The 543,596-nt window shown below is 39.3% G+C and overlaps 3 protein-coding genes across 50 annotated transcripts; 2 read left to right on the top strand and 1 right to left on the bottom strand.

Moving 5' to 3' along the window:
* Positions 1–18,774: 18,774 nt before the first annotated feature.
* On the top strand, positions 18,775–82,833 carry USP33 (ubiquitin specific peptidase 33). Of its 8 annotated transcripts, none has more exons than XM_069595103.1 (25): positions 18,797–19,025; positions 22,332–22,421; positions 39,563–39,694; positions 39,898–39,951; positions 40,367–40,429; positions 50,160–50,312; positions 53,018–53,120; positions 53,857–53,926; positions 54,930–55,043; positions 56,122–56,200; positions 57,863–58,280; positions 60,472–60,612; positions 61,798–61,913; positions 63,034–63,206; positions 63,332–63,402; positions 64,044–64,077; positions 67,403–67,448; positions 67,896–68,076; positions 68,519–68,645; positions 69,608–69,777; positions 70,913–70,994; positions 71,688–71,796; positions 79,874–79,976; positions 81,172–81,240; positions 81,666–82,833. In XM_069595103.1, the coding sequence occupies exons 3-25, from the start codon at positions 39,614–39,616 to the stop codon at positions 81,821–81,823; spliced, it is 2,715 nt and encodes a 904-aa protein (XP_069451204.1). In that variant the 5' UTR covers positions 18,797–19,025; positions 22,332–22,421; positions 39,563–39,613; the 3' UTR covers positions 81,824–82,833. The 8 variants fall into 8 exon arrangements, with proteins under 8 accessions (XP_069451203.1, XP_069451201.1, XP_069451208.1 ...); XM_069595101.1 differs by having other exon boundaries at positions 63,308–63,402; XM_069595102.1 differs by lacking the exon at positions 22,332–22,421 and having other exon boundaries at positions 18,775–19,025.
* A 20,773-nt stretch (positions 82,834–103,606) lies between these two features.
* ZZZ3 (zinc finger ZZ-type containing 3) lies at positions 103,607–221,000 on the top strand. Of its 40 annotated transcripts, none has more exons than XM_069595005.1 (18): positions 103,726–103,898; positions 106,992–107,114; positions 111,131–111,214; positions 112,239–112,356; positions 152,126–152,259; positions 152,338–152,416; positions 153,838–153,991; positions 159,059–160,614; positions 203,216–203,354; positions 205,722–205,869; positions 205,953–206,068; positions 206,789–206,860; positions 208,832–208,933; positions 209,788–209,883; positions 211,802–211,954; positions 216,251–216,385; positions 219,350–219,450; positions 219,705–221,000. In XM_069595005.1, the coding sequence occupies exons 8-18, from the start codon at positions 159,110–159,112 to the stop codon at positions 219,847–219,849; spliced, it is 2,712 nt and encodes a 903-aa protein (XP_069451106.1). In that variant the 5' UTR covers positions 103,726–103,898; positions 106,992–107,114; positions 111,131–111,214; positions 112,239–112,356; positions 152,126–152,259; positions 152,338–152,416; positions 153,838–153,991; positions 159,059–159,109; the 3' UTR covers positions 219,850–221,000. The 40 variants fall into 40 exon arrangements, with proteins under 40 accessions (XP_069451092.1, XP_069451124.1, XP_069451131.1 ...); XM_069595085.1 differs by lacking the exon at positions 103,726–103,898 and adding an exon at positions 104,474–104,564 and having other exon boundaries at positions 159,059–159,349; XM_069595003.1 differs by lacking the exon at positions 103,726–103,898 and adding an exon at positions 104,474–104,564.
* Positions 221,001–225,529: 4,529 nt separating this feature from the next.
* On the bottom strand, positions 225,530–498,415 carry AK5 (adenylate kinase 5). 2 transcript variants are annotated; one of them, XM_069595098.1, is made up of 14 exons: positions 497,700–498,415; positions 492,451–492,637; positions 486,437–486,604; positions 482,361–482,530; positions 482,147–482,260; positions 441,169–441,360; positions 358,588–358,678; positions 350,419–350,495; positions 300,355–300,397; positions 298,029–298,073; positions 260,351–260,514; positions 257,605–257,721; positions 244,607–244,798; positions 225,530–226,838 (listed from the first exon to the last, which is right to left on the bottom strand). In XM_069595098.1, exons 1-14 carry the CDS (start codon positions 497,757–497,759, stop codon positions 226,770–226,772), a joined length of 1,689 nt encoding a protein of 562 aa, XP_069451199.1. In that variant the 5' UTR covers positions 497,760–498,415; the 3' UTR covers positions 225,530–226,769. The 2 variants fall into 2 exon arrangements, with proteins under 2 accessions (XP_069451199.1, XP_069451200.1); XM_069595099.1 differs by having other exon boundaries at positions 486,437–486,532; positions 497,700–498,146.
* Positions 498,416–543,596: the final 45,181 nt, after the last annotated feature.

The following is a 543,596-nucleotide window of genomic DNA, read 5'->3' as shown; positions in this document are numbered from 1 at the left end:
ATCCTAGGAATCCGGTGAAAAATATGGGGCATTTTCTCTATGTATCATTTAAATACATTAGTAAAAGAAAATAGCTTGTACATTACCAAGAGAATATATATAATATATACGTCTAATATATATATATATAGTTGGATACTGTGAACCAGTCCATGGCTCCCAGGTTAAGAACTTCTACTACAGACCTTCAGCCCCTAAACAAATTAATGTTGAGCATTCCAATCCTGTATTAATGATTTTTTATTTACTTCGATTCCTCTTTAGCTTTTCCCTAAGTTAGGCAAGGTATTCACAGCTCTGAGTTCTGTCTAAAACACATACACTAATGAGGGAGGATGGAGAACAACAAAATAACATGCTGTTTTTATATGCAGTCCTGAGCCCAAACGTTTCATCCAAATTGCAGATTTAAAAATTCCATCTTCTGAGCATATTTGTGGTGAAAAGCCAAAATAATTTTGCAAGGATTGCTAAAACATGAGAGCACATATTACTATTCCTAAGAAACAAGAATTAACAATTATTTCTGGTGGTGTTCAAAATTCCCTTTTAGTGAAATCGAAAATAGGGTGAACAGTAATACCAACGTGTGGCATTATTGTTGTTGTTTAGTGACTCAGTCGTGTCTGACTCTTTTGCAACCCCATGGACTGTACTCCACTAAGCTCCCTTGTCCTTGGGATTTTCTGGGCAAGATCACTGGAGTGGGTTGCCATTTCCTAATCCAGGAGATCTTCCTGACCCAGAGATGGAAGTCTCCCACATTGCAGGCAGATTCTTTCATGCTGAGCCACTGGGGAAGCCCACTGGTGACATTACTAGATGAATAATAACTGAAATTGTACCGACTGAGTTCTATGTGAAAACGTATGCGTGGGTGCTAAGTCACTTCAGTCGTGTCCAACTCTTTGCAACCCTATGGACTGTAGTCTGCCAGGCTCCTCTGTCCATGGGATTATCCAGGCAAGAATACTGGAGTGAGTTGCCATGCTGTCCTCCAAGAGATCTTCAAAACCCGGGGATCAAACCCCATCTCTTTGTCTCCAGCACTGGCAGGACAATTCTTTAGCGCCACCTGGGAAGCCCCTATTTAAAAATATTGTGCACTTATAAAGTAAATCAGAGAAGGCAATGGCAACCTACTCCAGTACTCTTGTCTGGAAAATCCCATGGACAAAGGAGCCTAGTAGGCTGCAGTCCATGGGGTCGCTAAGAGTCGGATACAACTGAGTGACTTCATTTTCACACATTGGAGAAGGAAATGGCAACCCACTCCAGGGTTCTTGCCTGGAGAATCCCAGGGATGGGGGAGCCTGGTGGGCTGCTGTCTACGGGGTCGCACAGAGTCGGACACAACTTAGCAGCAGCAAGAGCAGCAGCATAAACTAAATACTGCTCTTGATAATTGAAGAACCTGAAATTTGTAAGGCTGTGTTTGTTTATTTCTCCATCTTCTCTCTGCTGCCTCCTTCCTACTTCCCACAACTTTCAAACTTTCAGCCTAATGGGAAAAAGAGTAATAATGATGATGATGTGTGTGCTCAGTCCTGTTCAACTCCTTGCTATCCCATGAACTGTAGCCTGCCAGGCTCCTCTGTCCAAGGAATTTCCCAGGCAAGAATACTAGAGTGGGTTTCCATTTCGTACTCCAGAGGATCTTCCAAACTTAGGGATCTAACCCACGTCTCTTGCATCTCCTGCATTAGCAGGTGGATTCTTTACCACTAATGCCACTTGGGAAGTAATAATGATGACTCCACTTAAAGCAACTTTCCTGTGAACACTATCTTCTTTAATACCACTATAGCCATTATGAGAAAGATATTGTTACACACTGCGTATAGATTTTACTCTTTAGGAAATACCATATTTTATTTATTTTTCTAAATAAATATAATGTGCTCCAAGCCTCCTTTCTCATGGATTATCAGAATATTCAATCTTAGTCATTATTGAATATATCGGGTAAGATGATGTTAGCTAGAAGCAGAAGAAAACTGAACAAATAGTAACTTAAACCGTTGGACAGGATGGCCCACATGGATGTTAGCAACAGATGACACAGTCTCATATTTGAACTTAATATCCTCTGCTATCCTGGCCCAGGGAAAAAAAAATGGGGCTTGTATTAATTCTAAAGGTCTGCCCTCCCCCAGATAACTAAAGCTATCATGTAAAGCTCAGCAAACCAGGAAGTGGAATTCATGAAGTAAGATTAGTTGTTACTATTGTTAAAAAACTGAGGTACTTGCTACACCAGCCATTAGTGAATTTGGGGATCCTATGTGTATAGTATTGAAACCATACTGTGGGGTCAGACTGCCGGGGTTTGAATTCATTCTCTGCCACTTACTAGGTACATGTCCTTAGGCAAGGTACTTACCCTCATTATGTCTCAGTTTCTTTATTGGGATGTTGAGAAGACAAATATAATAATACTTGTAAAGCACTAAGATTTTCATATAACTTTTTAACTTGGCTTACTTGTACCTCGGTGGGATCCAAGGATAAAACTCTATTTCCATATAATTGGTTTCCTTCAGAATCATAAGTATTTTGTTATACAAACATAGAAACATTACTTTGAGAAAGGGGTCCATAGGCTTTATCAGAATGTCAATGGAGTCCACCCATGACACCAAAAGAAAAAAAAAGGTTAAGAATTTAGAATACTCCCCAACACTTACTTCTAAGATATATGGCATATTAAGTGGGACTTTTCCATGTCTCTTGGCAGAAGCTCTAAAGCAGAGAAAAATAGATGCCAAGTCCCCTGAGCATTCTAAAAAAAAACAATGCTAGATCATCCACACAGGGCATGCTAGGAAAATGTGAAGCCCATTTTGCAACCTTTAGTCTACAAGTACCTTCAGGGAATGATATGGCAGAATTGATCAAAAAAGATTGGAGAACAGAAATGCCTCCGAGGCATTTTTCTGGAGTGCTATGCATTTTTTTCTCCTCTCTCATAATGGAGAAAGAAGTTATTGTTTACTCGCTAAGTCACGTCTGACTCTGCAGACCCCGTGAACTGTAGCTCCTCTGTCCATGGGGTTTCCCAGGCAAGAATACTGGAGTGGGTTACCATTTCCTACTCCAGGGGAGCTTCTCAACCCAGGGATCAAACCTGAGTCTCCTGTGTTGGCAGGCAGATTCTTTACCACTGAGCCACCAGGGAAGCCTGGAGAGAAAAGAGTACTTGCTTATTTCATCCTACCCCCAACGTGAGCCAAGTGAAAGAACTTTAAGAAACTCAGACAGGAATTTCCTGGTTGCCCAATGGTTAGGGCTCCATACTTCCACCGTAGGGGATGCAGGTTCAATCCCTGGTCAGGGAACTAAGATCCCACATACTGTGTGATGCAGCCAAAAAAAAAAAAAAACCCACTCAATTTGACCTCTGTGCCCAGTAGTTTGTGTCACCTGGGAGAATCTAAAGGCAATAGACTATCCAAAGAGGCATTTGATGACACAGCAGAAAGAGAGAGGACTTCAGCAGAAGTGGCCTATACATGCAATTTTGCAAGGAAAATTTTCCTATGAACCATGAGTATACAACAGAATGTAGCAGGCTTGAATTATTATATCTTAAAAGATTATATCTTGAAATCAGGACCAAAGTGGACCATCTAAATGGTTAGCTAGAAATTTTTTTTTTTTGAAGTATTAAGAAATGAAACAGTGAAAAGTACCCAGCCAGCAAGTTGGGAGAGAGGAGGAGATCATCATGGAGGAATATGTTAAAGGGACCGAAGAAAAGACCCAGCTCTTAGGAGTAGACCACATGCAGAAAACACCAAAGTTGGATTTGACTCTACTGATTGGGTATATCTGACATTTTATTCCAGATACTTAGGATTACTGCTCATTCCAGCTGAGATAATATATAACCAATGTACCTCATTGTTATATTCAATGTATATTCACACAATGTGGTTCATTGGTGGAAACTGCACTTATCAAGAGTCAACATTAAGCCTGAACAAAGTCTAGCACTCTGACAATTAAAACCAATTATATTACCTAAATAAATGAATAATTTTAGGTAATTCATGTATCCAATTACCTTTTACATTAACTGCTAAAACCTGGCAGAGTCCCCAGAAATAACTCAGGTCCTTCCTTTAAATCAACAGAATGCCATTGGGTACATACTGGCTCTTGTATCTTTGTTCTTTTCACCCACCCGAGAGTGTTTGACAAGACTCCTCCTCTACAAGTCAGAACTAAGCCAACCAAGACATCTAGATGCTAATTTAGAACATCTATTCCATGCATCCAAATATTGCAGATTCAGTTCCTCAAAATGTTAAACAGAGTTACTACATGACCCAGCAATTCTACGCCTAGACAATACGCAAGAGAAATGAGAACATACATCAAAGTACAAATTATACATAAATGTGCATAGTAACATTATTCATAATAGCTGAAAAATAAAAGCAATCCAGGGACTTCCCTGGCAGTTCAGTGGTTAAGACTATGTACTTCCACTGCGGGGGATGTGGTTTATCCCTGGTAGGGGAACTAAGAAACAATCAAGAAAGAACAAAAAGAAAAATAAAAGCAACTCAAATGTCTACTAACTGATAAATGGATAAATAAAATGTGGTAAATTTACATAATAGAATATTATTTGGCCATAAAAATAATTGAAATACTGATACATGCTACAACATGGGTAAACTTCAAAAATACGTTAAGAAGCCAGTCATAAATAATTTGTACGATTCTGTTTATGTGAAACTTCCAGAAGACAACTCTGTTAAGAAAGCAGGTTAATGGTCACCCAGGGTAGAAAGAGCTGAGGGGAAATGGAGGGGACTCCTATACAGCATGAAACTTCTTTTGCGGAATAGTGAAATGTTCTAAATTTAGATTGTGGTTCTGGTTGTGCAAATGTGTGAATATACTAAAAACTATTCAACTGTATACTTTAAATATGTGAATTGTATAGCATGTGAATTGTATCTTAATAAAGGCGTTATCCTCCAAGATTTCTTATGTGAAAAAATTGAGACTTAAGGAGGTAATGAAAATGATAAAAGCTGGAGATGGGAGGCCAGCGACTGATCCAGAGCATGCTTTTCCTGCGTTGCCTTGTGTACATGCTCACTCAGTCATGTCCAATTCTTTCCACCCCATGAGTGGTAGCCTGCCAGGCTCTTCTGTCCAAGGGATTTTATAGGCAAGAATCCTGGAGTGGATTGTCATTTCCTCCTTCAGGGGATCTTCCTGACCCAGAGATGGAATCTGCGTCTCCTGTATTAGCAGGTGGGTTCTTTACCACTGAGCCACCTGGGTCTCAGCTTCAGCATCAGTCCCACAATGAATATTCAGGACTGATTTTCTTTAGGATTGACTGGTTTGATCTCCTTTGATTCCAAAGCTGAAACTCCAATATTTTGGCCACCTGATGTGGTGAAGAACAGACTCCTTGGAAAAGACCCAAAGATTGGGAAAGATTGAAGGCAGGAGGATAGTATGACAGAAGATGAGATGGTTGGATGGCATCACCGACTGGATGGACATGAGTTTGAGCAAGCTTCGGGAGTTAGCGAAGGACAGGGAAACTGGCGTCCTGCAGTCCATGGGGTCACAAAGAGTCAGACACGACTGAGCGACTGAACTGAACTGAACACGGGCCTCAGTAGTTATCAAAATACTGAGCTGCTCCAATAAGATGCACGCATTCTATCGGAAGGTATTTACATGAAAATGTAATATAAAGCGTAAACAACACAAATGTTTTCCTATTAAGAGCTTCATTCTAACGCTACTTTAAAGTGAAGAGCAATAAAATTAGAATTAAACCTCAAGGAAACAATAATTCTTATTTTGTACATTAAGAACTCATAATATTTCAAAGGTCTAGAAAACCGCATTGTATTTTTAAAGTTAATAAGTTGAAGGGAGAGAACAAGATGGTGGAGGAGTAGTTGGATGTGGAGTTCATCTCTCTCCATGAATACATCAGGAATACACCTTCAGACACAGAAGTCCATGCAGAATACCTGGTGCGAGCAGACAGGAGTACCTGACCAGCAGGAAATAATATATAGAATCACAGCAAAACTCAGTAGGACGAAGGAACTGGGGGAAAAACAGGAGTGTTACTAGGATTAGACCTCGGCGGATAGGGGAACTGAAACAGGGGTCCAATCCCCACATCAGGGCAAGTGTCTGAGTCAGAGGAGAAACACTTAAGGCTGAAACGAAACAGCTGATCTGTGGCAGCCTAAATGGAATGAGAATCAGACAGTCCTTGCGGCAGCCATATGTACCCCGACAGGGACACAGGTCCCCTGGAAGGTGCTGCTGCTGCTGCTAAGTCGCTTCAGTCATGCCCAATTCTGTGCAACCACATAGACGGCAACCCACCAGGCTCCTCCATCCCTGGGATTCTCCAGGCAAGAATACTGGAGTGGGTTGCCATTTCCCTCTCGAATGCATGCATGCATACTAAGTTGCCTCAGTAGTGTCCAACTCTGTGCGACCCCATGGACAGCAGCCCACCAGGCTCCTCCATCAACAGGATTCTCCAGGCATGAATACTGGAGTGGGTTGCCATTTCCTTCTCCACTGGAAGGTGCATAATAAAGAGACTGGCCCATCAAATGCCTGATGCACTGAACGGCAGGGTAGGACCCCACCCAGGGTGCCCCTTTACGTGCCTGATGTGCCGATCTGCAGAGTAGGACCCCAGCAAAGGAACTCTCTAAGTGCCTGAATGGGCAGAGCTATGGAGAAAGTCTGGCCAAAGAGGCCTTCTGATCGCCAGCTACAAGAGGCTCAGAAACAGACTCTCACAGGGCCATAACTCCTGCAGTGGAGGCAGTCCGTGGCCCTGCACACTTAGCACCACTAGGATCCCTGCAAGCCAAGCAGCTGTGCCACCTTCATGCTCAACTCTTACTGGAACAGAGCTGTCACAGGCAAAAAAAAGTCTTTCATCTATGCACCTCCCGTCTATCTGTCTTTGGTCCAACTCTTTGCGAACCTGTAGACTGTGGCCTGCCAGGCTTCTCTGTCAGGGGCGGTTCTCCAGGCAAGAATATTAGAGCTTATTGCCCAATACTGGTTGCCATTTCCTGCTGCCCTAGCCGCCAACTCCCCTGAGTACCTGGTGCTGCCAGAACCCCTGCAACCCAAGCAGCTGCACCACCTCCACACCTGGCCCTCACAGGGGCAAACCCAAGTCCTCCAGAGCAGCCTTAGTGGACGACCCCACATTCAGAGGTAGAAATAAAACCACATTGAAACTCAGGGGCAGTGTGGCTAAGGAAGAAGACCCAAAACCTTCCCACCAGCTGTACAAGCTGCAGATTAAATCCACACGATTATCTAGGCAGACTCTCTGTCTATGGAATATATAAAAGGACACTGAGAGCTCCCACAAAAGAAAACACACTAGTTCTGATAGCTGTGGACATTAGAGGCAAGAACACACAGGGGTAGAACCAGACTGGAATCTGAGCTGCCCCCACAGCAGGTCCAGAGATCAGCACAGTGTTGGAGGGCATCCTAGGGAGGTGAGGTGGACCGTGACTCTCAGCGAGGGAAAGGACACTGATAGCAGTGACTCAAGAGAAACATTTATTCTTCTTATGTTTTGACTTGTTCTGTAGATTCGTTCGGGTATTTTTTTTCCTTTTTTCTCCCTCTGTTGTAATTGTCAGTTTTATTGGTACTATGAAATCTAACTAAGCTTTTGAGCTTTTTCTTTCTCAGTCACATTTTTTATTGTTGTTATATACCTCTGCCTCTATGTTGGGCTGTTGCAATTCTGTGGAATTTTCCCTTTTTTTCCCGATCTTTTTAATTTTAATTTTTAAGCCTATTATTATTTTTTCTACATTTATTCCTTTGTTTGCTTTTCCTACTGTTCTTTTCCCCTTTCAGTTAATCTTTAATGTATATCTACTTCTATTTAACTTGGCATATCTATTTTTTCATCTTTTCTTTTTTGTTTTAGTTTTTGTTAGTTTTGTTTTCATTGCTTTATTCCCCAGCTGGCACCTTGCTTTAGTTTGGTTTTCCAGTTTGTGCTTTAGTTAGTTTTGTTCTTAATTGGTAGATATAATTTTTGGTTTCCTTTGTTCGCTGGGTCAATCTATTGTAGTTTATTTTTGTTGGACTGTTTTGATTTTGCTTATGGGTGTATATGTATATGTGTATATTCAGTCACACCTTTTATTGTTGTTATAAGTCTCTGCCTCTACATTGGGCTTTTGCAGTTCTGTGGCGTTATCTTTTTTCCTTTTTTTCTTTCTTCTTCCTTTTTCTTATCTCTTTTTTATAATTTTGATTTTTAATTTAGTTAAAACTATTATATTTTTCTACACTTATTTGTTTGCCTTTCCTTCTGTTCTTTTCCCCTTGCAGTTAATCTTTAATATATATAACTCTTCTTCATCTACTTCTATTTAACTTTGCATATATCTATTCTTTCTTTCTTTTCCTCTCAATATATTTGTTAGCTTTGTTTTCATTGCTTTATTCCCCACTTGGCACCTTGCTTTAGTTTTGTTTTCCAGTTTGTGCTTTAGTTAGTTTTGTTCTTAATTGGTAAACATAATTTTTGATTTCTTTTGTTTGCCAAGTCAATCTACTGTACTTCATTTTTGCTGGACTGTTTTGATTTTGCTTATGGGTGTGTATGGATGTGAGAGTTGGACTATAAAGAAAGCTGAGCTCTGAATAATTGATGCTTTTGAACCGTGGTGTTGGAGAAGACTTGAGAGTCTCTTGGACTGCAAGGAGATCAACCAGTCCATCCTAAAGGAAATCAGTCCTGAATATTCATTGGAAAGACTGATGCTGAATCTGAAACTTTAATACTTTGGCCACCTGATGCGAAGAACTGACTCACTGGAAAAGACCCTGATGCTAGGAAAGACTGAAGGCAGGAGGAGAAGGGGATGATAGAGGATGAGATGGTTGGATGGTATCACCAACTCAATGGACACGAGTTTGAGCAAGCTCCGGGAGTTGGTGATGGACAGGAAAGCGTGGCATGCTACAGTCCATGGGGTTGCAAAGAGTCAGACATGACTGAGAGACTGAACTGAACTGACTGATGGATGTATACGTATGTGTATATATTCCATTATTTTAATTATTATTTGTCTGATTTTGTAACTGCCATTTGTCTGGGGTTCAACTTTGGTTTCTTGTTTTGAGGTATTTATTTTAATCTCACTTAATGCCATAACGAACCACTTGTGGATTCTCATTCCTGACCAGAGATCAAGCCCTGAGCCTTTGGAGTAAGAACACTGACTCTAAGACCCTAGACTACTAGAGAACTAAACCTAAGCAGTAACAAATAGTGAGAACTGACACAAAGGAAACCACTTGAATACAAGACCCAGCATCACCCTACAATCAGGAGCACCCTGAGCAGAATGCCTCATCTAAACAACAAACAAAATAAAAATACAAACCCAATCATCAGCAGACAGGATTACCACCTCATTCAGCCTTGCCCATCAGAGGAAAAACAAACAAATGAACAAAACAAAACAAAACAAAATTCTCAGCACAAATCTCACCCTATACTAAGTTTACACAAACCACTGGACCAAACTTAGGAGGGCAGAGACCAAAAGGAAGAGAGAATTCAACCTTGAAACCTGGAAAAAGGAGACCTCAAACACAATAAATTAAAAAAAAATTATGAAACTACACAATTGAAGGAACAAACTAGAAACACAGAAGTCCAAATAAATGAAGAGGAAATAGGGAAACTACTTGAAAAACAATTCAGAATAATGATAGTAAAGATGATCAAAAACCTTGAAAACAAAATGGAGAAAACGCAAGAATCAATTAACAAGGACCTAGAAAAATTAACCTAGACAGCATATTACAAAGCAGAGACATTACTTTGCCAACAAAGGTCCGTCTAGTCAAGGCTATGGTTTTCCAGTAGTCATGTATGGATGTGAGAGTTGGACTATAAAGAAAGCTGAGAGCCGAAGAATTGATGCTTTTGAACTGTGGTGTTGGAGAAGACTCTTGAGAGTCCCTTGGGCTGCAAGGAGATCCAACCAGTCCATCCTAAAGGAGATCAGTCCTGAATATTCATTGGTAGGACTGATGTTTAAGCTGAAACTCCAATGCTTTGGCCACCTGATGTGAAGAGCTGACTCATTTGAAAAGACCCTGATGCTGGGAAAGATTGAAGGTAGGAGGAGAAGGGGACGACAGAGGATGAGATGGTTGGATGGCAACACCGACTTGACGGACATGAGTTTAAGTAAGCTCCGGGAGTTGGTGATGGACAGGGAAGCCTGGCATGCTGCAGTCCATGGGGTCGCACTGAGTCAGACACGGCTGAACTGAATTACTCCAACTGAACTGAACTGAATGCACGTATATGGAATCTAGAAAAATGGTACTGAAGGATTGATTTACAGGACAGCAAAGGAGAGACAGACGTAGAGAATAGACATATGGATACGGAGAGAGGGGAGTAGGGGGTGAGATGCATGGAAAGAGTAACATGGAAACTTACATTACCATATGTAAAATAGCCAACAGGAATTCGCTGTATGGCTCAGGAAACTCAAATAGGGCCTCTGTATCAACCTAGAGGGGTAGGATGGGGAGTGAGATGGGAGGGAGGCTCAAAAGGGAGGGGATATATGTATACCTATGGCTGATTCATGTTGAGGTTTGACAGGAAACAACTAAAGTTGGTAAAGCAATTATCCTTCAATAAAAGAATAAATTTAAATAAATAAAACGAAGGACTTCCCTGGTGGTCCAGTGGTTAAGATTCCCTGCTTCTGCTGCAGAAGGTGCACATATATGGAATCTAGAAAAATGGTACTGAAGGATTGATTTACAGGACAGCAAAGGAGAGACAGACGTAGAGAATAGACATATGGACATGGAGAGAGGGGAGTAGGGGGTGAGATGCATGGAAAGAGTAACATGGAAACTCTTCGATCCCTGGTCAAAGAACTCTTGCATGCAGCCCAGTGCAGCCTGAAAACAAAAATTAATTAATTAATAAGATGAACTGCATCTGCTGCCTGTATATTTAAATGATGGACATTTTGAAAAGCCTAAAAAAGTTACTCTCTCTCCAAGTTAGAAAATACATAATTTTTGCATATTTTCACATTTATTTATATTTTTAAGCAGCAAATTTGTTGATTTGTCCTTTTTCTACACTATGCCTTGTACTATGCTTAATACTGGAAATACCAGAATGAGTAAGAAAAATCCCTGCCCATGGTTTGATTCAGGAGACTGAAAAAATTACTGCAATGTATAATGATATTACACTGTACAATTTATAATCAACAGTATAATATCACTAGAAAGTACTCTAGAGAATACAAGAATGGGCTCACATGGCCTGGGAAAGTTAAAGAAAGCTTCTCCTAGGAGATAACTCTTGAAAGATGAGTGGGGGTTCACTTTTAACAAAAAATACAGTGTCTTCCCTGGGTGTCTAGTGGTTAAGAATTTGCCTTGCTAACAAGGGATGCATGTTGGATCCCTGCTGAGAGGAGATTCCACATACCTAGGGGCAAGTGACCCCGGGCGCCAGGGCCACAGCTAGAGAGCCGGCTTGCCACAACTTCTGAGTTAGCGTGCTCTGGAGCCCATGCTAGGCCGCAAGAGAAGCCCCAGCGACCACAACTAGAAAGAAGCCCCTAGGTGCCACAACTAGAGAAAGCCTGCGCCCCGGCAACAAGGAGCCTGCACTCTATAGAGAAGATGCAGCACAGCCAAGATTTTTAAAAAAGGAGTGGGGGCATTCTAAGGATTTAGGCTTAAGGAAAGCGGCACTGAATAGGAGGAGCACAAGCAAGTGTTTTGCCTTTTAGGAGAATAGGATGTAGGTTAGAATAGATGAGGATAGGATGTTTCGTTTGGTAAACAAAAAATGAGATAAGAGGAGTAAATTTGGCTAATACTAAAGCCAAGGGGGAGTAGGATTAGGGAAGCAGGTGCTTAGGGCACACCATTTGAAAAGCTAGTCTCTTGTTCAGACAGGTGCAAGATACTTAGATGTTAAACCCTGGGCAATTTGCTCCTCTCATTGTAGATCCTTGAGGAGAAAAAAGAAAATTTCTGGAGCAACAAGGAATCATTAAAGCATTATGTGATTTGATTTGTGTTTTAGAAAGAGTCGTGTTCATAAGTATGGTACGGTACTAGAGTAGAGTGAAACTAGAGTCAGAGAAACTTGGTAGGGAACTATCAAAATAGAAAGGAAGAGACTCTGTGGAGGAAACTTCTGAGGTTCCATCCCCATGTAGTCAGTTCAAAGTCTACTGATTTTATTCCCCTAAGTAGCTCTCAAGTCATCTCCACTGCTGGGCCTTTACTTCGCTTTGTCTAGATTCTGCAATAGTCTCCAATCTATGCTCACCATTACTATCCAAGTAATCCAACTCATGTCGTTGGTAAATCTCATCATGTTGTTGGTTTTCTCAAAGTTCTTCATGGATCTTTAGAGAGGAAGGTCTGCTTTACTGCAATGATCATTCATGACCTGCCTTCCATGTGTAGTCTGTCCTGTTACTCCCTGCCCTCAATCCCTGCACCACTAAAACTGACCCCTTGCAAATTCCCAGATTAGCACTTGGCCTCTTGGTGATGTGGTTTCATCTAAGCAGTTCACTGTGCCTAAAAAATTCTCCCCTCTCTGGTTCATCAGAAACCTTCTTCCTCAGCTTTTAAACCAGTATCAGTTTGTGTGTGTGTGATATTGGGTTGACCTGATCCCCTACTTTTCTCTCTTGGAAACTTCCATTCCATTCATCCATGTAATTGTCACTGGAGCTACTCTGTTCTTTTATGCACTTGCTGAATGCTCCAAGGCATACATTTAATCCAGATGAAGACAATAAGCCCATTATTGGGGATTTACATTTTTTAAAATATTCATGTATTTGTTTATTTTGGCTGTGCTGGGTCTTAGTTATGGCTTTCTCAGGATCTTTGTTGCAGACTCTTACTCACAGTATGGATGTAGGTTCTAGTTCCCTCACCAGGGATTGAACCCAGGCCCCCTATATTGGGAGCCTGGAGTCTTACTCACTGGACTACCAGGGAAGTCCCAATCTGAGATTTTTTTAAACTAAAATCTCTGCTCTTAGAACAGTGAGATGAAGGGAAACCCCTGGTGGTCCAGTGGTTCAGTCAGTTTCAGTTCAGTCGCTCAGTTGTGTCCAACTCTTTGCAACCCCATGGACTGTAGCATGCCAGGCCTCCTTGTCCATCACCAACTCCCAGAGTTTACTCAAACTCATGTCTATGGAGTCAGAGATGCCATCCAACCATCTCATAATCTGTTGGATGGTCCACTGGTTATCTGTATTTTCACTGCCAAGGGTCATCGTTCAATACCTGGTTGGGGAAATTGTCTTTCAGTCACTAAGTCAGGTCTGACTCTTTGCAACCCTATGGACTGCAGCAAGCCAGGCTCCTCTGTCCTCTACTGTCTCCCTGAGTTTGTTTAAATTCATGTCCTCTAAGTTAGTGATGGTAGTTAACCATCTCATCCTCTACCACCCCTTTCTCCTTTTACATTCAATCTTTCCCAGCATCAAGGTCTTTTTCAATGAGTCAGCTCTTTGTATCAGGTGACCAAAGTATTACAGCTTCAGCTTCAGCATCTGTCCTTCCAACAAAATTCAGGGTTGATTTCTTTTAGGATTGATTGGTTTGATCTCCTTGTTGTCTAAGGAACTCTCAAGAGTCTTCTCCAGTACCACCATTCAAAAGCATCAATTCTTTGGTGTTCAGCCTTTTTGATAGTTCAACTCTCACATCTGTACGCAACTACTAGAAACACCATACCTTTGATTATATATGGTCCTTTGTCAACAAAGTGATGTCTCTGCTTTTTAACATGCTATCTAGGTTTGTCATAGTTTTCCTTCTAAGCAGCAGGCATCTTTTAATTTCAAGGCTGCAGTCACCTCCTGCAGTGATTTTGGAGTCCAAGAAAATAAAATCTGTCACTGCTTCCACTTTTTCCCCTTCTATTTGCCATGAAGTGATGAGATCAGATGCCATGATCTTAGCTTTTTTTTTAATTCTGAGTTTCAAGCCAGCTTTTTCATTCTCCTCTTTCATCTGTATCAAGAGGCTCTTTAGTATCTCTTTACCATCCGCCATTAGAGTATTTTCTGCATATCTAAGGTTGTTAATAGTTCTCCTGGCAATCTTGATTCCAGCTTGCGATTCATTCAGCCTGGCATTTTGCTTGATATACTCTGCATATGTTATGTAAGCAGGCAGCCTTGTCATACTCCTTTCCCAATTTTGAACCAGTCAGTGTTCCATGTCTGGTTCTGTTGCTTCTTGACCTGCATACAGGTTTCTCAGAAGACAAGTAAGGTGATCTGGTATTCTCATCTCTTTAAGAAGGAAATGGTAGGAGGAAATGCCAAGTTATTCCGGTATTCTTGCCTTGAGAACCCCGAGAAGTATGAAAAGGCAGAAAGACACCCCACCAGAAGCTGAGCCTCTCAGATCAGAAGGTATCCAATATGCTACTGGGGAAGAGTAGAGGGCAATTACTAATAGCTCCAGAAAGAATGAAGTGGGCTGGGTCAAAGCAGAAACAACATTCAGTTGCGGATGTGTCTGATGATGAAATAAAGTCCATTGCTGCATAGGAACCTGGAATGTTAGGTCCACGAATCAAGGTAAATTGGACATGGCAAGCAGGAGATGGCAAGACTCAACATAGATATCCTAGGAATCACTGAACTAAAATGAATGGAAATGGGAGAATTTAATTCAGATTACCATTATATCTGCTACTGTGGGCGAGAATCCCTTAGAAGAAATGTAATAGCCCTCATAGTCAACAAGAGTCCAAAATGCAGTACTTGGATGTAACTTCAAAAATGACGAAATGATCTCAGTCTGTTTCTAAGGCAAACTATTCAACATCATAGTAATCTAAGCCTATACCCCAACCACTGATGCTGAAGTACCTGAAGTTCGCCAGTTCTGTGAAGACCTATAAGATCTTTTAGAACTCACACTCCAGAAAGATGTTCTTTTCATCATAGGGGATCAGAATGCAAAAGTAGGAAGTTAAGAGATACTCAGAATAACAGGCAAGTTTGGCCTTGAAGTACAAAATGAAGCAGGGGAAAGGCTAAGAGAGTTTTGTCATGCTGGTTGGGGAACTAAGATCTCACAAGCTGTGTGGCATGGCCAAAAAAACCAAAACCCTGTAAGATGGCAAACTCAAAAAAAATGAATATTAAAGAGATCATAATTCCAGGGAAAAAGCTAAAGGCTTTGACTAAGATTTGTCTGAGGAATAGGGAGGGATCCTTAGAGATATTCAGGGACAATAATGAGAGAGAACAAAATTGTTTTCTTCTTGCTCCCTACCAAATGCAGTGTGTTCATCAAATTAGGAATGATGATTTAATTAGATTTCTGTCACTTATTGGGGCTTTCTTGTAGTCTATGAGGTCGCTAAGAGTCGGGCACAACTAAGCAACTTCCCTTTCACTTTTCACTTTCATGCACTGGAGAAGGAAATGGCAACCCATTCCAGTAGGAGCCTGGTAGGAGGCCGTCTATGGGGTCGCACAGAGTCGGACACGACTGAAGTGACTTAGCAGCAGCAGCAGCAGCAGCAGCAGCAGCAGTAGCTCAGATGGTAAAGAATCTGCCTACAGTGCTGGAGACCCTGGTTTGAGCCGTGGGTCAGGAAGATCTCCTAGAGAAGGGAATGGCTACCCACTCCAGTATCCTTGCCTGGAGAATTCCATGAACATAGGAGCCTGGTGGGTATAGTCCATGGGGTTGCAAAGAGTCAGACACTACTGAGTGACTATTTACCTTATCTTATCTGTCACTTGTAACCAAAGACATATTGTAAAGCATCAGTTTTAGTTCAAACATGGTTTCTCAACAGTGTCACTAATAACATTTTGGACTCCTTTGTCAGGTTAATGCAAAGGAATGTGTTTCTTTTTCTCTCTAGTCCTATTGAAGGATGTCGCCAAATATCCACCAGGGGGCCGATGTCAACTGCCCCCAGCTGAAAGCCAACAAAGGTTTGGGTCCTTCAGTACTAATCTCTGAGAATATTGAGAAGAAGAGAGAAATACAGTTTAGAGAAAATAGGCAAAGAATTAAATGCACACAAAAATCTTGAAATAATTCACATTCATAATAAATTCTCTGAAGGAAACAAATGGGATACTAAAATGAAAAATAAAGGAGTGAAGAGTGCTACTTTATTTTAGGAATGCTACTTTGTTTTTCTTTAATGTTTGTTTATTTATTCAGCTGTGTCAGATCTTAAATGGCACATGGGATCTTTTGTTGTAGCACAGGGACTCTCCAGTTGTGGTTCATCTGTTTAGTTGCTCTGCGGCAGGTGGGACCTTGGTTCCCTGACCAAGGATCAAACCTGAGCCCTCTGCATTGCAAGGCAGATTCTTAACTGCTTGGACCACCTGGGAAGTTCTCAAGAGAGCTCCTTTAAACAGGGAATATCTAGGTAGGAGTTAGGTAAATGAGGGATTGGAGTTTAGAGTATCTGGTCAAATTATATCTGATACAAGTGTATCTGAGGGAACAGCATTTATAAAGGCTTTTAAGGAGCATTGAAATGTATGTTTTGTGCTTTGCTATTTTACCTGCTCTTAGTTGCAAAAATGAGAAGGTATTTGTTTTGATGTTCATTCCCTCCCTCTGCCCCTCTCCCGATCCCATTTGGAGAGCCTTCCCTATCTGGCCTGATACATGACTTCAGGGTGTACAGTTCATATAGGCTGGACACAAGTGGCACTTCCAGAGTTCTGTGCCAGAATTAATGTGATTCAGCTGGGTGTCCATTCTATGGAATGTATAATCTCTCCTGTCTGAGAGGGAGTTGATAGATTTCCCAGTGACAGCATCCTTTCTTATAGCCTATTGTTGAGGTATTGTTTGAAAAAGAGTCAGAAATTAAAGATTCTAGATATATAGGGATAAAAGGATAAAGGTAAACCAGGCGTTGGCAAGAAGGGTGGGAATCCATGAAAGTTTAAAGTGGGAGAGCTACTGCATTATCAGTGTGAATTTGCTTCATTTTTAAGGACTGATCCATAGCAAGGACTTGACCTGGTGTCCAAATGAAAGGCAGTTGCCTGTTGTCATCTAGGCAATGAGTCACATCTGCCTTGAAAAGTCACATCATCTGTTTTCCCTTTGTCTTAGAATTCCTGAAGGACAGATAAGTCAAAGAGAAAAGAGGATGTTGGTTATTAAGCAGGTTGGTGGGAAGACTTTGGGTCTGAGCTAAATTTGCTCAAACTCTGCAATACCATAACATCACTGATACATTTTCAACACAGGAATTTTTGGAGCAATGACTTTTGTCTTTTGTCTGTTTAGTGTCTTAATGATTCATGGAAATATATATATATATGTATATACACATTTATATATGAGCCCTTTATTAGTCACATTGATACATATTTCAAATGTTTTCTCCTATTTGCTGACTTAACTCCTTCATCTCTTTATAGTGTCTTTTGATGCAGAGATGACTTTTTAATAGGTGACAATTTTTGCCAGCAGTATTACTTAATAATGGAAACAGTTTCAAACCTCCTTTTTCAAAATGCTCTCTTTATTGCACAAGTTTCTTTCAAAAAGCAGTTCTCACTCATTTTTGAAACACAGCTTTTACTCTAGGGCCATAGGAAAATGTATACATTAAAAAGTTGTTTTGTTGTTAGCATTGCTAACAACAGCCACTTATCACCAGAAAGGTTTATAAAATTTTAAATGTCTTTTTCCAAATAAACCTATAAAACTCTCCTTTTGTTAGACAGTACTTTGCTACAAGGTATCAGGGAACCAATGGTTTCAGGAAATAAAAATTTAACACATTGCTGAGATCTTCCAGCATGTAAACTGCAATATTTTGAAATATGCTGACAGTCAGTTAACCCAGGATAGGTTGTGGTGCAAACTGAGGGCTTGGTGTCAATTCCTACATAAGATGATGGCAAAAATTCATTTCTTTCATTTTTAGCATATCAAAGATGCTGAAATAACCTTTGATATAAATTGATAGAATTAGAAGCTCCCATATTCTCTATTTGTTTCTGACAGAGACCGATCATCTTACATAACTCTTGAGTACAAGCTCCCATTTTGGAGACCGAAAAGTTAGAGATAAACAGACACGTTGAAATTGACAGTTGGAACAATTAATATTAACTGTTTTATTGTTTGCATATTAATCAATTGAATGGATTTTAACAGGTCCATTAATTATTAATAGAAGGCAGATCTCTTTAAATGCTCTAGTCACTAAGCAGATACTAAGGTTTCAATAAATAATTGATCTGATCTTGATTTTGGCCTAAGGGAAAATGGGAGAGATGAATTTCTACTTTGTAGAAGTGGGAGAAGAAACACAATGACTATCAGAGAGTCTAGGTCCTAAGATGCTGGAAGAAGAAAGAGAGGAAGGAAAAAGTGTTGAAGTAAGTAAACTTTCTTTGCCCCTTTAGTGGGCAGCCTAAACGCAAATTCTGTAATGCATCGAGACAGACCTGTTAACGGTCGTAGTGTGACTGTACAAGAGGGCGAGAACTCGTGTAGAAACGAAGTGTTTCAAATCCAAAACTGCTCTACAGGTACACGCTCCCCGAGCCGCTAGCTCCTTAGGAAGTCTCAGCGGGGACAGCAGCCTGGGTCTCCGCACCTGGACCCGGCCGCCGCGGCCACGCCCCCAGAGGCGGGGCGGGCTCTCTTCGTAGCCCCGCCCCTCCCCGCCCTCCCGCAACTCCCCAGACGCCTGCGGCGACGGCTGAGACACCGGAAGGAGCGGTAGCTGCTGCGGGAAGTGGCGGGTGCGGGAGGCGGGGAGCCCGCGGGCTAAGCTGCGGAGCTGTTTTCCGGCGCCCAGGACGTGACGCCTCCCGTCTCCTAGGTCAGGAGAAGAAAAGAGGAGTTGGTGAAGGTGCGGCCACAGGCCACCGTTGGCCGCGCTGGCGGGGCCCGTGGGGAAGGCCTTGGAGGTGAGCGCGACGCTGCTGGGAGGGGCTCAGGGCCGAAAGGCGCCCGCCTGCAGCCAGGGGCCGATCTGTGTTCTCGCTGCCGCGCACCGGAGCTGTGGCTGCTGTAGCGGCCTCTTTTTCTTGATTCCGGATGGTGGTGAGCGCGCGTGTGGGTAGAAGGCCTAGACCCCTCCAGTGCTTTGCGCTGATGATTGGTGGCCGGCCCGGTAGGGGTCGGCGGAGGACGCGAGTCAGTCGTACATTTGAGGAAGGGTGCCCAGGGGGCGCTTCCCTGGAAGGCAGGAGGGGTGAGGGGAGTCCCTGAGAAGGTCTCCGCTCCTTCCTCGGTCCGCATTCCAGCTTGCCAGCCCGGCACGGTGGGCGCGGAAGACTGGAAGCCCCGCAGCGCGCTGGCTCCGGGGTTCTGGTTTCGCTTTGCGGCGCAGTTGGGGTGATCGGACCCATTCGTGCAGCCCCAGGGGCTCCGTTATTCTTTGTTGTCAGCGGGAAAACCTAGGCGTCGTCGTCCCTGGAATTTTTCTTCGGTGAATATTTAATCCGACTGTTTTCAGAGGTTACGGTAGCCCTTGCGGTCTGTCCATCCGCAGCTTTTGTTTGAGTCAGTTTCCATGGTGTGTGGTTTCCCAGACCTTTACTCTTACATATTTACCCACTATAAAATGCTCTTCTTTTGAATGATTGTTAGGTGACTCTGGTGCTTTACACAAGTATTTTTAGGGTTTACGGTTTCATATAATCAATATAAGGCCAGGAAAATTGGGACAGTGGTGACAACACCGGCAGGCGCGTAGGCTCTGAACTGACGCTGAATTTTACCACAAGGATCTCTAGACTTCTTGCTTAATAGATGTATAGAATTGTAGAATTTTTTAGTTTGATCAGATTATTTTTCTTTTAAGGAAAATCTCTTTCAAAATATAATGAGGCTGTCCTAGTTCGTTTCTGGTTGAAGCAAATGTATCATCTGGAAAGGTCTGACCAAAGCAAATAATAAGCTATTTGGTCTGAACATAATATGAATATTGTTAGTGAATTCATGCTGTTAATATAAACATGAGGGAAAATGGGAATCTTATTGAAATGCTAATCTTAAGAAAAAGTATTAGGAATAAATTGTACAACACCAGGGGCTTTATATTACTTTACTTTGGCAGGATTTTAAAAAAATGGACAGTACAAGAAATATTCCAGAAATAAATTATTTGACCTCTTGCCATATGCAAGAGAGATTGTCTGCTTAACATTGCTTCTTATGGGTTTAGAGCCAGCTTTCACTTTTTTGTCTTTTGTGATTCTTTATAACCTATTTGAAACCAAAAACGTAAATGCATTCAATGGCATTAGATTGTAGTAGATAAATTATTTTAATAGTTTGAAATCGTTTGAAAATCGTTTGAGGATATAATTTTAAGGTTTATGTATTGCTGTTATAATCTTCAGTGACTTTTCAAATATACAATCTTATTTGATCCTCATGCCTGTTCACTGAGTTAGGAATTCCAAGAAGTAAAGCCTTTTCCCACAACAGAGACATTTTGAGATTGTGGAAGGATTAGAATTTCTCTAAAGCCTGAAATAATCTTGCTGAAATAACCTTTGATATAAATTGGAATTCAGCTAGATTTTGGAGCACAGTGAACTGTAACATGTGACAGACTGTGGACTCTTAAAGGAAATGAAGAGCATAAATGGTGAAAGATTTTTGGGGAGAACTGTGAAATGTAGTCATGTCTAAAAAATAAAGGGATAAATAGCAGCTTTTTTTAGTGTAGATTTTTTTGTTTGACTTTTTTTTTTTTTTTTAATTTGGCTGCGCTGGGTCTTAGTTGTGACAAGTGGCATCTAGTTGCCTGGCCAGAGATCAGACTCAGGAGCTCGGAGTCTTAACCACTGGACCACAGCGAAGTCCCTCATACAGTTTTTAAACTTTTCAAGTCTGCATGCAATTTCAGGAGCATTTTGATAAGTAGCTGCAAAGAGAATGAGATGAATATAGTTGGTTTGTCTATAAAAAGCATGAATTTTTTACAATATAGTGTGTGTGTGAGCATGTGTGTATCAGGAGAACTAATACTTAAGAAACAATGCATATGTCAAAATAACTATTCTTTTCAAAAGTTACTTTAGAACGCCAAGTAGGTCAGTTTCTGTGGGTCTATCACGGAAAGCCCTCTGGAAAATAAAAAGAGTGAAACATGGTTTCAGCCCTTAGAGTCAGGTTTGTAGTCAGGCTTGGGTAATTTTTTATACAACTATGGTAAGGTTGTGTATGGTATTATGGTATTACAATCAGGTATTTATGGTATTATAATCATATAATCATGCTATGGTATTATAATCAGGAATTCAGATGAAGAAGACATTACTTGTGATTGAATCTTGATAGAGATGATATTTGACGTGTGCAGGATTTTCAACCGGAGGACATTTCTAATGAACAGATTATCGCGTTCCTGGGAAGGTACAACTTATATTTGAGAATTTGGCTGATAATAAGTTATGGTTTATATAAGCTAGTAGTAAGAGATGAAAAAGACAAATTTCAAAAGCCTTCATTGAAGATGTTTTGTTAGAAGAGGTGTGTGTTTCAGGCTTCCCAGGTGGTGCTAGTGGTAAAAAAAAAAAAGCCCTGCCAATACAGAAGACAGAAGAGATGAAGGTTCGATCCCTGGAGGAGGGCATGGCAACCAACTCCAGTATTCTTGCCTGGAAAATCCCATGGACAGAGGAACCTGGTGGGCTACAGTCCATAGGGTCACAAAGAGTCGGACTCTACTGAAGCGACTTACCACACACACACACAGTATATGATCCACATGAATGCAGAATGAGCTGTGATTTGGGAGAGGATTGAGACCAAGAGAACACCTGGGCAGCTTTAGGCTAAGCAAGATCTTGATAATGTCACTTTTGTGACTCTTTACAGCACACACAGTATATGATCCACATGAATGCAGAATGAGCTGTGATTTGGGAGAGGATTGAGACCAAGAGAACACCTGGGCAGCTTTAGGCTAAGCAAGATCTTGATAATGTCACTTTTGTGACTCTTTACAGTTCCTCTGAAGTGCTATCTTGAAAGCAGACCTGGATATAATGTGAATGCAGGTGAGATGCCAGGAAGCACAAGGGTAAAGAGTCAGGAAAGGGGAAAAAGCCAGTGATGGGCAACTGGGGGTTTAATCCTGTGGAAATTTTTGTAGAACTGCCTCAGAATTGTCCCAGCAAATGAAAGGTAGCTGGGGAGTTTTTCTACCTATTCCCAGGCCTCACTGATTGAGATTGTCCTTCTGTTGCATTTGCTAGTGCTGGGCAAGCTCCTGTCTGGCTGGAGAACTTAGAAGCAGAGAAGTGTTGAAGTTGGGAATCTAGCAGAATACTCTGTGCCAGCTCAAGGTGAGCTGACGGGATGGGGGCCAGATGTCAACAGTTGTCTGTCAATAGGCATTCTCATTAAATAATCCAGATGTGAAATGAAAGGCTCAGTTTAGGTGGAGACCTAGAAGAAATGTGAGTTGAGAAGTGATCGATCAGCAGTAAGTGGTAGAATCTGGTAACTGATAGAATACAGAACATGAAGAGGTACTCTAAAAAGGCACTGAGGTTTAAGAGTTAGGTAACTTGTGATTGAGGAGGATTGACAGGCCACTGACGTTCCAATTAGTTATTTCAGGAGCATAAAAGAATTACAGGGTGTTGGAGAGTGTTGATAAAGTCGAGTGTAGATGACTATTCATTCAAAAGGGCAAGTAGGGTGGAGAATTGAACAGTGCTGCCACCCGCCCTAGATATATAGTACCTGACCTATACTTGATTAGGCCTTTGTTAAATTAACTTCTAAGTTCCTGGTGCTAGCGCACTCCTGAAATATGTCAATATGGTGAAAATATGGGACTAATTGTGGCATAAAGTAATACAGGTTCCTGCAGTTTTTACCTGTAAAATCCTGAAGGAAGAATTGCTAATATTTTTAGCAGAGGCATTATTTGGATGAATAAATTTTGATTCTTTTTTAAATAATCAACAGTATTCTGATACAGACAAAAAATTGACACGATTTCTTAGAATGGTTCTCATTAGAATATGGCGGTTGCCTTTGTTTTTCTATGATTCTACATGTCCTAAACTAGTTTTAATGTTATATTCTATTAGTATTCCATAATGTTGATAGTCTGTTAATTTAATTACCTTTCCATCTTGCTCAGAAGTGACTTAAGGTGAAAAGTACCATCAGCTGGTTTTCGCTTCTGTTCAGTTCATTTCAGTCTCTTAGTCGTGTTCGACTCTTTGCGACCCCATGAATTGCAGCACGCCAGGCCTCCCTGTCCATCACCAACTCCTGGAGTTCACTCAAACTCATGTCCATCGAGTCAGTGATGCCATCCAGCCATCTAATTCTCTGTCGTCCCCTTCTCCTCCTGCCCCCAATCCCTCCCAGCCTCAGGGTCCCCTCCAATGAGTCAACTCTTCGCATGAGGTAGCCAAAGTATTGGAGTTTCAGCTTCAGCATCAGTCCTTCCAATGAACACCCAGGACTGATCTCCCTTAGGATGGACAGGTTGTATCTCCTTGCAGTCCAAGGGACTGTCAAGAGTCTTCTCCAACACCACAGTTCAAAAGCATCAATTCTTCGACGCTCAGCTTTCTTCACAGTCCATCTCTCACATCCTTACATGACCACTGGAAAAACCATAGCCTTGATGAGCTCTTATACCCATTCATTTTTGTTCTCCATTTCTCTTCCTCTCTCTTCCTCCTCCCCCTAGTGTTTGTCACAATTATTTCAAGTAGTTAAGGCTACAGTTGACTATACTTTGCCATTATTGGACAGTTTTTTTTTTTCTTTATGGCAAGTGCTGATTAATATTTATACATCTCAACTAAGGAATTTTATTTAAAGCTAGGTTGCTAGATTAGAGCTATGCAGTTTGGGTGATTTACTGTGGCAGTGTTAAGTAAGATAAGGTTGTAGAACAGATAGATTGCAAGTGGAGAAATCAGGAGGTTATATAGTTCTGTTAGTTCAGTCGCTCAGTTGTGTCTGACCCTTTGCGACCCCATGAGCCACAGCATGCCAGACCTCCCTGTCTAGCATCAACTCCTGAAGTTTACCCAAACTCATGTCTGTTGAGTCGGTGATGCCGTCCAACCATCTCATCCTCTGTCATCCCCTTGTCCTCCTCCCCTGAATCTTTCCCAGCATCAAGGTCTTTTCAAATGATTCAGCTCTTTGCATCAGGTGGCCAAAGTATTGGAGTTTCAGCTTCAACATCATTCCTTCCAATGAACAATGAACAGATCATTGGGAACAGTCCTGGGAACACCCAGGACTGATCTCCATTAGGATGGACTGGTTGGATCTCCTTGCAGTCCAAGGAACTCTCAAGAGTCTTCTCCAACACCACAGTTCAAAAGCATCAATTCTTCAGCACTCAGCTTTCTTTATAGTCCAAGTCTCACATCCATACATGACTTCTGGAAAAAACCATAGCCTTGACTAGATGGACCTTTGCTGACAAAGTAATGTCTCTGCTTTTGAATATGCTGTCTAGGTTGGTCATAACTTTCCTTCCAAGGAGTGTCTTTTAACTTCATGGCTGCAGTCACCATCTGCAGTGATTTTGGAGCCCCAAAACAAAGTCAGCCACTGTTTCCACATCTATTTGCCATGAAGTGACAGGACAAGATGGCATGATCTTCGTTTTCTGAATGTTGAGCTTTAGGCCAACTTTTTCACTCTCCACTTTCACTTTCATCAAGGGGCTCTTTACTTCTTCACTTTCTGTCATAAGGGTGGTGTCATATGCATATCTGAGGTTATTGATATTTCTCCCGGCAATCTTGATTAAAGCTTGTGCTTCTTCCATCCCAGCGTTTCTCATGATGTACTCTGCATATAAGTTAAATAAGCAGGGTGACAGTTTACAGCCTGGACGTACTTCTTTTCCTATTTGGAACCAGTTTGTTGTTCCATGTCCAGTTCTAACTGTTGCTTCCTGAGCTGCATACAGGTTTCTCAAGAGGCAGGTCAGGTGGTCTGGTATTCCCATCTGTTTCAGAATTTTCCACAGTTTATTGTGATCCACACAGTCAAAGGCGTCAATAAAGCAGAAATAGACATTTCTCTGGAACTCTCTTGCTTTTTCGGTAATCCAGCGGATGTTGGATTATACAGTTCTCTTAGTAGACTTAATAAGCCTGTCATTAATTAGACCGTTAAGAATCAGTGGGACAGATATGTGTACACGCATGTGTGTGCTCAGTCATGTCCAGCTCTTTGCGATCCCAAGGACTGTAGCCTACCAGGCTCCTCTGTCTGTGGAATTTTCTAGGCAGGAACCCACAGGAGTGGGTTGCCGTGTCTCCAGGGGATCTTCCTGACCCAGGGATTGAACTGATGTCTCTTGCATCTCCTGCTTTGACAGGCAGATTCTTTACCACTCACACCAGGAAGAGGAAAATTAGATTAAAACTGAATTTCTTTTTCTGTTTTATGGTTTGAAGGAAAATTAAGAATGCTTAAGGAAAGAGCTATAACACTGTGAGATCTGTGCAAAGATTTTAAAGAGTTTGTGTTTGCTAGAATATTTGTTTAAAGGACAAGAAACAGTTCTCAAAAGTAAGTCCTCAACAGCAGATTTTATAAATTAAAAGTATCCACACATACTTAGAAGAAATCCAAATCTTTCTGCTTATTATTGTACTCTTTTCACTGATACTTCCATTGTCAATATTTTTGGCTTGCTTTTGTTGAGTAGCAATTTTCTTCTGTTGTAAACATGGAAAAATTAGCTATAAGCTTATTGCAGTTGAAATCATTTTAAAACCTAATATTTAAAATAGTACAGTTGAAATAATCAGATTAGTTGTAGTAGTGAAGCAGTTGTGTAGGCTGAAACTGACAGACAAATCAATTTTTCTGTAGTCAGAGAATATTAGAACTGATTTTGGGCCAAATTGCTGTCCTTTGAAACACCTAACGGTTGGGCTTCAAGCCTCTGTGTGTAACAATGATGGGGGATATCCTACTTTCCAGGACTTTTTTGGTTGCGGGGTGGTGGCATATGGTGAGGCTTGCAGAATCTTTGATCCCTAGCCAGGGACTGAGCCAAGGCCTAGGAAGTAAAAGTGCTGCGTCCTAATCACTGGACCTCCAGGAACTCCCCTCTAGTCCTCCAGCTTTTGCCTTCTGCTGTCTTAACTTTTCTTACTTGTGGTTTATTGAGTGCTCACTGTCACTCTGTTCCAAGTAATTTATATCAATATATGTTAACATATGTGTTATACCCACAACTTCACAAGGTAGACTTTTGTAATGATGTCAATTTTATGGATAAGGGAACTGAGGAACAGAGATGTGACTTAACACTTGTCACAAACCTAGGACATAGTGGAGCTTGGATTTGAACCAGGCCTTTAATTAGGCTTGCTTTGACAACTTTACTTTTAGCCATAGTGTTGTCTTACCATGATACAATTTTCACATTATTTAAGACTGTGGAAAGCATTTGTATTCTGTAGCTTTTAGTATTCTTCATAAATAATACATTGGAGATATAATCTACTTAGTACAATAAAACTGGCTACTGTTTTTGTTCTGAAACCTGTTGTTCTGTTGATAAATTGAACAAGAACTGTACTGTTGTTTCATTCATCTTCTGTAGCATCTAGAATCTAAATACTTGAAACTCTTTTCTGGCCTTACTTTAGACAGTAGACTCTCTGAATCCCAATATAGAATATTACATCCATCCTTGTTAATTTTAGCTCACTTTCCTAAATAAACTTTTTTGGTAAAATTATTTTTATAATTAGATTTCACTAGCCTGCCTTCTGTGTCTTTATCCATATTTTTGTTAAAAATATTGAAGAGTTCTGCCATCTGCTGTTACAGACTTTATTCTGGATTCATATTAATCTTCTGTGTAGCCAGTAAATTAGCAACTAGTTCTCCTGACGTAAATTTTTTTCTCACAGTTTCTTGACTCTGATTCTTTAGAAATAGCTTTACCTTTTAGAATAGGCTTGATATTCATTAGCTAAGTTGTGTCCAGTTCTTTGTAACCCCATGGACTACAGCACACCAGGCTTCCCTGTCCTTCACTGTCTCTGGTAGTTTGGTCAAACTCGTATCCATTGAGTTGGTGATGCCATCCAACCGTCTCATCCTCTGTCACCCTTTCTCCTCCTGCCCTCAGTCTTTCCTAGCCTTGGGGTCTTTTCCAGAGTTGGCTCTTTGCATCAGGTGGCCAAAGTGTTAGAGCTTCAGCTTCACTATCAGTTTTTCCAACGAATATTCAGGGTTGATTCCTTTAGGATTGACTGGATTGATCTCCTTGCTGTCCAAAGGACTCTCAAGAGTATTCTCCAAAGCATCGATTCTTTGGTGCCCAGCCTTCTTTACGGTCCAAGTCTTACACTTACACGGCTACTAGAGAAACAGTAGCTTTGACTATATGGATCTTAGTCAGCAAAAGGACGTCTCTGCTCTTTAATGTGCTGTCTAGGTTTGTCATGGCTTCCTGGTGGCTCAGATGGTATAGAAGTCACTTGCAGTGCGGGAGACCTGGGTTCAATCCCTGGGTCGGAAAGATTCCCTGGAGGAGAGCACGGCAGCCCCCTCTAGAATTCTTGCCTGGAAAATCCCCACGGACAGAGGAGCCTGGTGGGCTATTGTCCATGAGGTCACAAAGAGTTGGACACGACTGAGTGATTATCTGACACACTACGTGTCATACCTTTTCTTCCAAGGAGTAAGTGTCTTTTAATTTTGTGTCTGCAGTCACTGTCCACAGTGATTTTGGAGCCCCCAAAATAAAATCTGCCACTTTTTCCCAATCTGTTTGCTGTGAAGTGATGGGACCAGATGCCATGATCTTGGAATAGGCTAGATAATGGATTATAGGCAGTTTTTCAATATTAAAAGATTCTCCTTAGGTTATCAACTATTAATATGTCTGATATATAACAAATATTGATAACACTGGTCCCTATGCTTTTCCAATATTAAAATTTGAGTATCTACTGTTCTGTTAGTAGGATGACCAGGTTAGAATTTGGGCCCAGAAACTTGGGGATTGTACTGCTAAAATATCTCCCACCGCCTTAAAAGTAGTATCTTCAGAAGCAGTTTTAAATCTGTGAATGAGCAGCTGAGTCCCTGCCAAAGCTGTACATCGTACAGAATGAATGCTGTCATTTCAGTCTAGATTTTCCAGTTGTTGCTCTTGCCATCTTTATGACTGAGGAGATTTCAGATTGTCTAGATGTGGTAGAAAGAGGGGAAAAGTTGCCTGATAAAGATTGCACCTTGAGGTCAAGTTATGGAAAGCTTTAATTTCCACCCAAAGTTTGATTTTTTTTTTTTCACTCTAGTAGTGATTCCCAACCTTTGATCCACAAGCTTCTAACAGAGTCTTAGAGTTTTGTGGGTTCTACATCTGTAGACTGAACAAATAGCTTTTTCATGTAGCTATTGTTTTTACTGCTTTCATGTTGCTTGTCTTTTCTAATGTCTAGTTCCTGTCTCCCTTGAACAGACTTTCAGACCAGAATGAAAGCATGCATGCCTTCTTTCTTTTGGTGTACACTTTCAGAGGAAATTGAAGTAGCTGATGACCCCTGTTGTCTTACCCTCCTTTATTTGAATGCCCTACTCTCAATGTTCTTTATCAACAGAAGGAAAAAAGAATGGTTTTGTTACCATAGTGAATTAACTAAGTAAAGCTAAAAAACTAGAATATTAAGGGCCTTCTATTTTGATAGTGTTGTCTTTAATTATAGAGAATATTAAATAGCCTTGATACAAATGGTTAGCTTTTTTTTTTACATCTATTAATTCTCATTAAGTTGTTTAAATACCAGAACATTAATTTAGAACAGAGAGAACTAATCTTTCCCTAGTCCCCTTTTCTTCTTTGCTCTGAGGCAACATTCAGAATATATAACCTTCAAGGCTATATTTTTGTGCTTTTACAGTGGATGTGTACATACAGATAGATACAATGTACTATTGTTATACATTTTGTTTTTGGTTGAACTTTTCTTTCTTTTTTAAATTTAAGTATGGTTAATTTACAATGTTGTATTAGTTTCTGGTATAGAGCAAAGTGATTCTGTTATACATATACATTCTTTTTCATCTTGTTTTCCACGATAGTTTATTACAAGATAATACAGTTCCCTGTACTATACAGTACTATACAGTAGGACCTTGCTTATCTATTTTACATATAGTACTTTGTATCTGCTAATCCCAAATTCCTAATTTATCTCTCTCTGGTGTGTTAAATTTTTACTTCAGTAGTATCATAGAGAATGTAACATTGTGCATCTTCCTTTTTTTCCATTCAACATTATGGCCTTTAGATCTATGAAAAGTGAAAGTGAAATCGCTCGGTCGTGTCCAACTCTTTGCGACCCCATGGACTGTAGTCTGTGAAGTTCCTCCATCCATGGAATTTTCCAGGCAAGAGTGCTGAAGTGGGTTGCCATTTCCTTCTCCAGGGGATCTTCCTGACCCAGGGATCAAACCTGGATATCCTGCATTGCAAGCAGACACTTTTACTGTCTGAGCCACCAGGGAAGCTCCTTTAGATCTATGCATGTTGATAAATTATCCATCCAGTTCATGATGGATAATAACAAGTTAAACTGGTGTGTAATATTCAGTCGTGTGTGTATTCATTCTTGTATTGATGGACTTAAAACATTTTACCATCAAAAGTGAGATTTAAAGAAAAAAGTGAGATTACATACTATCTAGAAAGCAATGAGGAGAATATTTCTATCTTATTGGGAAACATTGGTATTTAGAGGAAAATCTTTAGTTTAAATACTTTTATTATTAACTAAATAAAGCTAAAGGAATTCAGTACCCATATTTAGGGATTAAGAAAATTAAACAAACCAATTAGGGCATGGGGATTAAAAATAAAACTGTAATTAATGGAATTGGAAATAGCAAAACAAAAACAGTGGGAAGGATAAACCTCAGAGCTGGTTCTTTACAAGGACTGATAAATTATTAATAGATAAACCTCATATGAGGGGAAAAAATCAGAGGAGTAAAAATATGCAATATTAAGAATGAGAAAGGAAACATTATAGATACCCAGATATAGGAGGGATTAATGGAATCATATTCAGACCTTCAGAATATTACATATTATGCCATGATGTCAAGGTTGAAAATTGAGATAAGTGGATAATTTTATAGCAAAATATAAATTAGTAGGATTAATCCAAGAAGTGGAAAACTTGAATTTACCAGTTCCCTATCAGGGATTGAGAAGGCCATTGAAAGTTGGTCCTTGAATGAAGCAGCATAGCAGATGGTTTCACAGCTGACTTTCATTTAATTTATAAACAACATATAAGTTTTTTAAAAACTCTATTCTATGTTATTGAAGATGCAAATTACTCAGTGCATTCTGTGAAGCACACATACTTTTACCCTGAATAAAAATACTACTTCCCTGGCGGTCCAGTGGTTAGGATTCTGCCCTTCCACTACAGGGTGCACAGGTTCAATTCCTGTTTGGGAACTAAGATCGCACAGGTCCTGCATCTTGGCCAGAAAAGGGAAAAAAAAACCTACCAAAAAAGATCAGTCTTACTTGTTTCTAGAAATGCAAAATTTCTAAATACAATATTAGCTGATAGAATTTAGATATGAAATAACTGACTAATTATACATTTTGACTCAGTAGGATATATTGCATGAATGCAAAGATCATTAGTATTAAGTTTGTTAATATAATAGATAGTATCAACAAATGAAACAAAGAATATAGTAAGCCATCAGTAGCTGCTGAAAAGGCATTTCATAGAGTTCATTAAGACCACTTCTAACTAATACGATACTGTAAATCAGCTAAACTGCAGTTTTTAAATAGACCATTTCAAATTTTTTAAATGTAAGCAAATTAAGAATAGAAAGAAATTATAGAAAATACCCTAAATGGCAAAACATTAATATATACAAGGACCCTGACATAGATGCTCACATCACCTTTATATTCAGATTGCATTTGGAGATTCTAATAGATGCATTAAAACAATAAAATTAAATAACTGATATTAATATTGGAACATAAGAGGGAAAATTATCAGATTTTCTAGTGTATTTAGAGAGTAGCCAAGGAAGTTGAAATGGAACAGTGAAGGAAGTATGTCAACTATTCTGTATAGAATATTGTAGTCTCTAAATCGGATTAATATAGTATGGGCATAGACAGATCAGTTAGAAAATATGTATAGAAATATGTACAGATATAATAAAAGGTAAAGATAATGTTACAATTCAGTAGGAATTGAGTTCAGTTCAGTTGCTCAGTCGTGTCCGACTCTTTGCGACTCCATGGACTGCAGCACACCAGGCCTCCCTGTCCATCACCAACTCCTGGAGTTTACTCAAACTCATGTCCATTGAGTCGGTGATCCATCTCATATCATACTGTGTCCAACCATCTCATCCAGCCATCCAGCCATCTCATTTTCTGTCGTCTCCTTCTCCTCCCGCCTTCAATCTTTCCCAGCATCAGGGTCTGTCTTTTCAAATGAGTCAGCCCTTCACATCAGGTGGCCAAAGTATTGGAGTTTCAGCTTAAACATCAGGTCTTCCAGTGAACGCTCAGGACTGATCTTTAGGATGGACTGGTTGGATCTCCTTGCAGTCCAAAGGACTCTCAGAAGTCGTCTCCAACACCACAGTACAAAAGCATCAATTCTTTGGCTCTCAGCTTTCTTTATAGTCCAACTCTCACATCCATACCTGACTACTGGGAAAACCGTAGCCTTGACTAGATGGACCTTTGTTGGCAAAGTAATGTCTCTACTTTTTAATATGCTGTCTAGGTTGGTCATAACTTTCCTTCCAAGGAGCAAGCGTCTTTTAATTTCATGGCTGCAGTCACCATCTGCAGTGATTTAGATTATGTAGTAAATGGCACTGATACAAATGTCTGCCCATCTGGAAGAAAATAAATCTGAGTTCCTGTCTTACAATAACCTCCTGATACATTAAAGCCTTGCTTAAAAAAAATTTAAGGCTATTCTATAGTTTTAGCTCTATAAATTACAGTGAAGGAAACCTTAAGATTAGAAACTCAGAAGCTGTTATAAGAGATGTATCTGTGTTTTATTAAAAATTAATACTTTAATGATAAAGCATACCATAAGAAAGTTAATAATAGTTTTGATTGTAAGATAAGCATAGACTAATGGAATAGCATAGAGCCCAGAAATAGTGCGCACATAAGTGATCAATTTTTAAAAAACATTTTCATCTTTATTAAGGTGTAATTGACAAAAATGTATATTTTTAAGGTGTATAATGTGGTTTCATATAAATATACATTGTAATTACCACAATCAAGCTATTAGCATTTGTTACTTCACATAGTTAACTTTTTTTTCCCCTCGTCAATCCCTACTCCTTCCCCTCTGGCAGCTGCCTGTTCTCTGTTTTGTTTTTTTTTTTAATCTGTTTCTGTTTTGTTTTTTAGATTACATATACATGTATTTGTCTTTATCATTCTGATTGACCTTACTTGGCATAAAACCCTCTAGGTCCATCCATGTAGTCACAAATGCAAGATTTCATTCTTTCTTTTATGGCTGCGTAGCATTCGTGTGTGTGTGTGTGTGTGTGTGTGTGACATATTCTTTATCTGTTCTGTTTATGGACTTTAAGGTTGCTTCCATATTTTGACTGTTACATTAACATTTTTGGCTGTCAGGTTCTGCCTCTTGTAAAGGTTCCCAGTCAAGAGTGGAGTTTTGGGGCTTCCCTGCTGGTCCAGTGACTAAGACTCCATGCTTCTAATGCAGGAGACCTGGATTCAATCCCTGGTCAGGGAACTAGATCCCACATGCTGCAACTAAGACCTAGTGCAGCCAAATAAAATGCATACATATATATATATATATAAAAGAGTAGAGGTTTGTTTCCTATGGACCTCCATCTCTTCTGTACTCAAGCGCTAGTTGGCCTTCAGGGCTGGATGTTCTGGGGCGTTTTCCCTTTGCAGAACCCTTGGACTGGAGAGCCCAGTGTGGAGCTTAGATCCTTTACTCCTTAGGGAGAAACTCAGCAGTTGTGATTATTCTCCTTTTTGTGGGTTGGCTGCCCAGGTGTGTGGATCTTGACTATATTGCATCTCTGCTCCTTCTATCCATTTCATGGTTCCTTCTTCATGTCTTTAGTACTGAAAAATCTTTTCTGCTTGCCTTCAGGTCATTCTCATCTGTAGTGGCTCTGTAAATAGTTGTGATTTTCATGTGCCGGTGAAAGGAGGTGAACTCAAGATCCTATTTCACTATCTTAGTAAAGTATCCCTGGTCAAATATTTTTTGATGAGTGCCAAGACCATTCAGTGGGGAAAATAACAGTCTTTTCAAGAAAGGGTATTGGGCAAACTTTATATTCAGAAGCAAAAATACAGCATTCTATCTTTACCTTACCCAAACATACAAAAGTTAACTTTAGTGGATCAAAGGCATAAACATAAGAACTAAAGCACTTAGAAGAAAGCATAGAGGGGAAACTTTGTGACATTGGATTTGTCAGTGATTTCTTAGATATGACACTAAAAGCACAGGTCACAAAAATTAATAGATAAATTGAACTGTATCAAATTAGAAATTATTGTGCATCAAAGGACATAGTCAAGAAAGTGAAAAGGCCACCTTTGGAATGGGTAAAAATATTTGCAAATAATATATCCAATAAGGAGTTAAATATCCAGAGTATATGAAGGATTCCTACAATTCAACAACAAAAAAGCAAACAATTAGATTAAAAAAATGGCTCAGGTACTTGAATAGACATTTCTCAAAAGAAGGTATATAAATAAATGGCTAACAAGCACGTGAAAAGATGCTCAACATTAATAATTATGGAAATGCAAATCAAAACCACAGTGGTGGGACTTCTTTTGTGGTCTAGTGGCTAAGACTCTTGAGCTCCCAATGCAGGGGGCCAGGTTCAATTCCTGGTCAAGGAACTAGATCTCACATGACACATGAGAACTAAAAAGATCTCATGTACCATAACTAAGACCCAGCACAGCCAAGTAAATGAATGAAAAAATATATATATATTTATATATATTTAAAGACTTACAGTGAGAAATCACAATTGAATATTAATCAACCTGGGAAAGGAAGGAAGTTCCTGCCCATGCTATAAAATCGATAAACTTTGAGGACATTGTGCTAAGTAAAATAAGCCAGACACAAAATACTGTATTCCACTTGTGAAATACCCTGACTCATCAAAATTGTAGAGACAGTAAAATGGTGGTTGTCAGTGGTTGGTGGGAGGGAGAGTGGAGAGCTGCTGTGTAATGCTGTAGAGTTTCACTTTGCATTATGAAATGATTTCTGGAGATTGATTGCCCAACAGTGTGAATATTCTTAATGCTGCTGAACTGTACATTTAAAAATGATTAGGATAATAAACTTGCGTGTTTTTCATAAACTTAATAGACAAATAAGGGAATGACAGAGGCTGAGATGGTTGGATGGCATTACCGACACCAAGGACATGAGTTTGAGCAAGCTCTGGGAGAATAGTGAAGGACAGGGGAGCCTGGAGTGCTGCAGTGCATGGGGTTGCAAAGAGTTGGCCACAACTTAGCAGCTGAACAATAACAGACAAATAAGTTTGAAAAAAATGGTTGCAGTATAGAAGACATGATTCCTTTTACAAGAAGAGGTTATCAGCCCAACTGTAAAAAGGGCAAAAGATTTAAAGAACCGTTAAAGAAAATTAATAAGTCTAGAAGGCTGTAAAATTCATGAAAAGACAGTCAGTCTCGTCTCACAGGTTGTCAAGGTAATGCAGAATCTCATGCTCCACTGACTGAGCTAGCCAGTAACATCTGGGCAATGCAAATGAAATACTAGTGAAATATAACAACACACCCATCAAATGACAAAAGTTAAAAAACAACCAGTAATATCTGTTGCTAGTAGAGAAAATGGTGTTGCTGTGCAGAAAATAGTATTCCCTTATGAGTGGAAATATGAGTTGTTATCGCATTTTTGGAAAGTAATCTTGCAAACTCTATTTTTATAAACTGGCCCATGTAATACAAATGCAAATATAATGGCACACCCATTGCATATACCTGGATTTTTAAATGACAGAATATGGAAACAAAGGAAATGTCTGTTATTAGAAGATTGATTGAGTGCATGTATCCATGTGTGAATGCATTTTGCATATATCCAAGAAAACTTTGACTTGAGATTTTTTAAAATATTATTGAAGAAAATAAAGCATTACCAACATTATGTGTCTCTATCTATATTTGTATATGATTTGTATATTTGTATATGATTTATATGGAAATATATTGAAGTATACATGCAGGTTTTATAGTGCAAATCTGCTGGTGATAAATTTCTTCAGCTTTTGTATGACTAAAGATGTCTTTATTTTGCTTTTGTTTTCGAAAGATGTTTTGCTATGTGTGGAATTCTTAGTTGATGGTGTCGTTTCAGTAAACTCTAAAGATGTTGCTTCTCTGCTTTCTGGCTTGTATGTTTCTAGTTTACATTATGGATCTTTTGGGGCTGCTTTTAAGATGTCCTTTCTGTTACCAGTTTTAAGCTACTTGTTTTTGATATGCCATGGTATTATTTGTTCTTGTGTTTTGGGTTGCTTCAATTTGGAGGTTTTTAGTTTTCATCAAATTTAGTCTTTCCCACCTGAATGATGCTCTTGTTTAATTTTCTCAATCTTTATATTTCAATTTGGATAGTTTCTTTTACTGTGTCTTAAAGTTCATTATTTTTTTGCCTTGTCTTGTCTGCTCTTAATCTCACATTGTATTTTTCACATTGGTTTTTTACTTTTTGTTTTTTTAACATTTAGAAACTTGACTTTGGTCTTGCCCCGCCCCCCCCGCCCCCCGCCCCCCCCAGTCTTTCATGTCTCTTATCGTTTGTATCCTTGATTTGATCTGTCTTATTTCTGGATCTCTTTTTTTCCCCTCCCCACTGAGGGTCAGATTTTCCTTCTTTCTGTATCTTAATAGTTTTGTCGGAAGCCAGACATTTTGATTTTTACCTTGTTAGGGGCTGGTTTTGTTCATTCCTTTAAATGTTCTTCATCTTTGTTCTGGGACACAGTTAATTCTTTTGGAGCAGTTTGACCCAGTAATGCTTGCTTTTGAGCTTTTTGAAGGCAGAACCAAAGTAGTCTTTCCTCTAGGGATGATTTTTCCCCTGTACAAAGGCAGTACCCTTCTGAGTACTCTTGTTTTATTCCCTCTGTATTGTGAAATCTTTCAACTCTGGCTATGGAAACACAGACAGACCTGTGCTGGCTTGAGAATTGTTCTACCTACCCCTTTCCTGTAGTTCTTCCCACTACTTGAAGTGGTTTAGTCATAGGCACGTGCTCATAAGTACCTGGATGAAGGCACAATGGTCGCCCTTTAGGAATCTCCAGAGTTGACTTACTTTCTTTTCGGTTCTTTACTTTCTCTTACTCACCTTGCATGCATGCTCAGTTGCTTCAGTCATGTCTGACTGTTTGTGACCCCATGGACTGTAACCTGCTAGACTCCTCTGTCTGTGGGATTATGCCAGCAAGAATACTGGAGAGGGTTGCCATTCCCTTCTCCAAAGGATCTTCCTGACCCATGGATTGAACCCATGTCTCCTGAGGCTCCAACATTAGCAGGTAGATTCTTTTTTTTTTTTTTTGAAGGATATTTGTTTTAGAGAATTTTGTTGTTTTCTGTCAAACCTCAACCTGAATCAGCCATAGGTATATATATATATCCCCTCCCTTTTGAACTTCCCTATCTCCCTCCCCATCCCACCACTCTAGGTTGATACAGAGCCCCTGTTTGAGTTTCTTAGCCATACAGCAAACTCCTGTTGGCTATCTATTTTACATATGGTAATGGAAGTTTCCATGTTACTCTTCCCATACATCTCACTCTCTCCTCCCCTCTCCCCATGTCCATAAGTCTGTTCTGTGTCTGTTTCTCCATTGCTGCCTTGTAAGTAAATTCTTCAGTACCATTTTCCTAGATTCTGTATATATATGTGTTAGAATATGATAGTTATCTTTCTCTTTCTGACTGACTTCACTCTGTAAAATAGATTCTGTGTTCATCCACCTCATTAGAACTGACTCAAGGGCTTTCCTTTTTATGGCTGAGTAATATTCCTTTGTGTATATGTACCACAGCTTCTTTATCGATTCATCTGTTGATGGACATCTAGGTTGCTTTCACGTTCTATTGTAAATATGGCAGGCAATTTCTTTACAACAGAGCCACCCGAGAAGCCCATTACTCACCTTATGTATATGTGTGTTAGTTGCTCAGTTGTGTCTGACTCTTTGCGACCCCATGGACTTTAGCCCTCCAGGCTTCTCTGTCCATGGGATTCTCCGGGCAAGAATACTGGAGTAGGTTTCCAGTTCCTTCTCTAATTACTGACCTTGGCCTCCCTGAATTTCCAACTTTGTCTCTTCAGCTCAGAAAGATCACCAAAGTCTGTTTGGGTTTTCTTCTGCTTGTATTATAGACTAAAAGTTCTCTCCAGGCAGTAAATTGCAGCAGTTACTTTCTTTTTATCTTCTTATAGATGGATCATTGTCCTGCAATGTCTGTTGTCTAGTGTCTGTGTCTGAAAAACCATTATTTTATGTATTTTTAAAATTGATTTCTTAGTTCAGTTCAGTTGCTCAGTTGTGTCCGACTCTTTGTGACCCCATGAACCATAGCACGCCAGGCCTCCCTGTCCATCACCAACTCCCGGAGTTCACCCAAACCCATGTCGATTGAGTTGGTGATGCCATCCAACCATCTCATCCTCTGTCGTCCCCTTCTCCTCCTGCTCTCGATCTTTCCCAGCATCAAGGTCTTTTCAAATGAGTCAGCTCTTCTCATCAGGTGGCCAAAGTATTGGAGTTTCAGCTTCAACATCAGTCCTACCAATGAACACCCAGGACTGACTCCTTTTAGGTTGACTGACTCCTGGTGCTTGTTACCCCATTACAGTTGGAAATGGGAGTAATTGGCTAAGAGGGAAAAGATAATTCACCCTCACAAGGAGGTGAGAGGTGGGTATGAAACCATTCCCCATACATAAATTAAAAGTGGAAAATATTAGCACTTATTTTAATTTATGTTTTGGGTTTTTTGGCTGTACCGTATAGCAGGTGAGATCTTAGTTCCCCAACCAGGGATCCAGAACCATACTCCCTGCCTTAGAAGCTTGGAGTTCTATCCACTTGACTGCCAGGCAAGTCCCAGCAATTATTTCATGCTTTGAAAGCAAGGAGCATGGCTTATTTGATACTGTGTAGTAATATGATATTTAGAAATCATGACTTAATCAACATTAACTTCACGGTGATTCCTGTTGTATTTTGTAGGTTATAGTGTAATATTGGGCTTATTAAAATGATTTGGTTTTATAGAACCTTTTTTAATATATCTACTAAAGCATTAATATTTCAGCACATTTGTGTTTTAAAATAAATGCACACAATTATAAATGTGCTGATATTAACACATTAGTAAACATATTAAACAAAAAAGTTCTACCAAATCAAATTTATAACTGTTTAAGGACTTCCTTGGTAGCTCAGATGATCCTCCTGCAACACAGGAGACGTGGGTTTGACCCCTGGGTCAGAAAGATTCCCTGGATAAGAGAAGGTCTACCCACTCTAGTATTCTGGCTTGGAGAGTTCCGTGGACCTTGTAGTCCACTGGGTTGCAAAGAGTCAGACACAACTGAGCAGCTTTCACTTTTGCTTTCAAGCTCTAAGTTTGGTCAAAGTCTTAACCTGGGGTAACTTTGTTGCCTAGAAAATATAATTTTACACTGTGTAGTGACCTTGGTGATTGAAGCTCAGGGTGGTGGTGGGGGGGAGTTCTGGTAGAAGAAGGAATGTTGTTAAGTTATCTTGCAATGTACAGGACACCTCCAGCTACAGATAATTATCTGGCCTAAAGTGTGAGTGGTGCAGGGTGGAGAAACTGATAGTTATATCTTCCGTGGGGGCTGTTGCTAGTGTGAAAGTGGTTTCCATCTGAATTCTTTTTCTTTTCAATTCCAATTCTAGCCTAAAGGTTAATCTTTTTAAAAGAAAAATAGGGGATGTAAATACTTAAATAACCTGATGTTTTTTCCCTTTCATCTACCTCAAAAACTGAACTTGGAGAAGGGGAAAAAACAGCAAAAGTAGTGGAGGAACAAACTTGCATTGACTCACAAGTGTCAATTTTAATAACATGATTATTTATTAGTAGGTAAATTTCCAGTGTTGAAATTGAGTTGTGAAAATAACCTCAACGTATTTGAGAATATACAGTTTTGTAGGGCACTACAAAATTCAGTTGTGAAATTCAGTTGTGAGAATAGGTTCAGTGTATTTGAAAATATATACTTTTGTAGGACAAACTTATAAACATATATGCTTATTTTACCTTTTATTTTAATAATTTTTCATATATTAGCACTTTTAAAATTAACTTTTCTGGTCAATTTTTCTGTAGGTGTTACCTCATTTGGAAAGCCTTGAGAAACTGGAAAACATTTCTAACAAAATGTCATCTTTTCGAAGTCATTGTCCACATTTGGATTCAGTTGGTGAAATAACTAAAGAAGATTTAATACAAAAATCTCATGTAAGATAGAGGGCTTTTTTCCCTTCCTTTAAAAAGCCATATTCATTTTTCTCTCAACCAAACGTGGGTTTCTTTTTTTTTAATAAATTAATACAATATCCTGTGTTCATGAATCCAAATTTTTATGTATGATATTAATGAATGTATGTGTTTGGCCATGTTAATGGAATGGTGATGTTATCTCTACGATCTTCTTCTCACAGGGTTCTTGTCAGGATTGTAAAGTCAGAGGACCAAACCTTTGGGCATGCCTGGAAGTATGTGTCTTCTCAAAAGTTTGATATTATAAAAATTTATATCTGAATAAGGTGAACTAGAAGATTTTTTTGACACAGGATTTCATAAATGAACATACTTTAAAAAGATTGTTATTGATAATAAAAATTAAACTTTAAACTTTGGGTATTAACTTACAATGTTTTTTGCAGAGTTTAATAAATCACTAAAATATTTCACACTTTTTATTAGAGGTGACATATCTTTTAGCTTAAAAGTATTCTGATTATGTTCTTTTGTGCCTGGTACCTTTTGGTTAAAATAACTAAGTTTGGAAGTCATTTAATCTTAAAGTTAAAATGTGATCAGAACTTCATTGTAAATGTAATTGTAATGCTTATTATTATAAATTTACATATTATAAAATGCCTTATTTTCCTTTTTATATATTTATAGAATAGGTGTTCATATGTTGGCTGTGGTGAGTCACAAGTGGATCATAGCACCATACATTCTCAGGTATGTATACAGAAAAATTTCATGCCAGAGATTTTTAAAATATAGCCTGAGGAAAAAGAAAAACAAATACAACATTATTTATTCAAGTTGTCATTCAAAATTTTGTCCTTTATTCTTCTTTTTTAATAAACAATGAGTTAAATCTTAGCTTATAAAAAGGTGGGGACAGGAATTGCTGGAAAGGTCAATATTAGATAATATGAGGTGATAATTAAAAGAGCAGTAATTTAAGAAATGTACCTCTGGGTCCTAAGATGGCAGAGGAATAGGATGGGGAGACCACTTTCTCCCCAACAGATTCATCAAAAGAACATTTAAATGCTGAGTTAATTCCACAAAACAACTGTGAATGCTGGCAGAGAACATCAGGCACCCAGAAAGGCAGCCCATTGTCTTCAAAAGGAGGTAGGAGAAAATATAAAAGACAAAAAAAAGAGACAAAAGAGGTAGGGACGGGGCTCCGTCCTGGGAAGGGAGTCTTAAAAAGAGAGACATTTCCAAACACCAGGAAACACTCTCACTGCTGAGTCTGTGGCGAGCCTTGGAAGCACAGAGGGCAACATAACAGGGAGGAAAAATAAATAAATAATTAAAACCTGCAGATTTAAGAGCCCAGTGGTAACTCTCCCGGCGGAAAAGCAGCAAAGACACCTGCACCCGCCACTAGCAAACGGGGGCTGGGCAGGGAGGCGCAGGCTGCATTTCCTAGAGTAAGGATCTGGCCTGAATGCCCCGAGGGCCATCTGAGTGCACTAACTTGGGCTAGCAAACCAGACTGTGGGATAGCACACCGCCAGGCCAGCGCACAGAACAAAGGACTGAACAGAACTAGCCGGCTGCAGACCATCCCCCTCCGGTGACAGGCAGCCAGAGCCAGAAGGGGGCAGTCGCAGCCCCAGAGAGACATTATCTACCAAACTGCAAGCAGGCTTCTTTGCTAAGACTTCTTGGGGTTCTGGACAGTCAACATCTGCCTGAGAAGGTGCACTGGTTGTACATCCGCGAAACCGAGCGGCAGGGACAGGGGAGGTGATAAATCGCAGCGACCACACTTGCCAAACACCTCATCGCCTGAGCTGCTTGGACCTGGGAAGGGCACAAAACACAGGCCCAACGGAGTCTGTGCCTCTGAGGACTACCCAAGTGCCTGAACCTGAGCGGCTTAGACCTGGGAGATGCATGAAGCCCAGGGCTGGCCTCAGACGGTTCCCGGCGGAGCAACCTAGAGCCTGAGCAGTGGGGGCAGGCCCAGTGTGGCTGAGGCACTGCGAGCACATGCCAGTGTTATTTGTTTGCAGTGTCCCTCCCTCCCCACAGCGTGACTGAACAAGTGAGCCTAAAAAAAGTGTCCACCACTGCCCTCTTTGTGTCAGGGCGGAAATCAGACACTGAAGAAACCAGCAAACAGAAGAAGTTAAAACAGAGGGAACTGCCTTGGAAGTGACAGGTGCAATAGATTAAAACTCTGTCTTTAGTGCCGACTACATAGGAAGGGGCCTATAGATCTTGAGAAATATAAGCCGGACCAAGGAACTATCCGAAAATGAACTGACCCTACAATACACACAGCAACACCAGAGAAAGTCCTAGATATATTTTTACTATTTTTACGATCATTCTTTTTTTTTTATTAAAAAAAAATTTTAAGTCCTCTATTACTCCTTTATTTTTCACTTTTATAACCTACTATTTGCAAAAAAAAAAAAAAAGACCCTGTTTTTAAAAGCAAACTTCATATATGTATATATTTTATAATTTTTGTGACTTTGGGTTTTTTTCTTGCTTTTTTTTCTTCTTTTCTTTAATATTGTATTTTTGAAATTCCAAACTCTATTCTAGATTTTTAATCTTTGCTTTTTGGTTTTGTTATCAATTTTGTACCTTTAAGAACCCAATCTTCAGTACCCATTTTTACTTGGGAGCGAAATTACTGGCTTGACTGCTCTCTCCCCCTTTGGACTCTCCTTTTTATCCACCAGGTTGCCTCTGTCTCCTCCCTACCCCTTCTCTTCACTACCCAACTCTGTGAATCTCTGTGTGTTCCAGATGGTGGAGAACACTTAGGGAACTGATTACTGGCTGGATCTGTCTCTCTCCTTTTCATTTCCCCCTTTTATCCTCCTGGCCACCTCTGTCTCCTTCCTCCCTCTCCTCTTCCCTGTATAACTCCGTGAACATCTCTGAGCGGTCCAGTTGTGGAGTGCACATAAGGAAGTGATTACTGGCTAGCTGCTCTCTCCTCTGTTGATTCCACCTCATCTCATTTGGGTCACGTCTAACTCCCTCCTCCCTCTTCTCTTCTCCATGTAACCCTGTGAACCTCTCTGGGTGTCCCTCACTGTGGAGAAACTTTTCATCTTTAACCTAGCTGTTTTATCAGTGGTGCTGTATAGAAGGAGAAGTCTTGCGACTACTGTAAAAATAAGACTGAAAACCAGAAGCAGGAGCCTTACGTCCAAATCCTGAGAACACCAGAGAACTCCTGACTCCCGGGAACATTAATTGACAGGAGCTCATCAAATGCCTCCATACATACACTGATACCAAGCACCACCCAAGGGCCAACAAGTTTCAGAGCAAGACGTACCATGCAAATTCTCCAGCAACACAGGAACACAGCCCTGAGCTCCAATATACAGGCTGCCCAAAGTTACTCCAAAACCATTGACATCTCATAACTCGTTACTGCACACTTCATTGCACTCCAGAGAGAAGAAATCCAGCTTCACCCACCAGAACACCAACACAAGCTTTCCTAACCAAGAAACCTTGACAAGCCACCTGTACAACCCCACCCACAGCGAGGAAACTCCACAATAAACAGAACTCCACAAACTGCCAAAATACAGAAAGGCCACCCCAAACTCAGCAATATGAACAAGATGAAGAGACAGAGGAATACCCAGCAGGTAAAGGAACAGGATAAATGCCCACCAAACCAAACAAAAGAGGAAGAGATAGGGAATCTACCTGATAAAGAATTCTGAATAATGATAGTGAAAATGATCCAAAATCTTGAAATCAAAGTGGAATCACAGATAAATAGCCTGGAGACAAGGATTGAGAAGATGCAAGAAAGGTTTAACAAGGGCCTAGAAGAAATAAAAAAGAGTCAATGTATAATGAATAATGCAATAAATGAGATCAAAAACACTCTGGAGGCAACAAATAGTAGAATAACAGAGGCAGAAGATAGGATTAGTGAAGTAGAAGATAGAATGGTAGAAATAAATGAATTAGGAAAAAAGAAAAATGAATTAAAAGAAATGAGGACATCTCAGAGACCTCCAGAACAGTGTTAAACACCCCAACATTCGAATCATAGGAGTCACAGAAGAAGACAAAAAGAAAGACCATGAGAAAATACTTGGGATAAGAGTTGAAAACTTCCCTAAAATGGGGAAAGAAATAATCACCCAAGTCCAAGAAATCCAGAGAGTCCCAAGCAGGATAAACCCAAGGTGAAACAGCCCAAGACACATATTAATCAAATTAACAAAGATCAAACACAAAACAAATATTAAAAGCAGCAAGGGAAAAACAACAAATAACACACAAGGGGATTCCCATAAGGATAACAGCTGATCTTTCAATAGAAACTCTTCAGGCCAGGAGGGGATGGCAAGACATACTTAAAGTGATGAAAGAAAATAACCTACAGCCCAGATTACTATACCCAGCAAGGATCTCATTCAAATATGAAGAGGAAATCAAAAGCTTTACGGAAAAGAATTCAGCACCACCAAACCAGCTCTCCAACAAATGCTAAAGGATATTCTCTAGACAGGAAACACGAAAAGGGTGTATAAACTCGAACCCAAAACAATAAAGTAAATGGCAACAGGAGCATACTTATTAATAATTACCTTAAACGTAAATGGGTTGAATGCCGCAACCAAAAGACAAAGACTGGCTGAATGGCTACAAAAACAAGACCCCTATATATGCTGTCTACAAGAGATCCACCTCAAAACAAGGGACACATACAGACTGAAAGTGAAGGGCTGGAAAAAGATATTCCATGCAAATAGAGACCAAAAGAAAGCAGGAGTAGCAATACTCATATCAGATAAAATAGACTTTAAAACAAAGGCTGTAAAAAGAGACAAGGACACTACGTAATGATCAAAGGATCAATCCAAGAAGAAGATATAACAATTATAAATATATATGCACCCAACATAGGAGCATTGCAATATGTAAGACAAGTATGAATGGGGAAATTAACAATAAGACAATAATAGTGGAAGACTTTAATACCCCACTCACACCTGTGGGTAGATCAACTAAAGAGAAAATTAACAAGAAAACACAAACTTTAAACGATACAATAGATCAGTTAGACAATTGATATCTGTTGGACATTTCACCCCAAAACAATGAATTTCACCTTTTTCTCAAGTGCTCACGGAACCTTCTCCAGGTTAGATCACATCCTGGGCCATAAATCTAGCCTTGTTAAATTCAAAAAAATTGAAATCATTCCAGGCATCTTTTCTGACCATAATGCAGTAAGATTAGATCTCAATTACAGGAGAAAAACTTAAAAATTCCAACATACGGAGGCTGAACAACACGCTGCTGAATAACCAACAAATCACAGAAGAAATCAAAAAAGAAATCAAAACATGCATAGAAACGTAAATGAAAATGAAAACACAACAATCCAAAACCTGTGGGACACTGTAAAAGCAGTGCTAAGGGAAAAGTTCATAGCAATACAGGCATACCTCAAGAAACAAGAAAAAAGTCAAATAAATAACCTAACTCTACACCTAAAGCAACTAGAAAAGGGAGAAATGGAGAACCCCAGGGTTGGTAGAAGGAAAGAAATGTTAAAAATTAGGGCAGAAATAAATGCAAAAAAACAAGAGACCATAGCAAAAATCAACAAAGCCAAAAGCTGGTTCTTTGAAAGGATAAATAAAATTGACAAACCATTAGCCAGACTCATCAAGAAACAAAGGGAGAAAAATCAAATCAATAAAATTAGAAATGAAGAGATCACAACAGACAACACAGAAATACAAAGGATCATAAGAGACTACTATCAGCAATTATATGCCAGTAAAATGGACAACTTGGAAGAAATGCTCAAATTCTTAGAAAAGTACCACTTCCCAAAACTGAACCAGGAAGAAACAGAAAATCTCAACAGATCCATCACAAGCACGGAAATTGAAACTGTAATCAGAAATCTTCCACCAACCAAAAGCCCAGGTCCAGATGGCTTCACAGCTGAATTCCACCAAAAATTTAGAGAAGAGTTAACACCTATCCTACTCAAATCTTCCAGAAAATTGCAGAGGAAGGTAAACTTCCAAACTCATTCTATGAGGCCACCATCACCCTAATGCCAAAACCTGACAAAGATGCCACAAAAAAATAAAACTACAGGCCAATATCACTGATGAACATAGATGCAAAAATCCTTAACAAAATTCTAGCAATCAGAATCCAACAACACATTAAAAAGATCATACACCATGACTAAGTGGGCTTTATCCCAGGGATGCAAGGAGTCGTCAATATCCATGAATCAATCAATGTAATACACCACACTAACAAATTGAAACATGAAAGCCATATGATTATCTCAATAGATGCAGAGAAAGCCTTTGACAAAATTCAACATCTATTTATGATAAAAACTCTCCAGAAAGCAGGAATAGAAGGAACTATACCTCAACATCATAAAAGCTATATATGACAAACCCAAAGCAAACATTATCCTCAATGGTGTAAAATTGAAAGCATTTCTTCTGAAAATGAAAGCATTTCAGGAACAAGACAAGGGTGCCCACTTTCACCACTACTATTCAACATACTTTTGGAAGTTTTGGCCACAGCAGTCAGAGCAGAGAAAGAAAAGGAATCCAAATTGGAAAAGAAGTAAAACTCTCACTGTTTGCAGATGACATGATCCTCTACATAGAAGACCCTAAAGACTCCACCAGAAAATTACTAGAGCTAATCAATGAATATAGTAAAGTTGCAGGATATAAAATCAACACACAGAAATCCCTTGCATTTCTATACACTAATAATGAGAAAATAGAGAAATTAAGGAAACAATTCCATTCACCATTGCAACAAAAAGAATAAAATACTTAGGACTATATCTACCTAAAGAAACTAAAGACTTATATACAGAAAACTATAAAACACTGGTGAAACAAATCAAAGAGGACACTAATAGATGGAGAAATAGACCATGTTCATGGATCGGAAGAATCGATATAGTGAAAATGAGTATACTACCCAAAGCAATTTATAGATTCAGTGCAATCCCTATGAAGCTACCAATGGTATTTTTCACAGAGCTAGAACAAATAATTTCACAGTTTGTATGGAAATACAAAAAACCGCTAATTGCCAAAGCAATCCTCAGAAAGAAGAATGGAACTGGAGGAATCAACCTGCCTGACTTCAGGCTCTACTACAAAGCCAGTCATCAAGACAGTATGGTACTGGCACAAAGACAGAAATATAGATAAATGGAACAAAATAGCCCAGAGATAAATCCACGCACCTATGGACCCCTTATCTTTGACAAAGGAGGCAAGAATATACAATGGATTAAAGACAATCTCTTTAACAAGTGGTGCTGGGAAAACTGGTCAAACACTTGTAAAAGAATGAAACTAGAACACTTTCTAACACCATACACAAAAATAAACTCAAAATGGATTAAAGATCTAAACGTAAGACCAGAAACTATAAAATTCCTAGAGGAGAACATAGGCAAAACACTCTCCGACATACATCAAAGCAGTATCCTCGATGACCCACCTCCCCGAATATTGGAAATAAAAGCAAAAATAAACAAATGGGACCTAATTAAACTTAAAAGCTTCTGCACAACAAAGGAAACTATAAGCAAGGTGAAAAGAGAGCCTTCAGAATGGGAGAAAATAATAGCAAATGAAGCAACTGACAACTAATCTCAAAAATATACAAGCAACTTACGCAGCTCAATTCCAGAAAAATAAAGGACCCAATCAAAAAGTGGGCCAAAGAACTAAATACACATTTCTCCAAAGAAGACATACGGATGGCTAACAAACACATGAAAAGATGCTCAACATCACTCATTATTAGAGAAATGCAAATCAAAACCACAATGAGGTACCACTTCACACCAGTCAGAATGGCTGCGATCCAAAAATCTGCAAGCAATAAATGCTGGAGAGGGTGTGGAGAAAAGGGAACCCTCCTACACTGTTGGTGGGAATGCAAACTAGTACAGCCACTATGGAGAACAGTGTGGAGATTCCTTAAAAAATTGCAAATAGAACTACCTTATGACCCAGCAATCCCACTGCTGGGCATACACACTGAGGAAACCAGAATTGAAAGAGACACATGTACCCCAATGTTCATCGCAGCACTGTTTATAATAGCCAGGACATGGAAACAACCTAGATGTCCATCAGCAGATGAATGGATAAGAAAGCTTTGGTACATATACACAATGGAGTATTACTCAGCCGTTAAAAAGAATTCATTTGAATCGGTTCTGATGAGATGGATGAAACTGGAGCCAATTATACAGAGTGAAGTAAGCCAGAAAGAAAAACACCAATACAGTATACTAACACATATATATGGAATTTAGGAAGATGGCAATGATGACCCTGTATGCAAGACAGGAAAAAAGACACAGATGTGTATAACGGACTTTTGGACTCAGAGGGAGAAGGAGAGGGTGGGATGATTTGGGAGAATGGGAATTCTAACATGTATACTATCATGTAAGAATTGAATCGCCCGTCTATGTCTGACGCAGGGTGCAGCATGCTTGGGGCTGGTGCATGGGGATGACCCAGAGAGATGTTATGGGGAGGGAGGTGGGAGGGGGGTTCATGTTTGGGAATGCATGTAAGAATTAAAGATTTTAAAATTAAAAAAAAAAAAACAACACACAATGAGGCACCATTTCACGCCAGTCAGAATGGCTGCAATCCAAAAGGCTACAAGCAATAAATGCTGGAGAGGGTGGGGAGAAAGGGGAACCCTCTTACCGTGTTGGTGTGAATGCAAACTAGTACAACCGCTATGGAGAACAGTGTGGAGATTCCTTAAAAAACTGGAAATAGAACTGCCTTATGATCCAGCAATCCCACTGCTGGGGAAACACATCAAGGAAACCAGAATTGAAAGAGATACATGTACCCCAATGTTCATTGCAGCACTGTTTATAATAGGCAGGACATGGAAACAACCTAGATGTCCATCAGCAGATGAATGGATAAGAAAGCTGTGGTACATATACACAATGGAGTATTACTTAGCCATTAAAAAGAATACATTTGAATCAGTTCTAATGAGGTGGATGAAACTGGAGCCTATTATACAGAGTGAAGTAAGCCAGAAAGGAAAACACCAATACAGTATACTAACACATATATATGGAATTTAGAAAGATGGTAACAATAACCCTGTATGCGAGACAGCAAAAGAGAGACAGATGTATAGAACAGTCTTTTGGACTCTGTGGGAGAGGGAGAGGGAGAGGGTGGGATGATTTGGGAGAATGGCATTGAAACATGTATAATATCATATAAGAAACTAATCGCCAGTGCAGGTTTGATGCATGATACTGGATGCTTGGGGCTGGTGCACTGGGACAACCCAGAGGGATGGTACGGGGAGGGAGGAGGGTGGGGGGTTCAGGATGGGGAACATGTGTACACTTGTGGTGGATTCATGTTGATGTATGGCAATACCAATACAATATTGTAAAGTAATTAACCTCCAATTAAAATAAATTTATATTAAAATTTTTTTTCCAAAAAAAAAAATGTACCTCCAGGTGTATGGAGGTGATCACTGGAAATATTAGGAGGATGTGGAAGTTGAAGTCAAGACTAGAAGTCTAGGCTTATGACAGGGCCTGACTGACTTCAAGGCTCAACTCATATTACCTTTTTCTCTACATCCTCCTTACTGGAGTCTCCTGTCTATATCACCTTGGTGGTTTGGTGCTCGTGTGTAATTCTGGCATGCTTCTTTTACAGATTAGATAGAGCTCACATTCCAAACTATACATTTCTTGAGAATGAACCATCTTTTTCATTTATATTTATCTCTGCAGCATCAAGTATTCCTGACAGGGTTCCTCAAGAAAATTACTTAAGACTCTTAGGCATCTTCATACTTAATTAATTTACTTCTCTTTGGTGGATCTAGAATGGTGGTGTTATGTGCCATTCTTGGGAGAATTGAGAAAATGGTTACTCAAATCATTTTCTGTAGGGCATTATTGTCTTACAGAACTCCAGATGAGAAAGGCAAGAATTTCACATATCCAAGATTATATATTCACTATTGCTTGAGGCCTTTTGTGCTTTAATTCATGTCATTTGTATTCTTTTGCCATTCTGATGTCCTTGAATACTTAATTTGCTATTGTCAATTTTCTTGTATTATAATTACTTGCTAACTGCAAAGCAGACTCATAATAACTCTTTGTTTATCTTTATAGTGAATAGTGGTGAAAATAGTAGAATAATCTTTGTAGTAGGCTTGGATATTGTTACTATTCGCTATGCTTTAACAGTAGGGGTTTATCTAAGTATTGTTTATTTGGTGCTCTGGTTTAAATCTTCTCTTTTGAATATATTGTTATTCATTAAAGGCCAGCAGTTTATCTTCTATGATCTTTTGAAAGGCTTTCAACTATAACTAATTTTGATTCCTCTTCTCTCTCTCTCATGAAATTATTCAGGAGACAAAGCATTATCTAACTGTGAACCTTACCACTCTTCGAGTATGGTGTTATGCTTGCAGCAAAGAAGTATTTTTGGATAGGAAATTAGGAACTCAGCCTTCATTACCTCATGTAAAACCACTTCACCAAATACAAGAAAATGGCGTACAGGTAATAATTTAAATCCATGGAATTGAAATATTAAATACTTTCAGAAAATAATTTCAGAGTTTGTCATGTAGCTGAAATTTTAAAGAACCCTACTTCATCTTTACTTTACCAGGTTTCCGCAATGTGCCTTTTTTCTTCAAATGAGAATCTGGCCTTTTTTCTTTTGTGGAATGATAGATTAGGGTAAAATTGAATCTCACACGTGTCTAAAAATAGAAAAGCACCTTATAGGTTTTAAAAACTTAAGCATCTGGCTCTAGGAGAGATGATGGGCCTTCTTTAATAGGCCCTAATTGAACTATCTTTTCCTCATTTCCCTCCCTGCTGCACTCCCATGTCTATTATTGTGAATGTTTTACTAATTTGTTGAAAACCAGATAGAATATATTAAAACTTAATATCAGTCTTTGACTACAAAATATGTGTGAACTTGCAAAGATTGCTCACTTAATTTTGAGAATTTTCAAGTTCTATAAAAATAGGAAAGGGAGGGACTTCCATGGCAGCCCAGTGATTAAGACTCCGTGCTTCCACTGCAGGGGGCATGGATTCAATTCTTGATGGGGAACCAAGATTCCACATGCCTTGCAGTGCCCCAGAGAAGAAAATAGGAGAGGGACATGGAAAAATAAGAGTAGTTGGTGTCTACTTACTCTAATCATCATTTGATCTGTTTTAGTTAACACGTCAATAGGGTTTTTTCCCTGTGGGTTATACAAATTACAGTGTATTTCTAGAATTGTGTTCTTTGATGCCAATTCTTAAGATTTTTTCTGTTGTATCTTTGTATTACATTCTGATGGTAGGAATTTGTGATAATAAATTTGTTTGCCTCACATATAATATAACCTAAAGTGACTAGATTTTAGACAAGGTATACTTGTTGCATTTCTAGTTTCACAGTTGAATGACTCTAGTTCATAAATCATCATTACTATTTCTCCCCTGATACCTATTTATCATCCAGAAATACGTTTTTTGGTTTTGTTAATGGCATGGTAGTTTGAAAAGAAGTTTGTGTGTACCCTCTTGTACTATTAACAAAAACGTGATAATTGAAAGTTTAATCACATGAGGAACTGATAACAGTTTATATTAATCAAAGAATAAGTGCAGATAGTCCACAAAAAAAGAAATACAAAAAAAACCACACATCAAGAAAATAATCATCACTAACTAACGAAAATGCCATTTATACCTGATAGATTACAATTGCAACTCTTTTTTTTAAGAAGTGACTTTTCAATATATATGTAACTTATTTTTCATTTATTATTTTATTTTTGGTTGCACTGGGTCTTCATTGGTATGAGAAGCCCAAGCACCACAAGGAAGAGTAGCCCCCGCTCACCACAACTAGAGAGAGCCTTTGCACAGTAACGAAGACCCAGTGCAACCCCTTAATGAATACTGAATCTGGTTGAATAAAAATACTGATACTTTTCTGATAGCTTGTAAATAACTTCTGGTGAGTTATTTTTATGACACATGAAAGACATGAATTTAACTTCATACAACTTCCCAGTGATCTTGTTGTTAAAGAAATTGCTCAGAAGAAAAAGTTATTCGTGCAGATTTCTTTAGTGATATAAAATTTATAGACTATTTGAACCCAGTTCATTAGAGCATTAATTACATGTTAACAGTATTGGAAATCAGTCAAATGTCATTAAGATTTTTCAAACCGTATTCTAGGAGGTAAGATTTTGAATGATTTTTTTCTAAAAACTGTTCTGCTGCTGCTGCTAAATCGCTTCAGTCGTGTCCGACTCTGTGCGACCCCGTAGACAGCAGCCCACTAGGCTCCTCTGTCCATGGAATTCTCCAGGCAAGAGTACTAGAGTGGGTTGTCATTTCCTCCTCCAATGCGTGAAAGTGAAAAGTGAAAGTGAAGTCACTCAGTCGTGTCTGACTCGTAGCAACCCCATGGACTGCAGCCTACCAGGCTCCTCCGTCCATGGGATTTTCCAGGCAAGAGTACTGGAGTGGGGTGCCTTTGCCTTCTCTGAAAAACTGTTCTACTTCTCTGTATTTCAATACAACCAAGTGAGAATATGGGCCTTCCCAAATGTCTAGTATCTACAAATGCCAGGAAGGTAAAGTATAAAATATGCATGTCATGTGGAAGAAGAATAGGCTGTAAAGTTTGAGAACCAGAGCATGTGCTGAATTGCATTCTGCTATTCAATTTCAGCCTCCCACGGAACTTTGCCAACTGGGTGCAATGTACTTTGAGATTCTTCTATTAGAAGAAAACTTGTAAATTTTTGAGTTTTTTTTAAAAATTTTTAATTGGAGGATAATTGCTTTACAATATTATGTTGGGTTTTGTCATGCAGCAGCGAAATTTGATTTTTTTATGTGAGCTCTCCCAATGTTTAAAGTGTTAGCTCAAAAGTTTTGCTTTTGTTTGGGTTTTTGGCCTTAAAAAAAAAAGGTTTTTTTATTTAAATAATATGGACTGGCATTTGACCAGCAAGTCACCAGTTGCAAACTCTTGAGTTAATCCAATTCTCAGGAATTAATTTTGGAACTTTAGAAAATATTTAAAACTATTTCGTATGCATAAAAGGATGCAAAATAACTTCAGTAAGAAGTATCGGGAGAGGACAGACTATAGAAGTCTACAGATCAGTTGAGTGAAAAATTTTGTAAAAATTTAACCTAAGAATTTGTTTAAGCCTGCTGTCTTTTCTGTTATCAAGGATTTTAAAATACCCAGTAACACAACATTAAAAACTCCTCTGGTTGCTGTCTTTGATGACCTGGATATAGAAGTAGAAGAAGAAGATGAACTTAAGGCAAGAGGTAAAATAATTCTCCTATATAACACATTCCTTTGTATGCCATTGCCTATTTCTTTAGGGAACTGTATTGTGAAAATTTCAAAGTCGAGGTGATAAGATAATTATAAAAATAAATTCTAGGAACCAAGCTATTTGTTAATGCTTTTTTAAAAAAAGTCACCTGTTTATATAATTAATGAAGGAGCATTTTAAGTTCTAATTTTTTAAATTCACTGCATTATGCATCATTTGAAAATACCAAGGAAATATCCTTTTGTTTTTAATGATGCATGAGTGAAAGTAATGCTAGTTGGCAATATTTGATTGTAAGAAATCAATCAAGTAATTGTATTATTTAAAAACTGAAATTTTACCTAGGAAAATTATTATTTGTGAAAAAAAGCAAACTGACAGTTTTGATACTTGGTTTCTCTGGCATCAGTTTACTAAAGCCCACAATATAAACTATCTGTATATATAGTTTTGTACAAACTTTTCTGTTTTATAATTCATATAAGGGAATCTTAGCCCATTAAGAGTATATCTAAATAATTTTCTGAAAATTATCACTTTGGTGTAAGTCTGACCCCTCTTTGAGTTATTCAAGTTGCTGCTATTTGTATTTTTATAATGTATTTTGTATTTCCCTACCATAGCTTAGGAACCATAATAATTAACTAGTTATATACTTAGTGAACACTCATAAAGTTGAGTCATTGGATTATTGAATGATGACATAACATAATTTTTCTTAATAGGTCTCACAGGTTTGAAAAATATTGGAAATACTTGTTATATGAATGCAGCTTTGCAGGCTCTTTCTAACTGGTAAGTAGAGAAATTAATTTTGTTAGTATAGTTGTTTAAAGTTATTCTTGGAGCAGAAAACTATGATGCTGTAGTATGCTTAGAAAAAAAAGAGAAGTGAGAGAGGGAAAATAAAGAAATATACTTTAATAGTAATATTGGAAAGTTAATAATTATATTCAGTCTCCCTAGCCAACTGGATTCCATGAATCCCTTGCTGTACCTCTTCCTCACCCCTCTCAACACATGAAATGCCTTCACTTAAATTATCTGGATTAACTAAAACCTAAATGTACAAATATTCCTGAAAAAGTTTTCCTCTTTCTTGTTAATTGACTCCTTGGGTAGAGTAAGCAACAGACTGCGTTGGGACATAATCCATTGTTGTCCCCATAGGGTTACTAATCTGTGCCTGTGGTTTCCTAAGAGTGCTGGTCCTGGCTTAGCTCCTAGGGAGTTGTGCGTCTTTGAGGAAGTTGTTTGTTTTTACATCTAGAAAAGGAGGAGCTTGAACTAATTCTTCTGATCACTTTTCATTCAGAGATCCTAGGAAAATATTTTATATTTTTCTATAGGTGGAAAGTCTCTAATAAAGCAGTTAGGCTTTTTTGTTTGTTTGTTTTCCCTCAATCTTAGTCCTGTGAAGGAGGTAGATGCAGTATGAAATGTTCTGTAGATGATCACCCAGGGAAGAGAGGGAAAGTCATAGAATCAAGTTCTGATGAACCCTAATATTTAGACACCTGATTAGAGCAGAAAAAAATAATAAAGAGGGGAAAGAGTTGCCAGAGAGGTAAAGAACGAAAGTAGAAAAGTGATCTGACAGCGTTGAGGACTCTAATGTTGTGGGTCAAATCTGCTGATGTGCTCAGCAAAATAATGAGGAAATGAATGTGAAGCTGTAAAAGGAAGCAAAGAAATAATAGATACAGTGCTTTATTTGTCATACTTCAGTGAATGGCTAGAAGTCAATCAGTATTAAGCTTTGACTCAATTCTAAAATTCCTTTTTTTTTTAAAACTAGCCCGCCTTTGACACAGTTTTTTCTTGATTGTGGAGGACTGGCTCGAACAGATAAGAAACCAGCTATTTGTAAAAGTTATCTCAAACTAATGACAGAGCTCTGGCATAAAAGCAGGTATGTACCTATTATGTTTATTTTCTTTTATTATATTTTAAACTGAATATTGTAAATATTTGCACGTGCATTTATAGAGATGTAAAAAGTAGAGGAGAAACAGATTGAGGCATTCAATTTTGGCCACATTACATTTGACAGTGAACATCCAATTGAAGTATCCGGACTGGAGATAAAATGTTGAACTTCTGCAGTTGCTGTTACACGTCTGAATTTTGTAGACATTCTCACAATGCTAAAATCAGACCATAGAGATATATAAGAATGTTTATTTTTCTCCTTATATTTATTTGCTCTAAGTGTAGCATTAGAAGAGTAACTGTCTGCTATAAAGTTTTTTGTATTACAACTCTTAGTCATTTATCCCTATTGGGTATTACCTGGCTCTAATGTTTCCAAGTTCCTTACTCTGTACCTAGAACTTGAGCTTAACTGCTATGTTTAAGTTTCTTTGCTCTGAAACTATGAACTTGATATTCTTAAAAGTTTACTAAACTTCAGAAGTGTCATAGTACGGGGTTCTAGATGATTAAATCTCTTATGGTTTACTTTTCATTTTTGTTTTCATGGGTATTTGATAACTGGTTTAAAGTTTTTATTTAGGTAGTGTACTAGGTATCCTTATCTTAATTTTTCCAGGAATTTTAAGTAATTAAAATATTATTTTAAGTAACTAGTATTTTTTGAAAAATCGTATGGTAGAGCATAGTCATTTCTTTAGGGGAGAGAGGAATAAATTATAGCTTAAATATAAAAACTAAGCTATTTTCATGAACTTTTGAAGCTTAATACTGGGCCACTTTGAATGATTTTTTGAAACATGAACACTTTTCAGTTTGACTCTTTGAATTTTTGAATTCTCATTTCTAAAATAAAAATTAGAGCCTTCCCTTGTCGTCCAGTGGTTAGGACACTCAGTTTCCAGTGCAGGGTTGGATTCCCTAGTCAGAAAACTAAGATCCCACATGCTACAAGGCATAGTCAAAAATACATTAAAAAAAAAAATTGCTGGATACTTAAAAAAAAAAAAACTAACTAAAAATCACAAGTTTCTTCCTAAAAATGTTTTCTTCCTCAGACCAGGATCAGTTGTGCCTACTACTCTGTTTCAAGGAATTAAAACTGTAAATCCAACATTTCGGGGGTATTCTCAGCAGGTAGGTCTTTATTGCTTAGAAATTTTAAATTTGGGGGTGTGTAAATATGCCAGTATTTTCTAGTGCTTTTAGCTTTGAAAAGTTGTGCATCCAGAGATAAATTTTTACTTATATTTTCTGTATTTTATAATTAAATATTTTAATACTGTCATTTATTTCACATTACAATATGATCCAAATTTAATTTTTCACTCAGCTAACAAATGTAGCAAACAACAGATTTTAAGAATTTTCTTAACCTATTTTTAAAAGTTTCTTCTTCATTAATTTTTGTGCTTACATTAATGTATAATAGGTCTATTTGTGGACTTTCTAATCTACTTCATTGACCTGTAATTTTTTTTAATTGATACCAGTGGCAGTTTCAATTATTGTTGTTTTATGTAATATTTTTTCACGTTAATACCTAATCCTCACATATGTTTCCTTTTTTCAAAGAAATACCTGTTCCCTATTAACTTTTTCTTGTACAAATTCCTGTATCATAGGGACTTCCTTGGTGGTCCGGGGGCTAAGACTGTGTGCTCCCAGTGCAGGGGGCCCAGATTTGATCTCTGGTCAGGGAACTAGATCCTACATGCTGCAGCAGAGTTTGCATGTTATAACTAAAAAAAAAAACTCCCATTAGGGAATGCATGTACACCCGTGGTGGATTCATGTCAATGTATGGCAAAACCAATACAGTATTGTAAAGTAAAATAAAGTAAAAATAAAAATTAAAAAAAAAAATTTTTTTTAAATCTCACATAAGGTCCCAAGTGCCTCAGCTAAGACCCAGTGAAAGAAAAAAGTGAAAGTGAAAGTCTCTCAGTTGTGTCTGACTCTTTGCAACCCCATGGACTTCTCATGGACCCCATGAAATTCTCCAGGCCAGAATACTGGAGTGGGTAGCCGTTCCCTTCTCCAGGGGATCTTCCCAACCCAGTGATCGAACCCATGTCTCCCTCATTACAGGCAGATTCTTTACTAGCTGAGCCGCAAGGGAAACCCAAGAATACTGGAGTGGGTAGCCTATCCCTTCTCCAGCGGATCCTCCTAATCCAGGAGGTCTCCTGCATTGCAGGTGGATTCAGACCCGGTACAGCCAAAGAATTAATACATAAATTTGTTTTGAAAAGTTCCTGGATCACAGACACTGATTTAGTAGATGTAACTTGGGGGCTATGAATTTGTATTTTTGATAAACATTCTAGATTGATCGAGGATTTTGAGATACAGTACAAAATTAGATAAAGCTTTAATTTTAAGCCAGACATACTTGAATTTGATATCTCTCTGAATTCTTATTGTCTGATGAGATAAATCCACATTTTCTTTACACCTTACTCCTCAAGTTTTTTTTTCAGTAACAGCAGTACTAAAGCTACTTTCAGATCATCTTCAGCCTTTTGTTCTTTTTTTTTAGTTTTTCTTGAAATACATCTTCAGTTTTTCGTTAATTTTGTTTTCTAACTTTTTTTTTTTGTTTTTTAACTTTTTAGAACTTAGAACATCCTATCCCTCCAGTGCCCTATGTTCTGTGAAGTTGTATGTCCACACTGTAATGCTACACATGTAGAAATCAATTGCTAACCACGTTTTGTCTCTCAAGTCTTTCTCTCAAGTTTCTGCATACACTGTTTTTAATGAAATGGTACTATCTGTGTTGCTTACATATAATAGGATGCTCAAGAATTCCTTCGATGTTTAATGGATCTGCTTCATGAAGAACTGAAAGAACAAGTCATGGAAGTAGAAGAGGATCCTCAAACTATAATGACTGAAGAGACTATGGAGGAAGACAAGAGCCAATCAGATGTAGATTTTCAGTCCTGCGAATCTTGTAGCAGCAGTGATAAAGCTGAAAATGAAAATGGCTCTAGAAGCTTTTCTGAAGATAATAATGAGACAACAATGTTAATTCAGGATGATGAGAACAATTCAGAAATGTCAAAAGACTGGCAAAAAGAGAAGATGTGCAACAAGATTAATAAAGTAAATTCTGAAGGAGAATTAGATAAAGATAGAGACTCTGTATCTGAAACAGCTGATTTGAACAACCAGGAAACTGTCAAAGTGCAAATACACAGCAGAGCTTCAGGTGACAATTTTTATAATTTGCAAATGATAGTGTTTCATTTGTGGACAAAGGGTGCAAGATATGTGTTCAAGATTATATTTGTAATTTTACTGTTTTCTAAAATTAATATTTTGTGTGCAGTTCGTGACCTTATAGTTCAGCCATACTAATTTAAAGAAGTAGGGAGGGACTTTCCCTGGCAGCCCAGTGGTTAAGACTCTGTGCTTCCACTACAGGGAGTATAGGTTCTATCCCTGTTTGGGGATCTGAGATCCCACATGCTGCGTGGTACAGCCAAAAAATAAAAGAGGGAATTAAATAGATGTTACTTTTGCGCTTTCTAACTAGTAGCTGCTGCTGCTGCTAAGTCACTTCAATTGTGTCCGACTCTGTGTGACCCCATAGACAGCAGCCCACAAGGCTCCCCCATCCCTGGGATTCTCCAGGCAAGACACTGGAGTGATCTAATTAGTAGAGTTTAGTACTATTTGCATGTGAGTATTAAGTTGGTGTCATTTAAAGCAGATTTGTAAAAGAGCAAAATAATCAAAATTGTAGACTCTTAGATTTAGATTGCTGTCATTGGAGTCATGTCAGTTACAAAATGTGTGTGCTTGGCATAGGAGTGTAATGTATTACAATGAAGTCTGTTTTGATAGGGTTATACCACAGTACTGGTCACTATTCTTTTGAGAAAGAGCAAGTGGCCAAATGAAAGAGAGTTGAGTTGTTTTGCATTTTACATTTATTTTTTCTTGGGTTAACTTGTCTTAGCTTAATGTGGTATTTAATTCTCCAAAGCACATAAAATCAAACCGTCAGAGGTTCAGATTCTCTGATCTTAAAATAAATGGGAGACAAGGAACATAAAAAATTTATCTTCTATAACTACTGAATAGTGGGCAGTACTAAATTTACTAAGGTTTTTGAATGAACACAACTTTTTTCTGGAGAAGAAGGATATTTCCTTAACCACGGGAATACTCGTGGTTCAGTGCATTAATACTTGTGCAGTAATACTTGTGTGCAGTGCATAAATGCCTTCTAGTCAAGAAAATGTGTCAGGCCCCTTGATTATACTGACATAATGTTTAGAAGTCTAGATGTGGTTAGAAGTTGTTTAATCATTAGTTATGTAAAATATCAGTATTGAAAGACTTAGCGTCTGCTATCTAGCCTTTCCTCATGAAAAACCTAATCAAGTGACCTACTAGTTCTTTATTGTTCCATAACAAGTCTATTACAATTAGTAACTAATTGATGACCTAGATCAGGGTTCTGAGCTTTTACATTTTCTGATTAAAAAATGTAACAAAGATGATATATGACACACAAAACCTAAAATATATACCATCTGGTCTTTTGTAGGGATCATTTGCTAATCCCTGACCTTCCCTGACCTAGATTGTGTTAACTTTATTCCCTTCTAAAAGTCCTAGAGTGAGTCTCCTCCTCTCCTCCTATTTTCTTCCCCTAGTATTATCAGTCTACTTTTAATCATGGTTGAGATAATAATGAGAAATGCCTCTGTGAAAATCGTAAAAGTCATTTCTTGTGCATTATCTGGAAAAATCTCTGAAATCATTCTGTTTCAGCATCTGTTATGTACACTTCTCTTTTCTTCATTCAAATGCTTTTTTAGCAGTCTCTCGCCATGAAACATATGTTATATACTAGGAATCCAACAGCAAATCAAGATAGCTCTCACAGCACTTATATTTTCTTGATTCATAATTTAATTCTCAAAAAAAGATGTTTTTTCTGACAGAGGGTTTTATTTCCTTTTATTACAGTAAGAATAAAATAATTTATAATTATTTCATACCTAAATTTCTTCCTGGATTTTGATTACTATGTTAGTTTGGGAAGATAATCTCTTTTTCTCCCATATGGTTTTAAAGCTTTCTAAAAACTGCCCCAATTTGCTTTAGTTTTTTAAATACTAAATTAGGACAAATACAGTCCTCTTCCGCTTTATAGTTCCACTGCACACTTTCTGTATTCCCTACAACAGTAATGTGTTATGAACATTAATTGAACTCTTAGGGGGAAAATCACTGTTACTCACTAAGCAAGCATAATGTCTGTTGTGTACTTCACCTGACATTTATTACTGTGAATTGTGTTCAAAATCTCAAATGAAAAAAGCTTTCTTTGACAGGTGGAATAATTTTACTATTTAAGGTAATAATACAAATTTTAAATATTACAGAATATATTACTGATGTCCATTTGAATGACCTGTCTACACCACAGATCCTCCCATCAAATGAAGGTGTTAATCCACGATTATCAGCAAGCCCTCCTAAATCAGGCAATTTGTGGCCAGGATTGCCACCCACACACAAAAAAGGTAGAAGTTTCAGTTACTCAGGTTCCTTTGCTTTGATAGTTTAAAGTGTTAATTATGAAATATTATTCAGGCTTTTTAAAATTGACAGCATCATTTTATACAGCCATAATTTAAAATATTTTTGTGTGTGTGGCACAAATTTATGTATGACAGAGTTTACTCTTTTGGCATAGGGTTCTGAGTTTCAGCGCATGCATAGATTGTTAGAACCACCACCACAAACACAGTGTAGAACAGTTCCAGCTCCCCAAAGAAGTCCCTCATAGTACTGTTTCATCCATAGTACTATTCCATTCCCTCCCAAAGCCCCAGCCCTATCTGTTCTTTATTCCTGTTGTTTTTCCTTTTCCAGAATGTCATATACATGTAATCATAAAGAACATAGTCTTTTGAAATAGGCTGCTTTCACTTAGCTTAATGCATTTGAGATACAGTCACATTACATGTCTGAATAGTCCTTTTTTATTACTTAATATTTCATTGTGTGACTATGCTGTGTAATACACTGAACTCAGTGAGTGCATATACTCACTGAAGGATATTTGAATTTGTTTCCAGTATTTGGCAGTTACAAATAAATATTTATGTACTAGTTTCTGTATGAACATGAATTGTCACTTGTTCAGGATAAACACCTGGATGTAGGATGATTGGGTTTTATGTTAGTTTTATGCTTAATGTTGCGTGAAGTTAGAGTCTTTATGACTTTGTGTTAGAATTATTTAAAGACATCAAAGACATAAAAAGCATGATCCATAAATTTAAAAAAATTAAAATCTTTTTTGGCAAAATTATTAAGAGAATGAAAAGATTGGGAGAAAATATTTGTAAATCACATAGCTGACAGAGGACTTGTATCTAGAATATATAAAGACCTCTAAAAAACTTAATAGAATCCTTTCTTCAAATAAAGCCTTACTTGGAAGCAACAACAAATAAGTAAAAGCAAAACTGTTTTGGTTGAAGTCAAGATGGGGAGACTGAACCCTTTCTATTTCATCACGGTTTCTCTTTGAGGATTTTTGGTTGTTTTTTGTGTTTTCTTTAGGTAGTGCTCTTGAATGGTATTTTGACAGATTTTTTTCAGCAGAGTAATTTTGCTGTTAATAGTTTCAGAAAAAGTGTAAAGGAACTATTTTGATTTCTAAAAGAAAAAATTATTCTGTACTTGTTTTTCAATCCTAGTTCAATCTGCATTATCTCCAAAGAGAAAAAAACAGCACAAGAAATACCGAAGTGTTATTTCAGACATATTTGATGGAACAATCATTAGTTCAGTTCAGTGTCTCACTTGTGACAGGGTGAGTATGTGAGGATTATAATACACAGGAAATTTCTTTCAAATGCTTTTTAAAAAACTGACAAGATGGTGTGAGTAGTTTTAATTCCTTCTCTTTGCTATTGATGATTATACATGTATTTCAGGTGTTTGCATAAGTATAAATTGATTCTAAGAGTAGAACTTGTTTTTTGGAAGTAAAGCAACATACTTTTTTAAGGATGGGTCTTGACTTGTCATTGAACAGGCATACATTAGTAGGAAGAATTAACTCCGTTCTTCGTCTCTGGTCACAAATAAAGGAGTATGTTGCTCAGCAACCAGAATTTGAAACACATGCATATTCTCCCAAGGCTGATGAAATTAGTAGGAAACAGTTGTTACTGACTTGTACAAGGCTATGAATGTATCATCTCACTTGGTTGTATGATTTGTAAATATTTTCTCATGTTAAGATTGGATTCAGATAATAAAAGTAGTATCAGGTGTATACAGAAGAGCATAAATTAATATCATCATGAGATTTTTAATAATACCTCTAAATTCCTGAATTTCTTAGAGGTTTTAAGAATGGTTTTACTTCAGTATAGTGATGAATATAATTAAATGTAAAATGACATATCTCAAAATTAAGAAATAACCCCAAGAAGGTTTTCTGTTATTGTGTTAGAATTAAGTCAAATCTAAGGGTTTTCAATAGTCTATTTTAGTATCAGTTATTTAAATAGAATTATCCTGAAATATTTTCAGCTGTTTAGGTTTTGCATCTTGTTTTTTAAACTACACTGAATAACTATCACTAGAGGTCATTTTCAAAAATAAATGCAGTAGTGATAAACAGTTTGAACCTCAAGCTACAGTGGCTGGGTATGAGGTACTTCTATTTACCACTGTGTTCTCGGCTAATGGGGATGTTAGTAGTTATAGTTTGTGTGAAGATTAAATTTAGAACAGTTCTTGGTACAAAGCAGTTTTGCTTTAGTTGTTACTATTTTTGCTTTGTTACTACTATAAAAAGCAGTTTGGTGTTTTGGTTTTTTTCCTTATTATAATTTGCTTGGATCTTTGCCGTCTAAAATCTGTCCTCAGGTGTTTGTGCTGGATTATTTTCATCCCATTCTTAAAACACAAAACAATTTTAGGTGTCTGTAACCCTCGAGACCTTTCAAGATCTGTCCTTGCCGATTCCTGGCAAGGAAGACCTTGCTAAGCTGCATTCATCAAGCCATCCAACATCTATAGTCAAAGCAGGATCATGTGGCGAAGCATATGCTCCACAAGGGTGGATAGCTTTTTTCATGGAGTATGTGAAGAGGTATGTGTGCATTTTCTTTGTTACTAGTTCATTGTTAAAACGCTGTTTCTGCTGTACTGGCAGAACATTTCCTTTCTTTTTTTCTGTCAATGATGTTTCAGGTTTGTTGTCTCATGTGTCCCTAGCTGGTTTTGGGGTCCAATAGTAACCTTGCAAGATTGTCTTGCTGCCTTCTTTGCCAGAGATGAACTAAAAGGTAAGAAATACAAAATAGTTTTCATCTATGGTTAAACTGTTGTGAATGAGCTAAAATATTAGTAGGACTAAATATGAAATGTATTCGTAAAAGCTAAATTTGGAGGCAGCTTAAATAGTGCTTGCCCATATTGCCACAGTGCCAGCATCTGTCATGGCGACATAAATATTATAAGTAATATCTTGAAATAACTGATACAAACTCCTATAGTACTAGACAATACAATATTTGAAGTGTGTTAAATCTGCTCTGAGATTGAGAAAAGAGAAAATTCAGCCAGTACAAAAGACTGTGAATCTGAATTAGTCTGAATTTCTCGGTAGTGTTTAAATCCAATCCTTCACTATTTTGAGGTGCCAGCACCTTGCTTCAGCATACAATACGCAGTCTGAATTTTGTTGAGTGAATAGAACAGTGTTATTGAGATGGGCGCAGTGTTATTTGAGATGGGCCTTCTGGGTTGAAAACAAGAGGGAGGTGAAGGGTGTTGTAGGCAAGGTTAATATGTCGACTTAAGCAGAGACTGAAAAGTGCATTACTGTTCTACGGGATCAGCGTGACAAACTCAAAGAACTGCAAAATCAAAAGAAAATAGCTTGCTTTTAGTTGGAGAGGAATAACCAGATCTGTTCTATCCTCAGGTGACAATATGTACAGTTGTGAAAAATGCAAAAAGTAAGTGTCATTGGCAATGCTTTTAATTGCATGCTTTGTATTTTAAATGATATTTTTCTTGGTTATTTGAATTGGACAGGTGAGATTTGTCCTAGTAAAAATGAAGAAACCTATTCTGTAAAGCAAATCCAAGGTTAAAAATTTAACAAATTTAATAGGCTTAGCGAATATGTGACAGTGTATTTGGAGATAAGTAAGGTAAGTATGTCATTTTGCAAAGAAAACATTTTCCGTATATATTATAAACATATACTAGGATATATAACGTGCATTTTTATTACCTAGGTTAATTCTGCCATCATAAATAATGCAGTATTCTCTTCTGGTTTCTCACCGTAAAGGCTAGATTTAAGAAGTGAAAGTGATTGTAAAGGTACATAGTTTCAAGTCTATGTAAAATTCAGAAAGGTTATATTGTCTGTAATGTTACCTGCTATATGAGGGCCAAGTAAAAAAAAAAAGATAAGAAAAGTATGGATTTGAGGAGGAAGGAAAGCTCAAGAGGGAAGGGTTGTATTTATAATTATGACTCATTCAAGTTGTATGGCAGAAACCAGGACAACGTTGTAAAGCAGTTATCCTCCAGTTAAAAAATAAGTAAAATATGAACAATAAAAAGTGTCATACTATTTGAAAAACAAAAAGTATGATTTTGTTTCTTTATATCTATACTAGCTGCCTTTTTCTATCTTGTAAAAAATTTAGGCTTTTAAGTCTTCTTGGTGATGAGTTAGAAAAGAAAAATGAAGAATTGAAAGCAAATACATTTGAGGTAGAATGAACTAGAAAATTTTTCTGAATCTAATAGAAAAATAAAGCCCTCCTAATAAGATACAAAACCTTCCTAATACAAGCTTATGGCTTTTGTCAAAAACCCAGGGAAATGTTGATCTACAGCTATTGGTCTTCTTCATGACAAAAAGGTAAAGTGTACTGTTTGGTCCGTAAGGAAGAAAAGCTGCCTGTACTTTGTAAAACAAAAGTACACTTCTAGTGAATTAGAAAGTATTTATTATCAGTTTGTCCTGGAAGTTACAGTTGATAGCTGAAGACAGAGTTGGCCCAGAGGGGAAATCTTTCTTGGGAAAACAGTGCCAGCTAAAAAAAAAAAGGTAATAGTGAAGATGGAAAAGAACTTGCATCCACCCCAGAATCCAAAATCTAAGTAGAGATCTGTCAGTGAAAATGAAGTTGCTCTGTTGTGTCTGACTCTTTGCGACCCCATGGACTATAACCCACCAGGCTTCTAAGTACATGGGATTCTCCAGGCAAGAATACTGGAGTGGGTTGCCATTTCCTTCTCCAGGGGATCTTCCCCACCAAGGGATCGAACCTGGGTCTCCCACACTTCAGGCGGATGCTTTAACCTCTGAGCCACCAAGGAAGCCCTGAGATCTGTCAAGTATATGTTAATATTGATTATTGGGAATTCTCTGGCGCTCTAGTAGCAATACGTGAACCGTGAACTTCCAGATGTTCAAGCTGGTTTTAGAAAAGGCAGAGGAACCAGAGATCAAATTGCCAACATCCACTGGATCATTGAAAAAGCAAGAGAGTTCCAGAAGAACATCTATTTCTGCTTTATTGACTAAGCCGAAGCCTTTGACTGTGTGGATCACAATAAACTGTGGAAAATTGTGGAAGAGATGGGACTACCAGACCACCTGACCTGCCTCTTGAGAAACCTATATGCAGGTCAGGAAGCAACAATTAGAACTGGACATGGAGCAACAGACTGGTTCCAAATAGGAAAAGGAGTACGTCAAGGCTGTACACTGTCACCCTGCTTATTTAACTTCTATGCAGAGTACATCATGAGAAACACAAGCTGGAATCAAGATTGCTGGGAGAAATACCAGTCACCTCAGATATGCAGATGACACCACCCTTATGGCAGAAAGTGAAGAGGAACTAAAAAGCCTCTTGAACATGAAAGAGGAGAGTGAAAATGATGGCTTAAAGCTCAACATTCAGAAAATGAAAATCATGGCATCTGGTCCCATCACTTCATGGGAAATAGATGAGGAAAGAGTGGAAACAGTGTCAGACTTTATTTTTTGGGGCTCCAAAATCACTGCAGATGGTGATTGCAGCCATGAAATTAAAAGACGCTTACTCCTTGGAAGAAAAGTTAATGACCAACCTAGATAGCATATTGAAAAGCAGAGACATTACTTTGCCAACAAAGGTCCGTCTAGTCAAGGCTATGGTTTTTCCAGTGGTCATGTATGGATGTGAGAGTTGGACTGTGAAGAAAGCTGAGCGCCAAAGAATTGATGCTTTTGAACTGTGGTGTTGGAGAAGACTCTTGAGAGTCCCATGGACTGCAAGGAGATCCAGCCAGTCCATTCTGAAGGAGATCAGCCCTGCGATTTCTTTGGAAGGACTGATGCTAAAGCTGAAACTCCAGTACTTTGGCCACCTCATGCGAAGAGTTGACTCATTGGAAAAGACTCTGATGCTGCAAGGATTGGGGGCAGGAGACGGGGACGACAGAGGATGAGATGGCTGGATGGCATCACCGACTCGATTGATGTAAGTTTGAGTGAACTCCAGGAGTTGGTGATGGACAAGGAGGCCTGGTGTGCTGTGATTCATGGGGTCACAAAGAGTCGGACATAACTGAGCGACTGAACTAAACTGAACTAGTAGTTAAGACTCTGTGCTTTCACTGTCAAGGACCCATGTTTGATCCCTGATTGGGAAACTAAGATCCTACCAGCCATGTGATATGGCAAAATAAAAAAAATTTATTATTAATAATAGTCATTCTTTATTTATCTCAAGTTATTAATTTCCACATTCAGGGGTAAAGGTTGTAGGGACTTCCCTGGTGGTCAAGTGGCTGAGACTCCATGCTCCCAATGGAGGGGGCCTATTAATAAAAGATTCCACATGCTGCAACTAGAACCTGTTGTAACCAAGTAAATAGAAATATTTTTACAAAAAAAAAAAAAAGAATAAAGGTTATATATTGACCTGACCAACCAATTCTATAAAACTAGGAATTTATTTTACCTAGTTTCAGCTGATAACATGAATGTTGTAAAGGCATAGCCAGATCACAGACAGTAGATTTTTCATCAAAGAATTACATAACTCTGAAGTTTTATCTTAAATAATTTTTTACAGAAAGTGATTCCAGTGTTTTATTAGTATGTTTTTAATTGGTAGCATATAATTCAGTAGTAAGCGTTTTTAGTTTGATACCTTTGTCTCTGCATTTTCTAAAAGATTTTGCTGTATATTTGAAAATGCTAAAGGTTTTGTAGATTTGTGTGGGAAACAGTTTTATTAAAATTGATTTTCCCTTTTTACCCCTTAGGTTGAGAAATGGAGTGAAGTTTTGTAAAGTACAAAAGTTTCCTGAGGTATGGGCTTTATGACAGTTCATTTTATTTTATGCGGTAGGTAAAGCTTTAATGTAACACAGTGCAGTGAATAGTTTAGCATTTGTTGAAGGTTGAAGTGGTCCTATTGACCAATTGCTATGTATACCCATTATGATTATCCATTTTAAAAATACTGGATTGCATATCAAGTAAGTGCCCCTAGAAGTAAATAAAACTGTGTTAAACACAGTTTAATCAGACATTGTAGGGTCTTGCAGGTATAAAGTGTAAAATTGGAAAAACCAGTAGCTATGGAGTTATGAAGTACCACATTTCGGGATTTCCACATTTTAACATCTCTGGAATGTTAATTGGATGATTAAGAATTGGATGATTATGTTTAATCTTGACAATAAGTATATTTAATAGACTCCTTTATCTAGAACAAGAAATTTTGAAATAATCCTACCTTTCTCTTTTAAAAAGATTTTGTGCATCCATCTTAAAAGATTCAGACATGAACTGATGTTTTCCACCAAAATCAGTACCCATGTTTCATTTCCACTGGAAGGCCTGGATCTTCAACCATTTCTAGCTAAAGATAGTCCAGCGCAAATTGTTAACTATGATCTTCTGTCAGTCATTTGTCACCATGGAACTGCAAGTAGTAAGTATCCAAGTTTGACATACGATTTTGCATTAAAAAAAGAAACATCTGAGTTGATCTCAAACAAAGCCTGATTGAACAAAAAAAAAATGTAAAAGATTTTTATTAATTATTTTATTTTGGTTTTTAAAATGTCAGAAATTTTAAGAATTTGAATAATTTTACTCTCATGTTTAAAATAGTAGAAATACATTTTGTGTTAAGATAAATAGTAAGGATTTTAACATGATTATTTTATACTGTTTTTTTTAAGATTGCATTCTTTGTTATAATTTTGATTTCCTCCAATGATGGTTGTAAGGGTACCTACTGGAAAAAATAGGTTAGTTCTTGCTATATCTCTGCTAGGTAGGAACTGAGGCTACAAAACTAGTTTTATCTTCCATTCTTGTGTTAATTTTATATCACTGAAATAATTTAAATTTTATCTGCCTGAATTCAGGTGGACACTATATTGCCTACTGCCGAAACAATCTAAATAATCTCTGGTATGAATTTGACGACCAGAGTGTCACTGAAGTTTCAGAGTCTACTGTACAAAATGCAGAAGCTTATGTTCTCTTCTACAGGTGAGGTACTAACTCATGAGTAGGCTGTTTTGACAAAGATGACAAAGCATCTCATATTGAGGTTAATCGTGACTTCTAAGACTTTCAAAGTGGATTGCTGAGTAAAGATTAGAAATTGTTTTACTCTCATTATGTGAGTAAAAGTGAAGGTTTGTGTGTAGAATGATCTTTTGTTAAGAAAATGTTAAATCATTTAGTTGAGGGGCAAAGGGTTATGTTTTGTTTTAGAAACATTTGTTTTACTTTTAAAAATTAAGCACTGATAGTAGGAACTAAATACCAAATTTTCTCCTAACATAGCCAATAAAGGAGGTATTAATATAATATACTTTACAGTATCCTCTAAAAGATTGTACAAGCTACTGTCTTGTTAGCAATCATTTGAATGTCTGTTTTCTAACAGTAGTTATGTGGATACCAGTAGTTATCACCTAGATATCACCTCTAGGGTTATAATGTAGTGGGGGAGGCAGGGAGCAAAGTACAATATATTTCCTATGAATAATTTTTAAGACCTAATAAGATTCACAATACAGTCCACCTTCCATGTGCATGGGTTTTGCATCTGAGGATTCAGCCAATGGCAGATAAGAAATATTGGGGAGGGAAAGATTCCAGAAAGTTCCAAAAAGCAAAACTTGAAATTGCTCACCAGTAACTAGCTACCATTTGTATGCCCTATATACTAATGTTTGCATAGCATTTATATTATATTAGATATTATGTAATCTGGAAGTAATTTAATGTATATGAGAGGATATGCACAGGTTACATGCAAATGCTACACCATTTTATATAAGGCTTTGGTATCTGCAGGGTTCCTGGAACCAGTCCCCCATGGACATGGAAAGATAACTCTTTTAGTGTGTATGCAAAGTCTAATAAGGAAGTGGAAAAATCCACTTTACTAGCCTAATGGAGTAAAATGCTTATTGAATATAATGAATCATTGTCCTTAATAGGAAGAGCAGTGAAGAAGCACAAAAAGAGAGGCGAAGAATATCAAATTTGTTGAACATAATGGAACCAAGTCTCCTTCAGTTTTATATTTCTCGACAGTGGCTAAATAAATTTAAGACCTTTGCTGAACCTGGCCCTATTTCAAATAATGATTTTCTCTGTATTCATGGAGGTAAGAAACTCTAATGAAAAGTAGTAGTAGGAAGTTTCTATTAAATAATTTACAAATAAGGCAAGAGCCAAGGATTTTCCTCTTCCATTTATTTTCCATTTCCCATCTACATTCCAACATAAATGTATTTCATTTATTGTCATCTCAGAAATTAGTTTTTTCTTATAAGTATGGGTAATCTATAGCCTCTTCATAGAATAGATATTAATATTTATTGGGTACCATTTCCAAATGCTGTGCTAGAGTCTAAAAATACCAGAAACACTGTTTCTGTTCTCAAAGCTCCAGTTTCATAGTAAAGACAGATGCATAAACACCTGATTAAGGTACACGGATCGCTTCTATTGCTCATCATTTTTCTCAGCTGAGAGACATCCAGCTCCAACCGTATCCATGGCTCTTATCCCTTTTGTCTAAATGAATAGCTGGCTCTTTTCCTAACCAAAAAAATGTACTTGGAATTTAACAACAACAAAAAAAACCTCATGCAGTTATTTGCTAAATATAACTTCTGCCTTTGTGACTGACTGTGTTACTGCCTGTTCCCATGACAAATAATACCTTAGTGTGACACTTTTAATTAAATTTCATGGTCGAAGACTTGTTATTCTCATTTGTTAATTATTTTTGCAGTGAAACCTCAAGAGATAGTAGAAATGTCCTGTATTGGATTTAGAAATCTAAACTTTGAAAATATTTCTGTATGTGAAATTTTTCTCTTATTACTTTCTCCCACTTGAGCTATTAACTTAAGTCTCTTCCTGTTCAGAATCTCCCTATAATCCTCTTAAGGCATTTATCTGTGCCTGCCTTTTATTTTGGTTACTCATGTAAATTCTTCATTTCTTCTTCTGGATTATAAGCTCCATGAAGAAAAGATTGTCTCTGATTTATCTCTGGTTTGCCCCAATACATAGTCAATGCTTAGTAAAGATTTATGTAAGTTAAATACCTGAACATCTTGGTTAACTTACTCTATATTTCAAGAGAAAATATATCTTCAGGAACATATGTTTATACTTAATTTTCTACCTCTTGGGGAGATTTTTTAAGAATAATAACTGAAAAAATGCTAAGAATTAATCAGTTAAAATTAACAAAAGGAATGAGACAGATTCATTTTAAACTTTTCTAGGTGTTCCTCCACGAAAAGCTGGTTATATTGAAGACTTGGTTTTGATGCTGCCTCAGAACATTTGGGATAACCTATATAGCAGGTTTGTTTTTTTTAATCAGTATGATATTGTGAAAATCAGCTTATGAAATTTGTTAAAGAGAGATTGGTTATTTTGTATGTGCTCCTTGTGCTATATGTTGCTTATGTAGAATATTCCCTTTTTCCTTCATTTATTCACGCTGAAGCATGACTGGAGAGACTTTTGTAGCTAGAGTGGCCCTGATCTAGATAATTAATTCTAATTTTTCTGTTCTGAGCGTCTATCTATAAAGGTATGCTGTGATATTTAACTCTCTAAAGTTTTAAATTTTATTTAAAAATATTTCACACAATCCCCTAATACATTTCTTAAAATACATTGAAAATAATTCATTTCATGAATTCTTACTTGAGTGGACAGGGGAAGTCTCCTTCTGATTAAAACTTGATTAAAACTGTGGCTGTGTATAACTTAAGATTTATAAACATATAAACATGCTAATTTTTGACAGCTACTTCTTTTATTGTATGTTATTGTTGCCCCAAACATTTTGTAACAAAAGTAGCTGTAAGGGAAAGTTCAAATATAGATAAAGCAGACAAATCAATAAACTGATATAATCATTGACCCTGAAAAGCATAAAATCAAGTCCTCACAATAATTTAGTTTTTACATTTTATGAAAACTTGGATACATTTCCTAGATCAGCTTTCTTCCAAATTATCATAATTATTAATATTCTTCATGCCTTAGGTATGGAGGAGGACCAGCTGTCAACCATCTGTACATTTGTCACACTTGCCAGATTGAAGCAGAGAAAATTGAAAAAAGAAGAAAAACTGAATTGGAAATTTTTATTCGGGTAAAAAAATGATGCTTTTCAAATTAGAAAAATAATATAGAATAAAGAAAAAGAAGTGACCCTTAGAAAAACTCTGTAAGTGAAATGATTGGATGGAAGAGTTGTAATAGATTTTAAGTGTTACAGTCACATAACAGTGAGAGACCCCAGTAAGGTGACTGTAGTTCTAGTGAGTTAAGTTCTTCCTTTGTGGATTTTTGTTTTCATGGATTGGTAATAAATTTTGGTTTGTGTATTGGCACTGGCAAGAAGTCTTATTGAAATAGTCAGTTATAGGTTTCGGTAAGCTAGTGATTGTTTTGGAAGGCACCTACTTAGATTCCGTTCTCTACTTTCACTCCTTTGTAAAGTAAATATTGTTTGGGGGAGCTCTTTTTACTTATACCTAGTTCCCACAAAGTGAATATATTACAAGATGTTTCTTGATTACAGGCAATAGAAAGTATGATCAGAATCAATAGGAAGAGCTGAATAACCAGGTTTTATGGAGAGAAAGAATACACTTCAGTTTGTCTAGGTAGCATGAAGTAAGTTTCTTCAAAGTGGTACTGTCAGTAAAATGGCTCCAACTATTTATTTATTCAAATTCCTAATAGAGAATCCTACTAGAGTTTGGGTCACTTGAGAGGCATGTTCATTGTATTCCTGTTCAAATTATATTGGTGGAGGGATAATTCTGTAAGGGAAAATTGAGATTTTTTTTAGTAAAAGATGGGGAGAAGTTATTGAGTAGATACTACGGATGAATAGTACATTTCATGTTGTGGACACACACTTCTCTTCACACATACATGTTTCTTTTCATAGATTTAGAGGTGTTTTTTTGTGTGTGCCCTTGCCTAAATAAAGACATTTTTACATACACAGGAGAATATTACAGGTGTGGATTGATTTATTGTTCTTGAACCTCATTTGCTTCCTCAATATAAAGAGGCAAATTTTAGTTAAATATTAAAAATAGGTCATTCCATGAATACTTGAATAGATGGCTAGTGACTATCCATTAGGGTTTGATCACTAGAAGCCATTCTAAGTATTTTGAGTAGAATAGGAATACAAGCAATGCAAGACTTAAATAACTACTAAAAGAACTGTCAGTGAAGATCAAGAAGACCATAGCTGACTTTCAGGAAATATGGAAGGTGGCTAGGCTGCCATACTTGAGATAGGAGCAGGGACAGTGGCTCACAGTGGGGTTTCAGAGCCCAGAAAGAAAAGCTTTTTGTAGTAGCGTGGGCCTGGTCAAGGGTGTTGGAGCACAGGCAACATAGAAATGGATTTCCATGTTGGCTGGAGATGGATATGTGAGGAGGCACAGCGTAGTGGTGGTGGCAGATTTGAGGGACTGATTTCTTGTGTGGGATTGATTCCATGTGTAGGATTGATCAGATAATACAGGCATAATGAGAGCCAGATTTCTTATTGTCCGATAAAGGAGTTACAAATACTGAAAGAGAAAAAACTAAGGTGGACTCTTTGTTATTGGATTAGAATTGTAGATATCTTTGTGAACTCGCTGTCACAGACATATGCATATGTGTGTGCGTGCTCTGTCATGTCGAACTCTTTGGGACCTTCTGGACTGTGGCTCGCCAGGTTCCTCTGTCCATGGGATTATCCTTGCAAGAATGCTGAAGTGGGTTGCCATTTCCTCCTCCAGGGGATCTTCCCGACCCAGGGAACAAACCCATCTCTTGCGTCTCCTGCATTGCCAGGTGGATTCTTTACCACTGGGCCACCTGGGAAGCCCATACACATACATACGGAGCTATGAATGTGTGTACATGTACATGTAGATAGAAATGAATGATGAACCTAAATTAATTTCCTAACTCTTGTTGCTGAAAAGGCCTGGATAACTCCAGTAGGATTGAGCATACCCAGCTTTCTTCAGATCTTGGCTTCTAAACATCTTTCTGTAGTCAAAGTGACCAGCCCTCCTTGGAGAAATGGCTGCTTTCAGGGCTGAGGCAAGAGAATTGCAAGATGAGCTTGGGATTTCATACTATTCCAAAAAGTTAAGAAGTTTTTGAAGAATGATGGGGAAATGTCAGAAGTACACAGAAGCCAGCTTGAAGGGACTTTTCCTTGCTGAATTTCGGATAATGTGTGCTTCAAAATAAATTATAATAGTATTCAGTTCAGTTCAGTCGCTCAGTCTTATTTGACTCTCTGTGACCACATGGATTGCAGCATGCCCAGCCTCCCTGTCCATCGCCAATTCCCAGAGTATTACCCAAACTCATGTCCATTAAGTTGGTGATGCCATCTAACCATCTCATCCTCTCTCGTCCCCTTCTCTTCCTGCCCTCAATCTTTCCCACCATCAGGGTCTTTTCCAGTGAGTCAGCTCTTCACATCAGGTGGCCAAAGTATTGGAGTTTCAGCTTCAACATTAGTCCTTCCAATGAGCACCTAGGACTGATCTCCTTTAGGATGGACTGGTTGGATCTCCTTGAAATCCAAAGGACTCTCAAGAGTCTTCTCCAACACCACAGTTCAAAAGCATCAATTCTTAAGGGCTCAGCTTTCTTTATAGTCCAACTCTCGCAGCCATACTTGACCACTGGAAAAACCGTAGCCTTGACTAGATGGACCTTTGCTGGCAAATAATAGTATTATATAAAGGACAGAAATGGTATGGACCTAACAGAAGCAGAAGATATTAAGAAGAGGTGGCAAGAATACACAGAAGAACTGTACAAGAAAGAGCTTCATGACCCAGATAATCACGATGGTGTGATCACTCACCTAGAACCAGACATCCTGGAATGTAAAGTCAAGTGGGCCTTAGAAAGCGTCACTACGAGCAAAGCTAGTGGAGGTGATGGAATTCCAGTTGAGCTATTTCAAATCCTGAAAGATGATGCTGTGAAAGTGCTGCACTCAATATGCCAGCAAATTTGGAAAACTCAGCAGTGGCCACAGGACTGGAAAAGGTCAGTTTCATTCCAATCCCAAAGAAAGGCAATCCCAAAGAATGCTCAAACTACTGCACAATTGCACTCATCTCACACGCTAGTAAAGTAATGCTCAAAATTCTCCAAGCCAGGCTTCAGCAATATGCGAACCATGAACTTCCAGATGTTCAAGCTGGTTTTACAAAAGGCAGAGGAACCAGAGATCAAATTGCCAACATCCGCTGGATCATCGAAAAAGCAAGAGAGTTCCAGAAAAACATCTATTTCTGCTTTCTTGACTATGCCAAAGCCTTTGACTGTGTAGATCACAATAAACTGGAAAATTCTGAAAGAGATGGGACTACTAGACCACCTGACCTGCCTCTTGAGAAACCTATATGCAGGTCAGGAAGCAGCAGCTAGAACTGGACATGGAACAACAGACTGGTTCCAAATAGGAAAAGGAGTACGTCAAGGCTGTATATTGTCACCCTGCTTATTTAACTTATATGCAGAGTACATCATGAGAAAGCTGGGCTGTAAGAAACACAAGCTGGAATCAAGATTGCCAGGAGAAATATCAGTAACCTCAGACATGCAGATGACACCACCCTTATGGCAGAAAGTGAAGAGGAACTAAATAACCTCTTGACGAAAGTGAAAGAGGAGAGTGAAAAAGTTGGCCTAAGGCTCAACATTCAGAAAACAAAGATCATGACATCTGGTCGCATCACTTCATGGGAAATAGATGGGGAAACAGTGTCAGACTTTATTTTGGGGGGCTCCAAAATCACATGATTGCAGCCAAGAAATTAAAAGACGCTTACTCCTTGGAAGGAAAGTTAATGACCAGCCTAGATAGCATATTGAAAAGCAGAGATATTACTTTGCCAACAAAGGTGTGTCTAGTCAAGGCTATGGTTTTTCCAGTGGTCATGTATGGATGTGAGAGTTGAACTGTGAAGAAAGCTGAGCGCCAAAGAATTGATGCTTTTGAACTGTGGTGTTGGAGAAGACTCTTGAGAGTCCCTTGGACTGCAAGGAGATCCAACCAGTCCATCCTAGAGGAGACCAGTCTTGGGTGTTCACTGGAAGGACTGATGCTAAAGCTGAAACTCCAGTACTTCGGCCACCTCATGCAAAGAGTTGACTCATTGGAAAAGACTCTAATGCTGGGAGGGATTGGAGGCAGGAGGAGAAGGGGACTAGAGAGGATGAGATGGCTGGATGGCATCACTGACTCAGTGGAGTGAATTTGAGTGAACTCTGGGAGTTGGTGATAGACAGTGAAGCCTCGCGTGCTGCGATTCATGGGGCGCAAACAGTTGGACACGACTGAGCAACTGAACTGAAAGGAAATGGGAAGTTATATGCAGCAGGTGATTCTTGGGATTTTCTCTTTTGGGGGGTCCATTTTTGATCACGCAGTATGTGGGATCCTAGTTTCTGGATCAGGAAATGGAAGTGCAGGGTCTCAAGCACTGGACTGCCAGGAATCACCCAATAGGTGATTCTTAACTGGAATCTTTGACTATAAACAATATTATTGGATCATTTAAAAAAAATGATGGAGTCTGAGGATTAGATGCTAGTATTATATCAGTATTTCTAGGTTTTTATCATTTGTGTCAAATGTTTAAGAAAACCCTATGTACAGCGTTTTGCAGACTTTAATGATCATTTCTCTGGTGTTGTGTGAAAGTTGCTCAGTCTTGACCGACTCTTTACGACCCCGTGGACTATACAGTTTGGGGTATATACTGCATTGTATAGGACAGTACCAGACCCACAGTGTTCTGTCACCTAGGCACAAAAACAGTATTCAGTAGACGAGCGACTTTTAGGTGATGGTCGGTAGTAAAGAATCTGCCTGCTGATGCAGGTGATGCAGGTTCAATCCCTGGGTCGAGAAGATCCCCTGAAGAAGGAAATGACAACCCACTCCTGTGTTCTTCCTTGGATAATTCCATGGACAGTGGAGCCTGGTGGGCTACAGTCCATGGGGTTGCTAAAGAGTTGGAAACGACTTAGCTACTAAACAACAATAACATATGGTAAAGTTAGTGAATCTTATGGATGTGACCCTACTTCTTCATTTACTTTGTGTAAAGTTAGTTACATTGTCAGAGGCAATGTCAGATGGTATATCATCTCAGTTAATGGGACAATCAGTAAGACCAGCAACGCTGATACTAGAAGAAACGTACATTAGGAAGGTAGACCCAAGTCCAGTGCTGCTGCTGTTAAGTCACTTCAGCCGTGTCTGACTCTGTCCAACCCCAGACTGCAGCCCACCAAGCTCCACTATCCCTGGGATTCTCCAGGCAAGAACACTGGAGTGGGTTGCCATTTCCTTCTCCAGTGTATGAAAGTGAAAAGTGAAAGTGAAGTCACTCAGTCGTGTCCTACCCTTCGTGACCCCATGGACTCCAGCCTGCCAGGCTCCTCCATCCATGGGATTTTCCAGGCAAGATTACTTCCTTCTCCGAAATCCAGTTCTAGGCATTTGTAAATCACTTACCATCAAGGGACTTATATCCAGGTTATGTAAAGAATTCATACAATTCAAGAAGACAGATATTCCAGTTTGAAAATAAGCAAAATATTGTAATATACATTATTCTTACTTTATGAGCATTAACTAATGCTCAAAATTCTCCAAGCCAGGCTTCAGCAACACATGAACCGTGAACTTCAGATGTTCAAGCTGGTTTTAGAAAAGGCAGAGGAACCAGAGATCAAATTGCCAATATCCATTGGATCATTGAAAAGCAAGAGAGTTCCAGAAAAACATCTATTTCTGCTTTCTTGACTATGCCAAAGCCTTTGACTGTGTGGATCACAATAAACTGTGGAAAATTGTGGAAGAGATGGGACTACCAGACCACCTGACCTGCCTCTTGAGGTACCTATATGCAGGTCAGGAAGCAACAGTTAGAACTGGACATGGAACAACAGACTGGTTCCAAATAGGAAAAAGAGTACGTCAAGGCTGTATACTGTCACCCTGCTTATTTAACTTCTGTGCAGAGTACATCATGAGAAACGCTGGGCTGGAAGAAGCACAAGCTGGAATCAAGATTGCCGGGAGAAATACCAATCACCTCAGATATGCAGATGACACCACCCTTATGGCAGAAAGTGAAGAGGAACTAAAGAGCCTCTTGACGAAAGTGAAAGGGGAGAGTGAAAAAGTTGGCTTAAAGCTCAACATTCAGAAAACGAAGATCATGGCATCTGGTCCCAATACTTCATGGGAAATAGATGGGGAAACAGTGGAAACAGTGTCAGACTTTATTTTTGGGGGCTCCAAAATCACTGCAGATGGTGATTGCAGCCAAGAAATTAAAAGACGCTTACTCCTTGAAAGAAAAGTTAATGACCAGCCTAGATAGCATATTGAAAAGCAGAGACATTACTTTGCCAACAAAGGTCCGTCTAGTCAAGGCTATGGTTTTTCCAGTGGTCATGTATGGATGTGAGAGTTGGACTGTGAAGAAGGCTGAGCGCCAAAGAATTGATGCTTTTGAACTGTGGTGTTGGAGAAGACTCTTGAGAGTCCCATGGACTGCAAGGAGATCCAACCAGTCTATTCTGAAGGAGATCAGCCCTGGGATTTCTTTGGAAGGACTGATGCTAAAGCTGAAACTCCAGTACTTTGGCCACCTCATATGAAGAGCTGACTCATTGGAAAAGACTGATACTGGGAGGGATTGGGGGCAGGAGGAGAAGGGGACTAGAGAGGATGAGATGGCTGGATGGCATCACTGACTCGATGGACGTGAGTCTGCGTGAACTCCGGGAGTTGGTGATTGACAGGGAGGCCTGGCGTGCTGCGATTCATGGGGTCGCAGAGTTGGACACGACTGAGTGACTGAACTGAACTGAACTAAGCATATGAATAAATACACATTCTCATTAGTCATTAGTAAAATGCAAATTATAGCTACAGTGAGATACCATTACACACTTTTTAGAATGACTAAAACAAGAGGACAATATCAAGTTCTGACAAAAATGTAGAAAACTAGAAATCTCATAAATATTGTTGGTGGACATGTAGTGTTACGTGCCAACTGACAACCAGCTTGAAAATTTTTTAGAGGTTAAACAGCCACTCAGCACAGGACTCCACCTGACATGCTACATTCCATGGGGTCACAAAGAGTCGGACACAACTTAGCGACTGAGCAGCAGCAGCAACACGTGACTCAGCAATCTCATTCTTAGGTATTTACTTCAGAGAAATGGGGCTTCCCTTGTGGCTCCGCTGGTAAGGAATCTGCCTGCAATGCGGGAGACCTCGGTTTGATCCCTGGGTTGGGAAGATCCCCTGGAGAGGGGAAAGGCTACCCACTCCAGTATTCTGGCCTGGAGAATTCTCTGGAATGTATAGTCTATGAGGTCGCAAAGAGTTGGACAAGACTGAGCAACTTTCACACAACACCAGAGAAATGATTATTAAAGTCTGTAAAACCCTGTACACAGATAGATGCTCATAGCAGAATTGGTCATAGTTGTCCCAAACTGGAAATAATTGATATACCCATCTGGTGCCAAATAGATAAACAAGATGTGGTATATTCATACAATGGAATATAACTCAGCATAAAAATGGTAGAGCTACTGATGCATGCATATGATGAATCTTAGAAACATTATGCAAGTGAAAGAAGATAAGACAAAACGTGACTGTGAGATGTCTCATTCCATTTATATGAAACTTCTTTTTATAAAAGGGTAAAGTAGATCAGTGGTTTCCTGGGGCTGAGAGGAAGTGATTGATTGCAAATGGGTGCAGGGGAACTTTTTAGGGTGTCAGAAATGTTTTAATGGATTGTGGTAGTGGTTGCATAACTATAAATGGAAAACCGTTGAACTTTATGTTAATGTAGGTGGATTATTCTTTAATAAAACTTTTTTTTTTTAAAGCTGTTTTTTAAAATGCAAGTCTGTAATTATTCCATAACTCTAGGGTTTTGTCTTAAAACTCAATAGATGGATTGATTGAATGTTTATCAGGTGTTAACATGTCCTATTAAGATAACAGCATCAACGTACATCACATTCTTTGTGTATGAGGAGTTGGCCTCATCAGATAATGATGTAGAATGGTTGTATTCTGCTACAAAACACATTTTAGACTTTAAGTGACTGATTTTTTTTTTCCTCTGTAGCTCAACAGAGCATTCCAAGAGGAGGACTCTCCAGCTACTTTTTATTGCATCAGTATGCAATGGTTTAGAGAATGGGAAAGTTTTGTGAAGGGTAAAGATGGAGGTAAGTGTGTAACAGAAAGACAAAATTCTTTGCAAAATTTTTGTTTGCTTGACAAATGTTTTTTGAATATATGTATTTGGAATTAAACTACTGAACAGGACATCAGGGATCATACAGTCTAGTTTATATTTTGGTTATTTTTAATTTTTAAAAAACTTTCACAAATTATAGCATATTCACGGAAAGTATAAGGGAACTAAATAAAAACTAGCCTACAATCTTAACATTAAAAAAATTTTTTTAATGCTTCCAACAATAAGATTGGTTAAATTTATGGTGCATCTGTTACAATGGGATACTACATGAACTTTAGAAATTATTTGTATAACAGTGTTTAATAATTAAAAAATAAGAAGTTCTTGATATATGAAAAAGGTTATAATATAGTATGCATAGTCAGAAACTTTTTTTTGTTTTAAAAAAAGGCAAACATGTACAAAGGCAAAAAGACCAGAAAGATGTGAAAATAATTTGCCTATCTTTCTGTAGTGGGATCACAGTATTTTTTTCTTCTTGTGCCTTTTTTTCTTTTAAAAGTTTTTTGAAAATGAAGGTGCACTATACTTTTGTATTCAAGGGGAAAACAAAGTTTTTTTCCCTTAAAAAAGGATTCATTTTGAGAATTCCCTGACAGCCAGTGGTTAGAATACTGTGTTTTCACTACCAAGGATCCAGGTCCAATCCCTGGTCAGGGAACTAAGATCCTGCAAACCTTGAGGTACAGCCAAAATATATATATATATATATATGTGTGTGTGTGTGTGTGTATATATATATATATATATATATATATATATATATGCATTTTAACATTGTATTGTATAATATTTTTAGTTTAATGACAGTCTGAAACTGAGAGTTGCATTCTTTTTAAATTACAAAGGAATTGTTCTTTTGTAGCATTAAAAGTGCATTTTAATCTGTAATCCCCAAATGGATAGTTAAGAAATTATTTTTATTACATTTTGGGTGGTAGTAAGAAAATTTTACTTGTCTGCTTTCCTGGTTCTGTTTTGGGGAACTAAGACCCAAAAGGAAAGAAGCTCAGAATAAGACAGTTAAGAACTGACTAGAATAATCTGACTTTAAAATAATCTGATTAAACAGTTGTATCCTTCATTAATTCAGGTTCAGAAATATGTAGTTGTTTAGTGCATTTATACATTTTGATTATTTGTTTTGCATTTTAACTTAGATCCTCCAGGTCCTATTGATAACACTAAAATTGCAGTCACCAAATGTGGCAATGTGATACTCAGGCAAGGTAAGTTTGGCTAATACTATTAAGCCTTTGCTTGTTAGTGATTTGTCACACTCTGTAGTTCAGGAGACTCTTAGTATTCAATGCTCTGTGGTGATCTAAATTGGAAGGAAATCCAAAAAAGAGGGGCTATATAGCTGATTCACTTTGGTGTACCATAGAAACTAATACAACATTGTAAAGCAACTGTACACCAATAAAAATTAATTAAAAAAAAAGAATATGTAGGTAAAAGAATCTCTAACTTTTTAAGGCAGACCATAAAGTTGCAGCCTATAACTATTTGGGTTGATAGCCTGAAGATTCATGTTCTGAAACTTCTCAATTATTCCTAGAGTATTCATATTGGGGGTACATTATGAAAGCTTTTGCAATATGAAGATGAAAGTTTGTGAATACTGTTTTTTCTCTATGTACTTGATTTTTAGGGGCAGATTCTGGTCAGATTTCTGAAGAAACATGGAATTTTCTACAGTCTATATATGGTGGAGGCCCCGAAGTTATCTTGCGACCTCCAGTTGTTCATGTTGATCCTGATGCAGTACAAGCAGAAGAAAAAATTGAAGTAGAAACTCGGTCTTTGTAATTCGGAGGATATATAGAGTTCTGATGAGAAATCATTTTCACTTCTCCTAGCATATTCCCTTGCAAAAACATTCCTAAAAGCATGTTTATTTTCTTGATTTTTAATGTTTTAGCTTTTTTCCTTCTTACTGGGCATTATGGAAGAATGTGTTAAAATGTATAATATTCTACAGGTTGGCATATTTAATGCTAGATAACTTATAAAGTCTTTCAGTGTAATATTTTTGAAAGAGAGGGGATAATTGTGATCATTTGGCAATCAGGTTATCTTTGATCTTTATACTACATGTAAATCCATAGTCCTTTGTAGCTTTGTAAATACTTTTGCTTTGAAAACTTTTTCATTACCGTAAACCACCATAACTCTGACCAATCTTTTCAGTTCTCTAAAAACCTAATTTAATTGTATAGTTTTGACATGGCTTCATATTATAGAGCCTACACAGTCAGAAAGATGTTGTTAATTTCCTAAAGCTCAGGAAACTGTTAGGGTGTCACTTCTTTTGCACTGCAGCATATGAATTAGCATATTAATATTTACAAAATGTCTTTTTGAATGTAGCAATGATGTATTTAGTCTGAGTGCAATTTGTGTCAGCAGATATTAATAATTTATTGCCTCTTACACTGTAAAATGTTAAATTTCAGTTCCTATAACCCTGAATAGTGTTCATTAATAACAGTTAAAAAAAAAACTTTAGGGTTAGTTTTAGGGCACTTTTATTTTGAGAGCATGAAGTATAGAATGTGTTGATAATGCTGAAGCCTCTTGCAAAATGATTTTTTAGATGAAATGCATAAAGTCTTTTTGAATAACATAGTATGCACTGCTATTTGCTTGATTATGTGATGTCAAAAGTTTAATTATATTCCAAGTGCAAAAACAAATGGGATTACTTTGAGAATGTTGAATAGCATTCACAGTGGCTTTGTTTTGGTCTGGGGCAGCTGCCACCAGCTAAAACAGTATTATTAAAATCAGTTCAATAAAAATGATTTAAAAATTTATAACTTGGATGTTGTATTTGTTTGACAGATATTAAGGGTGAAGGGTATAAAGTCTGTTGATACTAATGTCTTGTTATTTCTTAATCAGCAATATGCAAATTAAGTCATTTGGTATAGTATTTAAAGTTTTGGTATTTAATGAAATTAAATAATGAGCCATTAGAATCTATTTGAATTTTTAAAAATATAGATAGCTTTTAGTTTTCTTCTTTCTCATGATTATGCTGTGATCCTCTTCAAGGATTGAATGGTATTACTGATCTGTCTTGAATCACCAGAGCTTAGTATTATGCCTGGCATTTAGGAGATAATCAAAAAAGGTTTAGTGCTTTCAATTTATCATGTTTCAGGCACTCTACTAAGTGTGTTACTTACACTTTATCCTGGTTACAACCCTATGACTTAGGTTAGGTGGCTTGCCCAAAGTCATATGTACAGCAGAGAAGTAGCAGATATGAGACTACAACTAAAGTCATTGTAACTTTATACCACTGTTTTCATTCACCATGGTATATTATCGCCCACTGAATTATTTTAGAACAGATTATGGTGTTAGCATTAGATTCATTAATAGCATCTGTCATTGGGATATATAATATTGATAAGAATACTGGTCTTAGATTTCCTGGCGGTCCAGTCGTTAAGATTCCACACTTCCCTGCAGGGGACATGGATTGGATCCCTGGTTGGGGGAATTCCACCTGCCACATGGGATGGCCAAAAAAAAAGGAGTAGTGGTCTCTAAGAACTCGTTTTTTTTTTTTTTTAACATTATAGTCACTAAATGCATAACAAAACAGTACATAAAGGGTTAACCCCATAGACTCAGCTAAAAGTTGGCATATGTGTTAATAGATATCAAATTAAAAAATTTGGTTTGTCTGAGGATGATTTTCTTGGAACTACTTGAGCTGAAAAGTAGGAAAATTGCAGTTAAGAGATACTAAGGGCCTACAATATTTTAAGACTACTACATTGATTTATAACATGAAAGTGATTAGTTTTTGAACCCTGGGGTCCGTTTGCCTATATTCATATCCTCTTCAGTTCAGTTCGGTTCAGTCCCTCAGTCGTGTCTGACTCTTTGCGACCCCATGAATCGCAGCACGCCAGGCCTCCCTGTCCATCACCAACTCCCAGAGTTCACTCAGACTCGCGTCCATCCAATCAGTGATGCCATCCAGCCATCTCATCCTTGGTTGTCCCCTTCTTCTCCTGCCCCTAAACTTTACTAGTAGATAAGTCATCTTTCTACTATGAATTGGTTTGAAATAGCACTTAAAGTTCCCAGATCTCTTGTTTTGTTTTTTTTTTAATCTCTTAAACAAGAATGTTTCAGGCTGAGTTTTCCAGGAAGCAGACACTGAGATGGAGCAAGAAGTGCAAATGCTTTCTGAAGAGTAACATCAGTGAAAGAAAATAGGAAGCAGGATTGAGCAGGAGTTAGCAGACTGTAATGCAGACCTGACAGTCTCTGCAGCACAGTGAAAACCTAACCAAGGTTGTCCCTTAGAGAAGTTTCACACTGGGCAAGAACGGCTTGGCTCTTTTACTGTTACTAGGGGCTGCCTGGAAAAGAGAATGACCTCTAATTGACACTGGAGGGACTAACAGCAGGATGCTGTCAGCCAAGCACTCCTCTCATCTGGTAGTGAGTGCTTTCTTGAAGGGTGGTCTGAACATCTGTGTGTCTGCCATACTTGATGATAGGATTATGATAGTTAGGGGTATTGTTATATACTTAACTTGGCACTTAATATAATCCCTTATTCTCTTTCTCCTTTTCAAAATGTGTAACTCTTAAGGACACATCTATGTAAGCAGGCTACCAAAAATATTTAATCTGAATCTAATCATGAGGGAGGAAATCAAGATAACTGTCTTAAAAAGGCATATTATACAAAATAATTTTCCTAGGTGCTTCAAAAAATTAGTTATGAAAGACAAAGCCTGAAGATTAAGAAGATATCACCAAAAAATGGTCCTTGATTGGATCCTGGATCGGACAAAATTTTTAAGGAGTGATATTAGGACAGTTGGGGAAATTTGGATTGGCCAGGGAATATACATTAGATAATATTTCAGTATTAAATTTCTCTAGTGTGATAACTCCTATAGTAGTATGAAGGGATGATCTTGATAGGAAATACATGGTTAAGTTTTTATGATTGAAATCATGCTATATGAAATAAACATATGTGAGAGAGAAAGCAGGAAGAGAGGTCATAAGAGGTGGCAAGTGTTAATTGGTGAATCAGATCAAAACCACACTGACATATCACCTCACACCTGTCACAGTGGCTATCATCAGAACACAAATAACTGATGTTGGCTAGGACGTGAAGAAAAGGGAACCCTTGTACATTTCGTGGGAATGTAAACTGGTATAGCCATTGTGGAAAACAGTATGGCGGTTTCTCAGAAAACTGAAAATAAAGCTGCTGTTCATTGTTTTTCAGTTGCTAAGTTGTGTCTGACTGCAACTCCATGGCGTACATACAGCACACCAGACTTCCCTATCCTTCACTGTCTCCTGCAGTTTGCTCAAATTCACGTGCATGAGAGCTACTATATGACCTGACAATTCCATTCCTGGATATATATCCAGAAAATACAAAAACATATTCAAAAAACACATGCACCCCAATGTTCATAAGAGCATTATTTATAATTGCCAAGACATGGAACTAACCTCAATGTACATCCATAGATAAACAGATAAACAAGTAATATTCTACACAATGGAATACTTGCTGGCCCATGCAAAGAATGAAATGTTGCCAAATGCAGCAACATTGGTGGACTTGGAGAGTATTAGGCTAAAGTGAAATAAGAGAAAGACAAATACTGTACGGTATCACTTTTATACCACCCCCACGTCCAAGGAGCAGTGGCTGCACGGGCACAGGAGGGCTGAAGAACTACTCCACGTTCAAGGTCAAAGGGGCGGCAGTGAGGAGATACCCGTCCTCCAAGGTAAGGAGAAGCGGCTGCACTTTGCTGGAGCAGCTGTGAAGAAATACCCCACATCCAAGGTAAGAGAAACCCAAGTAAGACGGTAGGTGTTGCAAGAGGGCATCAGAGGGCAGACACACTGAAACCATAATCACAGAAAACTAGTCAATCTAATCACACTAGGACCACAGCCTTGTCTAACTCAATGAAACTAAGCCATGCCCTGTGGGGCTACCTAAGACGGGCAGGCATGGTGGAGCGGTCTGACACAATGTGGTCCACTGGAGAAGGGAATGGCAAACCACTTTAGTATTCTTGCCTTGAGAACCCCATGAACAGTATGACAAAGCGAAATGTTAGGATACTGAAAGAGGAACTCCCCAGGTTGGTAGGTGCCCAATATGCTACTGGAGATCAGTGGAGAAATAACTCCAGAAAGAGTGAAGGGATGGAGCCAAACCAAGAACAATACCCAGTTGTGGATGTAACTCGTGATAGAAGCAAGGTCCAATGCTGTAAAGAGCAATATTGCATAGGAACCTGAAATGTTAGGTCCATGAATCAAGGCAAATTGGAAGTGGGCAAACAGGAGATAGAAAAAGTGAACGTCCACATTCTAGGAATCAGCAAACTAAAATGGACTGGAATGGGTGAATTTAACTCAGATGACCATTATATCTACTACTGCGGGCAGGAATCCCTTAGAAGAAATGGAGTAGCCATCATGGTCAACAAAAGAGTCCAAAGTGCAGTACTTGGATGCAATCTCAAAAACGACAGAATGATCTCTGTTCATTTCCAAGGCAAACCATTCAATATCACAGTAATCGAAGCCTATGCCCCAACCAGTAACGCTGAAGAAGCTGAAGTTGAACAGTTCTATGAAGACCTACAAGACCTTTTAGAACTAACACCCCAAAACGATGTCCTTTTCATTATAGGGGACTGGAATGCAAAAGTAGGAAGTCAAGAAACACCTGGAGTAACAGGCAAATATGGCCTTGGAATACCAACCATCTCATCCTCTGTCGTCCCCTTCTCCTCCCGCCTTCAATCTTTCCCAGCATCAGGGTCTTTTCAAATGAGTCAGCTCTTCACATCAGGTGGCCAAAGTATTGGAGTTTCAGCTTCAACATCAGTCCTTCCAATGAACACTCAGGACTGATCTCCTTTAGGATGGACTGGTTAGATCTCCTTGCAGTCCATGTGACTCTCCAGAGTCTTCTCCAACACCACAGTTCAATAGCATCAATTCTTTGGCGCTCAGCTTTCTTTATAGTCCAACTCTCACTTCCATACATGACTACTGGAAAAACCATAGCCTTGAGTAGATGGACCTTTGTTAACAAAGTAATGTCTCTGCTTTTTAATACGGTGTCTAGGTTGGTCATCTTCCAAGGAGCAAGCATCTTTTAATTTCTTGGCTGCAATCACCATCTGCAGTGATTTTGGAGCCCCCAAAAATAAAGTCTGACACTGTTTCCACTGTTTCCCCATCTATTTCCCATGAAGTGATGGAATCGGATGCCATGATCTTCGTTTTCTGAATGTTGAGCTTTAAGCCAACTTTTTCCCTCTCCTCTTTCACTTTCATCAAGAGGCTTTTTAGTTCCTCTTCACTTTCTGCCATAAGGGTGGTGTCATCTGCATATCTGAGGTTATTGATATTTCTCCTGGCAATCTTGATTCCAGCTTGTGCTTCTTCCAGCCCAGCGTTTCTCATGATGTACTCTGCATAAGTTAAATAAGCAGGGTGACAATATACAGCCTTGACATACTTCTTTCCCTATTTGGAACCAGTCTGCTCAGGCAAAAAAAGAAAAAGTCTGGGGTCAAAAAAAAAAAAAAGCAGTTGTTATAAATCTTATGCCCGACTTTAAAAATTTTAATCTCCCTTGATCCTGACGATGACTCCATTGCTTAGAAATGTTATGATTTTGTATTGTAAGATTGTGGATTTGGGTTAATTACAAAGCATATACTCCAATACACAGATATCCTGAGGTGAGGTGAGGCGAAGTCGCTCAGTCGTGTCCGACTCTTTGCGACCCTATGGACTTTAAACTACTAGGCTTCTCCATCCATGGGATTCTCCAGGCAAGAATACTGGAGTGGATTGCCATTTCCTTTCCAGGGGATCTTCCCGACCCAGGGATCGAACCCGGGTCTTCCACATTGGAGGCAGACACTTTAACCTCTGAGCCACCAGGGACTATTACTAAATCATTTCCAGTTAGTTTAAGAAGACATAGAATTTCAGAACCATTTCGAATCACTGAACTTAAAAAGTGAGGATGGGAAGACTAACAACATCTATAAGCTCCGTAATCATAAAATACTTGTTTTTGCATCAATTTAGCTCTCAGAGTTTAATGACATCTTTAGTGATCTTTTGTCAGTTCCTCTATACCACACCGGCTCTTTCAAACCTTGCCTTTCCCTTGGCTGCAGTAAATAATCTTACCCCTGTTTTGTCAGGATTGAGGAGGCATAAGCTCCTTTGTCTTCCTTCTGTTGCCATCTCTTAATGTTTGCCATCTTCTCACTTTCTGCATTAAAGAAAGGAGAAGCCCTCCTATTTTCCTCTCTGACTTCCTCTCTTTTCTCATGAATTTATTTAGTCATTCAGGGTACCTCTCATGCCCTTTCACTTCCCTTAGTAATTTTTTTTTTTTTTTTTTGCCTCGCCTTGAAGCACGTGGAATCTTAGTTCCCTGAGTAGGGATCAAACACTTGCCTCCTGCAGTAGAATGGTGGAGTTTTAACCACTGGACTGCCAGGGAAGACCCTTTTTTTTTTAATTAAAAAACTTTTTTTTAAATTGAAGTATAGTTGAGGTACAGTATTATGTAAGTTACAGATGTAAAACCCATTCCGGTACTGTTGCCTGCAAACTCCCATGGATGGAGGAACCTGGTAGGCTGCAGTCCATGGGGTCCCTGAGAGTTGGACACGACTCAGTGACTTCACTTTGACTTTTCACTTTCATGCATTGGAGGAGGAAATGGCAACCCACTCCAGTGTTCTTGCCTGGAGAATCCCAGGGACGGCGGAGCCTGGTGGGCTGCCGTCGATGGGGTTGCACAGAGTCGGACACGATGGAAGCGACTTAGCAGGAGCAGCAGCAGCAGCAGCAGCAGCAGCAGCAGCACAGATGTAAAAATACAATTCATTATAACTCATTATATTTTTTAAAAAATTTTTGTTTAAAGTTTATACTTCACTTGAGCCTCCCTTGTTGCTCAGTATACTTCACTTGAGCCTCCCTTGTTGCTCAGTTGGTAAAGAATCTGCCTGCAATGCCAGAGACGTGGGTTTGATTCCTGGATCTGGAAGAGCCCCTGGAGAAGGAAATGGCAACTCACTCCAGTACCCTTACCTGGAAAATCCCATGGACAGAGGAGCCTGGTGGGCATGGGGGTCTCAATAGTTGGACACGACTTAGCAACTAAACCACCACATATTTCACCTATAGTTATTACAAAATATTCACAATATATCCTTGTAGTTTACTTTGTTTTGTTTTTCAAAATTTGTTCATTTTTGGTTGTGCCGAGTTTGTTGCTGCACAAGCTTTTTTCTAGTTGCAGTAAGTGGGGACTACTCTTTAGTTGTGATGCGTGGGCTTCTCATTGCAGAGGGTTATCTTGTTGCCAAGCACGAACTCTAGGCCTGAGGGCTTCATTAGTGGCTCGCCTTCAGCATGTGGGATTCTCCTGAACCAAGGATCAAACCCGTGTCCCCTGCACTGGGAGGTGGATCTCAACCACTGGATCACCAGAGGAGGCCTATAGCTTATTTTATAGTTAATAATTTACACCTCTTAATCCCTAACCCCTCATTGCTCCTCCCCTCTTTCCTCTGGCCACTGGTAATCATTAATTTGTTCTCTGTATCTGTGAATCTGTCTGTCTTTTGTTACATTCATTAGTTTGCTGTATTTTTTAGATTCCACATATAAGTGACATCATATAGTATTCAGCTTTCTCTAACGTTTCACTTAACCTAATACCCTCCAAGCCCATCCATGTTGCTAAAAATGGCAACATTTCATTCTTTGTTATGACTGAAATGATATTCCATTGTAATACACCTCAGTACATGTTAACATTAAGTAGTAACATTAAGTAGTAGTAACATTAAGTATTGGGACTTCCCTGGTGGTTCAGTGATTAGAACTCTGAGCTTTCACTGCAAGGGGCGTGGGTTTGATCCCTGTTGGAGAACTAAGATCTTGTATGCCCATATCATGGCAAAAAAAAAAAAAAAAAAAAAATTAAGTATCCACATCATAAACTTTCTCAAACTGTCTCTTTTCATTGGTAAATTTCCCTGCCTTCACACTTGCTAAATTTTCCTTTATTAGGAGGCAGAAGACGAAGGAAATTAGTATTTCCTAGACCTATTTGCCACACTGGCCACATCTCTTTCTTCACTTCTCCTTTTTTTATTGTAATTTTTTTTATTGAGGTATAGTTGATTTGCAGGGTTGTGTTAGTTTCAGGTATATAGTAAAGTGATTCAGTTATACATACATATATATCTATTTTTTCAGGCTCTTTTTCCTTATAGATTATTGCAAAATATTGAGTATAGTTCCCTGGGCTATACAGTAGGTCCTTGTTGGTTATCTATTTTAAATAAGGTGGTGTGTTTATGTCAGCCCCAAACTCCCAATCTACCCCTCCTTCCTCACTTCCCCCCTGGTAATCATAGGTTCATTCTCTGTGTGTCTCTTTCTGTTTTATAAGTTCATTTGTATCATTTTTTTTTAAAGATTCTGCGTATAATTGATATATGATATTGGTCTCTCTGTCTAACTTACTTCAGTTAGTGTGATCTCTAGGTTCATCCATGCTGCTGTGAATGGCATTATTTCACTGTTTTTAATGGCCAGGTAATATTCCACTGGCCTTCACTGGTAATCCACCTGCCAATGCAGGAGATGTGGGTTCAATCCCTGGGTCGGGAAGATCCCTTGGAGAAGGACATGGAAACCCCACTCCAGTATTCTTGTCTGGGAAATTTCCATGGACAGAGGAGCCTGGTGGGTATAGTCCATGGGGTTGCAAAAGAGTCAGACATGACTTAGTGACTAAACAACAACAATATTTCATTGTATATATGTACCACTTCTTTTTTTAATCCATTTTCCTATTGATGAACATTTATGTTGCTTCTATGTCTTGGCTATTGTAAATACTACTGAAATGAACATTGGGTGAGGTTCATGTATTCTTTCAAACCACATTTTTCTCCAGATATATACCCAGAAGTGGGATTGCTAGGTCATATGATAAAGCTCTATTTTTAGTTTTTGAAGAACTTCCATAGTTCTCAGTAGTGGTTGTACCAATTTATATTCCTACCAACAGTGTAGGAAGGCTCCCTTTTCTCCACATCCTCTCCAGCATTTATTGTTGTAGACTTTTTGTTGATAGCCTTTCTGACTGGTATGAGGTGCTATCTCATAGTTTTAATTTGCACTCTCTAATAATTAGCAATGTTGAACATCTTTTCTTGTGCCTATTGGCTATCTACATGAATTCTTTGGAGAAATGTCTACTTAGATCTTCTGCCCATTTTTTGATTGGGTCATTTGCTTTCTTGATATTGAGCCACATGAGCTATTTGTAAATTTTGGAGACTAATCCCCTGTTGATCACATTGTTTGCAAATATTTTCTCCCATTCTGTGGGTTTAAATTTTGTTTATGGTTTTATTTGCTGTGAAAAAGTTTTGGGGTTTAATTAGCTCCCATTTATTTATTTTCATTTTTATTTCCATTACTCTAGGAGATGGATGGGAAAAGATATTGCTATGATTTATGTCAAAGAGTGTTCTGCCTATGTTTTCCTCTAAGAGTTTTATAGTATCTGGTCTTACATTTAGGTCTTTAATCCATTTTGAGTTTATTTTTGTGTGTAGTGTTAAAGAATGTTCTAATTACATTTTTTTTTCTCTACACATAGTTGTCTAGTTTTCCCAGCACCATTTGGCACATTGAAGAGACAGTCTTTCCTCTATTGCAGAGTCTTGCCTCCTTCGTCATAGACTGATCATATGTGCATGGAATTATTTTCTGGGCTTTTTAGCCTGTGCCATTGATCTATTTTCCTGTATTTGTCATCTATATTTCTGTTTTTGTGCCAGTACCATACTCAGTGACAAAGTTCTTTCTTGGTTGGTCTACACTCTCGTTATTGAACCAAATTTGGGTCTGCCTGCCTGCACGCAGTAAAACCAATCTACTGACACCAGGTTGCAGTAAAGGAGAGAATCGCATTGACTGTAAGGTGCCAGACAGGGCAATCAGGGAAGTTAGTGCTCAAAACATCCATATATCCCCAGTAGGTTTCAGGGAGACATTTTTACAGGCAAAATTGGTGGAGAGGGCTGCCAGATGTGTAATTCTCTTCTAACTGGTTGTTGGTGAGGTAGCAGGCTGGTGTTCAGAAATCTCAATCATCAGCCTTCTGGTTCCATCTGGTCTGGGGTCCAGTGTTTATGCTTAGCCTGAAGTTACTATGGTTTTTCCATTACTCATGTATGGATGTGAGAGTTGGACTATAAAAAAAACTGAGCACCAAAGAATTGATGCTTTTGAGCTGTGGTGTTGGAGAAGACTCTTAAGAGTCCCTTGGACTGCAAGGAGATCCAACCAGTCCATCCTAAAGGAGATCAGTCCTGGATGTTCATTGGAAGGACAGATGTTGAAGCTGAAACTCCAATACTTTGGCCACCTGATGTGAAGAGCTGTCTCCTTTGAAAAGACCCTGATGCTGGGAAAGATTGAGGGCAGGAGGAGAAGGGGACGACAGAGGATGAGATTGTTGGATGACACCACTGACTCAATGGACATGGGTTTGGGTAGACTCTGGCAGTTGGTGATGGACAGGGAGGCCTGGCGTGCTGCGGTTCATGGGGTCACAAAGAGTTGGACACGACTGAGTGACTGAACTGAACTGAACTGACGTTACTATCTTCCACCTGGCTGGGAGAGGGCGGGGGGGTCTTAGTTCCTATAGAAGAACTCAGAGATATGTATCAAATTGCTTGGCACATCCCCCTAGGAGGAACCAGGATCTCACTCCATTCTGTATTATTGTTTCTTGACTGTTCCTGCTCTGGATTCTCTTACTTCTCTGATTAGCAAGTGTTTGAATCTACCCTTTGGAATTCTGGGCTGAAGAACTCCATGGACTATACAGTCCACGGGGTTGCAAAGAGTCGGACACGACTGAGCAACTTTCACTTTTAGAATACAGTGAAGGTGGAACCTCCTATGCCTAGGAGGTTGAGTGAAGCCTATTTCCTATAAACAAAAAACAGGGGACATGGAAAGGATTTGCACCTGGGAGGCCCCACAGGATTCTTCTGTGTTTCACTCTTTGCTTCCACTTCAATATTTACCCTCTTTACCTTTCAAATCTATCTGGCTTTTACTGTTGCCACCCTACTCAAAAAACCTTTTTTTTTTTCCTCTTATATGACTTATTAACAGTCATTACTATTTCCATAACAAATTTTGGAACATTACATGCAGTTAATTGTATCAGAAAAATGCAATTTCCTTGTGTTTTTGAAGCTACTCCCTTAACTCTCAAAGGAAAGTGATCAGTTTGAATATACTTGTTACCACTTTGAAGGGTTTTGAGAAAGGAGATTAGAAAGAAACTATTTCTCTAGGGGAAAAAAAATGGGCTATCATTCAAAACTATTTTATTAACAATACAGTCACCACTGATCACTACCAATCTCAGGTTCTTAGCAAGTATCAGACACTAGGTTAAATGTGTTTTCTTGTTGTTCATTTGTTCAGTCATGTTTGACTCTGCAACCCCAAGGACTGCAACATGCCACGCTTCCCTGTACTTTACTACCTCCTGGAGTTTCCTCAAACTCATGTCTGTTGGAGAAGGCAATGGCAACCCACTCTGGTGCTCTTGACTGGAAAATCCCATGGACAGAGGAGCCTGGTAGGCTGCAGTCCATGGGGTCGCAAAGAGTCGGACACGACTGAGCGACTTCACTTTCACTTTTCACTTTCATGCATTGGAGAAGGAAATGGCAAACCACTCCAGGGTTCTTGCCTGGAGAATCCCAGGGACGGCGGAGCCTGGTGGGCTGCCATCTATGGGGCTGCACAGAGTCGGACACGACTGAAGCGACTTAGCAGCAGCAGCAGCAGCAGCAGCAGCCTGTCTGTTGAGTTGATAATGCCATACAACTATTAAGTGTCAGAATTCAAATCCAGATGTGTCTGATTCCAAAACCTATGCTTCTGTCAGAAGTCATAAGTAAAGTTCCAATTAGACAGTCCAGTGACTTTCTCAATGACAACTATATCCTGAAACTTCCCTCCTTATGAAGCATCGTGCTTCATTCTATCCATTTTTCCCCCTCTGCAAATCTGCCTACTACTGTGTCTTCTCTTTCTGGATGTTAAAGGATAAATCTCTCTCACTCTTTGTAACTACTTATTCTCTTCTTTAGAGAGCTTATTCAATCCCTTGTTTTCAATATCACATCTTCTTTTTCTTTTTGGCCATGTGCTGAGGTTTGTGGGCTCTTAATTCTCCTAACAGGAACTGAATCTAGGCCCTTGGGAATGAGAGCATAGGGTCCTAACCACTGGACCACCAGTGAATTCCCTAAACATCGCTTTTTAAAATATGATTCTCCGTTGTATCTTAGTACCCTTAATGACTCTTACAAACTCTATTCTCAAATTTCTAACTCTTTGCTGAAGGTATTGAATATCTATTTGTCAGTCACCTAAAACTGGAACAATCTGAAAAGCAATAGTCATTAGCAGTATGGGCTCTAGAGCCAGTGTATCAGTTACTTTGGCTACAATGATGCTATGTAACAGCCACAAAAACTCAGCAATGTGGAAGAACATTATTTATTTTACAAGTCTGGGGGATTGAGCTAATCAGGCCCTTGGCTCATCTCCCTAGGCTCACTTCCTATCTTTATTCAGTTGAGGCAGGGGGCGTGGCTAGGCAGTTTTCTGAGGCTGGCTGAGCTCACTAGTTTGTCTAGGATTCAGCTGATGTAGGATGACTTCCATGGAGATGACTGGAACAAATTTGTTCTGTTTCTTATGCCTTTCGCCTGGCTAACCCAGGCATGTTCTCTTGGTCATGGCAGAGAAATATGCCATTTTCAAATCTCTCCATGTACCCTATCTGCTAATACTTCCTTGACCAAAGCAAGTTGCATGATGTAACTCAGAGTCAAGGGAGGGGGAAATACATTCTTTTTTTTAAAAAAGATTTATTCATTTTTGCCTGCATAGAGTTTTTCTTGCTGCATGTGCTTTTTCTCTAGTTGTGGCAAGCTGGGGTGCTACTCTTCGTTGCGAGGCATGGGCTTCTCATTGTGGTGGCTTCTCTTGTGGAGCATGGGCTCTAGGCACATGGGCTTCAGTACTTGTGGCACTTGGGCTCAGCAGTTGTGGTTCTCAGGTTGTAGAACGCTGGCCCAGTAGTTGTGGCACACGGGCTTAGTTGATCTGTGGCATGTGGGATCCTCCTGGCCCAGGGATTGAACTCGTGTCTCCTGCATTGGCAGGCAGATTCTTCACCACTAGACCACCAGGGAAGCCCCACATTCTACTTTTAAAGAACTACAAAGTCACATGGCAAAAGATGTGGATTCACAGACATGTGAACAATTAAGGTCATTTAATGCAATCAATCTAAATAATCAAATTGTTTACATTAAATGCACGCTCTTCCACCTACTAGCTGTGTGACCTTGGCAGTTATCTCAGTTGCCTCATTTGTAAAATGAGTATGTCCTTTCTTGTTATGAAATTAAATGCTTAAAAGATATAAAGTACATGGTAAATGCAGTGTCTCTCCCCAGTTTTGGGTGCATGTAACATTCCCTTCCAGATGCATAATTCTACAGTGTTTTTCAAGTCACCAGTGGCAGAAAGTCCAGCATACCAGCTGTTATGCTCCGAGCCCGTATCTCCGAACCGACCGAGAGAGCAAGTCCACAGTAATGCAAAAACAAGAAGGGAGTTTATCTCTAGCGCGCTAGGGTTCAAGTCTCATCCCACACAAGGGAATCCGACAAGAGCCGTGAACAAAGGAGTATGGCGGCTTATATACAGGCAGTTCTTTGTCTCAGTTACAGGAGTAGCTGGCGTTACATGATTGGCCAGGCAGGATGAGCGCGTATCCTGTCTCTTTCTGGTAAACATGACTCAGGTCCTAGAGACCATCGTTTGGTCCCTAACATTTCCCCCTGTCCTTAGATCATATAGAGGAATCTTCCTCTCGGTCCTGAGACACAGTTTGATATTGTTGTCGAAGCACAAACAGCTGTACAGTATTTATGCATTTCTTTACAAAGGCTACAAGTCTATTGATAATGCATGGGCCAAAGGTAAGCATTAGTAAAAGTACTAGCAGGGGTCCTAGCAAGGTGGAGATTAAGGTAGTCAGCCAAGGGGATTGTTGAAACCAAGATTCAAACCATCTCTGTTGAGCCTCACGTTCTCGTTTACGTTGGGCTAGTCCTTTTTTCACTTTGGCCATAGATTTTTTAACTATTTTTGTATGATCTGCATAGAAACAGCACTCTTCTCCTAGGGCAGCACAGAGTCCCCCTTGTTGCAGAAAGAGCAGATCTAATCCCCTCCTGTTTGCTTTTTTTTGGATTGAACCTTATTCTGACTTGTGCATAATTGCAACTTTCACAGCTAAAAGTTGGATCTCCAAGGACCCTAGGGAGGGGCTTGGCGAATGAAAAATTAAGTAAATCTCGATTTCCTACTTCCTAGCGCCGAGGTCCATCATTAGAAGTAACACAATCCCAAGTTTTATAATAAGAGTCTTGTGCCCCACCACAGGTCTTTCAGTCATGCCTGGGTGCGCCTGGGCATGCCCAGAACCCTTGTTCTCGGAGATAACCCCTAGCCCAAGGCACATTTACCATCGGCTTAAGGTCAAAGTATAAGTCTGGCCACCATGTGTTTGGTGGATGTATTGCGGTAGTGGAGTTTAGCACCTCTCGTGTTAGTCTATTTTGCAGCTTCCAGGTGATTTTGACGGGTTGATGCGGGTTCACTCTGGCAACTCCGGAGCAGAGTAACTGGGTCATCTACAAGAGGGCCCAGCCGAGTTGTCCTGGTCCTGTTGGCGCCTTCGAAGCTTTAGCCTCAAGGGGTTGGATGGGTGCAGAGATGCTTCCCATTTTTTTTTTTAGCGTCTTCTTGCTCTGCTGAAGCAGCTGGGCGTATGTGGTTGCAATGTACCCAAGGCCCAATACCGTCAACCTTTAGGGCAGTTGGGGTGGTAAGAAGAACAACATAAGGACCCTTCCATTTGGGTTTTAGTGCCTTGGTTTGGTGCCTTTTGACCCATACCCAGTCTCCTGGGCCAATGTCATGTGAGGGAATAGTTCCCTTATTTTGACCCACATGTATTTTCTGGAGCAGTTTTCAGACACGAGAGTGCACCTTGCTTAAGGCCATCAAGGCCTCTTGGAGTTGCTCCAACATGGGAGGTGGTAGTTTTTTCCCTTCAAATATTGGACATACAGGGGGAGGTCTCCCATACAGAATCTCAAATGGGGTCAGATTAAGTTGATAAGGAGTATTACGCGCACAGAAGAGGGCAAAGGGAAGGAGGGTCACCCAGTCCCCACCAGTCTCTATAGCCAATTTAGTTAAAGTTTCTTTTAGAGTCCGATTCATTCTTTTTACTTGCCCTGAGCTCTGTGGACTGTATTTACAATGTAACTTCCATTTAGTCCCCAGGGCTAGGGCAAGGCTCTGAACTATTTGACTCACAAAGGCAGGTCCATTATCAGAGCCGATGGTCACTGGCAGGCCAAACCTGGGAACTATTTCTTTTAAAATCTTTTTTGCCACTATCATCGCGGTTTTTCACTTTGTAGGAAAAGCTTCTACCCACCCTGAGAAGGTATCCACCAACACTAACAAGTACCGGTAACCATACTTGCCTGGCCTTACCTCGGTGAAATCTATTTCCCAGTGTTGCCCTGGTCCTTTCCCCCGATACCTCAGTCCTGCATGTTGTCCTTTTCCTGGCCTCATCTGTTGACACGCCTTACAAGCATGCACTATGTTCTTTACAGTTGTCTGATGCCGGGGAAATCGCAGGCGCGCAGTTTGAAAGAGCATCAGAGTCTTCTTTTCTCCCAGATGAGTACACAAGTGCAAATGCTCACATAGTTGTCGTCCCAACTGAGCAGGGAGTATTAAGTAGCCGTCTGAGTCTTGGTACCATCCATCTTTATCTTTTTGAAGGTTGGTGTGTTTTTGGATCTAAGCAAAGTCTGTGGATGAATACTCAGGGGTTGGGGGCAAAGTTCCCATACCTGGAGGTGGAAGTCCGATCGCCAACACAGGGGTGATGAAATCTTGATCAGCTACTTTTTGAGCTGCCAGGTCTGTGGCATGATTCCCTCGTGCCGTGGGGCTGTCACCCTTCTGATGTCCAGGTACGTGTACTATTGACACAGCCCGAGGCATCTGTACAGCCTCTAAAAGTCTATGGATTTTAGGCAAGTTTTTAATTTCTTTTTTTTTTCCTAATGCGGTCCTCTCTCTCTTTTGGGGTCTCTCCATGATTAAAAACTCTCTCGGCTGCCCTCACTAGATCTTGCAAGGATTGTTTATTTAACCTCTCTATCTTTTGTAACTTTTTTTAATATCGGGGGCTGCTTGATTTATAAATGCTAACATAACTGCCGCTCATGACTCATCTGCCTGTGGGTCTAAAGGGGTATACTGTCTAAAAGCTTTCATTATCCTTTTTAGGAAGGCTGCTGGGCTCTCATTTGGCTGTTGTCTCACTGGATTTATTTTGGCCAAATTAGTTGGCTTTTTGGCGGCCCCTCTAAGGCCAGCCATGAGAGTCTGACGGTACACTCCGAGATGCTCCTTACCTTCAGCGCGTTTGAAGTCCCAGTTGGGTCGCACCAAGGGGAACCCCTCCTCAATGAGGTTAGGCTGTATTGTGGGCCTCCCATCCACCCCTGGCACATTTTTCCGGGCTTTTGACAGGATCCGTTAGTGCTCTTCTGTAGTAAAAAGTACCTGTAACAGTTGCTGACAATCATCTCAAGTGGGATTGTGAGTAAACAGGATAGACTCTAAAAGATCAATAAGACCCTGCGGTTTTTCAGAGAAGGAGGGAGTCTGGGTTTTCCAGTTGTATAAATCACTAGTGGAGAAGGGCCAATACTGATATGTCCGTTTTCTACCCTCTCTGGCTGGCCCCGCCCGGACCGGAAACGCATGAATGGTGGAGGAGGGAACCTCCGGGTCTTCTTCTGCTACGCCGGCCTTTTTTTTTTTTTTTTTTTGCCTTTCTCCGAGCTCCCTAGGTGGGGCCCCTTTTTCTGGGAGGAGCTGAAGGCTTGGTTCTCTTTTTGGCTTTTCCCGATGAAACCTGTGGAACCTGTGGAAGCAAGGGCGGGGAAGAGGGAAGGGAAGTGAGGGGCTGAAAAACAAAAGGTTTTAGCCAGGCCAGGGGGTTTTCCACCAGGTCCTGTCAGACTAAAATGTATGGAGTTTGGTCTGGCTGGGTGTCCTGAAGGGTAGGGGGTGAGCACCTTTTCTCTGACCGCTTGAATAGTAGGCAGGCTGAAGGTGCCTTCTTGTGGCCAGCTTACATCAAAAGCAGGCCACTCGGCAGAACAAAAAGTTACCAACTTGCTTTTTTTTACCAGCAATGATAGATTCTGTGCTCTAGACTTGAAATCAGAGAAGTGGTTAATCATAAGAGATAAAGGAGTGGAGTAGAAGTTGTTTGTCCCATGATCACAGAAAAGTACACTGGGAACCAACAGAGCACACAAAGAGCAACGCAGACACCACAAATAGACAAACAGATAACAAACACAAAGTGGCCACCGACAATGCACTCAATCTTACCTGCAGGATGTTCACAGAGCCAGCTGCCTCCCCAGCACGAAACCAGGCCCTGGCCTTACGCTGACTTAATCCAGTATCCGAGCCAGCTGCCTCCCCAGCACGAAACTAGGCCCCGGCCTTACGCTGACTTAATCCAGTATCAGAGCCAGCTGCCTCCCCAGCACGAAACTAGGCCCCGGCCTTACGCTGACTTGCCTCTGCACTTTACAGCCAGATGCCTCCCCAGTACGATACCAGGCCTTGGACTTAATCTGGGCTTCTGCAACGTTAGCACCGGTGCTCAGAGCTCTTATCTCCTAACGAGGTTACTCCCTTCTACCAGGAGAGTTGTCCTCCCCGGCGGGACGGAGATCCCGGACGAGCCCCCAAATGTTATGCTCCGAGCCCGTATCTCCGAACCGACCGAGAGAGCAAGTCCACAGTAATGCAAAAACAAGAAGGGAGTTTATCTCTAGCGCGCTAGGGCTCAAGTCTCATCCCACACAAGGGAATCCGACAAGAGCCGCGAACAAAGGAGTATGGCGGCTTATATACAGGCAGTTCTTTGTCTCAGTTACAGGAGTAGCTGGCATTACATGATTGGCCAGGCAGGATGAGCGCATATCCTGTCTCTTTCTGGTAAACATGACTCAGGTCCTAGAGACCATCATTTGGTCCCTAACACCAACCTATCCCTCTGTAGGGCTCTAAATACTAAGTAGATAATGGTTTTGATAATTCAGATCTAAAGTGTGTATGTTTGGCAAAATTATGGAGGCATAAACATTTATGATAGCAACGATTCAGGTGTAGATTTGTCATACAAGCCTTTTGGGTTTAAGTTCCTGGAATTCTCTGTCTCTCATACAAGTGAAGTTCTGCTATAGGACCTGAGGTCACTAAAGTATGAGAATGTTCATGAACACAGCAGCTGGTGTAGTTCTCAAATAGTAGAGTCATGATGCTATTCACATTAAAGATGATCCTTTATAGTGTAACAAAGAACCCCAAAACTTACTGGGCTTAAAATGAAGATTTGTTATTTTTCACAATTCTTTTGATCGTCTGTGGTTTTCCATGTGTTGTCTGGATAGGACTGCACTGAGCTGGCAGATTTGCTGTGCTGAAAGGTTCAAGAAGGCTTCTCACTTAACCAGGGCCTTAGTGCCGTTGGCTGAGGCACTACATTCATTTCCATCAAGCCCTCTCTCCACAGGATCTCATCCCCCAGGGCCTCTCTCTGAATAACCTAATCGTCCTTACTCCTTGGCAGCTATATTCCAAGAGGGTACAACAAAATGCTGCAGGGTCCCAAGGAGTTGGGACTGGAACTGGCACCCATTTCTAGCCACTTTCTTTTGGAAGAGAACTACATAGTGGGCTTGAATATCAATCAGCAGGCATAGTTCATTGAGAGACACCAATATAACTGTCTACCATGGTAGATGAGCCTGGTGAAGCAAGGGGTCACACAGTATTTGTCCCACTTTTAATGACACAAGGATTGATCAGTGAGTTCAGACGGTGAGAGCACAATCCTTTCATTGTAAAATTACTGATCAACTTTTCAATGAATAGTGTTACCTACTGATGCTTATTGCCTGCATCAATTATTTCATTACAGGTTGCAAAATGGTGATTTTTCTAATTGTAGCATTCCTTTTGAGGGGCTTTTTCAAACTCTGCTTCACACTCTAAAAAGGACTGTGGAAAAAGTGGTTCTGAATCTGTGATGTGATAAATGCTGAAACCAGTACTAACACAGAGCTCTTGGCATCACCTGAGATCACCCTTTTAGTGTTTGTTCCAAAGACTCTTGAGTGCAGCCACTTGGGGCTACTTGCAATTCCCCTCTCACATTCCCACACACTCTCATTCATAGAATTCCCTCAGCTGAAAATGGTCTTTTTCCTCTGCTTTGTAGTCATGCTGTAACTCAAATGCCAACCTTTATAAAAACTCTTTCCCAACCCCTCCTCTGTTCCCATAGTACTTTATATCTCTATATAGAACTTTGCAGCTCAAACCTGGATAAGTTACTTAACCTCTCTAAGCCTATTTTCTAAAAAAAAAAAAAAGTGAATAGTGTCACATGTTGGGTTTTCCAGAAAACAAACTCCTATATGATTAGTGTGCATATCTTTAGGAATGTTGTTAGGATCACCACTTGTAGAAGAGAAGAAGAGAAGAACTGGCAGAGGGAGAAGCTAAGCTGCCATGGAGTCTTAACAGGACGCAGGTTGTTCTGGAGATGGGAAGATCCACCAGAACTGTTGCAAGCTGAGGTAAGAGGGCTGGGCCTTCCAACAATTTGGAGAGAAATATTAATGGTCCTGTGTTGAACAGTCATTGGATTTGCCTCTTTGGGAAGTGGTGTGACACTAGGTCCTAGTATAGGGGCCTGTAACCAGATTCAATAAAGGCTTGTTGATGTGTCAATATAAAAATATACTTGCCACTCTTTGTCTCCAAGCAGAGGTTATTTTGAGTTGAACTCTCAACTAAAACAAATACAAAAACACATTTCACTCTTTTAATAACTTTTATTAGCAAAATAAGAGGAGGCACATATCCACTTGACTGAAAAGTGTCAAAAGACAAGGTAAATGAAAGTAATGAAGTATTCAGTACCCCATGATTGAAGAAGCTCCAGTTAAACCATTTTCTACCACTGCATTTGATATTTTTGGAATATAATCTTCAAATTACAGAGCAGAAAGGAAATTTAGCTCATAAATGGTGAACTTGTCAATGAAACTATCAACTCAAGGTAAGTACTTATCTCCATCAATGGGTATTGGGCCTTTTCCTGCATGCTGACTATAGTTCCTTGAAAAGATTTAGAAAGTGAAAGTCACTCAGTCCGGTTGGACTCTTTGCAACCCCATGGTGTATATAGCCCGCCAGGCTCCTGTGTCCATGAAATTCTCCAGGCAAGAATCCTGGAGTGGGTAGCCAACCCCTTCTCCAGGTGAGCTTCTCTACCCAGGGATCAAACCAGGGTCTCTTGCATTGCAAGCAGATTCTTTACCATCTGAGTCACCAGAGAAGCCCTTGATATGATTTAATAGAGTATCAAATACTGCTTGGTACCAGACACAGGTTCTGTGACTATAGCAAAAACAAAACTTAAGAGTCTCTGCCTTTAAGGATCTCACAATCTTGGTGGATTAGTGTTAGTTGCTCAGTCGTGCCCGACTCTTTGCAACCCCGTGGGCTGCAGCCTACCAGGTTCCAGTGTCCATGAGATTTTCCAGGCAAGGATACTGGAGTGGGTTGCCGTTTCCTCCTCCAGGAGATCTTCCCAATTCAGGGATCGAACCCAAGTCTCCTGCACTACAGGCAGATTCTTTACCGAGTGTGCTACAAGGGAAGCCCTTATCTTGGTGGCTGAGAACAGACAAATAAGGTCTGGAAGTGCTAACTGCCATGAAGAAATGTAAGCAGGTAAGAGCAGCGTTCCAAAATGCTCCTTTGGATAGAGTGAGCGGTGGTCTGCGAAGCCTCAGATGTCAACCCCTGAGAAGGTACCTGAAATACACATCGCTAAAAGAAATCTGGGAGAAGTGTTCCGGCCAGAGGGAAGTCCTGAGCCTGCTCGTTGTAGGAACAGAGGGAAAGCCAGAGAAGTGAGCGAGGGGGCTATGCGGTCGGATATCAGGTAGGTTGGAGTATATACAATGTATACACATATTTTCTACCTAAGACCACAGTGCTAAGGAGGGAGGGTGTACAAATTTCTCAAGAGGCCAGAAAAGGTAGGATGAAGCGGACTTCCAACCGCGGCGCTACGGGGACACCTTTCCTTCTTGGGTAGGACCAAGTTAGACAACAGCAGGGGTTGGTCCGGGGGCCGCCCTCAGAAGACCAACCCTCGCCCTGGGGCGGGGGCGGATGTCGCCCCCGGCCCGCCCTGCCAGCCCGCGCTGCACAGGCTGCGGTTACCAGCAGGCGGTGTACTGAGCGCGCCTGCAGCCACCGCCGCCCGCCAGTCCCAGCGAGGACGAGAAAGGAGGGGACCGGAAGGAGCCGCTGGTGCTGCGGGAAGTGGCAGGAACGGGAGGCGGGGACCCACCTGGAAGCGCCCCGGCGCCGCTGTTGAGTTTCCTGCAGCGGCGGCCACCAGAGCCAGTGCCGTGGCGGGGGCGGAGAGCGGCCACGGCGACGACGCCTCCCTGAGTGGCCTTCGGCGCCCAACCCCGCTCGAAAGGTGAGCAGGCGCTCGGGGCACGTGGTGGGGCCAGATGCGGGGGAGGTAGAATGGAGGAGGAGGGTACTCGAGGATGATCGAGTCTGGGACCCGGATTTGGAACGGAGTGCTGGGAGGGGGTGGGCTGGAGGCTGCCGCGGCGACCGCGGCGGCGGCGGAGCCCCCACGTGGGGCGGGGGTGCGCGCGCACGTGTGCGCGGGCAAAAGGGGGGCGGGGGAGGGCTCTCAGGAGGCCAACGGGCGCGCGCTTGCTTAGTACTGGTCCACGTGACCGGCACGCCAAGAATCCGCTTCCACGTGACAAGCTCGGAGGCTGGCGGAGGCTGGCTGAGGCTGGAAGTTGCTCCGTCTCTGTAGTGTAACCGTGATCGTTGCGGGTCTTAGGGTTGTTTGCAGGTTTTCTTCTCCACTGGGGGATACGAAGAGAAATATAAGGCGGAAAAGACTTCCTGCACGGCCTCCTGTTTGTAAATGAAACCCTTTTTAAGTACTGAAACACGAATTTCTCGGTACCGCCATGTTGGTTGTAGAGGAAACTCGCGAGATGCTAGGGGGTTTGTATCGCGAGATCTCTTGATTCTCGCGGGACCTTGTTGGCAGAGCAGTTGTCCTGGATGGCGGAGCCCTGGGTTCCGGGGGCCTGGGACTCGCAACTCTTTGTACAAGGCAAGTTGCTAGGGAGGGGCCTAGGGCAAGTGCCTCTTGGTGCCGGGAGACGTGCTGTGTCAGCTTTCTCTAGTCCTGAAGGGAATATACATTGACCCAGTTGAGGCAACACTATCCTCCCCACCCCCCTGCGGGCGCTCCGCCACCTGCAGAAGCGACTGTACCCCTCAGCTCGGGCTCCTTTTTCCCCGCTTAGTGAGAGTTCCTGTTCCTCCCCGGTCTCACTGGAAGTCCGGAGCCGTGCTCGTAGAGACGTGACGATTCCATTGGATACCGTTCCTCTTACTTTCAGACGTTCTTGTCAGTTTTTACCCTTGTTGCCATTTTCTAAAGAATTCCAGACTTGTTAACCATTCTGTCGCTTGTTTCTTCCGCAGTAGCTCTCTCCGCTTGTCCTCCTCGGACGCTTAAAAATAGAGCGCGTTCCGCTTCTTCTCTCTGGGCATCATTTACTCCCATTTATTTGCTCATTGATAACTTCCTCATCACTCTAATTTACTTTGTATTTACGATAACTTTTGGCAGCGTTTGGAGAGATCCTTTGTATATCAGAACAATATCCGATGACAGAATAAAACCACTTTTAATTTTTTGTACGTGCCTATTAACTCATAATTAAAGATCAGGGTTTTTTTTTTTTTTCCCCAGCAAGATTTTGATTACTGTTTTTGTGAAGTTCCGTCTTTGTTGTTCAGGGATGATTGTTTTAGGTTACATACTTCAGGTAATAATAGTGGAACGTTTTCAGTCAAATTTAAAAGCAAACTTCTCTTAAACTTTGAGTTTGAATTCAATTTTTCCTTAAGTGAGTTTGAGATAAGATTAGCTTTTCTCCAACGTTTTATCACAGTGAATTTATAGCATAATTTTTTTTTTTTTTTTTTTTAGTATGGATTTATTTAGTATTCATAGTGGTAAATTAGCGATCTAATCAGGTAATCATGAGTTTTTTTAAACTACAGACGTGTTATTTTTCTCTGCATTTAGTACGAAGTAGAAGAAAGGGTAAAATACTCCCTGGTACACATTCTTCCAAGTTACCTTCCTCAGTCCTAAAATCTCTGTAACCACTCTCAGCAGTAGCTATGTATTATTCCTGATATTTTCCTTTTTTTTAACGGAGAGGAAGAAATGGAGGGGTGGTGTTTTAAGATAAACATTAGTAATGAGTAAAAAAAAATTCTTTTTATTTAGTGTTACATCTTGTTTTTTGACTCATACATACATGCTTTAAAAAATAAATTTTTTGTACAGATTTTTTTTGGTATTATAGTTTTATGAAAATATCTTGAGTGATAGCATTATTTTTGCCATAGAAATTTAGTATGCTGGTATCTCTACAAAAAGTACACGTGAAATAAGATTTAAAGAAATGTTTGTCGCTTGAGTTTTACACACACGCTGCACACACATGTATGTGTGTGTGTGTGTGTGTGTGTATATATATATATATATATATATATATATATATATATGCCTCCCTGGTGGCTCAGTGGTAAAGAATCCACCTTCCCTTGCCTGCCAGTGCAAGAGCCACAGGTTTGATCCCTGGGTTGGGAAGATCCCTTGGAAAAGGAAATGACAATCAACTTCAGTATTCTTGCCTGGGAGATCCCATGGACAGAGGAGTCTCGTGGGTTATAGTCCATGGGGTTGCAAAAAAATCAGACGACTCAGGACTAAACAACAACATACATGCATACATATAGATATATGTGTCATGCTGCAGGGCATGTGGGATCTTAGTTCCCCACCAGAGATCAAATTGCTGCTGCCAGAATTGGAAGTGTGCAGATACAATCACTGGACTGCTAGGAAAGTCCAGGGTTATATATATATATATATATTTTTTTTTTTAATAGTTTTGCTATTTACATTTATATGTTTATATTTTTTGATACTTCTGTGCTGTAAATGGTTACTCAAGTGTGTATATTGGAGTTTTCCAATTTAAAAAGTTACCAGCTTAATAGCTCTATGTACTTTAGTGAGTTCAACTGAAGAATGTAATGTATCAGTAGTTTATAAAACAAATGTACATATACTCAAAAGTTGCTAGGCAGCATTTTGTGATTGTTTTTTGTACTTTTACCTCCAAACTACCAGCAGACCTGTCACTTAAAAAAAGTGACCACTCTTCTTGGTCGGTGTGGTTTTCCCTTGTAATAGTTCAAGCAGGAATGTTGGGAATAAAAGTGAATGTTGAGAGCTGTGATGTGGGAAAGAGGAAAAGGAGACGTGGGAGTGTGTATAGGTTGATACTGAAATGAAATTGGAGAAGTTGCAGAGAAAAGGAAGGATGGTCGAGGGTTATCAGCCATGTTCCCAAAATAGGCAGCTCATGATGGTGGGAGTGGGGCTTGAGTTGAGGAGAATTTGGAGTCAGTGTGTGAGGCAATTTTTTTCCCTTTTTTTTCTTTCAAACAGGTTTCAGCCCACCCCCCAAATTGTATCACTTGTCTCTCCCTACGCTACCCACCCCCCCACCCCCTGGAAAAATCATCAACTGAAGTTGATGTTTAATTGAAACTCTGTGAATTCTTAACTAAGGTAAAGCCTGTCTTTCATTAAGTAACTTTCGTTGAGTACATTTTATTTTGTTAGAGATTGGACGTTGTGAAGATGACTATGGATTCAAAGATGATAATTTTGTAGTGACCTTTGCAAAGGTGTTTACACAGTTTTGCTTGGGAATTGGGCCTTTGGTTATCCAATCCTTGCAATAGTATTTATCGCTTATTCTTAACTACTTCATTTTATAAACTGTTTGGTAGCAGATCTTAGAAATTATTAGATTTCTACAGACACTAAAATACCCAAGTACTGGGTAGAAATATACTGCGAAGATTCAAGGAGAAATATATCTTAATATGATTTGAGTTTTGCTTGAGTAAAACTTAGATAATCAAGAAATTTTATTTTCTTTTTTGTCATTTATTATTGTCATAGAAGTCATCTATGAGAGCTAATGAGCTTCAGTGATCAGAGGATATTAACAAAAGTGATGATGTCCTCACTTGGAATTTTTTTGTTTAGATATGACACAATGCTAATTTCCATAGACCTGTAACTTTGTAAACTGTATAGTGTATTACCTATGTTACATATTAATTATATGAAGAATATACATTTAATTTCCTGTCTTTTTCTGAACCAGTGTCCAAGACAGTTTACAGGAAATTATTTGATCAGGAAAGTGAAGTCGCTCAGTCGTGTCCGACTCTTTGCGACCCTTGGACTGTAGCCCACCAAGCTCCTCTGTCCATGGGATTCTCCAGGCAAGAATACTGGAGTGGGCAAGAAAGTATGTTGTAGGACTTTTTAAAAAATCTGCCCTTTCATGTGAAAATTCAGTGTTGATTTAAGTACAAGTCTTTTGATTTTTTTTTTTTTTGTTTTTATTTTGGGTTTTTTGGCCGTGTTGTTCCCTTGACAGTGGAAGAATGAAGTCCTAACCACTGGACCTCAAAGGAATTCCAGTCTTCTGATTTTTAAAGTCTATGTGATATATACTGTAGTGCAGATTTATGTAGTTAATACTCTGATAACCACTGTTCAGTTCAGTTCAGTTGCTCAGTCGTGTCCGACTCTTTACGACCCCATGAATTGCAGCACGCCAGGCCTACCTGTCTTTCACCAACTCCCGGAGTTTACCCAAACTCATGTCCATCGAGTCAGTGATGCCATCCAGCCATCTCATCCTCTGTAGTCCCCTTCTCCTTCTGCCCCCAATCTCTCCCAGCCTCAGGGTCTTTCCCAATGAGTCAACTCTTTGCATGAGGTGTCCAAAGTATTGGAGTTTCAGCTTCAGCATACATTAAAAAACACAGTATGAGTAAATATTTCCCAAGATGTCAAGTCTTGACTTCTAAAACCAAATGTTATAGACTCTGCTATTTCATTTGAACTTGTCTTTCTCACTTCTTTGCTTCTTTTTCTTTTCATCTGTTATTTCTCAAGTCAGAGACAGGTAAGTTGAGTAACTTTCCCAGAGGATACTATCACACTATTCAATTTTTATTATTTTGGAACTCCAGAGTATGTATGTTACAGTCAGTAATTAAACATTTTTTGAGTGATAGTGATATCTTCCATTTGAAACAGCAGAGCTCTGAGGCTTCAGAATAACTGTAACCAAGTATATAATAAGCTTGTGAGTTTTATTCAGGAACTACTTACTGGAATAAACATTTTGCAACCCCAACAGAGTTGGTTATGTGATTTTTTTAGCCCACAGATTGCAAGATTGACCATTGGAATTAGGCACACTGACAACTGAAATGTCGTCTTATTTCAAGGCTATTGAAGAAGCTCTATTAAGTATGTGGAACTTTAAAAGATGGTGTCATTACATGGAGACATACAGTCCTATAATTATTAACTTCTGAGGGAATCACAGTGTTGTAGAGCAGGATAGCACATGGTCTGTTATAGTGATGATGTTAATCAGAAATAAATTTTATTCTATGTACTGTGTTTTAGGAATTAAGAAATTGATATATTTTTAGAAGATTTTTATGAGTTGTTCATTTGCTAAGTCGTGTCCAACACTTTTCGACCCCATGAAGCACTCTGGGCTTTCCTATCCTTCACTGTTTCCCTGAGTTTGCTCAAACTCATGTCCATTGAGTCATTGGTGCCATTCCAACCATCTCATCCTCTGTCACCCACTTCTCCTCTTGCCCTCAGTCTTTCCCAGCATTAGGGTCTTTTCCAGTGAGTTGGTTCTTCACATCAAGTGGCCAGGGTATTATATCTTCAGCTTCAGCATCAGTTCTTCCAGTGAATATTCAGGGTTGATTTCCTTTAGGATCGACTGGTTTGATTTCCTTGCTGGCCGAGGGACCACAGTTCAAAAGCATCAAATTTAAGAGTAAATGTTTTCAAAGCTTTGTTAATAAAAGTGTTTCAGTTTTCTAGAAAATTCACTTAACAGTGATAGTAAGAAGATGGTGCTGCTGTGTATAGACTTTGTTTTATTTTATTGCTTTTATCTTATTTAATATTTCAAGGGGTAACTTCCCAAGTAAGAGTCTTTACATTTAATATTTGATAATGGTAGTAATTAACCAATTGGCTAAAGACTGGCACATTTGTTGAAGGAATTTTCAGAGCAGATAATTAGAATTTGTAATCCACCTTTCTCTATGAATCAGGTGTATAGTTTTGAATCTTGATGGTAACAGTGAGTCTCCATCCTTAGCACAGCTGAACATCCTAGGTTGAGAAGTGTTTATTTCTGTTGAAGATTTTCTCTGTGGCTTTGCTTGCCTTTTTAGCCTCTCTTAGGCTTCCCTGGTAGCTCAGTTGGTAAACAATCTGCCTGTAATGCAAGAGACCCAGGTTTGATCCTTGGGTTGGGGAAGATCCCCTGGAGAAGGAAGTGGCAAACCACTCCAGTATTGTTGCCTAGAAAATCCCACGGACAGAGGATCCTGACAGGCTACAGTCCATGGGATTGCAAGAGTCAGACACGACTTAAGTGACTCAGTCTCTTTTAATATATTAATTTAAACCTTATTCTCCCTTTGTTGATAATGATGGTATGTAGCACTTGATTTAGGAGAAGGCAGTGGCAACCCACTCCAGTACTCTTGCCTGGAAAATCCCACGTATGGAGGAGCCTGGTAGGTTGCAGTCCATGGGGTGGTGAAGAGTTGGACACGACTGAGCGACTTCACTTTCCCTTTTCACTTTCATGCATTGGAGAAGGAAATGGCAACCCACTCCAGTATTCTTGCCTGGAGAATCCCAGGGATGGCAGAGCCTGGTGGGCTGCTGTCTATGGGGTCGCACAGAGTCGGACACTACTGAAGCAGCTTAGCAGCAGCTACAGCGCTTAATTTAGGTATTGACTGTGTACTGGTGTATGTTTTAATGATTTAGTGGCTGGTTTGGGATTTTGAATATTGGGAGTTAATATAACCATGTTAAATTTTTGATGTATTTCTTTCATTATATAAAAATGCATCTTTTATATATTTACAGATAAAAATAATTTCATGTCCTGCTTTTAACCTAATTATAGATAACGTTTTTCCATTCTCACAATGTCTTATAATCATTATTATAAATGGTTGTATGATGTTCCATGTGTAGATGTATTATTCTCCTTTTCTAATTTTTTTGCGTATATAAAAAGGAATGTGAAGAACATTTGTATTTAAGGTATTCCATGCATATAGTATCAATATTATCTCCTAGTACATTACAGGTTTAATTTTTAGGTAAATTTTAAAGGCTCTTAAAACACAGTGTCAGGATATTTGTTAAAAGGATCAATTTATATTCATGTTGTCATGGCTGTTGCTCTATACCTCAACATTAAATATTGCTTAAAAATGTAATGGGGGTAAGTCATACCATTTTTTTCCTTAAATTACTACTGAGGTGAAACATGCTTAATAGATACATTTCTTTTGTGAGTTTTTCAGATAAACAGAACTTTAAAATTAATGTTACCAAATCATTAACCTAATTTTGTTTTACTTCTAATCTTATGAAAGTCTTCCTTCTCTGAAAATGTAATGAATAAATGATACTGATTTTAATACTATTTATTTTAGTTTTAGTAACTTCGATTTAAGTAAATTTACTTTCTCAACTGGCATTGGTGTGAAGTGAGAATGTAAATGTTCTTCTGGAAATCGGTAATTGTTTAGTCTATTTACTAAATAGTTTTTCTTGTTTTGCTATGTTTCATTTTTGCTTATTAATATTGCTTTTTAAGTGATTCTTACGTGTTTAATATCTTTTGCTCTGGCCTCTTTATTGTATTTGTTTTCTTAGTTTTTCAAAGCACTTTATAATTTGAGGATAATAAAAGCTCATTTTGTACAAAACAAAGTTTTATAATTCTTTGTCTTTCAACCGAAATTAGAAATATTCTTTTTCTATATACCAGAATTTAGTAGGATTAAATGAATCAATTTCTTCTTTCTTGAAGAGATAAAATATGAAACTACTTTGCTTCCTGGTGGCTCAGATGGTAAAGAATCTGCCTGCAGTGTGGGAGATCTGGGTTCAGTCCTGGGTTGGAACAGTCCCCTGGAGGAGGGCATGGCAGCTCACTCCAGTATTCTTGAGGGGAGAATCACCATGGACAGACAGAGGAGGTTGGCAGGCTACAGTCCACCCAGTTGCAGAAAGGCAGGCACAGACTGAGTGACTAAGCACTATGAGCACTAAGGGTACAAGAAGCTGCAAAGAGAAAAACTGCTCTGATAGATTTTGTGGAATTAGAGAAGTAAACTTCTCCAGTCAACAATTAGGATGTATACTTAAGGTATTTCCCTTATTAAATAGTAATACACAGCTTGATATTTTAGCGTTCTAGAATATTTAATTAAAAAAGTGCTCATTAGCCATTATGAGTTCCTTTCTTTTTCAGCTGTTAAGAATGGCATGGCAGTATGCATTTACTGAAGTTAAATAATAATCTAAGAAATTCATGTGAGCATTGGTGAGGGCATCCATGCCAAGGAGAAGTTTTAAAATATATTTAAAATTCTTATTGTTTACAAAGATGTGGTTTGTTTTTTCCTTAATGGAATAATTAAGCAAATACTTTTTTTTTAAAAAGTGAGATTGTTATGCTTATTTATATTTTAAAGCTGTAATGTTCCAAAGCTATTGTATTATTAAATATTGACTAGTATTTTCTTTTGCCTTTAGATTGAAGTGGTTACATAAATGCTAGGAAGAAAAACCAGATTAACATTGTGAGTGTGAAAACATAAATATTTGAAAACAGTATGTCCTCTGCTTGGGGGTTACATGAGGAGAATTGCAGGTGAGGAACCCAGTGTAATGAAATTTCCTTATAGTTTGGATTAGGATGAGATTTATAGGGATTGGAACATAATTTATACCTTTTAATTTCTACCAGAATTCTGCTACCCTGCCTAATGGATGAGTTGGGTTTTCAAAGTGGCGCTGAAGTGGTCCAGGAATAGCAGTTGTTAAAAATTGTATTCTGGCACTCACTCACCTCTTTACTAGCAACTTTGGTTTTTTTTTTTTTAATTGGACAGAAGTTTAAGGAAAGTAGATCCTGCAGTTCATATACACTTTTCCATTAGAAGCAGATTTATGTGTTTCATAGAGTGAAATTTAGTTTGGCTGTATTATAAAGGGAGGAACCAAGATTTTTTCCCCCTGAAAAAGGTGTGTGTGTGTGTATCTTTGTGAGATTTATCCACTGATAGCCTCTGAGGGGCTCTGTAATACTTCTCTGCATTAAATCTCTACTCTCCACCCCAAACCTATAATTCTTAGTCTAAATGGTCTCTACTAAGCTTTAATTTTTAATGTTTTTGTAGTAATATGTTTCAATTCCTGAGGGAGAAATTTCCTTTTTTTCCCCCTCTGCTTTTAAAAAAATGTAAATATGATTATCATATTAATACACACAGAAAGTTCTTATAAGTGTACAGTTTAGTGAATTTTCACAGTATGAACATAGAACTGTGTAATCATTACTGAGAAATGGAGCATTATCAAAACCCCAGAAACTCTTGTACTGTATTCTGGTTATTAGTTCCCCAGGCTGGTAGGAAATCACTATTTTGATATCTGGTACCACAGAATAATTTTGTCTGGTTTTGAACTTTAACTCTCTTTGTAACCATTTTTATCCTGTTTTGATATGAGTAATCTGAGAAATCCTAGAACTTGATCTAGGTAATAATACCTGGACATATCAACAGTTTTACTTAGACATTTTTCTCATGACGTTCATAGTTTCCAGAAACTCTAGAAGGGGACATCAAAGAAATGCCTTCTTTGCTTTCTGATTGTATGCTAGACCCTGTTTAAATATTATTTGAGCAAGCAGGATACTTTTAATTTCTGTCATTGATGGTCTTCAAGGACACCTCAGCTGTTTTTTTTTCCCCCTCCTACTTAGAAGTTTTGTTTTGAAAACTTTGGTATAGCATTCCTGACCAGCTAACAGCTTTTTGGACTTTTATCCTATGACTTGGCAGCTTTCTTTTCATTCTTCAAATTCCTTTCAAGCAGTGATTCTCATTCTGATTTTTATGACAGCTACCCTGTGGTATCTTCTTATTTCAAAGAATGTGAGTTCCCACCCTTTCCTTTCCCTCCCCTGTCATAAAAAGTCTCAATTTAAGTTTGTCATTTTACTTTTAAAATATTTATTTCATATTTATGAACAGTATAACATTGTGGTGTGCAGATTATAAATCGAGTTATAGGCTACTGAAAAAACTGAGAGTCAGTTTTACCTCGTTAACATCCCCTTTCAGGCTGGCTTCAAGTGTACGTGCAACTTTCTTAAATGGAATTCTCCTTTTGTACTTTATTTTCTACCCTTCCATTTCACTTTATTAATTTCAAAAGAAGGCATAGAAAGATTTATTACTGTGGTCTTGCACATATTTTTCTTTCATGTAAGTCCCATGGTTAGTATGGAAGATACAGTTAGTTTCCTTTGTAAATGAATTTTGCTTATTGTCATTCAGTAATTGTTAGGACCAGAATATCATAAATGGCCTGTAGCTGTGGAAATTAGATGTTTTTTTTCAAGAATAATTTTAAGAATAACATTTTTTACCCTAGTACTCTTTCATTTGCTGAGCTTTTGTTAAAATTAAATGTTATGCAAAAACTTAATTTCTAAAAAAAATTTCTTTTTGGCCTGGAGATTTAAATTTAAAATGTTGACTTTGGGCATCATGTTATAGGATAATATCTCATGAAGAGTGAAGGAGAAAGTAACTGACTTTTGTAAAGATTATAGAGTTACCACTAAATTTGAATAAATGCTTATTTCTAGTTTGGTCTAAGGCACGTTTATGGGTAGGTACTTTTCTTTCTATAGTTAGCAAAATTTCGTGAAGGAAATTTTGATTTGTTTGTAACTACTATAACGCAGTGGCTCTCAAACTTTAGCATACGAAATTTTGTTTTTCTTCTTTAAAAGCAGTACATGGCTGGGTTCAACCCCGAGAGTGTCAGATTTAATAGATTAGGATATCACACTTTGAGAACCAATGCTAGGGTATAGTAAGGGCACCTGCATATAAGTTTTTATATAAAATTAAAATTTTTGGACAAATTCTGTTTAATAAAAACATTTATTAGATAAATATACTCTGATTGGAGCAGAAAAGAGTACTTGTGAAAGTATTTTGGCTGAACTGTTACTATCATTGTTATGGTTTAGTTGCTGAGTTGTGACCAGTTCTTACGACCCGTGGGTTGTAGCCTGCCAGGCTCCTCTGTCCATGGGATTTCCCAGGCAAGAATACTGGAGTAGGTTGCATTCTCTTCTCTAGGGAATCTTTCCGACCCAATAATCAAACCTTGTGTCTCCTGCTTGGCAGGCAGATTCTTCACTGCTGAGCCACCAGGGAAGCTCTTACTATTATAAAAGTAATACTAACTTAAAATTATCAAACATTTGCCATGTGCTAGATACATGTAAGGAGAAGGCAATGGCACCCCACTCCAGTACTCTTGCCTGGAAAATCCCATGGACGAAGGAGCCTGGTGTGCTTCAGTCCATGGGGTTGCTAAGAGTCAGACACTGAGCGAGTTCACTTTCACTTTTCACTTTCATGCATTGGAGAAGGAAATGGCAACCCACTCCAGTGTTCTTGCCTGGAGAATCCCAGGGACGGGGGAGCCTGGTGGGCTGCCGTCTATGGGGTCGCACAGAGTCGGACATGACTGAAGTGACTTAGCAGCAGCAGCAGCAGATACATGTAAATATTGTATTCATTATCATTTATGCCTCACAACAACCTTGTAATGATGTTTACTGTTATCCTCATTCTACAACTGAGTGAATGAAGCAGAGAGATTAAGTTATCTTGCTCAGTGTCACACAGGCATTGTTCTAGCTCCACTGTATATATTCTAACGAATTTTTTTGTATTACATTTTACAGTGACATTTGAATTTTCTTCTAGGTCTTATATTCAAGGACTGTTTTGTTAAAACTGTGTTTTATACACAAAAGCAGAACTGGATGTAGCTGTGATTTGAATACTTTGACTTTTAAAAATAGAAATCACTTAAATTTATTCATCAAGGTGTTATTTATCCAAACTCTATGTTTCCTTATACATTTTGTTTTGTGTGCAGTTTTAGTAAGGCAGCTCTTACATGATTAGTGTTTCATTTAAAATTTTGCACAGTGGTAAGTTCATATACTTAAGAATTGTATTGGTTTATTAGAGAGGATCACAAGTGTGGTTCAGTACTTAGAGTCCCCAAGGTGCTTGAAACTGTACTTGGGGTTCATTTCAAGTAAGCATGCATATTTGCAGAATAACACATCTAAATGATGATGTTAATTTCAAGGTACTAATATAAGAAAGGAACATCTGGTTACTTTTTTTATAATGGCTTATTTGGGAGGATTTCTGAGTTATATTCTTTTTAAGAGTATAGTTCAGTGATTTTTAGTAAATTTACACTGTTGTGCAACTATTTCCACAGTCCAGTTTTAGAACTTTTACATCAATACAAAAAGATTTCTTTTTCTTTTTTTGTCAGTGTCACTTTCAGCTTATTACTGATTTTTAAAACATCAGCGGGTACATTTTAGAAGTCCTTTAATATGACATTATACTACAGCTTAGTATTAGAAACCTATTTATAAATCTTAATACCTAAATCGTTGTTTTAATTAAACTTCCTTTTACAAAATAGAAAAAAAAAATTAGCCTTCCAGCACTTAGTTTCTGTTTACTCAGATCAATTTACCTGATTGTCAGGATTTAAAGTGATGTGAATAGTAGTGTTTAGGCCCGGGAAGCATTTTTTCATTCACTTAATTGGCTATTCGCAATCTAATGTATGAAGAGGGAAAGAGGAGAAGAGAAAGAGAAGATAAGTAAGAGAAACTATAGTTGTATAAAGATATTGACAAATTTGTTCCAAGTTCTGTATGGTGTTTGCTTGGTTTCTGGAAAACTACGGTGAGTGTTTCTGTTGTCTTGATCTGTATTACTCACAAGAATGACAGTTTTTTCTTTAAAAAAAAAAAAGCCCTTTTCTCTACGTATTTTAAGAATTTTGAGGATGAATAAGTAGCACATCACACTGAATAAGATAGTTCAGCTACCTGACTTTTTATGTCTCTTTAACCCTAGGTTTTTATGATTGCATATAAGATTCTTTTACCACAAAAATGCCTGAAAATTGCATTTGGCATAATGTGATGGTATTCTTACTTTTAATTAAGTGGACTAATTAAACAATGCATTAATAATAAAGATTATCAGAACTTTTGATAGATTATTTGCTGGCAGTTTAGTCTCCTGAAAGTTGTAGAGTATTGCTGGTATGAAATTGATTCTGACCAACAAGGAAAAATAGTGAGGTACATATGGAATTACTGTTACTGAACATTTGTTTTGGGCAAGTGAATGTGTTTTATAGTCTCTTTGTGTTGTACCAAAAAGAACATGGGATTGGAATCAGATGGACCTAGATTTTAAATCCTGGCTCTGGCACGTAGAAACTCTGACTTTACACAAGTAGCTTGTACGTGAGCTCTTGTTTTCCTCACTATAAATGATGTAGTACTTTAGATTTGCATATAAAGTATATAAGGCACTAGACATAAGATAAAGTGAAAGTATTAGTCACTCAGTCATGTCTTAACTCTTGCCACCCCATGGGCTGTAGCCTACCAGGCTATTCTGTCCATGGAATTTTCCAGGTCAGAATTCTGGAGTGGATTGCCATTCCCTTCTTCAGGAGATCTTTCAGACCCAGGGATTGAACCCAAGTCTCCTGCATTGCAGGGAGATTCTTTACCATCTGAGCCACTAAACAACTTAATAGAAGATAGGTATTCAGTGAATGCTATTTGTTATTTATTGATGTTAAAGTAGAGGCTTAGAGAAGTTTGTTACATGGCTAGCAAGTGACAAATACCTGTCTGATTTCAAAGCCCATGCTTTTCCAAATACGCTATTCTTTGTCTCCTAGATAGAAACGGAAATCATGGGAATCAAATATTAGTGTCTGTGTTACTTTGGATTTTAAATTATTAGTTAGGAATTCGTAGAAAAGCAAGTTTCAAAAAGTTAAGAAAAAAGGGTGACCACTATGGTATAAACAATCAGTATTGATAGAAGGCACTTAAAAATTAAACATATTATTTTAAAAAGTGAGACATGTTATTAAAGTTACACAAAATTTCCAGAGGCAAGAAAAGTGTATGAGTCATTCAGAGAAAATATTGTGACTTCCACATTCCAAATTTCTAATGAATTTCAAAAGAAAACGTATCAAGAATTCCCATAATACTAATAGTATATAACTGATGGTTAATACAAAAGTGTGTCAGGAAGAATGTGGAGAGACTCGAGCTCTGAATGAGTTGAAGTTAACAAAAAATGTATAAGACAGCAAGGACTTTAGCTAAATTTAGAGCAAGATCAGTAGGGAAGAAAGAGGTCCATTGATTGAGGAGATAATATTAAATAATGACAATTACTCAAATCCTATTTTACTTCTCATATCTAGGAGAATGACTTTCATACTGGAAAGGAGACAGCCTTGTTTAAAGAGGAAGCTATTCCATGATTATTATGGGTTGAACAGATTTCAGTTCAGTTCAGTCACTCAGTCGTGTCCGACTCTTTGCGACCCCGTGGACTGCAGCACCCAGGCCTCCCTGCCCATCACCAACTCCTGGAGTTTACTCAAACTCATGTCCATTGAGTCGGTGATGCCATCCAACCATCTCATCCTCTGTCGTCTCCTTCTCCCGCCTTCAGTCTTTCCCAGCTTCAAGGTCTTTTCAGATGAGTCAGTTCTTCGCATCAGGTGGCCAAAGTGTTGGAGTTTCAGCTTCATCATCAGTCCTTCCAATGAATATTCAGGACTGATTTCCTTTAGGATGGACTGGTTCAATCTTGCAGTTCAAGGAACTCTCGAGAGTCTTCTCCAATACCACAGTTCAAAAGCATCAATTCTTCGGTGCTCAGCTTTCTTTATAGTCCAATTCTCATGACTACCAGAAAAACCATAGCCTTGACCAGATGGACCTTTGTTGGCAAAGGAATGTCTCTGCTTTTTAATATGCTGTCTTAGGTTGGTCATAACTAGGATTCCTTCCAGGAGTAAGCGTTTTTTAATTTCATGGCTGCAGTCACCATCTGCAGTGATTTTGGAGCCCCAAAATATAAAGTCTGTCACTGTTTCCCCATTTGCGGTGAAGTGATGGGTCAATATGCCATGACCTTAGTTTTCTGAATGCTGAGTTTTAAGCCAGCTTTTTCGCTTTTTTCTTTCATTTTCAATAAGAGGCTCTTCAGTTCTTGTTTGCTTTCTGCTATAAGTGTGGTGTCATATGCATATCTGAGGTTATTGATATTTCTCCCAGCAATCTTGATTCCAGCTTGTGCTTCATCCAGCCCAGCGTTCCTCATGATGTATTCTGCATAAAAGTTAAATAAGCAAGGTGACAGTATACAGCCTTGATGTACTCCTTCCCCGATTTGGAACTAGTCTGTTCCATGTTTGGTTCTAACTGTTGATTCTTGACTTACATACAGATTTCTCAGGGGGCACGTCAGGTGGTCTGGTATTCCTGTCTCTTTAACAGATTCAGTTCAGTTCAGTCGCTTAGTCGTGTCTGACTCTTTGCAACCCCATGAATCGCGGCACGCCAGGCCTCCCTGTCCATCACCAACTCCCAGAGTTCACTCAGACTCACATCCATCGAGTCAGTGATGTCATCCAGCCATCTCATCCTCTCTCGTCCCCTTCTCCTCCTGCCCCCAATGCCTCCCAGCATCAGAGTCTCTTCCAATGAGTCAAGTCTTCGCATGAGGTGGCCCAAGTACTGGAGTTTCAGCTTTAGCATCATTCCTTCCAAAGAAATCCCAGGGCTGATCTCCTTGCAGTCAGTATCCCTTAAAACACCTTTTCGAGGTAAAGTGACTTTTGTACTTTGGTTTTGGTTGCACTGCAGGGCTTGTGGAATCTTACTTGAAACAACAAAACTATTCCCTTAAGTGACTTTGTAAACTTGAAAGTAAAATGGAAAACTACTAAAATTAAGTAGTTCCCTGAATAGGGATCGAACCCAGGTCTGAGGCAGTGAAAGTATGGAGGCAGTTCTGGTACTTTTTTTTCTTTTCCTGTAATACACTTACATATTGGCATGCCTTTGGTTCACATGTCACCTGATCTAGAGATGTTTTCCCTGATGAAGGAGTTTCCATCCGGCATCATTTACATAGACTTTGCTGTGAGTGATGCTTACAGATATGGCCCTCTTTACACCAAATAAAATAACACTTCTTTCTTTGACTTTCCCTGGTTTATTTTTCTTCACAGTAATTACCATACTCGATGTTTATTGTTTGCCTGTTTTTATTAAAATGTAAGATCCATGAAGGTTGCAATTATGTTTTGTTCATTGATTTAATTCTCAGCTTGAAATGGTGGCTGGTCAGTGATAATTTGTTGAATGAATAAGTTTATATTGTAAAGCATGTGGGGGAACAGTGTTGAGCACTGGGAAAATGCTGTTTGAATGTTAGCTGTTAATAATGATACTGCTGCTTAACTTAATTACATTCTTTGTATTTACACATATACTGGATTTCATTTTTTAGCACATTACATACCTTAAAGAATAAATGTAAAATTTCAACAAGAAGGTTTTTCCTGGATACTTAAAACTCTGTTAATATTAATAAATGAAACTTGATAAATATAGTGAGTCATAATTTCTCTTAAACATTCCAATATTGCTTGTTAACCAAACCAAATACTTCCAAACTGTTAAGTCATAAGGCTGAATTCAGCTACCTTTGTAAGTTTTAAAGACTATCGATTTCTAAAATGTTAAAGTTCTCTTAAGCGTTATTCAAACTTCAAGAAAAAAAAATCATTTAAAACTTAACATGGAAATACTGATATCATGGGTTGATATACCTAATTTTGCATGCATGCACAGTCGCTAAGTTGTGTCTAACTCTTCACACCCCCACGGACTGTAGCCTGCCAGACTCCTCTGTCCATGGGCTTTCCCAGGCAGTAGTACTGGAGTGGGTTGCTGTTTCTTTCTCCAGGGGATCTTCCTGACCCAGGGATCAAACTGGATCATCCTGCATTGGCTGGCGGAGTTTTTACCACTGAGTCACCAGGGAAGTCCATATTTAATTTTAGTAGTATTCAATTTTAGTTCACTTTAAAGTTTAGCGAGTCACTTCAGGGAATAGTTTTGTTTTTTCAAGCAAGTTGAATTTTTGTGATACAGTTGATGAGCACAGACCAGTTACCATCTCTTGACTGGCTGGTTATCAGCCTGACTTTAGTTGACTTTGAAAGCTGCATTTGTCCAGGTGATTTTTCTCATTCCACATATGGACTCATCGAACTTTTAACAAAAGTTGTCCCTATGATAACAGTAGAACTCCAAGAGGATGCCTTTTGGTTTCTTCTGAATTCAGTTTAAGGCGTTTTGTAGCTACCTTTTAACTCCATTATCTGATCAAGTTCTTTCTGTAAACCCCACCCAGATTGTTTTACCACTTCATTGGATTCCAAGAATTCATTTTTCTACCTGTCTGGCTAATGCCACAGGTTTTAGATCATTTAAATGATAAAAAGGAAGTGAGAGAAATGTTGATAGTGTTTGTTAATTTGTGGTGAATCAGAGTATGCCTGAAGGTTAGAAACAGACATGAAGTCTTAATTTAAAAAGAAAACAGCAGTTTTGGAAATAATTTTTTAATTCTTGGAGGTGAGGTAGAGAAATGGGCTAGTTCATCAGCATTAAGAACATTGCACTAATAAGTAAATAAGCTTTCTTAAACACTTTAAAAAAGGGATTTATGTCAAAGTTAGAGATGTATCTAAAAAGGTATTTTTTTTGTCCTTGTCTATTTTAATATTTTTATTAATACTTTGTATAAATACACAGTTGTACTTATTTTCTGAACAACTCAGCTGCAAGGATAGATGACTAAAAGCAGCTTTCAAAATTTTTCGTAAAATCACAGACAGGAACATACATGTAGTGAGTTGCTTAAAAGTGAGGAAGTTTTGGAAGAGTGGAATTCAATTGAAAAAGTTCTGTGAGTGAGTAGAATTTTATTCACCAGTTTTGAGGCACTGTACTGGAGAATAAAACATGAATTGCACTGTTCCCTCAAAGAGACTGTAATCAGAATATAGACATATCAAACTGTACAATGTAAATTTTATAGTAGAAGATTTAAGCATTATGGGAATAGAAGAAAGAGTGGTTAATTCTGGTGGATCATTGAATTGGGCTTAGAGGAAGACGTTTTCTAGAAATTGAAGATGAGAGAAACATCATTGTGGTGTTTTTTATTTGTTCTTTTAATTAGGGGACTGGAATATCAGTCAGGGTTCTATTAAGACATATATTTTGTGAACAGATTAAATAATACATTGGGATGGGAGACTGATTAAACTATTACAGTTGTTTAAATGGAAGTGATGATGGCCTGACTTGGAGCAATAATAGTAGGACAGAAAGAGTAGAAAGTTTTTTCAAGACATTTCAGAAGCAGAATAAGTAGGGTTTATTGATTGTATACTGGTGGGAAAGGGAAAGAGTTAAGATGTTAAGTTTTTTAGTTTGGGTGATATATGTTCTTTAGATGGTTGACATAGGGAGGAGATAAGTTTTTTGGTGGTAGGAAGAAAATGAATAGGGATTTCTACTTGTTGAATACAAACTACTTTGGGACCTCTAGATTGGGAACTCACAATATGCCAATCTGAAGTTTTGGGTGGTGTTTGGGGCAAGAAATAAAATGGATCAAAATCATCTGAAAGAGTTTGATTTTACCTGTAGGGAGAGGATAAGAAAGGGACACGTACATTTTGTAGGGAGCAGAGAGGAGTCACAATGTGTGAGAAAGTGGAGGGGAAAGTCTTGGACAATGTATCTCAGAGGTATGAGGCAAACTAGAAGGAAGAAGGAGGAGAAATGGAAGGAGGAAGATAAATGACTTGATTTAAAAGCTTCAAGGAGATTTAAATGGTGTGGCCACTGAGAATAGAAACCTTTGCAATTGGGGGAAGAACTAGCCTGATTTGATAGAGAATTTTAGTAGTTTGGTCTTGCATAATCTGAGGGATCCAACAGTGTGAGTTGTTTAAAAAAGAGAAAAACAAATGAGGTACCAAGCTGCATTAATAGGATTCTCTCCATAATAAGGGATATAAAATGTATTCCATGTTGGTTAGAATATATTTGCACTTTTGGCCTTGTTTCTAGAAGCTGCATTTTATGTGAAAAATTGAATGTGTTTAGAGGAGGGTAACCAGATGATGATAACTATCTAAGGACCTTTGAAGAAATTCATAGTGCTAAATGTAGAGAAGGAGTGACTTGGAAGGAAGGAGTGTAGAATGGGAGAGGACAGCTATTTTCAGGTAATGAAAGCCTGTAATGAATAGTTTCATAGAGTGGAACTAGACCCAGGTATACTACCAGACTTTTCCCCTTAACTGGGATATTATCTTATATAATTCCAATTACAGTAATCAAAATCAGGAAATTTCACATTAATTTATAGTTGAGAATCAGATTTTGTTGATAATCCTAATAACTACTTTCATAGTTTTAAAGTCAAGATCATGTATTATATTTAATTATTCTTTCTCTAGATTCCTTTAATCTGAAAACGGTTCCTTGAATTTCTTGACCTTGATACTTTTCCTCGAATTTCTTGACCTTGATATTTTGGAAGAGTTTGGGCCAGGTATTTTGTTGAATGTACCTCAATATGTGTTTCTGATGTTTCAGTTTGTTTAGGTTCAGGCTGTATACACTGATAACCTTCAGTTCCAGTCTTTGCAATGTGTATTCCAGTTTTCCACCATGACATATTTGTAACTTTTGTCTAATAAAAGTAATTTAAAGTTAAAAGATTTTCTTTTTTTTTTCTTTTTTTGGCGTCATGTTTAAAAATACCCTGTTAACAAATTTGAACTGCTCAAAAATGGAGAAAGAGGGACTTCCTTGATGGTCCAGTGGTTAAGACTCCACACTCCCAATGAAGGGGCATGGGTCCTCTCCCTTAGTTCCTCTTCAGGATCCCACCACATACTGCATGGCACAGCTGGGGGAAAAAAAAAATTGTAGAAGGGGATATCAGTAAGTCCCCTGATGTGGATAAAGGAAACTTGACAACATTCCACAATGATCTCATTGTATTCATATGATAATTATTAAGACTGGTAAGCTTTCCCCTTTTGTACAAGAAAAAACTACCCAATCTCTCCTCAGAGCATTGTAGTTTTGTTACCAAGTATTTAACTATAAAGTCCATATTCATTTTCCTCTTAAGTGTCAGAAAAGCTGTTAGAGTGTGTCTTCAGGGCTAAATAACATCTGAGGATATTTTCAGTCCTTAGGTTGGAATCGTGATTTTTTTTGTGCGTATGCCATTGTTAGTTGCATACTTTTCTGGGTGATTTTTATGAAGGAGATATAGAGAAATTTTTTTTTTGTGAAGTTAAACAACAGTGCTCAATTATTGATGACAAATGGGTAGCAAAATGAGCTTAGAATATGTAAAGAATTTGACTTCATGAGTCTTCCCAGAAAAATTTTTTATAAATAAAAAGTTTTGTTTTTATTGTGTATTTACAAATATGATTCCTATTAGAACAACTATTGTTAAGCATAAATTTGAAGAAATGGAGATTAGCCCAGAATGATTGAAAACTTGGATTTGATCGTAATGGTAGTATAAAGAAGCACAATAGTTGGGCTATAAAATGATGATATAGAAGTAATTACGTCCTAACCACTTACGAGACATACTCTTTCACATGCTAGAAAGTGAAATGTGCCTCCTCATTATTGGTCCTTATTGATATACCTCTTATAAATTTATCTTTCTAGCTTCTTATTAACAATACTTTTAATTTCAGATGTAGTATAAGCTTTTGCAAAACCTTTTTGTTGAAATATAACATATATATGAAAAACACATCCTCATTGGATGTAAAGCACAGTGAACTTCCAGAAATTGAATCAGAAACTAGATCAAGAAAGAGAACATTAGCAGTACCTCCTTTCAGTCACTTTCTACTTCCCCATCCCAAGGGTAACCTTTTTCTTGACATCACCTTATCGTACAATTGCCCAGTGGCTCATTGATAAAGAATCTGTCTGCAATGCAGAAGATGTAGAACATGAGTTTGATCCCTGGGTAAGGAAGATTCCCTGGAGGAGAAAATGGCAACCCACTTCAGTATTCTTGCCTGGAAAATTCCATGGATGGCGGAGCCTGGCAGGTTACAGTCCATGGGGTCGCAAACGAGTTGGACATGACTGGGTGACTAAACAGCAACAAATAGCATATATTAGTTCCTCTGATTTGAACTTTATGTAAGTGATGTCATGTACTGTTAATTTTTGAAATAGTTTGAACCTGAATATTTTTACTCTCTTTGTTATGAAATTAAAGTCATAAAAGTTTTATTTTTTAACTTCTGGGAAAAGATTCTCTTTTGTGTTTGTTTAATTAGTTGGCATCTGCACTGACTTTTTGATCAGTTTATGGAAATCTTCATATCTCTGTGGTGAAGATTATGCTAACATTTCTGGAAAAATGAACAAAAGTTACATTAATTTATTCTGGATAAAAATTAAACTTAATGAAAAATTAAAAAATCATTGAAAATGATTTACTTACATTGTTGTTAAGTTGCTCAGTTGTGCCCTACTTTGTGACCCCATGGACTGCAGCACGCCAGGCTTCCCTGTCCTTTACCATCGTCCAGAGTTTGCTCAAACTCTTGTCCATTGAGTCAGTGATACCATCCAACCATCTTATCCTCTGTTGTCCCCTTCTCCTCCTGCCTTCAGTCTCCCCCAGCATCAGGGTCTTCTCCAGTGAGTTGGCCCTTCTTATCAGGTGGCCAAAGTATTAGAGCTTCAGCTTCAGCATCAGTTCTTCCAATGAATATTCAGGGTTGATTTCCTTTTGGATTGACTGGTTTTATCTCCTTGCAGTCCAAGGCCCTCTCAGGAGTCTTCTCCAGCACCGCAGTGCAAAGGCATCAATTTTTTGGCCCTCAGCCTTTTTTATTGTCCTGCCCTCATATCTGTGCATAACTACTGGAAAAAGCACAGCATTAGGCAGAGTAATGCCTCTGCTTTTTAATATGCTGTCTAGATTGGTCATAGCTTTTCTTCTAAGGAGCAAATTACATGGCTGCTGTCACCATCTGCAGTGATTTTGGAGCCCAAGAAAATAAAGTCTGTCACTGTTCCCATTGTTTTCCCATCTGTTTTGCATGAAGTGATGGGACTGGATGCCATGATCTTATTGTTCGGAATGTTGAGTTTTAAGCCAACTTTTTGACTCTTTCACTTTCATCAAGAGGCTCTTTAGTTCCTCTTCACTTTCTGCCATAAGGGTGGTGTCATCTGCATATCTGAGGTTATTGATAATTTCTCTGGGCAACCTTGATTCCAGCTTGTGCTTCATCCATCTCAGCATTTCACATGATGTACTCTGCATATAGGTTAAATGAGCAGGTTGACAATATACAGCCTTGATATACTCCTTTCCCAATTTGGAACCAGTCTGTTGTTCCTTGTTTGGTTCTAACTGTTGATTCTTGACCTGCATACAGATTTCTCAGGAGGCAGGTAAGGCGGTCTGGTATTCCCATCTCTTTAAGAATTTTCCACAGTTTGTTGTGGAAAACCATAGCTTTGACTATACAGACCTTTGTTGGCAAAGTGATGTCTCTGCTTTTTGATATGCTGTCTAGGTTTGTCATGGCTTTCCTTCCAAGGATCAAGCGTCTTTTAATTTCATGGCTGCAGTCACCATCTGCAGTGATTTTGGAGCCCAAGTAAATAAAAGTCTGCCATTCTTTCCATTGTTTCCCCATCTATTTGCTGTGAAGTGATCGGATGCCATGAGCAGCAGGGTTTAATTTGGAATAGCCAATTTACATGTTTTCTTAAGACTTTGATCTACTAATTGGGAAAAGGGGTATTATTATAGAAAGATTTGAAAAGATAAAGGAGTTTAATATGATTCCAGTGCAGGCCCATCCCTAGATTTTTATTGTTCAGTTGCTAAGTCATCTCTGACTTTTTGTGACTCCATGGACTGCAGCATGCTGGGCTCCCCTGTTCTTGACTATGTCTCAGAGTTTGCTCAAATTCATGTCCATTGAGTCACTGATGCTATCTAACCATCTCATCCTCTGTCCTCTTCCTGCCCTCAATCTTTCCTAGCGTCAGGGTCTTTTCCAGTGAGTCGCCTCTTCATATCAGGTGGCCAAAGTATTGGAGCTTCAGCATCAGTCCTTCCAATGAATATTCAGGGTTGATTTCCTTCAGGATTGACTAGTTGGATCTCCTTAGCGTCCAAGGGACTCTCAAGAGTCTTCTCCAGCACCACAGTTTGAAAGCATCAATTCTTCAGTGCTCAGCCGCCTTTGTGGTCCAACTCTCACATCCATACCTATTGGAAAAGCCATTGCTTTGACTAGATGGACCTTTGTTGGCAAAGTGATGTCTCTGCTTTATAATACGCTGTCTAGGTTTGTTACAGCTTTTCTTCCAAGGAGCAAACACCTTTTAATTTCATGCTGTAGTCATCGTCTGCAGTGATTTGGGAGCCCAGAAAGTAAAATCAGTCACTGCTTCCGCTTTCCCCATCTATTTGCCATGAAGTGATCGGTCTGGATGCCATGATCTTCATTTTTTGAATGTTGTGTTTTAAGCCACCTTTTTCACTCTCCTCTTTCATTCACCTTCATCAACAGGTTCTTTTGTTCCTCTTTGCTTTCTGCTGTGTGGTATCATCTGCCTATCTGAGATTGTTGATATTTCTCCTGGCAATCTTGACTCCAGCTTGAGCTTTATGCAGCCTGGCATTTCGCATGATGTACTGTGCTTATAAGTTAAATAAACAGGGTGACCATATACAGCCTTGATATGCTCCTTTCCCAGTTTAGAAGCAGTCTGTTGTTGCAAATCTGGTTCTAACTGTTGCTCTTGAATCGCATACGGGTTTTTCAGGAGGCAGATAAGGTCTCTGGTATTCTTGTCTCTTGAAGAATTTTCCACAGTTTGTTGTGATCCACACAGTCAAAGACGTTAGCATAGTCAACGAAGCAGAAGTAGGATGTTTTTCTGGAATTCCCTTGCTTTCTCTGTGATACAGTGAATATAAGCAATTTGATCTGTGGTTCCTCTGCCTTTTCTAAACCCAGTTTGTACATCTGGAAGTTCTCAGTTCACATACTGCTGAAGGCTAGCTTGAAGGATCTTGAGCATAACCTTGCTAGCATATGAAATGAGTGCAATTGTGTGGTAGTTTGAAGATTCTTTGGCATTGCCCTTCTTTGGAATTAGAATGAAAACTGACCTTTTCTAGTCCTGTGACCACTACTGAGTTTTCCAAATTTGCTGACATACTATGTGCAGCATTTTAACAGCATCATCTTTTAGAATTTGAAATAACTCAGCTGGAATTCCATTACCTCCAGTAGCTTATTTGTAGCATTGCTTCCTGAGGCCCACTTGACTTCACAGTCCAGTATGTCTGGTTCTAGGTGAATGAGCACACCATAGTGGTTATTCAGGTTGTTGAGACCCTTTAAAATTTTTTTTAAATTTTTTGATACCTTTTTTATATGGTTCTGTGTATTATTGCTACCTCTTCTTAATCTCATTTGCTTCTGGTAGGTCCTACTGTTTCCGTCTTTTATTGTGTCCTTCCTTGCATGAAATAGTCCCTTGGCATCTCCTGTTTTTTCGAAGAGATCTCTAGTCTTTCCTCTGTTTTTGCATTGTTTATTTAAGAAGGCCTTTTTATCTCTCCTTGCTATTCTCTGGAACTCTTCATTCAAATGAGCGTATCTTTCCCTTTCTCCCTGGCCTTCCTTTTGCTGTTCTTCTTTTCTCAGTTGTTTGTAAAGCCTCCTCTGAGAACCGCTTTGCCTTCTTGAATTTCTTTTTCTTTGGAATGGTTTTGGTCACCACCTCATGTACAATATTACAATCCTCCGTCTTGTCACCTTCATTGCATAATCGTGAAGGATTTGATTTAGGTCATACCCAAATGGCCTGGGGTTTTTCCCTGCTTTCTTCAATTTAAGTCCAAATTTTGCAGTGAGGAGCTTATGATGTAAACCACAGTCAGCTCCAGGTCTTTTTTTGCTGGCTCTATAGAGCTAGTGTTAAGGATGGAATATATTATCCAGGCTTAAGCCAGATCAGATCACCACCTGCTAAGTGATTGGTTCATGAAATAAGCATGTGACTAAAGCTAGTCCAATCAGTGTGAATCTCTAGATTCACTGGAGTGTAAGTCAATACTGGAGTGTAAAGTCAATAATTGTAGAGACCTTCCTTACCTGTCTTATTTCCCTGGCTTCCAAAGCATCTAAAAGTAGATACTTAAAAATATGACCGAAAGTTAAATATTTAAAAATGGGAGTTAAAAGTGGAATGAGAAACTAGATTTTAATGATACTGAATCTGTATATCTCAGCTAACTCTACCCCTAAGTCATTCAGTTACTAAATCAATAATTTTCTTTTTTTGCTTATACTAGTTTGAGTTTGGATTTCTCTCACTTGAAGCCAAAAGGTAATAGAAAAGTAGGTAGGACAGGGAAAGGTTAAAAAATAAGACTTTAATGATAAGTTTCATATTAAAAACAGAATTTAGACACAATAAAGGTGAACAGAATAAAACTCTTTATTTTGATAGGGAAGCTTGATAACGCTTGACGTCTCCCCTCCACATTCTGTGTCCCTTGGTAAATAATTGTTTGCACTGGGAGATCGGGCCGTGACCTTAAACCAGTGACATGGCATTTGGCAGTGGTTCAATTTGAAGTTCTGATAATCAGCCATTTGGCACCTGTGAATTTCTCTGATAAACATTGCTGCCTCAATGTCCCCTTACTCTGTGGTTTTTCAGATAAGAAAATATTCCTTAGGTAAATTGAAATACCTCAGAATCAGTATATATAAACCATTCTATAGCCTTGAGCAGAATATCCAAACACCTTTTCACAACATCTAGCAGGTGTTCCTTTTAACCTTCATTGATATCTGCCATATTTGTGACATGCCATCTTTATTTTTTTGTTTTTGTTTTTTTCCCCCAAATTTGCAGGATTGGAAAAGAGAATCTGAGATGTTCTTTTCCCTGACTCTTCCAGTCTTACTTTTTGAAATGTTTTCTTTTTTGAAATCAGAATATCAGATTAAACTTTTTAAGATTTAAAAAGTTGATTAGATTTCTTAGAGAAAATGAAATGGAATAATAAATTGGTTAGCCTAAATCTAGAATTACCTTAGTGACATTAAAACACTTAAAACTACATTAAGTGGTAGCAACTTAGTATAGCATATTATAAGCCACCTTTCTATATAAAATATGTTTAATAAGTATATTTTAATACGTTGTTTTGTAGTCCCTTTAAATTTAGAAGTTCAGTTCCATTGCTCAGTCGTGTCCGACTCTTTGTGACCCCATAAACTGCAGCACGCCAGGCTTCCCTGTCCATTGAGTCAGTGATGCCATCCAACCATCTCATCCTTTGTCTTCCCCTTCTGCCTTCAGTCTTTCCCAGTATCAGGGTCTTCTCCAGTGAGTTGGCCCTTCTTATCAGGTGGCCAAAGTATTAGAGCTTCAGCTTCAGCATCAGTTCTTCCAGTGAATATTCAGGGTTGATTTCCTTTTGGATTGACTGGTTTTATCTCCTTGCAGTCCAAGGCCCTCTCAGGAGTCTTCTCTAGTACCATGGTGCAAAGGCATCAATTCTTTGGCCCTCAGCCTTTTTTATTGTCCTGCTCTCATATCTGTACATGACTACTGGAAAAAGCACAGCTTTAGGCAGAGTAATGCCTCTGCTTTTTAATATGCTGTCTAGGTTGGTCATAGCTTTTCTTCTAAGGAGCAAATTACATGGCTGCTGTCACCATCTGCAGTGATTTTGGAGCCCAAGAAAATAAAGTCTGTCACTGTTCCCATTGTTTTCCCATCTGTTTTGCATGAAGTGATGGGACTGGATGCCATGATCTTATTGTTCGGAATGTTGAGTTTTAAGCCAACTTTTTGACTCTCCTCTTTCACTTTCATCAAGAGGCTCTTTAGTTCCTCTTCACTTTCTGCCATAAGGGTGGTGTCATCTGCATATCTGAGGTTATTGATAATTTCTCTGGGCAACCTTGATTCCAGCTTGTGTTTCATCCATCTCGGCATTTAACATGATGTACTCTGCATATAGGCTAAATGAGCAGGTTGACAATATACAGCCTTGATATACTCCTTTCCCAATTTGGAACGAGTCTGTTGTTCCTTGTTTGGTTCTAACTGTTGATTCTTGACCTGCATACAGATTTCTCAGGAGGCAGGTAAGGTGGTCTGGTTATTCCCATCTAAGAATTTTCCAGTTTGTTGTGATCCACTCAGTCAAAGGCTTTGGCGTAGTCAATTAAGTTATAATAGATATAAAAGCTTTATGTTAAAATCAACTCGAAAAAAGTTTATATCCTAGGACCCAGTAAGTCTGTCTTAAAGAAGTAATTGGGGGTGCAGAAATAGGTTGTACAAGGGCAAGGGCATTCACCAAAGTGGTATTTATAATTGGTAATAAAATAGAAGCGGTCTTAATGGCCTTACAGAATGGATATGCTTTAATTAGGGGTTACTTATAAGGTTTTTGTATATTCGTTAGCTTTCTAGTTAAGAAATAGGGTAGACTAATGGTAACAATATAAATGTGGTTGATTGTCATTATCTGTAGGTTCTATATTATGAATTCACTTATTTGCTAAAATTTATTTGTAACACCAAAATTAGTACTCCTAGAGCTTTAATGGTCGTTGGCAGACATGTGCAGAGTGGTGAAAAATTTGAATTGCCCAAGGCACATATTCCTAACTGAGGTTGAACAGATCATTACCTGCCTCCTTTCAGCTCTCATGCTGTAAACAGTATTCTTTTCATGGTCTATTTAGTACCAAGTCTTTCACAGTTTTGTCTGTTTTGGAGATGAGATTTTGCTCATTTTGGGGATGAGATTTTGTTCATTTGTTTAAAATGACCCCCACGTGTCATGCTGAAGTGTTCCTAAGTGAAATCTGTTTGTGATGTATCTTCCAGAGAAAATAGTAAATACATGTTAAACAAGTTTCATTCTAGTACTAGTTACAGTGCTGTTGGCTGTCAGTTCAATGTTCATGAATCAACAGTTTAAATTAAGATGTATTTTAACAGAAACACACCTAAAACAAAGTTATGTTTTGATCACACGATGAAAAGGTGACCAGAAGCATCCAGGAACTTAATCGTACATTTCCTTTAGGCTGATTCAGTGTGCCATATTGGTTAGCTGTTCCATGTTCAGTGTTTTGTGGCAACTTTATGAAACATAACTAACTGTGAATAAGGAGAATCAATTTTTATGGTAGTTTTAGATTTTTGAAATATTAAAACTGGCTTGAGAACTCTCTCACCTTCTGTAGATTCTTAGATATGGTGGAGTATCCACTTAGAGGTAGATTAGAATACTGATCAATTTTTTTTTGTTCTCTCTGAGATGACAGTAAAATGGAAGAACTTAGAAGAATTGCCATAGATCTGATATGCTTTCAAAGTTTTTGCATTTTGATATTGAGCTCTTGATGATGATATAAAAAAATATTTCTGGGAGGACTTTGTCCTGAGAGAAGAATGGTGAAATGTCCTGGTTCAGTGTGAATCTTTACCTTGCTTTGTCTCCTCTTAATTATTTTATTTGCCTTTAAGACTTTTCCTGAACTTAATTGTTGATTGACCAAAACCATCAAGAATTCGTAAGACAGGTGGAACTTGGCTTTTAAAATGGGTTAAGTAATCATTTGTTACCTTTGACTGGTTTTTAAAGAGGCTGACATTATATAACATCCTTAAAGATAAAAATAACTGAATAAAATTAATGGAAATTTAGCATTTTCTCTAAATTTAACTAATTGACAAATTTATAACCATCCTAAATAGAGCATTGCAGAATTTGAATTTAGACTCATTATAAATATAAGACTTTTAAAAACTGAAGTGTGGTTGTTGTGTATAAGATTTGGGATTCCCAGTCCATGGGATTGCAGAGAATTGGATGTGACTGAGTACACACACACGCATAAGATATTTTTAATATTTTAAAGCAAACTCTTACATTCATAATTATTTGTTACCAGTTTTAAAATGCTGTGTACAGCTGGACAGTTTTGAAAGATAGTTTTAGTGAAGAATATTGCTGAAAGGAAGACTTTATAGAAATTGAAGATGAAAGAGGGATCTTTACATCAGACATTTCACATAGGCCTTGCTGAATTATTAATACTTAAGTTGCAAAAACTTTAGGATTTTTTAAAGATGAACCATTGTACAGAGCTGAGATTGTTAATGTAGTATGTAGTAGCATAACATGCTCAATTAATGTAAACTGTTGTGCAGAGCTGAGATTGTATGTTAATGATAGTACATAGTAACATAACATGCTCAATTAACGAATCTTGAAATGAATCAGTCTTTAGTCCAAGAATCATTTCCAAACTAGTCTGTTCCAGGAATAATGAAGCTAGTTTGGACCTCACAATGATGTTTAGATACTTTCTCATTTCAGTTTTTGAAAGACTCCAGTCAACTATGGGAATATTTTTGATTTATGATATTGAGGCTCAGATTGTTTATCTCACTTCAGGCAAAACTAAATCAAACTCTTTAAATGGTGGCCCTTTAGGCTCTGTTTCCTTCTTTTCTTGGGAGTTTCCTTCTTTTCACTGGGAGTTTTAGTGACTGACTGACTGAGGAAGTCCTATCTGTTAAGCTGTGTCATTAGCCATATACACAGATCTCATGGAGAAACTGTGACTGTTGCTGCTTTTGTCATATGCTCTGTGTGGGTGTGTTGTACATATACACGTAGATGGGGTCAGCCATACTTAAATCAGCTGTATCATCACATATTAGTCTTAACCTGTTCTTGAACTTTATATAAATGGAAACATGTAGTACTCCTGTGTGTGTATGTCTTTTTTGGCTAAATATTATGCTTATGAGCTTTTTATTGTTGCATGAACTTACAGCTTATTTTCATGTTGCATACTACTTCATTGTGTGAATAACCCTCAAGTTATATATCTGTTGTTGATGGGCCTTTAGGTAGTTATAAATAGTGGTACTATTTTTTTTTAACGTTCTTATATGTCTTTAGATGAACATATGCATGCATTTCTTTTTTCCTCCTCATGTGTATGCATTTCTATTGGGTGTATGACTAGGGTTGAAAGGATTGGGTCATTCATTGAATGCACAATTTATTGTGTATAATATTATACATTATAAATACACAATATATTATGTATTCAATAAATACACAGTGTGCATTTATTGAACTGTAGATAGTGATAAAACTACCAAAGTGGTTGTGTCAGTTTACACTCTCGCCAGTAGCATATTGGAGTTCTACAAGCATGTGGTTGCTCCACATTCTTGTCATTTTTTTTTTTTTTTTTGAGAGGGCTGTGTCACGCAGTTAAGATCCCCAAATGGGGATGGAACCCAGGTCATCATCAGTGAAAGCGTGGAGTCTTAACCACTGGACGACCAGGGAATTTCCTCTTTTTTGTTTCACCGTAAAAAATAAAAAACTTAGTCATTAGTAGTTTTTTTGTTTCCTTGATAAATAATGAAGTCGAGTATCATTTCATGTTTATTGGCTAGTTGACTTTCTGTTTTGATGTGGTCAAATCTTTGCCTGTTTAAAAAATATTAGATGTGTGTCTTGTTCTTATTGTGCATGTGTGCTCACTCAGTCATTTTTGACTCTGCAATCCCGTGAACTGTAGCCCACCATGCTCCTCTGTTGGTGGAATTTTCCAGGCAAGAATACTGAAGCGGGTTGCCTTTTCCTCCTCCAGGGCATCTCCTGTGTCGCCTGCATTGGCAGGTGGATTCTTTACCACTGAGCCATCTGGGAAGCCATTTTGTGTCAGTATTAACTATTTAATTGACTTACTTCTCATATTTTATATTCTAGGAGATAGGCAGGAAGTAAATAAAATTGAAGAGCACTTTTCGTATCAAGCCTTAGGCACTGTCTTGTGTTCAGTCCTTACACCTTTCCACAGATGAGTATCTTTTCCCTTTTCGTGAACAGAGAGAGGGAATGACTTTGCAGGAGAGGCTGAATGACTTACAAAGAAATATAAAATTTTCTTCTCTAGTTCTCTGTTAAATAATGTCATTCATTAAACAAGAAGGATACTACAGAAAATGGTAGTAGACCTGTCAAAATACCTTATGCTTTTGTTAGCACTGGGATATTCTCACAGACTTCGTGTAACTAGTATAATATTATTGATATTCTTAAGTAAACCTGTGTTTTAACTTCTGGTAAATTTGACTGTTGACAGCACTTGGGAGGAAGTATTAACATAGATCATATATCATCACTTTTTTTTTTAGATGTAACTTATTTCCTTAATCTTAATTCTTCATTCACAGTGTTTGTAGAATTACTACCATAATGTAGAGAGCCGCAGAACCTCATAGACTGAACTCCTTTTTGTTTTGTGTTTTTTTGACTGCCTTATGCAGCATGTTGGATCTTAGTTTCCTGACTAGGGATCCATCCTTCGAGCCTTAACCATTGTACTGCTAGGGAAGTCCTGATTGAACTTTGGTTTGAGTAGTGAGACTTATGCTCAAATTCTGGCTCTATTAGTTGTGTGATCATAGGCATTTCTTGAGTGTGTTGCCGTATGTTGGAGGAAATGAAGGTGATGCCTAGCTTGTCTACCTTTGAGACTGTTGTGGGTATAATGAGAAAGTTTCTCTTTTATTGTAAAGCACAGTGTCAAAGTGCTTAAGACTCTGTTCTGCCCCTTAATTAGCTGTGTAATGTTGAATAAAATAGTTCACTTTTCAAGCCTTAGTTTTCTCATCTGTAAAATGGGAGTTATATAATAGTTATATAATAGGACCTCCCCACTTAGGTTTTTGAGACTTTTAAATCAGATAATGAATATATAGTATCTAGTATTAGACATAATAGATGTTAACAGTCATTATTATGTGTATCTATTGATTAAGCACTGTGTGCTGGGAGTACTGTATATAAATTATTTCATTTAATCCTCAGGATAATTTTGTGTAGTAGGAGTGCTTTATTCCCATTTCACAGGTGAGGAATGAGTGTCAGGTTAATTGCTCTAGGTCACATAACTAGTTAAGTAGGATTTGAACCTACAACTATCTCCCACCCCAATACCCAGGATATTCAGGTGCCTTTCAATATATGCTGTAGGTGCATTTACAATGTATAGGTGAATCACCTTTGATTCAAGATTACAGGTTTTTCCACACTGAGTTCTGGGTTTTCCAGTGTTTTCCAACATGTTTTATTTCAGTCTTCCTAGATTTCTTTAATTTGCTCAATAGACTAGAACTTTTACTACAGAAATAAACATGGTTAGTTGACATGTAATTAAGAATAGTTAATGGTTTGTTTACAAGCCACTAGACTCCTTGAGTCTGCCTTTTAGCTGTTAGAAAGTGATTTTAGATTTTGCCTTTGGAAAGGGAAAAATACTCTGATTTTATCCTCTCTAAGGAACTTACTTCAAGTTGACGTACAAAATTGTAATGACTTTACAGCCAAGGGAAAAAGGTCAAAAGACCCCAAACTGAAAAATGTACCTAGTCCTAAATATTTCTGGATGAAGTCTTTTGATGTTGAGTCTGGGAAAATAGAAATAGATACTATAGTCAAGAGAAATTTGGAGAACTCTATTGAAGTTTTCTTCTTTTAATTTTTTCCTGATGCAGTCCATTTATTGAACTTAGAATACTAATAGAGGCCTTTAAAGTATCCTTAGGCAACATACCTCCTACACAATGGCTTTTCACATTCATTCCATCACTGTAAAATGGGAGCTTTAAGACTTAACGAAAGCTTTAAGCTTTGACTCTCTCACTTGGTGCTGTATTTGCTTAAAAACGCATTTTTGAAAGAGTTTTTATGAGAAGGTTTATGTGTTTGGGAATCAAGATTTTCTACTGATAATTCAAATGTGAAGTTGAGTTTGTAAGTCATTGGGCAAATGTGAATTTTTATCAATAACTTTGAATATAGGTTCCATGTGGAGTTAAATATTGGTGTTTGTGAAAGATAACTTATATGTTTGTAGGATATAATAACACCATTGCTCAAATATTAATCCTTATAACTTTATTGTTTTGTTGTATCTTGATATAATCTGTATAATTCTTCATACTTTTCTTTGAATAGATTTTTCAGCCTCAGTTCAGTTCAGTTTCGCATTTTTGTCTGACTCTTTGTGACCCCGAGGACTGCAGCACGCCAGAACTCCTCAATTAAAATTGAATAAAATCATTGATTTAATAAACTAGTTACACTTTTAAAAAGAATACTCCATGAAATAAACACTACCTGAATAAAATTGAAGGTTCATTATTTTACTAAGTTTGAAATTTTCAGCAGAGGACTGAATAATATATTTTGAGAAGTACAGAGTTAACTGAATTATCACACATAAATCCACATAGGACTCTGAAACTCATGGGAAAAACTGGGAAATTGTCTCTAGTGGTTGATGAATCTGTAGCTTATAGAAAAACTGCTTCTAAATAGTTTTTTAAAAAACTCCATTTATCTCCTTGGATTAGTGTTTAAAAATGTTCTTTCTTTGTTCAATACTGTTGATCCACTAATATGAAATAGAAATGAATAATATTTAGAAATGGCAGCCTGGAAATTCCCTGGTGATCCAGTGGTTAGGACACCCTGCTTTCACAGCAAAGGGGCTTGGATCTATTCCTGGTTGGGGTCCTGTGTGTCCCACCTCCAAGCCAAAAAAAAAAAAAAAGGAATGACAGCCTGATAATTTTGTCTTCTTAATACTTATTTTTGTATATGATGTCATGATACTGGTATCATTACAACCTCAGTGGTTCCAAATTATTGTGTTTAATTAACAAAAAATTAAAAATATTGTTACAGAGCGGTTTAGTATAATTTTCAGTATTTTGGAATCAGTGTGAGATTGCCAGCTTTTAATTTTATTTAAAAAAATATTAGAATCTTTACAGGTATCCCCTTTCATACCAAAAAAGAGGAGTGACATAGATTCAGAATAAAGGAATTCTTTAAACTGAGTAAATCTAACTTTAGACTTTTTTCTCACTTTATTGAAGAGCAGTTTTTTGGGACCTAGTAGCCTGTGGAAATGGCAGCCCACTCCAGTGTTCTTGCCTGCAGAATCCCAGGGACGGCGGAGCCTTGTAGGCTGCTGTCCATGTGGTCGCACAGAGTCGGACACGACTGACGCGACTTCACAGCAGCAGCAGCCTATGGAAAGAAAGGCACAGTCACTTGAGGCAAAGGGAATAGTTTTATTTATTTATTAAATGCTATTTGCTGATCACTTTTATTATTTGTTTGGCTGTGCTAGGTCTTAGTTGTGTACATACATGCAAAACTCTTGATAGCGTGTGGGGTCTAGTTTCCTGACCAGGGATTGAACCTGGGTCCCTTGCATTGGGAGGCACAGTCTTAGCCACTGGACCACCAGGGAAGTTCCTATAAAATTTAGAAATAATATTTATCCCTTTAAAGTGTATAATTCAATAATTTGTAGAATATTCACAAAATTGTGTAACCATCATCTGCAGAATACTTTTATCTCTCTAAAAAGAAACCCCACACCCATTAGCAGTTGCTTTCTTCTGTCTCTTCCTTTCCTCCAGTCTCTGCAGCCACTAATCTCCTTTTTGTAGATTTTGCCTATGAATTTACCTGTTCTGAACATTTCATATAAATAGAATTATATAATACATGACCTTTGGTGATTGTCTGTTTTCATGTATCAGGTTTTTAAGTTTCATCCATGTTGTAGTTTGTGCCAATACTGCATTCATTTTTATGGCTGTATAAATATTCCATTGTATACCGCATTTTATACATCCATTCAGCAGTTTATGAACATTTGAGTTGTTTTCACTTTCTGCCTATTGTGAATAACATTGCTGTGAAAATTCAGTTTTTGTGTGAAAATGTTTTGTTTTTCCTGGGTATGTATCTAGGAGTTAAATTCCTGCCTCATGGTAATTTTATGTTTAACTTATTGAGGAACTGCTAGACTTTTCAAAAGGTGCAACGGTTTGTATTTACACCAGCAATGTATGAGGGTACTAATTTCTCCATATCCTGTCAATATTGGTTTTTCATTTTTTGTCATACTAGTCATAGTGGGTATTGAGCAATATCTCATTGTGGTTTTGATTTATATTTCCCTGATGACCAACAATGTTGAGCATCTTTTCATATGCTTATTGGCTATTTTTACATCTTTTTTTGCAGAAATACGTATTCAAATCCATTAGTCACTTTTTAGATCGCTTATGTTTTTACTAAGTTATATAGGTTCTTTGTAGATGAGTAATTTGTAAATATTTTCTCTCATTCTGTGGCTTGTCTTGTTATCTTGATAAGAGTTCTTAGAAACACAAACGGCACAAAAAGCTTAAATTTTTGTGCTACAATTTATGTGTATTTTGTGGTTGCTTGTTTTCAATTTTTAAACTGTAAAGTGAGTGAAGTCGCTCAGTCGTGTCCGACTCTTTGCGACCCCATAGACGCCAGGCTCCTCTGTCCATGGGATTTTCTAGGCAAGAGTACTTATATCTTAAAATTGACCATTTAAAAACTGAAGTATAGTCGATTTACATAATCGTATTAGTTTCAGGTATACAGCATCGTGATTCAGTATTTTTGCAGATTATATTTTATTATAGGTTATTATAAGATAAAGAAGATATTTTTGGTGCTATATAGTACATTCTTATTGCTTATATATTTTATATAAAAGTAGTTTGTTATCTATTAATCACATACCCTTAATTTGTCCGTCCCCCTTTTGATCTCTCCTTTGGTAACTGCAGGTTTGTTTTGTATATCTGTGAGTCTATTTTACATAAACATTCATTTATATTGTTTTTTAGATTTAAGTGATACATATAAGTGATATAGTATATGTCTTTCTGACTTATTTCACTAGGCATAATGTTCTCCTAGTCTATCCATGTGCTGAGAATGGATGAGGAATGAGTGATGTGTGTTTGTGTGTTTTCTTAGGCCAGTCATTTGTTGATGGGCACTTGTATTGCTTCCATGTCTTGGCTGTTATAAATAGTGCTGCTGTGAGCATTGGGTTGCCCGTATCTTTAATTCAAAAAGTGTTTTTGTTTTTTTTTCCATACATTAAAGTGTGGAGTCTTAACTGGTCCAACAGGAGATTCCCTGGTAGTTCTATTTTTTAGTTTTTAAAGGAGCCGCTATACTATTTTCCATAGTAGGTGCTCCAGTTTACACCAATTTCCCATCAACAGTGTACAAAGGTCCCCCTTTCTCCACACTCTCACAACATTTGTTATTTGTATTATTATTATTTTTAAATTTGTTTATTTATTTTTGGCTGTGCTGGGTCTTCATTGCCGTGATGGCTTTTCTCTAGTTGAAGTGCGCAGGCTTCTCTTGCGGTGGCTTCTCTTGCTGTGGAGCGTGGATTCTAGGGTGTTCGGGCTTCAGTAATTGTAGCATGTGGGATCAGTGGTTGTGACTTCTGGACTCTAGAGCACAGGCTTAATAGTTGTGGTGCATGGACTTTGTTGCTCTGCAGCCTGTGGGATCTTCCTGGATAAGAAATTGAACCCATGTCTCCTGCATTGGCAAGCAAATTCTTTTTTTTAAAATTAATTTATATTTTAATTGGAGGCTAATTGCTTTACAATATTGTAGTGGTTTTTGCCATAGAGCAAGCAAATTCTTTACCACTGAGTCACCAGGGAAGCCCTGTATTCTCTTTGATGATAGACATTCTGATCAGTGTAAGGTGATAACCTCATTGTGCTTTTGATTTGCATTTCTCTGATAGTGATGTTGAGGATTTTTTCATGTGCTTGTTAGCTGTTTGTATGTCTTTGGAAAGATGTCTATTCAAATCTTCTGCCCTCTGTTTTGACTGGATTATTTTTGATTTTGAATTTTTGAGCAGTTTGGATATTAACCACTTGTCAGTCATATCACTTGCAAATATTTTCTGCCATTCATAGGCTGTCTTTCATTATACTGAATTTTCCTTTGCTGTGCAAAAGCTTTTGAATTTAATTAAGTCCCATTTGTTTATTTTTGCTTTTATTTCTTTTGCCCTAGGAGATTGAGCCCAGAAAATACCACTATGATTTATGTCAAAGAGTGTTCCACCTATGTTCTCTTCTAGAAGTTGTATGGTTTCGTGTCTTACATTTAGGTCTTTAAACCATTTTGAGTTTATTTTTGTGTGAGAAGTGAGAGAATGTTCTTATCTCATTGTGGCTGTCCAGTTTCCTCAGCACCACTTGTTGAAGAGGTTATCTTTTTGCCATTATATATCCTGTTTCCTTTGTCATAGACTAACTGACTGTGTGTGCATGTGTTTATTTCCGGGCTCTTTGTTCCATTGTTTTGTGTGTCTGTGCCAGAACAATTGTTCTATTGTTTTTGCCCCGGTACTATGCTGTTTACTGTAGCTTTGGAGTATAGTTTGAAGTCTGGAAGAGTTATACCTCTAGCATTGTTCTTTTTTCTGAGATTGCTTTGGCAGTTTGGGGCCTTTTTTGATTCTATATAAATTTTAGGATTATTTCTACTAGTTCTGTGAAAAATATCCTTGGTGTTTTGATAGGGATGCATTAAATCTGTTGGTTATTTTGAGTAGTATGGCCATTTTAATAATTAATGTTGACTTTTTTCCAATCCAAGAGCACTGAACATCTTCCCATTTCTTTGAATAATCTTCATTTTCCTTCATCATTGTTTTGTAGTTTTCAGAGTAAAGGTCTTTTACTGCTTTGGTTCATTTTATTCCTAGGTATTTTATTTTTCAATGAAGTTTTAAGTAGGGCTGTATTTACTTTCTTGCTCTGATATTTCATTGTTAATGTATAGAAGTGCAACAGATTTTTACTTACTAATCTTGTATTCTGCAAACTTGTTGAATTTATGTATTAGTTCTAATAGTTTTGGGGAGGAAGTTTTAGGGTTCTTACATACATTATCATGTCATCTGCAAATAGTGCCAATTTTACTTTTTTGTTTTCAATTTGTTATCTTTTATTTATTTTTTCTTTTTGATTGTTGTGACTGAGACTTACAATACTGTGTTAAATAGAAATGGTGACAGTAGGCATTCTTGTAAAATTGATCATTTTTAAAGTGCACAGTTTTTAGTGGCATTAAGTATATAACATTGTTGGGCAGTCATCACTATCATCCACCTCATCTGTAAGTGTCTTTAATTTTGTATAGCTGTAACTCTGTATCCATTAAACAATAACTTACCATTACCTTCTTCTCTTAGTTCTTGGTAACCAGCAATCTGTTTTGTATCTGTATGAATTTAACTTACTTTAGGTACTGCATATAAGTGGAATTATGTAGTATTTGTTCTTGGTTGTTTGTGCTTTTAGGGGCATAGGTAAGAAACCATTGTCTAATCCAAGGTAACAAGGATTTATACGTACTTTTCTTCTAAAAATATTATACTTTTAACTCCTATACATTGGTCTTTGATTCATTTTTAGGTAATTTTTGAAGAGAATGCAAAGGAGGTGTCCAGCTTTCCATTGCATATAGATATTTAGTTGTTTTAGCACCATTATGGGGGAAGGATTATAATTTTTTTCCACATTGATTTGTCTTGGTACCCTTGTTGGAATAAAAATCTGTTAAATACAGAATCTACATTTATGTCACTTCATTGTTTTTTAATATTAGAAATTTATATAGTTTTTTCCTAATTAGTGTGACAAGAGACTTTTTTAATTGATTTTTATTTTTCTGTTTTCAGTTTCATTGATTTCTGTTCTTTAGTTTTTCCTTTCTTTTTAATATGGGCTATATTATTATTTCTGGTTTCTTAAGGTGGGCACTTGTCACTGAGTTGAGTTACTACTTTTCCAGTATGTTTTCTGCTATAAATTTTCCTTTAAGTGTTAACTTTTGTTGCATCTCATAGATACTAATTATGTTGTTTTCATTTGCATTTAGTTACACTGTTTTCTAATTTCTCCTTCATTTCTCTTTCTACTTTAACTCATAGGGATTTTCAGTTCAGTTCAGTTGCTCAGTCGCGTCCGACTCTTTGCGACCCCATGAATCGCAGCACGCCAGGCCTCCCTGTCCATCACCAACTCCCGGAGTTTACCCAACCTCATGTGCATCAAGTCCATGATGCATCCAGCCATCTCATCCTCTGTTATCCCCTTCTCCTCCTGCCCCTAATCCCTCCCAGCATCAGAGTCTTTTCCAATGAGTCAACTCTTCGCATGAACTGGCCAAAGTATTGGAGTTTCAGCCTCAGCATCAGTCCTTCCAATGAACATCCAGGACTGGTCTCCTCTAGGATGGACTGGTTGGATCTCCTTGGAGTCCAAGGGACTCACAAGAGTCTGCTCCAGCACCACAGTTCAAAACCATCAATTCTTCGGCACTCAGCTTTCTTCACAGTCCAACTCTCACATCCATACATGACTACTGGAAAAACCATAGCCTTGAATAGATGGACCTTTGTTAACAAAGTAATATCTCTGCTTTTGAATATACTATCTAGGTTGGTCATAACTTTCTTTCAAGGATTAAGCGTCTTTTAATTTCATGGCTGCAGTCACAATTTGCAGTGATTTTGGGGCCCCCAAAAATAAAGTCTTGACACTGTTCCCACTGTTTCCCCATCTATTTCCCATGAAGTGATGGGACCAGATGTCATGATCTTTGTTTTCTGAGTGTTGAGCTTTAGGCCAACTTTTTCACTCTCCTCTTTCACTTTCATCAAGAGGTTATTTAGTTCCTCTTCATTTTCTGCCATCAGGATGGTGTCATCTGCATATCTGAGGTGGTTGATATTTCTCCCGGCAAACTTGATTCCAGCTGGTGCTTCTTCCAGCCCAGTGTTTCTCATGATGTACTCTGCATATAAGTTAAATAAGCAGGGTGACAATATACAGCCTTGACGTACTCCTTTTCCTATTTGGAACCAGTCTGTTGTTCCATGTCCAGTTCTAACTGTTGCCTCCTGATCTGCATATAGGTTTCTCAAGAGGCAGGTCAGGTGGTCTGGTATTCCCATCTCTTTCAGAATTTTCCACAGTTTATTGTGATCTACACAGTCAAAGGCTTTGGCATAGTTTATAAAGCAGAAATAGATGTTTTTCTGGAACTCTCTTGCTTTTTTGATGATCCAGCGGATGTTGGCAATTTGATCTCTGGTTCCTCTGCCTTTTCTAAAACCAGCTTGAACATCTGGAAGTTCACGGTTCACGTATTGCTGAAGCCTGGCTTGGAGAATTTTGCGCATTACTTTACTAGCGTGTGAGATGAGTGCAGTTGTGCAGTAGTTTGAGCATTCTTTGGCATTGCCTTTCTTTGGGTTTGGAATGAAGATTGACCTTTTCCAGTCCTGTGGTCACTGCTGAGTTTTCCAAATTTACTGGCATATTGAGTGCAGCACTTTCACAGCATCATCTAGCTCAATTGGAATTCCATCACCTCTACTAGCTTTGTTCATAGTGATGCTTTCTAAGGCCCACTTGACTTCACATTTCGGAATGTCTGGCTCTAGATGAGTGATCACACCATCGTGATTACCTGAGTCATGAAGATCTTTTTTGTACAGTTCTTCTGTGTATTTTTGCCACCTCTTCTTAATATCTTCTGCTTCTGTTAGGTCCATACCATTTTTGTCCTTTATCGAGCCCATCTTTGCATGAAATGTTCCCTTGGTATCTCTCATTTTCTTGAAGAGATCTCTAGTCTTTCCCATTCTGTTGTTTGCCTCTATTTCTTTGCATTGATCACTGAAGAAGCCTTTCTTATCTCTCCTTGCTATTCGTTGGAACACTGCATTCAGATGCTTATATCTTTCCATTTCTCCTTTGTTTTTTGCTTCTCTTCTTTTCACAGCTATTTGTAAGGCCTTCCCCAGACAGCCATTTTGCTTTTTTGCATTTCTTTTCCATGGGGATGGTCTTGATCCCTGTCTCCTGTACAGTGTCAGAAACCTCCATCCATAGTTCATCAGGCACTCTGTCTATCAGATCTAGGTCCTTAAATCCATTTCTCACTTCTACTGTATAATCATAAGGGATTTGATTTAGGTCATACCTGAATGGCCTAGTGGTTTTCCCTACTTTCTTCAATTTCAGTCTGAATTTGGCAATAAGGAGTTCATGATCTGAGCCACAGTTAGCTCCCGGTCTTGTTTTTGCTGACTGTATAGAGCTTCTCCATCTTTGGCTGCAAAGAATATAATCAATCTGATTTTGGTGTTGACCATCTGGTGATGTCCATGTGTAGAGTCTTCTCTTGTGTTGTTGGAAGAGGGTGTTTGCTATGACCAGTGCGTTCTCTTGGCAAAACTCTATGAGCCTTTGCCCTGCTTCATTCCATACTCCAAGGCCAAATTTGCCTGTTACTCCAGGTGTTTCTTGACTTCCTACTTTTGCATTCCAGTCCCCTATAATGAAAAGGACAACTGTTTTGAGTGTTAGTTCTAAAAGGTTTTATAGGTCTTCATAGAACCATTCAGCTTCAGCTTCTTCAGTGTTACTGTTTGGGGCATAGGCTTGGATCACCATAATATTGAATGGTATGCCTTGGAAACGAACAGAGATTGCATCCAAGTACTGCATTTCAGACTCTTTTGTTGACCATGATGGCTATTCCATTTCTTCTAAGGGATTCCTGCCCACAGTAGTAGATATAATGGTCATCTGAGTTAAATTCACCCATTCCAGTCCATTTTAGTTTGCTGATTCCTAGAATGTCAATGTTTACTCTCGCCATCTCCTGTTTGCCCACTTCCAATTTGCCTTGATTCATGGACCTAACATTTCAGGTTCCTATGCAATATTGCTCTTTACAGCATTGAACCTTGCTTCTATCAGGAGTCACATCCACAACTGGGTATTGTTCTTGATTTGGCTCCATCCCTTCATTCTTTCTGGAGTTATTTCTCCACTGATCTCCAGTAGCATATTGGGCATCTACTGACCTGGGGATTTCCTCTTTCAGTGTCCTATCATTTTGCCTTTTCATACTGTTCGTGGGGTTCTCAAGGCAAGAATACTGAAGTGGTTTGCCATTCCCTTCTCCAGTGGACCACATTGTGTCAGACCTCTCCACCATTACCCGCCTGTCTTGGGTGGCCCCACAGGGCATGGCTTAGTTTCATTGAGTTAGACATGCTGTCCTAAGTGTGATCATATTGGGTAGTTTTCTGTGAGTATGGTTTCAGTGTGTCTGCCCTCTGATGCCCTCTTGCAACACCTACCATCTTTACTTGGGTTTCTTTTGCCTTGGACATGGGGTATCTTTCGACTGCTGCTCCAGCAAAGCACAGCTGCTGCTCCTTACCTTGGACGAGGTCACTCCTCTTGACCTAGAACATGGAGTAGCTCCTCTCAGCCTTCCTGTGCCTGCGTAGCGGCCACTCCTTGGACGTGGGGTTGCTCCTCTCGGCCGCTGCCCCCGACCTCGGGCTTGGGGTAGCTCCTCTCCGCTGCTGCCCCTGACCTCGGACATGGGGTAGCTTGTCTCAGCCGCCACCCCTGATCTCTGACGTGGGGTAGCGCCTCAGCTGCTTCCCTTGACCTTGAACATGCGATAGCTCCTCTCGGCCGCTCCTGCGCCGTCACAGCATGGTGTTCTTGGTCACCGCCCCTCTCCTTGGGCGTGGGGTAGAAGCATGCTATTATTTTAAGACATTTGGGAATTTTGAGACAATTCTTTTAGTGTTGATTTCTGACTTAATTCTATCATGGTCACAATTTTTATTACTTGAATCTTTAAAGATTTATTGTTATTCTTTCCAAGAAACTTTTTGCAACTGAACTGAACTGAAACTGTTTTTAGGCCATTTATTCTATATGTATACATACATATGTACGTATATATGTTGTTTAAATATACTACCTTGCTGTTAAAATATTTTCATATATATGTATTTTTTTCCTCTTTTCTCTCTATCGTGCCTTCTTTGGAACTCACTATTTTTTTTCTTTTTATGTTTTATTTTATTTCGTTTGTTGGCTTATTAAATGTCAGTTTTAAACAGTGATTCCTTTTAGGATTTAACCTATTACAGGGTGTTTGAAATTATACCACTTCACATGTAGTGTAAGAACCTTACATCATTGTATTTCCCTCTTCCTGGTGGTTGTGTTGTTATTATTTTTCACTTCTGTGTATATTATAAACTTCACAGTATATTAGTGTTGTTTTTGTTTTAAATAGTCAATTTTCTTTTAAAGAGATATCACAACTAAGGGAATAAGTCTTTTATATTTACCCTGATTTTCCATTCCTGGTGCTTTTCATTTGTTTGGTTAGATCCAGAGTTCCAACCAGTATGGTTTTTCTTCTGTCTGAAGAATTTCCTTTTAACATTTGTTATAGTCTATTTCTGTTGGTAATGACATCTTTCAACATTTATAGTTAGAAGTCATCTTTATTTCACTAGTAGACAGTTTCTTTCAATACAAAGATAAACTTCACTGTCTTGTGTCATTTCCAAGGACTAGTCTGCTTTCAATCTTATTGTCATTTTTCTCTGTTCTCCTTTTTTTAAAAAAAACTTACTAAGCTTTGGTTGTGCTGGGTCTTTCTTGCTGTGCTCAGGTGTTCTCTAGTTCTGGTGAGTGGGTGCTACTCTTCATAGCGGTGGCTTCTCTTGTTGTGGGCTCTAGGCCCTCTGGCTTCATTAATTGCAGCTGGCAGGCTCTAGAGCATGGGGCACGGGCTTAGTTGCCCAGCGGCATGTGGGGTCGCCCTGGAGCCGGGGTTGAACCTACATTGCCTGCATTGACAGGCAGATTCTTTTTTGTTGTTGTTGTTAAATATTTATTTAATTCTTTATTTGACTGTACCAGGTCTTAGTTGCAGCATGTAGAATCTAGTTCTCAGACCAGAGATTGAACTTGGGGCCCCTGAATTTGGAGCCTGGAGTCTTAGCCACTGGACCATAGGGAAGTCTGGCAGGCTTCCTGGACCGACCGTCAGGGAGGACCCCATTTATATTATTGCTTATTACTATTTTTGTGATTTGGTGGTAATTTATATCTATCGTATCATTATTGTAGAAATACTGTGTAATGTGTATGTGCTGCTATGTATCTCTTCTCATCTTTGCACTCAGTGATATTGCTTGATAGCTTGAAATTGGCCATGGGTAGGGAATATTCACACCAGAGTCACTGGTAACCCTGTGGACCATGAACTATAAACCACTAACTGTCCTTAGTTGTTGCACATTTCCTAGTATATCCCTGGCTGTGGGTTGGAGTGATTTTCCAGGCCTTGGATATACTGCATATACTGATGAGTGGTCAGCTCAAGACTTGAGGAGATCTCTGTAGATCTTCTGAGGTCTTACTTGCTCTCTTTGATGCTCCTTCCTCTCTGGTACAAGTGTTCTGGAAACCTTAGCTACCTGTGTCTCCCCAGACTCCATGCTTCGTCCTAACACTGGGAGACTGGTTTGCCTGAGATCACCCTCCTCACTCTGCAGTCTGGAAACTCCAGTCAGGAAGCTGGGACTATTAAAGGCTTTGCTTTATTTGTTTCTTCTCTTTCGTTGATCACTGTTCTGTGTTGTCTGGTTTCAAGTGTCTGAAAAACATTTTTGTTCCGTTTGCCCAGATTTTCAGTTGTTTTGAATAGGAACGTACCTCTCATCTCTGTTACTCCGTCTTGCCCAGAAGTGTAAGTCCCTTGAAAGGGTTTTAGACAAGAGAGTGACAGAAATGTGCACCTTAGACTTCTCTATAGACCATGAATTTGTAAGGAGCAAGACTTAAAGGAACCAATTACAAGTCAGGTGGATTAGTTGAAGTAAGAAATGATGAAGGCCTAATATTGGTCATGCCCTTCATGACATTCAGTTCAGTTCAGTCGCTCAGTCGTGTCCTACTCTTTGTGACCCCATGAACCACAGCACGCCAGGCCTCCCTGTCCATCACCAACTCCCGGAGTTTACCTAAACCCATGTCCATTGAGTCGGTGATGCCATCCAACCATCTCATACTCTGTTGTCTCCTTCTCCTCCTGCCCTTAGTCTTTCCCAGCATCAGGGTCTTTTCAAATGAGTCACTTCTTCACGTGAGGTGGCCAAAGTACTGGAGTTTCAGCTTCAATGTCAGTCCTACCAGTGAACATCCAGGACTGATCTCCTTTAGGATGGACTGGTTGGATCTCCTTGCAGTCCAAGGGACTCTCAAGAGTCTTCTCCAACACCACAGTTCAAAAGCATCAATTCTTCGGCACTCATCTTTCTTTATAGTCCAACTGTTACATCCATACATGACTACTAGAAGAACCATAGCCTTGACTAGATGGACCTTTGTTGACAAAGTAAGAATGTCTCTGCTTTTTAATATGCTGCCTAGGTTGGTCATAACTTGATGACAGTAGAGGTGGGGAAATTTGAAATTTATTGAAATTAGATTTGGGAAATGTATGAGGGGAATAATATGCTTTAGGGTTTGTAGACGTGTGGGTCCTGAGCTCAATCACCGGCAGTGAGTGTGATAAAAATGAGGATTCTATACCCTGTCCCAACTTCATTGAATCTGAAGTTCTAAGGATGAGGTTTAGAAATTTGCATTAAACCCCTAGGGTAATGCTTTACAAGCATTAAAGTTTCTTCAGAAGAAAGTGATGGAATTTTTTTCAAAGTGTGAGCCTCATCTTTGGGATAACCCCTGCACTGGAATGACCTAAAGTAGTTAATTAAAAATATTTATGCTTGCCATGTCCAGAACTGCTGAATCTAAAGTTTGGAAAGCAGTATAAAAAAGTTCAAAAACCAGCATTTTACAGTACTTTGGAGGCATAAACTTACTGAACTTCACAATAACCCTGAAATGCAGTGGGCAGGTATTATGTCTCCTGTTTTATAGATGAAATGCAAAAGGGCAGTGTGGTTCTCTCATGATCAAACAGTTACGATTGATGGTGGGTAGAGAATCATATTTGTGTTTCCTTCCACCAAATCTGATGCTCTTTCTACTTCCTTTATGTTGCCTGTGAAATATGCTTATCTCTTAAAACCTGTAGGAGGCATCCAACACATTGAACCTCTGGTTCTAAACAACTTAGGGAGCCAGGACGTTGTCATCTTCCTGATCATACTTTGTACCAAGTGAAAATTCGGTTCAACTCTCTGTAGCAAGTAACGATACACTTAATTGTTTAGGAAAAGTATTTATGTCCTTGACCATTATCTTCATGCTTTTTACAACCAGCTTTGACTGTCTCTCTCTGTTTTCTTTTAAAATAATTTAAAGTGTAGTGTGTGTGTTTAATATTTTCAATTATAACTGAGGAATTAGATGCCAAATATGAGTCTGTGTTGTAACCTTTGTTCTGAGTTTTTTCCCGAAGGTCTTAGAAAAGTTTAAAAAAAATTATTGTTTTATAATTTAGGTTGCATTTAGCCTAGATGTTACAGTTTTACTTTTATAGTAAATGTGTAGCATATAACTTTGCTATGTCAATAGAACTGGTACATTTTCTAGTGAGTTTTTTTTTGTAGTCTTTTGAAGTGATTTCACATGTGCTGTGAATCTGAGATCCTGTAATCTGTTTAACACAGTAGTACTAGTGTTAGACTGCAAATAGTAGGAAAAGTAATTCTTTTCAGTCAGGATTGGTTTTTGGATTTGGTTTTGGAATTCTTGAATAGTCAATGAATTTTGTTAGTACGTGAACACAAGCAAAGCTCTGTGGAAAGGCATAAATAAGGCCTTAGGAATGGGGTTTAAATGGTTTGTTTTCTATTTTGTGTGATTTAAAAGGATGGAATAGCTAACCTTTTTAAACTTCTGGAGCAAGTTACTATATTTAAATAATATAAAATTTAAAATTATGGTAGCTTGTCGCAATTCTTAATAGTTTACCTGCTCCAAAAGCATATAGTTTTTTGTAGAATCTTAAATTTGAAATGCTTAGTGAATGAAAATGAAGACTGCTTTGTAGTGTAAGGAATGTAAGAAGAGTTTTGACTAGTTTAACTCATTGTTACAAGAGCATTTATATCAACTTTTAAATTTTGGAATATGTAGATGTGTATTAAATTTTTTTGTGACATTACCTAATGTGTTTTTTAACATTTGAAAACAAATGAGGGAATTCCTTAGTGGTCGGTGGTTAGGACTCTGCGCTTTCACTGCAGGGGACCTCTGGTTGATCCCTGGTTGGGGAACTAGGATCCCTTAAGCCATGCTGTGCAGTTAAAAAAACAAAACAAAAAAGAAAACAAATGGAATAGAAATGAAATGTTTGAGGATAGTGATATTAGTATTTCTTAATCACTATCTCCTCTATTATTCTGTTTCTCCAATTAAAAAAGTTGAGATATAATTGACATTGTGTATTTTATTTTACAATTTTCTATGGTATTTTAGTGAATATCTCCAGTAACAAAACAGGCCATCTGCATTTTCTGTGTAGATTTTTACTTTTTATTATACAGGAATTTGGAATGGTATACTATGTTGAATCATTTTAGAATGCCACTGATAAATTCTGTGACATATATGATATTTTTAAGCTTATTTTTTCACCAGTAAATGGGTAGAAATGACTTAAAATTTTATATAGTGCTTTTCATTATCATTGTAAACACTTTGATATGTTTCTCACTTGCAACCTATAACCAAGGATATATTTTTAAGAAGCTTATAAGAAGCTTACATGTAAGGAACATTTGCACAGCTACATCTTGATTTATTTCTTCACTTATTCTGTCACATTTATTTCCTATTTATAGTCAAAATAACAGGAACAAATTAGTCACAGAGGGATAATCTAACCAATACAAAAATGTTAGCTTAAAAGAAAACAAATGTTTTAAAGTCATATTTAGGGGAAAGTCATGATCTTTTTTACTGCATTCTTAAGTTTTCTTGGAGAAGGAAACGGCAACCCACTCCAGTACTCTTGCCTGGAGAATCCCACGGACGGAGGAGCCTACAGTCCATGGGGTCGCAAAGAGTTGGACATGACTGAGCGACTTCACTTGCACTTTTACTTTAAGTTTTCTAGATTTATTCCCCAATATTATCATAAAATACAAAAAAGTACTTTTCTATTAATATCTGAGAAATTACAGGCTTGTGGCAAGTGAGGCATATTTATATTGGTAGTCAAAAAAGGAATCTAAGTTCTAAAACTGATATAAATTTTAATGTAAAATGAAATTTTGAGATATTTTATGTGGGCACTGTGAGAAGCATTTATAAGAGAATTAAGAAATCCTTTTAGTCTGTTAACAAAGTAACATTTTATAGTGAAATAAAAGGAATTATTTGTGAAATTTATTAAAAAATGCAGTGTGCTGTGTATTTAGAAGAAATACTGTCAGTTTTATCCACAAATCTGCAAATAATAACACACCCATAGTGACTATATTGTGATTTTCCTTCACAGATATCAAGTTGTGCTAGTTCAACCATAAAAATAATTAATACCTGAAGTCTCAATGTAAAATGGACATTAACAGTGATGACAGATAAATGCAGACGCTTGGAAATCAAACACTAGGTGAAACACTTAAAAGAAAGGTAAGAAAAAAATATAATCTTAAGGCCAAGTGCGCTTTAGTTAGTACAAGTAAGTGACTGAAGTAATTTCTTTTTCAGTGTATTAGGTTTTTCAGAAGCCTAATCTGCCTAACCATCTGCATGACCCTGTTTATCTTAATACTGGTAGGACTCAGCTGTAAGTATCTATTCTGTGAAAATAACAGTTGCAGATCTCCTTGCCTGGCAAATATAATGGATGATGTTTCTACAGCAATCCCTATCCAAATAGGATAGTAACCTGACTGGTTGGAACTTGAAAGAGTACTGAAATGGACGTGCTAGGGAATACTCAGAGACACATCCTAAATTGTGGATCTTCTTTGGTTCTGTTGATTGCTACCATCACCACACACCATACAATGCAATGCGTTACCATGTTTGAGAAAGGATTTGAGGGTTGAGTACAAAGGAGTTGGCAGTTGGAATGTGTTATAAGAAGAGTGAAGTTTCAAGTCAAGGGGTTACCTTTTTACAGGCCCATTTTTCACTGTGTACCCTCCTCATGTTAATTTAGAACATTCGTTAATGTAGCATTAAATAATTTTATTTAGACAATTTTCCTATCTTGTGCTTTTCAAGAATTTGCAAGGCATATCTGGGAGAGGTTGTATCTAGAGATACTAAATATTAGCCTTATTCCAGTCTTACTGAACAAAACTGTGCTTTTATTTTTACTATCTATTGATAGTTTACAATGCTTGATAGTTGCATCAGTTTTTTATTTTTAAAACTTAACATATTTTTTATGTTTTCAAATTGCAATCCTTTACCAAAAATACTGTCACTTTTAGAATATCTAGTTTTATGTTTATAATAAAGTGACAGTTTCCATCATAAACATTGCCAGTTTCCTCCTTATTTTCAAATGGGCACTCATAATAACCCATTTAGCCAGCTTCTCTGAAAAGGATATTATAATACATTACTATAAAGTAAAATTATAATTAATCAGACTATCCAAGAAATGTATTGTAATTAGGCTAATTAAAATACCTGGTCTACTGGGTACCAGAGCCAGAAAATCCTTATTGTTTTTGTTGAAAATCCATATGCCAAAAATAATAGAAATTTCCCTTTATAAAAAATTTCCCTTTGTAAAGTCCTGTAACACTTCATCACAATTATCATGTATATATAGAAGATTTGGTTGATTCTTTGTTGTACATAACCTAAATTATTTTTGTTGTTCAGTCCTCAGTTTTAAATACTTGAAGGCCAAACTTTGGGAAGGCCTCTAGAATAAGAGTAAGAGATTATAAATTCTGTATGAGAAATTTTATAAAGGGCAGTCTTTGGGTCATCTCAGAACAATATTGCCTTAGACTCTAGAAAAGAACTGAGTCACATTTTGACTCAAAATAATATTGAGTTGTAAAGATTTAGTATATTTCAAACTCTTTTTGGCTTGTTTTTGTTAGTTTCTAAAAATCCTTTTCCAGTTTCTTGTTATCTCTGAGGCTACAAAGTTAATGAGAATTACCAAAGTGTTACTAAAATCTGTTAGCATAAGTTAATTTGCTTCTTTAATTCTTTTTTTTTTATTATTTTATTTTAAAGAAAGGAATTTAGGAAGTTCTAGTATTCTCCATGGCTGAAGCTGAGAGTCTGAAACCCTGATGCTTAAGCTCTATTCTAGATCATAGCTTCAACTCCTTCAGGATATAAGGAAAAGAGATAATATTTCCACAATGATAGATCTTTGGTTGTACAGGTAAGTTGTTTAGTTTTGCAGTAGTGAAGACGACTATAGTTTGTTTGTTTGCTTGTATTTAAGGAGAGGAGACTTGTTATTTTTATATACTTCTTTGGCGTGTAGAAAATTGTGCAGTCTGGGTAGCTGTTCATAGGAATGTGGAGCTATAGGGAATTGGGTAGGAATGAAATATTTTCCCAACAAGGGATACATGAAATAACAAAGTACATTAGAATCTCTAAAGCATTATACGTTTCAGTACTTGAGATATTGGGCAGTATGTGATTCCTTGACTTCTCTATCTCCCTGCTTTTCTTTTTAAGTGTATATACATTCACCTCTGTCTATCTGTATTTGTCTGCTTATCTCTTTCTCTCTCTGTTTCTCTGAAAGGGGAAGAAAGAAGAGATCTCTTTAAACAAGAGGTCAAGATAGTATGTAATAGAGTTCCCAGGCTTCAAAGAGACTAATATTAAGAACCTTAAGTTGAATTGCATAGGTGCATCCCCAGGTCTCACTCTCCTTCTTTCAACCTTATAGATACTTTTGACATTGTAGATAATGGTGTAATTGTTCAACTGAAGAAATTTGTCTTAAGAGAATTGTATGACAAGGATAGTTCCTACACCATTATTAAACAGTTCCTATTCCTGTTCTAGACAAATAGAAAAAGAATCTTTAGTGATGCTTCCTATTCCCCTTACTCTTTTAGCCTTTCACTTTGGTTTGTCTATGTGATATCATGACCAGTTTCCTAAAAATTGTTCAGTTAATAAAACTAGATAACTATCAGCTAGAATATTGATGTTAATGAAGGATTGCCAGTCCCTCAATTCCCAAAATAAACTGTTCTACTTCAGTAATTATAGTGGAACAAAAGCTTATAGGTAGTGCTTTTGAGATTTCTCTTAAGTAAAGGTGATAGCTGGAGTAGTGTTTCATTAGGTGGAGCATTTTAGTTTCCTTTCAGTTCTTATTGAAGCACTTAAACAGATGTGGTCACAGGGGCTGGAAATTTATTATCTGAAACAAAGCTGATACTATTTCAGAATCCCATAATTAGATTTGAGAATCCTATAATTAGGTTCTATAATTAGATTCAAATTTGGGAGAGGGTAGTTCAACAGTAAACAAACCGGTGAGATATGTGTAATTGTAGATAGGATTTGGGACTTAATGTGAATGGACGGCTAAAATTTAATTGACTGTCCTTCTCAGGTATGTCCTGAAATAGGGTGAAAACTTATGAGGGTGGGGAAGAGAGGAATTCTAGTGATCGATTATATTCTCTTCCCTCTATTGTAGAAAATGCCATATTCATCAGTTTGTGGGTAATATAGGAAAAACTTCATTCTAGTTGCTAGATTGGATTTTGTCTTTATGAATCTTTTAACTAACAGTTTCCCTCAATTCTAAAACTAGACTGATTAAATTTCCAGTTCTATTTGGGTACTGGCTAATGTTTTCACCATGTCAACTATTTGGTTAACTAACAGGGGTATTTTCTCAGATACTTTGTAAATGAGTTTCTTTTCCTTTAGCAGTTTAATTTTTGGCAGAAGTATTTTGCACTCCAAACCTCTTCACTGAATTTTTTTAGTAACTCTTGTGTTACGCAGCTAAAATGAGGAAGACAACTGGTTTAGTCTATAATACTTTGCAATGCATAGCAAAACAATATTGAGACTTGGTTGAGATAATCAGAGTATTGTTTGTAGTTGAATTTTGCATTCAAGTTTATCAGCTAACTATAGAAAATATGTGTCTTTATAAATTCTTATTCAAAAATAGAAAAGATAATGAAGAAAAAGGTTAACACAGAAGAAAAAAATCATTAGAGGGAAGAATGTTAAAATTTCATTTAACTCTAATCTTCAGAATTTTAATCAACTTAATATCTTAAGTATATGCAATATGTTAATTTCAGGCAAGAGATTTTTATAATCCTCTATTCAGTGCTTCCTTAGCCAAAGTGATCATGGTTTTATTTATAAGTTTTTATTAGGATCAAATAAAGAACTAAAGGATAAATGGCCTAATTTAGTTTGAAACTTGGTATATTTTCATAGACTACTGTCTGATGCAGTGGTCTAAGGCAATGCATCTTAACCTAACACATTTAATCACCTGGGAATTTGGTTATAATCAAAAGGTCTAGGGCAGGGCCTGATATTCTGTATTTCTGGCAAGCTTCCAGTAGATGCCCATGGTGCTAGTTCTCAGGCCACTCTGTTTTTTGTTTTTTAAGACTTTTATACTTTACTTTAAAGACAGTAAATATGAATCACCAAATTTCTGTATAAAATACTCTATATTTTAAAAAGCATTTTATTAGATTATAGTTCATTTACAGTGTTGTGTTAGTTTCAGGAGTTTAGGTCCACACTCTGAGTTGGAAGAGTTTGAAGTAGCCCAAGGGTTCATGTCACAAAGCAGTTTTGCTTTAAATGTGGCCCAATAGCATAGGTTTGAGAACTCTAAAATTTGGACTTCATTTTAGTTGTGGATGGAATAAAAAGATTTTGTGGGAACAAAAGAAATGAAAACAGTTTTAATATTTCATGTTTGTAAGTATTTTGATTACTGAAATGGTGAAGAAATAAAATAGGCCCTCATTATCATCATAGTTGGTCTTTTATAATGATATATATATATTTGTTAGTAGTTTTCTTTACTATTAAGAATGGAATTGTTTCATTGATAATGATAAGGCAGAAATTTTGCTTTCAATTTGGATTGGCGTGGAAAGAAAAGGGCTAGGAATGTCTGTTGCAGAATCATTTGAAGTTTTATATGCCCTTGATTGGCATCCATATTTTAAAAAATAAAGATGAACAGTTTTTTTGTATGTGTGTTTATAAAATATTACTATTGCCAATATTATTTTTGAACCATAAATCATGAATATAATCAAATTTGTATTAAAATACTTGCATTAGATTTTATAAAGTTATGAAATTAAAGTATTATGTTTTCTTTGTTATATTTACACAGGTATTTAATATTTAAAAATCTATAATCTTCAAATTTGAAAGCTCCAGACATGGGTACATGGAGCAAATGCATTGCTTTTAATATTTTTTAGTTTGTGCTCTTTTGAAACATCATTTGAAGTTTAACTTAAATTATTTGTAATTAAAAGTAGATATTTATGGATCATTCAGTGTTTATTACCTGTGAATAAAGAGAGACTGTAATCTTAATAACAAGATTTTAACTAAAGAGAATTATACATGAGGTCTGACTAAATGAGTCCCAAAACAGTAAAAATTTGCTTTAAAAAACGTAAAGTTCTGATTGATGTTCCATGTTTATTGTTCACATGATTGCTATGGAATTCTCTGGAACAAATTTTCATGCTTTAATTTTAGGTCCAATTTTTTGAGTCATCTTGTAATTTTGTAATCTAATCTTACAAGATTAAAAAAAAATGTTAATTAAAAATTTAGAAGTATACCATACTCTGAAACAAAACTAAATTCAACCAACTTACGTATTTTACAGGATACTTTTTCACTTTATCAGCAGGCAGGAACAAGAAGACAGTTTCTTTTTTTTTGTATGTGGTAGCATGTTGCCATATCTTCTGTAGTTCCTAATAACCTTTCTGTTATACTACTGAGTTGAGGCAAAGGAGAGACTGTATTTGATTTGTGGGGAGAGGGAGTAGAATGGCATTTGGAGAGTTAAAGGAGAGTGAGCCTGTGGGAAGGCTGGCAAAAGGGAGGAGGGAAGAGGGTCCTGGGCAGCTATGTCCTACACCCATTACTGGCTGCTTTGTCTGTCCATCCTGCACTCCATTTGAAGTTAGGCAGTGAAGTGACAAAGTATGTTTTGAAGGCTAAACAGGTGCAGAAAAATGGAGACTTGGATTCTTAATAGCTTCTTTATTCTGCTTGTTGGGAGAACCTTGGAAAATAATCACTAAATCACTCAGTTTATCAAGATGGATAAAACAGGGCAGTATTCTATTTTCTGCTCATTTGTATTATATCAATAGAAACAGCAGAACATCCACACGAACCTGCTCATATCCTCAACATGCGTTAATACTGTGTCATACACATATACTCAGGAGTTCAGAGAAGGAAAAAATGGGGTTATATGTGTCTTCTTGATTTCTTAAATGTAGTGCATGTTTGGCGGGTGTGCTTCTTTCCCTTTTTCTTCTATCCTCTTTAGAATACTTCCTTTCACTTGCTAATTTGTAGTTCTACTTCTAGAGACTAGGGTGTCTTGACTTTGCTCTGTATTGCTCTTAGCAAGTATTCAGTACAACCTAGGGTTATGATTTCTATCCATCTGCTTAGTTACAGAAAATTCTACTGCAATCCAAATTTTTTAGATACCATGTAGTTTGTTATCAAAAGATTTGACCTGAAACTCATTTTTGTAAGAGTGAATTAGAAAGAGCAGAGCCTGTCTTTTTACCTCCCAGAAATGTTTTGAGAAAACATGAGAAGTGATTGGGTTAGTTTATGTGATAGCTGTTGTATAAATTTGAGGTTATTATTTTAATAACCAAGGTGAAGTTCTGTCTTTGAGAGGGATCTTTCTGGGCCTTTTGCCCCGGAATATCTGAGAAACAGATACACAGTGAGAAGGGTGAAGAGCTTACTAGCTGCGTGGTTTTGGACATATTACTTAAACTGTATATGCTTCAGTCTCTTCATACATGAAGTAGGAGTGATAATAAGTACTTTCTCTTTCTTTCTTTCTTTGGCTCCACCAGGTCTTAGTTGCATGTGGGATCTAGTTCCCTGACCAGGGATCGAACCTGGGCCCCCTGCTTTGGGAGTGCAGAGTCTTAGCCCCTGAATCACCAGGGAAGTCCCAATAAGTACTTATTCTAATTGCTGTTAGACTTAAGTGAGTTAACGTATTTAAAGCATAGAGATCCCTAAAACATAAGTGCCTTATAATTGTTAGCTATTATTAACACTTTTGGAAATGTTAATAAAATAAATTATATCACATTATTTATTAATATTGGCTATACCTGGATTAAAAAGTTATAGTTTTATACTTTTGTTTTAGGATATTAACTATTACCTTTTTCTCATTATTTTGTTTACGTTTTTGAAGGTTTCCCAATGAGTGGATCATGATGACCGTATTGTAGGGACTTGCCATAGTATGGCTGCTTCCCGATCTACTCGTGTTACAAGATCAACAGTGGGGTTAAACGGCTTGGATGAATCTTTTTGTGGTAGAACTTTAAGGAATCGTAGCATTGCTCATCCTGAAGAAATCTCTTCTCATACTCAAGTACGATCAAGATCACCAAAGAAGAGACCAGAGCCTGTGCAAATTCAGAAAGGAAATAATAATGGAAGAACTACTGATATAAAACAGCAGAATGCTCGAGAGTCATGGGTAAGCCCTAGGAAAAGAGGACTTCCTTCTTCAGAAAAAGATAACATAGAAAGGCAGGCTGTAGAAAATTGTGAGAGAAGGCAAACAGAACCTGTTTCACCAGTTTTAAAAAGAATTAAGCGTTGCCTTAGATCTGAAGCACCAAACAGTTCAGAAGAAGATTCACCTATAAAATCAGACAAGGAGTCAGTAGAACAGAGGCGTACAGTAGTGGACAATGATGCAGATTTTCAAGGGACTAAACGAGCTTGTCGATGTCTTATACTGGATGATTGTGAGAAAAGGGAAATTAAAAAGGTGAATGTAAGTGAGGAAGGGCCACTTGATTCTACAGTAGTTGAAGAAATCACAGGCTATTTGGCTGTCAATGGTGTTGATGACAGTGATTCAGCTGTTATAAACTGTGATGACTGTCAGCCTGATGGGAACACTAAACAAAATAGCACTGGTTCCTATGTGTTGCAGGAGAAATCAGTAGCTGAAAATGGGGATTCGGATACCCACGCTTCAATGTTCCTTGATAGTAGGAAGGAAGACGGTTATATAAACCATAACGTGCCTTGCACAGATTCAGAAGTGCAGGTCAAGTTGGAGGACCACAAAGTAGTAACTGCCTGCCTGCCGGTGGAACATGTTAATCAGCTGACTACTGAGCCAGCTACAGGCCCCTTTTCTGAAATTCATTCATCTTTAAGGGATTCTGAGGAGGAAGTAGATGTGGTGGGAGATAGCAGTGCCTCAAAGGAGCAGTGTAATGAGAGCACCAATAATGCCCTGGACACAAGTCTTGAGAGTATGCCAGTCTCCGGAGAACCAGAACCATCTTCTGTTCTAGACTGTGTTTCGACTCAAATGATGTCTTTATCAGAACCTCAAGAACATCGGTATACTCTGAGAACTTCACCACGGAGGGCAGCCCCTACCAGAGGTAGTCCCACTAAAAACAATTCTCCTTGCAGAGAAAATGGACAATTTGAGGAGAATAATCTCAATCCCAGTGAAACAAATGCAACTGTTAGTGATAATATAAGTGAGTCTCTCACAAATCCTGGTGAAGTTTCTCACAGTGAAAAAGGCGTATGTTGTGACTCTGAAAATTATGGGAGTGAAGGACTAAGTAAGCCATCCTCAGAGGCAAGACTCAATATTGGACATTTGCCATCTGCCAAAGAGAGTGCCAATCCGCACATTACAGAAGAGGAAGATGATGATCCTGATGTTTATTACTTTGAATCAGATCATGTGGCACTGAAACACAACAAAGAGTATGTGTAAATATGGTAACCATGAATTCTGCTTTGTTTATTATTCCCTAAGTTTTTAGTCTCTATTCATAAATGTCTGTAGCATTTTTATTATAGCTAAAATTAATGCTTTTAACTGAAATTTTGGGTTTCACACAATGATATTCTCAACTCTTAAAAAATCTTCAAAAAAAAAGTAAAATCCAGTTTTATTAGTAGTCTTCTCAATGGCGATGTAATTTTATAGTTTTGAGATTTCACACATCTCAGTTAGACATGTGGAAACATGGTTGATAGTGTTTTACTTATTCATAAGTTTTTTATCATTTGAGTTAATTTATAAAATGGAAACCTCTTTAGTTTTCCCAGTATACTTTGATTTATAGTTATAGAGCATTATGAATTGTATATGCCTTCCATAGAATGTAGAATAATTAATGAGTACATAGACATCATCCAAATAAGGGAAATCTGGCAGGCTGCAAATCTACATTTATCTTAGTTACTTATAATTTCCAGTTAAAACTTTTGATTTAAAAAATGTTCTTTATGCATCATCATTGACTTTTGTGATGTAGAGAAGTATTACTGTCAGTACTGTGACAGCTAACTGTATGTTGTAATTGTCTTATTAGCAAGAGTCAGTCTACTCTATAGTTTACATAAAGCATTTGAGAAAGGGTTTTCCTAATTCTAAATTATAGGGAGACTATCTTAAAATACTATTTGTTCTCAACTTTGTCATAAAGGTACTTTTTAAAATGAAGAATTCACTGTCCAGATTAATCACGGTTTTGCTTAGATTTTCTATACTGTATTCTGGGCAGTAACACAAAAGAATTGGAGCTCACTTTGTCTAAATCAGGAAAGGAACTGTTAACAAAAGTGTTTATCATAAATATGATCAGCAGCAGTAAAAGACAGACATATATATGAGTTAATCAATTTTACTTCTACAGAATAGGCTTTTGAATTATTATCACAACCAGATTATCTAGACTGTGTAAAGTACTTATTTAAAGGAACCTTTTTAATATTTTTGTTCTGACAGTTGTCAGAGTCGGCTATATATTGGATGAAAGTATCAAATCCTGCTTGTAGAATATAATAATCTTTTACCATGCCTTATAAATAGTTTAGATTTGTATTTGATAACATGGTAGTCTTTTAGCATAGATCTCATTTCTGAAAACTTCCTTCTGTTTTCTTTATAAATAGCATTTTAATATTGTGTTCAATAGATCATTTTGTCTGAGCATTTTACTTATTTTGTGGAACTATTAGCATTTTCATATATTTGAAATGTTTGAAGTCCATTGTGAGGTGAAAAAACAATTCATTAAGTGAAGTTTTTTTCAATTTGAGATGAGTTGAGTTCTTACCATTAGTACACATGTATCAGTTTTCAAAAGTAGAGTTGTTTTTCTGCAGGCACTAGGAAACAGTATATGTCTTGTTGAAATACCAAGAACTCAGGAAGTATGCATATTTACAAAATTATACCTATTAATTCTATTTTTTGCTTTTTATTGTTTCTTTGCTAAAAAAAGTTACTCTTTTATTAAGGTTTAGCTGGTTATTAAGATGGAAAGTATTTTCCCACTGAAACATTGTTACTTTTTTAGTACATGCTCTTCTAGTGATTCTGAAGAATGATGATCTTATAAAAACAATTATCTAAAGATAGTGGCCATAATATTTGAAGAGTGAGGTGCATATTCTTAAACCTGTGAAAATGAGAGCAATAGGGTTTCATGGGTTGCTTAGGAATAGAGTCCTTTGGAATTTGGAGGATAGTTGCTTTATTAGGACAGTGTTCTCAAGTTAAATTAGTGCCTTGTTGGATGATTTTGGGCAAAAGAAATCATTACTTCTAGCTTTTTTGCCTATTCCAAGATCTTTTGAAAATAGCACCTCTTGACACTTTGGTTTTAACTTTTTCCCCCAAAGGAAGCAAATCAGGAGAAATGCGATGGAGAGGGAGTATCTAGATTAGCATCTTGGTTAAAGATAATCGAAGGAAAATTGGGAGGTGATGCTTGATCATATCATATGTAATCTCTTTCATCCCTGTTCTATGCTTTTTATCTAGAATCAAGTGTTGGTTAGATTAAATATTTTGGTTTTGACTCTTTTTATCCAAATTGTCATTGTTAAAAATAGCATCACGATACCTGTCTAATGCTTTCAATTCTCAAGTAAATTTCTGGCGGTTGGAAAATGTTGTTAAAAGGTACTTTGGGGAAAGAAAAAAAAAAGACACTGGAATAGATGGATTACTGTCCTCCTGCACATGCAAACTCCACTGGTAGGGAGTGAGTACTCCCTGATAGCCAGTTTAGAAAATATATTATGAATAGAAGACACTGATGTAGTTCTTTATCTGGAGCCAGGAGGCCATAACTCTTATTTATTCAAGTTGCAGTTTTCTGAATTAACATTCATTGATTAACAACCTTCTGGCATTCATCCTATAATTTATCTTGTTTGCAAGGATATCACATATAGGGTCATTAGTCACTTGTAAATGTTTAAAAAGATATTGTATGTCTAAGTCCTAGATTTAGACCCTCTTCATGGCAGTTAGGCCGTAAATGCAGATGTTTTGGGTGCTTTCCCTGTTTCCTCTCTAGATACCATCCCTCTTCTCCAGCACATAAGCCCATAGGTGCCTTTATATATTTATTTTTTCAAATGGAGAACTCCACTGTGAGCAAGGGACTAAGGAGTATTTTCTTCTCTGGCAAGATTCCAGCTGTGGATTATTTTACTAGAATATACCTTAAAGATTACAGGGTAGAAGATCAAAAAGAAATGTACTTTATCTCAAGACACTCTCATCTTCAAGGTTGATAGAGTCTGTTAAAGTGGCAGATAATACCTAATGATCCCCTTTTTGGCCTAAATAACCAGACTGAGATCATGTGCTTACCTGTGGATTGCCCTTTTGGGGAATTGATTTTTTGGTGATTTTGGATCAGAAGCACTGAAACTGACCTCTAAATTTTGAAATTCTGGTTCTGTGGAGAGTAGATATATAAGATTTTAGGTCCTAGCGTTTATTTTATTTTTTAAGCTTTTTATTTTATATTGGAGTACAGTGATTAACAATGTTGTGATAGTTTCAAATGGTCCTGGGCTTCAATATTCAGAGCTTTCCTTCTAATTCAGTGGAAAATAAATTTTCAAATGATAATGTGATTTGGTCAGTTGCCTCTCAATTCTCATTGTATCAATATAAGAATGCTTAAGTAAAATTGTATTTGAAGGGCCTTGGTTAGCTTCATGTATGCTTTTATAAACAAGGTAAAGAATCAGATTTAGTGTTTCTAGATTTTTGAGGTCTTAGAAAAGATTTAGCTTAGTGATAATATTGCTAATGTTTATACTGATTTTTAAGTTTCTAGATAATTAAAGTGTAAGAATAAAACAGTTGTTGCTCTTCTGAGTATTGCTCATGTAGTCTTCAGGTAAGACTCTTATTTTTAAATTATATTAATATTGCAGGAATTACAGTTTCAACCTTGATTCTTGAAAAACATTAATATATTAAATAATTATGATATGTCCTTCTGTTGCACAGTGCTTGTGAAGAATCAATTGATATTTCATCAGCTTCAGAAGCTACATAGGAAAATCCTCATGAGTTCTTCTAGATTCACTACTTTCTTTGACATTACTTTTATTGTTTGTCAAAGTAATTTCTCTTGAAGGGCCAGAAAACTCCCAAGAATAGGGATGGATTTTGCTTAGAAAGCACTAGAGTTGGTATCCTGCCCTGCATAAAATAATTTTACATTTCATATGTGTTTCATATTTTGTAGAGTAATTCCATCTAGTTTCTCATTTGACAGCCACAACTTGGAAGTAGACAGCAGAGGTGGCAGTATACAGTCTCTATTTCCTAACTCATAGTTAAAGATTTTATGTTATTTACTTGAAGTATGATGAATTCTAGGGAGAAATGAGGTTAGAACTTCAGTCTTTTAATTGATAGTCTGAACTACATTTGGTTTCCTCATCTAATAAGGATTTATCCCATGGACTTTGGGGGTTTCTAGGTTGAGAATGCTCATGGAACAGATCTTGGATACTCAGTTTTCAGAATTTGTTAGCCTAAATTTAAGCTCCATAATTACAGTCATAATTATTTGGTTTTACTTGTCAAGAGAATCAGCTTTATAGGTAAGTAACCTGTTTATTGAATGAAATGCTTTCATGTTCATTGTTTTGAAGAACATTTTGTTAGTGTGTCTGTGAAGGATAGCTACCAGCTACTGAGGAAATAAAACAACAGCTGCAATTTGACTTTACATAGAGGATTTGGATAATTTGCAAAAAATAACCTTGTGGTGGGTGGTTTAGAATGCAATTAGGTGTAAGTCAAAAGTTGTTAGGGAAAACTCGTGGGAAAAGGCCATGGACTATAAGAGCCAAAATGGGCCAGTAGTTTGACATAAAGATTGATGGGAGAAGGGAGATAACTGCCCTAAGTATAAATTATTTTGGTTGTAAGTGGAGTAAGTCATTGACTTGCCAAATACTCAGTGAATTCTTTGTCTTTTCCTTTGAATACCAACATCTTTTATTGCAACTAATGTCAATGGTATCTAAAATGGTATCTGCCTATAATTCAAGTATATTTGTACTCAAATATTATTTAATCTGTTCTTTTTGATTGAGTGTCATCTTTGCTGACGGAGGTTATGTGGTAATACTTTTTCTGGCATCACTGCCGGAATAGGTCTGTTTTCACTTAGGTTAAATGATTTGGGCTTCTTTGCTTTTTTAATGTTTTTATAACATGGCTTCTTTTCATTGTTCTTTTCTAATTTCTCTGGCTTCTTATGCTTTTCCTCTTTTTTAAATTTTTTGTTGAGTTTCATTAATCACTTGTGCTATGATGGTACTTTCCTCTGGTAGCTCAGCCTCCCATTCATTTTGGCTGTTTTTAGCTTTCTTTAAACTTGGAAATAAGAATAACCAAACTTATCAGAACTGTCTCATGATTGTTAACAGACTAAGCAGTTTCTTTTTGAATGAGTAAATAAGCATTAATGAATTTTTTTAAAATTGTGTATTTTCTTGTTTGCTTCCTCTGATTTGGAGGCTGTGTCCTATGTAGGTTACCAGGTATCTAAAATTGGAATAAATAATAGTTGTTTCTTTGTATATGATAGTAATCAATAGTAGTGAAACCCATCTAAAGTAATTATCATTTATTTGAGACTAATTGAATCTTAGCTTCTAGTTGCAGGAGCTTTATTTTTGTAATTTTTATAGTAGACTGAAAATGTTGTGTTTTTACATATTAGTAGCCTATACCATGTGTACTGTATCTGTGATTTGTCATCAGATATTCTAACATATAGTATTAAGTGGGAAGATCTGTTTTGTGACCTTTCTATTTCTCCTCCCCACTGCTCCCTCTTTCTTTTTTTAAAAAAAAAATTAATTTATTTTTAAATTGAAGGATAATTGCTTTACAGAATTTTGTTGTTTCCTGTCAAACATCAGTACCTCCCTCTTTCTTTAGTGGAATCTTTTCTACCACATTTCCTTTTCATTATGATGGAAAGCTGCTTCTACTTGTCTCTTTAATTTCTGATTTTAATGAGAGAAATTTGTCAGGTGGTTAGAGGAGAGTGAATAATTTGTTCAGGGTTCTCTCAGTAGACAGAATTCTCTGTAGTGTGTCATGATTTTATTTTCATGTGTCTAGTAATATTGTATTGTTTTTGAGGGTCTGGATTTTGTTCTCTTTCTTTAAAAAGTATTGAAATTTGATCTGACAGGCAGTTACTTTTCTTGATGATAAGACTGATCTTGATAGGCTTATATGCTTTTAGCTCTGTTAGGGGAAAGCTCAGGGTAGCCTATGCTCAAGATCAAGTTTAGCCTCACTTCTATGGCATGGCCTTCCTGGTGTCTTATTTAAAAAAGGTCTTTACTCTGGTTAGTTGAAACCCTAATTGACTCTAGCCTTGTGAAAACGTTGGTAGTTACTCTTTGCTTGGTCCTATGGAATATCATATTTTATATGATTAGCTTTATGTTCAACCAAAGACTCTAGGTTTCTGTGTTCCATCTTTTTCTGTTTTGCTGCTTCTTTGGTGCTCTGTCCCACAAATTCCAGCTGCCTTAGCTTGCCCAAACTGTGTTTTCTTATCTTTTTGCTCATCAAGATCCCATCTTTTTCCATGATTCCTCCATGTAGAAAGTGAGTGTGATCCTAGGGCTTTAAATTAGCTCATTTGTTTGCCCTCTCTCACAGGTCATGATTCTGCACTGCCTATTGCCCATTGTCTAATTATTTCTATGTTTTCTCCAGTTTTCTAGTTATGTATAGCAGAAGGGTATTCAGTGTTAGCTACTCTGCCCTGGAAGTCTCTGATTTAATTTTAATACACATTAGGTCCTTCCCTAGTGTCTCAGATGGTAAAGAATCCGCCTGCAGTTTAGGAGACCTGGGTTCGATCCCTGGGTTGGGAAGATCCCCCGGAGAAGGAAATGGCGACTCACTCTAGTATTCTTGCCAGGAGAATTCCATGGACAGAGGAGCCTGGAGGGCTATAGTCCATGGGGTTGCAGAGAGTCAGACATGACCGAGCGACTAAGCAGAGCACAGCACATGCATTAGGTATCTTTATGACACTCACCCCAAGCATACAGTTTGACCATTTAGAAATTAAAAATTTATTGATTTATATAATTTTTTTGGTAACATTGGGTCTTGTGGCACACAGGATCTTCTGACACGTGGGCTTAGTTGCTTTGTGGCATGTGGGATCTTAGTTCTCTGACCAGGGATCAAACCCATGTCTCCTGCATTGCAAGGCAGATTCTTAACCACTGGACAAGTCCCTGAAAATTATTTTTTGTTGATGCTCCTTTGACAGTGAGGGCTAGGCTTTAGCTATATGATTAATTAGTTTAAGTAACGTTTTCTAAGACGCTTATGTGAGAGAAATTGGAATAATAACAGTTTGAAGAATGAAGGTAAAAGAAACTTGACAGTGTTTTAGTTGTGTTGATTAGGTGTTGTTATGGTTGAGGCAGAAGTGAAAAAGTGGTTTCTGGTTCCGATATAGCTCAGAAGAATGGGTGGAAGAGAAAGTGACATCCAAGAGCATGCGAGACATTGTTTACTGGGTTTAGAATGGTGACTGTAAATAATTAAGGAATAATGTAATGTATCTGGATTTTAGGTAACTATTTTTCTTAGACATTTTGAATTTTTTTTGCTGGACCAAACTTTTTGTATTATATTTTCAGAAAACCAGGGCTTCCCTGGTGGCTCAGACATTAAAGAATCTACCTGCAATTTGGAAGACTAGGGTTGATCCCTGGGTTGGGACGATCCCCTGGAGAAAGCAATGGCAACTCACTCCAGTACTCTTGCCTGGGAAATCCCATGGACAGAGGAGCCTGGAGGGCTACAGTCCATGGGGTCTCAAAGAGTTGGACACGACTGAGCGACTAATACTTTCAGAAAACCAGGGTGCCCTTTTTATGGCCATCAGTTTAATCCAGTTTCTTGTATATATTTTTTTCTGAAATAAAATTAAATGTAGAATATTTTGCAGAAATCTGTTTTTCATGGTACTGAATTTTTATCATTTGTATTAAGTTGAAAACCTTTGACTCAGCTCTTTTTTTCATTTGTCTCATGTTATCCTTTCTCTTAATTTTTAAGAGTGTTTTGATCATATTTTAAATGATAAGTCTCAGAATGTATAAGAGCATAAATTATTTTGCTGTGTTTAAACTTTAGTTAGGGGGAAGGTGTCATCCTAGTAGCTTATTGGCAATGAGGGTAGGAAGTGTGAATGAAAAAAGATTGAAATCAGAACCTAAAGTATCTTCTTAATAAACTTCAAAACATAAACGAATGTGAAGAGTCAGGTTAAAGTCAGCAAATATAATATTTTCTGTCTTAACTAGGGTGTTTTTTTAAGCTACCAGACAGGTGATATTTGTTTTTTTTATTTTATATTATTTTTGACTGTACTTCATAGCATGTGAGATCTGGAAACGTGGAGTCTTAACCATGTGACTGCCAGGGAATTCCCAATGTTTGTGTTTTTAAAATGTTAAGTCATTTAATTTTAAAATCTCAGTATTTAAAACTTTCTTTATTTGTAAATTATTTGGAGAAGCTGAGGAGTGCTCCAATCCCCTTCCATTACCATTTTAAACTGGTAGTATGGAACTGGGTAAATGTCTTTAACTTCTATAGTGGTCAGTTTTCTTATCTATAAAATTGACGTGATTTGATTTCTGTAATTATAGTTATTGTTTCACATATGTCTGTCGTGTGTGTGTGTGTGTGTGTGTGTGTGATTTTGAATTCTCTTTTTCTGCCCTTCCCCTTACTTTTGGCCCTGCTCAGGTTTAGTTGTTTACTTTCTTCTTATTTTGCATGCTCTCTGAGCATTCTCATTGCTGTGAAATTACCATCTATATATTGATTGATTTCCAAATTTGTATCTCCAGTCAGATTATTCTTGAACTTTGGACCGTTATAAGATACCATTTGCATTTTTCACAATAACTCAGTGGGACATGTCTGAAGTTGAATTAACCATTGTTTCCTCCACACATACTCAATGTTCAACACCATCTTTTTACTTAATTGGTAGGGTCTTTCATTTAGTATGGAAAATGTACTCACATTTTTCTTCAATTATTCTTCACCATACTTTCTCTGCCACCAGTGTTGAGTCAGCTCTATTTGTTATTAATGGTCACTTTCTTAAATGAATGTCACTGTCTTCTTTGCCTAATGGCTGCTCTATTTCACTATTACTCCCATTTTCCTGGTTACCTTCTTCCTCTGTCTGCAAAGGGAGAAGGTTGTCTCAGTTTTAGATATCATATTCTCTGTGAAATCTTTCCTGTCTTCCCATGACTGATTAATTACTCCCTGTGAACTCTCTCATAGGAAATTATTTCCTGTAAACATGTACCATACAGTAAACCTCATGCTGTTTGCGGGATCCATGGTTTTATCGTTGGTTGAAGTATCATTGAAATTTCAAGGCTATCCAGTTTGAAAATGTCAGAAAAAAATTTGGCATGCTTTTCATACAAATTTTTTTATACCATTAGTTTGAAGATTCTGAATTTATAAAGTTAATACTAGTGATGATTTCCCTGTTTTTACTTAAATCTAAACTTTCAATTTTCAAAAGAAAAAATGAATAACCTATACAATCATTCACATAGGTCACTAAACTTAGGAACTGGGCAAATGGCAGGGTGTGGGGAGTTAAAGGGTGTGTCTCATGATCAGGAATGGTTGACCAAAGTGCTTGGTTAAAATAATGTTTCTACATTATTGTATTATAAAACAGACTTACAAGTTTGGTATGATCAGAATGTTTTATATGGCTTCAGATGTATTTTTATAATCTAGAGTTTTGCCAGTAGGCTTTAAAAAGCATATGAAATGATGAGAATTTGGTTGGGGTTGTCTGTTGAATTGAATGACTTGAAAGAAAATGTGTGTCCTGGTCTATGTGTTTCTGTCTTATTATTTGAAGATATTTATCAGAGGGTATTATCCAACTTTCTCTGTGCAAACTAATAATTTTGAGTAGATACTAGAAATAAATATGACAAGACATGTCCTGTGCCTTTGAAGTTATTGTGAAATGATCAGATCTTAGGCAGTTTGCTTATATTTGAGGTGTGTTGCCCATTAAGAATTTGAAATTCTAGCTTGTCTCAGTTATTTGAAACTTCAATGTATTTGCAATTCCAGAATAGAATTCAAACTTTTTAGATGGTTATAGTGGATTATTTCTTAGAATGGGTAATTTCCTAGGTGATCAAGTAACTTTTATAATATTGACCACAATACAACTGCATTCAGCTTCCTATTTAAGAGGGAAAACTCAAGAATTCTTTGGATTTAGGAAAAAGTTACTGAGAGCAAGCTGAAATATCTTCAAGTTTACTACCACAAGAAACCTGGAGTCTTTAGAGGGGGAAAAAACATTATTTGGAAGGCTGTAAAATTATGTTTTAAAAAGAATGACACATTCTTTTTAAAATGTCCTATGAAAGCCTTTGTACAGTTCTTCAAAAGGTATTCAGTTTGATACAAATTGAATCAAAGTATTGAATACTTTGAGTTTAACAATTTGAATACAAAGTATTAAAATCCGTAATTAGTAAGAAACCTCTAAGTTATTTAAAACCGGAGGAAAATATATTCAAGGTAGTCAGAGCTTGTTTTAGTAAAACCTTGTTGGCTTCAGGAATCAGAAATCCATTCAAAGTATGTCAAATAAAAAAGTTTATTTTGAATAAATAGTAGACAGTCATGAATATCCAGGGTGAGAACATAAAGTCTAACCATGCCTCATGTGATTATAACTGTCAATATTCAATATTGTACTCTATTACCTCTGCTTCTCTTTGTGCAGTACAGACTGTGGGTTTTTCTCTTTATAAATGATTTTTTTTGGCGTACAATTTTGTCTTCTTTCTCCCATAATTTTATTTTGCACATGGCAGTGACTTCCCACTGTTTGTCCTGGTCCCCACACTATATGATCTTTCTTCTGCATAGTCGCTTCTTAACATTCGCTAAGGAGAAACTGGTTATTGACTCTTTAGTAGATGGACTCTGCTGAGTCACGTTTCTGTCTCTGGCAAAATTCTCACTGGTCAGGGGTGGAATTACTGTGGGGGCCTGTGTGGTGGATCTGGAAGCAGTCTGTGTTGGCATTTTCTTTGTGCAAGGATATGTTTTAGAAAAGAGGTTGGTGCATTATCTAGGCGGTCAAAACATGCTCATTATGGACCATTTGGTATTTGGGGTTAGATTGTATTCTTGATGAGTTAGGTACCTATAAAATGGGTTACGGGAATTTTCCTACATTACTAGTGGGCCTGTAGAATAAAATGATGCACTGCTGTAGCAATCTCTGTGGCAGTTCATGATATATTAAACATAAAATTACCATATGATCCAGCAGTTCTATTTTTAGATATATACTGAAGATAGTTCTTAAGAACAGGTTTTCAAATAAAAAACTTACACAGATGTTCATGACAGCACTGTTCACTGTAGGAAGAAGGTAGATACAACTCAGATGTCCATAATGTGATGAATGGATTAAAAAATTAGTTTTATCAATACAATGAAATACTGGTCATCTGTAAAAAGGAATGAAGTACTTTTATGTATTACAACATGGATGAATTTTGGAAACATTATTCGAAGTGAAAGAAGCCAGACAGAACAGATCACATATTGTATGATTTTATTTATGTGAAGTATCTAGAATAAGTAAATTCATAGAGATAAAAAGCAGATTAATGGTTGCTAGCAGCTGATTATTGCACAACATTGTGAATTACTAAATGCTGCTTGATTGTATGATTTAAAATGGTTAAAATGTGAATCTTTATTATGTGAATTTTAACACAGTAAAAAAGAATACTAAAAAATAAAGTGTGGATGAGGTATATGCATACCAGAGGATGCTTGAGATAATCTCTTGGGAGATAGGAAGAAAATGCTATTTATATGTTTTTTTTCCCCTAGGGTTCTTTGTTTGTATTTATATAATAAGTATTGTAAAACACATAATTTATAAGTAATTCTACATATATTGGAAGCATGTGCCCACTTTTTATTTTATTTTTACCAGGAGAGGTGGTTGGTACAAAAAATATGAAAATCATTGTTTTTAACAAGGAAAAGTCAATTATTAGTTGTTTTTTTTTTTTTTTACTTAATGAGGGATTAAAAAAAATTTTTTTATTGAAGAATAATTGTTTTACAGAATTTTGTTGTTTTCTGTCAAACCACAACATGAATCAGCCATAGGTATACATATATCCCCTCCCTTTTGAACCTCCCTCCCGTCTCCTGCCCCATCCCACCCCTCTAGATTGATTGGGGGATTTTTAAAAGAATATTAGATTCTCTTTTGAAATTAGAGTTATAGAATCCTAATAGATGTTTAGAGAAACTGTTGGCCTCAGCTGATATTCACTTTACAGTGAAAACAAATTGGGTTACTTTTAGGCAAATTGTGGTGATCTATTACAGTTAGACTATTATTCTTAAGAACATCAGAAAGTGTCTTAGGAATTGGAGTGGGTTGCCATTTACTTCTCCAGAGGATCTTCCCAATCCAGGGATCAAACCCGGGTTTCCCATATTCATAGGTAGATGCTTTACTGTCTGAGCCACCAGGGAGGTCTGTCTTAAGAGTTGGAGACTTGTAAATTTTCTTCATACTGGGAAACTGATGCCAATATTAATGATAGTAAGCTGGGTATTTAGAGAAAAACCAGGGATATGGGGAGAGGAATAATGATTTCTTTAAAGGCAGGAATAAGAAGCATGCCTGGCCAATTAATGAGAATTCTTTAAGAGAAAGTTGTTAGTAAGGTAAATATAACTCAGGAATGTATAATGGATGTAGACATTAAAAACCTTTGAGAAGGCTTCATGTTGCAGTTATTTCCTTTTTAATATGTAATTTAAAATATTAGTTAATTTGAAGAGGCATTTGACGTACAGGAATCATGCAGTGGTTATATTAGGTAACGTGACTATAAGGTAGTACTAGTAGTGATTTGCTGAGTTTATGGAAAAAAATAAAAACAAATAGAACATCTTTCACTTCATATATGTTTCAGCTCCTCACTTTACTGGACTCAATCATCATGTGGAAAATATTTTTGGAGTTCAACTTTTATAAGAGCTTACAGAGTATCCTCAGTGGGAATTATTTTTGAAGGATATTTAATTTTTACTTGGTTTCTTAATCAAGTTTGGTACAGAAATACCACATGAAACTGACATTCTTCCATTTCCTCACTAACCTGAACCTAATGTGATTAATGAACTTGGCTCTGAAGAATTTCAGAAAAACCATAGACATTTTGTGTATGCTTCTTTTAACACCATCTTCTTTCCTAGATTGTGAGTTTCTTTGAAGGTGGGACCAGGTTTGTTGTGCCTGATGTAGTTTCTCTGCAGTTATTTAATCATCACCATCTTTTCTTAAAGATTCATAATATTTTATGGTATCCCCCGCTGTTGCTGTCTCATTTTTCTAATCATAGTAGAAACTTCTGGGAAGTCATACTGTTTAAAGACCATCCTCTTTCTTCATTATATTCTATAGTTTTGCATCTGTTTAATTTTGAACAACCTTTCTGACTATCCTAAGTTCATTTACTGTGATGGTGATACTGCCATTTTTTTTTGTTAAATAGAAAGAAGGCTTCCTTGAATTATTTGATCTGCTGATCATCAGCTGTGAAAGCAGAGAGAAGAGGGAGCAATGGGGGCTACAGCGTTGTGGAGACTGATGGCTGTGGATGCCTCTAGTATTGGCGCCATGCTGTACAGTTATTCCTGCTGCCCCATTCATTAACGCTTCTCTGAAGAATATTTTTACATTTGCTTGCTTCTATAATATTACAAGTGGATTATAGCATCTATTCCCTTGGCCATGATTAGATTCTGAAGCTATGATTTATAGTTGCTTTTTTTTTTCCCTCACTTTTGGCTACACCCCCACAGCATGTGGGATCTTAGCTCTCTGACAAGGGATTGAACCCACACCCCCTGCAGTGGAAGTGCACAGTCTTAACCACTGGACTGCCAAGGAAGTCCCTGAAGTCCCTAGTTATTGATATTAAAGTAGATAAATGCAAATATTGTGAGGAATTTGGAACTAACATAAGCCAGCTAGGCACACCCTGGACTCTCCTGTTTTGTTTTTTTCTCCTCATTTTATTACTCTTTGCTGTCAACACTGTACTCACATCTGATTTTTACATCCAGTCATCCTTGTTGTTTTTACTTCTCTGCTACTTTAGGTTAAAGATACAGTATTCAGTAAGTTATTTAATAAATGACTAGAGTAGATCTAAGATTCAACATGATGAGAGTCATTAGCATAATATGCTAGTCATCCATTTGATTAAACCTGGCTTTTAGTTTTCTCTTGAGGGATATCAAAATTCTTTGTTTATTATTGATATTATGACCTACTGGATAAAGAGATTTATTCTGAAAATTTATAGTTGATGTAATGATAATGATATCAAGAGTCTGTTTTGTCCCTCTCAATTTATAAATGTAAAAACCTAGACGAGAAAAGGTGAATCATATTCAAGATTACAAAAATGAGTGACAGAGTTGTGACTTGCTCCATGTTTCCTGACTCTCGGGGCAAGCATTTTCTACTCTTAATTTCTTATAAAAGTTTAAAATTATTACTGTCATTATTGTTTTTGGTCCACATAATGGTGCTAAGGGTTTGCTAGTAAAATTTTATCACCCTAATGAAATTATAAAATTCTCCAAAATTTTTTAAATGGACTTTTATTTTTTAGTACAGTTTTAGATTTACAGAAAAATTGAGAAGTGCAGAGAATTCCTATGTCCTGCAATATTTCCTCTGTTAATATCTTACAGTAGTGTATTTGTTATAATTTGTAATTTGATAGCTTTTTATTGAGTGCATGCTCAGTTGTGTCTGACTGTTTGTGACCCTGCAGGCTAGCCTGCCAGGCTCCTCTGTCTGTGGGATTTTCCCAGCAACAATACTGGAGTGGGCTGCCATTTCCTCCTCCAGAGGATCTTCCCTGACACAGAAATTAAACCTGCATCTCCTGTATCTCCTGAGTTGGCAGGTGGATTCTTTACCACTGAGCCACATGGGAATCTGATTAGTATACCACATTTTTTTTAGTATTCATGTCTCTCTTGGTTGTAGCAGTTTCTCAGACTTGTCTTGTTGATGACCTGGGCAATTTTGAAGGAGGCTGGTTAGGTATTAACCTATAGTAAGTACCTCTGTACTGTGATTTGTCTGATATTTTTTCTCATGATTAGACTGGGGTTGTGGGTTTGGAGGAGGGAGACCAACAAGTAAAATGCCATTTTTATCATGTCATATCAAGGAATATAGTGTTAATGTGATTTATTACTGTTGATGTTGACCTTGATCAATTGGCTGAGGTGTTTATCAGGTTTCTTATTGTAAAGTTACTCTTATCCCTACTCTCCATATTACATTGTTTAGAAAGAAATCTGCACAGCCCATGCTTAAAAAAGGGCAGTTTATCTATGTAAATTATTTTAAATTCTTCTGTATGGGAGATATTTTTTCTCTTTTCTTTCACTTTTTAAATCAGTCATTTACTTGTACCGGTATGGACTCATAAATATTTATTTTTATGCCATGAAGTAGAATTTTGTAATACGTCATTTTATTGCTTCACTTGTTTTAACTTTGGCCATTGGAAACCTTTCTGTTGGCTGCTATGTCCCATTAAGGTGATATGTTTTGGTTGTTTGTATTTGTTTGATTTTTGAGCACTTTCTTACTTTCTGGCACTTCAAAACATTCCATACTCAACTTGTATACTTCCTGCCCCAGTCCTAGAATCAGCCTTCTCTGTAAGGAACCTCAGTTGCCTTTATTGGCAAATGGTATTAGAAACTAGTATTTGGGTGCTGTGAGTGCTCACTGATACTAGAGTTGCTATTGCTATTATTTAGTAGTCAGAGCAGATAGAGCATGACAAATAATTGCGTATGCTAACCTATGTATATATGTATCTATAAATCTGTATGTAATCATCTTTATACCAAACTAAACATGAATTCATATTTTGACTCTGCCTTTAATTCGAAACAGGCATCCTTCATTTTATTGTGCTTGTCAAATATTGCTGTTTTGTTTTGTTTTCAGGTGCAATGCTATTGCATACTTCGTAGACTGCATGTAACTTTAACAAAACACTGGGAAACCAAAAAAATCTGTCTTGATTCTCTTGTGATATTTACTTTATTGCAGTGGTCTGGAACTGAACCCCAAATATCTGATATTTGCTGCTTGTGTATTACCACATGGATCATGTTAGTCACTTTCCCTTCCTTGTTTGTAAATGCCCAGCAGTGACAAACCTGACTCTCCACTAACCATTCACTTAGTTTTTCAGTTGCATTGTAGTACCAGAATTGTTAACCCATGTCTCCATGGGAAATAATCAACTAAACTATAGTTCTTACCTGTAAGTCCTTTTTGTTTTACAGATACCACTCATTTCCAAAATTACATTGGCCAGGACCTTAGTCTTCTACTTCCTTCGGTGAGGTTTTTCAAACATTCGTAATATAGTTAGATCCTTTTGTCATATTTTGCATTCTTGACCTAAATTTTTTAAAAAAATTTCCGTATGTTAAGGCTCATCCCCCCCCCCCTTTTTTTTTTAAGGCTCATTATTTGTATTGTAAAGTTCTGTGGCTTTTAACAAATGCATGTTATCATGTATTCACCAGTACAATGTCATACAGAATAGTTTTATGGCCCTAAAAATCTCCTGTGCTTCACCTATTCCACCTTCCTTCCCTATTATGGAACTTCTAGGTAACTTCTAGTGGTTGTTTTTTTTTTTTTTATTTTAAATTTTATTGAAGTATAGTTGAAATATTAGGTTAGTTCAAGCGTAATTATGGTTTTGGACTGTGAATTTTGAATCATAACTAGGCTCAAACACATCTTTATTAATCAAAACATTGCAGTCACCACATTTTTGCCAATGAGAAATCAGTTTGTGTATTCCTGTAGCATAAAAATCCATGCCTCAGGATTCGAAGAACTCTTGGAATGTACTTTTCTGCCTCCTGCTGGTTGTGGAAGTGTTTTCCCTGCCAGAGTTGTCGAGATGCTTGAAGAGGTGGTAGTCACTGGCAAAAGGTCAGGTGAATATGGCAGATAAGGCAAAACTTTGTAGCCCAGTTTGTTCAACTTCCTGAGTGTTGGTTGTGTGACGTGTGGTCGGGCGTTGTGGTGGAGAATTGGGCCCTCTGTGTCGACCAATACTGGCTGCAGGCATTGCAGTTTTCGGTGCATCTCATCAATTTGCTGAGCATACTTCTCAGATATAATGGTTTTGCTGAGACTCAGAAAGCTGTAGTGAATCAGACCAGCAGCAGACCACCAAACAGTGACCGTGACCTTTATTTTGGATGCAAGTTTGACTTCAGAAAGTGCTTTGGAGCTGCTTCTTGGTCCAGTCTCTGAGTTGGTATTGCTGGTTGTCATTTAAAATCCACTTTTTGTCACACATCCCAATCCTATTGAGAAATCAAAAGGACAGTTTTTTTGATTTGTGGTTAACTCACAAGACACTCAGTTACTGAGTTTTTTCACCTTTCCAGTTTGCTTCAAATGCTGAATAACCATAGAAAGGTTGAGGTTAAGTTCTTTGGCAACTTCTCATGTAGTTGTAAGAGGATCAGCTTCTGTGATGGCTCTCAGTTGGTTGTTTTCAATTTCCGAAGGTTGGTCACTAAACTCATCTTCAAAGCTCTTGTCTCCTTTGCAAAACTTCTTGAACCACCACTGCACTGTGTGTTCATTAGCAGTTTCTGGGCCAGTGCGTTGTTGATGTTATGAGTTGTCTCTGCTACTTTACGACCCATTTTGAGCTCGAATAAGAAAATCATTCGAATTTACTTTGGGTCTAACATAATTTCCCTAGTCTAAAATAAAAAATAAACACCAAGTAATGTCATTCCCCAAAAAATAAAGCGAGAAATGCACATTAAAATGACGTATAACATAACCACATTTATTTATAATGTATTCTAACACCAAATGGCATATTTCAGCAGTGCAAAAGGCACAGTTACTTTTGCACCAACCCAGTACAGTGTTGTGTCAGTTACTGCTGTACAGCAAAGTGGTGACTGAATTATACACACACACACACATGCATTCTTTTCCATAGTTTTTTTCATTATGGTTTGTTACAGGATATTAAATATAATTCCTTGGGCTATACAGTAAGACCTTGTTATTTATCCATGCTGTATATACCAGTTTGCATCTGGTAATTCAAACTCCCACTCCTACCCTTTCTGCCTCTCCCCACTTGGCAGCCACCAGTCTGTTCGCTGTGTTCCTGACTTTATGTTTCATAGATAGGATAGGTTCATTTGTGTCATAGTTTAGATGCCACATATAAGTGATAATCATATGGTATTTGTCTTTATCTTTCAGAATTACTTCACTTAGTATGATAATCTCTAGTTGCATCTATGTTGCTGCAAATGGTATTATTTCAGGTTTTTTTATGGCTGAGTGATACACCACATCTTTATCCATTCATCTGTTGATGGACACTTAGGTTTTCACATCTTGGCTCTTGTGATTATTGCTATGAACATGAGGGGTGCATATATCTTCGGAATCTTTAGTTTTGTCTGAATATATGCCCAGGAGTGAGGTTGCTAGATCATATTGTCATGCACTTTTAGTTTTCTGAGGAGCCTCCATGTTGTTTTCCATAGTGCCTACACCAATTTACATTTCCACCAACTTCCAAAGGGAAGGTTCCCTTTTCTCCACACCCTCTCCAATGTAGACTTTTTTTTTAACCTTTTATTTTATATTGGAGTGTAGCTGATTAACAATGTTGTGATAGTTTTAGGTAGACAGCAAAGGGACTCCGCCATATATATGCATGTATCCATTCTCTCCCAAACTCATCTCCTGTCCAGGCTGCCACATAATATTGAGCAGAGTTCCCTATGCTATATGGTAGGTTCTCTTGGTTATCCATTTTAAATCTAGCAGAATGTACATGTCATTCCCAAATTCCCTAATTATACCTTTTTTATAATTTTCTGATAGGGCTTGCTATGTATTTTTAGAAGGGTGTAATGCAGACTATAATCAGAGTCAGTGCTGCAGATTTAACAGCTTCTTTTGTATTTGTTGAGTTGTATTTCATCTTAAAAGCCCTTTGAAAATTTTAATATGTTAAAAATGCATCGTAAAGTGTAAAGGTCCTAGATAAGTTTTAAAAATTTTAGTGTGACTTAAGTATAGAAGTAAGCCATTGAGTGTATAGGCTATACCTTCTTTGGTATATCAGAAATAGCACTCTTGATATATGTTTATGTGGAGTCAGAAAGTATGGCAAGAAGTGGAGGAGGTCAGGAGGAAAGAGAAGGGTTCTTGGCTGGGAGTCTTTATTTTATTCTAATAAACAATTTTATGTCATTTCCTCCTTTTAAAAGTTTCTTTACACTATTCTCTCTTGCTCATATTTGGAGAACAATGCTATAGATTAACCACGTGGTTCCTTAATCTCTACCCACACATACATATACTAAGAAAAAATAATAGCAGACAAGTGCTTCCCCGGTGGTCCATTGGTTAAGACTTTGAGCTCCTAATGAGAGGACATGGATTTGATCCCTGGTCAGGGAACTAGGATCCTGCACAATGCATGGGGTGGCCAAAATATAAAGTTAAAAAAAAATTACAGACAGCTTAAATGCAGGATTTAAATTTTTAAAAAGTACCCCCACCCCCAAACAAAGGAAATAGGAATAGCAGTGGTGAGTAAGGAATTTTCTTTCTCTTGATTCAAATGAAATCAAGGTATTTATTGCATTATTTAAGACGTGGTCTTCACACTTGTAAGTATAATTCAGACAAATCAAGTGAAACAAACATCTATTTAAGAGAACTATCAGTTACACTCACATTTCTTCAGAGATCTAAGCGTTATTCCTGCATACTGTTATAAAGGATTGTGTATTCAGACCAGTAAGTTAACAGCAGCTAGATGATGTTTTAATCATTTATTGTTGAAGGGAAAATGTACCAACTATAACCCAAAGAAGTGATGAAAGTAAAGATTGTCAGACACTTTAAATACTTTTATATAAGGGCGCACTTTGAAAATGCTGATTTTCTTGGCATGGATAATTTTCTTTTTTCCCTTAGCTAAGAAAAAATAAATGATATTTTTGTTTTCAATATACAGGCTAATATTTTCTAACAAGATTGTATTTTTGCCTTTAGGATATTTTTTCAGTCAGAGCCATGTAGGTGAAAAATTTTCCATCTTAAAAAATGTTGTGTGTGTATATAATTTAAACAGAGAAGGGAACTGATCTATAAGGACAAGTATTCTTTAATTTTTTTTTTTTAACCAGAAAAAGCATAAGCATAAGAATATGTTGAAGCTTAAAGGGAGTGAGGGCTACTACTTATTCTTGTTTATTTGCTAAGTCCTGTCTGGCTCTTTGTGAACCCATGGACTATAGTTTGTGTCCCTCCTGGACGGTAGCCTGCCAGGCTTCTCTGTCCATAGGATATCTCAGGCAAGAATACTGGAATCATTTTCTTTTCCAGGGGAACGTCGAGACCCAGGGATCTATCCAGTCTCTTGCATCGGTAGGCAGATTCTTTACTACTGAGCCACAAGGGAAGCCTGAGGGCTGATACTATCAAATGCTTATTTAAAGTTTTTGAGATGTGGTTAGCCTCAATTCAAGCATATTTGCATTCAAAAGCGAACAGCCAGGTCAGAGATCCAGGGAATGGGTGTAGAACATAAGGGATTGGTGAATTGTCTGTTCTCATAGTTTACTAGAAATATTACTTCTAGTACATGACACTGCCTAAATTTGCTTTCTGGATATGTAAAGACAATTGAGCTCAGAAATAATTTTAAAAAATCAATTGATATAATTGATTTATAATGTCGGGTTAGTTTCAGGTATACAGCAAAATGAATTATATACTCATAGGCCATTAGAGTATTGAGCAGTTTCCTATGCTATACAGCAAGTCCTTATTAGTTGTCTCTCTTGTGTATAGTAGTATATATATGTCAGTCCCAGTCTCCTACTTTTCCCCTCCCTCCCTTATCTCCTGGTAACTGTAAGTCTTAAAAATAAGTTCATTTATACCCTTTTATTATATATTTGGCTGCACCAAGTCTTAGTTAGTGGCATGTGGGATCTAGTTCCCTGACCAGGGATTGAACCCTGGCCCCCTGCATTATAAGCTTGGAGTCTTAGCCAGTGGACCAGCAGAGAAGGCCTATTTTTTTTTTTTTTTTTTGAGATTCCACATTTATATAAGGGATATCATATAATACTTGTCTTTCTGTATCTGACTTACTAGTATGATAGTCTGTAGCTCATAAATAACTTCTAAAAATTGTATTGCAGTTATACATTGTCCTTGCTGCTTAATTGTTAAATTATTTTATTCATCTCAATTGTGAATAGTGGTTTTTTTTTAATATTGATAATTCTTAATGAATCTTTATTTTTAGGATTGATACAGTTCTCAAATAGCACTGCACACTAGAATTACTTAAAGATATTTTAAAAATATGTGAATGCCTAGCCTTGCTCTAAAGATTCTGATTTAGTCTGTGGAATCTCAGAAGTCTCCCGCCACCACCTCCGCCCCCCACCCGCCTCCTTTTGAAAAAAGCTCTTCAAATGATTCTTATAATCAACCAGATTTGGAAATCATTGCAATACACAGATTAGTTTTAGAACCCATCTTAAAATTTTAATACTAAATTTTTTTTTGGCCACCTGTATTTGGAAGGTCTTAATTTATTGACCTGAAGTCGAACCTGAGCCCATGGCTGTGAAAATGCTGAGTCCTAACCACCAGACCACTAGGGGATTCCCAACTAATTTTATTTTTTTAATGATTGAACTCAAAAAAGAGAAATTTCAGGACTTCCCTGGTGGCTCAATGGGTAAGCATCTGCCTGCCAATGCAGAGGACATGGTTCAGTCCCTGATCCAGTAAGATCCCCTATGCCAAGGGGCAGCTAAGCCTGACAACTAGTGAGCCTGCATGCTGCAACTACTGAAGCCCATGCACCTAGTGCTTGTGGTCTGTGACAGGAAGCCACGATAATGAGAGGCCAGCGCACTGCAATGAAGAGTGGCCCCTGCTTGCCGCAACTAGAGAAAGCCCGTGTGTAGCAATGAAGACCCAGTGCAGCCATAAATAATTAAATAAATAAAATTAAAACAAATTTCAGATTGGACTTTTAATTCATTTCATTAAAAATTAAAAATTTATTTTTAGGGGAAAAGCTTTTAAACTTACAGCATGTCTTTTCCTTATTTCTTTTTCTTTTTTGACCCTTAAAAGTGAGTGTTAATCTGTAATTTGGCATCTATCAAGATGTATTCTGATACTTACTAAACATAACTATTATAAACTATGGGCTTCCCTGGTAGTTCAGATGGTAAAGAATTTGCCTGCAATGTGGGAGACCTGGTTCGATCCCTAAGTTGGGAAGATCCCCTGGAGGACGGAATAGCTACCCACTCTAGTAGAATTGCCTGGAGATTTCCATGGACAGAGGAGCCTGGCAGGTTACTACAGTCTCTGGGGTTGCAAAGAGGTGGATGTGACTTTCACTTTCGTTATAATCTATAATGGTAGTAAAAGATTCTTACATTGTTATTAAGCCTTTAGATGACAGCATAGAATTCTAAAAGTGAAAGTGAAAGTTGCTCAGTCAGGTCCAACTCTGGGACCCCACGGTCTGTAGCATGCAGACTTATCTGCGCATGGAATTCTCCAGGCAAGAATGCTGGAGTGGGTTGCCATACCCTTCTCCAGGGATCTTCCCAACCCAGGGATCAAACCCATGTCTCCCACATTGCAGGCAGACTCTTTACCGTTTGAGCTACTCACGAATCTGCCTAGAATTCTAAAGAGCCAGTCCAAATGATATGTGAGAAGTGGTTTTGTGGTAATATTTTGCACTCTGATCATATTTTTATTTGGCCATATATTTTGAAGATTAAGTAAGTGGTGTAAATGATCAAATACAGTTTCCTTCTGACTTCGTTTATGTTAATATTTACTGAAAATGGATACGTCCTTGAGAACATCTTCCTTTTTTTTTTTTAATTCTAAGAAACGATTGAAATCTTCAGTTTTCTAGAAGACTTCAGGTAATATGCAGTACCATTTGAATAACCACAAAAATGGTTTCATTTCACAAAAATGAAAACTCAAATTATATGGATTTGTTATGTTAAAAATAGATAATATTCTTATAAATATGATTTTCTAATGTCTTAAAGGACTTCCATGGTGGCTCAGTGGTAAAGAATCCATCGGCTAATGCAGGAGACATGGGTTCCATCCTGGGTCAGGACGGTCCCCTGGAGAAGGAAATAGCAACCCACTCCAGTATTCTTGCCTGGGAAATCCCATGGACAGAGGAACCTGGCAGTCCATGGGGTCACAAAAAGAGTTGGACATGACTTAGCTACTAAACAACAAAAACAACAGATATCTTAATAAACAACTGAAACTTTAATTGGCAGGCTCCTTAAGAAATGCATGGTTCTAGTTTTAAGAAGTTATTCCTTGTTTTCTGGACATAGTAATTTTTATCTGCCATGTTCAGATTCCTAGGTTTAGCTAGTTAATTTAAAACTATCTTAAAGATGAGGTGGAAAAACTCACAGGAGCTTGTTAATTATGCTTGTAAATCATGTAAAAATAAATGACTGTGTATGATATATTAATTTTGATGTATTAAATGTTCTCAATTAAGTGTAGATGAAATCCCAATTGCTCACTGCATTGTGATTTAGGGCTCATAATTTTTCAGTGCTAGGATGATTACCTTTGCTTAAAGTTGGTGCTTCAGTATTATAGATCCTTTTTTTCCCGGTCGAGTGTGTTTGGTTAACAATCTTGTGTTAGTTTCAGGTGTACAGCAAAGTAATTCAGTTATACATGTATCTATTCTTTTTCAAGTTCTACTCCTATTTAGGTTATTAAAGAGTATTGAACAGAGTTCCCTGTGCTATACAGTAGGTCCTTGTTGGTTACCTATTTTAAATATAACTAATGTACATATCAATATACATTGTCTAAATAAGAATTCTCTTTAGGTTTTCTGCCTATTATTTGATTGGATTATTTGCTTAGTTTTGACTGTGCTGGGTCTTCTATTCTCCTGCCCATCTGCCCTAGATCAAGAAGTTCATTCTCTAAATCTGTGAGTCTCTTTTGTATCTCTTTTTTAGATTCTGCATATAAGCGATAGTATATAATATTTGTCTTTCTCTGACTTAGTTCACTTAGTATGATAATTTCCAGGTCCATCAATGTTGCTGCAAATGGAATTACTTCATTCTTTTTAATGGCTGAGTAATATTCCATTGTGTATACGTACCACCTTTTTCTTATCCATTCATTTGTCAGTAGACATTTAGATTGCTTCCATATCTTGGCTATTTTAAATAGTACTTCAGTGAACATTGGGGTGCATGTATCTTTTTGAATTACAGTCTCTCCTGGTATATGACCAGGGGTGAAATTGCTGGGTCAAATGGTAGCTCTCTTTAGTTTTTGAAGTAACCTCCATACTGATCTCCATAGTGGCTATACCAAAATTTATATTCGCATCTACAGCGTAGGACGGTTCCCTTTTCTCCATACCCTCTCCAGCATTTAATGTTTGTAGATTTTTTGTTTGTTTGTTTTATTATGGCCATTCTGGCTGGTGTGAGGCAATATATAATTGTAGTACTGATTTGTGTTTCTCTGATAATTAGCCATGTTGAGCATCTTTTCACGAGCCTGTTGGCCATCTGTACATCTTTTTTGGAGACATGTCTGTTTAAGTCTTCTGCTCAGTTTTTGATTGGGTTGTTTGTCTAGTTTTGACTGTGCTGGGTCTTCATTGCTGCATGGGCTTTCCTTTAGTTGTGGCAGCAGGAGCTACACTCTCGTTGCAGTGCTTGGGCTTCTTCTCAGTGCAGTGGCTTCGCTTATTGCAGAGCTCAGGCTCTAGGGCCCGCAGACGTCAGTAACTGTGGCACATGGGCTCAGAGTTGCGGCTCCCAGGCTCTGGCATACAGGCTCAGTAGTTGTGGCACATCGGTTTAGTTGCTTGTAGCATGTGGGATCTTCCTGAATCAGGGGTCAAACCCATGTCTCCTGCATTGGCAGGTGGATTCTTTACCACTGAGCCACCAAGAAAACCCCTGGTTGTTTGTTTTTTGTTGTTGTTGAGCCTCATAAGTTGTTGGTAAATTTTGTAGATTAATCCTTGTCAGTTGGATCATTTCCAAATATTTGCTCTTACACCGTTGGTAGTCTTCTCATTTTGTTTATGGTTTTCTTTGCTGTGGAGAAACTTTTGAATTTAATTAGATCCATTTGTTGATTTTTTATTTGTATTTCCATTACTATGGGAGATTGTTTGAAAAATTGTTCTGATTTATGTCAAAGAATGGTATGCCCATGTTTTCCTCGAAGAGTTTTGTAATATCCAGTCTTACGTTTAGGTCTTCAATCCATTTTGGGTTTATTTTTTGTGTATGGTGTTAAAGAATGTTAACATTCTTTAAACATTTTTTAAAGAATGTTGATTAAAAAAATTTTTTTTAAATTTATTTTATTTATGGGTGTGCTGGGTCTTCGTTGCTTGTCAGGACTTTCTCCAGTTGCGTTGAGTGGGGGCCACTCTTCATTGCGGTGTGAAGGTTTCTCCTTGCGGTGGCTTCTCTTGTTGCAGAGCACAGGCTCTAGAGCACATGGGGTCAGTGAGTGTGATGCATGGACTTAGTTTCCCCATAGCATGTGGGATACTCAGAGACCAGGAATCGAACTCATGTCCCTTGCATTGGCAGGTGGATTCTCAACCACTGGACCATTAGGGAAATCCCTAAACACTGTGCTGATTTCTTTCATTTACATGTAGCTGTCCAGTTTTCCCACACCATTTACTGGAAAGACTGTCTTTTCTTCATTGTATGGTCTTTCCTCCTTTGTCATATATTAATTGACCATAGATGTGTGGGATTATTTCTGGACTTTCTGTCCTGTTCTGTTGATCTGTATTTCTGTTTTTGTGCCCGTATTATACTGTTTTTATGACTGTAGTTTTATAGACTGAAGTCGGGGAGTCTGATTCTTCTAGCTCTGTTTTGCTTTCTCAAGAAAGAGCCTTTTTCTCAAGAAAAAGCCTTGGCTTTTTAGGGTCTTTTATGTCTACATATAAATATTAAGATTTCTCTGTTCTAGTTCTATGAAAAATACCGTTAAGAATTGCTTTGCATCTGTGGATGGCCTTGAGTAATATAGTCATTTTAACAATGTTGATTCTTCCAGTCTAAGAACTTGGTATATAATTTCATATGTTTGTGTCAACGTTGATTTGTTTCATCAATGTCTTGTAGTTTTCAGAGTATAGTAAGTCCCCTATATACAAATGAGTTCCCTTCTGAGAGCGATTAAGTTCAACAAAGTTAGCATATGTTCCCAACTAACACAGTTGGCTATATAGTACAGTATAAGAATGAGGGACCTTGGCCTTCCTGGTAGCACAGTGGATAAGAATTTGCTGGCCAGTGCAGAGGACATGGGTTCGATCCCTGGTCCAGGAAGATGCTACATGCTGTGGAACAACTAAGCCCGTATGCCACAACTACTGAAATCTGTATGCTCTAGGGCCCGCAACAAAGACTAAAAGACTAACCTTCACTCTCCACAACTAGGGAAAGCCCTCACGCACCAATGAAGACCCAGCACAACCATGAGTAAATAAAACTATAAAAAGGAAAAAAGAATGAGGGACTACTTACCATCTTTTCATTTTGCTCCACTCAGTTATTTTCACCTTTTTTTTTCCTATTGTAATTGCTTGTTACTTCTTAGTATTACCAGATACATCACTGCTGCTTTTAAGCTTGCTTCCAGACAACCTGGACTTGAAATAGATACTGTACTAATATACTGTATACAGTGCTGTACAGTAAAGTACAGAAAAGCACAACCCCTTGTAGAGGATGCACACACATGACAGTGGATGCCAGACACGTGAATTGGACATTCAGACGCTGTTCGCATCTTTGAAAGTTTGCAACTTGAAGGTTTGTGTGTAGACAACTCACTGCGCAGGTCTTTTGTCTCATTGGGCTTCCCTGTGGCTCAGCTGGTGAAGAATCCACCTGTAAAACAGGAGACCTGGGTTCGATTGCTGGGTTGGGAAGACCCCCTGGAGAATTCTATTGGACTGTATAGTCCTTGGGGTTGTGAAGAGTTGGATACGACTGAGTGACTTTCACTTTATCTCATTAGGTAGGTTTATTCCTAGGTATTTTATTCTTTTTTTATATGATGGTAAATGGGATTGTTTTTCTTTTGAAAATTTATTTATTCATTGGCTGCACTGGATGATCGTTGCTGTTTGTGGGCTTTCTCTAGTTGCAACAAGTGGGGGCTACTCTTTAGTTGTGGGGTACAGGCTTTTTTTGCATTGTGGTTGCTTTGGTTGTTGGGTAGCAAGGCTCTAGGGTGTGCGTGCTTAGTTGCCAGTGGGATCTTCCCAGACCAGGGATCAAAGTCTTGTCCCTTGGTTTGGCAGGTGGATTCTTAACCACTGGACCACCTGGGAAGTCCTGGGATTGTTTCCTTAGTTTCTTTTCCTGATCTTTTGTTTGGTAGTGTGTAGAAATGCAACACTGTATTAATTTTATATCCTGCAACTTGACTGAATTCACTGATGAGCTCTAGTAGTTTTGGGGTAGCATCTTTATGGTTTTCTATATGCAGTATCATATCCTCTACAAACAGGGACAGTTTTAATTCTTTTCCAATTTGGACTTTTAAAATTTCTTTTTCCCTTTTGATTGCAGTGGCTAGGGCTTCCAAAATTATTTTGAATAAAAATGATGAGAGCAGGCACCCTTGTCTTGTTCCTGAGCTTAGAGGAAATACTTTCAGCCTTTCACCACTGAGTATGATGTTAGCTGTAGGTTTGTCATATATGGCCTTTATTATGTTGAGGTATGTTCCCTCTATGTCATTTTTTTGGAGAATTTTATTTTATCTTAAATGGGTTTTGAATTTTGTTAGAAGTGTTTTCTGTATATTGAGATGATCATATGGTTTTTATTCTTCAGTTTGTTGATATGGTATATTCCAATGATTGGTCCACAGCTGTGGAATTTTGAAAGTTAATTTTATTAATCAGTGAACGTACATTCTATCGAGTGCTTCCTGTAAGCTTGGCATAGTCTTAGATACCATATATGTAAAGATGGATAAGAGTTGGTCTTTTTCCTGGAGGAGTTTGCAGAGACATTTTTATTTCTCTGATGTATTCATTAAAATTTTTTATTGGAGTATAGTTAATTTGAAGTGTTGTTTTCACTTCAGGTGTATAGCAGAGTGATTTAGTTATACATATATATATATATATAAACACACACACACACACACACACACACATATATATATATATCTGAAAGTTTCTTTTCCTGTATAGACCATTACAGAGTATTGAGTAAAGTTCCCTGTGCTATACAGTAGACCCTTATTGCTGCTGCTGCTGCTGCTAAGTCGCTTCAGTCGTGTCTGACTCTGTGCGACTCCATAGACAGCAGCCCACCAGGCTCTGCCATCCCTGGGATTCTCCAGGCAAGAACACTGGAGTGGGTTGCCATTTCCTTCTCCAGTGCATGAAAGTGGAAAGTGAAAGTGAAGTCATTCAGTCGTGTCTGACTCCTAGTGACCCCATGGACTTCAACCTACCAGGCTCCTCCATCCATGGGATTTTCCAGGCAAGAGTACTGGAGTGGGGTGCCATTGCCTTCTCCAGACCCTTATTAGTTATCCTTTATATATATATAGTAGTTTAGGGAGACACATTTAAAATTTTTTTTGATTGGAGGATAATTGCTTTATAGTGTTGTATTGGTTGCTGCCATGCAACAACATGAATCAGCCATAAGTATACATTATGTCCCCTGCCTCTGAAACTCTCTCACACCCTACCCATCCCACCCTCTAGATTGTTGCAGAGCACCTTGTTGAGCTGCCTGTGTTGCACAGCGGCTTCCCACTCTGTTTTACGAATGGTAATGTATATGTTTCAGTGCTACTCTCTCAGTTTGTCCCACTTTCTCCTTCTCCCTGTGTCCAGAAGTCTATTCTCTGTGTCTGCATCTTTATTCCTACTCTGCAAATAGGTTCATCAGTACTATTTTCTAGATTATATGTATATGTGTATATATGTATATATATATGCATTATTATACAATATTTGTTTTTTTCTTTTTTACTTCACTCTATTTAATAGGCTGTAGGTTCATCCACCTCACTAGAACTGACTCAAGTTTGTTTCTTTTTATGGCTTAGTAATATTCCATTTTATATGTGTATCATAACTTCTTTATCCATTCATCTGTTGATGGGCATCTAGGCTGCTTCCATGTCCTAGCTAATGTAAATAGAGCTGCAGTGAACATTGAGGTATATATTTCTTTATCGGTTATGGTTTTCCCAGGGTAAAGTCTGAAGTCAGGAAGGTTGATTCCTCCAACTCCCTTCTTCTTTCTCAAGATTGCTTTGGCTTGGAGTCTTTTTTTGTTTCCATACAAATTGTGAAAGTTTTTGCTTTAGTTCTGTGAAAAATGCCATTGACAATTTGATCAGGATTGCATGACTCTGCAGATTGCTTTGGGTAGTATAGTAATTTTCATGGTATTGATTCTTCCAATCCAGGAACATGGTATATCTCAGGGAGGCACATTTTAAGCCACTACGCATTTCCATCCCAATTGTACTTTTAGTGACACTGTTCTTATGTCTGCAATGTCTCAATTATTTAATATCTCAGGAATATTTATGAAACTGTTACTTTATCACAATACTTGAGATATGATTCCAGTGTATTTGTATATGGCTTACCTTTTGTTTTCCTCCCCCAGTAACTGGCCCTGAATATATTTGAGTGATGATAATTGGCATATAAATACATAGAAGAATACGAAAAGTTTCTTGCTCCTTTAGCAACTCTACATTTTCTATATTTGCTGTGATCTGTCCTTGCTTCCTTTTCTTTTCTGGCTTGGATTCCCTGATCTTTAACTACATAGTTTTCTTACCACCGTTTTCCCTCCCCTCTTCCATTGCCTTTCCTTTGTTCCTACTGAAGAAAAGTCACAGGCTTCTGCATACTGGTAACTCCGTAAGTTTGTGGTTTCCAATTACAGTTGAGGGCCTCTCAGGTGCCATGTACCTTCCATGTTTCCCCAATCAGCTTTTTTACATGACTTTTAAAAATCTTTTTTCACTCTGACTAAGCTACCAGTCCCTCAATCCACATATGATCTGGTTTTCTATTTCATAGTTTTCTCAGTCAACATCTTGTCACATATTTACCTGCATCTGTATCCATCCTTCGTTAGTGAGTGGATAGTGTCCTCATTCGGAGAAGGCAATGGCACCCCACTCCAGTACTCTTGCCTGGAAAATCCCATGGACAGAGGCGCTAAGAGTTGGATATGACTGAGCGACTTCACTTTCACTTTTCACTTTCATGGCATTAGAAAAGGAAGTGGCAACCCACTCCAGTGTTCTTGCCTGGAGAATCCCAGGGACAGGGGAGCCTGGTGGGCTGCCGTCTATGGGGTCGCACAGAGTCAGACACGACTAAAGCAACTTGAAGTAGTTGGGCAGGTAGTTGCCTGAGCAACTTGGAAGTTATTTAACCCCCTAAGTTTTGTTTCCTCACCTACAAGAAGAGAGTACTAATACATATAGGACTGTCAGTGGTTGTAAAGGGATAACATAGTATATTCTGTTAGTTCACTTCTCTCAGTCATGTCCGACTCTTTGCAACCCCATGGACTGCAGTACACCAGGCCTCCCTGTTCATCACCAACTCTGGGAATTTACTGAAACTCATGTCCATTGAGTAGTGATGCCATCCAACCATCTCATCCTCTGTTGTCCCCTTCTCCTCCTGCCCTCAATCTTTCCCAGCATCAGGGTCTTTTCCAATGAGTTAGCTCTTCGCATCAGGTGGCCAAAATATTGGAGTTTCAGCTTCAACATCAGTCCTTCCAATGAACACCCAGAACTGATCTCCTTCAGGATGGACTGGTTGGATCTCCTTGCAGTCCAAGGGACTCTCAAGAGTCTTCTCCAGCACCACAGTTCTAAAGCATCAATTCTTCAGCACTCAGCTTTCTTTATAGTCCAACTCTCACATCCATACATGACTATGCAAAAACCATAGCCTTGACTAAATGGACCTTTGTTGGCAAAGTAATGTCTCTGCTTTTTAATATGCTGTTTAGATTGGTCATAACTTTTCTTCCAAGGAGTAAGCGTCTTTTAATTTCATAGCTGCAATCACCATCAGCAGTAATTTTGAAGCCCCCAAAAATAAAATCTGTGACTGTTTCCACTGTTTCTCCATCTCTTTGCCATGAAGTGATGGGACCAGATGCCATGATCTTCGTTTTCTGAATGTTGAGCTTTAAGCCAACTTTTTCACTCTCCTCTTTCACTTTCATCAAGAGGCTTTTTAGTTCCTCTTCACTTTCTGCCATCAGGGTGGTGTCATCTGCATATCTGAGGTAATTGATATTTCTCCCGGCAATCTTGATTCCAGCTTGTGCTTTTTCCAGCCCAGCGTTTCTCATGATGTACTCTGCATAGAAGTTAAATAAGCAGGGAGACAATATACAGCCTTGATATACTCCTTTTCCTTTTTAGAATCAGTCTGTTGTTCCATGTCTAGTTCTAACTGTTGCTTTTTGACCTGCATACAGATTTCTCAAGAGGCAGGTCAGGTGGTCTGGTATTCCCATCTCTTTCAGAATTTTGCACAGTTTCTTGTGATCCACACAGTCAAAGGCTTTGGCATAGTTAGGAAAGCAGAAATAGGTGTTTTTCTGGAACTCTCTTGCTTTTTTGATGATCCAGCAGATGTTGGCAATTTGATCTCTGGTTCCTCTGCCTTTTCTAAAACTAGCTTGAACATCTGGAAGTTCATGGTTCACGTATTGTTGAAGCCTGAATTAGAAGAAGTACTGAATTTTTAGTAGAAGCTGATGATGGTGAGGAGGAAAAACAGTACTTTTTCACTCAAAATGAGTGAGTGAAGGCATTTCTTTTTCCCATCTGCTTTTAAACATGCTTAGGTCTTTCTTGATTTGAAAATTATCTTTTGATTTCTATACCTTTCAAATACTTTCTCTCCTTCACAGGTAAACTTCATGAGAAAATTTATTCTATTTTCTACTTCTCTTTTGTTCACCATTCACTCAGTCCTAAAGTATTGAAGTCTAGCTTCAACCTCCCATCACACAAGTGAAGTGGCTTACTAATGATTTCCTTCCTGGTATGAAACCCAGTGGACGTATCTCAGCCTTTTATTTCCTTTTTTTTTTTTTTTTAAATTAGAAGTTGGCTTAACCAGACCCTCCTTCTTGAAACTATTTTTTTAATAATAGTTTTGTCCAGACAGTCACCATGTGCTATAAAACCTGTCTTATACATCTCTCAAATTACCTACTTATGTCTATCTCCATTCCCACTACCTTTCCCCTGGTTTATTACCACTAGAGCTCATTTAATTGGTCTTCCTCTAGGGTCTTCTTTCACTTTAATCCATTCTCCTTGTTCTTCCCTGAATGGTATTTGTAAGCTGCAACATTTTTTCCTTCATCTTAAAACTCCTCCAGAGTTTCCTAATTGCTCTTAAAATCAAGCTTAATCTTAACTTTATAGAACCCTGTGTAATTAATCTCAGTTTTCTTCTCAAGCCTCAATTCTCTTCACTCCTAATCTTACCAAATCTTTTTTGGTCTTAGGTGCTATGTTTTGCCTAGAAGCATTTCTGCATAATGTTCCTTCTGTTTGGTCAGAAAAGTCCTTGAACTTCTCCCCTTCTACCCCCATTTCCTAGCTGATTTCCAGTCTTCTTTCTGGCTCAGTTGAACTTATTTTGGGAAGCTTTTCCTGACCCTCAGAGATCTCTGTTCAAAGCCTTCTGATATTGTGTCCCTTTCTCTCTACATCACTTCTTACCCCATATTGTAATTGTCTGTTTACTTATTTGTATTGCCCCCCTTGACCTCTGTTAGGAAAAGGCTCTTTGTACCTGAGTGTTTAATTTAGTTCCTTAGCATCATAGGTGAATGAGTTTATGTATAAATGAGTGAAATCTTGCTGGTTCAAATATTTGAAACTAAGAAAAATGATGTTAAAATCTGTACTTTAGCAGAGTATAGAAATATATGTGAAACTTCTTTAAGCCTTCTATTTAAATTAGATCCAAGTAAAACAAGACATGATAAGAGAAAAGGAAATTATAGCTTAAATGTCATGCTTGTTTTTTTTGTAAGTATTAGCTTGTAGACTCCATTCTAGATCCACTCTAGGCCAGTTGCCAGGTACTAAGATAGATTCAGAAAAGAGATACCTGATAATTTTTGTTGTAGAGACCATTGAAAGAATGACTGTCTTTAGTATATTTGATGAAACCTTAATGTGAAAGGAATTTAACCTTTGAAATACATCAGAAATCAGACTTCTTTCAGGGGCTACCTATACATTGAGAACATACATAATGAAGGCTTTTGGGGAAGGGGGCAAATATCTTTATACAGTTGTTTGAGACTGTCAGACCTCTTTTTTGATTGTAAGTGACGTTTTAGTTAAAGCACTGCTTATTCTGTTTATGATACATTTATTTAGGAAAAAAAAGAACCCCGATGCTCTTCTTTCTTCTTTATTGTTACTAAATTAATATTTGTACTAGCAGATAAGAAGAAAAAGGAAGAGTTGTTAAATAGGCTAATTTTATTACTGTTCTCATATATTTAAAATTGGGCAGGAAATTAAGGCCTCATGTTAGGTTTTGGATAATGTTTTTCAGTTCAGTTCAGTCGCTCAGTCGTGTCCGACTCTTTGCGACCCCCTGAATCGCAGCATGCCAGGCCTCCCTGTCCATCACCAGCTCCTGGAGTTCACTCAAACTCACGTCCATCAAGTCGGTGATGCCATCCAGCCATCTCATCCTCTGTCGTCCCCTTCTCCTCCTGCCCCCAATCCCTCCCAGGATCAGAGTCTTTTCCAGTGAGTCAACTCTTCTCATGAGGTGGCCAAAGTACTGGAGCTTCAGCTTTAGCATCATTCCCTCCAAAGAAATCCCAGGGCTGATCTTCAGAATGGACTGGTTGGATCTCCTTGCAGTCCAAGGGACTCTCAAGAGTCTTCTCCAACACCACAGTTCAAAAGCATCAATTCTTTGGCGCTCAGCCTTCTTCACAGTCCCATCACTTCATGGGAAATAGATGGGGAAACAGTGGAAACAGTGTCAGACTTTATTTTGGGGGGCTCTAAAATCACTGCAGATGGTGACTGCAGCCATGAAATTAAAAGACGCTTACTCCTTGGAAGAAAAGTTATGACCAACCTAGATAGCATATTCAAAAGCAGAGACATTGCTTTGCCGACTAAGGTCTGTGTAGTCAATGCTATGGTTTTTCCAGTAGTCATGTATGGATGTGAGAGTTGGACTATAATTTTCCTAGTGTGCAAAATCTAAACTCAATATTACATATAAATTAGGTTGTATAAATCATATTATGGAAGGAGATTTGTGGCAGGAATCTTCTAACTGTATTTCTAAGTTTTTATTATGTCATCTGTAAAGTGGCAGTGATACCTTTTCAAAGGGTTTTTGATCCAGGGTAAATATGATTGATCACATATGTTATGTACTCAGTAAATATTCATGAAATGAGAATTCCAAGGAAGGAAACAATAGCTGCTGCTGCTGCTGCTAAGTCGCTTCAGTCGTGTCTGACTTTGTGCGACCCCATAGCCGGCAACGCACCAGGCTCCGCCATCCCTGGGATTCTCCAGGCAAGAACACTGGAGTGGGTTGCCATTTCCTTCTCCAGTGCATGAAAGTGAAAAGTCAAAGTGAAGTCACTCAGTCGTGTCTGACTCTTCGCGACCCCGTGACTACAGCCCACCAGGCTCCTCCATCCATGGGATTTTCTAGGCAAGAGTACTGGAGTGGGTTGCCATTGCCTTCTCCAAACAATAGCTGAGCAAAGAGTAAAATTAATAATAGTATAATGAGATTGATTGTAAGGTAGCAGTGTCAATATGAGAAGTAAAAATGTTTTTATTCCACCTTATGACTTGAAAATTTTATATAAATTGAATTCTTTAACAGATACTTAGATACCTGCATACAACTTTTACCACTTGTAAATATACTTTACAAACCACTGTGTTTCAAATAACTAAGGTTGGTCTAATTCATTAAAGGTCTACCATTACTCAACTGAAGGAACTATTTTTCTTAACCTTTTCCTCCCTGCAGCCTCCTAATCAGAATGTATTTTTTTAAGAGTTTGTAGTAGCTAGGTCAGACATCATGGTGTTTATTTTACATCACTACTGTGCTGAAGTACTGAAATTAAAAGAGTAGAATTGTGCTTATACAATAGCTTAAGTTGAGTAACTGTAGTGGGTCTAGAGATTAGATTTATTTGACAAAGATCTTACATTTAAAATACTCTAGCGATGATTACTCTTAAGCAGAATAAAGGCAATAACCTATAAAGGTATTTTCAACAAATACTCCTATTGAACAGAGATAGCAGCTGAGTTTATTTGTAAACTGGCATGTTCTAGAACCATTAGAATCATTGGTCTATATGGTAAAGTTTAACCAGAATTAATGACAGTTTGTTAACATAAAATTATTTTAAAATAATTGGATGGGATCTCTTAAATTCTGATATTTCAAGTGGTAGAATCTTAAATTACATATTTCAGATACTTTCCCTTTTGCTTTTCCAAGATAGTAAAGGAATAATGGATATAGAGAAGGTGAGAACTTCATCTTAGTAAGAAGATTTTTTTGGAAAGAACAATTTTAGATTTACAGTAAAATCAAGAGCATGTTACAGAGTTCCCATCACTCCCTACCCAATTGCCCCTATTAATAATATTTTACATTAATTATATATTTATTACAATTAATGAATCAATATTAATACATTATTATTAACCAAAGTTCATACCTTATTCAGAGTTCCATAATTTTTAATTAATGTCCTTTCTGTGTTGTAGAATCTCAATTAAGTTACCTTATAACATTTAGTTTTTATGTCTCCTTGTTGTGGTAGTTTCTCAGACTTTGTTGATAACCTGGGCAGTTTTGAGGGATACCAGTCAAGTATTAATCGATTTCTATTGGAATTTGTCTGATGTTTTCCTCATGATTTGGGATGTGGGTTTTGGGAAGAAGACCACAGACGTGAAGTGCCATTTTTTTCATGTCATACCAAGAGATACACTGTTTTTTAAAAATAGTATTATTTTATTGAAGTATAGCTGATTTACAGTGTTGTGTTAATTTCTACTCTATGGTAAAATGATTCAGTTACACATATGTATGTTCTTTTTCCTGTTCTTTTCCATTATGGTTTATCACAAGATATTGACTATAGTTCCCTGTGCTATACAGTAGGATTTTGTTGTTTTTTCTCTGTATAATAGTTTATGTCTGTTAATCCCATATGCCCAGTCCCTCCCCCACTTCCTTTCCCTTTTGGTAACCACAAGTCTGTTCTTTATGTCTGTTTCTGTTTCGTAGATGTTTATTTGTGTCATATTTAGATTTTGCATGTAAGTGATGTCATATAGTATTTACCTTTCTCTTTCTGCCTTAATTCACTTAGTGTGATAAGCTCTAGGTCTGTCCATGTTGCTGAAAATGGCATTATTTTATTCTTTTTTATGATCAAACAGTATTGCACTGTATATGTGTATTACCTCTTCTTTATCTATTTATCTGTCTGTGGACATTTAGTTTGTTTCCACATCTTGGCTATTGTGAACAGCACTGTAGTTTATATTGGGGTGCATATATCCTTTCAAACCGTGTTTTTCTCTGGATATTTGCCCAGGAATGGGATTGCAGGATTGTATGGCAACTCTGTAGTTTTTTGAGGACCTTCCATACTATTTTCTGTTGAGGCTGTACCAGTTTCGGTTCCCACCAGTGGTATAGGAGGATTCCCTTTTCTCAACACCCACTCAGCATTTTTTATCTGTAGACTTGTTTAATGATGGCCATTTTGACAGGTGTGAGGTGGTACCTCATTGTGGTTTTGATTTGTATTTTTAAATAATTTTCAATGTTGAGTACCTTTTCATGTGTCTGTTGGCTATCTGTATGTCTTCTATTAATACTTGGGTCTTTTTTGCTAATTTTTGATTGGGTTGATTGTTTTTTGTCATTGAGTTTTATGAGTGATTTGTAAATTTTTTGAAATTAAGCCCTTGTCATTTCTTTCATCTGCAAATATTTTCTCCCATTGTCCTTTTGTTTTGTTATGGTTTCCTTTGCTGTACAAAAACTTGCAAGTTAACTAGGTCTTGTTTGTTTATTTTTGTTTTTATTTCTATTGTCTTGGGAGGCTGACCTGAGGAAACATTGGTAAGATTTATGCCAGAGAATGTTTTACGTATGTTCTCTTCTAGGAGTTTTATGGTATCATGTCTTATATTTAAGTCTTTAAGCCATTCTGAGTTTATTTTTTGTATGGTGAGAGGGGATGTTCTAACTTCATTGATTTACCTGCAGCTGTTCAGCTTTCACAACATCACTTGCTAAAAGGATTTTCTCTATTGTATACTGTTGCCTCCTTTGTCAAAGATTAATTGACCGTAGATGTATGTGTTTATTTCTGGATTCTGTTCTGTTCCATTAATCCATATTTCTGTTTTTATGCCAATACCACTTTGTTTTGACTACTTTGCTTTGTAGTTAGTATTGTCTGAAGTCTGGGAGGGTTATGCTTCCTGCTTTGTTCTTTTTTCTTAGGGTTGCTTTGGGTCTTTTCTGGTCCCATAGAAATTTTAGGATTATTTGTTCTAGGCCTGTAAAAAATATCACTGGTAGTTTGATAGGGATCACATTAAATCTGTATATTGCTTTGGGTAGTATGACCATTTTAACAATATTAATTCTTCCAATCCAAGAGCATGGGATCTTTTCATTTCTTTGAATCATCTTCCATTTTCTTTATTAACATTTATGATGTTTATTAATGTTTAAAACTTCTCAGAATTAAAGTCTTTTACCTCCTTGGTCAGGTTTATTCCTAATTATTTTATTTTTGATGTGATTTTAAAAGGGATTGTTTGTTTACATTCCCTTTCTGATGTTTCATTGCTAATGTAAAGAAATGCAACCAATTTCTGTATGTTAGTCTTATATCATGCTAATTTGTTGAATTCACTTATCAGTTCTAGTAGTTTTTGTGTAGAGTCTTTAGGGTTTTCTGTATGTAGTATTGGGCTTCCCTGGTGGCTCAGATGGTAAAGCGTCTGCCTGCAGTGTGGGAAACCTGGGTTCAATTCCTGGTTTGGGAGGATCCCTTGGAGAAGGCAATGGCAACCCACTCCATATAATGATAATTTAGCTTTTCCCAAGGGATATACTGTTAATATGATTGATTGCATTTGTTGACCTGGATCACCTAGCTGAGGTATAGTTTGTCAGGTTTCTCCACTGTGAGGTTACTCTCTGTCTTCCATACTCTTTTCTTTGGAAAGAAGTCACTATATACAACCCACACTTAAGGAATGGGGAGTTATAGGTCTCTCTCTTTGAGAGCAGAGTGTCTCCACAAATTATTTGGAAATCTTCTACATGGGAGATTTTTTTCTTTGTCTCTTTTTTCTTTCTCTCCCGCACCCTGCCCCATGCTTCCTCCATCTCACTCTCTCCCTCTCCCTCATTCTTCCTTTAGTCACTTATTTGTCTAAGTGAAGTGAAAGTGAAGTCGCTCAGTTATGTCCGACTCTTTGCAACCCCGTGGACTGACTGTAGCCTACCAGGCTCCTCCGTCCATGGGATTTTCCAGGCGAGAATACTGGAGTGGGTTGCCATTTCCTTCTCCAGGGGATCTTCCCAACCCAGGGATTGAACCTTGGTTTCAGCAGACTCTTTACCGTCTGAGCCACCAGGGATAAATATAGACTCATAAATACTTATTTTCCTACTTTGAGGTGTAATTTAGTAACACTGTTTTATTGTTCAAATTGTTTCAGCTTTGGCCGTAGGGAACCTTTCTGTTGTCTCCTGTGTCCCATTAAGGTGGTGTACTTTCATTGTATAGCTTTTTTGCCACTTCAGAATACTCCAGATTCATCTTGTGTATTTCGTGTCCCAGTGCTAGAATCAGCCTTCTCTGCAAAGGAACCCCATTTCCCTTTATTGCAGAAGGCAGTATTAGAAGTCAGTTTTTGAGTTCTGTATGCTCACTGCTGAATGCTGTTGATTATTTTATTTATCTGTCTCAGCTGGCAGAGCAGGAAAATACATGTGTATTCAGTAATCTATCTATCTATCTATCTATCTATACACCTATCTATAAATACTTCTATATGTAATTATGTACATATATATAAAGATAAACATGAATTTATACTTTGACTCCATCCCCAATTAATTATATTACCACATGGATTCTTCTAGCTTCTCCCCTTGTTTATCTGTAAATTTCCACTCTAGCAATAGCAAACCCTGGTCATCCTCCACTCATTTATTTATTCCATCATGTATGTACACAGTATTAGAATTGTTCATTCTTAGCTACTTGGAAATAGCTATGTAAAGCAGAATATATTGCTCATGATCAGTTCCTTTTACCTTTAGTCTTTGAGATGCTACTCATTTCCAGAGTTACCTCGGTCAGGATCTTTTCCTTCTACCCCCTTCAGTGAGGTAGTTTCATATATGTATAATATGCTTAGGTCTTTGTGTCAGAGAATACGTTCCTTTCTAGGGTTCCCTAATCTACTAAATGATTTTTTTAAATTTGCATACATTAAAGTTCATTCTTTATGCTTTTAAGTTTTACGCTTTTGGCAGATCCATATCATGGGTCCAACATTATAGTACCACGTAGAATAATTTCACTGGTATTAAAAATTCCCTGTTTGTCATTTACTCAACCCTCTTCCTTGCTCTGAACTTCTGGGAACTACTGATCTCTTTACTTTTATCTTTAAGTTTTATCTTTTACAGAATTTAATATTATTGGAATTGTAACATATAGCCTTTTCAGACTGAAGAAATTTATTTTAATGTTTATTATTTATATATTTTTTTGGTTGTACCTTGTATCACGTGGGATCTTAGTTCCAGGGAGTAAACCTGCACCCTGTGCAATGGAAGCATGGAGTCTTAACCACTGGACCACCAGGGAAGTCCCAAAGAAATTTATTTTTATTCTTCAGGTTTATTTTTACTCTTCAGATTCACTTATTTTTTGCATGTGTCAGATCTTTAGCTGTATCACACAGATAATCTAGTTATGATGTGAGGGCTTAGTTGTTCCAGGGTATGTAGGATCCTCGTTCCCTGACCAGGGATTGAAACCGTGTCACCTGCATTGCAAGGTGCCTTCTTACCCACTGGACTAATAGGAAAGTCCCATGCAAGTTTTTTTTTTTTCTGTTTTGATTTTTTTAATTGAAGGATAATTGCTTTACAATGTTGTGTTGGTTTCTCCCATACATCAACATGAATCAGCCACAGGTAAAGATATCTATTCAGGTTTTTTATCTCTTTCATTTCTGCTTAGATATATATATGGTAATCTTATTGGAAAAACCTCTGAATACTCTAGGAAATTATTCAGATTAGCTGCGCTGGAAGAATTAAATTCAGTATTTTCTTACAATCTTTTAACTTATTTTGGACTTTTACATCTTTACTAGTGTATGGACTAGGCCTTTCAATTTGATAATCATTTTATTTTGATTAAAGAGAAACAAAATGGGGGGTGAAGAGTTACACTTTCTTTGTCATCTCTGTTGGAATTATTCTTTTAAGTCAGAATCGTTGTGGAATAATTTATATACAGTAAAGACTGTCAGAAGTTATTAACTTCAAAGAGAGACCTTTCTTCTCAGTTGCAGTAACTGTTATAGTACTTTTTTCAAGCTTCTGCTTGTTTTTTCTCATAAGTCTCTTCTTACTTGTGCCTCATTGTTACTTGCTTGCAGTAGTTTGCTGCAAGTTTAATACACTCAGTCATTTTCATATTGATGATACAGAAGTGTATTCTGCATGATAAGTCTTTGGTTATTCAGCTAAGTGGGACAGACGTTCTGAGGGTGAAGTGGGACGGTTAAGAGTATTATAGAGAGGTTAGGTCTAGTACTCAACTCACTACAGTGACCCTAAGATTGAGCCTGCCTGGTAGAAAATACCAGCACAGTCAAGGTTTATACACTCCATATACCTCAAAGCAAACGAAGGCAGAGTGAAAATGAATTTAGACTTAACCTCCGTAACTTACCCAGGAGTAACTTTTAATGTAGCCCTTGATTTCTGATTCATTTCTAACGTTTGAATGAAGTAGCTCTATCTTGAGATAAGTCTTACTTTTCAGTGTTAGCACTTTTAATATTAATTATTAACCATTTCATTAGGGATTAGTTAACAGCACTTGAGAATAAGAATATATTTTAGGTAGGGGCTGAAAAATTATTTTGATAGATACTGATAGATACTGTTATATTGCAGTCATGCCATGGTTGTGAACATCAAAACTACATTGCTTTACCTTGGAAATTTCTGCTTGTTTGCTGACTTCTGGACTTTAAAGTTTCAGTATACTTTTGATTGCACAGAACATCTATCCATTTGTTCATTCAAAAAATGTTTACTGAACATGTGTGTGCTGGGAAGTGTGCTGCAAACTGGATAAACAAAACAGTGGACTTTTCAGATATGTTGCTGTTACGGAGTTTACAGTCTATTGGGAAATAGAATGAAATTTATTCAGTCATAAAGAACAATGGTGCTTCACTAATATTTTAAAGACCTATTAACTTATTTTGAAGTAACTTGGAGCAGTTTGTTCTTTGTTCTTTTTGCAAAATACATTTGAGCATTCAAGGTTTTGGGGCTAACGTGTTTCCATATGTGATCCATATGTGAAATCAGACATTACTCAGAGAGCCAGGACAATGTGAACCAGAGGGAGAGTTTGGAGAATATGAACAAGTAGTAGGTTTATGTGGGTAAAATTCATATTACCCTATTTATAGGCAGGGAAGTAAAAAATATTTCTTTTTACTTAAGAAATATTAAGTAATTTAATATTACGTAAGTCCTTTTTTCTGTAAAAATGTTTAATGTGTAAGAATTGACAAGTTAAATTCCTTTAGAATGGAGATATAACAGAAAAAATGGGCTTCCCAGGTGGTTCAGTGGTAAAAAAAAAAAATCCGCCTGCCAAGCAGAATACAAGAGATTTGGCCCCTGGGTCAGGAAGAGCCCCTGGGTCAGGAAGAGCCCCTGGAGAAGAAATTGGCAATCTACTGCAGTATTCTTGCTTGGGAAATCCCATGGACAGAGGAGCCGGTGGGCTACAGTTCATGGGGTTGCAGATGAGTTGGATGCGATTTAGCAACTAAACAGCAACAGAAAGAACAAATGAGAATCATGGCAACTAAGATCATGTCTGAATTATATGAAAGTTTCTTGTAACCCTGGTCAAGAAAATTTGCCCAGATATCTTATTCTAACAGGGTACAGCAGAGGGACAAGTGGTGATCCCTCCTGATGCTAAAGCTTTTTCTAATTTAGCTGTTTCTTAATGACTGATTGCTTGAAAGTCAAGATGCTCATTTTCTTATTTTCTGTACTTGTTCAGGTTTGAGAATTAAGAATTTAAGATGGGGAATAAGGCTTTGCTTTCTCTAACTGATATTTTCTAACTAGGTACTTCGTAACTCAGGAAGACCTCATTTATTCCCAGTAATATGTTTTACTAAAACTCTTTCAGGTAACTTTACAAAGACGTGTGACTTAATAGTAGATCATGGCTTGAACTCAGTTTTTATTTATTGTTGTTACTAAAAAAATTTTAGTGAGGGTTTTTTTTTTTTTTTCCTTTTTGTCTCTGTAGTTATCAGAGACTGTTACAGACAATTGCTGTACTCGAAGCTCAGCGTTCTCAAGCAGTCCAGGACCTTGAAAGTTTAGGCAGACATCAGAGAGAAGCACTAAAAAATCCCATTGGATTTGTGGAAAAACTCCAGAAGAAGGTATATTTTGACCACTTTTTAAATTTATTGAGATGTATTTGGTAATAACCTTATTTATTCTTTTTATATGAATACTTTTTAAAATGTTTAACCATGTTACTGAAGGTGGGATACTGCCTTCCTTCACCCCACCAAACGCACAATAAGTATACCCCCAGTGAAGATAGCTAGGAACTTTAATTGGATGCTTGTATAGAAACTTGATGTCCTGTTTCTAGCCATTTTTAGTCTTTTTCTGTTACTTTTTTCCTTCCCCATCTTAAACTACTTTCCCTTTGTTGCCTTCAGGACTTTTAAGTTTATTGAAACTAAAAGAAAAAATACTTCAGTATTTTTAGTGTTTATTTACTGCTTTATTTACTCTAAAAGCAGTAAAAAACAGTGGTGATACAAACAAAAATTCTGTTTTAAATGTCTTTAAGGATATGGTTGCCAAGGTCATGAGAATGAGGTGCAAGATGTGCGTTTATGCCATAGTATTTGTCTTGAATTGGGGACCCACAAATTCAGTAAACTTGAGAGGTAAATATTAGTCAGACAAAAACATTGTCTGAAAAGATTAAAACTGAAAACTATGAGAAACAATCCTCTTTTTCATCTTAATGCACAAATTTAGCCTGTTCTGTATGACAAGTTTACTTACTAGTTTAATGAGTCACAAAAGTAGTATACCAGGTGTTGAGGCAGCAGTCTTGGGGACTTCATTTTATGAACACTTACAGTGTTTACTTGTCCTGGATTCAACTAAAATAGATTGTGCTTTAAGCTTAAACTCATTTTTTTCAGTTGTTAGATGGGCAAAGAAGTTGCAGTTACACACATTTTCTGTATATGTACGTGGTTGGTTATCTGCTGATTTTCCATGTCTATGTTTAGTTTAGAACTAGATTTCTTTCCACTTTATCTCAGAAACTGGGATGTGACATTGACCCTCTTAAAATTTTTTTGCAAAAATGTTCAAATGTGTATTAAGTCCCAGATACATTGGTAATCATGAAAGACTTGTGTTCCTTGGAAAGAAAATTTTCTGCTGATTTTAATTTAGAAGTTTGATTCTTTAGATTTTCTGTGTTAACTCATATATGCTTAATTTGCTTACTTTCTTTAAGTTTATCATAGTAGTTAAGTTGTTGACATATGATCCCATTGTTTTAGTGAACATCTGAAAACTCCTAAGTGAAATTAAGGAAACTTGGTTTATATATTGGTACAGAGACTGCAGGGAACCTTTGTGGCTTGTTAGCTTTCTTTGATGGTTTACCATCATTGTTTTAAAAGACACTCTATTCAATAACTTTTCAAAAAATTGAGTCTTAGACTGATATACATTATTATAGTGATGGTTGTAGTATACTGTATTACAGGCAAAATAAAAATTAATTCTGTGTCACAGTGTGGACTTTGCCAGTTTCATAATTTATGACCTCATTTTTTAAATCAACATTTTATTATGAAAAATGTTAAGTAGAAAAGTGGAAAGTATTATATAGTTAATGCACACATCCACCCTCTAGATTCTACAATAAACATTTTACTGTATTTGCTTTATTGTGTGTTTTTTCAATCCTTCCATCTACCATTCTATCTCATTTCAAGATGGAATCCATTTCATGCATTCCAGAGTTGCAGACACACATACTTAACCCCAAAACACTTCAGAGAGCATATTATTAACTAAATTTTTTTAAAAGCTTTTTAATATGAAATTTACATACAGTGAAATTCAGAAATCCCAGTTTTATCATTATATGAGTTCTGACCATTACCCCCACCTATGTAACCCAAATTACTATCAAAAGACTGAACACATAATAACCTGGTTTTAGTAATGACAACTAATAACTTCTCTGAAGGTGGTTGGTAAAGTAACTGAATTCGAAGTAAAGTAAGGATATAGTTTTGATTCTCAAAATGTGGTAGGTTTTTTTGTACATGTCTTAAGCATTATATAGTATGAAAATAATTCATTGTTTTATGAATAAGTCAGGAACACAGGGGGTCCATTTAAAATGAATTCTGTGTGTCAGGTCATATCTATTTCAGTCAAACACATTTCATATGCTGTTCTTAGAGATAAAAACCATTCTTTGCTATTTCTGTTTAAGTGTGTTAAAGAACATTATGTCTGTATAGGTCAGCTGTAGACCTCTATCTAAAAATAGTGCTTATGTTTTGTTAAGTTCATTTTTCTTTACGTGGCTATCATTATACCATTTAATGCTTTGACTGTATTTTTATTGACTTGGATTCAGAATGAACAGAAATGCCAGTTGATGATTATTTAGATTTGGAATCATCTGAAAATTTGGCTATTGTTGATAATTTCTTGAATTAACCTTAGATGTCACTTTTTTTTCCTCCCACCAGGCTGATATAGGGCTTCCATATCCACAGAGAGTTGTTCAATTGCCTGAGATTGTATGGGACCAATATACCAGTAGCCTTGGAAACTTTGAAAGAGAATTTAAAAATCGTAAAAGACATACTAGGAGAGTTAAGCTAGTTTTTGATAAAGGTAATAAATTACATGATAATTTAAGTAGAGAAATACCTGGCAAAGTCTTGCTTTACTAATCCTATCCATGGTTTTCTTTTTAGTAGGTTTACCTGCTAGACCAAAAAGTCCTTTAGATCCTAGGAAGGATGGAGAGTCCCTTTCATACTCTATGTTGCCTTTGAGTGATGGTCCAGAAGGCTCAAACAGTCGTCCTCAGGTAGGCAGTATAAAGTGTTGGAGTAGAAAAATTTGAATTGTAGACAAAAGATTTTAACATTTGCTGACTTGTATTCTTAAATTTCAAGCAGTCTTCACTTGAAGGTATAGTAAGAACATGAACTTTGAAGTTAAGAAAACGCTGGGTTGAAATCACAACCCCACTACTTACTAACAGTGGAACTTCAGATGGTCGTTTCTGTTAAAGTCTCCAAGCTACAGTTTCCTCTTCTATAAAATGTGATTAATATCACCCTATGTTGTAGAGTTATGAGGATTATAATGAGTAGTACATGTAACATGATGAGTTCAGTGCCTGGCACATAGTACAGTATTTATTCTAAAAATAAGAGCTCTTTGTGTGTAGTGGAATGTAACCAGGATTTGCTGGTTGTAACCTGGCCTTGCTGCTGTTAATTAGATGAACCTTGATAAACGTGGATTTAGAATGAAAAAATAGCATTTCTTTTTCTTTAAAATGAAGTTGCTGTCATCATTCATGTTGTTTGGCCATATCAAAGAGTAGTCTGGGGAGGGAGGTGGGAGGGGGGTTCATGTTTGGGATCGCATGTATACCCGTGGTGGATTCATGTCAATGTATGGCAAAACCAATATAGTATTGTAAAGTAAAATAAAGTAAAAATAAAAATTAAAAAAAAAAAACAAAAACAAAGAGTAGTCTGTTTTTTTGTCTCTGACAAAAGCCTTATTTTATATGCAGATGATAAGAGGACGCCTGTGTGATGATACCAAACCTGAAACATTTAACCAGTTGTGGACCGTTGAAGAACAGGTAATAGATATTTCTCAATTGTGTAGGTTTAAAAAATAAGCAGTGAAAATTAGAGTAAGTATTGTGAATAAAGTGTATATTGTATGTGTGTATGTGTGTGCATGCGTGCTGAGTCACTTCATTTGTATCTGACTCTTCGCAACTCCATGGACTGTAGTCTGCCAGACTCATCTTTCCATGGGATTCTCTAGGCAAGAATACTAGAGTAGGTTGCCATGCCCTTCTCCAGGGGAGCTTCCCAATCCAGAGTTCGAACCTGTGCATTGGCAGTTGGATTCTTTGCCACTAGCGCCACCTGGGAAGTGTATACTGTTGTATGCTATCCCTCTTAATCATGAATTTAAAATATTTAAACTTATTTCTGTATACCTTTTTGCATATGTAAAGAATTTTTCATTCTGAGAATATATGAATTCCATTTAGGGGATGGTTTCTAAAGAAGGAACCTGGGTTTTGGGAGGGGGCTTGAAAAAAATACTGAAACAGATGGATAAAGCTTTTGTAATACAGCTTTGTGAGACAGAAAAACGCAGAGCCAAGTAAAGCTATGCTTCAAAGTGAATTCTTACTTTTGTTTGGAGAGGAGCTGAAAAAGCAAGGTCATAGTGTTCTGTTACATTTGGACATATAGCTAGGATTGTTTGTGGGTAAGGTTTGAGATATATCTCTATCTCATATGAGGATTAGCCCCACAGCTGTAATGAGTTGATCTGTTTATAAAAAACTTTGTGCTGAATCACTTCAGTCTGTTCGACTCTGTGCATCCCTACAGACTGTAGCCCACCAGGTCCTCGGTCTGTGGGATTCTTCAGGCAAGAATACTGGAGTGGGTTGCCATTTCTGTCTCCAGGGAATCATCTCAGCCCAGGGATCGATCCTGGGTCTCCCACATTGCAGGCAGATTCTTTGCCCAAGTGCATGCATGCTCAGTCGTGTCTGACTCTTTGCAGCTCCATGGACTATAGCCCACCAGGGGATTTCCTTCTCTAAGGGATCTTCCCATCCTGGGGATTAAACCTGCATCTCCTTTGTCTCCTGCATTGGCAGGCAGGTTCTTTATCACTAGTACCACCTGGGAAGCCTATGCATGTGTGCTCAGTCAGTTGTGTCTGACTCTCTGCAACACTATGCACTGTCGCCTGCCAGGTTCCTCTGTCCTTGGGATTCTCCAGGTGAGAATATTGGAGCGGGTTGCCATTTCCTTCTCCAGGGGATCTTTCCGATTCAGGGATCGAACGCTGGTCTGTTACAATGCAGACAGATTGTTTACCATCTGAGCTACCAGGGAAGCCCACCTGTTAAAACACTCCTTTAGCCAAGCCCATATTAAGATAGGATAAGATTATTCGTAGGACACACTCCAGTCTCCAAGGCAGTTTATTGGTCTTTCAGCTCTGCAGAGATAATACCAATCAATGGTGCCTAAAAGCTGCTCCTGCACACTGGAATAGCTGGGTGATAACATTCCTTTTCTTTCAACATCCAGAATATTCTGCGTCCTTAGGACTACTGGAGAATTTTGAAGATAAGTCAGAATATTGAAGTTAAATATTTAAATAAAGGATCATACAAAGTAGGAAAAGATCTCTTAGTATTCTGTCAGAATACAAATGAATTTTTATATAGTTTGTCAGATCCATAGTCGCTAGCCTAAACATAGTCTAGAAAGAAAATGTGGTCAGTGGAAATCACCAAAATGTGTAATATAGTTCTTTTGTGAGGAGTGCTTTCTTTTTACTGAGGTGAATAGAAAAATCTTTATAAGGTCTTTCATCAGTTTAGTCTCGATTCTTATTTTCCTTGTGAAGTCTTAAATTCCTACTAGAAACTTTTCTTACCATGAAGATTTCTAGTTGACCTAACCCTTAAAGTTGGGGAGGGAGTATTGTAGTTTTTAAGATGAAAGGTGAATGTATTTATTTAGAAGCTCAGTATTAAACTTTCTTAAATTTGGTCTTTGGTTTGGCTTAGAAAAAGCTTGAACAGCTACTCCTGAAATACCCTCCTGAAGAAGTAGAATCTCGACGCTGGCAGAAGATAGCAGATGAACTGGGCAACCGGACAGCAAAACAGGTAACTGAGGAGATGGCTCCATATTGTTGGCATGTTTTTTATTTTTTAAATTATTTAAAAGCTGGGTCTTTGCTGCTGCCTGCAGGCTTTCTCTAGTTGCAGCAAGTGGGGATTACTCTAGATGCAGTGCGTGAACTTCTCATTGTAGTGGCTTTCTTGTTGTGAAGCACAGGCTAGTTCCCCCGCAGCATGTGGAATCTTCCTGGACCAAGGATCGAACTGATGTTCCCTATATGGCCAGGTGGATTCTTTACTACTGGACCACCAGGGAAGTCCCTGATGGTTTTTTTTTTTTAAGTGAAGGATAATGCAGCTAAAATCAGCGGATCTGCCCCTTCATATTTAGCTACACAATACTATAGTATGCGGAGTTTTAAAAAATAACATTGTTTATATATTTTAGAAATAACTCAAGATAGTTCTGCTTTGAATCATTACGAAATACTAAAAAATAAAAATGTAATGTAGTATTTGATGAGTACAGCAGTTATGTGCTTTTGGGTTAGACTATGCTAATAGATTTGTGATAATGCCTTAATTAGTATTCCCTGGTTGTCTTTCTAAAAAAGTATCTGCCAGCTTTCTCCTTCATATTCCCATTGATATTAATAGATATGTTTTTATGCTCATGCACGAATGTTCACAAGTTGAAGATGTGTTTAGCTTAGGAATCAAACAGATTTAATTTAACAATTTTTTTGGTCTAAGTGTCTTTAGCAATTTAAAATTATTTCTAGGTTTATGTGGCTATTAAGTTGTTACTATTCATTAAGGTACACGTATATTTTAAAAACTATTTTGGTACTGAATGTCTTGTCATTCATTATGTTAAAAGGCTTGTCATGTTTCCGTAGGTTGCCAGCCGAGTGCAGAAGTATTTCATAAAACTAACTAAAGCTGGGATTCCAGTCCCAGGCAGAACACCAAACTTATACATATACTCCAAAAAGGTAAAAAGAAAGTTGGCAAAAGTAAACTTTAGATCTCAGATTAAGGTCATCAAAGTCAGAGTTGCTATGTAAAAGTTTATATGTTATTCAGAACAACATTATTTTATTTTTAAATAAACTCACTCTAAACATTTTATTACATTGAGCATAAGTGAACTTCAATGATTTTTTAGGGATATGTTAGTTTATGTGAGTGAGTACTGTTTGAAAGGTATTAGATTGAATATATGTCAGAAAAAGGCCTTTGTGATGTTAAAGCTTTTAGGATATTTGATTCTTTAATAATAGTCAATTTCTGTTTTATACATATGCTGTATAAATCCAATTTAATCTTCACTACAATTCTTAAAAGTGTGGGTAGTATCACCTTCACTTTACTCATGTGAATATTAACAGCTAGCTTTTATTCTTACTGTTGAATGCTCTGAGCTAGGTCCTGTTTTACAACCTTTTTTATAGACGAGAAAGCTAAGTACACAGAGTAAGTTGTCTAGTCACATAGCTAGCGAGTCTGGGAATCATTGATCTTCTGATTCTGCTCCTAAGCCGCTTCGACCATTCTTTGCTTCTCTGTACAGTGAAAAAGCTGTTGTCTCTCTCCTGTGTAGAGCACTGCATGAAATTATAGCCAGTTTTTTTTTTTTTTTTGCTTTAATTGAAGGGGAAAAAAGCACGTAATTGTCCTTCTTTTATTTTGTTGGTAAATCATCCTGATACCTTCCCTCCCAAAAACTGCCATTTTTCATAAAAAGAGAAGCTAGGAGTGTATCTAATGCTGTTACCCTTCCTTATTGAAGCTAACTATTTTATGTAATTTTACGTTAAGTATATTGTCTATACATGTCTGTGTTTTAAAATTTTTATTCTTTTCCAAACTTTGGAAGCTTGTTTTAATTTCTCATATTTTAAAAATATTTTGAATTTTTCTTTCCCCATTGTAGCATTGTCTGTCTTAGGTGTGTAGAGTTCATCCTATAACTTTGGAATCTTGGAACTTTAACAACCAGCATTTAACCTAATGGCTCTGATTGTCCTGATTTCTGGGTTACCTTTAGATGTGTTGTACACCTCATGTTTTCACCACTAAAACGAGATGATGATAACAAAAAGAATACTAAGGAAGCCTAAATGTGTTTTCTCCTTTGGGAATTTAATAGGCATCTTGACTGTAGAGATCTGGCCCAGTCATAGTTATGGTTCTTAGCCATGGTTAGAGTTCTAATTTTGAAATGAAACAATGGTTCTCCATGTAGCTGAGGTTATTCTTCCTGGCTATGCTGTTAGTGAAGTCTGCATAGTGGTTAAAAGTGAGGTCATTGCTCCATATAGACCTAGTTTATAATCTTGGTTCTACTACTTTCTAGCTGCAACACTTTGAACATAAAAGTTCCACCTCCTTGTGCCTCTGCTTTTTCACCTTTAAATTAGGGGTGATAATAACTGCTTTATAGGAATGTTTTGAGGATTAAGTGACATTGACGAAGAGTAAGCAGTCAATCAATATTAGATACTATTTTCAAACATTCATCATGTTGGGGAAATTTTCATTTTACTTGATAGTTTTACATCTGGCTTTGGCTAACTTCATCCTCCTTATCTATAAGATGACCTTAAGAATTCAGCATGTGAATGCCAAGAGTGTGAAAAATGTTGGTGATACAAATACAAGCATGTGGTCCAGGATACTCCATGTGGATAGTCCCCCTATATTTCTAATTGTTGGTTTGGTTTGTTTTTATTTAAGGCTTGTTGTGCTTTTAAAAATCCAGGTAACAGAAAAAACAACCGCATAAAAGTATACTGAAGGATAGAGGTGCAATCCTTTTGATTAGACAGTCTTGCAGGAAGTAGCATTTATATTTTTGATTCTTTTAATGATTGTCCACTATCCCAATTAAAAATTTGTTTTCTCACTTAGTCTTCAACAAGCAGACGACAACACCCCCTTAATAAGCATCTCTTTAAACCTTCCACTTTCATGACTTCCCATGAACCACCAGTGTATATGGATGAAGATGATGACCGATCCTGTTTTCATAGCCATATGAACACTGCTGTTGAGGAGGCATCAGTAAGTTATCTATAGTGTATCTATATCCTACATCTGTCTTTATATTATACAGATCAGGATGCAAAATGGGAGCACCAGGATTTCCTATTTATTCCCATTCTTTAGATAATGGTACTTTCTTTTCTCTTAAATTAACTAGTCAAACTTGTTTTACATTGGGCTTTAAAAATGTTCTTAAGAAGAAACTTTCAAGCTAATAAAAAATAAACCCACATGTACCCATTATATAGTTCTAATGGTTATCAATTTGTGGCAATCTAATTTTTATCTATGCTTCCTACCCACCCCAACTTTCTTTCTGGGATTATTTTGGAGCAAGTTCCAGATATTTTGAAATGTCATTATCATGTTTATTAAAAAGTCATCCTTTATATAATCAGATACACAGTTAGTTTACATTTTCCCAGTTATAATTTGCGAAGGACCTCTTCCCACCCCCCATACTTGTTTTGTTGAAAACCTGGCTTATTTGTCTTAGAGAATTTACCACAGTGTGGCTTTTGTTGTTTGTATCTCCTTGGTGTCATGTAACCTATTCCTCTGTTTTCTGTATCTCCTATACGTTGATAGATCCAGACAATTAATCAGATTCAGATTTGTTTTTTGTTAGGGTGGGCAGGACTACTTTGTGTATACTTTCATCAGTCTGGTTGTCTCTTTCTTTTGACATAGCAGCCATAGATTGTTGCTTTGACCCATTAACTCATTAGATGTTATAAAATAATAAAATTCTTTCTTCATTTATTTGATAGAATATTCTGTAAAGTAACCCTGCCATCAACTATTTGATTATCCTAAGGTTCATATAAAAAAGGCAGCATAATTGCTTGATCGTCCCCTTTATTTTCTTGTTTTTAAAATAATGTTCGGTCTCTAATAGCCTCCAAAATGACTCATAAGGTTTAAAAATTTTTGTATTCTTATGAGTTGTTGAACTTATATTTATGTGCATTGACAAATTCAGTGCATTGACATTATTGTCTTTATTAGTGTACAAGTTGGTCCATTGGTCTATTCAAGTTGGATTTTGAGATTGTTTGACAAGATTCTAGTTCTCTTATAGCCTTCTTACTGTCTGCTGAAACAAGGAAATTAAAGGCTCATCTTGTGTATTTCCTGCTTCAGAGCTAAAATTAGTTCTGCTTTCTTTTATTGAGAAATGGTATTTGGAGCCTGTACCCCAATAAAATGGAATAAAAGTCTATGGACTTACTTGGTGGCTCAGTGGTAAAGAATCTGCCTACAATGCAGGAGACTCGGGTTCAATCCCTGTGTTGGGTAGATCTCCTGGAGAAGGAAATGGCAACCCACTTCAGGATTCTTGCCTGGAAATCCCCCAGACAGAGGAGCCTGGCAGGCCATGGTCCACGGGGTCATAAAGAATTGGACATGACCTAGCAACTAAGCACACACACATCCTAATCTATGATATTACTTGCTTTTGGATTGATCATTGTACTTAAGCCTGTACAGTGGACAGAACTGAGAAATGTTATACATTTGTTCAAATGAAAAGATATAATAAATTCATATTTTTATTTCAAATTCAACTTAGGACTTATGAGAATTTTACATACCTGTATTTATTTTTAATATGTATCATTTTTCTCCCATGCTGAAAATCCCAGTTGTTAGTGATATCAACATAATGTTCACTTTCTTTGTCACACACTGGTCATGGTAATCACAGAATTTATTTTATTTTATTTTTTTTTAGTTTTTTATTTTTTAAATTTTAAAATCTTTAATTCTTACATGCGTTCCCAAACATGAACCCCCCTCCCACCTCCCTCCCCATAACATCTCTCTGGGTCATCCCCATGCACCAGCCCCAAGCATGTAATCACAGAATTTAATAGCAGCACCACCATCAACAATATGATACTGAAAATAGGAGTTTGGGGTGGCACTTTTTTTGCCTTAGGATATATCCCACTATAGAAATAACATTAAATCACACTTTTTAAATATTCTAGGACTAATTCCTCTTTGTGTTGTCATCCTTTGGATGCTAATTTAGGTTAATTCTTTTCGTTTTATTTTCCATTCATAGAAATTCCTTTTTATTGCTGTTAATATTTTTTTACTTTACTGTGCTAAAATTCTTAGTAAGTAACATGATTCTGATTCCTCACTTAAAGGACATATAGATTGCCTTGTATCTTTCCTAATATTTTGATTATATGTGGTAACTGGGAAAGGAGATTTTAATGAAAAGTCAGCAGATAAAAGTACATCTCATTTGTTCTTTCTCTAGATTAATCAAATACTGACTGTATACTTTTGTATCAGATTACCATAAAATATATTCTTAATTTTTTTGCTTTTTAAATTGTCTTTTGAAAAACAGCTACTGTCTGCTGTGTCTTAGGATATCATATTTATGTGTAATTTTATATTTTGTGAATGTTATAATTACTCAGTTGAGTATCATTCACTTATATTTAATACATAACAGGCTCTGCTAGAAATCAGCTTGCATAGGTATGAACAAAAGTGTTTTAAAAATAGGTGTGATTGTAATTATTTTAGAGGGACTTGATTTAGATTGAGAATTTAAAAGGAAGACCCAAGGAAGTGATATCAAGTTCATCATTAACGGAAGAATAAAATTTAGCTAGGTGAGGAGTGATGGTGGGATGTTTAAGAGAAATACATTTTGAGAAAATTGGTAAAATGTAGTATAGGTGGTTGAATTTGATTTAAGTTTTGTTTGATTTTGTTTATTTTTAAATGAGTACCAGTTCACACCATTCTAATTACTTTAATATATCTATTTAAATGTATATTTATAAACCCTCTACTGTAAAATTTATAGATTCAGTTTCTCTTTTCAGAAAAGCAGAGCTAGAGAGAGAATCTGTACACTGTTTTAGCCCCCCTTAAAATTAGTCATAGTATTTCTCCTTTAAGTAACTTTAAAATCATTATAACTAGGAAATCTGTTTGTGGGTGAACATTTAAGAAAATATTTGTTTGGTTTATAACATTGTATGTTTCATGTGTACAGCATTTTAACTCAACTAACGTATATTGTAGCATTCTTACCACCAATAATCGAGTTTCCATCTGTCACCATACATTTGACCCCTCTACCCATTTTTCCCACCCCTGCCACTCTTTCCCTCTGTGGGAGGGACACCAATCTGCTCTCTACACTTGAGTGTGTTTTTGGTTTTGTTTATGTGTTTATTTTTTAGTATTCTGCATGAGTGAAATCATGGTATTGTCTTTCTCCAAATAAGTGACTTATTTCACTTAATTGCCCCAAGTCCATCCCTCATGCTGCACATGGCAAGATTTTCCTTTTTTAATGACTGAAGCATTTGGAAGTTTTATTTTTAATTGTGGTAAATACCCATAACATAAAATTTACCATCTTAGCCAATTTTGAGAAGTTGGGCAAATGCTATACTTTCTATAAACATCATTTTCCTTGATACAATATAAACATAGCACTAATAATACTTAACATGAAAAGCAGGAGGAATGGGAGGTGCAGGGGTTGTCTGGTCCAGGATTGGAAATTGATAGAACATGGGATTAATTAATTGGAGGTGCTTTTTAGGAGGATTGTGGGAATCAGTGACCATGGGATCAGTCATGAGGTAGCAAAGGAAAGAGATAGATACTGGGTGGCAGAGCACAAATAAACTGGGAGAATAGCAAGCTTGGTGTTTTCATCTGTCAGCTTCAACTTCATATATTCGTGTAGTTTTTACTGTTCTTTATACTCAGTTCTTTATACTCATCTTTGTAACTTAAATTCATCCATTTAAAAGAAATGTACTGTTTTAATCGTTGGAGTACTGAGCAGAAGGCAGAGTAGAGATTGTTTTGCCTGTTTTAAGAAAATGCCGTATTTACCTGAGGAATCATAAAAATCTGTTAGATTGGTGAAGAGGAGCTTCCTGCAGATCAAGAAGAAGTAGATTATAAGGAGTCTTTCAGGTCTCCATGAACTTGTTGGGGAGGAGTTGAGTTTGCATTAGTCTATGGTATGGCAGAAGTGGGAGTTATGCCTTGTTCCCTGTTACTTGCATCATGAAGCTGCCTACTATAGTTTAGTATTACTGTTGCATTAAGAAGCCCTCCAGAAGTATTAGTCTAAAATATTACTGGTACCAGCACTGATTTCCTATGAGCCCTAAAATGTTGAGGGTTTCTTTAAATGTGAAAAATACCTTGTCAGTAGAAAAATATTATTTATCAGTATTTCTCATACTAATTTGTTTTAATTGTCAAACTAACTGTTTCATGGTTTTCTTTCCTTTTTTTTTTCCTTTTTCTCAATAGGATGAAGAAAGTATTCCTGTCGCGTATAGGAATTTACCTGAATATAAGGAACTATTACAGTTTAAAAAGTTAAAAAAACAAAAACTTCAGCAAATGCAAGCTGAAAGTGGATTTGTGCAGCATGTAGGATTCAAGGTAAATTCTACTTAATTTTTCTATTCATTTAATTTTTGCAAGGGTGATAAGAGATATTTAAGGTGGTTTTCGGAGCTTTCAACTCCACAACTTTCAAGCACACAGATAAAAGTAGGTTTAGCTCTTGTCCTATTCATTTATACAGAGTAGTGTGTCACAGATACTGGTATCAAGAGATTTATGATTCAGTAGAAATAAGAAAAATATACAGGTATACTTTGAGGTAATAGATGAGATCAGGTGTGTTCCCTGGTGGCTCAGATGATAAAGAATCTGCCTTACAATGCCAGAGACCCAGGTTTGACTCCTGCGTTGGGAAGATCCCCTGGAGAAGGGAATGGCAACCTAATCTGTGGGGTTGCAAAGAGCCAGATACGACTGAGTGACTAACACTTTCAGGTGTATTCGGGATGGTACAGCTGTAGGCAACTTTGACGTAGTATATGAGAGGCAAAGTTTTTCTCTAGTATTCCCAAATTTACCGAGATATAACTGACAAATAAAAATTGTATATATTTTAAGGTGTAAAAAATGTTTAAGATGTAAAAAGCAGCTTACCTCACATAGTTATCTTGTTTTTTTGAGACAAGAACACTTAACATCTGCTCTCATAGCAAATTACAGGTATTCAGTGCGGTGTTATTAGCTATATATACCATACTGTAAGGGCTTCCCCAGTGACTCAGTGGTAAAGAATCCCCTGCAATGTAGGAGACGTGGGTTCGATCCCTGGGTAAGGAAGATTGCTTGGAGGAGGAAATGGCAACTCACTCCAGTGTTCTTGCCTGGAAAATTCCATGAAAAGAGAAGCCTGGTGGGCTGCAGTCTATAAGGTCGCAGAGTTGGGTACAACTGAGCACTCACTTATTAGTCCCTCCATTATAAATTCACATTCCACCCTTTTGCTCTGTATACTTACCAGTTTATAATTATACAGCCCACACCAGTATTCTTGTCTAACAAACCTCATGAACAGAGGAGCCTGGCAGGCTACAATCCATAGGGTCACAGAGAATTGGACACAGCTGAGCACACCTGTGCACACACATAGACACACACACACCATGCTGTACATTAGGTCTGCAGAACTTACTCGAAACCGAAAGTTTGTACCCTTTGACCAATGACACACATACCCTGCCTCCTGCCCCAGGCCCCACAGCCCCTGCCCACCCTCAATAACCTCTACTCTTTCTGCTTCTTTGAAGTCAACTTTTTAAATTCTTCATTTAAGTGAGATCATACAGCATTTGTCTTTCTGTATCTGACTTAATTCATTTAGCATCATGTCCTTAGGTTTTATTCATGTTGTCACAAATGGCTTTGACAGATTTCTTTCTGTCTTATGGCTGAATAATATTCCTCTGTGTGTGTGTGTGTGTGTGTGTGTGTGTGTAGAGGAAGACAGAGAACACCATTGTCTTTATTGTGTGTGTGTGTGTGTGTGTGTGTGTGTAGAGGAAGATAGAGAACACCATTTTCTTTATCCATCCATTCACCTGTAGAGCTATTTCTTTGGTTGTTACTATCGGTTATAGATCAGAAATTTCTTTTCCCCTTTCAGATTCAGTTACCTCTGCTGTTCTTTGTGAGTCTAGTAGAAGTACATTTATTCATTCCACAAAATTTTGCCCTAACCCATTATATTCCAGGCACTTTGCTAAGTGCTAGGGGATTCAGCAATAAACAGACTCCCTTCCCTTACTCTGTTTTCATCTCGTAAGTAATTTAGAGAAGTTAAATGAGTGAAATAGTTGAGTATGACTAGAGTACATACTGGAGAGTAGTAGGAGGCTATTTAGTTGCCTTGGAAATTTTGCCAAATTTTCTCCTTAAGTGTGGGAAAACCTTTGAAGAAGTTTAAGCAGAGAATAATATGAAATTTACATTTGGGAAAGATCATTCTATTTTCTTAAAATATATAACTCTTAGGAAGGCAGTGGATTTACAGAGGGTAACTCTTAATCTCTGACTATAGTATTGTTAAAATCTTTAAATAATTTGTTCTTGTATGCTTTTTTATGTAATTGGGAAAAAAGTAGATGGGGAAAAAGATCACTCTGGCCTTAATATGGAGAATGAAGAGGAAGAATGGCTAACAACAGAGACTGGTTGGGAGATTCTCCTGGTTAATTTAGACAAAAGATGAGAATGTCCTCAACTTGACTGATGGGTTTGGAAATATAGGGATTAACAGGTTTGAGAACACCATAAATGTTAGAACTGATTATACTTGGTGGGATTGGAGGAAGTAAAATTGAGGCCATGAACTACAGATTGACTGGTAGTGGTATACATACAAATACTTATGTATGCTGTGACTGATACATTTAAAACAAAATTCTTGTACCTCTGATCCTTGAGAGTGGCCATTAGCCAGACTGTATTAAGTGATTTTCTTGTTTTGCTCTTTCAGTGGTCCTGCTTCTCCCTTTAGAGATTTTCCTAATTGACAGCTCTGTCTTTTCAGGAGGAAACTCTCTCTACTTCTCATAATTCTATTGAAAAACCCAGCTGTGGCTAGTTTGCCAGTGTGTCAGCCACTCTAGTTGGCCTAATGATAAGAGAAATTAGAAATGATATTTACTTTGATTTCTAAATTGCACAGAACACACCTTGGCTCCCACAATGTCACAACACTGAGAAAGAACTAAATCTGCCTTTTCTTCTTGATGGGCATTGGTTATTAGGAGCCTTCTTGGCTTTGGAAACTAACTGAGTAAGACAAAAGTTCAGAGCGGATTTTGTGTTCACTTGGATTTATGTTAGTTATGGTAACCTGTTTTAAATAGTTCTGTAACATATTTGGATGTTTAACTATGGTATTATTATGTCAGTGCTTCTCAGTCACAGTCATTGTATACTGGTCTGAGGTACCTTTCAGGAAAGTAACTACTAATAATCAAATGCCCAGGTTTGGAGATGATTTTAGCTTAATACTTTCTCTCTCTGAATTTTTATTAGTGTGATAACTGTGGCATAGAACCTATCCAGGGTGTTCGGTGGCATTGCCAGGATTGTCCTCCGGAAATGTCTTTGGATTTCTGTGATTCTTGTTCAGACTGGTAAGTGTTTCCTTCACTGTAGGTCTTAAAATTTTGACAAGAGCACCTCAGCTACTAGTGAGTTTGATTTCTTAAACTACTTAGAAAACCACCATAGAAATTTTCCTTAATCATACCACATCTCAAGTAACTTTCCATTAGAGATTTTGATTAATGGATTTAAACAGGAAGAGCCATGAGGAAATTTGAGAGTATCTCCAGCAAAATGCAAGCAGTACCATATAATGATGCATTTGTGTGTGTTTTCATTGCAGCCTTCATGAAACAGACATTCACAAGGAAGATCACCAACTAGAACCTGTTTATCGGTCAGAGACATTCTTAGACAGAGACTACTGTGTGTCCCAGGGCACCAGTTATAATTACCTTGACCCAAACTACTTTCCAGCAAACAGATGACATGGAAGAGAACATCATACACTAGTCCTCTTCAACACATAGCAATGGTATCATTGTGAATTATGTGCACAGTTTGGAAAGATTCTCTGCTTTCCCTGAAATGACACTCACAGCATGACAGCTTCCTGAGTGTTCTCGTCAAGTCCAGCTCTGCACCGTTGTGGCTCTAGATCACTGTTCAGCAGCTGAACATACCTGGTGAGCGAAGGGTTTCCCTGGTGAAATTCTCACCACCACCTTAAAGCCTTTTAGGTGGTGATCTTAAATGGGGGAGATGGAAACGAGAGCACATATTAAAGAGAGAGTAAATTCCAAAGGTTTCAAAGAACTTGGTCATAACTATGCTAATGAGAAGACAAAGTATTTATATTAAAACAGTTTAGTAGCTTTCAGTTTTGTGAAAATAGTTTCCAGCACAGAAACTGACTTCTTTAGACAAAGTTTTAACCAATGATGGTGTTTGCATCTAGGATATATACACTTTAAAAGAACTCACTGTCCCAGTGGTGGCCCCTGATGGCCTTTAGTAAATTGGAGCTGCTTAACCATATTGATGTCTAATTTCTTTTAACCAGAATGAACTGTCCTTATTACCAACAGTGAAGCACTACAGGAGGCAGCTGTGGCATTGCTTCCTTAACCAGCTCATGGTGTGTGAATGTTATAAAATTGTCACTCAGATATATTTTTTAAATGTAATGTTATATAAGATGATCATGTGATGTGTACAAACTATGGTGAAAAGTGCCAGTGGTAGTAACTGTGTAAAGTCTCTAATTCACAATATTAATTTCTTTAAAATACACAGCCTTCTGCCTCTGTATTTGGAGTTGTCAGTGCAACTCATTGAAGAAAACTGCCTAATATAAAAATCATATATATGATAATAATTTCCCTCTTTTGTAGTCTGCACAAGATCCATAAAAGATTGTATTTTTATTACTATTTAAACAAGTGATTAAATTTAGTCTGTGCAGTGAGCAAGAGTTCACATGCATTCTTTTATACTGCTGGATTTTGTTGTGCATCATTTAAAACATTTTGTATGTTTCTTCTTATCTGTGTATACAGTATGTTCTTGAATAATGTTCATTTGTCAGGAGAACTGTGAGAAATAAACTATGTGGATACTGTCTGTTTATATTATAGAATGCTTGTTGTGACTTCCTTTGGTTAGATTTTGGATTCTTTTTTTTTTAATGAGTGTTAAAACAAAAAAATTTTTTAAGGTTTTTTTTTTTCCTTTACCTATCCTTTAAGAAGAATATGGACTATATGATGGAAAAGAGTAAATTTGAGAAACTCTGTAAAAGATGGTAATGTTTTCACTCAGTGTGTTTGCTGAAACACTAAACTAGGTTTAAAAAAAGAATGCATACCATGGTTAAAGAAAAAAGGCAATAATTAATGTCCAGATGTGAAAACTAAACTTACGTTGAAAATTTTTACTCATTCTTTTTGATGAAAGTAAGCCTCCCCATGTGTTAAATAAGTAGTTTTTGAAAATCACTGTATTCTCTGGAAATTATTATTGATTAATGGAAAATGTAAATATTCTAAGATTTAAGTATACTGACACAATTTTTAGTCTCCTGTTTTTTCCAGTTTTAAATCAAGGGGACATTATTTACCAGTCCTCTTCAATACATTGTAGTGTACTGAAATTATACCCTGAATTTTTTTAATTGAGAAAAGTAATATATCTTTAACTATAGAAATATGAGAATTTTAAAAGTAATATATTGATTAAAGTATACTGATGATTTTGGTAAAATATATCACATCAGAAAAAAGGGAAATGGGCTTGAGCTAAACTTTATGCCCTGAAATTATTAGTTGGGGGAAGACAAGGGGAATCAGCAGTTTGGGCATTTGGCTATTAAACTGCAAGTGAATATTCCAGAAGCTCTACCTTCAACTTGTAGTAAGATAGTAGGTGGCACTGATGGTAACTTCTATAACTTCTGTGTTTGTATAGGAATAATACTAATCAATTTTTAAGAACCATTCAGAGCCATTCAAAAATCCCATAAACTATCATGTATGCTTTGAAAGAGTAATAACAATTGTTATGATAAACAGAGCAGAATAAATCCACTTAAATCTTTTTTAAGGGCAAAAGATTTTTGAAAATTTTGAGTGACAAAGAGGATTCTTTCTTGCTTAAGCAAAGATGTGTTTATTTTGCATTTCTCAGCTCTAAGCAAATAGTCCTCATGACTTTAAAAGGGCAATAGTTAGTGGTAATGTGTATTGTTGTTTTAATTTGAAGATTGCAGGAATGGGCAGGGTTGTCATTTGCAAGTAGGCCTTCCGTCTCCTACATGGAAGCATTGGCGTTGAGACAAACATAGACCTACTTCTTAAAGCATCACTTATTCAGTAGTATTCAGTAGGTCAGTTGTATTTTCTGAAATATTATGCTCAAGTTATTTGCTAAGAACTGAAGGAACTTCCGTTGTTGTTCAGTCGCCCAGTCGTGTCTGACTCTTTGCAACTCCATGGACTGTAGCATGCTGGACCTCCCTGTCCCTCAACATCTCCTGGAGTTTGCCCAAGTTCATGTTCATTGCATCGTTGATGCTGCCCAGCCATCTCATCCTCTGACACCCTTTTCTTCTGCCTTCAGTCTTTCCCAGCATTAGGGACTTTTCCAGTGAGTCATCTGTTTGCATCAGATGATCAGAATACTGGAGCTTTGGCTTCAGCATCAGTCCTTCCAGTGAATATTCAGGGTTGATCTCCCTTAAGAACTTTTAAGGACACCTAAAACCACTGCTTTCAGATTTAGGCAGTGGGAATTTTGTTTGGTGTGATATGTGCTAAGAATAATAGCAAACACTAATAGAGTGTTATGTGCCAAGCAAGCAGATAGTAACAGATTTAATTCTTACAATTTTATGAGGCAGGTTCATTTATTATCCTGGTTTCATATCAGGAAATCTAGCCAGAGAGGTTAAGTAACTTGCCCAAGGTCAATATGGTTAGTAACGTGGTGATGCTTAGGTTTTAACCCAGACAAATTGCTCCCAGGTCAGCGTTCTGCCTCACTACCCTATTTCCTGCACAGGAATATTCCCTTTGTCAGGGGTCACTGAGGTGTTGGAGGTGAAGGTGTGCAGTAGTTGCTTTTCTGTCTTATTCTGGTGTGCTATGCATGCTAGAGTATAAATCTGAGCAAATGTCCAGGATTATAGCTCAGAATAGAGAAGCACATCTGTGGATGGGGAAAAAGCACTCAGCCTGCCCTGTGATGAATTAAGGAAACAAACATAATTTACATATTCTAATTTGACAGCAAACATGTGGTCATAAGGCTTTTTAGGCAAAGCTGGGACTAAAGGCTTGGGTCTCCTGCCTCACATACAGTTTGTTTTCCCTGCATGTTTGGTACCTCCCAGCATAATAGTATGCCATGTCCATTTTTCTCTCCTTTTCCCTTTTGTTTAAATTGCAGAACACAACAATTTACTGGGGTGTGAAGAACATTTTTTTTTTTTATGAAATGAAAAAAACAGTATATGACATGTAGTAAGGATAAATACTTTGCAAAAATTCTATGTTATAAACATAAGAGTGGCATGCTATATAAATTACTATATTTCTTACTGTGGGTAACAAAGTTTGAAGGCTGTTATTTCTAGGTACATTGAATGGACTTGAAAGTCTCCAGATAACAAGTGGGTTTTTCCACAAGATTATGCAGGTATTGTTCTGTGTAGGTTCTAAAGGTTAGTTTTTATTTCATATCTTGATGAACAATGTGCTTCTATTTATATGATCCTGAGGCGGCCTGGGGGGAACCTTTTCCCTTAAAGTTCAAGTACCTGATTAAATGGATTTTTGAGCATGGTATCACATTTAGCTCCATGAAGACAGAGACCATCCCTGTTTACCTTTATACCTACAGTCTGGCTCTTAGTAGATTCTCAATAAATATTTATTGGTAATAGGACTGATGTTTTGGTTACGTTTTTTTCTCTAGAAAGTTAAAAACCAGCTATGCCTGAGTGTCTGCGAGTGTGTCTGTGGGACCCTTAGAAGGTTTGCCTCAGGAGATCTTTGCAGGGCTCTGGGAGGACTAAAGGATTATTACATCCTGTCTTATTTAGAGGATGTGGTTCAGACCTAGGTGGCTGAGATTTTGGTCTTCTCTGGGACCCCATTTTCTGCCATGTTTTTAGAGTGATGTAATAGAAACTAGAATGGAAATTCTGTTGTTTAAATGAGACACTCAATAAATGTTGACAAAGAACTACCTTTTACTGAGCACTAGGAACTAGTAAATGATTTACATGTATTATTAACCTCTTTAATCCTCACAGCACCTCTGTGAGGTTACTTATGGTTGTGACCTCCACTGTACATATGAGAAAAACCAAGGTTCAGAGGATTTAAGTGTTAGCCCTCCATAATGATGCCTATGTGTAGAACTGAGGATACGGAGCCTTGCCTTTCTGAAGCTTATATGCTAATGCTGAAGATCTGCAGTAAACAAGTAAATAAAAATACTATATAATTTTAGGCAGAGATAAATGCTGTAAAGAGAAATAATGCTTGAAAAAAAAAGAATTATCAGGACCAGTCTGTCATTTAGAAGGAGTACTCAGAGAACACCTCAACAAGAGTCAGTATGAACAGAGACCTAAATGGGGTGAGGGATTTAGCCTTGTGGATAATCTGGAGGAAGAAGCAGAAGGATAGCAAGGCCAGGGGTCCTGATCTAGTAGAGAGCTTAGCTTGTTCAGGCAACAGAGGGCCAGTGTCATTTGAACCGGATGAGCAAGAGGAGAATGGTAGTTGTTGGGGTGAGAGAGGCTACAAGGCCAGATCAAGTGAGGCTCTGGATGTAGATCATTGTAAAGGAGTTTGTGTTTTGGTATTTTATACATACAGACAAAGTCTTCTTCCAGGGGCAGAGACCTCTAAAGTCCTTTCCTACTATACAATCTTACGACTTTAGTGATGTCATGTCAAGCCATTCAAATCAGTAGACTATTTTAGCAGTTTTGTAGAAGACTTGATTTGTACCTCTAGATACTCTTTGGGGCAAAGCCATTTACCCCTGCTAATTTTTTTTTCTTAAGAGGGTAGCCAACTGCAGCCATAAAAGCCGTGGCTGGGTTTGTCTGCTGCCCTGCTGTCTGTCAAAGCTGTGGTGGGCATGGACTGTTTACCAATATGTGGTATGTGTTTAAAGAATGTTAATCTCAACAAAGAGTCATTTTGTGTTTTCTGGCACAACTGATAATTTGCATCCTGTAACTCTCTCTCTAATTTGCTCAAATACTCTTTGTGTTCCCCTGTAGAGAGTGTTACAACTTGGGGTAGTAATAAAGTATTTGACAACTGTGTGAGCTGTAGGAACATGCCCCTTTTTGTTAATAGAGACATAATTGTAACCAAAGAAATTTAATTTCTTCTTTAGCAAACACTGACATTTCTGTTTAAGAATGACTGCTAGAGTAAAAGGAAATATGAAAATTACCATGTATCATGAATACACTGAGAGTGCTCTCTGTAATAGCTCAAAACTGATCTATGGCCAAAATTAAAACCATATGAGCATATCATAAATCTCAACTATTACTGTGTTTGCCTTTGAAATTCTGTTTGGAATAAGGCTTCAAATGCTTTCCAGAATGATGTGAGTTACAAATAAATAGAAAAAGAGTTATCCTGTGTTCCATTTATTTTATTTGTACATATCCATTTCAAGAAAAAAAAGATTTTAAAAATACAATTCTGTCCCAGAAATGAATCCTTCAATCCTGCACAACCATTGAAGAAAAAAAAAATCATGCAAATTGAAACTGTGGTATTTTGTAGTGACTAAATGCAGTTATTCCAGTAGAATATATAAGAAACTCTGAATTGGCAGCTGATAGCACAAAAGAGAACCCAAACTTCACTGGTTTGATTTGAGGAAACACAGTTTTACATATGGATATAAGGTTTGCAAACCTCTGTAAAGGGCCTTTATGGAACAAATACAGCATTAAACTCTGATAAACACTGTGTACTGACATGCCTCTTCCTCCCACGTCAGTTTTGTTATTACATTTCTTACTTGCTTGGTAACTACACAGGTGACATAAGTTGACGTTAGTCCAGTGAATGCAAAAACAAATCACCTCATGCTTTTAAATTCTGTGTGGTCATTGGTATTAATGTGTAATTCCCCAGATGCACCAACTATTTTATGGAAGAGTCTAGGTTAGACAGCTTATCCAGTTTGTACTCTTAGCCAATATGACAGTATTCCAAGTAGCCAGTTTTATAGAAATGAATAGAGAAATGTTATTGGTGACTAGTCTAGATTTTGCTATCTTGGAAAAAGCTATACACTTTCAAATTTTAAAAAGCTCTTATAACATTTTTAGAAATCTAATCAAATTTCTTAGGAACAATTGGTGTTCACTTGTTAACCCAATCTCTGTGATTCTGAGCTGGATGAGACTTTGAGGAAACAGCTTCCAGACGGAGATGCCCCAGCTTGCCCCCCATATTAAGGGCCTTAGGTAACAACAAATCTTGAAGAGAGGAAGGGAGATGTGATGGGGCATTAAGGACACTAACTCCTCCCTCTCTGAGGAGAGAATATGATTAGTCCTGAAGGCACAACTGACACACACGGGCACTGCACTGCTGTTCACATACTAGTTAGCTCTGAGGTGACAGAAAAGCGTGCGTGCTATGAGTGCAGACTGCTGTCTGACTGAGGAAGAAAAGGCTGGATAATACCAAATACACCATGCATGATTTCCACACACCTCTCAGGTCAAGCTGGGAAGCAAACAGCAATGTCAGGATTTTGAGGCAGGGGACACAGAAGGTTTAAATTGAAACATACTGTGTTAAGCGATGAACCTTTTAATATTTTTCTCTGTTCCACTCTCAACATACATGCATTTTTGCCTTCAGAAAATAGAGTCAATAGCTGTGCAGAGTTGACGAAAAACTTCTTCTGGTGTGCCCTCTGCATTTATCTATGTTTAAAAGGAAGAAAGAGAAAGTTTTAAGAAATGTTTATAAAACCATTTTTAGTAATAAAGATTACCTGCTTATAAGTTGCAGTGCAAAAGTCTAAAACACAGGACTCCAAAACCATGGAGAAAGCATAGTTGTTTAAAAACTAGGTGCCTAATTAACAAAATGAGATACCACTACACACCTATTAGAATGGGCAAAGTCTAAAACATCATCAAATGCTGGTGAGGGTGGGGAGGCACAGGAATGACGGGAATGCAAAATGTACAGCCACTTGGGAAAACCATTTGTCTATTTCTTACAAATTAAGTATTAGCATATGGTCCAACAGTTTGTGCTCCTTGGCACTTATGCAGTTGAGTCCACACAAAAACCTGCACACAGGGTTATAGGAGCTTTATTCATGATTGCAAAAAATTGGAAGCAACAGAGATGTCCTTAGTTAGGTGAGTGGATGAATACACTGGTGCATCCAAACAATAGGATATTATTTAGAGCTCAAAAGAAATGGGCTCTCAAACCATGAAAAGACATGGAGGAAATGTAAATACATATTACTAAATGAAAGAAGCCAATCTCAAAAGGCTGCATACAATGTAACAGAAAAACGACAAAACTGTGGAGACATAGTAAAAGAGCTGGGGGGAGAGAGGAATGAGTAAGTGGAACACATGATTTTTATGGTAGTGAAACTATTCTGTGATACTGTAACCATGGATCCTCGCTGCTATACCTTTGTCAAAACCCATAGAACATGCCACACCAAGAGTGAACCCTGGGACTCCCCTGGTGGTCCAGTGGCTGAAGACTCCATCCTGTCAATGCAGGGGCCCAGCTTTTATCCCTGGTCAGAAAATGATCCTGCATGCCACACCTAACAGTTTGCATGCTGCAACGAAGACCCAGTGCAGCCAAGTAAAAGTGAGCCCATAATATAAATTCTGTTGAGTGGTGATGATGTGTTGATATAGGTTCATCAGTTATAATGTATGTGCTACTCCTGTGTGGGATGTTTTGTGGGGGTGCAGGGTGGGGGGAGTTGTTTTTCTGGTTGTGCCTTGTGGCTTGCAGGATCTCAGTTCCCTGACTAAGGATTCAAACTGGACCATGGCAGTGAAAACTTGGAATCCTATCTACTAGAACCTCCAGGGAATTCTGTGTAGGATGTTGATAGTGGGAGAGGTGGTGTGTGTTTTGGGCCAGGGAGTATATACTCAAGTCTTTCCATGACCTTTAACAATAATTTGTTTACTTCAATAGGCTTCCTAGTCTTTGCTGTTGTTGTTAATGCTCAATTTTGCGGTGAACCTAAAACTGGCCCAACAACAACAGCAAAGACTAGGAGCCTATTGAGGTAAACAAATTATTGTTAAAGGTCATGGAAAGACTTGAGTTAGTTAAAATGAGACTTCTGAGTGTTCTGGATTATTTGGGGCAGGGTAGGAATAGGGCAGAAGTTGGGGGATAAGAGGGACGAGTGTGGAGAAAGCAAGAGCTGGGACCTCAACTTGCAGGGGTGCTAAATGCTAAGGGCAGAGTCCTCTTGGAGACTTGATACACCGGGACAAGGAGCCAGCTACAGAGGAAGGAGAGGGGAGCTGATTTTCTGGGCATGAAGGCGCTACTATCCCTTCCTCTCAAAATTCCCTAAAATCGTGCCAACTGCTGAGATTTGTCCCACTGCACATGTAGTGTCCATAGAAAGTAGAAGCCTGGTGATTGGAATGAGACAGAAGGGTTGGGGTAGTGAGCTTCTTCAGACTTCATCTCCAGAGGTTCTCATTTGGTGAGTTTGGGCTGGCCTTCTAATCTGCATGTTTAATAAGTTCTCCCAACAATCTTGATGTGGGTCAGCTTGGCCCACACTTTGAGAAACACTGGATGATTGGTTCAACTCCTGTCTACATTCTTTGTGCAAACTAGTTTCAAAGGAAGGGGAGAGGCTAGAAGAATAGGTTGGGATGAACTTGTATCTCCATAGATTTGCCTGTTTGGACATTTTATATAAATGGAATCACATAATATGCAGTCTTTTGTGACTTTTCTTTCACTAAGCATGTTTTCAAGGTTCATCCACTCTTTGTCCCCTGCCACTGCCTGTTGTCCTGCCGAGCAGTCCTCTAACCCACCTCTTCAAATACTGGGAGGAAGGAAGAGAAAAAGAGACTGATTTCACTTTCCTCACCTCCTCTCACCGAGGGTGGGTGAGAAGTAAATCCATAGCCTAGGCTTATAATTTACATGATTTGTGACCGTATCAGTAAAAGATGGATGAGGTCTCTGTTCCCCAGGAAGTTCCCTGAGCAGCAAGACTCTACAACCTTTCAGTACATCCTTGTAAGTTTTCTCTCCTGGTTTTCAATGCTTTGTACCTGGCACAAACACTTCCCAAAGTTCACTCCAATCTCCCCCAGAAGCAGCAGCTAATTAGACTACGGATGGACCCCAAGTCACTTTCTACTTTATTTGCGTGTAAGTATTCTCATAATTATCGAATCCAGGGATGCCTGTAGAGGGGTTTTCAGTTCAGTTACAACCTCCGGTTCATTTGGACAAACCCTAACTAGTTATGGGTCCTCTCTTAGCCTCACAAGGTGGTCGATATTTTGCAGTTTCCTCTTTATCTGTTCTCCATAATGTCTTGTTGAACTCTCTAGTTGCATTTAACTGACCTAACATGTCCCCTATTTATACTAACTAGTCCTGTAACATTTTCCTCTTCCAACCCACTCTTTTCTAACCAATACCACCCAGCACTTGTAACCTTACATGCTTTTCTAAAGTTTTCATCCTTCCAAAAGAAACCCATGCTTATGTTTCCCACTTCTTGTCTCCTATCTAATACTCATCTTGTTTCCTAACACTGATAAGTTATTAGTACAAAAAATTTCTTTTAAAAGAACACTGATTACATCCTCTCTTTTTCCCTCCATTTTTTGTTGATTGATAACCTGCTAATTCGGTGTAATGCCAGTGTCCAATTCACATAATTTGGTTGACTGTTATCCAGAATTTTTTCTAGACTGATGAAAACACATTTGTTCATTACAACAGCATTTCTTTCTATTGTTAACTTTCCTTACTTGTCATCATAATGAAATAATGGCTCTTTCAACATTTTCAAGTGGTTGCAGTTCACCGTGATGTTCGACTTTTTACTTCTTGGCCACATATAACCTACCGCTATCCCAAATATCTACACAGCCAGTTCTTTGACGACAGGGCCATCACTCAGCATTTGTACCCTCAGAGCTTGACTCGAGAGAGGTAGGCAAAGGAAAGAGAAGTTGAATGAAAGAAAGTGTCCTCTCCAAGTGACACTTCCCACCTCTCCACTGGATCCTCTCCAGCGATCTCACTCCTGGGCATATGTTTGGAGAAAACTATTATTTGAAAGAATACATGCACCATAGTGTTCATAGCACTATTTACGATAGTTATGACATGGAGGCAACTTAAAGGTCCATCGACAGGTGAATGGATAAAGGAGATGTGGTACATAGATACGATGGAATATTATTTGACCATTAAAAGGAATGAAATAATGGCACTTGCAGCAACTTGGTTGGACCCAGAGATTGTCACAATGAGTGAAGTCAGAAAAAGACAGATACTAGATGGTATTGCTTATTTGTGGAATCTAAAAATAATGATGCAAATGAACTTATCTACTAAACAGAAATAGACTAACAGACATAGAAAACAAATTTATTAAGGTGTTGGGGAGGGATAAATTAGGAGTTTGAAATTAAAATATACATACTACTGGGTGACTCCCTGGTGGCTCAGACAGTAAAGAATCTGCAATGCAGGAGGCCCAGGTTCAGTTCCTGGGTCAGGAAGATATTCTGGAGAAGGGAATGGCTACCCACTCCAGTACTTGCCTGAAGAATTCTAAGGACAGAGGAGCCTGGTGGGCTACAGTGCATGGGGTTGAATAAGAGTCAGGTGTGACTGAGCGACTAACACTTTTCACTTTTCAGGCTGCCTTATGTAAAATAGATAAACAACAAGGACCTACTGTATACCACAGGGTGGTGGTAGTGGCGGTGGTATAGTTGCTAAGTTGTGTCTGACTCTGCTGACCCCCTGGGCCCCCAGGCTCCTTTGTTCATGGGATTTCTCAGGCAAGTATACTTGAGTGGGTTCCTTCTCCAGGGGACATTGCCGACCCAGGGATCGAACCCATGTCCCCTGTATTGCAGGCAGATACTTTACCACTGAGCCACCAGGGAAGCGCAGGAGCTGTACTGAATATCTTGTAATAACCTATAATGGAAAAGAATCTTAAGAAATATGTATAAATATATATGTGTAATGGAATCACTTTGCTGTACACCTGAAACTAACACATTGTAAATCAACTATATTTCAGTAAAGGTTAAAGAAAAAAGAAAAAGTACCCTCATTTTCCCATTCCTTCTTCCCTTTCTTTCCATATACAGGCTGTTGTAGGGCCAGAAATACGCTGTTGGAGTGTATTTTCTGACCTGCAATCTGGCCTTTATAGAATCATATGGGATTCCCCTCTATAAACCTGGGCAACTTCATTTCAGATACAAGGGCTAATGAGCACAAGCATCTGAAGGGCGACACTTGATATTTTCCAACGGAGGGGACTATGGGAAGGAAGGCATTTCAACGGGATCTTGTCAATCAGGCCAAGGCTGATGTTTGGGGGGAACTGTGAGCTGGGCTGCAGGAGTGAGTCATGCCCTGGAGCTTTAACTGGACCATTTCCCGTTTCTATTTCCATCCAAAACCTCCCTTCATTTTGTTTTGTGGCTTAAATCCAGGGATTTATTTATTTAATTAAAGAAAAGAAAGCTGCTCATTGCCATCCAGAGTCACGTGCTGTGGTGTGTGCCTCTGTGGAGCCCAAGGACGTGAGGAGATTTCAAGACAAAATCAAATAATCAGGCTTTCTAGACGGAGAAAGCAGCCTTTGACTTGGGTGAGTGGGAAATCTATGAAGCTAATCTGAGACCCTCATTAGGCCCCAGAAGCAAAACTCTAAGAATAGAATTTTAGAGCCAATGAGGTACACACACACGTGTGCATGTGGGCGTGAGCGTGTTGGGAAAAGAATGGGTTGGACTTTTACAGAGCGAAAGAGAGCCCAAGTAACGCAGTGGGATGAAAGCCTTCTGTCTACTCTCCAAATCTGTCCTTCAGTTCTTGAGCAATTACCTGGATGTTTCCTGAATCTCGTCTAATACCCACAAGGGGAGTATTTTAAGAGAACAACCAGTGGCTTTTATATTTTCACATGTAACTGTGGAACTCATAGGAAATGGAAAAGAACCAACCTCCTAAGTGCTTTCTAAGCAACAGGAACTATTCTCGGTGCTCACAACTTCAGCAAATTTAAACTAGCTCACAAGGCGCTAGTGTTAAGTCTTTAGTGAACAGATGAGAATCCTGTGTAAACAGCACACTAACTGTTCAGTGTGAAGAGAGCTTCCTCAGCAATTGTGCAAACTCAAAAATATGGTGTCCTCCCACTTACAGTCAGTTTTCAACATGTAGTCAATGCTGATAATATCAATGTACAGCAACCCTCTTTCCCCATGAAGAGTGAAAGCAAACCTTATGATCTTACCCCAAAGGAGCTCCAGTTCTGAGTCAGCTGAGTCAGAATGCACGAGGTTTTCATATCTTTAGTTTAACTGAAAACCAGGTAAGTGGATTTGCTTGAAGAACTTACCCTTCTTGTTCTGAGACTTGATATAAAAGTCCTACCGTTAAATGATCAATATACAAACGATTTTTTAAATAAGAAAACTAAAGGCCAGCGAACAGGAGCTATGATTAAATTTCTGAGGTTTCACCTGACTTCTCACAGGAAAAGTAATCAGAGATAATATTTCTGCTCAGCTGTCAGCGGAACAGATCATAAATTAGGAAAGTAGTTATATCACCCTGGGATTGGCATGTTTTGTCTACTCTTTCTCTTTAGTTCTATGAATTTATGAACCATGACAGTCGGCTGTTTTAAACACTGCCCAGATTGAGTGTTTTTCCTGAATTTTCCCACACTATTCAAAACATTGCTTGAGTTTCATTTTTCATGTATTGGCGCCATGGGGCTCCTGGGACAAACCCAAGCTGCCACTGAGTGGTTTATGCTGATTGTGTGGGCCACCTTCTTCCTCTCTCACCCAGTCCTCTGTTCAACCACAGGGATCCCTATCGCCAGAGGAGAGGGGTGTTTAGAACTTGTGCATGTCTGTGGACAATCATCAGATGCGCTTTTTCAAAGTCAGGATCATGAAAAAGGCTGCCCCTGGGGAGTTGTCCACTTCATTGATCTGGTCACATCACACATTCCTTCTCACTCTCAAGGCCTTGGAAAGAAGGAGGACAATGTACACCTTTACTTTAAGGACGAGCTTTAGCAAAAATACAAGGATGATTCATAATCTGCACGTTGATGACTGCTCTCTTCACAAGACTTCCCAGGGTAACAGCAGTCTGCCCATTTAAACTTGCTATTCTCTTTCCTTCCTTCTCCTTCTCCCAATTTTGTCCGAAGTTTACATTTGACTAGCAGATCTTTTCACAGACATGGAAAAAAAAACAAACTATCCTTTCTAAAAGTAACCTTTCTAAAAAGATCTGATCAGCCATGTCCCTGCTTGAAATGACTCTGTGGTTCCCTTCCTTACTTGCAGGACTTAATTCAAACTTCCTCGAAGAAGCTAGGACTACCCAGCATACAGTAGCTACCAGCCACAGGTGGCTTCAGAACACTTGAAATGTGGTCAGTACACCAGAGGAATTAAGTTTTTGATGTTCTGTAATTAAAATTAACTTTAAAAACTAATAACTTGACTCAGCTTTTGGGAAATTAAAAATATATTTGAACAACTTGAGTATGTGAAATCTACCTTTTCAACTGTAAATTTTATGAAATACAAATACCATTCTAGTATTTCTGATGAAAATTTAGCATGTGAATTGAGATAGGCTTAAGTACCAGATTTTGAAGACAGAGATTAAAAAAAGAATGTAAAACCATCTCAATATTATTTTTATATTGATTACATGTTAAAATGATAATATTTAGGCTATATTAGGTTAAAGAAAATATTTTGTTAAATTAATATGACTTGTTTTTTGTTATTTTTTTTTTCTTGGTGAATGAGAATATTAGGAAATTGTAAATTACCTACTTGGCCCAGATCATATCTCTACTGGATAATTCCTTCTAGAAAACTTATTGCATAAAGGAGGAATGAAGCCTTCACCTTGCTTTTCAGTCAAGTCTGCCACCACTTTAATCCATCTGTGTGCATTTCATCCTGTGCTAGCATTACTGGGCTCTTTCTCATGTCAGAGCCTCGGTCCCCTCCCTTCCATCTGGCTCGAACTTCTACTCTCCCTTTAGACCCAGCTCAAATGTCTTCTTCTTTCTGAAACTGTTATCTGCCTCTCCAGGCCCAAGTTCTGTGCCTCCGAATACTTGAAACATTTTGTAAATCCTATTACTACATTTACAACCATGCTGTGGGTGCAGAATTTCATGCGTCTCTTTTCTCTCTAAATACCCAGCACTAAGCACCCAGCATTTGGACGTTGGAGACACCCTGTGAATGTCTGTGGACTCTGGCAGGGACCTGGATGGAACAGCGCCAATTCTCTGCTGGTAGAACCCATGGCGGTGGCTCCTGGGAAGGTTCTCGAGAGGGGACTGGAGCCCAGAGAAGGGACTGCCCTGAGTTGCTTAGAACAAAGCCTGCCCATGATGAAAGCAACCAGAGAAAGACAATTAAGACTGTGTTCAGAAGAGAACAAAGGTCTGGCATTCTCTTCCGCCTGCTGTTCTCGGGGGAGACAAGCCTGCAGTGAGCACAACTCTTTTCAACAGGACCACAAGGGTGCAGAGAACGCTGGGCCAAATCAAAAGCTCTTTGTGGGAATCTACTGAAAGCCTGCTGATCAGAAGGGTGGTGGAGGGTAGAAAGAAGATTCTTTCAGGCAGAGTCATAAGGAATGAATTTCTTAAGTCTTTCAGAGACAGACGGGAGATTTATGCCTCATTTGCCAAGCGAGAGGACAAAACCTCAGGGTTCCTCTAAGTCACTCACTCTCTCCTTCATGCACCTTCCTTTCTCTGGGGCCAGTGGGCAGGAGAGAGGGTTGTCTCCAGGTCCAGGTTGCTAGGAGCACTCAAGCAGGGCAGGTCCAGACTGAATGCGAGGAAGCTACAGACTCAGAACTGAGAAGGAAACTCAGCTGAGGTGGGGCCTTGACTAAAGAGGCCAGGCATCCATGACCGGGGAAATCCCAAAGATTTTCTATGTTTCAAAGAATTCTCAGTGTAACAGAGAGAGAAAGGGAAATGAGTGGGAAATGAAATATCTGTTTTGAAGAAGGCCAGGATAGATATTTTTCCTAAAGAGACATACAGATGGCCAACAGACACATGAAAACATGCTCAGTGTCACAGATTATCAGGGAAATGCAAATCAAGACCACAGTGAGACATCACCTCACACCTGTCAGGATGGTTATTATCAAAAAGACACAAAATAACATATTGATGAGGACGCAGAGAAAACAGAACCCCTGTGCACTGTTGATGGGAATATAAATTGCTACACACACTGTGGAAAATAATATGGATGTATGGATGTTCCTAAAAAAATTAAAAACAGAACTACCACATGATTCAGCAGTTTCACTTCAGCATATTTACCCAAAGAAAACAAAAACACTAATGGGAAACCATACATGCACCACTATTCACAATAATCAAGATATGGGAGCAACCGAAACATTCATCCGCAGATGAATAGATAAAGACGACGGGGTACATATACACAGTGGAATACTGCTCAGCCATGAAAAGAATGACAACATAGATGGATCTAGAGGATGCTGTGCTAAGTGAAATAAGTCATGGCAGAGACAAACAAAACAAAGTGAAAATAGACTCGCAGACAGAGAAAAGATGGGTGGCTGCCAGAAGGGCGGGGAAGGGGGTTGGTGGGCTCGGGAGAAACTGGTGAAGGAGATTAAGAGGTCTCTACTTAAAATAGCTCAGCAGTCTCTCATACTATAAAAAAAGCCTAAATGAGTGTGTTTATTTACTGTATAGTTAGTAGTAACCAAACTAAATGAGAAATAAACTGGTTGAATAAATTAGATAATATATTAATATGGAATGTTAGTAACTATTAAAAAAAAACCATTTCTGCAACATGTATTGACTTCCAGATGCTTCAGACATGTGTACAGGATGGTAGTATTTTCATGAAATCAGAACCTTCCACCATAGAAGTATGTGTTGATTAATGTCAGAAAGAGGGAGAGGGAGAGGGGTGGCAAGGGGAAGGAGTTCACTTCTTTTTGGTAGATGTAGAGAGGTAAAGAAATAAATAGCAAAACATGATAAATACAAAGAAGGAGAGAGAAATGGTGTTTATAAGAGCACACAGGAGGGACAATTAATGTATATTTTGAGTTTCCCTGGTGGCTCAGATGGTAAAGAACCAGCCTACAAGGCAGGGGACCCGGGTTTGATCCCTGGGTTGGGAAGATCCCCTGGAGAAGGGAATGTCAACCCATTCTAGTATTCTTGCCTGGAGAATTCCGTGGACAGAGGAGTCCACAGGGTCACAAAAAGTCCGACACAACTCAAGGACTAATATTTTCACTTCCATTGTTAGTTTAAACAGTATGCAGTATGTAAGAAAACATGGTTGCTATCAATAAGAGCAGAAAGTCATGAAATTAGAACAGGTTTAGACTGGAATAGCAACAGCATCAGATGAAAAGAATCAGCTAAGGTAAAAATACAGAAAAACACACATGAGAATTAAAATCAATGTTGGTAGCTGGGAAGTAGGGGCAATGAAGTAGAAAACTGAGCTGGGTAACGTGGAAGACAACTTTGGGATTTTTCCTAGAAAGTAGACAGAAAAAAATGGAAAATAATGGAGTGGTTTATAGATAGAAAACTGAACTGTCTAGTCCAGAAGTCACTGTTGCTACTAAGCCCTTGAAATGTACAACCGCAAAATGAGCTGCGCTGCAAGTGTGAAGTACACACCAGATTTCAAAGGCATGATAAAACGTGTCACTTGTTTCCTTTTCCTTTTAAAATTATGGCTATTAGAAAATTTAAAATTACACATGTGGCTCACATTAAATTTCTATCGGATGGCACTGGGGTAGAAGGAAGAGATCTGTGTGTAGGTGAGAAAAACAAGAAAGAGTGGTACATAAAAAATACTTATAGAAAATGTTCTTGAGTTAAAACAAAATTATCATGCCATTGAGGATAAGTGAAAATCAGACTTATATCTGGACACAAGTTTCGAATTATGTGGAAAGACATTAAAACGTTTCTTTAAAGATACAAGTTGACAAAGTTTACTTCCAAATTTGTTTTGGCCTTTTCTCCACAACACTAAATGGTTGAAAACAATTGATAGAGAAATATTATGACCTAAATTTGATAGAGAAATATTATGACCTAAATTTTAGATCTAGTGAAATGGTATTTGATGTATAAAACCACCATAACAACACTCCTGGACAGTCATAGAGAGATTGAACTAAAAATTGGTTCAAATTATTTTAGCCAATTGAAAGAAGAATTAAAATGAAGGATTCAAACACAGAGAATTCAAAGTACAAGTTGGGGTTTTCCTTGCCTCGTATTAGACTCCAGTCTTAAGAATCCAATTGATTTAGGCTATCAAATGGATTGTTACATCCAAGGGGTAAAATTTGATCCAATGCTGCCTTCTGCTTCCACTCCTTTCATGGAAGTTCCAGCAATAACATTTCTCATTCTTTATCCCTCAGTTCACAGGAAGTCTCCTGCCAGGTTGGATGACTACCCAGAACAATAAACGCATACAGCTATATTTCAGGACTTCCTAAAAATGGCTAAACTATTCATGAAGTTGGGGCATTTTAGCAGAAGAGCTGCAGAGCGAATACCTGATTTTCTCCTTTGTAAAGGCCAAGTTGCCAAGGAAGTGGATTTTCTGCATCTGTTAAGTGCCTGTTTAATGAGTCACTGGCATCTCTTTTTATTTTCTAAATTGATTAAGACTAATAAATAACCCAGGAACAGATATCATCTATTGTTAGGACTGCTTCCTCTAGAGCTGGGGGATGTTTCTGGGCTTACAATGCCAGGAGCAAAAAGCATTTTAAAAGCAAAGAAACAGACTGTAAGAAGGAAGGAAGAATGTAAGGAAGTAAGAATGTAAGGAAGTAAAAATGTAAGAATGTAAAGAAGCAGAATGTAAGAAAAGATATCAAAATGTTTTCTTTGTTTAACAATGTTTTATCTTTGGGTGGAATAACTCTGGGTAATTTTTATCTTTATGCTCTTAAATTTTCTAGTTTCTTTTTTAGAAGCAGCTGTATCCTTAGCAAAAGGAGAGGTTTTAAATATAAATTTATACACTTCTGTACATGCCACTTGAGGAAGCTATTTCTGGAATTTCTGCCAGTTTACAAGATCTTTTCTTCTGGGAATTTCTTGTTCCCCACCCAATTTTCAGGGACAAGTCCCAGGCAATCAGGCAACCATAGTTTTATTAGTCTGATTTCACCGGTAACAACCCACTCTGTTTTGTTTTTTCATAGAGCTAATCCTATCAGCAATTATTTTCTTGTCTACTGCTCTTTTTTCAGTGAGGGATTTTTAGTGCTGTGTCTCCAGTACCAAGAATCTGACATGAAGTGTGCACTCAATAAACAGCCACAGAACAGATGAAAAAGCCCCACGTGACCCTACCTGCCCGGCCATAGCTGGTAGGACCAGGGACAAGAGAAAGCAAGGCCAGTCAGAATAATTCCCTCTGGAATTTGGATCTGTTGTGGGAACATGAACGTGGAAGCTGTATGTTTGCCATATTCTAGCTTCTGGACCAGAGAAAGGGAAAAATCAGGATGCGAGAGAGAAGAAGGGGAAGACAGGTATGAGAAGCAGAAGGGAGCCTGGTCCCAGAGGCTTCCTGGACCTGTTTCAGCCCTGGTTCACATCACCTTACAAGTAAGCTCCATGTTTCAGGTTAGGCCAGCTGTTATCTACAATCTCATGAATATTCCTGTGGTCAGCATCATGCTTTAAAAATTCATAGCAAAGAGATATGAAAGAAACAATCAGGGATGTGTTTGCCTCTGAGTTATGGGACTACCCACTTTTTTGTGTTTTCTAAAACAGAAAAGTATGCATGACTACAAATATATATATGTTGGGGTTTTTTTGTTTTTGTTCTTGTTTTTCCCTGAGAAGCATAGAGTGACAGACCTAGGGTATTCCAGGAGATCCCATTCTGTCCATTCATTTTATTCTGCTGAAAGGTTTAGCAGTGAAATGACTCACCAAGTTCCCAAACTGAATACACACCTCAGTGACTCTGGCTTTCTTACACTCAAACCAGTATTGTCTCCACCAGGGAGCCTCTGGACAGTTACTATGTCATTCACTTTAAAATGCTATATGCGTGCTAAGTCACTTCAGTTGTGTCCGACTATTTGTGACCCCATGGACTGTAGCCCACCAGGCTCCTCTGTCCATGGGATTCTCCAGGCGAGAATACTGGAGTGGGTCCTCTGTCCATGGGATCCTTCAGGCAAGAACACTGGAGTGGGTTGCCGTTTCCTTCTCTAGGAGATCCTCCCGACCCAGTGATCAAACTTCAGGCTCTTATGTCTCCTGCACTGGCAGTCAGGTTCTTTACCACTATCGCCACCTGGGAAGCCCATCAAAATGATTCATTTCAATTATTTTTTCAATTATAAATTCTCTCACTCAAGGTGAAAAAAGCTTTCTCCTATGGGTCAACTCTAGTGAGTTGGGTGAGACTACCTGTACTGCTGTGTCGATAAAGTTTTTTTTTTTTTTAAAGATTTTTTGATGTGGACCATTTAAAAAGTCTATTGAATTTATCACAATATCGCTTCTGTTTTATGTTTTGGGTTTTCGGCTGTGAGCCATGTGGGATCTTAGTTTCCTGACCAAAGACTGAACCTGCACCCCCTGCATAGGCTGACAGATTGCTTTTTGAAAAATTTAATCCTTTCCCATCTTTTCGTTTATCTGTTTATTTTTGGCTGTGCTGGGTCTTTGCTGCTGTGCAGGCTCTTTTCTAGTTGTGGTGCGTGGGGGCTACTTTAGCTGTGGTGCTTGGGCTTTTTCATTGTGGGGGCTTCTCGTGCTGGGGAGCGTGGGCTTGAGGGCGCTTCAGCTTCAGTATCTGCGGCTCCTGGCTTCTAGAACACAGGCTTAATAGCTGTGGTGCACGGCCTTAGTGGCTTGCTCCATGCATGGCATGTGGGATCTTCCCGGATCCCTCGAACCTGTGTCTCCTGCATTGGCAGGCGGGTTCTTTATCACTGAGTCACCAGAGAAGCTCTGCAGGCAGATTCTTAACCACTGGACTGCCAGGGAAGTCCCTGATAAAATTTCTAAGGCAACGTTCAGAATGGATAGGAAAGAAGAGCCACAATTGCCAAATGATGTCTGCTTTGAGTACAAGGAGGAAGGGAGTGACATGGACGAAAGTTCTAGTTCTTAGATGCAGCAGAAAGCTGACTTTATTAGAGGGGAAAAGGGAAGGTCAGAGGGTCCATTTGGACCACATATGCTTCTACCCCTAGGTTTATGTTACAAGGAGTCCTAACTTTTACATCATTATATCATGATGGCATAACAAAGAATAAGGCAGTGGCTCTATAAACTCGGTTTTGTTTTTTACTTTCGTTTGAAATTCCATTGCACTTTTCCAGACAGTTGGTGGCAAAAAGGACTATCATTGGGTGGTGGGCTTCCCCGATGGCTCAGGAGGTCAAGAATCCCCCTGCAATGCAGGAGACACAGGAAATTTGGCTTCTGTCCCTAAGTCGGAAGATCCCCTGGAGTGGGAAATGGCAACCGGCTCCTGTTTTCTTGACTGCAAAATCCCAAGGACAGAACCTGGCAGGCTGCCGAGTCGGACATGACCAAACACACACACACACACATCATCAGGCAGTAAAGGTGTCAGGCGATGGATGGAGAGTAAGCATAAGTGGGCAGCACAGGTTAGAGGGAAGTGTTTTTGGAGGGTGGTCTTTTTCTGGCTGGACTGTTTCTGTGGCTCTAATTCCTAAAGAAATCTCACTGAGCCACTACTGAATGGTCTCACTTGAATCTCGAAGTTCATTCACCACCCGTATGTAGTTTAAGAAAACTCCTTACATGATCCAGGAGCCCACCTGGAGGGTAGCAGTCCTGCCATGGGCTCAATTACCAGTGAGACAGGGAGCGGGTACTAAGACTCCAAAGAGCATCACAGGAACAAGATGCAGGCTATCACTTGAGATCAGGAGCTGATCAAACTGGTGCTCGGAGACTGGGCAAGAGCCCAGAAGGCCAGAAGACACAAAAGGCCAGAGGCTTTCACCTTCTCCAATACAGACCAAGCCAGCTGGCTCCCCTACTGCTTCTCCAATCCCCACCTGTGGCCTGAGCTGCTGGCAAGCCTCATGGGGCACCTACAAGCCAGTCTCCCATCCCTGGGTCCCTGGGCTGGCACAAGGCCACCCTGCACTGACTCTGCTCCAGGTCGGGGAGGAAGCCTGTTCATCTTGGCAGCTACATGGGGAGGACAGCCCGGGGCAGGGGCAGGGATGAAACGACTTCCTCCAAGAGGCCCTGAGGGAGTCCTGAGGGCTGGAGCCCACGCTGCACTGGAGTCAGAACTTGGAGTGGTTTTAAATATTTGCCAATGGTTCGTACTTGTTAACTCACCACAGACCCAGCTGCCAGCATCTCTAAGATGTGGGGGAAGCTGACGAGCTGAGCCACATGTTACGGGAAGCTCCCTTCCCCACTAACTTAGCTATTTCTAAGGAGGATCCCAGAGATCAGCTGTATCGGAGAGCTCGGTTAGCCCTGTGTCCACACGCCAATCATTTGTGAGCATGTAGAACTTAGGCTAGAAAGATACAGGAGAGAGATAAAAGGGCTTTCCTGACTCTGAAAGTGGCTAAAGTCTTAACTCGGGATTTTCTCACCTCTGTAAATCTTGAAAGAGGAAGAAACCCTTTTCTCTCTGGATAATTTCCATCTGTGTTCCAGGTGGCATGAGGGTGAAAATCATGAATCCTGAAAGACCTTTGTCACCTGAATTATTAAGACCCTGCCTTTTTATGATACACTTTTTTGCTTGTTTAAAGATCTAGGTCTTTGTTTTGTGTGGCAACCAAGGCTACACGAGGGGCTTTCCTGATAGCTCAGTTGGTAAAGAACCTGCTTGCAAGACAGGAGACCCCAGTTTGATTCCTGGGTCGGGAAGATCCCCTGGAGAAGGGATAGGCTACCCCCTCCAGTATTCTTGGGCTTCCCTTGTGGCTCAGCTGGTAAAGAATCCGCCTTCAATGTGGGAGGCCTGGTTTTGATCCCTGGGTTGGGAAGATCCCCTGGAGAAGGGAAAAGTTACCCACTCCAGTATTCTGGCCTGGAGAATTCCATGGACTGTATAGTCACGGAATTGACTATCCCGTGATGGACTGTATAGTCCATGGGGTCACAAAGAGTCGGACATGACTGAGTGACTTTCACTTTCAAGGCTACATGAAGCACAGCAAATAGGGTTCGTCTTGTACATTAAGTCCTAGTAACTGGAAGGAGCTGCCTGTTGTGCTGTGCTAAGGCCAAGTCAAGGTCCTGAGGGAAAAGCAATGATGGCTTAGCAGTGGCTGCTGTGGGTGAAAAAGGTGGGGGTGATGTCTCTCATGTCACATACATGACATCTCTGAGTTAAATCATGGGACACCTCTCAGATACTAAACAGGGTTAAGTTCTTAAGGGTCTGGAAAATGGACAATTAACTGGCTCAGAAGATAAGATTTCATTATCAATGGTTTTCCCCAAGGAATCAGTCATGTAGCTCCCTCCAAGATACATTATTGGTTGAAGCTGTTTCCTTTTAACTTCCTGGAAAAGCAGATACTAGCTGTCTACTCTCTCTCCTCTGTGTTGGGTTCTGAGGGTTTGGTTCCTGGATCCATCCCACCTCCCGGTGGTCTCCTGGCCTAATCTTCTTGGGATCCATTCCTCACTAAGCTGATGGAGTGAGCTTTCAAAGTGGAAACCCTGACTATGTCTGTTCCCTTCAGTAGCTCCCATCATTCTCAGGACACTTATTTGCTCCTAGGACAGGTTCACCGTGATCTGGTCCCCTGCTTGCCTCTCCACACTCACCTCTCTCTCTTTCTCTTGGCACTTCATGTCACAGCCAAGCTCCTTCTGTGTGAAGCGCTCTGCTCCCCTCACAGCACCCCCACATTGGGCTCAGCTTAGTTCTTCTCTTGTGGCCTTCCTTCTGTCTCCCCTTAGATCAGGTTAAAGGGCCCTCAGGACTTACTCTCTGCTCATTTTCACTCCATATTGTGATCACTGATTTGTCTGTCTCCCCTACTAAACCCTGGCTTCCTGGGTGGCTCAGTGGTAAAGAATCTGCCTGCAAGGCAGGAGCCATAGGGGGAATGGGTTTGATCCCTGGGTTGGGAAAATCCTCTGGAGGAGGGCATGACAACCCATTCCAGTATTCTTGCCTGGAGAATCCTGTGGACAGAGGAGCCTTGCGAGCTACAGTCTATGGGGTTGCAAAGAGCTGGACATGACTGAAGCGACTTAGCACACGTGCACACCTACTAAACCCTAGGCTCTAGCAGGCAAGGACTACATCTTCTTACCTGCATCCAAACCATCAGGGCAATGGATGGCCCATAGGAAGTTCTTGGTGCATATATATTAAATGAGAGAATGAATAAAGATTGGGTAGTTTTCCCAAATTCATGAACTTTACTCAGCATGGATTATTGCTCATGATCATTGAGCTGACCACCCGTTTCCTCACTGTTTTACCTCATCTGCTCTCCTGGCCCCACATACTGCTTCTCCTAGCAACACTAGTTATTGCAAGAAACTGAGTCAGCCAAGTGCCAGTGAGGTACTATGCCAAAATTTAGACATTCAAAGTTGTTGAATTTTAGATCTAGATGAGACCTTTCGGGTTCTCCTGTGTAGCTGAGGCCTGAAAGTCAGAACTAATGCCTTATCCCTCGTCCTGTCCTCCCTCCCTCCTTCTTGGAAAATGGAGCAACCGTATTGGCTTCTGTAAACATCGGATGACCAGCTTTTCATGGTCCATATGATGAGTGATGCAAAGTGAAGAGTCTACGGGACCCACATGCTGGCCCCAGTTGTGCAGCTGTATGCAGTTCACGGATGTGAGAGCTGGACAGCAAAAAAGCCTGAGTGCTGAAGAGTTAATGCCTTCAAATTGTGGTGTTGGAGAAGATTCCTGAGAGTCCCGTGGAAGACAAGGAGATCAAACCAGTCAATCCTGAAGGAAATCAGTCCTGCATATTCATTGGAAGGACTGATGCTGAAGCTGAAACTCCAATACTTTGGCCACCTGATCCAAAGAGCTGATTCATTGGAAAAGACCCTGATGCTGGGAAAGATTGAAGGCAGGAGGACAAGGGGACGACAGAGGATGAGACGGTTGGATGGCATCTTTGACTCAATGGACATGAGTCTGAGTAAACTCCGGGGGACGGTGATGGACAGGGAGGCCTGGTGTGCCGCAGTCCATGGGGTCGCAAAGAGTCAGACACGACTGAGCAACTGAACAACAACAATGCAGTTCTAATTCCAAAATCCCTAAATCTGAAATTTCCTTTTTTCTTTGTTTTTGAAAAAAATGGGTAGTTGGCTCATTCTGGGGGCTGTGAGGGGGCTCACCTTATGTAGCTGTGTTTTTGTCTCATAGTAGGCGACCACAGGGATGGAGGCCCGGTAGTAGGCCTCCAGACGCTTGGCGATGGTGGTGGTGCTGCTGTCTGCCTGCGGGCTGCTCCGGCTCCGCTGGAGAAGGCGGTTGGTCATGGTGTCTGCTGAGCAGTCCATGCAGATCACCAGGTGTGGGTCTCCAATCTGGGGATGGGAGAGGGCGGCACAACATGGTCAGAAACTCTGCCCTGCAAGGTTCTGGAAAGGCCTGTGCACGCTAGTTCTTTCCCTTCTTGACCTGCTTTCTCTTGAGGTTCCAGGCCTACAGTGTGACCCAGCTGGGACAGGATATCACAGCTCCTCATTTCCAGGTCAGCGACTTTCCACAGAACCACCCTCAGCTTTTAGGTCACCTCGTGTAATGGAGTGGTTGTGTAGAATGCTGCCCAGTGGAGTCATAATCTGTCCTCCACACCAGGGCGGGGGGGCTCTGTGTGTGTGTAATACTTCCTGCTGTCAGCCTTTCCTGACTTATGGAGGCAAGTTAATCACCTCTTCCTTTGCCCACCATTATCTCTTATACCAGTCACCAAGAGCACAGTGTGGCTGCGTCTTGTACTATGTGGAGGTCAGTAGAGCGTAATGGTTGAGCACACAAAGGTTGGAGTCACGCTGCTTAGGGTCAAATCCTGGTGCAGCGACTTGTCTCCAAGATGGGAAGGAAGCTTCAACGTACTTTAAGCTCTTTCCGCATTGAGACGTGGTGACTATTCTTCTACCTGTTTGAATCTGAGCTGGACTGTACCTATTCTGACAGACAGAATACAGTGAAAATGATGTCACCTAGTTTTGGAAGCAAGATCATAAGAAGTTTTGCAGTTCCTGCCTGGTCAACCACCATCTAAGATGTCCAACGACTCTCACTGATAAGCTGGGAGGAAGCACAAGCTAGCCTGTTCGAGAGGCCATGTGGACAGAGATGCCTGACCAATCCTTGGCTGATCAGACACCCCAGCCCCTGCTCCAGACCTGTCTACTGAGTCTTACCCACTATCTGACTGCAACAGAATAATGGAGCCCATCAACCCCCAGAAACCTATTAGAGAAAATAACAAATTAAGTTACTAACTGTGTCTCTCAACTTCTCTGCACCCCGACTTTCTCATTTGTATGATGAGGATGATCACAGAATTTCTGTAAGAATTAGGTGGCTCAATAGTAAAGCACTGCCTGCCAAGCAGGAGATGCAACTTTGATTCCTGGGTCAGGAAGATCCCCTGCAGAAGGAAATGGCAACCCACTCCAGTATTCTTGCCTGGAGAATTCCATGCACAGAAGAGCCTGCCAGTCCATGGGGTCTCAAAGAGTTTGACATGACTTAGTGACTAAATGGCAGCAGTAATGTAAGTAGATTGCTTAGGATAGAGCAAATTGTAAGTATCAGCTACTATGCTTACTGGAGTCCCAGGTGGCTCAGTGGTCAAGAATCTGCCTTGCCAGTGTAGGAGACACAGGAGAAGTGATTTGATTCCTCAGTTGGGAACATCCCCTGGCAGAGGAAACAGCTACCCACTTCAGTATTCTTGCAGACAAAATCCCATGAACAGAGGAGCCTGGCAGGCTACAGTCCATGGGGTTGCAAAAGAGTCAGACACGACTGAGCGACTTAGCATGCACTATGCTTATTTCCCATATGAGCTACAATCTCTGTGTTCAAGGGTTAGGAATGCTCAGCTCCTGGCCCCCAAGGCCAAGGAAGAAATGGATAGATAGGAAAGTGAAGCGATGAGCTCTACCATGATTCTAAGAGGTTGACTGCACAAGGACAGTAGCTGGAAGAAGCCCACAGGGCCCAGGGGCAGGGCCTGGAGGGGGCGGGGCAGGGCGCGGGGTGGCGGTGGTGCAGAGGGAGTATGCAGAATGACTGGGGCGTGGGTATATCCAGCCTTATCCGGTAGGTAATAAATAAATTTGTTCCTGAATGAATGATAGTGACATGATCAATAGCATGACTCTTTCCATCTCCCCATCCTTCCAATTAAAGGCTTCTTTTGCTTCTGATGCCTCTGGAAGACACCAACCTTATCTCTACTACCAGTCCCAACTCTGGATCAGAAGGAACTGTTGCTCCTTTCTGATGTGGCAATGTAAATGAAGTCTTACTGCTCCACCATGGAAAGCCCTGGGAGGGATGGGAACAAAGTCAGGGTAGGGGACTACTTCAGGACAACACAGAATCATAAGTTGTCTGTGTTGTTCCATGATTTATCTCCCCACTCTGAAGGAAGTACTTTAAGGAACAGAGTAGAAAAGTTCTCCAAAATCTAAAAGGGTGAAATAAACCTCTGGGTTTATTTAATTTTATTATTTATTTAATTATGTCATCTAATTTTTCTGACTTTATTAATTGGAAGAAAAAAAAGAGCCTTTGAGCAGTATGAAAGCTGGGTGAAAGTTTAGAAGACAATGACCTATTTCCACCAGCAGAGGGCAAGCTTGAGAGGCAGGCTAGGGTTTAGTTACAGAGTGGCTTCTGGAACAGTTTCTGACTGGGGTTGCGTTTGGAGACTAGGCTATTTTTCTTATTGTGGGGATTTTCAGGCCACTCATTTGGGGACACAAAAGACAATTCTGGGACTCATTTAGGTACAAACAGAGATTATGTGTGTCTGAGCAGGATCATGGTATCCGGTCCCATCACTTCATGGGAAATAGATGGGGAAACAGTGGAAACAGTGTCAGACTTTATTTTTTTTGGTTCCAAAATCACTGCAGATGGTGACTGCAGCCATGAAATTAAAAGACGCTTACTCCTTGGAAGAAAAGTTATGACCAACCTAGATAGTATATTCAAAAGCAGAGACATTACTTTGCCGACTAAGGTCTGTCTAGTCAAGGCTATGGTTTTTCCTGTGGTCACGTATGGATGTGAGAGTTGGACTGTGAAGAAAGCTGAGTGCCGAAGAATTGATGCTTTTGAACTGTGGTGTTGGAGAAGACTCTTGAGAGTCCCTTGGACTGCAAGGAGATCCAACCAGTCCATTCTGAAGGAGATCAACCCTGGGATTTCCTTGGAAGGAATGATGCTAACGCTGAGACTCCAGTACTTTGGCCACCTCATGCAAAGAGTTGACTCATTGGAAAAGACTCTGATGCTGGGAGGGATTGGGGGCAGGAGGAGAAGGGGAGGACCCAGGATGAGATGGCTGGATGGCATCACTGACTCAAGAGACGTGAGTCTGAGTGAACTCCGGGAGTTGGTGATGGACAGGGAGGCCTGGCGTGCTGCGATTCATGGGGTCGCAAAGAGTTGGACACGACTGAGCGACTGAACTGAACTGAACTGAGAAGGATCTGACCATAAATAAGTGCAGGACAGAGAGGCTGATTTCCCCAGGAAGTATGGGTCGTGGACCAGCAGCTCAGGGTTCATCTGGGAGCTTGTTAGAAATGCAGAGGCTCAGGCACCACTCCCGACCTGCTGAGTCTGCATTTTAAGAAGATCCCCGGGTGATTCTTCACAAAATAAGACCTTGAGAAGCAGCTCCACCAAGCCATTTCCTCCTGCCAAGCCTGGGATTAGACCTGACCTGTCTCTCCTGGAGTCAGCACTCTCTTCTTACATAAAAAGCTATCAAGCAATCATTCTATTTGAAAATGGCCTGTATAGATTTTAAGTTTTAGAAGTTTTAAGTGAAGTGAAAGTCGCTCGGTTGTGTCCAACTTTTTGCAACCCCATGAACTATACAGTCCATGGAATTCTCCACGCCAAGATACTGGAGTGGGTAGCCTTTCCCTTCTCCAGGGGATCTTCCTGACCCAGGAATTGAACCAGGGTCTCTGCATTGCAGGTGTATTCTTTACCAACCGAGCTATTGGTTTTATCAGCAACTTCAGGGAAGCCCTAGAAGTTTTAGGTTTACGTGAAAATTGAGCAGATAATACAGAGAATTACCATATATCTTTCCCCCTTCCTGGTTTCCCCTACTATGTCTTTCAGTTCAGTTCAGTTCAGTTCAGCTGCTCAGTCATGTCTGACTCTTTGTGACCCCATGGACTGCAGCATGCCGCAGGCTTCCCTGTCCATCATCAACTCCCGGAGCCTACTCAAACTCCTTCAGGGGCTCTTCTGGACCCAGGGATTGAACCTGTGTCTTCTACATCTCCTGCAATGGCAGGAGGGACGTCCTAATGTAACAATACTGAAATGGTAACTGAAGTCCATAGTTGACACTAAGGTTCATTGTTTGTGTTGTGTATTCTATGGGTTTTGACGACTGCATAATGTCATGATCCAACATTATAGTAATGATATGTAATAGTTTCACCCTTCTCAAAATCTTCTGGGCTCTTTCTATTTAATTCCTCCGTCTCTCTCCTCCCTAACCCTGCAACTACTGATGACTTTACTGTTCTATAGAATTGCCTTTCCCAGAATATCACATTGTTGAACTCATACAGTGTACAGCCTTTTCAGGCTGGCTTCTTTCACTTAGCAATGTGCATTTAAGTTTCCTCCATGTCCTTTCATGGTTTCAGAGCTCATTTCTTCCACTGATGCTTTTAATGCCTGCAAGTTTTTGAAAGATTTGAATGAAACACCACTTCATTACTTTTCAGAATGCTTTGGTATATTCCTTTAGAAAGTTCCTTGGAGTAGCTCTGCCTCTTTTACCCTGGACCATGGTTAGTCTCTAACGTCCCATGGGTGGGAGGGCAGAGAGCTCAGTCCTTGTCTGGATGAACCATAGGGACTTATGGACAACTCTGTGTCCCCAGTGCCCACTCCCCTGCTGGCTCCCTGGAATTCTGCCCCAGCAGTATGGCATTCTTCATGGTCTTTGGGTATTCAAGAGACCCTTATTAGAGCACACATGCCCTTGAAAAGACATTGAGACGTGTAAGAACATTTCGGCAGCTGACATATTGTGCCATCTTGCTAACGGGAGGAAATGGAGACCTACACAGGTCAACTTGCCCAAGATCACTGAGGACTAGTTAGTGACAGTTTTGAGTCTGCTGTGTGTAACTCCAAAAGCTTGGCCAGGAGAGGAGGTGGGACAGGAAAAGAAGTGGACACTTCAGAGGCCATTTCATTTTATTTTGCAAACTTGCTCGTGCTGTCTCTGGGGCTCTAATTGGGATCAGCATTCACCCTGACTGAGAGCTGCCCACCAGGATGGGGTGTCAGCTGACCTGTGATGATAATTTCAGCAGGTGGAGCATGAAGAGGCATTTACCCTCCCTTCTTTGCCAGGGAATGGCAACCTACTCCAGTATTCCTTCCTGGAGAATCACTTGGACAGAGGATCCTGACGAGCTATAGTCCATGGGGTGAAAAAGAGTTGGACATGACTGAGTGACTAACAATTTCATTTTCAGGGCTTCCCTGGTGACTCAGATGTAAAGAATCCACCTGCAATGTGGGAGACCTGGGGTTTGATCCCTGGGTCGGGAAGATACCCTGGAGAAGGGAATGGCAACCCACTCCAGTTTTCTTGCCTCGGAAATCCCATGGAGAGAGGAGCCTGGCGGGCTACAGTCCATGGGGTCTCTAAGAGTTGGACACGACCAAGCAACTAAGCACACGTAAACAGAATCACTGACCTTGTAGACGAAAAGTGTTATGAGACAGTGAAGAGCAGTCAGGCAGAGGGATATACCATCATTATCCACACATCCAGGAAACTCATCTTTGTAGGCAGGCTAAGGGCAGAATTTCAGCTAAGAACCTTCTGGGAGGGAAAGGAAAGAGCTGACCTGTGCATTTTACTTCTGTTAATATGTGTTTAGTTTGGCTGCTGTGGAGTAAATGTTGAGTTAACATAGGAAAGCATTTCTTTCTCACTACAGGGAGTTGGGCTGAGTACACACTCTCCTTGAGATGATAATAATCTATAAAGTGGGGATAATAATATCTCTTGAACATTATTGTAAAGATTAATATAATGATATAGGCAAAGCATATAGTTCAGTTCCTGGTACACTTTAAGTGCTCAAAAAATAACAGTTATTATTTAGATAGCTATGTATTCTGTATGACTTTAACTGCATGAAAATAGGTAGAACCAAGACAGGAAGCACAGACAACAGGTTATTTCTGAGTGGTTAGTTAGTCTTTGTTTTACATTTTCCTGTCTTGTCTCATATCTATATAATTTTTATTTCTATAGACAGAAAAAATACATATAATTTTGGAAAAAAATGGCAACAATTTATTGAACACCATGTTCAGGCATATACATATGTAAGGCCCATTTCAAGGATTTCATCCAATCTTCCCAGCAAGCACTGATGCTATTTTCCCATTTTTAATTGAACTATAGTTGACATAAAATATTCTGTTAAGTTTCAGGTGTACTGCATGGTGATGTAATGTTCATATACATTATGAAGTGATCACCATAGTTTTTATCATCTGTCCTTGTACAAAGTCATTACAATATTACTGACTATATTCTCTATGCTGAATATCACATTCATGTGACTTATTCATTGTATAGCTGGAGGTTTGCCCATTCCCCCACTCCTTACCTTCTGGAAACCTCCCATCGGTTCTCTGTATCTATGAGTTTATTTTTGCTTCATTTTGTCTGTTTGCTTTTTAATTTCACACATAAGTGATGCCATACAGTATTTGTCGTTCTCTGTCCGACTTATGTAGCACAATAATCCTCTAGATGTATCTATGTTGTTGCAAATGGAAAGATTTCTTTTTTTTTAATAGTAGTTGGAGGTATTTATTTTCTTTTTTTAAAAATAATGTTATTTGTGTATTTCGTTTTGGCTGATCTGGGTTTTTTCGGTTGCGCAGGCTTTTCTCTAGTCGTGGTGAGTTGAGGTTCCTCTCTCGTTTCGGTGCTCGGGCTTCTCGTTACAGTGGTTTCTCTTGTCTCTGAGTGTGAGCTCTAGAGCTCATGGGTGTCAGTGGCTGCAGCTCTGGGCTCTAGAGCGCAGGCTTGATGGCCATGGGGCAGGGGCTTTGCTGCTTTGTGGCCGTGGATCTTCCCAGACCACAGATCAAACCTGCGTCTCCCACACTGGCAGGCAGATTCTTTACTACTGAGCCAGCAGGGAAGCCCAGCTATTTTCAATCTATATTTTATAGAGGAGGAAATTGAACCATGTATAGTTAAATGACTTGTCATGGACATATGAAACCAGGCTCTGAATATAGGTCAGTGAACATGAAGTCACTATAACCAGGAGTTCACAAATGTGGTGAGAGATGGGGATGATGGTTAGAAACCCTAACTCCTCTATATTACCTCTCTTTCTCTTTTACACACATGCACACACACACACACACACACACACATACACACAGAGACAACCTTCCCTTATGCTTTGCTGGATACTAAAGGCACAGATATTTAACTCATTGGGGGTAAAACCAGGCTTGGGAACAGAAGATAGGGTGGTAACAGAGGAATCACATACAGACTTAGCCCTAAGCTACGGACATGAGTTAGCATTTGGCCTTTAGTAGTGTCATAGCCAAGCAGATCCTCAAAGGACCTGCCTCTCAGAGCAAGAAGCTACAGGTATGCAAAAGCATCAGCCTGACTAACTAAACTGGATTTTTTTCAGCAACAGATGGTCCCAAGCATCAGGTACATCAGTCTCTGGAATATAGAGAGGCTGCTGAGATGTTTGTGGGTTGGGAAACCATCCACAGGCCTGAATGGGCTTCAAACAGAGTTGCAGGCCTGATAGGTACACAAGGAACACTCACTCTGCTCCCAACCAGGCTGATTACTCTGAATCTCTGGGGTGAAATTGTTCATCTGTATTTGTCTTTGCCAAATTTCAAATGAGTTGCTTGCTGGTAATTTGGAGGGTGCTGTACAAATGATGGGGTCCCTTGAGGGCATAAGTGAATCAACAGCGGCTCATTCTGTGCTTGTAGCATCTGCATCTTTGTTCATCTGGTCAGGTTTAAAGCAGGTGTTTGTTTTGGAGGGCAGCATGTGTTCTCCTCACATGAGTTGAATTGATATTAGAATCTCCTAAATTGCTGTATCCAGGGATAAATCAAGATCATGCTTGATCTCAGTGAATTTGTGCCAGCAGAACGTGAAAGACTGTCTTCATAGACATCTCACTTGAAGGTCATTGGCTAGGGCACTTGTATATTTTAGCAATGGCTACATGAATTTTAGCATTGATTGAAACTACGCATTTATCACATTGGTGACTCTTTCTCACTCCTCAGTTCTAGTTAGGAGTGTCAGTGTCTCTTCTCTGACACTTCCTAAAACCTGTCTGAATGGGGCCCATAGTGGGGATGGAAGTTTTGCTTTACATCAGGAAGACTGTATGGATGATTTGAGTTCTTACTTACCAATTAGAAAAGTTAGGAGAATAAAGTAAGAAAAGAAAGGAGAATAAAGAACATAATTCTGTTGTTTGCACACAGTAGTCTATGGGGTCGCACAGAGTCGGACACGACTGAAGTGACTTAGCAGCAGCAGCAGCAGCAGCAGTTGACAAAAACAATGCTTATTTTTACCCTACATCTTATTTATCACACTTGGCCATTTGGGGGTTTCAGAAGAAAAGTCTACTACCACTGAGAGCAATTAAAAAGAAGACATTGAAAAGGATGTTTTCCCCAGCACTTCCAAGCAAGTTCATGACCTGTCCTGACCCTCCTAAAGACCCTGCTAGGACTTTTGGACCTTAAGTTCACAGGCAAGGTCAAGTGTGAAATATCCTGGTGGGGTGCAGCCATCTTGAAGCCTGAACCTCAATCAACATTGCTGATGGGAGGCCTTTAGCACTCATCTCCCCCTCCCCCCTTTTAAGGTTTTGCTCCCTTGTGTTTTAATGTTTACAAAATGGCCAATCCCCACTCAGCAGGGAGCCCCTCATGGGCCCAATCCCACCTTCCTCTTTTCTGAATTTCTCCTCACCCCTTGGATTTACACAGGCCCTAATTCTGAAGTGGTGCAGGAAAGATGCCTTTATTCCTCAGTTATTCAGAGTATTCCCAGGAGACTAGTTCATGACCTAGATGCTGGCTCAGTTCAGTTCAGTTCAGCCGCTCAGTCGTGTCCGACTCTTTGCGACCCCATGAATTGCAGCACGCCAGGCCTCCCTGTCCATCACCATCTCCCAGAGCTCACTCAGACTCACATACCTTGAGTGGGTGATGCCATCCAGCCATCTCATCCTGGGTCGTCCCCTTCTCCTCCTGCCCCCAATCCCTCCCAGTATCAGAGTCTTTTCTAATGAGCCAACTCTTCGCATGAGGTGGCCAAAGTACTGGAGTTTCAGCGTTAGCATCATTCCTTCCAAAGAAATCCCAGGGTTGATCTCCCTCAGAATGGACTGGTTGGATCTCCTTGCAGTCCAAGGGACTCTCAAGAGTCTTCTCCAACACCACAGTTCAAAAGCATCAATTCTTTGGCACTCAGCCTTCTTCACAGTCCAACTCTCACATCCATACATGACCACAGGAAAAACCATAGCCTTGACTAGACGGACCTTAGTCAGCAAAGTAAATGTCTCTGCTTTTGAATATACTGTCTAGGTTGGTCATAACTTTTCTTCCAAGGAGTAAGCGTCTTTTAATTTCATGGCTGCAATCACCATCTGCAGTGATTTTGGAGCCCAAAAAATAATGCTGGCTAGATCAGAACAAAAATGTAAGACAGTCCACAGAAAACTTAATATTGTTAAGATGTTAAGATGTCAATACTGCCAAAGTGATCTACAGGTTTAACACAATCTCTATCAAAGTTCCAAAGGCTTATTTTTTTTTTTTTAACAGAAATAAAGATAATTTTGCCCTAAAATTTTTGTGGAATCTCAAGGGACCCCGAATAGCCAAAGCAATCTTGAAAAGAACAAAGTTGGAGGGCTCACACTTCTTGATTTAAAACTTTATTACAAAGCCACAGTAGTCAAAATACTGTGGTACTGGCATAAAGTCAGTAATTTAGATCAATGGAATATAATAGAAAGCTCAGAAATAAACTCTCACATATATGGTCAAATGATTGTTGACAAGGATACCAAGACCATTCAGTGGCGAAAAAAATTCTTTTCAGACAATGGTGTTGGGACAATTGTTCATCTACATTCAAAGAATCGAGTTGGATCCTTGTGTTATACCATATACAAAACTTAGGCCAAAATGGATTAAAGTGCTAAATGTAGGAGGGAAAACTACAAAATTCTTAGAAGAAAACAGGGGAAAATCTTCACGACACCGGATTTGGCAATAATTTCTTGGATACAGCACCAAAAGTGCAGGAGACAAAAGCAAAAATAGATAAATTGGTTTATATAAAAATTATGAACTTCTGTGCATTAAAGGACACAGTCAACAGAGTGAAGAGGCAACCGTCAACTCGACAACAAAACCCAAACAACCCAGTTAAAAAACAGGAAAAAGACTTAGGTAGACATTCTTCAAAGAAGACATATTAATATAATTGGCCAGTGAGCACATGAAAAGAGGCTCAACTTCATTAATCATTAGGAAAATGAAAATCAAAATCACAGTGATATCCATTAGGATGGTACCTCTGAAAAATACAGACAATATGTGTTGGTGAGGATGTGGAGAAATTGAAACTCTTGTACGTTGTTTGTGGGGATGTAAACTGGTGCAGCCACTATGGCTGACAGTAGGTATGTGTATGTATTGATTCCCCCAAAAATCAAAAATAGAATTAGCATATGATCCAGCAATTTCACTTCCGTGTATATACCCCAAAGAGTTGAAAGCAGAGTCTTGAAGAGCTATTTGTACACCCACGTTCATAGCAGCATTAATTACAACAGCCCCAAAGTGGAAGTAACCCAAGTAGCCATCAATGAATGAATGGATAAGCAAAATATTATTCATCCTTAACCAGGAAGGAAATTTTAACATATGCTACAATAGGAATGAACCTTGAGGACATTATGCTGAGTGAAAAATAAGCCAGTGACAGGAGAAATGTGTCGGATTCCATGTATGTGAGGTACGTAGAGTAATGGTCATTTCATAAAGACAGAGAGTGAACAGTGTTTCCAGGGACTGAGAGGACAGGGAAGTGGGGAGTTATTGTTCAAAGAGTGTAGAGCTTCAGTTTTGCAAGATGGTAAAAGTTGTAGAGATTGGCTGCATAACAGTACAAATACACTTCACATGTCTGAATTAGACACTTAGCATTAGTTAAGATGGTAAATTTGATATTCTATAAATATGCAGAACATGGTAAAACATTACTGTGATTTAAAAGAAACTAGAAGAATCCTCCCAATTCCATTTTGTAAAAAAAAAAAAAATAAAGTTAGTCACTCAGCTGTGTCCAACTCTTTGCAACCCCACGGACTGTAGCCTATCAGGGTCCTCTGTCCATGGAATTCTCTGTCCATGGAATACTGGAGTGGGTTGCCATGACCTTCTCCAGGGGATCTTCCTGACACAGGGATTGAACCTGTTGTCTCCTGCAATGCAGGCAGATTCTTTACCATCTGAGCCACCAAAAAAACCTAAAACGATCCTCCTAACATCATTTTGTAAAAAAAAAGTGGTTAATTATATCAAAGTCTGAGCTCTTAAAGTAGTTTGTTTGGTGGGAAAAAGCTCATTAGAATTCTGGTGTGTGAATTCTAAAGAACTACCTGGAACTGCCACAGTCCCAGGCTTTGCACATAAATCCATTTCTCTCTGCTCACTCCTATCTTGACAAAGTCTCCTGAGCTGAGAGGAAGAAAGTCAGCCCTAGGGGTCAGGGCCACACTTGCCAACTAGGACAAGAAAGTTTTTCTCTGATTCTGATTGCCAGTAAGAAATGCAAGGGAGGGTTAGCAATTATCCTTTAAGTATTTAGATGCCATCTAAGGAAATTAAAACAGAGGCTCAAAAAGAGGTTACAGTAAACCCCAGGAGACATAAAGGTACAGTTCCTCTCAATCAGCGCTAAAGTTAAAGGTAGATGGAGATGGGCCCCCCAAACCTTAGTCCTACCAGTAGTTGCTACTTACCAGTGAGTAGATACTACCTGTGCGACTGTGGGCAAGTCACTTAACCTCTCTGGGCTTAATTCATCACATTTACCATGAAGAAATACCCCCCTTTCTCTATCTAAAAGGTTATTAAAAATGTATCAAAGGAAATTATGTAATAAAATATTTTAAAACTAGTCTAAAGAGATCTCTATATAAATATTAATTCTTGTAGGCTGTGGAGTCTTTGTTTAACAAACGGGGACAGTTGTTTCCCTCTTGTTTGCATAAGAGGGACAAATTAGAGATAATGTATGCAAGCATGTAGCACAGGACTCAGCCCAGAGTAGGCTCTATAAATGATGGCCATGGTTTTTACTCACTGCTATTCTCCTGTGAGTGGCCTCCCAGTGAAGCGGGAGGGCCTTGGGCATATATCTGATTTTGCCTGTCCAGCATCTGTTCTCCCTGCCTTCTTCTAAGAGCATCCTATCTGTCTTCAGGTAATTCCCTTCCCCTTCTCAGGGGTGGTGCAGGGGTGGTACCCATTTTCCCTCCTTTTCTCCCATCTTTGCCCTGGTCCTCCAGGCTGAACCAGGATATCCCTGGATAATCCACAGTGATTAGTTCAGTGAAGGGCCCAGGACCTGATAATCCAGGATAATGAAACAAAACCCTGGGTTCTTTTTTTTTTGCTGGACCCACTGGAGAATAGAAACACTTTTGTGATGTCACTTAGATGACAGAATATGTCTCTAACAGGAAGAAAATGAGGCCAATGCAAAGAAAGAAAATCTAAGAAATGGACAAAGTCAGATGACTGACAAACAAATTTGAATACATGAATCCACTAAAGTGTGAACTGCCCTTGGAGGTTTTAGTTACTTGAACAATAAATATACCACAGCATCCCCACCCTACATGCCCCCCACTTTTTTGCTGAATTTCTGCCATTTGTAATAGAAAGTTTTATTGAATAGAACTGACAGACTTTGAATTTATTCCCTCAGCCTCCACGATATCCCCTATTTGTCTTCTGGGATGATCTCCATAGCAACACTCACCCTACGTCCAAACTCTTCTCCTTGCTTCACTTCCCGAGGATAGCCGTCAATCAGGAAGCCCTTGGTGTTGCTGAGGCTGGCCACCATGGCCTCCTTCAGGAGCTCCAGAATGATGCCCTGGAGCAGAGGGAGAGCGGTCAGGATTCAGACTCTTCCACAGAGCAGCATGGAGTTACCAAAGGTCTCCCAACCATCCCATCATGGCAAGGGGGAGAAACGTGCTAGTTAGATTAACAGTGGATGGCAAGGTCTTGTATTTCATCAACTGTAAATCGCAGCCCCCCACCACCCAATTTTAATGTCTGTGGGACTGGTAGGTATTTCACAATCAGTACTGGGTCAAAGTCTGTTGATGTTTTTTCTTACTGGTAAATTTTAATGGTTAAAGTTTTGGGGGGTTGCCTAAAAATAATGGTATCTTAAATTGGGTGAAATATGGTGCTGTATTTCAAGCAGTAGCACTCCTTGAATTAGGCCCAATGGAATTTAAAACTAGACAAAACATGGTATAAAATGTGCTTCAGTGTTGATTGTTTTTTTCCCAGTAAATATTTTGTAAAATTTGACAGGATATGCACTGACTTTAGTAGACTTTCAGTAGACATGATGTAGCATTTTCTAGCAATATCACTTTGTTAAAAATTTTGATTTAACTTGTGCTTACAGAAAACAAGGAAGCTACCAGCTACCCAAATGGGGGGGAATTCCTTGTGTTCTCTGGGTCCCTGGCTACCTTGGACTTTCAGCAGGGGCTGGGGAATGTAACTTATCACAAAGAGCAGTCAGAATCTATCCCTAGATAATAATGAATTAAATCCTCATGAAGTTTATATTTTAGTGAAAAATAGATACTAGATGAACAAGTAAATATATAAAAATAATTAGAGAAAACTACTAGGAACAAAATTAAAGCAGATTAGAAGAGGCAGATTGTGAGAGGTGCTGTTTTTAGATGGGGTATGCAGGCCTCTTTGATAGACGGTGATATTTAAGTATCTGGATGAAATAAAGGAGCAAACTATATGCATGTATGAAAGAAGGGCACTCAGGCTGAGGAAATAGACAATGCAAGGGCCCAGAGGCAGGAGCAGTCTGGCCTGTGGGAGGAAGAATGGGGGTGTGGGTTGGGTGAGAGGAAATATGAGAGTCATGGAAAAGAGCATTGGAGAGCAAGCTGGAGTCCAGAGCCATGGGAAAGTCTGGATTTCCTTCAAAATGTGGTGAGGAGCTGTTGGAAGGTTCTGGGAAGGGGGATAAATGTTTTTAAGAAATCGCTCTGGCTGCTGTGAAAAGAGTAAACTGTAGGGGAAAAAGAGTGGGCAGAAGGAGGCCTGTTAAGAGGCAACTACAGGACTTCCTTGGTGGTAGAGTGGATAGGAATTCGCCGGCCAATGCAGGTAACATAGGTTTGATCCCTGGTCCAGGAAGATTCCACTTGCCTTGGAGCAACTAAGCCTGTGCGCCATGACTACTGAAGCCTGTGCGCTCTAGGGCCTTTGAGCTACCACTACTGAGGCCACATGCGGCAACTACTGAAGCTCGCAAGCCTAGAGGCTGTGCTGCACAAGAGAAGCCACCGCGATGAGAAACCCAAGCACTGCAACAAAGAGTAGCCCCTACTCGCTGAAACTAGAGAAAGTCCTCAAAAAGCAACGAAGACCCAGTGTAGCCAATATAAATAAACAGATTAATAAATACATCTCCAAAGCTTAAGAAAAAAAGAAAAAGAGAGAAGAGAGATAACTGCAGGGGTCTGTTTCCTTTTTGAGAACCATTCTGGCTTCCAGGTGGGAAACAGACTGCAGCTGGTTAAAGAGGAAGCGAGAAGCTCTCTTAGCTAATAGGGGTTGCACTGGCATGCCCTGACTACAGAGCCTAGTGTGAGAGTTAGTCTGGAAGGGATGAATGTTTTATGATACCCGTGGCATCCAGCCTCTCAGATATGGATAGTGACTTGAAAACAACAAAAAAACATAAATAAAAGGGATATTCTTCGGCTACCCAAGGAAGATAACAGATTTCATGTTAATGCCATTATACCTCTCAGAATGAGACCAAGACATTATTTTCTGTTTTTCAGAGGTTTCTAAAGTCCTTTGGACTGCAAAGAGATCAAATCAGTCAATCCTAAAGGAAATCAATCCTGAATATTCATTGTAAGGACTGATGCTGAAGTTGAAGCTACAATACTTCGGCCACCTTATTGGAAGAGCCAACTAATTGGAAAAGACCTTGATGCTGGGAAAGATTGAGGGGAGGAGGAGAAGCAGGCAACAGAGGATGAGATGGTTGGATGGCATCATCAACTCAACGGACATGAGCCTGAGCAAGCTCTGGGAGATGGTGAAGGACAGGGAAGCCTGGCATGCTGCAGTCCACGGGGTCGAAAAGAGTTGGACACGGCTTAGCAACCAAACAACAACAACTAATTCTAGATCTAGGTTCTGCTGCACCAAGATTATTTCTGCTTTGAAGCTTTTAACTCTAAAGCAGGGACCAATTTTAGGAAAAAGTATGAAATAGGTTACATTCAAGGGACTGGCAGAGCAACAAGACAGAAGGAACCAGGGCCTGGGCAACTTGGTCCGGCAGATGGGCCTCTGCTGTGGACCTCCTGCCTGCCTCTGGATTGTTAAAAGAAACAAAATACAGCATTGTCCTTTCTGAGTTTCTTTGTTTCTGAAGCTTAGATTAATGGCAACACTTCCAGACCTCTCCCTGGGCAGAGAAGGCAGCTGTTGCTTACTGAGGGCACCAGCTCTCCACGTTCCGTGATGTCTCTGATCAACTTGCTTCTTTCAGATCCTGATGACAGCTCATTCCGCAGGAGCTCGCCAGTCGAGAGATGTGTAAATCCATATTTTTCCGCCAGCTTTCCACACTGTGTGCCTTTGCCAGAGCCTGGGCCACCTAGAAAAGAAGTCATGGGTCATACATCCATCCCGAATCTGGCGCCCTGTTCGAGGCTGTAGTCACACAGTGAGCAGGCTTCAGTGCTTCATCTGCCAGTGCGGCCTGAACCCTGCTGATCTACTGGGGGCGTGGTGGGAGCCGTGGGCGCAGTCGTGAACAGGACACTGACCTCGCCCTCAAAGATTGTGTCCATGGAGGGCAGAGCGTGCTACAGACAACAGCAGTCACTACAGGTGGTCTAGTGGGGAGGAGTGCAGAGGGCGCAGGGGAGGGTCCACAGTCCCAATTTGGTGGACACGCTCAGCAGATAAATTTCCTGGGGCCTTGAATCTGCTCATGAGCAAAGCAGGGACCACAGTGCCTGATATATGGTGACCACTCAACAAAGGCTAGCCGTTACTTTTTGTTTTTGTAATTCAGAAAATAATGCAAGCTATTTTGATTTAATCTAGACACAGGTACTTTATTCACAAATATTTAGATTAATAGCATTTTGCTATATCAAATGAAGAGTACAGCAGTTTGGATAAATCCTGACACAGAAACAATTAAGACCCACTGTGACTAACTTTGGGAATTAGGGTGTTGCACCTAAACAAGCCACAGTCTTTAATTTGTGGTTGTTAGCCACTACTTTTATTTTTTTTATTTTTTCCGGATGTTTTATTTTTTTATTTTTTAAATTTTTTTAGTTTTTTATTTTTTTAATTTTAAAATCTTTAATTCTTACATGTGTTCCCAAACATGAACCCCCCTCCCACCTCCCTCCGCATAACATCTCTGTGGGTCATCCCCATGCACCAGCCCCAAGCATGCTGTATCCTGCATCAGACATAGACTGGCGATTCGATTCTTACATGACAGTATACATGTTAGAATGCCATTCTCCCAAATCATCCCACCCTCTCCCTCTCCCTCTGAGTCCAAAAGTCCGTTATACACAGCTGTGTCTTTTTTCCTGTCTTGCATACAGGGTCGTCATTGCCATCTTTCTAAATTCCGTATATATGTGTTAGTATACTGTATTGGTGTTTTTCTTTCTGGCTTACTTCACTCTGTATAATCGGCTCCAGTTTCATCCATCTCATCAGAACTGATTCAAATGAATTCTTTTTAATGGCTGAGTAATACTCCATTGTGTATATGTACCACAGCTTTCTTATCCATTCATCTGCTGATGGACATCTAGGTTGTTTCCATGTCCTGGCTATTATAAACAGTGCTGCGATGAACATTGGGGGTACATGTGTCTCTTTCAATTCTGGTTTCCTCGGTGTGTATGCCCAGAAGTGGGATTGCTGGGTCATAAGGTAGTTCTATTTGCAATTTTTTAAGGAATCTCCACACTGTTCTCCATAGTGGCTGTACTAGTTTGCATTCCCACCAACAGTGTAGGAGGGTTCCCTTTTCTCCACACCCTCTCCAGCATTTATTGCTTGCAGATTTTTGGATCGCAGCCATTCTGACTGGTGTGAAGTGGTACCTCATTGTGGTTTTGATTTGCATTTCTCTGATAATGAGTGATGTTGAGCATCTTTTCATGTGTTTGTTAGCCATCCGTATGTCTTCTTTGGAGAAATGTCTATTTAGTTCTTTGGCCCATTTTTTGATTGGGTCGTTTATTTTTCTGGAATTGAGCTGCATAAGTTGCTTGTATATTTTTGAGATTAGTTGTTTGTCAGTTGCTTCATTTGCTATTATTTTCTCCCATTCAGAAGGCTGTCTTTTCACCTTGCTTATATTTTCCTTTGTTGTGCAGAAGCTTTTAATTTTAATTAGATCCCATTTGTTTATTTTTGCTTTTATTACTTTTAAAATCAGTTGCTTTCAAATTTATGGTTACCAAAGAGGCAAGGTGAGGGGGGATAAATTAGGAGTTGGGGATAAACATACACACGCTAGTATATATAAAATAGATAACTGACAGGGACCTACTATATAGCATAAGGACCTCTACTCAATATTTTATAATAACCTATAAGGGAAAAGAATCTGAAAAAGAATAGACAAATATATATGAAAACTGAATCACTGTGCTGTACACTTGAAACTAACACAACGTTGTATACCAACTCACTTCAATAAAAAATGGTTTCCACAAATATCATATAGTGATGCATACATATGGAATCTAGAAAGATGGTACTGATGAACCTATGTTCAGGGCAGCAGTGGAGCAATGGTATACATAGGTATATGGCAGAAACCAATAAATACTGTAATTTTCCTTCAACTAGAAATTAAAGTAAGATTTAAAAAGAAAAAAATTGTTTTCCTTTTTAAATAATCATAAAGTTACAGACGAGTTATGAGTACAAAGAACTTTTCGAAACATTTGATAATCAGCTGCCAACCTGATGCCTCATCGTTAGAGAACACTTTAATGTCATTTCCTCCAGACAAGGAGCCAAGCGCATCCTCCTACATAACTACATCTTTGGACCTTATTCACATGTCAATGGAATTGTCCCAATCATCTCAATAATGTCCTCTGAAGCCAGTGGGTCAAGTTTAGAATCATGTGCTGCCTTTAGTTGTCATGTCTTCTGGTCTTCCATATGGGCCAGTTCCTCTGTATTTCATTGACACGTTGGAAGATTATAAATAGTTATTTTACAGAATGTCCGTCAGCATGAATTTTTCTATTGTTTTCTAGCTACTAATACTCAGGATCTCCCATATTCCTTTGATGAACATTACATCCTGATTCTTTCCTTGTCTCCCCCACCAAGTTGCAAGATTTTACACCTTAAAAAATATCAATAGCTAACTTTTGCCAAGTGCTTACTGTACTGGTCACTGTTCTAAGCACTATATGTGTATTAATTTTAAATAATCTGAAGAGAGGCAGACATTGGTATTATTCCCATTTTACAGATGGGGAAGTAGAGTCACAAAGAAGTTAACTGCCTTAGGTGGCATGGGTAAGTAAACAGCAAGTCTAGGATTTGAAGCCTGAACTCTGGCTCTGAGAGGTGTTCCCTCCTCATTTGGCTGCTGCGCCCAGGTTTACCTGCTACGTTTCAGGTCCTCTTGTTCTTAGTGTACAGCAGGCATCCTGCCTCTGTGTGGGGCAAAGGGTGAGGCTTTGGGGTCCAGCAGACCCATGAGCAGGATGATTTGCCTGAAAAGCATGTCACTTCCCAGCTGCAGAGCATTCTGTGGCTTCCCTTTCTCCAACTGCTTAGAGTGGCATTTGTAGCTTCTAGGAGCTAGTTCCATTCAGCCTCTCCAACTTTTTTCTACATTTCTTATCCTCACCCAACATTGACCTGTCCAACCACAGACTGTCCTTTCATCAAGACATATTTGAAAAAACACGTTTCTAATTGTGAGATAATTGCAGATTCACATTTGTAAGAATAATATAGAGAGATTCTGAATCCTCTCCTTTACGATTTAATCCATGAATCCTTTACCGTTTCCCCTAGTGGTGACATTTTCCACAACTGTGTCACATCATAATATCACAACCAGAGTATTAGCACTGACGTAATACAGAAGCAGAACATTCCCATCAGTGCCGGAGTCCCTTATGCTGTCCTTTTATAGCCACACCCACTTCTCTCTACACACACAACCCCTCCATCCTTAACCTCTGGCAACCACTAAATCTGTATATAATTTTGTCATTTTGAGGGAATTGTATCAGTGGAACCATAGGCATCAAGATATAGTTTTCCAATGTGTGTTTGCCCTTCCGGTCCTCAGCCTGGATGGCTTCCACTTTCTACTCTCTCAGGACTCTCTTCATCCCATGGGTCTGGATCCAATGTTTCCCCCGTCCAGCAGCAATCAGCCTGTCCATCTCACCTCTCCTGGGGTGAGTGATGTAACCCCCACTTGGGTGCCCTTGGCCTGTCTTACACTTGGTCTAGGTCTTCCACTAGACCTTCTGCCCCACAGCATCTACACAGTACCTGGCCATGGTAGGTGCTTCTTAACGCTTGGAGGATTTCCCGGTTAAAAGGAAATATGTAACACCGAAATGCACAACATGGTTGAGGTTTCAGCACGGTAGTGAGCGCTTGCAACTTGTTCTGTAATTTTCCTGTCTGGCCTCTCTTCATCTTCAAAACTCCTTTCTCAGAACAATGGCAACAAACCTCTTGAGGGGCAATACTTGTGGCCCCTCATTAGTGGAAGGGCCTCTCACTCCCTCTCTTTTGCCTTGGCAGCGAATCCAGGAAATGTCCACGCTTTGACTTCTGCTCATTTGTAGAGCTGCTCTTGACCAAATGGGAAGGGTTCAGGGCGCTTGCTGTATTGTCATGGTGGCCGAGATGTACTAGGAAAACAGCAATTACAGAGGCTCGAAAAAATAATGCAGACCACTTATCAGGAGAGGCTGATTGCCAGCTGATGCTAGCAGCACCATGACTCCTGAGATAACAGGGATGGAGAGTGGGAACAAGGGAGGGCCACTCTGGGCAGAAGTGCTTCCAGATAAGGAGGGAGGGAAACAAAGGGCCAGGCTCTGGCAGCACCCCAGAGGGCCTCTGTGGCTGGATTTACCTAGAGACTGTTTCTTGAGGATGGCTGAAAGCCAGTCATGTGGAAAAAAGATATTTTCAGCCTTGGCTTATAGGGCAAAAATGCTGCATTTCAATTATTTTCTTCTTGCAGCATCCTCCTAATTTGACTATTATAATTTTTGTTCCTTTCAAATGTTATTTAATAAATCTTGACACAAAGGCAATTAAAACATCTTCAGCTCAAATTAACCACAGCTGTGTGTGAAACAGCAGCCACTGCTTCAGTTAGAAACCTTTCGTGGGAGCAACAGCTGCAAATTCTTAACATTCTTTGGGCAAATGGGGCAGGCACAGTGGAATTTTAAGTAATCTCCACAATGGTTTGATTTTTCCCGCGGCTCCAAACCAGGGAACAAAGTGATTTTTATCACTGCCGTGAAGGCACCAAAACTGCTGGGAGATGTAGGAATTTTCATAGGCTGTCACTGACATTTCTTTGAGGGCTTCACTTATGACATTGAAATAAAGAAACAATGGAGCCTTGATATCCTTCCAGGATAATTTGTTACATGAGGAAAACCCTTCTGAAGTGATTTTCACATATCTGCACAAGCGGGCTGCATTCTCTCCCGATGAGATGACTGACAGGAGATGGGGAGCTGTCACATTTATTGTCATCCCGCTGATTTTTCCTGTATCATTATTCAGGCTTAATCCCTGAACAAACGGATATACAAAATACTGCATGGTGTGATTCACAAAGGCAGCCTGGGCTAGGAGGTTCCGTATTAAAAGTGTCTGTCAACACTTTTAAAAAAAGAAAAGGTGAAAAATCTTTATTCTCAACCACCAATGTAATTTAAAATTTTTTCCATGTGAGGCCAAAGGTGCTATATTGCGAGAAGTGCAAATGCTGTGAACCTCCATTTCACAGCTCCGTGTGTCCCTTGCCCTTCCCCAATGAGATAAAGAACTTGCCTGCCAATGCAGGAGACACAGGAGCCGTGGGTTTGATCCCTGAGTCTGGAAGATCCCCTGGAGGAGGAAATGGCAACCTACTCCAGTATTCTTGCCTGGAAAGTCCCATGGACAGAAGAGTCTGGCGGGCTATGGTCTGTGGGATCACAAAGGGTCGACACGACTGAGTGACTAACACAACAACAATACAACGCTGCACCGAGGGAAGGGGAGTGCCTGCAGGGGACCCAGGAGCCAAGGGCCATGGCTGGCCTTGCTTTCATGCCTTCTCCTTGGTACCTGGTGTTCTGCAGAGCTGCAACAAGCTGCGTCACGCCAGCATGTCCACCTCAGCCACCTTTTCCAGGGCTTCTATCTTCAGGGCCAATACTCTCAGGGGCACCTCCTGCAGTGGGGCTCCCTGCAGCAGAAGACCTGCCTCCGAAGCGACTTTGCGGGGTGCTTGGCTTTAGGAGGAAAAGAATGAAATGGCAGAGCTGGTGTGTTAGAGCCCATTCTGTGCTCAGGAAGAAAGTAGATGATGATCTCAGGTTGATCATTAGTTCACTTCAATACAGTCGGTCAGTTGTGTCCAACTCTTTGCGACCCCACGGACTGCAGCACACCAGGCTTCCCTGTCTATGACCGACTCCCGGAGCTTGCTCAAACTCATGTTCATTGAGTCGATGATGCCATCCAACCATCTCATCCTCTGTCATCCCCTTCTCTTCCTGCCTTTAATCTTTCCCAGCATCAGGGTCTTTTCCAATAAGTCAGTTCTTCGCATCAGGTGGCCAAAGCATTGGAGCTTCAGCTTTAGCATGAGGCCTTCCAATGAATATTCAGGATTGATTTCATTTAAGATTGATTAGTTGGATCTCCTTGCAGTCCAAGGGACTCTCAAGTCTTATCCAACACCACAGTTCAAAAGCATCAGTCCTTCAGCGCTCAGCTTTCTTTATAGTCCAACTCTCACAACCGTACATGACTACTGGAAAGACCATAGCCTTGACTGGATGGTCCTTTGTCAGCAAAGCAATATCTCTGCTTTTTAACATGCTGTCTAGGTTGGTCATAGCTTTTCTTCCAAGGAACAAACGTCTTTTAATTTCATGGCTGCAGTCACCATCTGCAGTGATTTTGGGGCCCAAGAGAATAAAGTCTCTCACTGTTTCAATTGCTTCATCCAGCCTGGGGTTTCTCATGATGTACTCTGCATATAAGCTAAAAAAGCAGGGTGACAATATATAGCCTTGATATACTCCTTTCCCAGTTTGGGACCAGTGTGTTGTTCCATGTCCAGTTCTAACTGTTGCTTCTTGACCTGCATACAGATTTCTCAGGAGACAGGTAAGGTGGTCTGGTATTCCCATCTCTTGAAGAATTTTCCACAATTTGTTGTGATCTACACAGTCAAAGTGCTTCCCTGTGGCTCAGAGCTTAAAGCGTCTGCCTCCAATGCGGGAGACCCGGGTTTGATCCCTGGGTTGGGAAGATCCCCTGGAGAAGGAGATGGTAACCCACTCCAGTATTCTTGCCTGGAGAATCTCATGGATGGAGAAGCCTGGTAGGCTACAGTCTACAGGGTTGCAAAGAGTCAGACACGACTGAGCGACTTCACTTCACTTCACACAGTCAAAGGCTTTGGCATAGTCAATAAAGAAGAATTAGAATTTTTTCTGGAATTCTCTTGCTTTTTCGATGATCCAGTGGATGTTGGCAATTTGATCTCTGGTTCTTCTGCCTTTTCTAAATCCAGCTTGAACACCTGGAAGTTTCACGGTTCACATACTGTTGAAGCCTGGCTGGGAGAATTTTGAGCATTACTTTGTTAGCATGTGAGATGAGTGCAATTGTGTGATAGTTTGAACAATTTTTGGCATTGCCCTGCTTTGGGATTGGAATGGAAACTGACTTTTTCCAGTCCTGTGGCCACTGCTGAGTTTTCTATATTTGCTGGCATATTGAGTGTGGCACTTTCATAGCATCATCGTTTAGGACTTGAAGCAGCTCAGCTGGCCCACTTGACTTCACATTCCAGGATGTCTGGCTCTAGGTGGGTGATCACACCATCATGGTTATCTGGGTCATGAAGATCTTTTTTGCATAGTTGTGTGTATTCTTGCTACCTCTTAATATCTTCTGCTTCTCTTAAGTCCACACTGTTTCTGTCCTTTGTTGTGCCCATCTTTGCATGAAATGCTCCTCGGTATCTCTAATTTTCTTGAGGAGATCTCTAGTCTTTTCCATTCTATTGTTTCCCTCTATTTCTTTGCATTGATCACTAAGGAAGCCTTTCTTATCTCTCCTTGCTATTCTTTGGAACTCTACATTCAAATGGGTATGTCTTTCCTTTTCTTTCTTTTTTTTTTTTCTATTTAAAATTTTTATTTTTACTTTATTTTGCTTTACAATACTCTATTAGTTTTGCCATACATTGGCATGAATCTGCCATGGGTGTACATGAGTTCCCAATCCTGAACCCCCCTCCCACCTCCCACCCCATATCATCTCTCTGGATCTTCCCCATGTACCAGAGAATGGCATTGAAACATGTATACTATCATGTAAGAAACGAATCGCCAGTCTATGTTTGATGCAGGATACAGGATGTCTTTCCTTTTCTACTTTGCCTTTAGTTTCTTTTCTTTTCTCAGCTATTTGTAATTCACTGAACAGGATAATAATTAACTGAATCCCAAATACAAACAAACACATGGATGTAGTTTCTATTATACTTAACAATCTTTTTGAATAGTAATGGTGTAAAGCAGGCAATGGTGTCCCTGGTTGAGATTTTATTGTATCCTGGTAAATGTAGGATAGCAAGGAGATCAACCCAGTCAATCCTGAAGGAAATCAAAACTGAACATTCATTGGAAGGACTGATGATGAAGCCAAGGCTCCAATACTCTGGCCAATTGATGCAAAGAGCTGACTCACTGGAAAAGACCCTGATGCTGGGGAAGATTGAAGGCAAGAGAAGGAAAGGATAGCAGAGGATGAGATGGTTGGATAGAATCACTGACTCAAAGGACATGAAGTTGGGCAAACTCTGGGAGATAGAGAGGGACAGGGAGGCCTGGCATGCTGCAGTTCATGGTGTTGCAAGGAGTCGGACATGACTTAGTGACTGAACAACAGCAACAGTAACAAGAAGAGGTCACTCATCTTTTTAGCTCTTCCTGAGTTACATCTGATTTTGGTGTTGACCATCTGGTGATGTCCATGTGTAAAGTCTTCTCTTGTGATGTTGGAAGATGGTGTTTGCATTCTCTCGGCAAAACTCTGTTAGCCTTTGCCCTGCTTCATTCCGTATTCCAAGGCCAAATTTGCCTGTTATAAGCTCTATACAGTCAGCAAAAACAAGACCAGGAGCTGACTGTGGCTCAGATTATGAACTCCTTATTGCCAAATTCAGACTGAAATTGAAGAAAGTAGGGAAAACCACTAGACCATTCAGGTATGACCTAAATCAAATCCTTTATGATTATACAAGGAAGTGAGAAATAGATTTAAGGGACTAGATCTGATAGATAGAGTGCCTGATGAACTATGGACTGAGGTTCATGACATTGTACAGGAGACAGGGATCAAGACCATCCCCATGGAAAAGAAATGCAAAAAAGCAAAATGGCTGTCTAGGGAGGCCTTACAAATAGCTGTGAAAAGAAGAGAAGCAAAAAGCAAAGGAGAAAAGGAAAGATATAAACATCTGAATGCAGAGTTCCAAAGAATAGCAAGAAGAGATAAAAAAAGCCTTCCTCAGCGATCAGTGCAAAGAAATAGAAGAAAACAACAGAATGGGAACATTTCATGCAAAGATGGGCTCGATAAAGGACAGAAATGGTATGGACCTAAGAGAAGCAGAAGATATTAAGAAGAGGTGGCAAGAATACACAGAAGAACTGTACAAAAAAGATTTTCACGACCCAGATAATCACGATGGTGTGATCACTCACCTAGAACCAGACATCCTGGAATATGAAGTCAAGTGGGCCTTAGAAAGCATCACTATGAACAAAGCTAGTGGAGGTGATGGAATTCCAGTGGAGCTATTTCAAATCCTGAAAGATGATGCTGTGAAAGTGCTGCACTCAATATGCCAGCAAATTTGGAAAACTCAGCAGTGGCCACAGGACTGGAAAAGGTCAGTTTTCATTCCAATCCCAAAGAAAGACAATGCCAAAAATGCTCAAACTACTGCACAATTGCACTCACCTCACACGCTAGCAAAGTAATGCTCAAAATTCTCCAAGCCAGGCTTCAGCAATACGTGAACTATGAACTTCCAGATGTCCAAGCTGGTTTTAGAAAAGGCAGAGAAACCAGAGATCAAATTGCCAACATCTGTTGGATCATCAAAAAAGCAAGAGAGTTCCAGAAAAACATCTATTTCTGCTTTCTTGACTATGCCAAAGCTTTTGACTGTGTGGATCACAAGAAATTGTGGAAAATTCTTCAAGAGATGGGAATACCAGACCACCTGACCTGCCTCTTGAGAAACCTGTATGCAGGTCAGGAAGCAACAGTTAGAACTGGACATGGAACAACAGACTGGTTCCAAATAGGAAAAGGAGTACATCAAGGCTGTATATTGTCACCCTGCTTATTTAACTTCTATGCAGAGTACATCATGAGAACTCTGGACTGGAAGAAACACAAGCTGGAATCAAGATTGCTGGGAGAAATATCAATCACCTCAGATATGCAGATGACACCACCCTGATGGCAGAAAGTGAAGAGGAACTAAAAAGCCTCTTGATGAAAGTGAAAGAGGAGAGTGACAAAGTTGGCTTAAAGTTCAACATTCAGAAAACGAAGATCATGGCATCTGGTCCCATCACTTCATGGGAAATAGATGGGCAAACAGTGGAAACAGTGTCAGACTTTATTCTGGGGGGCTCCAAAATCACTGCAGATGGTGACAGCAGCCATGAAATTAAAAGACGCTTACTCCTTGGAAGAAAAGTTATGACCAACCTAGATAGCATATTCAAAAGCAGAGACATTACTTTGCCAACAAAGGTCCATCTAGTCAAGGCTATGGTTTTTCCAGTAGTCATGTATGGATGTGAGAGTTGGACTGTGAAGAAAGCTGAGCGCCAAAGAATTGATGCTTTTGAACTGTGGTGTTGGAGAAGACTCTTGAGAGTCCCTTGGACTGCAAGGAGATCCAACCAGTCCATCCTAAAGGAGATCAGCCCTGGGTGTTCTTTGGAAGGAATGATGCTAAAGCTGAAACTCCAGTACTTCGGCCACCTCATGTGAAGAGTTGACTCATTGGAAAAGACTCTGATGCTGGGAGGGATTGAGGGCAGGAGGAGAAGGGGACGACAGAGGATGAGATGGCTGGATGGTATCACTGATTCGATGGACATGAGTTTGAGTGAACTCTGGGAGTTGGTGATGGACAGGGAGGCCTGGCATGCTGCGACTCATGGGGTCACAAAGAGTTGGACATGACTGAGTGACTGAACTGAGTTACATCTGCATAGCTTCATGTACATCAAAGCTGGAATCAAACATAATCCAACAACCGGGATGGGGACTAGCCATCACTCTGAGATGTCCAGATCACTTACAGGAAATTAAGATATATACTAATGTGTGCGTTTACACATACAGACACATATATGTATATATATACTTATATATATATGGCTGTACATGTACAAATATATGTATCTGGTTTGGAAAGCTCATAACGTTTATATTTTCAAGGCAAAGCAGAGGGGATAGCATTGCACAGGTTCTAATGTCATCAGCAATGTTCTTTAGGCCTTAATTCCCATCTCACCCCAGCCTCAGGTTTCTTTAAACCTCTTCAGCACCAATGACCTTCATTACTAACCCAATTTTAGCTCCTCTTTGATGTGGCTGAACCTAGGAGTGCATCATTACTTGGGTCTGTCCTCCCACCCTGCTCACATCTTGCTCTCCCTGTCTCTTTTCCCTTGACCTCTGATTGTTTCCCTGGTGGCTCAGATGGTAAAGAATCTGCCTGCAATGCAGGAGACCAGGTTCAATCCCTGAATCAGGAAGATCCCCTGGGGAAGTGAATGGCAACCCACTCTAGTATTCTTGCCTGGCGAATTTCATAGAAAGAGAGGCCTGGCAGGCTACAGTCCCTGGGGACATGACTGAGCGACTAATACTTTGACTTCTCAACTTGCCTTCTGTTCACACTGTGACCTCAGCGAGTTGGTCTGTTCCCCTGGGGCTCCATTTCCTGACCAGCTGGGTTCCAGAGCCATTCTCGTAACTCTGAATCTTTTACACCCTTTGAATTCTACTGGGACTGTGATGAGAACCACCAGCCTGCTCTCTGCCCAACCTACCATTTACTTGACTTGTGTCTACTCTGGGTTGCTAAGAATTCCCCAAGAAAGTCAGAGCCAACTGGGTTTATATCTATCTTCATAAGAGCTCTTAATGTTTCTTGACAGATATATTCCTCTTTTGCTGATACCAAATTTGATGTCCACAGATAGATTCTAATATATCTCCCCATTGTCCTCAAATCCTCAAACATATTTTCATTCTTCTCACTTTTAATAAGCATTTCAGTCCTTCTATTATTCACTATTAAGGTGAAGATTATCTTCTTTCCTCAACATTTTCAAAATGTGTATCTTTATCCTTTGTTCTCCGCCTCTCCTTTCTCTCATTTGGAAGATATTATACAACTATTTGGGCTTCCTAGGTGCTGCCAGTGGTAAAGAACCCACCTGCCAATTCAGGAGACATTAAGAGATGTGGGTTTGATTCCTGGGTTGGGAAGATGTCCTGGAGGAGGGCATGGCAACCACTCCAGTATTCTTGCCTGGACAATCCCATAGACAGAGGAACCTGGCGGGCTATAGTCCACTGGGTAGCAAAGAGTTGGACATGACTGAAATGACTTAGCATGCAGCGAACAATTAGTTAGCTCTAAGGCTAACTTTTCTGCTTTGGCTCTCATAGCACTTCAGCGTTTTCTGTCATAGTGTTTTCATAGGATATAGGATCTATCTATTTATAGTTTACTTAAAGTCTGTCTTCCATATTAGACTCTATACAACATGGGTATACTTTCCTTACCACAGTGCCCCAACATAGTGTTTAAAGCACAAATGTCTACTGTATAATGTCATCCTCTTTTTTCTCTTTGTAAATTTTATTTTTCTGTGTTTATTTACATGGCTGCACTGGGTCTTAGTGGTGGCACCTGGACTCTCAGTTGCATCATATGGGATCTAGTTCCCCAACCAGGGATTGAACCCAGGCCCCCTGCATTGGGAGTGCAGGGACACAACCACTGGACTACCAGGGATGTCTCAGGTGTCTACTTTTTAATAATGGCTGAAATAGTAAATAATTTAATGGTGAATGGATCCTCTCCTCCTGCCTGCTCCAAAAGCCCAAATCTCTTTCTTTGCCACATTCAATTTACTACTCTGTTAGCACTCTCTCTTCTGTAAACAACATACTTAGTTCTTCCCAATCCAAATAAAAATATTTCCACCATTGTCTGTATGTATGCTCCAGTTGTCCCCACGTTCTCTCCTCTTTTTTTCCAGTGGCCTAAAACTGTCCAATTCAACTTCCTCCTTTTTTATTGACTCCCTAACCTCTTGCAAGCTACTTTCTCTTCTCATTACTCTCTAAAATTGATCTTTTAAAGTTCAGCAGTAAGAACTTCCCTGGTGGTCCAGTGGTGAAGAACCCACCTTTCAATGCAGGGGACTCAGGTTTGATCCCTGGTCAGGGAACTAAGATCCCAACATGCCGAGGGGCATCAAAGCCCAAGCACCATAACTAAGACTTGACGTGGCCTAAGTAAACAAATATTAAAAAAATAGAGTTCAACAGTAATCGCATAATTGTCATATTATTCAATGATCCTCTTCTAGACTTTATTGTCTTTGACTCTTTAGTAGCATTTAACATCACTGATAAACAGCTTAAAAATCTCTTTTCCCATGACTTCCAGACACATAATTTGCCCATGTTCTCTCCTTTCCTTTGCCAGCTAGAAGCTCACAGAGAGCAGAAACTGCTTTATTTATGTTGGTCTCCCCAGGGAAACTTGGGAAGCATCACTGGCAACTGTTGATGAATTGAAGTCTAGGAGACCTGTGGTCCCATGACAGTGACAACTATACTCCTTTTCACACTAAAGGAACTCTGAATCAAAGGACTCGAGTTCTAGGTTCACACCCTAGACCTTTATCTGGTGAGATGACTTTAATGGAGTCACTTGTCCTCTCTGAGCTTCAGCCTCTTCAGTAACAAAACAGGTAATGCCTATTGGCTGTGAGGACAAAATGTGATAATGCAAATAAATTGCTTGGACCAGTTGCTGGCATGTGAAACACTCAATAAGCATAATGCTTATTATCTGTAAAACAAGGCAGCTCATGTTAGTGATGCTTAGAAGTACTACCAGCTCTAACATTCCATGCTTTTTACAAAGATTAGATACAGAATTTTTATACTGTGGTACAATTTTAGCATCTTTAAAGATGGATAGTCTTCACAGTTATAGCCTGTGAAGGTTTCAAATGTCTTTTGTGAATCAAACTATCCTATTTTTAGGTAGTCCTCAAAATTGTTTAAAAATCTATCAGAAAAAAAAGTCATTTTAAGAAAAAAATGTTATCAGATTTCTACCTTTTGAAATATTTCCTTCTGTCTAAATGAAAACGGGCTTCAAGGTTGGGTTCGGGTTTTTGTAACTGAATTTCTTTCAGAGAAAAGCCATTCTGCTATCAGATCATGAAATGACTATGCCCTAGGAATGATCCTCAACTATTGTGGCCCATGAGTCACTTAAACATTCTGTATCTGGGGGGAGCTGTGTCATCATGCTGAGTTTCAGTAGCATTGCTGGGAACTGGCTCTCTCTGACCAAAAACAGTTAAGAAAAACAGAACTTTATCCTCAAAGACAGTACCCCTGTTAGTTCTGAAACACATTGCTGCTTCAAGTTATTAGCCAAATAGGATGAAGTATGCCTGCTGACAGAGTCAGCTGAAGGCTGCGTGAAAGAATTTCACACGGGACTGGGAACTTCTTCACTTTTTTGTTTTTAACTGAAAGCCTAATAAACTTGAAGTTGCTTCATCTTTTTCTCATCTTCTGAGATGTGGGCGTGGCATGTGGGATCCTAGTTCCCTAATGAGGGATCGAATCCACTCCCACCTTGCACTGGAAGTGCAGAGTCTTAACCATAAGTCCTGGGCCTGGGAATTTCTTGATAGGAATGCATGTGTGTGTGTGTGCGTGTGCACTTATTCACTCAGTCATGTCTGATTCTGTGTGACCTCATGGACTGTATCCCTCCAGGCTCCTCTATCCATGGACATTTTCAGGCAAGAGCACTGGAATGGGTCAGTTCAGTTCTGTTCAGTCTCTCAGTCGTGTCCAATTCTTTGTGACCCCATGAACTGCAGCACGCCAGGCCTCCCTGTCCATCACCAACTCCTGGAGTTCACTCAAACTCATGTCCATTGAGTCGGGGATGCAGTCCAACTATCTCATCCTTTGTTATCCCTTTCTCCTCCTGCCTTCAATCTTTCCCAGCATCAGGGTCTTTTCAAATGAGTCAGTTCTTTGCATCAGGTGGCCAAAGTATTGGAGTTTCAGTGTCAGCATCAGTCCTTCCAATGAACATTCAGAACTGATTTCCTTTAGGATGGACTGGCTGGATCTCCTTGCAGTCCAAGGGACTCTTGAGAGTCTTCCCCAACACCACAGTTCAAAACATCAATTCTTCAGTGCTCAGCTTTCTTTAGAGTCCAACTCTCACATCCATACTTGACTCCTGGAACAACCGTAGCTTTGACTAGACAGAACCTTGTTGGCAAAGTAATGCCTCTGCTTTTTAATATGCTGTCCAGGCTGGTCATAACTTTTCTTCCAAGGAGGAAGCATCTTTTAAATTCATGGCTGCAGTCACCATCTGCAGTGATTTTAGAGACCAAAAAAATAAAGCCTGTCACTGTTTCCCCATCTATTAGCCATGAAGTGATGGGACCAGATGCCATGATCTTCATTTTCTGAATGTTGAGCTTTAAGCCAACTCTTTCATTCTCCTCTTTCACTTTCATCAAGAGGCTCTTTAGTTCCTCTTCACTTTCTGCCATAAGGGTGGTGTCATCTGCATATCTGAGGTGATTGATATTTCTCCCAGCTTCCCTGGTGGCTCAGAGGTTAAAGCGTCTGCCTGCAATGCAGGAGACCTGGGTTCAATTCCTGGGTCAGGAAGATCCCCTGGAGAAGGAAATGGCAACCCACTCCAGTATTCTTGCCTGGAGAATCCCATGGACGGAGGAGCCTGGTGGGCTACAGTCCACAGGGTTGCAAAGAGTTGGACACGACTGAGCGACTTCACTTTCACTTTCTAGCAATCTTGACTCCAGCTTGTGCTTCATCTAGCCCAGCGTTTCTCATGATGTAGTCTGCACATACGTTAAATAAGCAGGGTGACAATATACAGCCTTGATGTACTCCTTTTCCTATTTGGAATCAGTCTGTTGTTCCATGTCCAGTTCTAACTGTTGCTTCCTGACCTGCATATAGGTTTCTCAAGAGGCAGTCAGGTGGTCTGGTATTCCCATCTCTTGAAGAATTTTCCAGTTTGTTGTGATCCTCACAGTCAAAGGCTTTGGCATAGTCAATAAAGAAGAAGTAGATATTTTTCTGGAACTCTCTTGCTTTTTTGATGATCCAATAGATGTTGGCAATTTGATCTCTGGTTCCTCTGCATTTTCTAAATCCAGCCTGAACATTTGGAAGTTCATGGTTCACATACTGTTGAAGCCTGGCTTGGAGAATTTTGAGCATTACTTTGCTAGCATGGGAGATGAGTGCAACTGTGTGTTAGTTTGAACATTCTTTGGGATTGCCTTTCTTTGGGATTGGAATGAAAACTGACCTTTTCTAGTTCTGTGGCCACTGCTGAGTTTTCCAAATTTGCTGGTATATTGAGTGCAGCACTTGCACAGCATCATCTTTCAGGATTTGAAATAGCTCAACTGGAATGCCTTCACCTCCGCTAGTTGTTCATAGTGATGCTTCCTAAGGCCCACTTGACTTAGCATCCCAGGATGTCTGTCTCTAGGTGTGTGATCACACCATCATGATTATTTGTGTTGTGAGGATCTTTTTTTGTATAGTTCTTCTGTGTATTATTGCCACTTCTTCTTAACATCTTCTGGATATTAACTGGAATGGGTAGCCATTTCCTACTCCAGGGACCTTCCTGACCCAGGAACTGGACCTGTGTTTCTTGCATCTCCAGTATTGGCAGGTGGATTCTTTACCACCGAGCTACGGGGGAACCCCCATACTACCTGTGATCTTAGCCAAAAGGCCAAGAAGCAGTTTTTGTTAAGAAGGACTGTGCCTTATTTATCAATACCTGGTGTATAGTTATTAAATTATGGCGCTTCAGGGAGATAGCCTTGAACATAACTTTGGGAGTCAGGAGACCTTGGTTCTAGACCATTTCTGGTTTTAACTAGCTGGGTAACCTTGAGAGACTCACTCTGTATCCTCAGATGCTAGATTCCTTGTTTGTAAATCAAAGAGTCTCTATTAAATTAATGGTTACCTGTGCTATTTTACATTAATGTTTTGTTCAGTTGTCCAATCATGTCCAACACTTCGAGACCCCATGGACTGCAGCACACCAGGCCTCCCTCTCCCTCACCATCTTTCAAAGTTTGCCCGTCTTCATGTGCATTGCATGGGTGATGCCATGCCATCATCTCATCCTCTGACACCTCCTTCTCCTTCTGCCCTCAATCTTTCCCACCATCAGGGACTTTTCCAATGAGTCAGCTGTTCCATCAGATGACCAAAATACTGGAGTTTCAGCTTCAGCATCAGTCCTTTCAATGAGTATTCAGGGTTGATTTCCCTTAAGATTGACTGGTTTGATATCCTTGCTGTCCAAGGGACTCTCAGCAGTCTTCTCCAGCACCGCAGTTCGAGGGCATCAGTTCTTCAGCGTTCTGCCTCCTTTACAGTTCAGCCCTCACAACTGTATGTGACCCCTGGGAAGACCGCAGCCTTGACTATACGGAACTTCGTTGTCAGAGTGATCTCTCTGCTTTTCAACACACTGCCTAGGTTTGCCACAGCTTTCCTGCCAAGAAGCAAACATCTTCTGATTTTATGGTTGCAGTCACCATCTGCAGTGATTTTAGAGCCCAAGAGGAGGAAATCTGTCACTCCTTCCACTTTTTCCCTCTCTATTTGCCATGAAGTAATGGGGCTGGATGCCACAATCTTAGTTTTTTAATATTTAGTTTAAGCTGGCTCTTTGACTCTCCTCCTTTACTCTTATCAAGAGGCTCTTTAGCTCCTTTTCATTTTCTGCCTTTAGAGTGATATCATCCACACATCTGAGGTTGTTGATGCTTCTCTGGCCTATCTTGATTCCAGCTTGGAACTCATCCAGCCCTGCATTTCTCATGATGTGCTCAGCGTATAGATTAAACAAACAGGGTGACAGCAGACAGCCCTGAAGTACTTTCTTAGTCTCGAACCAATCGTTTGTTCCATACAGAGTTCTGACTGTTGCTCCTTGACCCACATACAGGTTTCTCAGGAGACAGGTAAGATGGTCTGGTATTCCCATCTCTTTAAGAGCTTTCCATGGTTTATTATGATCCACACAGTCAGAGGCTTTGGCATAGTCGATGAAACAGAGGCAGATGTTTTTCTGGGAATATCTGCATTTTACATTATGTTTCTAAATATTATAGCTTCTTTTCAATAGTGTTTCTCTGTGAGGAAACACCACTCATCCTCACCTTTTAAACGCAATTCATTGTTGGGGGATTTTTGCAGAAACTATTAATAACACCTGTGGCTGGTGATTTATATAAGTGATAATGAAAGGTCTCCAGTCAATAAATTTTGAGTAACAAAAGACACATTAATACACCTCTGGCCAATAATATGTTAAAAGTGCCCAAGTGACTTGCTTTGGCCGGTGAAATGCAGGCAGAGGTGGATGTGTGTCACGTTTAGGCAGAGGGTTTTACGGCCAATACGTGGTTTACTGTATATCTTTTCACCTTGCTATAATACTAGCAATATTTTGAACAGCAGGGGATCAATTAACATAGTTACCAGATTGAAGCCCAGGCAACTGTTGATGAACATGTAGCATTAGTCCAGAACAAAAAGAAGAAGTGGAGGAGGAAGACAAAAAAGAAGAAACATCTTTATCACTCTATAATTCAGAGATTTTTAGGACAGCTTACTTGTTACTACAGCATGACCTAGCTTCAACAGCATAGCCTGGCTTCTTCTGACTGATACATTGCCAAACTTCGCTGTGCATCAGAATCAACTGAGGAGGTTGAAAAAGTTCCTGAATCAGTATTCCCTGTCATACTATGATCTTAGGCATGCATTAAATGATTATAATAGGCAATTTATAATAGGCAATAAGCTGAACTTCTCCTTTCTATTTTTTTTCTCCTTTTATATAAAATCATTTTTCTCTACTGCACAGGGTAGTTTTATGAACCCCTGGGGTTGAGGCATTGAAATTTACAGTTTTAGAAAGTTCTCCAGGGAAATTACATAGACCCTGGCAGTATGTGTAAGGAGAAAAAGGATGTATTAAAGGATGGGCAAAGGGATGGACAGAGGGACAGATAACTGATAAAACAGTTACTGTAAATGTTAATGGTAAAATCCAGACTGTGAGTTTACAAGCATTCACTATAAAATTCTTTCAGCTTTGTTGAATGTTTGAAATATTTTCATAACGAAAAAGATCTTCAGAAAAATTCCCCAGGTCGTTCTGATTGTTAACTTGTTTTGAACTTCTGGATTGGATAATCGAAGGAAGGCAAGTTGCTGTGAATACCCCAGTGGTCACTGCAGGGAGTCTGTAATGTTGATCTTTCTTTTAATATTTCCAATGTAATACTGTGGAGATAATGGTTCTATCATGAGTGAATATTTGCTATCAGTTCAGTTCAGTCGCTCAGTCATGTCCAACTCTTTGTGACACCATGGACTGCAGCAGGCCAGGCTTCCTTGTCCATTACCAACTCCTGGAGCTTGCTCAAACTCATGTCCATCGAGTCAGTGATGCCATCCAACCATCTCATCCTCTGTCGTCCCCTTCTCCTCCTGCCTTCAGTCTAACCCAACATTAGGGTCTTTTTCAGTGAGTCAGTTCTTTGCATCAGGTGGCCAAAGTATTGGAGTTTCAGCTTCAGCATCAGTCCTTCCAATGAATAATCAGGGCTGATTTCCTTTAGGATTGACTGGTTTAATCTCCTTGCAGTCCAGGGGACTCTTTCAAGAGTCTTCTCCAACACCACAGTTCAAAAGCATCAATTCTTCAGTGCTTAGCTTTCTTTATGGTCCAAATCTCACATCCATACATGACTACTGGAAAAACCATAGCCTTGACTAGACGGATCAAGTTGGCAAAGTAATGTCTTTGTTTTTTAATATGCTGTCTAGGTTAGTCATAACTTTTCCTTCAAAGAGTGAGCATCTTTTAATTTCATGGCTGCAGTCACCATCTGCAGTGATTTTGGAGCCCCCAAAATAAAGTCTCTCACTGCTTCCATTATTTCCCCATCTATTTGCCATGGAGTGATGGGACCAGATGCTATGATTTTAGTTTTCTGAATGTGGAGTTTTAAGCCAACTTTCTCACTCTTCTCTTTCACTTTCATCAAGAGGCTCTTTAGTTCTTCACTTTCTGCCAAAAAGGTGGTGTTATCTGCATATCTGAGGTTATTGATATTTCTCCCAGCAATCTTGATTTCAGCTTGTGCTTCATCCAGCCCAGTGTTTCTCATGATGTACTCTGCATGTAAATTAAAAAAGCAGGATGATGATATACAGCCTTGACATACTCCTTTCCCAGTTTGGGATCAGTCTGTTGTTCCATGTCCAGTTCTAACTGTTGCTTCTTGACCTGCATACAGATTTCTCAGGAGGCAGGTAAGGTGTTCTGGTATTCCTATCTATTGAAGAATTTTCCACAATTTGTTGTGATATACACAGTCAAAGGCTTTGACATAATCAATAAAGCAGAAATAGATGTTTTTCTGGAATTCTTTTGCTTTTTCGATAATCCAATGGATATTGGCAATTTGATCTCTGGTTCCTCTGTCTTTTCTAAATCCACCTTGAACATCTGCAATTTCATGGTTCACATGAAATTCTGGCATAAGCCTGGCATGGAGAATTTTGAGCATCACTTTGCTAGTGTGTGAGATGAGTGCAATTGTGTGGTAGTTTGAACATTTTTTGTCATTGCTCTTCTTTGGAATTGGAATGAAAACTGACCTTTTCCAGACCTGTGGCCATTGATTGAGTTTTCCAAATATTAGCTATAATGGTTAATAAGAATCCTCACTGCCTTATCAAAATCTGTGCCATCCCTTCTGTTGCAGATGAGGGATTCTTTTAGTTTTCTCTGCATCAAGCTGGAAATACTGGGAGCCAGACTGTGAGTCTATTTCATACCAACATAGTGGGTCAGAGATAAGTTCAAGAGGTGACTGCAGACTGTTCAGATATAAGTATTTAGTTTACAATGTTTGATATTTGACCCTAATAAGCATCTTTCCTATATGTTTTGTTTGTAATAATTCATTTAATCTTCACAACAACAATGTGAAGTAGGTACTATTTGTAACTCTTATACAGATGAAAAAACTATCCCCAAGGGCCAGGTTGACCTTGGTAGTCATAAAGCTCTATAGCCTTTCACATGTAAGGCCATTCTGGAAATCAGACTGGCCTGCTTTCAGAAAATTACTGCACAGTCTTCAGTCACAGGGCAGTGGGTTTTCATCATGGACTAGTAGGGTTGCTGGCTGAAACACAGACTCTCCAGTTACACTAAACATTAACACTGCTTATCTAAAATCCAAATTTAATTGTGTCTAATATTTTTATTGATTAAATCTGGAAACTCTATCAGGGCCCACCAGTTATTAGCTTAGAGACTTTTGGGAGACATTATTTTATCTCTGTTCTGACAACTCCAATAGTTTGTGATTCTGTGATTCATTCAGCTAAAACCATCACAGCCTTAGTGAGACATGTGAAATGTCTAATTAAGACAAGACTCTGAAACTGGATTCCATGACTCTACCTCTTACATAGACAAGGAAGGCTCAGGTCTTGGGGGAGAGGAAGTCACAGGCTCTATGAAGGTGATTCCTAAACATTTACATCCCATGATGTTCCTACAGCTCATAGAACCCCAACCTCACCTCATCCAAACAGACAAGATTTCCAAACTGCTCACAAGTAAATGCCACTACAAGCCCTGTCCTTCACATAGCGACCTCCATGGCCTATTCCAGACACAACTTACACAGCACTTACAGACTGGTGCCTTTTAACAGTTGCTTCCTCAGCCTCTGCTTGCTTGCGTTTATGAATTCTTGGACTTCGTACTCTTCCAGAATACTCTTCTTCCAAAATCTTCTTAAACTTATCAAGCCACCTTTCCCCCTGTCTTGTAACCCTTTCACACTATGATACTAGACATGCATTTAATGACTATAACATGCTATTTATAAACTCAGCTTCTCCTTTCTATTTTTTCCTTCTTTTATATAAAGTCATTTTTCTCTACTGTATGAGAAATACATGCTCCTTATTGAAGATTTAGACCACTTGGAAAAGTGAGAAAATAAAAAATCTCCCATAGTATCACTATCCAAATACAGCTGCCCCAAATGCATTTTGTTGTGTTTCTTTGCAGCTTTTTTTCCTACACATGATTTTCTGGTTTGGTTCTCATTGGAAATATGTCTGCTTTGATATTTCTCCTCTCTGGGCTTTTGTAGTCTCATCTGAAAATGAGCTTGTTGGACTAGATAAATTCCAAGGTCATTTCCCAACACTACCATTCTGTTTTTGTCTTTATCAGAGAACTTGGAGACTATTTGTGCTTGGAGTCTATTTTTTGTACTGTAAAAGGAAGTGAGGATATTTAAGACAGGTAGGGACATCTCTCATGGATGTTAGTTGGATTACATCTGGGGTTTTGTGTTCAACTGTGGGCCATACTACGGAAATTAGATGTTTTACAAACTGTGATGAGAATATAAAGTTGGTGCAAAGTTTCTAGAGGGCAATTTGGGAACATAAATAAAGTCTTAAAAGTTTTCAGGTCGGTGGATTTATCCTAAGAGGAAAAATAATGGTTTGGTTATATAGATAGTGACAATATTTTTATTTTATTTTAATTAAAATTTTTATTTTTAAATTTTATATTTTTGGCTGTGCTGTGTAGCACATGGTATCTTAGTTCTTCAGTGAGGGATCTAACCTGTGCCCCTGTGTTGAAAGTGCAGAGTCTTAACCACTGGACTGCCAGGGAAGTCCCCACAGCATTTTTAATTAATTAAAAAAATTTTGGTAAAATGCATGACATTAAACTGAATACATTATAATATAGCAATACAAAGAAATAGTATGTGGTCATTAAAATGATATACTGAAAGAAAACAGATAAAAACTAATACAGTATGATTCCATTTATATAAAATTCCAAAATATCTATGACATTCTTTGCAGGGGGCAGTGAACAGAAGAGGGCACAGGGGGACATAGCCAATGGACCAGCAGGGAAGTCCCCTCATTATATTTTATTGAAAGTTTCCTGGATGGAAAAATATCTCCTCCCTTGGCTTCTATGACACCATTTGTTTTTGCTTTCTTCTTTCTTCTCTTCCATTCTCTGGTTCTGGCACAGGTATTTCTGAGCCTCCAGATCTCAAGTTTCCTCTAGCCTCCTTTTACTCAAGCCCAATGGGTGATCTCTCCTGCATACATGGCCTCACCTAACATTGCTGTCCTGCTGAATTCCGTGTCTCTACCTATAGCCAGAACTTGCACTCTGGGTACCAGATCTCAAAAGCCTCTTGTTTAATGGACATTACTTCTGGATGTCCCATTAGCATCTCAATTTTGAAATGTTTAAAACTGAACTCTTTATGACTCCCCCAAATCCACTTCTTCCCACATTCCTTATCTCCTTGAATGGCATCTCTTGCCACTTTCTACCCTCTCACTTCTGGGGCTCCCTCTTGCACACTTGTTCCCTCTTTGTGCCATAGGCCCATCCCAAGTTTTTTTTCCCACTTGCACTTAGCCGGTTCCTTTTCTCCCTCAGGACACAGTTCTGATGTCCCCTCTCCACCCCATCATCCCCACTTCATCTTTCCCTCCATCACCTATACTTCTGCCATTGCATGTCCCAAGCAGTGCTATTTCTTTGTCACCTTTCTGCAACACAAACTCCTTGAAACTAGGAAGCCTTGCTTTTCATCTTTGTAAGCTTAAGTCTATCATTTTGTTGATATATAGCAGAAACTCAAAAAAGATGTCAAATGAACTAATGAAAGTAACCCCAAAATATATATATATATATACCTAATGGAAGAATTTAATTTAGTGGCAGGGGAACAGATTTATCATTAGGGGAGTTTAAGCAACCCCCTTAAAGTCTATGTATCATTTAGCTTAAGCTATTTTTTCTTTTACCTCAATACTGAGTCATTGAGATTAATATGGAGTCAAGGTGCTCCATCTAAACCAGAAAAACACCCCAGAAGCACCAAGTTTCCTCAGGTCCAACCAGCACCAAATCCTCAAATATTTGCTAGTTGTTGCCTTTGGCTTTCTGAAACAGTTTTCATGGGGCTCACAAAAAGATACTCACAATATGTCTTGGTAAAAGATGCAATATATATTCTGAAATCATTGTGCTTTGGGAGGGGTTCGGTAATGATTCAAATAATTTCATGGGTTCAAATTGCTTACTTTTTTGAAGTTAATACAGAATTTCATTAGGTATCACCTCACACTGGTCAGAATGGCCATCATCAAAAAATCTACAAACAATAAATGCTGGAGAGGATGTGGAGAAAAGGGAACCTCTTGCATAGTTGGTGGGAATGTAAATGGATACAACCACTGTGGAGAACACTATGGAGATTTCTTAAAAAACTAGGAATCAAACTACCATATGACCCAGAAATCTGACTCCTGGGCATATACCCTGAGAAAGCCATAATTCAAAAAGACACATGTATTCCAGTGTTAATTGCAACATTATTTACAATAGCCAGGACATGGAAACAACCTAAATTTCTATTGCCAGATGATAGATAAAGAGGATTTACATATATACAGTGGAATATTACCCAGCCATAAAAAGAAATGAAACTGGGTCATTTGTAGTGATGTGGATGAACCTAGAGTCTGTCATACAGAGTAAAGCAAGTCAGAAAGAGAAAAATAAATATTGTATATTAATGCATATGTATAAATCTACAAAAATGCTACTGATAAACCTATTTACAGGGCAGACATAGAGATGAAGACAGAGAGAAGGGGTTTGTGAACACAGAGAGGGAAGGCGAGGGTGAGATGAACTGAGAGAGTAGCATTGACTTACATGCACTATCATGTGTACAACAGATAGCTAGTAGGGAGCTGCTGTATAACACAGGGAGCTCAGCTTGGTGCTCAGGGACGACCTAGAGGGGTGGGATGAGGGATGCAGGAGGGAGGCTCGAGAGGGAGGGGACATATGTTTACATATTGCTGATTCACGCTATTGTATCGCAGGAAATAATAAAACATTGTAAAGCAATTATACTCCAATTAAAAAAGTAAAATTAAAAAGGTGCTTTTACAAAAAATGGAATTTCACATAACTGGGAGAGACAAAGCTGGGCACTCAGAGTTCTTTTTCATCGATACGCATTTGTCATTATTTTGTCCTTGTTTTCAGACATCAATAGCTGGATGTAAAGGAACAAAGTAAAATGGAAAATTGAAGTACTTACTAAAATAATTTTGGCAAACTCTTCCCTCATCTACCATATTCTTACAACTTCACCTAGATTTTGGCCTCCGAAGGAAATGGCAACCCACTCCAGTGTTCTTGCCTGGACAATCCCAGGGACGGGGGAGCCTGGTGGGCTGCCATCTATGGGGTCACACAGAGTCGGACACGACTGAAGCGACTTAGCAGCAGCAGCAGCATCATATATTTACATATGCTTCTAGAGCATGTGCTTTGAAATCTGAAAAACTTGTTCTGAGAGGAAAGTTACTTAACCTTCCTAAATAGTACCTTCCTAAACCTTCCTAAACCATTCCTTCAATAGTAAAATGGGGAAGAATATGAGTACTGATGATTGGTCTGAGGATTAAATAAGATATTATGTATAAAGATGCCACACTGTATGGAACATAGTAAGTCTCCATTACCTGTTAGTTTTAATACTGCTACGAGGTAAATAAAATAACTATTTTTGGGGTAGAGGATGGGGACTTTGGCTTATTCAGGTGCCTTCATACTTCATTTCCGTGGGGTCATGTCTCTATTGTACCAATCGAGAAAACAACTGGCAATGCGTTAACTCATTGGCTACTCAGACTTGGGATGAACAGAGACCAGTATTATCTTGCCATGTAAAAGAAATCCAGAGAGGCTGGGAGGGGAGTGTCCAAGATGGCAGAGTAGAAGGACCCTAAGCTCACCTCCTCTCATGAGCGCACCAAAATCATATCACTCTACAGAATGACCATTGTTGAAAAAGACTTAAGCCTACCAGAAAAGATCCACTACAGCTAAAGACATAAGGGCAGAACCATGACGAGACTATTGGAGGTGCAGACTCAAGATATAATAAAATCTCATAGCTTCAGTGGACAACCCACAAACCAGAGAACAATTATGTTATACAGAGGCTAAGGGATAGGTTCAAGGGCACACATGGCTTGGACACAAACAGGATTTGGGGTGTACTCTCATCGCCAGGGCTGGGTTTTGAGTCTGTAGTGTCTGCCAGTGTCCACTGATCATTCTTTCTGAGTCTTGGAACAAGCGAAAGGGGGCTTTCAGTGAGTTAAGCCTGAAGACATAGCCTTGACTGAGTGAACAGGCTCAGTACCTAAAACTTCACCAGGTGACTCTGTCTGTAAGTTAATGACATTTTCAAAAGATCTCAATAAGTGGGAAGGGAGACAGTGAGTATGAGGCTATGAGATCTTCACTTTACCTGGTGAAACTTACTCACCTGTGTTCTTTCCTTTGTTAGCAATAATTAGTCCTCCTGGAGGACTCCACTAACTCAGCAACATTTTTATTTCCCTTGAGGAAATAATTTTAAAAACAAGGGAAAAAACCCTTATGCCATGTCATGCAGTGTTCTAAGGATTGTTTAATGCCTCTTTGAACCTCACAGTTCTTTAAGCATAGTGAACCCTTTATTAATTTGATCTGTTTAAGTGAAGAAAGTGTTTTGTTCTAGTCAAACCATACTTAGAGTTTTTTTGCAGTGAAAAGGTTTATATAATTAAGTAGGTGCATTGTCAGCACAAAATGCCTGCATTTCTCCAACATTAGAAAGATATCCATTGGTATGTAAATGTATCTGAGGTTGTCTTAGAAAGTGGCCCAATGTTTCTCTTCCATTACTCCCATCTTGAATGGCCTGGATTTTGAAAATAAAGGTGTTGGTCAGAGTGAGTGTCAACACACACCTGGGCCCCTGCAGGGGAGAAAGAGCTGTGGTGATCAGGCGACTCTGTCTAGAATGGAATGATCTCTCACAGTTAGGGCAGCTAGGCCTTGGAGTCACATGGGAATATTTCTCTGTGTGAACCCAGCCTAACTCATGAGTTGCGTGTTTTTTCTTCATAGTGGAAACTCAACCAAGTCTAGTGTGGGTTTTCTTAGCCTAATCCAGTGATTTCTGATAGTCAGAAATCCTGATAGTCCAGTTCTTTGTGTCTTTCTCCCAAATCCTATGTTAAATCCTAAAGGCCCATGTGATGGTGTTAGGAGATGGGGCCTTTGGGAGGTGTTGAGGTCATGAGCACAACTGCACTCATCTCACATGCTAGTAAAGTAATGCTCAAAATTCTCCAAACCAGACTTCAGCAATAAGTGAACCGCGAACTCCCTGATGTTCAAGCTGGTTTTAGAAAAGGAAGAGGAACCAGAGATCAAATTGCCAACATCTGCTGGATCATGGAAAAAGCAAGAGAGTTCCAGAAAAACATCTACTTCTGCTTTATTGACTATGCCAAAGCCTTTGATCACAAGAAACTGTGGAAAATTCTGAAAGAGATGGGAATACCAGACCACCTGACCTGCCTCTTGAGAAATCTGTATGCAGGTCAGGAAGCAACAGTTAGAACTGGACATGGAACAACAGACTGGTTCCAAATAGGAAAAGGAGTACATCAAGGCTGTATGTTGTCACCCTGCTTATTTAACTTCTATGCAGAGTACATCATGAGAAACGCTGGACTGGAAGAAACACAAGCTAGAATCAGGATAGCCAGGAGAAATATCAATCACCTCAGATATGCAGATGACACCACCCTTATGGCAGAAAGTGAAGAGGAGCTGAAAAGCCTCTTGATGAAAGTGAAAGAGGAGAGTGAAAAAGTTGGCTTAAAGCTCAACATTCAGAAAATGAAGATCATGGCATCTGGTCCCATCACTTAATGGGAAATAGATGGGGAAACAGTGGAAACAGTGTCAGACTTTATTTTTTGGGCTCCAAAATCACTGCAGATGGTGACTGCAGCCATGAAATTAAAAGATGCTTGCTCCTTGGAAGAAAAGTTATGACCAACCTAGATAGCATATTCAAAAGCAGAGACATTACTTTGCCAACTAAGGTCCGTCTAGTCAAGGCTATGGTTTTTCCTGTGGTCACGTATGGATGTGAGAGTTGGACTGTGAAGAAGGCTGACTGCTGAAGAATTGATGCTTTTGAACTGTGTTGTTGGAGAAGACTCTTGAGAGTCCCTTGGACTGCAACGAGATCCAACCAGTCCATTCTGAAGGAGATCAACCCTGAGATTTCTTTGGAAGGAATGATGCCAAAGCTGAAGTTCCAGTATTTTGGACAGCTCATGCAAAGAGTTGACTCATTGGAAAAGACTCTGATGCTGGGAGAGATTGGGGGCAGGAGGAGAAAGGGATGACCCAGGATGAAATGGCTGGATGGTATCACGGACTCGATGGACGTGAGTCTGAGTGAACTCCGGGAGATGGTGATGGACAGGGAGGCCTGGCGTGCTGCTATTCATGGGGTCGCAAAGAGTAAGACACGACTGAGCGACTGAACTGAACTGAACTGAATGTTATAGACCAACGACATAACATAATGAAGCGGTGAATAATTTAGAGTCAGACACAACTTAGGGACTAAACAACAATAATCACATTTAAGCTATTATCTATTATTTGGGGCCTCCCTGGTGGCTCAGAGGCCACAGAGAGCTCCCTAGCCCCTTCCACCATGTAAGGACAGTGTGAGACTATGGATATATAGGAACCAGGACATGGGTTCTTGCCAGTCACTGAATCTGTTGATGTTCTGATCTTGCATTTCCTGTCTCTAGAACAGTGAGAAATAAGTTTCTGCTTTTTAGTCTATGCCATGTCTAAGCCCAAATGGACTTAGACAAGCTCAGAGCTCCGTCTCCAAGTCAGGGCTGTCTCCCATCTGGAGGGTTTTCTTTGCTCTTTCTCTGGTCCTAGTCTTGCCAGTGCTGTTGGTCCCTGAGGTGTCCCCTCTACCTTCCATTCAGCCCCTGTTCTGGAGTCTCCTACTGGACCTCTTGATGCATTCTTCTTTCCCAGTTCTAACAAGCACCCACACTTTCCTTTCAGGCCTCCCTTGCACCACTGGGTACAGAGAAACATTCAGAACCTTTCCAGACCCACAGGAGCCCAGAGAAATGGGGACTTTCAGGAGATGCACCCCTTTTCCCTGACCACTTCTTCCCATTTGTAAGGTTCTTTGCTTTTCAAAAGACAAGGAAAAACAAGGCACAAGGGACTATTTTCCTCCAAGATCTTCCAAACCCTAAGTCTGGGGTTTCATATAGCTGCTCAACAATGCTCCTCCAAATCCAATTAACCCTAGGGTTCTCGAAGTGTGGTTCACAGACTCTGGTCCCCTGTTTTCATTACAACACTAAGAGGTTATTTGCTTTTCACTGATGGTGAAAAAGCACTGGCTGTACACCTGTGGTGCCAATAAAAGCCAATTATTCTAGTATTCTTCACCACCATAAACTCACAGTGAAAGAAAGGAAGAAAAAAAACTGCCAGTTTTACTTAAGAATGCTCTTGATGATGCAATGAAAAAGTTTAATTTTGACCCTTAAATACTTGTCACTGTAATATTTTGTGTGACAAAATGGGAAGACGTGTAGATATTTCAGCACACCAGGTACATTTAATGGTTTTCTCAAGAAAAGCACTGTGTGATTGCTTGAGTTGTGGAACTAGTTGTTTTTTTAGTTGAACGCCATTTTTACCTTCTGAAAGACTGAATAACAGATAAAACTCTGGTTTTTCAGACTTGAATATCTGGCAGACATTTTCTAGAAAACTAATAAAGTAAGTTGGTCACTTCAAGGAAAGCAACTGGCAACATCTTTGTTAATAATAAAATCCAAGCTTTTGACCCTGGATCCACCACTTACTGGCAAATTACTTAACTCTCTGATGTCTTACTGGAAAAATAGGATGGTGATAATATTCCAGAGAGTGGATACAAGTATTAAGCAAGATAACATTATAAAGCATTTTATACAGTGCCTGCTGTGTGTTAAGTAAGTGTGCAATAAATATTGGTTTCTATTATAGCTCAATCAAGATAAAATAATCAGATTTGGTTTCCATTTGTAATTTGACAAAATACCCGAGTCAATTCCACCAAAAATGTTAACCTGATCTCCAAGAAAATCCTCATTAAAAATTAGATTTATTCTTGTTCTTTAATAAGAGGTCAACTGTGAAATCACAATAGACCACAGTAAAATGACAGGCATTGAGATAATAGATTTTAAGCAAAAAATCTCATTTGTCTAATCTTTCCCCAGGAAGTAAATAGGACAAGTAGGGCAGTGGTTAGAAAATGCACAGAATAACACAGACTATTACACAAGCACTTCCCAAAGCTTACTCTAAAAGCAGTGGATGAACACCAATACCAAAATACACAAGGCCACCTGTGTTCCTGCTATCCTGAAAGCCACAGCCATTGAATGACGTCTTGATTATCATGCCAGTAGTCTGCTTATTTAACTTATATGCAGAGTACATCATGAGAAACGCTGGACTGGAAGAAACACAAGCTGGAATCAAGATTGCCGGGAGAAATATCAATAACCTCAGATATGCAGATGACACCACCCTTATGGCAGAAAGTGAAGAAGAACTAAAGAGCCTCTTGATGAAAGTGAAAGAGGAGAGTGAAAAAGTTCGCTTAAAGCTCAACATTCAGAAAATGAAGATCATGGCATCTGGTCCCATCTCTTCATGGGAAATAGATGGGGAAATAGTGGAAACAGTGGCTGACCTTATTTTTCTGGGCTCCAAGATCACTGCAGATGATGATTGCAGCCATGAAATTAAGACTTACTTCTTGGAAGGAAAGTTATGACCAACCTAGACAGCATATTAAAAAGCAGAGACGTTACTTGCCAACAAAGGTCCGTCTAGTAAAGGTTATGGTTTTTCCAGTGGTCATGTATGCATGTGAGAGTTGGACTATAAAGAAAGCTGAGTGCCAAAGAATTGATGCTTTTGAACTGTGGTGCTGGAGAAGACTCTTGAGAGTCCCTTGGACTGCAAGGAGGTCCAACAAGTCCATCCTGAAGGAGATCAGTTCTGGGTGTTCATTGGAAGGACTGATGTTGAAGCTGAAACTCCAATACTTTGGCCACCTGATGTGAAGAGCTGACTCATTTGAAGAGAACTTGAGGCTGGTAAAGATTGAGGGCAGGAGGAGAAGGGGACGACAGAGGATGAGATGGTTGGATGGCATCACTGACTCGATGGACATGCATTTGGGTGGACTCTGGGAGTTGGTGATGGACAGGGAGGCCTGGTGTGCTGCGATTCATGGGGTCACAAGAGTCATACACAACTGAGTGACTGAACTGAACTGAACTCTAAAGTCTCTCACTTTACCTGCAACATGAGATGATTGTCCAAACTGAAGCACTTCTACCAAGGCTTTGGGTAGGGATTAATGGGAAAGCCTCTTGATGAAAGTGAAAGAGGAGAGTGAAAAAGTTGGCTTAAAGTTCAACATTCAGAAAATGAAGATCATGGCATCTGGTCCCATCACTTCATGGGAAATAGACAGGGAAACAGTGGAAAGAGTGTCAGACTTTATTTTTTTGGGCTCCAAAATCACTGCAGATGGTGACTGCAGCCATGAAATTAAAAGATGCTTACTCCTTGGAAGAAAAGTTATGACCAACCTAGATAGTATGTTCAAAAGCAGAGACATTACTTTGCTGACTAAGGTCCGTCTAGTCAAGGCTATGGTTTTTCCTGTGGTCATGTATGGATGTGAGAGTTGGACCGTGAAGAAGGCTGAGCGCCAAAGAATTGATGTTTTTGAACTGTGGTGTTGGAGAAGACTCTTGAGAGTCCCTTGGACTGCAAGGAGATCCAACCAGTCCGTTCTGAAGGAGATCAACCCTGGGATTTCTTTGGAAGGAATGATGCTGAAGCTGAAACTCCAGTACTTTGGCCACCTGATGAGAAGAGTTGACTCATTGGAAAAGACTCTGATGCTGGGAGGGATTGGGGGCAGGAGGAAAAGGGGACGACAGAGGATGAGATGGCTGGATGGCATCACGGACTCGATGGACGTGAATCTGAGTGAACTCCGGGAGTTGGTGATGAACAGGGAGGCCTGGCGTGCTGCAATTTATGGGGTCGCAAAGAGTTGGACATGACTGAGTGACTGAACTGAACTGAACTGATGCTATGTTACATTTGGGGAATATGCAGGCCATGAGAAGCAGAGAAGAGTAAAAGAAGCCAAAATAGATTGGAGAATAGCAGGATAATGATCGAGAGATTTATAAAAGAAAAAAGGAAAGAAGTGTACCAGAAAAGGTTGTGAAAAACTGTAGGAGCCAGTTAATGGGATATCATGAGGCTCTTTATGATATTTTTACATTTTCCGAATAATTTTCTTTTTTCGACAATGACTGCATCCCAGTCTTGTACATCAGCATTGTCCTTATATCTTGTTTGTGAACAACCTTAGAATCTTTTTCAATCCTTTTGATCATCAGGCTTTATCCTGTGAGATCCCTTATCTGTTCTTTGGAAGGCATTTCTCTATAAATAGGGATGGAACTCCCTTCTCCATGAACAAAAAGGTTGTACTAGTCACACAACATTCAAAGGGCTAACTAGGTCCATCACCGTCACTTTCTCCTTTGGTCCGGATGGTACACTCTCCCTGAATACTTTTTTGACTCAGATGGCAGGCAGTGCAATTACTTGCCCCCACTTAAAACTATTTTGCAAATGCGCAAGAAATAGTCAGCTTGGGGATAGAGAAGAGCTGGTGTTGCTTGTTCTCTGTAAGAAGGCAGCAGCCATATGGTATAAGAAGTGTCTGATTACGCTTGCAATTAACCTAAAAGCTATCCTGCCAGAAGCAGCTACAACAGCAGCAACCTGTCTGTCAGTTCTAGCCCAGGAATTCTAACTGCTATTTCAGTTGTTATGGAAACTGACCACACTGCTTCCTAAAAAATTCATTATTCCAGCAAATATTAGTCATTCTGGGGCATCTAAATGAGTGATGCAGACACAAGGATGGAGGAGCACAGAGGAGGAAGGCTAGAGATTAGAGAAGACCTCACAGAGACAGGCTTCCCTGGTGGCTCAGCTGGTAAAGAATCCGCCTGCAATGCGGGACACCTGGGTTTGATCCCTGGGTGGGAAGATCCCCTGGAGAAGGGAAAGGCTACCCATTCCAGTATTCTGGCCTGGAGAATTCCATGGACTGTGTAGTCCATGGGGTTGCAAAGAGTTGGAGATGACTAAGTGACTTTCACTTCACACAGAGACCTGACCTTGGAGCAGGATTAGCCAGGGGAGAAGGCATTTTAAGAGAGAGGACTGGCAAAAGCGAGGGAACGTCAAGAGATAGTAGTGGTGCAGGTGGGCTTGGGGTTGAAGACTCGTGTGGGTGGAGTGGAAAAGGGGAAGACATGTGGAAAAGGGGAAGCTGATTCTTGTGGATTTAGTTCAGGCCAGTTCAGTTCAGTCGCTCAGTCGTGTCTGACTCTTTGCGACCCCATGAGTCGCAGCACGCCAGGCCTCCCTGTTCATCACCAACTCCCGGAGTTCACTCAGACTCACGTCCATCAGTTCAGTGATGCCATCCAGCCATCTCATCCTCTGTCGTCCCCTTCTCCTCCTGCCCCCAATCCCTCCCAGCATCAGAGTCTTTTCCAATGAGTCAACTCTTCTCATCAGGTGGCCAAAGTACTGGAGTTTCAGCTTCAGCATCATTCCTTCCAAAGAAATGCCAGGGCTGATCTCCTTCAGAATGGACTGGTTGGATCACCTTGCAGTCCAAGGGACTCTCAAGAGTCTTCTCCAACAACACAGTTCAAAAGCATCAATTCTTCGGCACTCAGCTTTCTTCACAGTCCAACTCTCACATCCACACCTGACCACTGGAAAAACCATAGCCTTGACTATACAGACCTTTGTTGGCAAAGTAATGTCTCTGTTTTTTAATATACTATTTAGGTTGGTCATAACTTTCCTTCCAAGGAGTAAGCATCTTTTAATTTCATGGCTGCAGTCACCATCTGCAGTGATTTTGGAGCCTAAAAATATAAAGTCTGATACCGTTTCCACTGTTTCCTCATCTATTTCCCATGTAGAGATGGGATCAGATGCCATGATCTTCATTTTCTGAATGTTAAGTTTTAAGCCAACTTTTTCACTCTCCTCTTTCACTTTCATCAAGAGGCTCTTTAGTTCTTCTTAACTTTCTGCCATCAGGGTGGTGTCATCTGCATATCTGAGGTGATTGGTATTTCTCCCGGCAATCTTGATTCCAGCTTGGTCTTCATCCAGCCGAGCGTTTCTTATGATGTACTCTGCATAGAAGTTAAATAAGCAGGGTGACAATATACAGCCTTGATGTACTCCTTTTCCTATTTGGAACCAGTCTGTTGTTCCATGTCCAGTTCTAACTGTTGCTTCCTGACCTGCATACAGATTTCTCAAGAGGCAAGTCAGGTGGTCTGGTATTCCCATCTCTTTCAGAATTTTCCACAGTGTTTTGTGATCCATGCAGTCAAAGGCTTTGGCATAGTCAATAAAGCAGAAATAGATGTTTTTCTGGAACTCTCTTGCTTGATCATCAAAAAAACGACGATCCAGTGGATGTTGGCAATTTGATCTCTGGTTCCTCTGCCTTTTCTAAAACCAGTTTGTGGATTAAAGCTCATCAAAACTGTTATGGGTGTATTGATGACATCCTGAGTATTTTTACGAGCTACAAATTGGCCTGGAACAATATAGCCTTAAAATACCATCCTGCCATCTGCTGAGAAAGTACTGTTGACCCTTGAACAATGGGTGGGGAGCTATAGGGGTGCTATATGCCCTTCACCCCCCGCCACACAATTGACAATCCATGTATGACTTGGATTGTCAGCTCTCTGAATACTTGGTTCCTATGACTCCATGATTCCGAATCAGTGGATTTACCCAACCTGGGCTAGGTAATACTGTAGTATTTACTATTAAAAAAAAAATCAGTGCATAAGTGGTTCTGGGCAGTACAAAGCTGTGCTATTCAAGGCTTAACTGTATTTAGAACAAAGGTGTTAATTTTCAAGCAGAATCCAGTAAACAGCCTAGAAGAAGAACCATCTTTTTTTCTTTTATTGCAGTTGCTTTGTACCTTCTACAGTGCAAACAGTAAGCTGAAATCTTTTTTTTTTTTTTTTTTACTATAACAGTGACTGAATAACAAGTTGAAGTACAAGAGAGTTTGGTTGGTATATATACATATACTATAAAACCAATTCCTTTATTCAGGGAAGTGGTTTTTAGTATGGTGTGTGGACCCTTGAGGGTCTTAAGGTTGGTCTGATGCCATATTTATATCATACTATTTCATTTTCTGAAGGGCGCAAAGCTTAATAACAGGTCAGCTGAGCTCTTTAGCTAGACCTGGCTAGATAGAAGCAGTATTTGAAAATACAGTTGAAATTCAACAACAGTGCTAAACAACAGGTGAATCTGAAATAATATTATTCCCAGAGACAATAACAACCACCACAAAATATGCTGTACTATTTTTAAAAGCTTCTTATTATATTATTAAAAATACAGACTTCTATGTGATATTAAAGACTCAACCTTTGGATTCCTGAACTTCAAGTTTAGAAAGTCTCCCCTCTTCCTAATTTGGCTTCTAAGATAAAAGCTGAACAGAAAAAGTATAATTTATTGTGTGTAGTCTAGGTTCCCAGGTAATTAACTAAAATTTGTGTGGAAAGGGGAGTTTCCTTTGAGATTATGATGACGCGCTTCTCTTCATTAAAGAGTGGAGATAATGTACTTCAACTTTCTGAAAAGAGTGTGAAGAAAGCGTGGCAACAGTCCGTCCCGCTCCCTGGACTAAGGTCAGCTAGAGACGAGCAGGTCAGAAACAAAACTCAGTTGAGCTTAAGAGTTCTCAGTACTTAGACACGCTGTTCCCTTGGCTAGAATTCTTCTTCCTCTCACCTCCTACTAATCTTTTCAGTCACCCACCGCTTTCTTTAGTTGCCTGCTTAAATGTCGCTTCCATAGGGCCTTTCCTGATTACCCATTTTTTCACCCCAAACACTCCACCCAACTTGTTTGCTGTTTCAGCTCTTTGTTTCCTTCCTGATGCTTTTCAAGGTTTGTGGTGATAATTTGATTCATTCTCTTTTTCCCCTCAGATGGAAGCTCTGTGAGCCCCGCTCACTGTCCGGCACAGGTCCAATACTCAGTAAGCAGCTGGCGGATGATTAAACACGGTGGACAGTCGGGGTGGCGACCCACATAAGCTGGTGGCGGGATGTGGAAGGCCCTGGGATGGGGAACTACAGCCATGGGCCCTGCTCTCCTTTCTCCCACCAGTTGTTAGAATGACGTTGATCAAATCCCTTAAAGTCTCTGGGACTCAGTTTCCTCATCTGAAAACGAGGGAGATGTACTGAGAGATTTCCAAGGAAGCATCTTGACTTCAGAGTGTAAGATTCTAAGTATATCTGATTATTTTCCTCGGGAGCGGATAACTGTTCCCCCCCCCCCCCCAACCCCCCGCCCCCGCCACTCACTGAGGAGGTGTGGACCTTTTCATTATTTCTGAATATAAATAGTTATTTTCTGAAAAGTGTACAGGTGGGTGTATTAACTTTTCTGTAGACTTCAGGAACTAGAAGGAAAAGCACTAAGTTTTTGGAGGTTCTCTGACAATACTTTGTCCTATTCTATGTAGTTTGAATGCTACACAACTAGACCCATTTATTCCCATGAGAAAAACTGGAAATCTGGCTCTCACACTAATTAGCTCTATGACCTCGGACAAGTTCCTTAAACTTCTGAGGCTCACTTTTCTTGTCTGTGTAATTGATATGCAATAGGGATGGATTGCCAACATATAGGATTGTGTAAGGATTAAAGGAGATAACTCGGAACTTGATAAACGTTCAGAAAATGCTGGTTAAGCTCAAATGAATTTCATCCCATAATGAGTTTCCCAATGAGTTTCACTGTATGAGAGCATAAAACAAACAAGATTGTTTTTTTTTGTTAGCTACGTGGAATGCAGGGTATGGTTATTAAGGTATATTTGAATATGTGGTCACTGATGTATATAGTTCAGAGAGGAACAGATCATTGTTCAAACATAAAAGGTGTTAGATTTTAACAGATGGCATCCTCTTACCCACGGGATTATAATATATTTTATTATCGTAGAACTGAATTCAGGAGTTTGCTATTCCTTAGACTCCTGCTTTGTCTCCACTGAAAAGACACAGAGCCAGAGCAATATAAAACTGTATAAATGAAAGGAAAAATATGGAATCCTCAGGGGTATAATCTTGACTAAAAAAGGTGCAAGGCTTCAAACACGGTTGAGAAATGAATAGTCTTCCTTCTTTACCACATTGTTATTATCAGCAGTTACAACTGAAGATTTGAGAGCTGTTACTCACCAATCATGAAAATAATTTTACACTTTTTCAAGTCCTCCATGAAACCTTTAAAATAAGAATAATTTCAGTTATACAGCAAGAAAAACTGTATTGAAACCCTGGTTTTATAATGTGTAGCATAGTATTATATAATATTCTATTCTGTATTATAGTATACAGTATTATCTATCTATCTGTATCTATATAATACATATAGAATAGAGCATAGAGATGAAACAAAAATTACAAAGGTGGTGAGTGAGAACTAAATCTTGGGAGCCACTGCTTTAAGACAAAGAAATGATTAGGGATTTTTGGCAAAGTGCAAAACCCTATAGAGTCTGTGGAGCCCTAAAAGATTTCCAGTTATGTGGTGTCAGGAGGTGTTTATTTATATACACAGTGCTACATTTTGGCAGGAATCCACTGTTAAGTGAGTGAAAGGCCCAACTTCACCAGAGAGAGACAGAGATAGAGAGAGGGGGCAGTACGAAAGGGGAGAGAGTGGTGCATGAAGAATTGAGTTGAGGGTAGAAGAGGAAGAAGAAAAGGGAGAAAGAGCTGGAAATAGAAACAAAAGGTGAACTTGGGGGTCTTTGCAACCATTTGTTTTTCACACTAAAGGGCTGTTATTTTTTTTTTAATTAAACAGACACTTCATTGTCTTTACAGAATAGCCCATGGTGATGAGAAAATTCTATATTATCTGGAGCCTTCTATTAAGGCAATGTGGGAGACCTGGGTTCGATCCCTGAGTTGGGAAGATTCTCTGGAGAAGAGAATGGCTACCCACTCCAGTATTCTGGACTGGAGAATTCCATGGACTGTGTAGTCCATGGGGTTGCCAAGAGTTGGACACGACTGAGTGATATTCACTTTCATTTTCATTAAGGCAGATAGATTAATGCTGTCAACATGTTGGGCCAAATAGTCATCTCAAGTTCTACAGACTTTCAGTTTACTTGTTTTTAGAGTACTTTTATGGAGTTGAGCAACTTTTAATCTATTTATAATGTATGAAACTGGTTGTTATTATTATTACTATTAGTAGTATGGTTCTATATTAGTCCATTTAAAAAAGAATGATGATACATTCAGATAATATGATCATTACAAATTAAGTTTATATGAAGTTTTTAATGACATGGGAACATGCTTATGTTATGATAAGCACAAAATATAGGAGACAATGTTTGTATATACCCATGTATTCTCAACTATGTAAAAATAGGTATATAGACAATACACTGGAATAAAAATAAACCAGACTGTTAACTGTGACTATTTAGGTCATAAGGTTTTAGATGGCTCTTATTTTCTACCTTAAAAAATTTCCACATGAATGTGTATTAATTCTGTAACCAGGAAAAAAGGAAACTTTATTCAGCAATCCATCAATCCCTCTCCAGTTGGGACTGAGTTGATTATTTGCACTTGGCTCATGTTTAAGTGCCTTTTCCCCATGAATCACCATGATGTCACTGGGTGACTGCAATCTTCACATACTGCTCTTGCCATTATCATCAAATGACACTCTATCTACCATCTCATGCTCATGGATCAGCAGGATTAGAGCTGGGGTTGTTTAGAAAGCCAATTCATTTACTTGTATGCACTCACAGTCAGTGTAAATATATTTCCATGGACCATAATTATAACAACATTTATTACAGAGTAGAAATGTTAGAAGGTAATTTTCCTAGAGCAATCATAAACCTTATCTTCTTTGGACAAAGTCAAATTTATGTAATTTTCTATTTTCAGTTCCATGTGGAGCTAATAACAGTTTTTTTTTTTAAAGTTTTGGCAAGACTTTTAATGTGACAAAATTATGAAGTAGTATAATTTGGGTGATTCTTAGGTTGTATCCCAATGGTACCCTACAGAGGAGCAACATTATGCAGGAAAAGGACTTTCGCATTCTAATAAAATTTGAAGAATGTTGAATTAAAGTTAGCCAGTTCTCTTTCCTGCAGAACATGTGGGAGCCTTGCTGTGCTCTTATATATGTGAATCTTCCAAAGAGGATTGGCTGTTGTGTTTTTCAAACACTTTTACCAGTTACAAAGAACATGAACTCTTTGAGCATCCTCTCTTCACTGAGCATCTTGGGGCTCATGTCCTCTGGGAGGTGAGGAAATACATCACTTAGTAAGGCATCACTTTGGTTCTTTGCATGGACCAAGAGGGGAGAAATCCAGAATTCCAATCATAATCGTGATCCCTGGCTGAGGGAAAAAAGTACATGCTCTTGGTAGGTTATTATCTCTTGGTGGTGTTTAATAAAAAAGATATGCTCAGAGCTACTAAAATGACAACTTTAGTTTGATCAGTAAAGGAAACTCACCTCCCATGGTGTCTTCTCCAAACACATTTAACTGGTCATCACCCTGTTTATAAAAAAAATCAAAATATTAGATGATAATACCAATAGGCATTGTGTTAAACTTCTTGCTGACATGAATATACTTAACTTTCCAAACAGCTCTGTGAAAGAGGTACCATAACTGCCCACCTTTTACAGATGAAAACCATACTTAGATCAAGAAGTTAGCTGCTCAAGGTCACATAGTGAGGAACAAAGCCTGGGCTTCAACCTGGGCTCTTTGTGTCCAGAGTTAATGCTCTTTGTAACTGGTACAATATCATGCCTTTTTTCCCCTTTGTGCATAACTACCTGTGGTCAGAAAGCTGATGTAAAGAAGACAAAACCCTTCAGGACTTGAAGCTCACTGATAGGTGGAGTCACAGCTGCTTCACAAATAACTCCATGATTTACAGCTAGACTTAGCAAACTTTCTGGAAAGCACCAGAGAGTAAACATTTTCAGCATTGGGAGCCATGTGGTCTCACTGTTTAATCACCAGCCATAGTTTGCTAATCCCAGAACAAAAGCATGAAATAAAGGAAGTTGGAATGACCAGATCTGATTGCCTCCTTTTAAAATTTTCATTTTCATTTTCAATCAAACTCCATTCTCCTTACAGAAAAAATACACGGTGTTTGGTGAAAAATCCATAAAGAAAATGTGTAAAATGGCAATGGTGATTAATGACTGGTGACCTAAATGAGAAGGAACTCCCAAGGGAGGGGATATATGTATATGTTTGGCTGATTCATTTTGCTGTACAGTAGAAACCGGCACAATATAAAGTAACTATACTCCAATAAAATTTTGTTTTAAAAAAGGTGCTGGTGAGATTCCTCACTCCTACCTATGTCTCCATACACCCCATTTTCTCACTACCTCATTGCTTATAGGTAACCACTCACAGGTTTTTTTTTTTTTTGTATCTTTCCATATACACAAAAGTTGACTTCCAGATATCTATGGTTACACCTGAGTATAAGTATAGAATCTTATCACCTCCATTACACAGAAAGAAGCAAACATTACATATGCACATATGTTTATAAAACACATGCTAATCTATGATAATGCCATTCTTCCCTTTGCGTTCTCACTTATCAATATATTCCGGAGAAGTTTCTGTACCAGTACAGATGTTCTTGGTTACACAGTATTCTACTGTATGGAAGGTACCATAGTTGTTATTATTTCAAACTAGTTCTTTATTGATGGACCACTGAGTTGCTTGCAATCTTGGACTATTTTTGAAAAAGTAGAACAAAGGATAAACTCACATAAATGGCATTTCATATGTATATACTTGTAGGATAAATTCCCAGAGAAGAGGCTGTGTAAAGAATAAACATATTTATAAGCTGATAGATTTTCCCAAACCATTCTCCCTAGAGATGGTATAGTTTTTCAGGGACAACCTTTGGCTCATGCTTTACTCCGGCCTCTTGCCTCTAATTTGCTACGATACAGGAGTCAGTTAAATGAGGTTGCTGGGTTACATTAATGCTCCCTTTAGGTAAACTGCCACAAAAGCACTTTGTCTGAAAACAGAGCGTTGCCATCCTTTTTTAGAACATATGCCTTCAGGGCAACTTTACTGCCTGTCTTCTTAGATTTGCCTGTGTATCTAGAGCTATTCCAGGTGAGAGAAGAAGAATCAATGGAGTGGTTATTCAAGGACACATTTACATTAATGAACTCCTTTCCATGAATAGAAAAAAAGTCCATTATTCCTCAGTGAGCCTCCCCCTACTTCTGTTATTGAGATCATTTCATTTTGGAAGTATAGGGATGGTCTAATCCATTTCTACCATCCCCTGTCCCTATTTTACAGATGAGGAAATTGATTGTTAGTGGTCACGTGAGGGGTTCATGACCATGCTGTCATGTCCTTAGTGAGGCCAGGGTTGGGATGAAAACCACATCCCCTACCACATAGCCTGGCTTCTAGAGATTCAGTCCCATCAGCTTAGCTACCATCATGGATCTGCGAGTGTCCTGTTGCTCAACTGGCCAAGGGCTTCCCAGGTAGCTCAGCAGTAAAGACTCTGCCTGTCAGTGCAGGAGACTCAGGTTCGATCCCTGGGTCAGGAAGATCCCCTGGAGAAGGAAATGGCAAACCACTCCAGTATTCTTGCCTGGGACATCTCATGGACAGAGAAGCCTGGTGGGCTATAGTCTATGGAGTTACAAAAGAGTAGGACATATTTAGGGACTGAGCGTGCACACATAGTCACATAGTGAGGAACAGAGCCTGTGCTTTCAGCCTGGGCTGTGTCTAGAGCTCATGCTCATGTAACTGCACTCTCCCCCTGCAGCTAAGAGCACTCAGGGGTCTGGGCCCTCCCTCAATCTGGGATGACTCTGGTGTAAGCAGCTCCCCAGTGGTCACCTTGAGATCAAGCTGAAGCTAATACCTAGCTGTCCTCACTTGCGGCCCTCTCTTGCATCTGTTCCTCTCTCTCAAGAGCACACCTAATATCACACTCACAGAAATCTTCATGGAAAGCTCTGCATCTAGGGAAGCCCACTTGAGACAGGGACCTAATTGAAGCAATTCACACATTTACCTATGATACAGCTACATAGAAAGATGCTCAATAGCCTTTGCTGGAAAAGGACTGTTTAATCAGACTCTAATTATTGCTTTCAAACAGACATTGAATATATTCAGGTAATGGTAAGAGGAGACCCTGAGTCCTCTCCTTCAATTTTTATTATTATTATTATTGAATTATTACACTTAAACCCACCTTATATACCAAACTCTATCAGACATTTCTTGCATCTGGCTATCATGTCTTGGGAGTTTGTTTAGGGTTAATCTGAATTCATAAAATAATGCACCTGGATACAGCATGCTTGGGGCTGGTGCACAGGGATGACCCAGAGAGATGTTATGGGGAGGGAGGTGGGAGGGGTGTTCATATTTGGGAACGCATGTATACCCGTGGTGGATTCATATAAATATATGGCAAAACCAATACAGTATTGTAAAGTAAAATAAAGTAAAAAAAAAAAATTCACCAGGTTATACAAGGGCCTATCTGACCTCTATGTGGTCTCTTGAGTCTGACCTGTTTATATCCATAGCACTTATTCACAGCCTTCTATTCTGTTTGCCCAAATGCCTCAAATGAGCCCCAGCTTCATTTCCATGAATGCACTGATAGTGAACAGGCTTCTGGGGGCATAGACACAAGTGCCAAAAGCTCTCTTTCAGGAATGTGCTGCCTTGCACTCATTGACACGAAATGAATAGGTGAACGACACGGGTGAATAGGATGTTTCGTTGGAGGGTGTTATTTTCCAGTGATGCTCAATAAACTTCATGATTCCAGTGTGAATCTTTTGTAGAAAAGATTTATTTGAACTCACACACACACACACACACACACACACACACACACGAGAAACAACTAGTGAAAGGTAACCACTTCTGGTTTTGGTGAAAAGATGCCATACAGCCTCCAGAGGCTCTCAGCCTTACCTTCTTTCTTTTCAAATACTAGGTGTGTTTTGCGTAAAAGCACTAATTTCAGAAAGTCAATTATATAAGGTTATATAAATTATATAAGGTTATACAAAAGCTTTATATAAACAAAATGTTAAATAAGCCTCTAGGAGAAATGGCCGATAAGGTGTTCATATCCAGTTCCACTGTAGCTGCATCTCAAGTGAGGTGCTCTTGGAGAAAACACAACCCACTGTTTCTGCCCTGTGGGTGCCTGTGGGTGCCTCTGGGGGTTACAGCCTTTTACATTGCTGCTGCTCCATCCACTCAACTCTTTGTCATTTGTAAGTCTGAATGAGTGGTTACGTGTTGTAGGTACAAGGAGACATAGAAGACTCTACATTATTAAGCTAGAATTTGGGGGCAGGAAGGACAACTGAACAAACTGACAAAGACAGACACTACAAATATAGGTAAGGATTTATGTAAGTGCCATTTGTGACTCATGAGTATGGGGCCAAGACAAAGCCTGCGATGACGCAGTTAATACTGGAGAAGGTGGGAAGAACTGCAGCAAAACCACTGGCCCCCAAACCAACTCAGGTTGCCACATCTTTTTGTGCTAGATACTTGATAATAGGTTGGCAACTGATGGTGAGAAATTTCCTGACACATTTAGAACATCAGGAAAGGACTGATGGCTTTATGAGGAAGCTGGATTTGGACTACATGTGTGTTTTGGTCTCTGTCTCTCTTCCCCAGTCATGCCAGATGCAGGAGGAGAGTAAAAGCAACCTGCATTCCACTTTGCTTCCCTGTGTGGATGTATAGGCAAGAAGCTACTTCTGCAAGGCTGGATGGATCCTGGTATTCTTTGTCAGAAGAGCAGCTATTTGGTGTGTGTGAATATTTTCCTTTTGGGTTGGTGCTCCTACATCTCCACCTTGAGGTATGGATGTTTTGTCATCCCAGTTCCTTGAATCACTGAATTTTTGTGGGCAAGATCAAAACAGAACAACAGAGCTTCACAGATGTTTCACCAATCATAAGGCATTACGTGCGTTCTTCAACATGCTTTGATGGCAGCATGGTGTCTGTTCCTGGTTACGGGACCAGGGCACTGTCACAAGCAGATCATGTCATAAGATGAGGCTGTCACTTAAACAGTGCTTTTCAGCTCTGGCAGCATTTCTGCTGGTATGATCTCACTGGATCCTTGCTGCAACCCTGATAGGAATGATGTAACTGAGGTACTGTGGTACCACTGGATTGGGATGTGTCAGTACTTGAGCTTCCACTGCTGCCCAGATTTGGGCTGAGAACTGACTTCAGTGCCCTGATACCAAGCTAGATTCTACATCAGCATCCTCTTACTGTGGGGGTGGTCATGTAATCAGGTCCTCTACTGCCCCTCCTTCAGTAGACAGTGTTGATTTTTAAAAATACTTTTATATGTATATATACATAATATATATATATATTTGGCTGTTCTGGTTCCTCCTTGCTGTGCAGGCTTTTCTGTCTCTAGCTGTGGCAAGTGGGGCTGCTCTAGTTGTGGTCTGCGGGCTTCACATTGCGACGGCTTCTCTTGTTGCAGAGCATGGCCTCTAGGGTGCCTGGGCTTCGGCAGTCGCGGTGTCTGGGCTTGGTAGGTGAAGCTTCTGGGCTCCAGAGCACAGGCTCAGTAGCTGTGGTGCCTGGGCTTTGGTGCTCCTTCCCAGATCAGCGATAGAACCTGTGTCTCCTGCATTGGTATGTGGACTCTCCTAACCACTAGGGAAGCCCGCCCAAGTTGATTTTTAAAAATCCTTTTGGGGACCCCAAAACAAAACCTCCCCTGGGAAGGAGAGAGTAGTAGGTCATTTGGGGAGTGTTTTCCTAGTTCCTGTTTGTCTTAAACAGTGTGTGTGTTTCATGGCATAAAGTTTTCTTTGTGGGATTCAAGCTTCAAGTGGGATTATGAGAAAGAGGTTTCACATAACAATAAAATGGCACAGTGAAGATTAATTGTTTGCTCCAAAATTCACAAATATTGTAAGGAAAAAAATATTTTCTTTCTCTGTCACTGAGCACAGATATCAGTCTAGTTTTTTTTTTTTTAATCTAAGAAAATGGATTTCAAAGAGATTCTGTAGTTTCTGACACAATATGAGGATGCATCTTTTCTAACCTTTTCACACTTTGGCTAGTACTGTGTAGATCACCTACATTCCAGGAAAATCATAAAAGCTAACATATGAGGATTTTTTATTTAAATTTGTCCAAACGACACTATCTCTGCTTATAAGAAGCAACGGCAGTGAAGCAGGGCTGGGGTTGAGGCACAAAAGTGTGCTGGAGTTCTCAGAAGGGTTCATCTCACTGAGAACCAGACTCTTAACAGGAAGAAAGAACAATTTAAAAAGAACAACCAAAATAGTACCATTTTCCCATCTTGGGACCTGAAAATGGAACCTGAAAATGAGATTTTTGGATTCTTTTTCTTCATGCCAGTTAAGGAACAAAAGCAACAAAACACCTCACAGGAACAGTTTTTAAAATGGTTATTGGAACTGTTATTTGAGTGGCTATTGGGGTGTTTTTAACATGTGTGATCTCATCTGATCCCCTAGAAGACACTAGGAGGTAAGCAGGTTTGCTATTTCCCATTTTTCAGATAAGGAAACTCAGGCTCAGAAGGCTTAGGTGGACTGTGCAGGAGGCTACAGCCAGTGGGGTTTCCTGATGCCCCAGCTCATGTTCTAACCCCTCTCCTGCTGCCCAGGAGCATGATGGGCATGATGACTTGTCTGTGTGTCAAGTGAGGAGAACAGAGCGTTATCGAGCGACTTCACTACATGAGGGTAGGGAATACTCGTCATGTCACATGAATAGACACGAAGGTAGATTCATTTGCTAAAAGAGGGACTGAAGCTGGATTCTGCTTGTCAAGTGATCTGGAAGTGGAACTCTCAAGTTTTTCTGGGAGAACCATGAATGCAGTTTTGAAATAACTCAGACCTTCAGCTGGAGAATATTGGAAAATGGAACACAGCTTTATTGTATCAGCAGGAGGAAGGGAAGCTGGTCCTTGAGAAATGCTTTGAGTGTTTACAGTTCTTTTCTAAAGCATGTTTTCATTTAAAGTAATGGGCAATTAAAAAAAGAAGTATGAGAAGTGGTATGTAATTTAGTTGCACCCAAGAATCTATTTTACAGCGAGTTCCATTTCTCTTTCACTGAAGTGTACACAATTAGAGGTCTGCTTGTTGTGGAAGTACTTGTATAATTGAGTAAACAAGGAGGAAAAAATATAGGGGATGTGAGGTTAGCCTTTTTCCCATCTTACTAAATTGCAGTCTCTCTACATCAACTACTTTAAACAGTGGTTTACAGATCTAGTTCTTGAGGAGGAACGGTATTTTCTTTGTTTATGTATAAATTGAAATGTTGGTGTCTCTAACAAGAAATTTTAAAGAAAGAGGCTTTTTCCTGACATTTTTCTATAAGTTCCTGTTTTCATCAGCTCAAAAACATGCCCAACTCAAGTAATTGCTGGAAGACAATGGACGAAACACTTGGTCTTGGTTTCACATTCCAGACATGGCCCCAGGGCTGTGCAAGACTGGTGGTTCAAAGAAGGAAGTCAAGTTCTCATCCTGATTTCATCTCATTTAAAGTGAATATTGACCATAAAATCACACCTGACTAGAGTCTTGCCAAGGAGAGTTATTTGGCCTTTACCACTTTGTCTTACCTGCCTTAACTGCCTTCTGAGAAATCTTACCACCTTAGCTGCCTCCTGAGAAACCTGTATGCAGGTCAAGAAGCAACACTTAGAACTGGACATGGAACAACAGACTGGTTTCAAATTGGGAAAGGAGTATGTTAAGGCTGTATTTTGTCACCATGCTTATTTAACTTACATGCAGAGTACATCATGAGAAATGCCAGGCTGGATGAAGCACAAGCTGAAATCAAGATTGTTGGGAGAAATATCAATAACTTCAGATATGCAGATGACACCACCTTTATGGCAGAAAGCAAAGAAGAACTAAAGGACCTCTTGATGAAAGTGAAAGAGGAGAGTTTAAAAGCTGACTTAACACTCAACATTCAGAAAACTAAGATCATGGCATCTGGTCCCATCACTTCATGGGAAATAGATGGGGAAACAATGGAAACAGTGACAGACTTTATTTTGCGGGGCTCCAAAATCACTGCAGATAGTGACTGCAGCCATAAAATTAAAAGATGCTTACTTCTTGGAAGAAAAGCTATGACCAACCCAGACAGCATATTAAAAACAGAGATGTTACTTTGCCAACAAAGGTCCATGTAGTCAAGGCTATGGTCTTTCCAGTAGTCATGTATGGTTGTGAGAGTTGGATATAAAGAAAGCTGAGCATAGAAGAATTGATGCTTTTGAACTGTGGTGTTGGAGAAGACTCTTGAGAAGCCCTTGGACTGCAAGGAGATCCAACCAACCCATCCTAAAGGAAATCACTCCTGAATATTCACTGGAAGGACTGATGCTGAAGCAGAAGCTCCAATAATATGGCTGCCTAATGCTAAGAACTGACTCATTGGAAAAGACCCTGATGCTGGGAGAGATTGAAGGCAGGAGAAAGGGATGACAGAGGATGAGATGGTTGAATGGCATCACCGACTCGATGGACATGAGTTTGGGTAAACTCCGGGAGTTGGTGATGGACAGGGAGGCCTGGTGTACTGCAGTCTATGGGGTGGCAAAGAGTCGGACGTGACTGAGCAACTGAACTGAACTGAACTTTTGTCTTCTGATTCTTTGTATAAAAGAAATAGGATGGCAAAGCTTAGAGTCAGTCATTGGGAACTACAGTGGCACTAGTCTCTCCTGAGTACTTTGTACTTTGGTGCCATGAGGTTACAACTCCTTATGAGACAGTCTCAGCAAAAGGGACAATCAAGTTAATTATCAGAATAAAACATACTATAACAAGGAGGCCTGGCATGCTGCAGTCCATGGGGTCGCAAAGACTTGGACACGACTGAATGACTTCACTTCCACTTCCACTTTACTTCATGTGTGTTTATGCATTTTCTAAGGAGAAAAATATTGCCTGGAGTCATCATCCTTTGTCCCACTATCCTTCTGTCAAAGGGGATTCTCAGGCAGCACTAGTGGTAAAGAATCTGCCTGCCAATGCAAGAGACTCTTGTTCGATCCCTGGATCAAGAAGATCCCTTGGAGGAGGGCATAGCAACCCACTCCAGTATCCTTGCCTGGGAAATACCATGGGCAGAGGGGCCTGGCAGACTACAGTCCACAAAGCCACAAAGAGTTGGACAGGATTGAGGGACTGAGCAGTACACAGCTTTCTGTTAAAAGGAAGTAAGGCTGGGAGAAGGCAGATCTGGATGGGGTGAGCAAGTGGAGGCTGGAAGGACTCCTTGCTAACTCCTCCTGGTTCCTCTTCCTTCTGAGTCCTCTGCCTGTCACAGATGTGGCCCCTGCTTTCTCAGTGATCTGAAGCATTTCATGCTTATCACTAACACAGACACAACAGCTTCCAGGGACCATCCACATGCCCACAGTCCAGCTCTGACCTTGCCTCAACTTCTCTTATGTTTGTTATAATCCAACTGAACATCTGTGTTCAGTTCCTTGAGGTTTTAGGGGTTAAGGTTGGGTGAGGAGTGGGACACAGCGGTTGCTGAGCACAGAGCAAAGAGGAGCTGAAGGTGACCTCCCAGCTGGAGACGGAAATCAAAGAGGCAGATTGAAAGAAGTGTTCTTTTCATTAGAAACACTCCCTGGACCTGAAACCATTAGGCTATAGAGTCTACAAGTCCCAGGAAGGGCTCAGGAAGAGAGAACGTGGAGAGACTGTGGGGCAGTTGCTATCTACAGCTGCAATCTACAACTTGGATAAACTTCATGTTGTTTTGGTCCAAGCAACTCTATATAAGACAAATGAGTCTATTAATTTTCCTAGAACTTGACTCATTTAATCTGGCCTCTGACTCCCTGCTTACTATGTTTGCCCAGCCTGAAATGCCTTCCCTTTGCCTTAAGTTTTTTTTTTTTCTTTGACCCTGCTATGAGGCACGTGAGCTCTTAGTTCCTCGAAACCTTGCCCCCTGCATTGGAAGAATGGAGTCTTAACCACTGGACCATCAGGGAAGTCCTGCCTAAATGTGTTTATTGATATATTCTGCCTGTCCTCCCATTTTCCCTCCTCCCTGAGCCCTCTCCAGTCACTGCTCTATCAGCAAACTCCAGGTACATGAGTCATTTGACCCAAAGCATCTGTGCATGGTAAGAACAGTGACAAGAGCGGGTAACATTTTTTGGAACACTTGTTACATGCCAGGCACAATGCTGAGCACTTAATAAGAATGACCTCATTTAACTTTAACTGTATCATTTTATGCCTAGGATTCATTTTCACAATAACCCCCTTGAAGATATGGGGCTGTCTTTTATCTTTTTTGTACTGAGATGCAGCTGTGCAAAGTAAAGATTTTTAAGTGATACATACAGTAAGTCAGTTTTTTTCTCCATAATATGATAAGAACAGTCATATAAAAGATATAATGTATAGAACTCCAGAAAGAAAGGCAGAAGGTGCCTCAGTTGGTAAAGAATCTGCCTGCCAATGCAGGAGATGTGGGTTCAACCCCTGGGTCAGTAAGATCTCCTGGAGGAGGAAATGACAACCCACTGCTGTATTCTTGCCTGGAACATCCCATGGACAGAGGAGTCTGGCTGGCTTACAGTCTGTGTGGTCACAAAGAGTTGGAAACGACTTGGCGACTAAACCACCACCACCACCACATATTTAATTGGAATTATAGAAGGGCAGAAGTAAGGTAAGGAAGAAAGGATTAAATGTCTAAGATTCACAGCTGTCCAATTGTGGAAGGGTTGATTTGGAAAGTGGAGAGCCCCCAGCATCAGAAGTATTCAAGCAGATGCAGAATAATTGTCTGCCAGTGAAGAGATTCTTAGACCTTGTAGGAGGTCAGACTAGATGCTGTCTAAAGCAGCACCCAATGCTGACACTTTACTGTTCATTCAACAATCCTACAAATATTTATTGAGCTCTGTGTTAGACAGAATGATATCCACATCCTCAAAGATGCTCACTGCCTAATTCTTGGAAGCTGTGAATACATTATCTTACATAGCAAATGTGTCTTTCAGATATGTTTAAGTTAAGGCTCTTGAGATGGAGAAATCATCCTGGTTTATCTGGGTGCATCTAATATAACCACAAGGATCCTTATAAGGGAGAGACAGGAAGGTCACAATCAGAGAGGATGTGAGACAGAAGAAGACGTCAGAGAGATGCCATTGCTGGAAGAAACCTACAAGCCAAGAAATGCGGGCAACGTGTAGAAGCAGAAAGAGGTAAGCAAAAGCATTCTCTTATAGCTCTTCCAGGAGTGTTACTTGGTGGCACCCTGATTTTAGCCCAGTAAACCCATTTTGGATTTCTGACCTCCAGAACTGTAAGATGACAAATTTGTGATATTTTTATCTACCAAGTTTGTTACAATAGTAACGTGTGCTCAGTCATGTCTGACTCTGTTTTTGAGACCCTATGAACCGTAACTCCCCAGGTTCCTCTGTCCATGGGATTCTCTAGGCAAGAATACTGGAGTGGGTTGCCATTTCCTTCTCCAGGGGATCTTCCTGCCAAGGAATCGAACCCACGTCTCCTGCATTGCAGACAGATTCTTTACTGCCTATAGCAGCAACAGGAAATGAACACAAGCTCCTCCTACATGCTAAGAACTGTCCTAGATGTTGGGAATGTAATAGTAAATAAATAATCTTGACTAACTGAGTATATTAGGTATTTGAGTTTTCAGCAAAGGGGTACAAATGCTGTTTATCCATGGAAATTTATTCGAGCAGGATTCTATACGGAGGAAGAATGGAGCTACCTCTTAGTGGAGGTAGGATGGGGGGCACTGGAGTCCTGCCAGGGCCACGTCTTTTGCCTTCCTCCCAGCCTCCTTTGGCAGACAGTCCTTGATCTCTACTCAACAGCCCTCTTTCTTTTAGGCAGAGCCTGCTCTCTTTTCGGATGTTGAAAATGCCAAATACTTGCCTTCCCATCCTCTGCATTATGGGCATGGGCCTGTGACCAATTCTGGGTCAAAAGGATGTGAAAGAGCAATCTTCTCTTGGGGGGCAGGGGAGGCTTCAGAGAACAGATTTTGCCCCTATTAAGAAGAGAGAACGACAGGCAAGGGGAAAATCACTTCATTCATCCACTCTATTTTTGCATACGGTTGCGTGAGGAAGCACTATTTGAAGGGACCGTTGTGAGACCTTGAAGGGAGACACTACTCACAGGCTGAGGAGGGCAGATGGGAAAGCACCAGCCTCCTGGTGGACTCTAGTTCAGTACTCTAAGAACTTGGCTGTGGGACAGGCCTGGCATGAGCATGTGCTGAAGCGGGCAGTCTCACGGTTTTGGGGAAGGATGCTTTGTTGCTGCTATTCTTGCTTTTTATTACACATTACGATTCCTTCATATTCCTTATTATCAACTTAATTTGTTGTGAGTTGTTTACATAATGCTACCCTGTGTGGTAATAGTTCTTTGCATTGACAAAAATAGCTCTTTGAGGACAGACTAAGCTCAGCAAGTTCAGTAGTTCACAGATGAACCTCCAGACTATCCCAAGTACAGAATCTGTGTGTCTAGACAGCCCAGTGTGCTGGTACAATAACACCCCAATGTGCAGGGTTAGGTTTTGGGGGTGAGAGTACTAACAGGTGAGTTAGGTAGGCAGTGGGGATGTTTTTAAACATTTATTTATTCATTCATTTGGCTGTGCCAGGTCTTAGTTGTGGCATGTGTGATCTTTTGTTGTGGTTCCTGGGCTTCTCTAGTTGTGGGCATGGGCTTTGTTGCCCTTTGGCATGTGGGATCTTAGCTCCCTGGCCAGGGATTGAACCTGTGTCCCCTGCATTGCAAGGTGGATTCTGAACCACTGGAAAGGAACGCCAGGGAAGTCCTGGAGATGATTTTTAAAAAAGCATTTCAGTGCATTCTAAACCCTAAAATAATACATCCATCATTTTATCGTATTGGTTATAACAATAACTACATTTATTGGGCATTGTCTTATTTAATTGTCTCATCACATCAGCTTATTGGAAAAGGTTCCACATGCCGTCCACGGGCCACAACTACTGAAGCCTCGAATGCCCTAGAGCCTGTGCTACACAGGAGAAGCCATAGCAGTGAGACGCCCGCTCACCGCAGCTAGAGAAAGCCCACATGCAGCAGTGAAGGCCCTGCACAGCCCCACCCCGCAAAATCAGAAACTATAGCTTTTGAATGTGCCATTAGAATAAGAAAATTCAAAACCACAGAGACAAATTATGGGGTCTGGATTCTGTTTGTATCTGTATGGTGTTTTTTCCCTGCAAATTCAAAAACTGTTTTGGAATCACCATATATTGACTGAGTTTTTTGTTAAATAATTATTTTATATTAAAAATAATTTTTACCTATGAATATTCTTTTAATTGATGTTCAGTTGACATAGAACATTATAGTAGCTTCAGGTGTACGATGTAATGATTTGATATTTGCATTTATTGTAAAATGATACTATAATAAATCTAGTTAGCATTTGTCACCTTCATAGTGAAAATAATTTATAGGATGTACTTGCTTAGCAACTTTCAAGTATGCAATATAGTGTTATTAACTACAGTCACCATGCTAAACTTTACATCCTCGTCACTTACTTATTCTCTAACTGGAAGTTTGAACCTTTCCATCCTACCTCCTATCTCTGGCAACTGCAGTCTGTTCTATGGACCTATGAATTTGCTTTCTGATTCAACATATAAATAAAGTCATACAGTATGTGTCTTTCTCTATCTGGTTTATTTCACTTAGCACAATGCCCCCAAGGTTCATCCTTGTTGTTACAAATGAGAAGATTTCTTCTTTTTAAATATACATTCATTTTCTCTCTTCTTTTTTTAGTATATACATTCATTTTCCTAATCCACTGTTTCTACCTATGCATATTGAGACTACAAAAACACTTAAAATTTTTTCTAGTCTTGTGCCTCAAATATATTTGCCCTCTCTTTTCTAGCATGCGGTAGTTTTCAAGTGTTGCTATCAAAGAGAAGTATCATGTGCTGAGCTCCTGCCAGACACTATAGCAGATGCTTTCACGGATATCTCATTATTCTTATGCTAATACCATGAAGTGGCTTTACTATCCTTCATTTACAAGTGCAAAAATTAAGGCTCTGAATATTTTAGTTTATAATTTTGTTGCCTTCAAAAGAGGGAAAAGGCATATTGGTTGTTGAAAATAATTTAGTAAAATTTTTATTGGAGTGTCATTGATTTACAATGTTGCACTAGTTTCAGGTACACAGCAAAGTGAATCAATTATATTCATACATAAACCCGCTCTTTTTAAAAGATTCTTCTCCCATATAGGCCATTACAGAATATGGCCTGTGCTATACATCAGGTTCTTATTAATTATCTATTATCTATTATCTATATACAGTTGTGGTGTTTATTGTTGCAAGATAATTTTGCTATTGGTCCTTTTCTGTATCATCATGTCAGTCTGTGATAGGTTAGTGGCAACTGTAGCCTCACATGTTCACTCTTCCCTGCATTCTTGCCCTTGCATATCCTCTCCTTGAGAGGTGAGTCTTATTCTGCAGCCTTGACTCTGCGCCAGTTGGCCTAGCTTTAGCCAACAGATTGAGGAAGAGATGCTGGTGTGCCATTTCTGGGGCTACACTTTGAGAACCTGGCATGCTTCCACATTCTCCCTTGGTACCCCCTCCCACTCCCCTTCCCCTCACCATGAGGATAAATCTGAGGTAACTTGTCTGAGGATGGGACACCACGTGGAACAGAGTTCCATTCATCCCAGAGAGGCCATCCTAGACCAGCCGGGCCCAGGCTGACCCAGCAGCTGACCAGTTAGAGTTCTGTAGGATGTAATTCCACCCATGTATATCTCCACCAGAGATTTACTACCAGGAATTAGCTCACATAACTGTGGGGGGTGGTTAGGCAGCTCTAAAATCTAAGGGACAGGTTGGCAGGCTGGCAACTCTAGGGCAGGGGGTGACACTGGAGACCACAGAATCTCCTTTTCCACAAGGAAACCTCAGTTTTGCTCTTAAGGCCTTTCAATGGAGTGTATGAGGCTCACCCCTATTATCAAGGTTAATCTCACTATTGGTGAGAATGTAAATTGGTGCAGCCACTATGGACAACAGGATGGAGGGACCTCAAGAAATAAAAAAAGAATTACTATACAATCCAGAAATTCTACTGCTGGGTTTTTATATGAAGGAGATAAAATCACTCTCTTGAAGAGATACTGCACGCCTATGTTCATCATGGCATCATCCACAACAGCCAAGACAACGAAACAGTGTCACTGTCCACTGATGGAGGAATAGATAAGGAAAATGCGGTGTGTGTTCACAATAGAATATTATTCCCTATAAGAAGAAGGAAGTCCTGCCATTTGCAACAACATGGATGGATCTTGAGAGCATATGCTAGGTGAAATAAATCAGAGAGAGAAAGACAAATACTGTTTGATCTCACTTATATATGGAATCTAAAAAAAACAGCCACTAATAAAGAGAACAGACTGGTAGTTGCCAAAGGTAGGGTGGACAAAATGGGTGAAGACAAAAGTAAAAATTTCCAGTTCTAAGATAAATAAGTCCTGAAGATGTAATATACAGTAACAATATTGAATTTATCTTTGACAGATACTAACAGATTAGATATTAAAAGTCATCACAAGAAAATAAAAATTGTTACCCATGTGTGGTTATGAATGTTAACTAGAGTTATTGCAGTGATCATTTTGCAAGATATATCAAATTATAATGTTGCATACCTAAAACTAATACCATATTATATGTCAATTATATCTCAATTTTTAAAAAGATGATTTTCATTACATAAAGTCAACTGATTGTAGATTTTTTTTTTCCCCCAGCTGTGCTACATGGCATGTGGGATCTTAGTTCCCCAACCAGGTATGGAACCCATACCCCCTGCATTGGAAACATGGAGTCTTAACCACTAGACTTCCATGGAAGTTCCAATTGATTTCAGATGTTAACCATATCTATAAAATATCTTCCCTGTAATGTCTGGATCAGTGTTCAATTAAATAACAGGGGGCTATAGCTTAGCCTGGAGAAGGAAATGGCAACCCATTCCAGTGTTCTTGCCTAGAGAATCCTGCGGACAGAGGAGCCTGGTGGGCTGCTGTCCATAGGGTCACACAGAGTCGGATACAACTGAAGCGACTTAGCACGTGTCCCTGCACTGGAGAAGTAAATGGCAACAAAGCCACTTCAGTATTCTTGCCTGGAGAATCCCAGGGACAGAGGAGCCTGGTGGGCTGCTGTCCATAGCGTCACACAGAGTTGGACACGACTGAAGCGACTTAGCACGCATGCCTGCATTGGAGAAGGAAATGGCAACCCACTCCAGCATTCTTGCCTGGAGAATCCCAGGGACGGAGGAGCCTGGTGGGCTGTTGTCTATGGAGTCGCAGACAGTCGGACTTGACTGAAGTAACTTAGCAGCAGCAGCAGCAGCATAGCTTAGCCAAGTTAACACACAAAACCATCACACTGTGAGTGAGCCTAGCTGAGTACAACCTTTATCAGGGATCTGCTCAGCCAGCACCAGTGTCTCAAAGTGTGTTAGTCACTTGGTGGTGTCCCACTCTTTGTGATCCCGTGGACTGTAGCCCACCAGGCTTCCTGTCCATGGGATTCTGCAGGCAAGAATATTGGAGTGGGTAGTCATTCCCCTCTTCAGGGGGATATTCCTGACCCAGGGATCAAACCCAGGTGTCCCACATTGCAGGCAGATTCTTTACAGTCTGAGCTACAAGGGAAGCAAGAGAAATAGTAAATGGATGTTATTTTAAGTTCTGGGCAGTTTCACAGCAGTAATTCACTGATACATAGCACCTCTTGTTTTAAAACAGTGTTTGGAAATTCCTCAGGCCAGGACTCTGCCCTCTTTACTGCGGCTGTTGCAATTTCCCCAAGACAATGCAGAAGAGTGCCGACAGATTGGTTTCTGGAGTGACCTAGCTGTGTGCCTCCTGGAGCACTTTGTACTTTACATTGCTTCTTTGTTTTAAAATCTTAGTACAAAGTTTCACAGGAGGAAAAGAGAAACATTTTATTATCTTCTGAAAAGGCTTTGGCAAAGACTATTAGGGGAATACTTAAAAGATACTGTTAACACTGAATTGGAAAAGCACACATTCAACCCAATACTAAAAAGCAAACAGATGTAGGAGCCAAGAGAATCAGCCTGCTCTTTACTACTGCTCAAAGGCCCTCAGACAGAATGGTGTGCAGAAAAAAGAAACAACTGCCAAAGCAGAGATAAAGGAGATTCAGGCAGGACAAGTGTGTTAGAGAAGTTAAGCTTCAAAGCTGGGGCATTCAAAATGAAGGGCTGAACTGCTGCTGCTGAGAGAAGACAGCCCTTTCCCTGTGGCTGCAAATGGGAGGTGACCTGTCTCTGACGCATGGCTGCCTTGTACGGTTCTAAAGTTGTGCACTGTCCAAATATTCTGCTGGGAGCTGAGTGGGGCCTGAATCCACTCACCAACCTGTGCATCCTCAAGAATGTGTGTGTCTAGAATGGGGGCAGGATTTTTCTAATTTACACAAAGGCACTATATGAGTTAGCAGTGGTCTGTCTTCATGAGAAGCAAGTGTGCTCAGTTACTTTGTCGTGTCGGATTCTCTGCAGCCCCATGGACTATAGCCTACCAGGCTCCTCTGTCCATGGAATTCTCCAGGCAAGAATACTGGAGTGAGTTGCCATTCCTTCTCCAGAGGATCCTCTTGACCCAGGGATTGAACCTGCATCTCTTGCATCTCCTGCATTGGCAGGTGGGTTCTTTACCACTAGCACCACCTGGGGAAAGTGGCACGTGAAGTTTCATCAACTTTTCCCCCTATTAAATATTCAGGATAGAAAATGAAGAAACTATGTGTGAACTACTACTACTAAGTCGCTTCAGTCGTGTCCGACTCTGTGCGACCCCATAGATGGCAGCCCCCCAGGCTCCCCCGTCCCTGGGATTCTCCAGGCGAGAACACTGGAGTGGGTTGCCATTTCCTTCTCCAATGCAGGAAAGTGAAAAGTGACAGTGAAGTCGCTCAGTCGTCTCCGACTCTTAGCAACCCCATGGACTGCAGCCCACCAGGCTCCTCCGTCCATGGGACTTTCCAGGCAGGAGTACAGGGAAGCAGATGAGAGTTTCACAGCTTTTGCAAATGCCACTTCCGTGGTTTCAGTCAGACGGCACTCCCTCCACACTCCTGCCCTCACCTGCTCTGAATAAATACACCCTGTGTTTATAAGCCTGGTGCCTGCTTGCTTATCCATACATGTGTTCAGGCCAGGCCTCTAGCCCAGATTTGACCCAGCCTCAGCATGTAAGCCTCTCTTCTGCTGCTGCTTTCTGCCTCCCATCCTAGGAAACACCATTTCTTTCCTACTTACACAATGAGACTGTTTAGAGAATCGGATACTGTTTCAAGAATCAGATGAGGTCTGAAGAGAAAGGGCAAGGTTTCAATGCAGTGTGCTTATTGATTGTGAAACGTCTCTGCTTTGGGAGAGAGGCCAGACTGGTCAGACTGAACACATCTTATGAGCTCAGATGACCTCCTTCTGCTGAAGTGGAAAGGCATGAACCGTCAGAGGATAATGAGAAATATTGTAAAGGTTGAAATCATTCCTTATCATTGTCTCTTCATGTCTTTACTGCATATGAACTAAAATAAAAAAATTAAAGGTCCTGAAGAAGAATAAATATGGAGGAAATTAAATCATGGATTTGACACATTGGTATTTATTTTAGAAAAATAACTGGGTAAGTAATTACCATATGAAATGGTCAAAGGTATAAATTCCAGGTAAAAGGTACAAACTTACAGTTATACTAAGCCCTAGGGATGTAGAGCATGGTGACTATAGCTAATAATATTGTATTGGATATTTGAAAGTTACTAAGAGAGTAGATCTTAAAAGTTCTCATTAGAAGAAAAAGTATTTGTAACTATGTGTGGTGATGGATGCTAATTAGACTTATTGTGGTGGTCTTTTCACAGTATATACAAATATTAAATCATTAAATACAGATCTATATAAGACAGGGTTCTAGGAAAATTATAGGTGCTCCGTTGTGCACTGGGGTTAGGGAGTGGGTGCTAAGCTGGACAAGTGGGAAGAGGGGGAGGGTGGGTGTCTCAAGAAGAGCCCTCAGCTATTGCGAAGGAGGAGCAGCCCCTACCCAAGAGGAGCTGAAGGAGGCCAGCCGGGCTGGACATAGAGTCGGGAGGATGGGAGCCTGTGCACAGAGGCATCCTGCAGGGCCTTGGGGCCACGGTGAGGCCTCGGGGCCATGGTGAGGACAGAGGTCTTGTCCCAGGAGCAGAGGGCAGAGAGACACCGAGGGCTGTAAGCTAGGTGGTGACATGATGGGTGCTCTGTTGTATTAAGATCGGAGGTGTCCTTCTGTCTAAAGGGATGAGAACAGCCCACACCAGAAGGTGGTGGCTAAGAGGCAATGAGATGATTAAAAGTAAATAGGAAATTATTGTACACAGCTAAGCTGAAACTCCAGTACTTTGGCCACCTCATGTGAAGAGTTGACTCACTGGAAAAGACTCTGATGCTGGGAGGGATTGGGGGCAGGAGGAGAAGGGGACGACAGAGGATGAGATGGCTGGATGGCATCACTGACTCTATGGATGTGAGTCTGGGTGAACTCTGGGAGTTGGTGATGGACAGAGAGGCCTGGCGTACTGTGATTCATGGGGGTCGCAAAGAGTCGGACACGACTGAGTGACTGACCTGAACTGAACTGAACTGAAGGTGTTATTGAGAAGAGCATAGCAATCCACTCCACTACTCTTGCCTGGAGAATCCCATGGACAGAGGAGCCTGGTGGGCTATAGTCTGCAGGGTTGCACAGAGTTGGACATGACTGAAGTGATGAGCAACAGCAGCAGCAGCAGCAGCAGCAGCAGCAGCAGCAGCAGCAGCAACAAGGTGTTATAGCCTTCGTTTCTTAGTGTAATATATCAAGGCAGGAGTTATTTTTTGTGTCTTCAGAAAAGTCACATCTCTTGTTGGAGGTTATAAGTCTGGGGTCAAATCCAGTGTTAGAACCCACCCCACCCACTACTCTTACCTATTCTTCCCCTACTGGCTCCACTCCACCACCTTAAAAACTGAAATCTACCCAAGTGGCCTTCGGTAGAAGCTGGATGGAAGCAAACATTACCGCAGAAAACTCTGAGATGAAAGCTGGGGCTTATGTTCCCAAGCTTGAGAGCAGGCCTAGCATCCAGCTTGGCAGGGAGGGGAGGACAGGACACAAGCCTGGAATGCAAAGTGAAGAAGTGCAGAGTCTTAGGAAAGCCTTGGGGAAAACAACCCACCACACGCATTACCTATCATCTTTCTTTCTTTGTAGAAAAAGAACGTTAAGCTCAAGAACAGCTAGAGTACATTTGTTTCTTCTTCTTTTTTTTCACTTAATTGAGCAGTTGCCACAGTAACTCAAGCACAGACTACTCATTGCCTTCAATGAATTGCAGATACACATTTTTCATCTACTGAGAGTGGCAGTGAGCTTTTAAAAAAGGTAATCTTGAGCTGCTGCTTTTTTTCTCCTGGTCTGATATCAGTATTCTTTCTCCATAGGACCCTGAAGTGGTGGCACTTTGCTTTCAGGAATAAGAAAAAATCTGTCTGGGGAGAGAGGGTTTAGAAATTTCATCAGGATTCAGGGCTGCCAGCCAGTCAACAACACCCCTCCAGGCTCAACTGTGTCACTGTCTGCTCCACATGCCCCTGGCTGTTCCTGGTGGGCATGGCCATTTCCAACCTCAATATTCAGCCTTTTATCTTTACTAAGAATGACCTGCCTAGCTTCCTACAGCTCCTCTTGTTAGAAGATGCATTTTAAGACCAAACTCAAGAATCTACCTCCTTCCTCTCATTGGGATTAATCTCCTTCTCTGATGTGCTTGTAGAGAATGTTTTATTTCTGTGATATTGTACACTACACCACAGTCTGTCCTATATTACAGTTAGTTGTGTATTTTATCTTCTCATCTTTCACGGTGCCTTGAACGAAAAAGACAAAGTGGTTCCCTCTTCATTAACTCAGAGCACGCCTTTAATTTCTTAGTATAATGGACATTTATAGGACTTTCTGCTCAACACCCATTCTGCCTGTAAAAATGGGACCCTGGCCACAGGTGACTGGATCAGGAGTGCACCTAAACCACAGTTAGACATCCTTGTCTCTGAATACAGACACAGAGAGACTGGCTTCTTTGTTGGCCAGACCAGTTGGTAGGCCACCATGTGAATGTGACTAGTAAAAGAAACAGGTCTGCAAAGAGAGAAAAGAAGATAATGCACAGAGGAGTGCAGACATACACTGGAAGAAAATTCTTAATGGTCCTTCAGTACCTAGTTCAGCATCGTTCCTAACGCTCAGGTACATTCTTCTTTGGATGTGTGAGATTCCCAAAGCTTTATGATAAGTTTAACCTTTGCTGAAGCTAGTTTACACAGGTTTTTGTAACCAGCAACTAAATGAATCTTAACTAAGGTACTCACATTTTTGTAAACATGTTTGCCTTTCCCAAGAGACCGAGATCTTCGAAGGTAAGGACTAAAAGAATCTTAAGTTTGATAACCCCAGAATTTGGCATTGTGCCTGACATTTAGAGGATGTTCAGTATACGGGTTGTTGAATTGCCATATCAGCATTTTCTTGACTCAGATGGATGCTCTATAAAACTTGTAAAGCACGAAATCAACGTGAGCCTAACTTATTGCCAGACTAACTCTGCTGAGCTCTGGCCACTCACCTTTCTCTAGAGAAGGGGAGTGTTTGGGGGAACGTCTCAGTTGTTCAGAAGTCCAGAAGGGAGAAGGGGTACTAGTTATTGGGCTCCCTTCAAACATTAGAAGGGAAGAAGAATGCCCTCCCTCCAACATTTTCCTGTAATTTTTTGAAGTGGTTCATTGATTCACACCCAATTAATCTGTACTTATGATAATCACATAGGATTATCCATTAGGGTTGGACTTCTTTGTATGCCATTGAAAAAAAAGGATTTGATGCAAAATTGCAAATAAAGCAGCAGGGACACATTAAATTAGTCAAGAGAATAAATTTTCAGATAACCTGAAGGAGTGCAGAGGTTCTAGTTTATACAGAACTGACATAAATGACTTTTCTTCATTAAAGCAGGGTTCAAGTTATTAGTAATAATATTCTTAGCTAATCTCAAGAATATTTTCAGCAAAGCCAGTTTTATTATTTTAAGGCATAGAGACCTACAAAGTTCCCAAATTATCATTTTTTTCTACTTTTATGCGACTACTCAAAAATGGTGACAAAGCATATTGATTAATATTGAAAGAGGCTCACAACATGATATCATGTGAATAAATAGGCAACTAAAGAGTAGAAATACTGTGACCCCATTTTTATAAAAATGTATAGACCATCTGCTCTCCTGTCTATGAGTTTTTAATAGGTAAGAACTATGGACCTTAGAAAAACAGGAAATAGTCTTAGAAAACAGAAAGTCAGACAGTCTTTCCAAAGACTACTCACTGTCCTACAAAGAAAACTTCCAGTTCTTCAAAGGATGTTCCTAGAACACTTTGATTGACCCTCTGATCATTTTAAACCAACTTGAAATTCAGTTGACAGGATTGGCAACTTAACTTCCAGAAGACAATAAGTATTATGTTTTTTTTTTTTTTTAATTTTTCTTGATGCTAATGTATGGGAGCAAACAAACATACATTCTAATATTGATTTGGTAACAAATCTCTGTTTAAATGATGGAGCAGCAGGTCTACATACGAATATCCATTCTTTGTCTCGCTTTGTGTATTTCCTGTGACATTTACTATCACTTTAAAAGCTTTTCATTTGATTTATCTTTTGCTAGGAAATGAAGCTAGGAGTGATATAACCTGTCATTACCTCTTGGCTTGTTTTGTGCATATGGTGATCTAGTCTGTAAGGTCTGAGTCACCTTATCAGCATCCACTGGACACAAAGCCTGCATTTGAAACTGTTCTGTTTTTCTGTCTTGATGGCTCTTTTATTAAAGATATTTATATGTACATTCTTGGGTAAGATGTAGAATTGCGTCATATCTTTGAGATTCTGGATGTACCTGAAGCCTGAAATGATCACCCTGCTTATTGTAAGACTAAGATTTAGAGCCTTTATAGACTTCTCTGAATGTCAGTGTTTCCACTTGATACTTGCATTGTATCAGACAAAAGATTGTAAGCTTTATTTCTCTAAAATAGGATATATTTTTTTCCACTTTTTAAAGAGTCAATTTTATTGTTTGTAAATTTTAACTTATTTAAAAAATTAATATTTAAATTTTAAAATCTTAAAAAATCATTTTAATTGGAGGCTAAAATAGGATAAACTTAAAAAAATTTAATTTTAAAATGTAACTAAAATTTTAATGATTCAAAAGTCATAGATATTTAGCCAACTATTTCCTAGTTCAATAAACTTAAGACAAATTTAAATAGTATCTCTTCTTCCTGCTTCCTTCCCCAACTCTTTATCTTAATAAGGATAATAATAATAGGTACCATATATGGAGGCCCTACTATGTGCTCAATACTATGCTAGCTGCTGGGGATACAGAGATGAACAAGACAATGCTCATACATTAAATCTGTATGTAGTTCTTAAAGTGTGTGGTTCCTGGACCAGATGCACCCATATCATCTGGGAACTTGTAGGAAATGCGTGTTCTCGGACGGTGTCTCGGACTTACTGACTCAGAAGTTGTAGGGGGTGGATACAACCACGTGAATTCTTAAAGAGAAAGGTAGAATGGTTAGAGACAGAATAGGAGCCGTGGTCAGAGAGGGAAGCAGAGAGGGAAAGGGATGCATAGATTTGATCTTGAAGGCAGAGGAAAGGCCACAAGCTAAGGAATGCAGGCAGTCCCTAGAAATTGGAAAAGGCAAAGAAACAGATTCTCCGCTAGAGCCTGCACAAGGAAGGGAGCGCTGCAGATATTTTGTCTTTAAGAACTGCTGACCCCAGAACTATAAGATGATATGTTTGTGCAGTTTCAAGTCACTAAGTCTGTGGTAATTTGTTATAGCAGCAGCAGGAAACAAGCACAATGCCTGACCATGCTGGACCAAAACCCGCCAGTGGATGAGCCCCCAAGCACCAGAGCTGTTAACCTGACTCACCTTTATTATAAATGGACAACCATGGGTCCCCAAATTTAGGACGAAACTTTGAATATAAAGAGAGGGATCAAAATAAACAGAATATGCCCAAAGGAAATAAAAATAATGCAAGAAATAAGGAAAAGTTAGAAAGTAATCTAAACATTATTCTTCTCAAAAAAAGATGATATTAAAGCCCCCAAGTTAAAAATTATGGTGTGTAAAAGGAACAGTTAAAGAAGACAAAAATGCTCTTGAAAATTAAAAATATGATCACTGAAATAAATTCAGAAGTACAATTGGAAGGTGAGGTTAAGGAATTTCCCAGAAAGCAAAACATAACAGAGAAGTTAAGAGGTGAAAAATGGGAGAAGAGAATGAGAGGATCAGTTCAGGAAGCTTAACATCCAAATCTAAAGAGCAAGAACAAGGGACTTCCCTGGTGGTTCAGTGGTTAAGACTTCCAACGCAGAGAGTGTGGGTTCAGTCTCTGCTTGGAGAGCGAAGATCCCACATGCTGCATGGTACAGCCAAAAAAAGGAGGATGAACTAAAAGGCAAGAACAGAGATAGCAGAGGGTAGAAAATGAGCCAAAAAAAAAAAAAAGACTATAAAATGTTACAAGGTTGAAGGACCTGAGTCTCCACCTTGAAATGAATGAAAGAAGATCCACACCAATGTACATCACTGTGAAACTTCAGATCTTTAAAAACTTCCACAGATTAGGAGAGGGTGGGATGCCCCTGGTCACAATGACAGAGAATGGGAAATCAGAATAACCCCAGACTGCAATCCAGCAAGGCAGAAGAAAATGGTTTGGTGCCTTTAACATTTTGGCGAAAGCTGACTGCCACCCTTGTATTAATACCCAGTAACCTATGACTTCCCTGGTGGCTCAGACGGTAAGGCATCTGCCTACAACGTAGGAGACCTGGGTTGGATCTCTGGGTTGGGAAGATCCCCTGGAGAAGGAAATGGCAACCCTCTCCAGTACTTTTGCCTTTAAAATCCCATGGATGGAGGAGCCTGGTGGGCTACAGTCCATGGGGTTGCAAAGAGTTGGACATAACTGAGTGACTTCACTTTCTTTCTTTCTTTAACCTATCAAAAAATTATAAGGAAGGAGTAGAGCCATTTAGTAATGGAAGACAGAATTTTTACCTTCCATTGGCTCTTTTTAGGGAAGCTATTATAGGATGTGTGCTAGAAAAGGAAACTTCAGAGAGGAGGACCTCAGATCCCAGACACTGGAAACAGGGTCAAACGTGCCCACATGGAGGAACTGTATTGGCCTTCAGAACAGGCTGCACTGGGCAGGTGAGAAGAGCAGGATTTAGATGTCAATGATGCCCTGGGTACTACTCCTCATGGTTCTTTGAGACTAGAGTGACTATCCATCCTTGTCTGCCAAGACCAAGGGTTCCCAGCATGTGAAACTTTCAGCTTTAAAATCAGGACAGCCCTCAGCAAGCTGGGAGGCTTAGCAATCTTACTTGGAAATGTGGGCCCTGCTCATTCTTTCAAGTCTGTGCTTTTACACATCTTTTCTTCCCCATACACATGCTCTCTGCCTGGTCAAATCTTACTCATCCTCTAAGCCCCAGCTCAAGGTTAAAGTCGCAGGAATGTTTCCACGTCCAGATGGCTCTGTTCTGGCTGGTATAACACCAGGACACAGTCTGCTAGCCTCCCTTACTGGGGCTGATGCCACATTAGACCTCTCCTTGCTCAGAGGCGAACCGGCCGTTGGGTCGGGTTGTCTAGGTTTCCTACAGGTTCAGAGACTAGCATCTAATCTTTGTTGTTATTTAAAAACTGTTAAATCTTGAGAAATTATTTGCTGTTTTAGGAGCTTCTCAACCAGACACTGCTTTTTACTTCCAGCAAAAACTGTATGGAACTTGCAAAATCCCTGGCAGCTCACTTACTCTGACTTCGGGTCACCGTCAGGAATTGGCACACATTTTTCACATTTAAATGAATTTAAAAAGATCATATTTTCTTATACTTTGGAAACCACCACTCTTGGGGCTTTTGATCTGCTCTACTACTTTTGTGCACTTCATCCCTTTCACCCTCAGCCTTCTTAGCTAGTGGCAGTGGGTCTCATCCCAGCTGCACATTAGAATCACCTGGAGAGCTTTCAAAGCACGGCTTTGCCCAGCCTTTGCTTTCCATAGTGAAGAACTGTAAGTAGCAAGAAGTGTTATCTATTCACCCTGACTTTGCTGGACAATGATTTTTGTTTTTCTCTTGGTGATAAATGTTAATTTTCTGCTTTGACAAATCTATTAAAAATCTCTTTGGAAAACAAAGTCAACCAGATAGCTGTAGTTACAGAATTTAAATATATGTCATTTGAAAATAAGCATTTTCAGAGCAAATAAAATCTGATGAAAATCAAAATGATTAAAATCTCCAGAAATAAAGTTAGGTACGTGACGAAAAACTAACCATGTCTTATGTTGTTGGTTCACTATGAAAACAAATGTAAATAAATAAGAGAATGTTAGGCTCTAGGAGTAATAGTGTCCAAGAAAGGGTGTCATTAGAATAGGGATTCTATTCTATTGGAGGAGAGAGAAATGGGCCAATACTGCCTTTCCCAGCCATGAGAGAGAGACTATTTCAGCATAAGAGAGGGCTGTAGTTTGTGAATGGAGGAAACCTGACTCACTCCCATGCCAACAGTTTCAGGAAACCCCAAGACCAAAAGCGGGTTTAGCAGGTGAATGGCTGGGATCTCAACTCCCATGTGGTGCAGCTGGTCCCAGTACTGTGCCTGCTGTGAGTGGAGTGGTCCACTTTTGAGTGGGTCACTCAGGTGTGAACAATAAACCACCTCATAAAGAAGATTAAGAGGTGAAAACCGGAAGCCTCTTACTTTTTGGACCAGGTAAGTCTTCTCAGACTCTAGCAAGGCCCTGAAGGAGAGGAAGAAGGGGCTCCTCATAACCTGACTGAGAATAAAACTTCCATAACCTATATGGACAGAGCTTGATTTAGAAAAAATGCAGAAATGTTACATGGAGGCAGTCTATAGTCCTTACCTGTATTGTCTCTAAAAAATTTGTACCTTAGAGTTGATTTGTATAACAAAATTGTGCTTACACAGTTTCTTACTGATAGAATGGCATAAAGTGATAGAATTGCATAAATCTAATTACTTTGGGTATATAGTTATTATATTTAAATATTTAAAAGAATCAGTTGAGTGAGTGCAATTTAGAAGTGTGTAGTAAAGTTGAAGGTGCACAAACCCATTGAAAGACTGGCTAGCCAACTGGCTCTATATTACTTGTGATGTCCAGAGGGCTGCGTTGATCTCCCAACTTCCATTCACCCCCACAGAGATTTGGAAGAGAAAGAGACTTAGGAAAGACAAGGGCCAGGCTCCTTCCACTTTTCCCCCTGCTAATCATTATAGCAATCGAATAAGAATGTGCCAGGATGTTCACTCCACCAAACTTACAGAATTAAAAATAAGAAACAATCTACAGGACTTCCCTATTGGTCCAACGGTAAAGAATTCACCTTCCAATGCAGGGGACTTAGGTTCCATCCCTTGTTGGGGAACTAAGATCCTACATGCTGTGGGGTAACTAAACCTGTGCTGCAACTGGAGGGTCCGTGCATGGCAACAAGAGAAGCCCTTGCACCGCAATGAAGGCCCAGTATAATCAGGAAAAAAAAATTGGAAACTACCTAAATGGCCACTGTCAGAAGAATGGATAACTATATCGTGATATAGTCTGGAACGTTAACTGGCAGTAAAAATGAACAAAGCACAGCTGTATTATCAGCATCGACTGAAAAAGCCGTGTACAATAAGGGACAATTTATAAGGGCTGGAAACATTAGGGAAAAAACCCTACATTGCTTGGGAACACATACTCTGTTTCACACGTGCTCAGGCATTTCAGTCGTGTCCAACTCTTTGCAACCCTGTGGACTGTAGCCTACCAGGCTCTTCCATCCATGCGGATCTCCAGGCAAGAATGCTGGAGTGGGTTGCCATGCCCTCCTCCAGGGGATCTTCCCACCCAGAGATCAAACCCACGTCTCCAGCATCTCCTGTGTTGCAGGCAGACTCTTTACCCACTGAGCCATCTACAAAGCCCTCTATTTTACATACAGTAAATACTTGTTGACTAGCTACCCTGTGCTAGGCATAGATTTAAGCATTGGTGATACAGCAACGAATAAAGCCAAGTGCCTGGTTTCCTGGAACCTATATTCTAGAGACACAGCTGCATATAGCATAGAAATATAGACAGATGTGGGATTGATAGAGACTGAATTCAGAATAGTAATTCAGTTCAGTTCAGTCACTCAGTCATGTCTGACTCGTTGCAACCCCACGGACTGCAGCAAGCCAGACTCCCCTGTCCATTGCCAACTACTGGAGCTTGCTCAAACTCATATCATCGAGTTGGTGATGCCATCCAACCATCAGAAAGCTTCCATAAGCCTCTTATCCTTATTGATCAGAGGGCAGACAGCATGAAAATCATAATCACATAAAACTAACCAAACTGATCACATGGACCACAAGCTTTGTCTAACTCAATGAAACTATGAGCCATGCCATGTAGGGTCACCCAAGACAGACGGGTCATAGTAGAGAGTTCTGACAAAACATGGTCCACTGGAGAAGGGAATGGCAAACCACTTCAGTATGCTTGCCTTGAGAACCCCATGAATAGTATGAAAAAGTGAAAAGATATGACACTGAAAGATGAACTCCCCAGAACAATAGACACTTCTGGAAAGAACAAGGGGAGTGTGACTTGGAGGGAGGCACAGAGGGCTTCAGTTGTTTGTCATATTTTATTTCTTAAGCTGGAAACTGGATAAGTGGTATTTGTTGTTGTCTTTACAGCTTTTAGCCTGTCTTACAGATCTTCTAAAAATTGATTTACTTTTGTTTCCTAGTTCTGCTTTCACAAATTTCATTCTTTTAAAAACATGTTTTTCTCTATAGATAACAAGGAGATCAAATGAAACATAAGATTAATGGAGATGTTCCGAGAACTAGCTTTAAGAATGAAGAAAGCCTATGTGCTTGGAAATGACAAAAACTCTTGGATGTTTTGATTAATGCTGTTTCTAGAGAAAGGAAGAAGGCCACGGAAGCACCAGCACACAGCTAGGCTTCAAGAAACTGTTACTGTTTATGTGATTAAGGGCTGATTGTGGACTTGTTTGCAAGGAAAATCCTGGGAGGATTCTGCTGCTGTCCCAGAGGCTCCACCTAGCCTGGCCTCGAGGGTGACTGGCATCTTGGAGGACAAGTTTATTGATCAATGGACTGCAGATGTTTTATCATTTAATGCACACTCTGCATCCTGAGTCATGTGGGACTAAAGTTTTATAGTTCTTATTTCATACAATTTAGATAAACAGCCTTCTCTAAATATCTTTCACTTTAGAGTCCTTTTGTCTCATCAATAATCCTTGCTTTATCACTGAAATATATCTAAATAAAAAGAAGTGGAAATATTGTGATACTACCCTTAATACTCTTTGGCCTAATAATCCCGGTATTTGAGCAAAGTCTGTGTGAGATGTCAGAGCAGCTTGTTTATAACAGTTGAAAAAATGAAAAATAAGTGACCTGTAAGGGGGGAAAATGATGAAAATAAATATAGCACATTTACAGAATTATGGAACTTCCCTGGTGGCTCAGTGGTAAAGAACCCACCTGCAATGCAGGAGATGTCGTATGATCCCTGGGTTGGGAAGATCCCCTGGAGAAGGAAAGGCAACCCACTCCAGTTATTCTTGGCTGGAAAATCTCATGGACAGAGGAGCCTGGTGGGCTACAGACCATGGGGTTGCAAAGCGTCGGACACAACTTAGCGATTGAACAACCACATAGAATTATATTTTATATTGTCATTAAAGATGTTTTTTACAAAAATGATTCAATGACATGGGAAAGCCTATATTATTAAATGAAAAGAATTTGATTATAACTTTATTAAATATCTATCTAGTAATCAATGACATATTTAAAAATATTAATGCTTATTTTCTTTCTTATACTCATTGTAATTTTCCAAACTTTCCCTGGTGTGTATTATAGTTTTGCCTTTTTAAATAAGAAAAAAGATGCTAAATTTAAGAAAATAACAAGGAAATGGAAGCATAGTATGCACTGAAAGAGTAGTCACAGACTTGACATTTTTACAGTCTTCGACATCTGTTTATAGGGCTTGCTCATTTTCTAAATCTGTGGAGACACTGACTCCTGTGACTGCAAATACTAGGATAAAATATAAGCTAGCTTGTGTGTGTGTGTGTATGTGAGAAGAAGTTTTCCAGGGGTTATTATTATAGATTCCGGGTAGAAGCATAGCTTATTGTGAAGGGAAGAACTAGGAGTGAAGAAGACATTATTAGTTGTGTGCCCTTGGGGATAATGACACTTTCCTCCCAGGGTTGTGGTGAGGATTAAGCCAGATCATGAGAGCTCTTGGCACAGAATAGACACTTAATAAAAAGCTGTCAACTCTGAATCTTCTTCAAGGTTGTGAACATACAGTAAAAAACTGCAAGTTTTTTAGGTTGCGTTCTCTGCTGGTTTCCTCTGCTGCTGCTGCTGCTGCTGCTGCTAAGTCACTTCAGTTGTGTCTGACTCTGTGTGACCCCATAGATGGCAGCCCACCAGGCTCCCCTGAACCTGGGATTCTCCAGGCAAGAACACTGGAGTGGGTTGCCATTTCCTTCTCCAATGCATGGAAGTGAAAAGCGAAAGTGAAGTCACTCAGTCCTGTCTGACTCCTAGCGACCCCATGGACTGCAGCCTACCAGGCTCCTCTGTCCATGGGATTTTCCAGGCAAGAGTACTGGAGTACGGTGCCATTGCTTTCTCTGCTGGTTTCCTCTAGACAAGATTGATTAAAAAGCAAAGTGGTTTTAAAAGGAGTGTTGTTGCGTTTACTTTTTAGAATCAAGAATGTTTTTCATGAGTCATCAAGCTTCTAAATCAAAGACAAGACAAGGCAAGCAAACAAAATTCCCATCCCTAGCCTCATGTGGCATTCTCCAAAGTCCATCCTGTCTGTTCCTCTCTAGGCCCATTCCTGCTCCTGACTTCGTGGGGAGTTCTAGAAAAATCATCATTAGGTAAATGGGCTGCCACTGTCTCTGGTTCCTCATCACCCCCACACCCTACCTTCCTTTAGATCTTGGAACTGAACATGGTTTCCTCATTTTTCAAAGTCCCCTTCAAGGGCTATCCTGCAGTGGAACCATAGCGTGGTGCTTAAAACTTAGTCTCAGCGATGTCAGACTGCCTGACATCTTGAACCTTTGACTTGTTACTTAACCTTTCCAGGTCTTAGTTCTATATCTGTAAAATGGGAATTTAAAAAAAGTCTCATAAGACTGTGGCAAGGCTTAATGCATGTAATGTGCTCTGAACAGTGCTTGAAACAGAAAGTACTCGAGAAATTTTAGCTATTATTATTCCTCCTCCAGGTTCTTGCTCTAAAAATCTCTCATAAATGCAAGGCTAGAAACCAAGCTCCTCAGTGAGGAGGGAGTGGAGGTTAGGAGTACAGGTCCTGACATTGGCGAGGGTGCAGTGTATTAGAACTCTGCCCTTCTCCTGCTGCGTCATTTGGGGAAAGTTGCTTACTATCTCTGTCTCAACTTGGGGCTACAGATAGGGTTGCTAAGATAACTGAATAATAGTTACCATTGTGCTTGATGTATTTTAGGTATTATTGTTGTTCCAAATGTATTGTGTATATATTATCTCATTTAGTCTTTTTGTGAATGAGGAGACTTTGGCATTGAGAAGTTCAAGGTCACATGAATAGTAACTGGCAGAGCTAGAGTTCAACCCTGGACAGTCTGACCAGCACCCCTGATTGTCACGGAACACTCCTGCACACCACCACCTCTGCTTGATGACGAGTAACTCATTCGTGCTTCAGGGTCAATGGCTAACAATGAGTTAATAGGTTTCCATTGAGTTGTGTTAGTCACTCAGTTGTGTCCGACTCTTTGTGACCCCACAGACTATAGCCCACCGGGCTCCTCTGTCCATGGGATTCTCCAGGAAAGTATACCAGAGTGGGTTGTCATTCCCTTCTCCAGGGGATCTTCCCAACCCAGGGAACAAACCTGGGTCTCCTGCATTGCAGGTGGGTTCCTTACCATCTGAGCCATTAAGAAAGCCCATTTCTACTTCTTCTAATAGGATTAAAAAAGAAGACTGCCGTGATTTTTGACACTTCTTAATACAATTTTACTCATCTGAAATTAAGCCTGAGAAGGATTGTACAATTAACAATGTTCTAAGACAATGGAAATTTTACTCAGCTGCAGTTAGGTACATCTGATTAAATGATATACGCTAATGATGAAAAAATTGAGAGAGACTTTCTAGTGATACAGTATCACTCCTCCTTTAGATTACATAGCGATAGGATTTTAGCTACTGAAACAGGCTAGTGGGGATGATAGTTAAATATTTCTAGGATAATAATAGTAGGGATTGATGTTATATACACACACACACTTTGGCCTTTTCTTAAACAAACAGACTCAGAGATAGAAAGGGCCTTCAGTTCAGTTCAGTAGCTTAGTAGTGTCCGACTCTTTGTGACCCCATGGAGCACGCCAGGCCTCCCTGTCCATCACCAACTCCTGGAGTTTACCCAAACTCATCTCCATTGAGTCGATGATGCCATCCAACCATCTCATCCTCTGTCATCACCTTCTCCTCCCGCCTTCGATCTTTCCCAGCATCAGGGTCTTTTCCAATGAGTCAGCTCTTTGCATCAAGTGGCCAAAGTATTGGACTTTCAGCTTCAACATCAGTCCTTCCAATGAACACCCAGGACTGATCTCCTTTAGGATGGATTGGTTGGATCTCTTTGCAGTCCAAGGGACTCTTAAGAGACTTCTCCAACACCACAGTTCAAAAGCATCAATTCTTTGGCACTCAGCTTTCTTTATAGTCCAACTCTCACATCCATACATGACTACTGGAAAAACCTTAGGAGGCATATCATTTTTCTACCCAGTACAAAAATCACTTTTTTTTTTTAGCACCTCTGAAGAATGGCTACCTAGAGTTTGTTTGAATATCATCAGTGAGGTATCCATGTGGATAACCATGGCTAGAAAACTCTTTCCTACAAAGATCTAAATTCCATCTTGGCAACCTGTTTCTCTAGGATACGATTCTTTGCCATTGCCTTCTCCAATAGATAATACAGAAGTCTAATTCCCTCTTCTAAAATGATACAGTCCCTTATAGATGACAGGATTTCTTCACCAAACAGTTGTTCATTGAGCATGAGTCAGGTGCTGTGCAAGGCATTGGAAATAGCTGTGAACCAGACCACAAACCCCACCCACCATGGAGTGGACAGGCCATGCTCTCAGGAAAATGTGCTTCTCCACTTAGATATTTCTAGATCCTCCCACCACTTCTCATCTGATAGTTTTTAGATACCTCAGCATCCTGGCTACCTTCCTTGAAAACATATAAATTTAAAGAATTTCATCATTGCATGTAATTTTTAAAAATCCCTGTTCTCTGTTTATATTATTACATGTAATTTTTTAAAATCCCTGTTCTCTGTTTATAGTTTATAGAATGACAGACTTCTTCATTATATTTCCCTTTGAGATTTTTCTTTATTTTGTTCGTGGAGAAAATATTTCTGAATTGCCCTCCTATACTTTGTCAAGCAGGGCTTCCCAGGTGGTGCTAGTGGTAAAGAACCTGCCTGCCAATGCAGGAGACATGTATTTGATCCCTTGATCAGAAGATCCCCTGGAGGAGGGCATGGCAGCCCACTCTAGTATTCTTGCCTAGAGAGGTCCATGGACAGAGGAGCCTGTAGTCTATAGGGTCAAAAAGAGCCGGCATGACTGAAGTGACAGCATGCATGCACACATGCATGAGCTTTGTCAAGCATCATGCAAGGATTGAAGAATTATAGTGAAGTGGACATTGTCCAGGTGCCTAGGTATCATCTACCGGGGAGAAAGACATGTACACAAGTGGCCATAACACATGTGACCAGTGCTACGTCAGAAACAGGAATAGAGCTGGCAAACGGAAGGCAAGTCTGCTGAAAGCTTTCAGGATGGCACTGGAATCCCAAGTCAGTTTTTACTATTTTATTATTCTTTTCCTATCTGTGCTATTATTTCATGTATTTTTGAAGGGAAGGGTCCTTCCAAACTCCTGAATAGTAAAGCTGTTGTTCTATATAGTATTTTCTATCTACATTCAAAAGAGGATATGAGAAACTTACAGTAAATAATCATCATGTTAAGGCTTTATGTTTGCATAACTACAGGTTCAGCCCTTTTATATCTGGTAGAATGGCTTGACATAAATTAGTTCTTTAATCTTCACATTATTTTCTTCATTCTATACATTTGGCAACTGAGGCTCAGAGAAGTAACTGGACGTGTCAGTATCACAAAGCCACTCACTGGTAGAACCAGAACTCAAACCCATCCGGGACTCAAAGCTTGGGGCCTTTACTTACTTAGCCACAATCACCATTCCCAACAAAACAATGGATTTAACACAAAAATTCCCAAAACCCTCAGAAAAAGATAATTCATCAGTAGGGGGACAATGGTAACTCTTCCTTGGCAACCAGCTCCAAGGAGCAAAGGGCAACCTCATCACCTCATCACACTCCTTTCCTGCCACTGATCTTTAAGTCTGTGTAGGCCTGTGTTTGCTCTTAGGTTGGGTTTTCAGGGGTTGGGCACTGTTCCCAGCCTTGCTTCTGTAAACACCTTATATTCCCAGGGTATTTGGTTTCCCATTAATGACAATTTCCTGTCATTTAAGGCTCCAAGGCACATCAGATGACGAGTCACACATGAGTTCTATTTTCTTTCCTTTATCATGCAGAGGCACTATTATGCTATCACAAATATTTTTATTCGCCTTCAGAATGACAGGGCATTCAAGGTTATTTTGGTTAATAAGATGTCTCAGGAGCCCATGAAATTAATTATAAAAACCTGTCTAATAAGAATAATAGGGCTTTTGAAAAGGGAAAAATAGTCTCTACTGATCAATCTTTCATATGTTTTTACCCCTGGAATATATCCTGTTGCTTTAAAATAAGGGATTCTATCAATTCTTATTTCCTTCTGCAGAGATTTCTCCTTCAGTCCTGTGATGAGGCATTCACTTTTATGTCTCAGAGTGTGGAAATATATTGAACTCCTGTTTCAGAATTGGTAACCTAAGTGACAGAATGCTGCCGTTTAGTGTTTAATATCTATACCAAAAATATCAAGGACATCCCTGACTTTGCAGTGTAGAATAGTGAAAATGCATCCTTATACAATTAAAGGGATTTGAAAACGGGACTTGCCTTTCTTCTTACAGAATCAATTAGCTGCAAACTGTCCGTGGTCCATGGAGACAGTCAGGAAGGGCTGGCTGCCTAAACCTGATGCAGATATTTTTGTTTTGGTAATTGGGGAAAGCTGCTGTTGCTGCTGCTGCTAAGTCACTTCAGATGTGTCTGACTCTGTGCGACCCCATAGACAGCAGCCTACCAGGCTCCTCTGTCCCTGGGATTCTCCAGGCAAGAATACTGGAGTGGGTTGCCATTTCCTTCTCCATGGGGAAAGCTAGACACATCTTTATGACCTTGTTCCTTTTCCCTCTCCAAAATGCCTGCTTTCATCCTTCCGATAGGCCACCAATAGTATTCATTGTCAAGTACAGGTGCTTGCTGCAGAGCTGAGAGGTAAAACTTGCCATTCCAGATTCCCAGCGTCAATCAGTTCTTGTAGGACTTGCTACAAAAACCTGACTTACCCATGAGAACAGGGCTCAGGGTGGCAGTTACAACTTGATAAAGCATCAAATTATGACCAGTGCTGTGCTGCTGAAATAAACTGCTTTGGAAAAGGCATTATTTTATTTGAAAATTTTCTTATTGGAGTATAGTTGCCTTACAATGTTGTGTTCATTTCTGCTGAACAGCAGAGTGAATCAGCTGTATGTACACTTATATTCCCTCTTTTTTTTGATTTCCTTCTCATTTAGTCACCACCAAGCACTGAGTAGAGTTCCCTGTGCTATACAGTAGGTTTTCAAGCTTCCCAGGTAGAGCTAGTGGTAAAGAACCCGCCTGAAACGCAGGAGGCATAAGAGATGCGGGTTCACTTTCTGGGTGGGAAAGATGGCCTGGAGGAGGGCATGGCAACCCACTCCAGTATTCTTGCCTGGAGAATCGCATGGACAGAGGAGCCTGGAGGGCTACCCAACTGAAGTGATCGAGCACAACAGCACACAGTAGTGTGTTCATGTCAGTCCCGATCTCCCAACTCACCCCACTCTCCCTTTTCCCCCTGGGTCCACATGATTGTCCTTTACATCTGTGTCTCTGTATCTGCTTTGGAAGGAGCTTCATCCGTAGGAAGGGCGCTACTTTAAAACAGTTTTACCCATGCAACCTAACACAGGTTTTGACTTAGTATAATATTTCTTAATCTAGAAGCTGAAGATAACTATGGACGTTCTTTTTGAAATTGACACACACATTGAAGTCTGCTATTTGTTCTGACCAGGGAATGTGGCACTGGGATTTTAGTCCATGAGTCTATTTTGATCTTGACACTGTCCCTGCCACGGTACAGTAGACACAAAAGAAGTACAAGACAGGGACCCACTCTAAAGAAGGAAAGAAGACGAGAAAAAGGCCTACTGTGTCAGGTGCTTTTACACAGATCATCTCTTTTAATCCAAATAACCTCGGGGTATTATGCCCATTTTTATAGATGGAGAAACTCAGGCTTGAAGTGGTTAAGTAACCTGAAACCCATAGGTATGCTCCTGAGTTTGAACTAAGTTTGAGCTAAGTTTGAACTGAGTCTGTCTGGCTCCACAGTCATGCTCTTTCTCATGATGGATGCATGTAGGAGACACGCAGGGAGCAGTGTGAGTGAGCGCATGGTGGAATACAAAGTTACGCATCAAGTGCTCAGACAGGGCGTAAACCTCAAGTGCTTTGGGTGTTCAGTGGGATAGGCAAGAAATGAATGTTTACTCTAATTATTAGAGAAGGAAGAAGAAGAAGATTTGAAATGATCCTTGTAGGATTGCTAGGATCAACTATTCTTTTTAACAGAGAGCTGGTTTGAATTTGTGACATAGAGTTATATTTTTAAAGAAGACAAATGTACTTCCAGTTCCTCTGGGCTTTGCCCCCTGTCATCTGTCCACTTCCCTTTCTATTCTTGGTCCACCATCTTTTACGCTGCTAATGCTCTGATCTGTTAGTGTCAATAAATTTGGTAAAACTCTATTATTGCATGAAGTGAACTATGGACAATTCCTGTGCCTCGTGGGAGTTCCACAGTTTCCTCTGTATCTTTAGTGCAAAAAAGAGTGCCTGGCACCTCTGGGACACCCAAGTAACATTTGCTAAACAAATGGAAAAAGTTAAGAGGATCACTTGGTCAAAACAAAGTTCCAGGCACTAATGTCAAATGGGCTCTCAGTCGCTATATGAGTCCAATCCTGTTAGGTTTCCTTAGTTCATGCTTTGAGGGATTACACAATATTTCAGTCCTCAACTTCAAATCTTGGACTCTTAATAGATGGTTTTGCCTCATCAATGTCCTACCATTAAACATTCAAACCCATACTCCTATCTGATCGATATCCATGCATGTGGTCCCTCTTCTAACCCCAGTCTCTCCACCTGTGCTTTTTTTTTCTTTGTAAATTTTATTTTTTACGTATTTATTTATGGTTGCACTTCATTGCAGCACTCGAACTCTCAGCTGCAGCATGTGGGATTTGGTACCCCCACCAGGAACTGACCTGGTCCACCTGCAGTGAGAGTGCAGAGTCTTAACCACTGGACCACCAGGCAAGTCCCACTCCATCTGTTCAAACCAATACAATATTGTAAAGTAAAAAAAAAAAAAAAGAAACAAGGAAAACAACAACAAAACAAAACCCTGTGTTTTAGTTCCGCCTGCTTTCAGAGGAGGCTCCCCCTCTCTTGTCTATCCTCCAGCTCATGAATGAGTGGATCTGTTCTACGAGTTTTTAAACACGTTGAAGTGTCTTCTATTACAAACAAACAAGACCGCATCCCCAGTAGCTCTTTGGAAGGCCAACAATGTCTTCCAGGTTTCTATATACAATGGACATTTTCCATCCTCCCTTTTCTTAATCTTCAAATCAACACTTAACACTCTCTGCTCTTTGAAATACTGTTCCCTTTGGCTTTTAGAGTACCACATTCTGCTGATTTTGCTCCTGTCTCACTAACAACTTCTTTCACATCTTTTTTGCTGCCTCTTCTTGCCCTCCCTGGAGAATCCCATGGACAGAGGAGCCTGGCAGGCTACAGTCTTTGGGGTCTCAGAGAATCTGACACAACTGAATGAGTTTCACTTCACCTCCCCTACCCAGCCTTTCAATTTACTCATTGCTCAGCTTTAGATCCTCTTCTCTTCTCGGTTTTGATCTTTTTCTCTAAGTATCTCATCTCCACTTAGTTTCAAGCTCTACCTATATTCGGAAGCTCACAAATTTATATGCCCAGCCCAGATTTTTCCTCTAAGCACCAGACCTGTGTTTTTAATTCTTCACTAGAATTCTCTCCTTGGGTACATCAAAGCACTTAAACTTAGCATATCTAACTAAAATTACACTCATGCTCTTTCCTTATAGAACTGGTGTTTTCTTAGTGTTTTTTCTCAGTGAAAGTCACCAGCCAGCTGTACAAGTTAAAAACACAGGCATCATCTTCAACAGCTCATTCCCCTTTGGCTCTCATTTCCATCCCAACCTGAAGTCCTGTTGATTTTACCTGACAAGTACCTCCCAGATTCATTACTCTCTGCCCACCTCCTCCAGGACTCCACTGTAAGGTACCATTCATGGTCTCTTGTCTGGATCACTGAGAGTTCCCTTAGACTTCCTAGAGCCATTCTTGCCTTCCTCCAAAGTGTTATTCACATTGCAGTGAGAACAATCTTTTTTTTAAAAACACAAATAAAATGTTAACATACCCTTCTCTACCTCAAACAAAACAAAACAATTCTTTAGTGCTTCTCATTGCTCTTAGGATAAAATCAAAACACCTACTTGCTCTAGTGGTAAAGAATCCGCTGCCAGTGCAGGAGACGTAAGAGATGTAGGTTCAATTACTGGGTCAGTTCAGTCCCCTGGAGAAGGAAATGGCAACCCACTCCAGTGCTCTTGCCTGGATAATTCCATAGGTAGGGGAGGCTGGTGGGCTGTGGTCCACGGGATTGCAAAGAGTTGGACATGACTGAAACGACTTAGCGCAGCACAGCATCTGCTCTACAAAGCCCCCCTCTCCAGGCTCATCTCACACCCACTTCCCCTTTACTCTACAGTCTAGTCACACTGGCCTTCCAGATGCCATGCTTCTTTCTGCTTATACAGGCTATTCCTCTTTCTGAACATCCCTGTACCCCTCAAACTTTCCAGTTCTTTCCCTTTCTCACACATACCTGGGACCTCTTAGCTCACCTTTCAGATCTTAACTCAAGCATTGCTTGCCTTAGAAAAGCTTCTCCTCACCTCACTGACCATATCTACATGCTATACCATGTACTTAATATTTTGTTTATTTTATATTGAAGTATAGTTGATTACCAATGTTGTATTTGTTTCAGGGGTACAGCAAAGTGATTCAGTTATACATATACATGTATCTATTCTTTTTCAAATTCTTTTCCCATTTAGGTTGTTACAGAGCATTGAGCAGAGTTTCCTGTGTTACACAGTAGGGCCCTTGCTGGTTATCTATTCAATTATTTAAAATTATTTATTTATTTATTTAGTTAGTTAGTTACACTGGGTCTTCGTTGTTGCATACAGGCTTTCTCTAGTTGCAGTAAGCAGGTCTACTCTCTGTTGCGATGCGTGGCCTTCTCATTGTCCTGGCTTCTCTTGTTGCACAGCACGAGCTCTAAGCATGTGGGCTTCATCACAGGCTCTGCAGCATAGTTGAAGTGGTTGTGGTGCACGCTGTGCGGCATGTGGAATTTCCCCAGAGCAGGGATTGATCCCATATCGCCTGCATTGGCAGGTGGATTCCTATCCATTGTGTCACCAGGGAAGTCCTTGGTTATCTATTTTAAATGTAGTTTGTACATGTCAATCCTAAATTCCCAATCCACCCCTCCCCCAACCCTTCCCCCAAGTTTATTCTCTAAATGTGTGAGTCTGTTTCTGTTTGGTAAATAATTTCAAATGTATCATTTTTTTTTTAAGATTCAGCATATAAGTGATATCATATGATATTTGTCTTTCTCTGACTCACTTCACTTAGTATGATAATCGCCAGGTCCATTCATGTTTCTGAAAATGGCATTACTTCATTCTTTTTTATGGCTGAGTAATACTCATTGTATATATGTACCATGACTTCTTTATCCATTCATCTGTCAATGAACATTTAAGTTGCTTCTATGTCTTGGATATTGTAAACAGAGCTGCAATGAACATTGGGGTGCATGTATTCTTATGGATGGTGTTTTACCCCAGATAAATGTCTAGGAGTGGGATGGCTGGATCATAAGGAGCTCTGTTTTTAGTTCTTAAGGAATCTCTGTATTGTTCTCCATAGTGGCTGTACCAATTTACATTCCCACCAACAGTATAGAAGGGTTCCCTTTTCTCCACACCTTCTCCAGCATTTATTGTTTGTAGAATTTTTGATGATGGCCATTCTGATTTGTGTGAGATGGTATCTCATAGTTTTGACTTGCATTTCTCTAATAACTAGTGATGTTGAGAATCATTTCATGTGCCTCTTGGCCAGCCTCCTTTGGAAAAATGTCTAGATCTTTTGTCTATTTTTTGAATGGGTTGTTTGTGTTTTTGATATTGAGCCACATGAGTTATTTGTAAATTTTGGAGATTAACCCCTTGTTGCTTACATCATTTGCAAATATTTCCTCCCATTCTGTGGGTTGTCTTCTCGTTTTATTTTTTTATTTTTTTAATGGTTTCTTTTGCTATGCAAAAATTTTTGAGTTTAATTAGGCTCCATTTTTTTAGTTTGTTTTTATTTCCATTACTTTTTGTTGTTCAGCCCCTCAGTCGTGTCTGACTCTTTTCAACCCCATGGACTGCAGCATGCCAGGCTTCCCTGTCCTTCACCATCTCCAAGAGCTTGCTCAAACTCATGTCCATTGAATTGGTGATGTCATCCAAACATCTTTTCCTCTGTCATCCCCTTCCCATCCTGCTTTCAATCATTCCCAGCATCGGGGTCTTTTCGAATGAGTCGGCCCTTTGCATCAGGTGCCCAAAGTATTGGAGCTTCAGCCTCAGCATGAGTTCCTCCAATGAATATTCCAGATTGATTTCCTTTAGGATTGACTGGTTCAATCTCCTTGCAGTCCAAGGGACTCCCAAGAGTCTTCTCCAACACCACAGTTAAAAAGCATCAATCTTTGGTGCTCAGCCTTCTTTATGGTCCAACTCTCACATCCATACATGGCCACTGGAAAAACCACAGCTTTGACTATATGAAACTTTGTCAGTAGGAGACAAATTGAAAGAGATATTGCTGTGATTTATGTCAAAGAGTGTTCTGCTTATGTTTCTCTCTAAGAGTTTTATAGTCTCTGGTCTTACATTTAGATCTTTAATCCATTTTGAGTTTGTTTCTGTGTATGGTATTAAAAAATGCTCGATTTTTTTTTTTTTTTAACAAATAGCCTTCCAGTTTTCCTAGTACAATTTATTGTAGAGACTGTCTTTTCTCCATTGCATGGTCTTGCTTTCTATGTCAGACATTAATTGACCATAGGTGTGTGGGGGTTATTTCTGGGCTTTTTATCCTGTTCTATTGGTCTATATTCCTGTTTTTGTGCCAGTACTATAGTCTTTTGATGACTGTAGATTTGTAGTATAGTCCAAAGTCAGGGAGTTGATTCTTCCAGCTCAGTTTTTCTTTCTCAAGATTGCCTTGGTTTTTTTGGGTCAATTTGTGTCTCCATACAATTTTAAGATTTTTAAGTTCTAGTTCTGTGAAAAATGCCACTGGTAATTTGATAGGGATTGCACTGAATCTGTAGATTGCCTTGTGTAGTATAATCATTTTGACATTGATTCTTCCAACCAAGAACATAATATATCTCTCCATCTGTTTGTGTCATCTTTTATTTCTTTCATCAGTATCTTATAGTTTTCTGAGCATATGTCTTTTGCCTCCTTAGGTAGTTTTTTTCTTAGGTATTTTATTCTTTTTGATGAGATGGTAAATGGGATTGTTTCCTTAATTACTCTTTCTGATCTTTCATTGTTAGTGTATAGAAATGCAAAAGATTTCTTTGTATTAGTTTTGTATTCTGCAACTTGAGCAAATTCATTGATGAGCTCTAGTAGCAGTTCTGGTAGCATCTTTAGGATATTCTATGTATAGTATCATGTCATCTGCAAACAATAACGGTTTTATTTCTTTTTCAGTTTGGATTCCATTTACTTCTTTTTTCGTCTCTGATTGCCATGTTTAGGACTTCCAAAACTATATTGAATAAAACTGGTAAGAGTGGACATTCTTGTCCTGTTCTGGGTCTTAGAGGAAATGTTTTCAGCTTTTCATAGTTCAGTAGGATATTAACTGTAGGTTTGTTATATATGGCCTTTATTATGTTGAAATAGGTTCCCTCTGTGCCCACTTTCTGAAGAGTTGTTTTTTTTTTTAATCATAAATGTCTGTTGAATTTTGTCAAAAGCTTTTCCTGCATCTGTTGAGATGATCATATAATTTTTATTCTTCAATTTGTTGATGTGGTGTATCACACTGATTGGTTTGTGGATACTGAAAAATTCTTGCATCCCTGGGGTAAATCCCACTTGAGCACACACATGGCACTATGTACTTCTTCTCCCAAACAGCACAGTTTTAATTTTCTATTTATGTGATTATTCTATTATCTATTTCTACCTGTAAGAGCAATGAGAGTAGGAACGGTATCTTCTTTTGCTCACTGTATATTTTCAGTAACTCACATAAGAGTCTGGCACATCAAATATTCTCTATATGAGTTGAATGAATAATTTAAAAAGGTGAAGTCATGGGCTTAGCTGAAGCAGTTGTGTGGTGTGAGAAGAGGGATCCTCCCACTCCTGACACAGCCTTTAAGTCATCTGGATGGTTTTTAAACAGAATGAGTATGTAACAGTGTTAAACATATTCTTCCTTCCTTGAAAGCTGGCATTAAACAAACAACGAAAAAAGGAACTGGGTGAACACACTATTTTAAAGGGAGGGCAGAGTAAGGAAAACCATGCTGGGAGAAGGAGGTAGAGAAATAATGGCCACAGAGGTGGCATAAACCAAGACACCCAAGTGTTTTGAGAAAGAAATGCAAGCTGGTGTCTTGAGCCCCAGACATTGTAGGAACTAGGAAATATTCTCCTGACTTGGCAGTAATGAGATGACTTCTAAAGCTCTCTTAGGGGAACAAATAGGCAGAAGCTGGTTTATAGGACAGAATGAGGGGTGAAGGCATAGAAGCAGGGGAGCTGACTTCTCTTTAGCCAAATTTAGTGCTGAAGGAAAGGGTAGAGGAAAGACAGTATCCAGTGTGGCCTTTCTATGACATTTGGCAATGTTAATGGCCTTCTTCCTTCCAAGTGGGGATGGTGGGTGGGTTGGTAGATAGAGAAGAAAGATACTCTGAAGATGAGAGCTTTTAGAAAGATGAAGCAGTACCAGTTAATGGAGCAAAGTTCTAGGGCAGATGGAAAGAATGGGACCAAAGGCTTGGGCAAATGATGAGTCTAGAAACACTCTGTTGTTAGCAGCATATACACTATAAATTGGTTATGTCTTCTTGGAGTATTGACCCCATTATCATCAGGTACCACTCTTCTTTATGCCTGATAAGTTTTCTTGCTTTGAAATTTGCCCTGTCTGAAATTAATATAGCTATTTTTGCTTTCTTTTATTTAGTGCTAAAAGATACATCTTTCTCTATTCCTTTTTGTTAATCTATATGTATCCTTATATTTAAGAAAAGTTTCTTGCAGATAGCATGTGGGCTTCCCTGTGGCTCAGCGGTAAATTTAAAATCTGCCTGCAATATAGGAGATGCGGATTTGATCCTTTGGTTGGGAATATTCCCTGGAGAAGGAAATGGCAACCCACTCCAGTATGCTAGCCTGGAAAATGCCATGGACAGAGGAACCTGGCAGGCTACAGTCTGTGGGGATGTAGTAGAGTCAGACATGACTTAGTGACTGAATAATAATGAAGACAGCATGTGGCTGGTCTTTTTTTGATTGGTTTTGAAAATCTGTCTTTTAATTGGAGTATTTAGATCACTGATATTTAAAGTGTCTGCTGATTTAACTGGATTCATCTAGCATTTGTTACTATTTTCTATATATCGCCCATGTTCTTTGCTGCTTCTTTTAATCTCCAAACTTTTTCTGCCTTTGTATCTTTAGTTAAGCATTTTATATGATTCCATTTTCACTCCTTCCTTAGCATATCAATTATGTTTCTTTTTTTAATTTATTTTTTTAATTGAAGGATAATTGCTTTACAAAATTTTGTTGTTTTCTGTCAAACCTCAACATGAACCAACTATAGGTATACATATATCCCCTCCTTTTTGAATCTCCCTCCCATCTCCAGCCCCATCCCACCCCTCTAGGTTGATACAAAGCCCCTGTTTGAGTTTCCTGAGCCATACGCAAATTCCCATTGGCTATCTATTTTAAATACAGGATATAAGTGTTAATTTTTAAATTTATTATTTTTTTCACTTTACAATACTGTATTGGTTTTGCCATACATTGACATAAATCTGCCACAGGTGTACATGAGTTCCCAATCCTGAACCCCTCTCCCACCACCCTCCCCATATCATCTCTGTGGGTCATCCCAGTGCACCAGCCCCAAGCGTCCTGTATCCTGTATCGAACCTAGACTGGCGACTCATTTCTTACATGATAGTATACATGTTTAAATGCCATTGTCCAAAATCATCCCACCCTCTCCCTAAAAAGTGGTTGCTCTAGAAATTGCAATACGCATTTAAACTAATCCAAATCCACTTTCAAATAAGCAGACAGTACAAGTACCTTATAATAACAAAATATTCCTTATTCCTCCCTTCCATCCTTTGTTGTCATTCATTTCACTAATATGTAAACATACATAATAAAATATGTTGTGGCTATTATTGTTTTTAACTTGTCATTATCTGTTAGATCAATTAAGAATAAGAAAAATAAGTTTTTATTTTACTTTCACTTATCCATTCTCTGATACTTTTCTTTTCTTTATGTAGATCTGAATTTCTGACCTATATAATTTTCATTCTCTCTAAAGAACTTCTTTTAGCATTTCTTGCAAGGCAGGTCTACTGGTAACAAATTGCCTCAATTTCCATCTGAGAGTTTTTATTTCTCTTTCATTTTTGAAGGATAATTTTACAGGATACTAAAGCCTAGGCTTTTTTTTTTCCTTTCAACACTTGAAGTAGAAAAACTAGAAATCATTTTTTTGACTTTTCAAAAAATGGGCATTTTTTGAGCACATATTGTGTGTTGGCTGAGTAACAGGAGAGCAGAACACAATGCAAGAGGATATTAGAATGCAGGGGCTCGTGGGCCCCCCAAGAAGGTGAGCCTGACATGGGGCGAGAAGGGCTTCCTCGAGGAGGAGTGTGGTCCTGATGGACCATGAGTGGAGGTTATCCGGCACAGGGGTGATGGGGCTGCAGAAGCTTCCACATAGAGGAAAGAGACTTCACAAAGTGCAACCCCCACTTAGGGGAACTGCAAATGACTTGGTGTGGCTGGCACATGCCGTGTGTTTTGGTGATTGGCAAGGGATGAGTTTGGGGAAGGAGGTGATGTAAGGGCTAATTTGAAAGTTCCCATGTCTACTGATAAGCGTTCTGATTTAATTCTGACATCAATGAAGAGCCATGAAGAGTTTTAAGCAGTGGGATATGCTGACTGACTTGGCTTTTAAGCAAGATGATCTTCGTGGGCGAGGAGCCTGGGGAAGGGAGACTGGTTTGGACACTCTCCGCGGTCCTGGGGAAGAAGGGTGAGGGTGTAAACCAGGGCAGCAGCGGTGGAACTGGAGAGGGAAGGAGTGACGCCTGCACAGGAAAATGGACCTGCTGACCAGCTTTCTGATCACCCTGCTGTAGGGAGGGAGAGAAAGGAAGGAGACTAGGAAGACACCCTTGTCTCTGGCTTGGGCAGCTGGGAGGATGGTGGTATCATTCACAGAAATAGGGGAAACAGAAGGAAGAACAGATTTTGTGGGGGAAGACAGTGAGTTCAGTTTTGGACGTTCTGAGTTTGAGATGCACGTTGGAAATCCAACCAGTGCTGTTTAGCAGGCAGACATAGGCATTGGAAGCTCACCAGGGGACTCTGAATGAAGCTGAACTCATGCCTGTGGTCGAGCTTCTCAAAGGATAACGTGTGCAGTGAGGAGCGAAGGTTCCCTTTGCCAGGATGCCGGGGATGCTCATATTGAAGTAATGCACCAACAGAGGAGAGTTCACAAGAAAACCAAGAAAGAGTGGACCAAGAAGTGAGAGGAGTGTGAGAGAGAGAACAGTGGGGGCAAGAGCTTTGCAGTCCAGGCTGGCTTGGCGCTCACTAAACACTTAAGTAAGCTCCATTTTTCAGCCTCCTTAGACACAGGCAGAGTCAGTGACAGGGGATGTCTCATGATCGTGGGAGGAAGAAATATGCAGTTAAGAGCAAGTTTCCGCCACTCCCCCAGCCCCATACTTTTCCCCTTCTTATCCATGGCCCCTTTGGATGTCTCTCTGGAAGGAAAAGACTCAAATTTTGATGGTTTTTGTTTTTGTTTTTAAAATATAAGCTCCATTAGTTTGCTATTCTTTCCTTTTTAAAAAATTTTTAAAAAGAAATTTATGGCATGCTGAATCTTAGTTCCCTGACCGGAGGCTGAGCCCATGCCCCTTGCTGTGGAAGCATGGAGTCTCAGCCACTGGATTGCCAGCGAAGTCCCCTGAGTTTTATTTGTTACTAAAGCAGAGCCTCATCTATCTTCCCTGATTCCAGCTCTGCAGTCGGACGGCTGTGTTGGAATTCTGTTTTTACCTCTTGCCAGGTGTGTGACTTTAAGTAAACTTCTGAATTCCTTTACAGTTTCCTTATCAGTGAAATTGGGATAATGATATCAATCTCATGTAACTGTCTTGGGATAAAATGTAATAAATGTGAAGCATTTAGAACAGTATTAAATACTATAGAAATGTTAGAAACCAATAGGACAGTGTCAAGAGGTGGAGATGGTTTACAGCCATGGTCAGCAACCTACGCTGCTGCTGCTAAGTCGCTTCAGTAGTGTCAGACTCTGTGTGACCCCATAGACAGCAGCCCATCAAGCTTCCCCGTCCCTGGGATTCTCCAGGCAAGAATACTGGAGTGGGTTGCCATTTCCTTCTCTAATGCATGCATGCATGCTAAGTCGCTTAAGTCGTGACCAACTCTGTGTGACCCTATGGACAGCAGCCCATCAAGCTCCTCTGTCCTCGGGATTCTCCAGGCAAGAATACTGGAGTGGGCTGCCATTTCCTCCTCCAATGCAACAAATGGCCACAGGCCAAATCCACTCTGCTGACTGTAAACAGCGTCTTCGTTAAGAATGGGCTTTACATTTTCCAATAGTCAAATCACAAGAAAATATGTGGAATTCAAATTTCGGTGACTATAAATAAAGTTTTACTGGAACACAGCCACACTTTTAAGTAGAGTTGTGGCTGCTTTTGCATTACTGTCACAGGAGTGGATCAAAGGGAGCAAAGGTCAAGAAAGATGATGAAAAAGCATTAAGTGGAATTGGCAATAGATTGTCAGTGACCTTGATAATGGCTTTATTTGAAATGTGAAAGCATAAACTAGCTTTTGGTGCCAGACTGATCATAGTTTGATTCCTGACTCTACTACTTGTTAGCTGTGTGGTCTTGGGAAGTCATTTAAGCTCTCTGAGTTTTAGTTTAACACAGCTTCCTTCTTCAGTTATTGGAAAGATTAGCAATGATGTATGTAAACCATAAAACACAGCATCTGACTTATTGGAGGTACTCAGAAAAGGCAAGCACCCGACTTATTGAATCTGTTGCCCTTCCCCACCAAACTATTAGGTAATACCTTTTCACTTTTAATAGTTTATTTTTGTCTTTAGTATTTTGTGTTCTCTATGTTTTACATTTTATGCCAAGTTTTTGCTCAAATCTCACCTCTTTAATGAGACCATCCTAGTTAATATTGACTCTCCTAGTTAATACTATAATCTGTCCCTATTCCAGCATTCCTAACCTTCCTACCTTGTTCTTTTTTTTTTTCCCCCTTCTCATAGCACATATCAATCTAGGATATTTACTCATTTACTAACATGTTTCTTGTATACTATCTTCCCCACCTCGATGGACACTCCTTGTCTGTTTTATACAATTAGATATTCTGAAGTAGTACCTGACACATAGTAGGTGCTCTATTAATATTTGCTAAATGAAAGAAGAATAGGTGAGCGTTTTTTTTTTTTTCCTGTTCAGGACACAATGTGCTCCTTCATTCTGGGGACTTGTCTTTACTCATCTCTGTGAAATTCTCAACCATTATCTGTTAACACGAAGCTCTGTTCCCTCCACTCAATCCTCCTTCTGGAACTCCTTTTAGGACATGTTGACCTAACCATTCCATCCTCAGTGTCTCCCAAGTTCTTTCTTTGACAAGAAGAACTCTCTTTTAGCTCTCTGTTTTATTCTAAGGAAATTTTCTCAGCTTTAGCATTGTCTCCTTTTAGCTGTGTCTAGTCTACTAGACACGATTTCTATTGCAATGACAATATTTTTTTGTGCCTAGAATTTCTATTTCTTCCTCACTATTCCTTTTTGCCTCTTGCTTTCCATTCTTTCCCATATTTGTTTCAAGACTTCTAATCTTCCCTTTATCTCTTTGGATATTTTAAATATTCCTTGATTAAGATTTCTTTCAGATTTTTCTGTTCTGTCTAGTCCTTGGGGTGTGAACTCTTCATTTGTTTAATCAGCTGGATTTCATGCTATGGTTCATTTCTTGGTGCAGTCTATAATTTTAGATGGTGAGCTCACTTTTTATAGTGGTTGTTTGGCATTTGCCTCTGCTGAGGTCTTAAGAGTCAGCAACTGAAAAGGCTCCAAAAATTCATCACTGAATGGCCTGTCTTTGGAGACTGAGGATGGTGGGTGGCAGAGTGCAGGTTTAGGGAAACTGCCCTGAGCTCACAAGCTCCACTGAGAAACTATTTGTGTAACCACATCCAAATTACTCTTGGAGTCTTAATTCTCTTATCTATGAAATAAAGATAATAATTCCTGTTTCCTAGAGATGTTGTGGAGAATTAGTGAGATAATCAAGTTAAGGAACCTAGCCCAATGTTTAGTATGTATGAAGTGCTTAATAAACGCTAAAAGATATTTTAAATACTTGTCAATATCTTCTCCTTGCTTTGTGATGTAAGGGAAGAAACTTAATGCCTGTGAAAATAATTTCTGAATACATATGTGAAACAGAGAAACAGCTATTACATTTGGACACTGGTCAGGTCTATTTCCTTAATTTGTGACATGTATTAGTTGAAAATGGGGGGAAAGTCCAGGAGAACATGCCCACTTGGCTTTCAGCCGCTGCAGAAGAGCATTGATGAGAGGTGGATGAAGTTTCAGACAAGGTACTTTTTGAAAAATAAGGCCTAATTAGAGAGTCAGATCATTTGCCAACTATTTTGGTTCATTAAAACAGGGCAGGAAGAAGAGTTCTTCTGCTGAGAAAAAATGACCCAGATAAATTTCTTATCCAAATAGAAAATATATGTGACTTCTTGGCTGTGTTGTCCTTAGTCAGCAGTCCCTTTTAAAGGTTAGAAAAAGAAAGCAGGGCCCTGAATCTGTAAGCAGTGGTTAGTAAATACTGGGCTTATAATTGGGAAGAATGAGACACAGATAAATTCTTGGGCAAGAGAACCTCATGTAGCCTTACTTCTAGCTCATATAACTTTTGACCACAGATCTTCCCTTAATTAATTGCCACTTTGAGTCTGTGGATAAAGGAGGGTTAGAGGGCCAAAGTTAATGAATAAAAGCTGTATGATTTATCATGGAACAGATGATTAGTTATCTGTAATCATTTCACAGAATGATTTGTAATTCTAATTTTCGTGAAACACTTATAAAGACCAAAATTAAAAACATTTAAATAGACAAATATTTTTAGATTTTAATTACCTGATCTTCATAATCAGATCCTGTATCAATGATCTCTCCAGTGTCCAACATCATCGAAGGATCAAGGTCGCTTGAACCTAAGATTAGGAAAACAAATGTTACCTGATGGATGGAGGTTGTCTGTGCATGTTTCTAAAGTAAACTGTCTCCCACGAGGTTTCCATATTGTCCTTGTGATTATATTCAATTATCCAATATTTTTAACTCTTCCCATCTGCCAGGCACTGTCTGGTCTGCAGATGGAAAATGCAGCTGTAACTGGGCAGGATCCTGCAGGGCCTTCCCAAGACAGACCCTTCCTCCATCTTCTCTGCTCTGGTTTCTCTCTGAAGTACCTAAGTAATAGTATCTGATTCACATTTCCTGAGTCATTTTACAGATGCTAAAATCACCACCAAATGGAAGAAATTAACTACTTGAGGATTGTGAGCATGTAGCCCCCAGACCTACTGTTGCCTAAGGATTAATAACATTAACCCCTGTAACATCACCCAGTTACCTTACCATCAACCAACCAGAGAACTGGGGATGAGTTGATCACATACGCTGGGATGACCCTCCCTCATCTGGACTTTAAAATTGCTTGGCTGAAACCCATAGAGGAGTTTGGCTTTTTGAGCACTGCCTGTCCTGAACTCCTTGTGTATCACCTTGCAAGAAACATGGCACTTTCCTTCACCACAGACCAGTGTCAGTAGACTGGCTTTACCGCATTTGGGGGAGCGGACCCCAGTTTGGTTTGATAACACAGATATCTAGACACTCTACCCTTAAGAAGACAATAATCCTGCGGAGGAGATTAACTTGACAACAGCAAGGTTCAGAAACCAAAAGGAAAAAGCTACTAATTCTGACTTGTAGTGGAGGAGGTGATGGAGGTAGGATTCTTCACAAGGAACTAGTCTGTGAGTCCAAACTATGAGGGTGAATAAGGGTTGTCCAGGAGGAGAAGCGGCTTAGGGGTGTGCAACACCAGGGAGCCTGGTGGGCTGCCGTCTATGGGGTCGCACAGAGTCGGACACGACTGAAGCGACTGAGCAGCAGCAGCGGCAGCAGCAGCAGCCGTGACTGAGGAGGAAGGAATAGGAGCAAACTGCAGTGGGAGGAGAGCAAAGGGTTCCAGAAAAAGAAGGGCTGAGTCTGCTCACTTCGTGAGAACCTGATGAGCTTTTCTTATAGCCTTTGGATCACGTTAGTTCCTAAAAGTGGGAAAAATCAGGTTAACTTAACCTGTTAATACAGAGTTTCTACCCCTAGGTATTACAGGTTACACTGAATTACTTATCCATTAATTACCAAGGCTTACACTTAGACCAGTAATTTTCATAATGGGGCTCCTGAAGCACACTTGAGTTATCATCCTCATCTAACAAGCCTTTCCTGCTGGACAATCTATATTACCTAACTAGCCAGAAAGACAGAATTCTTCAGTACTGCCCATGAAATGCTATGCACCTGTGAAGAAAGCAACCACTCTGCTTCACTATAAACTTGCCCTTGCAAAATAACTCTTGTTCAGAACATGCAATGAGTAATGTTAAATGAAGATGAATTTCTTAAAAAAAAATGTCAAGTATCTCACACACTTCTCAGATATAGACCTCTCCCAGGTATGCAACTTCCGTATTTTCTTTTAGAAAAAGAACCAAAGTATGTCCCCACAAAGTCTTTCCTCATTTCTTCTTCTCTTCTCATCATTACCTCTGCTGTTCACAAAACTGACTGAGTATTAGCCTATCATCAAACCAACTAAGTACGAAACAGGAACACCATAGTTTATTGTGTTGTAATTAAAAAAAATTAAGTACAATAAAGATTTTCAAAATGAAGAAGGTTGACCCATCAAATCATTTTGGAAAGGGAACTGTAGAGCTGCCACATATGGTTGAATAAACATGTACTCCTCAGTTCTTGGTGATACCCTTGGCAACACGAGTGTTAAAAGTGCCTCTAGGGGTGATACGGAACCTTTAATTGTATACATAATTTTTAAGTAGAAGATGTAATTTTCCTATCTTTGTTCTTTAAGTATTTTTTAAATAAAAGTTTTGTAAGGTGTATCTTAGGGCCAAACTACTTGATGTCTCAGGGTCCAGCTGGAAGACCAGTTTGCACTTAAGTGTTGGGAAGCGGTAAAGAGCTTAGGAGTAAAATGTATACTTCTCTCTGATAGGATCATAAACATTTTGGAATTTAATATTTCACAGAATCCTACTCTATCACTTTAGAAAAGAGGAAAATGAGCTGTGGAGAAGTTATATAGCTTGGCCAAGGTCATGCCGAAAGTGAATGAGATCGAAGACAAGTCACAGCTCCCATTTCTAACACAGGCTACTGACTCCAAGTTGTAAGCAGACACAATCCAAAAGGTTTTGTATACATGATCTTCTATTAAAGTGCTCTACAGCGGAGGACCTGGAGGAGTGTGCTGTCTCTTCTACTGAGAAAATAGAACAGTGAATGATTGATGATGAGATGGGTCACTGAGTGGCTGCAGAAATGGACGAATGGAAAGTGGAATAAAGGGGTGTCTCTCCAGCCCATGAAAGTCAAGGTGGCTGCTACTGAAAGCTTTGTTAAAGGCAATGCCAACTTTAATTAGCTTTTGTTACTTCCACAACATGGATATGATTCACCACTGACTAGTGGAAGTGGCGATAGGTACTCAGATGATACCCTCCCTTAGACTTTAAAGTGGTTCCTTTGAAATGAGCAACATGACCTGAACACAGAGGCTCACTGAATATATAGCTGCTTCAGTTCCTGTGTCCCACTTATTTAATTAGAAACTGTTCTTTTAGTTCTTTTAATAAACTACAACATGAAGGGTCTTAAACAACCCATTCAACAGAGATGTCACACATTACTATTTGAAAATGGAACAAGGTTATTAGAAAACTAGCCTCATTGATGGGAGAATGAAGAGGTCTTTGTTTAAAAAATAAACAACTCCCACTCATAAGGAAGAAAAGATTGGTTTTCCTAATAAAATGTTTTTAACAGAAATGCTATTGTGTCATCAAGGGATGAAATTTCTTGACGTGTCATTGCTCTTGGAAACAGTACTGATAGATCATAGAAGGCAATAGACAAAGGATGTCATTATCTGCTCAGATAATGATTGAATAGCTTTCATTTTCTTTTACTACTGGTTGCTTGGTTTGCTGAAAATGGTACCTTTAATAATAGTTTAAGGCTTGACATACAAAATAGGGAGGTAAGTATAACCATATGCACATATTTTGCATCTTTCACTGGACAATTTAACACATAAAACAACTACAATGATCTTAATACTCAAAAAAGACAGCAAAACCAGGACATTTTATAAAAGTGATAGTATGGCTTTCTTTCCCCCTTAATTCGAATTTCTCAGTTTCTTTTCAGATTTAAAAATATCCTTTCCATAGATAACAGACAAAGGTATGAGCTGAAATAGAACCCCCCAGGATCACTCACTATCACTGGTTTTAGATGTAGAATGGTCTTCGGAAATGTTGTCCCCTTAAATTTAATTGGGAAGATGATACATTGGCTTCAGAGGTACTGGAAGGCTAGACATACTGTGTTCTGGGACAACGGTAAAGATGTTTTCCCTCTTAGTGGATCTTCAGTCTGAAGTTTTGGGACGACCCTCCTCTCAGTTTGAGTACCAAATAGAGGGAACCTCCTGCAAGACTGGGATTCCTGGGCAGTGATGGGAATCTGTAGATAAAAGTTCTTCTAACACGTCTCTGAAAGCCAAAGAATTGACACTTTCGAATTTTGGTAATGAAGATTCTTGAGGCTCCCTTGAACAGCAAAGAGATCATAGCAGTCAATCCTAAAGGAAATCAACCCTGAATATTCATTGGAAGGACTGATGCTGAAGCTGAAGCTCCAATACTTTGACCACCTGATGGGAAGAACTGGCTCACTGGGAAAGATCCTGATGCTGGGAAAGATTGAAGGCAGGAGGAGAAGGGGGAGACAAACAATGAGATGGTTGGATGGCATACCTATTCAAGGGACATGAGTTAGAGCAAACTCTGGAAGACAGTGAAGGACAGGAAAGCCTGACATGCTGCAGTCCATGGAGTTGCAAAGAGTCAGACATGACTGAGCAACAACAATGAAAAGATGAGGTATGCTAACTAGTTGGACTGTAGTAATCATTTCATGAATCAAATCAGCATGTATATATATATACATACAATTTTTTACTTAAAAAATTTAAAGGAATTGAAAGTCATTCACACTTCATCATTGGAAGTGATATGGGAGCTGTGGAGTGGCTGAGATTATGTAGAGAGAGGATTCAAAGAGAAGGAAAGCGCCAAGGCATAAGACCTGGGGGCTGATGAGTCACAGAGCAGAACCCATGGGCATGGTTTCTTTAATTGACTGAGTCCCTGATGTTTACCAGCTCGGAGATTTTACCTACTGGTGCAGGCTTCTGATTTCTCTGGAAAGAGAGAAGGATCCAGAAACACTGGTCCATTCTTTAATGGTAACAATAGTCTGTCTATCAGACCTAATCCCTTGAATCTATTTGTCACTTCCACTGTATAATCGTAAGGGATTTTATTTAGGTCATACCTGAATGGTCTAGTGGTTTTCCCCAATTTAAGTCTGAATTTGGCAATAAGGAGTTCATGATCTGAGCCACAGTCAGCTCCCAGTCTTGTTTTTGCTGACTGAATTGAGCTTCTTCATCTTTGGCTGCAAAGAATATAATCAATCTGATTTCAGTATTGACCATCTGGTGATGTCCTTGTGTAGAGTCTTCTGTTGTTGGAAGAGGGTGTCTGCTCTGATGAGTGCATCTCTTGGCAAAACTCTATTAGCCTTTGCTGTGCTTCATTTTCTGCTCCAAGGCCAAATTTTCCTGTTACTCCAGTTATTTCTTGACTTCCTACTTTTGCATTCCAGTCCCCTATAATGAAAAGGACATCTTTATGGGGTGTTAATTCTAGAAGTTCGTGTAGGTCTTCACAGAACCATTCAACTTCAGCTTCTTCAGCATTACTAGTCGGGGCATAGACTTGGATTACTGTGATAATGAATGGTTTGCCTTGGAAATGAACAGAGATCATTCTGTGGTTTTTGAGATTGCATCCAAGTACTGCATTTTGGACTCTTTTGTTGACTATGATGGTTACTCCATTTCTTCTAAGGGATTCTTGCGACAGTAGTAGATACAATGGTCATCTGAGTTAAATTCACCCATTCCAGCCCATTTTAGTTTGCTGATTCACTAAAATGTCACTGTTCACTCTCGCCGTCTCCTGTTTGACCACCTCCTGTTTGCCATCTCCAATTTGCCTTGATTCATGGACCTAACACTCCAGGTTCCTATGCAATATTGCTCTTAACAGCACTGGACTTTACATCCATCAGCAGTCACACCCACAACTGGGTGTTGTTTTTGCTTTGGCTCCATCTCTTCCTTCTTTCTGGAGTTATTTCTCCACTGATCTCTAGTAGCATATTGGGCACCTACTGACCTGGGGAGTTCATCTTTCAGTGTCCTACCTTGTTGCCTTTTCATACTGTTCATGGGGTTCTCAAGTCAAGAATACTGAAGTGGTTTGCCATTCCGTTCTCCAGTGGACCACATTTTGTCAGAACTCTCCACCATGACTCGTCCGTTTGGGTGGCCCTACACAGCATGGCTCATAATTTCATTGAGTTAGACATGGCTGTGTTCCATGTGATCAGATTGGTTAGTTTTCTGTGATTGTGGTTTTCACTCTGTCTGCCCTCTGATGGAGAAGGATAAGAGGCTTATGGAAGCTTCCTGATGGGAGAGACTGACTGAGGGGGAAACCAGGTCTTGTTCTGATGGGCGAGGCCATGCTCAGTAAATCTTTAATCCAAAGCTATGGTTTTTCCAGTAATCATGTATGAATGTGAGAGTTGGACTATAAAGAAAGCTGAGTGCCAAAGAATTGATGCTTTTGAACTGCGATGTTGGAGAAGGCTCTTGAGAGTCCCTTGGACTTCAAGGCGATACAACCAGTCCATCCTAAAGGAAATAAATCCTGAATATTCATTGGAAGGACTGATGCTGAAGCTGAAATTCCAATATTTTGGCCACCTGATGTGAAGAACAGACTCACTGGAAAAGACCCTGATGTTGGAAAAGATTGAAGGTGGGAGGAGAAGAGGACAACAGAGGATGAGATGGTTGGATGGCATCACCGACTCAATGGACATGAGTTTGAGTAAACTCCGGGAGTTGGTGATGGATAGGGAGGCCTAGGGTGCTGCAGTCCATGCAAAGAGTCAGACACAACTGAGCTACTGAATTGAACTGAACTGAACAATAGTGTTGAGGCTGTGAAGTGGCAGCCTCTGGTAAGGAGAGGTTTATTTCCAGTTTACCACAGGCTCTCCTGGGATCACTTCACTCACCAGGGCTGTGACAGATAGAAGGGGTTTACTCTAAGGCTGGAGTAGAGGTCTTGTATGTTTTCAGGGGTCTTGGGAATGGAGGGGAGTTGGGGAGTTGTGGCTGTGAACACAGACCTCTCTGTTCATAAGCTCAGAGCTGTAGGAAGGCAGGATGGGCCCCTGCTATGGGCCAGGCACTGCGCAATCTACCAAGGGGACCTGAAGAGGATGAAGACAGAATTTACCGAATGTACTTTAGACGGCACAGCTACATCACTGTAGGATGAGGCCACTTTGGAGAAATGCTACTTGAGAGTCATAAAGTGCTGGAAGTTCTAAAGAAGGGGCAGTTTAAATTTTCTCCTGCTCTGCTGTTTGGAAATTGAAGGTATCTATCAGATAGATATTTGTTGTGCGAGGTCTAAAAGGAATGTTGTAAAATTAAATATTAACTTGAAAATACAGGTGTCAAGACTTCCCTGGTAGTCCAGTGGTTAGAACTCTGTTCTTCAGTGTAGAGAGCTTGGGTTCGATCCCTAGTGGGGGAACTACCCTAAGAGTGGTCAAACAAAACAAAACAAACAAAAAACATAGATCTATAACTTTTTTTTGAAGCAGTGGTACTCTTGTTTATATGATCTGACATGCTTCTCCATATTCCTTCTTCCCTGTAACAGGCTATCTTTCTGTAAATATCACTGGAAAATCAGGCAGGTGAGTTTATGTCAGTTATCTGTGCTCTGTGGGTTTGCCCAGAAAGACTACTGCCTTCTCTTTAAAAAAAAAATTCTTTCTTTTTTTTTTTTTTAGTTTTTTATTTTTTAAATTTTAAAATCTTTAATTCTTACATGCGTTCCCAAACTGGGCTTCAAATACGGCTTAAAACTTTAGGTGTTTAGCCTTTTTCTTTATAGCCCAGAACTTTAGGTCTTTATTCACCGAGGCTGTAACTGAGAAGAAAGGTCAGGCCTGAGACAAAGATCTGGGAGTCATCCATGTGGAAGTGACGGTTGAAACCGTGAGGGACAATGAGTTGATGCAGAGAATGTATAAGAGAGTGAGAAAAGGGTCAAGGATAGAAGTGTGAGTACTGACTATTTGAGGGGATATGTGTCAAACTTCTAGATATAGAAAGAGAAGGGGCAGGGCCACAACAGGGGCAGTGGGTTGGAATGGGGGCATCTAGAAGACCCAAAGGGAGGATTTTTCCCTGGTGGTTCAGGAGAGACATATATGTGTGAGGGCGGCCTGGAGAAGTTGTAACTTTCATTGTGCTCAAGTTATGGGTTAGACCAATTTTTAAAAATTACAGTAGCATAGAAGTAGTGAAGTGTTAGTTGCTTAGTCATGTCTGACTCTTTGCAACCCCCTGGACTGTAGCCTGCCAGGTTCCTGTGTCCATGAAATTCTCTAGGCAAAAATACTGGAGTGGGTTGCCCTTTCCTTCTCCAGGGGATTTTCCCACCCACATCTCCTGCATTTAGGGCAGATTCTTTACCATCTGAGCCTCTAGGGAAATCCCACAGTAACGTAGATCCTACGCTATATTGTGACTACCTGCTAATTTGCCTGTGCAATGACTGGAAGAAAGGCAGTAACCATAAGAACCAGATATATGGCTCTTTTCTATGTTGTTTTGTACCTTTATTTTTAAACCAGAAGGTATAAAGCTGTGAGGACAGCATCATCCTCACAACCTTACAGCAGTATGTTGCACGCCAGTGTTACTACAAAGCCCCAGACACTTGGCAGGGGATCAGGGTGTACTGTAGCCCAAAGGACATGGGGACTTACCTGCTGCAGCCTCTTTGTTTGGAAATAACTTGCTGTCAACTGCCATGCTGATGTCATAGAACACCTCATCCTCGTCTCGGTCGGCATCAAACTGGGAGAAATCAAGACAGACAAGTCGGGAGCATGAGGATGCATAAATTAATTCAGTCCAAAATATAATGAGTATGCATCACATAACTGTATCTCTAATGAATGAGGACAACAGGAATTAAAGTCCTTGAGTCTTTAATCAGATATTTAGAGGATTTTTCAAGCCCAGACCTCATATCAAACAGAAAGGGGTGTTAGAGAGTAAGTGTACAGTCACTTACGGTTAAGAAAAATGGGTATAATTTTCTTTTTTTTTTTTTTAATTTTAAAATCTTTAATTCTTACATGCGTTCCCAAACATGACCCCCCCTCCCACCTCCCTCCCCACAACATCTCTCTGGGTCATCCCCATGTACCAGCCCCAAGCATGCTGCACCCTACGTCAGACATGGACTGGCGATTCAATTCTTACATGATAGTATACATGTTAGAATTCCCATTCTCCCGCAAAAATGGGTATAATTTTCTTAATTTCTAAAACAAGCTTTGGAAAAATTCATAACTTGTGCCTTTCTGATTCTTAGTTTTGTTTTGAAATACTCCCCCATCCTCCTTCATGAAAATATTTTCAATTAACAGGGGGAATAGTTTTTGTAATTTGTTGCTACAAAAAGGAAAAAGAGAGAACACTCAAACAAATTTTAGCTACTATACAAATATAGATGCTATTCTATAGGTATAGTCTATAGACACTATAGGTTTAGATGTAACAAAAATTATAAATTTAAATCTTGAACCATTCTCTAAAATTTACAAAATTTTAAATATTAAATGTGGCTACATTTTAAAATCCTCTACTTCCCAAGTTGTTCAATGGTTTTTAGAAATATACTTTAGTCTCTTTAGTTTTTTAAATTATAATTGATATACAATAAACTGCACATGTTTAAAGTGTTCAAAATGATAAGCTTTGACATCTGTGCACACCTGTGAAACCATCATAAAAATCAAAATAGTGAGCATCTCCATCACTCCCTAAAAGTTTCCTTGTGCCTCTTGAGAATGCTTTCCTTCTGCCCCCTCATCAGATAATCACTGATAGGTTTTCTGCAACTAGAGATTACTTTGCATCTTCTAGAATTTCAAGTAAAAGGAATAGCACAGCTTGAAATGTTTTTGTCTGGATTCTTTTAGCACAATTGTTCTGAGGTTTTATCAAGCTCACTCCTTTTCATTGCTCAGTAGTATTTCATTGTATGGATATACTATTTATTCCATCCTAGATGTCTTTTGGGAGAAGGACATGGCAACCCACTCCAGTACTCTTGTCTGGAAAATCCCATGGACAGAGGGGCCTGGTAGGCTGCAGTCCATGGGGTCGCAAAGAGTCGGACACAACTGAGCAAATTCACTTTTACTTTTCCGTTTCATGCACTGGAGGAGGAAATGGCAACCCACTCCAGTGTTTTTGCCTGGAGAATCCCAGGGACAGAGGAGCCTGGTGGGCTGCCGTCTATGGGGTCGCACAGAGTCGGACATGACTGAAGCGACTTAGCACCAGCAGCAGCAGACATCTTTTATCTTGAACACTGTAGTTTTTATCCACAGATATTTGATCTTAGAAACTCTCTATAGAAAGTTTTGAAGATATGAAATGCAAGGTTTTTGAACATATGAAATACAACTATAATACCTTCTGTAAATATTTTTGAGCTTTGTTCTGGAATGAAGTTTAATTATTGCAAACAACTTGATCCTTTCAGGTCACGTGTCTAAGATTTATTAGACTGGACCACAGCAGTATTTAGTTTATGGTTAATTATTTCCCACTGTTGTGGCAAATTTTTTTTCAAGTACTCTGCCCAGTGCCTTGTGAATTAAGGGATTTTTTTTTTCAGTCTGGCTGGTAGAAACAGGCACTCTTCTTAGCCTAGTGTGAGCTCTAGACACTGTCCCTGCTGATCCTTTGGGCCGTTTCCCCTCAGCTTTGCAGAGTTTCCTCACGTGCATGCCCTGATTCGTGCTCTGCTGGATCCTGCAGATCTCCAGAGTTTCTCTCTGTGCACCTCCTGCATCTTTGATACTCTGTCCTTTGAACTCCAGCCACCTTGGTCTCTTGGGGTCTCAGCTCCATCTGCTCAACTCGTGAAGTCCACCACGGCTTCCTTCTCCACGCGCTGTAGCCTGGAAATTCTCCAGTGGTCAGCCGAGGGCAATCACAGGGCCCATCACACGTTTCCTTTCTCTTGGAGAATCATCTGGTCATCTGACATCCACTGTCCTAAAATCGTTTTTTAAAAATATATTTTCTGTTTATTTCTGTTTGTTTGTTTCATGTGGGAGGGAAAATCCAGTCTCTTTTATTCCATCATAGCTTTTTTTTCCTCCTCTATTTCTTGGCTATGCTGCACGGCTTGTGGAATCTTAGTTCCCAGACTAGGGATTGAACCAGTGTCCCCTGCAGTGTAAGCTCAGTGTCTTACCCACTGGACCGCTAGGGAAGTCCCTAGTCCATCTTGGTTTTTAAGCTTAATTATTACGTTAAACATATTTGAAAAGTTTTAAGTGATTTATTCCTTTATATTTTCCTACTGAAGTGCTTCATTATTTTTAGTGATGGGAATTCAGAAGACTAAATTAGAAAGTTATTACCTAACCTCCCCTCACACAGTTAAAGCACACCTGTGCGATGCTTCAACATACTCTCAACTTTGTCACATCAGCCATGGGAAAGATGAGGCACATTGTCTTGTTTCTATTTTACAGGTGAGGAAATATCTACACAGGTATTATTACTTTCTCAAGTCAAACACCAAATATGCAGAAGCAGTAGGACTTGAATTTAGGACAGCTGACACTTTCCATCCTACTAGGCTACACAGGATCATCACAGCCAGATAAACAGAGTCCTGGTACTCAAACAAGTGTTAACACAGCCTTTTGTCCAAATGCAAGAGGGAGAAAAGCATATGGTGGTTAGGCAGCTAAGGCAAGATTCAGGTCAGTTGGTCGCTCAGTCGTGTCCGACTCTTTGCGACCCCATGAATTGCAGCACACCAGCCTCCCTGTCCATCACCAACTCCTGGAGTTCACTCAAACTCACATCCATTGAGTTGGTGATGCCATCCAGCCATCTCATCCTCTGTCGTCCCCTTCTCCTCCTGCCCCCAATCCCTCCCAGAATCAGAGTCTTTTCCAATGAGTCAACTCTTCGCATGAGGTGGCCAAAGTACTGGAGTTTCAGCTTTAGAAAGAAGGGTGTTCCTTCCAAAGAACACCCAGGGCTGATCTCCTTTAGAATGGACTGGTTGGATCTCCTTACAGTCCAAGGGATTCTCAAGAGTCTTCTCCAACACCACAGTTCAAAAGCATCAATTCTTCGGCACTCAGCTTTCTTCAAGGCAAGATTAGTGCCACCTTAATGCACTGCTTCCCACATCTGTAGACTATGGCTTCCTTTTTTTTTTTTTTTTTCTTTCAAAATATTTGTCAGTTATGATCAGTATGGGGTAAGCTCTACTAATAAAAGGTTTATTTTTATTTTTCTTGGACTTTTGAAAGATGGGTAACAGCGTGTAATTTCATAAATTAAAGCTTATGTTTTAGCTGCAGTACCTTAAAAAGCAGAACCAAAGCAAAACTTAGAGATTAACACTTTACTGGGGGCTGTGTGTGTGTGCATGTGTGTAACACCAGGGCAGTAAGTCTGAAGGAAAAGGGGAACTGAGACAAAGCAAGAGGCGAAGCAGATGTAAGGTGACAAAGTACTGATCTGGGGCCCAGCTTCACGAGAAGTCACAGCTGGTCTCCAGAAAGACTGAATGGAACCAGTATATCTCAGGACAGTCTGAGCGAGAAGGAAGGGAGAGGCATGTATATGCTGTCCTGTAGTTTACAGTCTTCCACTGGTCCCAGTTTTCTTTAAGAAGTGTTTGAGTTCCCCCACCTCTGGTTTGGTTGCCTCGACCCTAGGGGAGCCCCTGGAAGCCAGATCCCATGCTCCAGGGAGCAGCAGAGTGTGTGGATCAGGAAGTGCTGAAAGGCAGCAACCCCCTGCAGGTCTGGTCTGGTTGGGTCCTGGGGTTGTCTCTACATAGGCTCTCACCAGGTTCAGGTGGTGAAGCTCAGCCCTCAGTCCTGAAGAGGCTTGGCAGGGGGCGGAGGGTGGGTTCTGTCAGCTACCCTGGAGGGCAGGGCCGCAGTAGACCAACAGTTCTCTGTTCAACAGGCAACAGAGGCCTGGGGCACATGGGCCAAGTGAGTCAAGGGAGGCTTGTAAACTGTCTTAGGCAGCTGAAAACTCAATCAGATCTTGATTTGAATTTCTGCTTCCCCTGTAGCTTCTGTCCGACCTTGAACAATGTATTTCCCTGTGCTTAGCATCTATATAATGTGATTATTGTGAGAACTAAAGAGACGGTATATTTAACACATCAGTAGAGACCCTGGCTTAACTGCGGTTCTTCATTGAGAGAGTATTGTCTATATACCTTTGATTGCTTCTATACTTTGGACAAGGCAGGTGTTTGCTTACACACACACACACACACACACACACACACACGCACACACACGCACACTTTTTTTTTAACTTGAGGATTGTGGAATATGAAATATGAGTGACTTTGAGATTTTCTAGGAGATAGCCTATCCTCCAACTGATTTGAACAAGGATATGTTTAGCTCTGGAACAATAAAGTGCTTAATTGTCCAATCCAAAAGGCAAAATACCCAAAGTAAAACATCTTTCACGAAAGCATTCAACAAATATTTGCTGAGTAACTACTATGTCCTTGGTAGACTCTTGAATTGACCACTCCCTGGAGAAGGCAATGGCACCCCACTCCAGTATTCTTGCCTGGAAAATCCTATGGATGGAGGAGCCTGGTAGGCTGCAGTCCTTGGGGTCGCTGAGGGTTGGAAACGACTGAGCGACTTCACTTTCACTTTTCACTTTCATGCATTGGAGAAGGAAATGGCAACCCACTCCAGCATTCTTGCCTTGAGAATCCCAGGGACGGGGGAGCCTGGTGGGATGCTGTTTATGGGGTCGCAAAGAGTTGGACACGACTAAAGTGACTTAGTAGTAGTAAGCACTTGGAAAAGGAGTATGTCAAGGCTGTATATTGTCACCCTGCTTATTTAACTTCTATGCAGAGTACATCATCAGAAATGCTGGGCTGGAAGAAGCACAAGCTGGAATCAAGATTGCCGGGAGAAATATCAATCACCTCAGATATGCAGATGACACCACCCTTATGGCAGAAAGTGAAGAGGAACTAAAAAGCCCCTTGATGAAAGTGAAAGAGGAGAGGGAAAAAGTTGGCTTAAAGCTCAACATTCAGAAAACAAAGATCATGGCATCTGGTCCCATCACTTCATGGGAAATAGATGGGCAAACAGTGGAAACAGTGTCAGACTTTATTTTGGGGGGCTTCAGAATCACTGCAGATGGTGATTGCAGCCATGAAATTAAAAGACGCTTACTCCTTGGAAGTAAAGTTATGACCAACCTAGATAGCATATTCAAAAGCAGACATCACTTTGCCAACAAAGGTCTGTCTAGTCAAGGCTATGGTTTTTCCTGTGGTCATGTATGGATGTGAGAGTTCGGCTGTGAAGAAAGCTGAGCACCAAAGAATTGATGCTTTAGAACTTTGTTGGGGAAGACTCTTGAGAGTCCCTTGGACTGCAAGGAGATCCAACCAGTCAATTCTAAAGGAGATCAGTCCAGGGTGTTCTTTGGAAGGACTGATGCTAAAGCTGAAACTCCAGTACTTTGGCCACCTCATGTGAAGAGTTGACTCACCGACTCGATGGACATGAGTTTGGGTGAACTCCGGGAGTTGGTGATGGACAGGGAGTCCTAGCGTGCTGCACTTCATGGGGTCGCAAAGAGTCAGACACGACTGAGCAACTGAACTGAACCGAACTGAACTGAAGCACTTGGATGATGAACAGGGAGCCCCAAGGAAGGAAGATGACACCCACATGGCCAACTCAACTCTGGGATTATGCAAAAGCTGATGAAGCCCAGTGACCTCTGCATCAGGACCACAGAATTTAACCTAGATTTTCTTATTTTCTGTAACATCCCACGTTTGTAGCACCATGACTAGAATTGGACTCTGTCTAGCTGTTTGGCCAATAATGTGGCATACTGATCTTGGAGAGCATTCTGATTGAGTGCTATCAGGACAGCTGCTACTTCAAGGAAAAGGTCTTTATGAAATAATAACATTCATTGTTGAAGAGGTTGTGAGTATGATGAGTAGAGAACTGGCTTTTCAATCATCAAACATTTTACCTGTTATTTGTTTCTTCACAAACCATACACATCAATGGTTCTCAACCAGGAATAACGTGGTCCACCCACTTCCACTCCTGCCCCAAATTTGACAATGTTGCTAGATATTTTTGGTTGTCACAACTGGCAGGGAAGAGATTGGCCAGGGATGCTGCTAAATATCTTATAGTGCACAAGATAGCCTCTTCACAACAAAGAATTATCCAAACCAATACAGTATTGTAAGGTAAAGGTGAAGGTGAAGTTGAAGTCACTCAGTCATGTCTGACTGTTTGCGACCCTGTGGACTGTAGCCTACCAGGCTTCTCCATCCATGGGATTCTCCAGGCAAGAATACTGGAGTGGGTTACCATTTCCTTCTCCAGGGGATCTTCCCGACTCAGGGATTGAACCCGGGTCTCCCGCATTTGGAGGCAGACACTTTAACCTCTGAGCCACATTGTAAGGTAAAATAAAGTAAAAAAAAAAAAAAGCTCAGTTCCATCAGAAAAATAAAAATAAAAATAAAATGTCAGTAATGCCAAAGCTGAGAAACTCTCATCTATACCAAAGCATTCTCAGTTTTGGGGTTTCTAAAAAGTGTGTTGAGACTCTGCACTCTTCCTGCTGAGAGGGATTGGGGGCAGGAGGAGAAGGGGACGACCGAGGATGAGATGGCTGGATGGCATCACTGACTCGATGGACGTGAGTCTGAGTGAACTCTGGGAGTTGGTGATGGAGAGGGAGGCCTGGCATCCTGCAATTCATGCGGTCTCAAAGAGTCGGACACGACTGAGCGACTCAACTGAACTCCTCTCTCTCTCTTTCTTCTTTTTCTCCTTCCCTCTCCATCCCTCTCCCTCTTTCTGTCTGATTTTGAGCTGAAAGAACCTGTGCTGCAAACTCCAAAATACGAAGAATAGCAGAAGTGGTAATACTGCAGAGGAGACAACAGGAGATGAAGGTTCAGTCTCTGAGTCAGGAAGATCCCCTGGAGGAGGAAATAGCAAAACACTCCAGTATTCCTGCCTGGGATATCCCATGGATGAGGAGCCTGGCAGGCTACTGTCCAAAGGGTCACAGAGTCAGACACGACAGAGTGACTGAACACGAGCATAGGTATAGGATTATTAAGGTTCTAGAAAGAACAGTTTCTATAGATCTTGTGGGTCAGAAACAAGCTTCAGAGGGCAGATGAACTTGTGTGCCACTAGACCAGTTGATGTCTGAGGTTGTTCCCAGCTCTGAAATTCTGTGGTTATATGAGCACTTTATCTTTTTGGTAGTTGGTGTTTAATGTCTAGCAATCTTAACAAACCTCTTTTCTTTTTCTGAGGGAAAGAACTTGCAGAGGACATGGTCTGCATGATTTGTTTTATGTCATTTAATGTAAGAGGGCTGGGGAGGTCAATTGGAAATTTCAAAATGAGATGCTTACCAAATTTCCCAGTTCACTTACAACACATGTTTTAATTTGAATAACAAATGTTGTAACAGCTTTCAAAATCATACAAAATATATCTAGATTAGGAAAGGAAATTATAGTAGATTGCAACAATGATGGTTTGCAATTTTAATGGCAGAAATGAATTCTTGTTTGTTTTCTCTTGGCTCTGATTTTCAGACTGCAACAAGCTTCCCAGATCTTCTCCATAGAGATGAGGCTTTCTGTATTCTTAGCATTGCTAGCTAGGAATGTTGCTGCTGCTGCTACTGCTGCTGCTGCTGCTAAGTCGCTTCAGTCGTGTCCGACTCTGTGCGACCCCATAGATGGCAGCCCACCAGGCTCCCCTGTCCCTGGGATTCTCCAGGCAAGAACACTGGAGTGGGTTGCCATTTCCTTCTCCAATGCATGAAAGCGAAAAGTGAAAGTGAAGTTGCTCAGTCATGTCTGACCCTCAGTGACCCCAAGGACTGCAGCCTACCAGGCTCCTCCACCCATGGGATTTTCCAGGCAAGAGTACTGGAGTGGGGTGCCATTGCCTTCTCCGTAGGAATATTAGGTCTATAAAATATATTAAATGGACTCAAAAAGGAGAATAAAAGTTCAGTCTTTTTAGATTCCACCTTTCATTAAACTTAGGTCTGTCTCCTGTTTTTTTCTATGCTTCAACATTTGAGAAGGAAATAAATTGGCTCTGTTATTAGTATTATCTCAGTTTTATATATCCCATAAATATCATTGTCTGAACATCAAGCCAGCTTCTTGAATGTTTTACTTCCCTCTGGTTTCCTGCAGAGATTTCAGTTAAGCCTGGTATCTACCAAATGGTTTTCATCATTTGCTATTGGAGATCCCTCAACATGTAAATGGAGTAGCCATCATGATCAGCAAAAGAGTCTGAAATGCAGTACTTGGATGCAATCCCCAAAACGACAGAATGATCTCTGTTCATTTCCAAGGCAAACCATTCAATATCACCGTAATCCAAGTCTATGCCCCAAACAGTAATGCTGAAGAAGCTGAAGTTGAACGGTTCTATGAAGACCTACAAGACCTTGTAGAACTAACACCCAAAAAAAAAAAAATGTCCTTTTCATTATAGGGGACTGGAATGCAAAAGTGGGAAGTCAAGAAACACCTGGAGTAACAGGCAAATTTGGCCTTGGAATGCGGAATGAAGCAGGGCAAAGACTAATAGAGTTTTGCCAAGAAAACACACTGGTCATAGCAAACACCCTCTTCCAACAACACAAGAGAAGATTCTACACATGGACATCACCAGATGGTCAGCACCGAAATCAGATTGATTATATTCTTTGCAGCCAAAGATGGAGAAGCTCTATATAGTCAGCAAAAACAAGACTGGGAGCTGACTGTGGCTCAGATCATGAACTCCTTATTGCCAAATTCAGACTGAAATTGAAGAAAGTAGGGAAAACTGCTAGACCATTTAGGTATGACCTAAATCAAACCCCTTATGATTATACAGTGGAAGTGAGAAATAGATTTAAGGGCCTAGATCTGATAGATAGAGTGCCTGATGAACTATGGAATGAGGTTCATGACATTGTACAGGAGACAGGGATCAAGACCATCCCCATGGATAAGAAATGCAAAAAAGCAAAATGGCTATCTGGGGAGGCCTTACAAACAGCTGTGAAAAGAAGAGAAGCGAAAAGCAAAGGAGAAAAGGAAAGATATAAGCATCTGAATGCAGAGTTCCAAAGAATAGCAAGAAGAGATAAGAAAGCCTTCTTCAGCGATCAATGCAGAGAAATAGAGGAAAAGAACAGAATGGGAAAGACTAGAGATCTCTTCAAGAAAATTAGAGATACCAAGGGAACATTTCATGCAAAGATGGGCTCGATAAAGGACAGAAATGGTATGGACCTAACAGAAGCAGAAGATATTAAGAGGAGGAGGCAAGAATACACAGAAGAACTGTACAAAAAGGATCTTCACGACCCGGATAATCACGATGGTGTGATCACTCATCTAGAGCCAGACATCTTGGAATGTGAAGTCAAGTCGCCCTTAGAAAGCATCACTATGAACAAAGCTAGTGGAGGTGATGGAATTCCAGTTGAGCTATTTCAAATCCTGAAAGATGATGCTGTAAAAGTGCTGCACTCAATATGCCAGCAAATTTGGAAAACTCAGCAGTGGCCACAGGACTGGAAAAGGTCAGTTTTCATTCCAATCCCAAAGAAAGGCAATCCCAAATAACGCTCAAACTACCGCACAATTGCACTCATCTCACATGCTAGTAAAGTAATGCTCAAAATTCTCCAAGCCAGGCTTCAGCAATATGTGAACCATGAACTTCCTGATGTTCAAGCTAGTTTTAGAAAAGGTAGAGGAACCAGAGATCAAATTGCTGACATCCGCTGGATCATGGAAAAAGCAAGAGAGTTCCAGAAAAACATATATTTCTGCTTTATTGACTATGCCAAAGACTTTGACTGTGTGGATCACAAGAAACTGTGGAAAATTCTGAAAGAGATGGGAATACCAGACCACCTGACTTGCCTCTTCAGAAATCTGTATGCAGGTCAGGAAGCAACAGTTACAACTGGACATGGAACAACAGACTGGTTCCAAATAGGAAAAGGAGTACGTCAAGGCTGTATATTGTCACCCTGCTTATTTAACTTCTATGCAGAGTACATCATGAGAAACGCTGGACTGGAAGAAACACAAGCTGGAATCAAGATTGCCAGGAGAAATATCAATCACCTCAGATATGCAGATGACACCACCCTAATGGCAGAATGCGAAGAAGAACTAAAAGCCTCTTGATGAAAGTGAAAGAGGAGAATGAAAAAGTTGGCTTAAAGCTCAACATTCAGAAAACAAAGATCATGGCATCCGGTCCCATCACTTCATGGGAAATAGATGGGGAAACAGTGGAAACAGTGTCAGACTTTATTTTTTGGGGCTCCAGAATCACTGCAGATGGTGACTGCAGCCATGAAATTAAAAGACGCTTACTCCTTGGAAGTAAAGTTATGACCAACCTAGATAGCATACTCAAAAGCAGAGACATTACTTTGCCGATTAAGGTCCATCTAGTCAAGGCTATGGTTTTTCCTGTGGTCATGTATGGATGTGAGAGTTGGACTGTGAAGAAAGCTGAGCGCCGAAGAATTGATGCTTTTGAACTGTGGTGTTGGAGAAGACTCTTGAGAGTCCCTTGGACTGCAAGGAGATCCAACCAGTCCATTCTAAAGGAGATCAGCCCTGGGTGTTCTTTGGAAGGAATGATGCTGAAGCTGAAACTCCAGTACTTTGGCCACCTCATGCGAAGAGTTGACTCATTGGAAAAGACTCTGATGCTGGGAGGGACTGGGGGCAGGAGGAGAAAGGGATGACAGAGGATGAGATGGCTGGATGGCATCACGGACTCGATGGACGTGAGTCTGAGTGAACTCCGGGAGTTGGTGATGGACAGGGAGGCCTGGCGTGCTGCGATTCATGGGGTCTCAAAGAGTCGGACATGACTGAGCGACTGAACTGAATAACATGTGAAACACTGACTCTTGGGGGGAGGGATAAATTGGGAGACTGGGACTGACATATACATACTCAGAGGTTAAAGCATCTGCTTCCAGTGTGGGAGACCTGGGTTCGATCCCTGGGTCGGGAAGATCCCCTGGAAAAGGAAATGGCAACCCACTTCAGTATTCTTGCCTGGAGAATCCCATGGATGGAGAAGCCTGGTAGGTTACAGTCCATGGGGTCACAAAGAGTTGGACACGACTGAGCGACTTCACTATACTATACTATTTATTAAACAGATAACTAATAAGAACAATAGAGTAGTACAGGGAACTCTATACTCAATATTCTATAATGACCTATATGGGAAAAGAATAAAAAACAGTGGATATATGCATATGTATAACTGATTTGGGCTTCCCCGGTGGTGCTATTGGTAAAGAATCTGCCTGCCAATGCAGGACACCTGAGAGATGTGGGTTCAATCCCTGGGTTGGGAAGATGCCCTGGAGGAGGGCGTGGCAACCCGCTCCACTATTCTGGCCTGGAGAATCCCATGGACAGAGGAGCCTGGCGGGGTACAGTCCATGGGGTCACAAACAGTTAGATACGACTGAAGTGACTTAGCACATAACTGATTCACTTTGCTGTACAGAGGAAAGTAATACTACATTGTAAATCACTTACATTCCAATGAAATGTAACAATAGGGCATGAAAGAATGATGTCTGCTAATGCATGTCCCAAGTCTCATAGTAACTGTGGTAAACAGCAGGTTTCTCCAGGCCACACCCAGGTGGAGCATCCTGACTTCAGGGTGTGGACATTAGGGATGGGCTCAAATGGACCAGCAAACTTGTTTGCAAACCTATAATTGTTTTCCTTCCTGTGTCTTTAAAAATTCATATTTGGATTTCACACTCCACCTGGATCTCTCTATCTCTGCTATTCAAAAGAAAACTTTACATCTGAAACTGACATAATATTGTATGCTCAATCAGTATAGAATCTGCCTGCACTGAGGGAGACCTGGGTTCAGTCCCTTGGTCGGGAGGATCCCCAGGAGAAGGAAATGGCAACCTACTCCAGTATTCTCGCCTGGAAAATCACATAGACAGAGGAGCCTGGTGGGCTACAATCCATGGGGTTGCAAGAGTCAGACACAACTTAGTGACTAAATTACTACCATTCTATCTCAATAAGAAAAAAACTTTAATTAATAAATTTAAAAAAATCACTGGCCCTTCAAAACTTTTCTATGTCTAGAAACTTTCTTCTAACAAATTGGCTGGTATCCTATTTACAGTATTTCACTTTTCCCTAACAAAAATTGGAGTTTTCACTAAAATAGTAATAATTTTAAAACCTGCCATTATTGGGGTGAAACCTGTAGTTATCAGCAATATATCAATAGTAATGACAGTTTATATTCTACAGAACTGTGTTTCTAAAGCTTCATAATTAATCACAAAACTTGAAGAAAAGCATGAAAGTAGATTTGGTTGGGGTAGGGCTGGTAGGGACAATATTCTGTCTGGGAAAGCCAAATCAAGTCCATGCTTTTTATTTTAAAATTTAATTTAACTTTTTTGGCCACACCTTGTGGGATCTTAGTTCCTGCATCAGGGATTGGACCCAGGCCCTTGGCAGTGAGAACACGAAGTTCTAACCACTGGACCATCAGGGAAGTCCCAATCCCATGCTTTGATGAACAGAATTACTGTGACATGTCCCTGTAAAACTGAGATGTGTAGAACATATTTACTTACAGAATGAAATAAGGGTAAAATGTGAGTGAAACTAGATTTAAAAATAAATGTAATTGGTATGCAAAGTGATGAGTACAAGAACATTAGAAAGTTGTGAATAACTGAGTAAAGGACTTCTTTTCTCAGCAATTTGTACAGAATCTTTATTTTCACTGGACATTTTAATTATGGACATGGAAAACATCTAAAAATTTTTGTTGGGAAAAAGTCAACACAAGAAAAGATCCCAGAGGAAATGGTTGCAGCATTTATAATGTGCGTTAGAAAAACATTTCTTCCTGAACTTGAAATCTTAACAATGTGATAATGACTGACTTATGCTAGAGAGAAGAAGACTTACTCCAGAGAATTTTGGTGACTCCTACTATACTAGCTCTGAGGACATTTTTCCAGAATCTTTATAGCAATCAACAAGAAAGGGAACTAACTGAAGAACTAGATACTGTTGCCATTTCTTTTGAGCATCTAGTATGTGCCATATATTGTTAAGCTTTCCTTTATACACTTTATCATTAAATCCCTACAATATTATTTAGAAGAGGTGTCATCATCCTCAGATTTAAAAACTCAGTTTCAGAGATTAAATAACTTGACCAAGATCATGTAGGTGGTCAAGCCAGGATCTGAGTGCATATCTACCTATATCGAACTATCAAGGCTGTCAGGATCAGAATCATGGGGCAACCATAGATCTTTTTTTTTTCCAGATTTTTAAAAAATCTGGACCATTTTTAAAGTCTTTATTGAATTTGCTACAATATTGCTTCTGATTTTAAGTTTTTTTTTTTTTTGACCAGAAGGCATGTGGGATTTTAGCTCCCAACCAGGGGTCGAAGGTGAAGTCTTAAACCACTGAACCACTAGGGAAGTCCCAGAAGCTTTAGATCTTAGCTGGGCTCTTGAGCAAATCAGGGCTAAAGTCCTAATGGAGTACTCTCAGGATAGACCTCTAAGAATCCCCTGAAGCCAAGCCAACTAGGTCTAGGTGCCATATACCCAAATATCCGTGATCTGACTTTCCATTTTGAGGCCATAGTGGGTAATTTTATTTCTCTGTATGATATGTGTACTCTGCCAAATGGATGTGGCTTTTGGCAGAGGAACCTCCCTGTAGGCTGACCCAGAGCCTAGGAAGGAGCAAGGACAAGCAAAATTGAAAGCAAGAGGCAGATGACTTCCCAACTCCAAGTAGGGCTCTTTCTCAGGGTCTTTAGCTTAAGGCTATCACTTTCACAGGAAAGTTGGCTATCCCTCTTGGTCCACTGTTGACTCTAGTTGTACCTTCTCCATTAGCCTGCTAAAACTTGAACAATCCTGCCCTTCAGTTTGTTAAGAGAACTAAAGTCATCCAGCAAAGATTCTATTTTTCTCCTCTCATTACCAGTCAATCCTTCTTCAGTAATCAGAGAAAGAGTAAGCCTACCCTCCTTCTAAAAGCCTTTCTGGGGTTGGAGAGTAGATTTCTGATAGGGGTCCATTTTCAGTCTAGCACTTCCTGCAGAAGCTCTTCTGGTTCTGCTTCAGAGGGTTCCCCATCCATGAGCACCCGAGGCACAGCCTTGGCTCAATGGTTCCTCCCCACATCCCAGCCAGGGTGTCAGCTCTGCCCTTGACTGGCAGACAGCATTCCACACTCCTTTCCCAGAGCTCTGGTTGTTTCATTAGGGGATAGTGGATCCAAAGCCAGACCACCTGCAATAAGAGGGAAAGGCTAGGTCTTAGGATGTGCAGAAGGTTGTTGATGCGAGAGAAGAGCCAAAGCATAAAGATTCAAGTCGGTGGTGGAAACTGGGTCTTGAACAATTTTTGAGCTGGAGAGTATGTGGCTACAGTAGCTGGTTTTTAATACTTTGAGACTCAAGTAGAACCCTAGAGCAGACGTCTTCGGGCTGAGCAATGTCCAGATCATGAACTGATATCAAGAGCTCAGTATTTTGCTCATGGGTCCGTTGGCACTATGATAAGACAATTTTCAAATTAAGTCCAGCATCTGAAAAAAGCCAAACTCCAGAGAATGGTGGTTGCCAGGGGCTAAGAGGGGGCAGAAATGGGGAGATGTCAGTCAAATGGTACAAATTTCCATTATAAGATGAATAAATTCTGTGGATCTAATATTCAGCATGGTGACTATAGTTAACAATACTGTATTCATATATTGGAAAGTTGCTAAGAGAGTAGATCTTAGATGCTTTCACCACACACAAATACACACACACACATTATAATCATATGAGGTGACGGGTCTATTAACCTTATTGTGGGAATCATTTCACAACATATATGTGTATCAAATCATCACATTCTCTATCTGAAACTTACACAATGTAATATGTCGATTATATCTCAAGCTGGGAGAAAAGAAAAGTAAAATTATGTTGCCAAAAAAAGCATATATATAAATGGTATAAACAGTTTTTTTTTTGTCACTGCACAGCTCACAGGATCTTAGTTCCCTGACCAGGGATTGAACCTGGAGATGTTCTAATGGAGGTAGCTGAAAAAAACCCAGTATTTTAGTACATGGGAAAGTATTCAATATATTTAAAAAAATTAATTTATTTATTTAAATTGGAGGTTAATTACTTTACAAAATTGTAGCGGTTTTTGCCATACATTGACATGAATCAGCCATGGGTGTACATGTGTTCCCCATCCTGAAACCCCTACCCTCCTCCCTCCCCATCCCATCCCTCAGGGTCATCCCAGTGCCCCAGCCCTGAGTACCCTGTCTCATGCATTGCAATAGATTTTTAAGATACTTCTAAATGAGCAACCTAAACAGCATGTTAAAAAGCAGAGACATTACTTTGCCAACAAAGGTCTGTTTGGTCAAAGCTATGGTTTTTCCAGTAGTCATGTATGGATGTGAGAGTTGAACCATAAAAAAGGCTGAACGCTGAAAAGTTGATGCTTTTGAACTGTGGTGTTGGAGAAGACTTTTGAGAGTCCTTTGGACAGCAAGGAGATCAAACCAGTCCATCCTAAAGGAAAGCAACCCTGAATATTCATTAGAAGGACTGATGCTGAAGGTGAAGCTCCAATACTTTGGCCACCTGATGCAAAGAGCCAACTCATTGGAAAAGACCCTGATGCTAGGAAAGGTGGAAGGCACGAGGAGAAGGGAATGACAGAGGACAAGATGGTTTGGATGGCATCACTGACTCAATGGACATGAGTTTGAGCAGGCTCTGGGAGATGGTAAATGACAGGGAGGCCTGGAGTGCTGCAGTCCATGGGGTCGCAAAGAGTCGGACATGACTGAGTACTGAACAACAACTAAACGATATGTTGCTTCTCACTCAGAAGTTAATTAAGAAATATTCAATAGATCTGCAGCTCATCAAGTAGATTGATACAATTTTCCTCCAATTTTTAATTGGAGGAAAATTGCTTTACAATGTTTACATGTTGTGTTAGCTTCTGCCATACAACAACGTGAATCAGTCGTAATTACATATATGTATCCTCTCCCTCATGTGCCTCCCTCCCCTGATCTCAACCTTCTAGGTCAGCACAGAGTGCCAGGGTGTCCTGGGCACCCTGTGGACACAGCGGATTTTTGTCACATAAGAAAAGTTTCGAATAAGTCTTGGGATCATCATGGATCTCCATGATACAATTCAATTCAGTAAAGACTTACTGAGCACCTACTTTGTTCCAGGGTGCGCTAGATAGCGAAAATACACAGAAGGAAGATTAAATCATGTCTGCTTTTTTTGTAATTATTAGGGCACCAATGAAGACTAAAATATTTTGAAAAGATTTGATAAAGAAAGGTTAAAAGAAGAAAATAGAGGAGCATAGGCAAGATAAACTTGCTGTGGGCGTAAATAACCTCACGTGGTTCCTATCTTTTCTCTACCATAATTAATATGGTGCTGAGCCCAGCAGTTAGACAACAAATACTCATCAGGCCGAATTAACCAGGAAATGCAATTAATTAAAATACCCCTTTTCCTTCCTATTTTCCATTTTTTCCCTCTCCTCCCAGCATTCCAGCAGTTTGAGACTTTATAAAAGCTACAAGGTGGTGACATAAAGATTGAAACCTTTGCCAACAAAGTGTCTAAAACTAAAGAAACTAGTTAACAGTCTCAGAAGTCGACTTTCAGCCTCGTGTGACATTTGGTAACTTTGCTAATTACAGGCTCCATTCTCTCCAGTGCTCAATGTCTCCTCCACAAGCCCTAAGTGGTACCCTGGCAGCCTGAAAGAAACATCTGAAAGTGCCAGATGGGTGACTAGGGGCTAATTTAGGCCCCGGGAAAATCAGGCTCATTTTGTTTTCTTTTACTTATTTTTTTCCTTCCTTTTATTTTTTTTCTTAGTTGAGATGCTGCATTCTTTTACTTTTAAAAATTTCTCACTAGCAGTGTTGACTTTTACAGTCATAGCCAAATAGGGTCATTTTGCAATTATATGGGCAATTCAGTGGAGATCAAGTGGAATCAGAGATCAGTTCAGAAAAAGAAAAATGAAGGGAAATGTATTTTTCAATGTGAACACAGGACCTTAGGATGAAAGATGTCACTTACGAGTAGAAAAAGAGTTAGGGAGTTTAAATCAAATTCCTTCTTAGTTAACACACATTTTCTGTTACCAATACTGAGAGATTGTTTCTTTTTATAGGGTTCTTTAGGATGTCATTTAACATTGATGAAAACATAGTTTACTGGAATAGTCAGAAATAATTCTGAATAATAAAATAACTCTTAGAAGAGTCATACTAATGTTTCTCGTTGTTGAAGACATGGGCAGGAAGTGAGTACGATTTTGGAGAAATAGTTAAATTTCATTCAGTCAAACATGGCAGTGCTTCTGCCTTCATGGAGGTGTGGGGCGGGCTTCCCCAGTGGCTCAGCGGTAAAGAATCTGCCTGCAATGCAGGAGACACAGGAGACTTGAGTCTGATCCCTGGGTCAGGAAGATCCCCTGGAGAAGGGGATAGCAATCCTCTCCAGTATTCTTGCCTGGAGAATCCCATGGACAGAGAAACCTGGTGGGCTGCAGTTCATGGGGTCGTGAAGAGTTGGACCAACTGAGAACAGCACACAGGATAGTACAGCTGCCCCCATGGAGTTTAAGGTCTATGTTGAGAAACTGATCAATTGTTAAGAACAGTTCATGTGGGAAAGGCCTCGATGGGGTGCACATGGGGTGTCCTGGGAGCTGGGGCTGCACAGGTGGGCAGTGGGGTTGGGGAGGGTCCGAGAAGGTTTTCTGGAGAAGTTGATCCATGAGCCAAGTTCTGAACAACTGAGAAAAAGTGAAATGAAGAAAGGAAAGGAATGGCATGTCTTTCAATGACAAAGAGAAAAGGTACAAAAGCCACAGTTTCTTTGAAGAAAATAAGGGTGCCTTTGCCTTAAAATTCTAGAGTTCACCTTCTGAGAAGGGATTGGCTGGTGATGCACTTTCTTGCTTCCTTAAGTTCTTTGAAGGCTTTCTTGGAGTTTTTGATTTGGTAGCTTCTTCCTCTAACAGAAATCCCTGGGCATGTACATGTATTAACTGTTTGCTGGGCTGTGACTCCAGGGAGATGACAGATAAGATAACTGTAGTTACTGTTTCAGTTCAGTTCAGTTCAGTTGCTCAGTCGTGTCTGACTCCTTGCAACCCCATGAATCACAGCACGCCAGGCCTCCCTGTCCATCACCAACTCCCGGAGTTCACTCAGGCTCACGTCCATCGAGTCCGTGATGCCATCCAGCCATCTCATCCTCTGTCGTCCCCTTCTCCTCCTGCCCCCAATCCCTCCCAGATTCAGGGGCTTTTCCAATGAGTCAACTCTTCATATCAGGTGGCCAAAGTACTAGAGTTTCAGCTTCAGCATCATTCCCTCCAAAGAAATCCCAGGGCTGATCTCCTTCAGAATGGACTGGTTGGATCTCCTTGCAGTCCAAGGGACTCTCAAGAGTCTTCTCCAACACCACCGTTCAAAAGCATCAATTCTTCGGCCCTCAGCTTTCTTCACAGTCCAACTCTCACATCCATACATGACCACTGGAAAAACCATAGCCTTGACTAGACGGATCTTTGATGGCAAAGTAATGTCTCTGCTTTTGAATATGCTATCTAGGTTGGTCATAACTTTTCTTCCAAGGAGTAAGCATCTTTTAATTTCATGGCTGCAATCACCATCTGCAGTGATTTTGGAGCCCAAAAAAATAAAGTCTGACACTGTTTCCACTGTTTCCCCATCTCTTTCCCATGAAGTGACGGGACCAGATGCCATGATCTTCATTTTCTGAATGTTGAGCTTTAAGCCAACTTTTTCACTCTCCACTTTCACTTTCATCAAGAGGCTTTTTAGTTCTTCTTCAATTTCTGCCATAAGGGTGGTGTCATTTGCATATCTGAGGTTATTGATATTTCTCCCAGCAATCTTGATTCCAGCTTGTGTTTCTTCCAGTCCAGCGTTTCTCATGATGTACTTTCCATAGAAGTTAAATAAGCAGAGTGACAATATACAGTCTTGACGCACTCCTTTTCCTATTTGGAACCAGTCTGTTGTTCCATGTCCAGTTCTAACTGTTGCTTATCTGCATATAGGTTTCTCAATAGGCAGGTCAGGTGGTCTGGTATTCCCATCTTTTTCAGAATTTTGCACAGTTACTGTTTAACTGTTGTTATAACACTGTTATAACAATGCTATTTACATAGCATTTTAAGTAGCACTTAATTGTCTGCGGGCAATAGGTAAAGTATTTTGTAAACATCCCAATAAACCCTAGAACAACCTAAGGTGTCACTCTCTCAAGCAAATAGTTGGCTCAGAAATGTAATAGTTATTTAAGGTCAAAACTGGTGAAGAACAGGGCCTGAGTATGAACTCAAGTCTGTCTTACTACTATACTTGTGCTCTTCAGGACTGAGCTATTTGAGCTCTGTGAGGAACAAATCCTATGTAGTTAGTTATCTCACATTCTTTTTCCTCTCTATTTTTATTTTTAAGGTCATTTGCAATTTCGGACCCATTTAAACAACCATCCTCATTTCTTCCTTTAGGCACCAACCCTGGGTCTAGTACTCTGATAATGTTGTTAGTACCAAGTTCCCAAAAAACTAAACTGGTCTTTGTTTTTGAATAGTTAATTTATTAATAAGATGGCTGTGACAGGCTTGATGGTAAAAAAAAAATTTAAAAAACCCAAACAGAATGGAGGATTGTTTAACAACTTAACAGCCATTGGGCCCTTTGGATAATTTAGTTATTTTGTTCCAAGTTTTAGGAGAAATATAAATGAAGCAAGAGAGAAAAAGAAAATTATGAGAATGGAAATCAGATTTATAATAAGAGGACTTATGTTTGGGTCCATGGACAGAAATTAATATGCAAATGAGAAAAAAATTCCCATAAATCTTCTGATGTGTGGTTTTAGCTGACTCAACTAAAAGGATGGTTACTTCATAATCCTCTGCTAAAGTCATTAGACCTTTGATTAGAGGCAACAGAAAGAAAAAGAGATTACTTGCCATCTATAAGAAATATCTAAATTTTATTTGTTAAAATTTGAAGGGTATCATCTAGAAATTCCATTGGCCACATATTACACAACCCACCTTGCACTCAGCAAATCTGAATCACGTATAACCCTGGGTTGATTCTGTTGGGTAAGTATGGTATCAATAGATCTTTCAGGCTGTAGTTGAGGTGGGTGGCTAGAGAGGATGAAGATGAGTGAAAAGGGGGCTACAATGCAGAATATGCCTCTTTTTCAACTCATGAAACTTGTCCATGTGCGCCTGGCTTCATCATCTCCATCACTTTGTTTGGGATTAATTTTTGTTTAATTATTCCCCTTTTTCATGTTCAAATATGCTTGAGATCCTAGGAGACATCCTGTCTAGCTTTCCAAAGATATCAGCAATGAGAGATTCTGTTCTACAAAGGTGTGACTTCCCTCAAAGACAAAGTGAGTGTAGCTCTGGAAAAGCTGATTAGCCTCTATGCTGCCTCCAGCCAAGTCTGCTTCTTTTTACCACAGTAGACATGTTGAACTTCCTCTTAAAGGGGATGGGAACTGGTAAGCTTATTGAAAGTATGAAAGGTGCATAGTATTTGCAAAGCAACAGACTTCTCCAGAGGTTTAGAGGTCACATTCCACTAGGTACACATGGGACATGCCAATAGAGACCAAACCCAACAAGAATCTGTTAATAGCCTCAGGAAAAAGGGCTGAGCCTGAGAAAAGCAAAATTGATGCCAATTTCAGATGCATCCTTCACTCTAATAGAATAATGCAGCTTTGATTACATGAAAGCAAAGGCAAGATACTAGCTTTTACAAAATCATGAAGTGACTTTGTAAGATATTTAGGAAATTTATCACATTCCACAAGACCTCTTGCAAGCTCACTGGAAGGTTCTCATGGATGGTTTTAATTTACTCAACAAATACTTATTGACTAACAGCTGCTGTGGAAATTGTATGCAAATTTGTTTTACTCCAGTGTCATATAATAGAATAAAAAGAACTGTGTTTTCGCTTGTTACAAATGTCTTCTCCATTAAAAAGTAAGTGAGAAAATGGACTGTGTGGAAATATTTATTAATTCATTCATTAAAAAAGCACTTATTGTTCAGCTGCTATATGCCATGCACTGGAGGCCTTCAGTGCTTGGCAAAATCATAGTCTTGTCTTTAAAGAGTTCATAGTCCACTGCGGGGGACACTCACTCAAAGTCTAACATTAATAACGGAAGTCGCAGAGCTATAGAGAAATGAACATGGGAGATCAGAGGAGAAAGAAGGTTTAATTGGCCTCAGAGAGGAAAGGGGGATCAAGAAGGATGTATGAGTGGATGAGATTTGAGGATTACAGAAAGTGTCACAGGAGATGAGGGCATTTGAGTTCCAGACATTTAAGACCCTTAAGTATTCTTGTCTAGGTTTATGTCTGCCCCAGATCTAATAAAGATATTTTTCTTTACCTGACAACAATTTAGGAATCAGAAAACACACAGCCAGATCTACACGATTCTTCATCTGGTTGGAGAAATAGGTTTCTCAATAATGTCAATAATAATTCATTGTTTTGCTTTGACCATAGGTAACCCTCAAGGGAAGTGATAAGATGTAGGAAGAAACTCTTAAGCTAGACCATCTGCATTTAAATCTTAGTCCTACCATTACTGGTTGTGTGACTTTGTGATTCTCTAAGCCTCTTTCCTCATCTGTAGAAAGGGGATAGCCATAGTGCCTATGTCATATGGTTGTGGATTGCTAAAAGGGTTAAGCAAGCTCTACATTATTAGTGTAGAGCTTGGCACATAGTAAATCTTAAAAAGCTTTACCTATTGCTATATCGGGGAGTAGCAAATGGTTGTCTATGTAGAATCACATTTTCTAAAAGCATTTAAAATGAGATAAATTCTTTCAGTTCCAAAATGATTAACATCTTTTTCTGACAACTCCTTAGGTCTAATCATTGCTTCTGCTTTTAAAAAATTTCCTGGCTTACATTTATTTTATAAATATCACTATAACATTGATAAAGGAAATAAAAGTCACAATAACAACAAATCACCCCAATCTGCATCTCACTTTCACTTTTCCACAAACTCTTTTGGATCAAGAGTTCTGCAAGTGAATAGTGAATAAATAAATGAATTGTGGTCTCAACAGTTCTGTCTCAAAAAGAAGTTTAAAGTATCATAAAATCATGCCCTAAGAACTAAGTTACATTTCTGTGTTTACCCCAAGAGCTGGGAATACTGCAGTATCATAAAACATTGTCATGAATTTTAAAATATTTAGAAAGAAATCCCACCACTATTTCCTGGTGGGAAAGGCAAAAATGGAAGATTGTGGGCAAAGTGATGAATCTGGAATGAGAAACTACAGCAATGACGTTAGTACTGGGTCACCATAATAGGTTTCCACAGAGTATAAAAAACAGTTCTTTGGCCACTAAAAGGCCATTTCCTCTTGGCATAAAATCATGACCTACTTAGTGGTCTCTTAGGAGAGTCAGAGCTATGGTTACGAATGTGCAGATTCAGGTTTTGCATTTGTGCCATCGCTGTGAACACAGCTGGACAACAGCCGTGGAGGTTGCACGCAACCCCCGGGGCACACACTGCAGGTAAATTAATACAAGTTTTCTATTTAAAATTCAGATACATAATGTTTAAAGATAAGTAGCCAGATACTTGAGCTTCCCTGGTGGCTCAGATGGTAAAGAATCTGCCTGTAATACAGGAGACCCGGGTTCAATCCCTGGGTCAGGAAGATCCCCTGGAGACGGGAATGGCAACCCATTTCAGTATTCTTGCCTGGAGAATCCCATGGACAGAGGAGCCTGGTGGGCTACAGTTCATGGGGGCACAAAGAGTTGGACACGACAGAGCGACTAACACACAAAAATACTTGGGGCTTCCCAGGTAGCGCTAGTGGTAAAGAGCCCGTCTGCCAGTGCAGGACACATGATTAAACAGGTTTGATCTCTGGGGTCAGGAGGATCCCCTGGAGGAGGGCATGGCTACCCACTCCAGTATTCTTGCCTCGGATAATCCCATAGGCACAGGAGCCTGGCGGGCTACAGTCCATAGGGTTGCAAAGAGTCGGACACAGCTGAAGCAACTCAGCACCTATGCCGACAGCCAGATACCTCATCTCACTTTAAGCTAATATTAGTATTCATTTAAAATGTGTTATTTTAAGTTTTTCTTTCACATATCAGGTGAATTACAGAGGAGAGGGGCTTAAACTTTAAGTCGCTTATCTCATAAATGACAGAGCAAACCAGTAATTATCCTGAAGAAGAGCAAGACAGTTCATTAGAAAGGCCCAAATGTGTTAGAGGATTTCTCCCATAAGACTCATGAGAATTAAACTTGCTCCTTGGAGGAATATTTAAAAATAATTAACATCCATTTAAATCTCATGTCTTCTAATAATATTCATGGTATATTTTTAACTGTAGCCAGGCTTAAACCTAAACAACCAATTTAGAAGGTATTATTATATAAGGGCTTATTCAGTGGTTAATCTATCACAGAGCAGAAACAAAAAGACTGGGACTCATCTAGATATTTCAACCACTCTGCATGTTCCAAGGATTCTAGAATTTCTTATTTTTATTTAAGCTCCATCTTAGAGTAGATATGCCTGGCCTTTTAGAAGTGGGGAGATGCAGCTGGAAATTCCATCTTTCACGAGTAAAACAGAGCCATTCTGTAAAGCTATAAATGACCCAGGGTCAGTAGTATTCAGTATTTGTTTTACTCTATTTCACCTTCCTCATTTCTGAACATTCTGTATAAGGAAGAGGTTAAAAGTGTGGGCTCTGATATCACACTAGCTATGTGATTCTGGAAAACACATCCATCTCAGTTTCTGCAGGTGTAAAACGGGTAATAACAGTTCCTACCTGACAAAAATAGTCCATGCGTAGTGTCTGCACACGGCAAATGTTTTATAAATGCTAGTTATTATGATTATCATCTATTTTTGTAATCTAGTTTTCAACATCTTTCCTGTAGCATCTATGCATTTGTTCACCCACTCATTAGCTATTAATTGAACAGCTGCTATGGACAGACACTGGGCAACATCAACAGCCTGAGGATGCTTTTATTTGAAGAAGGTCTTGAGACAGACAAATACATATACCAGGTTGGTACACCCCTCACCAGTTGTTGAGAGTGTTGACTGCTAACAGCTCACCCCCAGATCCTTTTCTGGGGGACTGCTCTTGGCTGACAGGTGCTGCCTGGGAGCAGCCCCCATGCCCTGGGTCATCTCTGTGCAAGTCTCTGAACAGAGCTGCTGATGAGATCAGGCTGGGGCTGGACTGCTCTTAAAATTTTAAATCTGTGTCTGCCTTCTTTCCCTGCCCTCTCTTAATTCCCTCACTCGGTGACAGGTGTCTTTTGAGAGCAACCCCTCAATAGACCCTTCAGAAGCTCTGCCGATGTGGGATCCAACCCAATACAAAATCTGCCCATGTACTACTTAGACACAAATTTTGATAAGGCAATTTTCAAGTGAATACACCAATAATGACTAACTACAAATTACCGGAATTTTAAAATATACAGATAAAAATAATTTATTGTTCTTCTAAGGAGATTGAACCGGAGAAGGCAATGGCACCCCACCTCCAGTACTCTTGCCTGGAAAATCCCATCGATGGAGGAGCCTGGTAGGCTGCAGACCATGGGGTTGCTATGAGTCAGACATGACTGAGCAACTTCACTTTCACACATTGGAGAAGGAAATGGCAACCCACTCCAGTGTTCTTGCCTGGAGAATCCCAGGGACGGGGGAGCCTGGTGGGCTGCTGTCTATGGGGTCGCACAGAGTTGGACACGACTGAAGCGACTTAGCAGCAACATAGGGATTGAACACATTCTTTTAAAATATTATTATCATGACTTCACTCTGCCTCTTTTTATCTTTAGAATTTCTTCACCTTTCAACTAAGAAATCATGCTGTATAATGGACATAAAGTAATAAATAGAACAAAAATCTTTTAAAATAATTTTTAAAAAAACCTCTTGGAATTTGTTTTTATTTCTTACATTCATTTAAAGCTGAAATAAAGGACTTTCTTCTTCTTTTTTGGGTGGATTGGTTATTTTGATCATTTCTCTGATTCAGTTATTCCCATTGAGTTTTTTTCTTTTTACTCATTATGAATGATCTGGGTTTGTCAACTTCCTCTTTGTCAACAACAAGTTGGTTGTTAGCTTCATAAACTCTGGGCTGTACCCTCTCACTGAAATGTCCAGTATGACAGTTTTATCAACTGTTTAATGACAGTGGTAATGAGCCATCCAAGACAAACACAGCCATCTGGCAAAATATAAGATCCACGTGGAGAAAACATGCTCTGGTCAAAACTTTCACATCTCGGTTTTATAAACCACAACAGATACTACAGTTATGAATAACTATAGATGAGTGCATGGTCTAGGCATTTCACCCCACTGGAGATCACTTTACATCAAAGAAGATTTTCTATGAAACTATAACTGATTGGAAGCAGGTATGATACTCAGACAAGAGCAGAATTCATGCCTTAATATTCTGCATGTGTCCTATCAATCAGCTAACTACCCTTCATAGCTGGTGAGCCCTTCGCAAGCCGCAGAATCACAGTGTTTTATCAGACCTCAAGCGTCCAGCTGAGGCCCAGTTCTCACTCCTGAATTCACAAAGACGCGTGCTGGAGGTCTGCCTGCCATGTAAATCATACGCTTTAAAAAAAAATTAGAAAAACTGTGGTTTCAAAATAATGATGATTTGTTAAAATAGCAATCATTTGCAATGATTTTACCTTTTCAATTCACATTAATCACTTTACTAATTTCTTTAGAAAATAAAATTATATTCATTTCCTCTTTCTTTTTTCCGTAGTCTTCTCCTCTCTTACTGCATCCTCGTCACTTTTCTGTACTTTCCTTAAATCACTCAACATTTCTGCTGCACCAGGCAATTGCTGTGCCGCAGGTAATACTACTTTCTCTCCTTTCTTCTTTCCTATCAATGAGGCCCAGAAATTCTTCTTGCGGTAGCCACAGATTCATCCAGTTTCTTCTCTAATATTGGGAACTAGAATTTGCAAATATCTTTCCCACATGTTTCAAAACTGAATGTTACCATTCTTTCCCCATCTCCACCATTTTCTTCTCTGAGGCAGATGTAGCCTTGACTTTGATCAATAATGCACTGCATAGTTTCACAGTGTCCCCCTGGAAATATCAGAAAATCACTCATAGGCAGTCCTCTCAGCAGGCCCGCAAATAGAGTCTCCTGCAACTAGGGCTTCAGTTTAGCCAAAGAAGTCAGCTACTATAATTGATGCCATAGCTTTCATATCCTCAATTATGCTGTTTGGTTGTCATGGAGCCTTCTGTTTTCTAGACAGACTAGTTCTCATTCCCAGAGCTAGCTCCTCTTCCGTCCAGTCCTCCAGTTCCTCTCTACTTTCCTCCATGATTTCTAATATTCTGAATTTGCTCCCTTAATCTGTGGTATGGGCTTCCCAGGTGGCTCAGTGGTAAAGAACCTGCCTGCCAGTGCAGGAGCCACGGGAGACACGGTTCAAGCCCTGGGTTGGGAAGACCCCTTGGAGAAGGAAATGGCAACCAAAATCCCATGGACAGAGGTGCCTGGCAGGCTACAGTCTCTGGGATCACAGAGAGCTGGACGGGACTGGGTGACTCAGCAGCACGCACAATGTGTGATACGAGACTCAGCCTGTCCATTGAAACAGCAACTCTTCTGATCACCCCAGTTGCTACTGGGAAATTCTCCTTTTGACCAAGTGGAGAAAGTTCAAGGCTCACCCTTCCCATACTTTGTTTTCAGTTCTGCATAAGAGGTCTATTAAATGTTCTGCATAAGAGTTCTATAAAATGTTCTGCATAAGAGTTCTATAAAATGTTCTGCATAAGAGTTCTGCATAAGAGTTCTATAAAATGACAAGATTTAAAAATATTTCTCCCACATTTCATTCTAAATTATCATAGGTTCCCATACATGAGGAATGCTTAATGTGAAAAGAGAAAGGTAAGATGCAGAATATTTCACATGGATTTTGGGTTACTCTGAGACGCTAAAGATTTGGCTCCAAAGATTCTACTAAATGATGAGAACAGCTTACTGTTAGGGAGAGGGAGAAAGAGAAAGAGATACACACACACAGTGCGAACAAGAGAGCACAGGATTGGGGTGGTGGTCATCCAGAAGAGAGCACACATATTAATTTTCTCCCTAAATGTAGCATTTAACAGGGACAAGGCATCTCTCATTCACTTTTCCTTCCCTTTAGTGATAACCATCTGCTAATCTAGCAGCTTGACTTATACCATAAAATATAGATGTCGCCACAGAGATCTTTGAGGCTGGTCTGAATAAGGAATGAATGCCCAACCCTTGTGATATTCTGTGGGCAGAGTTACAGAAAAAGAAAAATGTCAGGGATTTTTGAATAAGGGATTCAGACCTTGAGACTGTCAAGGCTCATTTGACAAAAAAAATACATTTATTTATGTATATGATAATGTGATTGCTACTGTACCATTATGTCAGAATGGAACAAGAATCAGTAATGCTTGTTCTTGTTCAAAATGGCAGGATAATAAGAAAATAAGTAGCTGAGAAATCAATGGTAGAAAAAGTGTCCAGGTGGTGGTTTTAGCAGCCAATTTTAACAAGGAAATAATGGTTTATCTTGCTTCAGGCAAACAGTTGATGGAAAATCTAGTCTTAAGCAAAAGATAAATGAGGGGATTATTATTTACCTTTTGAGCAACTTGATTGTTCGCTAAAAGTGCTACTAGGCGGACACCAGGTCCTGCTAATTCTCAGCAGATTGCAACTGATTTTGAACGAGATATAAGAGGTTCCTTCTGGCTCCATTTTGCAGATGTTAATAACTTGAAATGTGATTTCTGATGTGTCTGGTTGCATTTCTTTACCTATAAATGGAGACATTCTGGGTTTAATCAGTAGTTTCCAACTTGGGAGTCTCCCTGGGGTTTCAGAAAACAGTGATAAGCATCCATAAGTTACTTTTCTAGGTATTTTATACTTCAGAATACATAATAATGTACTTTTATCCACAAAAATGCTCCAAGAGCCAACTAACACCTTGAGTTAATTTGCTTGCCTCTGTTAACTTGGTATAGTTAATAGCAGTTAGCTCATGCTAGTCAAGGGCTCTGACTGGCTGTTTGTTGTTGTTGTTTAGTTGCTCAGTTGTGTCCGACTCTTTGCAACCCCATGAACTGTAGCCCACAAGGCTCCTCTGTTCATGTAATTTCCCCGGCAGTGATACTAGAATGGGTTGCCATTTCCTACTCCAGGGGATCTTCCCGACCCAGGGATCAAGCCCGTGTCTTTTGCTTGGCAGGCTGACTCTTTACCACTGAGCCACTTGGAAAGCCCAGCTGGTGGTAATGACATTCTAGAAACTTTCAGTGACAATTCAGTTCAGTTCAGTTGCTCAGTCATGTCCGACTCTGTATGCCCCCATGAATCACAGCACGCCAGGCCTCCCTGTCCATCACCAACTCCCAGAGTTCACTCAGACTCACGTCCATCGAGTCAGTGATGCCATCCAGCCAGCTCATCCTCTGTCATCCCCTTCTCCTCCTGCCCCCAATCCCTCCCAGCATCAGGGTCTTTTCCAATGAGTCAACTCTTCGCATGAGGTGGCCAAAGTACTGGAGTTTCAGCTTTAGCATCATTCCTTCCAAAGAAATCCCAGGGCTGATCTCCTTCAGAATGGACTGGTTGGATCTCCTTGCAGTCCAAGGGACTCTCAAGAGTCTTCTCCAACACCACCGTTCAAAAGCATCAATTCTTCAGTGCTCAGCCTTCCTCACAGTCCAACTCTCACATCCAACATGACCACAGGAAAAACCATAGCCTTGACTAGATGGACCTTAGTCGGCAAAGTAATGTCTCTGCTTTTGAATATGCTTTCTAGGTTGGTCATAACTTTTCTTCCAAGGAGTAAGCATCTTTTAATTTCATGGCTGCAGTCACCATCTGCAGTGACTCTGGAGCCCCAGAAAATAAAGTCTGACACTGTTTCCACTGTTTCCTCATCTATTTCCCATGAAGTGATGGGACCAGATGCCATGATCTTCGTTTTCTGAATGTTGAGCTTTAAGCCAACTTTTTCGCTCTCCTCTTTCACTTTCATCAAGAGGCTTTTTAGTTCCTCTTCACTTTCTGCCATCAGGGTGGTGTCATCTGCATATCTGAGGTGATTGATATTTCTCCCGGCAATCTTGATTCCAGCTTGTGTTTCTTCCAGTCCAGCGTTTCTCATGATGTACTCTGCATAGAAGTTAAATAAGCAGGGTGACAATATACAGCCTTGACGTACTCCTTTTCCTATTTGGAACCAGTCTGTTGCTCCATGTCCAGTTTTAACTGTTGCTTCCTGACCTGCATACGGATTTCTCAAGAGGCAGGTTACATGGTCTGGTATTCCCATCTCTTTCAGAATTTTCCACAGTGACAATTAGGATAAAATAATTTCATTTCTGTAATTTATTTTATTGAAGTAGGATTGATTTACAATGTTGTATGAATTTCTGCTGTACAACAGAATGGTTCAGTTGTGTGTATACATATATGCACACACACACGTATGGGGTTTCCCTGGCGGCTCAGGTGGTAAAGCACCTACCTGCAATGCAGGAGACCTGGGTTTGATCCCTGGGTCAGGAAGATCCCCTGGAGAAGGGAATGGCAACCCACTCTAGTATCCTTACCTGGGAAATCCCATGGACAGAGGAGCCTGGCAGGTTACAGTTTATGGGGTCACAAAAGAGTCGGAGGCAACTAAACAACAAAATAACAAACAACAGCATACATATATATAATTTCTTTTTCATTTTCTTTCCCATTATAGTTTCTCATAGGATATTGAATATAGTTTCCCTGTTTTATAAAAATAATTTTTAAAATTTCTTAGAGGCGTAAATATTGTGAATCTCTAAGTTTTCCCATTTGTAGCATTCTAATATCTTTACTTCCCATTGCCACTGCTATTGTTACAGTTAAAAATCACTCATCCCATACGTGGAATATTACAATAACTGCTTAATTCTTGCTGACCTTTGGTCTGATTTCCTGGCCACAGCATCCCACATACCACTACCAGGTTGATCTTGCCTACATCTTGCTCAAAAATGTTCAAGGACATTTTATTTCCTATGATATAAAGTCCATACTTGGCATGGGCTCTCCAGATTGCTCTTTTAGAATTATTCCCACTACACCCTTCTGTCTTTTAAAATAAAAATTTTATGCTGCTGTCAAGCTAGTTTACTACTGGTAGGGGCTAACTGTGTCTCCCAAGCTCAAATGTTGAAGACCTGACCTCCAGTACTTTAGACTGTGACTATTTGGGGAGATAAGCCTTTTAAAGAGTTAAGCAAATAAAAATGGAGTTGTTACAATGGGCTGTAATCCAATACCACTGTTGTCCTTATAAGCTAAGGAGGTTAGGACATAGACAACACAGATAGAGGGAAGACCATGAAAAAAAAAAGAGCAAGAAGGTGGCTGTCGTTCAAGCCAAGAAAGAGAGGCCTCAGAAGAAACCCAACCCACTGACACCTTGATCTTAGACTTCTGGCCTTCAGAACTGTGGGACACTAAATATCTGTTGTTAAAGCCACCCAGTCTGTGATATTTTTTTACAGCAGCCCTAACAAACTAGCACCCTCTCTGTCTCACCATCTCATCTGAGCTGCTTGTCTTTGCTCCGAGTGTCCTATGATTTCTGTGGGAAAGTTCTCCATGATCCTCCATTAACTGCCTGCTTCTTCCCATTGCTCAACTCTGCCTCTCTTCTCCATGTACTGAAGGCCATGTTCTGCCATCTCCTCCCTGAAGTCTCATGACATTCCAGTCTATTACTTTTATTTAGTATTTGGAATGTGCCACTTCATAATATTGTTACCCTGAATAAACCACAGACTCATGGAAGGAATGGACTATCTTAAAATTCCTATATTCCTTTTCACAGATCCTAAAATAATTGATTGCACGTATGCTGAGTTGCTTCAGTCATGTCTGACTCTTTGTGATCCCATGGACTGTAGCCCACCAGGCTCCTCTGTCCATGGGATTCTCCAGTCAAGAATACTGGAGTGGGTAGCCATTCCCTTCTCCAGGAGGCGAGGCAAAATTGCTCAGTCGTGTCTGACTCTTTGTGAATTGAACTGGGGTCTCCTGCATTGCAGGCAGATGCTTTACCATCTGAGCCACCAGGGAAGCCCTACTAAGAGGGCTCAAAAATAAATAATATTGATTGACTTATAAAAATTAATCTATGTATTTTGCCAGGAACACAGCTATTATATTTAGCAAAGTTATGACTATTCCAAGTTATTTTTTTAAACTTAAAAATAATTAAATCAAAACAATACATCAACAGAGTTAAAAAGAAAAGAGAATTATGTTACTGAAAAACTTCATGAAAAAAATAGCACTCTACTCTTTCTTGCAGGCAAAACACATTTTTGGTTTAGATATTTCTTCTGGAAGTTACTGCAATTATGAGTAAAATAATTTTACTGCTATTTCTTGATTTATTAGTTTTAGGATTTAGCTCTTACACCTCTTTGCACCTCTTTATTGTTGTGATCTCTCGATAATATTAACCACTTTTCATGAAATAACTAATGCTCTCACCTGCATCTTATTTCTATCCTGTGGTGATACTATTTTCTTCTAATGCTCTGAAGATGTAACTAGGGTATTATTAATATTTTCTTTCATTTCCTGGAGGTCTCCATTTCTTCCAGATTCATTATTTTCTGTTGTTTATATTGTACCTGCTTTCATGCTGGAAACTTTCCTCAGAAGACTTTTTGGTTGGCATGTACTTTTAAAAATTATTTATTGAGTACAGTTGGTTTACAATGTGTTAATTTCAGGTGTACAACAAAGTGAATCAGTTACACATACACACATATCCATTTTTTTGGATTCTTTCCCCATATAGGTCATTAGAGAATATTGAGTAGAGTTCTTTGTGCTATATAGTAGGTCCTTATTACTTATCTATTTTATATATAATAGTATGTATGTGTTGATCCCAATTTATCCCTTCCCTCTTCCACCTGGTGTGGTTGTCATATTTATGAGTGAGGTTATCTTCCCAAGAGACCTCTCAAATGTCAGAATATCCTTCAGTGGGGCTTGTTAGTTTCTCTAGAGATGTGTGACTGATCCAGCCAGAGAAGGTAATCTTGGCCACTGGGGCAGCACATGGGGCAGGGTAAAGGGCAATGGTCTAATGGCCTAGTGGGTAGGCTCTCCATCCATTTTCAGTCCATATCTCACCTTGGGAGCTGTACTAGGCCTTCTGAGCTGAATTGTGTCCCTCCAATTTCAATACTGAAGTCCTCATCTTCAGTACTTCAGAATGTGCCTGCCTTTAGAGACAGGGTCTTTAAGAGGTAATTACATGAAAATGAGGTCATATGGGTAGGCCCAATCCAGTATGGCTGGTCCTCATAAGAAGAGAATAGGAAGCAGATGACACAGAGGGAAGACCATGTGAAAACCAAGAGAGAAGACAGCCCGTCTGCAAGCCAAGGAGAGAGAGGTCCTAGAAGAAACCAAGCCTGCGGACACCATGATCTCAGACTTGTAAACCTCCAGACTTATGAGAAAACGAGTTTCTGTTGTTTAAGCTGCCCGCTCTGTAGCAGATTTATTATTTTCATTGATACAATAAGTGAGCTCCCTTTTTTCTTCACTATTTCTCAGTTTGTGACCAGTTTCTTTACTAAATTTTCTAATAGCTTGTTACAGATTAAATTGTGACCTTATTCCAAAGATATATGCTGAAGCCCTAACCCCCAATGTGACTGTATTTGGAGACAAAGCCTTTAGGGAAGTAACTAAGGCTAAATGAGGTCAGAAGGGTGGGGCCCTACTCTAACAGAACTGCTGTCCTTATGAGAAGAGACATCAGAGATTCTGTCTCTGACACGTGAGAACACAAAAAGTCAGCTCCCTAAAAGCCAGAAATAGTGGTCTCAATAGAAACCAAGCCTAATAGCAGCCTGATCTTGAACTTCTAATTTCCAGAACTGTGAGAAAATAAATTTCTGTTGTTTAAGTCACACAGTCTGTAGTATTTTGCTATGACAATCCAAGTAGACTGATACATAGCTCTTAGTTTAGTACACTGAATTTTCTAGCTATGAATGGTTTGCAAAGGTGATATTGTTCCTCTCTTTATTTCTCTATTGTTCCCCTACTTTTGGACTTATTACAAGTCAGGAACTGATTAATGTAGAAAGCTCAAGTATAAGAAAGTACACTCCTGTTTTGCTTGGAAATGTCTGAGATATGTCTTTGTTAAGTACAGTGACTCAGTTTTAAGTAAATCTTATTCCAGAAGAATAATTTTATACTTAAATTTTTACTTTTCAAAACATCCAGACAGATGTACGTTTTTTTCAAATGTCTTCTTGAGCAATCTATTCATATATTCATCATGATTTTCAAAAATTATGCTGTTGAGATTTATCATGATAATGGTTTTTCTCATATGGTACTAAATTGCTTTCTAGGGGTAAGCTTAATTTCATTCCTGCTGAGTCACTCGGTTGTGTCTGACTCTGAGACCCCATGGACTGTAGCCCACCAGGCCTATCTCTGTCTGTGGGATTTTCCAGGTGAGAATACTGGAGTGGGTTGCCATTTCCTTCTCTAGGGGATCTTCCTGACCCAGAAATCAAACCATGGTCTCCTGCATTGCAGGCAGATTCTTTACCAGGTGAACCTCCAGGGAGGCCCCAAGCTTAATTTAGTTATGGCAAATGAACTGATAAACAGATTCATTCTCTTTGCATTTCTTTTATTTAGCCTTATCAGTGATTTGTCTGCACAAGAGATTTACTTTTAGCAATAAACTTAGCCAAATTGAAGCTCCAGACGACAGGTGCCTCAAGAATCCTATGATGCAGGCTGCAAAAGTGTTATTATTACTGTTAACAATAACATTGCACCATGTAGAGTTTGAGGGCTGGAATATCCCTTACAGAATGTTGAGTGTTATCCAATGTTAACTCTTGGTTAACAGTTGAAGAAACAGAGGCCCCAAAATGTGAATGATTTGCTCAAGAGCCCACAGATGGTTAGTGGCATAAAATGGAATCAAAACATGTAAAAAATGTGTTGTAAGTTCTTAGAAGGGACAGCAATATTAAAATTGAAGAGTCATTGCCATTGTTTTCCTCAGTCTTATATTTTGTGCACAATTTCTAAGCACAGACTAAAGGATGACTAAAGGATTAGGAAACTGGTCTTATGATAAAATTTAAGAGGAACTGGGCTTATTGAATTAATGGGGGGGGGGGAACACTGAAAGGCCTTAATATCATCTTAATGCAAACAAAAAAGAATTTTTAGTGAAATAAATGCTTGAAAATCTGTGTTTCAAAAGTTTGTGGAGGAACTTGAGATATCAGGAGCTTGGCAATGGCCTTCAACCTGAACAGCATCTGTCTGCACTGGGGGGTGAAGGGAGGGGTCATGTGTACATGATGAGGGAGGTTTGGGGAGCAGTCCCTGAAACTTGACAATTGGGTTTAAGCCTTTTCTCATTAAACTATTACTTTGCTTATTTTAACACTATCTAGTGTTCTTAGTAGGCTTGTGTCCACATCAACATGGAATTTATTTTCCTCAATAAGACAATAGTTACTTTTGGATAATAGTGTTTTCTAGAGTTTAGCTGAATGCAGTAGTAGGGAATGCTGAGTGCCTCAGGTGATAACAGCAGGAGGATACTGGTGATGATAAGGGAGAGTTACCTGGGAACTCCCAGAGTTTATAAGCTTTTGTTTATGAGCTGAAGAAGGATGGTTCAAGATTCCTGTTTCAGAATTCTTGTTAAGCAAACCCTGAAGTCAAGGGTACCATCCTGCTGAGGACTCAGGATGTATTTTATAACTGCCTGTTTCCATTTCTGTCTCACCCTCCTGTATTCAATGTTTTTGAAAGCAGGGACTCTGAGTTGTTCTTTGCAGCTGCTGGTAGTGAGCACACTGACTTATACAAAATTGCCTAGGGTTAAATATTTGTTGAAGAAATAAGTGGATGGCTGGAAGCTGGGCTAAACAATCTCTTGCTTAAGAGAGAATCTGAGATACTGCATTGGGAAAGCTCCCCAGTGTTCTTACTTGCTGCAAGTAATAAACCTTTCCTTCTCCCAGAAAGAAAAAAAGGAAAGAGACAATGTCCTTTATTAATGTTCTGAGGTTCTACTGTTCATGAACCTTCAAACATTAACAATATTAAACTGACAAGTGGAATCCTGTAGGCTTTCCCTGCCCTTCTTAGTGGGCCCTGTCTCTGTGGCTCACCTTTATCTTTCTTTTTAAATTTGTGATAAAAGCGATTAAATTTTATTAATCAAGATAAGAGGCCCATGATACATTCTGAATAGAACAGTAGCAAATGATAATGGCAGCATTTAGATATGACACATACACATATACATACTATTTGACTTCTTTTGATTAAATTCCATTCAGATAACTGCTCTCTTGATGGTCAGATGGTACAGCACCCTGTCCTAAAACATGCTGTGGCCTGAGAATGGAATGGCCCCCAGAACATAATATGCATGATAAATCATGTCATATTTCGCCATTATTCTCTGCCCTTTCCTGATGTTAATTCACACACCACTGAATTTGATAATTCAGTGTCCCCTTTTTCCCAGGAAAGACGGATATGAATTAACCACACCTGATGAAGCCAACCCCTTCATCTCACTTATTTCTTTGCAGAGACCATCATGAAATGCCTGTGAGAAAGCCACAGAGAGTAGGTTCCTGAGGGTCTCCATCAGCATGTCCCTGTACAAGACCTCTGAGCAGGGTCCAGGCATTCTCACTCCTCAGGAGTGAATTTGATGACGGCATCCTTGAAGGTCAGCCGTCCCTGAGAAAGAGCCATTCCTGACTCCTTTTCTTCCTCTTCCTCATCTTCTGAACTTTTTCCTCAGGCATCATGAGTCTTTAGAGGTATATTCCATGTTCCCCAGGGCTACCACAGCTCTGCAAGTCTTGGCTTCAGAATTTGCTGGAAACTTGCGTCCATTGTGTGGAGAGGCAAAAGCTCCCCACTACCTTGACAATACTTGGTCCTCAGTACTGTGGAGTTACCTGTCTGTCCCCATCACCAGTCAGTGCATTCTTTGAGGGAAGGACCGTGTCTTTACTATGTTTGTGCCCCACGCTAAGAACAGTGCCTGGTACAGAAGAGGTGCTCAGTAAATGTTTATTGATTAGATGAGGATGTATGCTCACAATTTTCCATTGGGGCTTAACACAAAATGTTATATACAGCAAGTATTTGAGAAACTGAAAGAACATTCAAATACAGAGGCAGGAGGGAACAGAGAGCAACTGGTTAGAGACACAGGCTCTGAAGTCAGTCATTGGTGCTAGACCTGCTCTCTCAGATATTAGTTCTGTGACCTTAGTCAGTCATGTATCTTCTCTAAGCCTCAGTTTCTTTCTAGTCTATAAAACCAGGGGAAACAATACTGCTCACAATGACAAGGGTGTTTGTGATACTGGCTCTGAAGTGCTTAGTACAATATCAGATGTCTGGCAAGTGCTTTTAAAAGGCAGCTGTTATCTGGAAAACAATCTGAGGACCCTGAGGCTCTGAGATTAAAGAGAAGAAGCATGAGAGAGGGATGTGGAGGAAGAAAAAAACATTGTTGAAGCCAAACTTTGTCTTGTTTGCTATTTGACCACATCCCTCAGTCTGTAGAACTGCAGAGTCTGACATGACTGAGTGACTGAGCACAGACTCCACCAGTGAGTTCTGCATTTGGGCCGTCTCAGAACCGTTATACACAAGCCACCACGCTCTGCTTTCAGAAAACAAGACCAAGAGGAGCAATGGCCCTGCCGACTCTTTTTCCAAGTTCCTTGATCAGATAGCATTGCAGGCACTAAGGATCACAAGTACTTTCTGTTCTAGTCCTATCAAGATCAGAGTTGACTCATGATATATGTGCGTGTGTTTGTACATATATATAATGTTTGTTGATAAATAAAGGTATATCCCATTTGCCAAGAAAAAAAGTGAGCTGTTAAACTTATGGTTGCTGCTGCTGCTACTGCTAAGTCGCTTCAGTCGTGTCCGACTCTGTGCGACCCCATAGACGGCAGCCCACCAGGCTCCGCCGTCCCTGGGATTCTCCAGGCAAGAACACTGGAGTGGGTTGCCATTTCCTTCTCCAATGCATTAAAGTGAAAGTGAAGTCTCTCAGTCGTGTCTGACCCTCAGTGACCCCATGGACTGCAGCCTACCAGGCTCCTCTGTCCATGGGATTTTCCAGGCAAGAGTACTGGAGTGGGGTGCCATTGCTTTCTCCGAAACTTATGGTTACCAAATGGAAAAGGGGGTGTGGAATGGATAAACTGGGAATTTGGGTTTAAGATACACACTACTGTATATAAAATAGATAAACAATAAGGACCTACTGTATAGCACAGGAAATTCAGTATCTTGTAATAACCTTTAGTGGAAAAGAATCTGAAAAAGAATATGCATATGTAAAATGGAATCATTTTGCTGATTCATCACACCTGAAACACTGTAAATCAACTTCAACTAAAAAATATTTTTTTGTTTTGTTTTAAAGAGAGCTATTATGATGAAGTGAAGCCCTGAAAGCTCTAGGCTTGCGTTATACTTGTTACTGCATTTTCCTTCCAGCCTCCAGGGCTGAGGTGTGGTGTCCTTAGCAGTTCCTTTTTTTTCCTTTCTCTAGCTTTACTGAGATATAATTGACATATAGCACGGTATAATGTTCTCACAGCAGTTCATCACCCCAGTCCTGTTGGGGAAGACGCCAAATAGCAGCTGTGCCTTGCAACCGTCACGTGTCAGCTGGCCTCTCCAGTGCAGACCTTCTGAATAGTTTCCATCCCTCTTTACTCCGTGGGCTCAATGGGAACCTTCAGGACACTGTCATTAATAATTATTAGCTCCTTGGAACCCTGCAAGCTGTTGACATGCTATAGAAACAGAAAACCCAAGTTTCCCACAGGGAATAGTCAAATATGTTTTAGACTCCTTTGAATTTTAAGGCCTGTGTGAAATGCATACTTTAAGCACTGACCTAGATCAGTTATTCATGAGTTTTAGCTCCTTCTTATATACAGCTTATAATCTGAAAAATGCCATAGAACAAAAGTATGGGGAACAAACAGCACTATCCTCAAAGCCTATTTTCTCCTTTGCCCCTACATTTATTTTGTTTTCAAATTTCAACTTGGACATCTTGACTTTTTTTTTTTTTTGCCTATTCTTTAAAGATATATTTGCATCAGCCCACCTGCACTAGTCAGAGTTAAGGAAACAACTAATTAAATCATAAATTCAGGACACCCCTCTATTCTCACACTTACTACATTTGCAGGTCTCCTGATGCCACCATGAAATGATTTGGACCACTAGAAGCAAAGGAGCCTAAGGGCCCTTTAAGAGTATGTGCAGTACAAGCCTCAGGAATCTCTGATGCTTATCTGTTAGGTTCAGAAACCCAACGGATAAACAATCTTCCTGTCAACCTGCTGTCAGCAGAGAAAGGAATCAAGAAACTGGAAACTTCTCCCTTTCAGGGATCTGTGATAATGATGGTGATTAATGCACTCTGCAAACCACAGTGGGCAGGTCTTCAGAGGAGATGCTGAGGATACCAACTGCATTCACTACAAGAGGGGCATTTATCCACGAGGGAGACAGTCTGAAGCTTCCTGCCAGGGCTGACCCAGAGCTAGGGATCTCTCCCATACATTGATCCCTTCCTGCTTAATCACTGGTCCTTTACATGCCGGATCACCCTAGACCCACCAAGGTCAAAAGACACATGATACGCTTGCACCACAAGACCGTGGGACAATGATACATTGTGGTTGGGACTGGGGAGCAAGATTAAGAAACAAGGTTTTTACAGAATGCAATGTGCTCTCTCTAGCACATGCCCAGACCACCCAAGACTGTGAAAGCATGCCCTCCCCATCTAGATGAGCAGGTGGAATAATAACCTGCCTCAAACACTGGTTATTGTACACTCTTTTCTGTTCAAACCTATGGCAGTTTCCTGTCCTAAGATAGGTAAACCTCCCTTCAGTCTAGAGAAGTACTTCAGACACTTCAATGGAATCAACCCTAGTCTTTGTAGCATCTACAGGTTCATTATCCACCCTGGAGAGCTTCCTCAGTTTTGCATACTTGTTCACGTTCATTTTCTTGATGACTTCTCCCTCATCAGTGTAACCTTGTTTTAATATATACCTTTAATTAATCAGACACCTCCTTCAAATATTATTATACTGTTTCATGTGTACTGTAAGGCTCTTACAACCGTATATACCTACCTCTCTTCTTTTATGCTCATACACTTTTTACATTTGTTTACATTTTACAATTTATATTGTTGTATATTTTACTTTTATCTGTGCTATAAACACAAAACACAGCCTATTGATTTTAATTAATTAATTTATGGCCATGCCACTTGGTCTATGGGATCTTAGTTCCCTAACCAGGGATTGAACCTGGGCCCTCACTAGTGAGAGTGTTAACTGGACCACCAGAGAATTTCCCAGAGAAATCCCTTTGGACAGTTTTCAAGTAATTAAAAAAAAAAAAAAAGGTTTCCTTTAACATTTCCTGAATTGTAGGTTTGCTGGTAATGAAAGGTATTTTCACTGAGTACAAAGTTCTTTGTTGACCTTTTTATTTTCATTTCAGCACACTGAAGATGTAGCTTCATTGTTTTCTTGCTTGCAAGTTTTCTGACAAGAAGTGTGCTGCGGTTATATTTGCTCCTCTGTATACAATGTGTTTGTTTCTCTGACTTCCTTCAAGATTTTCTCTTCGCCTCTTGTTTGTGGCAGTTTGATTATTCTGTGCTCAGATGTTGTGTTTGTTTTTGTATTTACCCTGCTTGGTATTCTCTGAGCTTCTTGGAAATGTGGTTTGGTGCCTGTCATTAATTTTTGGAAATTTTTTTCTTCAATTTAAATTAAGCTTAAATTGTTTCACCCTAATCTCTTTCACCTCCCCTTCTGGGATTCAAATAACATATATGTTAGATTATTTGCCATGCTCAGTTCTGTGGGTTTTTTGTTTGTTTTCCCCTGTTTTTCTCCTCTGTGTTTCACTTGGGTAATTCCTATTGAACTACCTTGCAGATTTCTGATTCTTTCCTTGGCTATGTTGAATAAAGTTGTTTCATAATTTTTAGAAAAAGAGTACAATAAAACATAAGCATTATCAAGGGGGAGGTATTTACAAGTTGCTAGATAAACACAAAGGAGGAAAGTTTTTCATAGAGATTATGAAATCTTGAAGATTAAATCTTGAAAGTTGAAGGTTAAAGGTTAATCTTAAAGGTTAAATCTTGAAGAATGAGTAGGAATTATCCAGGGGTAAAAGGTGTGTACAGTAGCTTCTTTCACAAAAGCACAGAAGTATAAAACTGTATTCCCTACTTAAAGGAGCACTAGGAGAAGGCGATGGCACCCCACTCCAGTACTCTTGCCTTGAAAATCCCATGGACAGAGGAGCCTGGTGGGCTGCAGTCCATGGGGTTGTGAAGAGTTGGACACAACTGAGTGACTTCACTTTCACTTTTCACTTTCATGCCATGGAGAAGGAAATGGCAACCCACTCCAGTGTTCTTGCCTGAAGAATCCCAGGGACGGGGGAGCCTGGTGGGCTGCCGTCTCTGAGGTCGCACAGAGTCGGACACGACTGAAGCAACTTAGCAGCAGCAGCAGTATTTCAGCAGAGTCAGAAAGGAACAAAGTAGAGTAGCCTTCAGTTCATGCTAAGGAGTCCTCACTTTATTCAAGAGGTAATAGGAAAACAATGGATTTTAAGCAGTTGAATGACATGATCTGATTATACATACCACCCGCAAAACATGTGCTTATTGTCTGACCCTCCAGCCTGGGTAGGGAAAACGGAAGTTAGTGGGTTATTACAGAAATGCCGGTAAAAAGGAAAAGGGATGAGGAGTTAAAGGACAGCTGTAGCAGCAGGAATAAAAAGGAGAGGCCAACCCAAAGAGATACTTAGGAATTAGAGATACCTTGGCCACTGACTAGAGGGTGGCCTAGGGTGATGAGGGCCTCCCTGGTGGTTTAGATGGTAAAGAATCCGCCTGCAATGCCAAAGACCTGGGTTGGGAAGATTCCCTGGAGAAAGGAATGGCTACCCACTCCAGTATTCTTGCCTAGAGAATTCCATGGACAGAGGAGCCTGGCAGGCTACAGTCCATAGGGTCACAAAGAGTCAGACACGACTGAGTGATTTTCACTTTCACCTTAGGGTGATGAAGCACCTTAGGAGATGGTATTAATAGTTTTTGAGGTAAGGATGTAGGTAGAAGCAGGGTTGGGGAAGGGCAGAAATTGTAAATTCAGTCTTGGACAGACTGTGTTAAATTGTCCATGGAACATCCAAGTAGAGAGGACCCCAGTATCAAGGAGTCTTATATATGGTTTTGGAGCCTCCACAGAATATGAGGAGAAGGGGGAACATTAAGAGAGAAACCAAGAATGACAACACAAAGGCTGAGAGGAGAAAAAGCCTACAAAACATGAGGAGAGGACATTTTTCATACTTCTGGGGCAAGTGATTGTCACAATGAACTCAGGTAGAGTGATATAATTGCTTATTTCAGCTTTATTACAAGTAATGCTAGTTAATGGTATCACTTAATGAATATGGGACTTCTGTTTATTTCTCACTTTATCCAAATCCCTTTGTACATTGGCTGACATGGTGCAACCTTTCTAAGTAAACAAAACACCAAAAAGCCAATGACTTTTTTTGGGGAAAATCAAAGAAGAAAAAAAAATCAAAGAGAAGACTCATAGGAATATCTATATACACCACTGACCAGGCCAGTAATAATTTTTAAAAAGTAAGATGAGTTTTTTTTCCTGAGAGCACTGAAGTTTTCACTTTTTAGCTTGGTTTTACATTGTCTATAGACAGGGCAGGCTCCTTTGCCCCAGTCACTTGGAAGTGAGTATCCTCAGAGCCTGCCTCAAACCACTTGCCCTCCCTCTTGATTTGTAGTGAGTGTGAGGAGAGAAGCATGGAGCCTGAACCCTGTGGCTGTGGACTCTAAATCAAATTATTGTCATGCTCCCTAATTATTGTTTTGTCTGGAGTCTCAAGTGACATAAACCAGTGGTGCCTTCGTTGTTTTCAGGCAGTGCCAGAAGTCAGAGGCTGTAGTAAATGTGCTAAAGCACTGAAGAATGACTTTTACTGATATTTGTTTTCATAAAAAACTGAGAAACATTAACACTAGATGTTATACATATCTCTAATAACTAAAGTATCTAGCTATTGGTCATTTACAATACATTGCATCCGTATTCTTTCACTTGAGCATAACAGCAACCTAGTGAAATAGATATTAACATGATTTGTTCATTTCCAAAGATGAGAAAACACAGATTCGGAAACTAAGTCATTAAGTCACACATATAGCAAGTGTCAGGCTTCCCAGGTTGCACTAGTGGTAAAGAACCTGCCTGACAATGCAGGAGATGAGGGTTTGATCCTTGGGTTGGAAAGATCTTCTGGAGAAGGGCATGGCAACCCACTCCAGTATTCTTGCTTGGAGAACCCCACTGATAGAAGAACCTGGCAGGCTACAGTCCATAGGGTTCCAAACAGTCAGACACGACTGAAGTGACTTAGCATGTATGCACATATAGTAAGTGTCAGGGATGAGAATCAGTCCCAGGCTTCCAGATTCCAAAGCATCATCCTTTCTTATATGACATGATCTCTTGTATAGAACGAGCACTTTGAACATGTTTGATTACTGCAGACTCTCTGAATGGTGCATTCTATTACGTGGGCATAGGGAAAATGTGGCTAATGCAGTATTAAGATTCAATAGGATTTAGCTTTCCAGACCTATAGATTACTTACGGCACAATATTCCCCAGACAGGGACCTATGAAGTACAGCACCAACCCGGAAGAACACCTGAAAATTCAGTGCGTCAAGATATTTGTGACTTATAAAGATAGTGAAACAACAACAGCAACAACACCTTTTTTCATATTGCACAAAACACGAGGAGAATTTAGATAGGATACAGAGCATCGCTGGATATGAGTTTGAGCAAACTTCGGGAGATAGTGAAGGACAGAGGAGCCTGGTGTGCTGCAGTCCATGGGGTCACAAAGAGTTGGACACGACTTAGAGACTGAACAACAACAGGGCATCAATGCTCTAGAGAAGTCCAGCCCTAAAACTGCTTGTTCTCATTTCCACTTGGTCCAGTATTATTCTTTCTAGACAGATCTCCAGCAAGCAAGCTGTCTTTCCTTTTTTCTGCATTTATGATTGTCACTAGGTGACCAAGACATTCTTTCTGATAGAGCTCAAATGATTCACCTGTCTCAGTGCAGCATCTCGGTGGGCTACTAATCAAGTTTTGCATGCCAGACAAAATATTCCAGCATTCCTGCTTCAGGCCAATAGTCTGAACTGCCTTGCATTACACCAAAGCACTGTTGAGAGGGTAACAGGCAGGAGGGCCAAGGGTCTCCAAATGGGGAAATAGGCTGCAAGTGTCAGGCATTTTTTTTTTTATCTCTTTCTTAAATGGCAGAAGGAAACAAACTAGTGTTATATTTGTTCCCCTTCTCTATACAAATTTAAAAAGAGGTTTCTCTTAACATTTTGTGTTGCCATAATGACACCTGCCTCCACCTGAACTTAACTTTTCTCAAACCTTGAGCTAACCAATGCATTTTTCTTATGGAAATGTTTGTCTTAAACTATGTTACTGTACTATGCATTTATCCTAGACTCTGTCTTCAAGTCGATTCTGCCTAAAGGCTCAGAACTGACTTGACAAACCAGGATGTTAAACTCATACACGGTTCTCCTAATCTATGTTAAAGAAACTATGTATTTGTATGGAAATCTGCCTTTCTTCAAGATTCATGTCAATCGTCTTATGGCTGGGGATGACTCACCTGGTACCAAGGTCATCTCAAAATGCATGTTGTGGGTGAGGGGCCTGGTGCCATTCTCTGAGTTTTGAGACATTTCCTTTCTTTAATTAGCAGACTGCTAGTAGCTATATATTTTTGCCTGGAGAATCTCAGGGACAGAGGAGCCTAGTGGGATGCCATCTATGGGGTCGCACAGAGTCAGACACGACTGAAGCGACTTAGCAGCAGCAGTAGCTATATAACATCCCGCTACAGACTAGCAGGCGGAAAAGGCAATGGCACCCCACTCCAGCACTCTTTCCTGGAAATCCCATGGAGGAGCCTGGTGGGCTGCAGTCCATGGGGTCGCTAAAAGTTGGACATGACTGAGTGACTTCACTTTCACGTTTCACTTTCATGCATTGGAGAAGGAAATGGCCACCCACTCCAGCGTTCTTGCCTGGAGAATCCCATGGAGGAGCCTGGTGGGCTGCAGTCCATGGAGTCACTAAGAGTCGGACACGACTGAGTGACTTCACTTTCACGTTTCACTTTCACGCATTGGAGAAGGAAATGGCAACCCACTCTGAAGAAAGGCAGATTTCCATACAAATATATAGTGTTCTTGCCTGGAGAATCCCAGGGACGGCGGAGCCTGGTGGGCTGCCGTCTATGGGGTTGCACAGAGTCGGACATGACTGAAGCGACTTAGCAGCAGCAAAGACTAGCAGGGGGGCACTCTTTCTGCCTACTTCTGATGTCTGTCAGAAGCTTTCTCTATCTCTTTTATACTCTAGTAAAAACTTTATTACACAAATGCTCAGTGATCAAGCCTTGTCTCTGGCCAGCTCAGTGATCAAGCCTTATCTCTGGCCCTGGATTGAATTCTTTTCCGGAGGCCAAGAATCTAGGCGTCTTTTGTGGTTCAGCAACAACCTTTCACTGTGAGCTTGAATCTCTAGGGCTGTGTGGACTTGGTCATGCACTTTAAAGTCTCTCTCTCTAGCTTCAGCTGCTTCATCTCTAAACTCAGATTAATGATACAGTAAAGTATCTGTTATTGAGAGGACTAAATGAGATAATAAATATGAGTCATTTAGCTCACTGCTTGGTACATAATAAGCACAGAGTAAATTAGTGACCCTGTTATTGATGTTATATAAGACCCAAGTCAAAGGAAAAGTGATGCTTTTTATGAATTAAAAAGAATGCACTTACTAATATCTTTTAAATTGAGGTATCAGATAAACTTGCCGTGCAGTATTAAGTCGCGTCAGTCATGTCTGACTCTGTGGGACACTATGGACTGTAGCCTGCCAGGCTCCATTGTCCATGGGAATTCTCCAGGCAGGAATACTAGAGTGGGTTGCCATGCCCTCCTCCAGGGAACCTTGCCAACCTAGGGATCGAACCCTGAGTCTCTATGTCTCCTACATTGGCAGGTGGTTGCTTTGTTACCACTAGCACCACTTGGGAAGTCTCAGATAAACTTAGTGAACGTTAAAATAATGTATTAACTGCTTTTTCAATGATAACTTTTAGGTCTATTATATATAAAACAAACTTTTTATAGAAAATAAAGAATATTTGAAGGAATATTGTTAAACCTGATACCTTTTGGTTTCCTTCTTTTGGTTCTTAGAAAAAGCATTACCTCAGTTAGCATCAAGACACTGAATTGAATGGTAACAGAGAACTTTAACCCTAAAGGAAATTCTTATATGGAAGATTTCATGATAACTACTTGGAGAATTAGTTGGTTGCTTTACTATCAAGTGAGCTAAAAGAGAAAGAATAAAAATACCAAAGGGCATTTTGCTTGGCTCAGAAAACAAAACTGAAAACTGTTCAAGGACAAGTTTCCCACAGTTTTCTAGAGTGATTTGGATTTTAAAAGATACGAGCATACCCATTCTAAATTATTATGAGATAGTACTAAGAATGGTTGGCAAACAAGAGGCTAAAATGAAATTCTATATTTTTAGCACATACTTTGGTAAATAAACTGAAATACCAATCTAATTTCACATAACTATTTACAGACTCAAGTGAGAATTAGTTCAGTTGAAAAATGATATTGTTTTAAATGGAAATCTCAGAAATGACACACTTACCCAATACATATTTTCATGGACTGAGAGACATACCACAGATTGTTGGGCAATTTTTGATGATAGAATAATATCTTGAGAAGGACTTTTCTGATATACTGATTACAGTGTAAAATTTAGAAGCTACTTCTAAAATAAAGAATATACTTGCATTATCAAAGCATTTATAATTTACTTCAAAGGGTACACAAATTAATTTTGAATAATGATCTGGCAGTTAGGTGACCATTAAGAATGTCTATTCAATCATATATTTATTTTATTCAATCTTTAACTCAACAAATATTACTGTATCACTATATAGTAGTGATATATGGTAAGTGTTGGGATTATAATAAAGGATAAGAGAATCTTTCTCCTCAAGGAATTTCCAGTTAAAGAACTGAGAAGACAAATTCTCTATTGAATGAAAGGTTATACCAAATGATATCTAAGATTTTTTTTTTCATTTTTAAGCCTATGTATGACTGTGTGGATCACAATAAACTGTGGAAAATTCTGAAAGAGATGGGAATACCAGACCACCTGACCTGCCTCTTCAGAAATCTGTATGTAGGTCAGGAAGCAACAGTTAGAACTGGACATGGAACAACAGACTGGTTCCAAATAGGAAAAGGAGTACATCAAGGCTGTATATTGTCACCCTGCTTATTTAACTTATATGCAGAGTACATCATGAGAAACACTGGACTGGAAGAAACACAAGCTGGAATCAAGATTGCCGGGAGAAATATCAATCACCTCAGATATGCAGATGACACCACCCTTATGGCAGAAAGTGAAGAGGAGCTAAAAAGCCTCTTGATGAAAGTGAAAGAGGAGAGTGAAAAAGTTGGCTTAAAGCTCAACATTCAGAAAACGAAGATCATGGCATCTGGTCCCATCACTTCATGGGAAATAGATGGGGAAACAGTGGAAACAGTGTCAGACTCTATTTTTTTGAGCTCCCAAATCACTGTAGATGGTGACTGCAGCCATGAAATTAAAAGACGCTTACTCCTTGAAAGAAAAGTTATGACCAACCTAGATAGCATATTCAAAAGCAGAGACATTACTTTGACGACTAAGGTCCGTCTAGTCAAGGCTATGGTTTTTCCAGTAGTCATGTATAGATGTGAGAGTTGGACTGTGAGGAAAGCTAAGTGCCGAAGAATTGATGCTTTTGAACTGTGGTGTTGGAGAAGACTCTTGAGATTCCTTTGGACTGTGAGGAGATCCAACCAGTCCATTCTAAAGGAAATCAGTCCTGGGTGTTCTTTGGAAGGAATGATGCTAAAGCTGAAACTCCAGTACTTTAGCCACCTCATGCGAGGAGTTGACTCATTGGAAAAGACTCTGATGCTGGGAGGGATTGGGGGCAGGAGGAGAAGGGGATGACAGAGGATGAGACGGCTGGATGGCATCACTGACTTGATGGATGTGAGTCTGAGTGAACTCTTGGAGCTGGTGATGGACAGGGAGGCCTGGCGTGCTGCGATTCATGGGGTTGCAAAGAGTCGGACACGACTGAACGACTGAACTGAACTGAACGGATGCATATGCATGCATGCTCAGTTGTGTCTGACTCGTTGGGACCACATGACCTATAGCCCTTCAGGCTCTTCTGTCCATGGAATTTCCCAGGCAAGAATACTGCAGTAGGTATTCCTATTGCCATTTTCTACTCCAGGAGACCTTCCCGACTCAGGGGCTGAACTGATGTCTCCTGTGTCTCTTGCACTGGCAAGCAGATTCTTTACCACTATGCTACCTGGGAAGCTCTTTAAAGTTATGCCTCAATTATATGTTTTTTAAAAAATGATAGTGTTCAATACTGGCAAGAGCACTGAGGTGGGAACTCTCTGTACACAATGGTGGGAATATATATTATTATTGGCTTGTTCTAGAATGTGATTTTGCAAAAGACAGCAAGAATTAACACAGAAGAAAAAACAAAACAGATGACCTACCCCCTCTAAATTTCACTTCTTATGAACAATCCTGAAAAAATAATTAATACTGTGGAGATGGATAAACAAAGGCAAAAACTTGGAAAGTTAAACATCAAAGAACAAAAAAAGGCTAAGCAAATTAGATGGATCCCTAAAATAGAATATAAAGCAGCCCAAACTGGTGTTTATGTAGCATTTTTAACCGGTAAGTGTTTAAGCTAAAATTCTAAGAACAAAAGCATTTAATTATTTACAAGATGCTTCCATCTATGAACACACACTATGTTTAGTTATTTATATTTTACTTACAAGAATGTCAAAATGTTTGGGAATTGTGGCTTAAGATTTTTGCCTAAGGCATTCAGGTGGTAAGAAGACTTCCCGAAGTCCCTTTTACTCAATGCTACTTTTGCATGAATAAATCAAAGTCCTTATATATCCAAAGGGATTTGGTAGTTTTTTTTTTTTAACTTTTTATTTTATATTGGAGTATAGTTGATTAAAAAGGTTGTTTTAGTTTCAGGTGTACAACAAAGTGATTCAGTGATACATATACATGTACCTATTCTCTTTCAAATTCGTTTCCCATTTAGGTTGTTAAACAACATTGAACAGAGTTCCCTGTGCTGTGCAGTAGGTCCTTGATGGTTATCCATTTTCAATATAGCAGCATGTCCATGTCAATCCCAAACTCTCTGACTATCCCTCCCCCTCTGGTAACCGTAAGTTCATTCTCTAAGTCTGAGGGTCTATTTCTGTTTTGTAAAGAAGTGGTAGATATTAATACTTTTTCTTGATCAAAAGAAAAGAGAATAAGGTTCAAAAACTAATTCTAAAACATTGGAATTTTGGCCTTGTAAGTTAAATGTATTAAAAATGATTGAGTCAGAATCTGTTTCAGAAAATTAAATGTAGAAATTTAATCACAAGCCTGGTTTTGTTAAGAATTCTCCTTTTTCTAATTCCCTTGAGTGCTGAAATTTAATATTTTTTCCCCCATGAAAAGATGGGGGAAAAGGTGTACAGGTCTTTGGATGTCTAACTTTTGGTGTTTGTACTCATAAAAGAAGTATGATCATGATTGGGTTAAGTGTCCACATTTTCATGCCTATTACAGTGAAAGAGGAAACAGCAGGCATTTCGCTCTGCATAGTGTAATTTTTGTTCTTAGAATTTTTAAAAACACTTCTCTAAAATTCACTGTAAAATTCCACAGAAAACATTAAAAAAAAAAACAACCCAGAAGTATTATTCAAGGTCTGGTAAGTGACAGTGACTAAAAATGAATGAAGGGAATGGGTTGCAGTTTGTGATTTATCAGAGATAAGCTAGTCAAGGCTATGGTTTTCCCAGTAGTCATGTATGAATGTGAGAGTTGGACTATAAAGAAAGCTGAGTGCCAAAGAATTGATGCTTTTGAACTGTGATGTTGGAGAAGGCTCTTGAGAGTCCCTTGCACTGCAAGGAGATAGAACCAGTCCATCCTAAAGGAAATCAGTCTTGAATATTCACTGGAAGGACTGATGCTGAAGCTGAAACTCCAATACTTTGGCTACCTGATGCAAAGAACTGACTCACTGGAAAAGACTCTGATGTTGGGAAAGATTGAAGGTGGGAGGAGAAGGGGACAACAGAGAATGAGACAGTTGGATGGCATCACCGACTCAACGGACATGAGTTTGAGTAAACTCCGAGAGTTGGTGATGGACAGGGAGGCCTGGTGTGCTGCAGTCCATAGGGTTGCAAAGAGTCAGACATGACTGAGCGACTGAAGCGAAAAGGCTGCATTAGTAAGGATTAGTAATAAGAACAACAAACAAAAATCACAAGCAGATCAAAAGTTCCAAAGGTTCAGATGAGCGCATGCTCCTAGGGAAGAGGGCAGGTCTCCCCTCCCAGGTTATTTCTCACAAGGTCAAGGAGCCTGGGCAGAACTAGTTAAATCAAGGAATTCTGTCACTTCAATCTCTCTTCCTTCTCCCAGGATGGATCTTTCCAAAGAGTGTTAATAAGCGTCAGAATCTAATAACTAAAAATTGTCTTTTCCCTGTATTATTCTCTAGTTGCACACTAAGTATGGAGTTGTGAAATAGTGGAGACTTTAATACATCAGAAGTTTATTAAATGTTAGGCTCCTAACATTAAAAGGCTCCCAAATGTTAAGTCCCCCTAATAATACTGTGGAGTAGGAGTTATTACTTCTATTTTATGGAGAAGCAAACTGACCACAATGGAAGGTAAGATGCTCCAATGCCCTGTGGGTGGTAAATGACAGAGCTCCATCAGAGCACAGAACTCCCTGACTTGAGAGTCCATATTCTTTGCAACCAACATTCCAAGTAGATTCTCAAGTGCCTGAGGGTAGGCAACAGTGAGAATAAAACAAACCAGACCAAGGGACTCCAGCCAGTAAAGGTCTTACTAACAGACTTGAAAGTGTCACTGAAGAGACTTCCAAATTTGTTGCTCCTGCTGCCTCCTATGAAGCCTCCTTTCCAAACAGCACCTCCATGGCTATAAAATATTCTTTGCACCTGGAGATGTCTAGTCTTCAAGGAAAATTTTAAGGTTTAGCCCCTGCTCCCTCTTGCCTATCTAGACAGACAAGCTAGCCAGCTTCTAGATTGTTCTTTTAAGTAATCCACACAAATATGTGCTTGGGAGGCTGTAAGTAATGCCAAGAAGGGCTCCTGGTCATGTGAGAGCTATAGTTAGGAATAAAAGCATACTGTCGTGAATCGGAGTTGGAGCAGAGATCTGAATGCAAGCTGCTGTTGCCCCTGCTAAGTTGCTTCAGTCATGTCTGACTCTGCGACGCCATGGACAGCAGCCCACCAGGCTCCTCTGTCCACTGGATTCTCCAGGCAAGAATACTGGAGTGGGTTGCCATTTCCTTCTCTATCTGACTGCAAGAGAGAAGCCTTATAATTCAGTTCGGTTGTGAGTGGAAACAGAGTGTGGATAGTCATAGTCTCCATGGGCTCACATCCTTTCTCGTTTGGCATGGGATGGAGTTAGCAGGTAATGAAAAGGGCAGGAGGAGAAGGGGACAACAGAGGATGAGATGGCTGGATGGCATCACCGACTCGATGGATATGAGTCTGGGTGAACTCCGGGAGTTGGTGATGGACAGGGAGGCCTGGCATGCTGTGATTCATGGGGTTGCAGAGAGTTGGACACAACTGAGCAGCTGAACTGAACTGAACTGAATGGAACTGACTGAAGAGGACATCCAGCCATACACAAACGATTACAAAAAATAAAAGAATAAAAAAGTGGAAGTGGGAAAAAGCAATACCTTAGAAAGGAGTTGTAGCACAAAGTGTGGAGTCAGTGTTAACTTCAGGATAGTAACAGAAGCCAGAGGGAGCCCACGGGTACTAGAATGATTGAGAAGGCACTGGGAATCAGTGCCCAGTTGGGAGAGAAGGTCCTGAGCCTGGATCCCAGGCTATTGGCTCTGCACTGGGAGGTAAGCTTGCTGGATGGGCCAGGGCTGGAGGTTGACAGCTCACTTCTTGCACAAGGGGAGATGAAATACTCCTTTCCTTCCACTCACTGTGGCTTTCCCAAAGCACTAAATGGGAGGACAACTAAGAGGATTGCTATTCAGTGTTTCTATCGCATTCCATGATCTGTGAAAGAATTTCAGTCTAATTGGGTTATAAAATGGAAAAGCTGCTGCATGTGCTCTAGGAAGACAAAACTTAAGGACTGAAAGACCTATTTCCCATAAATGCCTGATTTATAGCAAACTGATAATATTGGAATTTTCTTTAATATGAGGAGTTGATCAGAAGTTGCCTCACATTGACCCTTGGGAAGTTTTACTTATGGTTTCCAGATGCATGAACAACAAATGATCCAGGTTGGGTTAGTCTCACAAAATAAGTGGTATTGAACTTTGTTTGTGTGACTGGACTGGTTTTGTCTGCTTGGGAAATTTTCAAAGCTGGTCTCGGTTTGATTTTGATTTTAAGTCTCTAACTGAACTTTCCCCTCTTAACATTTCCTACTCATAAATACTGCATACCCCAAACCTTCAACAGACTCACCTGTATTCCTCTGCTATTCCCGAATGAGCTCATCTTTTTTAAACAATTTTTGTGCTTGCCTCATTTTACCCATCTATTTAGGTCGATATGTCCCATCTGACAACCTTGCTCCATCTTTTGAAATTTTTAAACCCTATTCACTAAGACAGAGCGGATTATTCAGTTATCACACATGGAGTTGAAAAGTAAATTGTAACCCAAATTACCCCCAGTCTGTTTGCAATTTCTTTTACTTGGCGTAAAGGTTTACTTTTGAGAAAGCCTATAAGGTATGAGGCTGCCTGCGTGCTCCTGAGAGATACAGTGTGGGAAATGGTTTGTTAGAGGCTGAAAGGGAGAAGTTGCTTCTTTTTGGCTTTGAGATTTGGGGCTTTTCAGTGACTTTTGGGAAATAAGTATCAGGCAGCCAAGCCGATCGCTGGAATGCTCCTCAGGCCTGGAGGTGAAAAACGAAAACAAAAGCTGTGCACGTGTTGCCTGGGACAAGTAGGAGCCAGTGAGAAGCAGCAGGGCAGGGCCAGAGCCCCGCAGAAGTTATCTGCCTCGTTTCTGGTCCCAGACTCCTGTTGCTTCAGCCTCAGTCTACAAAGGCAGAAACATGCTTCTGAGAAAAGTCTCCCCCAGTAGCACTGGATGTTGTTTTGGGAGGAGAAGTCATATTGGGAAATGATGTGGTTTTCTCAAAGCTGATGTATTTGCTATGTCACAGCAATAGTTACTGCCATATTGGAAATGGCACTCGCCGGCTTTAACCTTGTCTTTTGGAAGAGCTTGGCTGTATTCTCAACTCCAAAACTTGTCTATATTCTTTGAATAATTTATAATGGATTTATCTTGAATGCTTCTGTCAAAATGTTTCTTGAAACTACTAAATGTTTATTACCTTTTAGAAGTAATAATCACTTTTGTTCAGTTCAGTTCAGTTGCTCAATCGTGTCTGACTCTTTGCGACCCCATGGACTGCAGCACACCAGGCCTCCCTGTTCATCACCAACTCCCAGAGTTTACTCAAAGTCATGTCCATTGAGTCGGTGATGCCATCCAACCATCTCATCCTCTGTCGTCCCCTTTTCCCAGCTGCAATCTTTCTCAGCATTGGGGTCTTTTCCAGTGAGTCAGTTCTTCGCATCGGGTAGCCAAAGTATTGGAGTTTCAGCTTCAGCATCAGTCCTTCCAATGAATATTCAGAACTGATTTACTTTAGGATGGACTGGTTGGATCTCCTTGCAGTCCAAGGGACTCTCAAGAGTCTTCTCCAACACCACAGTTCCAAAGCATCAATTCTTCAGTGCTCAGCTTTCGTTATAGTCCAACTCTCACATCCATCCATGATTACTGGAAAAACCATGGCTTTGACTAGACAGATCTTTGGCAGCAAAGTAATGTCTCTGCTTTCTAATAAACACTATATCCTTGTAATGCAAGTAATTCTAATACATTTACCATTTTCATATACTATATATTATATTCAATACAAAAGGCAGTATGGCCCCACTTTGTTATCATATATATATACATGGAGAAGGCCAAAATTAATACATCTCTAATATTTAATTGACACAAGAGATAGATTTTATGTGTGATAACAGTCTAAGATGACAACAGAAGACTATATTAACTTGAATAATTTGGGAGAGGCTACAACACTCCAGAAGACATCTGTATTACCTTTTTGAAGAAGAAAATGAGAGAAAATAATAGTGGTGTCTGTTTTCATTGAAAAAAGTAATTTGCTAACATAATACTTCCTTAGAAATTTAGACCTCTATTTGTGTTTTAAAAGCTCTTGCTAAATGAATATTCTGTTGAGTAAATTTGAGGTTGTGTACTGGAGAGAGAATGGCTTTGGAATTAGATAGATCTTGGTTTACAATCTGTATCTGTATCATGTGCTGATTTATTTAAGAAAAATTGTTTAACCCCTCTGAGGCTCAGTTTTCTCATATGTAGGAAAGATAACAAAACTTCCTTTAAATAAGGATGAAAATGAGCACCATTTCAATGAACCAAGAATTTGGTAGTCTGGTACAAACTGCAAATAGTGTAGCTTGATTAGGGAGTGATACATAACCACTTTGATAGTTAAATGGAGCTGGATTATATTAAATTAAGATTATATATATTCTTAGAGATGTATATTTAACTATTTTCTTATCACATTACTGAATCCAAAGGAAAAAAAAACCCTCTATAATATACCTTGCAAGTTCTCTTGAAAATAATAAAATTTGGGACCAAAGGCCAAAAGAGAAACTGGAGAGTCTCAGTCTTTCTGAAGTTGATGCTTCTACTCACAGACAGATCTATGACATTTAATAATAATAGATGCAGGCTAATATGCACTCATTGTAATTATTCAAGAAATTTAAAAAAGCACTAAGTTCTCCACTTAGAAAATATATAAGCCAAAGGTTAATTTTAAATCACTGAATGATTTACCAGCATTTTAGCCCAGTGACAATCCCTTGTCATTATGGCTTGACCTTACTGAAGAGAGATTTTAAACTGAAAATTGTCCGCAAGTTAAAACCACATGTTCTTGATAATTTAACTCTAAACATATGGTTTATGTTCACAATTTATCCAAAGCAGGGGGTCAACAACAAAGCAACTAACCACAGATAATTTGATACCATCCTTTTCGGTACTCACAGTGAAAATAAAACTTTGCAGTGATTATTCCTGGGGTAGAGTAGAAGGGAGTGATAGAAAGAGCATTGGCTTGCATCTAGGCCAATGCAGAAGGATATCTGGCTCTGCCACTCACTTGCTATATGGACTCGGGCAAATTCCTTAATCTACAATATTATAGTCTTATCCATATTACAGTTAAAGATTGTTAAACAGATGAGAGATTGTGATGACAACTATTAAATAAAACAAAAATAGCAAAAGTATCTTCAAGTTATGGAGGGCTTACAACATGCCGGGTACTGGACCAAATATTTTACATATCTTTAAACTGTACAGAAGTTTTCTGGAGGTACTGAGCCTTGTTCACAGATGAACACAAGGAGGCTTAAGGAGGCTAAGTAGGATCGGAACCTATCTGACTCCTAAACTTGGTTATTATGTCTTCTTCCAAAGGTATTTTAAAAAGACTTAGTACTGGTATAGAAAGTCTCTGACATCCTTGATAAATGGTAGCTATGATGATAATGGGGGCTTCCCTGGTAGCTCAGCCAGTAAAGAATCTGCCTGCAATGCTGGAGACCCTGGTTTGATTTCTGGGTCGAGAAGACTCCCTGGAGAAGGGATAGGCTGTCCACTCCAGTTGACCAAGCTCCGGGAGTTGGTGATGAACAAGGAAGCCTGGCATGCTACCATCCATGGAGTCGCAGAGTTGGACACAACTAAGCAATTGAACTGAATTGATGCAATAAAAATGTACCACAAAAAGGACGAAAGAAACATCTTGTAAAATCATCACCTAGTGGCAAGCAAGGTTAAGATTTTGCTATATTTCCTCCAAGATTAAAAAAGTATAATGTTATAAGATAAAATTGGCACATTTGTATGGCACTAAAAGTCTTTGAAAACATCACTCAAGGTTTATAAACATTTCATTGTTTGAATATACCACTACTGAACAGTTCTCTTATTGTTAGACTTTATTTCCTTTTTTTTGTTCTTATAAATTTATTAATTCATTCAACAAATGTTTATGAAACACCTCCCATGTACCACTTTTCTCAATTCAGTTCAGTTGCTCAGTCGTGTCCGACTATTTGCGACCCTATGGACTGCAGCACACCAGGCCTCCCTGTTCATCACCAACTCCCAGAATTTACTCAAACTCATGTCCATTGAGTTGGTGATGCCATCCAACCATCTCACCCTCTGTTGTCTACTCCTACTCCCACCTTCAATCTTTCCCAGCATCAGGGTCTTTTCAAATGAGTCAGTTCTTTGCATCAGGTGGCCAAAGTATTGGAGTTTCAGCTTCAGCATCAGTCCTTCCAATGAATATTCAGGACTGATCTCCTTTAGGATGGGTTGGTTGGATCTCCTTGCAGTCCAAGGGACTCTCAAGAGTCTTCTCCAACACCACAGTTCAAAAGCATCAATTCTTCGGCGCTCAGCTTTCTTTATAGTCCAACTCTCACATCCATACATGGCCATTATTCTAGGCACTATGATATTGCAATGAATAAAATACATAAAAAATTCCTGTCTTCACGGCACTTAAGTATCTAATAGGGAGGGGCAGACAACGAGTGAAATAAATAGTATATTAGAAGGTAATAAATGTCCTGGAGAAATAAAAGAAAGGAGGTAAAGGGGATAGACAGCATAGGTGAAAGTATGTTTCAATTTTTTTCTTCTGTTCCTAATTTTTTAATTTTTTTTTTTTTAACTTTACAATACTGTATTGGTTTTGCCATACATCAGCATGAATCTGCCACGGGTATACATAAGTTCCCACTCTAATGGGTCAAGTAAATCTTAAAGAAAAGGTAGCATCTAAACAGAGACTTGAAGGGAGTAAGAAGTAAGCCAAGTGGCTATCAAACAAGAGCATCCTAGGGATAGAGAACAGCAAAAGCAAGGCCCTGTGGGGAACTGTGTCTGCACCATGCTGAGAACAGGAGGGAGCACAGTCAGTGAAATGAACAAGCAAAGAGGAAAGGAGATACGAGGTCAGAGCCGTAACAGGACACCACAGCAGACACAGGGCCACTGTTAAAGGCCCTATGCTGTTAAAACATTCAAACAGGGGAGTGACATAATCTAATTAGCTTTCAAAAATATTTCCTTGGGCTGCTATGTGACTAGTCTTCAAGGGACACAGTTGAAGCAAGGAGACCAGTTAGGAGGTTATTACAATAATCCAGGAGAGATTGTGTAGCCGGGACTAGGGTGGTAGTGATGGAAGGTCTTCAGAAACAGTAAGTTTTGATATATTTTGAATGAAGAGCCAATAGGATTTGGGACAGACTGGATGTAGGGTGTGAGATGGAGAGGAGTCAAAGATTATTAGATTTTTTATATTAAGTTACTATTGGACAGAGGTGCTATCCAAATGAAAAGAAGACTGAAATAGAATAGGGTTGGTGGATGTTTGTGGTGGGAGATCAGGAGACAGGTCAGTCGGTACAGTAAAGTCTGAGATGCATATTAGACACCCAAATGGAAAAGACATCAAGTAGATGGTTGGATTGGAGAAGGCAATGGCACCCCACTCCAGTGTTCTTGCCTGGAGAATCCCAGGGACTGCGGAGCCTGGTAGGCTGACATCTATGTGGTCGCACAGAGTCGGACACGACTGATGCAACTTAGCAGTAGCAGTAGATGGTTGGATATGAGAGTCCAGAGTTCAAGGAAGAAGTTGAACTTGGAGATATAATTTGGAAGTCAGAATTTATAGACATAAGGGTGGATGAAATCACTAAGCAAGTGAATATATCTTTGATAAATATTCTTGTTCATAAACACTTATCCTTATCTATGGTTATTTCATCAGAACAGATTTCTAGGAGTGAAATTATTAAGTCAAAAGGCATGTCATTGCCAAGGCTCTTGATATATATGCCAAATTATTTTTCAAAGTGGCAACAATTTAAATTACCAGCCACTACTGAATATTATACTTCAAATAACCTTTTTTAATTTGACACATATAAAAATAGAGTCTTACAGAAAGCAAATTTATGGTTACCAAAGGGGAAATGTGAAGTTGGAGGTGTAAATTAAGAGTTTGGTGCTATCAGATACACATTGCTATATATAAAATAGACAAGTAACAAGGTTCTCCTGTACAGCACAGGGAACTATACTCAATTTTGTTGTACATTAGAAAGTAATACAACATTCTAAGTCAACTATACTCCAATAAAACAAATTAAAAATAGCCTTATTTTTTATTTTTCTGATGACTAGTGAAGTAAAAACTTTTACGATGTGTTTGTTGATCATTTCTTCTGTGTATTGGCTAATAGCCTGCTTAGAGTAAGATTTCTGTTAGAGTACCTTTTAAAAAGTCATAATTTGCATAATTTATAGCTTTATTATTTTAATTATTTATAATCTTTTGCTTTTTAGATACAAGATAAAGAAATACAAGCTAAGAAGAGGGATCCCACTGGCACCAAAGTGCCATTTCAGGTAATTCACAAGTTGCAACATTTTATTTGCTTCGTGTCTGTGATATTGAGATTTATAATAAGAAATAGTTATGTGATCTTGGTCCCAGGTTTCAGAACAGAGTTCCTAAAGCCCTTAGAATTTCCTAAGTGGTGAGAACAATTAAGGTGTCTTTTGTTATGTTAATGAGATGACTTTTGCACCCCACCCAAAAGTGGGTTGCCCTAAAGAAACTGCCAAGGGATTAGAGGCTTGGAGCTTCCAGCCCCACCCCCATTTCTATCAGGGAAGGGAAAGGAGTGCTACTGGATACTGAGTTCAGCCACCAACAACCAATTTAAACATCATGCCTCTGTAATGAAGTCTCTGTAAAAACCCGAAAGAAGAGAGAGGGTTTGGGAACTTCTGGGTTGGTGAATACATGGAGATTTGGGGCAAGCCGTGTTCTCCTAGCCATGCCTCATACGCATGGGTTCTTCTGTTTTGTCGTTTCTGACTTCTATTCTTTTTAAATAAACCAGTAATCTGGTAAATAAAATGTTTCTCTGAGGTTTATGAGTCGCTCTAGGAAACTAAACTGAGCTCAGGTTGGGGTCATTGGAATCTCCAATCTATAGTTAGTGGGTCAGAAACACAGGTGACAGTCTGAAGTGGAGGAGGAGACAGTCTTGTGGGATAGAGCCCTTAAGTGATGGAATCTGATCTAATTTCCCAACAAACAATACCAGAATTGAGTTGACTCGTAGGACACCCGGCTAGTATTGGAGCATTGCTTGTTGCTGTGGGGACCCCTGCTTGCCCCCAAGCACACATATACATGTTGGAATTGGATCTACAACTTTTAGCAGCTTTAAAGTATTAAAGTACTGAATACAGTTGGGGAAGCATATATAATAGAGCCTATTAGTAAACACACATAGTAAAAAGAAAAATCAAAACAGCACAAAAGTTTAAAGATATTAAAACACTGATGTGAAATTATCTGAAAACCAGAGCTATTGATAATATTGCGAAGGGGTAGCAAACATTTACCTCGTTGCTAAAATGACTAGCAAACATTTTAGGTAAACTATTTTTTGTGTGTGCAGCAATACATGGCAGAGAAGAAAACAGCACACATTTGCATACTACTTTTATGCCCAGAGATGTTTTAAGGGCTTTGTTGATACTGCCTCATTTTTCCCAACAATTCTATGAGGTAGGCATCAGTTAGGAGCTCCTTTTTTTAAAAAGCAAACTTTATGCATTTATTTGTCTTTGGCCCCCTGAGTCTTCGTTGCTGCTCGGGCGTTTCTCTAGCTGCGGGGGGAATGGGGGCTACCCTCCAGCCGCGGTTCATGGACTTTCACCATGGCTGCTTCTCTTGCTACGGAGCACAAGCTCGAGAGTGCACTGGCTTCAGCAGCTGTGGTTCCTGGGCTCTAGAGTTCAGGCTCAATGGTTGTGGTGCACGGGCTTAATTGCTCCTCAGCATGTGGGATTTTCCTGGATCAGGGATCGAACCCATGTCTCCAGTATTAGAAGTAAGGTTCTTTACCACTGAGCCACCAGGAAAGCCCTAGGAACTCCTTTTATACAGGAAGAATCTGAACCCCAGATAAGTTAAGCAACCTGCCCAAGATGCCCTGGCAGAACTGGGATTCTAACACACTCAGTCTGGTCAAGAGCCCAAACTGTTTCAGTTCTGCCTAATAGCTATTATTTCATCTACTCTTGATGTCTGTTTAGTCGCTCAGTTGTGTCTGACTCTCTGCCATCCCATGAACTATATATAGCCCACCAGGCTTCTCTGTCCATGGGGATTCTCCAGGCAAGGATACTGGAATGGGTTGCCATGCCCTCTTCCAGGGGATCTTCCCAACCCAGGGATCAAACCTGTGTCTTCTACATTGCAGGTGGATTCTTTACCACTGAGCCACTGGGGAAGCCGCTGTACTCTTGATAGTGACCTTTAGAAATAGGTTTACCTCCCCATTCTAAAGATGGAGAAACTAGAAACAGGACTTGCTCTGGTCCTGCAGGTAGGAAATGATGGAGGTGGAATTTGACCCAGGTCTCTTTGATACTGTGAAGCTGGGGTTCTTTCCCCTAATATTGTACCTCCTCTTAGGAGATGGTTAAGAGCCAAACTGTGTGATACAACATTAAGTGGTAAGGCAATTCAGAAACAGAGGAGTTGGACAGAGGTTGGAATAGTCAGGGAAAAGAGGTGAAATAAACAGGATCTGAAGGGAAGGGCAGAAGAGAGAGGGCAACTTAGGCAAGAGGGGTGAAAGCTGGGGCATGACCTGGGACAGCCTGTGTGGGCAACACTCAGGAGACTCCCGAACGGCTCCTGGGTTTGTATCATCTGTCCTCTTCTAGTAATTTTCTTCTGGATTTTATTTTGACATATTAATTATGTGGCCTTCTGTCTCTTCCCCTGAATAAATTCTCTTCCGGTGAGTGGCTAACAAACTGTAGCTTCTAAAAGGCAAGAAATTGATCTTGTTCATTTTTGACTCTCAGCTTATAAGGACTTAAACATTTGTTGGAATCAGTGGAATTGCTCTTTTTGACCTATTCTAGACTTTTAGATAATGTTGCTCACATTCATGAAGTTGTGTCAGTCTCTTCAATTGTGTCCCTTACGCCAGCTTTGAAACTCACTGAAGTCTGCCCTAAGACATGGCAATACACTCCAGTACGCTTGCCTAGAAAATCCCACGGACAGAGGAGCCTGGTGTCCATGGGGTCGCAAAGAGTCAGACATGACTGAGCAACTTCACTTCCTTTTCTTTCAAGACAAAAACAATGAGATGCAAAACTAAAAGAAAACAACTGTTTCCTCAGCTCCACTTTCCCATCTAAACCACTGCTTCATTTTTCTCCTTCTCTCACAGTCAAATGTCTTGAGTTGCAACACCTGCCCACCCAGCTCTCTTCTCACATCCCACTTAGCTCTTCTGCCTACTCCAATCTGGTGTCTACTCCAAACAGGCAGTGGACTATAAAATCCTCTGACCACTTTCCAATTTATTTCAGGACTGGGCCTCATCTAGTCCGTATCTTGCCTGACTTTCCGCAGAAGCTGCCGTCGACACTCCTCGCCCTGGGCTTTTAGTTGAGGCATGGTAGAGTACCCGCTTCTCCTTTCTCTCACATCTCTGACTATATTTTCCCCTTTCCTTGCCTCATCTTCCTCTACTTGCTTTAAGATGTTGCTTATAATTAAGACTCTAGGGCTTCCCTGATTGTCCAGGGGTTAAGAATCCTCCTTGCCATGCAAGGGGACACAGGTTTGATCCTTGATCCGGGAAGATTCTGCATGTCGTGTAGCAACTAAACCCATGCACCACAACTATTGAGCCTGCTCTCTGGAGCCCACATGCCGCCAGTACTGAAGCCCGAGTGCCTAGAATCTGTGCTCTGCAACAAGAGAAGCCACCGCAATGAGAAGCCCATGCACTACAACTAGAGAGAGCCTGTGGACAGCAAAAAAGACCCAGCGCAGCCAAAAAATAAATAATGAGAATTAATTAATTAATAAAAAAGACTCTAATGTTCCTTATGCAATCTAACCACCACTAACAACACATACTTATTGAATTAATGAATGGACCAATAACTAGTAACTTCCTTGGGCTGAGCCCTAAACAAAATCCCTCTTTCTTTCTCCTGCTGACTGTTTCCTATAACTTTTTTTCCTATGCCATTCCTGCATCTTCTACATCTTGCTAAACTCTCTACTTGGTCCCATTCCCAATTTATCCCTGAGCCCCAGCTAATCCAAGATCCATCTCTTGGTCTGTTAATTCAATTCCTGGCTCTGACGAAGTTATTTAACTTTGGACAACTTTGATAGCATGCATTCCCAGTAGAGTTCATGGAGAGAGAGAAAAAACACTGCCGCTGAATTTGACAGTTGTTTGACATACCATGAAACCAAATAAATAATTTGAAGAAAAGTTAGTGAATCATCCGGGGAGAAGTTCTGTAGAGTTCAAGTAAGCTTGTATGTACTTTTTCCTTATGGAAAATATTTCACTGGTTTCGTGTAGATACCATATTGCTGTGTGTTGTTTATTTGAACTGAATTCTCCCACTTCTTATTTATTTGAACTGGTTGACAATGTTATATTTTGATCTTTGAGCATATGAGTTCTTAGTAATTTTTATTTTTTTGTTGATACATGTTATAGTAGGAAAATTTGTTGAGAAAGAGAAGAAAAATAAAGATTATTCTTAATTCCACCTCTCAGACATTAGGCAAACATGGGAATTTTCCATAGTAACATAATTATGTAAAAATATCCTTATAAGCTTCTGGCAAAAAAATTAAATTTTTTTCCTATAGAATAAACTAACAGAATCTTAAGAAACTTTCTCATTTTGCAATTCCTTTTTTTTTAAGTCAAGGGAGGCTTTCACTATAAAATACTAGTTTTAATTTAAACCAATCATTATAAATGATCTGAGTTTACAAAAGTAGACAATTTTCTCCACTCCTGCCCTTTTTTGTTTTTGGAGGAAGACTGGAAATTTACTATCTGACTGGCAAATCACATTATTGGGAGTAAAATTATAATTATGTCTGAGGTAAGAAAAAATTTCTCTGAAGCATGAATCATTTTAAAATCGAAAGAGCCCAGGATAGAAGGAATTGAAGATCTGAGAACTCTTTCTAAATAATTAAGGCTAAGTTCTACCCATAGTCAAAAGAAGAGCTTAACTCTCTGCTTTCCTCTAATGTTTTCATAGTTTAGCTTCATTTCTGGGACCAGACTATAACTCTCTGGGCTCAGGAGTTGTGTTGAGTCTTTTCTGGATCCACACCATGATTTGCAGAGTGCTCTGTATATACACAATAAATATGGGCCTTTGACTCCTCAAATCATATGGCTCCAAGTAAATAACAGTCTCATTTGCGTGCTCTACAAGCGACTTACAAAGGACCCTCAGCATGCATGTGTGTGCTCCGTCATTTCCGACTCTTTGCGACCCCATGGACTGTAGCCCGCCAGGCTCTTCTGCCCATGGATTCTCCAGGCAAGAATACTGGAGTGAGTTGCCATTTCCTCCTGCAGGGGATCCTCCTGACTCAAGGATTGAACTTGAGTCTCCTGCATCTCCTGCACTGGCAGGTGGATTCTTTACCACTGAGCCACCTGGGAAGTCCTCAAAGGATCCTCACATCTTCTCTAATCAGAACTTCATGTGAATTCTCCGAAGTGAATACACTAGGTCACTCATTACTACTGAGGCTTTAAAACAGAAAATAAGTATCTTGCAAACTTGCTCATGATATAATTTTAAGTTAAAAAATGTTTAATGCAGAGTACAATATGATTTCAGCTACCATACTATCAAAATATCATAGAAAAACACTGCATGGAAAAGATTCAAAATGTTAATAGGGTTTTTTTTTCTGGGTTGCAGAATAATGAATGCTTTTAAACTTGTTTGCATTCCTTACCCCCAACACCCACTCACACATAGGCGCACGCACACGCACACATGCACACACACACACACACACACCCTCTCCATAAATATTACTTGTTTTAAAAAGGAACATAAGATTTTTACATAAAAAGAATTAAAAACAGAAGTAAACAGACTCCATCCCCCACCACTTGATAGAAACTTGAAAGCTGCTCATCCTTCAGGCAGAGCTGCTTGCCAATGTTGAGAAGGAAAAGGATAGAAAATAACATAGTCTGCATTTGCCAAGACAGATTTGTGGTTGACATTTCTTCTGAAAAATGTCTCCATTAAAATAAGTAACTGTTGATGTTGTCTCCTGATTTAGTCATTTTGAAAAGTAATGAGTAGTTTTCAGAACTGGATTTCAGTTTTCCCATGGAGCCCATCACTTTGAAATAGATATATCTTAGACATTATGAGCACATGATGAATTTATCATTGGGCATAGTCATCTTCCTACCAACATACTTGCATGATGTCATTCAGCACAGTGAAGAGCTCAACAAATGTAAACTACATTCATTAAGAGTATTTTGGATATATTTTGATTAGACTTGTTGCTAAGTGTTTTAGAGTTTGGATGTCATTCATTTAAACACTCAAGTGATAGAGTGTTTTATTCACATTATTTCTAATCTTAATTACTTTCACAAGTCAGTAAACTTCATCCCGTTTTACAGATGACGAAACCCCAGTTCAGAAAAGTTAAGAAACTTGCTGGGATTCAAACCCTGGTGTTTGTGACTTCAAAGCTAGCCTTTGGCCCATGATGCTACACTATGTTTTGCTAAATGTCATTTTAAAAAAATTTTATTTAGTTTTGGCAGTGCTGGGTCCTTGTCGCCGCACGGGCTTTTCTCTGGTTTTGGTGAGCAGGGGTTACTCTCCAGCTGTGGTGCTCAGGCTTCTCACTGTGATGACTTCTCTTGTTGAAGAGCATGGGCTCTAGGGCACTTGGCCTTTGTAGTTGTGGCTCCCAGGCTCTAGAACACAGGCTTAATAGTTGTGGCGTGTGGGCTTAGTTGCTCCATGGCATGTGGAATCCACCCAGATCAGGGATCAAACTTGTGTCTCCTGCATTGACAGGTGGATTCTTTACCACTGAGCCACTAGGGAAGCCCTGAATGTCATATTTATCACTGAATTTCTTGTAGTGTTTCCCTAGTATTTGGTTCCTTTGGATACACTAGAGACTCAGTGGAGTTTTTAAATGATATGGTCATGAACAAATGTATGGAACCAGCCGCCCTACCTACTGTTCTTGGTGTCTGAGACCATCCTCAGGGAGGTAGAAAGGGGAAAGAAACGAAGCAAGTGAAAGCAAAATTGAAAGAAGAAAAGAGAGAAGAAAAAAAATCAACATCAAATGTCTGTAGAATAGCTTCTGAAGGGCTTTTAAAGCTGGAAACAGGTTTGGCAATGCTTCTTTCAGACTGTTCAGCTGGATTCAATTTTTTCAGTTCATCATTTCATAGGAGCTGCAACAGCCACCTTTAAAAAATGTCACTGGATTATAGGAATTTCTATTTTTTCATAAATCTGATATAATAAAAGAATCAAGATGAGAAAGTAACGCAGGACATGTGGTTGCTATAGCATTAATAATACGTCTGGCCAGTTAGGAGGCAATAATTTCCAAATAATAATAATGAGTGCATGCTAAATGGCTTCCGTAATGTCTGACTCTTTGTGACCTTATGGACGGTAGCCCTACAGGCTCCTCTGTCCATGGGATTCTCCAGGGAAGAATACTGGAGTGGGTTGCTATGCTCTCCATCAGTGGAACTTCCCAACCCAGGGATTGAACCCACATTTCTATGTCTCCTGCATTGGCAGGTTTCTTTACCACTAGCACTGCAAACAGTCATGCCTAATTAATGCTTTCTCTGTGCTGGGCACTGTATTGAATGCTTTAATTACCTTTTCTCATTCAATCTTCACAATGAACCTAGAAGGTATATAATATGAGATTTACATTTCCAGGGTCATAACTGAGGACCTAGAGTTTCCATAACTTGCATAAGGCCAAGAGCTGGTTAAAGCCCTACAATCATGATTGGGTTGCCCCTGAGTTTTTAATCATTGTTCTTGTTTTTCTCCTTTGATAAATGCTGCTACTTTCACTTGGCTGGCCATGTTTATTTTTTCTCTTTACGTCTCCTGTCTAGGATGTGATTAGGGTATTGGCTTAAAACTATCCTTCAGTCAGTAAATATTGAGCATCTACTGCATGCCAGATAGTGTTCTAGGAATTTGGGATATTAGTGGTAAAGAAATCACTCAAAATACTTTCCATCATGGAACTTTCACTTCATACATTGCATATTCTTTCTGAAATTTGCATTAGTTGAAGAATTCTACTTTACCTTATTAGAGTGTGGAATAACAAAAAAATGAAAATCTGATGTGCAATTTAAAAGCTAAATTTTGAATCAAGAGACTTAACACTTAAAAGGAAAACAAAGCATACTTCAGGCATCATAAAGACTAGAATTCTTTTCATCTTTTTTCTTGGCCACGTGACTCGTGGGATTTTAGTTCCCTGACTAGGGACTGAACCCAAGCCCCTGGCAGTGAGAGCACAGTGTCCGAACCACAGGACCTCCAGGGAATTCTTGCAGAATTCTTGAAAGATATAACATAGGATTAACTGCAAGATGTGAAAAAAGGTTTTTCAAGATGAAAGATATTTTCTGGCTTTATTTTTGCTTCCTGTCCTCCTATACATGGACTTAGGGACTCCAACTTAGGTGCTAGAAATAAAATATTGAAGACAACAGTAAAAAGATGAAGAAAGGAGACTGTGAAACTGTAAAGACAGAATTATAGTTGAAAAATAGTAGAATCACAAAGAAGTAGAATTATACAATAGTGTAATAACAGTCATGATAGAGATCAAACATGGTGTTGGGGAGCTCGCGGGGGCATCTGACCCAGACAGAGTGGTTTCCCCGAGGAAGCCATCTCAAGAATGACAGTCCAGCCAGGTGAAGGCAGAGAGGCGGAGCTGAGCAGGACTGCAAGGAGACGGAAGAGCTTGGGCAACAGCCCCCAGCTCAAGAGAATGCAGTCTGTGAGCAACTGCAAGTGAGAGACAATAATCTGAGCCAAGTGAAGTTTCCTATATTTTTCTCTTCTCTTCCAATTTTAAAGTAGAGCTATCATTTCACAGAAAATGGAGTAGAGCGGTGCCATGACAGAACTATTCATGCAATTTTACGGAATTAATTACTTGATATTGTTAATAACAAATGTCAATGTTTTAGGAATTCAGACGGAACTGATGAAATGGAAAGGCAATCAGAAGAAAGCTGAAGATATCTGACATTGCTAACACAGCCAGGAGGGCTGCACTGAGATCTTCTGAGACAGAGAGGGTTTAGCTGGAAATTCCTACTGAATTCAGTTGTAAGGGATCATGTCAGCTGTAAGGGATCATGTCATCTTTTGGGACTTCTGTAGGAATGAATTTATCATGAACATATGAACTCTAAAGCTGTGGTAGAAACACTAAAAATAAACACTGTTAAGTATGTATCAACTGATGGTGGTGTCTGCACTGAGATTTTTAAGTTTCAGGATAGAAAAAAAGTTATATTTCACAACAATCTTGATATGTTAAACTAAATTTTCAGGGAAGAAACAAGATTCTTTAAAAAAAATCCAGCATTTATTTTTCTCTTCCTTGATCCTGAATTTGACAGCAAGTGTAGAAATTGAAGCAATACTCCTTGGTATTTTCTGAGAAATCTCTCAAGGTTGCTGACATTTTCAAATAACCTGTGAATTGGCGATGGTTAGAGGCCAGACCACAGAGGAAAGCATGAGTTTTTGAATGCCTCAGTTTAAAACACTCCTGAAAAACTATTAATCCAATCCAAATGAAAAAAGTCTAAATAAGGTCCTGTTCACACTAAACTTATTAGAACTAATTCATTCAACACAACTCATAAATCACTGCAGTAATTCAATAAATATTTTAGAGCATCCTCTGTATATCTGGTACTGCTCTGGCTGTAGAGTCCCTGCTAATTTGGTCATTGAAGAGAATAGTAAAGGATCAGGCTACAGCTTACATATACCCAGGCTTCTTTTCTACAGACATCCTTTTAAATTCAGGACTGTTTTGCTACTTCATATAGAATATCTGAAGGACGTCCCTGGTAGCTCAGATGGTAAAGACTCTGCCTGCAGTGCAGGAGACCTGTGTTTGATCCCTGGGTCAGGAAGATCCCCTGGAGAAGGGAATGGCTACTCACTCCAGCATTCTTGCCTGGAGAATTCCGTGAACATAGGAGCCTGGTAGGCTACAGTCCACGGGACCACAAGAGTCGGACACAACTGAGTGACTAACACTTTCAACTTTCACAGAATATCAGAAGACCAAAAACCAGGGTCTTTATTAATATTTGAGTACCTCCTATTAACTAGAAGTCTCAAAAGAATTGCCCAAAAAGAAACTGATGAACAAGTATACTTATAAGTTTATTTTATACTTTATGCAATTAAATTCCAAAATTAGGGAGGGGCAATCAACAAGAAATTAGAATGGTTAATATAAAATTTCTTTTCTTTCTCCACTCCTTCCCTGGCTGTTCAGCTCTTCATTCCGTCTTTTCTGTCCATCTATGTCCATTTCTAATACTGAACTTGGTAATGACAAGGACTTTTAGTAATTCCAAAGGTCTGATTACGTCCTTGAACTTGTGGCGTAACCTCCATGGATTGTCCCAGGGTGTTGTGAGTTCATTCAGTCCCACAGGGATAATCATGGAAAAAGGAGAAGTAACTTACTCTGCCTTGCAGCCCTCTGTGCAACCTTCCATCATCGTAATGGCCAGATGCGTTCTGGCTACTCATTTATCCCTTCTCCTGCCTTCTCCACCTGAGCTTCTTCAGAGCAAGGGCAGGTGCAGAGCAGAGCACCTTGTACAATCCAGGGTTTATCTAACAAAGAACAGCAGGCTCTTGTCCTTACCTGAAATGTGGTAATTTAGGGATAACACCTGGCACATCTAAGGCACTTAAAATAATTTAAATACCTATCTTATGGTGTTGAGTGATTAAAACAGGTAAAGATTAGAAGAGGTAAAAGAGGTAAAGGGCTGGCCCAGCACTTGCTTGATCTAGTATGTCAGTCCTCCATTTCTCCTAGAATGAGATTTCTCAGTCAACATTTTGTGGTTCCCATTACTGTGGCTTTATCAATATCTTTTCTGACTGTTTTGAGAGGGAGGCTAACCCTTTTCTTGGCTCAATCCCTTGTTATTAACCGAATGGACTCTGTGAGACAGGATCTATTTCAAACCTTAGATCCAGTGCGTTCCTGAATCTCTCTGACCCTGTTTCCTTCATTAAATTTTAAGGTTTGTTATTAGACTTAGATATAAAGTGGATAAAGGTCTTGAAATAGTAAAAGTACTTACTGAAAAGTAGCTATTATTAAGCACAGACACTTTCTACTTTGCCCATTTTGGAAAGAATTCCTAGCAAACATATTTCCCAATATCTTTTTAAACCAAGAAAATGGAATTAAAAAAAACACAAAACTTTGTAGTGGTTATTGTAGGTTGGTTCATCTAACATTTGTCCTCTTTTCCTTTGCTTTCCTCTACATCAGAGGCTGAGAAGTGAAATTATTCATTTTCCAGCCTCTCTTGTAGACAGGTGAACTCATGTGACCCAAAGGAAAAGAGTCCGGACAAATGAGACTAAAGCGGGAGTCAGTGAGAGAGGGAGGGGGAATTTATGGGAAAGCTCCTGTTTTCCTAGAGAAGGATTATCCCAGGCTTTTGCCCTAACCCCTTTGTCCTATTTGGAATTCTAGATTTGATGACTAGAGCAGCAGCAGCCATTTTGCTACAATGAAGAAACACATCAATGAGGGTGAAATGAAAAGATGGAGCATGGTTCCTTGATGACACCATTTAGTCACTGTACATGGCTTAGATCATCCACCTCTGTACTTATTTTTACACAAGTCAAATAAATCCACTTGTTTAAGCCATAGCTATTCACCTATTCTATTACTTGAAATAAAAGCATCCCTAACAGGTACAAACTTTTATTTTTGATGGTAACTGACTACTGTGTGGTGGTTTAATGGACTCATGGGGTCACATCTGTAAAATGTATAGTGCTCTCTGCCATGAAAATAAATTGTTCCAAATGTATCTATAATTTTTTTTTTTTACTAAATTCATTAATTTATTTACTCAGTGAGTTATTTTGAAACAACTATTTGTGGAAAGAATACTTGGTAATTCAATGGACTCTGCTGTCTCTTTGCTTGGATTTTAATATTACAATGGTTTGGCTAATCATTGTCCTTTATACATTACTCTCCTTTTCCTATCCCCTTTCTACTCAGTTTTGCCAGAATGATGTCCAAATAGGAAATCAAAATGGTTAAATTGGTAAAATGTATATTACATCTCTTGCAGGTGATTTATGAGTGCTATTCTTCCACAAGCACTTTTTTGGTTACTCCCATATTTTCAGTAGGTCCAGACAGCTGTAGGTCCAGATGGCTGCCCCATGGAGAAGTAAAGCCTTGTCATCATCTCAGCTCAGGCCCTTATCAAATTCTTTCAAAATGCTTTATCCATTCAATGATTTACACACAGCTATAATTTTAACTATGTGCTTATAATTTTAACTATGTCGTTTCCCTTTCCTCCTTAACTGAGCACTTCCGGGCCTTTGTTATATTGATCTCAGGGCCTCTGTCCCCCTTCCTAATTCTCACTAGTTGCTTATATACCTTACCTGCCTTGTGTCTGCTCATGTTTGCTTATAATGGCTTTCCTTCCCGTTTCTGGGCTCTCTTCCCTATTCCTCAAGCACCAATGTTTATAGCAAAGTCTTCCTCCATCTTTCCAGGAGGAAGGCACTCCCCTGCCCCTGACTCTTCCTCCTCCTGGTCTATTATATCTCTGTGTTCGGCACCCACCTCTTCCTGTACTCTATTCAACTTATTTCTGTTTACATTATTGCCTACACACAAACTCCATGAAGGCAGATCTATCTCCACATCATCTCTGTATTCCCTGTGGTGCCTGATGTGGTCCTTCTGTTTGACATGGAATAGGCTCTGGATAAAACTGTTTGAATGGATGACTATAAAAGGACTGTCATAACAGGGAAGATGAATTGTAAAACCCAGAGTAGATAAGGATAGAGTGTTGCCTGAAGCAGAACTGCAGCCGTGGCTTTACATTTGATTGCAGAACTGAGCAAGGTCAGAAGATGATGGATAGTGCCGATAAACAAAAATACAAGGCCCAATAATTGGCCATTGCCCCTAAAATTTTCTTCTTGTAATGTGAGTGCAGATTAATCAATTTTATGAATTATCTTAATCATTTTACATCTGTTATCTAGTGAGATCACTTTTTGAAAAACCTCTAAGTGTAATGCACCAACAGAATAAATTTTCTCATTTATTCTTTTCTGAGAAACATAAATGAAGAGATTACTGGTGAACAGAGTGCTTATCAAATGACAAAAGCCTGGAAAAAGCAGTAATGGGCTTTCTCTTCGGGATCCAGAGTGCATAAGTGTTATGTTTTAATGAAGGGACAATATTGCAATCACAAGTGCTGCCTCTGGGGTCAGTGCTCTGGGTCTGGGTTGAGGCTCTGCTGCTCTTATCGGATCCTGGGCTAGCTACATTTTGGTGTACTTCAGTTTTCTCATTTATAAAGTAAACATAATAGTAATATCAACCTCATGGAGATTGGTGAGGATTAATGATTTACCATACGAGAAGCACTTTGAATAGTACCAAGCACATATTAAATACTTATAAGTTGTTTGCTATTTTTTAAGATACCATCTACTCATAAGATATTTTTGTGTTTTCCTCACTGGCAAGTCTTAAATGCCTCTTCTTTTTTTTTGTTCACTTAATATAACTTTGGGGGCTTCCCTGGTGGCTCAGATGGTAAAGAATCAGCCTGCAATGCAAGAGACATGGGTTCTATCCCTGAGTCAGGAAGATCTCCTGGAGAGGGGAATGGCTACCCACTTTAGTATTCTTGCCTGGAGAATTCCATGGACAGAAGAGCCTGGCAGGCTATAGTCTATGGTGTTGCAAAGAGTTGGACATGACTGAGAAACTAACACTTTCACTTTCATTTTCAATTTATCTATAGCACTATCTCTATTTAAAAATATTGATCAATTCCAGTTTTGTCTGAAACATATTTAATCCAAGCACTTCACCAAAAAATATTTTCTTATTCATATTCCCTATAACTCTCAGTATAACATATTGAAATAAATTAAGCCTTAATTGGGGAAGTGTGGAATGTTCCCTGACACCATTGTCATAATTATTGTTCTGATCACAGAGTGTCTCCTGGAGAAGTGACCAGCTCAAAGTGTATGTATGTATACGTTTTCTTGTCAGGAACTGAAGGGCTGAAACAACAGTGTCCAGGAAGCTCTTAGTATGACATGACATTCAGCTACCAACAATCTACCAATCTGCTTTATTTCAATTAGAAAATTATAAAGACAAACCATTGTAGAAGGCAGCCCCCAGGCCTTAAACTAAAATAGTCTTAGGTAGACTTGTCAATAACAGTTTTTGGAACTGGGATTTTCTTAATGTGAATTTTCCAAATGTATTTGCTTGAATATTATCTTGATTTTATCCACACTACTTATTTCACGGTTATCATATGAAAACCCTAGTTTATCCTTAAGGTGATTAAAGAGTCATATGTAGAGCTTTTTGGACTCTATTTCATGAGTATTTGTAATAATAAAATCAGCAGAAAAATATCTTGTATCCTTTTGTGGCAGGCGCCATGTTCCTTTAAGTTCCTCCTCATTTTTCCTGTAGACATCTGTATGAAACATCACCGTGACAGTATCACATTTGTGGGTGTGAGAGCTCTTCTCATCAGGCCCTGACAACAGGTTCACCATTTAATTAGTATCAATTTCTTACTTTGAAAGGAACTGCATTCTTTGAGTCATTTGGTTTGTTCTCTGCCAGTGGAGTGTGAACAGGTCTGATACTGAGTGAGCTTTGGGTGTGGAAAAGTTTTGTTAGGATGCTTGCTTGTTACTGAGACAGAACGACAGAATTAGATATAAATACAGTATCTGCTTGTTCTCCCTTTTGTTTTGATGCTGTTTAGGAATCAGCATAATTTGCCCCAGAAATGTGGATATTACTTTACTACTTTGTGGGGAAATAGCTCTCTCTCATTGCTTTAATCTTCCTTTCTATACAAAAAAAATCTGAGAATGAAATGGTATCATAATTGTATTTTAGTTTTTAGAGCCCACAATAATGAAAGTTATGAAAGTAATCAGATTCATTTAGTGAATTTAGTTCTGGATGTTTTAAAGCCAGGGTTACAAAGATCTGTGTTAACAGGTAAATTAAATTGGTCCCACTAACTAACCCACAGCCTGGAGAATCCCATGGATGGAGGAGCCTGGTGGGCTGCAGTCCATGGGGCCGCTGAGACTCGGACACGAATGAGCAACTTCACTTTCACTTTTCACTTTCATGCATTGGAGAAGGACATGGCAACCCACTCCAGTGTTCTTGCCTGGAGAATCCCAGGGACGGGGGAGCCTGGTGGGCTGCCGTCTATGGGGTCGTACAGAGTTGGACATGACTGATGCGACTTAGCAGCAGTAGCAGCAGCAACTAACCCACAGAGATGGTACCTTCCTAACGTAGGCCATGTTACTTTTCCTAGGAGAGCACTGTCTTGCCAGCTTTACACACAGTACAATTTGATAAGTGCCAGTTGCCCAGAGAGAGTGGTTCCTTATAAGCTGCTCTTAAGTCAAGTCAAAAATGGATATTTCTCACGTTTCTTAGGGGTACTTCACATTGAAGGTATATTAGTATCAGGTTTCATGTCACAAGGTACTGTCTACTTGATTTAAAAATATTTTGAATTTTAAACAATTCAGAGGGCCGTATATCTGGGTACATACACCATTATTACCCAAGTATCTTACAGAAAACCTCAGTAGCCTTTCCTATTTATCAACCTTTGAAAACTCCTCCCTGACTCTTCTCTGTCTCACTAAATCCACCAAAGAGGAATCAGTGAGGGCTTTGGTTACATCCTGAAGGTTTAGACAGCATATAAGCAGTGGCGGTATGTAAAGGAAATGTAGCTTCACTATGTCACATAGTACAAATTTATCAACGTCATGCATTGGGATGCAATCACAGAATTTTCCTCCTAGCAATTTTAGGACAATGGATTTGTTTGAATAAACGGGTATTGGGTATTTCCACTGCCTTTCTTATGTATAGGTGGGATGCTGAATCTGCTGAGGGTTTTTGCTGCTCGGATTTCTTACTACCCCATGCAGTGATGCTAATGGAGATGGTGATAATTAACCAATGGCTGTGCATTAAGTCTAGAGATAAGTGTATTTGTATTTTAAATGTTAGCATTGATTCCTATGAAAATTGAAGTTAATTAATAAATAATTATTCAGCAGTTCTGTCTAAATTAACTTGACTATTCCTGTTTATTTTCCCTCTGGCTAGGAGTGCCTGGTGAGATGGAATTACATAGTTTCAGTGGTAAAATTTGAAGGAAGTCATATGGTGTAAATTAAGCAAATGTAGTGCCAAAGGGGTTCTTTGGGGGTTTAGGGACAATGTCTGGTGAATCACTAATAGTGTGATGTTGACAAGGATGTGCTCTCTAAACCAGGGGTTCCCCAGCACTGATGCCAGTTTATGACGAAGTGTTCCCTAATCTACAACAAAATGAGAAAAATAAGACAAATGTTGGGAATTTTTCTTATAGCCAAACAGATCCATTTTAGTGACTTTATAAGTTTTGTCATTACTAAATTTTTTTGTGCTAAAAAATATCCCTTTCAAACAATGATAGTAATAGATTTTTTCCCCTTTTCTAATGCCCTCGCTTAGAAAAATTTTTTAAAAAGTCAATTTGGGAAATACAAATTGAAACAACAAGATACTACTACAGACCTAGTAAAATGGCCAAAACCTGGAACACTGACAACACTGAAATGCTGGTGAGGATGTGGGGCAATAAAAACTCTCATCTCAGAGAGAGTTCTCAGGTGAGAATGCAAAATGGCACAGCCAGTTTGGGAGACACTTTGGTGGTTTCTTACAAAACTACACATACTCTTACCAGCAGTCGTGCTCCCTGATAGCTATCAAAATGAACTGAAAACTTATGTCCACACAAATACTGGTACATGGATACGTGTAGCAGCTTTTTTTAAAAAAAATAAATAAATGCTGAAATTTGGAAGTAACCAAGTGCAGATGAATGAACAGATAAACTGTGGTATATTCAGACAACAGATGTGCTCAAAAGAAATGAGCTATCAAGCCTGGACACAACATGGAGGAAACTAAAATGCATATTAAGTGAAAGAAACCAATCTGAAAAGGCTACATACTACATGACATTCAACTTCATGACCTTCTGGAAAAGGTAAAACTTTAGAAATAGTAAAAAGATCAATGGTTGCCAGGAGCTAGGTTAGGAGGATGGAGATGGGTGAGGGTTGAATAAATAGAGCACAGAGATAGTTAAGGGCAGTGAAAATCCTCCATAAGATATTGTAATGATGGATACATGGCACTATGAAAATGAAAGTCACTCAGTCGAGTCCTACTCTTTGCGACCCCATGGACTATATACACAGTCCATGAAATTCTCCAGGCCAGAATACTGGAGTGGGTAACACTTCCTTTCTCCAGGGGATCTTCTCAACCCAGGGATGGAATCCAGGTCTCCTGCATTGCAGGTGCATTCTTTACCGGCTGAGCCACTAGGGAAGCCCAAGAATACTGGAGAGGGTAGCCGATCTCTTCTTCAACGGATCTTCCTGACCCAGGAATCAAACTGGGGTCTCCTACATTGCAGGCAGATTCTTTACCAACTGAGCTACCACGGAAGTCCAGGTGGCACCATACATTTCTCCAGTACTATAGAATGTATAACACCAAGTGCAAACTTTAGGGTAAAATATGAGCTTTGAGTGATTATGATGCATCAATGTAGGTTCCTTAATTATAACAAACGCAACACTCTAGTGAGGGATATTAATAACTGGGGAGACTGTGCAAGTGTTGGCTTAAGGAGTATACAGGAGGTCCCTGTAACCTCCTCTCAATTTTGCTGTTGACCAAAAAGGGTTCTTGTGCTTCCCGGGTGGTTCAGATGGTAAAGAATCTGCAGTGTGAGAAATACAGGTTCAATTCCTGGGTTAAGAAGATCCCCCGAAGAAAGGAATGGCAACCCATTCCAATACTCTTGCCTAGAGAATTCCATGGACAGAAGAGCCTGGCTGGCTACAGTCCATGGGGTCATGACTGAGGGACTAACACTAAAAGTGTCCTAAAATAATAAAGTCTTAAAAAAAAACCCAACTTTATCTTAGTCCATTAATTTTTTTTCTGATCTATTAAGTACTAAAATTATGAAATCTTTGGCCTATGTGACCTTGTTATATCCTAAGATAGTTTATAATTAGTCCCTAGTCTGCTTCCCTAGGAAAATTGATGTTGGTGAACAAAAAATAAACCTATTCTAACATCTTTTGTGCTATGCCTTTCCTGCCTGAAGAGATCCAGTCAGTTAATCAGAGTGTTAGTTAGTAGGCCTTTTCATACATCCTATGACTATAGCTTACTTCTCATTTTTAAGTTATATTTCTCTTGCTTCCTACTATAAAAAAAGTCCGGAAGAGAAATGGCCATCAGCTTACTTAAAAGACTAAAACTAAATTCGGACTTTCACTCATGGTCACCCATATTAGGCAGCATTTGTTCAGTGCACACAAGTGTCAATGCACACAAATGTGCAACCATTTCCCTGACAAGTTGAATGATGTTCCAGCTGAGTGGAATATCCAGTGATACATGCATTTTGGAAACAAATAACATAAGCATTACATCTAACCCTATTAATTTTCAAGCCTTTTAAAAGACCTTTTTCTAAAAAACAAAAAACAAAACAAAACAAAAAAAAACTCAGGTATTTTTTAGAGTTCATTAAGCTTCCAAAGAGTTGACCTTTTTAAACTAAAATTATTTCTTTCAAATGGGTTCTAACTTATGAAGATGACTAAAACAAGGGCTAGTTTTTTAAGCTTTTTAAATAAAACTAAGATAAAACATTATCACTAAACAGACATATTACTGAAGCTTTCATACAGCTGCATTAGGGCTTCCTAGGTGTCATAGTAGTAAAGAACCCGCCTGCCAATGCAGAAGACAGAAAAGACACAGATTTGATCCCTGAGTCTGGAATACACACTAGAGTAGGGAATGGCAATCTGCTCCAGTATTCTGGCCCGGAAAATCCCATGAACAGAGGAACCTGGTGGGCCACAATCTAAGTGCTCCAAAATGTCATAAGACAGCTTTGAAGAAGAACTTCTGACAAACTTTGGTATCTTGCAGCATCCTAATCTTTAATTAGGAGAAAAAAACCTGTAAAAGACATGATGAGCTATTACATACAACCTATTGTAAGTTAAAAAATAACACACGCTTGTCTGAAAAGGTACTATGAAGTCCCTAACATATTAGCCCTGTGATTTGCTATCATTTAATTAAAAAGCCTCTTGATGAAAGTGAAAGAGGAGAGTGAAAAAGTTGGCTTAAAGCTCAACATTCAGAAAACGAAGATCATGGCATCTGGTCCCATCACTTCATGGCAAATAGATGGGGAAACAGTGGAAACAGTGTCAGACTTTACTTTTTTGGGCTCTACAGTCACTGCAGATGGTGACTGCAGCCATGAAATTAAAAGATGCTTACTCCTTGGAAGGAAAGTTATGACCAGCCTAGATAGCATATTGAAAAGCAGAGACATTACTTTGCCAACAAAGGTCCGTCTAGTCAAGGCTATGGTTTTTCCAGTGGTCATGTATGGATGTGAGAGTTGGACTGTGAGGAAAGCTGAGTGCCGAAGAATTGATGCTTTTGAACTGTGGTGTTGGAGAAGACTCTTGAGAGTCCCTTGGACTGCAAGAAGGGCCAACCAGTCCATCCTAAAGGAGATCAGCCCTGGGTGTTCTTTGAAAGGACTGATGCTAAAGCTGAAACTCCAGTACTTTGGCCACCTGGTGTGAAGAGTTGACTCATTGGAAAAGACTCTGATGCTGGGAGGGCTTGGGGGCAGGAAGAAAAGGGCATGGCAGAGGATGAGATGGCCGGATGGCATCACCGACTCGATGGACATGAGTTTGAGTGAACTCCAGAAGATGGTGATGGACAGGGAGGCCTGGCGTGCTGCGATTCATAGGATCACAAAGAGTCGGACATGACTGAGCGGCTGAACTGCACTGAATTCATACTTGCACAGATAACTGTATAAGACAAGTATTATAAAAGAATAAAAATGAAGCAGTCCATGTGATGGGACCTGTCAGCAAGATACATTATTCAGGCAATAGCTTGTTTTCCTGGCTCTTTCGATTAGGTTTTCTCCTCAGTCAGGCTGGATTTGTTCTTTAGTCAAATCTGCCAACCAACACAGTTAATGTTGTAGTGAAAAAGGAAAAAGAATGGGTTGACATCTGTTATAATTTAACTACCATATTCGTACACAGCCATCATACAGCTTGATTACACGGATGATAAAGAAGTCAAAGAAAACACTAGGACAATTTTGTAACTGGTTAACAGACAGTTTTGGGCTTCTCTGGTGGGGCAGCAGTAAAGAATCTGCCTGCAGTGCAGGAACTACAGGAGACATGGGCTTGATTCTTGAGTCAGGAAGCTCCCATGGAGGAAGGCATGGCAACCCACTCCAGTATTCTTGCCTGGAAAATCCCATGGACAAAGGAACCTGGCGGGCTACAATCCATAGGGTCGCAAAGAGTTGGATATGACTGAACTTAGCATGCACACAACAGACAGTTTTAAAGAAAAAAGAATTTGGTGAAAAGTTTTAAATCTAAATTTTTCACTATGGATTTTTTCAGTAATCTATCTCTGCTTCCCTTGTGGCTCAGCTGGTAAAGAATCTGCCTGCAATGCAGGAGACCTGGATTTGATCCCTGGGTTGGGAAGATCCCTGGAGAAGGGAAAGGCTACCCACTCCAGTATTCCTGGAGAATTCCATGGACTGTATCGTCCATGGAGTCAAAAAGAGTCGGACATGACTAAGCGACATTCACTTTCACTATTCAGTAATCTATCTATGGGAGAATAGGCAACAGAGTACCCTCCAAGAACACGAATTTGTTAGTAGTAAGTAACTGAAGTTTTGAAAAATGGGCATTAGAGGTGAAAGGAAGAAAAAAGAGGAAATGTGAAAATTACAAAGTAATTTCAATCACTTCTATTTCACTTGCAACATTTCTGGTACTGTTCTAAGTATTTGATACCCATTTACCCCTCACAATTACAGAGGTGGGTATAATGACGATTATAACCACTGCATGCATCAGGCAACTGAGTCACAGAGACGATAAATAACGTTCATGAGGTCGCACAGGTGGCAGGTGACACGGCAGGAGTCTGGACCGGGCAATGTGGTTACATGGTACATCGGAACCACTGCTACATGCATTCTCTCATTTCACCCCTACAGCATTATGTGTCAGACAACAGCATCTCTCAGCTAGACATAGAGACCGAGTCCTGAAGTGCCATGAATTTATTAGATGGCAGTGGAGCTGAGATTTCAAGTGAAGGGTTTCAGACTCTAAAACCCTAAGGAACAGAGGCACCAAGATAAAGTTTCTCACCTGTACTGAGAGGTACATGGCGTCTGTGGTCTTTACAAAGCTCACACAAGATCATCGATGAACCCTACTCGTGGATGGGGAGAGCTTGTTCTACTCACTACAGGGAATGTCTGTAGTCCATGACATAACGTGAGGGCATTCTGTGCATTCTCCCATGCAACAGTCATCACACTTAATAAACCACTGCGGGACTTCCCTGGTGGTCCAGTGGTTAAAATCAGAGATTGAACATAGGTTCAACCCCTGATCTGGGAAGATCCCACATCACTCAGAACAACTAAGCCACATCTATAGAGACCTCGCACCTGGACCCGTGCTCTGCAACAAAAGAAGCCATCGCAATGAGAAACGCGTGCACCACTGCTAGAGAATAACCCCTGCTCGCCACAACCAGAGAAAAGCCTGCTCAGAAATGAAGACCCAAGGCAGCCAAAAATAAATAAAAATTAATACATAGATAAATAATTTTAAAACCTCATTGTTTAATATCTGATTCCCCATAGACTTGCAAGCTCTGTTCATCTGCTGACAACATACTATGTACCAGAGAGGCATAGTACTAGGAGTTTGAAATATGTCAGAAAATAAAATAAAGTTCCTTAACTTTTGCCTATTTAGCTTTGCACCACTGGCACCTAACAGAGAGTCTGGCATCTACTGATTCTCAATAAATATTTACTGAATAAATAAATGAATCAATTAGGAGGGGTATGTAGAAGTAAAGGAAAGAAGAACTATAGAGAAAATATTTGGATTTTATCTATTACCTCCCAGATCTTTATTAAAATCTTAATATGCATTTGATTAATCAGGATGACCATTTACATTATCTAACTTATCTTTAAAAGCAGAAATGTACATTTTAATTCTGAAAACGAACTGCATCCAGGTTCTGAAGGGGGACACAGGCATCAGGATGCAGCACTCGCTCCTCTGCCAAAGTAAAATTTTCTGTTGTGTTTCCCAGAGCTTAGCCTGTGTTTGTGTTCACCGATTTTCAAAAGGTGACTTTCCAATGCAAGTCTTCTCCCAGTAATTAGAGGCGTTTATCTTAAAGCTTATCCAGGTTTAGCAGGGAGGTTACAGGCTGTCATCCGCATTGTTATTGACTCCCTCAATTAGAGGCAATGGCATTTCACCTCCATGCAAAATATTAGTAAATTAACAATCCCCACTCTGCATTCATTTGGGAAATCTCCTCTGATTGTGATGACGAATGTGACAAGCAGGGAGTAATCAGAGACATTCCGGTAATACCTTTAAGCCTTGCAAATATCAATTAAAACTCTGGCTCTGCAGCTTGTTGTTGGGGTTTGGTCTACAGGGTAAATTTCTATTTTTATGACACAGCGCAGAAGTCAGCATTGGTAATTTGCAGGAGAAGCAAGCAACAACCTCACTACAAAAGAGCCAGAGAAACAGCCACTCTGATTTTCTTGATTCTTTCATATCGCTCAAAGTCTCTCTTAAACCATAAAATGAACTCTGGCATTGTGAACAATTTTCAGATCAGATTTACAATTCTCTTGACATGACAACTTTGACTCAAAGGGCAAATTCTAAAAAATATTTCTTATAGTGCTAAAAAGACTGCAAAGGGATTATTATTAAATGTCGTGACTGTCTCTTTCAATCTGGGGGCATTTTATGCTAATGAAGAGATTTATTTTGCACAATAATTGTTAGGTCATAGGAGCTCTGTGGATGAGCGTCAGTAGATTTACCTAAAATTTATGAAAAACACCTTATGTGCATTTTATTGTATTGAGAGTGTGTCCCTTTCATCAGATTCTTCACAGGGGCTTGTAGCTCCTGCAGTAAAAAATCTTTGGTCCCATGGGAAAGAACTAAGGGCTGAGGAGAGGGTGCTGCCGAGGTCTGCTTCCTCCGTGGAGAACCCTGGAGCTGCACTGGTTTTAGTGTCTTTTGCAAAATGCCTCAGCTGGCCAATGCTCCTCTGTCTCCTCTATTCCATACTTGAATCTCTGATGTTGCGGGGATCATACATTTAGCTGAGCCTTCACCTCCACTTCCCTGTATTCTAACAACTGTACAAACTAGTGGTTCAGCTTCATCCTTTTTTGGCACATTCTTTATCATTAATCGCAAAGCAAACTATGAAAAAATTAATATTTGCATTGTATCAATGGAGCAGAAAGATCAATGCCTTCCGTTATGAGACAATATCACTTCTTTATGACAAGTCAAATGCTTTTTTAGGGGGCCATCCGAATTTTATTTCTTTATGTAGTACACTATGATAAAGTTTAACTTACAATTTTAACATATAAGTTCTGTTTTTAAGTTGATCAGTTTTATTAGGTTTTCAAAGATTGAAGAGTTGAGAAACTGGGCAAACATTGCTTAAAATGATAAAAAAATTATTTTAAAATACTTTTAAAATTTGGGGGCCATAGAATTTTAGCCAAGGTTGAAATTGATTTTTTTTGGTAATAATCAATTAAAGTGAAAGCATTTTTATTGTTATGCCTTAATAAAGGCAAATCAGGTCAAGACTGCCAATTTTTCTTTCCACTGAATCTCCACCTAAGAAGAGTATTTTTTTTAAGATAAAGGATTTCTAAATGAGGACATAGGATAATTAGAAATCTGAAAGATTGTTCTTGAAATGGACAAGTAAAGTATATTTAACTTACTGTCATGATGAGCCCCTTTTCCTGGAAGTATTTAACCAATGGAGCAGCGTTCTGCTTGAAGTTCATTAGTCTCCTTTGGGTAGCTTTCAGATTGTCATCAGGTCGCCCTTGTTGCTCTGCACGCTTCAGTAATCTTTCTTTGAGTCTCTGATTGGCGCAAGCCAGGAAGACCACCAAGTCAGGAGTACAGATCTATGGAGAGGGTCAAACAAGCAGATAGGCATTCAACATACCAACCGGTGTGAGTGTGGGCAGAGGCAGTTTTGCACAGTGCTTTAAAGAAATGATCTCCAATTTTTTTTTCTGTATCTTCATGTTAATAAATTATTTGATCATGTATCCCAATAAATATATACTTATTAATTTATTAATTATGCATGAGTGTATGATACACATGTGCTTCTGTGCTTGCGTCAGGCATTCAGCGGTGTCTGATTCTTGGCGACCTGACAGACTTTAGCCTGCCAGGCTGCTCTGTCTATGGGATTTTCTCAGCAAGAGTACTGGAGTGGGTTGCCATTTCCTCCTCTAGGGGATCTTCCTGACCCAGGGATCGAACCCACATCTGCATCTCTTGTACTGAGGGCAGATTCTTTACTGCTGAGCCACCAGGGAAGCCTCATGCTGCCCTAATATAGTATGCATGCTATAAAACACACAGAAAAATGTAATTTTTAAAGGATAGGATATGATAATGGTAATACTAGCATTTTCTTCCCACATTACACTGGTTTGCCTATGTACTCTGGAGACCACTGGTTACATAATGAATGCCAGAGTCCAGGAAACCTGAATTAGAGTTTTTGCCCTAGGATTTACCAGCTGAGCTCTGGGCATATGGCTTATCTTAGCTAAGCCTCTGTGTCTTCATCTGTCAAAAGAGATATATGAACTTCCTCCCTGAGTTCTTATAAAGATTAAATAAGATATTGTGTGAAAAAAAACAGCACAAACTTGATCCATGGTAGGTGTACAGCAGATTTTAGCCATATTTACTATCTCTTGGTTTTCAGGATTCTATGTTGTTCTGGTTCTCCTTTAACTTTTTACTTTGTTGTTTCTTCCCCCTTGCTCAATTTTTTTCCCTTAAAAATACAATACTCGCAAATAATGATGTTTCTGAGGCTTAGATTATGTTTTGTTTTGCTTTCCCTCTCCAAGTTTTCATTCTCTCAGCTCCTTTCTGCTGTTCTCGTTTCAACCACTTATCCTTTGTTGATGGATTCCAAATCTACATTTTCAGCACCGGCTTTCAACAGCACTTATGTCTTATATTATCAAATGCTTATATGATAACTCTACCTGAAAGTTTTAATGTTACTCAGCAAGGCCAAATCAGTTCTGGCAACTTTTTATCTAAATGAAATTCCCTTCTTGCTTATATATGTATTTGTTTATTCTTTTATTTTTGTGATAGTAACACTACTTTCCTGAATCTTTCAATTAGAAATGTTGTCTTTTAAATTTTTAGAATTTGAATGAAAGATTATTTAAATTCTATAGTGCTATACAGTTTTCAAAATTTCACAAACATGATTTCATATAATTCCATAATAGCTCCTTTTAAAAATAACTTCTCTTATATTGCCCCCACCCACTAGTAACCACTAGTTTGTTCTCTATATCTGTGTCTGCTTCTTTTTTGTTTTATGCCCTAGTTTGTTCTACTTTTTAGATTCCACCTAAAAGTGATATCATACAGTAGTTGGCTTTCTCTGACTTATTTTATTTAACACAATGTGCTCCAAATCCATCCATGTTGCTACAAGTGACAAAATTTCATTCTTTTTCATGGCTGAGCAGCATTCCATTTGTGTATGTGTATATACAATGAAATGTATACACCCCTCCCCGCTCCCCGCCCCCCCCCCCCCCACCCCACATCTTCACATCTTCTTCATCCATTTACTTGTTGATGGACACTTAGGTTACTCCCATACCTTGATACTTGTAAATAATGCTGCTATGAACACTAGGGAGCCTATATCTTTTTGAATCCTCAGCTAGAAATCTTAATATAATTTCTAACCCTTATCAAAACTTCAGTCTCAGGAAGCCCTCACCACGGATGGTGGATTTTTGTCTTGAAACATAATTCATGTTTCATAATTCATGTTATCTCTTCCTCCAATTCCCACTGCCACTGTGTAAGCACAGGCACATACTGGCATAAGTGATTATGAGAATGAATTTTAGAATCAGATTGTCCTGATTTCATCAGTTCAGTTAAGTTCAGTCGCTCAGTCGTGTCTGACTCTTTGCGACCCCATGGACTGCAGCATGCCAGGCTTCCCTGTCCGTCACCACCTCCTGGAGCTTACTCAAACTCATGTCCATTGAGTTGGTGATGGCATCCAACCATTTCATTCTCTATTGTCCCCTTCTACTTCTGTCTTTAATCTTTCCCAGCATCGGAGTCTTTCCCAATGAGTCGGTTCTTTGCATCAAGTGGCCAAAGTATTGGAGTTTCAGCTTCAGCATTAGTCCTTCCAGTGAATATTCAGGACTGATTTCCTTTAGGAAGGACTGGATTGATTTCCTTGCAGTCCAAGGGTCTCTCAAGAGTCTCCTCCAACATCAAAGTTTAAAAGTATCAAATCTTCAGTGCTCAGGTTTCTTTATAGTCCAGCTTTCACATTCATACATGACTACTGGAAAAGCCATTGCTTTGACTAGATGGACCATTGTTGGCAAAGTAATGTCTCTAATTTTTAATATGCTATCTAGATTGGTCATAGCTTCTCTTCCAAGGAGCAAGTGTCTTTTAATTTCACGGCTTCAGTCACTATCTGCAGTGATTTTGGAGCCCCCTCCAAAATAAATTCTCTCACTGTCTCCATTGTTTCTCCATCTATTTGCCATTAAGTTATGGGACCAGATGCCATGATCTTAGTTGAGTTTTAAGCCAACTTTTTCACTCTCCTCTTTCACTTTCATCAAGAGGCTCTTTAGTTCTTTGTTTTCTGCCATAAAGTTGGTGTCATCTGTGTATCTGACATTATTGGTATTTCTCTCAGCAATCTTGATGAGCTTGTGCTTCATCCAGCCCAGCATTTCATATGATGTACTCTGCTGCTGCTGCTGCTAAGTCGCTTCAGTCGTGTCTGACTCTGTGCGACCCCATAGATGGCAGCCCACCAGGCTCCTCCATCCCTGGGGTTCTCCAGGCAAGAACACTGAAGTGGGTTGCCATTTCCTTCTCCAATGCATGAAAGTGAAAAGTCAAAGTGAAGTTGCTTAGTCGTGTCCAACTCTTAGCGACCCCATGGACTGTAGCCCACTAGGCTCCTCCATCCATGGGATTTTCCAGGCAAGAGTACTGGAGTAGGGTGCTATTGCTTTCTCTGATGTACTCTGCATATAAGTTAAATAAGCAGTATACAGCCTTGATGTACTCCTTTTCCTATTTGGAACCAGTCTGTTGTTCCACGTCCAGTTCTAACTGTTGCTTCTTCACCTGCATACAGATTTCTCAAGAGGCAGGTCAGGTGGTCTGGTATTCCCATCTCTTTCAGAATTTTCCAGAGTTTGTGGTAATCCACACAGTCAAAGGCTTTGGTGTAGTCAATAAAGCAGAAGTAGATGTTTTTCTGGAACTCTCTTGTTTTTTTGATGATCCAACGGATGTTGGCAATTTGATCTCTGGTACCTCTGCCTTTTCTAAATCCAGCTTGAACATCTGGAAGCTCACGTTTCACGTACTGTTGAAGCTTGGCTTGGAGAATTTTGAGCATTACTTTGCTAGGGTGTGAGATGAATGCAGTTGTGCGGTAGTTTCCATAAGAATCTGCTATTAGTTGTTTGTCCTTGGACAAATGGTTCAATGTCTCTAAACTTCAGTTTTCTCAACTGTAAATAAAGGGGAAATCTATCTTATCTTGGTAGTTTAGTATGTCCCATTAAAAAAATTAATTTATTTTTCATTGAAGGATAATTGCTTTACAGAATTTTGTTTTCAAAAACACATTTAAGTAGCTTTTGAGAAGTGTTAACAATATAGAAAATCACTTTGTAATTTTTGTATGGTATGTGGTAAAGAGATTATATTAATTTAAAACTTTTATCTTATCAAATATTAAATTGCAAAATACAAATTTAATAAAATCTTTGGTAACATTCAGTCTTGCCCAACACATCATATGATATCCTTTAAATTTACTTTGAATAACTTACATAAGAGAGAAGATAATTTTTGACAAATAACTTAAAATGATATTATATTGTTCTTGGTTTGGTCATTGTATATATTAAAATATGGAATAAGCTTCAACTACTAGCTTAGTGTTGAATGCAGATAATACTTCTTTCATAACAAATTAAATGCTTTATTTTAATATCTTTATGTTTTGTTTCAGACTGAAAAGTATGTGCTTTTCCCTACATAACACAAAGAGGTTATTGCTGTTACTGCTGTTCACTCGTTAATCCTTGTCTGACTCTCTGAGACCTCATGGCCAGGCTTCCATGTCCTTCACTATCTCCAGGAGTTTGCTCAGATCATAATGAGGTTATGGAGAGACTTAAATATGTAATCATCACTATATTTTGTCTTTTAGGATTGACTCTTGAAATTTATAAAGACTTTTTACACTTTAGTAAAACTGTATTTTATTTATTTATATTGGAGTGGAGTGTCAGTTGCTTAGTCATGTCCGACATTTTGCAACCCCGTGGACTGTAGCCCGCCAGGTTCCTCCATCCATGGGATTTTCCAGGCAAGAATACTGGAGTGGGTTGCCATTTCCTTCTCCAGGGAATCTTTCCAACCCAGAAATAGAACCCAGGTCTCCTGCATTTCAGGCAGACTCTTTACTTACATTAATAGACTTTAAAAAATAGCCATAAGTTTACAGAAAATGAGTAGAATACCTTCATGTAGTTCCTTTAATTTCTCCCAGTACTTTTTAATGTAGAGCTTTGTAGCTTTCTATATAATGATCTTGCCCATTTAAAAAATTATTCCTGTGAATTTGATATTTTTTATATCTAAGATTTTTGATCAATGAATGCAACTTCAAGCCTGATATAGATAAATTTGAAATGAATCTTCAAAGTTGTTTAATTTTACAACTGTGATTAACTTGCTGTCTTTCCTTAGTATGAAACAACAACATATAATTAGTGACACAAAAACTGAAAACATGGAACAGGCAAGACCACCAAGGAAGCTGGGAGAACCAGCTGACTACTCAACACTGCCCTCAGCCACAAGCATGCTCACCTGATTCTTCATCACTCTTACATATGTCTACTCATTAGGGCCCTCCTTCTTCAGTGGTGCCCATTTTAAAAGAAAAAATTTAGTATTTTACTTTTTTTCCCCAAATGTAAAACAGAAGCAGACATTATTCTTTTCTAGAAGAGTTGAAGGCCCCAGAAAGTTTTCATGAAATTCACTCATGAAATGTTGAGAAGCATAACCATACCTTTTCCTAGCATATGTTCTCAAAAAGTATTCACTGATTGGATAAATGAGTGAATAAATAAATGAGAACAAAGACCAAGATATTGCTTTTATCTACATGGAAGAAAACTTCCAATTGTTGATACTATTTCTTCCATTGGATTAACTAAATCAATCTTTGCTCTTTGTCTTTTTAATTATGTTGACAAGTCAATCTTCCTCTATTCATTATCTCAAAGTTCTTTATCTGAATAATTACTCTGTTAAAAAGAACCTATGGCCACCTTTGATTAGCAAAGATGTATTATTCACTGTGTCAGATTGCAAAATGAGCTTACTTTAGTAAGCCTTGTTCTTAACTGTCAGTGCTTTTGACTTATTTTTTTATTGAAGGATAATTGCTTTACAGAAATGCTCTATTGTTTATGAAGACCTGTGAGAAGACCTAGAGACCCTACAGTTCAGATCACATTGAGAAACCAACAAGAAAAATATGAAAACAAAAAACAATCCCTCACAAGAGAGAAGATCACAGTTGGAACAAAAACTGGAATCACAGAAACTAAGAGATGGGAAAATTTTGGAGGTTATCCAGCCCAAATTAATGCCAAACCTACAATCATCTCTACAGTTTCTTGACAAGAGATCTTTAAACTTGAACATTTAAACTTGAATGTTCTTTGTGAGCATTTCTTGTGATGCCTCACTACTTATGAGGTCAACCCCCTTCATTACAGGAAGATACTAATAACTGGAAGTTTTTCCTAATACGGGGCTAACATTACTTTCTTAATTCTGTCTAATAGTAAAATGTAAAAGAAATAATTTCTTTCAATCATTAAGCATTTATTGACTATACATCACTACCACAGAGGCTTGACTAGACTGAACATGGAGATAATTTCTGGGCTGGGGGGACAAAAACTGGAATATAGGGCTCTTCCATGGAGGAGCCATAGAAACTACTACTGCTGCCCCCAGTTTAGGCTTCTGGTTGGAATCCTGTAGGGCTGCACCATCAGAGTATGTATGAACCAGCCCTCACAGGACTCAATTCCACTTAGAATCATCCCAAATTCTCATTATGCTAAATGTGTTTAATAGCCAATTAGGCACTGAAAAGAGAATTAGTGAACTAAAAGGTCATGAGAAAATATTGAGAGTGAAACAAGGCAGAGAGAGAGGTAGGAAAGCACAGGAAAGAGCAAAAGAGATATATGAGACCAAGGTTAGAAAGTTTTGGAAGAAGAGAGAAAATGAAGAAGCAGTGTTTGAAAATAAAATAGCAACGGAATTTTCCCAGACTCAGGAAGTAACATAAAAACCAAGGAGAAAACTAAACAGAAAACTCAGATCTAAGCACATCATAGTAAACCTGCAGAAAGGCTAGACAGAAAAAAAGATCTTTAAAGCATCCAGAAGGGAGAAATGACAGATTACCTTCAGAGGCACAACGAGACAGCTAAATTTGCCAAAGAAACAATGAAAGGCAGAAAGCAATGACATGACATCTTTAAAAGTCAAATAAAAAAATCTGCCATCTAAGTTTCAATATTCAGTCAAAATATCTTTCAAAAACTAAGAGTAAATATAGATGTTTTCAAACAAACAAAAACTGAGAGAATTTGCATCAGAAATTCTACTCTAATGGAAATATTAAAGAATATTCTTCAGGTAGATGAAAATGATCCAAGACAGAAAGCTGGCCTGGGGAACAAATGAAGAGTAATGAGATGGTAAATCTAGGGGTGAATTTAAATGAACATTGACCATATAAAATATACTAAAAGTATTTTGTGATGCTTAAAAATAGAGATTAGTCATGAGGCAGGTAAATGAAGTTCAAGTGTTCTAAGATCTTGGTTCAGAAAGTGGTAAAAGTACCGATTTCTGTGAAAATATGAATATGTTAATAATGTAGTAAATCGATAGAACAGGAATCAGCAAACTTTTTTTGTAAAGTGCCAGAGAGTAAATATTTTCGGTTTTTAGGTCACGTGACTTTTTAAAATAAATATTTATTTACTTATTTGGCTATGCAGGGTCTTAGTTGCAGCATGCAGGAATTTTAGTTGCCGTGTGTAAACTCTTGGTGTGTGGGATCTAATTCCCTGACCAGGGATCTAACCCAGGCTCCCTCCATTGGCAGCGTGCAGTGTTAGCCACTGACCACCAGGTAAGTCCGGTCATGTGGTCTTGCAGCATCAAAGCAGCCATAGACAGGAAAGCAGTAGGATGGCTGGGGAGAATTTGGAGGAGACAAGCCAGTGCAAAGGTGCAGGGTTGGGTTAGTCACTGTGACGGGAGACTAGGACTCTGTGCTGCTGCTGGCCCTTCTAGGGGCACACAAGAGAGGAGACTTTATTTATCAGATCCTGTCTCCTATTGGTCAAAAGTATCCCCTGGCCACGTTGTCTCCTGCATACTTTACACTGTGTTTGTCTCAGGGCAGGAAGTCAGTGAATCGCTGTCCTGGGCAGCATCGCAGGGGTGCACAGTAGCAAAGGCCAAGTAAAAAGTGGGCTTAGAGAATATAAGAGAGCATCAGAGGTGCTCAATACAGCAGTACACTTTAAATACAAAGATACAGAAATGCTAAAAGTAAAGGGATGGAAAAAAATACCATGGAAATAACCAGTAGAAAGGTGGTAAAACCACACAAATATATAAAATCCAATTTAAAAATGAGCAAAGGAAAAAAATTGAAAATATCAGTTGAAAATATCCACTAGGAAAGTGGATCTTGAAAGTTCTCATCATGAGAAAAAATTTTTGTAACTATGAATGGTGATGGACATTAACTAGACTTAGACTTATTGTGGTGATCATTTTGCAACATATACAAGTGTGGAATCATCCAGTGCACACTTGAAACAAATATAATTGCAATTTAATACAATTATTCCTCAATAAAAATTTAAATTATAAAATTTAATTTTTAATTAATAAAAGTTAATTTAGTTAAAAAATTTAAATTAATAAAATGCCTAACAATCCATTTTCTACAAAATAAAGGGCAGAAAATTTGAGCAGATATTTCTCTTTAGAGGACAAATTGCCACCAGGTATAAGTAAAGGTGTTCAAAATCACTAACCATCTGGGAATTGGAAATCAAAATCATGATGAGGTAATTCCCTGGTGGTTCAGTGGTTAAGACTTGATGAAACTAATCTAGGTAAAGAAAAGGCATAAATAAATATTGAGAATAAATAGTAAGGTATCCCTAAATATTCTACAGAGATTAAGATGATAAAAGAGGATATTAAGAAAAAACTTCATGAAAGCAAATTAGAAAATATTTATGAAATGGACTGATTTCTAGAAAAACACAACTCTCCCAAACCAAAAACAAACAAACAAACAAACAAAAAACAAGAACCAGACAACCAGAATAGTTCTTTACTTTTGGAAGATATTAAATCTATAATTCAAAACTCTACCAAAGAAAACTCTGAATTCAGATGGCTTCACCAGTGCATTGTGCCAGATATCAATCTAACAGAAACTCTTCTACTAAATATAAAGAAGGGAATACTTCACAATTCATTTTATTAGTCCTGCATAGTCTTTGAATCTAAAGCCTTACAAGGACATTGAAAGAAACAAAATTTATTGGTCAATCTCACTCATGATCACATGTAAAAATTCTAAGTGAAATATTAGCAAATGAATCTATTTATTTACAAAAAGGATTATATACACCATAACCTATCTGAGTTTATTCCCTGAATACAAAATGTGGTTATTTTTAAAAAATCAAGCACTGTCATCTACCAAACCAACAGAATAAATAAGAAAAAAATCATATGATTATATTAAATAAATACAAAAAAGCACATGGTAAAACTTAATATTCCTTCATGAGAAATACTTTTATTAAACTGGGAATTTAGGAAAACATCATTAGTATGATAAAGAATAAATACATAATATTTATAGCAGGCATCATACTTAACTGGGAAATGCTGACACTTTCCCTCTGAGATGAAACAAAGATGCCCATTATCATTATTTCTAGTCAACATTGTAATGGAGATTTTAGACAGTAAATTAAGACATGAAAAACACCCCCAACAAGATTGGAAAGAAAGAAATATAATAGTTATTTGAATAATATGATTGGATTTGTAAAAAATCCAAAATAATTTAAAAGTCATAAGAATAAATATGCAAATTCAGCATGGTCTCTACCTAGAAGAGCATACAAAAATCAATTTTATTCCTATATATTAGGAACAAATACTTGTAAAATAAAATAAAGTACTCAGTTCAGTTCAGTTCAGTCGCTCAGTCGTGTCTGACTCTGCGACCTCATGAATTGCAGCATGCCAGGCCTCCCTGTCCATCACCAACTCCCAGAGTTCACCCAAACTCATGTGCATCGAGTCAGTGGTGCCATCCAGCCATCTTGTCCTCTGTTGTCCCCTTCTCCTCCTGCCCCCAATTCCTCCCAGCATCAGAGTCTTTTCCAATGAGTCATCTCTTTGCATGAGGTGGCCAAAGTATTGGAGTTTCAGCCTCAGCATCAGTCCTTCCAATAATAAAGTACTAGTTAAATAATTTAAAAAAATCATTTAATTATCTAGGGGAAAAGAATATAATGAAGAATACCAAACAGACCTTGGCTGAAATTAAAGACTTAAATATAATGAGCTATATGCCATATTCATAAATTAAGCAGAGTTACATAAAATATGTCAATTCTTCCCAAATTGATCCATAGGTTTAATGTAATCTCTAAATTCCAGCAGGATGTGTATGTTTGTGGGAATTGAAAACTTAACTCTGAAATTTCTTTGGAAATTCAGAGAGCCAGAATAGCCAAGGCAATCTTCAAGACAATCTTGAAGAAAAGAAGAAAAGTGATAGAACTTGTTGTCAGTGTGACTTATTACAAATCTACAGTAATTAAGATAGTGTGGTGTTGGTTTTAAGGAAGACCAGTAAATCACTGGAACAGAGAGAACTCAGAATCAGATCCATTGCCCAAATATATGGGCATATGATTTATAACAAAGGTGGTTCTGATGTACAGTGAGGAAAGCACAGTTTTTTCAATAAATGGTACTTGGTCAATTAGACATCCTTATGGAAAACAATGACTCTTGACTCCCAACATTACTGGATATGCAAAAACCAATGCCAAATGGATTTTCAGCTCTAAATGTGAAAAGTAAAATGATAAATATTTTAGAAGGTAACGTATAAGAAAATAGCTTCTAGATCTTAGGGAATCTAAGGATTTCTTAAATTGGGCCTAAAATTGGATGGCTTTAAAATTTAAAAGTTTTATTTTATTTTTATAAAATTAAAGAGAATGAAATTAGAGAATGGAAATGTCAGTTACATAGTAGAAGAAGATATTTGCAACACATTAATCAACAAAGGGCTTGTTTTGAAAATATGAAAAAAAATCTTACAAATCAATAAGAGAAAACAAAAACAATAGAAAAATGGTCAAGAGACATGATCAGGCATTTTTACAAAACAGGATATCCAAATGACCAACAAATTGAAAAGGTGTCAATATCATTAATAATCCAGGGAATGCCAACTGAAATACGTATCTATCAGAACAGTTAAAATTAAGAAGACCAATGATATCAAATGTTTGCAAGAATATATAACAGCTGGAGCAAGTTTGGATAATTCACCTAATAGCATACTCATAACTTATGTACCTACTATGTGCCAGATTCTATTCTACACACCAAAGACTAACAATGACCACAAAACATTATGGCTGAGCTTATGGCCAGTTGGAGGAGACAAATTTTAATCAAGGATTGCACAGATAAATATAAATCTGAAACCGTAGTAAGTAGCTCTTACTATAAGAAGACATAATAGGGAGATCAATCTTACCATGGAGATTATGGAAGGTTCCTATAAGGAACTGATAGTTGAGCTGAAATCTGAAGATAAGAAAGGATTAACTAGAGAAAGAAGGGGAGGAAAGGGTAGTCTTTCAGAAATTCATGAAGAATAGCTGGCATATAGACCTAAGAGGAATGCAAAATCCAAATTCTGCATGAATTTTGCAGCTAATGAGATGAGAAGCTTTCAGGCATCATCCTCTTAGAGAGGGGACCATTTAAACAGGTAAGCAATTTTTTTTTTCCAGGAGAGGGAAAGCAATTAATTTCTTGATGGGGAATCTCTCCATATCAAGTTTGATGTATATAAGTGGAAGACTCCAGACATAGGAATGATGAACTGGCACCTTGGCAAGTATGAAACTCAGTCATCTGTTTTCTTAGTCTAGTCTCTTTCCCTAATTAACATTCATGGGCTCTGCACCAGCTTGGTTATAAACTCCACGACTTGGGCTATTAAGACCATTGGGTTTATACTGTAGAAAAGGATGAAGAGTAGGATAATGTGAATCTCTAAGGAGAGGAAGTTCAAAACTCTTCTGTTCTTCCTCATCCACATTTTTTCACTTTTGAGGAGAAAGGTGTGGCGAAGGTTGATCAGAGCAAGACTTTTCATTCAGGTGGGAACATGGTTTCTCTCACATAGAATCCTCTCTTTTATTTCCAAGAGGTTGAGAAGTAATAATCATTTCTCTTTCTCTCTGCTGCTCATCTTTCTGTTTGAACTTGCTTCTTTCTAGTGCAGCTAGTGAGATTGGCTGGCTTTAGTTTCCAGGAGACTTGCATTGGGCATCTCTATGCACTGGCACAATTTACAGCTTCCTGGCTCTACTTCCTGTCTTCTTCTCCAATGGCGTTCTCTGGATCAACATTTCTGTGACTAAAGTGTGGCAATTTGAGACTCGGTGGGTGGGGTTAGGGTTGGAGAAGGTGTTCTGACCTGCTTCAGTCCTAGGCTCCGAGCTGCTGATAGCCTAGGTGAAAGGAATTCTTCCTGTGGTTCAGACGGTACTCTTGGGCTCCACTAGATTTAAAGACAAAGTTTCACAGCAAAATTATTTATCTTTTTATTTTGGCTGTCAGTTGCTGTCCTGCACATGTTTGATTTAAGGATTATAGTGGAGGACTACTAAACTAAGGATAGGCTTGCTTATTCCCCAAATATCATTTTAATCTCTCATATTTCCAATGATCAGCACAGAGTATTGTACAGGCTTTGATTTGGAAGAGGAACAAGACAGTTTCTTTGATCTTAAGGAGCTCATAGTTTAGTAGTTGAAATGAAACAATAATTATAATACAATGTGACTAGCACAATGTTTTAAAAAATGTGGAAATAAAGAAGAGGGCCACTTTCATATGGCTATTTTTATAATATTGAATGTTGGTTAACATATTCTCCCTAAGGCTTTTTTTTTTCCTAAGACAAATGCTGTTCCAGACTTCCATTACTATTACAATTATGCAAAATTACAGGAATTAAATGAAATCTGTTTCACTGAGGCAAACTCTGATAACAATGTGACGAAAACCCTACAGTCGTGTTACATTAGCTGCTCTTGCATGGGCATCCCTGGAAACTTGTTAGAAATGCAGATTTATGAGTTTTACTCCATTGTACTGAATCAGAAACTCTGGAGACAGACCAACAAAACTACTTTTTAACTTCTGCCTTGTATTAAAAATGACCTTGTACTATAGACATGAGTGATAGAAACAGTAACTCAATGAAGTTGCAGGGTCTTTAAAAGAAAATAACAACAACAATAAAAATCCAAAATGGATCAATATGATTAGTCCAAGAACAAAAGAAACTAATTGTTTTGTTTCACTTTGGGAGAAAGGTAGTATGTGAAACCTTGTTTTTATAGTTTGGGCATTTCTCACTGAAAATCTGTATTCTATCCATTTCCATGGCCTTGTGGTGATTTCTTATAGTCCAAATGCATATTACTTCCAATATTTTAGTTAAATAGTTACCTAGGTTACTCAGTTCTTTCATAATTTGGCATATGCCAAATCATATCTGCTGAACAGTGTATATCATTAATGGTTTCAAAGAGATGTCGTTAAAGAAACATACATTTCTGTGGTTTGATTTTTACAGTGCAAATCTTCATTTCTATAAAAGAAATTGGGATACATTAAGCTTCCAAGACGTGGGAATTTAATGAAGAGGAAAAATTTAAGGTTTTATTTAATATATACCAGGCTGACAATATGCAAATAAATGTAAACTTATAATGCTGTGTTTTCCAAGATGTCTTTTTCCCAGCATTAATTTGATCATGTAGGCATCTACTTCATTCATTTGTTTATTCATTCATTTAATATTTATTAAGATACTATCGGAGAAGGCAATGGCACCCCATTCCAGTAATCTTGCCTGGAAAATCCCATGGACAGAGGAGCCTGGTAGGCTGCAGTCCATGGGGTTGCTGAGAGTTGGACACGATTCAGTGACTTCACTTTCACTTTTCACTTTCATGCATTGGAGGAGGAAATGGCAACCCACTCCAGTGTTCTTGCCTGGAGAATCCCAGGGACGGCAGAGCCCGGTGGGCTGCCGTCTATGGGGTTGCACAGAGTCGGACACGGCTGAAGTGACTTAGCAGCAGCAGCAGCAGCAGCAGCAGCAGCAGCAGCAAGATACTATCAGTAGCCAGAAACTGAAGTTCTGGAAAGTTAGACCAAGACTATATGGGCTGGCATTGCTTTCCATGCTGAGCAGTTGGGGTTTTATCTTATAAACATGGGAGTAATACATTTTGTTTTGTGCCTTAGAATGAATGCCAGTGGTAGGTAGTGCAGGGCGCGGGTTGGATAGCGAGAGACTGGAGGAAAGCAGATCATCTGCAAGAGCTAATAGACCTGGACTGTCTACCATGAGGTGCCCCTTATGAACAGCAGTCAAATAAAATATAATGTAAAACATGATGGTTATTCTTAATATTGTCTTTATAGATGTGCTTGATTTTAATGATCATTTAGGAAATAAGAGTGCCAGTATTAGTGTCAGTATTAGGCAAACAGCCCTGAATAAAAACTTTCTGACATTGGAGGGGAGAGTGGAGTGAAGGCAAACGGTAGAGTGGAGAGAAGGCAGAAATGTATCAGCTGTTTCTGCACCTGTGGGATGAGCTATGCCTGCCTGGTTCATAGTGGTCAGTTGACTCATTCTTCATCACTCGTGCATGTGATGCAGGACTGATAAGACCACAGGAACCAGTATCTATTAAGAAGCAGTCAAACACTTGTAAGATGATGTTGGATGATGTTGCCAGACCCAGCCAAGCAAGTCACCGTAGAGATGACCATGAAGAAGTGGAGGGTCTCAGTGTATGACTAATGCTCACTTAGCCAGCTTCTAAACCAATCCTTGGGCTTCCCTGGTGGCTCAGTGGTAAAGAATCTGCCTGCCAATGCAGGAGGCATAAGAGATGTGGGTTTGATCCCTGGGTCAGAAAGATCCCCTGGAGAAGGAAACAGCATCCTACTCCAGTATTCCTGCCTGGAAAATCCCATGTACAGAGGAGTCTGGTGGGGGAGTCCATGGGGTTCAGACATGACTTAGGACTAAAAAAACAACAAACCAGCCCCTTTCTATGCCTCACCTCTTTATAAACATTTAACATTTAGATCCATGATACTGACAACATGAATAACTACCCCTGAGATCCTGTCATTGGTATGTGGGCACAAATCTAATTTGTATTATCCACTACATTCTAAATTCATGGAAGAGAAGAAGGTAGGGAAGGATTCTTAAAAGATCATGTGGTCCAAATCACTATTTGGTTTACTGCAAAGCAATCAGTTAAAAAAAAAAATAGCTGGAGCTAAATATAGGATATATTTTTGGTTGCAGCAAATGAGAGAAAATATGTTTATTTTATAAAGTAATGACAGTGCACTTTCTCCCTGACCTACTTATTTTAAACAACTGGATTTTATCCTCTGAGAAATGCTGCATCCATTCAGGGTCTTCCCAGGTGGCTCAGTGGTAAAGAATTCGCATGCCAGTTCAGGAGATGCAGGTTTGATTCCTGGGTCAGGAAGATTCTGTGGAGAAGGAAATGGCAACCCACTCCAGTATTCTTGCCTGGACAATCCCACGGACAGAAGACCCTGGTGGGCTACAGTCCATGGGGTTGCAAAGAATTGGACATGACTGAGCATGCATGGATGCATTCATTCAAAAGAAGTCTTAGAAAAGTGATTTAGAAATTAAGGCAAAATGCACATTTTCAAATCTCTTAAAAGCATTTCTTGGAGGAAAATGAAATTCAAAAGTATATTAAATGCTAACTGATATGGGAATATAAAGTAGATAAGAAATTATGTGATACTTCCATTAATACTCCATGTCCAGACTTACAGAGTGGAGAATAGGCTAAAAATTCACCACAGAATGCCTTTATTGAAGATTTCCATTTGGAGTTTAAATGGAAATAATTTTTTTTCCCTTAAACTTTGGTGTCAGTCAAAAGAAAAAAAATTGGTATCTTCTTCTCAGGTGTAAGTTATCTTGATTTGTGTGACTTGAAAGAATCTAACACTTCAAACGAAGATGCATGCTGATTATAGTTCTTTCATACTTATCTATGTTGATTGCTTAGCATTTATTTAAATGCAAAGGCTGCCTCCTAGGAAATTCAGAAAAGACTATTGGGTGGGGGGTGATGGGTTTGCTCTTTATTCCTTAGATATTAGATTATCTCTGCTTAGCTTATTTTAGAGTAACTCTTCTCATTCATATTGATAATGATGAAAAATACTTAAACTCAAATCCACAGACAACATTTGAGGCATTAAGTAAGACTCTGACTCTAGACAGAATTTGAGAATATATCTTTAGAAGATCTTGTTTTTAAGATTTTCTTGAACATCCTAAGTATGAGAACCACCAGGGAAGATTTCTTCATTTTCCAGTCATTCAACCTGTGTTTCTTAACTATTTAAATATGTGCCTACAAGTGGTTAAACTAGATTGCTCTTCTTTCATTCATTTCTTTTTTAAAAAAATCTTATAAGCAGAATTCTAGCACAACTTGGAAATACATTTATAGCTGTTCACTTCAACATTTATTGAGCATCTACTATAAGCCAGCTACCATACTGGATGAAAGAGATGCAAAGCAGGCAAGACATGGTCCCTGGCCACAGGGATCTCCCAGTGAAATGTGGGAGCAACCACATAAAGTATTAGTTCAATACAATGAAATTCTGCTATTTGGAATACAGTTCCGAAATGGAAGCCAGGGCAGGGTACGACAGAGGCAAAGAACAGGGCCTGGAGTTGTAACCACTACATGACTGAAAGGGCTGTTTTCTTTCCCCAGAATTTTCAGGGCTCTGCTTTACTTGGAGAAATTGTGTAGGGGGAGGAAACAATGAAAAGTTATTATATTCGCATCTGTGTTTGGTAAGCAAAAATGGATCCATGAGAAACCCTGCTGATGAAATCAAATTCTTCTATCACTCACTCATTCACTTAGTCAAATGTTGTTTAGCACTACCAAGCACTAGAAGTATAATAGTTGCATTTTGTGTTAATAGTGTTGCTCATAATCTGGCCTCCAGCTCTGTATTCCTCTGATGTAACAGAATGTGATGAACTCAAGGTTTATTTTAGAAGTTGATGGCTTGGTAGCCATGGTCACATGGAGAGATTACCCAGGGAAATGACCGGCACTACATGTGAAATCAGGAGTCTCTCTGACAATCAGGAGCAGTCTCTGCGGGTTCCCTAGCCCATCCCTTGCTCCTTTAAAAACAGTTCCACTTCCTTGAGGTGGGTAAAGGTTTTGTTTTTTTCCTATAAAGATCTAATACATGGCTTGGTAGATTCAGTGTTCTAGAACATCGGGAATGGGAATTCAAAGTGTTATAATCTCCAGTCTGCACACTATAGCTATGGGCCCTCTGGAGGCTCTCTATCTGGAATGGGCAGAGGGTCATCATTGCTAATGGTCACAGCACTCTGCCCACAGCTTCAACATCTTTCTCAATGTTATAGGCCAGGGAGTCATTACCGTTTGAATATGGTACACCAGATGAACTATTTGTCACTATTGATTTATATACATTAGTGAGGTGGTTCCACAAGCTACACATAAAAACTAGTTTCAATCTCATTCAACAGTCATAACGTGTAACACACACACACAATCATACAATTAACTGGACTTTCAATGCTAAGTAGTGGCAGAGAGAAGGTTTTTTAAAAATGAAAATCAAGGAAGGGTTTTTTCCCCCCAAATTGTTGATTTCCATTTTTAATGTTTTCCTCCATGGTTTCAACAGGCTAATCATTAACTTACTTTTTCATTAGTAAATGAGTAATTTTCCAAGGTTCTCAAGACAGCAGCTATTGTAACAATGGGTCTTTTCAAATTGTTCTGGTGCCACTGAGTTGAAACCAGACTTTTGAGTATTTTTTGGGCACAGAGGCAGCTGCCTTCATCCTGGCCTTTCTGCTCTAACAGGAAGCCAGAGCACTGAAATATAGTAACTCTTAACAGGATATTTTTAGATTATTCATTTAGTGCTTTGAAATGTATGAGTAATTTGGGAAAAAGCAAAGCTGAGCTGGAAACTCTTTCCAAATATTTCTCTCCTTCCTTTGTGTCTATCTATATATTTACCTGTCATCTATCCGTCCCTGTGTGTGTATACACATACATACACATGGATACATCTTTTCTTTTAGTTACTCAGTCATGTCCGACTCTTTGCAACCCCATGGACTGCAACCCAGCAGGCTCCTCTGTTCATGGAATTCTCCAGGCAAGAATACTGGAGTGGATAGCCGTTCCCTTCTTCAGAGGATCTTCCTGACCCTGGGATTGAACCCAAGTCTCCTTCACTGCAGGTGGATCTGAGCCACCAGGGGAGCTATACACATGTGTACATACACAATGCTAAAAGAATAATATACAGTAGAATAATATACAGCAGAAGAGTATATATTAGAATTCATAGCTGGGTGAATTTTCAGAAGGCTTATTATTGAATTTTAATAGTAGCAAAACACTGTGGATATGAAAAGGTCCACCAGAGACTTTAAACTATTACCCATTTTATTATCACTTACTCATTTACTCATTCAGTAACTATTGAGTGTTCAGTGTGTACAAAAATAATATTAAGAATTTTAAAAATTTCTAGACAAGGAGAATCAATGGTTAGCTCTAATAACTTGCTTTAATGCTTAACAGTTAGTACTTTTACAGAGTTTTTCCTCATATGGAAAAAAAGAGGCTTTCCTCATATGTAATTTAAAATTATTCTCTTAAATACAAACACATTTACTCAGCAGAGAAGAACCAGAAAATATGCTATTTATAAGACTCTTAGATATGTTTTAAAAACAGTTATAAGGAAATGACTATGAAGACAACCAATGATTTTGAAATAAACATGACAGAACTAGTGAAACTAAATGTGCTTTCTCTTTCAAAATAGATCCTTTGGGAAATTAAAAAGTCACTTTAATATGTTGTCCACTGATCAAAACACCTTTGGGACTGCCTTTTGGATCTAAGTCAAAAAAGGTTCTTGCGGGGAGTAAAACCCAGTCCTTTGAGACTAGGCTTGACCTTTTTAATTGCTCAGGGAGACAGTATAGTTGGATGGGAAGAACACTGGACACAGGAGTGTGGGTTGATTATTCTAGCTTAGGAGTTGCTCTGGTTTTCACATTAACTAGATCTGTGAAATACAGTCAGTCACTTAACCTCTTTGAGCCTCAATTTTTGCATTTACTAATTGGGATCAGTAGCTACCAAGTTCTATGGTTCAAAGCTTTTTAAAAGGCTTTTTAAAAAAATGCTAAGAACTTCCATGTAGGAAAAGCTATACCTTCACTGCCAGTTGATTGAAAGTGCTTATTTTGCCTACTTTTTTCTATGGAATGACTCAGCGACCCCTTAGAGGTGGGGACCACTATTTATGATATGCAGGATAAAGTAGCCTCTAAAACTGTACTCCTATGAACCTATGTACCCATGGAGCATATTATTTAAAGCATGAATGGGGAGATTTTTCTTTTTGGCTATGATTGATACACACACACACACACACACACACACACACGAAAAAACTGAATCAAGTGTTATTGACCACATTAGAAAATTAGTCACTACCACTTTTTTGATGTAAACATGTGAATTATTCTCTCTCTTATTCACTTTTACACATTAGTATCAATGACTATATATTTGAATAGAGATATTCTTCCAAGTCAATTTTATTTTATTTTTTTTAATTTTTATTTTTTTTTCAAGTCAATTTTAAATAAGGAACCATCATGGGAAGTTAAACAAGAAGCCAAAGGTGGCTCGCCCCATTTTTATAATACATAAAAATTTGCTGCTAATACACAGAACTGCTGATGATCTGTACATTGACCTTGTATTCTGTGATCTTGCTAAATTTATTAGTTTTAGTAGTCATTGCGCAGAACCCTTAGGATTTTCTCTGTAAATAATTATGTCATACACAAAGACAAATTTACTTATTCTTTTCTTATATTTAAGCTTAAATTTATTTATCTTGTATTAGTTATTATTACAGCCTCCAGTACAAAGTTTAATAGAAGTGGTAAGAATAGATATCTCTGCATTTCCCAATTTTAGGGAGAAAGTATTCAATATTTCATCATTAAGTATGGTATTAGCTATTGTTTTTTTCATAGATGCCTCTTACCATATTAAAAGAGTTCCTCCTTTCTATTCCCAATTTGCTGTGGTTTTTTTCCATGAACCAATGTGGAATGTTGTCAAAGGATTTGTCTGCCGTTGTGGCCAAAGAACATACTCTATAAGATTTTACTGGAGAAGGGTATGGCAACCAACTCCAGTATTCTTGCCTGGAGAATCCCATGGACAAAGGAGCCTGGTGGGTGCAGTCAACAGGGTTGCAAAGAGTCAGACATGACTCAAGTGACTGAGCATGCATGTATAAGATTTCAGGCTTTTAAAATTTAAGGCTGTGTATGGCCTTGCGTTGGAGAAGGCAATGGTACCCCACTCCAATACTCTTGCCTGGAAAATCCCATGGATGGAGGAGCCTGGTAGGCTGCAGTCCATGGGGTTGCTAAGAGTCAGATACCACTGAGTGACTTCACTTTCACTTTTCACTTTCATGCATTGGAGAAGGAAATGGCAACCCACTCCAGTGTTCTTGCCTGGAGAATCCCAGGGACGGGGGAGCCTGGTGGGCTGCTGTCTATGGGGTCGCACAGAGTTGGACACGACTGAGGTGACTTAGCAGCAGCAGCAGCATGGCCTTGTGTTTGGTTTATCTTCATGGAGGTCCTTTCTGCACTTGGAAACAGTCTGCTGTGCAGTTGCTGGATATTGTGTACCAGTCATATTTACTGTTCCTCAGATCTTCTAGGACTTTACTAATGTTTCATCTTGTTTTTATGTGAAATAAGGAGAAAAGATTGTTAAAATTACTGTGAATGTGAATTTGTCTGTTTCTCTCCTTATTTCTGTCAGTTGTTTGATTCACATATTTTGAAACAATTTTTATTAGACATATACATGTTATAATTTTCTTGTCTTTTTTATGAATTGCCCTTCTGTCACCATGAAGTTCCTCTCTATTTCTGTTAATAGTTTCTGTCTTAGAATCTACTTTACCTAATACCAATAAAGTCATTCTGGTTTTCTTATATTTAGTATTTTCAGGGCATACCTTTTTCTGTCCTTTATGTTCAACCCCTCTGTGCCTAATTTTTAAAAAGCCACCATTTTTAAAACAAAAGTATATTTGTGATAGTCACTCAGTCATGTCTGGTTCTTTGCAACCCCATGAACTGTAGCCTGCCAGGCTCCTCTGTCCATGGAATTCTCCAGGCAAGACTAATGGAGTGGGTTACCATGCCCTTCTCCAGAAGACCTTCCTGACCAGGATTGAAACCCAGTCTCCCACACTGCAGGCAGATTTTTACCATCTGAGCCCCTAGGGAAGCCCAAACTATGTTTGTTTCTACCCAAATAATGAAAATCCCAGTTGAATCTTCCTGTAAAAGGTAGGAGTCCTTCTGTAGTGTAAACAATGACCCTGTTTGTTCATCCTAGAATCTCAGCTTCTCTAACATTATTTTCTTATAACATGGGGCACATCTGTGCACATATTTACTCTACATAGAATGTAATGTGCTTAGAGTAAGTGAGGCTAAACTGGTAGGATCTGAGAGTGGTAATGTGGGCTTCCAAAATATATGATGGCCAGCTTAATTTGAATTTATATTTTTGGTAATTGCTGAGGAGACTTAAATTATAACTGCATCTGCATTTTCTCAAGGAACTGGCCTTTTCTATTAAAGAGATTAAGGGAATTGGGCCTGGAAATTAAGGAAATACAGGAGTTTATGCTTGAATGAATCACTGTGCAAAAAAAATACAAAATGTTAACACTGGGAAAGTCTTTTATCACTTATCCTTATCAAGCATTCTGGGGAACTAAAACCACTGTGTGCTGGCATGAAAAAATGAAGATATAGTTACAGAACAATGACTATATGCAATAGTTCATTGCAGGGCTGTAAGGATGACAAAAAGTAGATGTAAGACTCTCCATAAATTTGAAGTTGTGCAGTATTTTTTTCTTCTCCCTCTCTTGCCCCACTTTCTGCCATTCTCTCCCCAGCTCTGGCCCTGGCTGGTTGACTTTCTGGAGTGAATCAATGGATTCTGTTGTTGTGTGGCTTCCGGTTGGTTTTGAGCTGTGGTCAAGAACAGCAGGAGACCAGAGGAAGGGAGAGGAGGAAATTCTGGATATCTATACCGTTACTTCTAGTCCTCTGAGGTCATCAAAGGCTGGCTACCCCTTTCTACTAAAGGCCAAGATTCCTGTAACAAAGCCTTCTTTATGTATCTGGGTTTTTTTGTGGGGGGGAGGGGAGGGTGGTTCAAGGAACTTATTCCTCATACCACACTGTAAGCCTCAAGATGGTAACTGATGCACTTTGACCAACCTTGGAATACAGAACTATCCTTTGTAGTTTCTTTGTGTTCTATGCACACCTTTGCAATATTTCTTTTATTAAAAACTACTGTTAGGCTGTTTGAATGTTCTATATCTTTCCTGTTGGAATCTGACACAGAAAGCTAATGAACTAACAGTTATTGATTTGAGGTACTGAGTTCTATACAAATATGACAGTAAAATATTTTGCTCAATAAGACGAGAGGAGAGAAACTTTAAGACTTGGGATCCTAAGGGAAGGGTGGAATTTGACAAACAGTAAAATAATGACTATCAGGGAAAGACAGATAATGAGGGAACAAGGGCAAAATGTGTTCCAGAGATGGTAAGACAAGGCAGGTTCACCTCAGATCACATGGCCCTGGGCAGCGATTTCATAGAGACACAAGAAGCTTAGGACACTAATATTGAGAACACAGCTTATGTGAAATTCCTCTCATTGTAAGGAAATTCTCTTCCCTCAAGAAAGCAAGTGTGAGGACTAGCGAAGATGACATTATTGGGATAACTGTGGGTATGCTCTAATTTCAGAACTTCAGTATTATTAGCAACAGCCGGCTTGCTCCATAACTATGGCAACATGCTACGGCTGAGAACCTTTGCTGTGTGCTGTTAAACACTAAATCAATTTGCATTTCAGTGTGCTTAACAATCAGCTTTGCTAAAGATTTTTAACTTGTTAATTTGCAGATTCTTGGGTTCCACCCACAAGAAATTCTAATTCAGTAATTCTGTGAAGTGACTTGAACAATGCACTTTTTTTTTTTTTTTTGACAAGGCACATACCTGATTCTGATACAAACCATACAGGGAGAAACAAGTTTGTGGACAATAACTGCCATTAAAGGGTTTCATCCAGAACAGTGAAATGATGACAGTGGTCATTTAGAAATATTAATCTGGCCACAGGACACAGAACAAACTGGATGCGGAGAGAATAAGGACAAGAAAGGTGGGAAAGAGAAGACAATAGATGGAGGTGAGCACAAAGCATGAGAAGACCAGAAAGAAAGGAGATGAAGGCAAGGGACAGAATGAGCAAAGTGAAGAATGACCAGGAATTTGGTTACTGTCATGGTATAGTGGTTCAACACATGCCAACAAGTTTGTTTTGACATTCTCTTTTTTAAAAAAATGTTGTTGGTTAGTTGCTAAGTCATATCCAATTCTTTTGTGACCCTGTGGACTGAAGCCTGCCAGGCTCTTCTGTTCATGGGATTTCCCAGGCAAGAATACTGGAGTGGGTTGCCATTTCCTTCTCCAGGGGATCTTCCCAACCCAGGGATTGAACCAACGTCTCCAGCATTGGCAGTCGGATTCTTTACCGTTGTGCCACCTCGGAAGCCCATTAAAAAAGATAAATAGTGGCTTCTAATTTCCTGCTTCTTGAATATGGGCCAGTTTTAATGATTCATTTCTAAAAAATAGAAAGTGATAGATGTGAGGCATGACTTTTGAAGCCAGGTTAGAAAAAGTGACTCGGCTTCCTCTGGCTCTCCTGGGTGACATGCCTTTGGAACCCCGAGCTGCTGTGAAGTCCAGTCTCCCTGAGACCTCCATGTGATGGAATACAAAAAGATGCTTGAGGAACTCCATCTGTTCCAGACCCCAGTTATCTGAGTCCTCTTCCCAAACCAAGTATCAGACACATTAGTAAAGAACTCCAACCACCATTTAAATGCAACACCCAAGAGATTTTGAGTCAAAAGCAACCAGCTGAGCAGTTTTTGATTTCCTGATCCATAGAAAGCATGCAAAATTATAAATGTTGTTGGTTTAAGCCGCTAAGTATTGGGTGATTTGTTATGCAGAACAGTACCTAATTTACACAGCAAAGTCAATGATAACACTTATTTTCTCTTCATATGAAATTTGGAAATTGTCTTTTGACTTTAAGGAAATTATAAAAATCTCACCAGCCTTTTAACTTTAATGGTCTTTTGTAGTCACAGCGCATTGCAATAAAAATAAATGAATAATCACCAAGTTATATATTCTCAATTTCAAAACCTAATTATTAAATAATTATAAGCAAGCTTCAAGTCATTAGTTCCAGGGGGAAAACATCCACATTTCCTTAAATATTTTGCGTAAAAGTGCTAATGCTTAGAAAGAAAAAAAATTGTGTAATTAAAATTAAATCACTCCCCTTTAGAAGCAAATCAAATTTGTCTCCCTTAGGAACAGCAAATCAAATTATGAGTCTGTCAGATCAATTCACTATGCAAGTAGGATGACAGCCTTCTGAGGATTGATTTTTCTTTTATCTTTAAGCATTTTAAAGAATGTATTTATCTAGTTGAGAATTTCTCATATATCCAAACTCACTCAAACTCAGTCTATTTTTAGATTCCTTTTAAACGGCAAAGGTGAAGCTAAATTACAGATCCTAGAGGAAATCACAACTAGAAAAAGAATAAAATTTTAAACTGTCATGTGTACCTGCTCCAGCAGGTCTCACCCTCTTTTATCCCACAGTGCATGACAAATGGAATTCACAAGAGCAGTGGCTGCTCCTGGGCCATGACTGACCCTTGGAAGCACAATTCCTGCAGCCCTTTTTCTCTCACTCAAGAAGCCTGAAGGAATGCAAATTAGTAAGACTGACATTATTATAAGGATAATCTTGGGTCATTCAGTTCAGTTCAGTTGCTCAGTCGTGTTCGACTGTTTGCAACCCCATGAATCACAGCATGCCAGGCCTCCCTGTCCATCACCAACTCCCGGAGTTCACCCAAATTTACGTCCATTGACTCAGTGATGCCATCCAGCCATCTCATCCTCTATCGTGCCCTTCTCCTTCTGCCCCCAATCCCTCCCAGCATCAGAGTCTTGTCCAATGAGTCAACTCTTTGCATGAGGTGGCCAAAGTACTGGAGTTTCAGCTTTAGCATTGGTCCTTCCAATGAACACCCAGGACTGATCTCCTTTAGGATGGACTGGTTGGATCTCCTTGCAGTCCAAGGGACTCTCAAGAGTCTTCTCCAACACCACAGTTCAAAAGCATCAATTCTTTGGCGCTCAGCCTTCTTCACAGTCCAACTCTCGCATCCATACATGACCACTGGAAAAACCAAGCCTTGACTAGTCGGACCTTTGTTGGCAAAATAATGTCTCTGCTTTTGAATATGCTATCTAGGTTGGTCATAACTTTCCTTCCAAGGAGTAAGCATCTTTTAATTTCATGGCTGCAATCATCATCTGCAGTGAATTACAGTCACATTGGGTCATCACTTTATTTAAAATAAATATTCCCAAGCAATGGTGAAAGGTATGGTGTTTTGAGGGTGATTTAAAGTCCCCTCCACATTACTTGACTACTCTACTACAACCCAAGTGAAAACGCTTCAGTGTGTGTTTTTACTAAGTATCAGCACTTTAATTGGGCTTCCCAGATGGTGCTAGTGGTAAAGAACCCACCTACTAATGCATGAGACATAAGAGATGCAAATTCGATCCCTGGGTCAGGAAGATCCCCTGAAGAGGGCATGACAACCCACTCCAGTATACCTGCCTGGAGAATCCCATGGACAGAGGAGCCTGGTGGGCTACAGTTCATGGTCTCGCAAAGAGTTGGACATGACTGAAGTGACTTAGCATGCAGTACTTTAACTATGAACATCACACTTAAAAACAAACCATGGTGAACTGTTACTTTAAACAAGAGTTTGAATTTGCATTAAAGAAGCCATTACTTCAGTTATTCTGCTAATGATCTCTGATGAAGCAGACATACTTCATCCCCTAGTCTCTGATTTCTCAAGCAGGATGTAAGCATCCCAGAAGATGGCTCAAGATGATGAACTGGAGTGCAGGAAGAAAGATTAGATAATCAGTTTAAATTGATTGTTTAAATTTGACAAGTGGGAGAAATTAAGCTTCATAAATATTTAATATATAGACTGACAGTGTGGCTCCCACTATGTCAGACAGCCATATGTTGCCTATGGAGGGACTATATGTCTTTGTGAGGTCCGTGTGTGTGTGTGTGTGTGTGAGACAAAACAACAATTAAAAGCAGCCACAACTGAGATGAGGGAAAAACCATGCAGAGGATCATGGCACTATGAGGTACAGACGCCAGTGCCTTCTAAGGGCCAGGATGGTGATGCAGAGGCAAGCTACCCGCTGGGGTGAGAGTCAGGGACTGCCGTGGACTGAGAAGTGCCGCACTGTCTTGTGCCAGCAGAGCTGCCTAGATATAGGAATATGGACTGGGAGCTACAAACCTCCAAGTTTTCAGACAAGCTAGAAGCATGCTTTTCAATATGCAGGCTTCCAATTTTAGAATTTGATACACTTTAAAAAAATTGTGTGAAGCCCTTGATTCAGCCTGAGCGCTTCCGGTTTGTGGTCTCAAGTTGACAGAAAGCTAATGGTTTTGAATATCTGTGTCCCCTCCCTAGGAATCTTAACTCTGACTTCACTTGCTAGTGGCTTTGGGCAAGTTACTTAACTTGTCTGAACTTCAGGTTCCTTACCTTCCATAACACCAATATTTATTTTCCAACCAATAAACATCTAATGGAACTTGATAGACTAAAGGCATGTGCTAACTTAGCAGGGCAGGGATGGGGGTCACGGGGTGACAGTGGTGAGAAAGGAAGAAGAACGGAAAGAAGTTTACAGCATACATGAGACAAAGAATGGAGCAGACTCCTGTCTGTGGTGAGAGGCAGACACAGATATACATACAAAAGCAAACACTAACTCCATAAAGATCAATTGAGCACTAAGAAGAACTGGTTAGAAAAAGGGCAGCACGTTCATAATAGCAGCAAAATTAGGAACAAAGCAAACAAAAAATGTATAAGACTTTTCTACGGAAAACTATAAAACTTTACTTATTCAAGAACATAAAACAAGACTTGAATGAATAGAGTGATAAGGAAATGTTCGTAGATGAGAAAATAGTTCTCCAAACATTAGCCTCTACATAATACAATCTATGTTGAAATTCAAATAAAAATCTCTACAGTTTTTAACGAAGCTGACCAGCTGATTCTAAAATCCATAAAGAAGAATAAATGGATAAGTGTAGCCAACTTAGAACAGAAGAGGGATCTGTCCTTCAAGCATGAGAGTATAATTTAGAGTTCCTATAATTGAACCGAGGTCTCCTGTGCTGCAGGCAGATTCTTTACCATATGAGCCACAGGGGAAGCTCCAACTGAAATCGTGATATTGATGCAGCAATACCTTAACAGACAAAACAAATGAGGAGAGAAGTCATGTAGTAGACCCAAGTCTATACAGGAAGAAATAATTTCAGTAAGAAAAAGATGCACTAGTCAACACATGGTTTTTGGAACACTGGATACATTTTTCATTTTCATTTAAAACATAAAATAAAATTTTATCTCTTCTCACACTATATACAACAATTAATGCAGATAGAATAAATACTTGGACCTTCTAAACAAAACTAAAAATAGCTAGAAAAATATAGAATATTTTTGAGACTATAGGGAATGCTTTCTTAAGATCTAAATGCAAAAGCCAAAAAATAACAAATTAACTATATTAAAACGTAAAACTTCCACAGGACAAAAGATAGGACATGATTCTGTATATTTTTAAATCATGATTCAGAAAAAGTGGAGGAAAATATGATCAATATATATAACAAAGAATTAGTGTCATGAAACTCCAAATCACTAGTTAAAAGCTCAAGTAATCCAAACGACCAAGGTCAGTCATGTTTAGACAGTTCTAAAAAGAGGAGATGCATAAGGCCAATAAATACAGTTTTTCAGATTTTCCAGTTCTCTAGTGGTTGGGAGAATACAAATTAAAACAGCAATATAGAAACATTTCTAATGTATCAACTAACCTAAAATAAAATTTGAAACTAAGTATTGGTGAGATCAAAGAAATAGGAAAGAAGTAATCATAAATTTATATAATCAAATTTTAATACTATATTAACAAAAATTAAAATATAGATTTAAAGCCATACACACACACACACACACACAAACTTCCCTCTGCCCTAGAAAGCCCATTTCTAGAACTATTCCTGAGAGATCTTTTTGAGATATGCAAAGGAAAATGTTTGTAAGAATGTAATCAGTGCTCTTGGTAACAGCAATAATTATAAAAGCAACCCAAAGTTCCACTACTAAAATATGATAGATTTATAGAATATAACATCATGAAACAGTTATAAGAATGAGCTTGATCTATATGTACCAAAACAGATCTCAAAAACAGAATGCATGAGGAAAAACAGCAAGTTATAGGATGATATAAATAGCACTGGGGAAACTGTAGGAGCAGGTCACTGCAAGAATAGAAAGCAGTCCAGCGTGCTGTGGAAAGTGCATGTACGTACATAAAATTGGAGAATTAGCTCGGGCCAGCGAGTTGAATATATTGTTAATTATTATCATGAAAAAAATAGATTTAGTGTAAATGGTCCACCTTCATTTTCAATAATAGCACCATGTAATTCTTGGTTTCAGCTTTACTGTGTGTTAATGAATCCTCAGTATAGAAATCAAGCTTTTTTTCTCCCCACTCCTAGCTCATGGAATATGAAATTCTATAACCTTTAAAAATCACCTTGCTTTGGTTCTGACTGTGGACTCTAAACTGTCTATTGAAATCTTGGCTATGCAGTGAGTTTGGTTGGTTATGAAAAGATCTGAGATTTTCCATTCCTGCCTATCTTGATTCCTTTCCCCTCTCCAGTCTGTTATCTCTTTCCAACAATCAGGCCAAAGGAGCAGAATTTTCTCAAATCGGAAGCAACTACCATAAAATGCAAGGAGAACCTGGGCTACACTATGGCGACAAGGAGAGTCTCCATTTCCTGCTTCAAATGGCAGGTCTGAGAGCTGGGAGAGGGCAATGTGCGCTGAGGAGGAAGAGCAGGAAGGAAAGATGGGGCAATATATGTCATTTGTGATGGAAAGGGCTGGTTGTCTCAAACCTGTTTTCCCTGCTTCCATAATAACAGCTCTGAAGCCAGGCCCATGACTGACCGTGTGACCCCATGTCCCAACCTTCCTTACAGTTAGGGTGTAGCCATGTGATCTAAGTTCTCATCAGTGGGCTGTGCGAAGTGGTGGTGTGCTGCCTTGGGGTCTGGGACATAAGCAGTTGCACACGAACCTTCTCCACTCTATTCCCTTTTTCAACCATCTGGAAGTAACTGTGGCAGCGATCTAGTGACCTAGCTTTCACCACGCAGTTGTCCACCACGTCCCAGTGCAGCAGTTAAAAAAGCATGTTCTTGAGACCCATGGGGATTGCTGAGGCCCTTTTAGGGGAGAATACAGGTCAAAACTATCCCCATACTAATGCTGAGAAACTGTGTGCCTTTTTACTTTCATTCTCCAACAAATATACGGGAGTTTCTCAGTGGCTACAGGAAGTGTGCTATCATAGCAGCGGGACTGCAAAAGCAGACATAAGAACCAAGCTTTCTTTTATCAAGCTACAATTTTAAGAGATTTAAAAAAATGGAAAGCAATGCTTCTCATATCACTATTTTTTTTAGTTTTGGAAAATATGATTATTTTTCACAAAAATGTGTTATCTCTGTTAACCTGAGTGGATTTACTGTTATTTTTAAATGACTTAATAGTTAAAGATTTCTGTTTTAATTTCTCATATGCTAAATATCAACAGATATAGTCCATGTAAATGAAAGCTTTTTGAATTCATCGATAATTTATAAAAGTGTTAAAGGGTCTTAACCAAACCAAAACAAACAAATGAAAAAATGAGAACCACTGCTTTAGGGGCTAGAGGAGTAATAACTTGGAAAAAACCTGCATCTGTGAATGAATGTGAAGAATAAAACTGTGAATGAATGATGACTCTCTTTCATGGAAAGGCTGTCACATACAAGAGAAATAAGGTTCTATTATGCCATTGTGTCTTAATTATAACAAATATGGAAATAGTAACATGAGTAGGACACTACTATATCAAAAACTAAAATATATGGCATTGGTTTTCTTGGTCAGTAAAGGCACAGATATTTTAGACTGGAGGTTGATGATCCTTGTGACGCCATTGCAAAATAATTGGAGTCACTATTGTGATAACTTCGAGGGCAGACCACGTTCCTATGGAGCCCACAGCTAGAGAAGAAAACGCTAAAAAGAGCTAGAATGTTAGTGTGTGTTCGCTGTTTTTTTGTTGTGTTTCACAATATGTAAATAGAAATAGATAAGCCTCAGAAAGTACTGACTGTACAGAGCTTCTCCATCTTCGGCTGCAAAGAATATAATCAATCTGATTTTGGTATTGACCGTCTGGTGATATCCATGTGTAGAACTGTCTCTTGTGCTGTTGGAAGAGGGTATTTGCTATGACCAGTCAGCAAAAACAAGACCAGGAGCTGACTGTGGCTCAAATCATGAGCTCCTTATTGAAAAATTCAGACTTAAATTGAAGAAAGTAGGGAAAACCACTAGACCATTCAAGTATGACCTAAATCAAATGCCTTATGATTATACAGTGGAAGTGACAAATAGATTCAAGGGATGAGATCTGATAGACACAGTGCCTGAAAAACTATGGATGGAGGTATATAACTGCCGGAAGCCAGTGTGAGGATTCCCGCCTGTGACAAGGTCATGAGGAAGGAAGCTGACATACGCAAGGCGTGCTCAGACTTCAGGGGCCCCTCTGGAAATTCCTAAGCATGTACCCCAACAAAAATCTGCCGGTTTTTGTGCTCTGCTTTTCCACTCTTCTGACATTCTCTGGAAAAAGTCAATTCAGGGCTTTAGTCTTCTGCATTTGAAAGAGTGTTTCAATCCAGAAACCCCTCTGATGGCTTTCTATCCTGCCTGAAGGACTCGTACAGCTGCGTGTGACTGTTTGAGGCCTCCTGCCCGCAGGAGGCACAGGAAGCTTAAAACATCCTAGGAATGTAGGGGCTTCTGAGGAATCAAAATCTTTAGAATAGGACTGATTAAAGGTTTCATTTGTTGAGCCAATACTTGCTGCCAAATTTTCATATCCTTTTAGATATAGTTGGTATATAGAAAAACAAGCAGTAGACCTGGTATTAGCAACATTAGATCTTTGAGTTAAGTACCTTCTTTGTTACAACCCACTGCACCTTTGTTCTATAGAGATGTAACTTTAGTGCTTTAAGGAGATGCAGATTAAAGAAAAACACTTCAGGGGAAATGAAATTAACATTCATTAAGGAAGAGAGCCAAAAAGTGTTAACAAGCCTCTTGGCCAGAAGATAATGTAAATCACCTGAGACCTTTTGTATACAAAATGATATACAGAGTCTGAGTTGCGAACGCTACATAATTTTGTGTTACCCATTGATCTCCAAGTTTTATCAGAAGTATAAAAGACCTTCTGAACAATAAAGGATGGGACCAGTTTCTCGGACCAGTTTCTCAGACTAGTCTCTTGGCCTGGTTTCTTGGGAATCTGGCTCTCCCCCGTGTCTCTCTCTCTCTCTCTTCTCTCTCCCTCCCTCTGCTCTTTACTTTAATTTCAGGCTGAATTTCCACCTGGGGTGCGGAGGCCCGCCAAGTCTACTTACTTGCCCTGGCTGTTAAGACCCACGCGAAAGGGAGCCTAAGGCGAGGCACCCTTAGATATTCAAGCGGGCGCTGGTGGCCCAACGTAGATGGTGCAAATTCCTTGTCTGGAATTTTACTGGCCTTCCGCGTAAACCAAGCTTTTCAGCCCTCTTCCTCCACTTAATCTTCCTACTACACTATAGTTTCTTAATCTAACCTTATATTAATAAATAAACAAGTATTTCCACGCCAACGCCGTCCACCCTTCAAATTCCCTGGATCCACCAGGGCTGGACCCCAGCATATAACATTGTACAGGAGGTGGTGATCAAAATCATCCACAAGAATGCAAAAAGGCAAAATGGTTGTCTGAGAAGGCCTTACAAATAGCTGAGAAAAGAAAAGTGAAAGGCAAAGGAGAAAATGAAAGAGATATCCATCTGAATTCAGAGTTCCAAAGAATAGCAAAGAGAGATAAGAAAGCCTTCCCAAGTGATCAGTGTAAAGAAATAGAGGAAACCAGTAGAATGGGAAAGAAAACTAGAGATACCAAGGGAACATTTCATGCAAAGATGGGCACAGTAAAGGGCAGAAACGGTGTGGACCTAACAGAAGCAGAAGATATTAAGAAGAGGTGGCAAGAATACACAAGAAGAACTATAAAAAAAGATCTTAATGACCCAGATAACCATGATGGTTTGATCACCCACCTACAGCCAGACATCCTGGAATGCAAAGTCAAGTGGGCCTTAGGAAGCATCACTACGAACAAAGCTAGTGGAGGTGATGGAATTCCAATTGAGCTATTTCAAATCCTGAAAGATGATGCTGTGGAAGTGCTGAGCTCAGTATGCCAGCAAACTTGGAAAACTCAGCAGTGGCCACAGGACTAGAAAAGGTCAGTTTTCACTCCAATCCCAAAGGAAGGCAATGCCGAAGAATGTTCACACTATTGCACCATAGAACTCATTTCACATGCTAGCTAAATAATGCTGAAAATTCTTCAAGTTAGGCTTCAACAGTACTTAAATTGAGAACTTCCAGAAGTTCAAGCTGGGTTTAAAAAAGGCAGAGGAACCAGAGATGAAATTGACAACATCTGTTGGATCAGAGAAAAAAACAAGAGAAAAACATCAACTTCTGCTTCGTTGACTATATTAAAGCCTTTGACTATGTGGGTCACAACAAACTGTGGAAAATTCTTCAAGAGACTGAAATATCAGACCACCTTATCTGCCTCCTGAGAAATCTATATGCAGGTAAAGAAGAACATTTAGAACAGGACATGGAACACCAGACTGGTTCCAAATTGGGAAAGGAGTATATTTGGCTGTATACTGTCACCTGGCTTATTTAACTTATATGCAGAATACATCATATGAAATGCTGGGCTGGATGAAGCACAGCTGGAATCAAGATTGCAGGGAGAAATATCAATAACCTCAGACATGCAGATGACACCACCCTATGGCAGAAAGTGAAGAAGAACTAAAGAGACTCTTGATGAAAGTGAAAGAGGAGAGTTTAGAAGCTGGTTTAAGATTAGTTGTTTGTCAGCTGCTTCATTTGCTATTATTTTCTCCCATTCCGAAAGCTGTCTTTTCACCTCGCTTATAGTTTCCTTTGTTGTGCAGAAGCTTTTAATTTTAATTAGATCCCATTTGTTTCTTTTTGCTTTTATTTCCAGAATTCTGGGAGGTGGGTCATAGAGGATCCTGCTGTGATTTATGTTGGAGAGTGTTTTGCCTATGTTCTCCTCTAGAGGAGTTTTATAGTTTCTGGTCTTACGTTTAGATCTTTAATCCATTTTGAGTTTATTTTTGTGTATGGTGTTGGAAAGTGTTCTAGTTTCATTCTTTTATAAGTGGTTGACCAGTTTTCCCACCACCATTTGTTAAAGAGATTGTCTTTAATCCATTGTATATTCTTGCATCCTTTGTCAAAGATAAGGTGTCCATAGGTGTGTGGATTTATCTCTGGGCTTTCTGTTTTGTTCCATTGATCTATATTTCTGTCTTTGTGCCAGTACCATACTATCTTGATGACTGTGGCTTTGTAGTAGAGCCTGAAGTCAGGCAGGTTGGTTCTTCCAGTTCCATTCTTCTTTCTCAAGATTGCTTTGGCTATTCGAGGTTTTTTGTATTTCCATACAAATTGTGAAATTATTTGTTCTAGCTCTGGGTAGTATACTCATTTTCATGTTGATTCTTCTGATCCATGAACATGGTATATTTCTGCATCTATTAGTGTCCTCTTTGATTTCTTTCATCAGTGTTTTATAGTTTTCTATATATAGGTCCTTAGTTTCTTTAGGTAGATATATTCCTAAGTATTCTATTCTTTTCATTGCAATGGTGAATGGAATTGTTTCCCAATTCCAGAAAAATAAACGACCCAATGAAAAAATGGGCCAAAGAACTAAATAGACATTTCTCCAAAGAAGACATACAGATGGCTAACAAACACATGAAAAGATGTTCAACATCACTCATTATCAGAGAAATGCAAATCAAAACCACAATGAAGTACCATTTCACACCAGTCAGAATGGCTGCAATCCAAAAGTCTACAAACAATAAATGCTGGAAAGGGTGTGGAGAAAAGGGGACCCTCTTACACTGTTGGTGGGAATGCAAACTAGTACACCCACTATGGAGAACAGTGTGGAGATTCCTTAAAAAATTGCAAATAGAACTGCCTTATGACCCAGCAATCCCACTTCTGGGCATACACACCGAGGAAACCGGAATTGAAAGAGACACGTGTACCTCAATGTTCATCGCAGCACTGTTTATAATAGCCAGGACATGGAAGCAACCTAGATGTCTATCAGCAGATGAATGGATAAGAAAGCTGTGGTACATATACACAATGGAGTATTACTCAGCCATTAAAAAGAATACATTTGAATCAGTTCTAACGAGGTGGATGAAACTGGAGCCGATTATGAAGAGAGAAGTAAGCCAGAAAGAAAAACACCAATACAGTATACTAACACATATATATGGAATTTAGAAAGATGGTAACAATAACCCTGTATGTGAGACAGCAAAAGAGACACAGATGCATAGAACAGTCTTTTGGATTCTGAGGGAGAGGGAGAGGGTGGGATGATTTGGGAGAATGGCATTGAAACATGTATAATATCATATAAGAAACGAATCACCAGTTTAGGTTCGATGCAGGATACAGGATGCTTGGGGCTGGTGCACTGGGATGACCCAGAGAGATGGTATGGGGAGGGAGGTGGGAGGGGGCTTCAGGATTGGGAACATGTGTACACCCGTGGCAGATTTATGTTGATGTATGGCAAAACCAATACAGTATTGTAAAGTAAAATAAAGTAAAAAAAAAAAAAGCTGGTTTAAAACTTGCCATTCAAAAAATGAAGATCATGGCACCTGGTCCCATCTTTTCATGGCAAATAGATGGGGAAACAATGGAAACAGTGAGAGACTTTATTTTCTTGGGTTCCAAAATCAGTGCAGATGGTGACTGCAGCCATGAAATTAAAAGACACTTGCTCCTTGGAAGAAAAGCTATGAGAAAGCATATTAAAAGCATATTAAAAAACAGAGACAATATTTTGCCAACAAAGGTCTGTCTAGTCAAAGCTATGGTTTTTCCAGTAGTCATGTATGGATGTGAGAGTTGGACCATAAAAAAAACTGAGGGCCAAAGAATTGATGCTTTCGAATCGTGGTATTAGAGACGGCAACAGAGAGTTGTCTGAGATTCCCTTGGACAACAAGGAGATCAAACCAGTCAATCCTAAAGGAAATCAATCTGAATATTCATTGGAAGGACTGATGCTGAAGCTCCAATATTTTGACCACCTAATGTAAGGAATTGACTGATTGGAAAAGAGTCTGATGCTGGGAAATATTGTAGGCAGTAGGAGAAGGGGATGACAGAGGATGAGATGGTTGGATGGCCTCACCGACTCGATGGACATGAGGTTGAGCAAGCTCCAGGAGTTGGTGATGGACAGGGAAGCCTGGTGTGTTGCAGTCCATGAAGTCACAAAGAGTTGGACATGACTGAGTGACTGAACTTACTGAAGAAAGTACTGACCAATTTGCAAGCAGAAAAAGAGAAAAGAAGGCATCCAGTAATTTAAGACCTCACAAGATTGAAAAAGGCAACTGCTTCTATACCACTAGACAACAGGAGACATGGTTATTGCTAAAGGACTCCCAATAACAACGACCTCCTTCCAAAAATAGGGACCCATCCCTGAGGCAAAACAGAGATTGAGGATGTTACCTTCCTTCCCAAGCCTGTTGCTGTATATGGCCTCAAGTAACTGCCATCAAAATGAGAAAACAAACAAAGCAACTTAATATCTACATCCAGAATAAAACTTTGAATGTAGTTACAGGTACATGGAACTACCTACAAGCAAAAAGGGCAGAAACCTATCAAATTTTGGAGAAAATGGTTTTTACCAAAGCAACTATCAGCCTAGTCAAAAGAAGTTGTGTATTTTTCACACTTAAAATAGCTCCTAAAGAGGGCATAGTCTCCAATAAATTATTTTGATGTGACCAGGCAGAAAACAGACAGTTTCTCAGAGGGCCAGGGGCCTCAGAAGAGAACAGGCAAAGAGTTACTCCCTGAGAGAGAACACGGACTTACTGATGGGACGGTTCAGGGACTACCGTTTACATTGTCCAAACCCCCTTTCCTGACTAGGAGCCTTTATTTCACTTCTTCTGGTCTTGTTCTCCCACTGTTTATTGCTGGCAGGGAGGTTAGATAATTTGATGTTTACAGGTGACCATGATGACGAGTCCAATCTGGATGGAATGGAGAGAACTTAATATCAAGTAGATTCTTGACTTTTGGACTAGATGATGGGGTCTGGGCTATTTTCTTTGGGGAGTGAGTGAGTACATTCTGTGTGGGAAGAAGGGAGCATGCAGACATTTGGATGGTTGGAAGGGCAAACTTGAAAAGAAGCTGATAATCAGTTCTTAAACCCTTCCACAGTCATAGAACTGGACTACATTTCCTGGCCTGCCTTGCAATTACAACACACCTAAATTCTCAACAACATCATGTGAACAGAAGTGATGGATACCACTTCCCAAATCTGGCTCTTCAGACCTTCACGTTCCCTTCTCCTTACATGCCAGCTGGAACCCATATGTGATGGCAACCCTGCTTTGACCATACAGATGATGACATGTCCTAGGAGGTGGCAGAACAACAACTTGGAGCAAACCTAAATGATCCCAAGGAGAAAAGCTATTCAGCCAATCTGGACTGTTTTCATTGACATTATTCTCTATAAGAAAAAAACCAAAATACACTTCTTTGATCACTTAAGTGTTAGGTCTTTTTGTTACAATGGTCTTACCATCACTAGAATATATAGTTAATGTCAGAAATCCATCTCTTCTTATGCTCTGGACTTGTAAGGAAGTCTTAGGGGAAACTACTTGCATGTGTGTTTATTCATGCTTACATGTGCAGTAAAAAAAAAAAGTTAGTTAAAAATAAACTTTGAGGAGTATGATAAAATAAAAATATATATTTAGTGTTTGTCCCTGACTCCCAGCCCAGAGTTTCTAAAACACTTGGAATTTCCTGAGTAACAGCAGTGTCTTTTGTTGTTCATAATTCGCACCTTCTGACTACACTTGAGACTAGGCTAATGAGGTGACTCAGGGCGCGGCCCTAGATAGCATTAGGATGGTGGCTGGTTGGCAGAAAGACCTAACATGAGACGAGAAGGTGGAACTTTCAGCCCCACTCCCCAGTCTCTAGGAACAGGAAGGGATTTGAGACCGGCTTATAAAAACTCTCCAGCAATGACGTTTGGAGAGCTCTTGTCTTTGTGAACACACGCATGTGCCGGAAGAGTCCCACAGCAAGGCCCCCACCGCCAGCCCCATGCATCGCCTTACACATCTCTTCTGTTTGGCTCTTCCTGAGTTGTATTCTTTGTAATAAACTGGTCAATGTAAGTAAAGCATTCTCCTTATTTCTGTGAGTCAGTCTAGTGAATTACCAAACTTGAAGAGGATGTTGTAGAAATCTCCAAATTTACACTTGGGTGGACAGAATTTAGGTGCCCCTCAGACTTTTGAATGATGTCTGAAGTGGCAGGAAGTCACGTGGGACTGAGCCTTAACCTGTAGGGCCTGCATTGACTCTGGGTATTTAGTGTCAGAGTTGAATTCAATTCTTGGACATCTAGTTGGTGTCAGAGGATTGGAGAATTGGTGTAGAAACTCACCACACATTTGGTGTCAGAAGTGGTACCAGGAGAAAAACACCCCAGGAGATTAAGCCTACATAGAGTGTGGAGTGATAAGGGCTGCCTCTAACATTTTGCTCTACCTAAACACTGCAGTTTTGCCTCTGTCTCTCTGAACTCCTGCAGGTCAGCAATAGCAGCACCAATCTCAGGCACCACTGGACTGCCAGCAAGGGGCAAGAACCTGGTACAATGCCAACCTAAGAAAGTGTTACATTGGACTTCTCTGGCCTCAGAAGTGTGGTTGAGTAATGCACTGCTTATTCTACAGATATCAGACCATATTATGGAACTTGGCAACATGTGTCCCCAAACTGATACTGTGACCTTTCACCCGCTGTTATGAATGGTCACCACTCATGCCCAGGCTATAGAGGACATAGCTGCTGGAGAGTCATGTATTTCTGCCCCTTCCCCAGCACCTGCCCTGCTGCAAGCAATACTGGGAAGAATTTCAGGATTCTGCCACACCACTTTAGGTTTCTGTGCCTGAACTAGGCGTAAGCTGGGGATAGCAGACATATGTTAAACTGAATGAGAAGCTGAAGTTTTGATTTACATTGGACTGAGCTTTTTTTTTTTAATTAAAATTTTTTCTGGCTTTATTGGGATATAATTGTGGATAGCGTTTTTTAATATCTGAAAATGAAACTATCTGTTATTATTTTGAAGTGAGCAGGAAAACTATAGGATCTGCCTGTTTAGGATCCTGTAGAGGATCCCAGGAAGAAGCGAGAGACACATAGCATATTTGAAAGGCAATAGACAAAGCAAATCATGTAGTTTTCTGCTTGCACTTGCCAAGTGCATTTTATTCAACGAGTAATGTAGACCAGGTTTGGGTGTGAACTCCTGCCTACTTGGCTAACATGCTTCCACCATAACCATGAATCAATGGAATGGCTGATGAGGTTCCTGTTTTCAACAGCAATATCATTTAATAGCAATAGCAACAGCAAAAACTTGATTTTTTATTAAAATTTTTCTCTCTTCAAGGCCAGAGCAATTAGAACTAAACCCTTATGCTCACTAAGCATCAGAGATTCTGGAGGGAGAAATATGATCAGGAGAGAAAAATATTCCAGCACAATACACATCCCCAAAACAGTTAATGTGAGTATTCAAAGGTAGGCTTCCTTGGGAACACATGTAAGAATTAAAGATATTAAAATTTTAAAAAAACAAAAAACAAAAAAACAAAAAAAACAAAGGTAGGCTTCCCAGGGAGCTCAGTGGTAAAGATTCCACCTGCCAATGCAGGAGACGCAGGAGACACAGGTTGGGAAGATGCCCTGCAGAAAGGAATGGCAACCCGCTCCAATATTCTTGCCTGAGAAATCCCATGGGCACGGTGGGCTACAGTCCATGGAGTCACAAAGAGTCAGGCTGAGTAACTGAGCGCGCACACACACACACACACACACACACACACACATTCAAAGGCAGGTTTCACAAAGCTATCTTCTGGCCTTGAAACTGTCTAACTCCAGACTTCTTTTATATGAGACATAAATTGACAACTTATTTCACTTAGTCCTCTTTGATATAATATCTGTCATATATTAAAAGCTTCTCTAAATAAGCAAAAGATAAACAACTTTGTAGAAAAATAGGCAAAGGAAAGCAGGTATTCACACAAGGAAGAAATATAAATGGTCAATAAGTATCTGAAAATATACTTAACCTCAGTAATAACTAAAGAAATATAAAAATAAAAATAAAATACTGTTTTTACTTATCAGGGTGGCAAAATTTTTAAATATAAATTATATCTGGTTGGAAAGGGTCTTGGGAAATATACTGTTATTCAACATCAATGGGACTATAACTTGGAAAAGTCTGTTTGGAGGACAGTTGGGAAATAGCTATGAAAATTAAAAGTGCATTTGTTTATGAGCAAGGACACATATCAATGCTTGGGTGTGTAAAAGTGCAATGTATAGAAAATGGCTTGGAAGGATACATAATAAGCTTAATGCTATTTCTATTTCTCAGGAGAGGACAGACAGTGGAATGGAAGAAGCGTATTAATGGAAATTCGCTTTTTACACCAAGACGTAAAATTTGCTGTGTGTGTGTTAGTCAGTCGTGTCTGACTCTTTGAGACCCCCATGGATTGTAGCCCACCAGGAACTACTGTCCATGGAATTCTCCAGGCAAAAATACTGGACTGGGTAGTCATTCCTTTCCCCAGGGGGGTCTTCTTGACCCAGGGATCAAACCCAGGTCTCCTGCATTGCATTCTTTACTGTCTAAGCCACCAGGGAAGCCCTAATATTTGTTATTTTTGTAGTTAAAATTTTTGAATGAAAAATTAGTCACACTAGCTTTTCAAAATTAAATAAATATATAAGGAAACAAAATATTTTAATTGATTTATTTCCCTTTAAAATAGGTTGTTGAGTATTGAGCAGGCATAGTCTGCTCAAATTTAAGTAAGTTTTGGAAAACTGAACCATAAACCATACCTTGTTATAGGTAGGTAGGGTCATATGTTACATCCCTGGGCAGTACTGATCATGACCTGCTTTTTTAAAAAATAAATTAATTAACTTATTTGGCTGCACCAGGTCTTAGTTGCAGCACATGGAATCCTTGATCTTGGTTGCCACATGCAGGATCTATTTAGTTACAGCATGTGGGATCCAGTTCCCTGACCAGAGATTGAAACCGGTCTGCCTGCATCGAGAATGTGGAGCCTATTATTAGTTATCTTTTCTTTTTGGCAGAGCCTGTCTTCAATTTTTAAGCACTTGTGCCAAAGAAATGACCTCTGCTAACCCAAATTTATGTACTTGTTCATTTTCAGGCCAAATTCATTCCAAATAACAGCAAGTCTTTCAAGAAATGTATATATTTTTAATATCAAAGATTTAAGCACACACACACAAAACAGTCATTTAAAATATAAGGAGACAGTCTTACTTGGTCCTCAAAAGATAGAGCCTGAGCGACGTCTCTTGGAAATCCATCGATAACAATGCCCACTTCATCAGGCATTTGCATCAATTTTTGTTTTATCTCTGTAATTGTTGTTTCCTTTTTTTTTTTTAAGAAAAAAGATGAAAAACCACAGTTAAACTTACACTGACAACTCGTAGAAGAATCTTTGCAGGACAGAAGCAAATTATAACAGTACCTGTGGGGCCAGTTCTCCAGTTGTAATTATTTTGGCAATAAGACTCCATTTCCTGTTGCTGCTGGTACTATGGATCTTCTTCCTTAATAGTTCTCCTACTGAAATATACTGAAATCCATAACGTTCTGCGATTTTCAAACTCTGAGTACCCTTTCCACTTCCTGGACCACCTGTCATTTAAAACAAGCAAAACTGTGACCTTCCGATACAATAAGAAATCCCCTTCCATACAGCTATTGTCTTTATCTTGAGATGAAGAGTCTAGACGAGCAACCAGTGTGGAAACTATTCTACTTGTTTGTGACATTCTCAGAGCTACCTCTGAATGCAGAGAACGTGTAGATTTTGCTAAGGAAAGGGTAGAACTGTCATGATCAACTTATTAAATGAAAGAGACTTTTTTCCTTCACCAATTTTAGTAAACAACTAATTTTAAAAGTTGAATAATACACCTGAAACTGCTTCCATTTTTTCCTGTGTAAGCTCTAATACTTTTATCCTCTGTAATAAAAAAAAAAATTCTGTGAGATACAAAAGACAATGATCAAAATGACAGAAATGTACTACACAACAATAGAGTTCAAGTGCAGTGAAATGTAAAAATTAGTTTTAACCAAAAGCCCAGCAATATTGACATGGCTTCCTTAAATTTTTCTTTGAACTGTCCAAGCATCTCTTTGCCTTGTTGCCTTTAAATTCAAAAGAAGTTTGATGCAATAAATATGAAGAGTGAAAAAAAATATGAAGAGTGAATGGAAGAGATCTTTAAGGTAGAACAACTTCATAGAACTCATGATAATTTTGATTTTGTGACACATTAGCATGAAATAATCAATATTTTGCAACACAGATCAATACCAATAATTGGGAAAATTTATTTTTTTGTAAACATAGGCACCTAAATAATTATAAAATAGATACCTCAAATTTTATTTTCAAGTATTATATTATCTTGGTTGATTTATATTTTTAGACAACCTAGATTAATTGGAAGTTAATTAAAGTCTGGGTAAATTTTGAAATAATGCACATAACAATCATCCCACTCTGATTTGTTATTTGTTGGCAATTATACAAATAAAATATTTTCAAATACTTAATCATAAATTATTGAGTGTAGACAGAATATTTTTAAAATATGCAATGAACTATTTTTGGTAATATTCACTGAAATATAATTACAATTTGTTAAACCATATTGAAAATAAAAAGTCAATAGAAAAGTGAGTTGATGGTCTCTTTACTAATTCCATTTACCAATTTTTTTGGGGGTAGAAATCATTCTACATATCATTATTTAGTACATTAAAAAAATTATTGTTGCAACTAATAAGTAAAAAAAAACAACAGGTATTTGTTTCACTTTGTTTTGGATTTTGTAGGAGAATTCTGAGTGAGTCAACTTGGTTGGCCAGGGCTTATTTTCTTTAAAAAATGTTTAATATCCAGAAGTCTAAGATCAGCTAGTATACTGAGATCCTTTTTGGGATTGAGATCCTTGTAAAACTGGCTTTTGTCTCTTCATTGCCTCATTAAACTTAGAAATTTATTGACATTTTTGACATTCTCTTGCTAAGAAGCTCTAAATACAATCCTACTAGACTTATCATTAGACTACCGTTAATACTATATTAAATTCATTACTGCCAAATGAAAAGCAAGCTTTGGTCTCAAATATTCATAGCTGCTTTAGGCCTATTAAATCATGGCTTGAAGAAAAATAAATACATGACCAACGCTGTCAACAAAGTCAAACTAATTTGATCCCTGAAGAATGAAAGTTATCTTTCATAAACTACACTTTCACACCTTTCTTAATGTTATGATCTCATAAGTCATCAAATTAAGACACCACAAATTTCACTGAATTAAAAAAAATTCAAACACACTAAGAAAGTTATGGCACCTTCAAGAAAAAATAGCTTTTTGTCAACTAATGGAGGCAACAGTAGACAACAAAAAGTATGATTAGCATAATTGACAGAGAATAGCATTAATATATTGGATGAATTTGACTACTGAAGCATCATAACAAATTAATCTTATTTTCTTCTCCCTGAAACCAGAGTAAGTTTAATTTGCTATATTTATTTAATTCCACTACTTTAAATATTAGGATCCCTCTTATTCTTAGATTTTACAATTATGCTAACATAAGAGAAATTCATTAACATCTGTGCCAAGAAGGCTAGCTTAAAAAAATTTTTTTTTGGTATTGCCAGAAGGGAAATTTTGCTTATTTAGATGTGGGTATCTGTACTCCCCCACTCTTTGATGTAACTAATAAAAATTTGTAAGGTTCAGGTACAATTATTTTATAATTCCTCAAAAGTCATAAAATTGTCCCAATTTTCTCAAACAACCTAAGGTTCAATTCTTTTCTTCTCTTATCTCAGTCCTCTAAAAGTTATTTTTGCTCACTGGTTCTGTTTCATTCTTATAACACATAAAATGTTATAACACATTGGGTAAGTCTAAAACCAAAATCACACCCTTGGGAAACTAGTTGATTTTATTCAGTAAAAAAGAACTGTGAAGTGGATGGGATTTGAGCATTTGTATCTTCTCCACAGATCTTAGTTTACGGAAATTTTAAAATAATTTTCATATAAAATTCACAGTGTACAAAAAATTCATATACATGCGCTATTTTTACAACAGCAACTTGTATTACACCCTTTTCGTGAACAATCAAGCTTTCATTTGTTTATCTTGATAATAATCACCAATACTGTACTAACAACAACAAGAAAAACAAAACAGAGAATATCTCATTATAAGATGGTGACACAATTTCCAACAATTCTTTACCTCTGGCTTTATCTTTTAATAAGGCATTTCCTTGTCTTCTCGGTAAGAACTCCAAAATTTTAAGCACATACACAAAAATTCCAGTTTCAAGAATAGATAGAGATTTATGGCATAATAGTTAGTGGCTGCCATAAACCATGAGAATATTTTGACATTTTAGAAAATTGATTTCTGTACTCTCACACTACAATTATTGTAACAATCTAGGGCTAAATATATTTGCAACTCTATTTTCATTAGACTTATAGATGTACAAATGTCCCTCCTGCTAGTCTGGTAAACTTGAACTCTTTTTCTTTTGTTTATTGGCATGTTTTTTCCCAGTTGCCATCATCATTAGATCTTTTGGGAACAGTATTTCTTTGCTTGGGGGCTGTATACATGTGGCCTTTGGCTAACAATTGCTGGCTAGAATATAGCTTTGAATATCTCACACTAGATTTTTGCTTTTGGTCATCTTTGCAAAAGATAAGTCAAATTGGAAGTGAGACAATGATTACAAATGTTTCATATTCACAGGTCTCTCATAATTCTACAGCTTTTGAGGAAGCTAGAATTGCAAGGGTGGTCAAAAATGCATGTTGTAAAATTACTTAAGACAGTTTCAATATCTATTCCTTGTGAAATGGCATCAGACTGATACTTTCATATTCAACATAAGATTCACCATGGCAATTAAAAAAATTAACTATTATCCTTGTTATATTCATTAAAACTCAGATGTTACTTGCTACGTAAAACATTGTTCTATTAGATTTGCTTGTCTAATAATATCAAACTTAGATTTCATTGTAGGTGCCAGTATGTCATAAGGAAGATTCATTTATATGAATCTTTACCAACATATTATTATTTTTTTTTTTCTCAAAAGTTAATAGTAAAAATTCAGTTTGTTGAGTTAAAGGGAAAAAAACCACATCAATGTTCAGAACACTTCTAATGGATGCAGTTACCTACGTTAAAAATTAAGCAGATAAAAACCACAATAAATCTTGAAGAGGTCACTTGTTTTCAGTGACCAGGAATTTCTATGACATTGTAATGAGATTCTATAAAAGTGCAATAGGCATTAAATATAACAATATATTTTATTGAAAATGATACTAAAAATATGTCCATCTACTGTCGCTCGAGTTTTTGTTTCTATTCTACTTATTATCCAGCTAAGTATTTGCAAATATGGTGCATAGTTGACATAATTTTTGGAACATAAACATATGAACAAAGAGAGCAATAGCATGAGAATTTTGCTTTCTGCCTCATACCTATGACAAGAATGATTTTTGGTCGAGGTCTAGTAGGATCAAAGACCTCATACTCCTCAATTAGCTCTGCAGTCTCAGAAAGGTCCGTGTCACTTTCTATGGAGAATTGATGAATTGGAGGGAGCCGATCATACCGACGATAAGGAAAGTTTGAATTTTCAGGCATTACTGCAAAAGAGTAAGATAACTTTGAAACGGAAAAAAAAAGCACAATAAAACATTTTATGCACTTAACCAATTAGTTGAAGAAATTTTAAAATTAAATGATTCTGATTGTTTTCAACTGAGAGTAGATTCCTGTCCCCTTAAGCGGTCAGCAAACTCTTCCTTAAAGGGTCAGATAGTCTCCACCTGGGGCTTTGAGGGTCACAGAGTCTCATACTACAATTATTAATAGTTAGGAAAACAGTCTTAGATAATAGGTAAACAAGTGGATGTGCTTGTGTTCCAATTAAACTTTGTTTATAAAAAACAAGCAGGAAGCCAGACTTGGCCCTCGGTTCGTAGGCGGCCAACCTCAGCCCTAGTGGAACATTAAGTTCGCCTAGTCTTGCTTGGTAGTTCATGTATATCTTGTTCTCCGAAAACGGTGCTCCCTAGAGTAGTGTACTGCATACCTTTACAACTTTCACAACCATATGCAGCTGCCCATGGAGATAATGCTAACATACAATGTTTCATTTATCCATAAATATAGATATGCAGTCACTATGATTCAGGTACTATGATGTCATTCCGTGGAACAGCTTGGTGGCATAATGCACAAAACCTTAAGGTGTTGTTACAAGGCAGAGAGTAGCAAACGTTTTCTACATTTGGAACATCTTTCATTGTCATTTAACTTTACTTTCCCAATATTTATTATCTTTAATCTCCTTGATTAAAAAATGTGACTATGAAGATTTAAATTTACATCTACAATAGTGACAAATATTTGCTATTTATTGTTAGACATGTTAGTGTGTTGAGGATGGTTCAGTAGAAAAATAAAATAAGATGTCATCCTATCCTCACAGAGCTTACAATACAGAGCTTACATGCTTATATTTGGTAGCAGTATGTATACCACGTTTGTTAAGTGCTAAAATGAATCTCTATGGTAAACACCATAGGAGTTCAATGAATGAGTAGATCCATCTGGGCTGGAGTGGTATAAAAGAGCTTGCAAAGGAGGCAGGACTTGAACCTCAAAAGACTAGAACAGGTGATGAAATGTAGAAAGGATTTCTCAGTTGGGAGAAATAAAATACAAGACTCGAGTTGGAAATACAAATGACATATTCAAATAGACCAGAGGACAGAGCTGGCAAGCCAAGTCAGGCACATGGCCTCAACCAGCTGTTGATATTTGATTCATAGATCCTTCCTTCTTCATCATGGTCTGGTATTCAAGGAGGCAAAGAGAAGCTGTAACTACCCCAAAGGCAACAGCACAAAGGAGACGGAAGGTCACCTGGCCTTCATGAGAAATCTGGTTAAGGGCATCACTGGATTTTAGCATGGCATAATGCTCACATCTCTCCAGGGGATGCTGATCAGGCAGAACTTTTCATTTTCTGTTCATACAATAAATGAGGTCATTGACTACTGACTCATGGGACTCACTTCATTTACAAGAAAAGAGTGAGGTTGTCTACAGATGACAGAGGGTATTCTTTAGAAAATTCTGGGAAGGGCTATGTCAGTAAAGGCACTAACAATATTATCTTTTTCTGCCTTGAAATTGAATTGCTTCATCCAACACAGGGCACCACTTTAAGCATTATCCTTGACTATTTTCTTCCCTCACTCTTCACATCTGTCCCCATAGACTTACCTCTAAAACATATCTGTAACACAGTTTTTTTTTTTTCTGTGTCTCCACTAACACAACTATTCCCCAACTACCATCATTTACCCAGACTACTGCAATAGACCCCTACTGGTTGCTTGCTTTCACACTTGGCAAAAAGTCCATTGCTTGAAATACTCTTTCCTTACTGAGCCCATGGCTAACTGCTTCTTGTCACTCACATTTCAGTTTAAATGTCACCTCCTATAAGAGGACTTTACTGACATTTTAATCTGGGGCAGCCGCTCAGTTAGTTTCAAGGACATCGCCCCTTATAATAATGGTCTGCACAGCACATACCTCTTCACCATCTGAGAGGCCTCTAATTCACTTGTTGTTTGTCCTCTCCCATTAGAAAAAGTTCCATGATAGCAGCAACTTAGCACACACATGGAGAAGAGCCAGAAGATGGGTAGGTAGTGTGTGGTCACAATGTGGAGGACTTTAATCACCAGGGTAAGGGTTTCAGCTTCAATCTGGTAGAAACCCAGTGGAGGCTTTTTTGGGGGTAGAGGAATGACATAATGAAATATGTTTTCCAGGAAAGTAAATCTGGTGGTGGTTAGAATGGATCTGAGTAGGAAAAACTAGGAGCAGAAAGAGTACAGCTAGAAGGCTGTTAAAGTGATTCACACAAGAGAAGTGAGGGCTTAGGTAAGAGGGGAAATAGGGGATATGGAAATGAGTGCTGGATATGAAAGACATGATTTGGATTAGGATATGGGCTTCCCAGTTGGCGCTAGTGGTAAAGAACCTGCCTGTCAATGCAGGAGACATGAGTTCAGTCCCTGGGTCGGGAAGACCTCCTAGAGGAGATCTTCTGCCATACTCTTCTGGAGGAGGGTATGGCAATTCACTCTAATATTCTTGCCTGGAGAATCCCATGGACAGAGGAGCTGGTGGGCTACAGTCCAAAGGGTTGCATAGGTTGCACATGACTGAAGCGACTTAGCGCACACGCACACATGAGAGATCAGTGAAGGTGCCTGTTCAAAAACAACTGCCAGATGAAAAGCCTAGAAGATAGGAATGCACTGCATTTCATACTGTATCTTCCTGCCCTCTCTTTAATGTTCCAGAAATACTGGGCTTCTCTTCTTCCTGTCTTTATCCAGGCCTCTCCTATGTCAGGTATTTCTGTTCTCTGTTCCCTAGTACACTCTCAGTCTCCTCCATCCTTTTCTATCTGACACCTACTCAGCTTTCTGCCTCTTATATTAGCATATCAGGTCTTCTAGGAAGACTACCTTGAATCTAGCCAAGGATGGATCCACCTGCCTTGTTAATATCAGCATGTGGTATTTCCTATAGGAGTCACTGCGCTTCTAATTACATAGTAAATGCTTGGCTTCATCCTACACTGTAAGCTCCGTGAGGGCATGTGCCACGTTTGTTCTTTCTTGGAGGCTACACAACCTCAGTCTTGAAAGCGTGTCTGACACATAGCAGTACTCAATACATGGTTATTTTATAGCTCAACTGACTTATTGACTGACTCCATGGAAATAAGAAAAGGAGGGTCATTTTGAAGCAAATATGATATGTTTAGTTTTTGACATGTTCAGTAAAGATGACAATGAGATATTCCAAAAGAAAAGTTCTATGGACATTTGGAGCTATGGGACTAAAACTCTTAATTTTATGAGTAATCGTTTGTTCAGTTGTACATACACTGCAAAAAAATGGATGCTCATCTCACATTTATAGTATAACATTTTAAAGAACCGTCAGCTAATAATTTATTCTTTTTTTATATTTTTACTTAGAAAAGTAAGTTGCTTAAAAATTATTAAAATGTTTTATTTCACAGAATAATTTTTCATGATAATTATATATTAGCATAGCTCTGTCAATATTTCAGCAAAAATGTACAAATCACTTTTTATTTCTAGAAATAATGACAACACTTTAAGTTACAGGGAAGTTAGCAATACTGTTTATTTTTTAACAGTGTATTCTATAAATCACAGTTAAAAACCTACAGAGCACAAACTTGTATAGCATTTCATAAAATAAAATTTTATTATTTCAGGATTCATCAGTTTAGAAACTATTTTCTGCCTTTTAGGCTATGTTCCAGATATCAGACAGTGTGATGTAACATTCTTGTTTCTATAGTATGTGAAAGCTTTTATTTGATGATTAAGTAAAAGATTTCTAAGTGGGAATTCTGGTAAAGTGTCAATAGGTAATGGAGAGTCTAAAATTAACAAGCAATTTCAATTTTAATGAAAGTTAAACCTACATTTTCCATTCCTATTGTAGCTCATTCTGCTAATTGAGGGTTCCAAAATGGTCATCAGTGGGTCCAATGCAGCCCCATAGATGTGCTTTGTTCATCTTGATGTTTTCCCCAAATTTGTGCTTGACTGCCTTTAGACAATGACTGTTCCCTCTAGTCTTGTTCTCCAGTTTCACCATATCCCCACCATTGTCTACTACATACTTGGCCTGCCTGGCTTCTATATATAATGAAGACAAGTGATAGTATAAAATAGAAGCATTCAAATTTCATTTTGCTACAAAGTACTAGTTTATACAACCAGTCTGAGAGCAGCTTTTCGATCAGGTGAATGTCACATCCTCTTAGAGTTACATTTGAAAGCATAAACATATCTTAGACTAAATCCAGTAATATTTAAGGTTTGTAGTGCTTAAAGGTTTAAAAAGAAATTCCCCATATTTTGTCACTTGATTTAACAAGGGCAGAGGGCATGTATTTAACATTGAGCTAGATACAAATATATTATGACATTCTGGGGAAGGAAATTAGCCCTTTGGGGAAGGTGTATGAACCCTTCAAGCTCACAGAAATATCATTGTGTTCCCTTAAGCAGTAATTTCCTAAGTGGTCTGCCACCGTGATAACTGCCTACAGGTGCTCTTTTGAACTTTGAAGCCTAAATGACCTAGAGGAGCTCCTGCATGGACAGAGAAGTCTTCTCTCCGGAGATATTTCTGAGACAATAGCATTTCTGCTTTTTCTCCTTGCTTATGTTTCTTAAAAATTAATACACTATGACTCCTCCCCATGTTCAAATAAAATTTAAGGTTGTCAAGGTAAGATGTTGCTGTTGTTTAGTCGTTGTGTCTGACTCTTTGCAACCCTATGGACTGTGGCCCACCAGGCTCTCCTGTCCATGGAATTTTCCAGGCAAGAATACTGGAGTGGGTTGCCATTTTCTTCTCCAGGGGATCTTTTCAACTCAGGAATTGAACCCAGTGTCTCCTGCATTGGCAGGTGGGTTCTTTACCACTAAGCCACCAGGGAAGCCCCAATGGTAAGATAAAACAAACTAAAATGTATTTCCCCTTGTATTTATTGCAGATAGAATTGTCTCTGTTTCAAATTCTGTCTGCATAATTAAAACTTTTCTAGGTACAATTTTTAAGAATGGTTTAAATTTTGAAAATAGAATGATTTGGGCCACTGGAAAAGAATTAATTGGCTTCTTCTGATTGGAACTGATTCCACTTTGCAAATACTATTGTATTTCTCAATTTTATCTGGAGCCTAAAGGGCTGCTTGGCTGATGTTGAACTAATTTTGATAAACACAAATTTTGGAAAGCTAGGATACCATGAATCTCCTCTAGTGAACTCCAGTTCTTAGTTCCAAATTATTCCTAAAATTGTTAAACAAGTTTATGCATCCCATTTCTTTCATAGCACCCAAATGCCTAATCTCATGCTTTGCATTCAGTACCTGCTAAATAAATCCTTCTTGAGTTAACTAGTATAAACTTTACATGCATTTATACAGATACATTAAAATGAATTTGGAAACACAGCAACAAGTTAAATCTCTTCTTAGCTAATAAAAATGTTATAGTTATTAATAACTATCAATTTTGTCTGTCATCTACTCATTTATTTGGAAAAGTCTTATTGCAATTTTAAGAAAAATTCAGTTTGTTAATGTAATTCATTTTACAAAATAATGAAGTTAGTAAAAAATTTCATTAAGCTTTTAGTGAAGTACTGGACAACGGTATGTAATTGTGTTTGTCTTATCATAGAAGAGATTAGAATTAGTAGCAGAGAGAAATTAGTCCTGTTTCAGGACCAAATATCCTTTCAAGCATTTGAAAACCTATTAAATTAAATCACTGCCTACAGTTTATATGTTATGTTTTAAAGAATATTGCTATAAATATAAACTATTATTCTACATATACATTACCATTTCTTAGGAAGGATCTCCGTGACTGTCCTCCATTGAGTGGAGGTAAAGTCTTCTTCTCCTGGCTTACAAATGTATCCCATTTCACCTTGTCACATCCCCCTAATTCCTTTACTTTCTGTAAACAACTTTCCAAGTATTCTACTGGGTCTTCCGGCTTCGAACACATCAGTCCATTCAAAAGGCTCTGAAATATAACAACAAAATACGTCCACATAAAATATGTTTTTAAACCACCTTTGTCAAAATAGTGTATATCCCATCTTTAAATTCTGGGTTGTTTGGATTCTTTGCATTTTTTAAATAAACAATTTGAGTTGAAATTATGCTCTTACTGAGTAATTAAAACAACCCCTTAAATTCTTGACCAGTTAGTTTTCAGCTCAGCATTCTCTGTCCTTTAAACAATTAAGGCAAAAAACAAAACAAAAACAATGAGGGCAACTGCATTGTTTAAAATGGATGAACCCTATCAATATGAGATTAAGAACAGTGTGTAAAAATGCCCCAGTGATGACTGATTTCATTCCTACCCATCCTTAAAGTCTCCAAGCCTCAGTTGCAGAGGGTGATTTATGGATTGAAACACCTGGAACATAGTAAATAATAAACGTTGATGGATTTAATCACCATCATAATCATCATCAGAAAGTCCCCACTGAGCCCTTGGGTTGGCTTGCAGACCCCTTCTTTGGTGTTCATTGTACCCAGAAAAAACTCTTACCTGCCATTCATACTAAAACCATCAGTTTATGTTTTGGTCTTCTCTTCTAACCTATAAAATCTTCAACAATACAGTGTGGGTCTTATTTATTTCTCACTATCCAGCCTCTGACACTTTTCCTTGCACATGGCAGGTACATCCTAGACTGTTCTCTAATCAGAAAAAAAAATACACTCAAAATATAAAGACTGACTCCAAAAAATCTATTTGATATAAAATAAATCACTACAATGTGTATATTTCAATATGTAATTGAAATTATAGAAGAAAGCCTGGTGTCTGATATGTCACAAGTATTAATTTCTATAAATGCTACAGATTTGGAAATGCTCATTCCTGGGAACTGAACTGATGTGAAAGTTTTCTTTGGAGTATTTTATGGAAAGCATTGAGGATTATTATCACTGTTATTAATAAACAAAACATACACTCTTTGAAAGGCTAATAGCTTTTCTAAATACAGCACTTTATTTTCAAATTATTCTTGTGCGAGTTGCTCACAGTGGTAGGCAGTCTCTACCAGGTACATTAATCCTCTGAAACCCTAAGTAATATGGGTTAGAATGTTCAATCTGAGGGGTTCAACTGCAGAGGGAGTGGAAAAAATGAACTTGGGCATACATACACACACACACACACACACACACATTGCGTTTAACTCCTCACATTCCTCCTACATTAACATAGCTAACTCCGTGACAGGGCTTACTCTATATCTTACTGTATATCTGTGTGCTTTAGCTTACTTAATGCACTTTTAGTCCTATGTGGCATTGTTATCCTCATTCATAGACTAGGAACTCAGGGTTCAGAGATGTTAGTGAATTGACCTAGGTTACTCAGCTAGAAACGCGTAGGCCTAGGATTCCAACTCAATGGTTTTGATTTCTTATATTCCTCTCTCTACATCTTGTAAAAACATATATGGGATAAAAAGAAAGTGCCAGAAAATCTGTGCCCCATAGGTAATCCAACTGCAACTTGAGTCATTCAAGATTGAAAGTGAAAGTGAAAGTCACTCAGTCATGTCCGACTCTTTGCGACCCCATTGACTATACAGTCCATAGAATTCTCCAGGCCAGAATATTGGAGTGAGTAGCCTATCCCTTCTCCAGCGGATCTTCACAGCCCAGGGATCAAACCCAGGTCTCCTGCATTGCCGGCGGATTCTTTACCAACTGAGATTAGATCTTTAATTTTTTTATCCCTCAGTTCAGTCACTCAATCGTGTCCAACTCTTTGCAACCCCATGGACTGCAACACGCCAGGCCCCACTGTCCATCACCAACTTTTGGCCATTGAGTCAGTGATGCCATCCAACCATCTTATCCTCTGTCATCCCCTTCTGCTCCTGCCCTCAATCTTTCCCAGCATCAGGATCTTTCCCAATGAGTCAGTTCTTTGCATCAGGTGGCCAAGTTGGAGTTTCAGCTTCAGCATCAGTCCTTCCAACGAATATTCAGGACTGCTTTCCTTTAGGATTGACTGGTTTGATCTCCTTGTAGTCCAAGGGACTCTCAAGAGTCTCCTTCAATACCACAGTTCAAAAGCATCAATTCTTTGGCACTCAGCTTTCTTTATAGTCTAACTCTCACATCCGTACATGACTACTGGAAAAACCATAGCTTTGACTAGATGAACTTTATCAGCAAAGTAATGTCTCTGCTTTTTAATATGCTGTCTAGATTGGTCATAGCTTTTCTTCCAAGGAGTAAGCGTCTTTTAATTTCATGGCTGCAGTCACTATCTGCAGTGATTCTGGAGCCCAAAAAGATAAAATCTGTCACTGTTTCCATTGTTTCCTCATCTATCAGCCACAAAGTGATGGGACTGGATGCCATGATCCTAGTTTTTTGAATGTTGAGTTTTAAGCCAACATTGAGTTTTTATCCCTTTTATTGCCCTAAAATGAGGGAACATACTCAATGAAGAATTTTTTTGCTGGAAAATATGTTTCCACCCTTTCTAACTGAATCTGACTTCAAAAGGGGTACAGATATCAGAAGCGAGAATGAGGTCCACTCCTTCATAGATAATTTAAATCTTTTCTTCTAATAGTCACCATCAGGGATCCAAAACAACGAGCAGATATTGTTTTACTCAGTCTATTTGAGTTAACCCTCTGAGAACTTGAGTAATCTATTTTGACTTTCCCCAGTATTCAAATGGATTGCCAAATCTCTGCTCTAGGACACAACGACACAAGATCAATATACATACCATAAAGTTAACTAGAGTTAAGATTTCATGACAGAATTAGGGAAAAGTGATTTTTGCCTTAAACATTTAATCTAGAAATGGAAACACATCCCAAACTTGAACCTATCCTTTTAGTTCATGTGACGTCACATGTCAAAAAGAAATCTGAAATGTCAGTAAGATACAGATTGTTGCTTGACAATATTTAGATTCAATAATCATTCTCTTGGTCTACAATGGTGTCTAGTATCTGCAACTGTGTCCAATGTTTTGGGTTTGATAGATATTTAATTGAAACTTTATATACCTAGAAACTTTATATAGGTACCCATATTGCATTTTTGAGGGATAAAATCCAGTTTGGAAACTTAAAGCATTTGGTTTTGCTATCTACATTCATCACATGGAGAACTGCCAAGTTTTACTTTTCTCTTGTGCTACGAGCAGCACAGATTCTTCTTACAGGAAGGATGGACCCTTTGGAGGTCACCAGCAGTCTCCTTCCACCTTCGCATTGCCTGGGATTGCATTTAAGTACTCTACAATTCTGTATTTCACCTAAGCAAGTTGACTTCCTTTTCTGGGTGTGTACTATTTTGTAACCTCCTATTCATATGCAGAAAAGCCAAGGAAAAGCATAGCACCTGAACAAAAGCACCTGCCATCGCTTATTTGCATAAACAGTGTAGATTTTCATGTACAAACGATCAAAATTCTCTGCAGTTACCAAGGAGAAAAACAGTACCCACATTTATAAAGAAAATAGGAGTACTATTTAAGTGGCACTTTCCAATCAGGTGACCCTCCTGCAGATGCTTCTAATTACTCTTTTAGGAATGACACTGATGTCAGTAGTAGTATTTATGGACAAAACCCTTCAGCTCTTCGTCTCCATGTTTACTTTTTGAAGATAGAAACAAAGAAAATTCTTAAGAATCCTACAAACCCTCAAGACCTGTCCTTATGCAACATCTCCTGATTATTTTCAAATATTAGTGACACATTTGCTAGACTTGAGTTTCACGCACCAGGCTTGCGCTTAGTGGGTGATTTACCTGGATATCTTGTTTTCAGATAGACCTGAAATCGATGGCTTAAGAGGTGAGTTAAAAAGGAAGATCTGTAATTATGGAGGTCCATTTAAAGACAATTTGGGAAAACAGAGGCAAAATTATTTTTCCAAGTGGTGTTATAAAATTCCTTTTAGCAGAACAACCCCCCTCAAATAGGAGAAAGAGCAATGCACGCCTTCTAGTTTACTAATTAGTCTATAGTCTATCATCTTTCAGAAATGGGGAACCTGGTTCAGGACTTGCTCTGTGAAGCCTGGCTTGCTTCCATTTTTTTCCCTTAACCTAAGTAAAAACACAGGATTAAGGAATGTTTTAAAATTCAAATACAGAGAGAAGAAAAGGAAGCAAAACAACTCGGGAGGTTGGCTGTCATTTAGAACTAACCATGGTTCTAGTTCATCCTCCAGCTTCCTCTCCCGCATTCTCAAAGTGTCCCCCATCCCCCGGGGGCCCTGGTGCAGATGCTGCTGTGATGCGGTGGGAAGAAGACAGAGCAACAGGAGTCACGCCCGCCTTGCCACTCCCTCTAGGACTGGCTTTCTCTAGGTGGGTTGGTTAAGGCGGGCGAAAGCTATGGGCTGGGGAGGTGAGGAAGGAGAACCATCTATCTCTTCCAAGACGACGGGAAAACGTGCTCTGCAGTTCATTCACCGAAAGCGCAGAGCAGCGCTGGGTGACTGCCACCCGGGAGGTAGCGCTGCCTTTGATGGGTTTGGATTTGTTTTTTTGCATCTTCATCCCTCTCCTCCAAGCTATCCCTTGTCCGGGCCCCTTTCATCCTCACTTCCGAGTCAGCGCTGGGGTCCCGACCCTCGGCGCGCGGAGGGACTGGGACTCTGGACCCCTCGGTTCAGAGTCCTTGCTCGCTGCTAGGCGCCAGGGTACCCACCTGGCCTGATCCTCGCCCCCGGAGTGCGCGGCCGGCCGCTGCCAGCAGCCCACCCTGGGAGTCCACATCGGAGGGATGCGCGGGGGGCAGCCTGCTTTCAGAACCAGTTTGAAGATGAAACTTGATTTTCGAGATGGGGGCTTCTGAGCCCAGCCACCCGACAAGAGCCGAGCCATTCAAGGACCCAGCAATCCGCCAGAAAGGCAGCTACCCCCGGGCAAGCGGGCGAGCAAGCTTCTGCAAGCGCCCTCACTTGCGTGCCCCTCTTCTTCAAGGTGGGACGGGGCGCGGCTTCCTCACCCAGAACCTCGGGGATGCCCTGCCCCGATCTCCCCGTCCGTCTCTGCCAGACCTAGCTCCCTACCTCGAAAAGCTGAGGGATTTCTCTCCGAGCCAGATACTCCTTGGCTTCGTTGGTGTTCATGGCTGCTTCGCGCGTGCCTTGGGGCGCAGACGGGAGGCTCCGGGGCTGCGGCGACCTGGGCCGGGGCCGGCGGTGTCAGTGCCGAGCACCGTGCAGCCCTCGCTTTCACGCGCAAACACTCACACGCTCGGCTCTGCCAGCTCAGGCAGGGCTCCCCTCCGCCTCTCCGCGGCGACTGTGGTCTCAGCGCTCCCGCCGCCCGCGCCTCTGTGCTGGTCCCCGCGCCCGAGCTGCGGGCTCGGCGCCGCGGCTTCCCAGGTTCCGGGCTGCGCGGCCGCCAGGAGAGAGGCGGAGAGAGCGGAGGAGGGAGGACCGCGTGGCGGACGCCAGGCAGCAGCCCGCCCGCCTCTCCGGCTCCACACGCGGTGCTTTGCACCTCCCGAGCCCGGTCTGCGGCGGCGGCGGCGGCCAGTTACGCTGCGCGGGCGGTGCGGGGTGCGAGGGTGGGTACGGGTGCGCGCGGGGGGCTCGCAGTCACACCCCTCCGTGTCACACTGCCACCCTGGCACCGTGCTTCCCTGCATGCCGCCCCCGGGACGCGGCCACCTGGGATCAGGCGGCCAAAGGAGCAGAGTCCGGGTCTGTAGGAACCTGCGACCCTTTCCCTTCTACACACACACACACACACACACACACACACACACACACACACACACACGAGTTACTCCTGAATGCCCAAGAAACTCCCAGGAAGAAACCTAATTGCCACAGCATTTATGCTTTATTTCTAAAGTTACCGATCCTTCATAGGGAGCTGGGAGTGAGGAGTTCAAGGGAACTGATGATGTGGACGCCATCCTCCTTACGATATTCCTACCCTTCAGGAAAGTTTTACCAGCTAGTCTCCAGTTTTTCCCTGTTAGTGTTACGAATCCTTACAGTGAGGCTGAAATTCTCCTTAACAGAAGGATTAGTAAGTAATCAACTAGTAATTACGTCTGTAGAGAGGAATGAGAAGGTGGAGAGGTGGGTGGTGGTGGAGAGTCGGAGATTACTTCAATTGGAAACGTGCTTAGTAGGTGGATGGGCGCCACCATTAATCTGATGGGAGGAATGTGCTGGTTGATGAACCATGGGCCACTGGAGCACCCTGGGGTAGGTATGGGTGGATGTGATGAAACAGCGTTTACTGGTCAAGTATCTTCTGTTACAAACCATTGTCAAGGTGCACCATCCTCCTCCCATCTCCCATGAGGACTCATTCCCCCGATTACGATGTCATTTCATTGCCTGCTTGGAAGATGGTCCCTGTCACCCTGGGAACATGACATCCAGCTCTGTGCAAGGCCTGACACATGGGAGGGCTTGTCAGAGGAAAGAAGGCTCTGATAGGAATTGCCATCTGGGGTTGGGCCAGGGAGAGAGAGGACACTGCAACTGCTTCCAGAAATGTTGTCTGGATGTCCATTTCATCTCTGCAGATCTTTTCTTGGTTCTATTTCTGGTTACAGTAAAAACTGCTTCTCATGCCTTCACTATAGTGGCAGTTTCGTTTTATCCCATGGAGGGAGCTCAAGAATTAATTGAGTTTTATAAAGTAAATGAAGTTTTCTGAGGACTTGTGAAACCATGTGTCTTATGGTAGCCTTAAATGAGGCAGGTGTTCCATAGAAATTGGTTTCTGCCCTCAGAATATGCCACATCATTTGTAGTCCAGCTGCTGATGCTCTCTACCTTGTTTAAGAGAGAGGGAGCATTGTCTGTTCTCTGCGCAACAGTGCTTGGTAAGTACCAGAGTCCACAGCACGAAAGCTTAGCTTACATTATGAGCAGGCACAGCTGAGACGAAGCTCCTAAGACTGAAGAGGTCACTTTCTGCAGGACCTTTCAAGTCACGCTTTATGGGCAAGAATCTGGCAGAACACAGCTTACATCTACTCTCTCAGGAAGGAATGGATCCTGAATGGATATGTGATTCTAAATGCACTTTAGTGTAGTCAGGCAAGGATGACCACTTGCTGGTATAAAAAGAGTGAATAAGAAAGACTGCATTGTGCTGAATATTAGCCTGAAAAACATAGTAACTGGAGAGAAATATAAGGAATTTCCAGGTAGCCTTATGCACTGACAATCAGGGCTTTTTAGTATGTTCCAAATGTATGATAAAAGCAAGATATTCACAATTTCTTTTGCAAAGGGAGTTGTAGCCTGTTAGGGAAGGGCTGTATGGGGGAACTATAATGCTTAAAAGCCAGGCTGATGGTTTGGAAGAGAGGAAATAGGACAAGGAACAACAAATACATTCTTGCCATGGAAAAGCTGGCTCATCACTTCCTGCTGTGTGTATATATATCTATATGTATATATATATGGTAGGTATATAAAGTGTTCATGGCGCTTTGCCACTTGTTTACTTGGGGATATGTTGTTGCATGCTTCAACAAATCAGGATGCTTATTGCAGCCTAGTGTCTCCAGGCAGAATCTCTTCTCTCCCACGTTGTGCTAGGAGAGTGTGCTGGGTTATATAGCAGGGAATAAGTCAGACACAGTTCCTGCTATTTGGGCTTCCCCGGTAGCTCAGCTGGTAAAGAATCTGCCTGCAATGCAGGAGACCCCAGTTCCATTCCTGGGCTGGGAATATCCCCTGGAGAAGGGATAGGCTACCCTCTCTAGTATTCTGGCTTGGAGAATTCCATAGACTGTACGGTCCTTGGGGTCATAAAGAGCTGGACATGACTGAGCGACTTTCACTTTCGAGGAATTCCTATTCTCCTGGGGAGTGTGTGTAAGAAGTGCAGCTGGACAGTAAGCAAATAAGAATGCAGGAACAACATCAGATACTGATACATGAAGGGCAGATAAACAACTAATACCTGTCTCACCAAAGACATAAGTGAGAACATATCAGATGTTGATAAATGTAATGATGAAAATCAAATATGCTTAACTGTTTATTTGAAGCAAGGAGGTGGAGTTCAAATTGTTCACTGGAAGCAGCAGAGGAAGTGGGAATAGCAATAACCTTTGAGGTGATAACTAGAACTTTCCAAAGGTCCAGACATTCTTGAGGAGGATCCTCTTGGTGTGACTGCTTCTCTGGCTCACTGCTGACACACAGTCTGTATCTCAGCAAAGGGCTGAACCTTGATCTGTTCTCATGAAGCATCTGTCTAAGAGTAGAGCCCATTGGCTCCATCCACACAAAGACGACTCAAGGGCCCTATGCCCAGGACAGCACTTCCCAACCCTCACAGAAATGGCTGGAGCTCCATGTTTAAATCCTCATATATTTGTAACAGACGTTTATGCCATCTATAATTTAAATGGGGCCAGTTTAACTGCAGAAAATTTTTACTGATAAAGTATCTAATATTTCTCATGCTATAGTTCCTCATCCCAGGAAAGGAACCCAAGAGGATCCTCCATAAGCACTTGGTTTAGTTGACAGTAATGATGTGATGACAAGTTTGACCATAACACAAAGTAAAAATTTGTTGAGTGCTCTAAGTCAGACATTGTGATAAGCACTTTATGAAGTATAATTTATTGTTGTGTTCAGTCGCTTAGTTGTGTCTGACTGTAATCCCATAGACTGCAGCAAGCCCAAGCTCCTCTGTCTTCCACTATCTCCCAGAGTTTGCTGAAATACATGTCCATTGAGTCAGTGATGCTATCTAGCCCTCTCATCCTCAACTGCTCTCTTCTCTCTTTGTTTTCAATCTTTCCCAGCATCAGGGTCTTTTCCAATGAGCTGGCTCTTCGCAGCAGGTGGCCAAGTTTTGGAGCTTCAGCATCAGTCCTTCCAATGAGTATTCAGGGTTGATTTCCTTTAGGATGGACTGGTTTGATCTCCTTGCTGTCCAAGGGACTCTTAAAAATCTTCTCCAGCACTGCAATTCGAAAACATCAATTCTTCGGCACTCAGCATTCTTCACAGTCCAACTCTCACATCCATACATGACCACTGGAAAAACCATAGCCTTGACTATACAGACCTTTGTTGGTAAAGTGATGTCTCAACTTTTTAATACATTGTCTAGGTTTATCATAGCTTTCCTTCCAAGGAGCAAGTGTCTTTTAATTTCATGGCTGTAGTCACTGTCCACAATGATTTTGGAGCCCAAGGAAATAAATCTGCCACTGTTGTTAGTTTTTACCTTTCTACTTGCCATGAAGTGTATACAAAGTATGTTACATGTGCCATATTTGATTCTTAAATCAACCTCTGAGATATGCATTGTTTTCATATATAAATGAAATAATTGATATTCAGAGAGCCTAATCCCCAGGTTATACTAGTAGATACCATGAGTCCAACTGCAAATCTCTATGCATCCTCATCCCTTCGAACATCATTATATCATGCCTTTCAAGGTTACAAAGGCCCTGCATGTGTGGGTGCTAGTTGCTTCAGTCATGTCTGACTCTTTTGTGACCCTGTGCACTGTAGCCCGTTAGGCTCCTCTGTTTATGGGATTTTCAGGCAAGGTTGCTGGAGTGGGTTGCCAGTACAAAGGCCTGCAACCATTTTTTATTTTGTACCTTTCAACGTTCATTGAGAGTCCTTCCATTCTTCTGTTCTTATTCCCTTCCTTCCTTTCTTTTCTCAGCAGATATTATTTTGTGTTTGAGGAGAAACTTGTATAATGACAAGTTTAACTCTATAGATTTTTCTAATTGCTCAAGGTCCTTTTCTATTTGAAAGATTTTTCGTGATTCAGAGGTTGAACTCAACATTCCTATTTACTGAAATCACGAATGTTGAATTTCTCTCATTTTGTACAATCTCCCCCGCCCAGTATCTCTCTCCTAATTATTTTATTTCCCTCACTAACTGACAACCCAATGGGCCATTTGTATTTTCAGAGCCATTTATAAATATAGAAAAAATTTTCTATATTGTGAATATAGGAAAAATCTAAATATACGAGATTTCCCACATTGTGCAATTGGCCTGATAAATATGCCACTTATTTACATGATTTTTAAGAAAATCTTTCCGAGGCTTTTACTTTTTTGCAAATATGGAATGCACACACTGGTCTGTGAAATCTGGGGTAAATGCAAACTAAAATAATGGTGTGTAGCACAATTCTTCAGCCAAAGAGGAATTTCCTTATGCTCAGTTTCTTTTCTCCACACTGGCTGAGTAGCTGAGCCAGACACTTGGATTCTGGATCTCAAAGATCTCTAGGAATTCTTGTATTATTGGAGGTTAGAGATAAGAGATTGAAACTTCTCCTACAACATCTGAAAGTGTTAGGAAAATTTCCAAGTATATATTTTGTACACTAAGAACAGGAAAATCCTATATACTTATCTATCTATTCATTAGTTACTACATTCATTGATCAAACAATTATGAAATAACTTTGTGTGTTCCAGACCTGTGTTTGGACTTGGGAATATAAACAGCAAGGCTCAAGAGGCTCACTGCATAGTAGGAAGAGATGGGCTTGTAATACCTAAGTACATGTACAGGTAAATGTAATATGTTTTAATAATATGATAGAAGTAGGTATGTGGAGGTATGCTGTTATGGTGGGGACTCAAAGGTTCATGACTTATAAAAATATGTATATGTTTTTTAAAAAAAGCACTTGGAAAGTTTAAAAGTAATCAGAACTCACATTCACTACTAGGGGAATGTAAACTTGCGGAACCACTTCAGAAACCTGGGAATACCTGTTCAAGCTAATGCATTTTTGCATTTACCAAAAGAATTTTCACAGAAGCACTATTCTAAATAACCCCTAAACTAGAAGCTACTCCAATATTCACCAAGAGTAGAACACATAAATTGTGTTAGGTTCACAAAAGCAGTGAGGATAAACAGTCTACAACTATATAGAACAACATGGATGAACCTCACAGACATAATGTTGGGTAAACACCAGGCACAAAAGGATACAAGCTGGATGATTTCATTTATACAGTGTTCTAAAAACAGGCAGAGGAGCCTATGCTGTTAAAAATCAGGTCAGTGGTTAACCACAGGGGAATGAAGTGACAGAACTCAAGGATTGGGGGGATATGGTTCACGTTCTGTTCCTTGATTTGGGTACAGATTACATGGGTGTGCTCATCTTGTGAAAATGCATTCAGCTGTGCAAATAGAACTGGTGCTTCTCTGTATGTATATTACACTTCAATAAGGATCTATGTTGAAAACTGAAAGATGGTATAGTATGGGGTTCAAACCCAAGACCATCTCATTTTAAATCCCATGCCTGCCTAACATTTCCATGTGAATTTATCATTTAATAAATAGACCAGAAGTGAATCTGCAATCCATTGCCCTTAGCCTGTGCTTTATTAATGCACTTAGAGTCAAACTGTGGTTATCAACACTGGGTCATTTGTAAGTAATAACTTGTTTACAGCTTAGACTCTCATTATAAGATTTTGAGGTTTTCATCAGCTTTTCAACATCAGAGACCATGATCTAGAAATCTTTATTTTCCCAGTGCTTTGGACAATGCCTGGCCTAAAATGGATACACATGAATGCAGGAATGAATTATCTATAGCTGTATGTATAGAATGCTTAGGACTCAAAGAAATTTTAAAAGATGGCCTAGCAGGAAAAGTAAACTTTCTAATATTTTTGGAAACAAATAAGCTTGAAACCTTTTAAAATTATACCATCATGACTCGAAAGGGTTAATATCATTTGTAGGGATTCTTGATTTACCACATGGGAGTTTAGATATTATGAAAATCCAGTTCAAACAATGTCTTCATTATGTCTATAAATGTAATGGTTTATACATACATAATTAGGATACACAAATTAGAATAGAAGTAGTGTTTTATGATCATTCATACAGGCAACTATTTCTTGAGTTCCTAGTATGTATAGGCACTGTTGTGCTACTTGGCACATAGGCAAATAAAACACATGCATGGAACATGTATCTAAAAGGGGGAAACATTAAAATGCATATGTCAGAAATCATAAGTATATTATAGATTGTTAGAACATGATAAATACCATCGGCAAAAAATAAAAGCAGAGGAGAGTAAGGAGGGCCAGAGGTCAGTTACAATTTAAAATTTATACAATTTTTAAAGGTTACTTTCCATTTACAGTTAGTATAAAATATTGGCTGTATTCCTCATGTTGTGCAATACATCCCTGAGCCTATCTTATACCCAACAATTTATACTTCCCAATCCCCTAACCCTATATTGCCCCTCCCCTGTAACCATCAGTTTGTTCTCTATATTTGTGAGTCTGCTTCTTTTATGTCATATTCACTAGTTGGTGTATCTTTTAGATTCCACATATAACTGATGTCATACAGAAGAGCCTGGCAGACTACAGCCCACGAGGTTGCAAGACTTAGACACGGCTGAGCACACACACACACACACACACACACACACATACTTGATTTACAATGTTGTGTCAGTTTTAGGTGTACATATATCTATTCTTTTTCAGATTCTTTTCCCATATAGGTTGTAGAACATTGAGTAGAATTCCCTGTGTTATACAGTAGGTGCTTGTTGATTATTTTACATACTGTGTGCTATGTCACTTCAGTTGTGTTTGACTCTTTGCGACCTTATGGACTGTAGCCCACCAGGCTCCTCTGTCCATGCGATTCTCCAGGCAAGAATACTGGAGTGGGTTGCCTCGCCCTCCTCCAGATCTTCCGAGCCCAGGGATTGAACTAGCATCTCTTATATCTCCTGCATTGGTAGGCGAGTTCTTTACCGCTAGCGCCACCTTGTAGTGTGTTTATGTCAATCCCAACCTCCTAATTTATCCCTTCCCTCGCACCTTCCCCCTTTGGTAACTGTTAAGTTTATTTTCTGCCTGACTTTCATTTTGAAAGGCACATCTGTTTGCTAGTCTAGGGAATAGGGCAGAAGGGAAAGGTAGGAGCAGGGAGAACCGCTGGGAGGCTATGTGATTCAGATAAGAAACGAAGTCAGTACAGGCAACAAGAGCTGGTTAGATTCTAGGTATATTTTGGAGATAGAACAAGCAGAATCTTTGAACAGATTGCATGTGGTGTATGAGACAAAGAGAAAACATCCAGGATGACTTCATGTTTTTTGGCCTGGGGTTAGTAGGAGACTGTTAGCTAATTGGCTGCAGCAGCTTGCTAACTTAGAAAAGCAGATACATGGAAGGGAATTTTGACTTGCTCTGAAGGGGGCCTGGCACATGGTGAGTTTTCTCTGCTATTTAGTGACCACATTTCTCTTTTTCATCCCCAACCTTTGGCTTACATGCAGCTGTCTGAGCTTATGTTAGGTTGAGGTGCATGTGGTATCAAATCAGCTTCTTGTGCAGCCGTTGTTCAGTTGCTAAGTCATGTCTGACTCTGCGACCCCATGGACTGCAGCACACCAGGCTTCCCTGTCCTTCACCATCTCCCAGAGTTTGCTCAAATTCATGTCCATTGGGTCAGTGATGCTATCTAACCATCTCATCTTTGTGCAAGCAGAAGAGATTTCCACTTATTTCAGAAACACACTTGGAACTTGACGTTTTAGAATTTCAATGTCTATTCATCAGCATGACTATTTTACCTACCAACGGCAAATCTGTAATCCATCAAATTTTCACCAGTTAACCTAAATTTGCTACGATAAATAAGGAAACAACTTGAACTCCAAGCTGCCTCTAAATTAAAATGCTATAGCTAAAAACATAGAGAAGCATTTTTCATTTTGACTTAAATAAATATTCTGACAGAAGCTTTGAAGTAAAAGCTTTTTTGAATCTCATAGATGCCCCAGAGAAAAACAGATTTATGACATCTGTATTTTTTTGTTTGCACAGAATGCAAATAACATATTTGTATTTCTATTATTCTTTTTTTTATCATTATGGAAAAATAGCGATTTTGTGAGCCTAGAGGCCTAAAATTTCTAAATCACACATATGTGTCAGAACAAGTATGCCCTTCTAAATGTGTACATTGCTTATTTTTGTGTTTTCCTATGTGTCTTATGAACAGTCTATTAGTAATACATACATTAATTAGCTTAGGATGAGTAAGATATAATCTTTCCATCCAAGGAGAAATGTGTTGTTTCTCAAGAGTCATAAGGCATTCATGTTGGTGTGCTAGAAATTTTAAACACTTACAGAATTTACCATCTGCTACTGTTTTTTAAAAATCTTTTTTCATTTAGCCACACTTTCTCTATTAACTGTTCTTCTATAATAAATTAATTAGTGCTCACACTGTTTTTCTAATTAGGGGAAATCAGGAAACTGAAGATCTTGTAGTGATTACATGGGCAGTGATTAAAGAAACCCTTTCCCCAAATAAGTCAACATTTTAGACTGTGCAAAGGAAAACTAATTTACTGAAGCATTTCTCTAATCATGCCACTCTCTTGTGCAAACATTTTAATGGCTACCATTGTCTGCACTGTTCAATACGATACACTAGCCACATAAGGCTATTCAAATGTAACGCATTATTTAATAATAATTTTAAAATAATAAAATTAAAACTTCAGTCTCTCAGATGAACTAGCCATATTTAGCACAAAATAGTCTTGTATGGCTAGTGGTCACCATGTTGGGTGGAATTAGATGTAAATATAGATATAGGAGGGGGCTCCTCTGATGGCTCAGTGGTAAAGAATCTGCCCCCATGTAGGGGATGGGGATTTGATCTTTGGGTGGGGAAGATCCCTGGAGAAGGAAATGGAAACCCACCCCAGTATTCTTGCCTGGGAAATCCCATGGACAGAGGAGCTTGGCGGGCTGCAGTCCATGGAGTCGCAAAAAGAGTTGGACACGACTTCCAACTAAAACCTCCACAACAACATAGATACAGATACAGACATTGGAAATTCTACTGGAAAGTGCTGGTGTAGGGAATGACTTGCAATTTTTTAGCATGGAATTCCAAGCCCTCTATAATTTCATTCCAGTTTACCTTACTAGGTGTATCTTCCACTATACTGATTACATGTGACCTATGCATCCTATGGGCTTATGCTTCCCTGATAGCTCATCTGCCTGCAATGCAGGAAACCCTGGTTTGATTCTTGGGTGGGGAAGATCCCCTGGAGAAGGGATAGGCTACCCACTCCAGTTTTCTTGGGCTTCCCTTGTAGCTCAGCTGGTAAAGAATCTGCCCACAATGCTAGAGACCTGAGTTTGATCCCTGGATTGGGAAGATCTCCTGGAGAAGCAAAAGGCTACCCACTCCAGTATTCTGGCCTGGGGAAACTCCATGGACTGTATAGTCCATGGGGTCACAAAGAGTCAGACATGACTGAGTGACTTTCACTTCACATGCATCCTATTCTGAGCCCTTACTTATTTCATTCCCTCAACTTATTATTCGTTTCCTGTTTTTCCACTTAGCGAAACAGTCTCATAGCCACACGGATCCACTTAAATGAACTTTCTTTACAAAGCCATCTATATTTAGCCCTGGTGGATTTAAGTTGTTTCTTCCTTCACGCTCTCTAGCTTGTGCTTGTACAGGTATCCCCTGGATTTTGATAGTTTGCTTTATGTCACTTTGCTTTTATGAAAGACTTACATTAGTACTTCTTTTCTCTAACTAAAAGAAATTCAGGGATTTTTGCTTTTGTGAAAAAGGAGGAAATGAAAAGTAGTGTTCAGCATTTGTTTTGTGGCTAGTGTTATAGAGGCTGCCCACAGCCTGAGCAGTAAGAGTGGCGCCGCCAAGCTCCCTCTCTGGGAACTACATCAACTACTCAGCATCTTAGCATCAAACTGCTATAGCTTGGAACTGCGTTTGTAAGCACCTGTGTTTATCTTGATTTATTATTTTTTAACATTCTTCTTTTTTATTGAATTATAATTGATCCACACTATTACATTAGCTTCAAGTGTACAATATAGTGGTTTGAAATTTTTTTTACATGAAGAGATGATCACAGTGTCTAGTTATCTTTTGTCACCATACAAAATTATTATTATGCTGTACATTATATCCCTGTGAGTTATTTGTTTTGTAACTGGAAGTGTGTACCCTTTAATCCCCTTCACCTATTTTGCCTGTCTCCCACAACCCGTGGGCAATCACCACTTTGGTCCTCTGTATCTGCAAGTCTGCTAATGTTTTCTTTTCTTTGTTCATTTGATTTGCTTTTTAGATTCTACATATAAGTAAAATCATACAGTATTTGTCTTTCTCTGTTTGACTTATTTCACTAAGCATAATACTCTTGAGGTTCATCCATGTTGTTGCAAATGGTAAGATTTGCATTCTTTTTTATGGCTGAGTAATATTCCATTGCATATATAGACCACATCTTCTTTGTCTAGTCATCTATTGATGGACACTTAGGCTCCTTCCAAATATTGGCTATTGTATATAATGCTGCAAAGACATAGGAGGTGCATGGATATTTTTGAATTAGTGTTTTTATTTTTTTCAAATAAATACTTGGAATTGTTGGATTGTATGGTAATTCTGTTTTTAATTTTTTGAGGAACCTCCATGGTGGATTTTATAGAGAAATTTTTATAGTGGTTTGCACCAATTTATATCCCCACCGTCAGTATACAAGTGTTCCATTTTCTCTACATTCTCACTGAAACTTGTTATTTCTTGTTATTGCCTTCTTGATGATAGCCATATCTTGACTTTGTGCATTCACTAGCAAGATGTGTCCTAAGGTAGCTGCTTCTTTGCTTTACACCATTTTGGCTTACAAAAGGTTTAATTGGAAAGCTTTAATTTTGGAGAGTGGGGAAAACCTATATTTATACTGTGCCCTGTATAGGATTTATGTACTTTTGTTGCTATCATCTGCTGCAGCTCCCCAAATGTGTCTTCATGGTTGTGCCATTATGCAGCTTATCACAGGGTCATGTACATAAAAAATATTCTAAAATGATGATTTGAGTAATTAATAATAAATTTAAATATTACTTCTTCTGCAACCCCATTGTTTGACATAGTTTGAATTTGAAAATTTATTTCCTCTATTATTTTTTAGGACTATAATTTTAAAACTCCATCTATATTGATAAGCCTTGATGGGGGGTGGTGGAGGGACTAACTGCATCCAGTATAAATACAAGCTTTCTCTTTTCATGACTGTAATTCAATGCTTGAGCATTCCAACTGCCTTCTCTATTATCTCTCATGCCTATGGCTATAAAACAGGAGGCAATTTAAGTCAATCAAACAAACAGAGTGTCTACTAATCCCTGATAATTGGTGCTAGGTGTCTTCATTCGATTGCCTCTGGTCACTGGTTTTGCAGAATCACACTCATCAGGACAAAAAAAGGTTGTTATGACCTTGTTTATGCCTTTCTGAAAAACTGTTGGCCATTATTACATTTCCATTTTTAAAGTAAAACAAAGCCTCTCACCCGTTAATCTCTTTTGACATTATAAACTCCAAATGGATTCCCAGAGGTCATCACTCAGCTCTAGAAAACAGGGCAAAAGACCATGGCACATTCCTTTTAGGGGAATTTTGAATTGTTCTTCTCTTGTCTTTCACAACAGTCTCATTTGTAATTTTCAGAAATTAGCAGGTGTTGTTTGTGAAGATTATTTCATGCTAACGACATGCTGAAAGTTCCGATATTAAAACTGTATTTGTGAAAGGATAACAGGAAGTTTTTGTCAATCATCGTTATCCTGAGTACCTGCCTTCAAAAGAAGATGCTTCCTAACATGACCCTGGGAGCTTCATGGGGACAGTCATCCTATCTTTGGACTTGATAGCTACCTTTCAATATGAGTAGAAAGAGAAAATATTCTTATGCTCACTTGCAGTCAATGTGTTCATTAAATGGTCTTCAAATTTATTACAACCACATATCAACTCCTCTATCTGCTGGCTACACCAATGACCTCTTAGCAGATGTCTTCTACATCTGTTTATTTCCAGCCTTGGCCTCTCTCCTGGGCTCAATTCTGCCATTAAAACAGGTTGCTAGATACTTATTCTTCCACTTAGCTAACATTTATGGATTACATATATTTTCAAACCCTGTGCTAGGGTTCTAGGAAACAAAGACACAGTTCGTGTGGCAAAATGCTTATCATGTCCACAGAGGCAAGGGCTGCCAAACCAAAGGGGACAAAGGAGCAGAAGATGCTAGAGGAGAGCGAAAGAGCGTCATTGGCCATGGAGTCCTAGTTCCACTCTTGTCTCTTTCTTACCCAGCTATCTGATATCTGTAAGTATTCATCAGTCTAAGCCTCTGCTGCTAAGTCACTTCAGTCGTGTCCATCTAAGCCTCAGTGTTCTCTATTACAAAAATGAGGATACTAATTTTTAACTCCATGAGTTATTTGAGAGTTAATGGAGCTGGTAAGTGCAGAGTTGAAACTCAACCTAACTCTTTGCTTCCAAATTCCAGTTCATTGCTTCCTGGATTTTGTATTCTATCATTTAATACCCTGATCCTAATTATCCACTGTTCCCTCTCCCACATTGTAAGCTCAGATAAACTGATTTGCTTCCTATTCCCTGAATACATTTGCCTGATGCCCTTTTCCTTTGCTCAGGCTCTTCTTTCTGCCCGGAATACCTCCTCAATTCTGCATGTCTAAATTCCTTCTGCTTCAAGGCTCTTGATGGAAAATAATCCTCTTCATAAAGCTTTCCTTGATTTCTGCAGCATGGAACAACTGCTTCCCATATAATCCTGTAGACTTTTGTTCTAATAAGTGATGTTTTTATATGATGTGGAATCAATACATGGAATACTAGGATGAGAATGATAATTAATATCTGTGCATTGAGATATTATAACTGTGACAAGTTTGTCATTGGAGCTTGTGAAAGATGTGGTGGACAATCTTATCTCCGGAATAAACTGATGGAGTATGAATGCTCCTCCCTCCCCATAGCCAGTTCTCAATTTGTCCTTGCTATTCTCGCTTCACCACTCTAACTTTCTTCTCATTGTCTTCAGGAAGCCACTTCTATGTATTAGAAATGATGATAATAAACCAGACCTAAAAACTTCCTCATATAAGTTCTTATGAACCACTTCAAAGTGAAGTTGCTACCTTGGCTCTTGGTAAAAATGGGTTTGTTGGCTTAATTTTTCCTTGAACCAAGGCATGAATGCCTAGAGCTTCAAGCTGTTCTAATTACTGAAGAAATGCTGGATTTCACTGGCTATCTCATTTGCTTCATATGCCATTAGGCCATTCAACCAGTAAATACCTTGAATCTTTATAAGCAAAAAATATTTCCCATAGCAGCCACTTGGTACCTATGCTCTAAATTTTGAATATACCAAATGAATTACTCAATGACAAAGTAATTTCACTTTCTGTGTTTGTGAAAATGTGAGTAAAGTTCACAGATTCCTGTTAAATTCTTAGGCTCTCTGTTGAGTAAACATGATTTGATGGTGAACTATCACTACTTTTATGGCCGTCATGATACTCCAGGCAGGGGCCAGAAGATGCTGGACCAAACCAGTAAACAACCTTGTACAGCTTAACATGTCCACTGACAGTGCCAACTGTACCTTGTTTTGAAGTAATGGCCATCATCTTCACTGTTATGTTGATATGAATATGTATGAATTAGCCTTACAACATGAATGCATATATGCAAATAGTTTCAGTCAACTCTGTGAACAACTCTAATTTATTATTCCTAATCCACAGACACACTTTCCTTTTTGTAAAGTCTTTATTGAATTTGTTACAATTTTGCTTCTGTTTTATGTTTAGTTTTTTTGGCATGTGGGTTCCTAGCTCCCCAAACAGGGATCAGACCTACATCCTTTGCATTGGAAGACGAAGTCTTAATCACTGTACCACCAGGTAAGTCCAGACTTTCACATGCCCATGCAGTAGAACAGATGATCTCTTTCTGTTCGCTTCCTTTTACTCTTTGTGCCTGAAATTTTAGAACAACTTCAGTTGTTGATTAGCAACTCTACACATTAAACCTCACAACTTTAGTCATTTATCTGTCTCTATCAGCCAGGATGCAAACTGCATAAATACTCCATCATTTTTGCCCTTGAGACTGCTACAGACTTTGTTCTTAACTCTCCAGGTTCTTTCGGAGAACCAGTTTTTCTATTTCCATTAATAGTTAAAGAATTGTGTGTTAAATATCTCTGTTATATATTTCCCACACACTCTAATATTTGATACACTATTTTTCTTGGTTATCTGATTTTTTAAATTTAACCAACATTCTGAAGTATTTTATTCCATAAAGAAGACCTATATTATTGAACTGACCTGTGGATAATGATTTGCTGATGGCCACTGCCCACTGTTGAACGTCTATATGAGGTGTTTCATTTTGAAATATCTGACCTATGAGAGTGTTAGGGATTGGCGATATACGGTTAATATGCATGGAGAGCACTTACTCCTTTATGGCCTTGGGCTTCTCATGACTGAAAGCTTGAATATGAAGACAGGGAAAAGGAATCTCACCTGAGGTTTGGTACTTTCCTCGATGGAAAAAACAACTTAGCCTGACAATGTTATTGCAGCACCAAATGGCAACATCAAAAGGATCCTAACGAGCCTGGGAAATCAATTCTTCACGTGTTTGTGAACCATGTATGGGAAAGACTCCACTGGTGTTTTTGTTGAACTAGGCAGGCTAGTGCCTTAAATTATTCTGGAACCAGTATGTTCACAGCTGACTTATAATCATTTCCCTTCATGTGATTTGAACTGTGAGTCATTTGTTCCACTGAAATTGTGTACACATTGGTGTATTTTTAACTTACTATGAGCCACTCTTTTAAAATAAAACAGAACAGAAATTCAATATGCAGTCATCTAGGGGGCAATGGTGTGCAAGGTCTTGAGTGACGATCGTGTCTTGGATCCTGCAGAAGTTCATAAAGGAGTCTGGGGCTGAGGCTTTCAGCCCCTATTACCCAAGGCTGCCTTCCCATTCCAGGAGAATAAGAACACAATTTCGCAGAGTGGATCAATCCTTGGGCCTTGGTTTCTGTGTCTGCCTCTTTTCTGGACATCAGTCTTATTCGCATTTGCAGCTCCCAAACCAAGCACTAGTATCTAAATCAGAGTAGAATCTATATACATATTTGTTTTGTCCACCCATCCATTACTCATTCCTTTATCTAATTTTTATTTATATATTTATTATGTACTTATTATATACAAGAGCTTGTACCACGCATTGGGGATACAGCAGAGAACAAAACAGACAGTTCTTGCCCTGACAGAGCTTAATTTGGTGTGTTAATTTTAGTGAGGGTGGGGAAAGTCAGATTATATGTGAAAAATTACACAAATAATCCCAAATTTAATATTAGTAAGTTCTCCAAAGGACTAGGGAGTCCTGACCAAACTGCTAATAAATTAGCAATAAAACACTGGCCAAATTACTTAACCTCTCTGAGTTTCAGTTTCCTCCTTTGTAAAACAAAACATTTGTATGAATTAACAACTGAAGTCCATTTTAGGCCTGAACTTTATGATTCTGTGCTTGCTTAGTGAAAAAAAAAAATTATACAAAGAGCAGTCAACTAAAATTAGTCATTAAATAATACCAGTAACAATTATGAGAAGTTCATTTAATAAATGGAGAAGGCAATGGCAACCCATTCCAACTTGCCTGGAAAATCCCACGGGCAGAGGAGCCTGGTAGGCTGCAGTCCATGGGTTCACGAAGTCGGACATGACTGAGTGACTTCACTTTCATGCATTGGAGAAGGAAATGGCAACCCACTCCAGTGTTCTTGCCTTGAGAATACCAAGGACCGCGGAGCCTGGTGGGCTGCCGTCTATGGGGTCGCACAGAGTCGGACACAACTAGAAGTGACTTAGCAGCGCGGCAGCAGCATATAATAAATTTCAAATTCTCAGTTAATGGGAACCTCACCATGCAGAGAGGAATAAAGTAGAGGATCTTCTGGACAAAAATCAAACCAAACAACAATTACATTAAAGATTAAAGTAAACTGAAGGAAATGTCTTAAATCCTGAATATTTGGCATCATTACAGGACAGTGTAAAGTATTCACGAAATCTTTAACCCCAGAAAGTTACAAACAGTGCAGGGCTTACAAAAGAGATAACATCCTTCCGAGAATAAATTACTAAAATTCTTTAATACTGCATTTTTTATGTAAATCATAGCAATTTTATTTTTGGATTTGTCTCTGAAAATTAAGGAAGTAAAAGCAAAAAAATTAACAAATGGGACTTAATTAAACTTAAAAACTTTTGCATAGCAAAGGAAACCACTGATAAAATGAAAAGACAACATACTGAATGGGAGAAAATACTTGTAAATGATATGACTAAAAAGAGATTAATATCCACCACATATGAAAAGGTCATACAACTCAAGATAAGAAACATACAACCTGATTTAAAAAAGAAACAACCTGATTAAATAACAGGAAGAATTGAATAGACATTTTTCCAAGGAAGAAATGTAGATGGCCAACAGGTAGATGAAAAGATGCTCAGCATTGCTAATGATCAGGGAAATTGCAAATCAAAACCACAATGAGATATCGTCTCACACCTGTCAGTTTGCTTGTCATCAAAAAGAGCACAAGCAACAGATGTTGGTGAAGATGTGGAGAAAAGGAAAACTCATGTACACTGTTGGTGTAGCCACTGTGGAAAAGACTACGGAGGGTTCTCAAAAACCTAAAAATAGAACTGCCACATATGACCTGTAATGCAGGAGACCCTGGTTCAATTCCTGGGTTGGGAAAGATCCCCTAGAGAGGGGATAAGATACCCACTTCGGTATTCTTGGGCTTCCCTGGTGGCTCAGCTGGTAAAGAATCTACCTGCCATGCAGGAGACCTGGGTTTGATCCCTGGGTTGGGAATATCCCATGGAGGAGTGCATGGCAACCCACTCCAGTATTCTTGCTGCAGAATCTCCATGGACAGAGGAGCCTGGCAGGCTACAGAGTCCATGAGGTCTCAAAGAGTCAGACACGAATGAGTGACCAAGCACGGCAGCATGATCCAGCAATTCCACTCCTGGGTATATATCTGGAAAAAACCAACCAATTTAAGAAGACACATGCACCCCAAAATTTATAGCAGTGTTATTTACAATCGCCAGGATGCGGAAGCAACATAAGCATCCATCAACAGAGTGAAATTTTGCCATTTGCAGAATCATGAATGGGTTTGGAGGGTATTATGCTGACTGAAATAAGTCAGATGGAGAGAGACCACTACTGTATTATATCTCTTATAAATGTAATTTAAAAAATACAATAAACTAGTGGATATAACAAAAAAGAAGCAGACTCACACACATAGAGAACAAACTAGTGGTTACCAGTGGGGAGAGGGAAAGAGGGAAGCGATATAGGGGTAGAGGAGTAAGAGGCACAAACTGTTATGTACAAAATAAGCCATGAGGATATATAGTATAACACGGGAAATAAAGCTAATATTTTATAGTAACTATAAATGGAGTATAACCTTTAAAATTGTGAATCACTATATTGTACACCTGTAATTTATATAATATTGTACAGCAACTACACTTCAATTTTAAAAACTTAAAATTAAATTAAATCCTAGTTTTTAGCAAGAAACTTCTGATTTGTTCCCACATGAAACAAGAAAACTGAATTGATGACCTTTACCAGAGAGACAGAGACCAGAAGCTGTGAAACCTGGAATTTAGAGTGTTTTATGGGTTGTCTCTCCCTGTCCTCGTGGAGGAAGAAAGTGCTCAGTCACTCAGTTGTGTCCGGCTCTTTGTGACCCCATCAGTTCAGTTCAGTCGCTCAGTTGTGTCCGACTCTTTGCAACCCCGGCTTACTCCACACTGAGACAGTAGATTGGAAGTCAGACCAGTGGTGATCATCACAGAAAAGGAACAATAGCTGATACACCAAGGTGGAAGTGTTCGTAAAAGGGAATAACGGTTACTTCCAAGAAAGATGAAATCAATCAAGTATCCCTGGGCAGTCAAGAAATTTTTTTCTCCATTTTGGCCTGAAATGAAACTTAGTCAGGGAGAAGGACTGGCCCCTGACCAAGGCAATAGGTTTTCGATTATGACTCTGGGTTCCAGAGACCCAAAGTAAGCAGTAGCTAAACTAAAGGACACCAGAGGAAGCGGAGGGCCAGATTCCTGATCTGCTCTTCTCTGGCACCTCGCCACCGAGGCCACACCCTACACTCTCACATGAAGACCATTTTGGGGAGATAAGCAGGGAAAGGCTCTCTGAGACACTATATCTATTTATCTAGGAGAGATTAAAATATTACCCAAACGGGTATTTAAATGGTTATGTAGTAGTAAGCTATAAAATATATTGAACTAAGAGTTAAATTTGTTCCTACTCACTGTTGGGTGAGGGGCTCAAGGGAAAACAGGAGTAGCTATAACTTAAATGAATAATTTACTTTTACTTTATACACCTAAGTTTTCAAATCTGGGTTCCTGACCTGACTCTGGATTCTTCTACACTACTACTGAGTGAAATAAATAATTGGATCACCAAAAGTCTGGAAAATTAGGTTCTTTTATAAAAACAATGTATTGAGAAGTAATGTAATACACAAAAGCCTTCTATGACCAAACCTATTTTGATAAGAAACAGAGCAGCTTCACTTCCCAGGTCTGCCACTTATTAGGTGTGTGACCTTGGGCACATTGATTCATCTCTCTGCCTTCATTTCTTCATCTTTTAGAGTATAAAGAGTAATAGCTATCTTGTTAGATTATCATAAGGCTTTGGAGCAATGTATGTAGAGTTCAAGTACAGTCCCCAACACACAAATCATGCTAAATAGCAACAATTACCATTCTTGTGGTTACTATATATTGTAATATTCTTACATTTTCTATAACAAGGAAGCCAGAATCTTTGGTCCCTGTATACTATTTGCTTTAGACAAACAAAGCTTAATAAATCTCTTAGCCAATTCTCCTACTGTATATTACAAACAGCCCAAACCAAAAAGCACTGCTACTGCTGCTGCTAAGTCGCTTCAGTTGTGTCCAACTCTGTGTGACCCCAGAGACGGCAGCCCACCAGGCTCCGCCGTCCCTGGGATTCTCCAGGCAAGAACACTGGAGTGGGTTGCCATTTCCTTCTCCAGTGCATGAAAGTGAAAAGTGAAAGTGAAGTCACTCAGTCGTGTCCGACTCCTAGCAACCGCATGAACTACAGCCTATCAGGCTGCTCTGTCCATGGGATTTGCCAGGCAAGAGTACTGGAGTGGGTTGCCATTGCCTTCTCTGACCAAAAAGCACACTAGGGATTAAATTCTATTTACTGTTGACACTACTTTTGTAGAGTATTTTGAAATATCTGTATGCAGGTCAAGAAGCAACAGTTAGAACTGGACATGAAACAATAGGGAAAGGAGAACGTCAAGGCTGTATATTGTCACCCTGCTTATTTAACTTCTATGCAGAGTACATTAAGTGAAATGCCGGGCTGGATGAAGCACAAGCTGGAATCAAGACTGCTGGGAGAGATATCAATAGCCTCAGATATGCAGATGACACCACCCTGATGGCAGACAGTGAAGAAGAACTAAACAGCTTCTTGATGAAAGTGAAAGAGGAGAGTGAAAAAGTTCGCTTAAAGCTCAACATTCAGAAAACTAAGATCATGGCATCTGGTCCCACTTTTTTCATGGCAAATAGATGAGGAAACAATGGAAACAGTGACAGATTTTATTTTTTTGGACTCCACAATCACTGCAGATAGTGACTGCAGCCATGAAATTAAAAGACGCTTGCTCCTTGGAAGAAAAGCTATGACCAACCTAGACAGTATGTTAAAAAGCAGAGACGTTACTTTGCCAACCAAGGTCCATCTAGTCAAAGCTATGGTTTTTCCAGTAGTCATGTATGGATGTAAGAGTTGCACCATAAAGAAAGCTGAGCACTGTAGAATTGATGCTTTTGAACTGTGGTATTGGGGAACAATCTTGAGAGTCCCTTGGACTACAAGGAGATCAAACCAGTGCATCCTAAAGGAAATCAGTCCTGAATATTCACTGGAAGGACTGATGCTGAAGCTGAAACTCCAATACTTTGGCCACCTGATGTGAAGAACTGACTCATTGGAAAAGACCCTGATACTGGGAAAGATTGAAGGCAGGAGGAGAAGGGGATGACAGAGGATGAGATGGTTGGATTGTATCACCGACTCCATGGACATGAGTTTGAGTAAGCTCCGGGAGTGGTGATGGACAGGTAAGCCTGGCGTGCTACAGTTCAAGTGGTGGCAAAGAGCTGGACATGACTGAGCAACTGAACTGCACTGAAGTTAAAATATACTTTTTCAATGAATCTCAGGAAAAAAAATGAGAATAATATGTTAAAATTCATTTTAGAAATACATTAAAAATGGAGAGTTGAGAAATTTTTATTTGATCCTCAAAAGTAGATAGTTAGGTTACTTTTGGCACCTTGTTCTTCCTTTGCCAAACTAGTAGGAACCATTTTGTTTTAAAACATCAAAAGTTAATTCCCTTTAGAGTTAAATAGGCACCTGTCTAGATGGTAAAGGTGCGAGAAAAATCGTTTATGATAAGTCATAGATAACAAAGTATTCCTAAAATAGCATAGTTTACTAGTTCTATAAATATGCAAATAGCAAAAGGTACTGAGATTTTTCTTTGACAATTTTAATCCCATTGTATTTCTCTATACCAAAAAGATGTTTAATAATATGTATTTAAATAAATGAACAATGAAAACATCTTAAGCATTAATTCAAAATGACATAAAGTATAAAACCGTGGAGTGAAAATAGAAAAGTTGTAGCGAATGCATCCATTTCCATAATGTAGGAATCTTTTATTCTTTAAATAAAATGTATGTGCTTTTGACTGAATTTCTTAGCTCTTGTCTCTATGATTTATCATAATAAATTAATAAATAATTAACATAATTGAACACTACATTGTTATTCCCAAGTCATATAATAATTCAATAATCACACTTTTAATATTCCTCCAATGTTTTGCTATTTGTGATTACAATTCCCCTCTACTTCATTTTAGGTCATACCACTCCTGAGTGTTCTGAGAGGCTAGTAAATTCAGTGTGTCATTGATCCCTTATCCTTACTCATCTGTGAGTACTCATCTTATAGGCTGTCTCCCCTTGTCTTTGTTCTATCCTTGGGAAGGAGGATTTTATGAAATTTTCAAGTACTGATAGATGGGAAAAAAGTCAGGTGAATTCCAGAATTAGTTGTTGATTCATACTATCAACATATTATTCATACAGAAGTTTCAGAATAAAATTAGGATAAACTTAGGTGTGGCAGAATAATAATTCCCAATTTTCTTCTTACCTCCTGACTACTCCTTTTTTGTTACTCTTGTTGGTTCCTTTTCATCTGCTCAACTCTTAATTGTAAAGGATACCAGGTCTCAGCCCTTGGGCCCTTTTTTTTATCTTTATGGATCCACTCCCATTAAGATAATAATATCATCCAATCTTGTGGCTTTATATGCCTTTGAAAAGTGAAGTCGCTCAGTCGTGTCCAACTCTTTGTGACCCCATGGACTGTAGCCTACCAAGCTCCTCTGCCCATGGGATTTTCCAGGCAATAGTACTGGAGTGGATTGCCATTTCCTTCTCCAGAGGATCTTCCCGACCCAGGGAAAACAGCCTTGCTGTTTAGATGATTAGTCGTGTCTGACTCTTTGCGACCCCATGGACTGCAGCACTCCAGGCTTCCCTGTCCTTCACCATCTCCCAGAGTTTGCTCAGACTCATGTCCATTGTGTCAGTGATGCCATCCAACCATCTTGTCCTCTGTCGTCCTCTTCTCCTCCTGCCTTCAATCTTTCCCCCCATCGGTGTCTTTTCTAATGAGTCAGCTGTTTGCATCAGGTGGCCAAAGTACTGAGGCTTCAGCTTCAGCATCTGTCCTTTCAATAAATATTCAGGATTGATTTCCTTTAAACTGACTGGTTTGATCTCTTGCAGTCCAATAGACTCTCAAGAGTCTTCTCCAACACCACAGTTCAAAAGCATCAATTCTTTGGCACTTAGCCTTCTATATTTGGAAAACTCAGCAGTGGCCACAGGACTGGAAAATGTCAGTTTTCATTCCAGTCCCAAAGAAAGGCAATGCCAAAGAATGCTCAAACTACTGCATAATTTCACTCATCTCACATGCTAGTAAAGTAATGCTCAAAATTCTCCAAGCCAGGCTTCAGCAATATGTGAACAGTGAACTTCCAGATGTTCAAGCTGGTTTTAGAAAAGGCAGAGGAATCAGAGATCAAATTATCAATATCTGCTGGATCATTAAAAAAGCAAGAGAGTTCCAGAAAAACATCTATTTCTGCTTTATTGACTATGCCAAAGCCTTGGACTGTGTGGATCACAATAAACTGTGGAAAATTCTGAAAGAGATGGGAATACCAGACCACCTGACCTGCCTCTTGAGAAACCTGTATGCAGGTCAGGAAGCAACAGTTAGAACTGGACATGGGACAACAGACTGGTTCCAAATAGGAAAAGGAGTACGTCAAGGCTGTATATTGTCACCCTGCTTATTTAACTTCTATGCAGAGTACATCATGAGAAACGCTGGGCTGGAAGAAGCACAAGCTGGAATCAAGATTGCTGGGAGAAATATCAATAACCTCAGATATGCAGATGACACCACCCTTATGGCAGAAAGTGAAGAGGAACTAAAAAGCCCCTTGATGAAAGTGAAAGAGGAGAGTGAAAAAGTTGGCTTAAAGCTCAACATTCAGAAAACTAAGATCATGGCATCTGGTCCCATCACTTCATGGGAAACAGTGGAAACAGTGTCAGACTTTATTTTTTTGGGCTCCAAAATCACTGCAGATGGTGACTGCAGCCATGAAATTAAAAGACGCTTAGTCCTTGGAAGGAAAGTTTGACCAACCTAGACAGCATATTAAAGAGTAGAGACATTACTTTGTCAACAAAGGTCCGTCTAGCCAAGGCTATGGTTTTTCCAGTAGTCATGTATGGATGTGAGAGTTGGACTATAAAGAAAGCTGAGTGCTGAAGAATTGATGCTTTTGAACTGTGGTGTTGGAGAAGCCTCTTGAGAGTCCCTTGGACTGCAAGGAGATCCAACCAGTCCATCTTAAAGGAGATCAGTCCTGAATATTCACTGGAAGGACTGATGTTGAAGCTGAAATTCCAATACTCTGGCTACCTGATGTGAAGAGCTGACTCATTTGAAAAGGCCCTGATGCTGGGAAAGATTGAGGGCAGGAGGAGAAGGGGACGACAGAGTATGAGATGGTTGGATGGCATCACCGACTCAATGGACATGAGTTTGGGTGGACTCGGAGTTGGTGATGGATAAGGAGGCCTGGTGTGCTGCAGTTCATGGGGTCACAAAGAGTCAGATATGACTGAGTGACTGAATTGAACTGAATGGTCCAATTCTCACTTTGGCACATGACTATTGGAAAAACCATAGCTTTAACTATTCTGACCATTTTTTGGCAAAGTAATTCCTCTGCTTTTTAAAATTCTGTCTAAGTTGGTAGTAGCTTTTATTCCAAGGAGCAACGTTATTATAATTTCATGGCTGCAGTCACCATCTGCTGTGATTTTGGAGGCCCCCTCGCCCCCTTCCCCCACAAAAGTCTGACATTGTTTTCATTGTTTCCCCATCTATTTGCCATGAAGTGATGGGACCAGCTGCCATGATCTTAGTTTTCTAAATGTTGAGTTTTAGGCCAGATTTTTCACTCTTTCCTTTCACCTTCGTCAAGAGGGCCTTTAGTTCTTCACTTTCTGCATTCAGGGTGGTGTCATCTGTGTATCTGAGGTTATTAATATTCCTCCCAGAAAACTTGATTCCAGCTTGTGCTTCATCCAGCCTGTCATTTCTCATGAAATACTCTGCATATAAGTTAAATAAGCAGGGTGACAATATACAGCCTTGACATACTCCTTTTCCTATTTGGAACCAGTCCTTTGTTCCATGTCTGATTCTAACTGTTGCTTCTTGACCTGCATACAGGTTTCACAGGAGGTAGTTAAGGTGGTCTGGTAGTCCCATCTTTTTAGTCTTCCCAAATGTATATCCCCAGCCTAGACTTTTCCTCAGACTATAGATACTGTTATATTTCCTACTGTTATGTTTCCTACTTGATGATTTTACTCCAAAGTCTAATTGATACCTCAAATTTAATACTGCAAGTCCAGCTTCCTAGTCATCTCCTCTCCTGCCTGTCCTTTCACAGTCTTCTGTACCTCAGATGAGGGTTATTCAATCCCTCAAGTTGCTTATGTCTGAAGCCTTGGGTCACCCTCAACTCTTCTCTTTCTTTCATTTCCCATAATATGTGTGTTGTGTGTTTACAACATACCTAGAATCCAATCACTTCTCTCCACCTTCATCACTACCACCTTGGTCCAAGGGCATTAGTTCTCACACACATTACTGTAGTAACCTCCTAACAGTTCTTCCTATTACCATACCTTGTGGTCCATCTCTGTTCTCAACACAGCAGTCTAAGTGATCCTGTTAAATATGAAGTTCAATCATGTCATTCTTTGCTCAAAACCCTCCATTGGCTTCCCATTACACTCAGTGAAAAAGTTAAAATTTCACAGCAGCCAAAAGTGCTCTACACAATCTGCCTTCACACACACACACACACACACACACACACACCCCACCGCCAACCCTTCACTCTGATCTGAAATCTTACTGAGAGCTGTTAAACCCCTTTCCCCGACTGCTCCCCACAGAAATAAACCCACACATAAACAATCAACTAAAATGTGACAAAGGAGTCAAGAAAACTCAATCAGGAAGAAACAAATCTCTTCAATAAATGGTGTTGGGACAAATGGATAGTTATAGGCAAAGACTGGAAGTGGATTCCTGTCTTGCAACTATAAAAAATTTACTTCAAATGGATTAAAGGTTTAAATGTAAGATTTAGAATAATAAAATTCCTAGAAGAATACATCAGGAAAACACCTTGACAGTGATCTTGGCTATGATTTTTTGGCTGTGACAACAAAAACGTAAGCAACAAAAATAAAAATCAATAAGTAGGACTATGTCAAGCTAAAAAGCTTCTGCACAGCAAAAGAAACTGAAAAGACATCCTACAGAATGGGAGGGAATATTTGTAAATCATATATCTCATAAGGAATTAATATCCCAAAGACATAAAAACTTTTACAATTCAGTATTAAAAAATAATATTTGAATTTAAAAATAGGTAGAGGACCTAAATAGACATTATTCCTTTCCAAAAAAGACATACAGATGGCCAACAGGTGCAAGAAAAAATGCTCAGTATCACTCATAATCATGGGAATGCAAATGAAAACCACAATGAGATATCACCTTATACCTGTTAGAATGGCTATTATCAGAAAGACCAAAGTGTTGGCAAGGATGTGGAGTAAAGGAAATTTTAGTGCACTACTCCTTGGAACGAAAGTTGTGACCAACCTAGATAGCATATTCAAAAGCAGAGACATTACTTTGCCAACAAAGATCCGTCTAGTCAAGGCTATGGTTTTTCCTGTGGTCATGTATGGATGTGAGAGTTGGACTGTGAAGAAAACTGAGCACCAAAAAATTGATGCTTTTGAACTGTGGTGTTGGAGAAGACTCTTGAGGGTCCGTTGGACTGCAAAGAGATCCAACCAGTCCATTCTAAAGGAGATCAGTCCTGGGTGTTCTTTGGAAGGAATGATGTTAAAGCTGAAACTCCAGTACGTTGGCCACCTCATGAGAAGAGTTGGCTCACTGGAAAAGACTCTGATGCTGGGAGGAATTGAGGGCAGGAGGAGAAGGGGACGACAGAGGATGAGATGGCTTGATGGCATCACCGACTCGATGGACGTGAGTTTGAGTGAACTCTGGGAGTTGGTTATAGACAGGGAGGCCTGGCAGCTGCAATTTATGGGGTCGCAAAGAGTTGGACACAACTGAGTGACTGAACTGAACTGAACTGATTGATGGGGATGCAAGCTGGTGCAGTCACTGTGAAAGACAGTATGGAGGTTCCTCCCAAAATTAAATCTAGAACTTCCATACAATCCAGCAAGCCCACTTCTGGATATATCTCCAAAGGAAATGAAATCAGAATCTTGCCGAGATTTCAATTCTCATATCCATTGCAGCATTACTCACAACAGGCAATACATGGAAACATCCAAAGTGCCCAATGACAGATGAATGGATAATGAATGTGCTATATGTATATTAAATATTATTCAGAAGGAAATCTCCATAAGCAGCAGCATAGATAAAACATAAGGCATTAGCTTAAGTGAAATAAGTCGGATGAGAAAGGCAAATGCTATGTGATCTCATTTATATGTGAAATCTGAAAAAGCTAAACTTACAGAAAGAGAGTAGATTGATTTGCCAGGGTTCAAGGGCAGGGAAAATGGGTGAAAGGGGTCCAAGGGTACAAACTTCCTATTATAAGATGAATATGTTATGGGTTCTAATTTGCAGAAATGTAAATAGAGCTAACAATAGTAAATATTTGAAAGTTGTCAAGAGAGTAGATCTTAAATGCTGCCACAAACACACACACACAAAGGTAATATTGTAAGAGGATGGATGTGTTAACTAGCCTTATGTGGTCACATTTTGAAATTGCAAAAGACCTTGGGGCTGGGAAAGGTTGAGGGCAGGAGGAGAAGTGGGTGACAGAAAATGAGATGGTTGGATGGCATCACAGACTCAACAGACATGAGTTTGAACAAACTCTGGGACATAGCGAAGGTCCATTCCTGGCATGCTGCAGTCCATTGTGTTGCAAAGAGCTGGATACAACTTAGTTACTGAACAACAACAATAATATGCATCAAATCATCCCCTTAAACTTACGCATGTTATATGTCAATTATATCCCAATAAAGCTGGGGAAAAAGTAAAGACTAAAAATGCTGGCAAGCTATTTATTTAATTACTTGAGTTTCTTGCTTAATATAGTAAAAACAATAACTATGGTTTAACTAATAATATTATCTATTAACATCTTTGCAGTCTGATTTAGAAATTTCCTTGAAATGGATATTTCTCCTCCACATTTTGCTACTAATTCACTGTTTTAAGATGCAATGAATGATGCCACATTTTATTTCATTTAAGGAATATTTTCAGCATTTCTAGCTTAAAAACTCAACATTCAGAAAACTAAGATCATGGCATCCAGTCCCACCACTTGCCATGAAGTGGTGGTACTGGATGCCATCCTAGACAGTATATTAAAAAGCAGAGGCATTACTTTGCCAACAAAGGTCTGTCTGGTCAAACTACGGTTTTTCCAGTAGTCATGTATGGATGTGAGAGTTGGACTATAAAGAAAGCCGAGCGTCGAAGAATTGATGCTATTGAACTGTGGTGTTGGAGAAGACTCTTGAGAGTCCCTTGGACTGCAAGGAGATCCAACCAGCCCATCCTAAAGGAAATCAGTCCTGAATATTCGTTGGAAGGACTGATGCTGAAACTGAAACTCCAACACTTTGGCCACCTAATGTGAAGAACTGGTTCATTGGGAAAGACCCTGATGCTGGGAAAGTTTGAAGGCGGGAGAAGGGGATGACAGAGGATGAGATGGTTGGATGGCATCACCAACTTGATGGACATGAGTTTGAGTAAACTCTGGGAGATGATAATGGATAATGAGGCCTGGCATGCTACAGTCCATGGGGCCGCAAAGAGTCAGACGTGACTGAGCGACTGAATTGAACTGAACTGAAGTTTAAAAATGTTTAAGATGTTTAAAGTATTAACCATAGATGTTATATTTATCCTTCACTTAAAGATATTTTAAGTCACATTAGGAAAGGTCTACATTTCTAACCTTAATATTTTCTCACCATATTCTCCTATCCTTGCCTTCCTGCTCCAATTCCTTCTCACTCAGCCTCCTAGCCCTTCATTGCATTGTAACATTCTAGATCATTCCCCTGTGATATTTCTAAATATTTGGAAAAGCAGTCTCATGCACACAGTCTTCAAGCCCTTTTTGGATGCCTAAGAATGGCCCTTAAACCTGGGACACTTTCTTATCAAATGATAAAGTGTGCTCACAGACTGTGCTTGGGCTAGTCACTATGTGCAAACACCTTCTCGTGTTTCACACCCAATGTGTAGTACCCCTTTGATTTACTTAAGTGTGTATGTCATATAATACCTGACCAGTCATCCTGCTATATCCGTCCCCTGACGGAAAGGGATGGGGTCCTTCTGTTGCCTTCTGAGACGGGCGTGTATAGGACAGATGCCCTGTGTTGGCTTCTGGGAATGACCCAATAGCTATGGGGAACCCTTGTGCACTCCTGAAGCTGATCTTGCTCTGTTTCTTCTTCTCTGTGTGAGTAAAGCATCGTTCCATCCATTTCTTGACTGTGTTGTGTTTTCCTTGGTGACTCTGATAATAAGATGCAGCGAGCAGAAGTGCTTGGACTTCTGGTAATAGGCAAGAGGTGCCACGTTTCTGATTCCAAATCTTCACTACAAGTACTGTTTCTTTATTTTGCTTTCATGGAAACTGCTTGAACTTTGTGCCCAAGTGCAGTATCTGAGTGGAGATTTAGACAGGACTTGAAAGGGCTCTGTACTAACACAATCCTTGAATTTAAGGCATCAAGTCAAGTTTCCACAAATCCCCAAGGGAAAGAGGAAAATTCAAGGGATACCGAATTAAAACCATTGCATTCTAGTTTTTTTTTTTTGGCCATGCTGCATGGCATATGGTATGTTATTTCCCTGACCAGGGATCAAATCCGCCTCCCCCTGCTGGGAACTATTGCCCTAGCCAGCAGTCCCCAATCCTATTCAGACCCATAGATACTATAACTTGCATACAAACTTCCCCAAAGTAAATTTATATATTTAAGTCACTTCAGTTGTGTCCAACTCTTTGTGAACCTATGGACTGTAGCTGGCCAGGCTACTGTGTCCATGGGATTCTTCTGGGCAAGAATACTGGAGCGTTGCCTTGCCCACCTTCGTGACATGGGGATCAAACCTGCGTCTCTGACGTCTCCTGCATTGGCAGGCAAGTTCTTTACCAGTAGTGTCATCTGGGAAGTCATATATATTATATATATACACACACACACACACTTACATACAGTATAATATAAATCGGGGAAAAAGAAAAGCAATTCATAATAAAATAACACACCAAAAAGAAACTATCTAGCCCAAACTTTACTTTGAAGAACATAATGATCTAGATTAAATACTTACACTCATTTTTTCATTTTTAATTCATAGAAAAAAATCTCTTTAAAATTTTTGTATGGAAAAAGACAGCATAGCTTACTGATTAAGAGGGAAATTACATATGACTGCCAAGGTTTGAATCCTGAATCTGCTCTCCCTAGCAAACTACTTAAGCTCTTTGGCAAGTTACTCAAGCTCTCAGTGTCTTACTTCCCTTATGTGAACAACTACCTTAGGGAGTTCTTATGAGTCTTCAGTGAGTAATGCATGTAAAGCACTTAGACAAGGATCAATAAATGCTAGCTCTTATTATTATTGTGAAATGATTTGAATGAGACCATTGGACATGCCAACAGAGAAGCAAAGTACATTTGCAAAACTTTTATAAGGATTTATCCTGTTTTTCCCTTAATTTAAGCTATTCTCAAAACACATTTTAAAAAATGCAACCTTCTGAAATTGAAGAGTGCTCTAGGCAAGGGCTCTGGAAGGAGGAGAGAAACTCAAGACTGTAAGGATATGCAAGCTGGGAAGCAGAATCAATCCCTAAGTCTGGCTGGGAAGGATGTGTTTGAGCTCATAAATTCAGACACTCAAGGATTTAAAACTTTCCTAAGGTATAGAAGTGAAGAAGGAAAATCCTTTTTTATTCTCTATGCCAACATTTTCTCCATTGCCAAAGGTTACTACTGTTAATAGTGTCTTAGATTTCCTTCCAGAAAGCGTTTATAAATACAGAAACACGTGGGAATTCCCTGGTAGTCCAGTGGTTAAGGATCTGCCTGCCAGTGCAGGGGACTTGGGTGTGATTCCTGCTCTGGAAAGATCCCGCATGCCCCAAGTCTCTGAGTCAGTGCTCCAGAGCCCTTGAGCTGTAACTACTGAAGCTCTTGCTTGGGCTTAGAGCCTGTGCTCTGCAACAAGAGAACTCACTGCAATGACAAGCCCACACACTACAACTAGAGAGTAACCTGCTCTTGTTCACAACTAGAGAAATCCTGTGTGCAGCAATGAAGACCCAGAACAGTCAAAAATAAAATAAATAAACAAATATGTGAATTTAAAAAATGCAGAAGCATTCCTTTTTGTTTTAAATAAATAAACTGAAGTTTGTCCTTGATTGTCTCTGTGTTACTATATTATACTACAAGACCAGGAGGAGATTCCATCATGTTTGAGAGGAATTCATTGAGGATGGTCTGACTTAAAATACAGGATGCACAGTAGAGTTGAAAGTCACTTTAGAGAGTCTGTAGGTCATTCCAAAGAAGCAGGAAGTTATCTTATGGAGCTCCTGACATTGAAGTATAGGAAGCTTGTGTGCTGCCAAGTGGGAAAGAAACTCCCTATAGATTAAAAGATTCGGGACAGAGAGAGCAAACTAGGATTTCAGACATGGATCCCAACTGGAATTCCATTCCAAAATGCAGTGTTGATTTCTGATGAATGTCTTTATCATGTGAAAGATTTTGACAGTATCCTTCAGGATAAGTGGCAGCATAAATCTATTTGATATTGGTAATGAATTTCTTAAGCCACCTGGGAAGGTTCACTAATTCCACATAGATCCTTTCTTCCCTCACATATGGTATTTTGTGGTAAACACACAAATATATGAGTCTACTTTGTGCCAGACATTGTTATGTGATAAGTTTATAAAAATAACCAGCATTTTGTCCTTGACTTCAGAGAGTTCAAGTTAAAATAAGAAAAATTTCCCCTAATCATCTAGAGGGTATGCCAGGTATAACCCTTAGCTATCAGGAGGAGAGCACAGAGAGGGCATCCTTAGATTTTTAGGATAGTTCTTTATTAATAAATATTTATATCTATTTGCTTTCAACAAATATTTACCAAGTACAAATATTTGGTTGTAGGCCCTGTTAAGTCATTGTAGGGACTATGGGATTTACTCTGTGAGATGGAAGGAAATTGAGTTTTAAAATTTAATTAAATTAAATAAAAATCTTTTTCAATTTTTTGGCCATGCCTTGTGGCTTGTAAGATCTTAGTTCCCAGACCAAGGATTGAAGCCAGGTCCCCTCCTGCATTGGCAGCATGAGTCTTACTGGACAGCCAGGGAAGTCCTGGGATTAGAGTTTTTTGAACAGAGAAGTGATGGGATCTGACCTACATATTAACAGATTTACTATAGTTACTGTATGGAGAGTATAATTTAGAGATTGAGGGCAGAAAAATCAGTTAGGGTGTTATGACAGTAATCAATAGAAAAAGAGGGAGGGAGCGAGGAAGGAGAGGTGATGGTGGCTTGAATCAGGGCATTGATGGTAGAGGTGGTAAAAATCAATTGTGTTTAAGGAATCTCCATACTGATCTTCACAATGGCTGTATCAGTTTATATTCCCACCAACAATGCAGAAGAGTTCCCTTTTCTCTACATTGTCTCTATCATCTATTGCTTGTAGATGTTTTGATAATGGCCATTCTGACTGGTATGAGGTGATATCTCATTGTAGTTTTGATTTGCATTTAATAATTAGAAACCAACACAACAATGTAAAAACATTTTAAAAAGAAAAAAAATCAATTGTGTTCATTCTGAAGATGTGTTTGGTAATGGATTAGATGTGAAGATTGAGCATGTTATCAATAGAGAGTTGGATTAATAGGGATTAGAGCAGAGTTCCAAAGAATAGCAAGAAGAGATAAGAAAGCCTTCTTCAGCGATCAATGCAAAGAAATAGAGGAAAACAACTGAATGGGAAAGACTAGAGATCTCTTCAAGAAAATTAGAGATACCAAGGGAACATTTCATGCAAAGATGGGCTCGATAAAGGACAGAAATGATAGGGACCTAACAGAAGCAGACGATATTAAGAAGAGGTGGCAAGAACTGTACAAAAAAGATCTTCATGACCCAGATAATCATGATGATGTGATCACTCATCTAGAGCCAGACATTCTGGAATGTGAAGTCAAGTGGGTCTTAGAAAGCATCACTATGAACAAAACTAGTGGAGGTGATGGAATTCCAGTGGAGCTGTTTGAAATCCTGAAAGATGATGCTGTGAAAGTGCTGCACTCAATATGCCAGCAAATTTGGAAAACTCAGCAGTGACCACAGGACTGGAAAAGGTCAGTTTTCAATCCAAACCCAAAGAAAGGCAATGACAAAGAATGCTCAAACTACCACACAATTGCACTCATCTCACATGCTAGTAAAGTAATGCTCAAAATTCTCCAAGCCAGGCTTCAGCAATATGTGAACCGTGAACTCCCTGATGTTCAAGCTGGTTTTAGAAAAGGCAGAGGAACCAGAGATCAAATTGCCAACATCCGCTGGATCATGGAAAAAGCAAGAGAGTTCCAGAAAAACATCTACTTCTGCTTTACTGACTATGCCAAAGCCTTGGACTGTGTGGATCACAATAAACTGTGGAAAGTTCTGAAAGAGATGGGAATACCAGACCACCTGACCTGCCTCTTGAGAAATCTGTATGCAGGTCAGGAAGCAACAGTTAGAACTGGACAGGTTCCAAATAGGAAAAGGAGTACGTCAAGGCTGTATATTGTCACCCTGCTTATTTAACTTCTATGCAGAGTACATCATGAGAAATGCTGGACTGGAAGAAACACAAGCTGGAATCAAGATTTCTGGGCGAAATATCAATAACCTCAGATATGCAGATGACACCACCCTTATAGCAGAAAGTGAAGAGGAACTAAAAAGCCTGTTGATGAAAGTGAAAGAGGAGAGTGAAAAAGTTGGCTTAAAGCTCAACGTTCAGAAAACGAAGATCATGAGACCTGGTCCCATCTTCTCATGGCAAAGAGATGGGGAAACAGTGGAAACAGTGTCAGACTTTATTTTGGGGGGCTCCAAAATCACTGCAGATGGTGACTGCAGCCATGAAATTAAAAGACGCTTACTCCTTGGAAGAAAAGTTGTGACCAACCTAGATAGTATATTCAAAAGCAGAGACATTACTTTGCCGACTAAGGTCCGTCTAGTTAAGGCTATGGTTTTTCCAGTAGTCATGTATGAATGTGACAGCTGGACTGTGAAGAAGGCTGAGTGCTGAAGAATTGATGCTTTTGAACTGTGGTGTTGGAGAAGACTCTTGAGAGTCCCTTGGACTGCAAGGAGATCCAACAAGTCCATTCTGAAGGAGATCAGCCCTGGGAATTTTTTGGAAGGAATGATGCTAAAGCTGAAACTCCAGTAATTTGGCCACCTCATGCACAGAGGTGACTCACTGGAAAAGACTTTGATGCTGGGAGGGATTGGGGGCAGGAGGAGAAGGGGATGACAGAGGATGAGACATGAATCTGAGTGAACTCTGGGAGCTGGTGATGGACAGGGAGGCCTGGCGTGCTGCAGTTCATGGGGTCGCAAAGAGTCGGACATGACTGAGTGACTGAACTGAACTGAAAGATTAGCAGGCATGTATTCTATATACTGGAATATGATGAAGTGAATATGAACACAAGAGAATGAATTGTAGTGACTGAATGTGGAAGTTAAATTAGATGAAAAGGGATGTGAGCACCTGAGATGAGGTGAGGAAAAGTGAAAAGGTGGTAGGATCAACAAATTGTTGGTTTTGATATGATCAGAGATCTCTGGAGACAAGGTTCTAAAAGAATGAACTAGAAATATAGGTCATGGTGGGAAGTTAGAGGCTGAAAATTTAGATTATGTGTGGTTTGCAATTTTTAGTAATAACAATGTCTAAGATACCTAAAAGAAGCAGAAGATATTAAGAAGAGGTGGCAAGAATACACAGAAGAACCATACAAAAAAGATCTTCATGACCCAGATAACCATGATGGTGTGATCACTCACCTACAGCCAGACATCCTGGAATGTGAAGTCAAGAGGGCCTTAAGAAGCTACTGGAGGTGATGGAATTTCAGTTAAGCTATTCCAAATCCTAAAAAAAAGATGTTGTGAAAGTGTTGAGCTCAATATGCCAGCAAATTTGAAAACTCAGCAGTGGCCACAGGACTGGAAAAATCAGTTTTCATTCCAATCCCAAAGAAAGGCAATGCCAAAGAATGCTCAAACTACCGCACAATTGCACTCATCTCGCGCGCTAGCAAAGTAATGCTCAAAATTCGCCAAGCCAGGCTTCAACAGTGTGTGAACTGTGAACTTTCAAATGTTCAAGGTGGATTAGGAAAAGGCAGAGGAACCAGGGATCAAATTGCTAACATCCATTGCATCATCGAAAAAACAAGAGAGTTCCAGAAAAACATCTTCTTCTGCTTTATTGATTACGCCAAAGCCTTTGACTGTGTGGATCACAACTGTGGAAAATTCTGAAAGAAATGGGAATACCAGACTACCTGACTTGCCTCCTGAGAAATCTGTATGCAGGTCAAGAAGCAACACTGAGAACCAGACACGGAACAGACTGACTGGTTCCATACTGGGAAAGGAGTACATTAAGGCTGTATATTATCACCTGGCTTATTTAACTTATATGCAGAGTACTTCATATGAAATGCTGGGCTGGATGAGGCACAAGCTGGAATCAAGATTGCCGGGAGAAATATCAATAACCTCAGATACGCAGATGACACCACCCTTATGGCAGAAACTGAAGAGGAACTAAAGAGCCTGTTGATGAAAGTGAAAGAGGAGAGTTTCAAAGCTGGCTTAAAAGTCACCACTCAAAAAACGAAGATCATGGCACCTGGTTCCATCTTCTCATGGCAAACAGATGGGGAAACAGTGGAAACAGTGGAAACAGTGAGACTTTATATTTTTGGGCTCTAAAATCACTGTAGATGGTGACTGCAGCCATGAAATTAAAATATGCTCATTAGAAGAAAAGTTATGACCAACCTAGACAGCATATTAAAAAGCAGAGATATTACTCTGCCAACAAAGGTCTGTCTAGTCAAGGCTATGGCTTTTCCAGTAGTCATATACAGATGTGAGAGTTGGACTATAAAGAAAGCTGAGCACTGAAGAATTGATGCTTTGGAACTGTGGTGCTGAAGACTCTTGAAAGTCCCTTGGACAGAAAGGAGATCTAACCAGTCCATTCTAAAGGAAATCAGCCCTGAATATTCATTGGAAGGACTGATGAGGCACAAGTTGGAATCAAGATTTCCAGGAGAAATATCAATAACCTCAGATACGCAGATGACACCACCCTTATGGCAGAAACTGAAGAGGAACTAAAGAGCCTGTTTCTGAAAGTGGAAGAGGAGAGTTTCAAAGCTCGCTTAAAAGTCACCATTCAAAGCTGAAACTCCAATACTTTGGCCACTTGATGAGAAGAACTGATTCACTGGAAAAGATCCTGATTCTGGGAAAGATTGAAGGTGGGAGAAGAAGGGGATGACAGAGGATGAGATGGTTGGATGGCATCACTGACTCAATGGATACATGTTTGAGTAAACTCTGGGAGTTGGTGATAGACAGTGAGGTCTGGTGTGCTGCAGTCCATGGGGTTGCAAAGAGTTGGACACAACTGAGTGACTGAACTGAACTAAACTGAAGATGCCTCATAGGACTGAGTGGCTGTTGTAAAGTGATGGACAAGATGATGGAAGAGAGCAGGTAAGGGACTTAAGTGGCTACACTATTGGAAAGATCATCTATATGGATTTTGAAATGACTAAATGAAATCTGTAATTGTGTTGAAGAGAGTGACATGAGCCAGGAGTTAAAATCTGGTGGACCTGGTGGATGATTGCAATGAGAAGAGATAAGATGGGTTTGTGTGAATGTGTAGTTGCTCAGCTGTGTCAACTCTTTGCAATCCTTTAGACTTTAACCCACCAGGCTCCTCTGTCCATGAGATTTTCCAGACAAGAATACTGGAGTGGGTTGCCATTTCCTTCCCCAGGGGCTCTCCTTGACCCAGGGTTTGAACCTGTGTCTCCTGTGTCTCCTGCATTGCAGGTAGATTCTTTACCTGCTGAGGCATCGGGGAAGCCCTAATGGGTGGTATAGACACATGATTTGAGATTCAAAGTCTGGGAGCTTTAGGGAGGAGAAAAAGAGAAGGACCTGGAGGGGAAGTAAGGAGCAGCCCTGTCTCACATCTTATTTTACTCACATGCCCAATATTTCCAGGTAAATTGAAGAAAAAGAGCTTGTACATAGAGGATCCCAAGGGTTTACAATAGAGTAAGAAGGTGAAGGAAATGATGCGAGAAGAGACTGAAAAAATAAGAGAGTTTGCTGATGACAGTCTATGAGTTCCAGACAGGACAGGGCTCCCTCCTCAGTTCTGCTTCTGGAAAAGCAAGCCCTCTCAGCCTGCATAAGTTGCCCAGGCTTTGGCAAATTGTGAATCTGTGCTAACAGAGTATATCTTCTTCTGGATTTTTGAAGTGGAAATGTCTTTTGCATTTTAGGGTTAATATACTTCATCTGTTCTAGGAAGAACCTAGATATAGAACCAATCCATCTACCCACTATAGGTTTTCTGTAATGGCTACCTGAAGGAGCTCATCAATAACAGAGAAGAGACCCATTCAGATTGATGGTGCCCCCAGGACTAAGACTTTAAGCAGATATCTGGGAACAGAGACTTCCTGAACCTCTAAGCAAGTCCCCTCTTTGGTAAAGGAATTAACACTAAGAAGAGACATGAGGTTCCTGGAACATTATGTGGTTCACCACTGATAGTTTTTTTTTTTCATCCAGCAGAATTGATGGATAAAAGTTCAGAGCCAGACTGTATTTATTACCTAGTTTTTGTTATACTTACCACCTTGAACTCTGCAATCTGGTTAGGGGTACCCCCAAAAGCCAAGATTATATGCATTTTAAATTGATCAAATCTGATAATATTTGGCACTAAAATAGTATATCGCCTTTTTCCCCCCTCAGCTGGAATAATGCAATGCATTTTTAAAAGCATTTTCTACACTGATATAGCATTTTGGGGGTAAAAATTGATCCTTTGTCTAAATAATTGCAAAAGCATTCAATTGACTTGTTTCTAGAAGATTCCATTTCTATATTCTTAGAAGCTGAATGGTACTTGACATACTTAAGTGATACAGATTATATTTAATGTTCTTTATAGCTATCACTAGAAGAGTGGTAGTAAAAACTGAGTATCACTTAATTATCTATAATGGAATAAAAAACTCATCTTTTTCCTCTGACACCCATAACCTCATATACCATTGTGGTACTATTACATATTGCTTAGGTATGATTTTATTCTCAATTTTTACCATTTTTGTGCCTTTTTTCTGTTTGTATCAAGAATAGATCACTGTAATTATTCAACGAACAACATAGTTTTTAGGCCTGTCCATATAGCAAGTGCAAACCCCACAGACACAAAGGTGTGCAAAATATAACACTTCACTTTATTTTTCCACAACAAAATCTAATTTCTACTTCTAGGTCTTGTTTCCATTGGATAATAGAGAGCTTTACCTTATAACAACAGAATGATCTCTGTTCATTTCCAAGGCAAACCATTCAGTATCACAGTTATCCAAGTCTATGGCCCAACCAGTAACACTGAAGAAACTGAAGCTGAATGGTTTTATGAAGACCTACAAGACCTTTTAGAACTAACACCCAAAAAAGATGTCCTTTTCATTATAGGGGACTGGAATGCAAAAGTAGGAAGTCAAGAAACACCTGGAGTAACAGGAAAATTTGGCCTTGGAATGCAGAATGAAGCAGGGCAAAGACTAATAGTGTTTTGCCAAGAAAATGCACTGGTAATAGCAAACACCCTTTTCCAACAACACAAGAGAAGACTCTACACATGGACATAACCAGATGGTCAACGCCGAAATCAGACTGATTATATTCTTTATAGCCAAAGATGGAGAAGCTCTATACAGTCAACAAAAACAAGACCAGGGGCTGACTGTGGCTCAGATCATGAATTCCTTATTACCAAATTCAGACTCAAATTGAAGAAAGTAGGGAAAACCGCTAGACCATTCAGGTATGACCTCAATCAAATCCCTTATGATTATACAGTGGAAGTGAGAAATAGATTTAAGGGCCTAGACTGATAGATAGAGTGCCTGATGAACTATGGAATGAGGTTCGTGACATTGTACAGGAGACAGGGATCAAGACCATCCCCATGGATAAGAAATGCAAAAAAGCAAAATGGCTGTCTAGGGAGGCCTTACAAATAGCTGTGAAAAGAAGAGAGGCGAAAAGCAAAGGAGAAAGGGAAAGATATAAGCATCTGAATGCAGAGTTCCAAAGAATAGCAAGAAGAGATAAGAAAGCCTTCCTTAGAGATCAATGCAAAGAAATAGAGGAAAACAACAGAATGGGAAAGACTAGAGATCTCTTCAAGAAAATTAGAGATACCAAGGGAACATTTCATGCAAAGATGGGCTCGATAAAGGACAGAAATGGTATGGACCTAACAGAAGCAGAAGATACTAAGAAGAGGTGGCAAGAATACATGGAAGAACTGTACAAAAAAGATCTTCATGACCCAGATAATCATGATGATGTGATCACTAATCTGGATCCAGACATCTTGGAATGTGAAGTCAAGTAAGCCTTAGAAAGCATCACTACGAACAAAGCTAGTGGAGGTGATGGAATTCCAGTGGAGCTGTTTCAAATCCTGAAAGATGATGCTGTGAAAGTGCTGCACTCAATATGCCAGCAAATTTGGAAAACTCAGCAGTGGCCACAGGACTGGAAAAGGTCAGTTTTCATTCCAATTCCAAAGAAAGGCAATGCCAAAGAATGCTCCAACTACCGCACAATTGCACTCATCTCACATGCTAGTAAAGTAATGCTCAAAATTCTCCAAGCCAGGCTTCAGCAATATGTGAACCGTGAACTCCCTGATGTTCAAGCTGGTTTTAGAAAAGGCAGAGGAACCAGAGATCAAATTGCCAACATCCGCTGGATCATCGAAAAAGCAAGAGAGTTCCAGAAAAACATCTACTTCTGCTTTATTGACTATGCCAAAGCCTTGGACTGTGTGGATCACAATAAACTGTGGAAAATTCTGAAAGAGATGGGAATACCAGACCACCTAACCTCCCTCTTGAGAAATCTGCATGCAGGTCAGGAAGCAACAGTTAGAACTGGACAGGTTCCAAACAGGAAAAGGAGTACGTCAAGGCTGTATATTGTCACCCTGCTTATTTAACTTCTATGCAGAGTACATCATGAGAAACACTGGACTGGAAGAAACACAAGCTGGAATCAAGATTACCAGGAGAAATATCAATCACTTCAGATATGCAGATGACACCACCCTTATGGCTGAATATGAAGAAGAATTAAAGAGCCTCTTGATGAAGCTGAAAGAGGAGAGTGAAAAAGTTGGCTTAAAGCTCAACATTCAGAAAACGAAGATCATGGCATCTGGTCCCATCACTTCATGGGAAATAGATGGGGAAACAGTAGAAACAGTGTCAGACTTTATTTTTTTGGGCTCCAAAATCACTGCAGATGGTGACTGCAGCCATGAAATTAAAAGACGCTTACTCCTTGGAAGAAAAGTTATGACCAACCTAGATAGCATATTCAAAAGCAGAGACATTACTTTGCCGACTAAGGTCCGTCTAGTCAAGGCTATGGTTTTTCCAGTAGTCATGTATGGATGTGAGAGTTGGACTGTGAAGAAGGCTGAGTGCCAACGAATTGATGCTTTTGAACTGTGGTGGTGTTGGAGAAGACTCTTGAGAGTCCCTTGGACTGCAAGGAGATCCAACAAGTCCATTCTGAAGGAGATCAGCCCTGGGATTTCTTTGGAAGGAATGATGCTAAAGCTGAAGCTCCAGTACTTTGGCCACCTCATGCGAAGAGTTGACTCATTGGAAAAGATTCTGATGCTTGGAGGGATTGGGGGCAGGAGGAGAAGGGGACAACAGAGGATGAGATGGCTGGATGGCATCACGGACTCGATGTACGTGAGTCTGAGTGAATTCCGGGAGATGGTGATGGACAGGGAGGCCTGGCGTGCTGCAATTCATGGGGTCGCAGAGCCGGACACGACTGAGTGACTGAACTGAACTGAACTTACCTTATAACTTGAGGTAAACTCGAGCAAACACGGTAATTTCTCAGTAAATTAGGCTTAAATGTAGTCCAGTTCAGGGCGCTTTCCCTCCTTCTCCTAGGATGGCATCTCATTTATGCGGGAGAGAGATGGAGCAGGTGTTGGAAGGGTCATGTACAGCAGTATGGCACTGAATAAGCAGAGTATTCTGCTCTGAGTCCCCTGAGGTGGCTGGTCATTGCTCATGTTAACATATACCAGGTCTGTCTCTGGGTTCCTGTTGGCACAGCCCATCCTGATGTCTGGAGATGTAATCTTTTTTAAGAACCTTACACCCTTTGGTCCCTTGGCTGTTTCCTTTGTTTATTTTATCCTCTGAAGCAAGGAAAGGGTGTCTCTACCCTTCCCTAGGGCCGTGAGCCACCCATAACTGTCACTGGGCTTCTCTGTCCCAGTGGCTTCAGCATATTGTGGCCCAAGGCACTTCTTTGGCATGCTTCCTGCTTCACTTGCAGAGCTCTGGTGTGAAGCAAACCCAAGTCTCATCTACAGATCCCCTCGAGGCTCCTATGGTGAGCCTGTTATCTACCATCCTTCCCCTAATACTGACTCTTGGATGGGCAGGAAAAATGCCCCTCGTGAGGACTTGCCAGAGTCTAAATTTTGTCCTTTCGCTATTGAACCTCTTCTCAGAGGGTGGCAAGAGGTGTTACTTTGGCTCTTTTACAGAAGAACTTTTGTCTAGTTGCTCAGTTGTGTCTGACTCTTTGTAACCTCATGGATTGTAGCCTGCCAGGCTCCTCTGTCCATGATATTTCTCACCCAAGATTACTGGAGCAGGTTTCCATTTCTTTCTCCAGGGGATCTTCTTGACCCAGAGATAGAACCCATGTCTCCTGCATTGCAAGCGGATTCTTTACCACGAAACCATCAAGCAAGCCCAAGAAGTCTTCAGCTTCAATTTTTCTGAAGCTCAGCTTTTTAAAACAAAAATCTACTAGTTTCAAGGGCCTACTCTGAAATTCAAAATCTAAGTGTTGATATTTCATTCTCCATTCCTGCTATCCTCTGGAGGCAAAGGATGCCCTGACCATGTAGAGGGTTACTTATGTGAGGAAGTGATGGCGAGTGGGCAGAGGAGGACATGGAGAGGGCAGGAGACAAACTGGCAAGAACCTGAAGCTACTAGCATCTACTCTCACCTAGTGCCCATACCCATTCATATAGTCCTCTCTGGGTTCTGTGACATTAGCCAATTTTAATTTTCTTGTACTTCTTCAATATGTTGTATATTGTCACCTTGCTTATTTAACTTATATGCAGAGAATATCAGGTGAAATGTCGGGTTGGATGAAGCACAAGCTTGAATTAAGATTGCCAGGAGAAATATCAATAACCTCAGATATGCAGATGACATCACCTTTATGGCAGAAAGTGAAGAGGAACTAAAGACTCTCTTGATGAAAGTGAAAGAGAAGAGTGAAAAAGCTGGCTTAAAACTCAACATTAAAAAAATGAAGATCATGACTTCCAGTCCCATTAGTTCACAGCAAATGGAAAGGGAAACAATGGAAACAGTGACAGACTTCATTTTCTTGGGCTCCAAAATCACTGCAAATGGTGACTGTAGTCGTGAAATTAAAAGATGCTTGCTTCTTGGAAGAAAAGCTATGACAAACCTAGACAGCATATTGAAAAGCAGAGACATTACTGACAAAGTAATGTCTAGTCAAAGCTATGACTTTTCCAGTAGGCATGTATGGATGAGAGTTGGACTATAAAGAAAGCTGAATGCCAAAGAATTGATGCTTTTGAACTGTGGTGCTGGAGAAGATGCTTGAGAGTCCCCTGGACTGCAAGGAGTTTAAACCAGTCAATCCTAAAGGAAATCAGTCCTGAATATTCATTGGAAGGACTGATGCTGGGCTGAAGCTCCAATACCTTGGCCGCTTGATATGAAGAACCGACTCATTTGAAAACACCTGGACGCTGGGAAAGACTGATGGCTGGAAGAGAAGGGGACAACAGAAGATGAGATGGCTGGATGGCATCACCAACTCAATGGACATGAGTTTGAGTAAGATCTGGGAGTTGGTGATGGACAGGGAGGCCTGGTGTGCTACAGTCCATGGGGGTCACAAAGAGTCAGATACGACTGAGTGACTCAACTGACCTCTTCAATTTTTTCCTTTTTCTCCCTTTCTGCTTTTGTCTCAGAGAGATTCTGGTTTTGGCTCTTGATTTTTCTTACTTCTTAACTTCTGTCTCTTTGAAACTTCATGTATTTCAACACCTTCATTTTGTACTAGCTATACAAACAGTGCCTACCTCAATCCTGACCTCCACTCTCACATCTCTACGACCTTGAAGACATTTCTACTTGAACCTAGCATCACCTCAAAATCGCATGTCCAAAACCAAATTCTTCATCTTCCTGTCACCTTTTGAAAGTAGACTTTGCTTGTCTCCCCATTTCTAGTAGCGGCATCACCATTTTTGCATTCACCATGTTCAAAATTCTCCCTCTTTTGGCATCTAATAGTTGACAAATCTGATGTGGTCTTATTTTGAAATATCTCTTACCTTTACAACACCACCCCCATTTTGCATCTCGCCTCTGGGCTGTGGCCGCTTATGCTCTCTGGCGTGGGCATTTCTTTAGCCACAGGTTACCCTGCCATGCCTACCTGCTGTGAATCTCTCAGTTACTCTTACCTTGTTTTGACTTTACATCTTGGCTCTTATATTTCATATTGCATTTTAGATGGATGAGTACCTCTTGGATGTTCTAGTCTGGCTGTTTCTAGTGTCTTTCAGGGTATCTGAATTTCTTGCGCCAGCCCTGCATGCTGTCTTGATTGTTGAGGAGGAGTCCGCTTCCTAGAGCGTAGTCCTCATCTTACCTCTGCCTGTCTGGGAAAGGGCTTCATATAAACTTGCTGACTGCAGTCTGCTGAACAGCATTCTCATATTAATAGTATTCTCATTCTGTCCCTTCCTTCCTTCCTTTCTAGTCTTCAGGACTTCTTCATCACCTACAGGAGGAAACTCTAACATGTTGAATCTTGCATTTAAACTCCCCCCACATTCTATCAGGAATCAGCTTTCTAGCTTTACTATTACTGACTGTCATAAAAGAACCCTTAGTCAGCCCCACTAAATCAATCCAATTACCATCTCTGTAGAACTTTTTTGCTTTTGGATGTCTGCAATTTTCTTTGTGTCCTTTTGGGATTTGGAATCCCTCCTATGCTCCCACCCGCTAATCCCCAGTTCATCTACAGAAAGTATACTCTATTTCAAATTCTAGTTTAAACTACTCCCTGAAACTTTCCTACCAGATTACTGTATTTTTCTCACTGAAAACACAAAACAGAAACAGGAACTGAAATAATGAATCATTATTCTCTCTCCAATGGCTTAGAGGGTAAAGAATGCACCAGCAATGCAGGAGGCCCAGGAGACAAGGTTTTGATCCCTGGGTTGGGAAGATCTCCTGCAGGAGGAAATACCAACACACTCCAGAATTCTTCCCTGAAAAAATCCCATGAACGGAGGATCCTGGCAAGCTACAGTCCAAAGAGTCACAAAGAGTTGGACATGACTGAGCGACTAAGCGCACACACACACACAATCATATAGGATTCTTCATACCTCAGTTTAAAGGCTGCCTCTCAGAGTCACAGGTGACTGAACTAAAGTAGATCCCCTTGTGTTATTTTCTATTACCTCTTATTCTATTTTTCTTTCTTTTGTTCTTAATATAAACCACAAACTGTTTGTTCTTGCAGTGGCAAATATGCTTCCTGAGAACAGGTGCCAGCCTGTTTTTTTTTTTTTTTTTTCCTTGCTTTAGCTGCCGGTGCTTGCCATGTGGTAGAAACTCAATCAATTTTTATTGAATGAAAAGTCAGTCATCAAATTCCATTGATTCTAATTTAAAAATCCCCCTGAATACAATATTCCTTTCCATTACTGCTTTCTCTTATTAACTGAGAAACAATGGACAGTGGTTAAATATGCAGGCTTCGGAGTAAGATATATTGGTTTTGAATCTTATCTTCAACACACACTACCTATGGAAACTTTAAGCAAATTATTTAACAACTGTATACCTAAGTTTAACATCTGTCAAATGGAGACAGTAATAACATCTGCCTTGTTATAAGAGTATACATATTTAGGCGAATGATTAGCATATGAACATTATAAGCACCATCTGTTAGCTATTACACTTTCCTCATATAAACTATTATCATAGATTCCTAACTATCTCTAATATCTTTACTGCTATCTTCCAAAAAATAAATTTGATTGTATTACTCTGCTACTTAAAAATATTTAACGGTTGTGTACTATCCCCAGGATGAAGTTCAGCACTTGGCATTGAGCCCAAGGTTCTTCACGGTCCAGCCCCATTTCTTATCACTCAGACCCATGCTCCCATGTTCCATTTACTTGGGTTACTTGTCCTTCCGCAAAACTTAACCGCATGCTCTTCCCCAACTTGTCTCTTGCCTCATGTCCTTATCTCTGCCTCAATGCTCCTTGCGCTTTGCAAATGGGCAAAGTCTTAGTCATTCTCCATCCCTCTCTGAACACCCAGTTTTAATATTGCCTGCTCAGTCAGTAAAACCCTTTGTGACTCTTCTTAACAATTACAGCAACAGTACAAATAATGACAGCAGCTAAGCTTTTTGAGTACTTACCACATGCAAGTCACAATTCTTCAGAGTATCCCATTTTATCTTTTTAATGACCTATGAGATAGGGCTAATGCTAGTCTCCATTATACAAATAGAAAACCTAGAATTAGAGAAGTTAAATGAAATTAACA

This window comes from Ovis canadensis, chromosome 1 (assembly GCF_042477335.2).
Source record: "Ovis canadensis isolate MfBH-ARS-UI-01 breed Bighorn chromosome 1, ARS-UI_OviCan_v2, whole genome shotgun sequence".
NCBI lineage: Eukaryota > Metazoa > Chordata > Mammalia > Artiodactyla > Bovidae > Ovis > Ovis canadensis.
The sequence above is the reverse complement of the archived record's forward strand: the minus strand, read 5'-3'. Positions and strand labels throughout refer to the sequence as shown.

What these genes read in the sequence shown, in the direction of transcription:
- USP33 (XM_069595100.1), top strand. Translation starts at nt 39,614, where the DNA reads ATGTCATCTTTTCGAAGTCATTGTCCACATTTGGATTCAGTTGGTGAA. An exon ending in AGTTGTGAAAAATGCAAAAA is followed by an intron (nt 64,078 to 67,402) that starts GTAAGTGTCATT and finishes TTTACCCCTTAG; the next exon opens with GTTGAGAAATGGAGTGAAGT. An exon ending in TTTTCTCTGTATTCATGGAG is followed by an intron (nt 69,778 to 70,912) that starts GTAAGAAACTCT and finishes AAACTTTTCTAG; the next exon opens with GTGTTCCTCCACGAAAAGCT.
- ZZZ3 (XM_069594991.1), top strand. Translation starts at nt 159,110, where the DNA reads ATGGCTGCTTCCCGATCTACTCGTGTTACAAGATCAACAGTGGGGTTA. An exon ending in GCAACCGGACAGCAAAACAG is followed by an intron (nt 208,934 to 209,787) that starts GTAACTGAGGAG and finishes ATGTTTCCGTAG; the next exon opens with GTTGCCAGCCGAGTGCAGAA. An exon ending in TGCAGCATGTAGGATTCAAG is followed by an intron (nt 216,386 to 219,349) that starts GTAAATTCTACT and finishes AATTTTTATTAG; the next exon opens with TGTGATAACTGTGGCATAGA.
- AK5 (XM_069595098.1), bottom strand. Translation starts at nt 497,759, where the DNA reads ATGAACACCAACGAAGCCAAGGAGTATCTGGCTCGGAGAGAAATCCCT. An exon ending in AAAAATCATTCTTGTCATAG is followed by an intron (nt 482,531 to 486,436) that starts GTATGAGGCAGA and finishes TTTAAATGACAG; the next exon opens with GTGGTCCAGGAAGTGGAAAG. An exon ending in CTGGAGAACTGGCCCCACAG is followed by an intron (nt 482,261 to 482,360) that starts GTACTGTTATAA and finishes AAAAAAAAAAAG; the next exon opens with GAAACAACAATTACAGAGAT.